This window comes from Aptenodytes patagonicus, chromosome 6 (assembly GCF_965638725.1).
Source record: "Aptenodytes patagonicus chromosome 6, bAptPat1.pri.cur, whole genome shotgun sequence".
Lineage (NCBI taxonomy): Eukaryota > Metazoa > Chordata > Aves > Sphenisciformes > Spheniscidae > Aptenodytes > Aptenodytes patagonicus.
The window spans coordinates 24421500-24970769 of NC_134954.1; the positions used below are offsets into that span (position 1 = coordinate 24421500).

At 42.0% G+C, this 549270-nt stretch overlaps 22 protein-coding genes and 2 long non-coding RNA genes across 65 annotated transcripts; 15 read left to right on the forward strand and 9 right to left on the reverse strand.

Moving 5' to 3' along the window:
* The first annotated feature begins 3987 nt into the window (after positions 1-3987).
* Positions 3988-13798, forward strand: CLRN1 (clarin 1). 2 transcript variants are annotated; one of them, XM_076340682.1, is made up of 3 exons: positions 3988-4240; positions 12266-12445; positions 13494-13798. In XM_076340682.1, exons 1-3 carry the CDS (start codon positions 3988-3990, stop codon positions 13796-13798), a joined length of 738 nt encoding a protein of 245 aa, XP_076196797.1. The 2 variants fall into 2 exon arrangements, with proteins under 2 accessions (XP_076196797.1, XP_076196798.1); XM_076340683.1 differs by having other exon boundaries at positions 13533-13798.
* Positions 13799-20554: 6756 nt separating this feature from the next.
* MINDY4B (MINDY family member 4B) lies at positions 20555-30661 on the forward strand. The gene is made up of 12 exons (XM_076343294.1): positions 20555-20634; positions 20882-20909; positions 21541-21693; positions 23343-23462; positions 24980-25071; positions 25878-26043; positions 26494-26559; positions 27086-27156; positions 28020-28092; positions 28418-28570; positions 28689-28869; positions 30519-30661. The coding sequence occupies exons 1-12, from the start codon at positions 20555-20557 to the stop codon at positions 30659-30661; spliced, it is 1326 nt and encodes a 441-aa protein (XP_076199409.1).
* Positions 30662-43848: 13187 nt separating this feature from the next.
* On the forward strand, positions 43849-59737 carry SIAH2 (siah E3 ubiquitin protein ligase 2). Its single transcript, XM_076341540.1, has 2 exons — positions 43849-44211; positions 58261-59737. Exons 1-2 carry the CDS (start codon positions 43849-43851, stop codon positions 58816-58818), a joined length of 921 nt encoding a protein of 306 aa, XP_076197655.1. The 3' UTR covers positions 58819-59737.
* LOC143161979 (uncharacterized) lies at positions 55527-62605 on the reverse strand. The gene is made up of 3 exons (XR_012995616.1): positions 61946-62605; positions 61015-61193; positions 55527-58539 (listed from the first exon to the last, which is right to left on the reverse strand). It is a non-coding gene; the product is annotated as an uncharacterized LOC143161979 (long non-coding RNA).
* A 477-nt stretch (positions 62606-63082) lies between these two features.
* Positions 63083-72694, forward strand: ERICH6 (glutamate rich 6). The gene is made up of 12 exons (XM_076340684.1): positions 63083-63325; positions 63515-63630; positions 65885-65931; positions 66034-66150; positions 67403-67504; positions 67582-67739; positions 68745-68812; positions 69675-69836; positions 69984-70065; positions 71303-71455; positions 71740-71971; positions 72431-72694. Exons 2-12 carry the CDS (start codon positions 63519-63521, stop codon positions 72692-72694), a joined length of 1497 nt encoding a protein of 498 aa, XP_076196799.1. The 5' UTR covers positions 63083-63325; positions 63515-63518.
* A 1853-nt stretch (positions 72695-74547) lies between these two features.
* Positions 74548-75342, forward strand: LOC143161598 (glucose-dependent insulinotropic receptor-like). The gene has a single exon (XM_076340686.1). The coding sequence runs from the start codon at positions 74548-74550 to the stop codon at positions 75340-75342; it is 795 nt and encodes a 264-aa protein (XP_076196801.1).
* A 2410-nt stretch (positions 75343-77752) lies between these two features.
* On the reverse strand, positions 77753-86719 carry SELENOT (selenoprotein T). The gene is made up of 6 exons (XM_076341541.1): positions 86561-86719; positions 84875-84985; positions 83605-83731; positions 82048-82135; positions 80433-80584; positions 77753-78559 (listed from the first exon to the last, which is right to left on the reverse strand). The coding sequence occupies exons 1-5, from the start codon at positions 86695-86697 to the stop codon at positions 80460-80462; spliced, it is 588 nt and encodes a 195-aa protein (XP_076197656.1). The 5' UTR covers positions 86698-86719; the 3' UTR covers positions 77753-78559; positions 80433-80459.
* Positions 86720-87534: 815 nt separating this feature from the next.
* Positions 87535-104094, reverse strand: EIF2A (eukaryotic translation initiation factor 2A). 2 transcript variants are annotated; one of them, XM_076341542.1, is made up of 14 exons: positions 104035-104094; positions 100990-101059; positions 100580-100654; positions 98997-99115; positions 97742-97841; positions 97270-97352; positions 95834-95907; positions 95549-95693; positions 94537-94653; positions 91674-92245; positions 90177-90293; positions 89168-89296; positions 88123-88188; positions 87535-88039 (listed from the first exon to the last, which is right to left on the reverse strand). In XM_076341542.1, the coding sequence occupies exons 1-14, from the start codon at positions 104060-104062 to the stop codon at positions 87974-87976; spliced, it is 1761 nt and encodes a 586-aa protein (XP_076197657.1). In that variant the 5' UTR covers positions 104063-104094; the 3' UTR covers positions 87535-87973. The 2 variants fall into 2 exon arrangements, with proteins under 2 accessions (XP_076197657.1, XP_076197658.1); XM_076341543.1 differs by lacking the exons at positions 95834-95907; positions 98997-99115; positions 100580-100654; positions 100990-101059; positions 104035-104094 and having other exon boundaries at positions 97742-97828.
* Positions 104095-104332: 238 nt separating this feature from the next.
* On the forward strand, positions 104333-106456 carry SERP1 (stress associated endoplasmic reticulum protein 1). The gene is made up of 3 exons (XM_076341544.1): positions 104333-104486; positions 104595-104670; positions 104868-106456. Exons 1-3 carry the CDS (start codon positions 104403-104405, stop codon positions 104906-104908), a joined length of 201 nt encoding a protein of 66 aa, XP_076197659.1. The 5' UTR covers positions 104333-104402; the 3' UTR covers positions 104909-106456.
* An 8155-nt stretch (positions 106457-114611) lies between these two features.
* TSC22D2 (TSC22 domain family member 2) lies at positions 114612-145390 on the reverse strand. Of its 5 annotated transcripts, none has more exons than XM_076341545.1 (4): positions 143295-145390; positions 126211-126282; positions 116994-117045; positions 114612-116204 (listed from the first exon to the last, which is right to left on the reverse strand). In XM_076341545.1, the coding sequence occupies exons 1-4, from the start codon at positions 145286-145288 to the stop codon at positions 115944-115946; spliced, it is 2379 nt and encodes a 792-aa protein (XP_076197660.1). In that variant the 5' UTR covers positions 145289-145390; the 3' UTR covers positions 114612-115943. The 5 variants fall into 5 exon arrangements, with proteins under 5 accessions (XP_076197660.1, XP_076197661.1, XP_076197662.1 ...); XM_076341547.1 differs by lacking the exon at positions 126211-126282 and adding an exon at positions 130170-130243 and having other exon boundaries at positions 116116-116204; XM_076341546.1 differs by lacking the exon at positions 126211-126282.
* Positions 145391-146245: 855 nt separating this feature from the next.
* On the forward strand, positions 146246-155193 carry LOC143161985 (uncharacterized). Of its 2 annotated transcripts, XR_012995618.1 has the most exons (5): positions 146246-146419; positions 146815-146906; positions 147430-147484; positions 151073-151172; positions 152594-155193. It is a non-coding gene; the product is annotated as an uncharacterized LOC143161985 (long non-coding RNA). The 2 variants fall into 2 exon arrangements; XR_012995617.1 differs by lacking the exons at positions 147430-147484; positions 151073-151172.
* Positions 155194-157328: 2135 nt separating this feature from the next.
* Positions 157329-257114, reverse strand: LOC143161987 (uncharacterized). Of its 29 annotated transcripts, XM_076341553.1 has the most exons (13): positions 255887-256144; positions 236705-236937; positions 234882-234957; positions 216142-216187; positions 215210-215280; positions 213030-213099; positions 189847-190022; positions 188641-188782; positions 187836-187930; positions 183494-183603; positions 166110-166196; positions 165440-165613; positions 157329-162969 (listed from the first exon to the last, which is right to left on the reverse strand). In XM_076341553.1, exons 8-13 carry the CDS (start codon positions 188657-188659, stop codon positions 162885-162887), a joined length of 570 nt encoding a protein of 189 aa, XP_076197668.1. In that variant the 5' UTR covers positions 188660-188782; positions 189847-190022; positions 213030-213099; positions 215210-215280; positions 216142-216187; positions 234882-234957; positions 236705-236937; positions 255887-256144; the 3' UTR covers positions 157329-162884. The 29 variants fall into 29 exon arrangements, 21 of the variants coding, with proteins under 21 accessions (XP_076197668.1, XP_076197670.1, XP_076197671.1 ...); XM_076341555.1 differs by lacking the exon at positions 216142-216187; XM_076341556.1 differs by lacking the exon at positions 215210-215280.
* LOC143161986 (uncharacterized) lies at positions 172796-174340 on the forward strand. 2 transcript variants are annotated; one of them, XM_076341551.1, is made up of 5 exons: positions 172802-172855; positions 172942-173054; positions 173149-173257; positions 173528-173732; positions 174005-174340. In XM_076341551.1, exons 1-5 carry the CDS (start codon positions 172845-172847, stop codon positions 174161-174163), a joined length of 597 nt encoding a protein of 198 aa, XP_076197666.1. In that variant the 5' UTR covers positions 172802-172844; the 3' UTR covers positions 174164-174340. The 2 variants fall into 2 exon arrangements, 1 of the variants encoding a protein (XP_076197666.1); XR_012995619.1 differs by lacking the exon at positions 174005-174340 and having other exon boundaries at positions 172796-172855; positions 173149-173332; positions 173528-173958.
* On the forward strand, positions 256351-262227 carry PFN2 (profilin 2). 2 transcript variants are annotated; one of them, XM_076341575.1, is made up of 3 exons: positions 256351-256644; positions 258255-258447; positions 260478-262227. In XM_076341575.1, the coding sequence occupies exons 1-3, from the start codon at positions 256513-256515 to the stop codon at positions 260573-260575; spliced, it is 423 nt and encodes a 140-aa protein (XP_076197690.1). In that variant the 5' UTR covers positions 256351-256512; the 3' UTR covers positions 260576-262227. The 2 variants fall into 2 exon arrangements, with proteins under 2 accessions (XP_076197690.1, XP_076197689.1); XM_076341574.1 differs by having other exon boundaries at positions 256353-256644; positions 260167-260569.
* Positions 262228-266922: 4695 nt separating this feature from the next.
* On the reverse strand, positions 266923-312122 carry RNF13 (ring finger protein 13). Of its 2 annotated transcripts, none has more exons than XM_076341576.1 (10): positions 312049-312122; positions 305144-305271; positions 302060-302140; positions 297299-297424; positions 292361-292448; positions 290431-290521; positions 288978-289083; positions 283686-283779; positions 270198-270278; positions 266923-268407 (listed from the first exon to the last, which is right to left on the reverse strand). In XM_076341576.1, exons 2-10 carry the CDS (start codon positions 305255-305257, stop codon positions 268043-268045), a joined length of 1146 nt encoding a protein of 381 aa, XP_076197691.1. In that variant the 5' UTR covers positions 305258-305271; positions 312049-312122; the 3' UTR covers positions 266923-268042. The 2 variants fall into 2 exon arrangements, with proteins under 2 accessions (XP_076197691.1, XP_076197692.1); XM_076341577.1 differs by lacking the exon at positions 312049-312122 and adding an exon at positions 311644-311736.
* Positions 312123-316972: 4850 nt separating this feature from the next.
* On the forward strand, positions 316973-320927 carry COMMD2 (COMM domain containing 2). Of its 2 annotated transcripts, XM_076341579.1 has the most exons (5): positions 316973-317058; positions 317291-317368; positions 318011-318093; positions 319447-319620; positions 320137-320927. In XM_076341579.1, the coding sequence occupies exons 1-5, from the start codon at positions 316992-316994 to the stop codon at positions 320332-320334; spliced, it is 600 nt and encodes a 199-aa protein (XP_076197694.1). In that variant the 5' UTR covers positions 316973-316991; the 3' UTR covers positions 320335-320927. The 2 variants fall into 2 exon arrangements, with proteins under 2 accessions (XP_076197694.1, XP_076197695.1); XM_076341580.1 differs by lacking the exon at positions 317291-317368.
* An 11545-nt stretch (positions 320928-332472) lies between these two features.
* WWTR1 (WW domain containing transcription regulator 1) lies at positions 332473-420497 on the forward strand. Its single transcript, XM_076341581.1, has 6 exons — positions 332473-333104; positions 385815-385951; positions 403830-404029; positions 414874-415007; positions 415557-415669; positions 416740-420497. Exons 1-6 carry the CDS (start codon positions 332713-332715, stop codon positions 416922-416924), a joined length of 1161 nt encoding a protein of 386 aa, XP_076197696.1. The 5' UTR covers positions 332473-332712; the 3' UTR covers positions 416925-420497.
* A 6646-nt stretch (positions 420498-427143) lies between these two features.
* Positions 427144-432572, reverse strand: TM4SF4 (transmembrane 4 L six family member 4). The gene is made up of 5 exons (XM_076341582.1): positions 432175-432572; positions 431825-431914; positions 429524-429657; positions 427656-427845; positions 427144-427364 (listed from the first exon to the last, which is right to left on the reverse strand). The coding sequence occupies exons 1-5, from the start codon at positions 432346-432348 to the stop codon at positions 427347-427349; spliced, it is 606 nt and encodes a 201-aa protein (XP_076197697.1). The 5' UTR covers positions 432349-432572; the 3' UTR covers positions 427144-427346.
* A 9744-nt stretch (positions 432573-442316) lies between these two features.
* LOC143162612 (glutathione hydrolase-like YwrD proenzyme) lies at positions 442317-462786 on the forward strand. The gene is given in 11 exon segments (XM_076343295.1): positions 442317-442328; positions 443748-443774; positions 443777-443892; positions 445382-445439; positions 454069-454153; positions 455237-455344; positions 455347-455456; positions 457127-457293; positions 460380-460509; positions 461612-461696; positions 462701-462786. Coding segments are annotated over 11 exon segments (984 nt in total).
* A 7349-nt stretch (positions 462787-470135) lies between these two features.
* On the forward strand, positions 470136-475531 carry TM4SF1 (transmembrane 4 L six family member 1). Its single transcript, XM_076340687.1, has 5 exons — positions 470136-470376; positions 472133-472222; positions 472310-472458; positions 473851-474031; positions 474997-475531. Exons 1-5 carry the CDS (start codon positions 470200-470202, stop codon positions 475009-475011), a joined length of 612 nt encoding a protein of 203 aa, XP_076196802.1. The 5' UTR covers positions 470136-470199; the 3' UTR covers positions 475012-475531.
* Positions 475532-479681: 4150 nt separating this feature from the next.
* Positions 479682-485980, forward strand: TM4SF18 (transmembrane 4 L six family member 18). The gene is made up of 5 exons (XM_076340688.1): positions 479682-480132; positions 481733-481822; positions 482491-482633; positions 484187-484367; positions 485627-485980. Exons 1-5 carry the CDS (start codon positions 479956-479958, stop codon positions 485639-485641), a joined length of 606 nt encoding a protein of 201 aa, XP_076196803.1. The 5' UTR covers positions 479682-479955; the 3' UTR covers positions 485642-485980.
* A 5681-nt stretch (positions 485981-491661) lies between these two features.
* On the forward strand, positions 491662-511419 carry CP (ceruloplasmin). Its single transcript, XM_076341583.1, has 19 exons — positions 491662-491833; positions 494719-494963; positions 496233-496445; positions 496965-497141; positions 497737-497991; positions 499234-499399; positions 500390-500529; positions 501122-501262; positions 501388-501599; positions 502169-502319; positions 504231-504443; positions 504821-505028; positions 506256-506395; positions 506882-507010; positions 507582-507688; positions 508470-508686; positions 509314-509453; positions 509936-510098; positions 511130-511419. The coding sequence occupies exons 1-19, from the start codon at positions 491679-491681 to the stop codon at positions 511198-511200; spliced, it is 3243 nt and encodes a 1080-aa protein (XP_076197698.1). The 5' UTR covers positions 491662-491678; the 3' UTR covers positions 511201-511419.
* Positions 511420-512564: 1145 nt separating this feature from the next.
* Positions 512565-533695, reverse strand: HPS3 (HPS3 biogenesis of lysosomal organelles complex 2 subunit 1). Of its 3 annotated transcripts, none has more exons than XM_076341585.1 (17): positions 533370-533695; positions 531973-532467; positions 530470-530656; positions 527912-527997; positions 526532-526724; positions 526174-526255; positions 524040-524194; positions 522500-522608; positions 522113-522294; positions 521586-521763; positions 520728-520907; positions 518792-518977; positions 517410-517598; positions 516762-516869; positions 516192-516398; positions 514798-514888; positions 512565-513654 (listed from the first exon to the last, which is right to left on the reverse strand). In XM_076341585.1, exons 1-17 carry the CDS (start codon positions 533590-533592, stop codon positions 513527-513529), a joined length of 2979 nt encoding a protein of 992 aa, XP_076197700.1. In that variant the 5' UTR covers positions 533593-533695; the 3' UTR covers positions 512565-513526. The 3 variants fall into 3 exon arrangements, with proteins under 3 accessions (XP_076197700.1, XP_076197699.1, XP_076197702.1); XM_076341584.1 differs by having other exon boundaries at positions 520728-520958; XM_076341587.1 differs by lacking the exons at positions 512565-513654; positions 514798-514888; positions 516192-516398 and adding an exon at positions 516410-516653 and having other exon boundaries at positions 520728-520958.
* A 1618-nt stretch (positions 533696-535313) lies between these two features.
* LOC143161601 (tubulin alpha-3 chain) lies at positions 535314-539866 on the reverse strand. Its single transcript, XM_076340689.1, has 5 exons — positions 539832-539866; positions 538127-538349; positions 537460-537608; positions 535876-536556; positions 535314-535641 (listed from the first exon to the last, which is right to left on the reverse strand). The coding sequence occupies exons 1-5, from the start codon at positions 539832-539834 to the stop codon at positions 535336-535338; spliced, it is 1362 nt and encodes a 453-aa protein (XP_076196804.1). The 5' UTR covers positions 539835-539866; the 3' UTR covers positions 535314-535335.
* Positions 539867-549270: the final 9404 nt, after the last annotated feature.

Sequence of the window (549270 nt, forward strand, 5' to 3'; positions counted from 1 at the left end):
TACTTCACATTGCATATTTACCCTTAAGTATCATAAACTGGGGTTTGGGCATCTGTGGAAGAAAAAAGGTGGTTCTTTTCCACTCCTCACTTAATGGGCATTTGCTCTCATCAAAAAATATCTAGTTCAGTGCATTTTTCACAGTGGTTGTTCACCTCACGCACTGTTGACCTGCATTGGTTGCTAAATGCAGAGTCAGTGAACTGGAACGGTATGTAGTGCTGCTCACTCTGGGGACCGGCTGAAGGAGGAGCCGAGCATCTGCAGTTGTGACCGAAGTCGCATGGATGACAGCATTTTATACATCACCACTAGTACTCACACAACATCATGTTATACTTACAAGTAAAAGTAAAATTAATTAGTTAATCATCATACAACACTCCAGTGACTTGGGTTGAGAAGTATTATAGTCTATTTCTTTAAATTTAGGGGTTTTTAAAAAACTTAGTAGTTGAGAGAAAATTTGAGGAGAAAGTGCATAAATGACAATTTAAAATCAGCCCTTTTCAGGAACAGCTACAGAGGAGCAGATAACACCATGTTAAACAGGGAGGAAGAGTACTGAGCCCTCTACAAGGTAACGGCACAGGTGGAAAAGCCTCCTGAGACTGTCATTATGCCACTGTACAAGTACAGTGCAAGAGACAAGACCCCTGTATATCTCAGTATGCAAACAGTCAAGATTGTCTGATAATATAGCCTCGCCCTAACTTTTTTTTTTTAATAAGCTAAACAATAACAACAACAGTCTTTCCTTTATCTTCTTCAGCGTATGCAGGCCTGAAGGGAGAAATGGCTATTTAGGGGGACAGGAACAAAAAACATTCCCTCAGGAATCCACTCGCAGAAAAGCTGGGAGCAAAGAGCAGGCCAAAGAGGGAGCAGCAACCAGCCAGGATTCGTGGAGAGGTCCCAGGGTGCAGCGTTGCTCTTCAGGGACACGAGACGAAGGAGCTGAAACCTGATGCAGGGCAGAAGGCAGGGAGGAGCGGCATGCCTCCTCAGCAATGGCAAAGCCCCAAGCAGCCGGCATGCAGGAGAAGGGCTACGGCAGTGATGGGCAAGACCAGGGCCTCCAGAGCCTGTCTGAGCCAGCGCAGAGAAGGGCAGTCATTTCCAATATTGCAGGGAAAAAACAGTAACAGATTTAGTAACATCTTGGACACATGGGATGGGAGAAAGGACTTGCTCAAGACGAGTAAGCTGAAGAGGAAGGCTCTTCTGCAGTGAACGGGATGTTCTCAGGCAAGACCTGAGACTGCGACACAGACTGAAAGGGCACATGATGCTGCATGATGCACTGCTCACGAAAGGAGTATCCCAACACTCGGGCCAGAAGTTAAGTATCATCCCAGTCACAGCAGCAATTTTACAATATTCCTTGACTACTTCTATTTGGTTTTTAAGCTTGTCCTTGAACAGTGACTCACCTAAGTCTTGCTTCTAGTGTGATATTATCAGAAAGTGGGGAATCTAATGCTTCTGAGGGAAAAAATAAATATGTTTCCCCTTTTTATCTTGTGATTTGGTGCATCTTCTTTGCTCGTCATACATTCAAAGCAGTATTCGTTGTGGTGGAGCACACAGCGTTTGCAATAAAATATTTTCTGTGATCATCAGATACCTCAGCTTCACTTTTTCAGTTAATTATCCATTAGTAAATAACCCAATAATTATCCATTCAGTAAGTAACCATTATTTGCTTCACATGCTTTAGAAGAGAGATGTTACAAAAACCTGTCGAAAGTTCATTGAAGGAGACCTTCTTTTCTAAAACTGCCAGTCTTTAACATCAGAGAGCATGAGCTTTTTTTCCCCCTATACTTGCTTGACAAATACAGTACCCCAGATACCAGGAAATATTATTTTAACCACCCAGAAAGCAACATTTGTTACTGCGCAAAGACAAACAAACAGACCCTGTCAGATACCTCCTTAGCATTCGCTGCAGAATTCACAGCTGGAGTTAGAAAGGGACTTGTACTGTCTACCAAGGCACATATTAACTGAATTGTTTTCAAACAAATGCAGTCAAGATCTGCAGCTGGTAATGAATGTTCCAAGAAAAAGTTACTCCAGGGCAAACTCCAGGACAATTCTTCACTCTAATTTCTAGTTTGTCTATGCACAGTGTTATCTCCAGCCCAATCTCATCTCCGCTATCTTCACGCCACCAGCCACTGCCTAGCCTATTGCAAGGTACAGCCGAATGCTGAGGAGCAAAGCCCCCCTCGGTACTGGCTGCTCCTGTATCACCACCTCTGCTTTTCTGAGGGATTCTGAAACATCTTAGCTCATTCAGAAAACTACGTAATTTTCTGTGGCATAAACTATTGCTCCATATGAAAAGACTATCAGAAAGCTGACACTTGAAAAAAGTAGTCACCAAAACAGATAAATGCAATTAAATTCCACCCCCCCCCCCCCCCCCCAATTCTTTCTAGGACATAGTCACTTTTATATGCATATGTTCAAGTTTGTTCCTTTCATTGCTATTGTGCTGGTGATAATCATATTAAAATATTACAGTCCCTCTTCAGGGAAGAATAAATGCATTCTGCTCAAGTAAAGTATTCAAAACCATCTTTAAAAATAAGCATTTTCCCAAACCTGTACGCATTCAGCACTGTGCACAGTACAAGCCCAGTGGTAATGGACTCCAGAGATACAGCAGTGTGCCATCTTTTGATTATGTATGATGATCACAGCACGAACCACAGCTTTATTTAAGTATTAGCTTAAAAAAAATCATTTGTCTGTACACAGCCTTGCTTCATTTTAATTCCAAGGTTGTCTTAAAACCTATGTAGTTAAACCAGACTCAGTCTTTAAGCATAACTGATATGATACTCTTAAACCACCTGAAGAGTATTCCTGCAATGGATGTGCATCCAGTTAACAAACCGCTTTCTAAGTTGATCTGGCTAGAAAAAAAAAAAACAAACCCTGTGCTTGCTGAAATCACTGGCAGTCAGTAGATCAATGCAGACAGCCATGCTTCTGGTCCTAGCTGAGGCCCCGAGTTAGCCACACTCCAGGGGATGGGTTATTTTGTGCCCATGACTTTGGCTTGCATGAAGAACAAGGCAGGTCCCTGGCAGCAGCAGGAGCCCAGTGGTGCCTCTCCTGCACAAAGCACAGGGAGCCAGCGTACCACCAAGCCTTGGGGTAGACTGGGTCTTCTGTAAAGAAGTGAGAGAAAAGGTATTTGTGTATATTTGAAACCTGAACTGAAATGTTTGTCTGAGCATCCTACACACCGCAGCCAAAACAATACAATATATATCAGATACGCTGCCCTTGCCCAGGAATGCCTTGACAGGGAAAAGCAGTGCCCAAATGCAACCAAATACTGCAGAGGGGGCCTCCTGGCTTAGCGGGGGTACTGTGTGTTACCTGTGCCATTGCATTAGGAACAACCACCAAAAAAAGAAAAACACACTCCCCACCCCAGGAAAAAAAAAAAGAGCAGAGCAGCTCAGCATTGCTAGCTTTAGAGGAAAACCTGGAAAAATAAAACCTTCTGAAAACTTCCTTTTTGGAGAGCAGACAATCAGGCACAGCAGCCAAGCCTGTCTCTGAAATACCCTGCTCACCCAATCAGACAGGGGGCTGGGAAGAGCAGAGCACTCAAATTACAGAGAGGCTCCTTCTGTCATCTTAAACCCCTGTTATCAAGTGACAGAGGATGCACTGAAACACTCTACAAACTGCTCTATTTTCCAGCTTATTTAAACACAATAGTGTGCAAGCTAGAGCTATACAGAAGGGGATGGGGAAGAGAAACCTTTACAGCATCTTTCAGGAAACGTGTGCCTCAGAGGTTCACTGCTGAAGCTCCCTAAGGAGAGGGCTCCCGCCGCAAGCAGGGCTGGCTGGGTGCCCGGGACTCTGTCTGGGGAGCTTGGCTGTTTGCCGTGCTGATGAAGACCTTGTCGCTGCCTCGCTGAAAGCTGCATCCCTCAGAGGACTTTGCACGCCACCATGCCAGCCCAGCAGAAGAAAATTATCTTTTGCATAGCCGGGGTGCTGAGCTTCGCTTGTGCACTGGGGACCGCGGCAGCCATCGGCACACAGCTGTGGGTTAAGGGGACAATACTCTGCAAGACAGGAGCCCTGCTCGTCAATGCCACTGGCCAGGAGCTGGAGAAGTTTGTTGGCAAAATCCAGTATGGGCTTTTCCATGGCGAGCGTGTGAGACAGTGTGGGCTCGGGGGGAGACCTTTCCAGTTTTCATGTGAGTAACAATGGCATTTGAATTATTTAACACCGCACTGCTGAGGGCTAGGGGAGCTGGGAGATAGCTGCCCCAGTGTCCCCTTGCTCATACACAGAGCCTAACAAGCATGAAATACTCTAAAGCAAGTGCTGCTGTTACAGTGTTCTGATCTTCAGGTTCAAATGACTTATTTTCTGATACTAGTAAAGCCACGCAAACGTTTTCAACAATCTATATTTCAGTTACACAGATATCTACATTTCAAAAGATTTATACTATTACTTTAAAAAAAAATTGTTTTTCAATTAATCTCTATCATCTTCCTCTGTGTGTGTCAACATCGCATCCTCTGTGCCTCATGAAAGAATGAACTAAACTAGCAGAAATCTCATGAAAGAGCTGGGGCATAGATACATTTGGCTGCTGTTGAGAAACAAAGCAGCCAAAAAGTTAGCAATCTGCTGCATTAATTGAAAGAACGGATGGTTGATGCTAGCTGACGTTCAGTCGGTTGATCTGCAAGGCAAACTTGGTATCTGACATACAGAATTTTATCAAAGACTGTTAGCAATGGTTTTGCTTTACATGTAATATTTATAACCTATTTATCTTCAAGGATAAGAAGATCAATAAAATGATCAAGTGAACACAGTTTGTATCTAGCAGCACATTAAACAGATAATAACAAACAGCCATTTGTTATATGTACAATATGCCACCTGAAGTTATTACAAAACAGTTTAGAAGCATTCTGCTAAAAAAGCACTGGTAAATTGCTTATGAGTCATTTAAAACAAGGTAAGGTTGCCAGATTAGGTATCAGAAATTATTTACTATATTATATTTTTCCAAAATAGTAGACCAAATTAATATAATATTAAGACTTGCCATCTCTAATTAAATTCCATCACTAGTCTATTTATACAGCTGAAGTTCTTCTCTCAATTGCTTGCTTTGCCATCGCAGCATGCAGATATTCCACCCTGCCGGTTATAGGCTGGGGTGACTTTTCAGAGGGGACTACTAAATCCCAAGGAATTAGTTTTCTGCTGTAGGTGAAATTGTTATGAACCACAGCTGACAAAGCTGCTAGCTATCAGCAGCTCTGTGACTGACATTTGTCCAGGTTCATTACAGCAACAGAGCTATGAGGCACAGCTAAACTGCTGTAAAACAAGGACAAGATGCAGCTGCAGCCTCATGCAGGCCCTGGCTGGGTGCGCACCCCAATTCCCGCACCTCCCAGCCATGGGATGGAGTCCAGCTGAGCAGCCCCAGGGCTTGCACCAGCCCCCCCACAGGAGCTCCCCAGGCAGGGAGAGCAGTAGCAGAATGAATCAGTGGCCAATTTGGTGCAAGTGAAGTTATGGAAAGGTCGCCCACAGCGACCTCACCGTGTGGCAAGAAGCGGGACATCTCTCTCTAGTCCGTATCGGCTCAGTGCATGAGGCAGGACTAAACCCAGCCGTGACAGACAGCCCCCATGCCAGAGAAGCCATAGTCAAGACAGCCCATAGGCTTCTCTTTCTAATCATTTTCTTTCCACATATTTTCTGCTTAGATACTTTTAAACCATTTCATTGATGTGCCTTGCATTCAGGCTCCCATCTGTACATTTCATCTTGTTACGGCTGAAATATTTTAATGTACTGCTAGTGTGATTAGAGCAATAGTTTCAAAGAATTTTAATTTTGTGGGCAGTGTAAAGTAATATTACAGGTACAAAACAATACAAATGCACAGCTTGTTTGTGATGACTTAATAATATCAGTCATCATGTCTTTTTAAATATCTCACAATGCTACATACAGGTAAGCTTTGGATCTGTGCAAGTATTGCAGAGCATTTTCAACCAAATGTACTCCAGGGTTACATAGTTTGCTCTCACTATGGCCATACACTTTCTATCCACGCTCACAGAAATCTCATGTAACCAAGCTTTCCTATCCAAACGTTCACCAAACTTGCATTCATAAGTATAATTTCAGAGCACATAAACACAAATGTAACCAAAGAACAGAAATAATACAATGTGAAGTTTTTAATTAGTCACAGCTAAGCAACCCACTTTGGAATGGTAAAAAACCCATGAAACTTGAGTGTTCATACAGAGCTGCAGAATCCTACTGCACTGGACAATATTAAAAATTAATTTCTTTAATATGAGTGCCTAATGTACATATTCCAAGAACTCCAAGGCTTTCAGGAATTGCATAAAGAAGAAAGCATTGAAGAAGTAATTCACTCGACATCAGTAAATATCACTGTTCTCATTTTCTCTGTCTGAAAATGAGGTTTTAAGCATGTGCTTTAATGCCTGTTCCCAGGATCTGAAATCAAGGCTGGATTTAATCTTATGCCTGAGACTCCTCGAGTCAGAAGTGAAGCTGCTAACATGCCTGTGATGGAGAAGCATCCTTCCCTAGAGAGAGCAGCCTTGTTTCCAGTGTCCCAGCCCATCAGGCATCAGTCACAGCAGATCATCACCTGCAGTAGCAGAGCTAGCAGGGCTGAAGCACTGGGGTCAGAAACACAACCCGAGCGCCTTGACCAACCTAAAACTGAACGCAAGCTTGCTTATTAGAGCATTCTTTTACCTTTTATTCTCCTTCCACACAAGCCAAGCATTAATAGTGAAATATTTCACTAGGTCTCACTCACAATATTACAAGCGCATCTTGTCAGTCTTATTTGCCTGCACTGCCATCCTTTATACAATGCTCTGAAAAGGTAACGCCACGAGGTGATTTTTGGCACTGTGTATACCCGAAATGTAGCCCAGTTACAGCCTAAATAATTTCACAAGCCCAGTTGTACCAATCATGGCACTCCACAGGGCAGCCTTTGCCTCTGTGAGCTTTCACTGACAGCTGAGGGTAGAAGCATTGCTGTCCTCCTCACAAATTATTCTCAGATCATCTTTTATTTAGATTAAAAAGCAAACGCAACACTTACTTTAATGGGTGATTGGGTGGCTTAGCAAAATATGCCTCTACTAGAAGTGTTCACTTCAGAGACCACTTAATGAAGGAAGCTGGTTCTCATTCTCTGGGGCTGCAGCAGACCCATCCCATCCAAGTCAGTGCTCTCGGGAACTCACTGAGCGTCCCAGAAAGCAGGATAACCGTATACAATATACACATCCATAGTTTAATGCACTGAAGTGCACTTTAGCACGTCTGAGAAGAAAAGGCACGGAAAACAGGCTAAATTATTTAGTTCTATGTTTGCTTGCATTAAATGCTCCCCTCTGACCACTATATCTCTTTTAATTGTAAAATGAATTTGCTCTGCTAGCAAACCCAGTTTGGCTGGGGAAAGCCTTCTGCTTCATTTGCTCTTGCTGATTCTCATCAGTTTCTGGGTCAGCAGTTCATTTTCTAAAGGTCACTGGCATGCATACCTAACACACAATTTCATTCATTACAATGAAGGAATGTTTTTCTTTCAAGACAACATAGCTGCTGGAATTAATTTTTCCTGATATGTCACATAAAATTTTAATGACAAACAGCTATAAATGCAGGTGCCAAGGGAAAGATTCAATACAATGCAGTAATTATTTTCTTAACATAAACAATACAAAATTGTATTATTAAATACAGTTTTGCATGTTCTTCCAAAACATCAGGGAGCTTTGCAAGAACTAATGCTATTCCTCGTAGAAATTCTGCACAGGTAGGGACTCTTCAGCCTTTTCGTTGGCTAGCCTGAATGGTACAACAGTAAAATTGTGTCTTATACCACAGTAACATTACAACTGCTTCATATGCTTGTAAATATATGAAATATCATAGAATCATAGAATCATAGAATCATTGAGGTTGGAAAAGACCTCTAAGATCATCGAGTCCAACCGTCAACCCAACACCACCATGCCCACTAAACCATGTCCCTAAGTGCCTCATCTACTCGTCTTTTAAATACCTCCAGGGATGGGGACTCCACCACTTCCCTGGGCAGCCTGTTCCAATGTTTCACCACTCTTTCAGTAAAGACATTTTTCCTTACATCCAATCTAAACCTCCCCTGGCGCAACTTGAGGCCATTTCCTCTCGTCCTATCGCTTGTTACTTCGGAGAAAAGACCAACACCCACCTCGCTACAACCTCCTTTCAGGTAGTTGTAGAGAGCGATGAGGTCTCCCCTCAGCCTCCTTTTCTCCAGGCTGAACAGTCCCAGTTCCCTCAGCCGCTCCTCATAAGACTTGTTCTCCAGACCCCTCACCAGCCTCGTTGCCCTTCTATAAATATGCAATATAAAGTCCAATAAACACAAGGTCTAATTTCTAAAACATGCTTTGTGTTTTACTAGGATAATAAGGAATTTAAGCACCAGTGGCCAAACTGGACAATAAGTAGCCACCAGCAGAAGTAACATTTATGCAGGCAAATTCTTCCTTTAGGTAAAATAGGTGAATTTAGCAAACAGGTAGTTTTGCTGTGCATGGCACTTGCACTTGCAAAGACAGCAAGTAGTTGTGCTCCTGGCCTAGACCTGGCAGCCACAAGCTCCCTATGCTCAGGAGCCAGGCTGGCAGGGATGCCCCAGGGAAGGGGGGCCGGTGGAGCAGAGCCCTGGCCCAGTGCCATCCCCAGGAACAGGCAGCCTCTCCATTACCCATGGAAGGCGTGAGCATTCGTGCAGCATTGCAGATGGTGGGCGCAGGGCTCCGCATGCCCCCTTGTGTCCCTGTGTCTGGTGAGGGTCCGCGGGCATGGTCCCCCGTGGGCACCGGGTACCCCTCTCTGCTCCCAGCCAGCCATCAACAACGTAAAAGGTGATATTTATTTAACACAGCTTCAAGAATAGTTTGCAAACATTTGCTTCATTAATTTCCCTTTCATTTAGTCAGGGAGATAAATTGACACTACATTACCTGCTTCTCTGTGTTTACTGCATGGCAAGCTGCAGAACTGTTTGCTGGTAAACATTTTACAAGGCAGAGTAATTTATGTGAGGCTTTTTTACTCTCTGCACGTTACAGCTGCAGCGAGGTAGTGCCGAGGCGTTATTACCCCCACTTTAATCGTGCCCCTGTGGATCAGGAGCAGTTAAGTGTATTTGATGATTCCTTCTAAAATACCTGTTGTTGCCAAACAAACATGAATGATTAAAAATTATTCTCTCATACTGAGTCTGATTGACTATCCCCTTGTGCCCTAGCTAAGCAGGATCACAATTTGAAACAGTAGCTAAAAAGCTGCATAAAAATATTTAAAATAAAGTATTCCTAAATTTTTGCATACATAGTCTCACTGGCCGTTACATGGCTGGAACTCAGCACAGCCTTCAGTCCATCCAGCAGAGCTTTGCAGGCAGCAGTCATCAACTCTAAGTGCAAAACCGCACACGCCATTTTCCCACTGTTGCAGTCCTAACCTGCTCCATGGGCTCTCGTGGGGCAGTGACTGGGGCAAGTGATACAGTGGCAAATGCAGTGGATGCTAAAGTCTCCAGCTTTTGGAGACTTAAATTATATAGCATGTGGTGAAAGCGTTGCATTAACCGCGTAACACACAGTACTTACACCTACCAAGCAACAGCCTTCTTACTGTCAACTCCACAGGGCAAAGCTCTGCTGCAAACAACCAACATTTCACCTGCCAGCAGGAGGAGCTGGCAGGGCACAGGGCAGCACCAGCCTTAGCAGCTCCACGCTCATTTTATTTGTTCTCTTATTTTAGCTTGGTATCCTACTTTTTTATTGTAAGACTTCTCCATTTCCTCTCATTGATTTATCGTCTTCCCTTTTTGGCCTTGGGCTTCCAGACACAAAACATTCCACAAGTATTTTACTTGGGGAAATACAGGGGAGAAAATTTTGATCACATAAAATTTTCTTATTCTTTCAAAATCTCATTCAGATAGTATCTTGAAAATAACTCTTTGATGTAAGCTTTATGAATTTCTCCCTCTTTAGTATCATATTTCATTTTTAAAATAATTTGAGATTAATGTATGTACAGAAATATATATCTCTATTTTGAAGGATTTTTATCAAAACACCAATTTTTTTTTCTGTTTTCTTAAAATAGAAAAATGCCAAAGGATAGGAGGTAAGAAACCCCCGATCCTTTTAGGTGTCTACACATCTCTTTGGCAATGACTGTTGGTGGATTTTCACAGGGAATCTCTATACTATGAACAACTTCACACGTTATCTTCCCCAGATATCATACATTCCTGGAGCCTTGAATGTCTCCCAGCAACACACAGTACACAACACATTTAACTTGCCAGTATGTCAGCACCACGGCTTCACTAATGATTTCCTGCTTCTTCATAATAAAATGTGGACCTTTTAACTTAAAGATTTATTGCTTAAGGTTTTCAGGAAAAACCCACATATTTTTAGCCAAAATTCTGTGGGTATAAACTTACCAAAACAGCACTGTATATTTGTGATTAATCAAAGCAATGGAATCACTGCTCTGAAATAGAATGGAAATCAGCATCCCAGCTGGGAGCAGCTCTTTGCTTCCCTAGCAGATAAAGCAGTCAAACCCTAACATTTGTGCACTTTAGACACATCAGACCTAAATAAACCACACACGCTACTCCAAACCAACCAAACACACACCCGAGGCTAACAGAGCCTTCCATGTCACCTGCCCAGTGACCTCCTCACTTGTCCATACAGCCAGGACTTGAATATTCCCAAGAACTTTGTCCATCATGCATTGCCCATGACATGGTCCAGACCAAGAGGCCAGTGCAAGGGGGAGGGGACCCCCAAGGGACCCACGTGCCCACAGGGGCTGCCCAGCCTCCTCCCTGCCCACGCACCCACCCTGGGAAGGGGAGCCAGAAGAAGCATCCCTTGGGAAGGGGAGCTACCTCACCCTGTCCCAGATACCACAAGGCACACAACACACATGGTATGGATACTGACACAGAGTCAGGAACTTCTCATCCTCACCTGACCCCCTCTGCACCTGTATTTTGGAAAATAAGATAAATACAAGACTCTACTGACCAGAACAAGCCAGTCCGAGAAACACGTCTTGTATGAATTGCTGACCACGCCAGGCAGGGTCAGGTGTAAGAGTGACACACATTAATTGTGGCCAAGCCCACAAGCTGATAAAGATCTAGGCAAGTAAATAAATACCAGTTGCCCTCTGTTCAGTGAATGAGCCAAGCAGGTATGATTTCATTTCCAATCTCATGTCCCTCAGTGGGACCTCATAGGCATAAATGCAGAGAGTCTGTTTCTGGATTTACTGTCGTCCCCCCCCCTCCGAAAGAGGAGTAGATGGCCAAGCCTTCAGCTGAGGGATGCGAGATCAGACCCGTAACACAGGCACTGTGAGTAGCCCTTCATGCCGTCCTGCAGACCAGCGCAAGGTGGACCTGCTTCCTCAAATACAGCTTCTGATTTTTTTTCTAAGAATATGCTCTTCACATTAAGGACCAAATACCACCTTGGTAGATGGTAGGCACTTTACCCTCCACCATGCATCTGCATGATCTGGTTTCTGAGGAACAAATAACCCCAAAAACCTCCCACTGCCCTGAATAGCGCCTACAGGGGGAGAGGAGTTTGTTATGCCTGCCAACACACCAGGGTGAGGGAGCAGCCACTGAGGATGCTGATCTGGATTCAGGTCCACAGCATTTAGAGCTGGAGGTGCTGGGGGTTGCACCCTGGAGAGCCCAGTGCAGGTGCCAGGCGGGGATGGCCATGGGCAGGGCGCCAGGACGACGGAGGTGCTGTTCCACATCCCGTACGGGATACAGCCAGGGCAGGGAGAACAACACACATAGGGAAATACCCTCAGGAAGGGGAGGAGAGGCTTTCCCTGAAGCTGGTCTTTCTGTCCTGGCCAGTCTACACTTCTGAGTTCCACAAAAATGCTTCTGCCTCCAGACATCCATGAAAACCTGTTTCTAGTTAATAACTTCATTTTCATCTTTGGTTGCATTTGGAAGAGCACGATTTAAAACAATTATCACAAACCAGCAAGAAACCCCTGGCCTGACTTCTGAAACAACTTTGCCTAATGTGTATAATAACGTTCTGTTCTTTTTTTTTTTTAGTTTTTCCAGATTTGCTCAAAATTATCCCTGCAAGTATCCATGTTAGTGTCATTCTCTTCTGTACAGTACTGATCATCTTTGCTCTGGTGGGAACAGGTTTCTTCATGTTCAATGCTTTTGGCAGCCCTTATGAAACTCTGCATGGCCCTGTCGGGTTGTACCTCTGGAGCTTCATCGCATGTAAGTACCACCCCACCCTTGGCCTACCAGGCTAATGCCTGTCCATGTTTGCTACTTACGATGACCGATTTATTGGCATGGGAGACCATATTAAGGACCATGGCTGCATTGACTCTAAACTGGGAAAACAAAGCTAGGCAGAAAGGCGGATGACTTTGCTGTATCAAAACATGTTTTTTCCAGACTAGAGTTAAGAGATAAAAATGTCAAAATCCTCTGCAAGTGCGGGTGGTGGGATGGGTACAGGCGAGCGGCTGCAGGAAGCCGTGGCAGGCAGCCCCGGCACCTCCAGCCCTTCTGCATAAGCTGGCAGAAAAAGGGGATGGTGACCACAAGCCTCAGGGACACAGAGCTGGGGCCACATCATGGGCGCACAGCACACGGTCAGAACTGGGAATCGCAGCAGAGGGGGGAAGGGGGAAAAAAAACCCAGCCAACCAAAAAGTCAGTGATGCAACTGCTTGTATTCACCATGATGGGAGATTTCCAGCCGTGTAAGCGAGATCACCACTTACACCAGAAAGACTTTCTCAAGGAAGAAAGAAACTGAGGAGCAGAGAGGGAGAGACTGACAGCAACTCGCTGTAAAAGTGGTCTCTGAAAAAAACACTGCCAACAGGGATAACAGACCATCCCTGTCCCTCTGCCACTTAGAGAAGGTAAAGCCCATTCTCTGTGTTGCTGGCTTGGCTGACAAGAAGATTTACCATTACATTTACAAAGAATTACGTATTACAATCATAATTTAATAAAGGACTTAAGTACGTATTTATCTTTAAACATGCAGACAGTTCAGTTATGTTCAATGGGACAATGAGCAGCTTAAAGCTAAAAAAGAGCACAGATACTTTGCTGTATCAGGGCACTAAAGCAGCCATATTAAATATTACTGGTCCTAAGCCAAATTCAGTTTTAAAAGCTTACCAATTTCAATAGCCGTTAGCTTGGATTCTAAAAATAATCCCTGTTAAAACTAAGTTGCAGTGGCCATAACAACACTATCAATATGGCATTTGGTTGTGATGTACATCACATGGCCTTGCTGCAGGGATTGCTGAGATGAGGAGCATCTCCCCCTCTGTTTCAGGTTCCTGTGGTTGTCTCATCATGATTCTCTTCTCTTCAGAAGTGAAAATCCATCACCTTTCAGAGAAAATTGCTAATTTCAAAGAGGGAAGTTTTACATTCAAGACTCACAGTGAACAGTTTGCAAATTCATTCTGGATCATCCTGGTTTGCTCCCTGGTGCACTTCCTGAACGCCTTGCTAATACGATTTGCTGGATTTGAATTTCCCTTTTCAAAATCAAAAGATTCGGGGACAATCACTGGAGCAGTTGACCTGATGTATTAGAATTACATAATTTAAGAAAATCTCAAGCAAAGAGGTTCATCACTACCACATTCAACAACTACCAGATGTACTAACTTGTAAATGATTAGCTCTAGAGAAGTTAAAAGAAGTGAAGGTTTCAAATAAACATCAATATGGCATATGCAGTAAACAAAAGAAGACATGCTATTTGGTAATGTCTAGATCAAAATACCCTCTCTTTCTTGGGGTAAGACCTTATGAAGACATTTGCCTTTTTTTCCAGTAAGTTATTTGAAAAGTAGCTGGTACGAAGAGAAGTAGGAATATCCATAGCATTGAACTGGATCTGGAAAGTAAAATAAATGGGTTGCAATAGAGGCACACACTATCACCAGCAGCAGTTTTGCCCTTCAGCTCTTGTGAATGCGGGGATGCAGTTGTTACTGCGTCAGGGCAGTGGAGAACAAGGATGCCCAGCAAATGTACAGACATCAAACAAGAGAAAAGAAAATGTACAGGCTTTGCTCATAACACACATCAGGCTCCATCTCAGAAGGACAATGCTCAGAAGGAACACAACGCTACAGCAAGTGCTTGCAGGACAAAACCCAAACACCTGAACCCAGCACTAACACTTTAACCTAGCATCACATGCATGGCAATGTCATCGTTTCTATCCATAAAGCTCTCTTTTGGGTATTTTAGCTTTAACAAACCAAACTAACTCTTCAACCCTGAAGTCCTGAAAGCCCTCATTTCCCTGTGCAATCACTGTGGCTGGGGGCTTCGCCATCTTGGTTAAAAAGCTGCACACAGCAAAGCAGGATGTAGAGGAGATGCAACATACCCCCTCCTGCTTGCCAGAGGGAGGCAGCCTGGCTTGGTGCTGCTGAACAACCCCTCTGCAACACACCAAGACAAAGAGAATTTCCTAGAGCAAAGTGACAGGAATGAAACCAGGCACCCTTCACATTGCACTGCATCCTCCCAAAGCCTCACAGTCAGAAATATGAAAAACTCTGCCCGGAAAACAGCCCTGCAAATTCTCTCTCATCAAACAACACAAATAAAGTCAAAACCTTTAGCAAAGGGCAGCAATGGAATAACACAACAGGCAGGCTTACAAGGCATGCTGCAGCTCAGCAGAAACTGATGAAGAAATACGCAAGGTTCTTTACCTCAAGGCATGCAGGAAGCCAGAACGGACGAACACATCAGCCCCTGTAGCCTTAAACTTCTGCAAGTCAGTTAAAGCAACCAGACCGCTCATCCCAGGTATAGGTAAGCCAGGCCAGTTATGGACAGATAGATGAAAAAAGGGCATTATGCCACCAAACACTACCTCCGTGGGATTATGTGCACACCTTGGAGATGAGGCATTCCTTGCAGGATCATGGAAACAACATACTGAGCAAACACAAGAGGAGGCACACAGGGGAACAGCCACTGCCCCAGCGGCCCATTAATTTGCAGGGGCTGCAGCCTGCTTCCGCACAGCTGCAGGTGAGGAGCAATCCCACCCAGCATCCATCGAGTCACCTGTGGTGAAAATCAGGCCCAGGTACCTGTTAGGACTTGCCTCTGAAAACCATATGCTTCAAGCTCTAACAACATGCAAGATGACCTCAGTGACTTTTATGCCTTTTTTTTATACTTTTACTATGAATGGCAAAACATTGATGGGTTTTTTTGTAAAAGGTTTGTCAACTATACCCCTACTCCACAAACCCTTTCACAAAGCAGCTCTGCCTCCCCATGCTGTACCGTATCTCCATGGATTTTTAACAATGTGTAAGGGCTACTGCAAGTTGCCACAACCCCCAACTTTTTTTCCATCTTTTCCTTCTTAATTAATATGCACATTCTTCTTAATGTTAATGTATCTTCTTAACGCATAATTTGTATTACATCTCATGGTACTGTTTACTATACAGCAAATAATGAAGAGTAATGTTTCATCCTTCTTGTTCCTGATGTTTCGTGAAGCTGCTCTGCTTTGCAGCTCTGTAGCAGCTTTGGCAATCGGCAGTGTACAGGATCAGACGTACAGACTACTCACGTGCGTGTGTCTTTCTGAGTGGTCCTTGCCAGTCCGGAAGAAGGAGCTGGCCCCTATGTGTAAAATACAGAGTTGCACAGGTCTGCCTCAGCACAGAAGATAAACCCATTCTCGTCCCTTTTGCTGTGCAGGAGAGAGCAGCCCCTGACTTGGGGTCCAGGTGTTTTCACGGGGGGATCACCTCACAAAGACCCCAGCTCCACTGCTCCCCCTGCATCCCACCCCACTCATGAGCATGAGGCCAGCTGTTATTTTCATTCATATCCAGTTCCTAAGGCAAACATAACAACTTCTTACTAGCAAAATAAAATTGAGACAATATTTGTGTGTTTGACCAGCTGAAAGTAACAGAGCAAGCATGACCTGCTCAGCTTGCACTCCTGGATGAGCACCAGCACATACCCTGTGGCTCACTTGTAATCCATGAGCGTCGGCTGAAGAAGTTTTGCCCTGTTTTATTTCTAGACTAGCATATTTCATGATTTAAAAAACAGCAAAAATTATATAGTGAGGAGAAATATATAAATATATGTCCTGGTTTCGGCTGGGATAGAGTTAATTTTCTTCCTAGTAGCTGGTACAGTGCTGTGTTTTGGATTTAGCATGAGAATAATGTGATAACACACTGATGTTTTAGTTGTTGCTAAGCAGTGTTTATACTAAGTCAAGGACTTTTCAGCTTCCCATACTCTGCAAGCGAGGAGGTGCACAAGAGCTGGGAGGGGGCTCAGCCAGGACAGCTGACCCAAACTGGCCAAAGGGACATTCCATACCATGTGATGTCATGCTCAGTGTATAAGCTGGGGGGAGTTGGCCAGGGAGCAGTGATCGCTGCTCAGAGACTGACTGGGTGTTGATCAGCAGGTGGTAAGCAATTGCATCACCTCTTGTTTTTTTGTTTTTCTGGATTTTTTTTGTTTTTTCCCTTCCTGGGTTTTGTTTCTCTCTCTCTCTCTCTCTCTCTGTTTTACTGTCCATTACAATTTGTTGTTGCTGCTGTTGTTGTTGTTAGTTTATTATTTCAAGTATTAAACTGTTCTTATCTCAACCCACGAGTGTTCTTACTTTTGCTTTTCCGATTCTCTCCCCCATCCCACTGGGGGGGGGAGGGTGAGCGAGCAGCTGTGTGGTGCTTAGTTGCTGACTGGGGTTAAACCATGACAATATATTTTGAAGGTTCTTGAAAAATCAAATTTTTTTGTATCCCAATAAAAAGTTAGTACACGTGTGTCTGTATGTCTGTGTGCATGCAGTGTGCATACATATAAATACAAATATATATATAAAATATGTATATACAAGGGTGTGTACCAGGCTTAGACCACTGGCCCATGATGCTGATGTAGGGGTGAATGGAGGAGCATCATGTTGCAGATGTGGAGTTCACTGTGCTCTCTGGACCCGTATTGCACCCCACTGCTGTGACTGCCCCGAGTAGGGAGGGATCCTGGAGGTTGCCCTGTTGGCTCCCATAGCGGACCCTTCTAAAGCATATCCACCTTAACAGGTTTTCTTGTCAAAGTTACTACCCCAAGCAGAGATCATTCATCATTTGGAAACAGCGTGAACAACAGACTTAGTCAACTTCCCTGCAACGGCACAAGCAATACGTCCACACTGAAATCTGTGGACGTAGTTCTGTAAAGCGCAGCCAAGAAATGACACACCTCAGCAAGACTCTGAGAGTATGGAGCAGTTCAGACATTAGCGTGGTGGGAGCAATGCTAACAACGAACTCTGCAGCCAGACACCCTACAGCCTGGACCCGGGGAGCGGTGGGCCAAGGGATGCCTCCCCCGCTGCCTGACACCGGAGGGATGCTCGGCGCTGACTGCGGCTGAGGAAATGCCAGCGCCGCTGCCCCAGCGAGGAGCCTTTCCTCTCTGAGTTACTGCAGAGCTGAGACTGCGCTAGGGAAGAAGTTAATTAAGCTTCACAGCTTCCCCTCCGACATCTCAAAGCATTTACCTACATCATGGAGAAGTCAGGAGAGGTCTGTGCCAAAGCCCTCTTGACGCAAGTATGGGTTTCTCCCCTTGGGCCAATATTCACTTGTCTCTCTAGGGAAAGGGCTTTGACATCTGGAGACAGAAGCTGCCATGGAAATGCAAAGTTTCATTAACTTCTTAACTGTGTTATTTTTGCCGCCAGCCATCATTCCCATCGGAGGCCGAGAGGTGCAGGTCTGTGTCCCCTCCAGCCTGGCAGTGGCACACAGACAGGTGTATCACTCAGCTGCCATTGCCCCGAGGTTGGGCTTCATCCTCTCCCCGGGGGGGCAGCGGGCAGGCACGCAAACGGCCCAGCCTGGATGGAGGTGGGAAAAGGGACAAGGGGAACCAGCCCCACGGGGGGGACAGGCCAGGGTGGTGTGGACGCTGCACGCAGCTGAGGGATGGGGTGTCCTGTGCCACGTCCTCCCTCTGGTTTTCCAGACCAGCTGCTGAACCAGGCGGGGGATTTCTGCCTCCTGCAGCGAGGTCCTGGGCTGTTTGCTGTCCTGGTGCCTGAACTTGTCATCACCACCAGCACCGAAAGTTATGTGGACTTGAAGGGCAAAACCACATTTCAGTCCGGCATTCTGCAGAAAGACACAATGTCAAGCACATTATTGACAGGATGATGCCATTCCTGATGGAAAACACAGGAGTGGCGTACAGGACACTGTTCCCCACCACAGCAACTGCTCTGACGTTTCACCTGATGTCTCCAAAAGGGCACTGCTCGCTGGGAAGTGGTCTGCACGGTGGGGAAGAGATGGGTAATGACACTTCCACCCATTTCTCAGGAGCTGGTGCCTGGTCCCAGCGATGGCCAGTTCTACAGAGCCAGGTTCATGCTCCTCTGCCATAAAGTACCCAAATTTGGTGAACTCTCCAAATCTGGAAAGGCAGCTTATCCCACATCCTGATTTCTAATCCCTGAAAAGAGACAGCCTGGTTTGCATCAGTCTGCTCCATCCCAGTTTACTTACAAACGTGGAGTAGATTTGATCTATTTTATTCTATTTACAAATCCATAGGTAAATCTATTCTCCTTATGTCAAAACTCTGAAGAAATGACAAGAGCTAATAACGAATCAACTCATGAGATAAGCCAGTGTTTATCGGAGAGGGAAGGACTGACTGCCTGATTTTCCAGGTCAAATTCCTTTTGTGCCTGCATGCATCCTAGGGAGGCAATTAAATGAAGCAGAGATGCACTCGGTAGAGTACACTTTGCCATTACAGACCAGCTTCTAAGGGGCGTCTTTCTTTCAAACCAAATTCAGTTCTTAGGGCTCAAGAACACAACTCCCATTGACTGCAGCAGGAATTGTCCTCTGCTCCCCACACCCGGGAACACGCGAGTGAGAAGAACAGGTTAGCCCTAACTTTGTTTTATTATCCCCATGTATAAGCACTCTGGTAGCACAGTGGTGCAGAGCTGCTGCCGCAAAGCCTCCCCTGCGCATGGGGGAGTTTTCTGTGCAAACGCTCTCGCCCCATGAGCACAAGGTGGTGCTTGCCCCAGCACGCTCAGCACGACGCTCCCACCTGGCTCTTCCCCAGCCTTCTCCCAAGCAGAAATGCATGGTTCACACTCAATTTGCTGGGAACCTGGTGGATACTCTACCCTTTCTATAAGGAAGAGCTACTCCAATAGAGGCAAAGGGATTTTATGTCAGTTTTTAGGAAGCCAAAAGACTGGAGCCTGTATCACACCAAAGAAGAGAGCAGCTTTTTTTACCAAGTAAAGCCACGGGTCCTTCAGCTGGAAGAAAAAAACGGGCATTTCATATCTCACATGCAGGCTGGCCCAGTTAGTTTCCATTTTCATGAACCAAGATTTGAGCCAAGCTGTTCCCAATGACCCTGCAGAGAATGCAAAGCCATCAGAGCTGGACTGTATGGCTGCCCCGGACAGACCAGGCTTAGACACACCTGCGGAAACCCAGAGCAGCTTCCCATTGCGCCACGGGAAGCCAGGCTCATCTCATTAACATCAGCTCAACCTCACGTTTTTTCCGCCGAAACTCAGACAGATACCACCGGTCGGTGTGTTCTCACAGACCGAAAGAGAAGAAAACAAACTGCAAGATTTCCATGACCCCAGCAGCACAAAACCAGTGGGTTTCCCCCCGCTCAGCTATGCAGTGCCTGACCCGTGCGCCTGCATGACAGCCTTGCTACAGCAAGTGGCAGAAGTCAAGGGAACATCACTGCACGGATTTTTGCCTTTCTCCAGCTCATCTCCCCAGCAAATTTGCTCAACTTTACAGACATCTGCTAAGTCTGCTTTTTTTTTTCCCTTGAGCTACACACTTCCCACCCAGCCCTCGCAGCCCAGACTCCATCCCGCTTGTTGTCAGCCCACGCAGAGGGAGCTGCAGCCCTGCAGCCGGAAAATATCCCCTGCTCCTGCACCGCACCATGCCTGGAGCCAGCCCTTACAGAGCAGACACATAGCTGCAGTCAGCTTCATACAGCTCTGTCTCTGGCATAAAACATTCATGCTGCTTATACAGCAAACAGAAAAACACAGACTATGACGGGCTCTCATGAAAGTTTAATCACAGTGTGACGGTGGGAGCTGACAGTGAGCCCCAGGGGGTGACAGGCAGAAGGGATTTGGGTGCCTCGCAGAGGTGTGGGTCTGGGGGGAGCCGCTTTCCGAGCAGTCCCAGTGCCCGCATCCTTCAGCATCGCCCGGAGTGCGGGCGGCTGCAGATGGGTGACCAGGAGGCTGAGCGCACCATGCCATGGACAGAGCTAGAGGAGATCGCCAGCAAAATTTCAGATCTAAACAAATGGAGAGAAATTTTTAGTTTCCACGGGTAAGATTTTTATTCTGCTTCATTATAGCATTTTTAATTCCAGGTGTTTTTTTAATATCATTTTTTAAGTTATATTACAATACTTATGTGACCATGGAAAAAGGTCTTCATGTACTCAGTAATGCAAGCACTACAGCTTTTACTCTTCCTTTCTTTTGGGGCTCTTTTCTGGCTGGTCTCCTGTTTCTTCATATGTTAGCAATGCCTCTGTTGTTTTTTTTAATTTGTATTTATTTTCCCTTTTCAGTTTGGAAATCAGCAGTACAACTCATCAGGTAACTGTTTCTCTAAAAGGCAACATGTTGTATTTGTCTAGTGTTTTTTGCGACTATTCCACCAGGTTAGCATATTGAGGAAAACACACATCTATATATGCAGCACAGCAGACAGTCTTTATGGAGATTTATTTCTTATGCTCCTCTTTTAAGAAACATGCATTTTCTTCAGATATTTTAAAGGAATGTCTTCCTGATCTAAATCAAAGCGGCAGAGTAGTCCAGCATAAATTAACCTTTCTGTCTAAAAGTAACAGTTTTCATGGTCAGTTTTAGAACACAGGAAAAAAGGATAACAAATTAAGATCTCTAAAATATAAGTATTTGGAAAACCTGCTGTGTCTTTAGGTTGAAAAGCACTGAGGTTTATTCCCTGTAATTCAGACAAACACAACATTACTTTATATTCCAATCATCAGCTTGTAGGGACATATTTGTAATGTTTGAAGAAAGCTGGAAGTCAAACACACCAACGCCCCCTGACAGCATGCATACTGTCCCCCCGCCCCTCTGTAAGCTCATCGCCGGGTCGTTGTGCCCACCCCACTGGGAATACTGCGGGGGGGGTAACTTTTGGCGCACGCGAGGCAGCAGCTGTGGGATGATGTACCGTCTGCTCCTCTCTGTCCAGCAGCGCCGGGTCAGCGCTGGCGATGGAGCACCTGGAGCTGGAGAGCCCGTGGGACCACAGCCGCCGGCACCTCACCCCCACTCCGCCATCCCCAAGCCCCTCCTGCTCTCTCCAGACACGGGCGGCCGTCCCATCTCCTTGGAAATGGCAATGGTGAGCAGGCCTGCTGAATTAAGCATGAGCTGTAATTTAATCTCGTTAAAAGAAAGAGACTCGGGAACCTTACCTGGCGTTACGGGAGGCTCAGCGTATTGCTGGGCTGAAGGCTGCAGCCTGCTGTTAGCTGTAACAGAAGCATATAATCGTAATGATTTATTTACAAGACTTTTAAAGAACATGGTTGCAACACAACCTTAAAACTGATATACTATAATTCTCATTAGATAATAGGTCAAATGACAAAGTGTAATGTTTCCCTGCTCTTTGGTGCTTTCCTAGCGAATAGCCTCAGAACAGCAGGCAGAAGTTCAGGAGATCAGTAAGGTATTTCTACTCTCACCCAAATACCTGGTTTTGAGAGCACTAATGACGGGTGCCTGCTGCCCCTGCCCATATGAAGAGCCTTCACCAGAAGCTTGGGGGGTTTCTGCGGGTGATGGCAGAATTGTCTCTAGTGCCAGTCTTACCACCCGTGACCTCCCACACCAAACCACTCCCCTGTCACTTGAGCACAAACTTAATGAGAAGCTCAAGGGCTTAATACCAGAGGTGAAAACCTGACCAGGGCTGCATTACTGAACAGACATCTGAAAAATGTCCAGTCCTGAAGAGATTTAGCTACATAACCGCACGTACTGTCAGCTTCACGTGAATCCATCTTCCCCAGTTCATGACCCGCTTGCACAAATCACCCAGATCAGCGGTGAGCAATTTTTAATGGGAAGAGCCATGATGTATGTTTTGTTTACTTTGCTCAGCAAAATACATCATTCACCAAAATTAAAATTAATTAGGAAAAACATTCCAGGTGGGCCCAGGCAGCACCTACAGACTGGGGGTGGTGCGGGGTGAGGCCAGGAGGCAGGTTCACTCCCCCTGGCCACCAGCGCCCAGGCAGGTCCCTCGCAGCACCCAACACGGGAGAAGGAAGGGGGCAACCGGGGCCATCACCCCCCGCTGCCCCCTGGTGAACAGCACCCGCCTGGCCTTGTGGCAATGTGCTTGTGTTAAAAATTACCATAAATGAAACTCACTGATACAGTTAGAGATTGCAAGCATATCTATTTTAGGTGGAAGCCACATGTTTTTTTGAACTTTCTCTTTTAATTCAGCTGCCAACCCAAAAACTGACTGCATGTGCCTGGACGGGTCCTGGACATGGGACATGCTCAGCGATGGCCATGCCTGCCCTCCGAGGCGGAGGCCACAGATGAACCCTCCTCTGCTTCTCACCAGCACTGCACCTCCCTGGCCACTGCTGCACAAGCGCTTTATAGGGGGTTTGCACGGGCAAATGTAGATGTTTAATTCTGTCCCCAGAGGTGCCACTGATGATGGCAAGCGCCTTGCCCAGGTCTTCCCCCAAAAGGTGTAGTGCATCCGAATGTAAATTATTTACACACTACAACTGTACTTCACAGGAGTGGTTGAATGCTGGGTGAAGTCAGTCACTGCATTAACCACAAACATCATCTTTGCTTTGAAATTATGGGGCCTGATTCTCAGTAGACAATTTTACACTGCTCTGTCTGTGAGCACACACGCTGAACCTGTATCCCAGGGCCCCTCTGACGTTAAAGATCCTTCACGACACTAGGATGTGAAGGGAACTGAACCCAGCCCGTCTTTCTCCTCCTCCACAGGGTCTGCGAAAACTGCTATTTGGAAATGTGTTCAACCTCTTCAGCTCCGAATGGGCAAAAGCGTACTTCAGGTTTCGCGAGCCATACTCTGACCTGGCCTATGCTTTGGAGGCAGAAAAGGTAAATGTTTCGGTGCAGCGACAGGCACCGTCTCCCCAGCATCTCAGCCACTTGCAGGAGCTGGCAGCCAGTGCTGGGTGCCCCGGTGGTGCACATGCCTGCTCCCCATACTCTGCATGCCTGCACCCCATGGCAGCACCCTGCGCTCTGCATGCCTGCACCCCATGCCTGCTACCCACGCTCTGCACACCTGCATCCCACACTCTGCACGCCTGCACCCCATGCCTGCACCCCACGCTCTGCACGCCTGCACCGTGCACTCTGCACGCCTGCATTCCACGCCTGTTCCCCATGCTCTGCACGCCTGCACCCCACACCTGCACCCTATGCTCTGCACGCCTGCACCCCATGCTTGCACCCCGCGCTCTGCACACCTGCACCCTGTGCTCTGCACACCTGCACCCCACGCCTGCACCCTATGCTCTGCATGCCTGCACCCCATGCTTGCACCCCACGCTCTGCACACCCGCACCCTGTGCTCTGCATGCCTGCCCAGCTGAGCTTTCTCCACAGGGCAGGTTGCAGGGGCTTCCAGCTGCAGTCACGCTCCACAGCTGTCCTGAGCAAAGCTCCAGCTGCCCTCGCGGTGGAGACACTGAAACGTGTCTGGAAGTGGGATGAGCTGTCCTGATCAGCAGCACACTGCAGACACAAACTTTAAATACCACGGTGTTAAATGCTTCCAAAGTGAAGGCTCAAGTGAGAAGCAGCAGGTTGTTGTAGGTGGGCATAAATGAGTGGTACTTGCCTGTTTCTCTTTTGGGAATTAGAGTTACCTTCTTCTTACTGCCCCACCTGGAAATCAAATAGGTGAATTTACCTACATTTTCATTTACTGAAAGAGGGAGGTTTTCTTCTTTCTTATTTACCATTATAATACTGCCCCCAAAAAAGCAGAAGAACAAGATACACACTTAAAATTGCAAATCCCTTTAACCCACCAGGAGACTAAAATGCTTTTTACAAATGCAGGTGAAAACTCCCTGAGTTCAGAGGCTCTGTGACTGCAGAGAGGACGACAGCCCTGACATGTGCAGACAGCACGGCTGAGAGCTGGGCACGGTCACCCTCGTGCATGGCCCCACGTCAGCCCCACGCTGCCTCAAGACCCCGGTCCCTTTGCTGCAAGACTGGAGGAGAGAAAAAATAAGCCATGGTGCTTCTAGGCATACATGGTACCTGCAGCTCAGAGCCCTTCCCTGCAGCTGCAGCGCTGCAAGGGAGAGACCCCTGCCCGGGACCTCCCCTCCACATGAGCACGCAGCCAGAGCCACTCTGGAGTCTTTTCTTGAGAAAAGGCTTCTTGTTTTTGGGCACATAAGATCTTTTTCAATTTACTTTTCCATTTAGCTCAGGAGTTGTCAGCAGCACTCCTGAATTCCCAGGGGAAAAAAAAATTACCCCCCTGCTACTGTCAGCAGGATGGCTTAGACTGGCCAGGGACTGCTGTGATTTCCAGGAGATTGACATCGCACGTGCTAGTTCAGCACTGGAAAGTGTTGTCTTTCTGTTTCTAGGGGGGAACAAGAGCCATTCTGATGGCTGTACAAGCGCACATCATTAAATACCTGCTCTTCGTAAGAAACACAGAATATACTCACCTGGAAAGGTAAGAAGCTGAGCCTTCCCACAGGACATATGGAAACTATTTCCTTGCATTATTTGGACTAAGACAGACTAGCACCAGCCTCTAGGTTTAACCGAACTAGACCAAATTTCAGGTTTGCAGCTACAGATGGAGATTTGCACCCAGGAGAAAAGCCTTGTCTGACTCCCAGGCAAGGCTTTTTCCCACCAAATCATTTGTTTTTGTAATAGTGGCGCTTGCTTCCTTGTCCCACTCCCTGGTGCTGTGTTCACAGCCTGCCGGCAGCGCTTGGGCAGCATCGGCACTGCACGGATGTTCACCAGGCTGCCAGCCAACGTTGGCTCTGGGTGCCGAGCGCGCTGTGGGCAGCGTTGGGAAGGGGAAGGCAGAGCTCAGCCCTTGGTGCCAGGGACACCCACGCAGCAGCCCCAGCCAGGATGAAAGCCCCCACGGCAGACACATCACTCCCAGCACACGGGAAGCACGTCCGCACCAGGAGCAGCAACGGCACCAAGCAAAAAGTGGAAATTTCAGGGAAGATGGGCACAGCTCGATGCACAGCTGCCTTCTGCACAAATCCCCTTGCATCTTTGCATTCCCACTTGTTATGCCTGCACAGTCCTCACAGCCACCAGATAACACAGGCGGGGCAGGATCTCTGGGGTCTGACCCAGCCCTCAGCTGGCAAGGGGCCCGTTTCACACTTGGGTTCAGCCTCAGGGTTGGGGGGCTCTCAGCATACGCGAGGACGGACCCTCAACACAGACCTTCCCCAACCCCCTGGTCCCCAGCGTCCCTGCCCCATGCCCTTGTCTCCTGCCCTCCAGGCTGTGCAGGATAAGCCGGCAGGAGCAAGGGGAGGCGCTGGCCGTGGCCCTGGCAGACACCCTGTGGGCAGCAGGAGGAGGTGTGAGAGCGGTTATCTGCCTTGTCACCACAGACATCCATGTTATGCCAAGCGGAGACTACAAAGCCGACAACTTCACAGAAAGAGTGAGTACAAAAACACGTTCTGCAGACAGGATTTGCTTTAAAGACACATTTGGCCTGAAATTTTTAAAGACAAGAAAGATAAAATCTCATAAACCTGTTCCCTAACTTACGGTGCACCACAAATTGTGAGCACTTTAGACCCACGTCCCAGCTGGAGCCTGTAAGACACTTCTGCCTCCTCGTAGAGGCTTTAGGTGAGTCCAGAGGCTTCTCTTCCCTTTCATTAAAGGCTGATCTTTCTTCTCCTGCAAAAAGGAGAAACCAGTTAACGTAAAGCTGTTCCTCTAACTCTTTGTATCGAGCTGAACTTCTCAGTTTAGGAAGGGGCAGAGTAGACTCTTGCATTATTCTTTCATTTGTCTAAAGGAAACACTGGATTAAAAAGCTCAGCTTTTTGATAATAATTAATGTCTCCTTTACAACATCTTCCCCTATGCTTGGGCACGCCAGATCCAGCTGTTTGAGTTCTCTGAGAAAGCAGCAGCTCAGGAATTCATCTTTGACCATATAAACTGTGTAAGTATGGGATACTTGCTTTTTTCTGAGTTATTTTGTTGCTTGCTTGCATCTTATTTCACATTCAAAAGTGGACCTTATGGAGATCAATAGTATCGCCTTCAGCAGGACATTCAGACTGTTAATGTACAGTTAGTTCATGATCATTTCTGACCTTTCCTACGGGAAATGATCCTGCTCCCACTAAAATCCCCAGGACTTTACCCACCAATTTCAGTACTCAGTCCACAAACGCTGGGTAAACTGGGGCAGCATTTTGTACGTGACTCAAATACAAAATAAGGTTCCTTGCAACTTTAGCAAAAATCTGAGAAAAAAACTGTACAAAACCAGTTTAGCCAATAACTGGAAGTTTCTTCTTTCTTTTTTTTTTACCTGATCCTATTCAACAAAATTAGTTACAAAATCTTATTCATTTGGCTCAACATACTCACCTAAGGTTGTATTAAAGCAGAGGAATTCTTTTAATTAAACATCATATACCTGCCATAATTCCTCCCCTGTGATTACTTATTTCTTTTTCCAGTTCAAAGGTGAAGGAAGTCATGGAGTGATCCTATTTTTATACAGTTTACTTTTCTCTAGGACACTTGAAAGGTATATTTCATTTTTTAAACATTTTCCTCTAGTTTAGTTACATCTTCCGAAATGGTCTTTCCCTTGTTTTACTTAAATGTCCATTCTTAGTCGAATGTGGAGAAGCAACTGTCCAAGAGGCAGATGCAGACCCGCTGGCTGTGTTTTATGGATACGGACGTTGTACACTCCGAGTACCTGCCTGCACATCCGGGAGCAGGCAGGAGGGGCAGCAGAGAGGAGAGAAGCCCTGCTGCATACACAGCAAAAATAAAGCACTGTATAAAACCAGGAGTTGTCCCACTGACAGCAATAGTCACCGTCACAGTCAATTAAACTTAAACAGGAAAATCACAAGAAGTTTATTTAAACACAGCAGAATTCTGCCAGTGTGACTATGCTGGCAGAGGTGACTGATAGCGTCTTTCTAAACCCAATGTAATTAGATTTGGGTAAAGATGCTTTAGAAAGGTACAGAGGCATATTTATACCAATATAAAACATGATTCATACTAATGTGTAACACTATGACAGCTATTTAGCAAAAAATTGCACCGCTACTTCAAATAGTTGTGTTCAGGCTATGCCTGGGTGTAACAGGCCTTTCAGCAGTAATTGCACCGAGGGAAATCCCAGCTCCGTCTGCAAGTGGTTTGAATCTGACCCTACATTTGAATTTTAATAGGAACACATGTGAAGTGCAAGAGCTCCAGCTGAGCATAAAACTGCTGTGTCAGGATACCACTGCTGTGCCAAAAGCAAAGGGAAATAAATGAGTCTATGGAATTTCTTCCTGTTTTCCTCTTAATCAGGCAGTGATGTACAGCAACCACCTCAGGCACTGATCCGGACGCTACCATAACACTTTGTGCTTGGTTGTACAGGGTCCAAGAAGATTTAGACTGCACAGCAACTCCTCTGTTAAAATTCAGGTTTGGAAACATCACCTGTACACAGGTAAGATTAGCCTCATTTCTCAAGTTTTCTTTTTTTATTATTCCCACATTTGATTTAGGAAAAAATTCTCACTTGTTAATCCAATGAAAAAAAAAGCATAAGGTCATAGAAAAATGTTTTGCGAATTTTAATCATGACTGTCCATTTAAAAAATGGAGGAGGAGGATGATGATGATGATGATAATAACAATAAAACCACAGCTAGTCTGGCATACCTCTGCTCATGACAGGCACGACAGAGATGGGAGCGGGACACCACCTGCCATTTTGCAAAGGGCTTTTTCTCCGCTGCCTCATGGCGTGACCATGGGCTGTTTCCCCACAGGCCGTGCTCAGCCTCCTCCTAACGGGCCGAGCGAGCCCGCACGAGCTCGACGGTGGCCAGGAGCCAGGGCCTGGCGGCAGGGGCATCGAGGCATGGCGGCGGCGGGGCCCGGTGGGCTACCTGCACTGGGGCAGGTCGCAGGCGGAGCAGCAGGTGAGAGCTGGCACGGCCCCGCAGCCGGGAGGCCCATACCTGATGTCCACACACCAGACGCCAAGGCTTCGGGGACAAAGGCTGCATTTAACGCGAGGCTTCACCCTCCTCTCCCCAGGTGTGCCCCAGGCTGAGGACGCCCCAGCTGCCCATCTGGCTGTGCAGCATCACCGGGAGGCACGGAGTTCTCTTCGGCACCGACAGCCTGCTCCTCTCCGACTGGAAAACAGAGAGAGTCTTCCACCTGTACTTCTACAACGGGCAGCAGGAGCAGACAAAAACAGCCCATCTAACGATAGGTATGCACCCGAGCTTGCCGGGGGAGGATATGAGATATGGATGTCACATACAGACCATGCACAGAACTGTATATGTGTATAGCTAGGTGGGTCTACTTACACATACAATTCAGTGTTCTGTATTTAATATATACATGCCTACACTGTATATAACATTAAGCTTTCACGGAATGTGAGGAGCCTACTCCAAACAACAGTGTAAAAAGACACAAATAAAAACCTGGCTTTGGAAGGACCGTGACCATTTTGGAAGGGCTAATGCTCTCAAGCAGGTGGCCCATTGCTGGGAAGAGCTATAGGAGTGTTTTCTATAGAAGTAATAACTCCCGAGCCCCTGCGTAAACTCTGGTTCGCTGACACCCCGCCCCCCCAGCCCACAGCTGGTTCCTGGGCATGGTGGATGCTCAGCATCGGGCGAAGCCAAGGCTGTGCTGTTCTCCAGTGCCAGGGGGCCTGAGCGGGGCTCCAGTGGGCAGGCACCGGGTGAGCTGCCAGTGGCACAGAGTCCATCCCACCCATGGAGCACGCAGCGGGGGCGGCCACCGGGCTCACCCCCCCGGGCACAGAGCCCGTGGTCTCGTCCCAGCATGGGGGCCACTCAGGTCTTCGCCATTTTTCCCCTACTCCCAGATGTGGCCAAAGAGTTTTTACTGGAGAAGTGACAGTTTTTCAGGATACAAGACGCAACTGTTGCTTCTGTGTTAAATACTCAATACGGACATACTGTTTAAAACCGTGTTTCATCTTCTGTTGCTATTAAGCCCCCATCAGTCTAATACGAATGCCCTGCTGACTAAGTGTCCTAGAACAACTAGTAGGAGGAGGGAAACCCACAGACCCCCACCCCTCCCATGGGACAAATCCCAGGAGAGAACGTTCCTGTAAGTGTGAAGTTTAAATACAACAGGAAGCAGAATCGTTTCATGATTAATTCAAAATTTTGAATAAACCTATTTCTAATGCAGCAGTGCTGGCATGCAGGATGGGTTAACAGCCTGTTTTCAGCATTTAACTTAGATTTAAGCTTATATTTTCCTGCCCAGCAGCCAGGTGCCACCATGGCCTTCATGTTCCCCCTCAAGTTTTAAAGCCACACCAGGAGGAGTGAACTGCTCCTTGTAGCATCAAATGGATTGCGAACCAGGCTGCATGCTTAGGATGCGAGTTCCTTGTTTCTCTGTGCCACTGTGCACCGTTTACCTTCACTTTCTGAATGCCCAGCCCCTTTTCCTTGCTCTCCTTTCACTACACCTTTTAAAGTAAAGTAAGAAACTTGAAAACACCACACTAAAGGCTAAATTTGCAGGAAAGAAGGGTGAATCGGGATTCAGAGTCATGATAAGCAGCATGGCCACAGATAAGGATGTGCACATCTGTTCAGAAAAACAATATGCAAACGTACCCTGCAAGGAGTCGAGAGCAGTATTTATAGCGCCTGAATTTCCCCAGGCGGGGGCCCACACAGCGCAGGGGGGCAGCACCCATTGGCCCAGGGAGGCCAAGTCAGTGCTGCCCCAAGCTCCCTCCTGGGGCAGGGCAGGCAGCACACCTGCAGCAATCCAGCTGGTTCAGCTTTTAACCTTTTCTAAAACCTTTTTGAGGGGGGTTGGGTTTTTAGGACTCTTTTTTTAACTGCGTTTCCTTTTCAGACACTCATTCACATCACTGGGAAGAAGACCAAAGTGAAGACCCAAGCAGCCCAGGGAAGAGGCATCCGTCCGTGGAGATGGCAATCAGGACCAAGTGGGCAGGCGCGACTGTCAGCTGGAACGGGACAGACCCCTTCTTCTGAGGAGTCAAACAGGTCAGACCCCTTCTTCTGAGGAGTCCCGGCATCTCCCACCTGCTGCTGACTCCACCAAATACTGTGGCCTGGAGGAGAAAAAACGCCTTCACCAATAAAACAGCCTTTAGTGCCTTGAGCAGATGCCCTGTTTGGCAAGGCATTACACCCACTATGAAAGCCTGCACCGGTGAGGAACAGTCGCTAGCGACACTGCCTCACTGCACACATTTTCAGGTGGTAGGATGCAGGTTCATCTGCTTCCCACGACAGCTGGCAGAAAAAGGAAAGAGGGTGGCAATTTGCTTTCCTCCCATGCCAGGCAGAGATGTTAAAGAAATCAAGGTGTCTCTTACGAGTGCAGTGGAAGTGAAATCAATATTGAGCATTGACAATACTGTGTGCATCTAATTTATTTAACCCAGTGTGTGCAACTAATTTAGCTGTTTGCAACGAGTAAGGTTTCCTCTCAGCTCTCTGCAGCTGTGACTTCTGCAACCAGGTCTCTCTCCTGCTTCAGTGACAGCTCAAGCGCGGACCCCGGCCATGTTGGCTCGCGGAGCTATCCCGCATCCCGCGCACCAGCGGGGAAGCACAACTCGTGCATGGGGACGGGGGCAAAAGAGTCTGATGAGGCGCTCCTTGCTGTGAATTCAGCGATTTTACTGACTCAGCGTGGCCAAGTCCTGGCACCCTGCAGCAGCCTAGCGAGTGCTGGCAGGGCACATCGCTCCTCGCTCACGTTAATCTCTTTCCACTTCCTTTTTTATAGACACCCAAAAAAGACCCATTAGTCATACCAAAATGTGTGTTGCTAATGACAACTGTACTGAGAACAATAAACCTTTCTGCAAGTGATCCAGAAGTTTGGTTTAAATTATTTGAATTTAAAAAAAAAAAAACTGCTCACAACCAGCCTGAGATTCAGCCCGGCCAGGGTGAGGAGCCCACTGGTTAGCAAGCTAATGCAGGGTCTGCGCTTGTCATTCCCTCCCTTCTTCAATTTCTGCTCAATTCAGAGCTCCCCCAAGTGCATGGCATGCCTGCTGCAGAGCTGTGGGTCAGCCAAAGCGCGGCACTCCCCAAGCACCCGCAGCACCGGTGACACTGTGACAGGCGTGCCACCGCTGCCCAGGCACGGACACCACGCAGAAGGGCCTGGGGCAGGGCTGGGAGCCCCCAAAACCTGGGGGGCATTGGCGAGATGGCAGACCCCAGCGCCGGCCGTGGAGCTGCCAGCACAAGCCAGAGCCAGAGGGTGCTGGCAGGTGACAGGCAGCCTGCCTGCAGCAGGAAGGCACCCTGTGCCCCCACCCCACCAGAACCTCCGGCCAGACTAGGGAGGCCACGCTGCCCACACAGCAGCACCCAGGGCTGCCTGCGGGGGCTGCACGTTGGAGCCGAGGACAAGACCATGAAGAAGAGCCCATGCTAAGGCAGGGACCTTGCAACGAGACGCTGCAAGACAGCACTTACTTTAACTGGGGAATACCAGCATGCGCTTATGCAAATAATGAATTAATAATGAATGAATGAAACTGTGTGGTAAATGCTAACAAAGGTCGGTCACCCAGCACAACACAGTATATTGCAAAGCTATGTATGCTGTATAATAGCTAAACAGGTTACTACGGAGATAAAAGGGTACAAAGACCGGCCTTCCAGAGCTGTTTTCCATGGTGGTGGCAGCACCAGTCCTTCCTCGTGCTCCCGACAAGCCGTGGGGATGGTCAGCATGTCTGGCCCTGCCTGCACCGGCTCTCGCTCACGCTGCAGAGAAAGGCCCCAGGGCTGCCAGGTCTGCGCCAGCCCATCACCCTGCTGTGACCGCACCGGCAACTCTGGCCACCAGTGCAGGTGGGGGAATGGGGTGTCAGGAGCAGGGTGCCCTGTCCTTTTGGCCGTGCCATTCCCCCCAGACCCCCCCATCTCTCACCCGGCCCCTGCTCACCCACACCCCGCTGCTCCCCATCCTGCTCACAAAACCGGGTGCAGCAAATGCCCGTCTGATTGCTAAAGACAGAAAAAGGAAGGGGAAACCATGCCGCACCAGACTGCAGGAACACACACCCTTGCCACTTCCCTTGGGCTTTCATCCTTTGCTCCCCATGTATTCCTGTCTTTTTATAACCTTGCAGTGCAGGGCTAAATTTCAGCTGCTAATTTCCCTCGACGAGAACTAAGCCCTTGCTCATTTCTGCAAGGTAACATCAGGCTTATGGATGCTTTAAAAATAAGAATCAATAATGACACAATCTGGTTATTAGTCAAACTTGTCTGAAAAATCTCCACAGCTCCGGCACCTCAGAAAGCTCTGTCCTCATGACAGGGACAACAGCTACAGATTTTCACTTCTAGTCTGAAAATTTCTTTGCAGAAGACAAATAAACCTTGCAAAACCCCGCACACATCCCACAGATACTCAGGGGTGCTGTCATGCCCTGAAATACAGGAATATTTGGAGGGGATCAGGGGCTACCTGCAAAGGAATGCGAGCAAAAGTCCAGACGCACACAAATGAAACTCATGCCATGTTTTGGCACCTTGCATGAGTCAAATCTCAAGGAGGAAACAAGTATCAGAGCCTCTGGCAGCTCGCAGACAAGCTGCAGGTTTTTACCTGCAAGGGAGTCGCACAAGAAGGAAGCAATGGGATCAGCTGCATGAAAAGGCTTTTGAGGCCACACATTATCTCCAGAGACAAACTCTCCGTTAACTTTCCTGGCAGGTAGGGAAGGTGTCAGCTCTTCCCCGCATGGATGTGCCAGCATCTGTAAGTCTCTGCTGGGCACTGCCACTTCCCTCCCAGCTACCCTCCCACTGCCCTCCCCTTCCTGGCCACGTAGCTTCAGAAAGTGGTGGAAACATCCATCACCCGCGAGGTCCCTCTCCTGCACGGACCTGGTCACCGATGGGCAATGGGCTCTGAAGCTGCAGAGGAGACAAGCAGAGCTCATTTCTCTATTTACCACTCTTTTACAACTCATCTTTTAACTGCAAACAATTATTCCTGTGGCATAGACACGGTAACCTACAGCATTGCAGGGAGCCAGGCTATGGTTATCTCCAGAGACCGGTGTCTTTGTCAGTGGAGGATCAATAACCAGGGAGGCCGGTTGCAGCCTTATACCTTTCTGGCACTTATTTGACCAGCTCAGAGTCTGATTTGTGCTTTCCCATTTATCCCAAGCAGAAGAAATGGACTCTATTCAGAGTATCTTTAAACCAGACACCAACTTTCTAAAAACTATTTTGTACATTATTTATTTAAGAGGAGTCTTTGGGGCTGCTAAAAAAAAGTGCGATAGCCACATTCTGACATTTAAAAAAATAATTATACATATATATAGCTTAAATAATATATTTTTAAATTACCCTGTATTATTGAAAGCACAGAAAAACCACATTTTATTTGTATAATCATCCACACCGTTCCAGTCTATTTGTGAAAAGGCTCTTATTTTTCCTCTTCCCTATACCACAGAATATATAATAAACTACAAACCAAGTAAGAGATCTTCTCCAAGGCCACAGGACTATTCTGGCCTTGTTTTCACGCCAGGTCATGGGATCAGGGGGGAAAAGGACTCAGCGTGCCAGGATGGAGACCAGAATCTCAGGGACTACTAACTTTGATTCTCTAATCTCTAAAGACACACTCATATGCCTATGGCAAAGTTTCTCAACAGCTTTTACAATCAAAGTTCTCTGTTTTGTTTTGATATAACCTATAGATAAAAAAGAGGAAATTTCTCAAAATCTTAGTAACTCGGTAGCCTTTTTTAGTCTATATATTGTATGGTCATATAATTTCTAGAGAAAACGGTACAAACATCTCAATTATACCATGTCTGAATCTGTTAAACTTTTTTTTTTCCTCAGCAGTTAGTTATCAAGAGTTTGGCTTTCTGTTGTGAACTCCGTTTTAATTGGAACTGGTTTGGTAAGCCATTGATGAAGATTTTAAGCGTAATTTTACTCCAGGATGCCAAAATACTGTCATTCTTTGAGAGTGATTTTTTTTTTTTAAACTACTCAGTGTAACTCGCAAATCTTTCCTTAGTGCTGTCTAACTTCCAGGGCTCGTGGAGAGACAGCTGTCATAGGCTTCATTCAGTGCAGTGCTTGTTCCTATAAAAATTCAGCAAGAATTCAGGTGCTCATTCCCATTTGTGCTTTCCTGGTGAAAACTTCCCTGGTGAGGTCTGCCCTGTGATCTTGTTAATTTGTACCTTATAAAGTGCAAGGCCTTTTCATTACACCCGAATGCACGGTGCATTATTGAATGATTTCTCAAAATAGCAAAGGAAAACAACCTGTGAAACACTGTCAGGAGAACTATATACAAAAGGATTTTTTCTCATTTCTTGGCCTGTGCCATCTTGCAAGGTTTAATGGAACTTTACAAACATGAGAAAAAAATCAGACTTCAGCTAAGGCGGCATCTTCTTTTCAATGAAACTTGAGTAGATAGTGCCTTAACTGAAAATTCTGCGAGGCCTGTGTCCCATCCCACCTGCGGGAAGGGGAGAGTGACTAAGGTCCGCAAATCCCCTCGGTGTGGATTAAGGTGAAATAACACTCAAGGTCCAAAAACAAACTCCAACTTTAATGGCACGAACACTTCTATAAGCATCAACCCTCTATGTCTTAATATATAATACAAGCTAAGCGGCTTTGTGAGGAGTTGAGGTAGGCCTTGTATTACTTAGCAACATCATAAGTAGAGAGCAAGGGGGGGGGGGGGGGAGAGGGAAAAAAAGAGCTGGGAAGCAGGAGAGAGGTAGAGAGAGATAAAGAAATCACCAATCCTGGATCCAGCATCGGACCTGCCAACAGGGGGGAGAGGTGTCGGTGTGGAGAGTGCCCCAAGGAAGCTCACGTGCGCCCCTATTTATTGGCTCCAGCCCAAGGTTTCTAGAGTCTTCTCTCACCCCAGCTTCAGGAGTGGTTGAGACATTAGTCAGTCAAGGAGAGTGACGCCGGGCCCCTCCCCGTGGCTGGCTTCTGGAGCTTTCCCTGGGGCATTGCCTGTGCTCACAGCACAGTCACTTGGGCCTCGTCCCTTACACCACCCCGTGGCTCAAACACTCCGAGGTCCTCTTTGATGGTGGTGATCTGGACATATCGCAGAGAGGAAGAGATAGAAGAGAAGGAGTGGCGAATCAGGCACCTCATTACAGCAAAGCTGACAGCTAGACCGATTAATATTAACAAAAGCATTACTAAAGCTTCTACTATCCAATCCCACCATCCCGTAAGTCTGAGGCTTTTGAGCAAAGTTGAAATCCACAAGGCAGGGTTCCAATCCCCCGTCCAATCACTCGGTAGCATTGGTTGGAACAAGTCTCCTGTCTTGGCTGTGATTTCCTGCACCTTCTGACGGGCTTCCTCGATCGTGGTCGTGGCATTGTGTATGGTAACGCAGCATTCTCCAGCCGTATGGTTTAGCACTCCACACACACCTTGTTCTTTAACTAGCAGCATGTCTAAGGCTAAGCGGTTTTGCAAGGCCATCTTCAACACCTGCTGTACCTGTAAGTTCAATTCTCCAAAAGCACGTGAGGTCCAATTACTCAAAACATGCATTTGCCAGGTTAAATTTTCTAACACAAACTGGTGTCTTTTAAGAGTTATATATGGGGTGAATATATTTTCTAACATCAGAGATGTTGTCATGCCCCAGGTATAATAGTCAGGTATTTGGACTCCATGCACTGCCCACTCAGGTGCAGACTGGGGTGTTTGAGTATCTCGTTTCTTTCGGTTGTACCCAGAATTAATAAAATCAAATGTTTTGGAAGGGCACATTGATGGAATCCCAATGGCACAGCGTAAACCTGCCATTTCATGTACATGTAGGTGTGAGTACATGCTCCCATCTGAACATGCCCAAAAGGTACCCTGAGGGGCTGGATATTTAGCAGTGGAGCATGTTGATGGGTCGTAAGGTTCAGCTAGTTTGGCTTCCCCTTCCCACGCAAGATTCCACTTCGTTTCATGGGTAAGTGTAACTCCACATTTTAACACAGTTTCTTGATTGATAATGTTTCCATAACACATGAGATCTCCAGGCTTAAATCCTGGTACTGAGAAACCCCAACAAATGCACATATCTCAGATAAAGATTCGTAGTTCTGGTACATACCAGGTTTCTATTGGATCCCACGATAACGAGTCACAGCTAATTGTTTGTGAGCAATTCATTAGAGGAGTATTTTCATAGGGTAGGGGATCTATTTCTCGTGTATCAACTATACTATCTGGGCTGGATAAGAAATGTTTAAAGGACCAAGCATATTCATAACGAGAACGATCATGGTGGGCGTAGCCACCCCATTTACTAGGAATTTGAATACACCAACCGGGGGAAAACAGGACATTATATTCGTGGTGTAGCGGTTCGCTGTGAGGCGGGGAGTCCCACCACCATACCAGGTTACAGGGGATCTCCACCTCCTGGGGACACCATGTCCATTTCAGTACAAGATTGCAAGGGATCTTCACTTCCTGGGGACATAACGTCCAATTCTTTCGGGCTGCGAGGGCAGCGCTTGTAGTTCCCTTACAAAGTTGTTGCTTCCAACAGGTAGCATTCCACATGTCTCTCCAGGTCCTGTTAATTGGAAATAGGTAGGCCACTGGAGAGGGTGTATACCAAGTTGTCCCACTATATTCTTGGAATGGGAATGAATCTGCTCCCCACAAACATTTTCCTTCCCCATGTGGATTTTGGATGCACTTTTGGTTTAGTATTTCTAGCTTTGAATTTAGAATTCGTGAAAAATTTAGCCAGATAATGGCAAATTTAAATCCTGCTGACATGGATGTGGGGAGGTCCACACAAAGACCTTGGTCTGTTCGATTCCAGATTCGGGTAAAGCCAGTAATCAGCTCCCATGCCAAGTTGGGTTGGTTATTCAAATTCCCAGTTGGTTGAAACAAGATTGTACATTCACAAAGTAAGAATATAAACTTCTCCCACACCATCTTTCTCTATTAAAAAGCAAAACAAGCTTAATAAAATCAGACAAACAATGCAAAGAATGACCCACTCAACAACCAAAAGCATAAGTCCCACAGTGGGCTTCCGGCAACCTGCAAAATATATTCATAAAGACGAACAATGATTAATAAGATGGGACAATCCATCGGGTATGGATTTGGTGATCCTTCCCATGTGCGTCGGTGGCCACCCAAGTATAGAGATTTAGCGGGTTTTTTTAAGGTTAAAGGCACCGCTCCCACCGTCGGTAGGTCCACCAGAATGGGTTGTCCCGGATAATGGAGCGGATTCACAGAGTCCTTAGCCTCCCTTTTTCCAGGGAGTATGGACGGAGGCTTGGGACAGAATGCGGTGAGTCATGGGCACCCGTTAATTCCCCAGCAGCTATTAACTTTATATGCTGCATCTGATAGTCGCTGTGCCCACCCAGGTTCATGAGGTTTCAGAGCTCGCTTTAAGAGTCCGTTGGTGCGTTTGACAATGCCATTTGCCTGGGGGTAGTATGGAGTGTGGAAGATCCACTGTATTCCTTCGCCCCGTGCCTACTCTTGAACCACCCCGGCAGTAAAGTGGCTTCCATTATCCGATTGGATTGATTGGGGTTTAGGTAGATAACTGAACCATAACTTTAAACCTTTTACAGTATTATTGCCCGTCGTACTGCTTCTGCTTGGGTCAATCCCGACACCACTTCAACTCCTACTAGTACATTTTGTTTTCCTTCAGAGATCCGAAATGGACCAATGTAGTCCACCTGCCAAGTGTCCCACAACCCTTTATTATCTCTTATGTGCAGAGGTGGGTCCTTAAGGGGGTTGTGCTCCCCTAATCAGGTGCGATATAAGCTGCACACGGAAATAATAGTGTTACACAGCTCTCTGGTTACAGACCACCCTCTGCTAATTGCTTCCCTAAATAGATCTTTACTTGCCAAATGGCCTCATTTTACATGCAACCATTCCAACAGGTGTTCCCATTTTTCCCCCTCGCCTTCTATGGCCATTCCTGCTAAACGGGTTAATGAGTCCACCTGATTATTCAGAAGGTGAGCTAGGTGATTCCCAGCTTGGTGTGCGGCAACCCACTCTACTAGAAAGGGTTTCTGCTTGGCAATATTTAGGATTTCTTCCCATTTTTCTCATTGCCACACTGGTACCCGATTGACCTCCCATTGATTCTGTTCCCAAAACAGGAGCTATTCGGTGCATCCCTTGAATACAGCATATGAGTCTGTGTAAATAAACACTGGTTCTTTAGTCTCGGCCTCTTTAACAACCACGCTCCACACAGCTACCAATTCTCCCACCTGAGCACTTCCCTCCCCTTCTGTTACGATTCGGTTCCCGGAATCAACATGTAGGGCTACCGCCCGGTATTTCCACATCTTTCCCTCTCTCCTAGAGGACGCGGCAGTGAACCACACGTTTTTCTGGTGGGGGTCAAATGGAGGGGCAGGTTTTATATAAGAGGGGGGTGGTCCCTGGTTTGGTTGGTTGTCAGGAGGTTCTTGTATTTGGAGCATTTTAGGTGCTCCCTCCTCTATCTGGCGCGTATGGCAGTAATGATCTAATTGCGCATACCACTTATTGTTTCTCGCTGTGCAACCCCCGCAGGGAGTGGGGTTCCGGCCAGTACCAGCTTCAAGACCTTAAAGGGTCCTTGAAGAATGATTGGTTGTTGCCGTATGATTTTTTCAGCTTCCTGTAGGGCTAGACTCACCACAAAGAGGCCCTTCTCCCAAACTGAGTAACGCTTTTCTGCGTCTTTAAAGCTGCACGAGTAAAACCCGATGGGACGGGTCGGGCCCTCCGGTCCGCGCTGCCACATATGTATAGATAGTCCATGGATTGTGAAACCCCATTCAATATAAAGCGGGTCTGTTGGGTGTATGGGCCCCAAGGCCTGATATACCCCAGCCTCAAAGATTAACAACTTTAAGGCTTCTTCATGGATGGGGGTCCAGTCCCAGGTGGCCCTCTTGCGAGTTAAATCATAAAGGGGGCGGGCTATGATGGAGAAGTCTGGGATATGCTTTCTCTAAAATACCAATAAGCCTAGGGCATGTTGCAGCTCCTTTTTATTTCCCGGCATCTGTACTTGTTCAAGGGTAGTTAAGATTTCAGGAGGAATACCCACTGTTCCTCCCTTCCACCAAATACCCAGGAACTTTACCTCGGAAGATGGGAGCTGTACCTTTTCCGCCGGAAACTGAAGCCCCAAATTTTCTAGGTGAGTAATTATCTTAGTTTGGGTTTGTCCCACCGCTGTGGTATCAGAGCCACCGATCAATATATCGTCGGTATATTGATATATTTTGACCCCCTCTCCAGGAGTGACTCGGGCAAGCTCTTGTGCCAGTGCGAAGTGTGCAATGGTCGGCGAATGGCGATATCCTTGGGGGAGGCGTGTGAAGGTGAATTGCACACCTTCCCATGTAAAGGCGAAGCGATCTCTGTCTGCTTCCTGTAAGGGGACCATAAAAAACATATCTTTCACATCAATGGTTGCTAAAATTTGGTGGGCTTGCTCCTGTATAGTTGCGATTAATTCGGCCATGTTAGGCACTGCGGCTGTCAAGGGGCCCGTGTTGGCATTTAAACGCCAATAATCAATTGTCAATCGCCATTTTCCATTGGGTTTACGGACTGGCCATACCGGGGAGTTATAAGGCGAGTGAGTGGGGATGATTATCCCTTGTTCTCGCAGTTCGGCTATCACAGGAGCTATTCCCTTCCTTGCTCCTAATGGTAGGGCACAGGGTTTTACATTAACAATTTTGGAGGGGGGAGCACGGGCGCCGATTGTAAAAGTCTTATGAGAGCTGCGGGGAGTCCAAATTTCCACTCCCTCCCCTTTGAGTCTACCCAGGCTTGCCCCTTCAATACATCAAGTCCCAAAATATTCGTAGGCAATACACCCAGTATCATCATAACCTCAATAGGGGATGTGTCCCCCGGCAACCAGCACTTGACTCGAGCTGTGGGTTGTGGTTTGGAGTTTCCGAACACATCCGTGACAGATTTGCTTTTTGTCGGTGACTATACCATTGCGGTTAGCAACATCTGCCTGAAGTGCTGACATTTGAGCACCTGTATCTACTAAGAACGTAACAGGGGTCTTAAAGGGACCGAGGGGAAATGTTATCAATAGGTCCCCTTTACTATTTTCTGTGAGCCTTCTTAAATGGACCCACTGGCCATCCCCTGGCTCACTTACTGGGGACGGCATGTCCAGTTTCCCATCCCCAGGTCGATCAAATCCTTTTTGGGGGCGGTAGGAGCCTTAGAGGCAATTATTGCCCTATCATCAAATTGGGATTCTGCCCTCATACTCTCCCAAGTGGGCTGTTCAAATTTGGGGGGCATTTTCTTTTTGTCTTTCCAGGCTCGGATGAGTTTTTCTAAGGCCATAGTGGGCATACCATCCATTACATCCCAGGGAATCCCCTTTTCGATTCCCACAGCCCACAATAGGTTTCTCTTTGCCCCCAAGGTTCGTGCAGGGGGTGGGGGTCGATTCTCCTGCTGTTCTGCTCTCCGCACTGCAGTTTTCAATTTTGTGGCTCCCCCCATGATTCCCATCCTCCTACCATAATTTATTAACTCTTGGACTACTTTGCCCCAAGTCATGGGCCCTCCTCGGGCTCATCTCCCTCCTCGTGGGGCTAGCGCGTCCCGCAAGTGGTCTTGCAGTTGCACTGCATATAGTTTCAAGGAATCAGGTAAACCTCGGATTAGGGGAGTCATTCTGTCAGGGTTAGCAATTAATAACATTGGGGAAGGTTGTTGAGGGACCAAACGCCTATCATGCATTAATTGAAGACAAGCAGCCTTTTGCAGACTCTCGATCAAGTGGTTTGTGGTCGGGGTTTCAATACACACAGGATCTCCCCTTTCCAAGGGGTCTAGACCCCCTGCCCAATAGGCAGCTCGCTGGGTTAATGACTACGGCTCCCTGGGGTCATCGGTAGTTAGGAAAACCCCTGGCCTCCAGTACCCCTGGGCCTCATCTTCTGACAACAGGACTCTGTCACCACCGGTCAGCGATACCCTCCATACATACTCCGTTTCAGTTTCTTGAGCCAATCTAGTATATTTTGGGGGGATTTTTGACATTTCAGCCGCTAAGTACGGCACCGTTCAGGTGGTGATTTGCGGAGCTCCCCCACCTTTGCCGTCATCAGTGGTCTCCGTTTTAATTACCGACCTCATCACCACTTCCCCATTCTCAGGGTAAAATATTTCTTGCTTGATTTCTAGCTCTTTACTTGGGTACAAAGGTCTTAGGCTCTGCTTTTCGGCCATTGTGCCAAGCTTGTAAATCCCGGCACACTATCCAGAACAGAAACGAGATCTGTCCGGTTGGGAGATTTTTGTCCTCCTTCCTCTAATTCGGACCATAAAATTTTTTCTCGGTCCAGTGCATCTGACAGGGCCGCGTGGAGTCGCTGAGTAGCGTTACGTTCAGCGGCTAGTTGACCCTGCAGGGTTTTTATTTGTTCTTGTAAAGATTCAACCATTTCATCGTTGGTTCGCTTAACCAGGTGCCTCTCCTTCTGGGCTGCCACTAGTGCTGCTCCCAATACAGCACACACCGTGGCTTTCCCTTTTCCCGGTCGAGCCTTTTGTTCTTTCATGAGGGTTGTGATTTTGTCTGCTACAGCTTTCAGGTCGTGCCAACTAATATGGGCCCATGCCATTCCTGGTGGGGAAGGGCATGCCTTATATTCCTTTAACTTTTCAACCACAGGGAGCAGTCAAGCACCGGCATTTCCCGGGCAGCCATGGCTTGCCACTGCTCGAACCTCTCCCAGCTTATAGCTGAGAGGTCACTTCCCGGCTCTCCCTGCCTGCACTCACCGGGTGGAGAGTCGGTATCCCGTAGGACCTTCCAACACTGAGGGGACCCTGTCCGTGACAGCCTGGAGTCAAGAATAAGTCACACAGCTGCACATCCTAAAGGAACTTTGGTAATAACAGCACTTTAGTGAAGCATTAAAAATGCTCAATGTGGGTATCTCAGAAGAAAGCATTGCTCATTTAAGGAAAAGAAGCCTTGGAGCCAAATTGCAAGGAGAACTCTTGGGAAAACAATATGTGTGATAAAAACTTGCCCATTTTGCGGACAGGGGAAATAACCTTGTATGACGGAGCTCATTCCTGGTCACCCTGATTGGATACACTGCACAGGGGCACCGGGCAGGATTTTGTATGAAACAGGTGAGAATTGCATCTTTGCCCAGAGCGAGGAGAGCCATGACATCACAGGGGCCAGATGAATATTGAACAATAAGCCTATACACAAATATGCCTATTTAGCGATGACTCCACCACCTACAAGCAAACACTCTTCCTTATTCCTCAATCTTGCTATAATAAGAAAGGGATTTTGGAAGATTTCTGTCCTGATACTTCTGTGTCTTCACTTCTCCAGTGTTACTGAAACAGAAGATGTTTAAAGTACCACATTTTTTTCCCGAACTTCTTTTATCTGGGGAATGAAAACAGCCCAACTTCTTTCCTTGTCTGGTGCCCACATGTAAAACCAGAACGAAGAAAATCTCTCTTTCTAAATAACATTTTAAAACAGCCCAAAACATCTCTTACTGTTCTTTTTCACACCTTTGCTACCACAACCCCCCCCCGTAAGCATCGCATCGGCCTGTGCCCAGCTCTCCTCACGCCCGCTCCGTCTGCAGGAGTCCCCTCGGCGATCCCGGCCCGCTCCCGTCGGTCGGTACGCAGGCCTGCCGGCGGCTGCACTCCTCCCGGCGGCGGCCCACGGACGAAGCAGTCAAGCGCAACCCCCGGCGGCGGCCGCCCCTCGCGCCTTCCCAGCCACCCTCGCACGACGCCCCACGCCCCGCCAGCGCGCAGACCCGTCACCACCGCCGGCATCTTCCTTCCGCGAGAAGGGTCTGGGTACGGAAAGATGCGTGCTTAATTACCGCGGCCAGCGCTAGGTGTTTAATTACCGCGGCCAGCTCCGTTTCCCGGGGCGACCGCCCGCCGCGCTCCCTCCTCCCCGGCCCCCCGCCGGCTCCCGACCCCGCCGCTCCCGCCGCTCGGCGGAGGCCCCGCCCGCCCGGAGCATGCCGGGACCGGGGCGGAGGCCGCGCGCAGCCGCCGCTTGCGTCAGCTCCCCCTCCTCTCTCCCTCCGATGGTGGTGGCGGCGGCGCGGCGAGGCGCGATGAGCCGCCCGTCTTCCGCCGGCGCTGGCAAGCCCTGCGGCAAGCAGCAGCACGTCCCGTCCCCCGCTGTGCCCGCCGCCGTCCTCCCGGGTTCCGGCGGGGCGTCTCCGCCGCCGCCTCCCCCTCCTCCTCCTCCCCCGCCGCAGCAGCATCAGCATCACGAACTGACCTCGCTCTTCGAGTGCCCCGTCTGCTTCGACTATGTGCTGCCGCCCATCCGGCAGTGTCAGGCCGGGCATCTGGTCTGCAATCAATGCAGGGACAAGCTGAGCCTCTGCCCCACCTGCCGGGGCTCCCTCACCCCCAGCATCAGGAACCTGGCCATGGAGAAGGTGGCCTCGGCTGTGCTCTTCCCCTGCAAGGTAAGAGGGTTGGCAGGGCGATGGGGATGCGGGGCGGGGGGGGGTGTCCGGGCGGCCCGGTAGGACAGATACGGGAACTGCTGGAGCCGTCGCTGATGTGGAATATGAGAAGAAAGTTTTAAAATACAGAGCTGCCCGTGGCGAGGTGGAGAGCCGTGGTCAGGCTGGCAGTGGGACCGATGGAGCTGGAGCGGGCGCTGCCGGGCTCCGGCGGCGGATGGCGAGCTTTCCGATGAGAGCTGTGTGCAGGCAGTCGCCACCTCTGCCTGCAAAAGCCGGTCCCTAGCAGCAGCTTTCCCCGGCCAGCCCGCCGGAGCATCGTTAAGGACGCGCAGGGAGTAACGGCACCTCCACAGCGAATCGCCTATGTCGACTCCTCCAGCACGGCGTGGTTGGTGGCCAGAGCCCTGTCTGCCTCAGGGGGCTGGCTGGGTCACAGGACGGGACGGCTGCCTCGCGGAGCTTTTGATAGTGTGGGGCTGTTTCACTGCTCACCCTTGAATGGGAGTTTACCTCATGGTGGCAATAACAGATGGAGCGCAGTGGTGGGACGCAGGTCCTCTCTGCTGAACACAGCAACAAGTGCAGCGAGCCACATGCGCAGCTGTGACCCAGTCTGAGCCCGAGGGAATACAAACGGCCAGTGCTGGTTTTTCACTGAAATGCTGGTCTAGTTCTCATTTTCTAAAGTGTCTCGTCAGTCTCGTCTGTGACAGCTGGTATTCCCTGCTTGTCCTAAACAAAACAGATGTATCCAGGCTGGAGCGGCTCCCCGGACCAGAATCCTCGCAGCCCTTTATTGTACTGAGGTGCAGCTCTGCTGCCCGCAGGGTGCCAGTCTGTCCAGCAGCTGAACCGCCAGGCGGGACTCCTGCCTGCTCATCCCCACACATTGCAGGTAAACAAAGTGGGGGGGGGAAGGAAGAAAAAGCCTACAGACTCTTCCCCGTAAACAGGAGAAGATAAGACGTTCCTAACTTTACCTGTCAGATGTTACTTTACTCATTTGGTAACAGAAAGGTTTCTTAAGCCCTTAATTGATGGGATTGGCTTCTTCACTCCTTGAAGTTTGCTTTCTCCATGGGTAGAGGAGTAAGCACCAACAAAGAGAAGTATGTCTAAGAACAGCCCCCACCCCATGCCCCCCTGGGAGAGCTGAATAGTGATCCCTGTGTCTGTCGGGCAAGTTCTGGTTCAGGTGTATCAGCTGTAAACACTTCTCCAGTTGGGCATTCTCTAAATATAAATAATAATAAGGCAGTTAGCACATGTCAACCAGTTAAGAAAACAGTATTTCCAAAAATTTCTCCAAGTATTACTCCTGTGGTTGGCATCATGCTCTTCAAAGCAGTGGCTTGGAGAAGGAGGGATACTGATGAGGTTTGCAATGTCTGCAGCAAACACTGGGGATCGGGTAGCTCAATATCTTGGTTGTGGGACTGGGAGAGTTTTGGCTCTGACCCAGCGGTGGTTTGGTGGTCTCCGCAATAACCCAAGGTGCGGGTCTGTGCTGGTCGGCATGTCAGAGGCTGCCGCTGTGGCAGGCAGGAGGCCGTGGACGGGGCTCGTGCTGGCTCAGGGCTTGGTTTGGTTTCTTGGTACAGCACCTGCAAGCCAGTTGAGAGCTGGAGAGGGACTGAACCAGCAGCGGTCCGTGTGCCGCACCTCGCAGCTGCCTGGTGAAATCTTAGTGCAGGCAGGAGCCCTGGGCCACAGCACGCGGGAGGGGATGGCTGGGGCAGCACAGGGGGTGGCAGCAGCCCCTGGCCTCAGCTGCGTGCAGGGGAGCTGGGTGGCACTGCCAGCAGGATGTCGAGTTCCCCTGTGCCACGCAGCTGTGGTAACATGTGCACCTGTGAGTTGCCTAGCTCAGACCTGAAAACATGGTGCTTGTGGAGCCCCACATCCCAGACCATGCTGCGGTGTGATTCATGTGGGAGCGTGCATCCTCCCTGCGCACCAGCATCCACCCACAAGCTCTCCGCCCCCCCTGCTTGTCGGGCACCCAAGCTCCTTGCGGAGGCAGAGTTATAAATAAGTCTCTACTCTTCTTCCCTCACACACCCTCTCTTTTATGTGGATTTTTTCTGCCGTGCGCAATTCCTGCTCTGCTACTTTCACTGTTCCCAAGAGCTGCAAAGTGAAATTAGCAGGCATTGTTTTTCACTCTTGCTTCTTGGGCCCAGAAACAGCAATGAACTGTCAGGGCTGTAATTCTCAGTCAGTGCTTATGTAGGTCACAGACAGCCAGTGGGGAGGTGATCCACCGTGCCCCTCGGTGGTGGGTGCTCATCGGGTGCTGCAGCAGCACCAGGAGTTTCGGCAAGAACTGCCCCACTCTGCAGCCAGCACACACCAGGCCACCGCATGCCAGGGTGTGGCCGTGGTCTGAATCATCTGTGGTTTCCACCGCATTAAGGGGACCTGACATAAGCTTTCAAAGAGGTGGAGGGGAAACTTAGAGCTCCAGACAATGTGAAAGAACAAATAGAGATGGTGGTCTGTCCGGAGGAGGTCCCTGCACTTCTAGAGATAACTGTGAATGGTACTCGAAATAAATAGGACTGAGACAAAACAGAGCTGACAGAAAATGGGGATTTGGTGTTGCCTGTGGCTATAGCTGCTTTGAGGGTTGTTCTTCTTAAAATGCTTTAAGAAAGAATTACAGTTATTGCATCTCTGCACTTTACAGGGCTTCTGGAAAAAAATCTATAGGAGGATTTAAATCTTAAAGTCACAGTAAAGTTACTGAAAATATAAAATGCCTTTTAGTGCTCTAAGCAATCTGCAGAAGATAAAATGCACATCATAAATACACTCAAACTCCTAATTAATGAATGCCAAAAGGAATTAGGGGTTTTTTCATCTTTTAAATAAGCACAAGTGGAAAATAATATAAAGGCGCTATCTAGTTATGAAGCTGACTTAATTTGGATATAGGTCCTTCCGTAACTTTGGGGTTTTTTTTCCAGTACTGGCTATGAAAGAAAATAAATCTTACAAATTTGAAGCTGCATGAAGAGACACCAGAATCCATTTTCACAGCAGTGTGTGAGATAGGCTGTGATTGTTAGCTGCTAAACTTGGAACCGTGACCTGGCTAACTGAGCAACGTAGGGTGGGAGAGGCGTTTCTCGATTTAACCACTTCATCCAAAGTCTACGGGAAAGTAAGTAGAGTTGTGAGTGTTCTCTGTTGTCATTGGCAGAACTGCAGTCCTCATGTAACCATGAGTATTAGCCGAGATCTGTGCCCTGCCATGTTTTGCTAGCCTTTTGTGCTGGGACTTGACAAACAAAGATGTTCATGCTTGAGTGATCTTGGCGTGGCCATAGAAATGACGTGGGACCAGCACTCCTCATCTGCCCTGTGTAAAACTGTAGGCAGTTCCTGCTTGCGTTTCAGTTTACAGTAGAACTTACCTCCAACATACACAGGCAAAAACTAGCTCAGCACTAAGGAAAGCATATCCAATAGCAAATTCAGTGTTTGTTTACACACTGATAGCAGCCCGTTTGAGCAGCTATATGGATGGCATTTAGCAATGTATAATAGGGAAAAAGAAACAAACAAACAAAAAACCCCAAAACTTCTGCATAGGTACACCAGTGAATTCTCAGTGCTGTGATTAATTCAACCTAACAATGTTTTACTTATAATAAAGGAAATTACTTTTCTAGTTATTACATACATTAAAAAAATCTAAGTACATGGGGCTTGATTTTTCAGGGGATTGAAACCTCATTCTTACAGCTTTCCTAGAAGTGGTGATGCTCTGCATCTTGGAAGCTAGGACAGATACCTCATATGAAGAGTTGTCCAAGATCCTTTAACACAGCTGTCTCTAACTGGAGATACTGCCATGTTTCTGAGTTTCCAGATGCTTCTGGTCCTTTTGAAGAAAAATTAATCCAGTAAATTCATTGTACTGTACTCTTAAACTTTGCTTTGCAGAAAAAAATTGAAAGCCTTTCTGCACCCCACAACCAACACTTTGGATTTAAAAAGTGGAAGGCATAGTAAGACTGTATATAAACTGAGAAGTTTTAAATAATACCAGACTAATCACTTTCTTTAATTTTCTTTAGGCAGGTGGTAGGAGGTAGGCAGAACCGCACTATGTCCTTAGACCACCACTGCTACACCATCAGTTCAAGGCAAAGCGTGATGGGTTTCCCATGTAAGCAAACAACTTGCAAACAGAAATTGCACATTCATGTTATTATTGTATATGAACTTACTCCTGTATATTATCCAATGCTGCCTCTACAGCCTCTTCAGAGCTTTTCTGTAATTTAAAAAAAATTGTCATTAAGTAAATATACTAAACCTAAATAAGGTCACACTTCCTATTTGTTTTGTTTTTAACTGAACAGACATCCCTTACACATAGGAGTCTGCTTACATTGTTACCGTAAGTCGGCAGATTAAAAACTCTCTAAGACTCAATTTGGAGTTTTAGAAAGCAGGCATTCTTTATTGTGGCGCCGGGCGCACAGGGGATCGCTCCACCTAGTGTGCACGCCAAGCTGCTCAACTACAGGAGCTATGTACAATCAGAATATACATATTCATTTGATTTCTGAGAAATTATTAGCATATTCATGTTATTTCCTTGGACTCATTAACATATGTAAAAGTCTTTAACGCATGCGCTCTTATGTTCATTGGTGGTCTTTCAGGGTCCTCTGGTGGTCGTCGATAGTCTTCCTCACCGTGTCCGCTAGTTGAACTCAGTCTTTTCGCCTGCACAGTTTGTCTTTTGGCCCAGTTGCACTAACTAGCTGGTTTCAGCATAACTTCCTTATCTATTCCACCCCTGTACACGGAGCTTCAAGGCTTCCTTTTATCTATGGAATGTCCAGTCTACGGAACATTTAGCTACTTTGTTTTGACAAAGAGAACCATATGTCTCCTCAGTATTTCTTTGTATTAGGTATCAATCCCTCCTTTTGAGGATTCGTAGCTAGTAAGCTTCAATCCTCGTTTCATTAAGAGAGTTAACAAAGTTCAATGGTAAATGGGACAGTGCATAAAGGACAGAGTATAGCTCCGTTGTGATTTAATCCTAACACAATAATTGGGTATATGGTGTATACCGAAGCATTATGAATTGTTAAAACAAAAGCTGTGGCCTTATTGTTGGTAGGGTCATAAGTGAAATTAACCAAATACCACCAGGATTGGAATTCTTTTTCAAATTTAGTTGAATTGTCCCAGATTACCTTTCGAATTTCAGTGGGTAAGGTGCCCTCTTCTCCTCTTATAATTGCTGTATGTGTAGTTAACAGATTTGAAATGGTCCTTTCCATTTTTCTTGTAGCAGTTCAGAAGTCCAGGATTTGATGTATACCCAATCTCCAGGCTGGAATGGATGCGCTGGGGAATCAAGACCTATAGATTTATTTAAAATCACATATTTATTCAGTTCTCGTAAAACTTTCCCGAGGTCAATGAAGTAATTTCTTGCGTCACTTTCCCCTTGTATTCGCATCTCTCCTGGCAGTCCAGGTATTTGGTACAGTCGTCCATACATCAACTTGTATGGGCTGAGATATTGTCTATCTCGTCGTTGGATTTTAATTCTTAACAAAGCTACAGGCAAAGCTTGTGTCCAATTCATTGAGGTTTCCTGACATATCTTGCTTAACTGAGTCTTAAGGGTATAATTCACTCTTTCTACTTTACCACTAGATTGAGGCCTATAAGGGGTACATAAATCCCAATTAATACCTAATAATCTGCTTATTTCAGTAATTACCCTGGTTATAAAATGTAGACCTCTATCTGATGACATCCCTAAAGGTACTCCAAATCTTGGAATTATTTCTTTCAACAATATTTTTACTACATCTTTCGCCTTATTGGTGGGACATGGAAAGGCCTCAGGCCAACTGTATATGTATCCACGAGGACCAACAAATACTTTAGCCCTCCTTTTCTTGGCAATTCGGTAAAATCTGTTTGCCAATATTCCCCAGGTGCCTGTCCCTCAGCAGTTTTTCCAAATTGAATTTTATTCTGTGTTTTTGGATTGTTCCTACAACATATTTCACATCTTTGTGTGACTGATTTAATAATTTCCACCATGATCCTGCTAATAACCAACTTCTGCAAATATTTTAGCAAATTTTCAGTTCCCCAGTGCGCAGCGTTGTGTTCTTCCTTTACTAAATTATTCATGAGGGAATGAGGTATTACTACTAGACCTGTAGGTGTAACTGCCCATCCATCTTCTCGTCTTTCTGCTTGTAAATTTTTGATTAATTTTAAATCTTGCTTATCATAAATAGGGTTTTTCTGAAGGGAGATTCTCTTCTCTGGCACTATAGCTAGCACTTTCTCCTCTATGCCTTTTTCTTCAGCCCGCTTTGCAGCTAAATCAGCCAGCTTATTTCCTCGCTCTTGAGTGGTTCGTCCCAATTGATGAGCTTTACAATGCATAATGGCGACAGCAGCAGGAGCTTTTATACTTTTTAGCAAATTCAGAATTTCTTCCTTATGTTTCACCTCTGCCCCTTGTGCGGACAACAGCCCCCTTTCTTTCCAGATCGCTCCATGCGCACGCACTGTTCCAAAAGCATATTTCGAGTCAGTCCAAATATTTACGCGCTTGTCTTTACTTAACTGCAAAGCCCGAGTGAGGGCAATCCATTCAGCCTTTTGGGCCGATGTTCTAGTGGGCAATGCTTGTGCCTCTACCACCGTCTCGACAGTGGTAACTGCATATCCTGATAGCCACTTTCCTTCTTTCATAAAGCTGCTGCTGTCTGTGTATAGTTCCCAGTCTGGATTCTGCAAGGGAATATCTTTCAAGTCGGGCCTGCTTGAATAGACTTCTTCAATGGTCTGCAGGCAGTCATGTTCAGGTTTACCTTCTTCTTGTCGAGCTGAGAGAAACATGGCAGGATTAATTACGGCAGTAGTCTTTAAGGTCACATCATCTGGTTCTATTAGTACCGCTTGCTATTTTAGCATTCTGTTAGGAGACAACCAATGTCCACCCTTCTGGTCCAATACTGTAGTTACCATGTGTGGAACATAAACAGTTATCTTTTGTCCCATGGTGAGCTTCCGAGCTTCTTGGATTAACAGTACCGTTGCAGCCACTGCTCTTAAGCATCCAGGCCATCTCTGGCTTACTGGATCCAATTGCTTGGAAAAATATGTCACTGCTCGTTTATATTCTCCCAAGCGTTGGGTTAAAACGCCGAGGGCTACTGCTTGCCTTTTATGGGTGACAAGTTCAAAAGGCTTTTCTAAATTAGGCAGCCCTAAAGCTGGGGCTTTCATCAAGGCCCTTTTAAGTTGAATGTATGCATTCCGACTTGCATTTGTCCATTGCAGGGGACCTTTCGATGATTTCAGTAACTCATACAAGGGCTTTACCATCAGTCCATAATTAGCAATCCATAAGCGATACCATCCTACCATTCCTAGAAAGGTTCTCAATTCATGAACGTTTCGAGGTTCTGGAAGTTGGCAAATAGCTTCTTTCCTTTCATTGCTTAACTGTCTCTGTCCCCTCAGAATTTCAAAGCCTAAATATGTTACAGTTTCTTGTGCAATTTGAGCCTTCCCTTTTGACACTCGATAACCACTAAGTCCGAGGAAGTTTAATAAACTGATTGTTAGTTCCAAGCATTCTTTCCGGGAGTTCCCAGCTAATAGTATGTTGTCAACATATTGTAACATTACTCCATTTTTATTGTCGTCTCCATAATTCTAACTCTTTTGCTAGTTGATTTCCAAAAATAGTTGGACTATTTTTAAATCCTTGGGGTAATACTGAGTCCTTCTTCCCGTCTCAGGGTTTTCCCACTCAAAGGCGAACAATTCCTGACTTCCGGAGTCAAGTGGGATGCAGAAAAAGGCATCTTTTAAATCTAAGACCATAAACCATCCCTGATCTTCAGTGAGAGCAGTTAATAGTGTGTACAGGTTTGCTACCACTGGGTGTATATCCTGGACAATTTGATTCACTGCCCTCAGGTCCTGGACTAACCTATAAGATTTCCCATCAGCTTTCTTAACAGGTAAAATCGGAGTATTATACTTAGATTCACATTCTCTTAATAACCCATATTCCAAAAACTTCTGTATAATAGGTACCAACCCAAGTTCAGCTTCTAACTTTAAGGGATACCGTTTCAATCTTACTGGTGCTGATCCTAGTATAAGGTCTATCCTTATGGGTTCAGCCCTCTTTGATTTTCCGTGTATTTCTCCTGCCCAGACAACAGGAATCACTGCATCCTCAACTTCAGCTGGGATTTTTCTTTCCACCGGCTCAATTTCCTGCAATAACAATATTGAGGCCTGGACAAATTTAGATTCAGGCATTGACACTTCTACTTCTCCATTTTTGAACTTTATTTCAGCTTCTAATTTTTCTAATAAATCTCGGCCTATTAAAGGTTTTGGTGCACCTGGTAGATACAAAAACTGATGCGTTACCCATTGTTTTCCAATTTTAAATTTTAAGGGTTTAAAGAAAGGTTGTGTCTCCGGCTTTCCTGTCACACCAATAATTCTCACAGTATCATATCCTAACTCATGTTTCTTTGTGTTCAAAACCGAATAGGTGGCCCCTGTATCAACTAAACATTCTATTTCAGTTTCATCTTCCCCCAGCTTAACTTTAACCAGAGGCTCTGCTGGGGAAGATTCCTCCCGTCTTTTTCAGTCTCTTGCCTCTACAGCTAACATGGGAGTGTCTTGTTCCCCAAATTTCTGCAACAATGGGCACTCTCGTTTCCAGTGCCCCTTTTTTTACAATAAGCACACTGTGTCTCTCCTATTGGGGACCTTGGGAATCCTCTACCACATCCTCTTCCTTGATAACTGCCTCTAAATCCTCCCTTGGGTCCTTCTCGAGGACCGTAAGTTCCTCTTAGTGTCGCAATCAGTCTAGCATTTCCCTTTTCTTTCTGTTGATCTCTGTTCCTATAAATCACCCAAGCCACATCCAACAATTTTCCCAGGTCCCTGGCATCTGCTCCTTGTAATTTCTGCAGCTTTCTTTGGATATCATCAGCAGACTGCCCGATAAACAAAGTTGCTAACTGATTCCTCCCTTCCTCTGATTCAGGATCCAGAGTTGTATACTTCTGAGCAGCTGCTTTCAATCTATTTAGGAAATCGGTGGGAGACTCCTTTCTATCCTGCTTAATCTCGTATAATTTTGACCAATTTATCACTTTTGGTATAGCATTTCTTATACCAAACAGAACCCACCTCTGATATTGCGTTAATAACAATTTCTGGCCATTACCATTAGGGTCCCAGCCAGGATCCACTGAGGGAAAATGATGCTGCAACTGTCCTTGTAATGTCCCTGCCGCGATTTGGGCTTCAACCTGAGTCCTTGTCGTTTTACGAACCATCTCCCTCTCTGTACTATCAAACAATACTTGCGTGATAACTTTGATATCTTTCCAATCTGGATCCTGAGTTTTTATCATTTCAAAGGCACTAGCCACTCGATCAGAATCATCCCTATAACTACCGGCAGCTGCTTTCCAGTTGTTTAAATCTGTAATCGAAAAAGGCACTTTCACTACAACCGGACCATCATGCCCTACTGCTTGTCTCAACGGAGCTTGCAATGCGGTTCCCTGTTGGTTACGAGTTCTCCTTGCCACCGGCGTAGCCCCTGCAACGTCTCTCTGACTCATCGTCCAACCCACCCTCTGCCCCAAAGGGCTCAATTCATGATTCTGAGGCCTCTGCCTCAACCCTGGAGCCACTAACATCTCTAAATCCTCTTCCTGCTCATTCTGGGTCAACTTCAAACATCTCTGTCCAATACTGCATGCCGAACAACACCTCTTTAACCCTCTCCCTTTTTTCTCTCTCTCGCTTCTCCTTTCCCATGCCAATACCAGAGGATCAGTTGGGGCCAAATTAATTCCACACTCCTTTTGCCGCTCAGGATGCTGCCTTAATGTAAAGAACATATCAGCATACAATACCTCATCCCATTTTCCTTCTCTCCTTAGAAACAGCATTAGTTGTAACAGAGTATTATAATTCAAAGTACCATTCCTTGGTCACTTTTCTCCATGTTCTAGTTTATATAGTGGCAACCATTGATTACAATACTTAATTAGATCGTCCCTTTTTGCGACCCCACCAGAGGATCCTGCAATTTGTTTCCAGTGCTTTAAAATACAACCCAAAGGTGATTTCTTTAAAATTCCCCCACCCGTAGATGATCCGGTGGATGATCCGGCACCCATTTTATACACAGAGAATCACACACACACAGATGAGCCTTTTGTACACAGGGAATCACACACGCAAACAAGTCTTTCGTACAACAACAACAATAATACAAATAACTACAATAATACAAATAACTACAATAATACAAATAACTAATCACTATAACAGATAAATACTTACAATAACAGGGAATCACACACACAGACGAGCCTTTTGTACAGCAACAACACCACAAATAACTAATTACTATATCAGACAAATACTTACAATAATAGACAAACATTTACAATAACTGTTACCGCGGTTGCTAACCAAACGGGGACTCTTAACCCCTGCCCAGGTCCTAAACCCAACCCTGTGGAGCTTTTGCTGCGTCTGACGGGCAGGTAGCGGGGACTCTAACCCCTTCCAAAATTTCCAAAAGAATGCCTTATTACTCACAAAGCAGTGTTCTTCTCTCAGGGGCTCTTCGGTCCGGGGATCGAGAGAAGTCCTCTCCGAGAATCCCTCGGTGCCGGCTGAGGTTCCGCGATCCCAGGATCCGTCGAGGCTCAAGAGCAGTATCCCATCTGGGTCGCCAAAACTGTTACCGTAAGTCGGCAGATTAAAAACTCTCTAAGACTCAATTTGGAGTTTTAGAAAGCAGGCATTCTTTATTGCGGCGCCGGGCGCACAGGGGATCGCTCCACCTAGTGTGCACGCCAAGCTGCTCAACTACAGGAGCTATGTACAATCAGAATATACATATTCATTTGATTTCTGAGAAATTATTAGCATATTCATGTTATTTCCTTGGACTCATTAACATATGTAAAAGTCTTTAACGCATGCGCTCTTATGTTCATTGGTGGTCTTTCAGGGTCCTCTGGTGGTCGTCGATAGTCTTCCTCACCGTGTCCGCTAGTTGAACTCAGTCTTTTCGCCTGCACAGTTTGTCTTTTGGCCCAGTTGCACTAACTAGCTGGTTTCAGCATAACTTCCTTATCTATTCCACCCCTGTACACGGAGCTTCAAGGCTTCCTTTTATCTATGGAATGTCCAGTCTACGGAACATTTAGCTACTTTGTTTTGACAAAGAGAACCATACGTCTCCTCAGTATTTCTTTATATTAGGTATCAACATCACCCTACCTGCGCATGTGCCTAGAGCCCCCATGCTCTATATGAAATGACACAACACTCTCTGGTCCTTTCCCAGGTGAGCCGTAACAGCAGACCCAGCACTGCTGGCAGAGCAGAGTTTATAAATGCACTCTGCCGGGCAGCTGGCTGTGGCCTGAGCCAGTTTCCTCACTGGTGCGAGGCTCTGGAAGGCACAGAGGCTCGCTGTTTTCTGGGCTAGATCTCACTGTGCATCCCTGGGGGAGCTCCCTAGGATCACTGCTAGACTGGGCTGAGCATCTGTACCCAAGCTTGAATGAATGCTTCGGAAGGCTGGAGGGATCTTAAAAGCAGGGACAGACGTTTTACAAAGCACTGGAGGAGGGAGAAGCACGAGAGGGTCTCAGTCCTCGCTGGGTCCCTGAACACTGCTGCCACACATTCAGGAGCAGGCAAGCCTCTTCTTTCCAGAAGCATTATTTGTATCTCAAGCTACTTGTATACTAGAGGGAGAGTCTGTTGGCTAGAGCAGGAGGGATTTGGACTTGGCAGTCAATTCCCAGCTCTGCTACTGATTTCCCACGTGGCTTTAGACAAGTTACTTTCATCCTGTGTCCCTGCCTCCCTTCGTTTACGGGGTTGATAATAGTGGCCTGCCTCTGCTGAGCACTTTCAAGCTTAACTGATATTTTTTGAATGCTTTAGGACACTCAGAAAGCTATCCTGTCAAAGTGAAGTTCAGAGCAGCACACGCAGAGTGACATACGTGGCAGAAACATGGCATGCTACGTCACGTATATGGTGATGAGCTCTGAGCTGACCATTTCCTCTTGGGAAAGAGAATACAGTGCTAAACAAATGACTATGAAAATGACTACATAATACTTTACAGCATGGAATACTAGAAATGATGAGAAGGGCAATGAAAAAGCAGAAAACAGTCACGCCAGCCCAGGCATTAGTGTCACGCTTGCACTGTTAACACTGTGCGCAGCCCTGGCTCCCCATCTCAAGGCGGACGCAGTAGAAGTGGAAAAGGTGCACAGGCCAAGTAGCTCAAAGGTATTGTATAACCTGTACACGGGGAGAGACAAAGCAGGCTTTTGAGGGGTATGATAAAGATCAATGACATTTGCCCAAGCAGCATGAAGATGGCAAGTCGCTTTTTGCTGTTCACAGTCTCCCATCATTGGTAGGGCTCCTCACCAAATGAAACCCACAGTGATGGGTTTGGGAGCACACAAAAGCAGGTACTTCTCACAGTGAAGGGCAAAGCCACCACTATTTGCTCATCTTGTTTTTACGCTCTCACTTCTATAGTCACCACTGGTTGCTTTCACGTAGACATCTGGTTTTGCCCAACCAGCAGCTTGTATATCCTTACTAATTTTGTTAATGAGGTTAGACTCAGAGCTGCTTTTCAACACATTGCATGATGGAAGTGTTAACAGCGGTATGAACGTGGGAAAAATCAGCAGGCCAGTAGGGCTGGAAGTGTACACGTACCTGGATCGCTGCGCTACGCAGCAGGGCAGCCTGCGTGGCAGACAGCATGTTTGCCATGATGGGGCTTCTGCCTTTGGCAGGAGAACGCCTTGTTCCACTGCAGTGCCCTGCAATAAAGCCGTTTTAGCAGAGGATTAAGCAGCAGGGACAGACACAGTACGTGAAGGCTCACATTAACTCTTTATGGCTTATAAAACAAGCTCCTCCAGAAGCACAAGGTCGAGTTTCTGTCCCAGTACTCCTAGCGCAGCATTCCTAGTGTTTGCAGCGTAGGTAATTTGCATCTTGGGCGTTTAACCCTTTGAGCTGAAACTTCCTGCACACGTATTAGCCCAGAAATAATCATTTATACCTTGGTTATATGTGTCCTCAAGGAAGTGTCATAGTGTCCGTAAGCAGCCACGCACGCGTGTTGTAACCTGCATGATAGTGTTAGCAGTGGTGTTGGTATCGCTACAGATACCTACAGACTCGGGGAGCTGTGCTCTTGGGGACAATAGGAGAGACTTTTTTTCTCTCTATGGAGGTAGCGTGGAAGCAATACGGTCAGTGTGGACAACTGAATTACAAAAAGGAAAAGCATCCCTGGTTGTTTAAAGCAAATTAACCCTCTAATGTGCCCAATGATGTTAAGAGAAGTTAGATGGTACTTACTAGTGCGCTAGCTTTATGCTCAGTGAAAAGTTGTCCTCTCTTTCTACTTCTCACAACTGGAGTGTTGAAACTGTTCCAGTGTTTAAAAAAAGCTGTGGGGAATCTGCATTTGAATTTAAGGGAAGTGCTTTTGCTCTGTGATGGTAGTAAGGTACATGTATTAAAAATACTTCACTCTAGTAGCTGTTTGCTGAAACTAGAATCCTTTGTTCTTTTTAAAGAAAAGAAAAATCCAAACCAGGACCACTTCAGCTGATCTGGACTGATCAGATCTAACTACAACAGCAGATCTAATTACAACTCAGCCTTACAATCCATTTTATCTAAGTGCTTGCATTAGAAAAAAAACAACCACAAAAGACAAGAAGAATCCATTTTTAAGTGGAAACAAAAATAAGTAGAGCTCAGCTCTGAATCCAGGGCTAAATAGAAGTATCTAATGTAAAATTTGCAATGAGAACAAGAGTCCTGTTGATCACCAGTGTTTCCAGTTGACAGGTGGGAGCAGCAAACACTAGTGCTGGTGCCTTTCCTGACGGCTTGTATTTGGTCTTTTTCCAGTATGCCACAACAGGCTGCTCTCTGACGCTCCATCACACAGAAAAGCCAGCACACGAAGACATCTGTGAGTATCGTCCCTACTCCTGCCCGTGCCCTGGTGCCACCTGTAAATGGCAGGGATCCTTGGAAGCCGTGATGTCCCACCTCATGCACGCCCACAAAAGCATTACCACTCTTCAGGGAGAAGACATCGTTTTTCTTGCTACGGACATTAACCTTCCAGGGGCGGTTGACTGGGTGATGATGCAGTCATGCTTTGGTCACCACTTCATGCTGGTGCTGGAGAAACAAGAGAAGTACGAAGGTCACCAGCAGTTTTTTGCCATCGTGCTGCTCATTGGCACCCGTAAGCAAGCGGAGAACTTTGCGTACAGACTGGAGCTGAACGGCAACCGCCGCCGGCTGACCTGGGAGGCAACGCCCCACTCCATCCATGATGGGGTGTCTGCGGCCATTCGGAACAGCGACTGCCTAGTTTTTGACACAGCTATAGCACACCTTTTTGCCGACAACGGAAACCTTGGCATTAATGTGACTATTTCTACATGTTGTCCGTGATGTATTTGTGTAGCTAGCAAAACCTAGGCTGTCTGGACATAGTGCTTTACGTTCACCAAGGGTTTTCTTTTTGTTCTGTTTTTTTTAAATGATACTCAACTATGTCATGATGTATGCTAAGATTCCTAACTAGCCAACATTTTTAACTTTGGAGAGAAGAGGAACAAGAGTGTCCTGTAAGCTATATGAGTGGGAAAAGGTCTTTTTAAATTCTTGGGTGCCTTAGGAAGATTCCCCACACACAGTCACCTTTATTAATTTAATTATATTTTATTTTATTTAAAGAGTGCTTCCATTAGACATGTGGCTTAAGAGACTTGAAGGACTGCATTCCTGTTTGGAGCACACCTAAAAGCCCTTTCAGTGGGAACACAGACTTGCTTTCTCACTGGTGAGCTTTAATAACAGTTTTTAGTAGGTGGGAGAGGAAAGAAATCCAAGCAACCTCTCACAAGAAAAGTTGTGACTCAAAGGGGAGCAATAGTTACTTCAGTGTTGATACTCCATTTCCTGCTACCTTATTAAAAAGGGATGGGCATTGGATCATTTGCTGTGTTTTTAAAAGAAAAAAGGGGAGGAGCGGCTGGGGTAAAGCATGGCAGGTTTCATAGAGCATGGGAGTTGCCGGCTCCTGTCCGTTTTAGGGGGATCAGTGAGCCCAGCACACGGCACAACCACTCACAGCCGGGTACAGGTGAAAGCAGGAGGCACACATCTAATGTATCTCAAACAGCTAGAGCCAATAATACAGAAATATACTCAAGCTGTCCACATGCAGCTTCCCTTGGAGACATACTTGACTATTGATTATTGTAAAAAACTAATAATATAGCAAGAGCTTTATGGCCAGTGTCGTGTCATTTGCTATTTAAGTTTTGTTGCCATATTTACGTTTATTTTGTAATAAATATTTTGCAAAAACTACACTGCATAGCATGCTGTGCTAATATGCATGTGCGTGGTAGTAGCTGTTGCTTCCCAGTTACTTTGTGTGCTCTGCCTTGCTGGGTCTGCTGGGCTTCCCCCGGCACAGGGGAAGGGGTGAGGCTAGCTCACCCAGGCGAGTGGCAGGACGCCGCAGGGCCTGAGGTGCTCGCCCCCGCCACTTCCCAGCCCTGCTGCCGGAGAGGGCCACTTTGCAGCACAAGCAGGAGAACCGGTGGGATGAGGAGAACTGGGTGAGTCCCAGGGGCAACAATGACAGCCTGACTCATGCAAACTGAAATCACAGTCTGTCACTGAAGCTGAATCTGCCTGCAGCTCCCCCTCTGCGACCAGAACCTTCTGTCTGAATCACTCAAGAAAAATACTAGCTCCACATACGGCTTTGCTGAATATTAAGATGTTTGCCATTTGGAAGAGGCAATGAGTTGTGAGGTGATACAGTCTGCTGAGTTATTCAGCGGTAGGGAGCCTCACGATAGTGGAAAAATACATGTAAAGTGACAGATGAAGCTTGGTGTGAATAAATAATACATAGGGAGGAAACAGTCCTAACTGCATCCGTCCAGGGAAGACCTCTTTGGAATTATGACCGAGTCCTATGCAAACGTCACCCAATGCCTGGTAGCAGTCCCCAGAAAAGCGCATGAGAGAATGACAAGGACCACATCAGCGAAGGGAAGTTCGTTCTGGCCTCGAGAATTTGGAAGTGACCACGGAAAAAAAACCTCACAAGGAATTACTCCAATCTTTTCCTATCCAGTTCCTGTAAAGATCCTACATTTGATCTCATTTACCCCGTGCTGGCAGAACTCCAGCGGCATCAGCCAGGTGAACTAATTTACTCCTGCTTAAGCAGGATCAAAGTCAAGCTCTGGCTCTGACAGGTATTAACACCTTTGCTTTCAGCAGAATTTGTTAAGCAAGAATTCCTAAGGATTTGATTCATTTTCCCATATTTCAGCAACATTTGTAGTGGAAGATAATTTTTCTTGCTGACAGTTGGGACATAAGAGCTTTTTTGTGTAAAACAAGTCTCTGAAGCATGTCTTTGATTATAGCAGGACTAATGAAATTAATTACTCCAATGTTGCCTATAACTCACATTAGATAAGTTAACGCACATTATTTCATTAGGTCTTTCCACACCGTTCAGTTCTGAAGGAATGGCAAACTTTTGTTATATCTCACAGCAAAAAAACCCCAACACCCGGTATCTTTTCTGACTGAAACTGAATTTAGGATAAGTAATACCTCAGCTGGTACTGCCAAAAAGTGATGTGTTTCCTCTTCAGATCAGTGAATGAACAGGTGACATTCCTTCCAGCACTCCGTCAAAATGTTTCAGGTTTTCTTCCTTATGCAGCTGGTATGACTTCCTGAGGGTGATGTCCAAGGGCCAGAGGCAGGAGAGGCTTGCAGGGCACCAGCACCTTGCCAAGGGAAGTGGCAGCACATCAGTAAATGTGTGAAAGTTCCTCAAAATATTCAGAAAAAAGTTACTGAGGCCAGCCTGGTTTTCTTAACAAAACTCCTGACCACCAACAAAGCAACCTGACTTTGAAATGGACGGTGAAACATACCCGGAAAAAAACTGCCCAGGAGCCGGCAGCAGCAAGGGAGCTGCAGCAGGCAGACCTCCCTGCCGCGGGATGCTCTCCCGCTGCCCAGCCAGGCTACAGCAAACAGCATGCGCCCAACAGCCCCTCTCAGCTGTACTCCAACACCGCCTGGCGATACGAGCAACTGAGAGTTGTGCCTCTGAGGCAGTTTTTCTGTTGAGTCGCTACACTATATTGTTGACAGTTCTCCTTAAAAATAATTTCCACTTTAAACACAAAGAAAAATGCAAAAACTCCCTAGGGACTGATGAATTTATAGCAAGAGTATGGCACAACTTGAGTGGTTCCCGCCTGCGGCTGTGCCAGCGTCGAGCCGTGTGCTGTTAGGACAGGCACTCGCCTCCACGCATGCCGCGGCACTGGCTGCACTGCAGCCAGAAGCGAAAGCTGTGGCGATACCAGGAGCTGCACCAACCGACCATGGAAGCAATCTCCCAGGACCCCAATGCTACGGGGAGCTATCAGCACCAATGCCAGCTGAGCAGCGTGTCCAAACACTGCACTAATATCACTGGCTGCACCTCAACATATTCTTTCCATATTTAAAAATGAGTAAGACTTACTTATTTTGTTGTAGAACTCATGTGCTTGTAAGACAACTGCAAATTCTTATACAAAGTCCAGATAATGTAGCACATATGCGTTGTCCTAAGGTGAATCTAAAGCCTGCATTTGTTTGCAAACGACGTTATCTGAAGAAAATTGCTTTCTTTTGTTCTCCAAGCTGTAAGTGCAAAGTCCTTGGAGGGATTCAACAGCACCTAGTCCTACAGCAGACATCAGCAACAGATGTATAACAAGCATGTAACAACAGAAATCTGTATAGGCAGGTGTTTCACATGCAGTTAGGAGTTCATGTCCAAACAGGCAAGTCATACCAGGTTTTGTAACCAGCGTTTCACCTTCAACCCAGCTCCCATTTCATGCAAAAGGCTGCGGCTAAGCTCCAATGGTTCATCAAATTCAGAGCAGCGGGCATGCAGAAGGGTGCTGGGAGGATGAAGACCGAGAGCTTGCTCGAGCCTGCAGCACAGCAGCTCGAGAGGCGCCATCACCTATCACCACGGGTTTCTGCACCTCCCGCACAGCTTTCGGCACCTTCTGCTCCCTTGGAGGGCCATTTCGGCTTTCCACGCCTGACCGCAGGCTCCCGGGGCGGCTCCCCCACCAGCAGCCTCTCTGCTCCACCGCACACAAGGTGCAGCTCTACCCACCACGGCAGACACGCAGGGAGCCACACCGGCCCCACAGACACCCCCGCCCCAGACCCCAGCTTTACGAGGCGCCCACCGCTCACACCTGCCCACGACCGCCGGCAGAGGAACCTCGCTCGCCGCCGGCCGGTGAGCGCAGCCCTGCGGAGAGAGCACCAGCCCAGCGCCCTGTGCCGCTGAGGGCCCGGGGCAGACGGACGCCGGCGCCAGAGCCGGCCCGGCCGCGCCGCTCCCGTTTCTCGAGCGGAGCCGCCGCCGGGCTCTGCCCCACGCCGCCCCGGCAGCCCCCGCGCCCGCCGCGTCGCCCCGGAGACGGCGCGCGCCAGGGCCAGGGCCAGGGCCGGGGCCGGGCCGGGAGCGGGGCCGGGAGCGGGGCTGCGCGGCTGCCGAGCGCCCGCCGGCCTCGCAGGGGCGCGGGGCGGGAGGGGCCGGGCGGGCCGGGACAGCGCGGTTTCTCCTCCGAGCTTCCCCTCTCGGTGGCGCGGGGGGGCCCGCCGCCCTTGGCCCTCTGAAGAGAGACCGGACAGGCCGGTAGTGCCGGCTGCGGGGAGACCCGAGGTAAGGGAGATCCCCCGGCCGGCACGCAGCTCCCTGCGGTTCTCAGCTGCACTCCAGGCGTCACACGTACCGACCACATCCCCCGAAAAATTGCGGGAAGGAAAGCGGTGGTGAAACCGAGCGACGGGCTGCTGCCACCCAGATTGAAAGGCGCCTTTTTACAGCCGTTAGGTAGGATGCAGCAGGCACCTTCAGCCACGGCAGCAAAACTGCGGTCAAGCCCCACTTACTATCTATAAAGTGCTTGGATTTTTAGTTAAATACATTTGGAAAAGTCTCCTTCATTAGTATAATCGTCAAGGGCAACTGCTTTGAAATCATTGTGTATGACTAATAGGTGTGTTTGTGTCTTAAATTAAGGGAAATGGAAACGTCGGGCAGCATCGAACCCATCACAACACAGAAGCTGCCAGGAATTTCAGTGTCGATGCAGACAGAAGCTAGCTGGCTTAATGAACACGCCTACAGAAAATCAAGTAAGAAACAGCTTTGTTCGAGAAAGAGGTTGCTCATTGTATTGCCTTTCACTCAGGCTGCCTCATACCCCAGTGTCTTTCGTAGAAGACATGTGAGTTTGCAATTTCCCAGAGATGCTTTTGCAAACTGGCGGCAGACCTGTGAGCAGCCCCCAGGAATCCCCCTCTGCAGTCTCCTCATTAACCTCTCTGCAGAGCTGCTTCTAGATGAACTTCTGGGTCCCCGTTAAGCGTGCAGGAACGCTCTCCCAGCCAGCAGGCGTAGGAGTGCTCAGCAGATGGCAGAAATAGCATATTGTATTCCTGTGAGAGGTACTGGCAAAGCCTCTAAGGAGAGCTGAAAATAATATCAACCTTTTTTCTCCTCCTGCTCAGCTGAGTCATCTCAGCACGTGACCGAGTAACCAGCTCCTTCGCTTGTCCGCTGAAGTACAGCATTTTACCTTAGCACACAGCATATTAGTGGTAGTTGCTGCCTGATCCCATCCCTTTTGGGCACCACATCGAACAGCCTTTGTGCTTCATTTTCAATGCCAGGCAGCCCTCCTCTGTAGGAGAACGTCTCCTGCATCTCGTGCCTCTGAGAGTAGGAGGAGTGATCTGGGCCACAAATACAGCACACCAGCTGAAAGTACTGGGGAAAGCTGAGTGCAGATCCATCCCAATAGAAAGGGGGCATGCACACAGCCCACGACAGATAAACAGCATGCTCTTCGTTTGTTTGGAAATGCACTGTGAATGTATTTGCAGGAGAAAAACATTGTAGGCTTTGTATTTTAGGCGGAGCTTCACGAGCCCTTGGGATGACTGTCATTGTAACGATCAAAGTACAGAATAATCAAACTTGTGCCAGTGTAAATCATCTACCTGGATTTGGATGCAGCAGTGGTAGATGATAGGGGTGATACAGAAGCTACAAAGCCCATTAGAGAGGGTAGAGTAAGAACATGGAGTGTCCACCTGTTCTGAGCACTGTGCCCCAGCTACCAGGCTTCCCTGCATCCCTCGGTGCCATGGTGCACCCAGAGCCGTGCCCTGGCTGCGCAGGTCCACTGGTGCACTTTGCATTCCCTGAGGTCACTTCATGTCATGTCAGGTCATGTCATGAAGTGACACAAAGTCACTTCTTCTCAGGTGGGGTTTATGATCAGTTACTTTCTATGACACAGCTTGATTGCAGAGGGTGATAACTACACGTCTTTGAACTGCAATTTAAAAAAACAAAGTTCAGGCAAACCAGCAGCCACATCATTCAGCCTTCTAAAAGTATAAGTGAATCCCATAGCATCGCTTTCTGCTTTTCCTCATGTGCTGGTGCATTCACTTCCAGACGCATTCACGAGCTGTGGTTCCCATTGCAGGCCTGGGAGCCAGGTGTTGACCTGGGGCTGTCATGATTTTTACCCTATCCTTTTTAAATACACGTTCTGAGTTTTTCACACTTTCCAAAAAGAAGGACTTAGAAAGGATTTGGTATTTCAGCCAGCCCAGTGTTTCGTCTGGCTGAGTACTTTCTGGAAAGCAGGACAAGCTTACTTAGAAGGGCAAGACAAATTGTGTGGCAACAAGGGGAACTGAAATTCAAGATTAAAAGAACTAGGAACGTGTTTAGTTTGCCTGAAGGGGAGGCTATGCCAGCTGGCATGCTGGCCATGTCGATATTCAAACAGAAGGTAAGGTATATGGGACAGCACACAGTTGTGCACCTGAGGCGGCTGGATGTCAGTAGCACTGCCCGGGACCTGGGACTGCTGAGGACAGTGATAGACACCCGGTCATCTGAGATGTTTCCTGTCACCCCAAAGGCCAAAAAACCCTTCGTTGCACTCACACAGCATGGACTGCACTTAGAAATGAGAAAAAACTTCAATCGTCTCTACAGCTCTTTCATCTTAGGACAAGAGAGGCTGGAAATGCTTTAGAGGATCATGCAATATTAGATTAGTGCTACAAGTCACTGACCCTAAGCAATAAGCCGTCTCCATGACTTCAGTGGGATGATTTTGTAATGCCCTGATCCAATGTCAGTGCCCAGTTCAGGTCCCTCAGGCATTTGGGAAGGGTTACATGCAGATCCAGAGCCACCCTTCTGAAAGCATAGGACCAAGTCTGGCAAGATCTTGGGCAGCCGATGTGGTTGGTGAGAAAAGGCTGGCGTGCTGAAAAAGGAACAAAACAAATGTGTCTAGAAGATAAGCTTTCTGAGAACACAGCAGTGCTGTTCAGTAATTCTCATTATCACTATTACTTGCAGCCCTGTCAGAAGAGTTCAGCAGCTTAGATGTTTTGTGTGACATGGAGGTAAGGACTCACCCAGGTTGCATATATACATTTTATACTTAATGGCTTTACCCCTGAACAAAGATATGACTCCACATTGCTTTTGGTATTTTCCACTTTGAGTTCAAAGAAGATTTTGTGAAGCTGTTCAAAAAATCTCTGCGCACGCTCCCCTCTGTTGGCCTGCCTACCCTTCTGGCCTACAGACCCGAATCGTCACGAGAAAACATAGAGATTGAGGTAAGTCAGTGGTGGGTGTTCCCTACTATGTGGCTTTTTTTGTTTGTTTTAATTCCTACGATTCCCATGTAGGAAAAATAAAAATAATGCCCTTTGCCAAGCCAGTGCAGGAGTTCCTTTATGAAAGGGTTTTTCTTTTGTGAGGCTGTTGAAACGATGCTTGTTGTGCACATCTAAACAGCAAGAGGCTGTGCAACTCCTCTCCCCACCACCGCATCCTATGTTGAGAATTTCCTAGCAGAAGATTTTGCCCTTTGGCTAAAACAGATATACAAAACTTATATAAATATTAGGTATACAGTCAACGAATACAAGCAGGGCATAGAGTTCCCCGTAACCCTTAGCAGAGTAAAGTCATCAAAGAGAGTTAATCCTAGGCATGAGGTGGGAAGCAAGGGAATTTCCAGGAACTACGCTCCAGAGAAGCCAAGTATTTCAAATTAATATGTTCAGAAAAGGATTTGAATGAAAGTGCTAAACACATAGTATAGTAAATGAAGTGTAAGTGAAGGGCACCAGCTAAGCAGCCCGGAGCAAGTACCCTTCATGCCTTGCTGCTGTGGCTGGATGGCTGCTGTCTCTCTGGGGAGCGCTGAGCTAGGTGTGCTGCCCTTGGGAGTGGAGGCGTTAGACACGAAATTCAGCAGCATGCTCTTGGCAGCTGCATCTTCCATAACTCAGTTTCAAAATGTGTTTTCAAAAAATAGTTATTTCTTTCAGAATTTTTAGTACCCATCCTCAAAATATATCCTGCAGCAACCCTGATGTGCTTCTGGTCAAATATACTCGGCTCTTTTGTCAACAGATCTGCTGGTGGTTCCTCATTAAATTCCCCGCAGGTTTTCGTATGATCAGCAGTGCAACAATTGGGGAGCTTTTTCTCTCCAAAGCCCCAAGCAATGTATTTGAAAGGGTTAATGCATCAGAGTACTCAACTATAGCGTTCTGCATGCTCTGAAGCTTTCTCTTGGAAGGAATGGGTCTCATAAATACTACAGTCATTCAATTTCTTTGAGGTTATTTATTTATTTATTTACTACAGATCGGCTTTTCTTTTTGGTGGTTTCCTGAACCTAATGTTTTGAGTTAAATCCTTCCAAGATACCACAGACACAGATCTGTTTTAACAGCTCTTACACGCTTTACAACATTGCATTTTGAGCAGAGCCCTCTTTCCCCAAGATAAAATGAGGATTTGCAGGCTGATACCCTATTTCTGTCCTCCTGTTTTCTCTCCCCACCTCCACTTCAGACAGATGAGGACTGTGCTCCGAGGTGCGAGTACTGTGGCAGCCTGCTGAAGCCATTCCCTTCCTTCGAAGACGCTTGCCCACCGTCACAGGATTATGAATTAGTAAGCTGGTGGGAAAGATTAGCAGAGGTTTGCTGTGGAAAGGTCTGCCCTCATGGCACCACTCTTCTGCCTTTCAGAAATTCTGCTGCAAGCATAATCGAGACCTCTATGAGTTCATTGTAAATGAGAGGAAGAACCACGAAGGTGCCTGGAGCGTTCCCATTGCTGTCGGCCCCCATGAATCCCACAGTACCGAAGCTGACAGGCTGCTGTCAAAGGAGAGAGCATACCAGAGGTACCGTGAAATGACTACAGGGAGAACTGGGGATCAGGTCTGTATAAGGAACAACAGGCAACTCCGGAGGGAAAAGAAGTGTTAAGAAAATGAAACTGCAGCAAGAGGGAATGAAAGAAGAAAAAAAATTGCTTTAGGCAACACAAGTTCATATTCTATCTGGACCCTCTTGGCTCTCCTCTTATCAGGCTGTATTAGAGGGTGGCGAGGTATGTGCTAAGTAAAGCATTAATTCTACTGCTGACAGACATAATATCTAGGGACAGGTAGAGCCAAAAACATAATTGCAGCTGTGGGACGGATAATATTTGGGTCTAGCTTTTACCCCAGGTGCTGGAACAAAGCTTGAATTTGTATTTCTCTTATTTTGCTGTGTAAACTCTGGCACGCATTTGGATTCCAATTTCCAGAGTCACGAGAACTCTGCAAGTTTGATTTCTGCTGGGCTGTTTAGCAGGAGGCCCAAAGCTTATACAAATATCTAAGCCTATGGCATAGGCTTAAAGACAAGTAAATCAGCATACCTGGAAGTAAACCGTTAGTTTCCTTGAAGATCCTTTGCAGTCTGATGGTGCGAGTACCTCATATTATGTACAGAGCATAAACCAAAGCCATTGTCAGACACTGTCAAATTTCTAGGAAGCTAGATAAGAATAGTGAAAATATTCTCAGACATTAGCTGTTTTCTTGATCTTGTGGGCAACGCTCCTCTTTTACATAAAATCTTGATACAAAATCCATTACAATGTTTAGCTCTGCTATCAGTAGAGCTGATGCCATTGCAATCGCAGAGTCTGTTCACTGAAATCTCTGTATGGGAGCAATTCCTTTTTGCTGAGTTATTATTATTTTGGTGATACTCTGTTGCCTCTGTTACTTGCAATTATGTGAGTGGAGAGAAAAACAGGTTCAGAAATTTGTGTTCCTACGGCAAGGATATCCAGTACTTCTAGGTTTCAAAACAGGATATATGAAATGTGTATCAGGAACGCTTTCATTTTCCAGGCAGCAGGAGAGACAAATGGCCAGACAGTTAGCTTTCCTGGCAGCAGGGCCGACGGGTGTAGCTGAATGTGAGTTTGCATTTCCTTATGTATTTATTTGTCTATTTATTACAACAATGAAATCAATGGAATTGCTTGTCTCTAATGCTCTCTAATTGAACAGAAGGATTTATACAGCAACATGTTAGTTCATTGTCAAGTGTGCCATCCCATTAAATTAGATATTGCCATATTAAATAATCCCTCACATGAAAAAACAAAAGCAGTTACATTCCCATTGCACAGAGAGGATCTCCTTGCTGTGACTTTCAGTATTTATATCTGAAAGTTTCAGCTGAGATGCACAGAAATTGACCTTAGAGAATAATAAGTTGGCAAAGCCAAGCCCTTGGAAGGTAGGAACTGCCAGAATTAGGGTGATCAACGTTTTGCCTAAGCAGGTGAATACTCCACTAATTCCTAGCCCAGGCTGTGGATGACTGAGCAGCCTTTTGGATCTAGCATCAAAAATGTCAAAAGCATTTTGACTAAGAACAGATGAACTAGATTTACCATATGGGCATATTTTCACAGAGGATGGCAAGCCACTGAGGCTTTTGCGGCACCAAGGATTTCAGATCATCAGTCGTCCAGAGCATGGAACCGTGAATTCTATCCAAAAAATGTCATTCTTTACTCACACAGATGTGTATATATACATAATTGAAAAATCTACATCTTTTTTCATAATCCTGTTCGCTGAAATAGCTGAACACTTTGGACTGTCCTTGTTAGATAGAAAATACCCTGAGACAGAGTCCCAGGATGGAGCATTTCAGCCAGAAATTCCCACTCCCCCAAGTTACAGCCTCTCTGCAGAGGTGTCAGGCAGCCCCGACATCCGCACTGCCAGCCCTACTCGATGCACACAAACCCTCCCTTTGCTCTCTAGGTTCAAATCAAGCTGGCACGATTTCCTACCTGCTTTCTCAGGAGCCCCCATCGCCAAAGGGCCGGACGCTGGTGCCTGGTGAGAGAGCAGCAAAGCCCGAGGAGGAGCCCATCTCCTACAGCGTCACCTGCTGCGATTTCACCCCTGTGGGTGGAAAGGCGAGTAGCTGCTGCCCAATGGCGATGGGCTGCACCTTGGCTGTGTCCACACTCCAGAGCGGCTGGAGCCCAGCACCTGCCTGCTTTTAAAGGGCAGTTGGTGCAGGACTGCTCTCATCCATTCTATTGTTTCTTTTCCAATCTTAGGTAGTGAAGAATGAATTGTTGGAAAAATACTACAAACATGGAGGGAAATTCCTTACCATGTTTCCAGATGGAACAGCGCAGTTATTGTATCCTTTACGGGGTTCATTTGTCTGCATTAGTCCAGGGTTGTAACTGTAATTTTAAGTGTGTCCTAGTCTGTTTTATCACAGAATAACCTGGTCCACCACTCACACTCGCTTCCACAGTCCGAAAAAAAGCAGTAGTGAAACCACTTACATAGCTCTTGGTCTGAAGTTTTTCAAATCAGCCAGTAGCTTCCATGAAGGACGGGCACTTGTGTCTTTAATACCCAGCTTAAGAAGTTCACTGGCCCAGTATTCAGACCCACTCCCGAGCTCTGGCCACCTGTGGAAGGGCGCTGCTGGCCGAGGGGTCCCTGCGGTGTGGGCTCCGAAAGTGCTCAGCCCCGTCCTTCCCCCAGGGACAAACAAGCACGTTTTCCACCAGCACAGCGCTGACGTCTCTGTCCTGCAGGCCGGAGTACATAAGAGGTGCACAGACAAACTGAAATTACCAGTGTAAATAAGAGTACTGTTTGAAGAAATAAAAATGTGGCAGTTTCACCAAAGGATCCCATAGCTTTCAGGCCGCCTTTGCTATTATTTAAGCTATAACATTTTAAGTCACCCAAGTTGTTTTTCCTTACTGTGGCTGAGCTCTGCCACCAAAGCAAACAGGGGCTTGAGACTACTTCTCTGCTCTGCCCTCCAGGCTGCCTTCGTCCCAGGGATGCTGCTGGTCGCAGCGGTGGCAAATGGCAAGTGCCATAAACACATGCGCTCACAGTAGCAAGTCTTGCTGGAGGGAAACCCCAGTGAGGCACAAAATACCTGTTGTTTGGATACATTCAAGTCAGGTTTCAGGGGAAAGGGCCTTTTCTCCCCCTGGTTGTTTGGTTTTTTCCTCTGGGAGAATACCTGCCCCTGTTTTTTCTGCTGTCATCCAAGTTGAGTAATTTGATCACTTTGCTAGGCTTCTACAATCATAAGCGTTGTCCAAGAATGTGTCTTTAAAATAAATTTGCTAAGGGGTTCTGCCTGGGTTATTGGTTAGAAAACAACAAAAATGTATTCTGTATCTCCAACCACTCTTTTGTCAGTGCATACAGAATACTACAATGTAGGAGAAAAGCACTGGCAGCATCCCAGGTAGCACTGGCAGCACACCACCATTCCGCCTTTAACAGTGATCTAGGGAATATGTCAATTTTTATACTCCAAAGTAGCGCTCTGAAATATTTAGTATGTAGTAATAGACCAACCAGACAAACAAATGGGTTGTGAACACCTTATCTGATGACAGCTATCCGTCTGGAAATCTGGCAATCATTGTTGTACGAGAGAAAAAATGGCTTATTTGCATAGTACAGGAAGACAAGCCGAATAACGCCGAAATACGAGCAGTATTTAAGTCCAATGGCAGAAGTACTTGCTATTATCCAAACGGAGCTGTGTGGTATGTTCACATTGGTCAGAGCAGTTTTGCTCTCCACTGCACATTTTAAATTTCAAAGGTCATAAAGGGTATTTTTAATAGCATTCAAAAATTAAAAGACAAATATAGCAGCTTGTCAGTCCTGCTTCGGGTGCCTCCCAGAAGAGCAAGGCTACCCCAGCTGTGTCTTGAGATGGAGGGTTAGATCCCAAATTAGCTGTGCCTCAGTCCTGTCTCTCTAGGGAACGAGGGCCATCGGCCGTGGGAGCTGCAGGGTGCAGAGCTTCGATTTTCCTCTCTTTTAGGATAAACATGAGTATTCAGGGAGGGCAGTATTTGGACCAAGAGGGCAGCAGGATGAGAAGGTGGACGTGGCCGAACAGCATCATGTCATCAGGACCCCATGTCCCGCTGAGCCCCATCTTCATCTCCCTGAACCGGCACATGGGGGTCAGGATCCTGGGCCAGGACAAGATCACCGTTTCCTTCCTCGCCATGGGGCAACAAGCAAAATTCAGCGTGGGAACCAAAGTGCAGGTATTTCTCAAGCACACAGGCAGCTCCATGCAAAGCCGCTCCCCACAGCAGGAGTAGGGTGGCCAGGGAAGCTCCCATCTGTGGGGAAGCATGCTCAACCCGTGGTGGGTGCTCCCCGTGTTGCCCCATGGTCCTGCCCCCCAAAGCAGTGGAGGTGTACCTGTGCTCAGTCCCCATGCTTGCCAGCTCTGGCAGCCCTGGCTCTCTGCAAGGGGTTGCAGAGTGTGGGAAGTGCTCCCGGGCAGGTCCCCAGTGTCCCTGGCCATGGCTCTGAGGGTCACCCTGGCTCTGCCGCGGGGAGGAGAGCTGTGATCCATGTGGGCACGGTGCGCGGCAGCTCCCTTCCTCCACAGGCTCCTGCCACGGGGGCAGGTTTGTCTGCTGGGGAGAGACCAAAGCCCCGAAGCCCCGTCCCATGCTGCTGTGGCTCTGCTGACAGGATTTGCCTCTGCTCCCCAGGTCAGCGATGTTGGCCAGCTGCCTCCCCCCACCTGGCTGGGCGAAGATGAGCTCCTGCTGCTTGCCTTCAGGGTGAGGATCCTGTGGCTCTTCGACAGACTGCGAGGATGCTTAAACTTTCCTTCTAATGAGCAATGGGACAAAATCAAGCCTCCAGCGTACCTTATCACACAGACTTTAAAGATCTTACAGCTTTGCACAAATTCTGACATAAGTGATGAGCTACGCAGCTCGGTCAGGGCGATAGTAAATGCTCAAGTCTGACCAGCACACGTGTGGTGTGAAGGCAAAACAAGCCGAGTGAGACGCTCCATGCTGCTGCAGTGCCTGCACACACTCAACAAGGTTTCGCCTGCAGCCCTGCCCTGCCGTGGCACGGAGCAAAGGGCAGCCCGTGGCTGTTCTGCACGGCCCCTCTCCTGGGGCCGTCCCACCCCTCCGGGGTCTCACTCAGCATAAGCGGGGCTGTGGGGAAGGGAGTACCAGAGCACATTTTCTTGTCAGCCCACGCTGAAGTGCATCTTGGCCATGGAGGCACGAAGAGGGGGTTTGCTCAGGGCAGAGTAAATCTGTGCTTGATGTTGGTGCGTTGCTCCTGAGCAACCTCTCTTCTGTCTCCCGGCAGAAACCAGCCCAGGCTGACCAGTTGTTTCAGTCTGTGGACATGGCACAAAGATAAAAGCAAACAGCACAGCTAAGTCATAGCCTGTGACAGGTATATGGGGAGGACGTGTTTGCTCAGAAGTCACCCACACAGGCATTGCTCTGCACAGCCAGTGCTTCTGCCAAGGACATGGCACCAGCAGGATGCCCAGATTTCCCTGGCACGAGTGCTGGATGGGGGTGGAGTGCTCAGCCCGCTGCAGGTATGAGACACAGCGGTTCCCCATGCAGAGGGAGGGACAAAAGCCCACAGTTTGTCCAAAGCAATCAAAGGTCACTGTCTTGGTGACGTTTGTGCAGATGCTGGGGACGGAAGGCCGTTAATGCGGACAGCAGACAGCGTGGATGAGCCACAGCCTCTTGGCAGCAGCTCATAAACAGCTGATGCAGCGGGAAGACTCTGCTGCACCGGGCGTCCTGCTTGTCCCTCCCGCTGTGGGCCCGACGGCCGCAGGAGCAGCATGGGTGGAGGTGGTGGGGCACGGACCCCTCATGAACCAGGTGCCTCGGGCCAGCCCCCACCCCAGCTCCCAACAGTTTGGACGTTTGAGGCCAGGGGCTTCACCTGGCCCTTCATCCTGCACCTTTCATCCTGCACCTGAGCAGCTTTGTGAGGTGGTTCCGGATGTCTTTGCTGTACAGGGCGCAGATGAGGGGGTTGATGAGGGAGCTGGTCTCGCCCAGCAGTAGTAAGGCACCCTTGAGCAGGCCGGCCAGGTTGCAGGAGCTGCAGGTGGCCTGCACGGTGGCCAGAAGTGGCAGGGCATCGGCACACACCTGCCGCCAGCTCCCCTTCGCCTCTCTGTGCCCAGGCAATTTCCGAGCTTTCCCCAGAGCCGTAGCAAGGGACTGTCCCCCCATGCCACAGGGCCTGAGGCAGAGCAGCATCCGGCTGCCACACAGTCCAGCTCCCATGAAACACAGACCTTTGCAGACTCAGGCGTGGTGGCTTGGGTGAAAATCTTTGATTAGATTCAAAAACTTCTAGATTCTAAATCTTTGGTTTAGAAAGACAAAGATCACACCTGTGAGTTCAATTTCGACCTGTTGTGCCATTGTAATTCCAGTTCTTAGCAGGGTTACGTCTCATTTATGCCAGCATGGGAGGAGACCAGAAGACAGATCTCTGCTGCAAACGGCTTACGTGTAACAGCTGTTACACGTCCCAGAAGTCTCCTGGGATGGACAAACTGCTCCTTAAAGGACTGACTTAGGTGCTCCTGGCCTCAGTCTGCAGCTGGAGGGTCTGAGGCACTTCTGTTCCATCCCTCCAGCTCGGCCACACGTCTCCTCATGGTGGGGTTTTTCCACACTGGGGCCAAGTTTTCCTGGGCATCTTTCAACCCTCCTCGCCAGGGAAGACGGTCAACCTCCTGTACGCGGTGCTGCACTCCCTTCTGAGCTGCCTCATCCCCCCAGCCAACCTGCTGGTGATTGTGGCCGCCTACCAGCTGATGAGGAAGCAGCCAGGCACCAGCTACGTCAACATCCTCAACCTGACCACCACTGACCTGCTGGTGGGCGTGAGGTGCATCGCTGAGGCGCTGGACGACAGCCTCAACAGGGATTTTGACCGCAGCAAGGCCTGCCTCCTGCGCATCGCCCCGAGCATGACGCCTTGCATCGGCTCCATCCTGACCCTGCTCCTGATCTCCCTGTACAGGTACCTGGCGGTGACGCTGCCACTTTCCTACTCCACTCTCCTGAAGAAAATGCCCATGGTCCTCTCCCTTGTTGTCCTCTGGATGCTGTCCTTCCTTTTCTGGCGCTTGCCTCTGATCTTGCCCTCCCTCCAGCGAGGCAACTACACGGGTTACTGCAGGCTCCTGTACGTGGCCAAGAGTGAGTACCTCTACGCAATCTGCTTTGGCACCTTTGCTCCATCGCTGCTGGTGCTGGTGTGCCTGCACGTCTCGGCAGGCAGCATCGCCTATGTGCAGCACACGCAGCTCCAGCACGCCTGCACCCAGACGGGGCGCCTCCGCGCCTGCCCGCAGCACTTCAAGGGACTGTGGACCGTGCTCATCGTCCTCGTTGGCTTCAGCCTCTCCTGGGGCCCCTACCCGGTGGGGGGCACCGTGCAGGCCACCTGCAGCTCCTGCAACCTGGCCGGCCTGCTCAAGGGTGCCTTACTACTGCTGGGTGAGACCAGCTCCCTCATCAACCCCCTCATCTGCGCCCTGTACAGCAAAGACATCCGGAACCACCTCACAAAGCTGCTCAGGTGCAGGATGAAAGGTGCAGGATGAAGGGCCAGGTGAAGCCCCTGGCCTCAAACGTCCAAACTGTTGGGAGCTGGGGTGGGGGCTGGCCCGAGGCACCTGGTTCATGAGGGGTCCGTGCCCCACCACCTCCACCCATGCTGCTCCTGCGGCCGTCGGGCCCACAGCGGGAGGGACAAGCAGGACGCCCGGTGCAGCAGAGTCTTCCCGCTGCATCAGCTGTTTATGAGCTGCTGCCAAGAGGCTGTGGCTCATCCACGCTGTCTGCTGTCCGCATTAACGGCCTTCCGTCCCCAGCATCTGCACAAACGTCACCAAAGACCACACCTGGGAGTTCGATTTCGACCTGTTGTGCCATTGTAATTCCAGTTTTTAGCAGGGTTACGTCTCATTTATGCCAGCACGAGAGGAGACCTGAAGACAGATCTCTGCTGCAAACGGCTTACGTGTAACAGCGTGTTTTTCTGCACTCGCAGTGGGAAACGTGAGTCCCATTTTTTCATCCTTCCCTAGTCTGCATCCAGTTCACAGCAACTCCACCACCCCTATATCATTTACCCTTGTCCTTAACAAGCCAAGATCAACACACTTGAATTTGCCCCTCAGAATTATTATTTAATACCAATTTTGCACAGGGGTGAAATCAATCAAGTGTTTGAATAGGGCTTTTTTAGATCAATGGGTCTTTATACCTTCATTTTAAAATTACAAAGTAGCATTGTGGAGGAGAGAGCAAAAAGCTGCAATTTTAACACCAAGACAACACCTGGGCATCCGGGCTTCCCGCTGCCCCCCAGCAATGCTGGTTGTCAGACCCTTCTCCACAAAAGAAAGACACATTTAGTAAGATGATTCAAGGAGGAGAAACCCTTTCAGGATTACTGAATACACAGGAAGCACAGAGGGCCCAGAAAGACCCGCGCTGAGTATTTCTGGAGGCTGGGAGGTGAGAGAGGGCGAACGTGAAGCAGTTCGTGCTCGCCCCAAGGTCTGTCCCCCTGGGCACTGCTAGAGACAGGTTTCCAGGCTCTGGACACCCATGATGCAAAACTGCCCAGCTGGGCTTAAGCCAGACATTAGGAAACACCAGTTTCAGACTAGAACAAGTTCTCCTGGTTAAAGCACCACAAATACCGAGTCATCAGCTGGTGTTTGGCAACTGGTTTATAAGGTGGCTGGCAGGTATCGCTGCCTTTAATGACCGTCAACATTCTTTATTTCCATTTTATTGTTCAGTTTTTCCGTTTGGAAGTGCTCTATGAATAGCGATTGTGGGGCTTGGTCCAGCCCATAAAAACAAGTCTGCTCTGCGCACCCTACAACCCAGAGCAATTAGACATGACCAAAACACTGCCCAGCCTCTGCCCCCTCAGTGGGAACGGCAGAGCGCTGTGCTTCTGGTGCATTTAAGGGACGTCAGCAAAGGTTCTCACATACCTAACTCCAACATACCGATACACCATCTTGCTCAGAGGGAATACTGGGGGCAGCAAGCAGATCGCGGGCAAGTATCACTAGGGCGATAATACCAACAGCTCATGGAAAATCTTAGCCTAGCAACACATCTGTGCATTTATTTGTTTTCTGTCTAATTTGTCTGAAGTGTGTAATTAACGAGAAACTAAAACTCTATCCACACTAGAAAATTTTGGTTAATCTATTTCAGAAGAGAAGGCATGAATTGCCTAAAGAGATGATTTCATCACAGAGCCAAAGCAGCCTTGAGGCCATTGCGTGTTTAATGGCTGTGATGAAAAACACTTTTTAACAACTGGCATCAACTTTTCTCTCAGCTGGGTGGACAGAGCTGTGGTTACCTGACACATTTCCTACGTCAGTCCCTAAAGCCTCGGGGCGGGTCAAAGACAATTCTTACAAACCATGACAGCTGCCTTTGTCGTGGCTCTGCAGATTCCCTTCTCATCCGATTTACTGCCCCAACAGAGAAAAATCTCCCTCCCTCACCTCCCCATCCAGAGATAATTTTGGGAAGAAGGACCCAGAAGTACTTTAGCCAGTTTTACAAGGGGTGTGAAACCCCATAGCTCGGAGCAGGGACAAAAAATGGAGTGGGAGGCAGGCGCTGCCGGGACTGAGCCTCCCTGCACAGGCACCAGAGCTGCGGCTGCTCAGCCGTCCGGCCTGGAGCACACCGCAGTCAGGAGACACAATGGTGAAGAGGAACTGCAGACTGGAGGCTGCAGTCTGCACCTCACGCTGACTCAGAAAGCCAACCTGAGGAAAATTCCCAGCCCCCGCAAGAAAACCGCATTTGAAACTTCACTTTAACCCAGTGAGCGTCCCCTGGTACAACAGCACCTGAACTCTAATCGCAGCTGAATCTTGGCAGGCGCACGAAGGAAAAGACAAAGCTCTGTGTGTTCCTTCCAGAACACGGAGGTTGTTAGGGGCTTAGACAAGACAAACACAAGATCGATGACTTTGGAAAGTAGGCTTTTTATGCATTTTTTCAATTGCAATTCTAAGAATATCCATCAGTGACTCAAACAAGGTACTTCACACAGTAAATGAGAACTCTTTATTTAAATTAACTTTCTTAGTTTCTATTTAGGACAGTAGAAAGGCCCAGCTTTTCATCTCTTCAGAACGGTCAAGGAAAAACCTCTTGAGCTGGCCAACACAATTTAAAGAGCAGTTGATCTTAATTTTTACTGAAGTCACAAAACAATGTAACTACTCTGCATACAATTTTGTTTATATAATTTAGCATATAATGCACTGTTCAACTCTGCCATATATTTTGAAAAATATACAAACCTGCTTTAACCACATTAGCGATATTTGATAGACAGCTGTCAATTACTTAGGACAATATCAGACACTCCTATAACTTCATTTTAAACTACAAAAAGAACGTAAATTCATATAAAATAGAACAGATTAAACAAACCTTTTTTCCCCCCGAGGAAAAATTGGATATCAACTCAATCTGCCATTGTGTGAAACATGAATATAAAATAAGTTACAATTAGTAATGCCTGCATTGTTGAGCTATGAACTGGTCGAATGAAATCTTAAAAAAACTATACAGTATTATTGCACTCCATGAATGTGCAGTATCTGGAACACGCCAGCACTGAAAGAGGTCTTTCATTAAGTTTTTTTTCAGGAGGCACAACGTGGCTGCGAGAGAAGCATCCAGTCTGTACTAACAGCGTGCTGTCTTCAGTACAGGCCTTCATGGGTCTGAGCCACGCTGCCTTTGGAAATCGCCACTTAATGCCTGGAAACAGAGACACAAGTGTTACAGTCGGCAACTACGCCTGCGTTAAAGGAGCAAACCATCTCCAGCGCTGTCAGAACAGAGAGCCGAGGCATTTCCTGCAAACTAGGGAGAACAGCAGGCTATGTACGCTTCGGATTATAAAACCTGAATTACAAGCACTGCCTCCTGGGATGTCACAACTCATGGCAAGAGAGTACGATTATTATTTTATTCTGGGCAATGGCCTACAAGGATACCATCAGAATGATATTACATTAGCATGATTTCAAGCAAGGAGACGTTACAACACAAACTCACCAAGTCTCACTATCAGACTCTCCTAACCTGTAGTGTTACTTCCCACATGGATGGAAATACAACTGAATGTGGGTTTTTTTGTTGTTGTTGTTTTTCTAAACTCATATCCCATTAAATAAAATTCTACATGAGAACAGTCTTAGCATGCTTTGTAAGCTTGAAAGTGACGTCAATCTACTTTGCAACAAAGAATACTGCCCGAGACCCTCCAAATCCACACACATAGGATGCTGGACTTCAGCAAGCCCATCTGAAAAGTACAGGAAACACCAAACTTCTAAATACTAAATAGTATTTTAAAAATATGAAACAACTTTGCTAAATTAATAGGACAAACCAGACTTAACTGAACAAACAGGACATGCCTGCAGGAATCAAAAGTCAACCGTTTCTCATATTCCCTGCATGAGAACTTGGAGGGAGCAATCTCTCTGAATTGCTCTCCCCACTTCAGGAAGCTGCAGGAGCGTTAGTGGAGGGAGAGATCGATGGGGCAAAAAAGTGGGGTTCAAAATCTGAGCTCTGAAGCAGTGAGAAACAGCAGAGCAAGCCCTGGTTACAGAGCATGGTTTCCTACAAGAGTGAGACTGCCTGCAGTGCTTTGATAGAGCTTAGGTTTCTCCGAGCGTACACCTCCACGTGCTATGTTCTTGCTTACGTAAACACGAATTTGCAGAAGCCGAATCATTTTAAACAGAGCTCCAAAGGAAATCTGTGCAGGTGTTTGAACAGAGCTAGGTCATTAACTGCTACAGCTGGGACCAACTGAACAGTTTAAGGTGGTGAGACGAGTTGCAAGATGTCAGCTGACAGAAATGGGAGCACAAGGTCTGTCACTTGAGAGTGGGGTGTCTGCTGGCAAGATAATGCCAAGAAACCAGCCTCTCAAACCAAAGCATTCTTGCGCCAAAAACTGCACCACAGCTAATCAATACTTCACTTAAGTCATCTCCTAAACGTCAACTGCCATTTTTTGCACCAAGATAGTCTTTTTGTAGCACATCAATGTTCCTATGAAGAATCGTAAGCTAAATGTTTTGAAAGCCACAAGTGACACAGGAACACGGAATTGGTTTGTCATCAAATATAAAAGCATGGATGTGAACCCTCTGCTATGAACAGTCAAGGAATATTTGCGAAAGGTTAAAACAGTACAGCACACAGACGGGAGCAAGAAAATGTTCTACTTTCTAGGGTCATTCAATTAGGTTACAAGTTATAGAGAAATCCTTTGCACATAGACTATTTTAAGGCACATAATGCAGGGTGTTTTCTGATCTCTGCATAACACAGTTCACTAACTTAAGGCCTTCTGCACGCAGTAACACATTTTTTTCTGTCCAAAGGAATGCCAGCTTCTAGTTTTGAAATGGGTAGAACAAACCCCAAACCAAAACCTCCCACCAAAACAGTATCTGTAAAATCATCCATGTCAATTTACTGAAAGTTACTAGAGCTGGTTCTCCAGTAAAACACTTTTAAATGAACAATGTAAGATTACAACATTCAATCTGCAACATGTGATCCTTCATATTCGACTCAACAGACAGCTGGTGACTGGAAGAAGACTTACAAGAAGTTTCAGTGCTGATAGATGGGGCTATGATCGATGGTGAGGCATTGACTCCATGTGCACATTGAGCTTCATTTCGTTATCAAGAATTTGTACAAGCTGCTGCATGGAAGGAAGGTGGCCAGACTCTAGCTTAGACCACACTGGAACATCTACCACAAAACACATGGAGGGGAGAAAAGCACATTGACAAAGTCAGAAAACACACAGGGCTAGTTTAAACATCAAATTTAAAAGATCTAGGAAGCTATGCAAGTTGGTACTATTCTATGTTGAGAGAAATATCTGGATCAACAACGCTTCAAAACCTCTGGCTACACTAGAACCCAGCCCTGCTAGGAGAACAAAGAGTCTAATGCTGCCATTTAGAAGTACACCACATGGATTTAGAGGTTCAAAATATCCGTTGACAGAATGTCTAAAAATAGATTATTGAGTGGCAGAATAGCATACTGAGTTTTTAAACCACTGCTAAATCTTTGAAACTTGTGGGTCTCATTAGTCTTCATCTCACTTCTGCCTAATGTCTACGGCTGACCCTCAAAAGTTCTGCTTACCAAGACCTGGCTTGGAAGGTTCCACTCAAAGTAGCTGCAATCATTATTCCCCCCCGGAAATATAAAAGGCAGCACAGTCCATAAACACTTTAGGGTAAACACAACATTCATTTCTGATGTTGACAAATACTTACTCCCTCAAATATCCCTCACTGCTATAGCACTTGTGAACACACTGAAAAATACAGCTGCTGTCATCTATATAAAACCAAAGGCAGACTGGAACCACGTTGTCCCAAAACACAAACCAGAAACTTACAGAAGTCCAGATGTGACTGTTCACCCCTAGGAAGGCTCTGCTGCCTTGATCTCAGATTTATGACTAGAACTGCATCGCGTTCAACTACTTTGATGCAGTACAGTCAGTCTTTAAAAGGTTCTGCAGTATATGACTTGACTTAGAAACTACTATATTGAAATTCATCCTGCACAATCATAAATTGAGATTATAAAGCACAGAGCTAAATTACATACTTGTACCTAGGGCTTGAAAAATTCTGTACTCCATCAACCTTACATAATCTTTAAAACAGTAAAATTATTTGAAGGCAGAAGGTCCACGGACTCCTAACCTGAAAAATCAGTACTGCTGTTCACTGGCACCAAAAATCTGGGAATAGCAACGGATTCAATAGGATTCCAAGGCTAAACGGTGTTAAAAAACAGGATAGGGAAAGCATCTAATTAACTGGACAGTACGCTTCCCTAGTCGATCATTTCTTACTTAATTACATCACATGCAAAGAAAGAACATAATACAGTTACTCCAAGTGACTAAGCATTCCTCTAAATAAGTTTTTTACATACCTCTTTTAAAATATATGTAACTGACATCTGTATAAACTGCTTTATAAGACATCTATGATTTTCATCATTTACTGTGATATATAACATCTGAAGTTTCAAAATGGACAGCAATCACCACATGCCATCACATTTTGAAACACACCACGTTTCATAACATCATCCCTCATTCTCCCAACACAACAGCTCTCACAAATCTGTGTGTACACATGCAACACAACGCAATTCCCTTAAACAGAAAGTTCTCTGCTCACCATTCAAAGTTATTTCAAATGCACCTGTTGACATACACTGGTTCTCAATCATGTTGCTCAGGAAGAAGACCATCATACAAGCATAAACCTAGAAGAGAACAGAGAGAGTCCCCGATACTTCAGCTGTGTGAGCCACAGCTTATTTTAGTCACTCTTAATAAGCGCTGGACGTTTACAGGCGTCTTTGAATTCCCCTCTGCAATTTATCAAGTAATCTTCTGATCGCATAAACATCTTCCTTTCATCCTCTTTTTAAAAAGATTGTGCACGTTGCCTTCCCAAGACAGGTATCAAAATAGTTCTGAAACCACCCAACTCACAATCCTGATTCAAACAAAGTTAGATCTTCTTGCTCCTTTCCTCCACAAATCTATGCAGATCTTAACACCCAGTTTGCAGAAGTACATGGCTACGATGGCACTTGTAAGATGACAAGGGAACGCAACTGTTCCTGCATATTGCCTGTCGTTTTCAGAGTAACCTTCAGATCAAAGAACCACAGGCCTAGACACAAACAGCAGAGCAAGTCAAATTGCATTTGTTCACAAGAATTGTCAACCCTCTAGCATTTCTTCAAGCTAATAATCTGGAATTTTCTGTGTATATTAGTGCCTCAGGATGAAACGATGCAATCTTCAGCAACACAGCATCTCCCCCCACCGCCAGCACCTTTATAATTCCCTTTTCACACGGGTTACTGCAATACTGAAGAATGTAGCATGGGAGAGAGTTAGTTGTTCACAATATCACAGATCACAGACGTACTGCAGCCAGCCTAGCTCAGTAGTGTATTTGGCCTGTTTAATTAAACAGGATGCAGTACAGCTTCTATGCATTCAAACTGACTGGTGACAGAGACCCACTGCACTGGGTAGCTCAGTTTGAGGATCTGTGCACCAATAAAAAGGTTAATATACTTATAAATTGCTTTTGTTTAGTAGAATAAATCTGGAATAAGGTTACCATAAATCAGAGTACAACAACATTAATCTGTTAGCATCATCAGTACTGACTCACAGGGATATTCATCCCACAAGGCATAGTCTGTCATGCCAGAGTATGTTCTGCAAAAACACCCACAAAATTTCAACTTGATTTTTCTAACCACCATCTAATTGCATGCCTGATCTATTAAAAGTCAGATGAAAGCAACAGCTGCAAAATAGTTATGAGACACTAGAAAAGGGAAGCTGTAATTTTAACACCAACGATACTGGCTTGAAACTCTACTCTTGAGCCCTAAAAAGTAAAAAATTCTTTTATCATCTTTGTCAGTAACATTAACCTCAGCTGTCCCTCTGCAGCATCATCAGCTTGGAAAGAGAGATGCTGAGAATCAAATCTGGGTCTGTCAAAAACATGAAGCACTACTATTAAGAATAATTATGCTACTGTAAAATTCTCAAGTATATTTAGTAATAGAAGCCTAAAGGTTCTGTTAAGGCTGCAGTGTATGAAAGTTAAATCAGTAAGAATTGTGAAGTACTCCCAGAGCACTCTCATGAAGTCATTCTAAAACTGCTTTTTCAAAATAAAAGAAGGAAGTATGCTGTTTACCTTATTTTCTTGGCCCCACTGCCAGATGCTTGGAGCTTGCATGCCGAAGAAAGCAAATGGATCCTTGCCAACGATTATTAAGCCTATTAATACTAGTTTGAAGACAGACAGGAAGGATGCTATGTGCCTATCAAAAGACGACACATAAAAGTGACTTAGAAGGTTCACAGTTACTACTTCATATACTTCATGTACTACTACATATAGCTGTAATTCACCTAATTAGAAGAATTTTGATAGTGTACAATTGTGTCTCAGAGGAAATACAAAACTTTTCAAGTAAGTTTATCTCGCTGTAAAAAAAAAAAACCCAAACCAACAACAAACCAAAAAAGCAACACACATTAACAAAAACAGGCATCCGCAGAAGGATGCCATTCTTGTACACCATGCATGCAGATTTTTTTTTTCCTAAGCAGACCTCAAAATAGAGATTTGCTTTCAACTTACACATGTCTAAACTGAATAATACATTCAGTTTCTTAAAGAAGTTGTTCCGTATTATAGAGACAGGTTTAATTGACATGCACTACTTCCTTGTAAAGCATTTTCCCAGCAGAAGCAGAAAACCCTACAGTTTTTTGTAAGAATTAAACCTATAGCCAGAGAGCAAATTAACACTGAGGTATTCGATCTTGTAGCATTCTTACCATTGTAATTATTACAGTAATTAGGTCAAGAAGCGGTTCACAAGCCACCACAGTAACTATGGCATCACTCTCTAGCATGTACACAATGGCTTAAATAATAGGAATAACACTATTTTTGTTTTGCCTTTTTCCAAATTTCTTTGGGTTTCCTCACCCCACCAAACTGCAGTTAAGGACATCCTGGTAGTCTCTCCGATGAGGTTAGCTCTCCCCTGACTTAGATGTTAAAAAACAAACTCTTCCCTCCTCTGCAACCTTAACCTATTACAGGAATTTGTCACTAAGTGCATAAGCCTGAGCAACAAATGTGAATTTATGTCCAGATACGTCATGAAGAAAAGCTGGAAAAATTCACTGTGAAAAAAAGTGAATTATGTAATTCACTTTAGATTGGAACATTACAGGCCTCATCAGACAGATATGCAGATGGTAATATTTGTATGGAAAACTAAGGTGGCTATCTGGAAGGGAGAAGATAACCAAGCCTGTATGTAATCATAATGGAAAAAAACCCTTAAGTTTCCATTTTCAATATTATGTAAATGCACACGTTCACCACTCACCATGCTGAGCCTACATATTGGAAAAAAGACAATTAACAGCGCTAGTCGTTTGCTTACCTATATATAGGTTGAGGAAGGTAGTTCTCCCCTTCAATTCGGATGTCTGGGTACCGCTGGCTAATAACCCGCATGTACTCCTCAAACACCCGCCTGTAGCCTCAGGAGACACTAAATGCAGACAGGGATTGTCACTGAACTGGAGTGCTGTATGTTAAAGTCGCTGCTAAACTGGCAACACCAGTACTCGCACTGTTCATAATCCGTTCAGTTTAAAGTAAAACTACAATTCCTCATGCCAAAGAAGAAAACCGACTTGCAGCTAAGTTACACATCAAAAATCCTGACAGCTTGCTAGGCACTTGATTTTACACAAATTTGTTTTCAAGTACTAGCACAGACACTGTTTTGGTAAAGTCCACTCAGCAAGGAATTAACTTGTTTCACCCGTAAAAAGCTGTTAAGTTAGAATGTCAGCACAAGTATCACCTTGCTCTGCATCCAAAAAAAAAAAAGTAAGTTTCACACAATACGTTTTAACTACTCGTTAGTTAAATTTAACTCTTTCTGGGACTGCCCACAGACAAGTAACATCGCTCCCAGTTATTTCTGTATAAGGATGACCAGATTAACTACAGAAGAGTTAAATATTACTAGACCTGTACTTTGGCTCACATTTCTACCAGCTGCCTCTGTAATAACTGAAATAAAAATTATCCAGCCTCAGCTTACCGCAAAAGAAATGAAACAAAGTACTTTCTACTGAGCACGCCTTTTGCGGTGCTTCACAGATCCGCATGACACAACCAGGACCAGACTCCGCTCCGGGAACCGCAGCGAATATTCTCGTTCCTCCCCGCCCCGCCGAGGCACCCCGGAGCAGCGGCGGGTCCGCCCCGTCCGCCCCCCGGCCCGGCGAGCTCTGGCGGCGGCTGCAGCTCTGCCCGTCCTCAGAGCGCCACGAAAACACGGTGACAGGCGCTGAAGGCTTCCTTTTTTTTCCCGCAAACAAGCTACATGTGCTAGAACTACTTCACCCCTTCCTACTCCTGCTCGGTTTTGCTCTGACAGGTGAGCAGCTGACACCACCGGTAACATCCTTAGAATGATATCAAGGTGCCTGATCTCCCTGACTGCTAGCAATACAGTCATTAAAAAACAAAAAACCTTCATTACAGTCTTTGCTAAAATATCAATTTCTCCTAAACGTAATCCTAAATCAGTAAAATGCCACACCATATAGTAAGAGAGCCTGAAAGGAGCGTTTTTATCGCGGGTAGCCGTTTTTCCGGTCATTTTCTCAGGCACTGTCCGGTAAGCACCAGCGCCCGACAGCCCGCCCAAGCCCCCAACGAGCTGGGGAGCCCGCGGCCGGGCAGGCCCTGCGGCCCGGGGAGGCGAGGGTCGGCGCCCGCGGGACGGTGTTCCCGCCTGCCTCCCCGCTCCCCCGCCGCCGCTCCCTACTCCCGCCGCCACGACCACCACGATGCCAGCCGCGGGCGTTTCCCACGCCCCAGCCGGGGTGGGCCGCCCGCGGCGCCTCGGCAGCTCACCCGGGCGCTCCCCCGCGGCCCGCAGCCCCCCGGCACAAGGGGCGGCCGCCCGCCTTCCGCGGACGAGAGAAGCGAGCGGCGCCGAACCCAGCCCCGCCCGGCCGCCGGGTCCCGCCGCCGCAGCGCTGAGGGGAGGATGGGGGAAGGAGGGGGTAGGCCCGGCCGGCGCCGCCATCTTGCCGGGCGCCCTCACCAGATCTGGAACTTGAGCAGCGGCCCGGTGGCGTAGGCCATGCGCAGCTTCTTGGCCGGCAGGCCGCCCTGCTCCACCGAGCCGCCGCCCGGCCCCGCCGCCAGCGCCAGCAGCAGCAGCAGCACCGCCGCCCGCATGTCGCCTCCGCCGCCCCCGCCCGCAGCCGCCGCGGAAGCGCACGAGCCGCCGCACCAAGGACGCGCAAGCACCGCCCCGCTCCGCGCAGGCGGCCACGTGACGCTCGCCAAGCCCCGCCCCACTCCCGGCCAGCGGAGCGGCGGTCGTGGGCGGCGCGGCAGCGGGGGCCCGTTAAACCAAATCCGTGTTTTAGTCAGGATTTAGTATTTGGAAAAGGCCTGGTTTTTAATTACATAAACAAGGATGCAGCCTGTTTGCATTAAACAACAGTAAGCGGCCGCTAGGAACTCTGCACCAGAAGCAAATGCGTAAACGTTACTCACGCGTGAGGGGGAAGCGCTGCAGGCCCTGCACGCTTGCTGGATGCGATGGTCGCAGGACACCGTCCACCCCAAAAATCCCACCGAGGCTGGATTTAAGTGCGTAAAACTACAGAGGAAGTTAACACCGTTGATTGCCCAGCTCGTCACCAAGGCAGACGGCGGCAGCGGTTGATGCTGTAACGACACTCCGCAGAGCTGGGCCCAACCCTCCCTCGACAGGGACGGCAGCAGGCCATCGCAGTTTCAGCTTGTGCATTTGACAAGGCAGCGTAGAATCCATTACCATCTTTCCCCTGCATACTTAGCTCTTTTTTTTTTTAATGGTCACAAATAAAGGGACCAGAAAAAGGTAAGGGGAAAATGAGAATTGGAAGAAAGGAAAACAAACATCACAGAGTAAAAATCTTGCAAGGGTCACCGCAGCAGCTGCAGTATCTGAAGCTTCACTTATCCTTAGCAGTCAGTTATTTTTGATCATGGCGGCATGGCCTTGTTATTTTAAAGACTCTGCCCTTGTAACAGAAGAACAGAAGTATTTTTTATTATTAAATGCTCTTTATTTTTATCTACATCCCATTATTGCATAAAGATCACATCTTTTTAAATATAATAAAGCTATCAAATAGGTAAACCTCATCACCTTCCCTCCTCACACTGAAACAAGGAAAAGATAAACCAACAGGCGGCTTCTGGTTTTTAGGCAATATGCTTTAAGAACATAAGCACATTTCTGGTTTGAACAGCAGCAGAATTGGCTGATGTGGTATTTATTACTTGTTTACAGTTTCACGTGCACAAATCTTTAGGAAAGCTTTTTAAAAGGCGTGTGCAGCAAATCTGTGGACTTTTGCATCCTCAGTCATTTGCCAAAACATTTTATTGTGTTCAAGTTAATACAAATTATATTTTGCATGAACTTTGTGTTAATGCCACATTGGATTTCCACGAAGTTTTAAAGACCCAGTTCTAGGTCTTCCAGTTCCTGAAGGAGAGCAGTTTCTTTCTGAATCTTCTCCAACTAGAACAAAAAAGTACAAGATGTCACAGATGTAGCTTATTATAAAATGACACTTGAATAAACTGCATACAACTTAAAAGTACCTGATTCTTCTCTAGCTGTTTGCCAGCAGCTGCTTGTTCTTTCAGCTGCTCAATTGCCTTTAGTTTCTGTAAAAAAACCAAAACAAAACAAAAAAACCCACACTAATACAAAAATATTGGTGAACCAAGAATAGAAAAAAAACAGTCTTAGAAGTTCCTGCACTTGCAACTGCCTGATTTACCAGGAGGCAGGTCTCAATATGGAAGGCACATTGCATTTAAGCATCTCCAGATGCTCATTCCAGAATTCCCCACCAATAAAAGACTTTTCTTTCAAGAACAAAACCTAGAGAACAGAAGCGCTTCTTAGTCTCTGAAACATAAACACCATGCATTATCTCCCTGAAGGGCTAGATCCAAATTCAGAAATTGCTCCTCCACTATCACTATCCCTCTTCACCACACATTTTCCTCAGAAAGCCTGGAACATTAATCAAAAAGGAGGACCACGGAAAGTAGGAGGCAGCCTAGAGAAAAGCACCCTGATGGATTATGCAGAAAGGGAGAAGATTTTCTAGCCTGAACCAAACAACTTCCATTCTGAAATTACTTAATCCAAGAATTTCCAAGATTGGCAGTAAACTTCGCACCCATACCATTTAGAAGTTAGGGAAGAAACAGAAACCACATAGATGGTTCCCTCTTCAGATCCAAGATCCAATAAACAAGCAGCCCATACAGCTGCTTTCTAAACGTAAACACCTTTAAGCTGTACCCCTACCCCTCAGCTGTGAGGATTGGGTGCACATGCAACAGTAGTCGTAAAAGGAGACTAGAATACTCTTCCGTGTACCTGTCAGTGGCTTCTACACTGTCTAGATGCTGCTCTGATAAGATCTTTAGGAGTCCGGGCAAGTGATGACCTCCTCTACTGTTTTACAAGATGGAAAAGCAAAGGAAGTTGGTTTACAAAGTCAGGAAATTACCATCTATGTAAATGCTACCCTGCTGAGCTCAAGTCACCTTACAATCAGACTAGATCTTACAGCTAATTACAGCTTAATTACAGCTAATCTGCTGTTCATTAGCAAAAAAATCCCCTCACCTTTTTTAAATTCTTTATCTTCTTGTCAACTTCAGGATCTCCTGATGTTACGACAGGCACAGCACTCCGTGGTGCATTCTGTGATGCTGAGGACTGTGTAGATTCCTGGTTCGCATCAGCTTTGGCCTCCTGTAAATAAAATAAACACATTATCTAGAAAATATGTTCGATTACAAAGGGACTGCAAAATGGCTTTAATAATTTCAAGAGATCCATTTAATATTTCTTCTTTCACTAGTTTGCTGGTGTTCTCCAAAATTTCTAAGTGACTTGCTTTGATGTATTGCATTACCTATACATATATATATATATATATGCTTTCCACAAAAAAAGGTTATCTATAACAACTCACATGCTGTTTCTTGTTAATTTCTACTTCCTCAAGACACCAACCATACATAGCATAGGGAAACATCAGTAAGGATGACACAACAAACACATACACAAATATTTTATAAAGTAGACTGGTGGGTCATTGTCTCTGAAGAAAGGACTCAAAACCAGTGTAAGAAATTAAAAAATATTATTTAAAGAATTATTGCTTCAGAAGTTAGTAGAAATTGGAAAGCTAATAACAAAAGCTGATTTTTATCTACCTGGCCAAAGAACAGGAAGCAAAGAGATAACCCAGAACAGGCTGTCTTTGGTCTGCCCTGATAATATGCCTCAGCCCTGCCCTCCTGGGGGGACACATCAAAGCAGTGAGTCCATTCTTACCTCTCACCTAAGACTGGAACAAACTACACAGATTGTCTGAAGGCGAAAGGGCAGAATTACTTAGTCTTAACATTGATTTCAGCTAACATTCACAGCAACTAACCAAAGCTGTTATTTTTAAGTCATCCTTTTGTACCTGCTTTAATCCGATTAAAAAGTCTACCACCCTCCCCACAACTTAGCACATGCAAAATGTGTGGAGGGCTCTCAGTGCAACTAACGGCCACTGCTCTGAGACTGATCAGTGCTGTCTGTGAAGACGTTATCCTTGAAAGAACTACTTTTCCAGTACCTGTTTAGCAGCTTTCTTCGCTTCGTGTTTCCTCTGATTTTTGAGAGCTGTTTTAGAGAGTGGCTTATCACTGCTTCCCAGCTGTGGTTTCATATTCTGGGGTGGCTCGTCCTCATGCTGCGGGATATGCAAAATTAACAGTTACAAAATCTGTATTCCATGTTGGCAAGCGTGTTGGTACAAAAAAACCTAACAGTGAACTCCAAACCTACTTAAGACAACACCATATGCAAACATGAACCATAAAGTAAGAGGAAGGAAAAACAAAGAAAGGAAGGGGGGGGGGGGGGGAGAAGGGGGGGAAAGTATGTGCCCTTTCTCTTTCGAGTAGCAGAAGACAGCATGAAAAGGGTTTCAAACTCATCCTTCCTCAAGTTTGGATGGGACTATCCTGTATGTCCTAAAGATTTCATGGATTTCTGATAAAATAACAAAATCATCATGTTTTCTATCTTGGGGGGAAATAAAATCAAAGAGGAATAAAACAGCACAAAATGACTGAAGCTTGGCATTTTGCTTTTGTTGACAACTTTTTAACTCGGACTCCTAGTGACAAGAAAGGAAAAATGGGTTGCTGGGAGGGGAGATGGGGTGGTGTTTCTTTGGGGGGGTGGGGGATGTTAGATGGGAGGTGAAAAGGTGTGGGGGGGTGTTTAGTCTTTTGGTTTTTTAAGATAATTCTTAATTGAGGAGCTGGATTGTTTTAACGCATATGACAAGATTTCTTGCCCATATAAGTAAGCAGAATTATTTTATTTAACACATCTTTTCTCTACTACCTCTGCTTGTTGATCATTTGCGAAATCAGACATTAGTATGATTAATAGATTCCTCACAAGCCAAGCAGCAGTCTTTCCTTCAAAAGCACAAGGCTCAAAATCAAAGCTCTCCAAGACTTAAACATCAGGGGTGCAACTGTTAAATGCAATTAGTTGCTACGCAGCCTACTTTGAAAATTTGCAGAAAAGAAACTAATTAGACAAGTAGGTCACTATACTGAAACCTGTTTAAACTGCAGCTGACTTGCTAACAATCGAATCTCTCTCTAGCAAGTAAACTTGCAAAAAAAAAAAAAAGCTGTTGGGAGGACAGTCAACCATCTGTCTAGCTGGGTTTAGACTGGTAAGTCGGGTCACCCAAATCAGAGGCTTCTATCTTAACTAGAGTACCCAATTTCACTATAAACCAAATTTGCAGTTTATTGTTCCAGTGCATGTTGTAGAGAGTGTTTTTAAAGTTTGCAAATGACTTCGTAAAAGGAGAGTATTTGGACCAAAGAAATTTCAGTTTTCTAGCATACATTCTTGCCCACAGTGAGCAAAATGTCAAAGAGGATTATCAAGAAAACCTCTCAAAAAACCCACAATACTACTGTCAGTCTGATTATTCTTCTAACGTTTCTCATTAAATATATACACATATTTCAGGCCAAGCTTCAAAGATGGGCAAAGCAATGAAACAGAACAATTTCGTTCATATATGAAACTGTCTACTTACAAGCTTGGAACTTGTTACAGGTTTGTTTCTCAGGGCTGGAGGTCTGTACGCTTGAGCAGGCTTTGGCTCAGCACTGGGCAATTCGCTTGGAACTGCCTGGTATTTTACTGCTTTCACTGGGAACACCCCATCCAAGAAGGGCTGCCAGGAAACTTGCCACATTTCTTCATTTGATGGAACTTCGTAGCTGTGTAATAGAGAGCCAGTGTAGTGCCATATCTTGTAACCATTACTGACTCGTAGCCTGGGAGCACATGTAGCTGTTACAATATGTTCCCCATCAGGACACCAAGCAAAGTATGTGGAATCCGAGGCTACTGGTTTGGAAATGAGTTTGTAGTTTTTAACGTCCCACACTTCCATCTGTCCCCTGAGATTTCCAAATCCTGCTAGCACTAGGATGTGTCCATGGGGGCTGTAGTAGGCAGCATTGCGAGGACCGGTTCCAAAATCAAACACAGGGTCACATTTCAGATTAAAAACTGTTGCTTTGGCAGGCATAAAACCATACACAGCACAGAACTCGACAGAATTGGGGTTCCAAATAACATCATAAATAGGACCATTTTTTGCTAAAGGAAAAGGAAAATATGCAGCTATTGTTAGATTATCTCTTTTCAGTGCAAGCAAAAATAAAATCAATAGCGATTCTTAACTTCATGCTTTGCTAAAATGCCGTGATCTAATTATTGACAGTGAAAATGAATACTGCTAACAATAGAGGTAGAAACAACATTTTATCTTTTGATAATTTTAGTTAAGGTTTGCAACAATAACTGCAGCCATTCCAAATTACCTCTGTAGGGTCAGCATCAGCACTTAAACAGTAAGCATATTTTTTTCATGTAAAAAAAATTCCTTTATTTTTTTTCCTCGTTATTCAAGTATGATCTCTCAGGACCTTCTCAAACTGTCCCACTGGAAACCTGCAAAAACAGGAGTTTTATACCAGCTGGATGCTAGTTCCTTTTTTTTGAATCTAAGAAATATTGCATAGCTCAGCAAAATATTGATCTAAGTTATCTTTGGACCGTGCTCATGCACGGTATTTTATAAGACAGATTTTAAAGTGAGAGCACACATAAAAAATGGTTTTACACATAACAATTAAAACTTGATATTGTTAGAAGCTATTCTGGGTGTTAGAACATTAGGAGATACTGAAGAATGATGAATTAAGTGATGGAAACTCATGTAAAATATACAGGGGTAAGTAAAAAACATAGCTCATTATAAGTTTTTATCATATGGTATTTCAGATAAATGCCACGTGCATTACTGACAATTCTTAAATCCAGACGTTGACCCAAAATATCAAACTATTTAAATTGTTAATTCCTGTTGTTATTCTAAAGCCTCATTATCTTTAGAAACTAGGCTGTGCAATCACACTGTCTGTGTGTTTTCCCCTTTAAAACTTTTTAGATGACATTAACCAAATGCAGCTATAGAGACAGAGATCTGAAAAAAAATTACGTTCCTGCACATTTCATGACAGTAGACAGCTGGAGAGATGCGGGCAGCTTTATACGGGCTTCAACAGCTAAGGCAAAGGCTGCAGCATGAGCAGGTTATTAGTAAAAAATGAAAAACCCTCTACAAATGCTAGTGTGAAAAAAGCTTCAAAATTGGACCTCAAAAGTAACCAGAAGATGCAAATCCATAGGAAATGAGGCACCACTCACTCCAAGTGTCCACCACTTGCTTTTGTTGGAAAAAACAGTTTTACGAGACAGACATCAGTTTGTTTTTTTTTTCCTTGAAAAGGAATAGCAAAATTAAATGAAAATTAATTATAAGCTTCCTGTTTAATAAAGATGCATTTCAAAGGGCAAAGACGGTTTTAATAAGTATGTAATTAAACAACTAGTGTTCCCAATCCAGGAAAGTGCTCCCAGAGAAATTCTAGATACTGAGTTGTAATCTTGATTATTTTTCCCCAGTGAAGTTAGCAACAAAGGGAAATGGGGCACAGTACTTGCTACCAGAAGTTTTGCTACAGAAGACAAACTGCAGATGTTCTCCCAATGAGCACTAGTATTGAAGAGAATATATTCAGTCTCTCTACAGTCACTTAAGCATAGCCTACATTACCCCGTCCCTGGTGTTTTGAAATATTCACAACAAACTAGCCTCTATAATCCCAAACAAGACAGGTGTTTAACATAAACAGCAACAACTCAAGACAGTGAAAAAATACCACTACAGGGGAAATTAGTGAATGGACTTCCAGTTCAAACAAGACACTGAAATTAAGAGCATCAACTTGCTTCTCCCCAACATGTCATTTTTATGTCTTAGAACTCTTTCCATTTTACTATACAAAATATAAGAATTCCATTTTCCAATATACTTAAAAAACAATGTTCTCACTCTGCCCCTGTTCTGGAGTAACGGCATCAATTGCATGTCTAAAAATGCGTGTAGGATTATTCCCTTTGGTAACATACTTCCCTGCCTATTTTGGTTTCTCAGACATTAAGCTGGCTCTGTTGTCCAGGTGTTTCCTTAGTAAACAGGTATAATTCCCTTCCTGTGCACATGAACACCCTCCCAAGCAGATTGTATATTTTAACTGAAAGTGCGTGCACTCTGCCGCTGACATTAAGATGACAAGTATACTAAAGACAACAAGATAATTCAGCTATTCAGAAAAAAAAAAAACAACCCACCTTACTCCAGATTAAAAAAAAAAAAAATCTGGTGAAGGATTTTTTGTTAGGAGTACTTTTTTTTTTTAAAAAAGATTACTTCATTACATTAACAAAAAAAACCCTCATACATTAAACAAAAGCTGGTGAAACAGCAATTCCCACTATCAAGAGCTATAATACAATGAAAAAAATGCCTGAGGGCTACTTACGCAATTGTACGACTGCACTTTCTCCATTTGTTGCAATGTAGTGCAGAGTTTGTTCTCCATAGTATGAAGCACCTGTTTTATCAACTTCTGTACTAGCTATTACTAGCACAGCAGTGGCTAAGAGAATAGACATACAGTTATTTCAATACAATTATTGCAAATGATATAAACTATTTCACAAACTACCATGAACAAAGAAATTAGTTTGATTATGAATTCTAGTTAGTTGCTTGCGTAACAGTGCTGGTATCATTCTCTTCTGAATTTCATTTTTCCTAAATGTTAACCCAAACGGAACGACTATCTTCCTTTCTCAGATGAAAAGTGTAAGCCAGGTCTATTCACTCATCGTTGAATTATGAGAAGGTGAACACGCTTTTGCAGCCATAAAAGATATTCATCTGACTAAGGCAGGAACCAAGCATCCTGATCAGTCCTTGAATAAAACGTTTCATCAACAGCTTTTGTATGTACATCTATTTTATCCAAAACTGTGTGCCCACATGTGGTTTCTTCGTGTATGTAATACCTTCCCTGTATTCCAATCAATGTGGGTTAAAGTAAAATGGTTTTTACAAAATTATTCTGAAACAGCTCATTGCTAACAGCAAAGCACACAGAGGACTGTGCAAGTCATCCCAATTGTGATACGTCTGTGTATATACAATTTTACAGATTAAGAACAGTTTATGCTCTGGTATAATCTTACGTTTACAGTCTACATACATTATCATCACAGAACGCAAAATTCAATTTCGTTTTGTTATTCAACTGCAAAATTTACCAATATGTAAAATATTCTCAATTACAATATACAAAATCATGGAAGTCAACACAGGAAAGTTATGAGCACTTCAGGGTAATCAGAATTGTAGCCTTAACATTGCATTGGCATAAATGGATATCGTCAGTATTTACCTGCACACGCAAATTAAATGCAAAACCCACACAGTAAAAGTAATTAAATCCAAAATGGGTGGAATATAAAACTTTAAATATACAGCTGTTATACCTTTTTTGTTCCATAGCATTGTCACCTTGTCAGCTTTAAAGAAACTTTTATTGGCTAGTGCAGACTGAGGGCCACCAAAGTTGGGATACTGATAGAGTCTAACGAATGATGGTGCACCTTTACTGCCCGGAACATACACAGCAACCTAAAACAAAGCCACGAGATTTTACTGCAGATTATATTCTTGGTAGCACAGGGTCTATTCACTGCTAGTACACTGTACTAAAATTACAGTAATTTTTTGAAGAAAACCAAGAAAAAAATTGGAAACAACATCAGAAGTACCTTGGTCGGCTGTGCTCCTGGAGATAACACAAAATCATTAACCTTTTGCAAATGCAGTTTATTTGCAATAGTATCTGCAAAAAAAGTCACAGATGTGATGACGTTAATGACAAACTATGTTAGTAGCCTGGATTACTTCATTATACCTTTTTATGGGTCTGTATCATGGATAATAAAGAACAGTATATATAATGATAAAGGATTTATTTTAGTAGGCAAACAACCATTACCTTCCCATTTCATCACACGTTTTTATTTACAAGACCAACTTGAACTGAGCCTAGGTCTGAAATCCAGTATTTCGTATTTGAAAGTTCAAACAGCAAGGAAGCTTCTGAACCCCACGTGAACACAGGTCATGTTTTAAGCAAAGCACAGCATTCTTCATCTTATCTGCGCTGACTTCAGAGGAAGCAGCATCAGTCACATCCAGATAACACGCACCATTACACAGAGCCAGGGATTCTCCCCTCAACTTTACTGGATCATTCTTCCTGAAAGGAGGTGTTCATAAAGGCCTGTTTTGTGCTGAACATTGCTCGTTTACACAAACAACTTACAGGAAATGCATCTTTAAAAAGTAAATGAACAGCAGCAACCCACAACCTTATTCGAGCAAGGAAGTCTGCGCTGAGCAGCGGACCTTGTGCTGGAACAGACATTCCATGCTTCCCTAGTATTAGCTTCATTAACATCAATAGGGCTAATTCTCAGGAAACTGCATCTCTCATAGGCTGTATTTTTAGGTCCCAGAATAATTCTTGTAGCAGCTTTAAAAAAAAAAAAACAAAAAAACAACCACCACAACCCAACCAAACAACCAAAACACCAAAAACCAAAACACACCAAAAACAAAAACCACACGCCACTGTTCTCCCCCCAGCAGTTTTCTTTTATTCCTTTAAATTTTTGTTCTAATTAATTTTTATCTTCCTGCTTTTTTCTTCCCCTTTCCCTTTTTGACCTCTATTGACTCCAAATATTCTACCACTAATAGTAAATTTCCTTGAAAAAAATGCTCTAGCTTCACAACTTCATTTTTGCCATCAATATAAATTTTCTAATGAGCCATTTTTAATAGTTCATTGACAGAATACACACAACCCAAAGAAGTAATCATAGATCATGTTCTCTATTGACAATTTCCTGGATCTCATTAAATGAGAAACAATACAAAATCAGGCCTCTTTAATTGAAAATTAGATGCATTTCATACTAGATAAGTCACTGAAAAGATAAACAAGACAGTGAAAACATACTTCATTAGAACATAATGATTCTGAATTCCAAATTCAAATAGAACGTAGGCAATATTTCAAATAAAAAGGAAGCAAAAGAAGAAATGAGGAAAAAAATTGAAAGCGGAAAAAAAAGCACCCAAAAGAAGATGCCTATATAGAATGCAATGAAACTATCTTATAGAAATACTTGCGTACTAAAGTTGTTGTTTTCAAAGAAGTGCACTTCATTGTTTACATTCCTGGCACAAATGCTTTCATCATCTGCCCAGCAAGGACACCTACATTTAAAGACAAAAATTAGAAACACTGAATGATGCTCATCTTTAGCAGTCTAGGATTTTTTTCCTCCATCTTTAAAGCCAAGCAAGTTCAAACATGATACATGTTTCAAATGGAGAAGTGACATCTGCATAGTAAAAACTGTACAACTAGACTTAGTTATTGTCTCCCCAGCTTTCTCTGTGGTGCAAAATGATAGTGAATTTATATTAAGACATGAACAATTGTAACTACGTACAAAGGTACTTTCAAGCACAGATACTTGCCTTCAGCTAGTAGCAGGCAATATTTTGAAAGCCAACACCACACTAAAAGCTCTATTTACCTGGACCAAATTTTGAAAACGACATTTCTTTGCAAACAATTAGCATCTGGAAAAGTTATTTACCAGTTCTGCATCTTTTTCTGGATGAAAGATTTTAAACATTTTCCAGTTTTCACATCATGAAGTTGTAGGTTGGGCACCCCTGCTGTGCCATCTTTAGCAGCTGCAACAAAAACATGGATTACAGTAGTGGTCTCTGGGGATTAAATCTGCTTTACCACGATGACATTCCATCTCATGATTCTACAAGCAATCAAACATGCATAAACTTCTAACAAGAAGCATCCCACCCCCTGAGGGACTAAACCCTACACTGCTAATTGCTTTACCTATTAACGTAAGTCTTTCAGTCTACAGAAAGAACTAACATTTGGAAGTGTAGGGTTTTTACTCTCATTACAAGACAAGGACCACCAACACTAGGACAGATCTTTTAATCAAAACCAAAAGCTGTCCTCTTGGCAAAAAATGAAGATATGTTCTCCATTCCTACATTTTGTTCTCACAAGAATGCAATGTGTTTTGTCCCTCACGCTGCAGTCACAGCTCTATCTGCAAGCCATACAAAACGGTTCTGCTGGTTTTGAACTCTCTGTACCCTTCTACTCACTCTGGATACTACAGCCTGTCTATTTCTACCAGTGATTCAAAACAGGCCTCCTAACAGTTCCCTAACAGTCCACGGTTGGCATCAATTCTGTCACTTGTGCTGCCTTGTCTTATCCTACAACCTGTCCCAGACCACTTCCCACACGCTCGGCTTATGGCCAGCTCTTTCTGTCTAGGGAAGCATTTACACTGTCTACTTTAGACATGCAACTTAGATGAGACTGAGGCTACCTAAATCAGGAACATAAACTCCATAGAGAGGCAGAGGAGAGAATAAAGCCCTCTGGACAATGGAGAACACTCAAGTCGGCCATGCCCAGCGGAGGACATGAGTACTCAGACAGCTTACAATTTTCCTTGTCTATACATGAATATAAACTGCTTGAACAGCACATTATTCAAAGACGCTCTTTGCACTCAAATCAGTTAGCGATTTTTAGAAACGTGATTTATTCAACAGAGTAATTGTTAGTACGTGCAGTCTGATTTAGTGTTTGTAAGAACGGTCAATACCAGATGCTTTCAGAAGATGGCATCCCTCCCTCCTCCACTATATACTTGATTACCCATATAATTTTCTGTACACTTTCTATACTGCTCATTTAGCCAATAAATATGCTACAATGACAAATCAGTTAATGGAAAGCCTGCAAACTGAATTAAAATATGCAGTTACCCCATGTACTTTTAAAGCTGGTAAAATACTCACTTGTATAGGCCTGCCATGTTGCCAGAACATTATTTTTTGGTGAGAATTCAAGGCAAACTGCCTTTGGAAGATCAAAGGAACGCAGTAACTCAGCACTGGTGACATTAACAATATTTACTCTGGAACCAAAAGATGCTATTTCAGTAAAACATGCTTGGAATAGTTCATTAATAGCCAAGGTATCTCTTCACATATTTGACTCTTCTCGATCTGTTCCAAATTTGGCCAACGTAACAAAATTAGAAGAGCTTTTCCCCCCCCCCCCTGCTTTTACTAAACTTTTGCAAGAACACATTTTAAAACCAGATACCCAAGCAGAAACAGAAACTAAGTGAAAGCACTGGTCAAAATATATCACATATTTTTATCTGCAACATTTAAACTCTGAACCAGAGACAAGACATACTCTATCCATAGAGAGTCCATCCACACTTCCACAGTGCTGAAGTTGAGCAACAGTCAACAGAAAGATTCTAACTGAATTAAAACACGCATTTATCTCACCTATTTTTAAAGGTCTTATATCTATAAGGATACAACATTTAAGATTTGGGCTTTTTGAGTTTGGGGGATGCAGGGAGACATGGACAATGAAAAACAAAGGTCAGACGGCTGAACAAACAAGGTCAGGCAGCACCTCTGAACACTGTATATTAAATATCTGCCACATATGGAATCCAAAGAAACAAAAAAGATCACATCAAGATGCGTCCAAGCCACCGTTGTTCTCAGAACGTGAATTAGGAGCCTGTTCCTCACCATCTCACTAGCTGCTCCCCCTCAAAAATGAAGGGAGATGGACAGCTCCCAAAACAAAGAGGCATGGCAGGACTGGAAAGATTTGCCATTTGGAGTATTCTCATTTAAAGTATGGGTACCTGGATATACAACCCAGTTGTTTGAAAAACATTTTTCCCCCCCAAACATTTTCTGGAAATGGACCTTTCCAATTGACAAAAATTTTTTTTTTTTAAAGAAAAATGAAGAGTCTGGATATTTTGGAGAACCAGAAACAACAGTGAAAGTAACGAATCCTACATCTAACTTAAATGGTATTACTAAATACTTTTGCAGATTTTTTTTTTAACCTGTTAGTAAGAATACCGACATTTCAGAAAAAGCCTTATCACCTCTTTACAGCAGCAACCCCATGACGCACTCTTATGTAAAGGACGATCTCTAGTAAACTCTAATGCATCTGGTCTATAAAAAAAGAAACCATGTGACGTTTGTACGTAAGATGCATAGAATCTTCATTTTCTATGAACTTTACTAATAGATTGATCCCAGAAAACCAGGTACTATTGTACTGGGAAGTATGAACAAAAAACCCAAATAAAGCATATCCAGATTCCACAGGAATGGGTGCATACTAAATATAAGAAAAACAGTAAATACTTCATCTGATATTCAGGAAACAAAGTCACTACTGCAAATAATGCAAAAATAAACTCCATTTAAAGCATGTATGCAAACATTTTCATTAACAGCAATAGCCTTTACACAGACAAGAGTAAATGGGGCATAACTGATTTGGTTTATTTAATACAAACTAAATGAGTAATATCATAAAATGCACCAACTTTTCTCCATTGCACCAGGCAAAGAGGGAACCGTCCTTGCTAAAAGCAACAGCTTTGCAATTTTTTCCAGAGTCCCTAAAGAAGTAAGAAATGCACATTAGTAATTGAACGTACTGCATAAGTTAAGGTATTTTTAACAAAAAGAAAAAGCAACACACCGATTTTCCTGCTGCGCTCCCAAATAGCACTTTGTAACAGCGCAATCTACTCTGCAATTGTTCAGTGATTTTACCTGGGCAATGAGAAGTCAGGCAAGTGTAAAGCCTTCAAAACAATCAATTTTCCGAACTATTGACAGTAAGAAAAAATTCACTTATGTTTATATATTTTTCAATTCTAGAGTCTACCTTTACTTTTTAGAAAATTATTTCTTTTGTGCAAAAGATCAGAAATAGCAATAATAACAGTACCTTTGAAACGCTGTGCTCTCTGTGAAACTAGGTGGCCCGTTCACCATATAAAGCCCTTCAGATCCTCTCACTGGAAGAGTAAACAAATAACTACTCATTTCAAATTCAGAAAATCACCCAAAGCAAAAGCTTTTTCTAATTTATGAACCTTGAGACCTGCATGCACTTTTCCCCTGCTTGCATTTTAGAGTAAACAAGAGAGAGGGTTTAAAGGAAATTCAGAACGTAACAAGGCAGCCGCAGGATTAAAACACAGGACAGAGGCAGCAAAGGGGCAGAGTTGAGCTGAGCTATCGGCCCCAGCACCATAAGCTCTGACACACAGCACACACACGACTGGGGCGCCAGTCTGCCATACACCTCTGCAGATGAAACAGCAACCAGCCAGCACTTCTCCGGAGCTGAGGACTAAAGTGGGACAACTGCCGCCGGTCCCAGCCTTCCTACACCCACAGCTATGCAATCTGCTCCCCGCTTCGACCAGCACAGCCCTTCCAGTGCAGCCTTCCCAGCAGGGTCAGTTTACAAACGGGTTTGTCCCTCTGCCACAGGAGCACTGGTGCCTGTGCAAAGGGAGCAGAAACACTGCCAAGGGCAGCGGGGCAGGGCGGGACAGGGGCAAACCAGGTGCATGGCAGAGGGGCTGAGGCAGGGGCACCCAGGGAGCCCCCACCCCTCCCCTGCTCCAGCAGGGCCAGCGATACCAGGCTGCAGGGCTATGCCCGGCTGAGAAGTGAGCATCCCCAGGGATGGAGATCCACAGCCTCTCTGGGCAGCCTGTGCCCATGTTCAGTCTCACAGTAAAATAGTTTTTCTTATGTTTAAGTGCAATTTCCTGTATTTCAGTTTGAGCCCATTTGCCCATTGTCCCCTCACTGGATACCACAAAACAAGATTCTGGCTTCATCTTGCAGGACAACCTCAAACTACAGAAGAGCTACACCTGCATAAGGAAGGAGGGTGGGACAACATCTCGTCCTAAAACGGCAGATGGTTCTCAGCTCTCAACCCTGTCACAGGAGGCACTTTCATGAAGCCTAACTCTCAGAAGCTGAAAATCCTCCATCAGTGCAAGAGCTGCACAGGAGTCCGGCACAGTGGAGCTGAAAAGGGCTGCCTAGATATTCCCAAAGCGAGGATTAGCTGCCTAAACACAAGAAGAGCATTTGCCAAAGAGAGATTACGTAGGGCTGATTTTTTTGCTGACAGGAGACAGGATTTGCCCTATTGTTAGTTTCAACACTGAAGTTCAACTTGGAAAACAGAAGGCATGAAAGAAATATCAATATAAAATGTGTTTCATATGTCTTTTTTTTCAGAGACATTGCCATGCTTACGGCACTAGAAAACAAACAAGAAATAAAGACAGATTCATGCAAAATCATGCAGTTGGAATTGTTACATAGTGAATAAAACAAATTTTTTTCAGGTTGTTCTATTACAAGCATATTAGAATTCAAAGTTAAACCACAAAACGGGCAGTTGGTATGTAGGCATTAGGTGTGTTTTATGCATTTTCTTGGGACACCAAAGATGCCTAATGCGGTGACAATTTTTTACTGACAGACATGACTCAAGAAAGCAAGATCTGTACTAGCTGAAGCTGCAGGTTCTGCAGCTGTATTATTTCCAGGAAGCATCAGGGCCAGCGGTGCAGGGGAGGTCTGACAGCAGAAAAGCAGCACTCCCGCTTGGCCGGGTCAGTCCGCATGTGAACCACACAATGGAATCCACACACAGATCCAGCAACACAACACCTGGATGACAGTAACGTCTGCCACCAAACATCCTGCCACTGCTCTTCAGAGCTGCTCTTTTAACCACCAAGTATCCTTACTTCACCTCTCTCATAGCACTTTAGAAATTAACAAATGGAAAACATTTTAAGCAATAGTTTATTAGATTGAAGAAAATACTATTTTGATAGATTTCAAATCTACACCTGCTCTATAGCCCTGTACTTCATTGGGGGTACACCATACACCTAACATACCTCAAGGGTACGTCTTAACAACACCTTAAATACGATCCACCAGCTTCACACCCCCGCCTCAAGTCTATTCTCCACGTCTCCTGTCAGACTCCCAAGAAAAATTAAGATCCAAATTTACAAGATTATAGACAGTAGCAAGCAGTCCAAAATCCACCCTGAACAACTGCACACTCAAGTGAGGATAAATATGTGGACATTTAAAGCTTAGAAACACAGGAAAGGAAAAACACGTATCACATCACAGACAACTTAAAGAGTAAAACAGAGAGAAAAGGAAGAAAGACTCTTAAAAGAAACACCACAAAATGCAGCGATAAGCCCACAAAATGCAGTGAAGATGCTTCAGTCAGCTGTAAGCTCCTGCTGGCTGTTAAGCAGTTTGCAGAGACCCCGCTAGGCCGGTCCCCGCGTCCTGCAAGCCCCTGGGGCTGCCACCATCCGCTCTGAGCCCCGGGGAAGCACGGCTGGGCGAACGGGCCCGCTCTGCTCTCACCCAGTCGCCCTGTCTCCTCTAGCACAGCATCTCCGGGAGCGTTTCACCAGTTATCACCCGGCCGCACATTAACCCAGGAAAAAGAACAAGCAAGCTTTAAAAACCATGCTTTTACGTCCCCGAGCAGCTCCCCGCGGCGGGCCAGCGGCTGCTCAGGCGAGGAAGGGACCGAGACAAGGAGTCAGCACCCCCAGGGGAAGGCCCGGCCGCGGGCCCGCCCGTGCCCCGGGCCAAGCGCTGAACGTGCCCACGTGGCAACAAAACGGCCCGGCGAGGCCCTACCCGGCCTCCCGGGAGTGGAGCGGGGGCCCGGCCCGGCCCGGCGGGCAGAGCAGAGGGCGCCGGGACCCAGGACTGGGCCCGGCCGCGCCGCGGCGGCGCGCCCTGGGGAGGGGACCGGTAGAGGGCACAGGACCGCCCCAGCCCGACCTGACGCCCGCCTGCCTGCCTGCCTGCCTGCCTGCCTGCCTGCCTGCCTGCCCGCCCCCAGCTCCAGCCGAGCCGAGCCGAGCCGAGCCGGTCCCCGTGCTCGCCCCGCCACCGCCCGGGCCCGACGCACCTGCCAGCAGCGGCGCGGGGGGCGCCATCTTGGCGCGACGGCCCAGTGCGTTCGGCTTCTGCTTCCGGGTGAGCAGCGGCGCGGCCGCCCCAGAGACGTCCACGTCGCGCGGCGCGGGGGCGGGCGGGGGTGGGGGCGGTGGCACGTGACGCATAGGCAGCCGCTTCCGCCCGCCGCGGCGCGCGCTGCCCCGGAAGCGCTGCCGCCGGGCGCGCGGGTTGGCGGCGGGAGGCGGCCCCGCCCGCGGCGGCGCGTGTTTCCGGTGGGCGGTGCCGCGCGGTGCTGACGCTGGCAGCGGGCGGCGCGCGGAGCGGAGCTGAGCGAGCGGAGCGGCGGCGGCGGCGGCCCGGCCCGGCCGGCGGTCCACCATGGTGGCCAAGCAGCGCATCCGCATGGCCAACGAGAAGCACAGCAAGAACATCACGCAGCGCGGGAACGTCGCCAAGACCTCGGTGCGCGGGGGGCCGGGGCCGGGGCCGGGGCCGGGGCCGGGGCCGGGCCGGGGCGGGGCGGGGGGCCGAGGGCCGGCGGTCGGGGTGACGGCGGTGCTGTGCTCGCAGAGGACGGCCCCGGAGGAGAAGGCGTCGGTCGGGCCCTGGCTGCTGGCGTTGTTCATCTTCGTGGTCTGCGGATCAGGTAAGCGGGCGGGCGGGCGGGCCCAGCCCGGGCGGCGGTGGAACCCGGCGGCGGTTGTGGGCCCCGGCGCTGCCCCTCCCCGCGGCCCCTCTCGGCCCTGCCGGCGGCTCGGGCCCCCGAGGAGAGCCCGCTGCGGCCTGCCCTCCGCCCCTGCGGGCGCTGCCCGGCGAGCGCTCCCCTCCTCTGCTCTCTTGCAGCCATCTTCCAGATCATCCAGAGCATCCGGATGGGCATGTGAGGGGCCCGTCGCCGGGCGAGGCCCGTCCGCGCCCCCCAGCGCTGCCATGAACTGTCCCCCCCGGCCGGCGCCCCGTCAGCCCCGGTTCATCGCAGCAGCTGCCGAGGAGCGGTGCTCGGCATCGGCCGTGTCACATTCCAGGTCCCGTCACGAGTCATTCCGAGTTTTCTAGCCCATGCCACAGTGCCTTGAACAGCACCACATGTATAAAGCAATAAAATTATATTGTTGATCTACAATCGTGGACCTACTTATTCAGTGAAGTATACGGTCATGTTCTCTGTAGATATGTTAAACTGTATGCGATGTAGATACTTAGCAATTGACATCTGTTGTAAACACCGGTCTTGAGATCTGTTTAAGTCTCTGTATAGCTGGAAATGGTTTTATTTAAGTCGGAAGCCAGGATTTTTATAGTAGCTGGAGTACGAAGCATGTTCATGATGAAGCAGTTGGGCCATGCAGCATTCTGTAGCTTACCTAAGTGACTCGTCCTCTCTGTATGCGTAGATTAGTCTTACTGCAGCATGCGACAGTGCGTTAGCGCTCAAATGCTTATCACAACGGAGAATTTTATCCCATACCTCTTGTCCTAATAAATATGAAATGCTTGTTCATATAGAGTTAGTGGGTGTTGCTTAATTAGAAACCAGCATGACCGAGCAGCAGCTGTTTCTGACATAACCCGATGCTAAAGTTTCACAAACTGCTGAGCGGCTTGGGCCGAGCTGCTGGCTTACCGAGCCTCTCCTGGCCGCGACTGTGCTGTAAATACTTCTTGGACAACTTTCAACAAGTGGTGATAGTTTTAAGTTTTACAATGTTGTATGGGAATGTTTTGTGCAGGTACAGGGACCCTGCCCCTCCTGCCCACAGTTCTGCTTTTACGTGCAGCATCTGCAGAGTGTGGTATGTCTTGCAATATATATTTAATCCTATTTAAGGGAAATCCTGCTTTCAACTCGATTTCATCTAACGATGGATCCAGTACTGAACTGCTTCCCTATGGATGATCACAGTTCCTTCTTAGTGATACCGAAGCAAAAAAGAAAAGAAAACGCTCTCCTTACATCTGTAGATGACTGTAACTTGAGATCACAGTGGAAAATGCTGCTATTGATCGTATTTTATTGCTGGTGGCCCAGGCTTTGTCTTGGCCTCTTGCTGTCTGTTGTGGTAAACAAAGGCAGTCTGAAATCAGTCTGCTGTTGTACACAGTTGCTACAGGAAGATTTCTTTTTTCAGGTTTCTTAGCAGAAAACAAATTTAAAATCTGGTTACATTAGAAGTAATAGAAAAAAGTTTCTGTAGAGATTATTTAAATGCCTGTTAGCTGTGAAGGAGCAGATTTTTTGTAAGAGTTGTCATATTTCCATATGAAATCATTGGGACTGGTGTAAACCAGCGCAGCCAAGAGCATGCCCCAGAACCTAGCCGTACAAGGTAACATGCATTCCTTGTTCTTGGACGCTCATGTTTTGTAAGTGGTGGTGGTGGGGGGAAGTATGTATAATCTCTGATTTTAAATAAAGTTCTTTTCAAATGCGAGTTGTGTTTGTTTTGAGGTTGGCAAAATGGTGCCTTACTGGGTGCTGAAACTAGGCCGCTTCGCCCTGAGTGCAGCTTAATTAGCTTCTTCCCAGAGAGGAAGCCCCTTTGCCGCAGGAAACGCCCGTGTTCATCTGTTAGGGGGTCTGGGCCATGCCGGTGCTACGGTGCCTCTGAGCCATCGACTGCAGGGGTTCCGGCCGCGGGAGTGACCCAGTGCTGCTCCCCTTCCCCTCGGGGACCGGCCCATCTCCCCGTAGGGGTTCGGCAGGTGGCTGCTCCCGTGCGTGTCTGTTCTCTGGTCCCTGGGGACACGGCAGAGGCCTGGGGGTTCTGACTGGTTCCTGCTTCTACAGGAGAGGTTTACTTTCACAGCATAGTAATGAGGGCGCTTACACAGCCTCATGAGGGGCTGTGGTTCACGCTGTTTTTTACTGAGCTTTGAAGAACATATTTGTAGAAGACTTGCTTGCTTTGGTGTAAATACAGAATGCACTGGCCTTCGTGGTGCTTTGCCCATGAAGTAGCTCAGCGTGCTTTTTCCACCGTTAGAATCGCTGGGTTCAGAAGAACACAAGCACATTGTTAGTCACATGTAAATAAAGGGATGTGCAGCGGCTGCTTTCGTTGTAATTACAGCATAAACAGCAATCCTTGTCTGACAGACTAGGGGCCGGCAATGGCCTCTGTCAGATAATTGCAGTTTGGCATATTGTGCTGCTTGAAAAGCACTATTGGATTGAAACCAAAGTGTTCTGGGGGTGCTCTATGTTGAAAAGTGGTGAAACAGGAGTTACAGCCAAGAACAGGCAATTGCACAAGGGATGAGAAGGATCCGTAGCTCACAGCTGCTTTTGTGATGAACTGACAAAACAAGAGCGAGGTTGCTCTGGAGGTGATGATGTGGTGTTAAGTATCAGGAAAATGCAGTTAGTTAGAAGAGGGACACAGCAAAGCGCTGTAGGAGTTGCACGATGAGGACTGTCTGCTTTGTCTGTGGCTGAAGCCCCTGGGGGGATCTCTGCTTCCAGGCGTGTTCCCATAGTCCTCACAACAAGGGACTCTGTCAGGGCAGTAAAGGGTAGCTTAGTCATTTATTGGGACAAGGAGAGGAAACAGTGGTGGTCAGCAGTGGGTCATTGAGATCTGAAGCATACACAGTTTATCTTTAGAAACTGCACTGAGCAGTGTTTGCTCTAAGGTGACAGTTGAGGGGATGTTGATACCCTAGGTTATTCCTTCCAGGCAATGGGTCTTTATTTTACAACAACTTTGCATTACACTGGAAAAGCGACTTGGTTTGAGCACGTGAAACTACTACAAAATTTCCTTTGACCAGTAGACTCTACGTGCTTAGAAAGGTCCAACTGTGTGGGACACTACGCAACTTGAAAAGACAAAAAAAGAAAGAGAATAACCCCCTGCTTTGTTTCTAGGCTCCTGTAAGTGGCAGATGCTCTTTGGTGGCTGTGTAGCAAGGAGGACGAGCCACCGGCACAGGAGGCTCAGGTTAGGGAACACTTAAACAAACTGGGCATACACAAGTCCATGGGACCCGACGGGATGCACCCACAGGAGAGATTCCTGAGGACTGGAAGAAAGCAAATGTCACGCCTGTCTTTACGAAGGGCAAGGAGGAGGATCTGGGGAACTGCAGGCTGGTCCGCCTCACCTTATCACCCCGAGGTGATGGAGCAAAGCCTCCTGGAAACCACTTCCAGGTACACAGAGGACAAGAAGGTGATCGGGAGCAGCCATGGATTTATGGATGGGAAAATGCGCTCAGTTAACCCACCAGCCTTCTGCCAGGAGACGACTGCCTCAGTGGAGCAGGGGACAGTAGCGGATGCTGCTTATCTTCACTTTGGCACAGCTTTCGACACAGCCTCCCATCACAGCCTCGCGGACAAGCTGGGTAAGTGGACAGTGAGGACTGAGCCCCGGCTGAACCACCGGGCTTGCAGGGCTGCTGGTGGCAGCGTGAAATCCCACCGGAGGCCAGTCACTGGTGGAAGCGGCTCTGCAGGGAAGGACCTGGGGTTGGAAAGAGCATCACCAGTGGGTCGAGGTCTCCTTCTCCTCTGCTCAGCACTGCTGAGCGCTTCTGAAGTGCTGTGCCCACTGCTGCTGCTGCTGGGCTCCCAGCACAACACGGACGGGGACACACTGAAGCCCACCACAGGGCCGCAAAGTTGATCTGATGTACCGGGGGGCTGAGAGCCTGGAGGAGAGGAGGCTCAGGGGGGAGGAGAGGAGACTCAGGGGGATCTGACAAGTGACAGGACAAGCAGCAATGAGCACACACTGAAATATGAGAAATTCCATTTAAACATAGGGAAAAAACCTTTTTTCACTGCAAGAGTGATCAAACCCTGGAAGAGGTTGCCAAGGGAAATGGTGGAGTCTCCATCCTCGGAGACAGTCACCACCTGACTGGACAGAGGGCCCTGGGCAGCCTGTGGTGCCGGAGCAGGGGCTGGGCCGGGGCATCTCCCCAGGTGCCTGCCGGCCCCAACTGTACTCCGACTCTGAAGTACAAATGCTGCAAAGCGCCAGGCTTGTTTCTTCTCAAAAACCTCAGAGAGCGATACTCAGGTTTATTTCCCCTCTCATGAGACTGCAACTTCTCATTTCCAGGAACTGATAAAGCATCTTTTTCGATAAAATGGCCTGCAGCGGTACGCTGTCCTGGCAAAGTAATGCAGTACGGTCAGGTTCTTCAGTAGAGCTGAACTCGCTGTCCTTTTGAGGTGATGTTATTAACCACATGCAACTCACTTTTATCTCAAAGCCTTGTCTTTTTTTTCCTGTGAAGCCCTCTCAAGGCTGGCTGTGAGACTGCGCTTCAGTAACATGCCTCAGGATTGGCATATGTTTTGCTTCACAAGGCAAGTGGTCCCTCTTCTCCTGCCAAGTCTTTCCCAGCTGTTGCTGCATGACTTGAACTGCAGCTGCAGTCAGTGCAGCACAGTGACTGCAGCCACGTCTCTGGCGTTTTACATCCCCCTCAGTATCATGTCATGCTGCACCAGCTGCAGCCAGAACCGTGCTGCAAGGTTCCCTTCACCTCAACACGGCAGAAACTGAAAAATGATTGACCCGTTGCTGACATTAAAAATGTCCAGTGATAAAACTGGTCTTATGAGCCAACATTGACCATGTGTATCCATTCAGCCATAAGCATATGTGGCATATAGAGCTTACCTGGTAGTACCAGATGTCAGACATCGTCTTAAAACAGCCATGAGGGAATGAAATAACTTAGAGAAAGGGAATAATCCCACCTTTTGCAACAATTGTTACTTGGAAGCTTAAAGGCTGTTACTTGGGCAGTCTAAAAAAAGTCAGTTAACACAGATTGCAGAGAGGGTGGTTAGGCTATATAGTGGCAATCCCCTGCAGAAAAGGAGGTCGAGTGAAGGATCTGCTCTGCCAGCCGAGCAAGGCCCGTGTCAGCGGATCTGAGCAACGGGGAACTGACCTCGCGGCAGGCGAGGCGGCCAGAGGGAAGAGCACAGGAGCCCGGGGGACCTCGCAGACCTCCAGTGGCAGGAGGCTGGGCAGGCCGGCGGCCAGGGGCCGGGCCGGGAGGGCCCGGGCCCCGGCAGCGAGGGGCCGCAGGACCAGGAGCTCCGGAGAGAAGCCCTCGGGGAACCGGCCCAGCCTCCTGCAGGGACTCGCCTCCGGCCTGGGACGGGCCGCGGGGCACCGGGGTCCCGGCTCCGGCAGGAGGCCGCAGGCCCGCCCGCCCGCTGCGCCGCCCCGTGGCCGGTGGCCGCCATGGCCGGGCGGCTCCGCGCCACAGCGGCGCCCGGCGGCCGCGCAGCGCTTAAGGGGCCCCGGGCCGTGCTCGGCGCCGCCCGACCACCACCGGCCGCCCCGCTGTGCCGCGCCCGCCGGCCTGGCCCGCTGCTTCCCGCGCCCGGCCGGGCCTGGCCCGGCCCGGCCCGGCCCGGCCCGGCCCCGGCGCCCGCGCCACCTCGCAGGCCGCAGAGACCGCCGGGCGGGCGGCCCGGCCGAGCCGCGGCGGGGGCCAGGCCGGCCGCGGGCAGACACCGCAAGCCGAGGGCAGCCCGCTGCCGGGCCGGGCGGCCGCTGCCGTCTCCCCGCCACTGCCGAGAGGTCAGCGTCCCCGGCCCGGGCTAGTGCCTGGAGTCGCCGCAGCCGGGAGCGGGTACCGGCGCGTAGGCCGGGCCGGGCTCCTCGTCCCTTTCCGGGCAGCAGCCGCTCCGGCCCCGACCTCCCGTTTCAGAGCCGGGCATCCGCCCCGCTGCCCGCCCCGGCCCCGGCCCCGCCCCTCGGGACCGCGGAGCAGCCGCGGGTCCACGACCCCTCGGTCGCGCCTCCAAGGAGGAACTTTTTCCAATTTAAGACACAAGCGCTGAGAAAGCAGCAGCTTAACATTAAATATTAATTCTCCTGTTTTTCACAGCGCCGCTTTCTGGTTTAACCCCTCGCTGCACGGAGGCCTGCAACCCCCCCCCCCCCCGTCAGTCACTCGGGGCGTTTTGGGGAAAGTGGCTCCCGGCTCCCCAGCAATCCCTGTAGCAGCGTCCTCCTCAACTCAGCGGCACTGTGCAGCCCCGGTCAAACTGAGTTACTAAATGATTCCCACCGATGGTGCAGAATCTGTGGAAAAACACCAACAGCTATTTGGGCTGGAGCTGTCTCCCCAATACCGGTGCCTAGCAAGCTTGGGCTCCTGCTCACGGATGACAAGCGAAGCCTGTCAGCCAGGGAAGGTCTGGGTGCACAGCTCTCGCCATCAGCTACAAAAGCAGCAGCCTGCTCAAGTCCAGCTCTGACAGATGAACAAGAGAAGACATGGCGTTACCACCTCAGCCACCACGCAGCAGAGCCTCACATCCCCCCCCTACTTGGGGAAGGAAGAACTGGCCTAGATGCTGCAGAAAGACAGAGGACCTGGGACTTTGCCAAACATGACTTCTCTAGCGCTCTTCAGAAAGGAAAGGGAAAACTCGTGGTCCTTTAACATGAACACAGACTGTCCACAAAGAGAAAAGCACTTGTTAATTACAAAAGCAGCATATCACATGATGTGAGCAGAAATAAATGCCCTTGCATGCTCGGGGTGGGGGGTGGGGGGGATCAAGGAAACACAGCTGTACTGGCTACTGGAACTCAGAACTGCCACATCCCACACCTCAGTGATCCAGGTCACTTGTCTTTTTGGGGCATGTTAATAGAAATGCAATGAAACTTGCTCAAACTAAAATTCGAGGGGGCTGATTTGCTAGACTGTTGCTCGACTGAAATGTTACCTTAGACCACAAAGTATTGTGAATTCGTAATTGAAGAGCAAAGCTCTTTTTCAGAAAAGACAGGCCCCGACTAGCCCAGTGCTTTGTCTGGAGCAGTGGCAGTAGGAGATGCTACGAAGAAGGACAGGCGCATTTAGCCACCTTTTACAGTTCATTCCCCTCCTGCTCCTTTCCTCACAGCCAGAAGCGTTGTGTAAAGGTGGTAAGAGGGTACATCCCTTTTCATCAACCTGCTGCCCAAGAATTTGCCTAACCCCTTCTAGAACATCCTACCTGCCCCCACAACATCCCGTGGCAACCAGCTCCAAAGTTCACTTCCTGCTACGTGAAAAAATACGCACTCCCTGTAGGTGAGATCTGGTGAATAACAGTTCTGTGCTCACCTCACCCGTCACCTTCTCTGGAGACTTTCTGAGCTGCTTGTGTCAGCCTTCCCGCAGCCTACTCCCCCTTCAAGCCAGAGTCACAGCCTTCTCAGGCTCTCCTCATTAAGCATTTCCTCTGCATCCTCCATTGCTTTTGTAGCCTCTCCCTGCATGTTCTGTCACATCCTCTTTGAGATGCAGGGGCTATTTCAGAGCCACCACAAAGCTAAGCGTCATCGCTTTAAGACCTTTCTGCTCTAGTGTGCTTTCTGCCACAGAGACACCACAATTGCATTCTCCCTCCCACCTGTGCCAAGCATGCACAGTCATAGGATCAACCCCATTTCAAAGCACTGCAAGTCCAGTAGCTGAATTACTTCTCTATTCGTTACGCTGAAGCTATGGAGTCATTTCGAAGACATGTATTACAGGAATATGCAACAGCACTGCTTCCCGCAGAGGACAGCATCACATCTTAAGAGCCCACTTTCACACACAGCTCCCTAAACACGGTCATTTCCCAAAAGAGCACCGGAAAGCAATTAGCTGACACTGAGCAGCAAGGAGCAGTGGGCACAGCTGCCAGCGCCCATTTGCAGCGCCAACCAGACCTCCGAATGTGGGGTGCACAGATCTCTTTGTCGCCCCGCCTCATGCGATGCAAACACTGACGGGTAGTTGATTGACATCGCTGGTGCTGTCACACGTAAGGACAACAAAGAAAGGCTTTACAGCAGCGGGAAGCTGACTGACACCGTGTGCACAAAGCAGCGCAGCAGCCAATACAGCCTGACAGTAACATGATCATTTGTCAACAAGCCTTTCTTCCTCCTCTCTGAAATCAAACATTTAGTAACATCAAGATGATCTTCTCGCGTTGAGGAACTGCTATTTCCTCTCCCCAGGCAGCAGCCTCAGACTGCCTCTCAGGAAGAGACAGCCGCAATTCAAAGACCCTTTTCTACCATTTTATAGTGTTCTCACACAGCAAGCTGAGTTGGCAGTTAGAGCTGAATACAACTTACCACTAGGAGAAAACTAAAACCAAAAACCAAAACCAAACCTGACAGGAGTGGAGTGAAGCAAACAAAGGATTTCTAACAGGATCAATTTAATCTTTTTCATCCCCTATTTTCAGCAGATTTTAGTAAATACTTTTTTCTTTTGGAGAAAAAACCTCTCCAGAACACCTGTGTGTAAGTGGAGCTAACTGTCACTGTGCAACAGAGCTCACACAAAGACAACTCCACACAACAAGGTCACAACAAGGTTACAGGAGGGAGAGGAGATGCACAGGCACCAGCTCCACGGGAACACAGAACTGCTTAGGACTGTCTTCGCATCGGCTTGATTCTCTACTTTTATCATCAGCAGGACATTAACAACTTCAGCCATGTTTCAAATGTCTCATTTCTATTTCACCCCTTAAGAATTAATTGACAGTTAGTGTTCCCTCCATAAAAGTTTTAATCAACTATTCATCTGTTCCCAGAAGTCCCCCAATTTGTACCTTTTTACTTACTTTACCAGCTACATCCTTACTGTATAGCTGGAATGACCTATTGATCACACTTGAGGGAAAATACACTTAGCTACTGAAATATTTTGTTTTCTAATTTGCATGCAAAGCTCTTGTTTCACTGAAGGATTTACAGCAGTATACATGCATGCTTATAGCAGGCCAAGAGCACCAATCTACAACTGAAGCGAAGATCATTTTAGTGTATTACTTCAGTGAGTACTTTTTAATATACACACACACACACGTGGCTTTTTTGAACTGTGCTGTGAACTGATGCTTACCAGGAAAGTGTGATGCTCTAAGTTTCTGGAACATGGGACAAGGATGCTTCCTTGAGATCCGAAGACACCAAAACTTGCAGTTTTTAGTGCTCCTTCTTTTGTTTTGTTTTACCTAACATGAACCTGACCAGAGTTAGACATATACAAGGATAATATATTGAAGCAAACATTTGCAAGCAACCTGACAAAATAGGTACAGGCTCAAGAGTGAACTGGACTGCAGCACACTGGGATGACAACTCAGAGCTGTGCCCGTGACGCCTGCCTGGGAAGGCATGCTGTGCGGTTTCCTCTTGTAGGTGTTTCTCAAAAGTAAATTCTTGGTTTTAACACACCGAGATACCAAACTGTTTCAACACCCCAGCACGCAGCCAAATGTTAATTTATATATATCAGCACAAAACCAAAACCAATAGGGTCACTGGCAGCATCAGAATTATGCTTTTCCTAGAATAAAAGTGTGTTGCAAGAGAAGCAGTTATAATTTTGGCATTATTCTATTACTGGCTCGCTGAAGCTACCTTTCTCCATTTTGTTAAGAAAAAAAAGTACTACTGAATTTAGTTACACTGTAACAACATCTACAGCCAAAAAAATTTCAACAAAACTGCAGTTTAATTTCAGAAAATGTGTTAAAATATATATATTTATACATCAATTTGACACACTGCGTTAGTTTACACAAATGATGGTCTCTCTTGAAACTGTATTTATGAAATGTACATTTTTAATTTAAATACTCAGTATACACTGCACTTAATCTGCATGTTGCATTTATTAAATACATTAAAATCTGCAATGTAACAAAACGTTTTCTGCATACGAAATTCAAAACACCATTTTAAATGAACAAAAGATGGCTCACTTCATTTATTTTTTTTAAACAACTAGTGCATAGCACACTAGCTCAGCTCCACCAACACCAGCTGTTCTTTCTTTTTTATTTGACATTGTTCACAGACTATTACATATTACAATAAGAGTGCTGGATAAAAACATGAGGTACGAAAGTGGTTCAAAGATTATAGGTCATGCAGATCATGCTAGACAGCAAAGAAAGTTGTGAATGAGAAAACACTAAATAAAAATACATAAAGAATGTGCATTATAAAATAAAAAAAACTCAATTACACAGCTTTGCTTCTTTGGTTACAAAGTAGGTTGAACAATTTCACAGCTTTTTATTCCCACCCAAAAAAAAAAAATAATTATACGAAATGTCAAAAAGCAGAGGAATCATGGCAATTTCTCTCTATTAGAAAGTAGAAACAGAAATGAGCAAAGTTTTCTTCATCAAAATAGCCCATCAATTATTTATTATATCACAATAACTGGTGACTACCTGTACAGATGCACTATGGTCTTCATACTTACACTCTATACAAAATTTACATTCAAGCTGGATCTTTACTACCGTAAATAAATACCAAAGGTAAATTGCCATTAGTGTTAGAAATATGCCAGGATTCTTTTGTTCAATTATTGCCTAAACATTTTATCTATTTAACGCAATCCCATCTATCATTTTACTGATACATACATTTATTAAAAAAAATTTAAAAAGTTCTGTGACATTGTTCATGTACATTATGAAAATAGCAGCCCTGTAATAAATAAAACAAGTAAATGAAACTAATGTAGGCAAATGTTACTTATATTGAAAGAACAGTGGCTCTTAAGATGAATTGTTACTTCTTACCAGATAGCAAGGCTCAAAGTAATCCACGGGAAATGGAAACCTTGGAGAGCCACCAAAGCTCTTAAAGACCTCACTCCTGCACACCAAGCAAATGCATTCTTTGCATTAGTAACTCCTTCTACGATTTCCCTTGTGCACTGATGACATAACGGACACCAACTGCACTTCATGATATATCAGTGAGGGACAGCTCTTGTAGAATGATTGTCTAATACTGAAAAGGCCAAACACACAACAGAAGCATGGCTACTCGCTTTCATATAAAGTCGAAAGAACATCAGTGGCACACAAGGACAGACTGCTCTCAGGTTTTTGTTTTCAAAGGAGGCAAGAAAGCTTTACGCTGAGGAGACATTCGGCTGCTGTGGAGGTTGCGTTGGCTGCGGAGGCTGTGCTATCACTGTTTGCGCTTGTGAAGTGCTACTAGGATTGGCCTGTTGGGTTGAAAGTTGGGATAACTGATCATTGTTTGAAAGAGATTTTAACAGTGCATTTTCTCGTTCAAGTAAAGAGTTTCTTTCAACTAATTCTTTTATTTGTTCCTTCAGGACTTCCACTTCTTCTCTTACTGCATACATCAAATGGCTTTTCACTAGATCCTGTGAAGAACAAGTTAACAGTTACACCAAGTGAAAGAACAGTTTCATTCCACTCCAACCCCAGGATTTACTATTTTACTGCTTTCACTGAAGTAAGTGGTAAGCCTGGAAAACTAAAGCACTTGTCGCTAAAAATATATGAATAAATTAGCCTTCAAGAGCAAATAACCTAGCCCTTTTATTCACTGTAAAGTGGCCCTTACATCAAAAGCTTTGTTTCCAGCATTCAGCATTAAGTTCTAGTCACCTTGGTGATGCTGAAGACAAGGACTAGAATTACGTTCCAGCTACTCAAAATGAAAGCATCAGCTCTGAAGCTTTGACCTGGAGATAAGAGTCTGTGTTACACAATCCCAAGCACTGAGGTGTACGAGAACCAAGAAATAAGAAAGCCTTTAAATCAGCAGAAGCAAAAATTAAACAGATGTAACTGAAGCTGAACAAAATGTCAAGGATGGCATAGCGTAAGTGACAATTCAGAAAAACTAGTGATGAACTTCGCTAAAGTAAGAGACTTAAATGCACTATTTATTTTCAGCACCCCTTTAAGTTCAATCAGCCTGTTCATAGAAATTCGTAGGAAAATTCATTTAAGAACATTTCTGGGCCAACAGTAAAGGCATGGTTTGTGTCATCCCATAGCTGATACAGAAAATCCTTTTTTCAAACGATAGTCTCAGTCTGACCCGACTGAAGGGTTACAGACTCACAGAAACACAATACAGCTAGAAACTTATGCTCAATGACGAACCACTAATCCTATTGGAAATAACTTTTTTTTTTACTTACCATTGCCTGTTCTATTTTGTTGTCAATGGCAACAACACTTGCACCAGATGCACTGCAAATAAAGGAAAAAACTTTGTGAGCATTACTGTATCGTTCAATTAAAACTATGCACCCATTGGCACCCGCAGGACTCCTAGAACGTGCTTTCACTGGAAGGCTAAAGCTTCAGATTCAAGAATTCAGTACACAATCGTGGGGGATTTCCCCCCCGACTGTATTGCCCAGTACAGTTAGAGCTCTTAAGAGACACTGCTCCTTCAGTTTATAATTCCTCAGACTATGCTTATGACACCCATAACCAGAAAAATGCATTATAATAAGCAGTAAATTAACTGCTTTGATTCCTTGCCTCATTTTTCAGCTTTCTTCACTGGGGAAAACAGGGATTCATGGGATATTCATGACGTCCTTACCTCTAGTTTTATTTCTGCTAAATTGCTTTTATAAAGCATTGAAGAAAAAAACCTGTTAGAATATTTGTTCTCTGGCTTTACTTGAAGACTCCTTTCCAGTTAAAGAGTTCCTGGATCAGCACTGTATTTACAACTTTGCCCAAATAGCAGTAGTCAATAGAAGAGTAAGACACAACCAAAGCCCTGAACTCTACGAGAGCACTTACTTGTTTCCAATGAATTCCCACTGGATCACGTTTAACATCTAAGAAATGCATGCAGTTGGCTGGTTACAGTTAGGGTCAGTCTTGTTCCAAAGACATAATGGTGCAGAACAGTGCAACAAAACAACTCAGTCACCACTATAAGAATGTGTATTTACTGTGCGGAACAATGTTGAACTACATCTTTAAATCCTGGGTCACAGCAATCCAGGCCTTAATATTTTTGGTCTGTTTTCAAGTCACAATACAGAAACACAAGCCAGTCACTCACTCGTAACTCTCTGGAGTTGGAATTTCAGGGGCCTGGGGGTGTCCCTGTTCTCTCGCAGACTCTAATCTCTCCGTTTGGACAGGAGCTGTAGCTCTCCCCAGGAGGTCAGACAGGGCACCCCGCACCACCGACTACAGCGGAGGAACACCCCCACAGCAGCCACAGAATGCTCCATCCACACACACGCTCTGTCGGTCCTGTACTCTCCATGTCGACCCTCCCATACTAGGTCTCAGTGGTCCGATTTTACTCCACAGCTCCGGGTCTGACATAAGACGGCAGTTCTTGGACTATTTACCAGGCCTGCCAGTGATAACTACTGATAATGCTCCCTAGCGATGGAAGTTGCTATCAGCAGCGTGCAGCTATGTTGAAAAAAGTTAACATACGGGAAAAATGCAAGGTTTGCAGTCATGCTTGGAAACTCGCCTCTCTGAAAATATGTAACACTCACTGAAACCAAGTGTTAAGAAAAAACTACTTAAGGCTTTTTAAAATGAGTATTGGCAATATGCTCAGCAGTATTAGTTACGTACATGAAACAAAGCTCAATTATTGAAAGAATATGACACTATTTAGAGAAATCCATTTTAACAAGTCTCACAAGAATTGTCCGTACCTAGCACCAAGCATTTACAAGTAGAGGGAATCAGCTTTTCAGACTGCGGGAGTAACAGCCTCTATTTCTAAACTGAACAAAGCTTGTAATCTAAAACAAAAGTGCTAAACACCCATTTCACAAGAAAATTGTGCCAGTGTCTTACTGTCTTCTAAGCCTCTTTCAAGCCATGTTCATGGTAAACCTCCTCAGAATAAAAAGTATTTATAATTCATGACAAGGTTAAGTATTCCTTTCCATCTTGAATTAACGTGTTTCTGTTAAAAAAGTCTGTGTTCAAGAGTCATTGAAATCCCCAAGACTGCTCCATGTCCCTGATACAGCCTTTCATGAACATCACTCTAGAAGTCAGGTGAGGCAGCTCTAAAGAGATAAAGACAAGAGGAGCAAAATTAAAGCAAACAGCACGCTTTGTAGTGGGATCTGCTTCTGCACCTTTACAGTGTAATTATACACCTTTTGTCAATACTTTTCTAGTTGAATTTGAGATTGGGACTTTGTTGTTCTATTCCTGTTTCAACTACTTTGCAGTGTGATTATTTAAAAAAAATAAAGTCCACTACACCACTCACAGTTAAGGCATTCGATCAGTTCCATGAAAAAGCCTCTCAAGTGGAAGACAGGCAGTCTTCCCCTTCATCACCTGAAACACTCGTACCTGCATGGCATACCGCAGAAGCACCTTTCCCATGCTGTACCTTGTGCTCCAAATTCTTGTCTGCCTTTTAAATGAGTGCAGTGTTCACAATGTGGGTATAAGAACTGTCCCTCCCCATTAGTGTGATTTGAATGGAGCCAGAGAAACTATCGCTCTCCCACCCATATTTTACACTTAAGTGATACTAGTAGACAGTTCTGAAAGCCATAAGTAGTTTACACACTACTTTTATTCGTTTCAATATTCTTGTTGCCCTTATCCCCAGAGCAGCTTGCGCTATTATCAAAGTACTAAGTCAGGATTCCAGACCTGCTCCCCGTACAAATCCCGGTGTCCATCCTGCTCATCTCCAGCAGGCAGAGCCCAGGACCACCGCCTGCCCACCCCAAGAGAAGTTCCACGCTGACAGAGCAGCCTTCAGTTAGTCAGATGCGGTCTTATCCTGATGACAATATTTCACTTCACTTTCTAAAGCACATGAGAATTAGATTTTATGCTAGCACAATTCCCGTATGATTCTGTCCTTTATTAATTTCATAGTGCTTCCCACAACAAAATATATCCTGTGAGACATTCAGAAGCAGAGTACTCCAGTGCCAGCTATTCTTATGGTACAGTCCAAATACGCTGCCAAATCTTAAGATTTTGGTTTTTTCTCAAATCCTTAGCTGTTGATATCAAATCCCAGTTTGTATAAAAATATTTTATCTCATGGCTGCAGAATGAAGTTTATAGACACAATCCAGTCCTCATGAAGAGGCCAGGAAAAAAAGAAAAAATCTGTTAAATAAGTCTTTTTGGATGTCATAACTGGAAACAGTTTGATACATTCCGTGAGTGCACCATCCACTGTATATCCAATGCCTCAACTTGCAAATTCTTGAGTTAGAAGTGGAAAGACGCTATTTAGCTCTTATACAAAAAGACCAATTACTATGCTGTGCTTTTAGACAAAAGACAAAATTGATTGCTCCAGGAACTACATAAGTCTGACAATTATTGTCAAAGCTGTAACACAAACAAAAATCCGCATCATGTAATGTAGGATGGTTGAAAGGGATGCATTAGGCATATAATTTTTTTTTTTCCCCCTAACTGCAAGCTTCCCACCCCCCCCCAAACTGAGTGTTTGCAGCCAAGTAGCTACCATACATACACACTGTAATTTAAGAGAACAACTCAGTTTGACCTGGACCTCCAAGTTAAGGTTACGTAAATGAAGGTTCTGACCAAAAAGAGGTTATATTGGTATACCAAGATCACTCTGAAGCCCATCAAGTGCAAGGCAAGATTTACAGTCAGCAAAAATGACAAAGATTACCAAGTACAGTTTGCCATTTCCGGAGATGGATGGTAAAACCAACATTTTTCTACCTTACACACTAAATAGGCAAAACCTATTTAGTCTGAGAAATCCTCATATTTTGATTGTTGAAAAAATCCTAGTGGCTTAAATGTAATGTTTTCACATTTCACTTTGAAAGACCAAGGGGAAAACTAGATTTTGACTGCCAATAACACTGCTTAGCTATAGCTCACAATTAGGTATGCAGCGTTTGGAACAAAGCATTTTATCAAATACTTACAGCTTGCACCTCGGAATTCTTTATGTTGTATTTTAGGTATATCTCTCCTATATGCCTAACAACTCAAGAATAGCACTGTAATTTTTTTGCTTCAAATGTCTTGCAAACAAAGTGAGAGAAGTGTCTTGGACAATCATGTACATACGGATTAAGAAAATGGGAAGAGAACTGGCAAGTCTAAGTGCAAGTCTGATTTCAAATGCATGTTACACAATATACAGCAAGCCCACTTTCCATAATGCATCGCATTCTTAAAAGCCTCGGTATAACTCTGACTTCATTGCTGCAAAAACTTTTCTTATGGAGAGACATGGTATCCCAAGAGTATGGTAGGATATTATTGGAAAGGTGTTTCAGTATCATCAATAAGCTATAATATTGTTTAAAGAAGTGTTTGGTAGCCCTGTTAGCACAACACATACCATGTGTGTACAAATTCATTATATAATATCTGTATTTTCAGGGATCAAACAAGTGTTCTTTGTAAAGCATAATTTTGCAGTTCAAGAAAGCTTACTTACTATAGACTATTCCAAAACCTGAACAACACTGTTCACAGAATAGGAAAGCAAATAAAATAAATGACTAATGGAAAAGTTGAGGGTGAGTGGGTCAGAAGACAGCAAAAAAGGTTAATGTCTTAATGTTAACCTGTTAATGGCTGGAGGAAAATTCAACCTTCAACATCACCTCACACTCGTAGGCACCAAGATCTATTTCAATGGTGAATTCAACAAGCACCACTGTACTCAGCTTGGTGTTTTCACTATTAAAGTCTTTAGATATAACTATCATCCTTTTAAATGACACATCCTCAACTTCAAAATTCACTCAAAATCTAGGTAGAAAGACTAGGAATCAAATTTCAAAATAAAGGCATTTGCAGCTTAATTCACTCTATAGGCTCAAAAAGAGAATGCAGTGGTTCATTTTTAGAAATTCCACAGTCCTCAGTAATGTGTGTATTTTACGCCAACGTTGGATGCATTAGGAATGAGAGTTATAAACAGCCCTACTTTGGCACTGTCAAGTACTCGACTAGTTAATAGCGTTTCACATTTAAATGAGACTGCAAATCCTACTGACTGGATGTTGTAAACTGATTTTGAAGCTTCAGGTTTTTTAGTCAGTAACAAAAAATATATTCCATATTCAGCTGTATCACTGATTATCTGCATAGTACTTTCCCAAGGAATTTCTTAGCAGCAAGTCACCCTCCAGAAGACTGCCAGAATGCATGAGTTTTCTTGCTTTTGATATTGCTTTTAAATTTTAGCATCAAGAGTTACTGTACTATTCACCTCAAGCTTTTAGATACATAAAACCTATTACTCAACATCGCTAACCCTGCAAGAGTGGAAAAGACTGCCTGCAGAACAGACTACAAAAGGGTACACCAATGCTACCAAGAGTCTCGTCCAATAGCCTCTATAAGACAACTCTTCCTTTAAAGTACTAGATCTAATTTGCTTTAGGTTAAAGTGGAAAAGATGTTATACACCACTGTCTGAGACAGACATCCCTGAACCAAGCGATCTCCCCTAGCTCTTTCGTTGTTACTGCTTTAAATCAAATTATCAAGCAATCTTTCTGGAAGGAACAGTAAGGTACCTTGAAGTGTTCCCACATTTGTTTTGCTCGCAAGTGAACTACAAATTAAAACAGTGTGTTAATTTATTCTTTCCCCTCATTGGTTTACTCATTTATGAGCTACTGTAGTCACTTAACCAGCTACTCCTCATGTCTTACCACCAGTTGAGCTATTTAGTCCGTCCAGAGAAACCTTGTCTATTCTTGAAACAGTTAAGGCATGTTTAATTAGCCTCATCCAGTTATGAGATTTTATAATAATAGCTTCCCAATATGATAAATTATCCAGCCTTAAAAGAGTATCTATGCAAGTATTTCAGATTTGCATCATTTTTCTTTGTCAAAGCTGCGTGAGAATATGAGAAAGTTTGAGGCAGTGAATTTGCAGCCTCATGATTACTGGCAGGTGCCTGGCTTTCCCTGCAAGTCTACTTAAGCTCCACATTAGTAAGCTCCTCTGTCAAACAGAGAAGTACTTACTTCCATAGGACAGTTACGTTTTCTTCAGTTTTACATGAAAATCTGAAGATCAATTATTCAACACAACATCAAAATTGATCTTAGAAGCAACACATGAGGTCTATAAAAGACAGAATAGTTCTGGGGAAAACCAAGATGTTGTTTGAGTTGAATTGGTTTGGATTTGTTGGTTGGTTTTGGGGTGGGGTTTTTTTGACATTTTTCTTTAATGTGGCTCCTTCATAGTTTTGGTTAAGTTTCTGAATTACGCTAATGAACCAAACACTCTTCCCTATGCATGAAGACAGTCACATTGCGCACCACTTCCATGAGAAGCAAGCATCAAGAAGAAACACGTTAACCACAACACTGACTGGATCAGTGTGTTACATGAAATGTCAGCCTCCTCCTAAGCCTCTGTTTAAATTTCACATGGAGTTTTAGACTTTTAAATTAAAATCAGAAAAGCTTCACCCCTAAAAGAACCTCCAGATAAGGCTACAATCAAAAAGTGGAAGATGTGTAACTCTTGACTTTCTCCTGTCTCTAGAAGGAGCATCTCATTTAACAGAAAGGCATGGAATAGGGAAATGGAAGTTTAGCAAAATCCATCACATGAAGAGATGCTGTCTAATTCATCACATTTACATAAGAAGAAAAACGTTTACCAGCAACACTTAGACTACATTTATCTGAGTGTTAACGTGGGGAGAAAATCCACATTTTATGAGTTAATTTATATTGTGAAGGTTTAAAGCTTCGCACAAAAGTGCAACGGAAACATAAATCCTACTGCTTTAAATTCAAGTTTACCAACAATAGCTATGTTTTAGGCAAACCTATCTAAAGCTCCTATGGCACTATTACCATACAAAGGCAATACAGGTACAGAGGAGCAGTCACCCAGACTCATGTGAATATGCCAAGGATATTATTCCCCTTCTTAATCCCCTCGGTAACCATGCCAGTTGAAAAGAAAGACCCATGAGACTTGTGCCCTTAGCAACACCTACGTGAACACTAACACCTACGTGAACACTAAGCAGAAAACCACTTGCAGGCTTCCTGCAAATGTGTCAGTAACAACTAGTATTTCACTAATATTTAATGGTTTGAATGTTACCAGCACTCTTCCCTGCCATGGTATATTAGTGAAAAATAAACAAGTCTCTATTTTACTGGACCAATCAATTACCAAGCAATCTTTTACTGTCTATTGCAATAGCATGTGGTTAGCTTTGCTGACTTCAAATGGTCCCAAGAGATGGCTGCTCATAGGAGAATAATCTGTATTTGTTAGAAAAAAAAATACTGAAATTACACAGGAAGATTTTCTATTATGTTTACACTAAAGCCTCTACTGCCAGCAAGCTTAAGATCCTTATGTTTTGCAGTGTGCTAACTCCCACATTTTGGGATGGGGAAACAACGGGATTTGAGGAAATTAGACGAGCTTATCGTTTTCACAGCAGAGATTTCTCTTTCACAAACTGGAGATCACAAAAAAAGCCCCAAATCACTGTACTTGTTATCAAACTACGCAAGTCTGACAACAGATCCCCACCTGCATCAGAGGCTGTCCTGCCTATGCAAAGTGGAGCTACCAGGGCACCGTCAGTCTCCCATCCTGTTGCTGCTGCTGCCAGGATGCACATCGCTGGCAGAGCCACACAATTGAGCTCCACCATACCCCTACCCTGTGAAGCGTTCCCCAGAACTGGCTTTACTGGCTATGCTCTTGAAGTTCCCTCCATTAGGTTTTCATTCAAAGTTTATTGTTGAAAGCTTTTCAGTTTCAGTCATCTAGTAAAGCAAAACTACATAACGTGATCTTAAGAAAATCTAATAACTGGGTTATAAATGCAAAACCTGCTAAACCCTGTCAGAGACTTTGGAATTTGAACAGATTAGAAATTTAAAACTTGCATCAATCCTGATGAGTTTGCTTCTGTGTTTTTACAAATACTTGTTTTTACCACAGTGTTCAACAGCAAAGACGCAAGACTTTTTAAAAGGAAGCCATTTACATTCTTCTACCTGAATTTAATGTTTTTCTATATCCCATGCTTCCAGTACTTGCTTCAGACATTGTACATAAACCTCAGATTTGTGAAGCCTCAATCTTAATCATTAAGTATTTGTTTTTAGGGGTTTTTTAATCAGCTTCCTCATCTTAAGAACTATTTCAAGTTAAGAGACACAAAAATAGAGAAACAGATGAAGGCTAGACCTTAAAGTGAGCTTTGGTCTAACTACCAAATCTGTATTCAAGGCCCTGAAGTTTATTTCAGTTAAATAATGAAGTCCTTGGAACCTAAATACCAACTCTGTCCCATAAATACAGGAAAATGGCATCATCCAGAGCTTAAAGCAAAAATGCAAATTTGTACAAGCTTCTGCTAGAAAAGGAAGACGTGCTTTTGAAACTCAGCCTAATGCTAGCACTTCAGCAAAAAACAGAGCAGGATGCATTAGCATTACTTTTAACCATCAGTGTTGTACGCTATACAAATTATTGCCAAGCAAACTTTAAAGGATTCAGTTAAGCTTTGCAAGTTGAAAAGCCTCTCAAGTCAAATACAGCCAGTACAATGATGAAATAGTTATCAATACTTCAATAGCTTCTACAGAGCTTGCTAAGCAGAAGTATTGTGACAAGCCAGAGCATCACAAGGCATGAAGTCACATAATCACTAGGACTTCAACTTAATGCTGACAAAAAAAAAACCCCTTCAAAATCATTAAAGTGCGGGAAAGAAACAGTTTGCAGCTACTGATGAATTAGTAATGCATCTCTGACAAGTCATATCCATAAGAGATATGACTTTGTTGCACTTCACTGCAGTTTCTCGCCATGAGTTCAATGTTAACTTGGTAGGTTTACTTCGTCCTCGTATCTTGTCACGGTTCACATTTGTTCCCCATCTAGCTTTACTTAAGCAGAATGAAAGCAAGCCAGAAAGCTTCCTTTCCTGGTTTTGAGACTGAAAGATTTTTAACTTTGGCAAAGTTGTATTTAAATATAACATTTTCATAACTTGTTTTCTGATACAGGACTCAATAGCCACAATGCCAAAAAGTTGCCTTTTTTTGGAAAAGGAAGCTGTAAATATTTTAGTGCAGGTCAGCTAGTAGCTGAGTAGCATTAAACTCTTTCAGCTTACACATTATGTATGATACATGCATAATGGAAGGAGGAAGAAAAAAATGTCATGTCATATTTCAGACTTATTTAATTTTCAGTACAAATACTTCACTTCCATGACTGCTTTCAGACCTTCAGGCTGCAGAAGTCCAATATGAAGTTCTAAACACAAGTAGCAGTTCTGTGCAAACAAAAATGACGAGAAACTTGCATAGAGCGAAGCTGTTCATGCATACCTCAGCACGTATGCATTCCATACTTAAGTATTCATACCTATCCCAGAAGGTCTTTGACTCACGTAACTTGTTGAAATGGAACGCTTGGTAGAATGCAGTTGACGGATTCCTATGAGATCCAAGAATCAAACAGACATATTGAAAATGGGTACGTAATAAAAATACTCTCTCTTATGCAACCTGCATTACAAAGTAAATTAGCTGTCCAGACAGGTTAAATTTATGTCCAAAAGTTTACAGACTTCACAGAATGCCTAAAGAATGGTTTAATGAATGAAAGGCCTTAATGTTTCTATGGGTTTCCATTAAGGACACTGATTCAAAAAGAAAAAGTAATCCTCAAGCCCTATGGATTTTCATGCTATTTCAAGTTGCTACTGTAAAAAGACTGTAAAGCCATTAATGACACATCTCATGTCATGCTGACAATCTTGTACAGGTAAGCTGTATACCACTCTAATGCTATACATACCTAAATTCAAAAGATACGTTTCACATTTTTCATATTTCACAAAATGTCTCTGCAAACAGTACCCAGTATTTCTATTCTACTTAGCACCCTACTTTATATGCAAAACACACGAGTTCTCCAAGGGGACCTAGACGTCACAGCTAAATATGCCACATTCAAGCTACGACAGATTAAGTTACAACTGAAAACCAGATTAAGTTAAAATTGAAAAGTGGAATCTAAAATATTGCTAACTTTGTAAGTGGTTGTCAGTCATCCTCATGCTTCCCCTTCTTGATGTGCAATAGGGCAACTGCTGTTTGGAGGCGCTTTGCCAAGCAGTAAATCGGTGTGCTCTAGCTACCACCATGGGTCTCAAGCCTTCAGCACAGGCACCAGTAACCTTGCTGAAAACCGGACACTACGGCATAAATTCTGTCACCAGTGCTGAACCCCTGAGACAGCCTGACCCTCCTCGTTCAACACGCATTTGCCCCATAGATAGCAACTATACCAAGAGCGTAATTTGAAGACCTTAGTTCTCCAAAGTCTTATCTGAACACTTACTGTTTACAAGATACTGGATGAAGCACAAAGTCAAAATTCTCTACCACTAGTGGCTGTATCAGAGCATTATACTTAAGCTTAGAAACTCCTTTTATCAATACTGCAGTTCATCCTTTCGTTGGTATAGCTATACCAGCCCTAGAGAAGAATACAATAGCTTAGCTGAAAAATCTTCAGAAAAGCTAGTATTAGTTCAAATTCCTTTTAAAGTCAGTTTTAAAATTGGAAGTTTATACCAACATTAGAAGCCCATCCCTTTTCTGTGTTTATGGCAAGAATACTTCTTAAAGCAACTGTCTTCAGGTTATTTAATTATTTCCATTTAAGTACAGTTGCTGTATAGTTGAAATCACAGAACAAAACAAAACAAAAAAAAAAAATCACAGAAGCAGCACCATAACAAAACACTATCTGAAGTAATTTGATTCCCATGGCAGGTGTATACCAAAAACCTCGCAAGGATAACAATATTTGTGCATCAGCAGCGATCAGGAATCACTTGTTTGAAGTGTTTGTCACTCCTTCTCCCACCTTCACCACTCTACCCTTCAAAAAAAAAATCCATGCAAGTCTGGAACTTAGCTTAAAACCTGCTACAGAAGTTGCTTGATCAAGCTGATAAATATCATGCTCTTATGTTGGTAGTACTTATGTTTTCATAAGAAGTATTGCACACTTGAGTGACAACTAAATACAACTAATTATAGGAAGAGCAACACAATAGCTAAAGGACATTTGAGTGATACAGGGACTTAACATATGGAAAGCAATTGGCATCTGCAGATCAAGAGAGCATTCCTTTGTTGAGGAGAAAGAGGAGGCCCAAGCTCTTCTTTCTAATTCAGTTGTCTGCGAGGAGTATGTAAAAAAAGTCTCTTCCTCAGAAAGTGACTGTAAATAGAAAGTCATTTAACTTCCAAGATAAGTTTACTTGCAGCATATAAAACCCTGTTGCTATTGTCAGGTATAAGAAGTTGTGGTTTATAACCACACAGCATGTATTTCATACAGTCTATTTTTATACTGATACCCTATATGCTACATATTCTTGTACTACTCTTAAGCAAGTATCTGGAAAGGTATGAAAAAGTTTTCCTCGTTAAATTCTCATTTGTACCCCCTGCTGTTGAAATTGCTTTTGCATTACTTCAGACAATTAAGAGAACATTTTCTACTCCATAGCTATCTTTTAGCAAGACGTTAATTAGGGGGGATGGGGGGGGGTGCTACGTAAACAGGAAAAGCAAATCCACAGAGGTAACAGGAATGATGCCTAATGTGCAGGTCTGAACTAATATGATTGAGTTTCAGATTGTTGAGGCATCTATTTTTAGCCACATCAAACAATAAAAGGTTAGAGAATTACTAAAGAACTCCTTTCAGTTTGCAGAAACAATTGAGAAAATGGCTTACAGAAGTAGTATAATCTAGCCTTCTGCTGCTGTGTCTGACACTGCCTTAACTGAATGTAGGGACAGCCTGGACCAGAAAAGCAGATTCCTCAGGTCCCCTCCCCAGCAGACAGCCGTGTCTAAGAGGTCAAGACTCAGCCCCAGTTGTTGGCAGATTGACACAGTGGAGCCAACAGCCAGACAGAAAGAGGATGTCCCTGACGCTGAACCAGAGAACAAGAGCCCACCTCCTCTTCCACGGGAGGTACACCAGGCACTTCTCTTCCTCCATCTCTGGTGAGAGACGAGAACAGGTATTCCCAAGGATAGAGAGGCTCGATTCCAGTCCCAGAGACTATGACAGACAACTAGCTTAGCACGTTTAAACGTTCAAACTGTATCTCGCTTGGTAAAAAAAGCTTCCGTGTCTCTATAAAGAAGTCCTACAACACATACCATATTTATTTCCTTTAAAAGCTCACAAACGTCAATATTCACAACACACTCCGATGCTACCATTTCTAACAAGTTTTCATGCAACAGAAATTTGATCTAAATTTAAAGGATGAGAATTTATTCAGTTCTCCGAGTACTTGAAACTTCATGTTGTCCCTTTAAAAGGGAAGTCTAAACCACATCCAAAGTCTCACCTCATATTCAAAAGAGTATCCACCCGCTGCCATTAATCAGGACAAGCATATGCCAAATACAAACTTTATTCTAGAGAGCTCTGCTTCGCTAGAAACCATACCCATGAAAGTTGGCAAATTTTCAAGTATACGGATAAATGCCTTTTAGTTTAAATAATGATACTGGCTTTGGAAGTGCTGGGTATCAGTTTGGCATACAGAGGCTGCTGAACAGATGCCTTTTTTCCAGCTACTACCTTTGAAGGAGAAATAGTAACATCGTTGTTCATGACATAGCTGAAGCTATGTTTCAATCTTCAAACTACTGACCAACATCAGCAATTAAGAGCAACAAGAGGAGGAACACGTGAAGAGTACCACACTTTTTTTTTCCCCAAGGTGGCAAAATAAAAAATTCACACTAGACCACCTCAGACAGTTCTCTCTCTCAATATCACTGACTTATTTTCATTAACTTTGAGAACAGGAATGATCCAGAAGATTAAAAAGGCCTAAGCACCTGTCTTTGAAGAACATGAAAATAACAGGTCAGACAACTTGTGCTCAATACCTCAGAGGAAGACCAAAGCAAAGCAGAACCACCTATTTATTATTACCTAGACAGCAGCAAGCCAACATGGATGGCTTTTTCAGAAGCTTACGTCAGACAAAAATTTCTTGAGAAAAATTAACAGGCCTCGTATAGAAAAAACACAGAAGATGTGATCACATTATAAAATTAGTAGAGCTTTTAATGCCATCTTGCATGACATTTTCATAAGTAAGAACATGGCTTATACAAAGCGGGTCCACCATTGATAACTACTCTGTACACGTGGCTTTCCAATGGTTCAGTGGAAGGATGCATCAAACAGAGCTCTCCAGGGGTCTCCTCCGAGTGTGTTATAGGATACTTTAATCCATGACTTGGACAGTGGAGTACAGACTATCTTTATACCTGCAGATGATCTGCAAGCACTCTGGACAGCAGGAATAGAATTCAGGAAGATCTTGCCCAATTGGAGCAATGGTCTGAAATAAAAAGGATGCAATTCAATAAGGATAAGCATGAAGTATTATGCTCTGGTAGCAATAATCAGCTGCACAAGTACAAAACATGGAATGAGTAGCTGACTGCAATTCCACAGAAGAGAATCTAAACAGCAGTTAAAAAATAAAAATCTTGCAAAGGTGCCGAACTTGCAATACTCCTCTTACACAGGATGTACACATACTAACTGAAGCCTTGTTTTATTTGGCCTTTCTGAGCCCTTAACTTAGATTTTATAGCCAGTTTTGTATACCAACTCTTCAGAAGGATATAAGCCTACCGAAGTCCAGGCAAGACCATCAGAAGACATGTCATATTCCAATTTTTTGTCCAATAATCAGAATCACTAAGTAGGAAAATTAAGCATTTAGAAGAGATGAAAGAGACAGTTACAGGCTTCACATAGTTTAAAGTATCTACAAAGGAGAAGAAAACTTGTTCTCATACCTATTAGGTATAAGCACAGCACAAACATTACAGGGTTTAATTGCCGCAAAGAAAGTTTAAACTACACATCTGAATTGTTTTCCACACAAACAGCAAGGAATAGAAAAGACTTCTTACAGAAGTGGTGGGATTCCCATACTTGTTATTCTAGAAGAGATCAAGCTGTTATTGCTCCAAAAGATTTCAGGTCTTTAAGTCTCCAGATCAGCCCATAGGCCCATCTTTCACAATTCTTTGAGAATTCAGGACATGGCTAGCAAGATCTTTAAAGCAGAAGTTCTGCCTTTGAATAAGATCAACTCCTATAGGAATAAAATTTAACTATGAAATAGAAAAGAAAGAAGTAAAGAGCGAGCCTAGTTTATACTTTGAAATCAAACTGCCTTTCCATTCAACTGTAAAGTTAATGTCTTTTTTTTGGTAGAAAGTGAGAAATGACCATTCTAAAACAGAATAGTTCTTAGTTGCAGACAAAGCTCATGCTGAAGCACCAAGTTTAAGATTAGAAAGCATCAGTAAAACATCCATTATTCTTGTGTTCCTAGTCTTAGAAGTAAGGTCATTAATCATACAGTGATGCATCAATAGGACTGGGAATTCAACAGCAAGCTTCTAGCTTCCTATCTTTTGCACAGACAGCTATAGGAGCCTGACAATATGCCTGTAAATAAAACTGTGTTCTTCAGCCACATTTATCAAAGAAAAGACGCTAGTATGTTACTTTGTACATCTACATTATTTCTACAGTGCCAAAAGTGAACAGAAGACTGAGAAAGAAGTGACTCAAAAACAGCCTAAAGATGAAGCCAGCAAATAAAAGTATGTAGCCTTTATGCAACATCAGAATTATTATTTAACAATCAAAAGACCCAATGGTAAGCACACAGTCTGAGCTTAAGAGAACTATCAGCATATACAGGTGTGTTTTTACTATGGTGATCAATAAGGAATCAAGGCATAAAAAAAAAAAGGAAGGTAGAGCCATCAACTGCCCAATTTGATGTGCACTAAAGGACAATAAATTAATCCCTTCTTAAGTTTCTAAAAGATTGGATGTATTATTACCCAGAAGCATTTCAAACCCAAGTTAGTTTTTAGTTATATGTCTTACTGATCACCAATAAAAGGCTGTGTTTAACTTGGTTACTAGCTATGACCTGCAATGAAGACTGATTACAGTTGGTCTCTAAATAAAAACACCTGGCATGGTTTATTTAGGATCTGAACCAGGGATTTTGCAATCACTTGATCATAGCTTATCAGGAAACTCCCAGTAAAGTTTATGGCATTTCGAGATTACGTTTACACTATTAACAGAATTCCTTCTCCATCCCTCCTCTTTTAAAAGACGTTTCACTTTTTTTTTTTTTTATTTATATCGCCTTCTATTTAAAACTTTGAATCAGCTTTATTTCATAAGACTCCACCTACAAAACAAAGTAACTGGAGTACAAAGCTTTGCAGGAGAGAATGTGGGGACTACATGTGGGGAAGTCAATGTGGAATTTAAGGAAAAAAAATCTCAAGATTAAAGCTCTTAAGTTTTGTGTTTAATTACATATCCTGTTCGTGTAGTACCTTAAAGCCATTATACTTGAAATACATACCCTGAAAAACCAGCAAGAATTAGATGCTGTTACATTCAGTTTTAGGTGCATTCTAGCTACAGATGACAGGAAAGGCTGACTCAATTAGCAGCCTGCATGACAGTTTTTGGAACAGAGGCTCTCAACCACCATGATGGACTTTAAAGGGGTTCACAGACTACTTCTAAATGAAAATATCGTAACAGTGAAGAGAAAGCATACTGCATGGATGCAATCTCCACTAGAAAAATCGAGATACACAAATTTAAATGCTAAAAATTACCAAACTAGGACATGCTTAACAGCAGTTTTGTAATTGATTCAAGAGGAAGGAGATGAAAGAACACCCAGATGTACTACACAATCATTAGCAAGACAATGCCAGCAGCACCAGCACTCAGTTTCAGCTGCTTTCAAACAAACTACACACTCCCTCCCAACACTTTCAGAAACGATGAAAAATCACCTTCAGGTAACTTTACTGAGAGAACTAAAGAAGCACACATCACCTGGAATAAGACAGGAAAGTCTGACATCAGCAGCTCCATTTCAACTAGCTGCATCTCAGACTCCTGATGTTTGGATTTCAAGTATCAGAAGAGAAAGAACTAGACTTTGCTATCAGAGTTGCATCCTCCTTTCCATAGCAAAGATCAGAACAGTAGCTGTTCTGAAATAACAAATAAATACTTTATTTGCCTTGCTCTCAGAAGAGGATTTTGGAAAATAATCTTCTGCACTGACTAGAAGTCCCTAAGGAGAAATGAATGAGAGATGACTGTCTCAAATGCACAGGATAAGAAAGTCTGACAGAGGCATTTCACTGATCACTTGCTCATTCTGTTGAGATGCTGGCATCAGCTTTCCCCTGCTCTGGGGGCTTGGCGCTCTAAAAAAGACATTTTTCAGTCCTTGTGAATGCTAGGGAAAAGAATAAAACCACTTTTACAAAAACTGGTAATGAGAATGTAGCAGGGACAGAGCAGGTTAGGTCAACATTAATAACAGTCAGACCAAAGGGATGTAGCAAATAATCTGAGTACCTAGTGAGCAATGGTTGGAAGCTTCTCAAATGTTCCAAGCCCACCCTGAACAAAGAGCAGTCACTGGTATCACCACATGCCCTTGCCTGAGGACAATCACCATTCTCCTCAGTTATAAAGGAGAGATGTCAACAATTTCTGCTCTTGTCCCAGCACTGAATAGTTGTAGAAAACGCTTTTATACTTGACTCACCACTGCATTTTAAAACATACTTAAAGCCTTTAGCAGTCTTGTACCAAATTAGAGCAGAAGCACTATACCATTTCATATCTTTACTGAACTGACAGACCTGAGGTGATACCGACCTGTGAGACAAAAAGGTAATCTAGCTTCATTTCTACACCTTATTATTATCTGATAAAATAGCAGCAAGTTATCTTTTTTCCCCCATAGGATTTGACTATTGACTATGAAAATCTGGTGTAAAAAAACCAAGAAGCATTTTGACACAATATTAAATTCAAACTTTCTTAACAGGTTACAATAATTTAGTATCAACAAGCCTTCTGCAAATACAAAGTTCCTAGCTGTAAAATCAGGATAGTTTCTTCTACTATATACTCCGAAGAACAGCTAGTACAAAACATTCTTTAGTGCAGGCGTTTCATAAAGATTTGCTTTACAGAAGCTAACCAACCTAGCTGTTTCAGGTGGAGCTGCACCTAGTTATTCACTTAAGTCTACCAAATTTTGCTACTAGTAATTCAAAGTCTTCTCTGATTAACATCACTTTGTAGTTTCTGCCTTTCAAGTCTCTGGTAGACACTAAATCAGTAGAGCACAGGAACATGAGAAATGAAACATTTCCCTTTATTTTATTACATTCTTTGAAAGCATGAGTCCAAGTTTCTATAAAGAAAGAGTTCAAGTTTACATATACTGGCGAAAATTAATGAGGCCAGTAGAACATCATGCTTCCTGTTCACAGAGCCTTGAATCAGAAAAACGGTGGCACTTTGCCTTAAAAAATAACCAAGTAACAGCAGTCAGTAACTGTGTTAGGTAATAATCATTCAGTATTTCTGAAGGAACTTTGCTGAAGAGTTCAAATAGTAAATTCTGATATGACTATTTGATACTAATCATGGAAAGAACAACGCAAGTGCTCATCTTCTAAATTTCTTCTTACTTCCTTCTGATCTCAACAGCTGCAACTCGAAACTCGAGGGTGCAACTCTCTCGGGTCCCAGAAACTGGTCCCCAAACCTCAGGAGTTCTATATAGTAGACAATCCTGTAATCCTGTATAGTAGACAATCCTGTAATCATAACAGCTTTAAGGTCATTCAGGACTCACTGATGATCTTTTCCACCCTCTACATCCCGTCTTCCCACTTTCCAAAGCCAGACTCGGTGCACTCTTAGTTCACTCCTGACTAGTACTTCTCTTCCAGCCAGGTAACCAACGCTCTCGGGCTCTTCCTCCCTGCAGACAGCATCATCACGGATATGCTTGTTAAAACACTGTGTGCTAATAAACCAAGGCTGTTTTGTGAAGGCTGCCATGGTTGTCTGTCAGGCTGAATTTTAATTACATAATCTTACAGATTGGGTAAGGACTAACCTGAGTGATTCTGTTCTCAAATCAAAACACATAACAAGTGTAAGATGTCTCGTACCAATGACTTGTCTTCTCACTGGGTAAAGTTAACCTTCAGTTCTTGTAGGGAGGATACAATACAAAGTCATTCACATGATGCACAGCTTACCTTCAAGAAAAACACACAGTAGATCACATCTTCAAAGAGAAACAACTACAGATTAGAAGTTGATAAACTTAATGGCAATGCAGAAAGTCTTTGCTTGACCCAGTCAGGGATTCTTGCCACTATTAAGAAGCTTTCAAGAAAAACCACAGAAAGGCCCATCAATATTATCCATGTTTCGATGAATTGAGACAAGCTTAAAAAAAAAAAAAGGCTTCTTGAAAATAACTTATGTCGTCTCAACAAACATCTTGAACTTCACCTCACAAGGGACAGAGTCCTTCAGCATCTATTGTAATTTGCCAGTTAACATCACTATGCCACATTATTCTTTTGCAAATTATCCCATTCAAGAGAGCAAGCTTGGAATGCATTTAAAAAGCAGACCCTAATATGCTGGATGAAAGGAGGTAGTAAAAACCAACATAAATTCTGTATTTCTGAATTAAAAAGATCCACATTTGCTAGCATTGCATTAGACATACAAAAATCTGGAAGAGATGTCAAAACTCTTAAAAATACTGACTTTTACACAACTTGGCTAGTAAAGAAAGAGGCATTTATTAATATGTATGAACATGTTATTGTAGAGGATTAGGCTCCTACTGCCTGCTCTGCCCACGAAGCTAGATTTCCTCAAACCTATTGATGAAAGGGAAAGCTGCTTGTGTTTATTGGTGAAAGTGGCCTTGCATAGTGGAACAGCTGGCTTGAGTATTCATCTTCAAAGAAAACAGCCCAAAAATGAGATCCCCCCCCCCAGTAAGCTGCAGTACAGCAGTTTCAGATATTTATCTATAAATACAAGTGATTCCTGGGTTTTTTGACAACAAAATATTTCAGTATCTGTGGGGAAAAAAGCAAGTGGAGAAAACAGATTCAAGCAGACAGCCAAATCCCACCTGTCCTCACTTACGTTAACATTGGTCAAGAAAGCATCTATTAGCAAACATTTTAAATTACTTAGCTTTTAAAAAAGATATTAGAACCTAGACTATGTATGGCATGGTTTATTACATAGTTTATTATAAATGTATTTGTCTACCTTTCCACACCATTTACAAGTTCTTTACAACTCTTCAAGTTTCACGCCAGACTGCACTCAGCTGAAGTTCTAACTAAAGCACTGTCAGTATGAGAGCTTATCGCTTGGCTTAAAGAAACAGTATTTTTAAAAAGGCATTTGTAGGGTTGGTCAAGGTATTTATGGTCCCACCATACAGTGTTCTACATAGGAGACATTCCCTACAAAAATATCTGAAATAACTTGACAGAGAAGCAAGCAGGGTTTTTTTAACCCTCATTTTTTATCACCCCATCCTCCAATAAACCAGACAAGTTAAACCTGCTCTAGACAGATACAAAATCTTCAGACACTTCACTGAAACCAGTATCTCATTTCTTAACCATTCTACACTTCTCCACTGCCACCTCACATACATACCACACTCATCCCCGCCGAGAAATAAAAGAGTGAGGACTGTGCCCTTGCTGCAAAGAAGGTGATGGTATCCTGGGCTGCATTAGGCAAAGTATGGCCAACAGGTCAAGGGAGGTGATCCTTCCCCTCTACTCAGCACTGGTGAGGCCACACCTGGGGGACTGTGTCCACTGCTGGGCTCCCCAGTACAAGAGAGACACGGACATACTGGAGAGAGTCCAACAAAGGGCCACGAGAATGGTGAAGGGACAAGAAAGCATCTCTCCTATGAGGAAAGGCTGAGAGAGCTGGGACTGTTCAGCCTGCAGATGAGAAGGCTCAGGGGGGGTCTCATCAGTGTATATAAACACCTGCAGGGAGGGTGCAAAGAGGAAGGAGCCAGGCTCTTTCCAGTGGTGCCCAGTGACAGGACCAGAGGCGATGGGCACAAACTGACACACAGGAGGTTCCCTCTGAACATCAGGAAACACTTTGTCACTGTGAGGGTGACAGAGCACTGGCACCAGCTGCCCAGGGAGGTGGTGGAGTCTCCATCCTTGGAGATACTCAAAAGCCATCTGGACGTGGTCCTGGGCAACTCTGGGTGGCCCTGCTTGAGCAGGGGGTTGGAGATGACGACCTCCAGAGGTCCCATCCAACCTCAACCAGCCTGTGATTCTGTGACTGGTTTCTGCTATTGACATAGATCCCTATCTCAGTTTGCAGTCTTTAATGAGTAGTAGACAAACATGCCAGTTGCCATTGTGACAGACAGCTGACACCTCTCTATGGTACTAATTAGTATTTCTACCTTCTCTCTGCACTGTTAAAAGCATTCAAGCAAGCTGTCATGATACAAAGACATCACTCCTAGCTTCAAAGGGAGAAGAGATATATACAAAAAAACTCCTGGAATAATTTTTTTGTCATGCAAAACAAAATTAAGACAAGCATCCAGCTGTCCTTCATGTGGCTGAGTAACTCACCTGCCCTGCATGAATAAAAATAGATTATCCCATAATGCAAAGAATTTACTAGCACTCAGTACACATTTGTATTTATGAAGCATGAAGTTTAAAGACAGACGAATTTTCAAGAAGAGGAACGAAGATACAACCTTACACTGCACTTCAAGTGACCTTTTATGTCTGGAGAACCTTCTCAGAAGACAGTAGCTTTAGCAGTTACTATAAATACTTCTATCTTTATACTTTGTCAAATATAGGAATAAAAGCAGACACCTGTGGCTGACAATCTAGATTTATGTACCAGAACTAAACCAGTTGTACTTTAACAGGAGTCGTCTCACAGAAGTTTCTTTTGGAATCTTTGCCAACACACAGAAAGCACAAACAAGGTTTGCATTTTCTGTGAGTAACAGAAGCTGCTAATCACCAGGTTTAAAACTGAAAAATAAATATATAGCCTCAACATGCAACAGGCTGATATTCAAATACCCAGTACAGTAACAGGGAATAATTCCTTTCTACTGTAGTGTCACCTGAAGTCATAAGAGATTATCAGCACCTCCTGTAAAAATACACAGCGTCAGAGAAATTTCAGCTCTTCTGTAGTTTGATAGCAGTTTGGTAGTCCTGCCTGCTCAAAAACCCTAAATACTTAAATATTCAGCTTTTAACAAGAAGTTTAAAAAAGCTTCCATGAAACATATGCTGTTATTTCTACCATACAAGACAGCATTCAGAAATAAGCTGACTATGGAACACTCGCACTCTTCTATAGGGGAGCAGAAAAAAATTAACCCACAGCAGCTGAGCAGAATCCTTAGGAGTATGAGGTACAGAGAACCATTTATGTCAGAGCTGGTACACTACAGTCTTTAAAACAAGTTGAACTGTTTCACTTTGAATTTCTTTCAAGTATTTTCCCCCTTTCCTCCTTTTAATAACTATCTCATCTGAAACACTTATAGCTCATTAATTTTAAGAACATATTGACTCCTCCTTAACAAAGGCATTTGAATGTTTAAACTGGGAAACAGCGCTGTCAAATGAACAACCACATTCTTCTGTTTAGATATCTTGTAACACTCAAAAACTGAATACATGGCAGGATAGCTTTTCCATAATCTAGAAACTGGTGTGGTGCTGAAGTTCCCTTGTGTAATTTTTGTTATAGAAAGTACAGCAAAAAGTGAACACAACTAACTAGAGTTTTGTTTGTATTAACCATCATTTGGTATCAGCAACTGTAATGTTCACCTCAGAAGTGCTATCTCAACTGTTTTTCAACTGCTGTAAGTTCTGGCCGTCGAACTGAAGGCACTCATGACTGGAGCATGTCTGTCCATGTTTCATTCTTACCTGCTTCTACAAACACTCGTAAACACAACCCCTCAGGAGGAGAGCTGAAAACATTCAAGTCTGCAGCTGCAGTAGAGTTCAAATCTCTAGTAAGTTTACAAGCAAAGTGAAGAAAGGGACAGTATTCAACAATAATGCAATTCAAGTATTGCTTACTGGTACGTATTTGCAGACTATTTTCTTTTTTCTTTAGGAGTACAATAAAATATGCATCTAGGGCAATACATAAGGAAACCCTTATCGAAGTTACATTAATGCCCATGCCCAGTTTTGTCCTTATATTATGAACATGGTCTCAAGAGCTCAGTTTTATCAAGTTAGTACACTATACAAATATGTGATTTAGCTGAGCAGAGAGATATATGCTGTGAAGAGGTCTGCACAATCAGGTTTTCAACAGTTTAGCTGCTGTAGTTGACAGTTCACAATTGCAGCCATTCATTAGCGTTCCTGGAATACAGCCTGCACAGTTCAAGCTGGTCAGCTATCTCTGGAAAATGATCTATACTCTGCTCCTTTTCCAACATGCCTAGTAATATTTTGCCCCAAAAGTCTGCCAAACATGTAGGAGGTTTGAACAAGCTTTCTCAGTCACATTCTTTTAACAGAGGCAACATATTTCTTTTCCCCCAAGAGCCAAAATAAAGTTATTAAGCCAGCTGGAATATTATGCTTGTCAACTACAAATTTGTGTATACATGGGCATAAAGGTGAGTGGAGAAACTGACATACACTGATCCTGAAATCCTCTCAGGTACTCTGACTGCCCTTCATCCAAAATAATTAGTACTGCTGCTAAAGTCGAGCAAATGAAGAGTCAGGGGAATTTTGAGATCCAGTTCTACTTGTGTTTTTATAGTATTTGTCAGACTCTAAATTCAAAGTGGACTGCAATATTCACATCTGCCTCAATAAGAGTACTATTTCCTCCATCCTTGAATACTGTTGCAGTTTATTCTACTTGTAGCCACATTTAGAGAGGAAAAGAAAGTAAGACTATGTTAGGCTGTAGATCTTTCATAACTTCCACAGAACATATTTCTCTTAAAAAGAGCTTAGCAATTTAGACACATCAACTGAAAAAAACAGCCTTGCTTTTTAAAGGAAGGTTGTGACATGCCAAAGGCTTTTTTCTTTTTTTTTTTTTTTTTTTTTTTAATTCTTTTGGACCACCTACCCCCCCTCTCTTCCCCTCCAGATAAGATTTCTTGATTAATTGATTCCTCATTATTCATCAGATCAATGCAAGAAACCACAGTTTTGCCTAGACTACTGTAAAAGTATACTGGACTATCAGAACAGGAAATTAAAGGTTTTCAGGCAATGTCTTGCAAAAAAGTCAGTTCTACATCTATAGATACATAGTTGTATATTATCCATCTATATATCAGGCTATATAACCTTACACCTCCACCTCTAACTATCTTAGATGTAGTTTGATTTAAAACAGCAGACCATAAGACAGGAATAATACAAAGGACTTTTTGCAGAAAGATGGGAACTGACCAGCTTTTTACATCAGACCTCTCTGTCTCGTACTTACTGTATTTCTCACATTCTGTTTTCAAAGAATCCCCATCCTAAACTATTTTACCTTTAAAGGAGTTCCTCTTCATATTCAGAATGGTGAATGACTTACTAGATAAATCCAGGATACTTAGAGCTACACAGTATTCCTTGATGAATCACTGTTTTAGAAGATGACTAAGAGAATGATCTACACAAGTTTCAAGTATGTACAAATATTTAAATATAATTGAAGGTGTCAGAAGAAATGTAGATACCTGCTGACACATTGACCCCCTGCTTCCTGGGTATGTTACACATTAATATTAAGATAAAAGAGAAAAACACTTTCCATAAATTTCTAGCTCTTATGATCACAAAGTAAACTCTCTAAACAAAACCAAGCATTAACTTCCTGAACCTGCAGGCAGCCTGAAACAGTGACTCATGATGTGTGAACTCCCTTTGCGCCCTATTAGTTTTATCAGAGTGTCAATCCTCAGCCTATTAATGACACTTGAAGGTCTTCATTGACTATTTCACCACTGATTTCAGCAGATAAAGCAGCTGGGCATAAGCCCATGGGAGTAGTGGCATAATTTAAATGGCTGAAAAGAGGGAAAAAAAGCAGAAGCAAGAAGAGAACAGCAGACAGGCAGGAGACAGTTTTATAATAAAGCCTTCTCAGTGAGTAAAGCAAATAAAAACAAAGTGGTAAAACAGCCTTAACAAGCTGCTAGGTTTTTATTTTCTCCTTTCTCAGTCTGAAACCAGTGGAAGTCAGGATACTGTTTGAGGGGAGCAAAGAATAAACTTAGATCTATTAGCTCTGTATCTCCTACTTTGTACGAAGTTTAGGCCTGTTTAAAGTAAGCTTTTCTTGCTTATCAGTATCACCACTAAAGAAAGCTATTCCAAGCCCGTAGAGACTCTCACATACCATATAGCTCCTTGCTCAGTGTACCACTTCAGCAAATGACAAGGTTTTATCACCCAGTGCAGAAACGGACAACTGAGAAGTATGCATTTCTTTTCAGATAACCACAAGTTAGTTTCTCTACTGAACGCCATAATGTGGCACGTAAAAAAGAGCGCTCTGCATTTAAGAGTCCATTCCTATTTCTTACTCGTAGTTCTCATCGCCAAGTTTCTGGAAAAGTTTCTTTAGAAACGAACAACATGTAAAGCAATGCTGCAAGGTGGCTCAAGTTCAAAGACGAAAGTATGGAAATAACTTTAAAAATCACTGTTCAGGGTAAGAGTAACAAAAACTGTCTCACTGGCATGCAACACAAAGTTAGCAGCCTACAGGTTTGAATAAGTAGGACAAGTTTCTCCCTATCGTTATATAAAGTGATTCATTTGTCACAGATAATCATGCCTGTTACTACGATTTATATAAATATTAAGTATTAGAAGCTATGCAAAACGAATGCAAAATACATTCCTTTCTGACTTCTTAATCATTAGAATGATTAAACACAAGACAAATAATCTTCTGATAATATACTGAGCTACGAAAAAAACCCTACCAGCTTGAAATCTAACCTTATTTGCACAAAGAGTTTGTCAGCTGGGTCAGCAATCCTCTTAAGGTAGGCACAACTGCTAGAAAATTTTAACTATTTAACTTTTTCTTTCAAGTCCTTTACCACTTTAATCAGAACTAGCACAACTCTCTACAACACGGCTTTTACTTGCATAAAGGCTTTAGCAGAGTTACTATATCAAACGCAGCAGCAGCGTTAGCCAAAGCTCCAGTGAGCACAAGGCCTGCAATACTGCAGATTTAACTCTCTGAACACTGATTTGTCTTTGAGGCACCTTCTCCACCCACTACACCCTACCCCCACATACACAGCAGCTTTACTAAGAGGCGCCCTGAGCAACACTGACTGTGTTATCTTAAAGTCTGGTATTCTCCCAGGGTGAGAGGTGGCTTACAGGATAATTCAGCACATCAGACCTTCTCATAATGGTGTTACTCCTATTTTTGAAAATACAAATACATATAACCCACATGCACTTTATTCCTCCAAATTGCAGTAATCCCAACAGTACACGTTAACGACATTAATTCAGTGCTCAAACACTGCTTTCCCTGAAAGTCTTCTCTCAAAGTCAATTAAGAACATTTTTAGCCATCACGCTACCCTTCAGAGTAATTTGACAAGTCTATGGGCATAAAAGTCACATACATGCTTCCTCTCTCAGGTCCTCTGATGAGTCTGCTCATACTACACACCTTTGTTACAACTAGTAGTTCCAAGTTACCTTCCTATAAAGAAAACTCATTGTAAGGTTGTACTTTCCACTGTGTCTACAACTTTGCTCAAGTAAGTGGCATCCTTTTTATTCAACGCAGAAGACCATTATCTGTAAAGCTTTCACTATGTTATGGCATACAAATTCATATCCCGATGCAAGTACTTTCCTTACTGATACTATAAAGCGCAAATTCAACAGCAGGATAGAAATCAAGAATCTGTGTTGTAAGCCCTTAAGTTTTCCAAGATACCTCACCTGACGACCCTAAGAGAGCACTACACTTCTATTTTTAACAACACTGCAATATAGTGGTATTGATAAACCTATTTTAACCTGGCTGTCATTCCAATGTTTTACGATGTGTTCAGGGGAAAGGAGAGAACAGACTTCCTCGCATACTGAGCAATTAGGTGCAGAAGGACAGTTTTCAGTATTTGATTCGGAAGAGGTCACATTATTTGTGCATTAAGCAGCTTTCAGGCTACTGTCGGCCCTGTTTTGAGAGAAAAGTAATCACTTACAGCCTGAGAAGAATAAGTACAGTTCACTACTTGCCTAAACACTTCGCTATGTTTTGTATTCTTAAAAAAAAAAAAGTAGCCCAGGTAAATTTCAGTATGACTTTCTGAAAATACGAACTTACAAAACCCACTTGCAATAACTTGAAAGTTGTTTGGGTTTTTTCTTCCCTTCAGAAAAGGTATTTTTATGGTGTTATAAAATAATTCATACCTGTCTTCATCACCATCAACAGGAATAGATATGCCAAACACAGAGCTGGCAAGACTGTTCATAGGAGTACTTGCAGGTAACTGAAGAGGATTTGCTAGAGTGTCTGGAATGGGAGGTTTCACAAGAGGTTTATTTTCAGCTATAAGAGAAAGTGGTGGCTGAGGTAGGGGTTCCGATTTTCTTCTAGTATCATCAATCTGGCCTACTAAGGATTGAGCTTGAGTCTGAAACTGTCCGAGGTTTGACTGTGGCAGATTTGCAGGTACATTAGGTGTGCCTTGCATTAACGAGTGTCCGACGTGCGGTGGCTGGACAACACCAGTACTTCTGCTGACAGAAGTGTGGCTAGTCAGCTGGGACTGGACCAGCGTAACAGGGACATTTGGCATAGTAACAGAAGTGGTGGTAGACACACTAGGCACACTTGTACCGGGCACAACTGCAGGCACGTTCTGAACTCCAGAGACCACAGCATGGGGAGCACCAGGCATTCCAGACACTTGACTGCTTCCACCCATTTGATGCTGAGTCACAGATTTCTGTTGCACAACCCCTGTATGTCCAATGCCTTGCTGCACCACACCTCCTGGTTGCGGAATTGCAGTCTGACTAGCTTGTGTCTGGCCACTCTGCATTAATCCTGATCCCTGTCCGACTGCTTCGCCAGGCTGTGCTGACACCCCCATCACTGGCGCTCCCACAGGTGAGGGACTTTGGCCGGTCACCTGCCCCACAGGAAGGCTGGAAGCCACAGTACTTGGAACAGAGCCTGTAGTAGCCTGTTGAATAGCTCCTTGAGACTGCATAATTGTCATGTGCTGCATGTATTCGGTCTGACCAGAAGGTTGCGTCGGCAGTAGATGCACTGGTGGAATCTGGGACTGCGAATAAGCAAATTGTTGAGGCTGAGTCACTGGTATGTTTGTCTGCTGCACCTGCTGCTGTGCCACAGGAATGCTCGGCTGCCCTACTGTCACATTTGGAGGTGCCATGCCTTTCCCGTTGGGTCCAGCCTGCGCAACACCCTGCGTATTTACCTGTGGCTGCGATTGCTGTGGCACCATCATCTGCTGATTTGCTACCGAAGCCCCAGAAAATATAGGCTGAGCAGTACTTTGAGGCATGGCCCCACCTATGGGTTGTTGCGGCTGCTGTTGTTGCCCAATGACAAAATTAGGTTGCTGTAGAGAGGACTGGTTCATTTTCTCTGTCTGGAGCAGCTGTGACACAGCAGTCAGAGAACTGTCAGCTATAGAATCAGGGCCATGGGCCGATGCTGGCACAGCCGAGACCACGACGGAACCTCCTGTGGCACCGAGGCCACTGTCCCTCTCTTGAGCAGCCTGCTCGAAGGTGCTGCTGTGCCGAATGCAATCTCCAGTCCTGCCCAGGACACCACCACCATCCGAGTCCCGGTCATAATATTCCATACACGTCCATCGTCCTCGCCTGTAGGGTTCCCCTGTACCGTGGTCCAGCTTGATCACCCTGAAGCGTGAGCTGCACACAGCAGCCACTGTCTGAGACATCATCCCAGGAGCAGCAGATGCAGAAGGCCCTGTGGAAGGCAAGGCGGTTTGAGCACTGCTGCCTCCTGCCCCAGCAGTGCCAGGGGCAGCAGCTGGCAGGGGCACAGCAGAGCTCTTGGGCACAGCCCCCCCATTGGGGGCCACAGCTGGCGGAGCCGCAGCCACCCCACCAGCAGCCACAGCCAGCTGCCCGTCCAGAAGGAGGTTGGGAGAAACGCTGCCAGGAGTTTCGGCCTCGCCCACGTTGTTGAGAGTCTCTTCAGAGGAGCTCCGCTCGCAGACATCCTCGGGGCCATAGTCGGTAGCTCGGGAAACATCAAAGATTTCAGAAGACACATCCTCAGTGCGGGACTCATCCGGGTCGTCCAGACTCTCAGTGTCCTCAGTGATGCTGCTGGCCACCTGAGCCGTGGTCACGCTGGTGATTTGGAAGCAGCTCTTCTTCTTGGCCGGCATCTTGGACATATTTCCTCCGCGGGGAGGGGCTCCGCCAGCCGGGGCGAGGCGAGCGCGGTGCCGGGGCGGGCTGTCACGGCGTGCCGGCCGGGCCCCCAGCGCTACCGCACATCCTCCGGCTGCTTCCTGCGGCAGGCGGGCGGGCCGCGGCGCTCCCGCTGGCGGGCCGCGGGCCGCGCGGGGGGCGGCGGGGCTCCTCCTCTTCCTCCCCGTCCGCAGCCCTCCTCCCGCGGCCGGGACGCGGGCGTCCTCCTCCCTGCCGCAGCCCCCGCTCCGAGCGCGGCGAGGCCGGCCGAGCGCCCCGCGGCTTCCTGCCGGCCTCGGCGCGGCGCGGGCCCCGGGCGGGCGCGGCGGCCGCAGAAGCAGGCCCGCGGCCCGCCCCGCGCGAGGGGCCCCGCGGCGGCCGGGCGAGGCCCAGGCGGCCCCGTCTCCCCCCGCGCCCTGTCTCCGCGCTCTACCTGGAGACCAGCGCCAGGCGCATCCTGCTCAGAACCAGCCCACGGGCGAGCCCCGCAGGTAACCCCCCACCCGGGGCGGAGGGCCGGCGCGGCGGCGGCAGCGGCGATGAGGAGGAAGAGGAAGAGAGGCGGCTCTCCCGCGGGCGGCCCCGCTGCGCTGCGCCGGCCCCGGGAGCGCGGGCTCCGACTGCGGCTCCCCTCGCCCAAGATGGGGCTCAACTTCTCCTGCGCTGCACCCTGGGAAGGGCGCCGGCCACGCCCCCCGACGCTACGGCGTGATGACGTCACGCCCCGCCGGAGCCGGCGGGGGGAGCGGAGCGTGCGGCGGTTGTTTGGGATGTGCCACCGCCCGCCGACTCCCCCCCTCCCCGCTCGGCTTGGTCCCTCCCGGGCGCGCGGGCCGGTGTTGGCGGTTGGGCGCGTGCGTAGCGCCACTCGCGCGCCGCCGCGCAGCCGCGGCCTGTGGAGAGCGGACGTCCCCTCAGGAGCACGGGCGTCCGCCCGTCCGGCGGCGCTCCTGAGGGGACGCCCGCTCTCCTCAGGCCGGGGCTGCCCGTGGAGTCTTACTACAGAGGCATCTCTTTTGTCTCTTTGCATTAAGTTTCTAATTACACTTACTCCAGGAGAGCTGTTAATGGAGCGTCAAGGCCAGACCTCTGTCCATAAATTCATCAAACAGCGGGTGACAGCATTTAAGCTATTTATCCCTCCTGTTAAATGACAATTGCCCCGACGCAATAGGAAGTTATTTCAGAAACTCACTCCTCTAATTATTAAAATAATATTTTCCAGCCTACATTTATTTACAGACAATTTCTAGTCTTGGTTTTATATTCATAAAGGTAACCAATTCCTAGTTATTTCTCGTAATTCAGAGTTGTCTTTCCCACGGTCATTGTCACAGCCCTACTCTGCATGTTTTGCAGTTTTAATCAATCTCTTGCAGACGAGTGAGCTGAACTGCACACAAACTTGCCGATGAGGCACTGCTGGTATCACATCATAGCACTGGTTTTTCACCATGCCTGTTTCCACTGTGTTTCCTGCTAGATCCTCTGGTTGTTTTTTTTTCCACAGCTACATCATATGGGTGGTTCATATCCAAACCATAAGGAGCCTACCTTTGGTGTCTTCAGGTGCTCACCTCTCATAAATCCCTGATATGATATGTAAGTCAACTTTTTATTATATTTCATTTCTGTTATTCCAGCCACCAATGTCATTAGGGTTTTCCTGTATGATAATCTGGTTCCGGTCTGAACAGTCACACCTTGCAGCTGTACCATTAACCCATCCTGGCTTTTTGTGTAAGGTCACAAAGTGCTTTAAAGACCAGTTCTAAAATACGGAATATCCCTACTACTAGCTTCCCTTCAGTTCAACTGTTCCTGTAAATACAACAGTTCAGCCAAGTTCTGATTTATTTTGCAATCTTGCATGCTAATCCATCTCTTCTGTATCTGTTTTCAGTAATATTTTCCAAGATGATCTCATACCAAATACTTCTCTGTCTTCAACAGAGATTAAACCTACTGCATTAACAATGTAAGAACTCATTTATGTTAGAAAAGAGTGTTGAGTTAATCTGGCATGAGCCACCTTGGTAAATTTATCCATTAAAGTCAGGCATGCTGATTACACGAATCTTTGGCAAATGCCTTTCCACTTTTTTTTTTCAACTTTAATTTGAAGTTCTTATCAACCGTGCTAGCCCCAATTCCAGAAAACTTCTGCAAGAGGTGTTTGGGTAAGTGTCAGTTCATGTTATTAGCGTCTCCCATTACTCAGATGTTTCAAACCGTCAGAGCCTCCATCCTTGAACTTTCTGTCTTCATTATCCTGTGACACCTTCTCATTTCATCTCAGGGAGGAAGGAACTCTGGTGATCACCCAAGTCTCCATTTCTTTGAGCATTGCCATCATTTTCACCAGACTGGTGAATATGCTCTGGTATAATTCAGTGGGAATCTGGTAATGTTGTTTGACCAAATATAGAAGATAACCAGTGGGGTTTTCTCCATTAACCTCAGGTCAATGTCCCACAGTTTATGTCCTGCCAAGTAACACACCCCAGCTTTTCTGGGTATACTCTGAGTAGAGGACTGTCCCTTCATCTGTCACCATACACACTGGGTAGTCTCTTTCGAGTCCTGAATCTCAAGTTATACCCCATTTGTTTTGCTTTCAGTAAAGTATTCTCTTCTGCGGTGCCTTGTGAATTCTCCTTACGTGTGTAACATCCTGGGTTTCCGTGTCTGTGTGCATACAGTGTGCCAAGACTTGCTTTTCTTCTCGTCTTCCTTGGCACTTTGTCTTCTGCCTACTTCTTTTTATGCTAGTATGAACCTTATTTTCAATTCTTTCTCTCTTTGTACTAGCTCATCCCTTATTATTTCCTGTCCTCATACTCTTCAAAGTCTGCCTTCTAGAGTTTCTTCATTCTGCATATGTTAGGAGATGATGAACTGTCTGTGCGGCATCCTTTTTCCTCCTTAATGATTTTGAATTCCCATCTGAACTCCATTTGTAATTCTTGGATTTCCTCCTGCTATACAGGAGTTTTCGCTCCTGATATGACATGAGTTCTGTCAGGCAACACTTTCTGGAGTAGCTTCTACCACGTATCCACTGGAGGATAAAGCATATTCTTTATCTTCTGTTTACTGCCATCTCTTAGCCCTCTGATCAAATCTACATTCTTAGAATCCATCTTTTCTGTCCAACCCTGACTTTGAAGAGGGAATAAAGACAATCCCCCACACTTCCTCCCAAACAAATTCCCTCCAACATGCAATCCTTTGTTTCCTGCACCCTCTTCACTGCCTGATTTCAAATATACAAATGTTAGAGAGGAAATGTACACAGTACAAGATCTTTAAAAATGAGTAATCGTAGAATCATAGAATCATAGAATTATTAAGGTTGGAAAAGACCTCTAAGATCATCAAGTCCAACCATCAACCCACACCACCATGGCCACTAAACCATGTATCTTCTTAATACCAAATTGCAATGTTAAAACTTTGTATTTCAATCTAAGAAATGTCTTATGTCTGTGTGAAAGTGTATTTTTGGCATGGGATGTGAGGCGTTAGACCTTAAACCTGCCATTAGCACAGGAACTATTACTCCTTGTTCTGCAAGTCAACCAAGTATAATCTGATAAAAGAATGGACCTCTGTGTTTGAGCAGAGAGGGTGATGCTACTTTGGCAAGTTAAGTTTCATTTTAACGGGCAGCATGTGGATGTGTCTGGGATTTTTTAAATTAGTCACAACAACGGTGGATTAAATAGCCAAGGGAAAGTCATATGGCCAAAGATGTATGCAATATATTATACAGCACTACTGTTTATACCACAGGTACCGATGAGGTCAGCAGGAGTTCTGGGTTTTTTTTCATGTTAGTATGAAAGCTGTAGGGAGGTGAAGCACCTGGGATGTGGTAATGTTGGCTAACATCTACGCCATCAGATGTGGCATAGATCTGTAAGTGATGATGATAATCTTTGGAGAAAATTTCACAAGGGCAAGGAATAGCTAGCTACAGGAGATAGTAAAGACTTGAGATAACTTTTGTATATGGATTTTTTAAATTTCTTAATTTTCATACGGAAAGCATTTGGGCATATTAATCCAATACATTCAGGACAACATATGATAAAACCATTCTGGATAGGAATACGTTTTAAAAACACTGTCCCTACACAGATGAATGATAGGCATATCAGTGGAAAGATGCAGGATGCCAGAACATAGAGTGAGTCAATCCAACAAATACTTTTCAGTCAATAAGGCAGTCTGTGGAGGACTGTTTATCATGAGCAAATGTGGCACAATCTCCCCCAAACTGTAATATTTAACATTTTCTTTGCTTTAAAATAGTATGTTTTAAATATACAATGATATAAGGTAGTTGTGAAGATTCTTATTGGTCGGCTATTGGATTTGTGTGTGGTATTTCATCTCAGTGAAGCGTGAAATCAAAAAAGTCTCCCTCAGGAAGTGGCATTTTAAAAACATGCAAGGGAGCCTTAAAAACAGAGGCAGAAGTTATTCGACTAGACCTACCCCTATAAGTGATCTTTCCAAATTCTTATAGGAAGGAGACTGATACATAATTAGTGCAATGAAGTTCTTTCCCACCATATAGGTACACAGACCCCTAACAGATAGGGTAACACTTTTTTCAACACTGAACAGCTACCAGTAGGGCGTTGAACAGTAGGCTGCTAAGCTGTAAGAACAGATGTTTTTCCTGACAGTGCAGTAAACCAACATGAAAAGTTTTTTTTCTTCTCATTTTTATGCAACTACTTTATTACTTTAGTGTATGAAAATACGTGTTAGTAGAGTGGTCTTCTGATTTAGATAGGTCTGAAATTTAAAATAGCAAAGATGCTATTTTAGAATCCATTAATTTGTCACTGTTGTTGTTCAGAATAAATTAACATTTGAAATTATAAAATTCTAAATCCCAGATTGAAACGGTCATTTGCTAAACCCTCCATTCATGAACCGTGTATACATGAATATTTTTAACATAACCTAAAATGTAATGAGGAATGGGCTATTTGGCTGACATTTAGTGTGGTCTAGCAAAGGAGAAAGGGAAATTAATAAAAGGTAGAATAGGGAAAGGATGAGGAACAAGAATGAACAAGATAAACTGATTCACTAACAAACCAGAAAGGTTTCTGAAAAGTCAAGTATAAAAATTGCTACAGCCCATGGCCAGGTTAGCCAAGATACACACAAATAATCCACACAATGGCCTTGGCAGCATTACACTGATAATATTTTTGCAAGGTTGAATTAGTGCTGAACAATATTCTAGCATGTTGGGCACAAACATACTGATATTTTTATTAAGTGTCAAGCATGTATATATTCCTTTTTTGCCTTCAAGAAAAACATCTGCCACAGTTAGTTAAAAGAAATTCCCACATGACTCCTGTCTGAGTTTCTGTGAGTGTCAACTGTATGGGACTCTCGTGGTTTCTGTGTGTATGTGCGCGTGTTCCCATTTTTTCGAGATCTGGCAAGGACAGATTTAGCAGGCAGTGGTGAAGGCAGCAGACTCCTTTTCAGTGCTCCTATGTCGCGTGACAGCGACTTTTGTGTAATTCTTCCACACTCTCTCCATCACCTTCTACCATTACACATTTCACTAGGAGGATCCCTTGACAGAGTTTCAGTAGCAATGAGAACTATTAGCGGCTTTCCACACTTGTGGTTCTACTGTTTGGGGACTGCAGGTCAATTTACATATTTTGGTATCTATGGATCATGCACCAGTCATGCAAAAGACATGTATCTTTCACAAAATCTTTCAGCCTCAGAGACTGAGAGAGCAGAAATGCTCTCAGATGATGGAAGACCAAAAAAGAAGCCCTTCTAGAGTGTAAGCTGTAAAGACTCAAACACTGACTGCATGTATGTATCCAGTGAAAATGGTACTAAAATGTTCTGTTTGTTTGTTTGTTTGTTTGTTTTGATTTTAAATGGGCAAAAGGTGGTCCTTCCCACTGATCATAGCTTAAATCTGTATATCATTCAGACAGGGATAAAAGCTGTACATTAAAAACCCTAAACACTTACGGAGTTTACACAGGGACACACATGCTCACACCTAGAGATGTATGCATGTGTGTATAAAGATGTATATTAATAGGTGTATATGTAAATTTAAGATTTTGAAAATCCCTAATGATAACATTAAAAATACAATGTTTTTTTAAAAGAAAGCTGTAGGAATTATCAAAGGGAGTTGGACTATTTATTGGTAACTAGAGTTCATGGGTTCAAATTTCTTAGCCTTTAATAACATTAGGTGATTATTGTTGAAGATTTAAAACTAGCCTGGGGAAGCAGTGTGATCTGACAGATAGGGCATTTACCCAAGTATCAGGAGTCCAGATTGAAATTGTTTGTGTGGAAGTCAGTAGGAAACGTTCAGGGGATTAGTTTTTTAACTTCAGTCTTACACGTAAGTTGGTATTTATCTGCAGTGTGGCCTTGTACAAGTTATTTTTCCTTCTTTGTGCCTCTTTTTTTTTCTCTCCCATCTATCAGCCTGCCTTGTCTGCAGATACAGAGAAGTCTTCAGTGCTCTGCCTGCCTTTTTTTGTGTTGAGTACCAAGAACTAAATTTTGGTCAGGCTATGTGATACTGTCTTAGAAATAGTAACATACTGGCACAACAATGAACAAGTGATAAGCAATTCATTTATCACTAGGTTCTTTTCAAATTTGAACAGAAATTTAGGAGTTACTAAAAATTAAACTTTCACATATGTGAATTGAGGTTTACCAGTTTGGTATTTTAAGAGTGCTCTCCCTTTCAGATGGCTCTTGTATTAAGATCCTCCGTTAACATCTTAAATTTTAAAATAAGCAGTAATATCAGAAATTCCTTTCTTTCACTGTAAACTGTACATTTTCCATTTTATTAAACTAGTGGTGCTAGACAGTAAGACATTTATCCAAATTCTTCTTGGTTTTAAAACTCATCTGAATTACCACAAATTATCTCAAACCAGACTGAGATGCAATGGTAATTTGAATTTCAAGTCCTTTTGAATTTCAAGCTGCAAGACATCGACTGCCAGACCTGGAAGACAAATTCCAGGTTACAGACTGCTGGAGGGAAGAAAAGCATAGAAAAGGGCAAATGAGTTACTTGAATGTCTAAGTAGGATTTTTGCATTTATAAAGGCCACTAACTATCAAGAGAACCAGTGAATAGTAGCTGCAGTATTTAGCTTTAGGCTCTTCTTAAAGTCTCGTGTGACAAAAAGCATGGAAATTTCCTCTTTCCTGACCCTAACAAAATGGCTCCTTTTTTGTCTTTGCAGTGTTCATTGTCTTCTATATGGAAAATTATGGGCACTAAATCCAACAACTAATGAAAAAAAAGTAATATGACCGGCAACTGAGAACAAATGGAAACTGTTACACACATGGAAACACATTTAAATTGCAAATAGAAATGAAGAAATGTTATGAAATCTCATCAGTTGTTGTTAGCCTGATCCTGACCCCTTTCAAGTCAATGGCAAAACCCATTACATGTCAGTGGGAGCTGTGTGTACTTAACTGAGATATGTTAAAATCTAAGGTGAACATTTGTACAGATCAACGGACAGGTCTTTAGCATAATATGCTCTTCTTCATGATGGGTACTTTTACTTTTTCCATATTACCTTGTGCTGCACCTGATTGTGCCGTTTGACTGGGGACAGTCCGGGCCAGGACTTTTCCTTTATTCAGCATAACATGTCAAAGACCATCATGCACGCCTAAAGAATTATGTAAATAATTTAGGGAAATTACAGCATTATATGGAACAGTTGCCTAAAGAGTTCTGTTTCACCAGGGGAGTCTGAGGTTGTCTGTTAATAGACTAGTTACTGTCAAATCCTTCTGGGCTGTATAAGCCCCTGTGTGGTTTTCATCTGTTTAATTTGGCTGTTCTCATTTACGTAGTTGTTCTCAACCTTGCTCTCTGCTGTATTTTGAATGATTTGTGGTTTAGAGGCAGAAAGGAGAAGAGAAGTGTAAGTCAAATCTAAGCTGCAAATCCAGTTTGGGATTGTAGTATGTTCTTGATGCTGAAAAAAAGTATGTATTTTGAATTCATTATAGGGCAACTACCATGTGTTGGCGCTAGCAATGAATTATTGCTGCTGGAACAACACTTTTAGGGAAGGCATAGAGCAGACCTGGGTTTGGTCCGTAGTTTAAAAGCCAGGAAATAAATCCTGGCTTTAGGATAAATAAGTCAGGTTGGTCTGTCTTTTCTTTCTCAGTTTGAACATGAAACAGTTTGTAAACTGTTGATATTTAGTTAATACACTGAAATGCAATGGAATTTAAAGATACAGAAAATTTCTTCGATTTGATGTATAAATAGATTACAGCATTTTCAGCATTCCAGTCTTATGATCAAGTGGAATCCAGATCAGGTTTCATTTAACCTAATTAAAAGAGCAATGTGAATGGTTTCAGATATCTTACGTGGAGTTCAGCAGCATATTCTCTCATGTATTTCAAACTCATATTGAGTAAAGCCTAATGTCAATAGTGGAGAAAATCCACATCAGTAGACTTTGTGTGTCTTGAATCTTTCTGTTTGGCATGAGTGTAGGTTAATGGGACATTTCAATAATTCATTGCTGGATTTCCTGGAATCTAGGTTGTTTGTTTTCTTGAATAATTCTTCTTTGAACAGTAAGTAATCACTTTGTGTATAAACAATTATTCATTTTTTTTACCAGCTATATCAATTATCTCTCAGTGTTAAAAGCATGAATAATGGCAGGGCATTTATTTTTTTAATTAACATTGGATGTTGTCTAAGCAAAAAGGGAATGTACACAATTTCAGATAGCTAGTCAGATACTTTAAATAACTTGTGGCAGGACTTGATCTATAGTTACAGATCAGTTTGCAGTGCCGAGTTCCTAAGTGTAGGTCCTTATGTAATATTTGTAGCATAAGAGTAAGAGGAAGTGTGGAGTAGAAAGAGTGTCTATTTTTAAGATGAGAGAGCGGTTACAGAGTAGACATTAAAGTGATTGCAGCTCTATAATAATAATATTTAGATGGCCTATTTAAATGGACTTTGCAGGGAGTCATGATTGTTTGGAATGGTGACGTCTGTGCTCTCTAGCTGAGACAACATTCATTTGGTTCAACTATGTGAGATACACAGGTTCAAAGGTGAACCTGTATCTATGCCCCTCACATTTCACTTCAACAAGCACAATGCCTTTTCTTCCCCTTTTTACTGGTTAAGCATGCATTCAAGAGCAAAGATTAGAGCTAGATAAATAAAGGTGTGTGAGAACTTCTACATATTTAGGTTCTGAGTAATTTTTGACAGATCTATCGCTACCATATCATGTGGAACACTGATTAGCCAAAACTGGTTCCGTGGCCTTTTTTGCATAAACATGCTACATAAAACTTACATTCTGCAACAGCTGTAACTTTTCAACAAAAGCACAAATATTGGTTTTGTAGTGGGTAGTGGATTGACGGATTCTCTGGCTCCAAATGGAAGCTGTATACAAAATGTATACAAAAAAGTAATACGTCTGTGGCTAATTCCTGCTTTTCTCATCAGACTGTACAGATACTATAAAAGCCTGTGACTTTGCACCTACTGAAACACTCATGCTGTCAGACACTAAAATGATGTGGCGAATTTAAACCTAAATTCCGTTCACATAAGTTTCAGTTTTTCTGCTGTTAATTTTGTTTTAAAGCTTACATAAGTAGTTCCACTGAAATCCACTGAAATAGAATTGTCAGTGAAATGGAGAGATTACTCAGCAAAAATAAAAGTGTTAGAAGTAGACAAGCAATAGTTGTTTATTATTATCTGCATTTTGTATTGTAATTATTATTATATTATAATGGAACACTTCCATGATAAACTTGATTAAAAGAACAGGCACAATTTGTTGTCCATCATTAATGCTGAAGAAATGATCTCAGTATATATCTGTGTGTGCAAATTCAAAACACTTTCAGAGTTCTGTCTTGGGAGCCTGAGAAAAATGAGGAAACAGAATATTTGGGGAAGTGAATATTCTGAAGCTTGTCGGAGTAAACTGGTGCAAGTGGTACGAACTTACTTCTGGGTTAAATGAAAAATACAACAATATTTAAAAAAAAAAATCACTACTAGGATTTCCATAATAATCACCCACTTCATGGCAAGCCCTAACAGATTCTGTATTAGGAGTTTGATCAGCGGAATTGTCCTGAAGGTGTTAAATAGTGTGGAAACTCCTTAGCAATACATTGCAAAAGCAGGGATATACTAAGCACTTTCATTTGGAGAAGGATTTTTTTTCTCAGTTGCACTATAAATAAGTCATTCCGTATGGATAAAAATTAGCTTGTAAATTTTGCAAGTTAAGACCATAGGGTATTTTTCTTCAGGGGCTTATATTCTGTTAAGGCATCTGAAAATCATTAAAGGCTATTGATAGGAAGTGGTCTCCAAGAAGAGGAGCTGTGGTCTCTGGGGAGTAGTCACGATTTAGTGACTCCCTCTTATAGAAAGAAAGGGGTGGTTGTTGGGGTTTTCCAATCACAGTCACACTCTCGCTGATGTTTGAATGAATTTGACAGCATCTGAAGCGAACTATTAGATGGGCTGCACAATGTTAGCATTGCTCTGCAGCAAACGTGACGTCACAGCAGCCAAGTGTAAGCATGGAAGGATATACACAATATATGCAGTAGATACAAAACAGATACAGAAACAGCGGAGTTAGGTCTTTGGCTTTATCCCAAGGGAAATCTTGTGGTAGTGTTACCGTTAGTGGCGCTGACCTGTGCAATGCACACCCAGATGCCCAGAGACCCATGTCCCGTCTCCCAGTGCTGCAGCTGACCAAATGTCCTTGTAACATCAGTACAGAGGCCAGAAAGTAAAGAATAGCAGCGGTATCAGAAACATGAGGTTAGTGTAATTGGGATGGGTCCAGCACTACTTGTGCACTACTTAGGCAACAGGCAAGGCTTCTTGAACACGCAGGTCCAGGTAAGTTGCACTTGGGGGCCACGGGGGGTCTTCCCCTTCTGGACACACCTGCCCTGCTGTTACTGCCACTGCTGTTGTTCCTAACGCTCTTCCTTTTGTGTGTAATGCAGGAAAAAACCTATTTCTGTTAGCTATTGCCATTCCCAAAATAGTAGTTGTGGATCTCAGAAGCTCAGTTGGAAGGTCACAGGGAGAGCTTGTAACAGGCTTTTATCAGGAACCCAATCAAAGGGTGGGCAGAAAAGCACTGTCTGGTACAGCGTTGACAAGAAGTATCCCATAAGAAAACAGTATTTCACCTTTACACTACCAGAACTAGTCCCCTAATTTAGTACTCTCTCTGTTTCCCCACCCATTAGCATTTACAGTAGTTCTAAAACAGATTTGTATATAAAGTGCTAGTTGGAAAAGTGGTAACTGGCTTTCTTTTGTAGCTGGTGTCAACGAGACAGGAGCATATGAGTCCATTTTACACTGGCTTTTGTGATCATCAGCAAGTACATTATACGAGAGAATGGAGAAAATATTTGTTAGAAAGAAATATTTGTTCCCCACTCATGAGTAATCCTAATAAGAAAACCATGGATTCACCTTCAGAGCTTGTTAATGTCAGACCATGCTATTCTATTGCAAAAAGGCAGGCATTTTCTTTTATTTTACTCTAACAAGCAACTGTTGTTTCCCCTTCTGCTTAACGAGGTTTTATTTAATCATGCAGTGAGTCTCAAGTACAGCTGTTAATTCTATATTCTATTTATATCAACGGAATTTACCTTACATTAATGGTTGCAAAAAGTAAATAGTAATGTGCTGAGAACATGGAAAACAAAATATGGTTTCTGGCTTGCCAAATCTTCGTCACTGAGCATATTTTTCCTTAGTGGTTGCCTTGCTGTAGTAAACAAAGTTTTATTAGTAACAATTCTGTATTGATGCATAAGAAAATTAATTGCAGTCCTTCCTTTTCAAAAGAGGAAGTTGCTGTTTTGCTGTAGCATGACATACAAAGCCATAAAAAAGTGACAATCAAATTTTGGTTAGGAAAAACAAATACATTTATTGATACTACCAAAAAAAAGTAGTTCTGTGACATCAAAAAGTGCAGTTTTTATATGGTTGTTTAGTTAGTGATAGAATTAGAAGCAACACCATGACATCTTTATTTGTGGCTATATTTACTGAACAGTGCAAATACCATGTGGAATTAAGTCTTGAAGTTGTATTGCTCTCTACTAAAAATGTACAGAGTTGGGTAACTGAAATTAATACTAGCAGGCATACATGAAATGCAGTCATCAAGCTTGAAATCCTTGTTCAAGCAGAATTCCCATCAAAATCCAGTTTGGAAGTAGGTGTCAGCAAGCACTTAGCAAGTTTTAGCAATGTCTGTTACCATGAAGAAGCAGTTTTTAAATGCTTTGCACTCTGTGATGCATAGATTCATGTTTTTTTCATTAAGATGCTAGTCAAGTGCAGGCACTGCTGATGATTTAGCTTAAACCTGGACTGGTGACAAAGCCTGTGGAATTCTCAAGAAGTTTTTAATTGGATCTGAAATTGAGATGAATACGCAACCAGAGCATTCAAACCTAACATATGTAATAACAGTTGCTGGAACTGCAGTGAGGATAATGGATTCTTATTGCCTTTCCCATACTATGGCATTGTGCTATGGTTTGGTTTTGGCAGAAGATGATGCAGAGATTAAATATCACTCTGAACGCTGCCTGAAGTTGCAGGCATCAAATTGTTATGACTGGTTCTTTTAATACTGTTCCAAATACTAGAAGAAGTGCCAGATGCATTTACATTAAAACTAAACATGGTTTGGAAAAATAGTAGAAAATAAAGAGGTGAATCTCTCTCTAACAGAAGTGAACTGCAAATTTTCCTTTTACTTCAACATTGCAGTCACAAACCTGTAAAGATAATATGCATTCATTTGAGAATGGGACACCCTAATAAAATGAGATATTTGGCAATTATTATGTAACATATTATCCAATATCTCCAAGGAGATTTGCTCTGTGAAAATATATGGACTATTTCTCTCTGAATTAGTAAATCTTACACTTGTCTATTCACCTCTTTTTTTTCACCTTTTCTCCCTTTCTCTTTAGAGACAATAACAATTTCAACTCACATAAGCATGGTTCCCTTGAGAATGGTTCTAAAATGCTTTTGGAGTTATTCTACCACTTGAATAACCCTATTCTAGGTCAGCACAATTTGGCCTGTATTTTTAATTTGTTTTCTTTTTCAGTTTTTATATAATGTTTGAAAATGGAAAAAAAATCGTCTGCTCTACTGAAGTAGTAGACAGACAGGGTTTGATTATTGAATACCATGAGTGATGTAGATTTCCCTCCTTGGACAATAGTATTTGTTTGTACTGGCTGATCCTCACACTCTACAGGTAACTCAGTTCGACAGCACACAGTAATGTAACGTTATGACTAATCCAGCTTGTAAGCAGTTTTATTGTGGTCTCTCCAGTATAGGAGGTTTTGGCTTTTTTTCCGCATTGTTATACACAATTTTTAGATGATATAGTCATACAAAGAGAAGATCAGTTGAAGGAAGAGGTTTTTTCTGAATTTCCTAGTCTTTCAGCATCAGCACCTTCAGTTTGCATTATGATGACTGTATAAAAGCCAGTTTCTCACTTTTTTCCCCTCAGAGAGGCACTCAGAAGATTACATATCTTACTATGAATCAGGCACTGTCTAGATCAAAGATCCCCTGGGTTTTTTAAGTTTTAGGACATTTCTCCATCTAATTATGTTGGAGCTGATTTTTTTTCTTCTCATCTGGTGCCAATAACAAAGGGCAGAGACAGTAAGTGAAATCAATATTGTTCTCTGTTACAGAATTGCAGGTTGCACAATGCTATACAGCGGATCAAACAAAATTCTGAAAGAAGGTCTGCAGCGGTCCTCCATATCTCAAACACCTTGATGGGAAAGTTTACCTGCAAGTTGCATGGCCCTTACCCGATAGTCCTTACTATTTAGAGATGCTAATTGAATGCTGGTATGTGTAAACCAATGCAAAACAAGCTGAGCACAGGATGTGAACTATAAATGGAAGTTTTCTGAAGGAAAGGACGCAGGCTATGAGAAAATGTTACTGTCAGGGTGTGGGTGGCCCTTGTGCTGTTTCAGCGTGGGGGCTCGCCTTGCCAGCAATGACAGGGAGGTGGTGAGCATGGTCCTGCTCTCTTCTACCCTGGCTGAGGGTGACTATGGCAAGCAGTTCTCTTCAGTGAAAGACGTACAGGGCATAATTCTTGGTCTGATGGCTATATTGTGCTTCAGTGAATCAGAGTTTCTTCCCAGGGTGATACTAGGGGTGACTCTGTCCAGTCATAGTCTACTCCAGTTGGAAGATTATCGTATCATCAAGGTCTTTACAGGTACACATAGGTCAGAACAAACTGGAGGAGACAAAGATGATGGTGGAAGTATGATGCTGAAATACAGAACAACAGTGCAGTGGAACTGTATTTTTATTCTATGTAGACCAATATCACGGTTAACCTGTGTAAATATTTCAGTATTTACTCATGTGGTAAAAGACTTTTATAATGGTAAGTAAATATATAGTATGATAGATTTAGCATGCAGGAAAGTTCATGGTGAGCTCTGTAAGAATATGAAGGTTAAGCAATATCGATATACACGCAAGTAGCAGAAAGGGGGGTCAGATTTTTTTAAAGTTAAAATGTGCATGCAGGCATGCTGTTCCAATTAGCATGACAGTATACATGTAATAATCTATTTGAAATTACTCTTTTCAAGAATGTTGACATACTCAGATTTCTTAGTCTATAGCTCAATGCCTAAGAAAATACCCACTTTTCTTCCAGTGTACTTCACAGAACCAGGCCTTCACCACCATCATACACCCAATTTAAAAAAAAAAAAGCCGTATCTTCTGTATCATGTACTGTCTGTTTCTATAGTGCTGCTTCTGTGAATGGTATGCAGAGGCATTTCAGCTTCTGTTGAAATGTAATTAACAGGTGGATTTTAGAGGAATTTCCTGGAAGTTCTACAAGGCTTATAAATAATATCTCCCAATTTTTTCAGGTAATAAAACTGAAACCTAAATTGCAAATAATTCACTCAAAGCTGCAGACCAAGTCAGTGCCCAAAGTAAAATTAAAATCTAGGATTTCTTGATCTCCTTCCTACTACTGTGAACACTAAACAGTGCATTGTGTGAATTATCTATCTTGAGTATATACGTGCATTGTATAATACATGTTGCACTAGTCTGTTGTTTCTGCATCTGTATTTTTGCAGATGCATTGACACCACATAGGATATGGGGGGAAAAGTGGTTTTGAGTGTTAAATTACTAAAAGATTTTTGAGCCTATACTTCTTTGTGTGTTATCAGACAAGAAGGGAAACAAGGTTCTGCTTGTAACAGAGGTGATGTAGAGCAAAAACTTGGAAAGCTGGAGATAAAGTTGTGCAAGGAGAAGGGAGATGCTTTCCGTTCCCTCCCACATTTTCTGTTTATATCTTTTCCTATCGCATTAGCTTTCTCATTCCTGCTTCCCCCTTTGCATATGTGGCAGCAGGAGGAAATTTGCTAGGTTCCCGCTGTAAGATTCTCCACTGGTAGTCAGTGCTGCTGGCTTCCATGGAGCTTCAGTGGCTTCCCAGAGCTGGTGGTCTCGTGCTCGGTCATCAAAGTTCTCAAGCACAGCACTTTGAGGACTGCAAGCCAAAGTCTTCCATCGTCCTAGCAGATTGCTAGAGATTTTGCATAGAATGTGCATTTTGGTTACGTCAGCGTAACTGAAAACAGTAGTTAGATCTGGGATTTTGCTTTGGCCAGTATTCACAAAGACAAGCTGTGGGACGTGAAATAAAGTCAGTAACAGGAACCTGACAGACTTGTGTTATGTACCAAGAAACCCTAAATAACAAGTTCATATGACTTTACCCTGTAGAATGTGTAACGTGTATTACTTCCTTCCATGACTCATACAGTTGCACGTAGCTAGAAACCTTGTAACCCTGTTTTTGCTTTGTAAACCATTAGACTTAATACCTCTCAGCCTCATCTTGCTGAAATACTAAAATCAAAACCCACACCCTCACAGTCCCTGCTGACCCTCATTCCAGCCTGGACGAATTCCTCTCTGCAGTAGTTACTGGCATGAGCCCACTCAACTGTAAAAGAAAAAGCTTTATGACAGAGCACTGATGGTAGGATCGTGACTGCAGAACAATCCTTCTTCCTTTATTTTGAAGTTACATTTATAGGGAATAACACATGGTAAATTAAGCCATTCAGGGATCTACAAATACAGAGCGGAAAAAGCTGGGTAACGTATAGCATAGTAACATTCTGGTCTGTAAGGAATCTATCTAGACAGTATGGTAATTCAAATAATAACAAAAAGTTTTAATGGTTAAAGCAATCAGAATCTAATACCACATCTGGGTGGGTGCAGGGGGCAGAGATGAGCATTCTACAGTTATTCCCAAATGACACAGAACCTGAATTACAAGATCACATCACAGCTCTGATAATGAGTAAACTTGAAAGCACTTGTCCTCAATCTCTTCCATGCTGTGTTGCAAAGAAAAACTATCAGAATATCTTGGAAGGCATGGAAGTTAAAGGCGTGTTAGAGTTTTATGAGCTTACTTTCACAGGTTCTAAAACAAGAAGAAAAGAGTAATTCAGCAATGTTTTCCTTCATAAATTTTATGAGTATTAGCAGAGTTTTTTAAAAAAATTACAATAGTGCATTGTTTAGGTGCTTAGAAGAAAACAACAGAGGCAAAGAAATTTGATGTCAAGAATGCTTCCAAATTCACTAAATATAATGCAAGACAAAACGTGTTCTTAATTGTGCTGGTATCTATCTGGAACAACTACACTATCAAGTGGAAGTAATACAGAAATTGTGTACAGTCTGACTCTAAAAATTGACTTCTGGTAACACAAAGGACCTGAGAAGTACCCAGTGGATATCCATGAAAATTGGATTTGTTTATCAGTTGCTTCAATTTCCTACGTTTACATTTTCCACCACAATTTTTTTAACCATATGCCAACTACCCACCGAAGATTTGATTATTCACCTGCAAAAAGGCCCAAGAAAGGAGATGTCATAAAAATGTCATGGCTGTATATTCTTATTTTATTCTCCTCAGTGGCTTCCTGAAGCTTAAAAGGACTACCAAAACCCACACTTCTATATGTAGAGAAAATCACCTCTGCGTAAATATGATCCTCGTCTTGAATTTGTATGAGCTTTTGAAGAATCTGAATTTCAGTCCCTAAAAAGCCATGATAGTCTAAGCTAAATAACAGTCCTTACTCAAGCAAAGCCACCCTTGAAACAAGGCATTGTCTTTGTACTTGAAGGATTCCCGTTGCAATAAGCCACAATCTGAATCATTATCACTGCAAAAAAAGGCGCAGAGCCGCCACTCAGAAATACTGAGGCTGGAGCAGTGGCCCGCATGAAATTCAACAGGAACAAATGCAAAATCCTGTATCACAGCTGTGTTGGCTACGTGCTATGTTCCTGCGAGGGTCAAGAACCGCAAAAATCTGTCATAGCAATGTCGCTGCAGGCCTTAATGCTTGGTTGGACTCACGGTTCTTCAGGAGGATGGAGTGAGGGAACGGAGGGGTAGACCTGTGAGACAAATAATATGGTGAAAGAGTGCACATTGTGGGCTTTTTTCTCCAGCTGCTGAAGTCCTCTTTTTAGTCATAACAGAGTTTCTTAAAAAAAACCCTGAAAAGTGAAGAAGATTTAATGCCTAGTCCTTTGATGCCCTAGTCTGTTGAAACATGGTGAATGGTAATAAGAAATTGTTTTGGCATTCTTGTGCGGTGGATTACGAATGGCACCAGGAATAAGGAAATGTGTTCTGATCCTTGTATGGACACTAATTCATTCAATGATATCAAGTTAATTTCTTCATCTCATTACATCACAGTTACTCCATTTTCGAAATAAGGTTGATGAATCTCCAGCGTTGTTAATCATCTTGAGATCTGCAGTTATAAAACAACAACAGCATAGGCAGATTCAGGATGACAAATGATCCACATGTAGTTTCGTGATCCTGGCCTATGGCAAAAGCTGTATGTTGCCATGATAGTTTATTCAATAGCCTGTAGCAGTTGCTAAGCAAGCACTGTAGATTATGAAATAACTAATACTCAGAATTAAAAACTGTGGAAAGATTTATCAAGTTCACCACAAGACCTCTCTAAAGACTTCCTCAATTTCTTGTTTGGAGAGCATTTTAAATTCATCACCATCATCATTATTTTTATGTTGCTAATTCCCAGAGCCCTATTCAAGTTTTATACATTGAAAAGAATAACTGTATTATCCAAGTAGGTCTTCAGAAATTGACTTCTTCATTTATTTGTTACTCAATATGTATGGTCATTTTGTGGGTGTTAGGGTCTGGCTATAAATACAAAAAACTGATTGTCACGTATTCATCACTGTCTTATGTAGGTACTATCTAGCTTAGCTTTTCACTAGTACTTAAAAAACATGATTCCCTAAAAGCTTTTTCTCATGACATGAGAATGTTCATGCACAGGAGCAAGATTTACAGGGCTGGGCCCAAAGGTAGCAAGTATATTGAGGTTCTGTAGCTTTTGAAAAAAAGAAGTAGGAAACTTTATCTCTCTGCATGGAAGACAGGTCCTGAACATATAATCAGTGGCAGTCTCTATGAAGACAATCCTTTTGCATTGAAACATGATCCAAATGGGTGTCAAAGGTATGTTCGCCATCCACGAACATTAACTTCAACTCTCACACGTGGCATGCTGAAGGAGAGTCCAGTGTTTTTGTATTAAATTAGAGGAGAATGGATGCATTCCTGTTTCTAGAATCAAGACCATCCAGGCCTTTAAGACATTGTCCAGTGGCTTTGCATTTCAGTAAATGTGACTACTGAATCCTGACAGTGCCAGTGTTACAGCCCCTCTTGTCTGTTGCCTACTCTTGTCTCCGACAGACCCGTGCATATGGTGGCCTTACGGTGTGCTTGCAGCAGAAAAAATTCTGCATTATCTATTACAGCGTGGCTGTCCATACAGGTACACACAGCAGAGTCCACTGCTGGGGACAAGCTCCGTGCCAACATCAGCTTGCCAGTCTGCTGCCCATCAGAGCTGGATACACCCTGGCCAGACTCAGAGCTAGGTGCAGGGCTGTTTCCGCTCTAGACAGATTACATTGCAGCAAGCTTGCTTACAGAGAGCAAAGGTGTGCAAGATGGAGTCTGATCCTTTGGGTATTGCCAAAGTGAATAAAATTTAAAGGTATGCTTTACCTATACCAATTTTGAGCAATTCCCATCCTTAATGTAAACCTCTGTAGGATACAATGTTTGTCTCCTTAACCCAGGATATGCCTTTGTAACCATGACTTAGTTTTGCACACATACGTATGCCTCTAAAATTGTCTAGTCCTGTCTAAGCAGCATATGATATTCATTTTGGGGACATGTACTTATACCTTGGACCAGACCAAATCTATAAGCCTTAGGGGTATATAGAGTAGCTTTCATCCAAAGCTTAATTTTATTTTCAATTCCGTTGATGAATTTACTGTATTGATTTCAAAATCATAGGGCATGTTAGGTGGATGGCTAAAATTTCTTCAGAAAGAGGATTGTGTATTTATAAGGATAACAGTAATATTCAGAGTGATATCAGTAAGGGTTATAAAAACAATAAAAAGAGTTTGGTTAAGGAATTAATACATTACCACACAGAATAACAAATGAGGAGTGGGAAAATACGATTCCTCTGTGGAGGTTTTGCATAGCTGCCTCCCACTATTCTGCTTTCCTCTCCCTCTCTGATCATCGGGGCTGGACACTAGATTGTATACATCACTTTAAAGTGGTAGACCTCTTTTGCCCACCAGGTGGGCAAACATCAAGCCAATGTGGTCACTAAGATCTTAAGTCCCTCATAAATACGGTGTGGTTTTACTAAGGAGCATGAATGACTATGGTAAAAATATAGTAGAGACCAGGCATTTAAGTTTTTTTGGAGGTATATACTGTGAGCTTGGCTGTTTCATGCTGTGGGAAAAACAGTGTGCTTGTTCTCCGCTGCATTCTTACCTTGAGATTGCTTGTGCGTGTTTGTTCCTTCCAGTTCGTTCTTCCAAGCAGTGCAGACAAGCCCTCAGTCCCATCCTCCCGGAGCAGGCACAATGTGTCATTATGTCTTGCGGTGACTTTGTAATGTGGAGAAACTGGCATGGGGATGAGATCACGCTTGTTCTGTTTTCTGACCTGAAGGAATGTAAACCCACTGACCTCATATATATGCAGACGTTGGCAGATGCTTTTATTCATGCCACTTTGTAATTGAAAATTATACTTAGCCCTTATACTGCATCATGCAGTGCAGAAATTAACAGCAAGTGGTCTTACAAGATGCCACCGTTGCATCCCTTGTTCCCTGGGCAGGCCTGTGAGAAGCGACCAAGAACAGAAAACCTGGCTACTGCGTTAGTTACTGCAGAGGACACCTCAGAGGAAAAAGTGTGATGGACAACGGAGTCTCTAGAGGCTACCAGCTGAATCCAGGTGAGCTGTGGGAAAATCCTCTTGAATGTCCGAGACGCCAGTTACCTGCCTCCATAGCTGCCTCCATGCAGCTGTGGGAACCCCCGTGGAAGGTGCCTGTGAATTCCCTTTGGAACGCATTCATTCCTGGCGTGACTTCTACATGGAAGTCTGGCAGTCAACAACCTCACGAGTGTGCAAACTGCACGTGCTGTCTTACCTGAAACCAGCCTTCTCCACGCTCTGTTGCAGCTTAGGTTGGCCCCAGAGGCAAATCCGTGGCATCCCAGTTGAACAGGGGTTACTCCTGAAAAAGATGACATAGCCCTTTGTTCTGTTCGGGCAGGGAGTATGTTCTGAAGAGGATCCATCTCCGAGCAATACATGGAAGGAACAAGCTGTCCATGCAAAACAATTGCTATTGCAGTCTAGGTCAGTGAGAAGTTGGTATTAACCTCTAATCATATATCCTCATTTTCTCCTATAAAATTGGGTGCTCGGGCAGCATAAGCTGGACTTGAAAGGTAGAATTTACTTGACTTTAGCTTGTCTAACTCTAGTTGTCTACAGCATAGGTAGTTGAGAGCAGGGTGCAGAGGTTCCTAGTGTGCTCAAAGGATACCTTCAGCAGCATTCAGGGTAGGGGCATTTAGGTGTAGACTCCTTGGTGGCAATCACTTATACTATGTAAGAAGATTACGATCCCTGAATAATCCTATTTTAATTAATATAATTAATTATATTAATTATAACGTGCAGAGAGAGCTTCCACCAAAAATGTGCCAGAGAGAGCTCCCTGCTACTGGTGCACAGAGGATGTTCCAGGATAGGATAAAGCAGGGGAGGCACACGGGAGAGTCAGTTTTGTTGCACTGCCTTCTGCATGAGTGAAGAGTGGTGAAATGCCACTCGTCTGAGCTGACCTTGCAGAAGGGCTGCGTGCCCCCAGGCAGTGGGGCAGGGACCTGGTGCCCTGCTCCCAGCTGAGACTGAGCTTGGGTGGATCAGTCTTATAGCTTGATGATGGTGTGCCCTCCAAATATTTTTTTCCAGTTGAAACAATATCTTATTCTGGATTTTCTATTAATCAGTTTCCTTCCTCCAGTGAGGTTGGGTAAAAAGCTCTACAAGCAAATAAATAAACAGAATTATAATATGTCCACATTGTGCTTAAATATAAATTATTTATTAGTATTACTTCAGCTACAATAAATAAAATAATGTCTTACAGAAAAATAAAACTTATAAAAATACTATGGTATAGCTACAGGGAAGGAAAAGTTGTTTCCATTCCAGCAACAGAGTTTTTGTATTTCCGTAAGAACCCACTTACTAACCCAGTTCAGTCCCTGCTGACTAGAGAAGTCTGGGGAGTGGAGAGGAGCAGAGATAACTAAATGTTTAAGGAAAAGCTCTGATGAGGATAATTTAGAAAGTAAGCAGCATAATAAAAGACCTGTCCATTACGACTACAGGTTATTATCCCATCCCAAACCAATCTCTCAACCCAAACAATTTTATTTTCAAATGCCTTTGAAACAAAAGCAAGCATGTACTGAAAATACAATGAGAAAATATTATAAGGTCTGTCCATTTGCATGCTATGGATTCATGAAAGATACTTCTGTATCTTTACAGGATATGTTTGTGCTATGCTCTGAATTATCTAGCTTTACTTTGATTTTCAGAAGCTGTAATGAGATGGCTCATGGTTCAAATATGTATTAGGCTGTATTAGTGAGGAAAAAAAAACCCCAACTGTTCTTGCGTTTGACATTTTAAGTGCTTTTTAGCAATGTTGAATATCCAGACAAACCAACATTACTTTGAAAGCTACTGTAGAAAATCATCAATGATAGTATGGCCAGAGACAATTATAAATATGTAAAATAAACAAAACTGGCATTTTCTAAATATGCTTCTAAGGTCTGATCATTTGCTCTGCATCACAAAGGATTCATAGATGTGCTACAAAGAGTAAATCTGTATATATAGCAAAATTAAAAAATAGGTCATAGTTACATGCAAAAATAACACTGCTCCTTTAAGAATGAATAGCTAAGAGTCATTATACCAGGTCCTACGTCCACACGAGCAGAGTTACTGACTCCACTGAGGATAGCTGTGGGAGCAGAGGGGTGTGAAATCAGGTCCAGTTTTTGTTTGCTTATTCTAGCATAGATCCTCCTTAGAAAAGCAAGAAAAAGGCTCTTTATTCCTGCAAAACTTGTGGCATTATCCTCTGTAACCTTCATGAGGGTGGGAAGTTAATACCAGAACCTTTGCACAGCTGCTCCCAGCCAGAGGAGTCAGCACAAACCTGGGCACTCCTTAACACAGCACTGAGTTACGCTGACCCCCCAAAATGCAAAGGGTTATTACCGCAGGAATAAATCCTCTTTCTTAGAAAGAGAGGCATAGAATTTAGGGTGGAAATGAAAAGGTTTGGTCGTGTTCCCACTGAAGCTGCTTGAAATGCGTAAGACTGAATTATCTAGGGAGTATGACAAAAGTCTGACAAAACCTGGCAGTTCTAATTAATAGTCTCTATTCAGTTGTCAGAATCCAGTGGGCCTACTTCAAGACAGAGAGATGACAGATCAGCCTCTAGTAACATCCTGTGTAGATGCCTTTAAGGTAGTAAGATATATGTTTAAAAACATATACTTAGTCATCTGCACAAATCTTGAAGTCTTTCACAGATGCCCAGATGCACAGAGAATTGTGTCTCAATTACAGATTTCCTTGAAGGAGACACTCAGTTTAACTCCCTAAAACAAGTCAAACCTGACACAAAAATGATTAATTATTGAACAAAAAGGTATCATCATGACCATCTGTGAATAAAAAGAAGGGAGAATTTTTTTTTTTAATTAGCCAGATGAATAATAGATTTCAGAATTGCTAAAATGACTGCTTAACATGGTTTTGGGTGCTGCTGTTGTGTTTTGCAGTGACAGAGATTTCCATAGGAGAAAAATGTGGAATCCCAGCCTAAAATCTTACATTGCAGAGGTAATGTCTTTGTCTTCGTATTGTGCCAGAACTGGCCGTCCGCTAGGGAATGTCATTGAAATGCTTGCAGCTGCCAGTGAAAGCACATCAGCCCCTTTCACTAACTCTAGGTATGGCAGGGATTTCTACGTGGTCTTTTCTGGCAGTCAGTGCTCAGCTGCTCAGCAGATCTCCCTTTTATAAGAAATCACACCATTTCTTGTGAGACACATGCAGCATCATGTACAGGATAACAATTACGTCTGACCAGACCAAACCTCGTGGCATTAGCATTATCTCAAAGTTAGCCGTTGAATTACCGTGGGTATGTTCCTGCTTCATAATGGAGCAGTGCACAGTGGAGCTGCACCCGAGAGCAGCATCGGGTCACAGGGGGAGCTCTGAGCTGTCGATACCCCTCAGGGCATCCTTACTGCAACTGCCTTCTTGCTTTGGAGGAGGTTCTTGTTTGGAGAAGATTCCCCTCAATGTTGGAGCCCCTAGAAGAGCTTTTCTTTGTGGGAAAAAGCAGATCTGTGAAAATCCTCAGGCCAGCCTGGGGATCCCCCATTCCAGGAAGAAGCCGTAGAGCCTTTGGGAAACAGCCTATACCTGTCTTCTGCAGGCTGTGGAGGAAAGTTTATCTGTGTCTCCTGACTGTGTACTGATGTGCACTAACCGTGTTTGTGGGTAAACACAGCAGAGAGTGTACTTCCAGCTTAAAGGAGGTAAGGTCAGCATGGCAGGCTGAGGGAGCAGAGCTGAGCTTTAGCTCACAGCTGAAAAGGTCTGGTCTCCACTGCTCGCACACAAGGACAGTGACCATGCATGACTTGCACCACAGCTGAGTATTTAGCCAGCGGTAAGCACACTCCTGGCAGCAAAGAGAAAGCAAGAAAGTGAACAGTGACAGAAATAGGCCTTCAGGTTGGTACTTCAGTCTCCATATCAACCCTGTGAGTGAATTCATATACCCTCAGCTGATCAATTTTCTTTCATCTGCATAGCTGTGTTGAGATCCACAGGGTAATATAGGGTCTCCCTGCACACACACCTGCCCTGCATGAATGCCTCTTGTGCGGCTGCTGGGAGATTTTGGAGGCTGTGAGCCTATGGCAAAAAATAGGTGGGTCTGGTTTGCCTAGTCATCATGTTTAGTATTATACATGCCATGATGATGAAGCACTGTAAATCATGAGTCTGCTTGCATTCACTGACAAACCGGTCATGCAAAAGGCTCTTTGGAGTAGGAATTCAGCAGAAGGCATTTTACATCTGTCAGAAATAATTCAAGGGTGTGGAGTGACTCATTGGGAACTGCATGAATAATCAAGAATTCATTTTCAGTAAGACAAAGCCATGAACTTTTGTCTGGCACATCAGTGGGGAACATGTTCCCTGTGTTAGGGATTGTGTTCTGGGGACTGATGCTAGCAAAAATCCCAGAAGGAGGGATTTTTTTCCAATGAAAACAGACTGGCCACTTTTAAAGTGCAGTTTTGTGTATGCCAATATAGCATGGATGTAAGACTGCAAAGCTCAGAGTAGAAAATAAAACTCTGAAAGCAGGCAAGCCTTGCACTGGTGTGTGGTCAGAAGAGTTTCTGCTGTAATCAGACAAGTGATATCACATCTCAAGGTGTGTCAGTTTCCTAAATCAAAACAGTATTGCAGTGAATCAACAAAATAAATCCACAGGCTTAAAGCAGGCGTGGGTTGGGATCAGTCCCAGACAAAAGCCCTTTCCCACCACCAGGTCATTCTTCCCTCGGGAAGGCTTGCAGAGCACCTGCCCTGCAGCAGGACTGCAAACCTTCACGTAGACGACAAGAGGGGCTTCTCTGCCCGAGCAGCCTCTGGCTCCTGTGTTTGTCTCCATCCCTTTTCCCAGGCATCTCTCCTAAACGAAGCTCTTCTGCAAAGGGGCTGAGGTGAATCTGTCAGCGATGTCTTACTTACCATAAACAAATTCTCAGAATATATACCTTAACCTGTCATGACCCTCATATGTAATGGTCAGCAGGACCTGCATGTGCAGAAAGGTGACTGGAAGAAAATGAGGGTAATCAGTGAGACATCTTTCCTACCCAGACCCTGGGGATACCTTCTCTACCGTACAAATCTAATGAACACTTCTTGAGATATCACTCCTTAGATTCTTTTTCCAGAACAGAATTCTGTTTTAATTATAATCAGGTAACATGTTAGGTAAACAGCTAATAAGTCTAATTAATAGACAGAATGAATAGCTTTGAGAAGCAGTCGATACCAGGTAATCCTTAAAAATAAAGGATTAAACTAAAAATCAAGGCATAAAATTTGAGACTGGAACAGAAAAATGGGAAATGAAATCAGCCTAAGCTGAGCGCTTTAACATTAGTCAAGGATTCAGTTCTTTCCCTTGCCCCGTAAGAAGCAGAGAGATTTGTGTTTCAAAGGAGTGATGGATTAACTATTTCCTTTGCCCTTGGCCAAGGCTAGAAAGTTGCCAACCACTGCTGGTTCCCACTTGCTGTATGGAAAATGAGGAGCTTGATTTTTTTTTTTTCTAGACTGCAAATCAGGCAACAATAGGAGTTGTGCTGATCTGAGGTTTTGATTTGCTGTGCCACGTAAGAAGAACGGCGAGAAGCGGGGGAAGGTGGGATCATTTTTCGGCTGGCCTGTGCCAAGGTCCAGAGTCAAGGTACCCTCCAGGGTCAGGCGCTGTGACTCCCAGCTTGTTCCGTCAGAGCTACCAGGTACCGCATCTGCTGGAAGACAGAGCTGTCTCTGTCACAGAAACTCTGAGAGCTGGAAATATCAACAGCACTTGGGAACTGGAGACTTGGTAAATGTAAGAGATGGTAGGAAAAGTTTTATAAGCTGGAAAAGGCTGGGAGAAAGCTTGCAGGTTCCGGTCACAGATCAGAGAACAGACGAAAATGCACTAAGGGACAGGCATTAGCTTGTGTTATGTGTGTAGTAAGGTCCAGAGGTTGTCACTACAGATCAGGTATTTCCAGCACTTATTTTCTTTATGTAAGTTGTAAAATACTTCCAAAAAGTACTGGTTAGGCGACAGGATAATCTACCCTTGATCTGTTCTTGCAAGGACAGGGCCGCTGTGGGCTAAATTATCATGACCACAACTTAGCAGCACTTCATAGGACCACATGAATAAGACAGGCAGCGAACGTGAGCTCCGAGAGCACAAGTCCATGAAGAAGGCATGTCTTGGAGCAGGGCGAGGAATGCAGAGGCGTGTGCTGGAAGGTGTGGCAGGTATGTGTGAGCTGTTAATGACTGTGCTGAAGAAATCCTGGTGATACAGAGGTGAAGGAGTCCAAGAACTGGAGCACAACCCATGCTTTGGTATCAACTGAAGGACTGATCTGTGGCCGTAGCAGCTGGTGCAGGTTGCTGGCATGGAAATGCTGTTCAGCAGCAGCAATTCTGAATCTCACATGCTAGCAAAAGATATGGGCCTGCCTTGTTATTATCTTAATTTTCAAAGACTTTATAATGCCTTGCACAGCCATCCTGTCTTTCATTTGAGACTTCACCAGATAGGGCGCTTCACAGCTATTGCCACCCTCCTCTCCATAAGGCCTCTCTGAAGCTGACCTCCTTGTCACCCATTTACAAACAAGGAAAGACAGCAAAACTAGGGGTTTAATTTACTCTGATGCAAAGTGGGTAAAACTGAGAAATCTGATAGATGAAATGTGGCAAAAACACTGTCTAGCATTCATAAAGCTGAAATATGAAAAGCTTGAGTTCTGCAACTTGAAATGTACGCAGTCTGTCAGATTGTGAGTCAAAGCTGTGGCAGGATCTGAACGCACCTTTTCAGCCCTGCGACTGAGTTGCGAGTCTCTCTCTCTTCATTGTATGTGCTTCAGCTGTGGCATACCCATGGGACCTACACAATCCATATGTGAACACTGCTCTGCCTGCCCACATTGCCTCGCTGCAGAGAATGGCTCTCAAGTATGGGTTGTCAACATTGCACCAAAATTCCTTCCCCCCAGAAAGTTTGGTGCTGTTCACCTTATTTGCTTCATTGTCTTTCACAGTCCCCCTTGGTGGTCCCACACTGCTGTGAAGTGCTGTAGCACACTCCTGAGAACAGTCACAGCACAGCAGTGGACACGCTGGCCGCAATCAGTGCTTCGCACCTGGGAACAAGGTATGCCTTGCCTGGGAAATGAAACAGAGGCGTAAGTGATCTTTCCTAATGCCTGGCAGTTGTCCCACCCAGGCACCACCTGCTTCTCTTGCAGCCAGAAGGAAGGACAGGGATCACGCAGCTGGCAGGGGAACAGCCATGGACTTGGCCCCATGTCCGACCAGCAGTACACGATCAGGCATGCTACCAACAGATGCTCCCAGGTATTCCAGGCAGGAGACATGCTGCGTCCATCTCATCTAGACTTTCGAGATTTTCCATCCCAAAGACTTGGCTAGGTGATTGATGTTTGGGTTTGGTTTTTTTTTCTTTTTTATGTGTGGTAACTTAAGATGTTTACTACTAGACAGGATTTTTGGTTCCTTAAAAAAGCCAGCCAGATTCAGCTACTGAGAGCAGACATCTTCAGTGGTTGCACTGGGTGTCTGCCGACTTTTGGCCTTATTCTTTTATCTGTCTTGTCACTAACCCAGGTCTGCTGATGTGGAGGGATTGAGTATATGGTGCCAACAGCCTCTTGGAGATGTATTCCTGCCCCTGCAGTACCCAGAGTCACTGCAAGCGCCTGCCCAGCACTGCACAGTGTGGTGGGAAATGGGCATATCAGGAGGAAGGGGAAGCACATGCTGTACTCTGTTCTGGGGTAATGCAACGAGGGCTTTTTGTTGGAAACGTGAGGTATGTGCCAAATGTTATCATTGCCATTCAAAAAAAAGGGCTGCTCTGCTACAGTCATCTATGTTTCAATATCTGGTTATTGTGAAAGCTAAGAAATGCCATCCTGTCCACAGTAAGAGACCATCTCTGAATCATATCCTTCAGTAGTTGTGCCAGGAGGCATGCAAAGGAGGTTCTCATCGCTATGTATGTCAGTAATAAAGTTTCCTGGGAATAAGTGAGGGGTCTAGAGGCTTGTGGTATTTGTCTCATGAATTCTTTTGTTTGCATAGGTTGGTCCTTGGGAAGCTGCTGTAACACACCAGGAGAAGAGCATGTTAGTCATTCCTTTACAGGAGCTTTGCATATCCCTACCCAAGAGGAAAATTAATATCATCACAGTGGTTGTCTGCCGAGTCCCTGGCTTTTCTGAACAGATTTGTGTCAGCTGAGAAAAGTGAAGTTGACCTTGTATGTAGACAGTGCGGTAGCACCGCAATTAAACTCTAATTCCTTAAATGTATGCACTTGGGGGTATTCTCTCAGTAAAAGCTAGTGCATCCTGTGCTACTGATTTCTTCCAGGTTGACTCATATTTAAATCTAATTGTTGCAAGAGAAGAAGAACAAGCCTAGTCAGCCAAAATGGTTATAGGAGGAAGAGAGAAATCAATTTAGGAAATATGAATCACTTGAACTTCACAAAATTCCTGAATGGGGAAGCTGGGGCTCAAAGATAATATAAAAAATCTGTTCAGTACTGGAAACGAGCCAAGTCCTGTGGCTCCTAAATGGGTGTGTAACCACAAGACTTCCTGTCTTCATCTAAACAAAGATGCTTGCTCATCATTCTTGAAAAAGATGCTACTCTAATCTTTTTTGTTCACGTAACAGTGCAAAGAAACTTAGCTTTGTATGTTAAGTGTCAGTGCAGTTTGTGATGTGAGAATGAAGCAAACTAACAACTCCATCATGTATCCTAGCAAAGTCCGAAGTAAATTTAGTGTTGCAGCTAACGTTATAGAATAATGGTTTCCTGGTGAGATCTAGTATATTCAGTGATTACAAAATCACATGCTTTGGTGAAAAAGGGGATTATAGTGACTGGTTTAAAATTGGCTACTTGGCCTGACCAAACAGCTTTATCCACTGCAGAGATCATAAAGATTTTTATCACAGTGGGATTAAGGCATTGATTTACATCTGACAGTAAATTAAGCTGAGATGAGTGATGTTGTAACCATCTCCAGTTTCCTGCCCTGACTCTCTTGGATGTTGCTAACCCTGGAGGGAAAATGCTGAACAAGACTCCTAGCAGCTCCTGACTCAGTGCAGCTTACAGCCCAGCGCATTAAAGATTAGTAGCACTTATTTCAATATATTGCAGTAGTAAGAGTTGACTATGAAGAAATGCGTAAGACCCTAGCAAAACTGAGTACAGGACAATACAACAGCAAATTATATTTAATGTATATAACTGTAAAGTGATGTAACTAGAAAAAATTATAGCTTCACCTATAAAAAATGAGCTGACCATTACCAGGCAGGAGTGAGGCCTCAAGCTTGTGCTAGATAGTGTGAAAACATCAGCTCAGTGCTCTGCAGTGGTCAAAAAACCCAACAAATTTAACACTGGCAATTATTAGGGGACCAAAACAGAAGACGTAAGTATGGTAGGGTACAAATCCAGGGTTCAGCCACACACTGAGCACCATTTGCAGTTCTGGTCACCTCATCTCCAACAGATACATTAGAACTGGAAAAGATTCAGAGAAAGGCAACATGCTAGAAGCCATCGAACAGGGTGGGTAAGGGTGCCTACAAAGAGCGAGAGATCACAAGAGCCAAGTTCAAAGCAAATCAGAGGAGGTCATTCCTCATACAGCAGCACTAGCCCTGCGGAACGCTTTTCAAAGGGCATTTGCGAAAACATGCAAAAATTTCTCAGGGACTCAAGGGGGAAATGGACAAGTATGTGGAACAGAGCCAGTGGGAATTACCAAAAAGTCCACAACCAGTTCATAAAATCCCCTGAACTGAAAATATTAAAGACTGGAAGATTATCAGGGGAAAAATAGCAGGTAGGTTTGCCATTTTCTTACTGTTTTGTAGGTATCTGCTTGCAGCTGGGTTGGGAGAGAAGGCCCCCCCCCAAGAACAGGGGCCTTGGACTGATGCAGTATGGTCTGTGTTACATTGTACACCAGACTATAAAGTGTGGCTTTTCAGAGGCTGCTGTGTGTCCTACCCATCTGTTCTTGCTTTAGGGCCAGGAACCTCCCAGACAGTGATGTAGAAAGCAGCCTGTGGTCGTAAAAGCTTTGGGCGTGCAGTTCAGTCCACCACTGCACATGAATCATCATCCGACTGCACCATGATAGATTTACTTAGGAACTGAATACCGTCCTTCACAAGAGTCAGTAAGAACAGCCCTGCCTCTGCCTGCACGTCTTCAGCACAGGGAATTGGCCAGCAGCAATCCTGTATCCCATTTACCGGCTTCGCACTCTGTAATTATGGAGAAGCCAGGGAAGAAAAACAAGACTGATCTCTAGCAGGGACCCAGTGAGGATCAGGCAGCAAAAAATGTCTCTGGGTTGGGTTCAAAGTATGCATGAAGAGGGAAGAAGCATGTTAGAGCGATCCAGCTCTTCACCACGTGGCCTTGCCATTGCTCAGATAGCGACAGTTGCTACCCCAAGACTAAACCTATGAGAAGTACACAGCCATTGATTGAAACATATCCAGTCTCTAGGCCTTCTGCCAGCAGAAAGGTAGCTGAGACTCCGTTAAGAGCATGATAAATCTCTGACATGCAGCTGAAGATTCAGGTAGTCTACCCCTTCCACTGTAGCTTGCTTTTTTCTAATTTTGTGTTGCTATTCCCCTTCTGATAATTGTCGCTCCTTGCTGAAAAGGCTGGACGAGTGTTTCAAAACACTTCTCTGAAAGAGAGATGTGGTGCTGGTTGTGGATATTTAGAGCCACTGTTCCGACTGATCACTGACGCTCACGGATGTGAGAGTCTGTGTAAACAAGCAGGGAGACAGATCTGCTTTCATACACTGACTCTAACGTCGTGGGTCTCTGGTCTCAGGAATAGCATCAGGAAAGGCGTCCTGCTGAACAGTATCCTTATTTAAGCGGTGGCTGCCTTCGCACGTGGGGTTCACGCCTGCACCTTCACTGGATGTTACTGTGTTCTGGTAGTCTGTGTGTTTTTCATTATAGTTTCACAAAGTTATAACTAGAGATTCATCTGTAATGGCACAGATTTTAGCCGACGAGAGAGTCGCACAGTCACTGTTCTCCCACCTGGTGCAATGTGCACAAAGCTCTGCTGAAAGCTTCTGTGGTGTGCAAAGGAAACACCAGATATTTTGATTCGTAATTGTCTCTCTTCACCTATTATCTTGGAAATTCACTGATTTATGTCCAGGCATGCAATGAAGTGGTTGTTTGGAAGTTGTCAGGAAAAGCCTCTCATTTCAGGTGTGAGTCATCTTTCTGGGTTTTGTCTAGCAAAGAGGCAATGTGGTTCAATGGACTTTTTCTCCCTATAGCCTGAGGTGATACTGGCGTCACTTCAAGCCATAAGCAGCGAGATAGCAGGGCTGAGCCGTGAGTGCAGCCTGTGTAACACAGACCAGCACAGCCCCGCACCCGTCTGAAACTGGCCGTGAACTGCTGCAATATCCTATGGCTTTTCCAGGTGCAAGGGCTGCCCCAACTGAAGAGCCCCATGTTCCTGGCTCCTGGGCGGGTGCCTTTGGTGGAGAGAGAAACCCTGTCCAGAGAAAGAAAGTGCACGTCTTCAGGTGCCCCACAAGGTCTTACAGCCTCTGGGCATTACTCACCAGAGGGTAACTTTGGGGCCGAGGCTGCACCCACACAGCCCCATCGGCTCCGGGCAGCGAGCGGGTGCCCACCGTCCCCAGGGAGCTCCAGGCCGGCTGCACCGGGCAGTTCTTGCGAAGCTAGGGGCTGCTGCTGGACTTCAGCAGACATTGAGTGTGTTTACAAAAGGATTAAGCAAAATAAGCCGTTGGGTTTCTCCATCCCCCCATTCATGAGGCCTAGTCACTTCTTCATCTTTCTTTGTCCACGTGGTATTTAAAGGCCTGTATTTTAAGGCCACTAGTCCCCTCAGGAGTGCATTATGGGCTGGCTAAACATTATGTGGTCGTCTGCAATGCCACAAGGACCTGAGCTGCACTCTCCTCCACTACAAAGCCCCTGTACAATGCTGCTTTTGGTAGCGTACACGGAGCAGGCACAGCTATTGGCGTCTGGTGTCTGCTCAGCTTTATTTTGAGATATTTAAACTTAGCAAACTGGCTTTTTTTAGGTCCATATGCACAGATCAGGTGGTCACCTGTGGCAATATGTTTATTCACAGATTGTAGCTACTTTCAGGGAACAGCCTTCTCTAAACATAATTAGGGCTATTTAAGTAGCTGCTCCCAATTACCTCTCGGTTCACACAAAACACCACATACTCCCTCATTGAGCAATAACTCGTGGAGATACAAGGGTGAAAAGCCACAGGCAACTTGCTGTTGAGTGCCTCAAAGATTTTTATGATCCTGCTGTAAATGGATGTTTACTTTTGAAGAGCTGCACACCTAGTATACTCTGCCATTACATTAGTTTTCAAACTAGCAGATTTACCTGGCAGTTCGACAGTTGTTAATATCCTTCAGCCTCTTTTGCCTTTGCCCATATTAAGTAGGTGGTAGATAGATGAAGAAAAGCCTGATTCAGGGATGGATGTGCATTTGACTGGTGACAGAACATGTCCTTTCAGCTCTGGTAAGTAAGCTCAGGAGGAGGACTAGGGACACCTTCTAGGAGAGGAGGAATGGAAAAGCCTTGGCACAAAGAGGAGTGGTGAAGCCTGAAAGGTTGGACAACATCAACAGAGGACAGTTTTCATGTCATGATGACCACGTTCCTTTCCTTGGCACCTTCTCCTTGCCCCCAGACTACAGTGCTCCTTTTTCCTCTCCTCCTTGCCCTCTCCTTCCCCTCTTTCTCGTCCACTGTGCCATTTCTTGCCTTCTTTCTTTGCCCCTTGACATTCACACTGGCCTCCCAGGCTCCATCAGTGGTGGCAGCTGCTCCCTCTCCCACACCCACCTGGCCCCACGCATTCCCACCGAGCCCCTCGTGCATGCCACTGGCCCTCCCTCTATCTGCCTGGCTTGTCCCTCCCTCACAGCGGGCCTGGGGCTTGGTGGGATAAAGGATTGGGGTCTTTCAAAAGACAACTTCTCAGCACCAAGAGGATGGAGAGTAGACACAGGAATTCACCTCAAGCAAGCATTCACATGACTGCGTGCTTTGAATAAAAAATAAAGACATCTTCAGATCTGGAGGATTTGCTTGGTGCCTTTTTGTCACCATTTGGTTTTGATGAAAAGAACATGCCACCATTTGGGAATGCTGAATTTGCATCTCTCACAGAGAGAATTTCAGCCAGATAAGTTTTTGTAGGTCCAGAATGAATGTGCGATTCATCAACACATGTAGTAACACATGAAAGAACTTTCCCGAGAAACTCTGTAATACTATTTTAGGATTTTATTATACTAGGACTTTAGGAGTGATGCAAAAACCAGGAGCTTACACATCTTCGGTAGAAACTTTGCATTCCCTGCACATACGTCATCGCTGCCTGATCCACCCAGAGATTTGGGCGTCCAGGGAGCACAGAGCCAGGGCTGGCGTGTTGGATCACACAGTGGAGACCTGCAGCAACCACGTTACTCCGGGTAGCGCCGTTCCTGCATTCATCTAGCACTGTCACAAATACAATTACGCTAACACTAACAGGGAAATAAGAAACATGAAAGACGCAAAAGCTGTTTATAAACAGCTCCCCTCCCTTCCTAAAAATGTTATTAACTATTTCATAATGTAACATCAAGCGGGAAACTTGGTGCCAGTTTCCAGCGCTACAGATGCCACTGAAAAACAAAGGAAGCTTTCCAAGCAGAAAAGGGGGCCACAAAAAAAAGCGTGAGCCATGCAGAAACCTTCCTTGTGTTTCATGTCCCCCCCTGCTCCAGCAGTAATGGTATAAATATACACTCCGGTCTGCTAAGGCAAAATGCAGATCTTTTTCCTCATTGTTCTGCCTTTGAGAGGACTGTCAGAGCAAGCAGACAGTCCTTGTATCCAGCTCCACACTGAAATTTAAACACTTCTGAGATCTACTAATAACATTTTTCTGAAATATCACAGGCTAAGTCCTGGAGGAGGATGAAGCTGAGCAAGCAGAATTACAGACAGTGCGATTTACCAGGGTCTTTTCTAACAGGCTGTATCAAACAAACAAAAATCCTGTCATCATTTTTAGACCTTTTTTGCCATGTTACCTGCATGTCTTGCACAATTTATGTTTCATCATTTTCCTTCCTGATAACCAGTCTCATCTGTTACCCAGCCATTGCAAACCAGTGCACAACAGAGGGGTTTGAAGAATGGTACTGCGTAGAATTTCTCTGTGTGTTGTTGACTTTACCGTGCCAGCCGCACGGTGAAAAGAGAGACTGCATTAGAGCTCAGAAATCACACCTGTAAATCTCATTTTTCACAGTTATCCCTTGCCCTGCGTACCCGCTGCACAGCAGGAGGGAGGCAGCCCGGCACGCTGCTGGCTGCAGGCGCGTGGCTCTGACCGCTCCCACAAGGACTCGTGCTTTGGGACTGGGGCAGCTCGGATCCTGTCGTTGCAGTATTAAAGGGTGCACTGACATGTGCATCGCACAAATGAGACTTGACACAAGAAGAAGAAGGAAGGTTAACTCTGACAGTTTCCTTGCTGTTTCACTGCTGTCTGGACTCCCCGCATTTTTTTTCTGCAAGTTGCCTGCATGTGGTTTCAGTGGTGAAGCTCTTTGGCTTTTGTCCTTCCTCCCGCCCTAAATAATTTCACCTCTGGGATTCCAACAAGGCCATCATACTAAATGTTTTATAAAACTTACTTGCTCTTTAGGCTCAGCAGGAACAACGTTGCCCCTGTAAGGGCTCATGCTACTTTGAGCGACGTTATCCTGGGTCTGTGTAAGTGTTGGTGAGAAGAACTTGGCCCCAGACTCAGCCCCAGTGGGTGCTGAGCGATCAAGTCATCTGGAATAAGAGTCTCATTTTCAGAGCACTGCAATTTTCTCCACAACGATGTTATCTTTGTTCCTTGGTTTCTGGCAGCAGAGCTGCTCACACATGCTATTAGCAGATGGCAGAAGACGTACATGGAATTTGCTCTCAGAACATTTCTTCCATTCTTCCTCCCAGACTGAAGAAGCTAAAAGCATATACTAACTACAGCCCTTTTCCAAACAGGGCTACAGATAGTTAAAAGCAGGCTTCAGTAGAAACCTCTCAAATATTTCAGTCTCTCTGCTGTAGTTTAACTACTCAGCACATACCCTTTCAGTCAGAATTGCAGGGAGTGCATTTCTGTAAAGCCATGCTCCTCAGTGCCCTTATGTCAGCTCCTTTTTGGGATCAGCTGTTAACAAGCAGCAGGCATTGCAGGAAGGCAGAAAACTTCCACGCAATCTCTCCAGTAAGCTGAGGCTTCCATCTGGGGCTTACAGCTAACTGCCGTGGGCTTGCCAGAACTTGGTGCACTTTGTGTAGACCAAGATGAACACATAAATTTAAGGATCAGGCAAACAAATTTCCAGAATGGGCATGAATTCAGGAGCACGGACATGTACGCGTTGTTCAGCCTCCAAAAGGAGGAGGAACGAGCCAGACGAACTCCACATCATCCCATATTTATGCTGCTATGAGCTGAAACTAAACTGGCCTTCCAGTGGGGCTACTGTCAAAAGGAATCTGGGAGCTGTTGTTGTAACCATGTGCTTGAGCGCTCTCCTGAATCACCATTCACTTTTGATCTGGATGTCTCATCTAGGAAAAGAAATGGCTTTTTGAAAAATCTTCTTATTCAGGTTTCTTTTATTTACAATGTATTATGATTTTTTTTCTGCTTCCTTAAACTGAGGCAAATCCTGCTCAGAGTTGCTCCTGCATTTGATAGAAAACAAACACAGATGAAAGACCACTGCTTTGAGACTGTCTCAGCCTTCAGATCTTACATGAGCACTTATTTTTCATCTGTTCTGTTTTTTCCCCAAAGGACAATTTTATTCCAAGTTCATGAGCTCGTGCTGAAAAACAGCAGAACATTTCCTAAGTCCCAAAATTCTGTGGAAACTCGAGTCTAATGCTTTAGATCCAAATTTAAACTTGGCATGTTGACCCCATGTAGCGCCAAGTGGAACAATCTCATTTCAACAAGAAAGGTGCAATAGTTCCAGCCTCTCAGGATAGTTGTGCTCAGGTACCTGCTCCACAGTTCACCATGTCTCTGCCCACCTGCCACCACCGACTCCTGCTTCTCCTGCAGGCATCATTCACAGCCATGAACTGCCTCCTGGAGGTGGGTGCCTCAGCATACAGGCAACCTCCTTTCGCCCAGTGACCCGCTGGTTGGAGAGAGCTCGTCACCGGCAAGCAGGGTTCCAATTAAGCCTCTGCCTGACCAGCCTCGAGCCCCACATCTTGCTCACTCCCGTCGTGCCTCAGTGCTAAGACGAGTGACTGCGCAGCACGCAGCCTCTGGCTGGAGGTGCTCCACTGAGTGCCACAGCATTGCTGGGAGCACGGGTGTCTCATCCCAGGAACATCGAGGGTCTTGGCCCAGCAGCGAGATGCAGAGAAGAGCTAGGAGTGTGAGTCCCAGCAGGAGCAGGGCTGGGCGATGCAGGGCGTGCCGTAGCACAACCGTACACCCTGGTGCGTGCCGGGCTGCCGCAGGAGCCACGCTGGCAGGCGCTAGGCTCAGGAGGCACCTTCACATTTGATCTGGGATTTAGACACCTATCTGCAGTTCCAGGTGCCAATGCCATGCCTTGGAGTATGAGCCCACTCATCCTTAGTAAGTCATGGCCAAAATTCCCAAAGAGAAAGATTTCAACCATAAATCAGATACACGCTGTGGACTGCAGTGGGACACAGTCAAAACCTGTCTTCAAAGGACTTCTCAGAAAGAACAGGCTATGATGCCCCATGGATACTGGAGGTTACTGCTATTTTATAAAGCAAGATTGAAAGACTGTACTACTCCAAAATTCTGATTGCTACCCGTCTGGACTTAGAGTTTCAATTTTCAAGCCACTATCTCAAATGTGAAATCCCCCCCAAAAAAATTTTCACAAAGATACTTGGTCAAATAATTAAAAACTGCTTCAGCAGTACAATTATCATGTTGATGCTCTTGTCTTTCTACCCTGTCTCAGAGAATTTGTTCCTTTTGTTAGATAATGCAGACAGAAGGTGTACTGACTACTTGCTTTTATTCATGGAAGTCTTTAAGTTCCGAGATTATTTAAAAGAATTTGCTTCCATACAAATGTGCTTCCTATTGCACACTGTGCTCTCTCATCAAAGATGGAAATCCAATTCCCCAGTTTCAAGAAGTCTTCAAGTTTTCAGGCGTTGCTCTTTTCACACCATACGAAGGCCCATGCAATTGGGCACCCATGCAATTCTGCTGGCAGTTCAGAGCAGAGGAGCAGCAGGTAAAATGCTGCTTTGTGTCTTGGCCAATACTAAACTATTGAAGTCACACTTTTATGTGCACCTGGTTATACCTTGCACTGAAAAGTGTGCGTGATAGAGGCACTTTTGTGCCAACCATGGAATTTATTTCCTTAAAAAAGTATTTTTCCTAAAGCCTAATAGAGATTGCAGCCCTAGATAACTCACTTGCTTTCTTCCAATGTCAGGAGCATGCAGTGGAAAGAGCTGAAACTCTGCAGAAAGGGCATGGCTGGACCCTGACGTGAACACTGGTGGCCGGACAGCCAAGTGATCTCCTGTGTGCAGGGCAACCAAGGGCGGAAGGAAAGAAAAGACATGGGGGGGAAAACAGGATTTTTGTTACATTTTTGTTGTACTCAAGGAAAAAAAAGAATTTGCCATCTGGCTAAGAAAGCTAAGTACAATGTATTCTATAATTCCTACCTAACTCTATGAAACAGCTTATATCGAGTGCTACGGATACCCCACATCTCTCCTATGTTACTTTCTTTTGAAGTTCAAAGCCAAAAAGCTACTTTGAGTTGGTTACATTTGTTTGCCCTTTCCTTCCCTTGAAGCAAATACAACCAGTAAAATTCCCTGGTGTATTTCTCTCCTTCCTGAAGTTTCTTTTCTCATTTGCCCTCCTCCATATAATCAGACCCCTTTTCACACATGGGTGAACCCAGAAAGTAATTTAGAGTGGGAACCACGTGAACCAGTTGAGTGAACATCAGGTAATTGTGCCTTAGAGGCCTTTTTGAAGGTCAAATATTTCTGGGTAATTTTTCCAGCTACTTTCTTTGTTAAATGAAAACCCACTGAAACCAAGAAAAGAACAAGGTGGCTTTGTAAAAGTCTCTAACTCACTGGCCCCGTGAATCCGCCTGCCCCATATCCCTGCATGATTTCCTTCTACATTTTCTTTCCAAGACTCCCACCTTCACAAGTCACCTGCCTGTGCAAAATTTGTATTGTTCACTGTTGCCCTGAGAACAGCTGAGATTTTCAGATACGCTTCCCAATACATTCTTACACTTCTAAGTCACTTCCAAGCTTTTGCAAAAAAAGGTTTACTTTATGTTTGCATCATGATATGAAAAACAATCTAAAAATCATCTCTGAGACACACAGACAGACACACACACAGACAGACAAACAGGAGCGCTTGTGAACCTGGCAATCTGTGGTTGCTTTCTGTGTACTGTCTCCAATGTCGACTGTTATAGGTGAGTTCACACTGCAGCTTTTCCTTCCAGGCATTATGAATTTGGGTATTACCACTAAACCCAATAAACTTCGTGATAATTATAAATAACAAATTAAAACATTGATTTAAATGAACTGACAAGTGTTACAGCCACAAGATGGTCACATAATCCCAACTTTCATACAAAACTATATAAAGAACATCAAACAAAATTAAAGAAACTTTATGTTCTCCTTTAATATGTGCAATTTCAACTACAGAAGTAAATAAATTGGTTTTATACTAAGAATGGAAGCAGAGGAACTTTGCTAAATAAATTTTCTATTTTAGGAGAGATTTTAATTTAATAAACTGGACTTGTTTTCTGAAAAACAACTTGTCATCGAGAACAGAACAATGCCACTTAGGCAGCAAATTCATCAAAGCAAAGGCTTTTTTAAATTGCAGAACCTAGCACAACAAGGCCCTGATTTGTCCTCTTCGGAATGCAATACCAATAAGTAACAATGTGGTGAGTTCCCAATCCCAAATTCTTTACTGTTGCTCCAGACGCTACAAAGGTTATGCAGAGTTTGCACTGCACAGGATTCCTTTCTTGCACATAACTCTGAATGTGCAAAGTCTTTCCAGACTCAGAACAACAATCATTACACAGACCCAAATATGGTGGCGGTCGTGGTCAGATATACGTGTAGAGATGCACATGAATGGGCAGGTATATGCTGAAATGGGCTCATTTTAATTAAGGAAAACATGAATACTGACAAATATATTTGAGGAAGTAATTTAAATGTAATGCAAGTGCATTTACTGCTAATCCCCAGTACAGCTGCATAGGGGAGCGCTTTGGCTGCTGCAGGTCACCCGAGAACAGAAGAGCTGAGCTCTGTGCCCTGCACCAGGCAGCACTCGCTGAGAGCTGAGCTCCACTTTCCATTGCACACTGGACCATAACTGGGCACAAATCCTTCTTCCCCATGGGCTCCACCCTTGGTGGGCTCTGGGTGGGGGACGTGGGACTGTCCACCTGATCCTCCCCGCCGCTCCTCCAGAAAGGCGACAGGCAAGCCTCCCACCTCCGCCGTGTCTGCTGCCACAGGGGTCCATGTCCTCCTGGGGAGGAAAGCCTTGCCCCACTCAGCCCCAGTCACTGCTTTGGACTCGCTGTCCCCAACGTGGTGGTCCGCTCCAGCCAGAGAGTTAAACCTGTGTTTAAAATACATAAATGCCAGAAAAACTCTGTACCCAATTTAAAGATTTGGCTCAAACTCCTGTGCCATTCTGCTCGGGAGAGGAAGGAGAGCTTTTGCAAGAATTAACAAAAAAGAAGCTGCAAACTGCCCTCACAAGCTAGTAAAGAAAAGGAAAGCAGTCACTGCCTCAGCACAGCGCATCTGGGTTAGGCTGAGCGCTGCTGGGCTCTTGGGGCTGTCAGAGCTGTTTGCCTTATCAATGGGTCCCACAAAAGCACTTCTAAAGCTTTATCCTAAAGGAATGCAGTGTCCAACAACGACTGATAGAGATCGGAGTGATGAAGTCCCTGCAGGCATGTGCTTCCAGGGAACAATGGGAGTTAACTGCATGCTGGGAAAAAGTCCCGCACGGCAAGGTGATAGATACTGTTGGCTTAGAGAGAGAAAATGAAAAAGCAGATTCAAGGCTGGAAGAAATCTGCTCTTCAGTGGCAACATGCTATTGCCTGAGAATTAAACTACTTGTTTCACCGCGTTTTCTTTGGGGATGCTGCTGAGGGACCTCTGAAGAACAAGCAACATCAACAGCTCTCCTCTGAAGCTTCATGAGGCTTTCTGTGTACTCCAGATTACTAATGCTGGCTACGTATCTATGTGGCTAAGTGCTGAACAAAAGTTACTTGTTGTCATCCGAATCTATTGTTGCTGCTCTTCCTGGGTGCAGAGTTATTAAGGCATCTTACCAGCCGTACTGGGCAAAGTAGTCATCTGCCACACACCTGATCAAATCTAGAAAAACAGCATTTGTTCACTACCGTTGCTCCAGATCTGGGTTGAAGATAAAACTTATTGGCTTGCAGGGCATTTGGATGCTTGCTAGACATATTTGTTGCTTTTGGAGTAGCTGTTGGAGGCAAAATGACTTGAAAAGCTCACGGATGTCCTTTGGGGGCATGTACTAAATAAGAGCAAATCAAGATAAAAGTGAAGCAGTGCACTGCTCCTTCCTCCTCCTGCCTATGGCCCTGGACTACTGAGATCTGTTGATTATTTCTAGAGCTTCCACAAAAAGTAACTTTTGCAAGCTGTTGTTATTGCACAAGAATCTGCACCTCTACTAAGAAAGCGTTGCACAAATCAAGATGATGAAAGCGACTCCTCTGTATTGAGCTCTTCTGGAGAACACAGACTGCCTCAGGCTGTAGACGCTGTCGAAGACATAGGGACATAAAATTTGTCTGAGGTTCATCCAGCCCAACAGTGTCTCCAATAGCTGTCATTATCAGCTCCTCAGGGGAAGGCAACTGAAGTACTCGGGGCTGACTGTATCACTTTAACCACATTCTTGCAGACTATTTCAAAGATTTCCAGTAGAGGCATCAGACCTCAGAAACGTTTCCAGTCTTCTGGAAAGTATTTGCTATTCCCAACATTTTGCAGACCATAAAGGAACAGAAACAATAATTACACAAATGCAGTTCCCAAGAGGTTGTTTGGTAAAAAAGCTTGACATAAATTAGCAGATCAATGGATTACCTCTGAAGCCTTTTAAAAGGCTTAGCTACTGCTGTCTTCCATTTCTCAGCCATCAGTGCTGACTTACACAGTGAGATCCACACAGTTAGCTGAGCAGTGCCGGTTTCACGTTCTTCTAGAACCCTTGAGCAGAAAAACCCTAGTTTGGGGTTTGTTATTCAACCTACTGATTTGCTGCTCCTTCGCTGACAGCTGAAGTGGAGACGGGTCCTCCTGCTCACCCAGTAAAGCGTGGTCTCCTGATAGAAGGTCCTCCTCAAATGTCTCCACAGCAGGCGCAGACACTGGGATTCGTGGCATTCGGAGCTGTGCCTCCCCCTGTGCTCCTTTTGCACTGCAGCCATCAGCTGGGCTGCTTGGCAGTGCACACAGCTAAGCTGCTCCCTGGACATGTGCTGGTTACAGCAGTGAGCATCAGCTCAAAGACAATTTGAGAAATCCCATTTGAGACTTTTAAGGAACATGACTTAATTAGGTAACTTTCATAGACACAAAAATTTGCATAATGCCACGGATACCAACATAAGGTTGACCCATCTTACCCCAGCAATAGTCACAGTAAGACACGTTGGTGCTGCACAAAACCTACCAGCCACGAAGCTGTGCAGTTTGCGTGGGCTGGGAAGATCCTTGGGTGCCAAAAGAGATGGTGATGAGCTATAACTGCTGGGCTCCATGAAGGGGCTGCAGATGAGAGAGCCTGAGACAGAATGAGATGTTTTCAGGGTATTTTTGTCAACGGGAAAGGGACTGAGTGCTCCTGGGCTGGGGGAGTATTCTGCTGTTGATATTCGGCTGTTGGTAGTAGGGGGGCAGCTTGAGGAACGCTCACTAAACCGGGTCCTCCTCGTTTGTCATTGACATTCGGCTTGCCACACACTGCTGCAGCCAGCTTCCCTTCTTCCCTTGCTTTTGCTGCCTGACTCTGGCAGGGAGTACAGGCAAAACGGACGTTTGCAGGCTGCACAGGACCTTTTCGCAGCTGCGGGAAGAATCACCAGCCCTCTCCTGCAGTGAGTGGGATGGGAAAACCCTGGCTGAGCTAGGTTTGTGTGAGGCGGAGCGTCCCCCAAGTGACAGTAACACACGATGCAGCACGCTTGCCAGCCGTGAACAGTGCCCTGCTTGGGTATGGCTACAAGCTGTGGGCAGAAGAAATCACCCAGCCGTGCACCGCATACTGCTCAGTGTCACTCACAGAATTATCATGCACTTGTACCATTCCACAGAAATACATGTTCTTTAAGAAATAAGAAGTGTGTTAATTCTAATTATTTCTAATATTATAACTGTCCATCACATGCACACACCCACAGTTTTCTCTACTGAAGTGCAAACACAACATCTTTTAATCAGTACTTTCTGCATGGTTAAAAAATTGCTGTTTGACGTACCGTACTCTCTTCCCTTCATGCCTGCTTTGATTTCTTGATGCAAGTCAAGATCCACTCCAACTGCATTTATCTTGTACTTGTGTTTGGAATGAAATATTTCATAACATGCACATGGAGATCTCTTTTGAGTAAATATGAAATTCTATAATTAGAAAAAAATAGAGACCAAACCATTACAGTATTCTCAGACTACAAACATGTTGCTTGTCTGCATTAATAGCAGTCTAGAACTATAAAATATATGGTATAACATTTGCAATGCTTATATAACATATATATAGCATTTGTTAATGACACATTGTCCTTTAAAATCAGTTACATTTAATAACTTGGTTACTGTGTGTATTCGCAAACTAGTAAATCACACGATTTGAAAAATGCAGGGAATAAAATAATATCTGTGAGTATCGGCACTACCTAAAAGAGCATGGCACCTAGACACTAGATCTCAGCTTGTATGCCTCCCTCCCACAAAATATATTTATTTTGTACATCACTTAGTGGTTTGGGGTCGAAATGCAGCCCAAGCTGGAAGAGGTCCGGTGGTGTCTCTCCCAGGCTGCACAGGAGATGAGGAAGCACCCTCGGGGCAACCCAGGGGCTGGGATGGTTTTGGCAGGCAGGGCAGGAGTCTGCATCTACCAGGGGCGGACCTCTCCCTCTGATGGCAACCCTGAACTGGCACCATCCAGCAAGCATGTGTTCCCTGTGTAAGTATGGATATCTTTAATGAATGATACATTGATTTCTTCTGCTGGGGCAGATGCCAGGAGTTCTCTTTAGTATCAGTAACGTTTCATTCATGATTTCAGCTGCTCCTTCATGGAAGGAGCACAAAGGAACAGACTGCCTGAAGACAGAGGGCTCCTGCGGGGAGAGCAGCAGCAGACCCCTTGGAATTACTGCTGACCAGAGAACCTGGCTCAGAGTGGAAAGAGAGAGTATTAATTAGGATTAAAGGGAAGTAACTGGCTTAGTATAATATGACAGCTGTGCCAAAGAGAATGCCACATTTTCTAGCTGCAATCCTTACTCTCAGATCTCTGTGTTATATTTTGGGTATTGGACAAATTGTGCTGGCTGCAGAATATTCTCCGTTACTGTAAGTCACTGGAGAGGGGCAGAATTGTCTATATTTAGGCCACCAAGTCCCCTGTGTTAATCTTTATTCCCTCTTTGTTTTAGTACTCTGCTTTCTATTTTTACCTCGCATATTCTGCAGCAGGTCTGGATGCTTGAAGAAGTCGGGGCGTCTTTTCCCCAGAAGAATTAATGGCCATGCCTGTAGTTTGTTTTCCATTTACTTCTTTCTCCCTTTCTTCATGTGTGGGTTTTCTTATAATGCAGACTACGAAAAATACTCCAACCAGAAAACAGCAGACCTGAAATGGAAAGCAAATGATAAATCAAACGGCGGTAGTAGAAAAGAAGGAAAGGGGTAACATTTGTAGTGCCATTTTGCCTAGAATTTCAGTCGCAGCTGTGCTTATTTAAGATTACGAAGGTACATTTGAAAAAGAAAGCAAAGGATTTGTGAATGACAGACACAAATCATAACTGCACCGTTGCCAGACTGAGACAGGAGCAATACTCGCCGCATACCTCTGTCCTCCATCAGCCAGGCTCTCTGCTGTACTCGCAGCCAACAGTACCACATTCAGCCAGGAAAATGGCTCACTCAGTAAAAAGGGTAGTAAAAATTGGCACCACATAAGTAAGACAGTCATATACTTATCATTGTAAGCCAGTGCTATTTCTGAACATCTGATCTCTACATGATTTGAAACGTGGGCTAAACCAGTGATATTAATTGGTGTTTTCCATTAATATGACCTTCAGGAGCTTTGGCTTGCATTATTCATCAATCTGAACAAAAGTCCACAGGACCACCTTGAGGTGCTTTCCTTCTGAAGGGACTGAGCCTGGCTGGCTGCCTCCTCCCTGAAACAGCGGAGCAGCTCAGGTGCACTGGGAGAAGGTATCAAGGCTGTCGCAGGACATGGGGTGCTTCGCTCTGGCTCTGCGTGTTGCTGCTGGACCACTCCTGCGCTGGGCCTGACCATTCACCCGGCTTCCTCCAGTTCTCCTCAGATGGAACCTGATCTGGGCAGAACATTTTTCATTTCCTCCAGCTTTCCTGGTTTGTGAACTCAGACACAGCGGCAATGTGCATGCCACTCTCCTCTGCCATCCTTGAGAGTGCAGGCAGTGCCAGGAAGATTTCCTTCTGTTTGTCCTGATCCCTTTCTGCTTTCCACTGGGGTGGGGAGAGCAAGAAAAAGAGGTGAATTCAGAGGAGGAACAACTGTGAGAGCGGTCCTGGAGCCATCTCCCCTCCCAGACAGCGCAGAGGTCTGTGTTGTTCCCCCACCTTCCCCAGTGCTGTCCTGGGATGCTCCTCCAACAGCATCTTGTGGGCAGGTTTGCACTGAAGACCAGGAGCAGGCAGCTACTGGCCCCTGGGGAGCTGCCTGCCATGCAGGGACGTCCAGTATGGAATGGGATTTTGTACACTACTTTCCCTCACCATCTCTTATCTTCCCAGATGTTGCTGCTGGACGCACACTGCAGGAAAGGAAAGCCAGCAGAGCACTGTGGAGGGAAAATACCCGGGAGATTCAGGCCTTGCCAGCTCTGATTAGTAGTCTCAGAGCCCTTTCCCTGCAGGACATGCTTTGGAGAAAACTTTGCATGGTTTCAAATAATACAGATCAAAGTGAATTCCCCACTAAAGAGGAATCCACTAACCAACACTGATGCTTTTCTCAAAGCAGGAAAGGTATGAAGAGGAGCATAGGCAAGGAGAAGGGAAGAAATGTCTTTGGAAAAAAGCCCCAGGGCTGCTGGCAATATGAAAAGCACAACCTCGAACCTGGTCAGTGCACAAACAAACAGCACTCTGGAAAGACAAAAAAAAAAAAAAAAAAAGAGAGAGAAAAGGTTAAGAAGCATCTCTGAGCAGTGGTGGAGCCACCCTAACCCTACCAGTAACTGCCAGCAGCAGCAGGTAGGTAACTCGTGTTCTCATCCACCTCAACAGACAAGAAAAGAAAAAAAGAGATCAGAAAAAAATAAGAGAACAAGACATTTTCCTGGGAGCGAGGAGCAGCAGTATAGCAGGCTTAGGACTACAGCACTTTCTTTGCAAAGGTATTTGGAGGTCCTGAGTGTTTTTAAATTCCACTGGGTTTGCTGGTTGTTGGTGCTCACAGCGTGACAGCAACAACAGGTCGAAGCGTGCTCCTTGTTCGTGGTAATGGATCTCAACCCTTTACAAAAGTTCCCCTGTGTAAAATCCATCAGGGCGCTGTGGGTGTAAGCTCTTCCTTCCCAGCGCTGAAGGGACATGGGCCCTCCTTGCCCGACTGTGTCTATAGATAGATTTAGATGGACCTCTGTCATCTGCCTGCACGAGTCACGCATTCCCGCTGAGGATTTATTTTAGACACCTGGCACTCCCTTCAGAGAGAAGTGAATTACTGCACGGGGCACACACAGTGGGATAGGAGTACCGGACACTGAGATGCCTGCGTCCTTTTCAGCTGCCTCGCTCCCTGAGCTTAAATCGAGAGTGTAGGTGCCTTGGCTTGACTCTGGGCTGAGCAGATCGCCACAGGGGATGTGCAGAATGACTCCAGTGCGAATCGGTACCAGACAAAACAAGGCAGTGAGGAGAGGTAGTGACATGCAGGACGGAAGAGGGATAATACAGGGAGGGTGGGGAGAGAAATTATTTCAGAGCTGGAGCTAATTTTGTAGAATCTGGCTGTTAAACAAAGAACCACAGTGTTTTAAAAATTCTGCTTATTGAATTAAGTCACTCTCCTGCCAACTGGATTACTTCAGCTGGCTGAACAATCTGACACCTCTTTTTAGAAAAGAATTTGCTAACATGACCAACTCAGTATGACGGCATACCTAACCATCCCCTTCGCTGCGCTCTCGGGGAAAACCAGGCACTACAGCTGAAAACAAAGCCCTTTTATGGGAAACTTCTATAGAATTCAGAAAAGACTTTGAATAGAAATTAAAAGAAAACTCAGAGCATTTCTGTTTTGAAGCCTAATAGAATCATGGATTGGTACTTATAGTCTAGCACTTTTTACATATTTGCATTAATGTATAAAATGTGTATTCTTTTGCATTAAAATTTAAAAAGAAGAAATAATTTGATTATTACATATTAATAGGTGCTTTTGGAGCATGAGGTTTCTCCTTGGCTTCTGAGAATGTCCTTCATAGAAACACTCAAAATCAGGCTCTGAAGTCAGGTAAACGGCCTCCCTTTGCACTCTGTGTTAGCGAGTATTGCACCGCCAGCATGGTTGGACGTTCGTGTTATTTGTACTGCAGCAGCACTCACAGAGCTGAACTGAGATCAGGTCTTTATGGTGCTGGGTGTGATTTTTGTACCCTCAGAGGTGGTCCTTGACCCAAACAAGTCTGCTTAGGAGAAGGGAAGTTTGTCTCTGTTTTATATAAGGGAGCAGACGCAGAAAGATTATCCATGCTACCTAAGTGAGATTGCTGGAAAGCTTTTTTTGGATGCCAAAGCAGTGGCTTAACCTAAAGATACATGTCTGCTAAAAGGAAAGAAATAGCTACTAAACTTCAACTTTTCTTAACTTCTTTACTGTTACAGTTTAATTACTGCGCAGTCTGAACACCTGATATAAGTCATTCTCCCCCAAACTCCCCTGCAAACACGCTTCAGCTCTCCTTATAGCCTTGAGTTGTGACAGTGGGACAAATGCAAACACACCGAGTTTTGGAAAGTTATGGGCACCCTCTGGCTTCTTCTGTGGTATCTCCAAGATATCACAACTTCTTCTTTACCTCCAAGACAGCTCTGTCAGTCTCTGAGGGCCTTTTCATTCCTCTGAAATCCAGTCCTGCCTTCTTGCCCACTGATTTCTTGCTCAGAAATAAAAGCAGGTGTTTTACCCCCAGCTGATACTTTCACTGTTAAAACACTTGGATGTCACAGGACAGTATTAAAAACAAAACAACATAGCTGGAAAGAGCTGGAACCCTTTGGGATAGAAATCCCAACAGGATTTTTTGGGACGCCATTTTTGAGAGAGGTCACTGTTCTGGAGAGTTCTTTGGTGGCTTTTTTTGTATCTCAGATTCATTGATGGAAATCATCAGACTTCATTAGATCAAAACATAACATCTCTCTCTGCCCACAGACAGACAGATCATAGCCTTTGGCCATAAGTTGTACCACTCATTGGTTCTTAAACTAAAACTAACTATTCAATTGGCATAAAGCCTAGCATAGACATATTTAGATCAGGTCATGATTTTAGCTTAAAGTTATTCTCAGTGAGCATAATCTAATATTCCCAAGACAGCTCCATATTAACTCAGGGCAAGATTTGATGTGGATTTTGAACCAGCTTAGTGAAATCAATTTACAAAACATGTCTACAGCTAAACCTGTAGCTAAACTGTCAACTTCGCACAGTTCTTTAAATAACAATCATTTTCATGGGTAGTGTTCATCTGAAAATGGGCCTGGTGCAATGCAGCATGCTTTACTTGCCGCTTTTCTTTCCACCACTTGCTCAAAGTACGAGCTGGAGGAACAGAGACATTTTCCTTAACTTCCTTTCACTGCTGGAAAGCTGGATCCCTCAATTCCCCCCAGGCACCACTTTGGTTTCCACTTTCCACTTTGCCTCAGGTGCAGAGGAAAGCAGAACTGAGAACGGAGTCCTCCTGTATGGCTGGCCCAAGGACCCACAGAATCCACAATATGCCCAGATCAGGAGAGAGAGCAGAGAGGCTTTGGAGACCCCACGGCTTCATGGTTCCCGTGCTCCTGTGCTGCCAGCCCTTTGTGACCCTGCAGCTGTCAACCTCCTCCTGGAGATGGGACCCTTCCCAGGAACATCCCCAGTTCTCCAGGGGCCGACGGCACCTTCCCCCCATTTCCTGCACAGAGGATAAGCCGTGCGTTTCAGCAGCACGCAGTGCTTCAGGACAGCAGCTGTACCACCAGCTGTTTATTCAAAGGCCACTCACTGACTTCAATGTGTTACGGACCAGGCACTGTGTGAGGACACCGGTCCCTGTACGGCTCCTGCAGAGCATCTAAGACACCAGCCACATTTGGTTGCCACTTCAGGAGGAGATGCAGGCATCCTCTCACTTGTGCTGCAGCTTTAATGCAAAGGAAACCCAGGTACAGAGTCACGCCAGCAAGAGTAAGGGGCCCATGCATAGTGCACGCATGCAGCCAAAGGCTACACCGACACTATGGCAAAGACTGGAGTGTTGGAAAGCACCTTAATGTCGTCACCCTGCACTGTGAAACATGGAGCTTTCAGATGTTGGTTCATTACCCATTGTACCGTGCTGGTCACAAGGCACGCTACCGTGGTCCGTGCACCTTCTTTAATACCGTAATTTGAACATATTTGCTTTTTCACTTAATACAGACAACTGTTGTTTCAGCGTCCCCTCAGGACAATATGTTCTCCAGAGAAAGGCCCAGGGACAAAGAGTGTCTTTTGAAGGCTCTCATTACTTCTGTACCGTATTTCTCATATCTGATAAGCCTATCTGTGAAATTCCAAAAAGAGATGGTTATCTCCTCTTACACAAATAACTTGGCCTAACGTTACTTTGATACAAACCTTCTGTGATACATTTCTGTAAGCAAAGAACTACTTAAGTGCTACCCTTGAGGAAATACTAGCATAATGTTTCACATCTGTCTCATTTTGCCTCTAATGAAGACTATTTTTTGTACCAGCTCTGCCTTTATATCATTACAGTGTGTTTTTTCTTTCAGTAAGCAGTTATAATTCTATTTACTAGTTACTGCAGTTACCGCTTCGAATGCATTTGTCTTTGGAATCAGCAAAACACCAAGGATATTTTACATGAAAGAAACATTTATGTGATTTTGTCAAACGGTACAAAAGGCATTTTGTGGATTTTTGGATTTGTCTAAGTCCTGTATATTTTTATTTTTTGATAATACTCCAGAGTATATGAGAAATTAACAACTGTGCCTTGGAAACTGTACTAGCCCCCGCAGGCTGGACCCTAGGTCAAGGCCTGTAGCCTTAGGCTATCAGTCAGCACCACTGACCCTGTACTGAACCATATTCCTACCACCACAGAACATTAATTCTGACTTATCCATGAGAATGAACAATTTTCCAATGACGGAACGGTCTGAAATTGGTGATCTTGGGCAGGCGGGTTCTCACTAGGTGAGAGTTGAGTCCTGTTAAAGTCTTGCAAGCACAAGTGAAAGAGGCAGCCATTCTTCCTACATATGAAAGGTCCATAATGGAGGCTGTGACCAAACAGGTGTCTACAGTCAGTAACGAAAAGGCTCCCGCAAGAGCAAAGCCTGTCTGCCGCACTGTGGACCTCCCAGCAGGGCTGGGACGTGCCTTCAGCCTCTCACACGCTTTTTTGCACAGACAGAGTCAATCCAGTGCATCGATCCAGCGTGGAAGGGACCCAAGCAGATGGTCTCTGTAGGCTCATGCCCCGGGGCAGCTTTGCCTCTGGGGCTCACAGGCTTGCGTAACCGAGCCTGGCGTGTCAGAGCATCACCGCTGGACCCGCAGCTACTGACCTCACATGCAGCCTGCCAGCAGGACGCTGCATGCTGTGCTGGTGGCTGCGCCGGAGACGGCCTTTGCAGAGCAGCGTAGCATAGAGTAGAACCAGCAACAGGTTTCTTTGTGTACTGCATCTGCTAGACTTACTTCACTGGCTGTTGTGGTCTTTACCCTTTTTTTTAACATGCAGATGGACCTGCACGTTAAAGGGCAAAAGAGAAAAACTGTGGCGTTGCCACAAAATACCTATACTTTTCTACAAAACATGTATTAGACCAGTCTAGGCTAAGCTTATCATAAGTCTTAGATCTCTGCATGTTGCTCATTCCAATGCAGAATCTAGGGCTAACCACAGCAGAGAGAGAAATAGCTGAGGACACAAAACGCAAGAAGAATTTTAAGCATTCACCACTAAAATACAGTATATATTAAAAATGCTGCCAGTGTTTACTGCTAAAGTCAAGAGCATCCCTGGATTTAGGCTGTGTTCTATATTTCATGCTGAGTTCAACAATAAATATTCAATCACAAGAATTTAGTTTGAAAGTTCAGAAATTTTTAAGGCCCCTCAAAAAAAGTTTACAATGACTCCCTAAAGCAAAGTGCCTTTCACAACATTCAGAATGTATTTAGGTTATTATTGCGAATCATGGACTCACAGCATAACCGCAAAGCCTGTTGCAGAGAGTACTGCCTTTTAAGAAGTGGTTTATGAAAGAATGAATCCATTAAGAAATGTAGGTTGAGGGTTTGATGTGGAGCCACTCCTGGCTATTCTCACCCACTCTGGGCCAAGCGCAGCACGGACCAAGCTTTAGCACACAAGAGACAGATTCTCCAGCTCCTGGCAGGACTTACAGAATCACAGAATAGTTTGGGTTGGAAGGGACCTCTAAAGGTCATCTAGTCCAACCCCCCTGCCATGGGCAGGGACATCTTCAACTAGATCAGGTTGCTCAGAGCCCCGTCCAGCCTGACCTTGAATGTTTCCAGGGATGGGGCATCCACCACCTCTCTGGGCAACCTGTGCCAGTGTTTCACCACCCTCAGTGTAAAAAATTTCTTCCCTATCTCTAGTCTACATCTACCCCCCTTTAGTTTAAAGCCATTCCCCCTTGTCCTGTCGCAACAGGCCCTGCTAAAAAGTTTGCCGCCATCTTTTTTATAAGCCCCCTTTAGGTACTGATAGGCTGCAATAAGGTCTCCCCAAAGCCTTCTCTTCTCTAGGCTGAACAACCCCAACTCTCTCAGCCTTTCTTCATAGCAGAGGTGTTCCATCCCCCTGATCATTTTCGTGGTCCTCTTCTGGACCCGCTCCAACAGGTCCGTGTCTTTCTTATGCTGAGGGCTCCAGAGCTGGACGCAGTACTCCAGGTGGGGTCTCACCAGAGCAGAGCAGAGGGGCAGAATCACCTCCCTCGACCTGCTGGCCACGCTTCTTTTGATGCAGCCCAGGATACAATTGGCCTTCTGGGCTGCGAGCGCACATTGCTGGCTCATGTCCAGCTTTTCATCCACCAGTACCCTCCCCCCCCCCCCAAGTCCTTCTTGGCAAGGCGGCTCTCAATCCCTTCATCCCCCAGCCTGTATTGATACTGGGGGTTGCCCCGACCCAGGTGCAGGACCTTGCACTTGGCCTTGTTAAGCCTCATGAGGTTCACACAAGCACACTTCTCAAGCTTGTCCAGGTCCCTCTGGATGGCATCCTGTCCCTCTGGCATGTTGACCACACCACTCAGCTTGGTGTCATCTGCAAACTTGCTGAGGGTGCACTCAATCCCACTGTCTGTGTCACTGATGAAGATATTAAACAGTACTGGTCCCAATATGGACCCCTGAGGGATGCCACTCGTCACCAATCTCCATCTGGACATTGAGCCGTTGACCACTACTCTCTGGATGTGACCATCTAACCAATTCCTCACCCACCAGAGAGTCCACCCATCAAATCCACACCTCTCCAGTTTAGAGAGAAGGATGTTGTGGGGGACCATGTCAAAGGCCTTACAGAGGTCCAGATAGATGACATCCGTAGCCCTTCCCGTGTCCACTGATGTAGTCACTCCATCATAGAAGGCCACTAGGTTAGTCAGGCAGGACTTGCCCTTGGTGAAGCCATGCTGGCTGTCTCGAATCACCTCCCTGTCCTCCACGTGCCTTAGCATAGCTTCCAGAAGGATCTGGTCCATGATGTTCCCAGGCACAGAGGTGAGACCGACTGGCCTGTAGTTCCCCGGGTCTTCCTTTTTTCCCTTTTTAAAAATGGGGGTTATGTTTCCCCTTTTCCAGTCAGTGGGAACTTCACTGGACTGCCACGACTTCTCAAATACGATGGATAGTCAAAAAGACACAGGGCTCAGACTCACCCAGAGAAACTTTATGCAGTGACATCCAGCAGGACTAGAGCCTGCTCCACCTGTGGGGATGGCTGGTCTGCTTCTGAAGCACTTCCCAAACCTCTGTTTACAGCCCGGCTGCAATCACCCCCCATAAACCCTGGACGGGGGAATTGTTTGAGTTCAGCAGTTCATGCAGTACTGTTGTCATCAGTTCTGTTCATTAATTAGCGCTCCCAAGCCCAAGAACGCAGTTGCGCTTTACTTCCAGGTGGGCCACAGAGAGCAGGCACCACTGCAGGCGGGATGCAGGTACCACTACGGGTGGGAGGCGGGTACTGCTGCGAGTGGGACGCAGGCACCGCTGCGGGTGGGACACGGGTACCGTGGCTGGCTCTGCTCTCTGGGACCCTGCGGGGGCACACAGCCCTCCAGGACAGGTCTCTGGTGAGGTGAAAAGCCTTTCACAAAGGGATCCTTCACAAATTGGCCTTGTCTCCTATTTTGCTTATTTATAAAACAGAATAAAAGTCTGAAATGCCAGGGAGCACGAGAAGGAACAAGTTTGGGGTTTTTTTTCCCCTTGTTTAAGAAGTATTTAAAGAATGTTAAGTCTGCCTTGATTTGCTAGAGGGTCTCTTGGGGCCTGCAAGGATGTTACTTTTCCCATTGCTTCCTCAGTAATTGTACAGACTTTCAGGACCGGAATTTCTCATCCAGAATACAAAACAGCAAAACCCCACACTTTCCTGCAGTATTTAAATCTGTTCTTCTTTATTTATCAAAGCAATATCCCTCAGAATCAAAAGGCCCAACTCCTTCCTCCCCTCCCTGCAAAGTTCATGCGACACCAGCGAATGCTCATGACCAGTGACTCAGCCTGGCAGCTGCATCACTAACCACCCGTGTCACCGACCACCCTCCAAGGGGCCCAGCGAAGCCAGCCACGACGGGTTGGAAAGTGAGTCTTTCAGAAATGTTGTCAGTCAGAAAGATGAGGAAATCTGTCTCATAAGTTTGCAAAACCCCTGAAAGTGCAATTGCAGGTTGCCAATTGAAAAGAGAGAGGATATGAAACACATTAAACTATTCAAAGTGAGGAATAAAATTATTCCAATGAGGAATACTTGCATTTAAAAAAATTGATACATATAATATCAGTCAGAAAGGCTGCGGTCTCTTGCAGAATGTACTGCTTCTGACAAGACCGTAACTTGTTGGCTGGTATCACCACTAACACCTGAGACAGCAAACAACAGCTAATCCTTACACTGCTTTTGTGCTAATGAATGAACCAAGATAACCGGAGTCCCTGGCAAGCTTCCCATTTAATTCAATTAACTCCAGTCACGCCTGTGCTGATTGCACCAGTCAGCATAAGAGAAAGCCAGAAGCCAGATCCCTGGATTCAGATGTTAAAAACCAAGGAAGTCTCCACCATAACTTTCTGGTACGGTTACCGGCAGTCTACCCTGCTGTTATTGAGTGACACAGCATCCTCAACAGTTTCTACAAAATGGTGTGGAAAGACATAATTTTTTTCTGAAAATGCTCATCATTTTGCTGAGAAAATGGAAGCAACTGATTTCATTGTATATTTTTTTTATTTATTCTGAAACGTTCTGTTATGTGTCAGTTTAAGCAAACGTTATGCTGCATCTCCTTACTCGTATGCTGTGTTAGAGCTGCAGAGCCTCCAGGAAGATCATGTTTCCCCTAATGCAACGCAGATGTCTTGATGGCCAATCTGCTCAACGCACCCTGGGAGCTGCTGACCTCTCTCTGGGGACCCTGACACTTGGAGAGATTTAAGTTCCTGAGGTATTAGCTGAAAAATGCAGCTTAACAGGGAAAAGACTTCAAGTGGAAATTGACTTTGAAGCCTGTTCCACAAACTGAACACTATTGAGTCTGGGAATGTCGAAATGTTTCACTTAAATAAAAAAGACATTCCTGACTCTTGTTTGGAGTTTTATTCCCACGAAAAATAAAAAAATTAAATTTTCTTTGTTTTTGAGATGAAAACAAATGGAATCTATATAAATTTCTTATCAGAAGGATACTTGTTTTCATTCATCTCTAATTTCATTTCAAGGTACTTTCTTTAGAACACAAACAACAGAAAATCTAAATAGTGTCCCATATACAGTTACAGAACCGAGGGGGTATAATACCAGGTCTCTCCTTCCCCAAACTCACAAAACATCTGATTTCACTAACACCATTAGCTGCTTTTCACAAACAACTGTGAAGAGGAGGAGGAAACCTGACACTGCTGCCGGTGTTTGTACAGATGCGGCTCTCAGTGTGCTTGGGTAGCAGCGCCACAACCAGAACTTGAGGCCAAATCTGAGGAATGTGCGAATACAACTACATTGGTGCAGACCTTTGCGAACCTTTGCAAGCCCTGTCAGAAAGCACTTAAGGCTATTCAGCTGGTGGGATGATTTGACTGGTGGGACATTCTTGACTGCGGCTGTGAGTGGAGGGTGCCCTGTGCTGCACAAGGACTTCTGTTACAATAGGCTGATCCACACCCAAGAAAGGAAATTAGCAGCCCTATGGATCTTAACGATGTAAGAAAATTCATACATCTGCCTGCAGTAAGCGAGTTACCTTCTTAGCACCCTGCTAACATAAACCAAGTTCACAGTGCAGCTGTATTAGAAAAAAAAAATCCTGTTCATACAGACAGGGCCAACGATGGATAATGATCCCACCAGGTCACTTCCAACGTGCAGTATATTTAGCAAGCCAAGGCTGTGGGGCACGGCATACCATTGTTCAGCAGACGGAAAATCCTGCCCTTGGTGGGGCTCATCAGGTTACGCTCTGCAGCTTCGTAGGGGCTGAACTCGGGGGCTGCTTTCAGCAGCCCCCCTGTCCCAAGCAGCAGCTCCATGAGTGGAGGCCGTGCAGGAGCACAGCCCCAGGCTGTCGGCTCCTCTCACAGAAATCTTGTCATACAGCGTTCTTGTAATACTTAAATGAAAACACAGTGATGGTTTTTGTCAAAGCATTGACCATTTGTTGACAACTGACCTGTCAGTTCAAACTTAGAGAAACGTTAGGAAGGGTTTTGGTTTGGTACCTTGGAATTCTGATAAACATGAAAAATAAATTAACTGGGGAAAATTAAGCTGCAAGAACAATTGGTATATCCCCTCAGGTGACACAATTTCCAGGTCTGTGTGATAGTAAAAAAATACTTTCCAAATATTTTCCTTTTACTTTTGAACATTCTTCTACTTTAAGCTCCAACAGGCTCAGGCTGCAACAAATTTGCCCACTCACATTATTTAGTTAAGAAGTTTTGAAATAGAAAGAGATTTGCATAGATGTTTCCTCGGTGGTGCTTTTGAAGTGTTATGTCTGGGATAACTGGTAAAATCCCTAGAAGTCTGTACACTGCCAACATAAATAGAAAGTATATTTAAGGATGGGGGATTATCCATTCCTTGACAGGGCTGTGCTACATACCACTAGCTGTCATACATAGTCTGCTGTCAGTTCCTACCCGCAATTTTGTTTGAAGTTCAGTCCAGCACAAGTAATGCTCAGATAGGCTTTTCTCCTGGAAAAGAAAGCCTTCGGACCTTCAAAAGGAGCTGTAAGGACTCATGTGACCACCATCTCGGATGTATCTCAGAAGCAGTATGAGCCAGCAGCGATTTTTGAAGCTTTTTGAAGTTTTGTTTTCTTTGTGGAAAACCTGTTATGGCATTCCTGTCATCTTCTGGCCTGTGTGTGCATCCTCCAGGATGGCTGAGAGTATAACCGGAAAGCCAAAACCAGTGTTAACAGTTAACATGACGCTGCGTTCCTACCTGCAAATTCACCGGAGAATAACAATTCTCTGCAAATAAAGCTCAGCTACTCTATGTCAGCAACCAGTCTTTTAAGTTAGAAAACCTATTCTGTGGGTCCAGCTCATTAACATTAAATACTATGTTTAAATAAACCTCTACATTTTATGGAAGTTTTTCCCATCCCACGGCTCTGATGGATGGAGGTGCTGAGCACTCCTGGCAGGGGTGCTAGGCACTTGTCTCCCCAGTATCTTCCAGAAAAGAATAAACCTCCCCACTGCGCTCTAAAACCCAACCTTGTCCAGGTGTTTTCCACAGGGCCCAGGTTACCCCGCCAGGCACCACTTTTATGCTAGTTTAAGATCCATGAGGGATAACACAGGGGAGGCTAGAGCCATGCAGAAATACCTGCAAGCAGATGCGAGGCCGTGAAGCCCAGTTACAGTTGAAATTCCCACCCCCAGCAGTGCCAATGGTTCCTTGGCAGGCTGGGCTCGTGTGCTGCTGTGCCCATGCTGCAATCCGGAGCAGGGCTGCATGAAGCAAAGCACGTTACGCCCAGAAGAGCATCAGGCTGCGCTGGGACCATGCCAGCAGCAGGATGGGGACAGAACTGAACCCACTGCCGTCCTTTGCTCCGACACTCCATCCTAGCATGTCACAGGGGACACACAGTGGAGACCCTTAGGTGGCTGCTGCCCGAGGGACACTTCTGTCCTTCCTCACTGCTCACAGGGGCCAGAGCAGCGCATGTCTATGGCTTCCTGAAATTAGCAGCCTCCCTGTTTCAGACTTGTGAGTTAGTGAGCTCTAATATAACTGCGTTAAGCAAACCTTTATCTTTTGCCAAATGGGGGGTCAGCCAAGGCAAGGTCGTGCCTGACCAGGGCTGGTGCCTGCGTGGGTCATAGTAGGGCAGCAGGCAGGGCGATGGCGGGGTGGCAGTGGGGTGGCAGCGGAGCAGCAGCGGGATGGCAGTAAAAAAAACACAGTGTAAAAAACCCAGGGCCTTTTAAAGCATTTCCAAATGCTGTCCTGATACTCCTGCTGGGTGTCAGGTTATAGGAACTAGACAATCCACTCGAAGCAGCTGCAGAGCCATGTCTAAAACTGCATCACCTGCTTCACAGAAAGAGCTAACAATAGCATTAGCATGAAACTAAAATTAGAGGCTTAATAGAGCTCTGCAGTCACTGAAATTGATGACAGTTCAGCAATTCATATCCCTGATTTTTCTTGACTGAAATAATCATAAAATCAGCTCCCATTCATGCTTCGCCCTGCTCCACGAGGAAAAGCCCTGGTAGCCTGGCATACCTTGCACAGGGGGAGCCCGTCTGACACCTCTGCCAGGGCTCTTGCCATTCCCAGCAGTTACTGTGGCAGGAACAGACCTGGAAAGAGATTGTGTGTCTGCGTATCAGCATTATTTTACAAAAATGGGATGCTATACTCAATGCCAGGGCATGGGAACCATCGTTAACCATCACCAGTGCATGAATACATGCAAGACACAGTACATTAGAAATGGACAAAGACAAACACATGCGGGATAATGACAGAAGATGAGAAAAGATAAGACAGAAACAGAAGGAGAGAAGTCAGGCTGTCAGTTACACGCTGAATCTCCAGTGCACTAAAGTTAAAAGGGATGTTATAAGTGCTGAGTTTGCCTCATCATTTGAGATGGGAAGAGCTATTTGATTCATTTACTTGGGCCATTCACAAATGAGAATTCAAGAATCGGAGAGAAGGACTTAGGTTGCAGGATGCACACCCATGAGCACACACATTAGGGGTGTACTAGAAGACCCTCATCAGCTGTCCTGCTGCCAAGGCTGAGATGGGATTCCCACTCCAAGTCCTCTGCTCTGCAGGACAGCTAGCTCAGTGCTACACATTATTCCTCAAGCAGCAACTTGGTTCATATGCTAGCTCTAGAAATGACTTCCTTTTTTTGCATCAATATTTCTGGGATGCAGTTCTGGTCCACTGGAGTTGAGTGAAAATGGAAGAAAAATTTCAGATTTCTGTAGTTCTTGGATAATTTCATGCAATTAATTCTTCATGTGATAAGAAAAAATTAATTAAGCTATAGTCTGAAAGACAATGAGAATGGATTTACATTAATATTATCGTCAAGACTACTTCCTTCCCAAGAAGTGGGTCCTGCCTAGATCTAGGCATGTTTCTCATTTCTTTGCCACCACTTTCTCATGTGGTGTCCGCATCTGCAGGGAAAGAGAGCTGCAGAGACCTGATCGTGAGATGCAATTGTGCGGTGTCACTTGGTCCTACGTGCAGGTAAGTCTGGAAGCGATGTCAGGCTTGTGCTGCTGCTGCTTCTAGCAAAATAGGGAGATGCTAATATTAACAAGTAAGGAAGTGAAAGCATCTCCTGCTAAACACCAGATCAGGGTGTCAGAGTAGAAAACAGGCCCAGTCTCTATGAGCACGTCTTGTAAATAAATCAGAAGATCTTTTAAAGTGTGCAACAAAGTCTACTGAAAGGAACATGAGCCTTTCCATTGATCTCACTAGGGTGCATCACACATTTTAGGCAGAGGAAAATGCACCCTATTTAATTGTACATATTAATTACAAGTTGAGGGGATTATTCTTTAAGATCCAGAATGAGAGACCTAACATACTGCCATTACAGCTGCAAAGTCATAGCACTGAAGAAGCAAGCAATTGCTCTGCTTTTATCTCAGAGAAAATGTGTTGAAGACCTGCTGTGAAGTATATGGCAACATGCAGACTCTTGCAGGCTTTCAATGCAAGTACTCTGTGTATGCCCTTCTGCCTGCAGCGTGCTCACCTGCAATTTGTGCAAGATTGCTACAGTTTTATTTTTAGTTCATTGTTCTGTACAACATTTGGAGTTTCTGATCCATAAATACATCTCCTCATGGTGGTACATTTGGAAAAGCCACAGGGTGCTCCCGCCTCCACTCACACCTCAAGCCTCTGATCCTTGACAGCGTTGAGCTTCCGAACCAGTCCCTCTTCCGTTGTTTCCCCAGCATCTGGCTTGCTTTTGGTCTGGCCAGCAATTTTATTTGCACCCTCTGGTCCAGATGTTGCCTGTGGCTATTCGCAAGCATCTCCCAATTCCACTATGATCCATGTGGAAGGAAGGGGCATGGTACGAGACCCGTTCTTCACCTCAACTCTGATAAAGACCTGAGCATGGCCGGGCCCCTCCGGTGCTGCTCCTGATACTACGAGCAGCCATGTAATTCAGTGCTATCACCACGCAGCTCACTGCAGCTGGTCGGTTGTCTCTCCTCCTCCCTTCTTCCTACACTTGCTGCAGGCACGAAATGTTCCCAGACTCCCACAGTCATCCCCTGGGGTATGGCAAGTCCATATGTTGCTGTCCCCTTTCACATGCATTTCCAAAGAGCCAAAAAATTCACTCCTTGGAGATACACTTCTTTATCCATAGTCCATTCAGCAGAATGAAGAAACCTATCCAAGATGGCCACAAAAACATGTCGTTGCTTAGTAAGACTTCACTTGACATTCAGAGATATCAAGTATATTATTTTGGGGTAAAGTAATATAAGCAGCCCTATTTCCAATGTAACATGCCTAACTTTTTCTTAAGTAAAACCTTTTTATACTCTTTTGCTTTAAAATTCTCAGTTTGCCAGGAATAGAACTGTCCTTCTATATTATACTACAGACATCCACTCGTTCCACCATTTTTATCAGCGTTTAGGGCTATGATCAGAGGACTGACTTTATTCTAAAAATCATCCGTGTGTATTACAAGCAATCAGGTATCTGTATTAAAAGTCTACAGTTTATGGCTGTCCTTGGCTACCCCACATAGCTAATACTGTTGGAGACGTCTGCTCCGTCCCGGCATCCCGAGGGGAACATGACGTTTCACTGTCGGTGCCGACAGGCAGACTGCTGCGGGGGCCTGTAACTCTTCCAGTGCCCTGCTACCCCTCTGCAGGCTGCGTGGGTCTGTCAGCCTCTGAGCCCAGCTCTTCAGATGACGTCTCTGTCCCTGAGGAGAGCATCGTCAAGTGGACTGAGGCTTTACTTAAAGCTGGCTGCATAATATAGACCACTGATTGGCATGTATTTTAAATGCCAGATTTTTCTTGACTGATGCTCCCAACTGATGGGTAAGTTCATGTTTTAAGGTAACATCACATTCGTCAGTGTCACAAACGATCGCTGCTTTAAACATCATGAAAATATTTCCCTCATTAAGTATCACCTCCAGAGTCCCCACATGCAGGAAGATGTCTGACAACTCTCTAGGACGCCAAGGCGTAAAGCGTAAAGAACTGCGCTTTGAATGAAAGCTTAGACTTTGGGCTGGAAACGTCTTTTCCTGAGCAGCAGAAATTGCAGCTCACATCACAATATTCTCGACAACAACAGCTGAAGATCTCCGTTTCAAAAGTGACTGAACATTATAATGCAAAGCTAAACACTTGTATTCACGGCTGTGACAGCCTCGTGGGGCTTATCTCCCTTCCTGTCTCTTAATGTATATGAATTATCCTCCCAAATAGCTACTTTTCTATCAACAATATGCACATCATCTTTCCAAAGGCAAAATGGAAATCCCTGCAAGTATTTCTGGTGCTGCTTCCAGCCAGAAATAACGGTAATCTGATCCACGAGTGAATTCCATTTCTGTTGCTGAATTCCTTTGTACAAATATCTTTGCTTTGAAAAGGTTTGGCAACAGCAAGGCACAGGCTAATTTTACTTATAAGGTGTGAAGCAAAGAAGATTTGCAAGTTTCTGAATCACAGAAAGGAAGCGCCTGTGGCCTCTCTTACCACTTCCGTCAAGAGAAAATGCCACAGTTCAGCTATTTCAGATGCAACTTCAGACCTACTTGCTGCAACCCTGCAGATCTCCATCTCTTGCCGCCCTCACGCTCTCCCCAAGCACAGCAACGTGGCCAAGTCCAGAGTCTTGTCTCAGGACCTGGAAAACTTCCAGCCTTACTCAAACCCTCTGTCATTAACGGGCTGCATTACCACAGGCAAAATTTAGTTTGCAGTGTTAGAGAGTTGAGTAAATTATTAACTCAGGAGAATCCAGCAGACGTTTTGTGAGAGAAACAGATGACCAAGGAAAGGGTGAGCTACTCTCCATGCTGCACAGCGCCAAAAGCCCTGGGAAGTTCAGGGACTAAGCTACAAACACTGCTGCAGCAGAAGCAAACTTCCAAGGACTGCATAGTGCCTATGGCCCGACCCCGCTGCAATGTAAATGAAGGCCTACGATCAATTAACACCTTCTGTGCTCCTTTGCTACTGAGAGAGCTCCCATCCAAGGCAAGGTTGTTCTGAGGATGGGGACAGCTCAGCCACACTGGCTGCAGCAGCCTCGGAAAACACGTACAGCCGTTTGGCTCTGCTTCCTCCAGTCCCAAAGTTTTCACAACTTCCGAGACGCTGTTCATGGCCATGTTTAGTCAGCAGCTGAGCTGCAGGGGTCACTGGCAAAACCCAAAACAATGGGAGTTTATTTCTGTCCGAGCTATGCGGTTGGCCAGCCTGCTTCTACAGTCCCAGGGAAACAGGCGCTGCCACCCTGCACGGATCGCCAGGGTGCTGGGGCCAGAGCTGCTGCGAACACTCCCCTAACATTTTACCTCTTCATTCACTGCTCACGACAGACCTGATCTTCTCCAGCCCTGCAGGGACAACACTGAGGGCTGGGAGGCTTTGACGTGTCTTTCCAGTACCACCACTCATCACTCTGCAGTCTCTAACAGACCATTTCACTGCCCTGCCCCAGTTCATGGGTGAACACCACCGTACCTTCTTTTTACTTAAAACAGGTCCTGAGGGTTTACAGATGACAGGCATGGTATAAAAATTAAACAGCATTGTTTGCAGGAGTGGAGGGTCCTCCATCTCCCAGCAGTCTGTGGGATCTGGCCATTAAACATATGGGTGAATTCTCCCATAAAAATCAGTATCAGGCATGCTTAATCTTGCTTAATTATTTTTGTACACTGCCACTCTGCAGCCTGACGGTTCATCTTCTGCACAGCTCCATGGTAGATCACAGCCATTTGTCAAACCAAATTGTTCCCTGACAGTCTGCGGAGACATATATTTGCCATCTGCAATCTATTCCTCGGTTTCTGGCACATATTTTCAGTGCTTTCTTTTGAAAGCTGTTTCAGATTTCCATGGGCTTCTTCATAACCTCTACTAGCACAGTTTAATTGTTGACAGCTGTGTCATGAGAAGTATTTCACGTTTCTTTTGTTGTTCCTCTTGCTGCATACATATGAGTTGCTACATTAAGGGCTGCTTGGCTGCGTAACACACACCAGGATGTGGAAAGCAGACGATGTCTTCCAAGAGTGGGATATTGGGGGGTTTAATTGTTTGTTACAGTTTTACAGAGATAGTTGCAGCTCCATACGTTAAAACACTGACAAGTAAAAGGCATTTGAGCAAACAGGTGTGAAGCTCTGAAATTAGAGATTATTAATAAACAAGTACAGAGTTAATTAGTATAACGACCGTATGTAATGTGCTCAGACAGCTATGTGTCATTTCACAAAGGAAAATCCAATGCTAGTAACACATTTGTCAGAGCTAAGGAAACTTGCAAAGTTATATTTTTCTGCTCAAGCTCCGAGGACCAGCAGGGTCTGTCCCTCTGACAAAGGCACCTGCCGCACACTGCAGTACACCGGCTATGAACAAGCCAGCAGGCAGGCTGGTTATTAGGGGTAGGCCAAGCAAGGCTACAGGACCTCTGCTTGCACCTAACTGTAGCAAAGAGAGAAGAAAGGGGCCACAGCTATATCTCCAGCCCAGAAGCAGAAGAGCCTGGTACAAGCAGCGTCTGTGCCTCTCTGACCTAAAGCCCGATTGTGCCGTGACTTGTGTTGTCCTTGACGCGCCCTGTATCCGCGACAAGTCTCACTCCAAAGCAGTCAGACACATACCTAGATGCAAAAACTTCCACATGTATAACAAAGACCAGCATCAATAAAACGTTCAGGTCCCGGCCTCTGTGACTCTTGGGACACCCAACACCCTCTACTCACACATTTCACTCAATACAGTGCCACAGGAGAAGTACTAAGCTGGATAAAAGTGAATCTCCTTTTCCTCTCAAGGAGTTTGCATTTCAGTTTCATGGTAAAGAAAAATCCAGTTGGGGGGGGGGGGGGGGGGGGATCACTGCTGATTTTTTTTTTTCTCCAGGTAGAAAAGGGACTGCAAATATCTGCAGAAGATGTGGTATCTGAGAGCATATCTAGGAGATGTGAGGTTGTGGTAATACTATGAGAGATGGAAAATGCTGGGGACTAGACGGTTCTCTCTTTTCTGCCAGGCTGAACTCAAATCTGAAACATCTGCTCACATAACTTGAGATGAGCTCTCACAGTCAAGTAACATAAGCACAAACTCTTCCTGACATCAGCGCAGAACAACTATCAGTTAAGCTTTTTGTGGAAATCTAAGAATCCAGACACTTCTGATGTTCCCTACAAGCACAGACTAATAATGTGTTTTCACTACCAGCAAATCACTTGCAGAGAAAAATTAGTACTTTTTGCAAGTATTCTAAATCCTGAAATCTTTGGTTTTTGTAGAACTAAATTGTACACATTGTCCGTAAGGAGCTATTCAAACTGGCCAGTAACAGCTATATATAACACATATCTCAGACCAGCACAACTGGCACTTGAAGAGCAGGTCTTAATTCAGCCTATTACAAAGATAAAGGTCAGTGGAAAATACTCAGTTTTTAACATGCACTACCACTATTAAAAGCATAATCCGAAGGGCAGAGAGTGGGATTTTAGCTGAAAGTATTGAGGACAGAATTTACTTGCAGAATTTGCATCCAGACCTCGGTTCAGGGCTCACATCCCTCGTTGCATCCCCAAGCTTGGTAGAAGAGGGATCTACATTTTGTGCAGGGCTCAATTCTCATATAAATGCCTATGTATACTTACACAAGAAACACTTCTCTAGCTATGTAAGATACAGTAAGTTCAGAAATAGTGCAGTGGTAAATCAAGCAAAAAGCCGCAGAACCGTGCGCTATCTAGACCTTTTCCCTGCTTCCACAACCCTAAAGCAAGCATTGCCTGCAGCCCTCCGAGAAATCTCTGCATTCAACACGTTTTGGAGAATGAACCCCCTCCTGTCAGGGAAACAGACTAGAAATCAGGGTCAGCTTCTAGTTCTGCTCCTGCTCCTGATTCTATATGTGCATGTAAAAGTCACTTAGTTTCCATGCTGCTGTTCTCAGATCCTTTGTCTGCCTTGCCTGTTCAGCAATAGCTAAGTAGGGACTGTCCCTAGCTATGTACCTGCACAGTATCCAAGGCAGGGACCTGAATTTGAAGTGGAGGGCTCTGAAAGCCACAGGAAGAACACCCCCACCCCACCCCCACCCAAAAAAAAAAAAAAAAGCAGTACATGGTATCCAGTAGCTTTCCAATGTGTGTGGGGGAAGGCCATTCTAGTTATTTTTGCCTTCTCTTTGTACAACAGTAGGTGGAGCTCTCCTTTCACCAGCTTCAGGAGTCCATTAATGCCTGCAGTATTACAAATTCGAGCACTGTAATTATTCTGTCAGCACCTGCTAGGGCTGCTGCACGTGATATATCCGTGATGGTTACAAAGGAGGGATCTCGGGCTCCACGGCTGCCTGCCTGACATCATTCAGCAGCATGAAATTCTCAAAAACTTGTAAATGACAAAATGTTTGATTAACCACAGTATTGCCTTTCCTTCCAGTTAAGCATCGTGTAATATTCTTCCTTTTTTTTGTAAATTGTTACCAGGATTACACAGAATTCAGCACAGTTTATGAAATGAGAAAGCATGTTTTATTTCTCTTGCAAAATAAGGAATGACAAATTTTGCTTGCCACATTTAGAGAGAACGTATATAAAAATTGTATCATGTCCGTGAGTACTGAAGGCTACATTATCCAGAGGATTTTACAGGAACTAAAGGTCAAGGGATCTGCAGCCAATTTCTCAACCGCTGCTTGCAGATCTAACACCTACAATCTGTATTTAACAGCAGAACAGAGGAAGAGGAATGAAGGGGAACACTGGCAATTGCTTGCATCTCTGCAAGCTGAGAAAAATTACAAATGTGTATGTTGATTTTCTCTCTTCCCCCAGCATCTTCATGTGCAAGTGACTCCAGTAAGGCCCTGCACGGACACAGGCAGCCTTCCTAGTGTCGTGCACCACAGGACCAGAACTACAGGTTGCAGTTTCCTTAAGACAGTCAAGCCAGATCTTCTGCAACAACAGCTGATAAATTGAATACTTCAGAGAAGTGAGAGCAAAATCTGGCTACTCTTTTTTTTTTTTTTTTGGGGGGGGGGTGGGGGGTGTATGTGTTGGGTTTTGGTTGGTTGATTTGATAATGCACCATGCACATCCTGCTTCATTCTACTGCACATCCAAGTGCAGGCTTGACTTTAAACAAGAGTAATCACATGCTACTGACTGCCAGGGAAGGCTATCTTCAAAGCCAGTGTACAACTTCTTATTCTCTGGAAACATGTACTGCTATATAAGCAATATATAAAAACCTATTTTGACTTTTTTTTAGATTCTTTGAAGATTTCATGTTATGCAAGTAGGAAAACTGAGAACCAGGGAGTTACACAAGATGCTGGAGATTATATTTGCTAGCAAGGTAATTCGATATACATCTATTCTGGCATTCAATAATTAAAGAGAGGCCCCCAGCAGTGAATTGCTGGGTGATTATCTCACAGCAGCAGCTATCTTCAGCCACCAGAGAAGTGCCAGCACCTGCAGACAGGCACTAGCAACTGCGCACCACATCTTCACAGTCAGGCACCGAAATGCAAGCGGGCAATAGTTTTAGCAGAACTGATTTTTCATTTCTCTGAACAGAAGTTAACAGAAGAAGGGAGACTAGACACCCATCTCTGAAGATGGGGGTTTTCTACTCATTAACCTAGTAGTGACTGGCTTCCTGGATTTAAGACCTTATCCTGCCTCTGATTCTGCATAGATACAGTGGTCTGTTCAGACAGCATCCGCGCTTCAGCCCTAACAGAGCAAAAACCTAGGTAAGGACTTTGACATTTGGTCTTTAATGAATAGAAGCCAACAGCTGACAAATTAAATACCTCAGAGAAGTGAAAATTAAACAGTCCTGCAGTCACGAGTGTTGGCATATGGAAAGCTGCCACTGAGCTAATAATAGAAGTGTCTATCGCAGCAGAGAGGGAGGTCCCAGCGTCCTAGAGCAAGCCATACATCTGGGCACTGGGAAGACAGCCATTAGGCAATGTATGTTTAAGTAGCACATACTTGCTACCTTCCTGCTAGCTATTCATCTTTTGCAATCACAGGCCGAGGGCAGCAGTCCACAAGCAATAATCTGGCACTGGGGACAAAAAAATCAGATTTGGCTCTGCCCACCAGGCTCCCATTTTAGCAGACGAGGTCCCTGTAGCCACAGGAACACAGGAGGGTCCTTCACCAGCACACTGCCTGGTTGAGTACAACTGCTTTACTTAATTCACCAAAAAATGAACAACTAGTTCATTTGTCACACACTTGCATTTGCATATTCTGGATACCAGCCACTTTCTCTGGGTACTTCAGTTATCTATGAAGAGCATAAAACCACCTGGTGACAGTCTTCCTTGCTCACTCCAGCCTGACCCCGGCATAATTTCCTTGTGCGCAGTGGAGCAATGCTGTGAGAAACAGGAGGAGAACCAGGGTCATTATGTGGAAGATGAACAAAGCATGCAGATATTACAACCAGAGATGGAAAATGATTTACAGACAGGTGGTTATGAAGCTAATCAATAGTGCTTGCTTAAGGTATTCACCCATTAATGAGTGATAGAGGAAAGTGAATCAGGACAGTGGAACTGCAGACAGACAACCCAAGCAGAGATGGGAAGACTAAAGTATGTGATGTGCTACAGCAGCCAGATCATGTATATATATATATTATACTGCCCTAGGATGAGAAGCATGCTCATGTGAAACATGTATCACCCACACATGTGTAGCTCTCTTGGAGATGACAGACAAGGTTGATTCACAGCAGTCCTCCTAAACAGTGTCCTACACTCTGTAATGCAGATAGCTGACAAGAGATAATGGGCACTAAAGAGCAGAAGTGAGATAAAGCACTAAAGAGAAGAGGGAGATAAAGTGCTGAAGAGGAGATATGCATGAGTGCACACACACACAGAGGAACAAGCTCTAATATAAAGTACAGGCAGGCTCTGCCAGCTTCAGCACTGAATCACTGCTTCTCTTCCTAAAGTATCTGGCCCATGTACTTTAGGATACTTTCAAAGGTACCAAGCCATAGAAAGCTTTGGCTGCATCACTACTGAGCAAGCTGGATAATAAAGGGCAAACCGAGTGGAGACAGAGCAACTCTGCTGATATTAAGGACCCATCAGTCTAGGGAAGAGCAGCTCCTGGTGGCTGAGGGTGGCAGGGAGAAACTCCTGCTCCCAAGGAAGCAAAAGGAAAGGAAACTCTCCAACAAGTCTCTTGGCTGTCTGGTTCTGTACCCACTGACATCCACTGCAAGGGGTATTTGCTGGCTCAAGAAGGTGCACCATCCATTTGGGTGATGGCTACAGAGGGGATAATTAGGCCATCTTCCCTCTTTGACAGAAAAAGAAACCAAGTGTCTCAGATTCACTAAAGGGGATTTCTGTCCAACTGTTTCAGAACACCTGTGAAAACAGCAGCCTTAGGAGCAATCAGCATCTTGTTCTCTGAGCTTGTGCATAAAACACCTGGTGCACACACACAAGCTGCTTTTCAGTCAAGACCAATACTGATTGCCCATAATGATGGCAAATGCACCCAGGGCTTTTCACTGTAGGTATATGCTCCAGAAAAATCCAGCCCTCTCTGCCTGCTATTGTAGCAAGAAAAAATAACCTCAGAAAGAACTTGTAAGTTCTTCTACTTAATGTTTCAGTGCTTCCTGGTCAGAGCTGTTCAGATCAGAAGCCAAGAGACTATCTGACAGTTCTGCGTCTTCTAGCCGCTTCCAACAAATATAGCTACTGTCTTCCACATGCGTAAGGCCTCCACAAGCAGAATTTAGCTGACAATTTCATCCTTACAGAGTCTTCACCTATTGGTACTGCATCATCTATCAGTAGAATAAGGCTTTTATATCATGTATGATTGGGAACAAGAGCTTCAAAAAGCTCAGAGCTGCATCAGGTGAGTTTATCACTAGCCTTTTGCTAACATCCCTTTGAGCTTGCCAGAGCAGGATGTTTGACTCCTGCAGTGCTGACTACAGGGGACACACCTGAGATGGATTTATTCACAGCTGGCCAAGTTCCTCCACCCGTGAGGAGGAAGGGATGACTCTTTCTCCTTGCTCGATGTACAGGCTACTGCAGCCAGGCTTGTCACCAGCCAGGAACAACAGGGAATACTTCTGAAGGCCTGCTCTTTCCTCAGCACAGGGTGCTGACTAGAGCCACAGAAAGATTTTTGGCACCACCAATGGTGCCCTGGCCTTCTCTACCTACTGCTCCTGCATTTCCCCTCCCTTTGGTCCCTTTATGCCCTCCTCTTCTGCTGCCACCTTTGGTCTCTGTGCTCTCCTGCCCCTGCTTTGGCTTGAGCGGTGTGCAATACAGCAAAATGTGAAGAGCAGAAGACAGGCAGAGGGAGTACCAAGAGGGCTCATGCCCTCTTACTCCCTTCATGCCACTCCTGGGAAGGTGACACTTGACCATGCATAGCAAAGGTGTTGATACCACATAGGGCAGCAGCTCAAATTAAAATAGCAGCAACACTGATAGTACTCACAGGTCTCAGAAAAGAAAGGTGATGTGGAATTGGCTTGTTCATCTTTTCCATGACAGGAAGCATTTCAACCCCTGTTACCAGCACAAACATTGTTTCAATCATTCTTTGCAATTTTGCAATATTCTGCATCAGGACCACACAAATAAGGAAACCCACAGTATTCCTTTCGCTTTCTATGGACAGAGCTCAAAATGCAATAAAACCCAACCTCTCTGTGTTGTTCTTTGTATGCGCCAAAGCATTCAGCTGCTCACCATTTATCGTGTTACAGCCTATGGATGTACCAACCTTCTAAGTAAAGCAAGCTGGTCACCCAGCAGTCAGCTGCTGCAGTGACTGCAAGACAGGCAGTCTGTCCAGGGGCCAGAAGCTCATGGGCCAGCAGAGGCTGCCAGCGACAGCGCCAAGAGGAGCTGTCAGCCAGCCTACCTCAGTGAAACAAAAATCTTCCGTTTTCTATCCAAATCCACTAACAGCAGAGTAAAGAGGCAAGAAGGAGGAAGGATAACCAGCTCTCACAAGTACATATGCAGCACTGTCTTGAGCTACATTTTTCAATTACTTTTCTGCTTCATGGCCCTTAGCACAAGAGGAAAAATAGAGGTGAGATACAGAAAGCAAATCAGTTTCTCTTTCAGCTTCTCATACATTCACACCAAACCAGAGCTTGGATCAGGGACACCCCCAGGAAGTACTGGAAAACACGTTCAAAGCTTTGTGAAAAATTGTTTTTATAGGACACAGGTTGTTTTGGAAATTACAAGCAAAGGGTACTAAAGCATAACAGCTTTTTAAAAGGTACCCTCCATCAGAAAATTCCTATGGTATTTCAGACACCCAAAATAAAAGTTTATGACTTCATAATGTTAACCAGAAGCCTTAAAGAAGCCTTACTGGAAATCACAAGTGAATCTTAGGGACTTTCATCTAACCTGGAATCTGGCTGTTTCAAATCTTGCTGCAGAAAGGTTCATAATCCTGAAAACAACAGAAAGGGCATAGCAATGAAGTATGTGTAAGAACAAGATCCGGGGGGGGTGGGGAGGGGGGGGGAGCGGGAAATCTGATTTTGTAAAACCAGAACAGGATACGACGTTAGCCTTGTCTTAAATGGTTCTGAGCTGCAAGTGCCTCCACTTTTTGCTCCGAGGTGGCCTGCCCACATTACACTTTGGCCGGACCAGAGACCCCAAGAGGGAGGCAAGGTTGACTTCCCCAGTGCTACCCGAAATCCCCCTGTCTGCCACCTCCAACGAGCTGTGGAGCACGTACAACAGCAGCGCCGCTCTCCTCACCCTTCTGAATTCTCTTGGGAAAGAAGAAAATAAATCAATCAATCTTCTGACCCCAAGTTACAGCAGACTCCCAAACGCCGCCGCGCTGACCCCTGAGGCCAGGTCAATACAGCAGCCTGCCAGCGCCCCGAGGGCCACGTTGGGTGTCTGCTCCCTCCCCTGCGCCTGACCCAGCACAGCACTGCCCAGCCGGCACAGGGAGCGCAGCCCAGCTCCCATCCCTGCACAGAGGGGCTGCACAGAGCCTTCTGCCTGCTCCACCCCCAAGACTGGGGGGCAGGAGCAGGGCTGTGGCCAGGCATACCTGCAGCCCTTTGCCCTGGTGCCGGTTCTGCACAGCCATTGAGACAGAGACCCTTGGTGAGGCAGCTCCCCACCATCACGCCTGACTGAGACCATCCCCGTGGCGTGTTCCCAGGCATCCCTTCCACGGGCTCAGTTACAAGGAGCGAACGTGAACGAGGGGCCTGCTGCAGCAGCGGGGCCATCACACCAGCCTCAGCTCCCTGACGGGTCCAAAGTCCTGGCCCAAGACAGGTCTAGGAGAAAGCAGGGCAGCTTGGATGAACAGGAGGAGAGTCTCGCCTCCAACACGTCTTGCACTGTCACTGCAGCACTTGTTCCCATGATGTGCCCGGTGGCATCACAGGCCGTGTCCAGGGAAGGCTGCTGGTGACGCAGGGCCCTGCTGGGCTCAGGCCACCTCCCCCCGGTGCAGCCTGCAGCTCACAGTGGCTCCTCAGCATATCCCAGTGTCACATGGAGACAAAACAGCCTCTTGGCTCACTACAGACTTCCTGCATTTGGAGATGCCTGTGTGCACCCCAAGCAGCCAGAGAGGCTCCAGATGTACAAGCCACGGGCCCCGAAGCCAGGCACTTGAACGCAGATGGCCTGGGATGTGCTCAGACCAGTCCACGTGGGCACCCTCTCACCAGGGAACAGCACGTGGCCCCTATGCCCCCAATGTACCCCATGCCCAAGGCAAGGGAACAACTTCCCAAAGCCCATGCGGGTGCTGAGAAATGCAGAGAGTGGTCCAGGGCCCTCCGCTGTGCAAAAACACAGTGAGCTGAGCTAGCCAAGATCTCCGAAGCCTGTGCGCAGCTTCAGGAGGTCTACAGCAACCCGACGGGCCCTGGTGTCAGCTCCTCACCTTCCCAGGCCTTCCAGGGGAAGACCAGGAGGGGACAGACAGCTCTGAGACAGAGAGCATGTTGCCAGCACCACAACCCACACGTACAGATGTCCTCTGGAGATCTCTCCCTCCAGCCATGCTGCCTGTTACCACTGGTGAGAGCCAGCAGGACCCCAGCGGTGCGAATGCAGTCAGTGGCCTGCTTGTCTCACCCACACCTGAGCAGTTCACATTCCAGCTTAAAAAGTCTTTGTTAAGGACCAAAATATTCCAGTTTTTTCTGGGTGCATGATGCACAGTCCTGGATGCTACTGGAAATACTAAGGAGGCAGCAGTAAAGGCCATTTCCCTTCCCACAAGCAACTTGAACTTGCTTTTTTGCGTTAGCTTTTGGTTCATTTGCCTGTACTCTAAATTTAGACAATGAATTAGCTAGATTTTTTTAATTAACAAATTCTTTGTATTTCTCATTAAAAGCTGGCTCAAACAGCATTGTCTTTAATGACTGCATACATGGCTTTTGGGGTGTTATGCACCTGTGTTTGGCCGAATTGCTATAGTTTGCCTCTTTACTGCAAGCGAAGGTTTTCCAGGGGGAAACAGCATTTGCAGTAACAAACTGTCCCTTAGGTCCCAACAGCACAAACTAGTTTACTGTAACATACCAGCTATTCCAGATTTCTTTCTAACCTACATTATATACAGCATGGAAGTTTCAGCAGCTGTAATTTTACTTCATGCAGAATGTTTCTTTCACACATCAAGCACCAGCTTGCACAATAACCCAGCAGTCCCATAACCGGGCTCCCGATTTTAGAGGTTAGAGTGAGGTCTCCAACCCCAGTCCCAGAGTGTTACAAGTATCAGATATTTGTAGCTATGAATGTGGTGCACAACTACACCAAAGCTGGTATATGCCTGTGCAGCTTGGAAATATAAAAACAAAAGGTAGAGATTTGATAAAAACTTGGCCATCAAAACATGAAAGCAGGAGAATATATGGGCAGAAATCTAATTTCAAATCACAGTAAATGCGTGTTAATTTTATGGATATTAGTTATCTGCGTGGGCCTTGCAAAACACTTGTACAGAATAAAGCAGCTAAGAGGTCCCATGGTTTTCCTTACCACCCAAAAGACAGTGTAAAGCAGCAGTTTTGTTGATTTACTTTCCTGAGTTTCTTAGATTATTACCTAAGGAGACAAGAGACAACCATGACAGACATCTTACTACCTGCCTCTCCTCCCCTCTGTACTCTGGCCCTCTCTCAACTGAGCGCTTCCTTTTTCTTTTCTCCTGACTTCATGTTACTGCCAGTCCTGGTTTTCCTCCCAGATGGCAAACATTCATCTTCTGGCTACATTCACTTGCAAGAAGAAACAAGCCTTCTGCCTTGCTCTGCACAGTATTAAAACAAATGACACGAGACTAAATTTCACTGCTAACCATAAATGCATCTAATCCACTAAGAAGCTGAGGGACCAAGCCTGCAGGACAAGCTGCTCTCTGAAGTCTCAGTCCTGTGGGTAAAACGCAAAGCACCAGTTTTAAGAGTATTTTACTTAGTAGATGGAGGCTGCTCATTCGGTGTACTAGAGTTAGATGAACATGGAACCAGCATTAGCAGCTGATCATTTCCACGATGGGAGAGGTTTATCCTGTAGTGCTAGACATTAAAGTCTTTACGTAGTGTGCCACCTATTCAATAAACCCAAGATCAGAACCAAGATCAGAGGACACTGGCAAACATGTAGATATGATAAAGAAAAGCCAATAAAAAGACAGAGATACAAAGACATCTTTAACTCCCATCTTGAGAACTAGACCAAGGATGGAGGCTAGGAAGTGCTCTGTTCAGTGTACGTGCCCCCCCAGGCATCACTATGCTCCTTCCTTTGAGGGGTTCTTACCTAGGTAAACAACACCCGCCTGAGTGAAAGCTGGGTGCTCTCTTGTAAGAGGCAACAGCAAAGGCCAGCAAAAGAGCACGCAAGTCTAAAGCCACGAGTCTAAAGTTATTTGAAGACACAAACATATATGGAAAAAGCCTCTGGTTTAAAACATAGGTTATAAAAGCCAAACAGTTGTGCCCAGGACCGTGATCAAATGCCATCCTTATTCCATCAGAGCTTAAAATAGGTTGAGTAACAAGGCAAACAACTGTAAAAATCCCGAGCTGCTGCCAATGGACACGCAGCAGGCAGCAGCATCGCACTGTTTCACTTCACTTCCAACGACTGTGGTGTTCATAGAAGGAAAGCCTCCATTGTGATTCATGAACACATTGAGCTGAGCATTGATACAGCCAGACAAGAACTTCATCAGTAAACTACACACTGCAAAAGGATCCACAGACCACAATATTAAACCAGCCCGGCCCCAGTGTTACAGGCAGTGCATGCACACACAACACAGCTAGCCTCTCAAGAGCACCCTTAGCTGCCAGTAAACAGAGGCAGGAGTCCTCTTATTTCATTTACCCAATCCACAGGACAAAAACTGGGTGCAAGTTCACAGTCCACGGTCTTCCCAGATCCTCTGAACTCCCTCTGTCAAGCCTAGGTAGTTCTAATATTTTAGCTATTGACTGCACAGGCTTTGTTAGTGCTGGAGGCTGAGGCTTTGTAACAAGCCCCGGGAGTTCGGTACATTCTGTTCAGAGTGCCAAAGGCACTGAATAACCACTTACATTTGCATTTGCCTAAACATAGCCTAAACATGCTGCAAGCAAATAGCAGGAATGGGTTTAGCACTCAAGAGCACAATTAAAAGCAAAAAACACCCATCAATAATTTGGTACTTTTCCAGAAAGACAAGAAAAAAGCCAATATGAATCAGAATCATTGAAATGGTATTTTTGTACTGCAGCAAAAAACAAAGAATATAGAGTTCGAGATGTTTGCCAAGAACTTTAAAACCTATTTTTAACCAGTCAGTACATTTTATGAGCTTATCTGTAGATAAGATAAGCTGCTAAATACCGTTTCTGGGGTTTAGACTTTTTGCTACAGACGTGCAATCTCTGTTGCTGCCTGAGCCTGAGTGCTTTTCTCTGCAGCAGCAGCAAGATCGCAGAGGTAGCCAGCCTTACAGCAGAACTGCTGCATTATGAATCAGATCATGCTCACCAGGAAAAGGCAGCCTGTAGTGTTTAGGGTGGGCTAGAGAGAGCCAGGAGACTTGGGGTGCTATTCTTGGCGTCGCCAATGATTCGCCGCATGACCTTGTGAAAGTGACTTAATCATTGCATACATCAGTTTCTCAGCCTCTTCATGTTAAACATCAGTAGTACCGCAAAACACCCCAGAGGCTGCTTGCTTTAAGAAGAAAGGGAGAAAAAGAATTAGACTATCTGAAAAACAAAGGAAATAACGTGGTGCATCTGGGTGCAGTCACATTTCTGATTTCAAAGGCGGTTTGGACTGCGTTTGGAACAAAAGCTCTAACTCAAGTAATAAAAGAGAAATTAAGCATTAAAAAAGGAACAGCATCCCCTTACAATTATTTTGTCCCTCTGGGTGTTTGATGAGGCAGATGTTACCATAATCAAACGCCTGCGAGGTGTCTGGATGCTGTGGAAGTAGATGCCTCTGATATACCTGACTAGATTCATCCTCACAGCATCCCCGTGCAAGGGAAGTAGGATGCCGAGCACTATTTGGTGTGGAGATGGTTATAGAAGAATACTCCCATAGTTAAAGATAGCCCATGTCGCTGGATCTGGTATGATGTATGCCAGTGATTTTTTTAAAGAAGCTCCGCCTGGTAACAGCACAGGATACAACCTACCAGCAGTGGAGAGAAATTCCCACTCACAACTGATGTTACACCAAGCCCCAGGCAGCAGCTCAGGGAGCGCACTGGTGCTGACACAGTCCTTGTCAACAGGCATATCAGCCAGCCCATGGCGCGGTATGATGTCAGCTGAAGTGTCTCATCAACAGGAGTTTCACTGAAACTGCCTCAGCCATGCCAGACGGCACGTCATTGGATCCGGCACACCCTGTATCGGCCTGCAAGAATCTGTGCTATAGACATGGAACAGCATCCGGAAGGAAGGACCAGATGTATGTTGAAACCCGAAAGATCCTTAGTTCTCACAAGTCTTCAGTGGGTAACTATGGCACAGGTTTCCTTAGCACAGCTGCAGGAGCAGAGGGGACTGTTACAACGGCCAATCCTGTTCCATCCCATCAAACACCAGCAACAGGCACCTACAGTCCCACTCACTCCCAGTTTCTGTCCAGTTGCACAGGATAGCTTCAGCTGCTGCCCAAAGCCAAATCCAGCTCTGGGTGACCTCAGGGAGTCATTAGTTCTGCTGCTGCGCTGCACCAGGATTTCATTCCTCTGTAACAGAAAGCTCCAATGTGCACAGTTTACCCCAAAACATCCATGCTTCAGTATCAGAATACACCACAGACCAAGTCTGGGAAAACTGTTTATTTGCTGTGGCCGTCCCCCAGGGCTGACTCAGGTGAGAAACATCCACTCTTCTCTGCTTAGACGCACCATGTGCTCCGCTGGCCACTGTCCACCCACATGCCAGAGCCTGGGACTCAGATAGAAAGGTGGAGAAGGCAGGCAGGAGAAGAGGAGATGATTAGAAGACAAACTGGTAAGTAAAAAAAAAAAAAAAAAAAAAAAAAATAGAATTGGAGCACGAAAGAATGTGGAAAGTGGCAGGGAACACAAGTGTAAAACCTCTGTAAAACTAGAGGTTGCACAGAACTGTTAAAGGACTACTGGATAGCCTGTGGAAGAAGGAGAAAGTTAAAAGAAAAAGGTTACATACACCATGAGCATCAGAAACCTTCATGTTTACTCTCCTGAGACTTCCAAAGCAGCAAATGCCCAGAAACAACTAGAAGAAAATTCTGCCGCAGCTGGGGTAGGCAAGGCAGGTAGGCAGCACTGAGCCCAGGAAAAGGCTCTGCATGAGCATCCCCCAAAGCACACCAGGCTCTGCGGGACTACTCTTCTCTGAAATGCAAGCCTCAGCCTCCACTGCAATAAATGGGAGTCTCCACAGAGGAGAAATAAGAGTCTTAATCTGCTGTGTTCTGGGGGAGGGTTTTGGTTGTTTTTTAGCTACATTCATGAACCCATTGTCATCAGATATGTATGTCTGTGCCAAAGCCTTTTTCCATGGCAGCAGAAAACATGACCACTGTCTGATTACCACATACACTTTCAAAGCTCAGACAGATCCTAGATTGCATCCTGCAGACTGGATTCACAGCTCCACCTCAACATGCCACCTCATGGTTTATTGGGACAAGCTATCTCACACGCTGTTTTTCACTCCTTCACTTCTAGGTTAGCCGTACCTTTGCCAAACAGAAATACTGCTATTCACAAGAAAGGAATTGTGACAAATCACTTCAGACAGCAACAGCAGCTCTGTGACTGCTAACACACAGTACAGTGAGGCTTCTGGACAGGGACTGTCATTCCCATTTTACAGGCAGGAAAATAAGCCCCTCCTGAAGGCAAGGACACAAAATGGCACTTTATCAATCACCAGATCAGCTGCTTTTGAATGCTAAGAATCCCTTGTGTTTGCTCTGCATTTACCACGTTAATCCCACAAACCCGCAGGAACACAGGAGCACAACCCATTGACCATGCCCCTCTGTTCCATAACAGCCACAGATCTTCTCAACTCACCCCTTGCTCAAGTCACCAAACACCCTTTTATTAGACACCCTCTCTGACAAATCAATTACACGATTAACTCAATTCAGACAAACTCAGGGCAGTTACTGCACCTATACCCAGCTTGAAGTCCTCTGCTGCTTCTCCAGAGGGCTTCGTGTGCCTCCTACGCTGTTTCTTTTTCCCCCCCTAGCTGTATCAATAGGGCAAATAGAAAACAGCGTGCCTTCTCAAAGCATCTCTCCAAAGCGATCACAAGTAACAACAGTTCCATCAGCGCAGTATTTCTTCACTGCCATCAAAGCTGTTTACAAAATCCCCGAGCTGCACAGATTACACAAAACCTAATGTAAAGAAAACCACTTGTGCCACTGGAGTGACATGCCTGACGGCACCTCTGCTCCTGGCAGAGGTCAGGGACACGTCAGAGATTCAGTGTGGGTATTGGAGCCAACCTGCCTGAAGAAGTCAGCACGCAGTCAGCTACAGCGTGAACTGACAGCAGAGAAATTCCTTGCACAGACATCCTCAGCATGCGCTGGGTGCAAGGCAGCTTACCTCACCATCAGACACTGTCCACATGAAGACTTAACTTAGGGTAACTTCTGAGCTACGTGTTCATGTTCTGGCATCCTGCACACACAGTTCTCCATGTAGATATACTCTGAGGATCCTCGCTGTGCTTGCAGAGCTGGCAGAAAGAGATTGGGAGGGGTGGGGGGAACCAAAACAAACTACAAAACCCACCCCAAGTAAACCCCATCCCCCCAACCCTGCTAAACATTTCTGCTGCCCCCCAACACCGTGCCTCACAATGCAACACAGCCCCTGCACAGCCAAGCTAGCTCATGTCTTTCTGCACTCTCCTCCAGTTGCCTGCCCCACTGCTGTGCTAACACGGAAGTCATCAAAAGGCAATACATTTGGGACTCCACTGGGCCCTCGTAACAAAATGACTTCCCAGAATAGAGCTATGGTTGCTGAAACCCGGTCAAGATCAATGAGCAAGGGAGAGACTAAGACAAGGACTCAAACCCTTCTGATTTACACTACCCAATTCTGGCCACCACACACAAACCCTATTTTAGTTTTGCTACTTCTCCCATTTAGAGAATCCTCCTTGACAAGCACACACTGTGGTTCCTCTGAACCCATAGTAACCTCGGCCATTTGTGAGACAGCAGTTATCTATCTACAGATGATACAAATGGATTCCAACCTCTCCACCACAGCCAGAAGCAGAAATTTTTTCCTAGGATTTCCTAAATCTTTTAATCTTCTACCTCTGAAATCCGTAATTCTACTTTTTAAAGTCCATATTCATGAAGGGAGATTGAAGTGACCAAACTGCCGGTACCAGGGAGAGAATACATACTATTTTTCATTCTTCAGCTGCAGTTCATGACATCTCATTTCACTCACCAGCCAGCAAAAGGCTTACGTAAGAGTTAATACAGAGCTTGAAGTGACTTAGACCATTTCCCTACAAGAAAAAACACCCTGCAAAACACTGAGAAGGAAATGTATTTGTGTACATTACTCTTGCTGGGGAATAGAACAGCAGTTCGGACTGGTGTGATCTCAAGATTTGGCAATATTAAACATCACTTAGTACCAGAGAGACTTGGACGTACCGGAGAAAGACCAAAGGGGCATCAGTATGATGAAGGGAGAGAAGCACATGACATACAGGGAGAGGCTGAGAGCATGCAGGCTTGAGAAGAGAAGGCTTGGGGGGATTTTATCAGTGTAAAAGTACTGACGGGGGGAGTAAATGGGGCAGAGCCAGACTCTTCTCAGTGGTGTCCAGTGACAGAACAACAGGGGACAGGCACAAACTGAAATACAGGAAGATCTGTTCAAGCACAAGAGAAAACGTTTTTACTGTGAGGCTGGTCAAACACAGGGACAGGTTACCCAGGGAGATTGAGCAGTCTCCACGCTCGGGAGATATTCAACATGGCTGACAGTGCTCTATGCACTGCACTAGTTGCCCCTGCTTTGAAGAGAAGAGTTGGAGCAGATGATCTCCAGAGGTCCCTTCCAACCTCAGCTGTCCTTCAATTCTGTGAGAAACAGGAAGAATGCGATTTGTTTAGTCTAGAAAGAAAGCTGAGGGTGGGCATAACAGATCCTTTCAAAGACAGCAATCCATGTTTCTTCTCCCCAGTACAGATCAAGAAGTAACAGGGTGGTTTTGGGGAAAGATGTAGGTTGAATTTCTATATGTAGGAGTATCCAAGTGCTGGAGCAGACCATGGAATCCCAACAGCAGTAGATTTAAAGAGGAAAATGGGTGAACAGCCATCAGGATGGCCTAGGTATTACTAATCTTGCTTCAGAGGGGACCTGACTTAAATCGCTGAAATACGATAGGAAAAGACATCTACCCTCCTCGCCCAATCTTCTGCTCCCCCACAACCCCAAACTTCTGTGCTCCAACTTTTTTTTTTTTTTTAGTATCTGTAGCATGTGAAAGGCTCTGAAATGGCTTTGTAAAGGCTCAGAAGAACAATGCATCCTTTTAGAAACACTATTCCAGTTGCATTGGTAGATTTCATTATTTCAGAGCTAGAAAAGCTGATTAAAAAAGTGAAAGTCACAACCTTCTGAAAGCTGGAAACACACATTTTCCCAATTTATACGCTATGGTCAATGAAGACACAATTTAATCCAGTCTATGAATTCCTCAAAAACTGCTTGGAGTTTTCAAAAATTCTTTTTTGGTTCATTTAGTTAAAACTAAAATCTACAGAAGTGTGGCTTTGTTATATGCTGTTCAAATATGCGTGGTTTATTATAACCCAAGGTAAGCTGTTATCATCTGAATCGTACCTATTAGCTTCTCACTCTCCAGCACTTAGGCTAGTATCTTCCTGTCTGGGTCCACAAAACTGTGCAGATCACGGAACAGAAGTGACAAAGCCTCCTGTTTGCCATGTGTTTCTGCAAATCAGCCTGTAGGAAGGCTGGCCACAGTAAGGCACCTTTTGCATTTGAGCAATACTCAACCAGTAGTCACCAGACCTGGACCATCAGTTGGGGCTGTAGGATAAGCACACATGTTGCTTACTAGCTTGCCCTCTTCTTCTCTCTGATCAGCTGAGCATAGACATTATGATCCTACCTGGCATAAGCAGGTTGTGGCATAATATGTATACAGTTAAGGAAAAAAAAAAAAGTCAAAACGAAGCTCTAGTGCATGCTGCCAGATGGACCACCTAAGTGAAGGGGAAGCTCTGCCTCCTCTGTCAAGCTCAGATCACTGCCACCTGTAATTTAGGCCCAGCCCTAGATAGCACTAACACTGAAACAAGTCTCTGCTGCAACCATAGCACAAATCACAGCAAGAGCATAGAAATGTTGCACCAATCTTGTAAGTAAAACAATGTCGGGCTTAAAGGCTGCAGTGGCAAACACAGGATAAATATCTAGTAACATGCACCAGCGGCCAGTTCACTGACATATCTGACATGTCACCACTGTTGATGGCATTACTGCAGGCTCCTGCACACCTGGTGATTATTAATAGTACAAAGGCTTACTTTCATCATTTCCATAGTGTAACAGGAATGCATTACTGTAGGTACAGTCACTTTCTCATCGTTTCATTTGAGACACCAAGCACAAATGTTGTGACTCCAATGATTTGGGTCTTGGCCTCAGTGGTAGCAGTTTCACACAGTAAGAGAAGTGAAAGCAGTATCGCCAAAAACCTGGTGTTCATTAAGTGCAAGTGATTTCTTTTTTGAAGCAAGAGTTTGGGCTCCTTTCTCTGCTGAACTAGAGCTCCTCTACTTCTCGGATTTCAGCCCCTGCTTCAATCCTTCCCCTGCCTCAGGATGCGGAAAGACTGCAAAGCTTCCCTAAGTAATCAGCTGAGGATTCATTTGTAGACAAGGCCACCAGCAGTGTCTCCTCACTCACTCTCTGCTCTCCTCTTGGAGAGCTCAGAAAAGCACTGACCACGAACATGTCCAGAGCATTGCTACTCCACAGAGCTGCCAGTCCACGCTGACACACAGGAAAGCTCAGCTCAGCCAGGAGCAGACGGTGGTTTCAGTAAAGTAGCCTCTACCATTTGGCTGATAGAGCAGAGAATGGGTGGCTTCAGCCTAGACATCTTCAGCAAGTCCTTGCTCAGGTGGAGCCACTACAGCAAGAAGCTGGCAGTGGGCAGCAAGAAGGATCTGTGGACAGTGGTTCTCAAAGGAAGGTGTACAGAGACAGATGGAGAGCTGCAGGAGCCAGAGGGCATAGTCATTCTGTCTTATCATCAGCAGGCCACAAGCCAAAATGACAATGCTCCTTAAAACGACAGAAAAGAAAAATACCCATTAAATTGGGTAACTGGGGAGGGGAAAGCCACCGTGACCTTGTTCCTGCCAGCAAACTAGCTGGTTTGAGTCTTTCAGCATGTACAAAGTACACTGGTCCTTGGCAGTAGAAAGCATCACAACATTTTTTTTTTTGCCATGCTCTGAGAAAAATCTTTATTCTGTAGGAAGGTTTTGCAATCCTAAAGAAAGCTCAATGGAAGAGACAGGTAAGAAGAGAAATCCAATCTCAAGACTCTGATGAATTTAACTTGTTAGTATAAATGTGTACACTGCACATCCAAGCAGAAATAAAATACCCTAAAAATACCCCAAATGCAGCCTGAGAACAGAAAATTGTTGCCTAGCCAAATACTAACTTCATTCCAACTAATGCCTGCATTTTTATCAGTTACATTGCAAATGGTGAATTTGTTTTCAAGGTCTTAGAGCTTTCAAACTCTGAAGTACTCTAGCAAAAAAGAATCAGTTTAATTATCTAGAAGCCAAATCTAGGTAAGTAGGTGGTACAAAGGGCTACTTGAAGCCCTGCCCTGACACACACTATTCACAGGATACACCTTTGTGTGCTTTTTAATATTTTTTTTAAGCATTCCTTTATTTTACTCTACATTTGTCTTAATAAATTTATCTTCAATATTGGAAGTGGTGTTTCTGATAATACCATTTCTATTGTTGTACTGAAGCCATGGAGAAATTGAGACTAACATATCCTCTTGAGTGTATTACAAACACTCAGCCTCACCTTGTCCTTTAGAAGGCACCTGACAAGTGACATTAGTCAACATTGCTATGTGCTCCATCACCTCTTGTTTTGTAAGAAAGCTGGAATGCTCCATGCACAATATGGGATGCTATAGGGCAGCAGAAATTAAATTAACATGCAAGCTTGTGTCTGCCTAGCTGGTTGGAGATCCAATTTGTGCAAGGTTTTAGAAACAGCAAATAAACCCATGGCTACAAATAGAAAACTAGTTTTTGCAGGTGGTAGCTTTTAGGGAACTGGCAATGAGACACAGCCTGTTTCGGTGGCTGACACCTGCTTGTAAACAACTGAAAGGCATGGCCAGATGATAGCTATTGCACGAGAAGACTGATCATACCAGCCTAGTTCTCAGTCAGCAAGCAAACAGACAATGCACAAACATCTTCTCCCACACCTGCTTGCACGTCTCCTGCTTTGCATTTGTCCAGCATCTGGTCCAATAGGCCTAGTCTTTGGCTGGAGATCCTGCAGTCTCCGGAAACAGAAATAACCACCAGAGATCACCACCATCAGTCTCACTGGCAGGTTGAACATCAGGGCAACCAGCTGACAGAAAGTCAGCGGTACTCTTATTTACTTCCTTGGACTGGGCAAAGAGCATACACCCAGGCATGCAGGGACCTCACAGGCCCTCCCAGCAGGACCGTGACTCCCGTTGGGTTGGTGTAGGATGACGGGAGCGTCTCAGGAGCAAGGGGTCTTTGGAAAGCCCTGTGGCACCAAGGCAACGCAATAAAGCCTGCTCCACCTAGCAGCAAAGGGGAGCTAAAGCTCATGCCTAACAGGTGCAAGGTAACATACTTTACTCTCCTTCATGAGCACATGGAGCCTGCTTTCAATTTATACTAAGGTCCTGGGCAATGAAGAGTACATAAGAAGCCTCAAAGAGGCATAATATGACTTCCCTTTACACTACAAAGTTTAATCCTGGTGTGACTTCCTATAAGAGGCAATAAAAAGTCTGCTACTGTCATCTTTTTTTGTTGTTGCTTATATGCCATCATAAATGTGGAAAACACGGAATTATACATAATATTGTTAGCATTTTTTCAACCAAAGAAACTTTTTAAGCAGATAATGGATAGCAACTTGTGTACAAAACAAACAAAACCCCCCTATTGAATAACATACTGGATTTCTTTGCCATTGTAAGATGCTTTACTTTCACCTAGCAGACCAGTAAATTGGGTTTGAAACTACTCAGAGGCAGAAAAGAAACAGATAACTTGTTTTTAGTTGGCTTTACCTTTTTCCATTTAAAAGAGATGGTGTTTCCACTAACGTGGCTAACAGTTGCTAGCCTGTCTCTGTAAGCAAGGACTATCCTCAAAGCTTGCCAAGACCAGCCTAGCAAACCAGAGGTTTCTTGGTTGTGCAAACTGACTTATACTTGAGAGTGAACAGGTGTCTTTAATGCCTGTTTGATAGTAGAAATAAAGCAAATCCTCACCAGGCTTCATTTCATGTTATGGGCCAAAATCCACACTTAATATTAGCAGGTTAAACTTGTGCCAGCCTGAAAGGAACATTACAATCACACAGCTGAGCCCCAGGCCTTGTCTCACGACTTCCATCCACCTCCCTTTGCCAGTGCAGCACCAACAGCAAAGCAGGACAGCACCCAATTTGAGGTGGAATAGCAGTACCAAGACTTGGTATAAACCAAGAGGTGAAACAACTCTACGTAGGCTGGCATAACGTGTACATATTCGCTTCTGTTACAACCCACGTTGTCTGAAGACCCACGTTGTTGCCGAGATGAAAGTTCAAATGAACTCAAAGCAAAAATAAATAAATTAAAAAAAAAAGTCAGTCGCTGCTTTACAATTCAAGTTCACGTGAAGAAACCAACCTGTGAATGCAAAATTAGATCAGCCCAGATTCACAACCAGATTTTGTACATAAACAGATCAAGCTTGTTCAATCCTGCAATCTTATATTGGTCCCATTTTCAGTATTTTTCTAGTTTTGCCATGTTCTTCCTAAACTGCGGACCCAGGAGTGCAGTATTTTAGATGTGTTACAATCACACACATACTGTAGCGTTCCCCTTGTATTTTCTGTTTTCTCTCCCCGTACGTGCAGGGATACATGCTTGCAGATACGACATTTGGAATGGCTCTACCTACTGTCAAGGCTTTACATCACAACTGTTTCCAGTAGTTTATAGCGTTGCCAGACTACAACTGTTCCACCTGTATTTTCCATGCCTAGAGTCTGTCTCACATTGAAGTCTTTGGATTTGCAAAAACCAAATCAGCTACTTTCAAGAACAAGAATAGGGAACAATATACTACTTTAAGCATAAAAACATTAATAACTGCAACCTCAGAGGAGGGTTTGACAGGCAGGCAGGAGAGGAACCAGTAGGCCACAGCCAAACAAAATAGAGAAAGCAAGTACTGCATAACTACTGTACTGCATACACAATGCAAATTCTTCCCCAAGGAATTATGTCAAAACAAGGTTAAATTTGTCATCGGGACTAATACTTTCATTTAATTTATTTTTATAAATCAATCTGCATAGTGTAAGCTGGCATCCTTCACGTTTCAATTTTGCTTACAGTAATAAAACTAACTCTGCAAATCATCCCCAGCTATTAGTTATTTTTATATCTAAGAGCACCAAGTGATAGAAGCTTGGCAGGACAGATCTGACTAAGAGAGAGAAAAATTGTTCTACTTCCCAAACACACCAGAACAAGACCATGCTCCACAGCCTGATTTTAAAGCAGTAGGATGAAAGTGACTCAGCCTACGTTAAAATTAGAGGTATGATGAGATTGAGACTGCAAGGTAAGTACTGAATTAAATACATTTTTACTTGACTTAAAGAAGCTTTTTTGTTAATGCCTAGTAAAGGAAATACTGGAAATCTAGCAGCTTTAAAAGTCTGTGAAACAGTCAAACCTATGAGGAGGTATTTTATGGAACTGTAAGTGCCACCTGCCATCATTGCCACTGTAGGAAAGCCAAAGCTGAGAGAGCACAGGAGCTGCACCGGGCAGGGACGGCACCACGGGCCTTGCTCCCTGCAACACTGCAGTCAGGCACCCCCAGCATCCCTGCACACATGGCACGAGCTGCCAGCGCGGGAGGAGAGGCAAGGCCAGGATGAAACAGAACAGGGGCTGCACCACACCACACGCATGCCTGTCGGCAGCCGTGTCCCAGCAGCGAGGGCTCCTGCTGACAACCTCCACAGCTGCCTCTGGCTCCTCCAGACCCCCATTTACCAGGATCCTCCTGGTGGTTCCCCCAAGCCGACCTCTTCCCCCCAGGTGCCGGGAAGCCACTGCAGCCCCAGCACCTGCTCCCCCAGTGCAGGAGGGAGATGCTGCAGACAGGCAAGCGCTCACCTCCCTGCTTTTTGTAGAAAGCAATAACCCAAAATGCGTGGCACCATCACTCACCAACAAAAGCTTTTCTGAAATCCAATACCAACACAACTTACACAGCTGTAAGTCATTCAGCTCAGAGTAACTGACAAATTTTTCTGTATTTTCTATTGCTTCTCTTTGTGCTCAGAGACAGAAGCGCAGTGTTTCTGGAGCCTTTTATAATGAATACTTACTCGACCTCACCCCATATATATACACACACACTTTTAATATATATTAAAAAAAAAAAAAAAAATCCCTCCAACATCTTGAATGCTAGATGAAAAAAAAAAAAATGTTAACTGGAAGAGTTCACTAGGCCAAATGACCAAACTAAGATACTCCCATTCCCCTCCTTCCAGATACACCACTCACAGCCAGAAGGAATGCATCACAGCTCAGCATTCCTACCTGCTGCCTCCCCAGGCTTCTCCTTTCTCTTATAGGAAATCCTCCAGCTGGCCCTGTTTTGTTCTGTAGTGCATTTTAAATTCAGCTTCTTCGCATCAATTGAATTCAGGTGCATGCAGGCATTTGCTACCTGCATGTGGGTGTTGCTCCTGGTGAGATTTCCTTGCTTTCTTCATTGCCTATGTTTCCTTCTAACAAATCCCTAACGAGCAAATTAGAAGCAAAAGCAAACAGAGTAATTCTTTCAACTATTTTCTGCCTTTCTGCAATATATATACACACACACATTCTTTAAAGAAATGTGAGAAACCAACTGCCACCAAAGGACTCTGCGTCTCCCAACATGAATTAACAAAGTCCTGCCTAAATTAATGTTGAATGGTTTGCACAAATAACTGTTGCAGTTTTCTCCCTAATAGGAGGACACAGGACAATACTGTAATAAATTACCATTCCATCCATACAGTCAGTGCTGGCTGTCTCCCTGCACCTCTAGTACAAGCCCAGAGAGTCACTGAGCTGCTAGTGAGCAGCACTGGCACTGTACTCTGGAGGTCAGGATGACAGGCAGAGCCTGGGTGACCAGCTTTTTAGGCACGGGTCATTTTTACTAACCCAGTACTGAATGACTATGGTGCCTAAGCGAGGATGAGAAACCACAGGCCACCAGCATTTTGATGCTAACAATTTTAAAAAATCAGCAAGACTAAATCACAAAGAATCTGTTACTGACCGGACAATACAGAGTCTTGTTTATCTGGATGGACATGCATGAAATAAAGGTACCACTATAAAACTAATTTGCACCAGCCGCTTGTGAACTGTGTTCCAGTCTGAATATGCTCTGCTTCAACAATGACGGCAGTTCATCTCACACTGTATGGCCCATTATGACAACAGGGGATCTAGCTTTGCTCCATCTGGAGCACTGGAATTTTTTATTTCCCCAAACCTTTATGCTTAAAAGCAAAATTATTTACAAATCAGTGTCATAAAATACCATGGACCAAATTTTACCCTAGACATTAATTCTGTGGAGACTTAAGCAAATGCACATTGTGTCTTTCTAAAGTTTTCCTGGGAAGGGTCATGTCCATAATGGGCACTAGGCTCTCAGAGATAAGGGGATGTAGTACATGAAACCAGGTGTCATGCTGTATACCGTGGCCTGGGATGCTTGTGGAAGGGGACACTTGGGTTTGAGCCACTACTGATGTGCAGTTCAGTATCACTTAAAATGTCTGAGCCTTGTGTAACAAAAGAGAAGGGGGCAGAACTTCTTGTAAAATGCTTGGCTGAAAGCATTGCTCGTAGGAAAAATAATAATGGGGTAGAATTTGATAGATTGAGAGACAAAAGGAATTTTCAGAAAGGAGGAAATTCTCCATTCCTTGGCTGGATACTATGTTCCCATTTTTCTGCAGGAAAGTGCTTTTTGTGTTTGATAAGGGAACATTTTATGTATTGCTTTCTGTCCATCATCTACTGGAGATCAAACTCCATCATTAGTCCTTGCACTGAGTAATACTTTGCTTTACTGAAATGCATACTTTTGTGCAGTAAAGTACTGTGATGTTTAAATAACGTACATGGGATATTACCACTGTGACAGCCCGGTGTTTGAAAGGGGTGCTCTCCCCATGGCCCGGGAGGGACATTAGAGACCTGACAGTAATGGGGTGTGCAGAGCTGTAATAACTGCTGGCACCATGCGGTGTGAGATGGCCTAAAGCCGCCAGCCCTGCCAGCGCCCGGGCACTCCTGCCACCATCTGCACCCAGGATTTCTGACTTAGCAGAGTGATACAAAATATACTGAAAACACAACACAAATGTGAGTTAGCAATTGCAATACACAGTTCGGTCACCATACCAGTGTGATTCCCATTACCGGTCTCCATAATGTGCTCACCGCCATGACACTGGGCATCCCCAGTCGCCAGGAGGGAATATGTGGGTTGATGCCAGCTCAAGCCCATTGCTCTCTTTGAAATTCCTCTGCTAGTTGTTTAGATGTTTTACTCTAGGTTGGGCTGAGCCACTTAATCCCTCCCCATGCCAGTGTGGCTAACTCAGGGACACATTCACATCCCCAGTTGATCCACTCAGCTGTTGATAGCTGGTTATGTAAACCAAAGGCCACCCTCCGGTCCCCTTCACGATGAGATAATGTCAGCTTCTTTGCATTACTCTCTGAGCATCGTGTCACCCTTGTCCATCTCCACTGAGCGCTCTTCCCCTGTGGGGTTTATTCAGAGAGCCACCATCCACCCCATGAGGCTTATTCAGTCACACGCTTTCTAGAAAACCTGTCTGTTGCATCAACCTGTCGAAGGGGGAGGCTACAAATTGGGAACAACCTGCAGGGTGCGCGGCATGGCCTCTCCCAAAGGGATGCTTCTGTAAATGCCAGGTGTGATTTTGTGGCAAAGCTTTACACCCTGACCCCTCATCCTCCACAAGGCTAAAGGAGGCTGTGTTCTTGGCAGTCCCTGTATTCACCTCCTGTGCAGTAGTGTGGAGGTATGACTCTCCCCTCGGTCATGCAGAGCCTGGCTGGAGCTGCATGACTCAACAAAAGGGCTGGTGGGTCACCCAGGAGTCACGTGAGGAGCTTCTGACCCTCCCGTCTCTTGCGCCCAGCCCTTCCACCCGCCTCCACTGTGAGAAGTGCAGGACTGCTTACCCAGCAAGGCACCCACGGGTCTGCATCTCACCACTTCGGTCTCCCAGCAAGGCAACGGCAGTTCCTCCAGAAAAGTCTCAGGGAGAAAGAAAATGCAGTTCAATTACTTGATGTGACCTATTCAGATACGCTGAATTTTGAGGGGCAAAGCCTGTCGGGTTCTGTTCATCCAGCCAGTCCTTGCTTTCACAAGGCCGTGCGGGGACTGCAAGAAAGCATTGATTATGCATGTTTCATAGCAAGCTACTGTTAAGAGGGTGAATAGGAAAACCAAACCCTAGGAGGCCGGCTGCTGGTACAGCTGGAGGGGGTGAATCACTCTTGTTTCAGAAGCAGTATCCTTAGCCTGAAGCTAAAAGAAGCAAAATAGGGAGTAAGGTAGGGCACTTGCTCAGAAGAATATCCTCAGCTGGTTTTTTTGTTTTGTTTTGTTGTGGGTTTTTTTGATGCTTGACAGCTATTACTGCTAAATAGCAGAACCTGTGACAATACAGAGAACGTAATTGTTTTGCTCTGAGAATACGGGGCAGCATTTTCACCAAACAAGAATGGACGTGTTGGGTTGTTTTAATTCCTGGCATAGCTGGGCATGTCTTATCTCCGGCTCAAAAAAATGGAAATGCATAATGAAGACAGCCAGTTGTCTTGTTAGGTAACTACACACAACTTTCACCACAGGATAGGAATTGTTGGCAAGATGTGGTATCAGTACAGAGAAACTTAGTATTGCCAGCTGAATAGATCTGTCACATTTCTTTCTGCAAATGTTATGTCTACTACTACTACAAATAGCACAGCTGAGTGATAAAACTTAAAAAATGTGAAAAAATATTTTCTCTATTTTCAAGTCTGTTTGCCTTGTGAATCTGGCAGCATTTTGTTTTGTCAAAGTCATGTTTCAGGCCCACGGGGCCAGCACTTCTCTGACCTTTACACCCATGCTCATCATTAACAGCAGCAGAGCTTGAACAGACTTTGCAGCAACTCATACAGGACAGAGAAGGCAGTCTTCTTAGGTATCTTTAAACTAGAAGGAAATAGGAATAAGATAATCTTATACAAGAATATTACCCTTAAAACACTGGAACATGCTCTTTAATGTCTGCTGGCTAAGGCCTAGCCCTACAGAGATAGAAAGAATTTCACATTGCCAGAACCTTCCTTCCACGAATAGTCACACTGATTTCATGTACTTCTTTAGGATCAGGTCTTAGATGACACTATTTTTAACTACATGAAGAACAAGCAAGTCTAAAACACCTTAACTCTCCAGCTCAGTCTATATATATTTTAAAGCCATTCTAATATGCACATAATTAATGTGTATATTACTCAGCAAAGAGTAAACAGCAAGTGCTGCAGTAAGTCTCATGTCACTAATTTCATTACTGTACAGAAATATGCTACTGTAAATTAACTACTACATTATGGTGTGTTATAAATAATTAAAACTAAAACTGCAATTGACAAAATGAATGAAGCAAGAACATTCTGTAACCCAGTGTTCTTAATAATTTCCTAATTTGAGTAAAACACTAAATTTGAGTCTGTTTAAGCACAGGAAGGAATTCATTAGTATCATTTATTAATTTGGAAAGCACCTCGGTCACAAAAAAATTAAAACATGTTAAAACCTACACATAAGCCACTCTCAGATAAAACATCAATCTGCATGCCATACAAAATAAACCGGTCCTTTGTCATCTTTCATAGGTCTCCGAGGTGAAGCCAAAGGGAGCATATCACAGCAGTGGTGACCCACCCAGGACAAAGCTCTGCTGCTGACTGTGGGACATCAAGGCCTAAGAAAGAACCCATCCTACCTGGTATCAGAGGACGACGGAAAGAGATGGGCTTCTCCAGTCATCCAGTTGACACCACTTGATGCTCAAGCAGGTGAACAAGAACTATGTGTTTCTCATCAGCCAGGGTCTTCCACAGCAATATGTGCTTTACAGCATTGCAGGCAAGACTGATAGCTGAGTGCAGGGCACAGAGTCAGGAAGAATAGGTTCTGCTTTGGCATGTGAATTTAAAGCAGTTCAGCTTTTGAGACCTAGAGATGAGAAGAGACAGGTAGGTGAACAGTGTATGAGTAATATCACTGTATCTTTTAGAGGGATTTTTAAGGCAGACCAAAGATGCTTTTATGCAACTTCTTAGAACTCTGCTTGCTCCATTACTTCAATCAATAGCAAGTGTCAAATTGTTTTTGCAGAGGTTTTCTGGTTTATTTATTTTTATTCTTTAGTTTCACTGAAATAGCAGGTCTCTTTTTTTAGATAGACTTAAAAGGGGCTGACAAAACCTGCTGCTTCATTATCTCCAGGTGAATTCTGTAGAATAGCAGAATAGCTTCTTCTCTCCTCTCAGCTTCCTGCTGTCTTCTCTGAAGTGCCACAGAGCTTTCCACCTGCCTTTTTTTTTTCTTTTTAATTTGTTGGTCTTTACTTACAGGACAAAAAGCTTTATCAATTAATCTACTGTATATGCTGTCTGCGCTAGCCCTGACCTTCATCAGAATGGAGGACAATCCCTACTGACAAGTTAGGGCCAGATCCTGCACTGCTTCCTTGCAGTGCAGCGCCATGGAGGTGACTCATTGCCCACCTTCCCCCTCCAAAGCAGCAGGTGGGATGCTGAGGGATGAAGTCCCCAGGATGAACCTTCATGGGGAACCCATTCCCCATGTGGAGAGGGCCCTGACTCTGTTTCTGTAGCCTCCAGGAAGGGGGTTCCTACATCTCCGGAGTCCACCACGGCATGGAAGGTTCCTTATTGGTGCTGGCTTAGGTGGGTCCACAGGCATCCCTGGGCTGCTGGCTGGATGGTAGACTGCACCCACCTCCCCATCACTGTAAAAGGGGAGAGGCAGAAGGGAAAAGCTTTAAATATCTGCATAACCATGACTTGTACAGTTACATTGGAGCAGATGGAAATCATAAGGGACAGGAATCCTCTTGCTTCAGTGTAAGGCAGCTTCTACCTGGCAGAGTGGGGGCATGAACAGCAAGTGAGAATGGCCCAGGGGAAAAGCTCATTTGTAACTGCCCTGTGACGGTGGGAAAAAGGATCCTCCACCCATCTGCTACTGCCTACACTCGCTACGGCACCCTTACTTGGAGGCTGAGCAAGGGATCTAACAGCCTGTTCTGGTACAAGACACCCCACAGGCTACCCCAGGGAGTCTCTGGACCATATGAGGAGATTCGTCAGGCACTGGGTGATGCTGGGAGAGAACAGGATGCTCCTGCAGGGATGCACTTCCCTAGGAGATCTTGACTTCTGGACAAAGCCTTGTAGCTGAGAGCAGAAGCCTGTAATACCATCCTGCCATGGATGAGGACACCGGTGGGTCTGCACTGGATAAAAGCAAGGACAGTTTATAATTCTCACTTTTTTATAATAATGACGGATTAATCCTGTCTTTGCTGATCCACCAGGACAGAATAGCTGACATAAGACTCCTCCAAGGTGCAATGGGTGCTCACGGCTGTATGAGCCAGAGATTGTTAAGCACACAGTTAACTCCCACAGACCGACTATTTCCTTCTCTTTTTATAACCATTTCTTTAGGCAAGTCTCTCCTGGTATTTTAAAAATTCATTTTAATCAATTTAAAATTAATAAAGAAACAGTGAAATCCTTAGGGCCTGAAAGCTCCAATCTCTGCTACACTGGAAGTGATGAGTCAGCTCCAGCACGGCCTGCCATGGAGCCTGCTGAGGGACGCCTCCGACAAGCTGCTGCTGCGCTGAATTAGGTCACTTGGTTTGCTATTTACAGAGAGGCAACCGTCTCTGCAATTGGATGTTTCCTTCTTTCTCACGTGAAAGAGCTGCTGTACTCCAAGGGCACAACCGCCGGTGACACCTCGCTGTCACCACAGATGCTGTGGCTCTGTCCTGTGCATTTACCAGGCAGGAGCATGACTGAGCCTCTCCGAGAGGAGCGAAAGGACTGTGGCCGCCAGCAGCAGGACACGGTGACACGCAGGGTCCCATCCCACTCTAAAGTGCTGCGAGATGTCTCCTCAGAGGGACTCCGGACTCCTGCCCTGCTTACTAACCCATGGTCTGCTCAGGCCAGGAATAAAAACCAGCAATCCTGAGAGCCAGTCCTCTGGCTCATGCCTCCGCCCAAATCCAAGACTGACGCCCAGGCCCAGCTCCGCTTGCTTCACAAGAGAACACACGCTCCCTCGGCGCCAGAGCAGAGCCACAATGCATCCTCGCTAATCACCCGGGTCTAATTGCTGTGCCACGGTCCTAACAGGCAGCTCCTACGGCAGCTCTCCAGGGGATTAACATTAAGCCTCTGCTTTGTATACTAATGCAGCACGTGAGGAAAAGCAGTTCCCACCCCGTGTGCCCACAGCACGTGAGCCACGCAGGCCGGTCACCAGCATGTCTGTGGGCCATGGCAGCACTTGGATGCCAGCACCCCAGCAGGGCCAGCCTGGGGCAGCAGCAGACCAGATGGCAGTGGGAGGCTGGCGTCCATGGGCTGTAGGCAGAAGAAATGCTCTGCCCCGCTCCCCGTGCCCAGTGCCAGGGGACGAGGGAGGCTGAGGAGCTGTTACAGTGCTCTTGCAGCATGAAAGTTCCCAGCTTGCAGCAGGGGAGCAGGAACAGGACTAACGGAAGGGAAGAAGCCCTTGTAGTCTGCCCACGACATCCCTGCGTTTGGTCCTCTCTACCTGCTGACGAGGCTCAGGCTTCCCCAGCACACCCCTTCTTGGGCACCCTAAGGAAGGGCACAGGGATCCCCAACGCCGAGGGCCATTCCCTAAAGGCGCGTGATGCGACTGCTGTTCCCCTGGGCTCAGAGAAGGGGGACAGGAAAGCTATATGCCAGCCCTTTTGGGAACAGCCAGGCTCTGCTGGAAGCAGAAAGGCTGCCCATCAGCTGGCAGCTATGCTGAAAAACAGATCTGAATCACCACCAGCTTACAGCACGTATCTGAAAACATCGGTGACCCACTTTGGAAAAATCAAGCGTATACGTCCCGCGACAGCCGGCACCACCTCCGCATCCCTGCCCAGCTCCGTTCCGGCATGGAAAGGACTGGCCAGATGGGAAAGCAGAGAAGTCAGCTCAACTCCCTTGCCCTGGCAGCCTCCATGGCCCAAACTCTCCTCTCATGCTCCTCGATTTTGTTCCTAGGTGTGGTTCACCTAATGTCAGTTATTCCTCCCCTGTGCTGGAGCAGCAAGAGAATCAGACACAGTGAGGGTCTCCCCTCGGCGAGAGAGGAACATGCAGTGCTTGGCTGGGCTGTACAGCAGGGAACAAAACAGTCACAAAGAACGGCTCGCGCTTTCTCAAAAGAAGCAGTTTCACTTCCCCTACAAGCAGTGGCTCCAAATAACAAGATGCCTTGAGTAATTAACTGAATGTTCTTTGGATAGAGCTTGTAAAAGGAGCTTATACATATTAAACAAGAAAGAAAGATCTACTGTCTATAACTTGTTCTTTACTAACAAACAAAAGGCTTGGACTGAATGCATTTTAGAGCAAACTTTACAAGGACCTTATGCTGAAATTATTCAATAGAAAGAACTGAACAAAGTCCAGGGCATTTGTGAGGGGCTGACCACAAAAAGCAAGGTTTGTGGTCCGTTTGTTTGTTTTTTTAAGAAAATCAAATACTCCCTCTTCTTTGGCATTAACATGACAGAGCTGTAAAGGCTTTGCAGTAGCACTGCATTAGTCTCCAAGAAACACACAAAACAACTGCTCCCTTAGCTAGATCAGCTGCTAGAGCAAGTGTTATAGTTGCCATTATCAGAGCTGAAAGTGGAAATTCATAATGCACTGAAGGACAAAAGATCTTCTCTGTAACAAGGGCCTGTACAGTGCTAGGTGCTGGGACTGCAGTATCTCTGCATCCTGACATATGCTTGCCCAGCGTAGCCTGCTGTTGCATCAGGAGAAGTAATACTTTGGTAGTAAAGCCAAACAATTCTACTCTATGAATCGCTATTTTTTACTTGCAACAAGAACCAAAAGCCAATGTTCTACAGTCAAGATAAGGTAATCACAGCAACATGGAGCTCTTCTAGGTAGAAACACAACAGCTACTCAGCATCAGCATTACTATGTCAGACTCGGATGCTCCACTGTATTTGGAATATATTGCAATAGCAGGCAGTTAATACTGCTGTATGGTCTGTGAAAAATGGTATGTAAAGGAAATATGGGGAAAATGTTGTAATTATTTAAATGGGTTTGTTTTGATACCACCAGAAAAAAACCTGCCTGAGTAAACCAGTATTTAGCCCTTTATCTTTACAAATGGCCTTTAAAGAATAAAAGAGCTGCTGCCCTCCTGTGCCTCTGCCCTGAATCTGGTATTATATTCATGTGGGAGCAGGCAAAAGCAGCCATGTCATGTAGCAGCAAGAGGCACCAGGAAAGCCTTGGGAGGCCAGCAGAGGCAGAGCTCACCAACTCCCATCCCCCAAACAACCCAGCCCAAGAAAACCCAAAGGGGACATCTCCACACACAACTGCATGAGGTGACTACTACGATCCTGCAATTCAGTGTGCTAGCTGAACACACCTAGTTTGGCCAGTAAACCGTTAAAAGCTGCTGCATTCTTCTACTAACCAGAGAAAGCTTTGATGATGTGACCTTTCCCAGCTGTTGGTAACTGGCTCAGTACAAAAGGTCAGGCTGGGAGTTATCCACAACACAGGGCTTTCCATACTCCTGGCAGACTGTCTCATGCCAGCTATTCTGGAAACCAACTCAAGCACAAGTGGTATATGACCTGGGAAGACACAGAGACAAATTGGCTGCCACAGAGAGAAGAGCAATCGGAGGTTGGAGGACCAGGCTCACTTTTGAGTCCAATTCCTGCTCTGGCAAATGACCTCTTTCTCACAACAGCCTTCAGAAGGGTCCAGCTACTTCAGAGACCCAGCGCTCTAACATTCTTGCTTACCAGCTGCCTAAACTCACATATGTCTGTGTTTCTAAAGTTACAGTCTTGGGAGACCTAGAAAAAGATTTTCTGAATATACTGGGAAGCACATCAGTCTTAACACTGCAGAGCAACCTAGTGTCTATTTCATGCCTAAGCCTCTCATATTCAAGAAGTTGGTTTGTCTCTTCCAGAGACGAGCAATGTGACAAAATTATTTCCTGCTCACCTATTAATATTCAGCTGTGATAGAGACAAAAGGTTTTGGCTCATGCCCTCATTTGTTCACTGAAGAGAAATAAAGATGAACCAAAATGGCTGAGCATGTTTCTTTTTTAAATTAGTAAGTGGGGTTTTTTTAATTATAGAAATTGAAGTCTTGCTTCACTGGAAGGCTGCAGGGTGACTAAGACCCAGTGCAATGGTAAATGATAGAATAAACCTGTAAAGTTTGTGCATGAGATTTCAAAAAGCTTTCCTCGAATGTCACAGACTGAGCATCACAGGCATTCCTGAGATAACAGAATTATTTAAAGAAGCAAACAAAGCTTTCTTTACGTATTAAAAAGAAGGTGAAAAGAGAACACAATGACAATTTCTTGTACATTCTTTGCAGGTCGTGTCTAACTGGATACTGCAAACAATTGCACGCCTTGCTGAGGACTCCCATGCACCCTACTCGTCCTATTCATATACTCCTACTGGTCAAAGCAAAGTCTCTGAAAAGATAGGCCTGTAAGAAGATTGAAATTCAAGGTCAGATTTTGTAGTGAAGCAACAAAAAATATTCAGTGCTTTAATGACAAAATTTGTTTTCAGTGTCATCACTTCCCAACTTCTGTTTTTTTCCTATTACTGAGATCAGGTCAGGTTAAAATACAAACATCAAAGCACTGTTGTAATCAAAGAACAGTTGTTTTGCTTTCTTTTCTTGGCCAATTAACATAGCTTAGCTAGGAGGAAAAAAACTACCCCATTAATACTCAAAAGCAACTTCAGCTTTAGGTCATCAGCTGCTTTCTGTGGTTTGGGTTGCCACAGTTACTACAGACTTAATTCTGTTGAATCAGGAATCATTTGGAGATCAGGAGTGATATCATCATAAGGAACAGGACACGATCAGATTCAGGCCCTGGGTGGCTAAAGAACATGTGTCTGTTTGCCCTTTCCACTTTTCATTCACAGTGCTGTTGTCCTCCCAAACTGCCAACACAAGGGAGGAGGGAAGAACTCCATACAACTTTTTTTGAAGCAGTATTCGTAGAGTGCGTTGTCCTCAAGCATCTGACGCATCCAACCCCAAAAGCATCCGCTACAGAAAGTAAATAAAACATTACAAGAATCAGATTTTAATAATAATTAATAATTATCAGGAAGGCAGAGCTTCCCTCCCAGAGTATGCTAACATGTACTGTCCCAGACTCGCTCCATTCAAGGTTGTAGTATTACTGTGGGTTTACATCAACAGAGGTAAGAGCACATTTGCTGCTTCCTTGCTTGATTTCATTAGCCTGATCCCTGCAAGTAGTAAGGATCATTCCGAGTAGTTAAGTGATTTATTTTCATTTCCCTCTGTGGCCAGTTTGAATTTACAATATTGCACATTCAGTAGTGCAATAGTGCAAAGTAGTCTTTAAAGGTGAAAAACCCTAACGAGAAACTCAGTAATTACACAGGAATATTTCCCCAGCATGCTGCAGAAAAAAAGACGGATTTCTTCCCCAAGCAACTTTTACATTTCAGATATCCGTAACTGTAGATTTAGTCTCTTGCACAAAAGGATACATATGGATAAAGAAGAAATAGCGTAGCCTAGATCTTCCAAGCACAATGGACCTGTCTGTGTTAAGTCTTGGTTTGACCTATCACTCTCCAGCAACTGGTTGTGCTTGACCAAGTACAGTGTAGTAAGAAGGAACAAGGAGGTGATTTTAGCTCTGCTTGTGGCATTGACATGAACAACACTGGAGTTGTGTCTGCAGTTTTGCATATCCACATTTAAAGGGGACACTAAGAAAGTCAGCCATGCAGACAAGAGCATGCTTGTCAAGAATTTCTTAAAGCAAGGGCATAAACCACACCTTGGGCGGTAATTAAATGTAGAACAGCAAAGCAGTGGACAACATGCATCTATATAAATACGGTCTTGCTGTCATTTTCTGTATAAACTAATCATTCCTCAGCCACCACAGATTCCTTTGTTCTGCATTCCCTGGACCTGCTTAGTTTACTTGCCAAGACGTTATCCAGACTTCAGGGGTTACAGTTATTTATCTGAACATTTACATCTAATCTACAACCTAACCTCCACATTTACAAAGGGGAAACTTTTCTGAATCTTTAGGTCAAAGGAATCTTTGCAGGTAAATCCTATACCCATCTTTGAAAATGTAGCGTATGCATCTTCTTTTCCACTTGCAAGGAAAAAAGAAGAGCTGTCCAACCACATTAATTGGTATATGGGACAATGAGATAAAGAGCATCTAAAAAAAGAAAGAAAAGTCAGTTTATGCACTGTGCAGATTTTACGACACTTATTTCTGTAGATATGCTTTCTATATAATGATGGTGGTGCCAAAGGACAGCTTACCAGCTGTATCCACCCATTTAATGAAATGGTGTCCACATACACAACAGCAGAGGAGCTGCCAAATATAACAAAGAATGCTCCAGCACGCTTTGATCCTTAGTAACTTTACCAGCTACTTTTGTAAAATGAAATGAAAGTGTAAAGAAATAATGACATTTAACCTTTTTATGCCCTGTATCAGTGATGCCACCAGGAATTATAACTTCTCATTGCTCGCCAGATGCATTTGAGGAACCGGGTATCAGTGTATTCATTCCTGCTACTTACTTCTGTCTTCAAAGGGTGGCAAACTACTTCCCTTGAAACCAGTACTAATGAAGTTTTACAGTTGGACTGCAACTGGTGACAACCTCATAAGAACAAATTCTTAAAAGATAGTTAAGCACTAAACTTCCATTGATTCATATGGAAATTATGACTTTGAATATACTTAGTCTGGTCACAAGTAGCAATTAAAATTTTGCCAGGTCAACTATGAAACACCCTTCTAAAATTACTTTCTTCAGCAGGATCTTTTCCTGAAAGCTGCTTGTGCTGTTTCCCTACTCAGTATGGCCAATACTGTAACCAGATTGCCATATGCAAACCGTCATCTACAATACTCCGTGTACTCTTCCGTATATAATATGGCTCCTTAACAGTTTTGTAGTATAGTAGAAATCTTCCAGAAATATGAGCTTTTGCTCATGTTCGCAATACTGCATTCATGTAAAGTTTTCTACAAAGGTTCTTCGTTCTGTGGTATGTGCGGAGTCCCCCAGTCCTGCTGATAAAAGGTGAAAGACACTGAAGGATTAGACCTTGGGAAGATGGTGGGAGTGAGATGCAATACACAATCTTCTTCTTTATCACCTCCAGTGTTCTGAGCACAGCATGCCTTGTGATATCTTCCCAAGTATATATCTCCTGGTTTACTATATTAAACCATTTAATAAAATAGGAACTGATTACATATTTGCTACTTCAGTGTCTGGACAATGGTTTTGACTGAACCAGTCTCTTGCTGATAAGAACACAGGCACCCGAGAACAAAACTAAATCTACTTCCAGTTATTTCTGTGGAAGGCAGAGATGGTCTTAAATTTCTGGTAAGTGCTGTGCAGCCTGTGAGACATGGTGCTTTCTAAATGAAAAGTATTAAACACTCCAGTTTCAAAGCTGGTTTTTATTTGTTTCTATTTGTTCAATATTTTCAAGGGTAACACATGGAGAAAAAAACGAAGTGACTGATAACAGATGATTCTGAATTGTTGGCTTTGGTAGCATGAAGTGAAAATGCAAATGCATTATTGAATGAGCAGAGGAAACAGAAGGCTTGGTCACCCCCACCCCATCCTGAAATATAAACAGGAACTTTGTTCAGAAAATGGCACTACCTTTATTCAGCACAGCCTAGTTATTAGCTTAAATATGCAGCACATTTTCAGCATATCTAACTTACAGCAACTTCTCCCATGAGCCTGAGAGTACATTAAAGGGTGTTAGTAAGAGTGATTATAAAGCACCTACTAGATCAAGGAGATTCTGCTGCAATATTTTAATTTTCATTTAAATTAAATTTAAATTATAATTTACACCACTCTGCTAACAAAAAGGAAAAAGGGCACTGTAAATGTAGCAGCAGGCATACATATCTTCCTTTATTCTTCCCTATTTTTAACCTGTGGTTAAACTTAATAGACTTCTAAGTGCAAGTAGATTAAAGCTCCATCTAGTGCCAGGGTCTTGGAAGTTACTGAAAGATTTGCAGTCCAAAAATAGGAAACATGCTCACAAAACTATCAAGAAGCAGCAAGCCCAGCATCTCAAAACTGTCAAACACAGACGACGAGAAGTCTGTTGGAATTACTCTTACAGTGTGTAAGGGCTTAATTTTAAAGCTGCTGTATGTTGGACCAAACAGAGAACATGGCACTACCTGGATAGGGACAAAGTGCTCGAAATACATGCCTGCAACAGCGAGAGGAGTGCCAGCCTGCGGAGCCACGCGTGTACCCAGTACCTCCCTCCTCAGCAGTGCTCTGTGATCATCACCACAATGTTTTGCACTACTCTTCCTTTTTGGATCCACGGAGCTGGGGCGCAGGCGGGGAGGGCGGGAAGGCGGCACACTCCTCCCAAAAGCCAGTCACCGGCAGCTAGGGCACTCTCAAGAGAAGTGGAAAATTTGTAACTTCTCAGGAAAAGAAGGGATTTGAATCCTGGGCCTACCATTTCTTGCCAAGCGTTCTCAAAGGGTTGCATGGAAAGGGCAACGGCACCTGGACTCCCCGCAGAACCAGATGACCCTTCATTTTACAGGGGGACCCCAACGCTGGTGCCTGTGAGACATTCCCAAAGAGCAGCCTCCAGGTCACACTATCCAAGAAACCAAGCTGGAGGAGAGCTGCCTCCGGCTGTCAGTGCTGTGGGGCAGGTATCCTGCACCTCCACCCGTCAGAGCTGCGGTGCTTTCCCCACAGCAGCTGCCTGCAGCTCCAAGAGCCAGGGACCTCACACCAGGCCCTGTGCCCACATGGGGTCTGGTCACCTAAAGATTAGCCAGAAACAAAGCAGGTTTCAGGATGATTTCAGGGCTGAAACTTTGGATTTAAGTACTTGAATTCCATTTTTTGGATCTATGCCCCAGCTACATTCTCTTTTCTTTCAGCAGAAAATACTTTACAACACCAGCTGCCATCCTTGAAGCACTGTTTAAATAAGATCGCTGTTTTAATTCTGGAAAGGAACTTACTGTAGTGGTATTTAATAGTAGTTGCACTGTGGCAAAAAAAGGTATTCCTGATTAATACAGAAAATACCTGAAGAGTGGATTAAGTTTAACCATATTTTAATTATATTTTGAAAACTACCTGGCACATGTATTTATTTATTTGTTTATTTTTACACCCTTCAGAAAAACTACCTTACAACTACCTGGAAATCAATCAATCAATATTTTTTCACATACTTCAAAAGACGTTTGTACACACCAGGCTACTACTCTGGAAGGACAGAGCACGGGGAAGGGCCGTCAGGGAGGGGAAGGAGGAGAGAAAGGAGAGAGAAGAGAACTGCAGTAGAGGGGGCAGAACTGCTCCATCGATCTTTGCTAAACTCAAAGTACTATTTTGCATGCTGTAAGGTGATCATGGTTATACTATGGTGTGCTGGTTTTGGCTGGTATTTTTTTTCCTGTTACAGCATACAGTTTCTAAAATAGCAAAGATAGAAACAAAAGTATTTAGTTATTTAAATTAAAAACAAACTTTTTTTTCCCTTACAAAGTTGTTTTTTTTGTTTAGTCTTTTACAATCATTTGACAGGGATGATTACCTTCTCACACTACTGAATAACAGAAGCTACCGCCAAAGCCAGTGCAGTTACAATGACTTAAGTGTGGAGAGTGAAGCACAATCTTATTTTTCACCACAAACTAATCTTAAAACAAAAAAAATATCGTTAGGACTACAGAAAAATATGTAAACAAGGAGAAACAGCTGTGTCCAATAGAAAGGCATTATAAATGGATGAAGTAGAAAAGTGTATAATCCAGCATTGAGGAGAAGTGTCATTTCCTCTGCTGCAGCCATTATTTGGCTGATGACCATTCCCAGGGCCATGCCAACAGTAGGTTTTGAGAAACAAGTATACATTTGCCTAAATGCTGCCTCCAAGCTGTCCTATTTCAGTCCAAGAGTTCAATTTCCTTCCAATCAAAGAGTGCGTATTCCAATTCACTCAACTAACCCATATCTAAAACCAGGTTATTGATGGTTTGGAAAGCTGATGCCCTTGCTGTTTAATACACAGCTTGACCACCTGCCAGCACTTTACCATTATCTTCTCCACAGACATCTACTAATGATAACACAAGAAAATGGGCATCTATTAAAACAAACACACAAAAAAGTCTAGCTGGTGCTAAAGTTCCCTTCCTCTGTTTTTCTGCATTTTTTTGCAATGGCAACTGCTAAAACTGCACCTGTTTCTAGCTTTGTAACCAAAACCATGCTGTATGTCACAACTGCCTTATGCACGCTATTCTAACCTAATAAAGAGGACAAGGTTTGTAGAGCAAAGGATGGTTATTCTGATTGTTCAGTCAAAGCAGTAACATGTTAGACTTCTTTAAAATATACTGAAGTCCTGTATTTTCATTTAAGAAAAGTGGTCCTCATTCTGCATTTTACATTTGAGTTTCAAAGAAAACTGAAATAGAAGGAATCCTTTCACTCTTCTAGATAAACGTAACACACCCGAGTTACAAATCTTTAAAAAGCACTTTGCCGATTTGGCGTTTATCTTCATCCAGAGTACAGACAAGCTGTATTAGATATATCTTTCCTATGTACGTCTTCACGTAACGTAAGCATGCACTGGGAAATACATAAACATGTATGACCAAAAAGCAGGTGTGAGCAATTGTGGACCCTCTAAGTGTGACCTGATGACATGGTGCAAGCTGCATTGCTGGATGCAGACGCCAGGAAGACAGACAGGAGAGCACGGAGAGTCACACAGCAGATGACCGGATTCTTCTTCCCCACAGTAACACCACCACGATTCTACTCCCAGCTGCTGTAAAGACTGATAATAAAAACCCAGCACCTGCTTCAAAACAGCATATAATCTGAGATTCAGATGCTTCCCTTCATTGGCACTTACTATGTAGACAATGTTAATCCAGTGATGCTGGGGGGCACGATCCATCGACAAGACCGATACACAATCAAAAACATGACCTCCTGAAGCCATCTACCAGGTCTCCATGGATGCCAGCTTACCGCGATGCTGAAGCAGACCTGCCTCAGCTCCACGATCCTCTGCAATGTTTCTTCCCCGTAACGTTCTCAGCATGTTTACTTTTTGTAATGAATAGCTGTTTGGTGGAGATACGGTATTATTAGTTTCCTTCAGTGAAGTATTTAAAAAGAAGAGAAAGTGTTCTAAATGAAACCACACCATTTTTAGGCTGTTTTCCCCTTTACTCAATTCTACTTTTCCCTGTTCCTCCCATTTTTAGATTCTTAATGTTTCCTTTCATCCATACCAGAGTGGCTGCTCTACAATTCAGCAGTATTAGACTTTCAGACTGAGTACACCTTTTTTAAGCACGTATTTAATGTATTTTAAAACTTTTCTTTGATCTTTTGTAGACAAATTTGAGCAGAATAATTTTCATATGCTTTGTTTCTCAAAAATGTGGTATTTATTTGACTAGATGTAATTGAGAGAAAAACACTACAGCTACGGCAGAAATAATTCTCTGGGTGCTGAAACTAAGTAGTACTTCAACTATCAAAAATTCACACAAAAATATTCTAAATATTAAATATACTGGCTCTTCTTTGGTGAGCTGACAGCAGGCAGGTTGACTGCTACTCATAGCTAGAATCGAGTACTTCATGGCTAGAGAGAAATTTGGTACTAAATTAAAAAAAGAATTGCAAAAAAAAAAGTTTAGCCATTTCTGCTTCACTCAAAAAATAATACATATTTGTAATTTTACAGAGCATTATAAGGTTGGAACTGTGTAATTTCTCTGGGAAAATATGGCTTTTTATACTTCAGAATTATTATTAAATGCTTTCGCAGACAGTGAATGTTTTGAGTAGAAATTATATGAGACAGATAAATTTATGTATCTGTGATCCAAAAATCCTTTGGACTTTTAACAAATAACAAGCATCAACAGCAAATTTATTTGTGATCAGAGGATGAAATATCACCGGGATAGACATATTTACAGATACTGTCACTGGAAGAAAGCTTAATGAAGGAAATTACCGAAACGTACCGAACAAAACTTCAGCGTTCCCTGGCTAAACCACATAGTAGATTGAATAAGCAGCAGAAAGCGGTGCAAAAACAATCACCTAAGCTAGAAAAACATAAAGGCCTGTCAGTTCAATAACCAGAACATGACCATGCATAGGCAGCCAAAAACTGGACACCGACTATGACACATACGTGGACTACGAGGAAGATGCTGCTGACCTTGCGGTCATGCTCAGCAGGAGAGAGTGCTGGTGTTACTGCAGTGCACTCACAATGCAATACGACATCAGAAAAAGTTTGGGGTTTTGTTCTTGATGTATGCTAGCACAGTGCAAAAACACAGATCCACTATTAAAAAGGTAAAATTATATACCAGTCAACTTTGACAGAAAAAAAACCCCAAACAGATGAAGCCTGGTAAAGGTTAAATGTTGTTCTTTTTCATCTAACATAATTTCTCAGTGCCGTCAGTGAAGTTTGCACAGGGATCAGAGGTATAGACTTCATGTAGTAATAAGACTGTTAGCTGCTCTTGTTTGACCACACTGCACACATATCCTTAAAAAAATTACTAGGTTGAGAGCCCATGCTTGCTCTGCTCATTTTCCACCTTTCTGCTTTCTCTCCCTCTAACTTTGTGCTTCTCCAACTCCCTTACCACACTTCTTAGTCTTAGTTTTCACTTTTCAGATTAACTTCTATACAGCCTTTCACCCACCAACATAATCAGTGAACAAAGGCATGTAATGAGTCACCACTGAGCTTGGATAAAATAAAATAAATAAAAGAGCTTGGATTGAAGATGCTACCACCTTCCCTCCACTGTGTCAAGCTATCTACAAACTTAATGAATTTCACAGTACATACCCTCGTTTCATAATTTAAAAGTTAACAGAGGGCTACCTATTTGGGTTCTGTTTGCTTTATTTAAAGCAAAACAAAATACTGCCGGATCTAAGTACACTGAGGAGCCTAACTGATAAACCTGAATACACAGAAAGCTGGGTCATATAGGCCTAATTCTGCACATCTCACTCATATAGGGAGTCTCACTGAAGACACCATTATGAACCGGAGACTACCTATCCAAGTAAGAATTTAGATATAATATACTTTAATTTCTAGGATTCAGGTTTATTTTTTGTTGGCCACCGGTGAGATCAAGAACTTGCCTTAAAAATCCAAAAGCTAAGCAAAGTTCCATGACTTCAGACATCTTTTTTAGTGCTTTGGCCAGTCTATAAATCAGATCCACAAAGAATTGTCCTTCCTCACATTTAAAGCATTTCTGGAAGCCTCTTAAATGGAAGCAATCTCATACCTTATCATCTGGCATAGCAATACCCCTAAGCTTGCATCTGATTTTAAAAGTTACGTTTTAGGTTTGTTATGTTTGAATTTGATGGTTAAATAAAGGATAAGGAAGGGAAATTCTTCTTAACTGCTTACCTAATTAATCCTTAGAAAGACAAAGGTTTTGCTGAGCTATCTATACTGGTAAAACCATACCAGGCAAACCTCCTCTATGGAGACGAAACTCTCATCCACACACGGAGTTAAACCACCTTTCCAAACAATGTAAGATACACCAGAAAAGCATCTTTTTTTCAGAACTTTCTGGATGGTTTCAAGTGCTGTTGTACAGGGCACTTTGTAGCGTAACCATAGCTATGCTAGCACTGGACAGGACCTTTTTCATGCACAGGTGTAGCTATGCATAAAACTTTGCATTGTGGTCTTAATCTAATGATTGCTGCATTTTGTATCACCGTATTTTTTTAAAGCTAGCTTCAAATTTTCATCTCATTAATATGTCATTTTTACAATCTATTTCTAGCTAACACTCATCCCAGCCTTCAGTGGCTTCCTCATTTTTCAGCCAAGTCACTTAAGTAGGTGTGGAAGGACCCTGCAAAGCCCATTTTCTAGTCATCACCATGAGGTTACGAGACAGACTGCTCCTTGCTTCTTGGCTTTTAATCAGCAGAAGTGAATCTGCTAACACGTAACACTTCTAAATCAGTTTTACTCTCTGCACTTCCGAAAGTACTTGTGGTAAAGAGAAAGACTGCCACAGGAAATCCAATATGGTCTGGAGAGGAAGTCACCAGAGCAGCACCGCAAACTGACATCAGCAGTGGTAACGCTGAAGACGAACCATGCATCAAGTGAGCTTTGGCTCTGTAAAGTTTAATTTTCACAAAGAAATCACGCTGCATTATGTTGATGATCACTTGCCCTTCCTGTCTACACATAAATGCTGGCTAAAGTTATCTCCAAATGAGCCAATTTGGTGAAAAACAGGAAGAACCTGGGACATGGTAAGAAATGTTACCTTTGGCTGTCCAACCATTTTGAGCACAGCAGCAGCTCTGGTAGTTACAAAGCCTGACAGAAAACTGCAAGTTATTTTACTAACAAAATATACGCCCTCCTTGAAGTTTTTGGCCAATTTCAACTTTATTTTACTAATATAAAAGCAGTCAAGTTTCTCACAAAGCTATAAATAGCACACTCTAGCTAAGCACAGTCGGTACTTTAAAATTCTTTCAAATTATTATTTTTCTTAGATGTGATCCAACATAAATTTTAGACAAAGTTCTGAATTGAAGCAAAAAGACTAATAGTTGTTAAAAGCTGCATAAAATAAAAACCAACTGTGGCTGTAGCATGCAAATACCTTCCAGAAAGAAGAACTACCGGGCAGAATGTAGAAAGAGACTAAAATACAAGAAATCACAATTTAGCAACTATTTATCATGTATGTATAGCTTATGTTCAGACAGCACCATTTCATACATCAGTCCAGGTACTGATGTTAAAATGACCCACTACATCTAGCAATTTTAACAACAACAGTTTTGTTTATATATAAATCCTTCATTTAACAAATGTCTCAGATTCCAATTAAGACTCGTAACAAAAAAGAAAACTGGAACTCCTCTCTCTTACAATCTTTAACATAGAGAGCACATCCTCATTTTCTTAAATCAAGCAGTCTCAAAGGTGCTGTTGCAGTAGTGTCTATACAAATAGCATTATAATGATTGTGTAACATAGAACATGACCAAATGAGGCACCTAATAGTGAAAACAGAATTAAAGGATTATGATTTTTAGAGAAAGCACTGGTGACCGCTGAATCTGCAAATTATACAAGCTACCTGGTAGTTTCGTAATGTTAAATAACAGTAACCCAATTTAGACTTCACTTTCTAAATATATTACTAGAGTCACTTCACAAATAACATGACTAAAAGCCGAGCTACCAAGCAGGTGGCAAATCCTCTACTCTTGTCCATCCATTTATGTTCAGGAGATCCCAGACTTCTGTGCAGTTATTTCCAATTTAAATCATTAAAAGCAGACAACTATATTCCCTGTATTGCTAACACAATCTGCTCATCAAAATAGCACTCACACTACTGATCACCTGGTTTATGCAGCTATTAAAAAAAGGTGATATTCCCTGCAAAGCAGTGGTAATATTACCAGACCCACTCTGCATTCTTTAACATCCAGGTGAAATGTTTGGGTCTTCAAAGAGGCAAAGCACTGAACCCACCACAGATTAAACTGGCAAGGCTCTGGAATCCCGGGGACCGCTACATAGTGCCTTGCACACCGGTTTGGCAGCTGCTAAAGTAGCAGCGTTTCGCCCCAGACTTGGCCCAGCTCCTAGCTGGCAGTGACCGTTGGGTCTCTACCTCCCGTGAAACAGGACTGGACATTAAGTTGTGAGGGCTTGGGCAGAAGGGGTGGACAAATGCGTGGAAGGGTGCATGCAAGAAGGTGAGATACCTCCAGGCAAGAGGCGGCGTAGCCTTTGGCTAAAGCCCTGGAAACCCACAGGTTCTTGCGTGAGATACCACCACGCTTGTACCAAGCAGCCTGCTGTCCATGCAAAGCCCACCTCTCATTAATCAAAGGACAGTGACCCTAGCAAACAGGCAGCTCCGAAATTCCCACGGCCTGCCCCTGGGTTCAGGGTGATAAGACATCTGCCTCTATATTTATTAAATCCACTTATTAAAGTGAAACAATTTGCAATCCTTATTGCAGCTTGCAAAACCAACAAAAAACCCAAACCCCATATAGATAAAAAACAAACACATTTTGGTTGAACTTTAAAAATAATGAACCCATCAGCCTCCTGTTCATTTAAGACAGATGCATTCCATTCTGTGCAAGTAATAGCGTTAAACTGGGACCTCCTACAGAAGAGCATTAAAAAAGAGAAGTGGCCCTCAATGGTAACTTCAGGCAGAAGAGAACTTTTTCTCCTTCCCATGGAAGGAATCTGCGGAGAGAGGATGATGAAGGCAATCCAGACTTCACAAAAAGCTTTAGCTATTTAAAAAGCCAAAAGCAAATTTAAAGCCTGTAACTTATTGGTAGATACAATGACACAAGGATGTTTTTGGTATACATGGATGGCAGGAAAAGGATAAAGCAAAGTTCTGGTGCTGTCCAAATTCAGAGGGGGAAAGGCACTGTGAAAATAAAATAGAGACAATACTTACGGAATTAAGCTAAAAGATGCAAATAAGCTCTTTTGTAAGTACCTAGTAATCTAAGCAATCTCTATTAGTATCTAACCAACAGTCAATCCTGTGACAACTGAAGTAGGTTTTAAAAGGACTAAGAACACCCTGGAGTATGCTGGAGGGATATTCATTATAAATACCTGGTGAATACTCTTCCTGGGGGATATAACCTCAGGAAAAGGCAGATTCAATTATTGTACACTATGCCTTGGCATATTCAAGTATAAGATCTAACTTCTTGAATTAAAACTTCAAAGTTAATTACATGGACAGCCACTTCACATCCCACTTGTCTCCATTCCCCAGAGAATCACAACAGATACCAAGTAAGGCAAAACCACCCTGCTCAAATGGAAGGTGACTGCCCCACTCCCCAAATTTCAATGTTAAGCAAGACCAAACCATTGCCCTAAAACATGGCAACATGCCTGCAACTTGTAGGAGGACAGTATTCCAAGCAGTGATCCTGCCCAGGGCCAAATACCAATGCAGCAAAGTACTGGTATCAGACCTGGGCCTCTTATAAAGGAACATGGAAACTAAATTATTTCAACAGGAACTTGGTGGAACCTGAAAGAATGAAACCTGAAATCATCACTTACAAAACCATGCAGAAATAAAATATCACAGATGCTCGTATGTAAGATGGCGAGCCCACCAGCTCAATAAAAGACCAGTGATTTGATACAGAAATCGTCTTACTACATTGATGGGACATTGGTTCAGTTCACCGAGGCAAGCAGGGCAGCAGAGTATGGCCAGCTACAGCAGTGTCACGAACAGTGCTTTCCTGAAGGATACTCGCAGCTGCTGAGTTATGCAGAAGAAGACGTGAAACGCATAGAAATAAAACATAAATGCAACCAGCTGAGCTAACATTGCCTCCCAAGAGATAGACTTGGGGGAGCGGAGCCTCTACACTGACTTTCAGCTGCACACCGGACCAGCGGAGCAGGCCTTCCCGGGCATTTTCATGCTCTGCTCCAGCAGACGAAAACTATGAATCTGCATGACCAATCTTGAAAAATAACCGGGGTTTACCCAAGCAACGACCATGCTTCCAGAAGCGGAGAACAGCGCAATTTCTTGGACGTTAAGAGCAGTGTTCCCATTTCCCCAACCTAAGGACCGATGGGAGAAGGTGGCACAGCGCGCAGGCGGCACCGCAGCCGGTACTCACCCCCAGCCCCGGCCGCTCTCGGAGCTCCGGGCAGAGCAGGCAGAGGCATCAGATGTAGACGGGCAGCAGCGCTCTGCCAGGCGGCACCGCCGACGGCCGCACCGGGGCTCAGGGCGGCGGTCGGCTGTGCCGCAGCGGGAGCGCACGAACCGCCCGGCTACGCCGCGCCTCTTCCCCACGCGGGTCCCAGCCAAGACAGGGAGCGCTCTCCTCTCCCGCCGGGCCGGGCCGGGCCTGCCCGCAGCAGCCCCGGGCCCCACCGCACCTGCCTGCCTGCACCCCGCCGCTGCTCGGCTTCCCGCCTGGCCGCCCGCACCGTGCTCCTCCGCCCGGCGGAAGGCGCCGCGGCCACGCCGTTCCCCCCTCGGCCGCGCGGAGCCGGGAGGCGCGGGGGGCGGCGCCGGGCCGCGCCCCTCCTCCCCTCCGCCCCTCGGCGCCGGCAGCGCGGAGGGCTGGGCTGGGCCGCGCCGCGCCGCTCGCTGCAGCGCTCGGCTCCGCTCCGCCGTCGAGGAGGGAGAGGAGAGAGAGAGGAGAGGGACGGGACCGCCTCGCCCAGCCCCGCCGCCCGCCGCCCGGCCCGCGCCTCGCCGCCCGCCCCGCTCGCCCTCACCGCCGCCCGCGCGAAGATGGCCGGCTGGCAGAGCTACGTGGACAACCTGATGTGCGATGGCTGCTGCCAGGAGGCCGCCATTGTGGGCTACTGCGACGCCAAGTACGTCTGGGCAGCCACGGCCGGCGGCATCTTCCAGAGCATCACGGTGAGGGCGGCGGCGGGGCAGGCGGGAAGGGAGCGGGGAAGGGCGAGCCCGCCTGCGGCGCCGGCCCGGCCCCGCGGGAGCGCGACGCGGCCGTTAGCGGCGGGGCGAGGCGGCGGCGCCCGGGGGACGGGGGCACCTTGTGGGGTGGCGGGGGACGGCGGCGGCAGGCCCGGCGGCGGGGGAGCGAGCCCGCGCCGCCGAGGGGCCAGGCCGGCCGCGCCGCCTTTTTGTCTGAGGCTGCCGGCGGCGCCGCGGCCGCGGGAGAGGGGGCCCTTCCCGCCGGCGGGGGCGGGGGCCGCGGCTGCGGCCCGATGCGGCGGGGCCCGCCCGTGGGGCCGCCGGTGCCGCCGCGCGGGGGCCGCGCGAGCCGGCGGGAGAGGCCGCGTGGGGCGTGCGCGGCGGGGCTTGCGTAGGGCCGCCCGGGCCCGGCGCTGCGGCGAGGCTTACGTGCGCGGCGTAGGAGGCGTTCGTGAATGCCCACCTCGCCGCTGGCTCCATGTTTTTCACCGCCAAGATGGCGCACTGCCATTGATTCCTCCCTCCCCTCCCCCGCCCCTGCCCGTCCTTCGCCGCCGCCCCGCTCCCGCCGGCCCCGCTCCCGCCGCCCGCCCGGCGGTGCGGGACCCGCGCCGCCGTTACATAAGGGCCGTGCGCGGCGGGTAGCGCACTGCAGCGCGGCCTGCCCCGGCCGACCCGCCGGCCAGCGCCGCGCCCCGCCCCGGGCGCGGCGGGGCCCGGTCCCGGGGCAGAGCGGGGCCGGGCAGGGCCCGCGGCGGCCGGGCGGGCCCGCGGCCGCGCAGTGCTGGGCCGTGATTGGGGCGGCCGGGCCCGCCGTGACGCTGCACTTTGAGGCCGCCGCGTCGCGGCCGGGCCCGCGGCCGCCACTCGACCCCCGCGGCCCCGCTCCCCGCCCGGGCCCTTGTGCTCTCCCTCACGCAGGGATGAATGGCGGCGCGGCGCGCCCGCCCTCCGCCACAGAGCCGAGGCCCGTCGCCGCCACTGCGGCGCGGGCGGGCGCCGTGCCGTGCCGTGCCGTGCCGTGCCGTGCCGTGCCGTGCAGCGGAGGGGGCACGCTGCTGCAGAGGGCGGCTTGGCCACCGCGTGTTGGGAGCTGCCCCGAGCTCTGCGGAGGCCGCCGCAGCTGCTCTGCGAGGGCTGAGCTAATGCCCCGTCGATGCAGGCAGATGCAGTCGGGTGGCATCTGAGCTGATCTTTCAGGGACAGGTGCTGGCAGGCTTTTCGGTTCTGCAAAGTTAGCGTCTGACCTGATGCATTCAGTCACCGAGAGGCATATATCCTGTGCTTGACTAGTCTCAATCATGCATTACTGCCTTTAATGAGAACTCGGATCCGAGGAGTACTGCAGACTTGGGCTGTGAAGTGTTCCAAGGTAGCGGTTCCACTGCTTACAGTGGCAATAAACCACTATTTAGTGGTTATTTAACCACAATAAACTGTGACTAACAAAGCCCTGTATTCTGGAGCACTTCCTGGTGGGAACAAGGGGAAATTTACCGTCTCATCTTCTCAACGTGAGACAGGATGCTTTTTAACTAGAAATTAAACAATAAAATACTGCCGTGCTAACTCTGGACTTTTTTCTTTGACAGCCAGTAGAAATAGATATGATTGTAGGAAAAGACCGAGAGGGTTTCTTCACCAATGGTCTGACCCTTGGTGCAAAGAAGTGCTCTGTGATCAGAGATAGCCTGTATGTTGATGGTGACTGCACAATGGACATCAGGACAAAGAGTCAAGGTGGTGAGCCAACATACAATGTTGCTGTAGGCAGAGCTGGCCGAGGTAAGCATGATTTTCTTCACTTTCAGATCACTGAATTAAGAGTGTGACCCTAAGCGTAGACTCCAGTTACTAAGAAAACCAGACTCCTGTACTTAATGGTTAATTTCAGGAAGTGACGTAAGGGGGGTGGATGGCAGTGGTCTGGCTGACGAACTAGATTTCAGCCTAGGAATTACACTTGTCCCTGTTCCTACCTGTGATCGCAGCTGGGCGCTAGGCTGTGAAATGGTTAGCAGATCTCTGACAAGCAGGAAAGAGCAGGCTATAGCTTGAACTAAGCTTGCCAAGTATATGATAACTTGGTATCTAAAGCTTACGGTAGGGATCTATTAATGATTGGTAGTGAAACTAGCTTTTTTGTTGTAAACTTCGCAATGGAAAGTTTATTCTGCAAAGATGTGAATTCCTTGTATGAGCTACTCCTACTTGCCTTTTAACAAGTTCTACACTAACTCTTCTTGCACTTGCTATTGAGCTCTCTGAAGTCTGTCTTCAGGCAAAAAAGGCCGTCCAATTTGGTATCACTGAGAAACTTGGTGTTATGCTCGTACGCCTCATTTAACTTCTAGTAAAACATTACGGGGAAGGCACTAGGTTTGGATATAGAAAATGTGCCTTGAAATACTGGCTACGAGTAGTATGCCTTGTGTTCAAAATACCTGGCCTAGCACTTTTTGGCTGGCTGTAGGTCAAATTGGTGAGCAACAGACTTTTGCTTACAAGTATAAAACCAAAACTAGAGCAAAATTTGTTTATAGGCTAAAGCCGGGTGGCAGTGATACAGGAAGAATGTTTGCAGCACTGAAGTGAAACAAGCTGAGTTCTGACTCTGCTGCAAATTGTGAAATGCCAACAAGAACCGTCTGTCTTAAGCTTTTTGTGAGCAAATTGCTATGTAGATGTACAATCACCTGTAGGTAGGCTGACTGCAGTATTTCCAATTACAGTATTCCTAGCTTGGGAGACAATTACTGTGCTTGTGGAAGCACAGCGCTTACTGTGTCCGTGTACCTGCTGGTGACATCTGCTGGCAACTTGCAAGTGGTGTTTACTGGTTGAGGAGCCTTAGGATGTTCTTGTTCATGAGACAATTGGGACACCTCACCAAAATTGTGGGATTAGAGGGTCAGCATTAAAATCCTCCCTGCGTTTTGTCTTCTGCAAAAAGCATGTTTTATAGTTCTATTGTTGCATGAAAAGTCTTAGCCCAAGTCTGACCACGTGGGTTTTTTTGCTAGTATCAAAGCAGTTACTCTGGTTCTTAACGCCAGTAGTGGCCACTACAGATAAGAATATAAGAATATTCCCTCTTCTGCTCTTCAGAGTCACAGTTCTTCTGCATATACTACTACTTTTGTCCCTGACAATACTTCTTTCCCCCCCCCCTTGTTTTTTTGAGATGCAGCCAGGGTTTCCTTGCTGGGTGATGACGGATGGTGCTGATGGTGGAGAGGCACTGTGATGTTTTTTTGAGATAGTTGGTAGCATTTTTCTTAGCAGTGAACTCTTATGACTTACATAGTTACTTAATATCCCGAGGATAACTCATGCCTTCTCCCAGCCCTGTCTACCTCTGTATTTTTACAAAACTCCTGTTAAACTAGCTTAATACCCAAATACTAAATCTTGAATTTGAGTGTGTTTATTGCACTGCCTAAAACTTGCATTATTTCCTTGTCTAACACACTCCTTTTAAAACTTTTTTCTTTTCTCTTTCAGTCTTGGTCTTTGTAATGGGCAAAGAAGGGGTCCATGGAGGCGGATTGAATAAGAAGGCATACTCAATGGCAAAATACTTGAGAGACTCTGGGTTCTAGTTGCTAGGCAGACTGTATTAGGGGAAGATTGCTATTAAACTTTCCTGGCGGTGAGCTTTAAACCTTACATTCTGGAAACTTTATTAGCAATGCAGGGTGATGGGGTATGAACCTGTGTCTCCTTTGTATCCCTTTGTTGGTGGGGAAAGGTGTTGGTTTGGTTTTTTTTCTTTAATTCTGTTCATTTCTGTTTTGTTTCCTTGTGTACTCCAGCATTGGTTATAGTCATGGGAAAGGAAGGTGTCCATGGAGGGACACTCAACAAGAAAGCATATGAACTGGCTTTATACCTGAGGAGGTCTGACGTCTAAGCAGCCTCTCCCCATCCACCTAGCAACTGTCTTCACCACCACCCAGTTGTGTTCAGTGCTACCAGACTGTAGATGGTAGTTTGTGTTTTTTATTTACCCATTTCCTAATGTCATAATTCCAGTTACCCTTTGTTCATTTATATGTTAACCACTGTATGTAACCAAGTCCCGTATCTGGCACCATTACTGCACCACAAAGATGATATGCATGATACCTTGAAAAACTTGGGAGGGGAATATGCCAAGTGTAGGCTTTGCTTTGTCTTAGCAATTAGTGTGATATTGACAACTAAAACAACTTAAATAATACTAAACAAGGTGCCGATTGTACAATCTAATTTGATCAATGCCTCTTCAGCACTTTGAGCAATTACACAGCTCACTAGTCTTCCTTTCATAGAGCATGGTTGGGAGGAAAAAAGTGCATGCATATCTTTACTTCTGTCCCTCTCTTTTTTTCTTTTTTTTTTAAATCCACATTTGTTTGCTTACACCCATTTTTATAGTGCCTGGTTTGTTTAACCAATTTCCCACTCAAAAGCTATTAATGTGACATTAGTTTTGTTGTTGCACTTCACTGTAGGCTCAAGTTTTTTTTTTTCCTTCATGATGTCTGAAGCTTGTACTGCTTAACAAGTGCAATCACAAAACTATGAAAGGGTACAGATGCACTTCCTCCCATGACCTTAAAACCACCATCCTGAACGAATCCCCAGAGACATTCCATCATTGCAATAGCTCGGGCACTTTTTTTTTTTTTTGCCAGCTCCTGTTCTGTAGTTGAATTGTAAAAGGATGCCATTATGGACATTAGATATCCCAACATAACCATCTGGAGTGTGTCTGGTTTCGGTTTTTCATAGGACCAATTTTAATTTGCAGCTTGGGGGTCGTGGTTTTTTTGTTGTTTTTGTTTTTTAATATGAAACTGCAATGTCATTGTGGAAAACTGCCACCTTCAGCTATACTGGGAGCTCTGACTGACTCCAGTCTTTCTGCCAGATCACTTACTGGTAAAGAGTTTTGCTGCTCTGAAGCCACTGTTTGGATGAAGGTCGGTAGTTTGAAAGCTAACTGTTAAAATGATGCCATTTCAAATTTAAAATCTTCATTCGGCCTGTCACACCCTTGCTGCAGAAATTATGGAGTGAACTGCCTTGTGCACTAGTGATCTGAAATGTCTGTAACCAAACTCTCAGTTCAGGCACGGTACTAACAACTTGTATGTCCATTTAAAGAGAACTGCAGAACTCTGTATACAAAAGAATAAATGGGAGATGGTATTGGTTGGAATAACTGACTTGGCTGTCTTGTGATGAATTTTTTAATATGTATTCTGTGCCATACTATTGTTTAAAAAAAAAAATGAACTGTTGCTATTGTGAGATGGATTTTAACTGACTACGAGGGTTTCTTTCGAATGGCACTACTTTAGGGACATTCTAGTATTTGCTTCTATTGTTGGGCCTTGTGGATAATGTACAGATTTAAACAAATTCTTGTTGCTGATTTGTCCATTTCTTTCCCTGCACTTTGTTACATCTGGGATACAGTCTAACTCATCTGATTTAATATGCATTTCAAAAAATGCCATAACTATTAAAAACACCTTGTTTACAGACAGATGAAATAAATTTATTCCAACCAAACAATATCAGACTGTTGGTAATTTTTCCCCCCCCACAGGAATTCTCCGAGGCCCTTCTTCATTGCATGGCTGACTACACTAATACTAGATATAAGTGCAGTTGTAAGTTTTGTAAGACAGCAATAGTATGATAACTTCAGTCAAAGGCCAGGCAGTCTTTGGGCTAGATCTTAAATTGGGAGATGATTTCATGTCACTTAACTTGGCATTTATCTGACTCCAGGGTGAGGGGGTTCCCCTGCCATGTGAATACCTAATATGCAATCCCTGAAACCTTTGCCATGTGATCTCTTCGAATAGGGAAGGGAGGGATTTAAGGTCTCTGTGACCCCAAAAGAATTCTACCTGGCTTTTGGTATTTCCGCTACCCAAGTACTCTGAAAACACAGGCCCTGCGAACCAAGTGCCTTTTAAATGGCACTGGTGAGATGCGATAGTGAACAGTGAACAATGGGAGCTTGGGGGATGGGGAAAGAAAGAAAAGCCCAAACCACAGGAGGTTAATCTTTAGCTAAGGCTATGCTTTTCTCCGTCCAACAATGCCAGTTGTGTCCCGCTTGGGCATTACCATTAAAATGCCTTTGTTCTCCCCTATCTTCCCCTACATCTTAATCTTCAGTGTAAGTAAGTGTTGCACCCCCTCCTTTGCTTGTCACTAGATCCCGGTCTAACTAAAACCTTTATATACAAAGTGTTTATCTTGGGACTACTTGAGTTGCTTAGTGTCTGAACAGTATCTTCGAGCTCTCAGTGCTAAAGTTAGAAGACACTAGAACAAGCCCCTAGCCCTAAGCAAGTTTACATTTAGTAGTAACTAGTACAGAGGATGCCAACCTCTCACTTCCCCCATAAAATTATGTTAGCATATGAATCCGTGTTTTGCTCTGTATCTAAACTTTGTCCGAACCCAATTTAAAATTGCACTCACATTCTGAGTGCAGGATTTTTTTTTTCCTTTCCTGGTTGGGGGAGTGTGTGTCTGTCACCGAAGCTTTTCTGTAGTAAGGCCATAGCTGGAATTTACTGTAAGGGCATCTCGGAGGCAGGAATAGCCTTATTTAACATTGTTCCTTTCTTATCAATTCCCCTCTCCTGAGCATGTGTCTGCAGGGGTCATCTGTATGTCACCTGTATACTTTTTCTTGGTAAGAATCAGGTGTTGCTCAAATTACTTTTTCAGATGCATTTGTTGTTGAATTTCCACAGCAGAATGGTGTTTGTGCACCTAAGTTGCTAGGGTCTTCCTAAAATACCTTTCTTGAATAACCTGGACTCTCAAAAAATTTTACATTTAACTCCCATTTCCAGATTAATAGACAGTTTAAATACAAAGGGTTATTTTCCTATGCTAAAGGTTTGAACACTAAAGTGTGACCTAGGTCAGAAATTTGCATTAGTATTTTTTTCCTTGCAAAAAGTTACTAGAAGAGATACAGTGAAACACTTAATCTTAGACGTTACAAAGTTCCATGTGAGTCACTGATTTTATCTGCTGAATTCAAGTCCTACGCAGTACTGTACACCTATTGTCCTCCTATTGTAATGGACAGGATTGCACCGCTCAGGGTTTCACCTGCCATCCCGCGTTACACCATTCAGTACTGTTCCAACCATCTCAGCGGTCACAGTTTATTAGGCTGTTACCCCCCCTCACAATTTTACCACTCAGGATTTAGTAAAAGGATTCATACATTGTGGCAGTGAAGATGCCTGACCTGTATAGTTCTCGTGGGTTTTGTGCTCATGGTTTGTTCCTTTTTTACCCTCTTGCTAGTCCATGAAAAACACTGTCGTTTTTAGACATTTCACTTGCATACAGCTGTCTTCAATACCTGCTGGCTCTTCAACTTCCAGTAGAGCTCTCAAACTCCTGACTTACTCACTATGGTTTACAGTGCCTGCCATTTTATAAAAAAGCTCTCCGATTGCTCATACATGCTTTAGAAGTATTGCATCTTTTCTTACATCAGCAGTTCCCAATGATAAGGAAGCTAAGCACCCAACCCCACCCTCCCCTCCCTTTTTTTTTCCCCTCTTCTCTTTTATAGCATATGTTCTTATTCAAGGTTTGGGTAAAAGAACAGAACTGACATTAGAACAGAACTTACATTGGTGTTTTAAAAAAAAGATGAGAAGGGAGTAGGAAAGATGTGCAAACGAAGAGCAATACAGAAAAGAGGCAGAATTGCTTCAAAGGGTGGTTGGTTTTTTTAAGGGTAGTTCTCAAGTTATTCAGTCTCTCTTCAAACTCAGGAAGATCATTCACTATTGACTGAATTGCTTCACTTTCTGAAGGTTTACTTCTATCCCCAATTACTTATGCCTCTTAGATTGCATGGCACACACTGGAAGATGATGAGGGCTGCATTTATGTGCAGAACATCAGGGCTTTACAAGTTTTTAATGCTGACTTCCAGGCCATTCTAATCAGTCCCTTACTTTCTCTGAAATACATTTATGAAGTTAATTGTCAGCATGCTTATTTTCTGCACCATTCACAGACAGATTTTAATTACACCAGCCCTTATTAGCTGGTATTATTTCAGAGGGTCTTACTTTTATAATGAACGTGTTATTAGAATTCTGTTAGAAAGATCTAACTATTCTGAACTGCTGACAGCATTGCAGTTTTAGACATTATCAAATTTTTAATATTCATTATATTATTTTGCATGTAGGTACCCATTATTACTGTTTGTTCAAACACTGGCCCTGGAACTCTCCCAACATCATGCACTGTAGAGGGGGGGTGAGGAGAGTTGTTTGTTTTGCTATTTAAATCTCCATTTGTTGATTACTGGCTTGTCAAGAAAAACACTTGTCAGACACATCACTTTATTCCAGTCGCTTTTTACTGGATTCTTCCCACCCCGCCCCCAACAAATGAAAGCTCACCTTTCCCTTTGACACGGGAAGGCACCACGACAGGGCACATTTTAATTCCTCTCCTCTTCTGGCTCCTTTTCCAAGTAGTTTGTTCTCATTATGCAATGAAAGGTTTGGTGCAAGCTCGTTTTGTAAGGAGCTATTTATACTGGTCATACAAATAATATTTTGTGGTAACTGCCAGTGCTACCTACACTGTTTTATGCAGAGAGATTATATGCTTCAGAAATGCTAAATGCTAAACGTACTTTTAGCTTCAGGCGCTAGTTACAACTACTTATTAGAAGAAATTTTTTTCAACTAGGCAATCAAGTATGAACCTCGTTAAAGCACCAACACCCTATTCTCAAAGAAAGCTAGAGACTGAAGTTAGATCAACAGACTTGACATAAGCAAAAAACCCTGGGAGTCAGCTGTTCATGGCGTATGGTGAGGAAACGGTGCTACTTCATGTGGATAATGTAGTAGGTCATAGCCCGAAGAAAAATCCACATTTATCTTTCCCTGTGGGTTTGGACAGGCCATACCTTTTGAGACACAAGATTTATCCAGCAAGTTTTAATGAAATACGCAAGTTCTACTTAGAAATGCTAAGAGATACTTAACCTTCTGAAGTATTTCTAATAATAAAGTGCTATTCCTTCTTTAATTTTCATTCTCACTGGTAATGGCAACTGACAAGTAAACTGTATCTATGGCACAAGGGAGGTATGGCAGGGGGAGTAGCACTACGATGTTTACTACCAAAGCCTGCTGAAATAAAATTTACATTAATACCATTAGGAAATTTAGACAATGGAACAGTTTTTTAAAAAAAGTACAGTGTAGTTGGGATGGAAACAGACTATCCTTTGCTGCACACATTTTCTCTGTATAGCATGGAGAATAGCAGGTGAGAAACTGATAAAGAGAGTGTAATTTTACTTTTTGTCATTGCGGCAAATACTACAACCAGAGTTACATATAGCGTATGTTATAAAGTTTATGTTCATGGTTCTGGTTCTCTTCAGGTTTTGGGGTGCCTGAAATACAATTATGAATAAACACATGCACTCATAATGTATGAACAGCAGGAACCTATTTTAAGAAACATCTTTCAGCTTAGTAAGTTTTCAGAAATCAGTTTTCACATTTGGACTTAACTAGACATAAGCAAGCTGAAGTAGAATTTTACATGGTGAAAATATAATAATACATTGTTCATCATTAACCCCATGGATTGCTGGTGGCAGTGGTTTGAAGATGAATCATTCTTTCATTATTATCCTTTTACCACACCCCATTCTGCAAAATAAACTCTCTCTGCTCTTAGCCAGTCCCAGAGAATTGATTTCCATTGCCAGGCTGAAGCAAGGAGGGTGTAGCTGCACTCTGTATTAGGTCAGAAATAACAAATGGAAACACCTCACCTGTAATCGCCTTGGTCCAGGATTTGGCGTTTTCTGACTTCCAGAACACAGGCTCACAGACTGCAGCAGGTGTCGGCAGGTGGACAGGAAATATTAATAGCACTCTGGTCTTCCTTCCCTCTCCCCCATACAAGTTACATGTACAGACCCAGATTGATTCAAACTTCTCCTCAAACTAAAAGTGAACAAAAATTAAGGTTTTCTATGTAGCTTAGTCCTCCTGCATATAGTGCTGATCAGTACAGCACTTCGTACTGTGATACACAGCACAATGTAGGTTAATGTTTACTAAGGGATCTTAACAGTTGCACGTTCTGGATCCTTACTTTACCCTTAGTAATACATGCAGAAGAGTACACAATGAATGTAAGTAATGCAAAAGTTCAATAAATTCCTTTTGATACTTAAAGTGGAAAACATGTTTATTAACATTCTTTCAAGCTTTCCTTATTCAAGGCCATATAAAAAAACTCTGCATTTTGATTATACGTATGTTTTTACTTTCTACATAGTTACAGAGGTATTATATAGCATTTACTTTTTTTGTGATACACTGGTAAGTACTGAGTTCTGTTAAACAGTTACAAGCACTTGTTTTCAAATCAGGTATTTGAAAAGAACAATTTTTCTATATACATAGTTTAGCAGACTAATGCAGCATAAAATGCTCTTTAGTAAGAGGTATATGAGTTGAGAATCAATAGAATACTCACCTAAAATTATTTTTCTATGTGGAACAAAACCTCTGTTTTGGTCACGCCCCCCCTCCCCCCCCGCAACTCCCACATCATCACTGGAAACTAGACTACATTGTGGTAGCAAGTAGGGATAATTAATGTGTTTATGGTGGATCTTACCTTGTGAGTTGCTCAAGACTAAACATATATTCTAAGTTGCCTTATCCTAGGAATTGCTCAATGGAACTGCTTCAACTCAGCTACTGTGGCAAACTCCAAAGGATTTTTTGGAATCACTGCTTTGAAATAAAAGTGGAATTTCTTCTGCTTTGTTTTGATACACCAGCATATAGAATATTGATCTGTTCTACATTTTTCTTTCAGTAGTGGTGACAGTTTTTAGGAAAACTCTATACAAACATGCAAATACATTTTTTGTTGGGCTTAAGGGGTAACACATACCATACATGTAATAAATATTGCTATCAGTATGACCCAGCTGTAGCTACAAAATGGAAAAAAATTACTTCCAGATAAATCCCATTTCAACAAGATACATTTAGAGTCTGTGTGATATTTGTATTGATATAAACTATTAACATTATTCATTAGCATTGTGAAGTCCAGTTAAACTGTTCATTTTGAGAAGACAGAACATGTGACTGAATACCTGAATCAAAAATAAAAATCTATCTGTAATGATTTAACCATAGTACTACTACATGAACTGCTGCTCCTATTGAAGAAACCAAATGGATTACAGATTAAAATATATTCCCTACATAAAGGTTTGTAAAGTATAGCCTTAAGAATTCTTTTGTTCATACACTATTCATCATTAGTAGTCTCAAACAGTATTTGCCACTCTGTACTCTCTTTCATCATTGGGCTGTAGTTGAACCACTACACTTTCTTCGTTTACTCCATTTTCTGCATCACTGCTATCAATATTGTCATTGTCATCTTCCTCATATTCTGAGGACTCGGTCATGTTCTGATGGGAGTGAGATTCTGACAAAGCCCCGAATGACTGAGTACTAACTGAGGCTAATGGTCTAAGCAAAGGAGTATTTTCAGATACTTCATTCTCTTCTTGACTACTGTCTGTTTCAGAGTCGGAGTCCCCCTGAGAAGGGACCACTTTCTGCTTACATACAGGACATGTTTTTTTTGTTTTTGTCAGCCACGGGTCCACACACTTGCAGTGATATGCTGTTAGAAAACAAAACACAAGTACATCATTATCTAAGTGAAAATGACATGGAAACCTGCTAAATTGTATTTACGTTTAGTAACACAGGAGAATTTTATAGTTTAACTCATACAGAGAATTTCAGTCACAAGTTTGTTGGCATGCAGACTGTCTATCTTTATGTACAAAACGCCTAATAGATTAGGATCTCGGCCATATGGATACATGCAATAAGCACCTATTTCCTCTACTGAATGAATCTGAGAGCAGTCCTGCAGTGGGCCATGTTTGACGAAATAAACTTTAAAAGCTTCTTGAGCAGTTATACCCACCTTGCAGCAGACATGCCCACCATCATTATCCTCATAATGCCTCTAACCTCCACCAAGATGTATTGAAGCACCTTGTTATTAAATAAAATTACCACATGATTTTGTGGATTTTAAATTAGGTCTACAGTTGGCACTGCAACTGTACTGGCCTTGTTTAAAAAAAAGTGTTTGAAAGTCTTACTTATGGTATTAAAAAACCTTAGCTCTGCTTATTAAGAGAGACTTCTATCTGGCAAAGAGCTAAGTATTTACAAGGGCAAGCATGTTGTGTTTAGTACCTGTTCAAGCACGTTAGTAGCATGTTCTCCATGAGAACTGACAGTGGTGGTTTTGTTTCTTTTTTTTATTTGTCAGCAATCTTTGATATTGGTGATCAGGTTTAGTTAACTTTGCAGTCCCTAGCTGGGACAGATGCTATGGATCTGTTCTCTCTCTTCTGAGAACTCTTTGTTTGTTGGACTGTTTTGAAATTGTTTTTTATGACTGAGGACCTACAAAGCTCAGTCTGTCATCTGCTGTGTTCACTGTGGATGTAAGTCTGTAACATCAGTTGCTACTTTTTTTAAATCTCTTAGTAATGTATTTGCTGTTGCAGTGCCTGGTCAGAGCAGGAATTTAATGAGAAAAAGCTGGGTAACACTGCACCCAGCCAAAATGGCTGTATATATATATATTAATGGACTGGGAGGTAGAGATAATTATATATATAATTATATATAAATATAATTAATGGACTGGGAGGTAGAGAAAGGGTCTCAAGCTAGGAAGGATGAATCCCATCTTTCTTGATAGATTTTACACAGCTTTTATCAGAATGTTTAAATGCAGAGACACTCTTGGGCCCAGGCCTCTTCCAGATTTCTAGATATAAGCTCTTAAAATGCTTCTTGTACTTGCATGCAGTTAAGAGCAGTCTTGTCTTGTGGATAGATACGTACGTGACTACTAGATACACCTTTTGCAGTGGGCAGTATTTGAGAAAGACTGTTCAGACAGTGCACAACTTGTCACAGTAAAAATAGTCCACTGATTTTCGCACTGACAACACCGACTTCCAAGTGCAGTCAAGGCAGTGGTCTACAGACTATATCCCTCCACCCATATCTCTGTCACTAATAGCTGAATTACATTTTATGGTTTAATTGTCTTGGAGAAAGTGAAAGCCTATTTTTTTAATTGTACAAAGTAACTCTGGAACGTGTTTCCCTATTAAATACAGACAATTATGGGACAGCGTCAAGCCCAGATTTTCTTTCATGTGTACAACCAAAGAAAAATGCGAAGTGGGAATGCTAGCCTTTTTGCTTTCAAGAGGAAAAAAAAGTTTGCTCTTTTCCCAGTTTGTATATACACTCCTGCATATTAGCAAAAACAAATTTTATAAATCAATCAATAAACATATTCACTGTGGGTTTTAGACACGGTGTTTTAGAGGGCTGTTTTAATACTAATACCAAACCTAAAATACAGTTGCTTACCATGAGAACATGGAAGGATTCTGAGCTTGTCTCCATCCTCATATTCATCCAGACAAATGGCACATACATCGTATTCATCTCCTACAGCACATAATTGAGAATCAGTTTAACTTTAAAAGATTTGCAACAGACATTTTCACACACATGCATACAGGTTCTCTTGGTTAGTTTCACAGGTTGAAGAAACTATTACTCTTCCCTGTCCACGCAAGGGGCACGTTCTTTGAAGCTATATAGTTGACTGCTATATTTCTCTCCTTATTAGGACTATAGCTCATTCACTTTCCCTTCAGGTTAATAAAAACATTTTAAACTGTGTGAAGTGCTATCTCTATAATATCCTATCGTTCTTATTAAAAGTAAGATAAAATAATTTAAAATATAGGATTGACTTTACTATACAGGTATTAATAAGTTATTGAGAAAACTTAGGCAGAAAAATAGCAACAAAACCAACTAGGTAAAAAAGCAGAATAATCAAGAATGATAGTCTAGTCACAGGAGGAAGTTTACAGTATTTTGTAATTCAAACCTCACAAGTAAGATATACATTACTAACAGTATTGACATTATGTACACTGTTGTGATACATTATACAACCAAAATATAAACACTTTCTAGAAGTCAGTTTATTCCCGTTCTGTTTTTATCAAGGGCTTTACAACATGGTCCTTTCATCAATCCAGATGGTTCTTTCCAATTTCCTGTAAGATGCTGGTCCTCTCAAGTTTGCAGTTACACCAGCAGCTTATGCCCTTTAACCCCCGTGGGCAGCTCAGCCCCACCCAGCCGCTCACTCACTCCCCCTGTGGGATGGGGGAGAGAATCAGAAGGGTAACTGTGAAAACTCATGGGTTGAGATAAAGACAGTTTAATAGGTAAAGCAAAAGCCACACGCGCAAGCAAAGCAAAGAATTCATTCACTGCTTCTCATCACAGACAGGCATTCAGCCAGGACAGCAGGGCTCCGTCACACACAGTGGTGACTTGGGAAGACGAACGCCCTAACTCCAAATATCACCTCTTCCTCCTTCTTCGCCCCAGCTTTTATTGCTGAGCACAACATGGTGTGGGATATCCCTTTGATCAGTTGGGGTCAGCTGTCCCGGCTCTGCCCCACCCCAGCTTCTTGCCTACCTCCAGCCTGCTTGGTGGCAGGGCAGGGTGAGGAGCAGAACAGCCCTTGATGCTGTGTGAGCACTGCTCAGCAATAACTTAACACAATTCCTGTGTTATCAACACTGTTTTCAGCACAAATCCAAAACATAGCCCCATACAAGCTACTATGAAGAAAATTAACTCTATCCCAGCCAAAACCAGTACAGTCCTTTTCACAGATGAAGTTACTGCAAACAAAGTTGTAAAATACCACAATTTTCAATGTCCACTTTCTCCTCCTAACCTGTGTGTCCTTGAATATTTATATTCAATATTTAGGTAGACTTCTTGTCCTGTCACTGGACACCACCGGAAAGAGCCTGGCTCCATTTTTTGCACCCTTCCTTCAGGTATTTATACACATTGGAGAAATCCCCCTGAGCCTTCTCTTCCCCAGGCTGAACAGTCCCAGCTCTCTCAGCCTTTCCTCATAGGAGAGATGCTCCAGTCCACTAATCATCTTCGTGGCCTCTCACTGGACTCTCTCCAGTAGATCCATGTCTCTCCTGTACTGGGAAGCCCAGAACTGGACACAGTACTCCAGATGTGGCCTTACCAGTGCTGACCTTATTCCACCTTTCGTTTCCTTAGCTTCAGAAACTTAAGTCCAACCGCCTTCAGCCTTGCCAACATCTGGTACAACTGCTGGAGCTAGAAAACTTCAGGAAATTCAGCAGAACTTATTCCACAAATGTGTACATCCACAATGTGTGTGCATGTTTGTTTCGAGACAGTCGAAGGCACTTGCTCTTTAGCCTAATTCTTCAAAGGTGGCACAATATCCTGAATAACAACATTTCTTGAAGATCTCTTAGTTTCATAAATATATAATGCTTTTCAGAGTTATACAGCAGGTATTTTTGTTGGCAAAGGGGTGGAGAAACTGGTGAAGAGAACAGCCTAGAGCTGTTGGCAAAGACGAAACAGTAGAAAGCAGAACAAAGCAGTGAGAGAACAAATACAAATCCATGGTATGTTTCTTAAATTTAAACCACCTCCCTCAACATATACAGATTCAAAGACATCTCTTTCTCCAGGCAAGGACGGAAAGTCTTGAACCTTTTTGTGCCTTCCTTGCCCCTCTGAATCTAGGATTCTCTTCTGTGAAGAATATACAGGCTCAGCAGAAGGGGAGGAGTGGCCCGTAACATAAATTAGGGCACTTAATGAATGATAAGCTATGTAGATAAAGAGAAAACAGGATCAAATATAGCATGGTCATAGTAAAGGTAGACAATGCCTTTGCAAACTGATTGTATGGCACATCTTATCTATGCAGACTTTGGTATAACATTCTGTAAAGTTCTATGTGTGAAATGATTGCTCCTAGTCAGTAAGATTAGTGAGGATTAGTAGAGGGAGCTGAATAAATGGAAGTTGCTACTGGTGGTGTTGGAAGAAGTTCTTAAGGCTGGAGGAGAGTTATCGGTATTGTCTTTTTACAAAATTGCTTTGGAACAATATTGATACAAAAACAAGGAGCGTATCCATTATACATATATGAAACACGATTAAGTAGGCATCATCAAGAGGGTAACTGGGATAGCATAAAAAAAATCTGTAAATTGGAATAATGGTACATGAATGAAATTCAGTACTATAACATGCAAGTGCATCCATTTAGGGATTACGTCCTTGGGGAATTTTTAGCTGAGATTTCACCAGTTACAAACAATTGAGAAGAAACAGAGTGTACTGTTTGATCACTACAGTGTTCCTAACATGATACAACTGGGAAAAAGAAAAATGCAACAGTAGGAAGCATCAAGAGTAGTCTTTCCAGAAGCGGTAAGTACTGTTCAGGAGTCTGTAACGTGGCCACCCATATCCTCAAAAGATTAATTCAAACAGAAACAAAGAAAGAATATTATGATCACATAACAGAGAAACTATCATGCAAGAAAAATAAATTAAAAAAATAGCCTGATAATTTTAATCTAACAATCTGAAGGCTGAAAGGGGATTCAGCTTTCTCTATAAACAACACAGAGGAGCAATACCATGGACAGAGAAGAGAGAAGCTGGGGGGGGGGGGGAGGGGCACGTAAAGAAAAGAGCTATCATCTGACCAGGAATCATTAGGTTGGAAGTGAAAAGAAAACTTGACCGTTGGAGCAGTGATATTCTGAACTAGCCTTTCGGGACCATCAGAAGATAATCATGGTAAAGGGCCAAACCTCCCCCTTTCCCCAAACCTAGTTTTAGGTCAAGGCTTTAGATATGTGACACACAAAGTTCCTAAGAGAATAGCATCTGGAAGGAGATGGAAATGGACATCTTAGTCCTAGAAGACAATGGAGGGAACTGAACATAGATCCCCCAATTCCTGTCTAAGACTGCCAAGGCTATATTATTAAAGGTTAGTAGTGCAGTGAGTAGTGCAAAGTACATCTTTTAAAATAAAGAGGTAGCTACATTTCATTTTGTAAGGAACCGTATTTCATTATGTGTCTTGTGAATACTTACCTGATCAATCCCTGAGAGGTACTTAAGCAGTGAAAGGGTCCCTGTCACTGTTTGGATCCCTTGCTTTGACATGAGCTGTGTTGAGTATCTGCTCAGCTCTATCAAGGCTGGAAAAGTTCTGGCCATGTGCACAAAGCCACTGTATCTGCAAAAGTTGGTGAACTCTTCTTTCATACACCTCTTGCAACTTAGACACATCCAATGCTGCTACTCACTATTTCCAGATGGTACTTCTCCTATTATGCCATTAGCACTTCAGACAACTGAACCTTACTGTCTTAACACTGTCCAGTACTGCACCACCTCTTCACAAGCAGCTGCTTGCTAGGGCTGCACACTCTCCTGACCATGAAGCGTTCTTTAGATGCTCAAACTACAGCGTACCAGAAAAAAATTAGTCTGGCCCACCCCGCCTCTCCCCCTATTAAGTCCTCCCTGTCACACAGCTAGAAGCACATGTGCCAGTAGACTAAACTGCAAGTTTTCCTATTACTTGACTAACACATTTGGTTGAGGGACTGGATAGTTACAGGGTCAAATGATCCAATGCGTATTTGTACATCCTATCATAAGGGCAGTCATCTGCTCAACATGTGGTGCTAGGGTGTCTGCATCCTGGTTATACACTTTGTGATAAGGAAAGGCACCAATGATAGTGCCTCAGGAAAAAAAGATGATATGGCCCACCTTGCCCAAAGGATGGACACCCCAGATACAGCCTGCAGTATCCTGGGGGTGGCCCCAAAGAACTATGTCACACTTTCTGCATATTTTGGCTAAGTATTCATAATAGCAGTCCTAGCCCACTTAGTCTGCCTGTTCCCAACCTGTACCATCTTCACAGCTGCTTCTTAAATTCCCAGTGCTCAGCAGTTGACATTTTCACCATCTTCAGGGCTAGCTAAGATCCTGGGTTTTACCATACAGCAGAGGAGCTAGGGAAGTAAGTAGATGTAGATCCCATCAGAAAGAGTATGTGCAGAGAAGGTTCACTCTCTCATATACCAAAATACAAACGGAAAGAGGCATACAGCAAGGCAAAGACCCCTGTAAGAGAAATGAGGCCCCTGTGATCTTGTCACTCAAGGTAAAAGAAAGAAGGGTTGAGATGGCGTATCTTGTTCCCAGTGCCCCTCACAGGGCAGCTTTCTCCCATCTCCTTCCAACCTCTTCCAGTTCCTTCCAAAGCCCACCTAACCTGAGCCCCATCCGTCCCACAAGTGTTACCTCATCAGTCATCCTCACGACTCAATTCTCTGCTCCCATTCCCCGCAGTATCACCTTAATCCTCTCCCAGTAAACTTGTATCAAGTCTTTTCTGGACTATCTGCTGCACTAAAACTTCATCGCTGCACATCACTCTGAAGTCTGACATTGGAGATGTCAGATTTAAGTGCATAAGACTGATGTGTGCTAGGGCTAGAGTTAATAGCCCCAACAATCTCTTCCATACTTAGTTCACCTTTCAACATACACATACCACACACAGTAATCTGTGACACAACACTGTTTAGCACAAATTTAATTATTTTTTCATAGTAATTCCCATATTACTTCCCAAAGCACTGTCCAGATTACATACGTGAGACTGAGATCAACTGGGGACAAATCAGAACCACAGTTCACGCTCCAAGCTTGTTCAAAAGAGTTGATATAATACACAAGTTGTCAAAGTGTTGTTTTGGGGAAAAGGTGGAAATAATGGGGCAGATTTCGATAAACGTGTAGCTACAGGAGGCCCACATTTGGGTCATGAGCTTACCCTATGTTATCAAGAAGCTTGCAAATGAAGGAAGCAGGCAGATTTTGCATTACTCAGAAGAGAGGCCCTTCAAAACAAAGCTCAAACAGTAGCAGAGCTTTCCCTTTACTGTAATGAAACTACATGGCAGGAGAGAATTTCTGGAAACTCAGCTCAAAATTTGTTTTGATACCATGCTGCTAAACCCAATGCTTTTCTACAGATGGCAGAATTACCTACATTAGGTATTTAGAGTCAGTTTTCATACACAACTTAGCACGGCGGTTCTATATCTGTTTAGTACACGTAAGGAGACTAAGTACATCACAGTAGAAAAATTAAGAGCTCTGCACCAGCAACAAAGGAGCTGAGCTTTCCAAGGAAGCTGCAGAAAGTTAACAGAAATAACACCAGTGACTCCTCAGTGAGGCAGAGGCACAAAAGATAAACCGCTATCATCAGCTCAAATTTTGAGTATTATATGAAAGTCAGTTTTCGGGGAAAGAGAATCAGCAAAATGAAGTTGTTCAGCGACAGAGAAGAGGCGAAGATGTACTGTTTTTCTGTTTACATGTTCAGAATAAGATCATTAATAAATAAAGCACAAATGTTAAAAATTCAAGACTTAAAGTTCTAAAAAGCAACTTGACCAGGATTTTTTCATTAACTGTGTAACAATATACTTTGCTGAGAAAAATAAACTTTCTTTGCAGATGTAAAAAAAAAAAATCTTAAGCATTTTTAATTCCAAAATGCATAAAACTGTCAGTCAAATAAATGCAGCGTAATAGCTTTTCCCATTTAGTCTGTAAACAATCTTTAACTCGCATGATTAGTCTTGATCATGTTTAAATACTTTCCCATTAAAAAAAAAAAGTCATAAAAAACCAAACTGAAGAATTACAGTAGTGGCCTAATAGCATTCATATATTCATATAGAAGTAACTGTAGCTTCAGCTTTTAAATAAGGACACAGCTTATATTCCACATTACCAGAATAGAAGGCAAGTACGTATCTGCCTTGATTCAGGATTTTTGCAAGCCTTCTTTTTCAGATGTTAACAAAAGTGAGTAAGAACTGAGCCAGCTCATTAACAACAGGGCTGTTTAATTTATCTGAATTTGTGTTTAGCTGCATGATTAGCAGGTGCCTTTTGCATCATTCCAATGTCAAAATACCGTTGACTATGATGTAAACAAATCAAAATCATACAGGATTGATTTTTGTAGTTCAGAGAATTATTTTACTATAGAACCCCATATTGTTGTGCACACAATTCTCTACAGTCTATAGCAACTAACAATCTGTAGCCTTAAAAATTTTCAGTATAAAGCATGTTCATGGAAATAGTTCTATTCTGGGCTTTTCTAAAGGTGCTGTCAATTTTTTTAAAAAATACATACAACACCTGGTGTTGTTTATCTAAAATCTCTTTTCTACAGAGCGGAAAATACGGAATAGGATCTTATGCAGGATCATAACTGTCATGTGTTGCTGTTCTGCTAAAATGTTTTGGTTTTTTTTTTTAAGGACTTCAATATTTCAGAAGTACTGCACACAAAATTGAAACTTGGCATCTATTAGAGATGAAAACAGAAGAAACATATAGCATGTGAAGGGCTACCCATTGTGGTACTAGGTATGTATTTGGAAGGTGGCAAGGGAAGCCTACCAGCATACAATTCTTTTCTTGCCTCATTCACAAGGCTTGCTCTTGTGTTCCCTGTGCAACCTAAACTCCCCAAATAAGCAAAGGAATGCTAAATGAGCCCTCTCATTTTACCAAAAATATTGGTTACACTTGATTTCTCTCATTTTATGATGGCCATGACAGAATTTCTACTGAATCTATCTTTTTGCCTGTGCCTAACACTTCCATTTTAAAAGAAAAAAAAAGAACAAAAACTTCTAACATTTCTCCCTTCCAAAGGTATGAAAACAACAAAATATTTTAAATAGTACTCAACTATACAGCAGATACAAAACCAAGGCACATAAGATATCCTTAGAAGGTGAGTTCTTCACATTACTAAAAGGATTTCTCTATTTGTGGGTTTAAGATAGATGCTAAAAACTATTCACATCTATGTAATAATAGACTGAGCTCTAGTGCAATAAGGTCTTGTGTTACCTACTACCTGACTTCTGCATTATTATAGATAACACTAAATAAACCAGCCAGCCAGCAGTATGGGTACAATTAACAAAGACACAGCAAATTGTTTAAGTTACAGGTTTACTAAAGCTATTTGACAGGGGAAAAAAGAAGGGAGGCAAGACTGCAGAGATAAGTGAAGGAGCACATCTGCAACGTGCTGCACTATCAGCAAAGGTAAATTATGGAGATTAGTACATATGCATGTATTACATTGCTTTCATTACAAATTTTTTTAAACCAAAATGGCAATAAAAGGAAGATTAATGCAAAAAAAAAATCTAGTATTGAAAGAGCATTGCAACATTAAGTATTCAATTTCTGCAAGAGCACTGCAAAGTGGTAAATATTCTCAATCCTACTTTATAGGGATGGAAAAGAAAGCGGACAGAGATTATAATTGTTTTATCTTGGCATGCAGTAAATCAGAGTAGAAGTTGCAACTCAGGACCTCCCAGTTCATAGGTCTATTCTCCAAATAACAGAAATCTATGATTAAAAATAACTTCTCATCTGTTTCCCAAAAGATAAATTCCAAGGGCTTCTGTGGCGGCACAGAAAGTCTGTGAAATGTGGTTCATGTTATTTTTGTTAATATATATTATTCAACATAAAGGCAAAGCTGATGACTGCCACTGGAAAATAACAACTGCTGTAATTTGGCATTTCAGAATATAAGCAGAGTGGACATAAGAACCACTTAGAAACACAGTTTTCCTGATAGTTACTATACAACAACTGGAGAAAATAAAGGGAAAGCAGGAGAGAGAAAAAAGCCTCATGGGCTGGTAGAAAAAGTCAGAGAAATTAAATGGAGTCCATCACTGCCAGACCTACATTACTGAAGTACAAGTTTTTGTCTAATGTAACACAGTGAAGTATTTCAGCTATAACTTTTTTAAAAAATTACTTCCTCTTTTGCTATGACATTCCTTCTCTCCATTGTTTCTATTAGTCAAACCATGTTTATGGATCCCTTATAATCAGCACATTATTATCACGTTCTACACAGAAATGAATGTTAACCATCAGTCAGTACTGTCAAGGGCATCATATCACAGAGAAAAAAAACATTCAAATAATACAGCTGTCTTTTTTTCCCCACACTAGTCATTCAACATGTACAAGAAAGTCCTGAAAAGTGATAGCACACTGTTCTTGAGTAGGCTTATCTCACTACAGCATCCCCTGGCAATGAATAACAGCACATTCAGAAAAAAATGACACATCCATTTCTAGGCCAGGTAAATACAGACAAAGTTTTCTCAATAAGGCCGATGTAAAAGTTCTCAAACATGGAGGCCGCAGATCTATCTGACAACATACTGGCTAACTGCAACAAAGATATTTCTCTGACTCCTGTCAAGGCCATGATCCTGGCCTACCTTACCCAACTTCACAGCCCCATCTTTTATTGCACAGAAATTTGCAATAAGCCCTCAGCCCAACTGCTTCACCTGTACCCACTGGATCCATCAACTGCAGTCCATCTGCTACATTTCTCCAACAGGTCATCACACAAATTAATTAACACTATTACCCAGATTCTTGCTCTCATTGTGGCTTAGGGAAGGGAGGCAAGCCCCCGCAGCAGCCACGACCAGAAACACCAGCCCTCCTCAGCGCTGAGACGTGTATTATTTCTCTGTGAATCCTGGAGCCTCCTTGACTAGTCTCCAAGTTAGTTTCACCTCCATGACTACATGCCCCTCAAAGAACAGAAGATTTAATTTTTAAAAGGGACACTTTGCAGACATCGTTTTCTCAAATACCCATTACTGTATTTTAGAAGCTGGTTCAGAACCACCAAAAATCAGGGGGAAAAAAAGGAAGTATGGAAACTGCTACAAAATAAAGTATCTTGCTTAAATAAATGGTGTATGAGAAGTCTTTAGTAAGCAAAATTATCTTCTATTTGGCACATATAAATTAAAAAAAAATATTTTCAGAAACACAGAGTTACCCATCCACATATGTGGATACACATATGTGTACTTGTGAACAATGAAGAATGCAAAAATAACATCGCCAAGACTTTGGTAGACCTTATGACTTGTTTTCTCTATTAGACTGTAACTGTACTGTGCAGTCAAGCAGATGGGTCAGTAATGAACAGTAATTAGATCAGTTATAATCCCATTTGCAGGGGGAAAAAAAAATCAATTTAGGAATACACAGTAAACTGCGGAACTGCACTTACTCTGGAGCAGATTTTTAAAAGGCACTGAGATACATCTATTTCCTACTATTGCTCAATCATATGTATCAATCTGCATATAAACATATGCACACAAAAATTCAATACACATGATAAAAATATGTATTTCCTTAAAATGACACATACTCTTACAGCTTATTATTTGTCACATATGTTGGGGCTTTTTTCCATGTGTACATAAAGCATTTCAAAGCTGACTGTCTAAAGTTAAGCTCTTCTTTCATACTTAAACACCTAACCAAACAGCTCCATTTTTAGAAGTCTTGTGGATGTAGCAACTCCCAAATTCTGGATTCTTTATCAGGTATCTAACCACTCATTTAGGATCCTAACTTTCAACACAATGTAGAAAAAAATTGCTTCGTTCATTTTTAATTTCTTAATAATATGCCCACACATCTCTTTCTTTTGCAGCATTCTATCTTCACTAAATTGATGGTATTTTCTTTTCTACAGGAATGAGAGGTTACACTGTAATTTCATTGCAGTTGAGATCTAAAAAAACTTTTCAGTCTTAGCCTAGATTCCATTTTAGCGTAAAGTTAAGCTAGCTTGGAAATAATGTTATATATTTCTGAAAATAAATTCTACAATACGTACCAATTCACAAAATTTCTAACCTATATTTTTTCTAAGCTATTATTCTTCAGAATATTCAGATTTGCTAATGATCAAATTACAGGCACATTAAATGGATTTGTCTCTTTTGCTGTGTTCACTTTTGTTATAAAGACATCATACAAAAGATACCAACTCCCACTGACTTTTGTATGACCAAAATGTAATCCATTTTGTAAGGGACCACAACACAACAGCCCCAAAACTCCTTAAGTGTAGAAGACATTTTGATATAGCATACGTTGCATTCTGTAGAATTATTCAAAGGCGAGGCTTGTTGATTAGGACTTTGCAAAGATAGTCAATGCCACATCTTTTGTTACTGCATTCTCTACTCATTACAGAAATGCTAAGTGCCTGATCGAAAGCCTACTGAAATTAGTAAAAAATTCCCATGCGTTACAGTGGTATTTGACTCAAATCCTATTTAGAGATGATTTATGCATTTTCTGCATTAACAATTGTTTAGGTATGTCAGAGTGCAATCACCCCTACAGAACAATCATCTTCATTACATCATCGTTTCCCTATCAACCTATTAAATTCTGGAAATCCACTAAAGCCAGCTTTCCCTTAAAAACCCTTTTACAGTACAGTGAAACCATTTATTAGGCAGTGATTCATGATACAAAAAGCAGGGCAAGAAAGAGAAGAACCAGTATCTATGGTGTCTTAGCTTCAGTATTTGACTAACGTTTCAATACGAACAGATTTAAGAATACACTGGAGACAAAAGAAAATCCAGCATTCCTAAAAACAGGATTATAGTCCACAGGAGTTACTTTCACCTATCCTTCCAAAGCAAAAGGTAAGATTGTTTGGATATATCATCAAGACGACTGAAGTGAATTGATTTTGCAATAATGTCTTGAGAAATCCTATTTTTCACAAAAAAGCATGAAGCAATATATTTTTATTGTAATTGCCAAAGGTAACATACCCAAGTACTGGGACAAATTTTGTCCTTTTAGTAAAAGGATTTAAAGAAAGCAATGCAAGGGATTAATTTTATAGCAGTAGAACCAAAGTGATCATTCGCTTAAAGAAACAGAAATCCTAGTTGAAAAAATAAGCTTTTTTGTTCTGTTTTTCATAAGCCACTGAATGCAGTGGATACCTGGATATTTACAGCCAGGTTTACTTTACAATGACTTACTGAGCTCCAGACAATTCATATTGTGTAAGATTCAGCAAAAGCAAAGAGGAAGGAGAATGAGGAAGACAGCAATAAGATCTTTTCATACACTGGCTACTTAGTCATGTAAGTCTAATATAGTTATTACAGATGAACACAATTAACTGAAAAAGACATTAACTGACTTTCTTGAAGTAACTTTTTCCTTGCAAATTTCTCTTTAAAGTACAACATAATTTAGTTTGTATTTTTATTCTAATTAGATTTCATAGGGAATCAGTAAGAGGAAACAAAATTAGTATTAGCTTTATTGGCTTAAGGTAATTTTTTAGAGTTAATTTTAAATCCATAGCAATAGGTCATTATAGCAAGGTTCAGTCAACCCTGCAGAGGAAAACACTTTTTTTTTTTCCCCCCCTTCCTCCCCCCACCCCATGAGGCTGAACTAACATTGCACAAATACTGTATCCGCTCAAATTGAACATCTGCTTTGCACAAAGTGAGAGCAATGCCATTAATAATGCAGGCTGGCTTTATCAAGGGCAAAGAACAGTAAGTGGTTCTATCCTTGAATCCAGGCATAACCCCTACCATGGTCTTTGTGCCTCGGCAAATACATTCTCTGTTGACACGTATTATGTAGTAATCAATCATTTCAATTAAGTATTTTTTCCACCTTTTCTTCTCATACCTTGCAATAGCTTGTATGAATGAACAATCAGATGGTAAAATGGTAACAAAACAAAACATTTAAAAAACAAAACGGAGAAGTAAAATTTTTTTCTACTGTTAAGGAGTAGACTACAACAGAGAAGGACTTAAGGGAGCTTTTCTATTTCGTTGAATAAAATAACTTGCTACAGCTTTATTTCTCATCGTGTCATTAGATATTGCATAAAATTAATCACTACAAAGAATCACAACAGCAAGTATTTTGGCATTAAATTTGAATTGCTCTTGCCCTCACAGAAGTATTGTGATTGAATGAAAGGACCACTCCTCTGGAAAAGCAGGTAAATTATACCCACAAGACAGTTTTGTTTTATAGTCTCTACAATGTCAGGCAACTTATGTGCCACTAGTATTTATCAGTTTCCCGACAAATAATCACAGAATCACAGAACTGTTTGGGTTGGAAGGGACCTCTAAAGGTCATCTAGTCCAAACCCCCTGCCGTGGGCAGGGACATCTTCAACTAAATCAGGTTGCTCAGAGCCCCATCCAACCTGACCTTGAATGCTTCCAGGGATGGGGCATCCACCACCTCTCTAGGCAACCCGTTCCAGTGCTTCACCACCCTCATTGTAAAAAATTTCTTCCTTATATCTAGCCCAAATCTACCCTCTTTGAGTTTAAAACCATCACCCCTTGTCCTGTCACAACAGGCCCTGCTAAAAAGTTTGTCCCCATCTTTCTTACAAGCCCCCTCTAAGTACTGAAAGGCCACAATAAGATCTCCCTGAAGCCTTCTCTTCTCTAGGCTGAACAACCCCAATTCTCTCAGCCTTTCTTCATAGGAGAGGTGTTCCACCCCTGATCATTTTCGTGGCCCTCTTCTGGACCCGCTCCAACAGGTCCATGTCCTTCTTGTACTGAGGACTCCAGAGCTGGACACAATACTCCATGTGGGAGTTCCAAATAATGGAAATAATGCATCACAGTGACTGACTGCTGTGGTCACTGTTAATGAGAGCACAACAAGGAAGTTTTGTGGAATTTATGTACTGATTTTGTGGTATATTAAGCAACATTTTAATTCTCAGCCACACTCTGCATATGGTGTCTGCTCTGCTTCCATTAAAGAAATGTCAGAACTCCTCTATCTCAGTGAGAACAAGGTCAAGGCAAACTTTTTGTGGGTTTTCACTCCAAACTTTACTATCTATTTCAAGTGTACTCAAAATTATCTCCAAAACTACAAACCCCCCTCAATTTAGAGGTTTTTTGGTGTTAAAAACAATGGGGTCTAATTAGTTAGACAGAATGATCCACTTGCCTTTCTTAAATTTATGTACAGGAAGTTTCTTAAGCTGGTCCTTCCTAAGACGATTCCTTCTTGCTCTGTGTCTGTCTTGCACGAATTTTGTGATCTGCAAACAGACATAAGTAAGACAACATGAACAGTAAGCTGAAACAATAAAAGAACAATAGAAGCTTTGATTTTTGAGTCTTCACAGTAAGTTAGTCAAAAGGGAACCCCAGCTGAAATTGAATCACCTCTTCCCTTGCCTGGACTCAAGGATGAAGCCAAACAAGCCTAAAGGATGTTCTCGATGACCATGACACTTGAAACTGAAAATACACAAGCTTTTTTTGGAAAGGAAAGAGAAAAAAAAATATGTCCATACTATATAAAATAATGGCCATTGCTGCAATCCTCTACCGAGGCCCATGTGTAGTGGGATGGCACACTTCAGAGCAAAACACAGTTCATTAAGTTTGACTGGGTTTGCTTACAGTTTTAGATTATTACAGCGCTTTTAGAGTATTATTCCCATGTTCATCAGAACTGTTTTCATAGTATCTAGATGTAGTCTGGGGAGGAGTAAAGGGGTTACTTCAAGCCACAGTTACTTGCTGTCTTCAACTATACTAAAGGTTCTGTTTCTGTTTTCTTAATAGTCCCTAATGCTATTTCTGTTCAGTTTCTAATTCTAACAGCTGTGATATGACATTCTTTTTCAAATATGATGACAAACAAACAAACAAAAAAAAATGGCCTTAACCAAAGTATACACACTAACAAGTCTTTTGAAATTTGCAGAGGTGCTCTACACCTACCTACACTGTGGATAAGGTAAACACTGAGAGAGTATTAGTATTATAAACAGCATTAATATCTCTCATTTTAGGAATCCCTGAAAGGCATCGATATACTTCACAACAGATTATTTTTTTCAAAGTATGAACGGATGTATATTAGGGACAAATATTATTAGGATCATTTGAAACTGTAACTGGTTTTGGCAAAATAAAACTTATTTATCCTTCTGCATCACACCTGGCTTCACTTTTTAAGTATATTTGGATCTAAACTGTTTGTTCAGACTCTTTTTAGCCCAGCTAAACAATAAGCTGTATGCATAAACTGCAGTTTTCCTGCTGTAATTCAGATACTTAGTAACAATCAGAGAGTCTCACATTCATTTCTTAGTTAAAAACAAAATTTCCTGAAAGGAGCAGGGCCGAAACCACAAATGACTGAGGACCAAATCCAACCTGGAACCCCCCTGGGATCAAGTTCACTGCACCAATTAATTGTCCAGTGCTCTAATTGATCAAGATCTCTCTGTTAAGCCCTCTCTACACTCAAGGGAAGCAACATCTCCTAATTTAGTATCATTGGCAAACTTAGTGTGCAGTCAACTCCTGTGTCCAGGTCATTGATAGAAACATTGGAAAGAACTGGCCGTGAAGATGAACCCTGATGAACACCACTAATGACTGGCTGCCAGCCAGATGTTACCTCATTTACTACAACTCTTTGAGCCTAACCCCTCAGCCAATTGTTCACCCATTGTATTGTGTACATGTCTAGCTTTATGGTGGACATTTCGTCCAGAAGGATACTGTAAAAGACTGTATCAAAAGCTTTGCTAAAAAAAAACCCCAAAACCAAAAAAACCCCAAAAAACCACAACCCCACACATCCACTGCCTTCCCTTCATCCACTAGGAGGGTAACTTTTTATAAAAGGATATTAAGTTAGTAAGGACTGACTTTCCCTTCATGAACCCATGTTAGCTTTGACCGATGACCACATTGTCTTTCAAGTGTTTTTCAGTAACTCCCAGAATAATTTTCTCCATAATTTTACCAGGCAATGAAGTGAGGTTGACAGGCCTAAAATTACCAGGGTATTCTTTTTTCATCTTCTTGAGAACAGGGCAAGTAACATTTGCTAGGTTCGAGTCAACTGGGACCTCTCCAAATTCCCAAGATTGTTGACAAATAACTGAGAGATGTCTCACAATAACATCGGCCAACTCTTTCAGTACCCTGGGATGAACCCCATCAGGCTCCACAGACCTATGTGCTTTTAGTTGCAGCAGCAAATCCCGTACAAGTTCAAAGTCAATTGGGAGCTTATCACTCCCCCAGTCGCAGTCCTCCAACCCAGGGCTCCGGGTGTCCCAGGGCCCATCATTGGTGTTAAAAAAACAAACAAACAAACCAACCCCCAACAACATCCACTTTATTAGGTTTTCCCCTAATCCTTACCCAGAGGCTCTCAGCCATTTCATCCCCAACTGCAAGTGCTGTACAGTCCAACCCCTCCTTTACACACAGCGCTACCCTCCGCCTCGCCTGTCCTGCCTATCTCTCCCAAAGAGCCTGTAACTGTCCACCACAGCACTCCAAATCACAGGACTCTTCTCACTAAGTCTCACCTATGCCAATGATGATGTAGCTTTGGGAATCAGCCAAAGCTTCTAGTTCCTCTTGTTTATTCCTCATACCGCGTGCGTTAGTGTACACACATTTCAGATGTGCCCCAGTGTACTCAGTATGTCATGGAGCAGAGTGAAAGCCCTCACCAGCACACCATCTCTCAAACATTGTCATGCCACCCCATAGCTTATCACTAGTGAGCCTGATTTATTCCTGTTCCCCCTTCGAACCTGTACTACACTCTGGAAAATGCTTTCAAATACCTCTCCCCTTTTTTCCCCCCCCTCTCAGTTTAACATGAGCCGTGTAGATGGATTTTGGCATTTCCAACATATAACCTCTTTTCAAAACCCTCCAAACATCTGTCCCAAATACATAGTATAGGTAACCCTGACTTGCAGAAATACAATATAATTTTCTCCTGGTTCCTGTCTGGTTTTCCTCTACAATGTGATTCTAAGACATGGAAAGAACCATTCATTTTAGCACTGACTACCTATTGACACTAACAGAAGAGAAATTCAGGTCTCTCAAAGCCTTTGCTTTTGTAACTGGGACATATTTGGAAAAATAAATTCTTAATCATAGTTTACAGACATGCCCCTTTTTACGTTTCCTCACAGTGCATAAGCAAGGAAATTGGAGAGGAGTTTAAAAGCCTGAAATTTTCCTCACCAAATGTTTATTTCCCCTTCTCATAGCTAATCCTACCTAGCATCTGTTTATTCTTTTCAGATTGTACAGATGGTTCTTCCCTATATATTTTATTTGGAATCTGGAACTCTCAAATTCATACATTAAGCAAAAAATTGTTTCAATTCAGAGTATCAGCATGCTGATACAAAAAGATCCAGCTCTTAAAAGGCAAATTTAAAAGAATCAGTATCTATGAAAAACAGTGTATTTAGATTGGATATCATGAAGAAAGTTTTTATGATGCGGGTGGTGAGACACTGGAACAGGTTGCCCAGTGAAATTGTGGATGCCTCACCATTGGAAGTATTCAAGGTCAGGTTGGACATGACCTTGAAAGTGAAAGATGTCCCTGCTGATGATGGTGGTTGGACAGGACAAGGTGATTTTTAAAGCTCCCTTCTGGCCCAAACCATTCTGTGATTCTATGGCTTCTGCTAAGAGAACTCACTTATGCCCTAAAGACAAACACTTTACAAATTTGTTTAGCTCACTCCTGTAACATTTGTAATGCCACTTTTGATGCAGAAAACTGCTGTTTTCATAGTGAGGGAAACATCTGCAATTCTAACAAGAGGTGGCCTTTCAGTGGGATTAGCCTTGTGTTTGTTACATAACTCCATAGTTCCTTGCTAAAGTGATTGGTGCAAATTAATCTGTAATTTATTTCATTTTTTGACCTGAAGATGACAGCACTGAAGTCCCTAAGGAAGTTTTGCAACTAACTTAACATCATCTAAAACCAGAAGTAGCATAACTGGTGAAAAACTCTGAAGCAAAAGATGAAGAAATATCCCCAGAGTAAAAACCACCTCTTATTTCTGAATTTCCAGTGCTGGTCATGATAAAAGTCAAGCTCACACTCCTCATGATTACAGTTTTCATACGTCCCCCGTCCTTCATTGGTTTTCTCTTCAATGGTAACCTTCTAAATTGCTTTTTAAATAAGAGACCACCTAACTATTCTTAATGCCTTTCTCTTCATTCCCTAATCAGTATCTTTCTGAAAAATGACGGATCAGTGCTTCACACCGTATTTTGATAGGGTGCAAAGCCAGTACTTATGATATTCAAAGTGATGCTACAGTTCCTTTCATAGCCTTCTTCATTCCATTTCTTAGATAACCAATATTTTGTTTGAATTTTCAACTTAGGTGCACTATAAGCAGAATATTAGTGAAGCTCAAGTTGGAATACTGATGGTCTCAGAACAACAGATGTTCACAGAATATTATCCCTGGTGACCGCTCTCCTTTAGAAATACCGTCTCTCCTTATCTCAAACTGCTGACCTTCAGGATACAATGATAAGGCTATACATTCACCTAATTAACTGAGACAAAGTCCTCTATGATCAAGGTTATCACCAGAAGGTCAGACAAAGCATTGGTGACTTTTACATCGTCTCAAATTGATCACTTCTGCTTTGTTTTCAGAGAGCTGCTGCAATTTTGATTGTGCGAAACGTGCCCAGGATTGTCAATGAAATACTAACTTGCAGTGCAAAACACACTAACACAGAAAGAAATATTTTAAGAAAATGTTATAGAACAGTTGATGCATTACTTGATTTTTATCAAAAGGTAAAATAATAAATTGGTCAGAGATGAGCAGAGATTCCAAAAACTGGGATGCTAAGTACTCTGAAATAATATATAGTTATGCTATTTTACCTTTTGTAGCAGACATGCCCAACTGAGAACCTCTATAGATAATGTATATGCTGTAAGATATATGCTATATGCTGTAATAGGTTCTGAGCTTGCTGACTGATTACTATACCTGCAGTAAAAAACGGTGAGACCTGCACTGTGGAACAGTGGAACTAACGTTTATTAAGCAGTACAAGTTTGGTAAAGTGGGACATACTCTCAGTGTACGAGAGCACAAGGACAGGTCATTCTTTATGGGGCGAAAAAGAAAGCACTTGTGCAGTGGAAGAGTAGCCGTGAGGACAATTCTTTGTAAGTAGTTGTATGCCAGGTAGAATATCCTGGCATACAGCTCCTGATATCCCTTTGCCAAAATTCTGCATCTGTTTATTGTACTGAGAAAATAAAGGATTACAGGTAAGCATGGTACAGGTATGTACAGTACACAAAGCTTTCGCTGTTCCTTTACTGTATCCCTTCATTTAACTTCAGTGACAGTTCTATGATGATTTGTTTGAAAGAAAAAAAACGTTATTAGAAGAAGGAACTTACCATAAATATGACGATGAGAATAAGACAGATCCCTACTATTATTAGGAAAGGGATTAAGTAGTACTCCAAAGGAAGACTGAACTCTGGGATTAACACAACATGGCCACTGTGGGGAGAAAAAGATAACACTTTCTAAATAGGTTAGAATTTAATGAACAATGAATTAAAAAATAAATACAATGAAAAAAACCATTAAAATAAAAGGTTATTGCTAGACATACTAAAGGAATACCTACCCGTGCACAACAACATAGAAAATTCAGCTGATACCCACATAATGTAAAGCCAATCAAGTAAAAGGATAAAACAGTATTTCTTAGAACATTTTTGGAGTTAAAACTATTTACTGACTTCAATCATAAATAAACCTAAAGCAACCAGGAAAACCACCTCATAGCTGCTTTGATAGCAGAATAAGAAAAATATAACGACTATCAAAAGATACTGTGGAATCATTCTTATCTACTAAAACACTTTGGTTTATACAGGAGGTTTAGTTTCAAATCATGAAGCATGGTAGAGTGCACCCTTTGTCCTCTGGAGAGTCAATAAATTACAGTACAGTTATCAAAAAGTCTTCCTAGAGAACCTGGCACGGATGCTGGCAACTGGATATCTGAATACTAGTACTTATTGATACTTAGGGAAGGAAAATCCCATTATTATTCTGTAGGCACTAGCAGTCAGAAACACCTGAGAAGATACAATGTATAAAAGTGTTAGTAGTTCTATAACCACTACTCATGTGGAACCACACTGTACGTATCAAGTAGTTTTCATCAGCAAGGTGTCTACTTAAGAATGACACAATCTATTTCTGATTAATTTAGTGAAAGGACATCAGAGAGACCTGAAGAAGCAAGATCATTAGACCAATAATACGAAACACACCTCCTTTTCCATCCTATTCAAGGTATTAACCATTTTGTTCTCACAATGCTTTTCTTTTTAAAGTTTTAAACTTAAAAGCAGAACAGAAGCACTGCAAACCTAATCATGCACCCCACTGGAATCATCTTAAATGCATCCTGCAGATTCACCTAGCATAGGAAGTAATCTCTGACTTGTTCTAGAACTATTAAAAAAATTATCCTTTAACAAAAGACCAGCATCTGACTTCAATGGGAACTGGAATACATTGTAAAAAGAACACACCCTTAGACCTGAAATACACATGCTCTCACAAACATTAGATCATTAGCTAAACTCATATGTCTAATGCTATATGAAAATGAAAGGAGTAACATTTGATAAATATATGGTAACCCTCCTGCAGGAAAGCAATTTATATTAGTTTTTAAAATGCTTTCTGCCCATTGCTCTCAGGCACAAGGTTTCACCTGGAATACCTAAAGCCTCTGTCATCACAACATGCTATTTTACATCTATAAATATTAAAAAGAGGCAATGATTTAATGCCAGGAATAACACAGCTGCATGTGAGGTAACTTACCCCTTCTCATAAGTAAATTCTTCTTTAAGAGAATTAGCTGACGTCTCGCCAATAAAGACAGAAGGAATGTCAATCTTCTTTAGAACCTCAACTGTATTAAAAAAAGCAGGAAAATAAAACTATGATTACGCAGACACTCTATGGGTACTCAAGACACAACACTTGAACATTATGAGACTATCGCAACATGAAGACGCATTTTAACATAATGACATACAGACTGATGCACATGCATGCTACATCTTTACATCATATAAGAAGTGGTATTACTTTTCCTACCAAACATCTAGGGACTTTATTGCAGGTATAGAAATCAAAATTCTTAATGAAATATTTAAAGGGAGCATAAACTGAAAATATTTTGACAAAAAAAAAAGAGGCATCAGGGTAAGTTTGAACAGAACATCATTCTTACTCAGAGACTTGATAAAGTCACACAGCACCATTGATTTCCAGAATTTCTGGCAACTTATACGATTTTGTGATCTGGTACTGTAAATTTTAATTAATCTTTCTTCCCTCCTTTTCTCCCTAAACATAAGTGAACACACTGGAAACAGCTGTGGCTAGAAAAGGTCAAAAAGAAGAAAGAAGAAAATGAACAAATCCCACATCTTTATTTGAGTCTCAGGAAACTGGATGGAACTGTCTCCCCCTTCTCTGCTTACCAGTGAAGGCAATAAGCTCAAAAGATGCAGCACAAATGAAAAATTATTGAAAGATAAATCCCATATTCTAGAAAACCTTCTCCTCAGCTTCACTTTATACTGATTTGCACCTCTTACTTATGCTTCACATTTAAGGGTCAAAGTATCTTGAGTTTAGTCAATATCAAAGCATTCAGGTTCCCCAAGGCAAAAGCATACATGGCTTAATGTCACCTCACAGTACCCAAGCCTGCATTTGTTTTGAACTTGTTCTACATTCTAAACCTGAAAATAAGATTCACACAGGTTGGGAATTCATTAAAACCACTTTCACATAGCTTTTTGGACTACTCAGCTGCCATTTAGTTTGCTGAAAGTTCATTTCCTAGTTTACTCAATGGTGTTTCCACTTGGAAAGACTTCTTTTGTTCTCATTTATGTTCTTGTTCCATACTGAGCAAGCTCAAAAACTGGACAAAATTAAAAAATGCCACAGAGAAAGTCGTAACAGCACTATAGACAAAAAACACATACCATAAAGCAAAAGCAGCATTTTGGCTAGATTACAAGATGTTCTGAACATATTCACTCCATGAAAGGTTAAAATGGGAACAAATAGCATCAGAATCAATCAGAAAATGGCACGCTGGTCTCTAAACATTCTTTTTCCAACTGAAAAGCTGAAAATATGTACATGTAATATATATTCATATGAAATTGGAATCCATTTGTCCAAAGGAACAGAAAAATGTACACATCAGTGCAGCAACAAAATGGAACCACTAACAAATACTAAAAAGTCGTATTTTGAAGTTTGATTTCCTTCCAAAAGAGTAGAGTTTTTTACTTTTCCTATATTTCTACTTAATTAACAACACATCAGCTATTCTCCACATCAGTCATACAAATCTATCTCATAAGTTTAAGCATTTAACCCAGAACAGTTGAACTAAAATTTTAAGGAAAACCAAAAGAAACACTCAGAGAATGTACAAACTTAATGCTACAAATAATACACAAGTATACATATATGTTCTTATACGAACATCTCCCATTTTAAAATGTTAAAAGCAGGAGGATTTCTGGTTGGGGTGGGTTTTTTCTGGTTTTTTGTTGGTGGTGGTGGTTTTGTTGTTTTGGGTTTTTTTGGTGTTGGTTTGTTTTTTTGTTTTTTTTTTTTAAGTGAGAGTTCATCACAATACTTTATACTGATTTTAATACTGTACACTCTAGTGGGTGAAATGATCTTCAAACAGGAGAGAAGAAGTGATACCTGTACTTACTGTCGTTGGATCCCATGCTTATGAGGTCATCAGAATCAACATTGTGAACTATAGCTGCCTTGTATCCAGCTCTCTGTGCATTTAAAACCTGTAAGCCATACAAAATACTTATTAGAAAGACTACTGCTTCAAAATACAGTAACCTGTCTGTTCCCTCTAAGACAAGGTACACTTTCAGGAAGTTATAAATACTAGCACAACATCATTTGCACTTATAAAACAAGTGTCACCTTTCAAAACAAAATCCTGTAATTATTCTTACACTCATGTAATTATGTTATTTTTCCAGAAAAATAATTTAATATTGACTGCAGACAGACAGTTTTTACTTATATTAAAAACAGGATTAAAAACTTTCTATGGGTAGATAAAAATAATATTTAATCATAACTGAAAATAAAGGCACTAACTTACTTTGGTAAGCTAGAAATTACCACTTGATAGCTCATGAAGTCACGAGTAGTATCTTTTCTGTGCCTTTAGAGATGTGGAAATATCTTACTTGACAGCCCAGGTATCAGAAGCTTTCTCAAGGAAAAGTACAAAATTATAAATATGGGTACAAAACTACAAATATATTGTGTACCAGTTACGTTTCTGATATACACTAGCTTTTTTGTCAATACAAGCAAAGCCTAAGGTCCATGTAAATGGCATTTGCTGCAGTGACTATCACTAATGTAAACATATCTAAGATGAATAGTTGTAACTTAGTTTTGCTTCTAATGCATCCACGACAGTATAAAAACTCATCACAAGATGCAAAAAGCACTACAGAACCTTGAGGAACATTTGGGTTTCATCCTGTATTGAACTCCTGTTTAAAACTACACAGTAAGCTTGGCTATAGCTGGATAGACTTGCTCTGAATTGAGCTAGTATGGGACATGGTGATAGCTTTTATTTCCACTTAGATGCATGTATTTATTTAAGGAAACTGTAATGCAAATACATATTTATGTAACGGGCAAACAAACATCCATTAAGTACAACTGAACAAAAGATCACAGCTTTAAATATCTTTGAAACTGGAAAACAGTTGCAGCATTCAGATACTATGGCATCACAACAGCTTTATTAATCAGTCAACAAATACCAACTACAGCACCACCCTTACAAACAAGTCTTATGGAACCCTGTCCTACACTAATTCACCAAGAAATCACCACCATCTCTCTTTTACAGCAGACTATCATCACCAGATCTGAAAAACCCAGGCGAAAACCCTGGTGCTCTTTTTCAAGATCTCTACCCTCAAAGTTAGGAGAGGGGAAAATATATGTATATATACACATACATGCACACACACTCCCAATTTCTCTTCTCAAGAGACAAACAATAATGAGGAACATGAGTTGTAAAGCTGGAAAACTTCCACTGATTATTCTAAAAAAAAAGGTTCTCTAGGTCAAGCTTGAAATACGAAGCCTTCTTGCATGCTGCACAACAGCAAAAATAGGCAAAAAAGAAAAAAGGCATGAGAATTTTAAATAAAACAGTCAAAAGTAAGACAAGGAAAGGATTAAAAGCATTGAACATCTACATATCTGAGCTTGTGACACAGAACAGCAGTAATGGAGTCATCATGGATAACACACATCACGAATTACCAAGTGTTGAAACTGAAGAAAGGAATACAAAAGTTTATTGAGTGATCTGAGCTTTAAAGCTCCCTGGTTAGCACAGGTTCTTAATCTTCATACCCGTATAAATGTGCGATGGTAATTAGTGACAGTTGCTATGTAGTATTAGGGTTTTTTGTTTGCTTGTTTTATTTCTTTAACATCATGTCCTGAATAGGTGTTTATTAACTGTCCATTATACATTGAAATATGTCCTTCAGGACAGGTAGTAAATAATATTTATTACTTAAGGAAATGTTTTAGTTCCTTACACACTTTTGCCGCTTACTTGTAACATAGGCCCTTTTTGTTTAATTATTGGATTATAAAATGATGGTGTTTGTGTAAAACCACACATAAATATGCCCACAAGATATTCAGTTGACACAGGGTTACTCGAGTAAAGAGTGACATTAACACAACCACAGCCAGGCACCTTCTGCACAAGCTATCATGAATGAGCACAGGCTTAACGACACCGTCTAGCTGCCAAAAGCAGCAGCAACTGCCTGTTCAATTATATTGTGAAGTTGCAACTTCACCCTTGCTACCCAGGGCCCCAAAGACAAAAACATTAATTGTGCACCAAAGCATTAACCCATTTTGAAGATATATCTAAGCAGGATGGTACAGCTTTAGGAAGTGATTTCTTATTGCATAGTAACTTTCTACTATAAGAAAATGACAATCAACTCTTTACTCAACAGTTACATGCCTCAGAGTGCCATCAATTCAGATTCTCTCCCCATATTCCTAATAGCTATATTGCAAACAGCAGAACAATGTTATGGGCAAATGCAGACACCTCGAGAAATCCCAATATTTGAAAAAAATAAATCAATCAGTTTTAGATGTAAACATAAATGCATGGTTGGGAGTTTGGCCAATATTACATCACTACAGAAAATATCCATAGTGCATACATAAAATGATGTAATGTTTAATGATGTATTTGCTGGCTTTTGTGCCTAAAGAGGCAGCTGTAATATAGTGAGGTATCATTTACTTAAATTGCATATAATCCCAGACCATTCTAGTAAGTTTTTACATATGTAGCACAATTTTACATGATGCTTATTTTGCTGAACAAACCTTTTATGTAGGTAGAAAATATGTGATGCTTCCTACATGATGTCAACAACGTATTTCAGAGTCACTGATGACCAGACCCTAAATGCAGGCTTGAGAAATTAGTATTGTAATTATGCAGGAGTTGAAAGCACAGCACCACCCTCTCTTGACAAGTCCCTTCCCACACTGGTCACCAACACAAACAGCAGTAAAAATCAGTTATAACAAGTGAGAAGACACATTCCAAATGGCTCTGAACTGCTTCTACTTGCTTCCAGCCTTTACCCTTCTCCTACTGTGACATAATTTTTCCTCTAAGAAATCTCTAGATGCTAAGAGAGATGGAAAGGAAGAAGAGACGGTTTCTGGCCTAGTAAAGATTGATACATAATAAAATCAAGAAACTGCTATGCACCTGTATTTGTAGTTTTCAATGTAAAACAGAAGGAGAGATGGGACTTTCAAATAAACTCCATTTTTTGTTAAAATCTGCATCCTGTCAGTCAAGTAACTGATATGTAATATAACTCACATCTCAGTGCACATGCCACTTCCTGGCAGAAACTTCAGAGCAAGATCCTGTAGTATGTATGAAATTATATAATGCAATATTGCAATAGTATTAACAACATAATGTAAAAGTGAATTCACTGGCCAGTGAGTACATAGGTACCCATGCTCGCCTTGGAACTTCTGATCCACTTTCTACCTTGCTCTTTGTCTAATAAAGAAATGTGTGGGAATCCACTTTTCCATGGATATGACATGAAATATAAAACATAACCAAAAAATGCTTACATATAGAGCTAGTGTGACTTAATCCTTAAAGAACTGACCATGGAAATCCCTCAATGGTAATGTACAAATCTTCCATTTTCTGCAAGGAACACTCATTGACTGTGTGTGGCAAATCAAGATGTGTAAAATTAAAATACAAGAGTTCACATTTACTAAGTTGATAGCTACGTGGAAAAGCAATTCTGCACGTCTTCCCCCTGCTTGACTCTTGCCTTTAGCTGAGCAGCTTTCCAAAGCTTCCCAGAATCTCAGAATTCTGTGACCAGCAACAGAGATGTGATTTTTCTGGTTTAGCACCAGAGTAGAAAAGCTGAAGGCACAGTCATAACACCAACTTCTTCAACAAAATAAGTTGTTTTCAGTGATCAAGCTGTATTTCTGATTAAAAATGTATTCCACTAGAAAAATTCTGACCTGTTCCTTTAACAGTGTCTTCCACAGTAATACTGTCCCATCAGTTTAGGGGCAGCAAATAGATAGGCAAAGAGGACATGAAAAAGACAAGTCATTTGCCCTTCCTTTTCCCACTAAGCCATATACACACACAGTGACAGGATTCACAGTACAAAATATGTGACATTTCTGAGCTTGATGTGAAGGTAGACCACATGAACAGTGAGGCTGCCTCTACAGCTGGAATCTACAGTCTGAGTAGAATTTACATGTTTAACCACAATACCACATAACTGAACATACCACATAGCAGCAAATACAGTTGGATCTCCTTTTAGTTCATGAAAGTCAACAACAAATCCAAGACCTCTGTTTTCCTTAAGACATCCTTTGCTGCCCCATATATTAGGGTCATTTTCAAGAAAACCATATATTCTAGCCAAACACAAATAATTCTAATTTTGTATTTTTAAAATAACACCGAGAATACTCCACTTCAGCTGCAGGTCAAAATTTTTATAATATAAATACTTAATAATATAACATCTAGCTGTTGTACCTGTTTAAAAACATTCCCGTCCTGCCACTTGTGCCTGTTTCTTCCCAGCAGTACACTATCTCCTCTCCCCATCAACCAACTGTGACACTACCATTGTTCATGGGGTCTCAGTGTGAGCCACAAGAACAAATCAGGAAAGTGGCTTGCAGATTTTGGGTGCTTTTATGTTATCTCCGTTCCCTAATCTCCCCTGTGATCCCTGGCAGCAAAGAGTCTAACTGGCAAGAAAAGCTGATATTGCTACTGAATGCTTTCTATTATAAAACTGCAGCATCCGTCATCTTTATTTGCCACGTAAGCTGGCTCACAAACAGGTAATCTTAAACTACATCATATTACAATACTGCTTTATCTGCCTGTAGGCAATAAAATTCTCCCTTCCTTTCACATCAGTATCTATCCTGCTGTTAGCTATAAATATTTTTCTGAAGCACCAGTAAATTCTTTAAGACCTTGAAACAGAGACGGAAAAAAAAATTTTAAAAAAAATCTTACCTTGATATCAAAGTTGCACTCAAGCCTTCGAATTAACACAATAAAAGCACTGGATGAGTTGTCTTTCAGCGGAGGTGGGGCTATAGGCTCACACGCATTCTCTGGTTTTGAATTTATTAGGAATCCCTAGAAAACAGGAACAGAAACAGGAGCTTCATTTGTCCATCTTAACAAAAGGGCAGGCAGACAAGTATAAGGAAAGAAAACTATGTTTTCATACAATAGCTAAACAAATTCTTATTATCAACTCAGTCCTATATCATAGCAAGATTTCTGCTACATCCCTGACTATTTATTTTGATTCATCAGAATCTTTATGTCTGTAAAGAATTAGAAAGAAAATACAGTTTTTCCAATTACATCATCTGAAGTTCATAACTCGGACTTTGCAGCACAATTCAGCATAAAGAGGACTGCATATATTACATTAATATTGTGGAACTATTATCCTAAGACGTATGGAGACTAATCAAGAAAACTGAAGTATAATAGCCTAAGAAGCACTAAGACAAACTTAGTACTTGGCAATTAAAAGGGGAAACCGAAGGAAGTTAGGTGTGTGAAATCAACACTGAACTAGCATACAAAATAGCTGGTTTACTATGGTATGCAAAGACTACAGATCATCAAATCTGCTACAGTTGAAAGATTCACAGAAGTAGGAAATTCTGGCAATATCAGTCTTGAGGCAATAATTGGGTTTGGTTGGGTTTTTTTGTTGGTTTTGTTTTTTTTTTTTTTTTTAGGTGACTGAGTTAGTACTCCACCACTGAAAATGTTTGGAGTAGAAACTCTCCTAACCTCAAACTTTAACATCTGCTGAAAAATTCTACAGCTTCTCTCAGAGGAAACATACTTACCTGAATACTGAATGCACTGACACTAGTCCCTCTCCATGATGTTGTGACTTCAGGGTTGACTACTCCCTTGAACTTTCTTCCCTACTACTGTAAATGCTCTGTAAACACTGCTGATATGGAAATTTACGCAAGACAAATGCCAAGAGAATATAATGCATACTGCACAATATTATTTGTTCTAGCTCTAAAGAGAACAGATCTTCCCTTTTTCCTTTACTAGAACATGCTTGCTTCCTTGGTCAAATCTCTAGATCACCTGAAAAGGAGCATTTTTATTAATGAGATTAATATTAATTAATTAATAAGTAGATTGATAGTAATTAGATTCCCTTCTGTCAGTCTCTTCACAACAGGTTTTGATTACCAAGATACAGAAAAATCCAGACTGTACACCTAGAGGAGGTTTTGTCTACCCTTCATTTGAAATACACCTCTTCAGGAAAATTACTTTCTTTGTAAGGTGTTTGTGCAATAAGGTCACAGTGTGATAGAGGCTTTTGGACACTAATGCAATGGAGTATCATTTGACATAAGAATATTCCTACAAGATTCACACTTGTTTTAAAGCTAGAGCAAATTATCATACAGATAAAGAGCAGTGAATTGCCAGAAAATAAGAATATAAATGATTTGTTTTATGCAAATAAAGATCACGAGAAGCTGCACTGCTGTGGGCTCAAGAAATTATTGCTACAGTTCTAGATATATCCTTGAAAGCTTTAAACTCTCAGTTTTCACTAACAGCTTTAGATATATAAAGAGATGTCATCACCTGTGTAGAAATAATTATTATATATAATTATATTATTTAGTTATATATAGATGTACATATAAACTGTCAGTTTAAATATATAAAATTAAGTTTATATATATACAGTTTATATATATAAACTGTCAGTTTAAATGTACTTTTTATAGATAATCTTACATTATATCCATAAATATGTATTATTCATAAAGTTTAACCTATAACAGAGAGAAGCAATTTTGTTTTGAGGAATAGATTTTTGTAATGATAATATCCCTTTTGGCAGAGAAGCTGCACCAGCAATCTCTTCTTTGCCAAGTTTGTGGTGACAGGCACAACATTACACAGTCTATAACAATTAAAAGCAATATCCACTGAAAATTCTACACTGATTCGCTGACAGCCAAATTTAGGTCCCTAAGGTTGCCCTGATTCATATAGCAAATGCTACTTATGTTACATAGTTTCACACAAAGCATTTACTCTTTTTTAACTAGAGTGGTATGACTGGAACCAACTGTATTCTACAGAGAAGTTTCACACAAATCACAACGTCATGTTCAGTTCAAGAAATGCATACATAGAAACCAAAGGGTAACTGACTAGACTGGATTTTTCTTAATGCTACCATACGTTCTTAAATATCTTTAATTGAGGAGCTGTTCTTCTAAGGACACAGGCACAAATGACTGACCACTTTATGACTAGAGCACACAAGCCAAAGAAAAAAAGGCACCTACATTAATGCTTTGGCACCAGTTATTATAGAATCTGATAAATTGTGTTTTACAAGTTACATATTAATAAATCTTAATCATAAGCATTGAAAAAGTATACCATTTTCATCCTATTTCAACCAATATCATAGCTTTTTTTTTAAATAATTAAAATCTTAATGCAAACAGAAAAAAGTTTTAGTATTATATTCAAGACTAAAATTCATTATTAATTCTACACAGGTGACGACATCTACCTTATTAAAAGGTAGATAACAAGTTAAAAAGGTTAGAATCAAAGCTCCTTATATCTATTTTTGATGTATTAAATTGGCTCACTACTTGGGCAAATCACTTAATCGCCCTCTGTTTCTTAATATAGTCAGTAAACAACTATACAGCTCTAACACTACTTCTCCCCATGATAAAACCCACTGGGCATGAAAATGAAGTCTTCTTGAGGTTTCATCTGCAGAGGAATTCTTAGAGTTACAGGAATTCTTACAGCAATTTATTCCCCTTTGGGATTAAAAGGACACCATGCAATCAAAGAGGGATCTAACCTTGTACCTTCACATCAGCTTCATTTTTTGCATATTGTTTACTCACAAGCACTGCAACATCAACGATGCTGCAGAGCCAGATTTTGGGGCCATACAGGCTAGACAGAATGAATAGGAAAGCAGCTCTCTGCCTTCATGTGCTATTCACGGTCTCCATGTGTGTACATGATAGCAATTCCCCTTCACCAGAACTTGGAAGGAGGTCTGCCTAAGTATGTTTACAGCTTAGAATTCTTATACAAAATAAAAACATATATATATATATATATCAGTCATAAATACTTACTCATACACTGTTCAAAGTGACAGCCAGACAAACAAGTTACTGCCACAAGACTGACTCCATGTAGCCACTTCCACAATAAAAAAAAACACTAACGAAACCTGAACTTCACACAAGTAGTAAACTGAACGGCTAAACTAAATTGCCTTTCTTGTAGATGAGCATTTCAAGTACAGGAGAGGAACAGAAAATAAATTTTATCTGACATGAACAAACTTACTGACACTGACTGCAAGAATATGATCCTAGAGAAAGTAAACGGTTCATGTCACTGCATAGGCATCTTCCATCAGGCAAAGAGAAAAATGCAGCATGCCCACTGTTCCTGAATTCAACACAGCACACCAGTATTTGGCAACAAGCATCAGCTACATAATCTCAGCAACAAACTTACCTCAGAGGATGTGAAGACTATAACTGAACTGGATATTCATCTTACCTAGCTTTTAAATACTTTTCTAAGCAGCGGGACTATGACACCAGTTTACAGCATTAACATCACCATATATAATTTCTTTTTAAATAATTTATTTTCTACCTCCTCTATCTTATTTTACACAGATAAAAGAGTTTGTCTTTACACCAATTACTGACTACTGCCACCAGAATGTATGGACAGCTACCACCTTAGCAGAAGTCAGAAAAAAGTAGAACGTGCCTTCTCATCGTTGCCTATGGAACCTACATTTATTTAACCTTCTTCATAGTCTACTCTGATACAGAGTAAAATAAAACAGCATTAGTGCAACACATGCCTGAGAGGAGCACTGGGAGAATGGGCAACTTCTCGTCTGCTATGGGGTGCAGACTGCAATTGAACAGAAACTGTGTAAGGAGAGGGTGCGTGATCAATCGCCTGCTACGTAGCCACCAGCTTTGTGGCACAGCACATGGGGCTTAAGGCAGAACTGCAGCCCCCAAGCTCCTCCATTCAGTTGCTTAAGAAATGCAACGAGGGAGGCAAACTGACAACAGTTCTTGTACTTTCCCAAGAAAATGAGCTACAATTCCTTTACACAGCACTCTTAATGTGGGCCACATGCAAGGAAGAGAATCCCTCTTGCCTTTCCACACTTTACAGTGTGAAAGGGCTCACCAATATACAACCCTACAGACAGTAAATCCTCCAAATATTTATTTTTTTTTTTAAATAAATCAAGACAAAATTCAGTCTGGTATCCACTGATACCAGTGAAAGGTAACTGACATCATATATCAGTATTGCCACCAACTTCAGAGAAAACAATGGTCTACCAAACTTACTTTCTTAGACTCCCATCATTCAGCTATTTTAAATTTATTTATTTATTAAAAGCATTCAGCAAATTCTCTCTTACATACAAAAGCTCAGATTACCAAAATTCTCTTCTTAGGAGAGGGATCTCCTATTCACAGGCAACAATTCCTATCAGACCCTTTGCACATTTGTTTCGCTTGAGCAGTAGATTAATCAGTTCTGTATTTATTTTTCCTCAGTACTATATTCATTTAACTTTTATCTTTTTTACCTTACAGAAGAAGTGTTCAGCACATACAGTCCTCTATATATATATTCAGGATATACATATAATTTTTTTTTTTTGTTTTTTACCTTCAAGCCTTCTGCTGGCAGCCTGTAGCCAAATCTAGCAGGTAGATCATCAAAGGTCTGGGTTCCATTTTCAAGGTTATACTAAGAAAAATAAATTTTAAAGAAAATTCAGGTTTGCAAAACAAGAGAGAAACAGATAACAAGTGTAAATAGAAATAAACAACACTGTGTATTTTTTTTTAGATTAAAATATTTATCAGACATAGGACCTCTTGCGACCATGTCAATGAAATCACAAAATTGCTTCTTCCACTTGTCTTCCACTCACATAGCAACATCATTCTTTTCTTATCTAGTATCTAACAAGAAAGTAAGTAATCTTTCGTTAAATTATCCCTGTTAAATCTTTCTTTCTACTGTCTACAATTCAAATACCATCATATTTGCAGAAGAGAAGCTACAAACAACCCAAACCCCCAAAAATCTGAAGAGCTGGGGGTTTTGGGTGTGGGGTTTTTTTTTTGGATGGTGTTGTTCTTGTTGTTTCTTTTTTGCTTTGAATTCACTTGCGTACGGGGAAGAACAGCTTTTAACAGGTGGTTTACTGTAGGCAAAAAATAGCCTCCATATGTTATCCCTTCTCAATTCCCTGCTATCTATTCAGGTTAGTAGCTGAAAACTATCTCTACAGTTTTGTTTTATACTAACTACAAGCTTTCATTTCAGAACAGAGGAATACTGTAAAGACCTTAAATCTGTGGAAGCTTTGTTTCCCCTTTCCTTGTTCATCTTTTGTAGCTCTATGATATGCCTAACCAATGCAGAATCCATACAATAAAAAGTGCAAATTGTATGTATGCTAAAATTTTTTTCATTGAAAGTAAAAAAAGTTAGTTTCCTGCAAAAGTTGTGAATTATACAGTAACTGACTTGAACACACATCAGTTGGTAAGTTTTATTAAATAGTTTAGTGACTCAGAAATATTTGTCTATTCATTGTATCATCTAATTGTCATACAGAACAGTCAAGTAAGGATCACGTTTATTTCATAGGGACATTTCCTAATAGCCAGACTTAGACAGGGAACTCAAACTATAGTTCAAAGAAAAACACTACCATGATTTATCTTAACTCTTTCAAAGGAGCAACATTTCAAAGGAGCTTCCTTCCCACAGACTTTAATAAAATTGAGGGGAAAGAGGTAGGAATGGAGCTAAATTTCAAGGAAGCGTTTTTGTTCTGTGTAATCAATCTGCTCCGTACAGCGTCTCCTCCTGATCTTCCATCCTACCATCACATAGCACAGCTCTGTGCCAGTACGCTGTCTTCCTCCATCCTCACTATTCGCTCATCTACCTTCTTCAAAACATCCTTCCCGAGCTTGTGCTACTGTAAGTTTTCCCTTGAATCACTTAGCAAGCCCCAACTTAAGCTAGGAGTCAGACACAAACCTATTTATTTTTATCCCTTATTTAAGAAAACAATCAATCATGCTTCATATACACATAACTACTTTAGTCAAACATAATCCTTCGAGGCTGCAACTATGTGAGAACACAGAGGCATAAAAATACATCTAAATCAGTAGGGAAAAGAAGAATTTCTTTTCTTGGCGAACCCAAAACTTTGGCTGGAATTTTGCTCCCCAAAAGGGCAATCATTAAACCATGAAATCTCTCAAGATTATAAGCTATCTGTATGCCTTCAATTCCATGTGACACAGTGTGTAAACATCCCCTCTTCTTCTGAGCATCTTATGCATTCCACTGGCTCCTTTTCACAGCAAAGTTTTAATAAGTGTCTAATTCATCTCTTCATTTCCTACTTCAAAGACATTGTCAGAATAGATCTGTAACTTCCAAATATCCAAGAATAAAAGACACTTCATTTTTAGATAGAATTATTTTAGAATACTGCCCATGGAAGCTTAAATAGAAGAAATTAAACTAAACTTCCAAAATGCCTTTTTTTCTTTTTCTTTTTTTTTTTTTTTTTTGAGGTTGGTGAGGATTTTTTGGTTTGTTCTTTTTAAATATCTTTTCTAAGGGAGGAAGTAGCAAGAATGAAAACTAGTTTTTTTATGAAGAGAGGAAACACAGGCTTGGTGAGAGAGGAAAAGGGGGAGGGGAAATCAGGTTTACAGTAGAAAGCCAGTTTAAAATTTCACAATAGAATGGTGATGTCAGTTCCATAATAAAGCAATTATCTATCTGCATTGTTTCTTAAAATTTTTATCTACAAAAGATAATATTAGAATAGTAACAACCTGCAGATCCAAATAACATAATTCAGTATTCATCAACGCCACACTACCACAAACTTTTAAGTATTTTTATTTTAACATTTAGCTTCAAGGGTTTTTCACTCTGTTCTCCTAAATTAATTGATATGATATTAACAACTCTCCTGGATACCACTGCAACTAGCAGACAATACAGAGACTACAGTACTTAGGTTTAATTATTTCAGTGGCTTAAGCTCTATCCTACAAAGACACATATAACTTCCTCCATAAAACTACACGATATATAAAATTGGTAATAAATAGCCCAGCAACAACTTTTACCACTGACCCTATGTTCATTATACTGTTTATTAGCCTGATCATTTAAAATTCTACACACCCAAAAAATATTACTCTTAATGATAGCAGAGATTATCAGCTATTTAAAAAAAACATATACCTAGGAGTAACATATACAAAAACTTTACTGACAAGGCCTTCAGCGCACACAAATTATACTAGCTATAGAAGATGATTTTACTTTATTTATTTATATACAGCTACCCTACAAAACAGCATCCATCACTAAAACTTAAATTGCCGTCTAAACCAAATGATCATGGAATTCTTTTAGCAGGATTATAACATGCTATAGGATATCTGGTCAGATTGGAACTTTTTAAATGACTAAGGGAATTAAGTGCTTTCACTGTCATGGTATCTGAGCACACATCATCTGTAAGCTCATTTGAAAATGTACAGTTTATTTTTTTTATTGAACTAAACTGTTAAGGCAATTCCATTCCAAGCAACCTGCTATAACATTTATTGTACTAACTGATTCATTAATACAATAGTTTAAAAGAAAATTCAATTTTATAGAGATTTCATCTTTATACAAAAATATTCTTATACTTACTGCTAAAATATCTGCCTCCACAGGCAAAAGATTCAGGAAAGCAAATAACTGAACAGTCAAAATAGTGTATATCTGAGTGGCAGACAACATCAGCATTCCTATTGACAACAGCATATTTTATTTAATACCTGCAACAAAAAAAAAACAGAGTCAAGGCATACAGCAAGTATTTTCCTCTGTCATTTTACTGGGCTCTATCAGTCAGTTAAAACTTTTCTTCTAAAGAAGTACGCAAAATGTTATTCTATGTTTACTTTTGAGAAACAAGTAATCTTTAATTTAGATTATTATTTTAGAGATAGAAGTCCCTTTTGCTAAGAGCATGTAACCTCCATGGGAATGCATGCATAAAACACAAAAATTATAATAGTAGCACTTCAAAAAGCTTTAGGCAACACATAGCAATGCAAGCAGTATACAGGACTGAACATTCACATGATATTAATCATCCTTAGACATTCTTAATTTTAATCTTCCCTTCTTCTAGCATAAATCCAGATCAGGAAAATTCCTCATGTACCTGGAGTAATTCTACTAAAAGTGTTTATTCTAAATATACACTTGCAAAACCACTGTAATACCAACAGGTAACAAATACAAACTAGTTCTATCAACTTCAGTAAAATTCACAAATGCTCAAATGTGACTTATGGTCTGGATAGCAGATTTAGTCTCCTGTGAAGTGTGTGCATTCTTGAGACCTTTAAAAAAAAAAAAAAGAACACAAGTACTCCGTAAAGTATGCTTGTATGCATTTCACAAGCTCATGACATTAAAAGGAAGTTAATTCTGCTTTGTAACCAGCAGCAAAAAGCAACAGCTTGTGTCTGGAAATAGAAGGGCATGTTTTCTAACAGAAACTGTTCTTTAAACTGCTGATTTATCATTAATCAAAGGAAAAAAAAAAGTGAAGAGAGGCATTAGGAGGAAGCAAAACAAACATGTTCATATTTTTCCTTTGTCACACAATGAGATCTTTTTTAAAAATGTATTAAAAACACAAATTGAGGGCCTGAATGTCTTCCTTGTATGAGCAATGATACCTGCACCCTTACTGAATTCATTGAGTGTATCATGCTACCCTCAAAAAAAACCCAAACAAAAAACCCAATCCCCCCCAACAACTACAACAAACACCCCAACCCAAAAAAAAACCCCAAACAGAACAAATACTTGCATGAACAGAACTTTGAACTCCCTCTCAAATTTAACACATGCGTTAACTGCAATGGTAACAGATTTCATTCCATAATCTCTCATATCAAAAATTGGCCAATTTTACAATCATACGTATCTTGAAATCACAAAATTTGGCCCATCAAATACAACACAAATGTTAAAGATATAGTTTAAATTTTGAACATTTCAATTCTTTCCAGCAAAGATGAAAGCTAACACTTAAGATGATAATCCACAGTACTGCTCAGCTTAGAAACTCAGTATTCTTTGAAATGGGTTACAGATTACTTTTCACTTGTCTATCCCAAATAATTATTTTTCTGGCACCAATGAGAGTCCCAATCTAGACAACACACACGATTCAGGTTGAAACATCACTTCGATGACTGATAAAGACTGTTCCTTAGGACCACAGGATTTACTGAATGTCTGTGAAAGACCAACTTCCTCCACACTTATTATAGGGCCCTCAAATTTATGCTCTCACAATCCACAAACTCATGAACAACATGGTGTAAATCTGCAACATTCACTAAATATCATGTTTAATGTAGTAAGAAATGGTGTCTCTGCAAAGCTTTAGACTAAAATGCTCAATACCATGTGCCCATGGGCATTTAATCCAAGGCAGGTCTTTCGGCTTCTAATACAAACAAGAGGCAATTACATAATACACACTCATATGAAGGTAAAAATTCTGCTAGCTAAATTGCAAAATCAAGCATCCAAAAACTTGGGTTGGGCAAGGGAGAGGAAGAAGTTTCAGCCTTCCACGTAACTGACTTATGTCTTTTAGTGCATGCCGCTCACGTACTGAATGAAGCAAGGTTCTGTAGGGTAAAAATATGAGAACATGATCTATTAAACTATATAGCCATTTCTACACAAAAGGGCAAATGGGTAAACTGAAGTTGCACAAGTAGCCATAAAAGTAGCATTTCCTCATTTCTGAGTCCTTGAATTTCCACATAAACTGTACCTTTTAATACTTCCCCCCCCCCCCCCGCCTTAGAAGTTTCCTAATGTTTTTTTTTAAGGGGCTTAAATTCCTGTATATATACTTCCCACAGCTTGCAGTAATGTGGGGGTTTGAGATTTAGCTTAATTTGCACTTTTGAGAAATGCAATCTGAACTGGAGGAATAGTTAGCTGACAAAGGGATACAGACTTCCAGAGAGGAAAGACAGGGAGCTGGATAAGAATCCTGGCCAGATGCCCATCTATCTTCTCCCCCACCTCTCATGAGCTACATATAGACGCTTCCGTCCTGTATGATGTTCCCAAAATACAGGATGGATTATTGCCATGCCTCTCCCTACCCCAATAAAAAAATTAAACCAATGTTTGTTTTCTCTACCTCTTTACTGACTTTACCCTTTCACTTTCTTTTCCCCAGATGTCATATTCTATGAACTTTATTAAAACAAAACTCAACATCAATGTACGATTTCACCAAAGTGCTAGTATAACATGTCCTGCGTTAATACTCTGTATGAGTCACAAAAATACACTTAATCTATATGAGCATATTACAAGCCTTTATAAGTATACTGACATGGGAGATGTTTTCTAAATTTACATTTTAAAAGAACGCATTTTAACTATGTAATAACCTAGATCATTTCATAGCAGCACTTCCATCTACAGAACTTGACAGACAACCATCGCTCGTTTCTGTGTGTCATGCTCTTACAGTCTGACTACTACCCGAGTTCAGTGAGACAGCTACAAGCACACAAGCTTAGAGGCGAAAGACTCAGTGGGATTCTGCATTATGATCCACCTGGACAACAGACTCTTTGTCTGCTACACACCTTAAAGAACGACTGAGAACTCTTTCACACAGAAAGGTTATTCCAAACAAAACTACTAACTGAGTGAGGTAATAAATTTTAGTGCTTAAACAAATACCTTTTTGTTTTTCTTTGAAGAGGACCGTCTTAACAACAAAAACTCTTTAGAGCAAGGAATACTAATGGAGAATTACCCTAACTCAGCCTCCCACAACAGCGTTTTACTTACTAACTTGGGATACAGTAAGAGAGGAGTGTACAGCCTGATCATCATTAATTCCCAGAAAATCTCTGGCATCAGGAATAGCCCCATGAGAATGCTGGTAGTCACTGTTAATGAGAAGCAGCCAGGAGGAACCTCCCCCTGAGCTTTCACTTCTAAATGCCTTTCACTGCAAAAACACAACCTAATGCCGAAGATCAGGACCTCTGTTCTCCACTGACAAGTTACATTTGACAATTTCTTCTTGTACTGTTGCTAGAGTCATAATCCAGTCTTAAGACAGACAACGATTACCTGTCTACAGAGGAACTTCAGATTCCTCTTAGGCTTAGCTATAACATAATTATGTGCAGGCAATCTCTTAAGAGCACAGAAGTACAAAATATCTTATTCCCCTTATAAAAACTCACACCTAAACGTGATGAAGCTAAAAAATCCAACATTCAAAATTCCAACAAATTCAACAAAAACCACGTGATTCAGTACACCATCTACTCCAGAGTACAAAACAAGCAACAATTAAGTGCTACATTCAGCATGAAATCTAACCACTTTCACTGCTGAATTTAAAAGAATTCCTTGGTCCACAGATGGATGACTAAGTCTCCCTAGCAATTCCTCTAGTCTCACAGTAAGAAATTACTTGAAGTGACATAAAATTAAAATAGTGGTAACACAAAACAACAGCAAATACACTGGATCCAATATTGCTATAATAGTTAAAATAATTCAGGGACAAGTTTTAGAAGTAGACAGTACGTACTTACTAATATTGTTATCAGAACACCTGGATCTCCTCTAACTTCTTTTATTGGAGAAATTAAAAGTACTTCACAAACAATTAAACTCAATTAGATCATCCAAATTGTTTGTATGATTGTTGAAAGCCTCCAAATTGAGGGTTCTTATTTAAATGGTTCCATGTGGATTTGTTTTCATTTGACTGTAGATACTTCATTCTGAAAATTTTAACTTTGTTGACTTAATCAAGAAATCACAGCCAAGACTACTACATTCCCTTTCAGAATCAAGAAACACCTAAGAATTCGTGTCTTCCTGTCCTATCCTTTGTGGGGTTTTTTAAGCAGAAAGGATTGTCCTATGATCTGAGGTCCTCAACATTAGTTAAAGCAAATACTGGAGAGTTAGATTTGATTTAAATTGACATTAACATGAAATAATTAAAAATCATTATTACTAATGGGAGGAAACAGCTGATATTTTCAAAAACAGTTCTCATGATTCTGACTCAGTCATTCAGACATATGATGCTTTGTGAAACTTTCAGCTGGTTAGCATAACAGAAGTTACTGTCACAGGAACTTATAATGAATTATGAAATTCATGAACTTCTCTTTCTAAATTAAGATTTACCAGTTTCTCTCATCAGCCTGCCCTAACAAAGAGGATGTCAGTGAAACTGGAAGGATAAAGAACAATCGTTCAAAAAATACAATCATTTTTACTATGACAGAAGCAACAATACAGTTGAAGCTATCACAGTATTTTAACCAATACAGTAATTCAGCACATACCTCACAACACAGAGAAAGCATTAAAATAGTATTGAGCAAGGTCAGAAAATACCAGAATTAAAGTTGTCCTCGCAAACAACATGCATGTACAGTGCAGTCTTCTCTGTCAAACAGTTACATACACACAAGATTCTTCTGGGCCCAAGAACTATTGCCTCAAATGCAAGCAAAAAAGCCTTACAATTCCTGAAATTCCATGGCTCATTTGTAGACTACACTCTTAATTGAACGAGGCAACTTACAGCACACAGCAATATAGGTGTACGTAATTAAAGACTATACTGTAAACCACACAGAAGAAGTTAAACTTGACTCTGCACTAGTCTTCAGTACTTTACACCTTATTTTCCAGTGTCTATAGACAAAGTTCTCCTTAAGTAACTTTGCGCATTTTGAGGGCTGTTTTTTTTCTTCCCACTCTGCATCCTAGAACTCACAAAACAAACTAAGCCTGAGGAGCTACATCCCTCCATCACAGGACTGAACAGGATCACCAGGTCAGAATTGAGGAGGGGAAAATGTGGGGTGTGCTGTATCACAGCATATCTACGAGCAGCAAGACAACCGTGAAGTAAACACACTAACTTGGAATACATCAGACAAGGTATTGCCCATGAAGATAAGGCAGTAGTATTGTTGTATGTACAACAGAAAATATATTCCTGATTACACTTTTGAAGGAAGAGGAGAGCAAGATGTCCCTTCTCACTTGAAGATAAGGATGGCTAAATAAGCTCGATACAAGAACTGACAATACTCGATAAATACATCTATCTGCTGTACCGGACACTAAGAACACCTTGCCTACCTCTTAATACATTAACAGTATTGTTTGTATTAATAATAATGAGTTATGAAACACACAGTGTTTTTAACACCAATACACTGACTCCCAGACCAGAATAGGCAACCTGAGTGGAAAACATTCTTCTGGATACAGTCCCTGCATCCTGTCAAAAATACCAGTTTCATACTTGACAGCGTGAACAAACCTCAGGAGCACATTTAAGACAAATGTCATGAAGGAATTACATGGCTTGGGACACAGATAAGAATATTCAGAGCTTTTGGCAACTATCCACAAACCAAGCTCCACAAAGTACATATAAATATCAAATTTTCCAAAGTTTCTATCTCAATCAACTCAAAACGTATTTCACAGCAGAAGACAACACCAAGCAATTCCTTGTCCACATGGTTATGCTCATGCTTCAACTCTCAAGAAAACAGCTCTTTCCCCTCCCATTGGAGAAAAAACCCTAATTTGCACATCCATATTAAACAAACTTAAATTCTATTTTAGTGCCACATCGGATTACAATGCTTACAGCAATCACAAAAGTCATATGAACATACAGAAACTTTGTCTTGCCACAAACTCAGTGACAACATTCCAAATATTCTGGTAGATTGGGCTGCACCTTCCAAAATTCCACAAGCAGAGGATGAACAAAAGTTACACAGAAAATATCAATAATTTTCACACATATCCCCAAAAGCCCCAATGTCTCTGGCTTTTTGCATTCTGATGTCATCATATCATTACTGACCCGAATCTCCATCTAAGATCTATCCACAGAACTGAAAACTAACGCACACAAAGAAAGTTCAGTGTTGAGATCTGGTAAGACGCAGGAACTATTCCTCTCAATTTGTTTTCATCTTTTTACTAGCAATTTGGTTGTCAGCCAGCCAGACTCCATGCTACTCGTTATCTTCCAAGCATAACCAGTAGCTCAGTGCACAGACAGCCTTAGAGAAACCACACACCAGGCAGAGTTGTGAAATGCCAGAGCAAGGGTTTAGCGTTCATCAGTCTAGGAGCGACGCTCGGAGAGCGCTTTAGCGTCCTTCTCTTCTCTTCCCTTCCCTTCCCTCCCTCCCGCCGAGCCGGATCTCCGCGCAGACTGCAGCGACGGCCTGCGGGAAAGGGAAGAGCCAGGGACAGCGGCCGCTAGCAGCCAGGCACACCGCGGCGGGGCCTGCCGTGGCTCCGCCTGAGCCGCACGGAGGGGCGGCCCCGCCTCGCCACTCGAAGGGTGGAGGCAAATAAGCGCTGCGCAATGGAGCGACGGGCCAGTAATTCCTTAACCGCCGCGAAGCCAGGGCGCCCGGCAGCACGGAAGAGGCCCGAGGGGACCCGGAGACCGCGTCCCCCGCCCCGGCGGCCCTCACCTGCGGGCCCGGCACAGGGCCCGGCGCGGGGAGCCGAGGGCCGCGCCTAGGCCGACTCCATGGCGCCCTCCGTCCGCTCAGCGGCCGCGGCGGAAGTTCCGCCTCGCCGCCGCGCAGCAAGAGGCGTCAGCCCGGGGCAGGCCATTGCTCGCCCGGGCTGCCACTCAGCCGCCGGCGCGTGACGCGGGGCGGGCTTAGCAGGCGAGCGGCGGCGCGAAGCTCCGCAGTCGGCCCCGCCCGCGGGGTGAAGGGAGGCGCTTCCTCTGCCGCGCCGCCAGGGGCCGCGCGCTGCGCCCGGGCAGGGAGAGGGGCGGGGCGGGGCGAGGCGAGGCGGGCTAGCTGCGGCTCGGGCTCGGCCCCGGCCTGAGCGGGTGGCGGCTGTTCCCCGTCGGCCCTCCTCGGCCGCTCGCCGCGTCAGCAGCCGGCGGGTTCCCGGGGGAAGGCGAGGGGCGCAGCCGTGTCCGCTGTCACAACTCTCCGGTAGTGGCGGCCGGCGCGGCGCGGCCTCTTCAGCGCCTCGAGTGCGGCGGAAACGTGGCTTGGCCAAGGTTTGCCGTCGCCTCCGAACTCACAGTTAGCGTGAGGGACAGCAGAGCAGTCCCGCGGAGGTACGTGGGGAAACGGGTAACAGAGATTAACGTAGGCGTGCCCTGCTGCAGGCGCCTCCCGGCGCTTCCCCGGCGTCGGGCCGCCCCTTCCCTGCCTTCGCCTCAGCTCGGAGCCCGCCGGCTCGTGTGGAAACTCGAGGCGTGGCCTACGTGTTCACCCGCTGCTGCGGCGGGTTCGGCAGCCGGCTGCCGCCCGCGCCGCGCTCCCGGGTGACAGCGCCGGGAGCTAGTGCAGGAGGGCAGTCGAGGACCGCGGAGAAGCTTCGGAAGGCTTCGGAACAGGACATGGAATTCTAGCAGTGTGGGGGAGACAAGGGTTTTTTTCCCCCTCCGCTAACTTTAGCCCAACTCTGCGTTTAAAAAAAACCAAAACCAACCAGAAAAACCCACTCGAGAAATGTAAGCTAAACACAAAAAGTAAACAGGATGGGAGGAGGGGGGAAAAAAAGGAAGGTAGCGAGGTGGGTGTCGGTCTCTTCTCCCAAGTAACAAGCGATAGGGCGAGAGGAGACGGCCTCAAGTTGCACCAGGGGAGGTTTAGATCGGATAGTAGGAAAAATTTCTTCACCGAAAGGGTTGTCAAGCATTGGAAGAGGCTGCCCGGGGAAGTGGTTGAGTCACCATCCCTGGAGGTCTTTAAGAGACGTGGATGTGGTGCTTAGGGACATGGTTTAGTGGTGGACTTGGCAGCGCTGGGTTAGCGGTTGGACTCGATCTTAAAGGTCTTTTCCAACCTAAACAATTCTATGATTCTATGATATACGAGTCAAAGAAGAGAGCAGTTTCCTGCAAAAACTTAATATTGATCCACTAAACTTTGATATTTGTAGAGAGATTCCTTACATATCTTGGTAAACAAATACAATGGAGATCCTAATGGATGTAATCTTTATCCTATTCCCATGAAAGAATTGGTCTTTGTAAAAACTTATTTTGATAGTTTGTCAACTAATTTAGAGATCCCACCCATTTTCAAATACTAGCTCTGGTCTTCCAAAGTTATTTGCATTTGATTGTGGCTGTAAAATGGGAGGCAAGGTTGAAACCTTTCTGAGCAGAATTCCTAGGAAGAATATTTTGTGAACCTCCGTTTTATTTATAGTAGCTTTAAAGGGAGTATCTTCTTCAGAACATCTAGCTTTACTTGCCACTGAACTGGAGACAGGAGGAAAATGTGTGATTTATTATATGCTTTCAAAACACAATTCCCTGGTTCTCTTTCAAAATACAAAATTCCACGAGTCTTACTGGAATTCAAAGATGATCTGTCAGCGTAAAGTATCCTTCAGACCAGAAATCACAAACTAAATGGAGACTAAAAAATAATGCAGCAATAACTGCAAGGAATGGCAATCATAAGCAAAACAGACCATGTTAACAAAAGTGCTAAAAATACGTTTTATCCTTACTAGGAAGGGAGTTATGCTACACAATCAGTTTCTCTTTTGCAAATTGTAATACGTTCTATGGCAGGGGTTAAATGCAGTTTGGAAAATAGGAGAGGATGTCTTGAAATCAGAATTTCCAATGCAGTGAGAGTACTGCTGTGCTTGTTATACGTAACCTTAGCTAAGCCACCCAGGTCTGTCTGCAGTCTCAAACTTTCTTGTTCAAGTCTTAGAAATGGTCTAACTAGAGTAGCATGGAGTATCAGATTGGTTAATTTACTCTGCAGTATACCTAAGTTCTCCTTGCTTTGGTATTCCCATCTGTAAATGGGGATTGTACCATTTCTTATTTCAGAGTTAGAATATTTTAAGATCTTTTGTGCTCCTCAGATGAAAAGTGTTATGAAGGCAGAGTATAAATTTTAGGGGCCGATGCTGGATAAGAGAGGAACTATAGGCAGGACACTGAAAATTGCTAAGGTAAATCAAATCATCAGCTGAGCAGACAGAGGTCCTGAGCAGGGGTTAAAACTGGCAAAGGACAGAAGGAATTCAGATGAATGACTGAAATCTGGAAGATTTGGCTGAGGAATCAGCAACTGAGAAGGGCAGTTAGTTTCTGAACTGTTGGGGGTTTTTTTGTTTGATTCAGCATCTGGTTATACCAACCAGAAACTGGTTTAATCCAAAATAAAGACTCTAATTATTGTTTAGCAGTACCAGTGAATAGTCTGTCCTGAGTGGAGTAGAGGGTAGATTTAGATTAGATATTAGGAAGAAATTCTTTACTGTGAGGGTGGTGAGACACTGGAACATGTTGCCCAGAGAAGTTGTGGATGTCCCCTCCCTGGAGTTGTTCAAGGCCAGATTGGACGGGGCTTTGAGCAACCTGACCTAGTGGAAGGTGTCCCTGCCCGTGGCACGGGGGTTGGAACTAGGTGATCTTTAAGGTCCCTTCCAACCCAAACCATTCTGTGATTATATGAGTAATACTTTCCCAAGTTCAGGTAGAGGTACCAAGTAGAGAATACAAAAATCTACTTTGTAGCTTGGAAAAAAATACGGCAGGAGTGTCTGTGGAATGCACAGGTCAGATACGTAGAAGGACTTGGCAAATAAAATTATTTGGATGAGTTGATTAGGAACTTTGCTACTTTGGGTGTGAACATCTGCTGGAAGGTTGTGCTTGAAATCCAAAAACTAGAAACAAAAATCTGCAGTCCTAATATACCACCGAAAGTTGTTTTAGTTTGTGAGGATGGCTAAGAAATTACATTCCCTTCACGCCGATTCACACTGAATCGTTACCTCTACTTTCTCCTTTATGAAACTATCCTCTAAAATCTCCAAAGAACAAGTGCTGAAGTATTACATTTAACATCTCAGAGTCTCTGATATCTGTGCTTGTAATACCAGACTTGCTCCTGAAAAGCACTGGAACTAAGTAAGGAAAAGGTTAGGAATGAATCTGTACTATATTTTCGTATCTTTTCATAGCAGAAGGTTTTGATCCTGAGACCTATTGACCATCATTAACCAGAGCACTTACCAGGATGGGTGAATGTTTAAAACAGGGTGGGGTGGAGGGGGAATGGAAATAATGGACAGACTTACCAAGACCACATTATTTTAGGTTGATAGCCTCTCACAAGGAACTCATGGTGTTGAGGCTACTATCCTGGAGAGTAAGAACCCCCACCCCACTGGCCTTGCAGGAACTTGTACTGTGCCTATTTCCCAGCCATAAATTTGCAAAAATTTTGTGTAGATGTAGCTATGGTAATTTATAAGTTTATAGATTGAAAACATAATTGTACTGGAACATATCTCTTAGCAGGCATAACATTTCACCTAAATGTGTGGGCTTGCTAGAAAGAGTTCTTGACTGCCTGTCTCGTGGAAAAACATGGCATTATCTGAGGAAAAGCCAGTACTTCAGTCTGGTAACAAAACGCAGTAAAATATTTTTCCACTCACATTTTCCAAACACTGTTCTGTTCTAAAACAAACCCTTCAAAAGTTGACCAGCCTTTCTATTTAACAAAATGAACCATCTCCTAAGAGAGGAAAAAGATTTATGAGAAGTTATGCATCATTTTAGTAATTTAGAACCTTGTTATATTTGGGGGTTTTTTTTGCTTTATTGAACATGGTAGGAATACACGTTTTTAGAAAGTCATTTTAGGCACATGGGAATAGCAGTGCCATCTCTACGTAATTTCAGCACACAAATGCAATTGTGTACCGCCTGTAGGATGTGGCATTATCACCAGAGTGTGATCTTTTTCCTTTAAATTTGGGCAATACAGCACAGCACCGCACCCCTCCATAAGATCTCAGCGTTAATGTGGGCTACACGTGCAAAATGGCTTTGAATTGCATATTTAAGGTAGGATAACAGAATTATTAGGAAGCAAAGGGCACATAAAGTTATGATGTATTACGTAATTTCAGCACAGTTCTATGAAACAGAAGAGCGATTTCATCGCAGTAACAAATACTTTGGGGGGGACCACATTATTCTAGCTACCGGCCGTTTCGGTGGTACACAGCTGGCAGTGTTTACACTGAACCCATACATTCTCTCCCGCAGTTTCCCAGCCTAGTTACGTATTCGTTTCCCTTAGAGCATCGGTTTCTTTGTATTGCTACGTGCCAGAGCCGCGCCTAGGCACGGCTGCCGTTTCAGCGCAGACCTAGGCAGAACACGCTTTATAACGGCTGTTGCAAAGGCCCTGTCCTGACCAAGGCGCCACACGCCGCCTCCGAGCCGGCGAGAAGCTACAGCCGGGGCGGGCGCTGCTCCTCCCTCACGCCTCCGCCCAGCACTCCCGCCGGCAGCCGCGGCCCGTAGCGGCCCCGCGCAGGCGCGTCCCGGGCGCCGAGCCCCGGCCAGACGGGCGGGGACCGCCCCTTCCTGGGCGGGCGGGCGGCGCGGCGCGCAGGGATGCTACTGGTGTTGTCGGAGGAGCAGAAGGCGCACCTGGGCTGCCTGCCGCGGGTGGGCGGCACAGGTCCGGCAGCGCCGCCGTCCCTGCGCCAGGCGCCGGCTGCCCCGGAGCTGGCTGGGGCGCGCCGCCCGCCGGGCCTCGCCCTAGGCCCGCGGGGGGCCGGGGGGTGGCGGTTGAGAGGAGCGGCCCGTCCGGCGGGGGGAGGGCCCGGCGCGGGCGAGGGGGCCGCGGCGGGGCGGGCGGGGGGGGTGCGGCCGTCCGGGGCCTGCAGGGGAGTCGTCTGCTCTCGTTTCAGCCGTCGGTGAGCTGGGGCGCCTGGCGGTGGAGCTGCTGCGGCGGGGCGCGGCGCCGCGGGCCTACGAGGCAGCCGCCAGTAAGAGCCGGGGGCCGGGCGGGGGCTCCCGCGGCGGCGGCTGTTACCCGCCGCGGGCCGGGGGCTGCGGGTAGCGGGGGGAGGGGGCGGGAGAGCGGGAAACGCGGTGGCTTCTGCGGCGGCTGCGCAAAGGGGCCCCCGCAAAGGGCCCCCCGGAGCCCCGGCGCACAGCGTTAACGGTGCGGGGCTGCCGAGGGAGCGGACTGGCGGCACGGAGCGCTCACGAGCGGTGTTTGTAGTCAGACACTGCTGTGCCAGGAACGAGTGTCAGGTTGTGCTCTGTGCCTATGGGGGGTGGCTGCAGGGCCCTTCTTTCCGGAGACAAAAGTCTGCAAGTGGCTCATTTCTGTACCACTGTACGCACGACTTGGTTCTAGTACGTGAGCGTGCAGTTTTCTGTATGTCATGCCATAAGAAATTGGTTTGGATTTTTCTTGGGGGTTTTTGGTTTGTTTTGAGTGGGGGATCTAACTTGCTGTTTGATCCTCTTACATTGCATTATTTGAAGGGTGCGCAACCCTCTACTTTTTTTCTTTTCTTTGCATATTTCACAAGTTAGCTTTGGATAAATTTGCTGTTTTGTGTATTGTTGCTGTGGCAGCTTAATAAGGAAGTAAAAGGTACTTTGTGCTTTCTTTAAAGGAAAACTTAACATCGGTGTTGACACCATTCAGCATGGGGTAGAAGGACTAACGTATCTTCTTACTGAAAGCTCCAAGCTTATGGTAAGGATACCTTTGTGAAATGAATTCAGGGATACACTCCAGAGATGTCTTCTAAACACTTATAGCTCTGGAAATACTGGTGAATGGAGAAAACCTGGTTCAAAATTCTGATGACATGTATTCTTTTAATTTAAACAAAAAAAAAAGGTGTCTCTTACGCTGTTCTCTTATTGAAACGCTCTGTCTGCGTGGATGACCGGAATTTGTATTCAGTGTCTGAAGCTAAAACTTGACAACATTTTAATAGCGTATAGCAAGAACATGCAGTGATTTAGTCTGTATAGAGAAGCGTACTTCAGGATTAAACTCGGTCTAAATAACAAAACTTGAGTGAAGGTGGTTGCTGTTGTTGTCGTTCAGCTACTGTACAGGATGTGTGCTGTACTAACCCTCGGTTAAGTATTCCTTATGTTTGTCTGATATGGTAGGTTTGAGAGCTTTTTCAGCTCCTGACATCAGAAGTTTGGGTGGGTGTAAGCATATGTTAAAAGAATAATAGCTGGATAATTACTGTTTCCATTGGAAAGACTTTTTAGTGTTGATATAGTAGAATATTTGAACAATGAAGACATGGAGAAGGGATACAGAGACAAGTAATTCCAAATTAAACTCAAGCAGGCATTGTTCTGAAGAGCAGGTGGGGAAGGGATTGAAATATTGCAGAATCTTCTCTTGAAGTAAGGTGACTTGACTGACAGATAAATTATAGTGTATTATGGTAGAACATAGTTGATCACATAACTTGTTTACGGTATGCATTGTAAAGGTATGACATTTTTTGTAGAATAAATAACTGTTTCCACAATGATGAACCAAGCTTCTCCAGTTCAGCACAAAGGCATTGACCTGTGGGAATCGGCTTCTTGGGGCCACTCTGAGTTACTGTAACGTGAGCCTTAAAGTTGTACCTGGTGCTCGCTCACATGTGCAGACATGCAGATCATTTCAGAGTATTTATAATTTGAGTATCAATATTGTGTTAACATACTGTTGATAAATTGATGATTGAAATATGTACTTCCTCCTGACAAAGCTCAGATGCTTTTTGGTGTTGCGTTTTGTTGTCTGATAGGAAGGCTTAAATGTGAGGATGTTGAATGTTTTTCTTTTTTAAAAAACTGATTTAAACTGTTCCTGAAGCTCATGCAAATCAGCAGTAATATATCAACATGTGTAAATCACTTAAAACCTGGATGATTTGTTTTGTCCTAGCTGTAGAATTGTCCTCACACATTTCTGCAGGAGAATAACTGCACCATACTACATGTAATGTTTACTTACAGTTTTATTTGTTTCTCAACAAATAATTTTTATTACACAGTTCCGTATTAAGGCCTAAATTGTTATGTCTAGATTTCTGAGATAGACTTCCAAGATTCCATTCATGTTCTGGGATTCTCAGATGAATTGAACAAATTATTGCTCCAGCTGTACCTTGATAACAGGAAAGAGATCAGAAGCATTCTGAGTGAGCTGGCACCAAAGCTTCCCAGCTATCACAGTCTTGAATGGAGACTGGATGTGCAGGTAACTTCTGTTATGTTTTCAGTATTCTGTATTTTACCTTACATTTTTTTTAACATCATAAACAACTACTAAACAATGAATTTATATTATTTCAAAGTAATTGAGGCAGCAGTTTTTCATGTGTTTAAAACTGACATCATTTTGTTATTGCACCAAAGATAGCTCGTTATGAGATGAACAGGATATGTAATGATGCAAAGTGTTTGTTGCTTTATGAAAATTGAATTCATAGCTCCATTGGTGTGTTAAAAATGTTAGCATATATTAAATATATTCAGTCTTAATTATCACCTAATTTTCAGAAATATTATGAAAGCATTGATTAAAGTGGATTAGTATTGCCTAATGATAAAACTAAATCATAGATTGTGTATATCTTTAATGCGGATGAAAAGGATTTTTAAACAGCCCTGCAAGCAGGTCCTGCAAACTTGTTGTGAATTGTAAATATGAAAGTTGATAACTATCTTTTTCTTTGTTTCCCTATTCCCATTTCATCTAAACTCACTCATGCAGCTTGCAAGCAGAAGTTTGAGACAACAGATTAAGCCTGCCGTGACTATAAAGCTACATCTTAATCAGAATGAAGATCAAACTGCCCAAGTGTTGCAAACCGACCCTTCTACCCTCCTCCACCTAATTCAGCAACTGGAACAAGCATTGGGGGAAATGAAAACAAACCATTGCAGGAGAATAGTGCGCAACATGAAATAGTATTGATTCGTGGCCATTGTCTTACTAAGCAGTTTGTGAAACAACTAAAAACAATGTTCACAAATACATTTTGAGGGGAAAAAATAAACATCTGGATCAGATGAAATGCTTTCCTGTGCCAGGATCTTGAGCCAGTAATTATAGGCTGAATGTCTGTAGGTGCTAACTTTACACACCTGCCTGATATGAGATAGGTAATTGGTTTTGCTTTACTTGCAAATGTAGAATTCAGCATGCTATGCTGAGAATTTCTTTAGCTCTAAATTAGTATAGTACTACTTGAAGATCTTTCCTACATTAAGTAGAGCTGTCACAATATTGTATGAAGCTGCACATTTATTTTTACATTTATCAAGTAGTTTTTTTCCCTGGGTTTTGCTTCTCTTTTGAAATTAAAAAAAAAACCAACAAAAAAACTGTACTGGTGGGAATGATACTTTACAGGAATGTTTCTTCCATCTAGACTCATGTATGCGTAAGAGTACCTGTGGGACTGCTGCCCTCTTCCTCCAAAAGATTCAGTCAACTCAGAGGCTGGGTGTTACACTGCTTTTCTACCCTTATATAATGAAAGCAAGCATAATCAAGCTAATGCTTCCATTTTAACAAAGCTAGCTATAACCCCTACTAGGCAGTCTCATGCTTTCTGCAGGTAGCAGTTACCATAGAAAACCAGTGGCCTAAACATAAGTTAGCATACTGGCTATTTCTAGATGTAGAAGTGATCTGAAAAATTGCAAAAATAAAACCATGGGCTAGGAGGTAGGTTAAGAATAGCGTTAACTTCTGCTAAATCTGATCTTCATGCTGTGACGCAACAATTTTTGTTCCCCCGTTTGGATAGCGTGCTCATAAAGGAAAGACTAGCTAAGTATTGCAACATAAATGATGCTTTTCCATTTTTAAGAAAAATGTCTAACAAAGGTTATGTCAAAAGTCACTTTTCAGTTGTATTCTAATGCAATATTTTGTAGCTTTTGTGACTAAGGTTAACTAGTTTTACTAATTAATGTTTTACTGTCACTAGTGAGGGTGCATCATAAAGCCCTTAAAGTATATTGGGGAGGACAAATAGACAAGAGAGAACCTTAACATACAGATTTTGTCAATAACTGTATATCTACTGTCTTTCATAGCAAAGCCATAAATTTATGTATTAATTGGGTTCCTACATTTACAAATGCATTATTTTCTTACTGTTTTGAACTTTTTGTACCTTTGAGAGGTACTATTTCAGATGAAACCTGCATGGCAGAAGTGCTTTAATCAATAACACTACCACTTTAAAAAAGTCAGTTTTCTAGAATATGGAGTTGCTTATTCTCTAATTGCTTTATATAGTGTGGCAATGGTGTGAACAAACTTAATTTCCTCTCCCATATATTAATCAGCAATGTGTTTCATTTACCATCCATATGTGGTGACTTTTTTCATAGAATCATAGAATTTTCTTCACATACAGTATGTGGTAATTAAATGTCATCAAATGTTACTACATGGGATTTCTGATTAGTATTTTTTTATGTAACTGGCTTACATTTTCAGGTGAAATACAAGAACAGCCTCTATGTAGGCCAGTGTTTTCTCTTTATTCCGTCTCTCCTCACTATAGCCATAGTCTAGAACTCATGGCAGCAAAATAGACATTTTAGATATAAGTCCTAGAAGCTTTTCGTGTCTCATCTCACTACTGCCCTATGAATCTGAACATATTTACCTTTCTGTCTCTTAAACTTTTTTAAAAAAGAAAACTAGTTGCTGTAGAGCTAGTTGGCACCATGGTAAATGCTGGCAATTTACATGTATGTCATGTCCTGAAGCATGTGCTAGAAGAGAAGGGGAGGGTTTTCCTCAGTTGTCATGAGTAAATAGTTCAAAGCAGGTTTTGTGAATACAGAATGTCATTGGAAAGCCTGCATATTCCCTTTTTTTTGAAGCTTATTACAATAGTGTAGAAGTAAAAACTGTGACACTGAATGGTCTTGTTTTCTCTAACAAAAAAATCACCTGAATTGAGGATGGTCAAGGTTAAACTTTGAAGCTGGGTGAAATTTAGAGAAACTCAAACTGGCAATGATCCATGAACAGACTCAAGAAGAAAAGTAAGGAGAAATACCCTTTACACCAAGCACGTTGCTTTTGAATTGTACCTTTCAGTTTGTTCTGGAGAGAAGTACTGAGCCTGGAAAAGCAGCTTCTCAGCAGCTAGGGATTTTAGCTTAATTATTAGAAAGGTAGATTTGCCTTTATGTGAGGTTGGAATGGGTCTTTCTACAGCTCTGCAAATTCCCTCTTTCCCTGTCTTCATAGCACACACGGCAACTACCAAGGGCTTTGCAGCTGCAATGACAGAAGTACTAATGTGCGGACAGAGCAGAATTCTATCTAAAACATGACGATTAGTGCGAACGCACAGCAAATGACACTTACTGCTGTTGATGTAATCATACCGATTTGAGTTACCAATGTTGGAATTACGGTACTTGTATAGCTGCTGTTTTGTAGGGCACTTGAAGCTGGAGAGTCAAAAAGCATCTACTTCAGTAACCCAAAGATAGTGGTAAAGTAAGAATTCACTCATGGATCTGGATTTTTCAGTTTTAATGTAAACTATCCAAAATTAAAGGTGATATAAAGCTATATTTAATATAACTTGTTTCCTCTCATGAATTTGCAATTTCTTTATAGAAACCCTTGAACAAGACATGGAGAGTACAAAGCATTAATCACAAGGTATTAAAAAAAAAAAAGAAATGTGTAACATTGCTACTTTTAACCCATTTTATTTTTAACAGGCTTTTTAAAATTTGCTCTGGTATCTAGCCACTAAAAGCAAAGTTAAATTTGAGGCCATTTCTCTACTTTTTTTTTTTTTTTGCAAGTCTGGAAGAACTGATTGTTGATTTTATAACAGAAAAAGGTGACTTTCAACTTCTTAAAAAGTTAAGTAACTGATTTGTAGGCAGTGCAGCATTTTAATCTTGAAGCAATTTACAAACATCAGTTAAGTCCTGAATAATCTGTAAGGAAGTTGAGCGTCTATTTCATCTTTAGAAATCTATTAAGCATGGAACATAATCTATTATCCTCAGTGTAGAACTTCTGTATGTTTTGTTTTACAGCAAATTTAACTTTGTTTTGCAGAACTGCCCTTCCTGTGTATGTCAAGTAACTTTTGGTTTTAGGAAGTAAGCAACTTGTGAATGGCTCCCTAGCACCTTTTTGATAGACCACTAAATTCAGGCGAACTCTGTGCCAGTGCAGAGTCCAAGTGCATAGAACAACTAAAAATCCAACTAATTTAAGCATAAACTAGATTATTTTTTTAAAAGCAGAGTTAGGCTCAGCCCTTAGCTATATGCTTCTCAACAGATTTGCGTCCCAGTTTATTTTTTCCTGGTCTAAACAGCAGAGGGCAGAAAGTTTGTTTTTTATAATCTACAAAGGGAAAGTTTAGCTATACAATCATTTTCGGTGTTTGTCTTCTGGTAAGAATTGTTCATAGACTCAAGACTTAGCCTGGAATGTATTTCACCTTATATTGTCCAAATTCGTGATCAATTTTTAACTGAAGCTAATAAAACTTCCAGTTTTCAACCATTGTAAAGCATTGTTTCTTGAATCTGCTAATTAATTTGTTAGGCCACTTAGCAAAGAACATAATAAAACCCAATTCTTATAACTCAGGATGACGTAACTTGTTTGGTGGTGTAAAATGTTTACATTCTTTTAAGCATTGAGTAAACTCAAGAAGCAATGCTTTTCTTCCTCCTGTTTTCTTTTTAAATCCTTTTGAATGAACTCTGTACGATCACTGTCTGTTTTGTAAAATCTGTTGTTCAAGTTTCTGGTCCAAGTTTAATCAATTCCCCATCTCCAAAACGTATGTAGACTCTCTACAAGCTTTATTTTCTTGTACTTTTGCTTGTCCCTGCCACGCTTTCTTGCAAGCTTTTAATGTACTAGACTAAATATTTTTTGACCTTTTAACTGGCTAATTAATTAGATGTTCCTTGAATTATATGAGGAAAACCATTTTCATTTAAACAGCTATGGAGTTAGTTTAGGTATACACATATATAAATAAAATCAGTATCTGGACTTTGGATTAGGCCTACAATTCCCATTTAACAGAAAGCCCACTGAACTAAGATTTTGTCTTAACGTTGTATTTTGAATTTAACATTAAATGTATTAGACCTGTTAAATTTAGTGCTTTCTGAAATGTATCCATGTATAGACTCAAAGGTATAACTGGTGATTTTGTTTCAGTTCCAGTTTTTATAAGAATGCCTGTTTCCTATACTGTGACTTTGTAATATTAACAATAGGCAGTGTGTAGGAAAGGAAGTCCAACATCAGGAGTAACCTGGCAAAACTCCATGAGTAAAGCTCTGCTGTTTCTTACTTATCTAAATAAAGGGAAGGAAGTCTCCTGTCACTGTATGCTTGGCTTTGTGGTCAGGGTCAGGTATATTACAGCACAATCTCTTCTTTTAAATACTTTTGCTGATTTTATTTTCAATATAAGTATAAATTGTGGTGGTTTGATTACTGCAGTTATATCTTGAAATTTGAAATTTCACTCACCCATCAGATTATTTGTATAAATAGAAAACACTATTATTTCATTTAGGGTTCTGAGTTTTGATTTATTTGAAATGTGGCAGGTTTTAAACATTACCAGGAGTTCTACTGAAGATGGAGTAGTGAGCAGACTGCTTTTACATGCATAAAAGTGCAGTTTTTACTGTGGTTGTGTAATAGAATTTAGAATACATTTTAGGAATTACCATGATCTTCAGCTTTATGACTTGTTTATTCTAGATTCTTTATGAAGATAAGGACAGGCAATCCTTCAGCCCATCTGTCAAATTCATTAAGTTTGTAAGAGGAACACCATTCTAAATAGTTGCATCCTGATTGTCCCAAAATGTAGACAATATTCAGGCTAAGATACAAGCCATAGTGACCAAATATGCCGCAAAACACATTAAATACATTTTTTCGCATCATTAAATATGCAGGAACCTTCTACTGATCTTACTCTTTTCCTTTCCCTATCTATTGTTCTGTCAAAGTTATTTTTTTGGCAAAAGGAAAACTTAAGTAAACAGATTAAAACTGAATTTCACTTTATGGACTCTGTCTTACTCCATAGTGTGCTTGTGTGCGTGTGAACATTCAAAGTAGTCTTCCTAGTGCTCCTAACAGATACTTAAAATACCAGAACTGCAGAAGTCGGGAAGCTTCTCTACCAGGCCTTTCAAGCGTTCTGTGTTCATAGATCTACTGTAAGATAACAGCAAATTTCTGTCTTGTTAGGTTTCTCTTTAGCAGAAGCCCTAAGTAAGCTCTAATTTTAGAGAAATCCCTCAGTTGGTACTTACACTGAGACAAAACCTGTTGTAAACATTTTTGTTCTGAATTTCCGGAATTGGTTAATAATTTGACATGGATGGCCTTTAAAATCATCGTTTATGCTTTTCTATATTCAAAAATATCTTCTAATTTCCTGATCTAAGAATTCACAAGTTTCCCAAATACTTCTCAGTTCTTGCTGGGGATTGCAGTTTTGGATTCTGCTGACAGACAGTTAACAGTCTGAAGCGGAAAGTGTGGCAGGGGCAGCCATCTCAGCCTGTAGTATTGATGAAGCTGGTCTACCTAAGTTGGTTAACTTTGTGTGAACCTAGACCATGCATGAAGCGTACAGATGTTCCTTTCTGCCAGCTGAGCCCTCTTGGACAGTAGCATCCAGGTAGCAGATGGCTGCAAGCAGTTTGAGGGATGAAAGCAACTGGAACTGTTCCAAGGAGATCTAAAATAAGATAGTCAGTGCTTGGAGAACCAAGAGTTCAAGCCCTAATAAAGCTAACTTCGGATCTTTTCAGAAACTTTGTTACATTAAAAAAATGAGACTTTGTCATTTGTCTTGATTTTGTAATTATTAGAGGTTGTGGCACTTTTTTAAAAAGATTTTCTTCAGTGGTCTTTGCTTCTTCACGTGATCTGAATTTTGAGGGGATTTCCTCCTAACCATGGCTAATTTAGGGATGTGTTGTAAAATCTTACATCACAAAGAAGTCTAGCATACAGTCTCATAGTCGATGCAATCAAGAATTCACAAGAAAGCAAAATACATACCTTTTATAAATCAGTCAACAAATATCCTGAAAAGGATGCATGCATTTTGAGTACTTCAATGTAGGTTGGTTTTACCATACAAAGTTTTCTTTTTCATCCTTTTTGAGTAAGTTCTATAATCACACCTTTTAAGTTTTTAATACCTTGCTGCACTAAGTCCAATATTTCAGATCTTCCTCATGAAAACCATAAAACCAAAACAAGAAGGAAAGCAATACTATGTCTACCACTCTTCCCAGGTATCGACATTAGAAAAAAATGTGCAGTTTTATCTCTGTCAGACTACATCTTCACTTCACGGTCTGTCAGCTAACGGATGGAGATGTTTGCCTATTTCTGCCCACCTAAAGAATAAAGGCTCTCATTGGTCTGCATGCTAGCACCCACTCCTGGGCTTTTCCCTGTGCAGCGAAACAAAAAGGGACACGGAAGAGAAGTACTTCTCTTTCTGCTTCGCTAGCTGTTTTTGCCATCACCTACGTGCTGAATGGCAGGACCACATCTCAAATGATTGTTTTTAGACTGGTCAACTTTAACACTTCCTAGAACAACAGTTTGCCTCTCATCCCTGCTCGTTCTCCCACAAAGGTTAAAAGCATCAAGGATGACTCTCCAGGAAAAAAGAAAACGCGTGATGAAAACAGGGAATACTGATCATGAATGTTACTTGTACTCGCTAGGGGACATAGAGGATCCTGCAATTCAAAAACACGCAGAACAAGTCATGTAGGCCTTATCTTCTGCAGAGAGGGGAAAAGGTGAAATATAAAGCACTGAGCAACAAGTACGACCAACAATATGTGTTCAAGATGTGTTAAGAAATACAGGACGCTGCACTTTTATTTATTTTTTTATATATATATACACTTATTAGGTGACAACTGGTATATTTTACACTAGCACCAGTAGCAGGATGTTGGAATAATTAGGCTCTGTTTCAAATTGCCCCACTGAGCTTGAGTAAATCATACACCCTCTGTACTGGATACAGGAAATTCAAACTGGAAGACTCTCCCAAAATATCAAATCTGATTGTAATTAAACTATTAGCTTTGTTTCCTGGCAAAATCGACATCAGAAAACCCTCTCCATGTACCTGTAGTTTTTATTAACAAAAAAACGTATCTTACTGTATCTTTCTGCAAGTTGAATTAGTTATGCTAGAAAAAAGTACTTTTCATGCTGGTATGATTCTCACCGCTATGCTACCCTACTGCTAAAGTTTGCAGAGCTATTCCAGTGTATTTCTTCCTCTGTAGCTACTCCTGTGTATTTAGTCTTGTTAGCTGGGTAATTATTCTGGTATTGTCAGCAGTGTTCATGCAGGGAGCCAGACTGACATAACTATTCCAGAACAATTCTTGCCAATAAGATCATACTGTATTAAGCAATTTCTTTTTTTCTTTTTGCAATTCTGGACTTTTATTCTGAAGCACCAGAGCAGATCAGGTCCCAGTTTACTTTACATGACTATTTTAGGACTTATTTATCCCACAGAATTTGGCCAAAAATCATCTTCCAAATCTGTCTTGAGTAACTGAAGGTCTTAAAGACTAGCTGGTTTTGTGTTCTTTAAACATTACCACCGTTTCCACAAATGTGAATTTGTTTCCTAATCCATTTATGTGCAAAGTCAGCTGTATGAGGAAACCTCATTTTCATCAGCAGTTTAAGCTACCTGAGACAAACTGATGATGGTGTCCATATGTATTTTGTTCCACTGTCTTCTTGGGAGGGGCCATACTAACCTCAGTAAAGAAGTTGAAACAAGCCGCTGTAGTGTGGTGACTTCTGACGTGGCTTCAGCTGTTTGCAAACTAGCCACTACAGCTTTTCCCAAATCACTGTTGCAAACTGTTTAAGTGTAATCTGACTTTGTACTGATGTGGATGAGCAGTGTTGGTATGTCCCATTCCACTGGCTTTGCTGGAAGGGGAATAACCTCTGAGACACAAACATTGGTGCAATTTTTTGGTTAGTACAGCTGTTTCTGAAATTAATGTCTGAGCAGTCATCTACTATAGATGTTCACATAGCTTTCTTGCCAGCAAAATTACATCAACTTATAAAACAACATGAACTAAGCTGACAGAAGTTCTTTTTTTTTTTTTTTTGCTAGCAGACTGTGTCCGCATTAGAGGTTTTGCTGGCTTGGAGATGTTGGCTGGGGAGGTATGCTGACATAGCTATTTTGGTGAAACTTTGTAATATACACCAGGTCTTTGTATTAAATAAACCACATCACAGTTGGCGACATAGGATATTCTTTGTGTGCATTCTGAGGTGCCAACCAAAGTCTAAAAGCTGTTGGCTACCTGAGAAACAAATAGCCGTGAAATGCACACAGATAAAAATCAGACTCTTAAGCATCGACCCCTTTGTTAAAAAACACAATACATTTACTGAAGTATACCTTTCCAGAAGTTTCTTGAAAATTAGATTAATATAGAACTATTAGCAAGAGCATAATGTACAAAAAACTATCAAACAATACCCAATTGCCACAAGTGCAAATAAAAATTAACTTGCATAATAAACTGTACGTTTTTTAAAGTGTAAATGCGTGTGTATGATGCACATGTATACCTTTGTATAGTGAAACTTCATGTAACGTTTACTGTTCCCTTGTATTCTTTGTTCTCCATTATTTATTTTGGAGGAATAGAAGCTTTCTCTTTATATGTGGCTCTTCTTCACTGAAGTACATGAAAGCAAGTAGATGTAGTTAATGACCGCTTAAAGTCTCTTTGCATAGTGCATACCCAAACAGAAGGCAGGAACTGTGCACGCTCTTCCTGGTCTGCACTGTGTAGTTACTCCGTTACCCAGAAAGCATGAAATTTTTCCAGGGAATCCTGAATGTTTTGTTTTATAATAGACATCACACATGCATCTTCACCGATGTAGGCTTTCTCAGAAAAATTTTAATGTATGTAGGGCTTTGATACAAAGCAGTGATGGATCTAGATTAAACATTACAACATATGGCATTGTTTCTTTAAACCATCAGATGTTCATTATCTAAGGGTACATTTGAAAGTGCACTTATTTCTTCTAATCTGTTTGCTTGGCTTTCCACTGAAGTATAGATTGAATTTGCTGCTAGAAAATGTACGACAAATAGGGTATGCTCAAAGTACTGTACTTTTATAAATCCTTCAGTTGAACAAAAAAAGTCTGTACTATTCAAAAACACTTGAACAGTGCAAGAAATTGAGGTAAAATAATGTTATCTTATTTTTTATAATGTACGATCTTGTAATTAGAAGAAAGAAGTAATGATAAGGAGGCTTTCTATGTCACATTTGTGGTTTGGTTCCTTTATCACTTAATCCAATCCCATTGTGATGGAAGTGTCATTGTCTTCCATGGACTTGAACATATTGAATCATTTTCTATAAAAGCTGGTGGTCATATCCTATTTTTGTGTCCAAAGAAGGAAGTTACTATTTTCTAAACAAAGAATATAACAACAACACTACTATGAGAATTTATTCTTACAGTTTTAATCACATTCAAATTAGTGGAGAAAGATGCTTTAGCCTACACCAAGTGGTACAATAGCAGCTAATTATATTATTCAGTAGAAAGTGCAGCTGAAATACTATCATCTTGCTGAAGAAGACAGTTGTAGCTGCAATAAATACTGCTTAAGTTTAGAACTGATGTGCATATACTTACTCATGAGATGCCACACTGTCTTATGGAAGTGGTCTAATGAACGTGGATGAGACGTCACCATGAATGAGATTATCAGAGCCTTGCCTTGAATAGGCATGTCATCTGGAAAGGAATGTAATAGGTAGATGGGTGTGTCTTTACTCAAGGATACAGAGGCCTGGAGGAAGCGAAAAAGGCCTTGTAAAGGCTGTATGAAAAATCACTCATGTTCAGATCATTATCTGTACAATAACCACATGCACACACACACGCAATCATCTAACATCCTTAAACAAGAAAACTGCAGGAAAAAAAGATATGTAATAACTACATAACCCTGGAGCAGGTGCTGTAATTAGCAGAGCTGTCTGAGCTAGTAAAAATGCTAGCAAGTGAGCCAGTAAGGAAGCAGTAGAAGAATGGTACAAAAGATAGCATGGAAAATTCTTAGGGAAAGGAAGCATAAACAAGTCTCAGGAGTACTGGGTTTCCTGACCAGAAATACAGCAGATGTGGCAAAAAAAAAAAACAAAACCCAAACCCAAGGAGGAGATCTGCCTAGCCAATGGAAACATGAACAGGAAATGGAAGGAAAAACAAATGACAGGGAGTATTTGTTGAAGCAAGGAAATCAGGAAATGCACAAGCAAGATCTGTTCCATAGAGCTAGCTGATCCTAATCCGGAGTTCACGTACAGGCTTAAACAGTGAATCTCAGAATCTACATTACCAATATTAAATGTAACACTGATCAAGGGACAAAGATTGTTCAAGCGTCAGGTCCAAGTTCTAAGCTGGAGAAGCCAAATGAAGTTCAGAATAGTTCATGCTTCTTCTTAAGAAATAAGTGAGAAATAAATTCAGAAAAAAAATTACTTCCCTAAGACTTTTCTAATGTAGATTCTGATTACTGAGGAGGATGTATTCTTATCGATCAACATAGCCTGGAGTCTGTCCAAAATGCAGAAATAAAATTGAGCAATGCATTACTAAAGCAATGTTGTGTGTTTGTATAGCCAATGTGTGATATCTGTATGAGTGTAGTCATAAAAACACTGTATTCCTTACACTTATTGACGTTGGAAAGTAAACAATATTATTCTTTATAGATGCAGCTACTGAATTTAAGCAAATTCTGGGTCACATCACCATTCAAAAGTTGTTTCAAGTGCACCAAAAAAACGGTAATATAAAAGACAGGATCAAAAAAATTGTATGTATTACATTTACTTTATAGAAAGCCTCAGGAATGCATTTTGACGACAGCTCTGGCTTCTAGTATAGACTAAATAGAGGACAAGTGACTGTGAACAGGCGGTCAGGACAGATCCACAAAGTATCACAGCTATATTTGAAATACCACCTATGGATAGTGAGTTGGGAAGATTTATGATACAACTCTGCACCGAATTCATACTGCACACTGCACTCCCACCACCTATGGATAGTGAGTTGGGAAGATTTATGATACAACTCTGCACTGAATTCATACCTGTCAGCAAAGGGCTAAACCTTACCTAAACTACAACAAGGTACTTGTAGTCCACGTCGCCATGAATGCTTCCCTCCTTTTTTCCCCATTATGTGGCCCCCATTGCCATAGCATCACTAAATTATGCTATGAAGCTTGTATGTGAACTAATTTAAGCATAATTTTGCTTCCAGAAATTAGTATCAACCATGAACTTCCTGAATAATGGTTTTAAAGCAAAGCTAATTAGGTTGAGAGAAATTCAGTCGCATCAGGAGAGAAAACGCTCCAAGTTTTCTTGAACACTGAAGCAACGCTTTTAACTGCATTGCGTGACGGGAAGGTGCAGCTGCTCCGCCTGCGGCGGGCCCCGGGGCGACGGCCGGTCCGGGCCAGCTGCTCCCGCCAACGAGCCGGCACCGCTCCCCGCGGGGCGCCTGGGGCCCTCCGCAGCGCGCAGAGGTCCAGGCCGGCGGCGAGCGGGGCCGCGGCCGCCGCGCTCACCCGAAACGCCCCGCCCGGCGTCCATGGCACCGCCTTTCCCCGGCCTCCGCTAACTTCGTGCGGGGCGGGAGGAATGCGAAGACGCCCCGGGGGGCTCTGAGGGACGGCCCGGCCCGGCCCGTGTCCCCGCCGCCCGGAGGGCCCCTCTGCTGCGCGGGGAAGCCGCCCCCATCCCACAGCGGCTCCCAGTACCCAAAGTTTCCGCGGCAGTTGCATAACTGCGGGCGGGCGGGCGGGGCGGGGGCTGGGCCCGGGCCGCCGGGGGGCGGGCGGGAGGGGCCGGCGCGGCCCTCGCCCCGCCGCTGCCCGGCGCGGCCCGGCCCGGGGGAGGGCGCCGCGCTGCCCGGGGGTTGACCCGCCCGCCCCTCCGCCGGCCGCCCGGGACACCGACACTGCTGGCAGGGGCGCAGGGGCACTCCCCGCGCCGCCCGTCTCGCCGCCCGCCCGCCCGCTCCGGCAGAGCGGCCCTGCTCCCGGAGAGCCGCCCGCCCGGCTCCGAAGGGCACGTCCTCGGCGACGGTCTGCAGCGGGGCCGGCCCCGGCGACTGCCTGCCCCCGGGACGTCTGCGCCCGCCGTCGGGACCGACGGGTGGAAAATGAACCCCGCTCCCGCGCCTCCGCCGCCGGGGCAGCAGGTGATCCATGTCACGCAGGACCTGGACACGGAGCTGGAGGCGCTTTTCAACGCGGTCATGAACCCCAAGCCCAGCTCCTGGAGGAAGAAGATCCTGCCCGAGTCCTTCTTCAAGGAGCCCGACTCGGGCTCGCACTCGCGGCAGTCCAGCACGGACTCGGGCGGCCCCCCGCCGCGGCCCGCCGCCGCGCAGCACGTCCGCTCCCACTCCTCGCCCGCCTCGCTCGTGGGCTCGGGCGCGGCGCAGCAGCACGCGCACCTCCGCCAGCGCTCCTACGACGTGACGGACGAGCTGCCGCTGCCGCCCGGCTGGGAGATGGCGCTCACGCACACGGGACAGCGGTACTTCCTCAAGTGAGTGGGGCGGCGGCGGGGGCGCTGGCGGGGAGCGCGGCTGGAGCTCCTGCGCTCGGCGGTGGCTGCAGCCCCGGGGCGGGCGCGGGGTCCCGGACCGGAGGGCGGTTGCCGTGGCCTGGTCCGCACCGGGGGAGGGTTGTCGGTCAAGTTTCACGCCGGCCAGCCGGGGCTAGCTCAGAGGAGCGCGGGGGGGGGGGGGGCGCGGGGGTCGTCGGGCCGGCCGGACGTGAGCTGCGCCGTGAGGCGGAGGGGCAGTGCCGTGAGGCGGCGAGGGACGCCCGGGGCGGGGGGGCAGAGCGGTGAGGTGAGGGCGGCGGGGGGCGCCCGGGTAGGGGGGCAGCGCCATGAGGCGGCGGGAGCCGCGTGACGGTGGGCAGCGGCGGGGGGCGCCCGAGGGGTGCCAACGCTGTGAGGCGGGGGCGGCGGGGGGCGCCGAGCCTTTCCAAGTCTGAGGTGGATGCGAAAGCCCGGGGAGGAAACTCCTCCTCACTTCACCGGTGGGAAGAGGAAGGCGAGCGAGGGGAAGCGAGCCGCCGGGCGCGGGCTGGAGGGTTGCTTCCAGAGCCGGGGGCAGAGGCCCTGCTTGTAAACTGTCGGCTCCGTATTTCTTTGCTGCTTGGCCACACGTCCAAGATGCAGAAACTATTCTTTTTTTTTAAATAATTTTAATAGTTGTTCAAGGGAGTTTTCCAGAATGCGGGAACAGGACACTGTGTGTCTGTAACCTGTTGGAGGTAAAATAGGCTGTGGATGGGGGAACTACATAACCCGGGCTCCCAGGTCTCCAGTCAAGGCTTTAACTGCGAAACCGCCGTGGTCGTATCATGGGTGGCTTTTCACAAACGGAATGCACTGCTGCAGTACAAGTGGTGTGTACTATATTTATAGCATCCATATCTTTAGGGACACGGGAGGAGGCTTCCTTATTTTAGAGACAGATTTTGAGAAGTGTGGTAACATAACTGCCTGTCCCTTCTGGCCAGTAATTTTGGCCAGAGTGTTTTATTTGTGACATTTGGAATTTGATTCAAAGCAGTTTAATAGGCCTGAAAATATGTAATAATTGTAATATGTGGTAAGGCAACGGTGCCTTATTTTGGTAGATTCTGTATCTCTGCCCCAGATTCATTGCAAATTAAGTGGCACTGTATTAACCCGCTAAATATGCAGTGACAAAATGTTTACTAATGAAATAAAACATTTACTGATGAAGCATTTACTTAAGGATATTGAGGGAGTTAAACTGCCAGGGCTACAGGAGGTCGTTTACTCGTTTACTACAGCCTTCTCAGTCAGAAGAGTAGTATCTTGAGTTCATATTCAACCGTGTGTGTGTGTGTATTCAGCCATAATATTTGGCATATAGACAGTGCATGAAGGGAAAGATAGAGGATGTTTACTGTTTAGAAGAATGAATAAATGCATAATTTACATGATTCTATAATGATTTCTTTGCCTTGTGGCTTTGGAATCTCCAAAGGATTACTCAAGAGCCCAGTCTTCGAATTACTCTGTGCAGAGTTTAGATTTTTGCCTCTTGTCACACTCTGAGTTGCTAGCAAAGCACAAAAATACATTTCCTTTCTTTCTGCCGTTCTGTATGTTACTGTATATGGTTTATAATACTGGGTGGACATGTACTAGGGTCCAAACTTAGGAGGTTTTTATTAATCTGGTTTATCACCTGAATGAGAAGATCTCGTTGCTCTGCACTTTGCATGTATTTTTCTCAATAGGACAGAGAAGCAGCAGCTGACTGATAGGAGCACTGTAACAGATCATTTGTAAATAAATATTTTATATAAATTCTTGCTAGGGCTTGGCCAGCAGGTATTTTCAGATACCTCTAGCTAAGAATTACATAACATAAACTTTGTCTGCTGTTTGGTTTTTGACTAATATTACACATTTCTGACATAGAGACAGAGTTTTCCAAGTTGATGGATTCTTGTTGCTTAGGCCAAAAATGCAAGTCCTTTATTAAAAAAAAGCATGGATAAAGCCCCAAAGTGTCTTTAATTTTTTTCCAAATCCTGTCAACAGTAATAATTCTGATTAACAACATCCTTTTTTAGTATAAAATAAAATTTTCATTGTGTACGTAATTTGTTAGCTAAGTTAGTCTTTGTTTTGTTTCCCCAGTTTTATTTATCCAACAGAACTTTTCTCATGTCTAAAAATTAATTGGGATAATGTATTTCTTTATACCTCAATGCTTTTGGGAGTACTACTTAGCTATAAAATGATCACATATGAATTACAGTATTTTACAAGTGGTGTAATATTTTTCAGGTGAAAATAGAATTTTCTGCAGAAATTTAAGATTGTTTATGGGAAGCAGCATTTAAAACTATGTGCAATAATGTATAGGATTCAAGACAGATGATGTGCTTGAAAATCTTATTTGGTCAAACCAGACATACAAGCTTACATTCAAGGCAAAAAAAAATTGCCATTTCTGTCCAGCTTAATGATAAAGATTTGTTTATAGTCATTAGCAAAAGAAAATTGAGAAGCAGATTAAGAGTAAATAGCCAAATTAGGTCCTGTTAAAGCCTTTATTATCTGTTGAAGTTTAGAATGCAATTTGTTGTATTTAAACATATTTTCAAGAATTATTAAACAAAAGTAGTGATGGGAGTTTCAATGAACAGTGAGCTAACCTTCTTGACAGGGAACCAGCTATAACTTGAAGCAATAGCACTCCGGCATGTCAGTTCCTGCAGAAATTTTCTGGCTGTGACTGTAAGAAACATAAGTAGCCTGGGGACCACTCCACCCTGTAATTAAATACCAAACCGCAGAAGTGGGGGATGGAAAACAGACTAATGAACACACACTTACAGCAATGTTATCTAAAGCATTTTTCTATGTGTGCATGTGTGGAAAAAAATTTAAGTGTGATTTATTTCTGATAAAAAGGGTTTCTGGAAAGACAGGCAAACTGCCTTGCATAGCTCTTACGTTGCTAAGTGGGAATATCAGTTGCATATCGATCCACATGCTGAGCTGTGTACACATATTCTGTAAAAAGAATTTTTCAAGTATTACTTTCCGCTGATTTGTTTTTAGGTGGTACAGCCTCATATTTCAAATGAAGACTAAGGTTTTAATATTTTCTCAGTGTATGTACAGTGATTCTTGGTCAGACTCTGATTTCATTCCAGAATATAGAGGGCATGGCATTTGCACTGAACAGATTTGTGAAACTGTTGCCGCTGTTATCTTTATCACACTGTGGTTTTTAAAATGTTACAGTGAACATTTGCCATACCAGGACATATTTGCCAGTAAATCCTGCTCAAGGGGGAAGAAGGCTAATTACTTGCAATATTTGATTTACTCGACGTGTTCAAATTTTTTCCTACTGGTTACTGTTGGTGGAGAAGGTTGATTAAACACATGATCAGTTTTAGATTACTGAGCATGTTCAGCAGGACACCAGGAGAAGTAATGTAAATACTATGAAAATACTTCTTTTTCTGAGAATGACAAAACAAATAATACTGAGACATTTGAAGTGCTCAAATGATTTCCAAATATACAGCCTTTCCCTGAAAGCCATTTGTGTTAATTCTGTAGAGATTGTTATTATTTTATATTGATGTTGTGCTTGGTTGCTGTACAGTATTCATAATAGAGATACTTTTCCACCTCAGGAATGTAGTTACACAACTAGAAATGGGGGAGGAGATGGACAATGCATGAGACAGTTACTCTGTTAAGTTCCGATAAAAGCATGGAAAACACTAACAGCTTTGTACGACACTTTTGCAGTATTGTTCCACAGTTATGACCGCAGTTACTCATGGACATGATGCATGGCCTGTAAGGTGGGGCTTACATCGATGTAGCTTTCTTTGGTCCTTGTAGAAAAATGGCGCAAAGCATCCTCACAGGCCTCAAGGCCGTGCATCCTCACCATTTTTGGTGTCATGCATTAGAAAGAGACATTTACAGAAGCATATGGCTTTTGGAGCATTTAATCCACACCTTAAGGGATTTGTTTTGTTCCCCGTCTCCAGTGATTATTCATGTGGGACTTAGTGCCTGAACGGCTCTCCTTGCCAGCGTCCCTTTATTAAAAATAAGTTATAATGTGCAAGATGGTACTGAGATGTGTTACTACGAATGACTTTTGTGTGGAATTAGTGAGTGTATTAAAGAGTTCCTAACAGACGGGAAAGCTGTGATACAATACCAAAGTTTAATCGATGGAAATTCAACTATAGGTCACCTTTGTAACTCATTTCAGAGATGCTTAGGAAGTTCTGAGATTGGAATGTACACATCAAAACTAAATTTGCAAGCTGTGATTGACGGCGTTAGAGGTCTATCCGATTGCTCCTTTAACTGGAGTCTGTAGTTCAAAAGCTGTTTTAATGATGATGATATAAATCCAGAGAACTTCCTTAACTTTTGTGCAAATGAGAATTGAGTTTTGTCTTCCTGCTTCCTGGGAACAACATGATGTATGGAGTAATTTCAGCCTCTTGATTCAGAGATTGGGCCGGATCTCATTTTGGCAAAACTTGAATGATTGGGCTTTGTCTAAGGGATGCCTAGTGTAATCAGATAGGAGAGAGGATCAGCACATGAACTCCTCAGACATATGCAGTTAGGTAATTTAATTCCTACAAACGAAAATACAAAATAAAAGAAATACAAAAATAGGAAAAATAATTTTAGTATTAGAAATAAATTGTTACATTCCCTTGATTTAATAATGTCTGGTACTATGTGCAAGCAAGAAGAACAATGGAATTTCAAAGTTGTCTCTCAAAACAGAGAGTTAATTTAGTTTGCTAGTTAGTTTATTGCAAATACCAGGCCTTGATAGAATTTTTTCCCAATTGCGGACAGAATAAGAATTTCAGAAACTGACCTTATACGTTGTTCAGGAATAACTGTTTTATTTCAGTACAAAATACTTTGTAAATTTCTGGTAAGGGAGAGTTATCTATATAAATTTGAATATGCTCCCAAAATTAGGTGTGTAAATTTTAAAGTACAGCAGAAACAATAGAATTGGTAATCACAAGAGTATTTAATAAGTTTTATTAAAGAACTGTCAATATTGAAGTTATTATTGGGACATACTAATAAAAGCCATAGACACTAGGCCATATTCTTGCTGTTACATACTTCGTAGGCTATTCTGCTTCATTGCATACCTATGACTCCAGTCAGAACTTGCATTTCAATCATCACAGCTTTAAAAGTTTCTCAATATTTATGTACAGAATGCAACCATATTTCAGATACATCTGTAGGAGCCTAATTTAATTACTATACTTGGCAAATATATTGAATAATAAACACTGACAAACTATAACAGTAATTATTTCGTAATAATCCGCATACAAAAGTAAAAATTTTTTTTTTTTTTTTTTTAAATACTACACGAAGGAAATGCTGTTTCCTGGTAGTTTTTAGGTACCTTTTTGATTTATAACAATGTTTTCTTATCAATATGTTCCACTAAATAATAAGTTCTCATGATTGTATTCAGCTTGGTATAAACATGTAACCTGATAGGAATGTTCAGACAGAGCAAACAATGAAGTTCATGTGATCACTGGAAAGCCTACACTGATTTTTTTGTTTTTGAAGATGTTTGTTAATTTTATATTTTAGATGGCTCTTTTGCAAGTGCATTTAAACAGAGTAGATATACTGCTGAAGAAAATTCTGTATGATTAGCTCTTAAGTACATCAGTACAACAGTACTGACGTGGAATTTTCCATTTATTTATTTATTTATTTTTATTTCTTTTGTAAGGGTTTACTAGATTAACTTCCATATTCAGTGCTGCATTAGAAGTAGTGGATTGAACTAAAAACAGACCTGCAATGGTCTTCGCAGGAAAAAAAAGTTTGTAGTAATTTAATTTCTTTGTGCTTCTGTCAATGCAAAGGAGTATATGGAAGTAAAATACTGAGAAATAAAGGGCAATTAAAATGGTATGCAAAATGAATGGACAATAAATGTGATCATCTTGTTATGCACAAAGTACAAGCTTGGATAGATTTCACTACTGTAAGTTACAACGTTGATAGAGAAATAGGTGTAATTAGTTCTTTCTCTTACAGTGAATTGTCTGGCTGAACTGTTTCATGGGTTAAAATTTGCATTTTGCATAATCTTTGAAGTTCAGTTGCTTTTAATTGAGTACACTTGCTAACGTATTTTTCAGGAGAGGTGGGGCAGAACCATTTATTTTTTTGTGATGATCAAGCCAAAATTCACATTTTGTGTATGAAAAAGGTTTTGCCTATATTTGATGTTGCCTATCTCTAACTTGGTAAGGACTTAAAGTCATGTCTTTTGTAAAATTTGTGCAACTTTAATCTTAATTCACAGCACAGTGGAGCTTATGATGTGCTGAGTGCTTATAATTTTCACTGACTGTCTACTGAATTTGGTGAACTCAACCTCTTTCCATTTAACAGGAGGTTTCAGGCTGTCATACATCATCTGATCCTGTGGTGAAATTTTTAATTAAAAAACTGGTCTCAGGACATTATATGTGCCATACATGTTAGATTATCTGTTCTTTGTATTTTTCTGTAGCTTACATTTTAATAATTGTTGATATATTATGACTATGATAATTATTTACCCAAATTATATTTTTTAATATGGAAGTTAAGAGCAAGTTTATGCATTCATTTGCTGACAGTATCTTACAACTAATATCTTCAGATTAATTTTCATAGAATCACAGAATGGTTCGCGTTGGAAGGGACCTTTAAAGACCATCTAGTCCAACCCCACTGCCATGGCAGGGACATCTTTCACTAGGTCAGGTTGCCCAAAGCCCCATCCAGCCTGACTTTGAACACTTCCAGTGATGGGGCATCCACGACTTCTCCGGGCAACCTGTTCCAGTGTTATAAAACTTCATGCTTTCAAACTAAATGGTGAAACACCAGGTGGCCTAGCAGTTTATGGAAAGAGCTTTGTAATTTAATACAAGGATTTTTAAAAATCAGAACGTCAGAAATATTTTTAATCTAACATTATAATGGACCATGTTTTGGTTCATGAGTTTAAAATTTTGGGTTTGGATTAGCACACTTTTTGCACACAACAAACTGCATTTGTTGCCAAAGGCACATGAATGTGTCAAGCATGCAGATTTAGTTACAACAACAATGGCCTTATAGCAGAAATCCAGTGATATGTTAAAAACTATTTCTAGGGTCTTTGGATGGTCCTGTTAAGAGCTGGGTCACATCTTATTGACTGATAGGTATCTATTTTAGATCTTGACTGAAGAGAGCTGGTGAAAAGAGCAGAACGTGGTGTTCTAAGTTATTGTATTGTAGACTGACCCTACAGATCTGCTGCAGCTGGAGCGATGGACCGTGTTTATAGCCCACTGTAAATGGGCTATTTAACTAAGTCTGCTTTGAGTACTAACAGTAAGATCTGCCAGGCTTAAGCTTACAATTTACAGTGAAGTGAAAAATAGTTATTCATATGTTTATTTAACTCTGTGGAAATTAAAGTTTTTCTTCCCATTGACAACTATAAATATTTGGAATAGATTACTTTAAAATCAGACTGATTCACTGGAGGAAATTTTGACCTGGATAGAGAAATAATTTTTGATATAAACTTGTAAAGCAGAGCTGAAAAGAAAAATTAAGCTAATTTCTATGTTGACGTTGAGGTCCCTCTTAAAAAACCACCAAGGATCTATGAGCTACTTTTTTTCCTCTGAATTTGGTAGTAGGAACGGCTATAGAGTTTCTGATGAAAGCTAGTAATTATTCATTTTCTGGTCCAAGACAGTGTCTTTTTATGATCAATAGACTATTTTCTCAGAATCTAAAATCATGTTACCTGTAGTGCTTAATAAAATTTGGTGGTTAATATGGTGCTTAAAATGTGGTGCTTAATAAAATCTGAGGACAAAAGCAGGTCTGGAATAAAATTGCTTTGAGGACACATTCAGTTTACAGGATTGTTGGGTTTTCTGAGTTAGGATACAAGCTACATTTTTGATTTAGCTGTAAAGTATCAGTGAAGAAAGCTTTAAGCAAGACGACACCGACCCTAGAAGTGTTACCAAGAAGGGTTTCCTTTGAGGAAATATTTAAGAAACTTACCATAAAAGGCTGTCTAGACACAAACGTTGCACTAAATTTACATGTATGCACTTCTGAATGATTTAAGGAAATCAGTGACAACCCTGCTATACACACTATTGTGTTGATATAAAATTTGATATATTGGACTGATGTACACTTTTAAGCTAATAAATGAATAATGTGCATGCAGAATTGCATTGGTTTAATGAAATTTGTCTTAAATTAATCCTTTAGTCTTAGTGTTAAACCCAAAGTCCAGGAGTATTTGTGCATTAATGGATGACAACTGTCATGCATCCATCTCATGATATGAGCTGAAAATATGATTGCTTTATGTATTAATCATTAGAAAAGAATATCAATTAGCATACTTTTAGAAAGTTGTGTATAGAATAGATACAGGTGTTAATTAAGAATGCTACCATGAAAGCCAGATGTTTTTTCTAGAACTATCTGAAAAGGTATTGTCTTTACTAATGGTTTGGGTTGCTCAAAGAAAGAAAAATGTATAGTAGGTTTATTTTTATAATTTTTGTGAGCTGCTGTAGTCAACATCTAAAAGATGGTCTGCCTGACCATCTTTACTCCATAATTGGTAACTGACAGTATGTAGAGCTGACTGCTTCCTAAGGTGATGAATGTGTCCAACTTTTGAACAGGTTTGACGACGTAGAATCTGTAAAGTCTGTCCTATCCAGCTTTTTACTGTTCACTCTTTCAAATCATGTCAGAAGAATCGGTGGTTAGGCTTTGACTTGTTTCCTGTTTGGATGCTTTGGATGAAGTTGAAAATTGGTTTTACCCATAATTCCATCTCTTTGATTAAGGAGGTTATTACAGGACAAGAGCTTCTTTGTAACAGCGTATTTAGTGCTCTGGGCCTAGCGTGACTAGCAGATACAAATTGTATGGAAGCAATTAAATCCAAAGGAAATGTCATGTGGGCTGAATTTCAACATACAGACTTGTGGCATTTTCCCCCTTCATTTTAGAGAGAGAGGGAGGTGGGCGTGATGTGGGGTGGAGGGGGGGTGGTGGTGGTTTGGGGATTTTTTTTACATGGATTAAATCAAAGTCCAGACCTAGAGTGAATGCTAATGCCTGTGACTGTTGTATGAACTCTTCAAGAATGTAAAACTTGGGAACGTTGCACTGTACCACGGTATTCTCTATCTATGACTATTTTTAAGGCAGATGTGACTGAAGCTACAGTGAAGAGACAGATACAGGCTTGCTTAGAGAACTGAACAGAATGTATTGTGTTAAAACTGAAATAATTGCTTAGTGTCACCACAAATTATTACAATATAAGGGGAGGTGTGAAAGAGGAGTTAGCTGTCTTGCACTTCCTCATGGCTAATAGCATGCACATAGGCAGTTACAGTGTAAGCACAGCAATAGTAAAGCTGCAAGTCCAGGCACAGCTTTTCCTGCAGTAACCTGTTTGTCTGCCTATACCCTATGCAACATCTGCTGGCCCCTCACTATTTTCTTGGTCAGAATGCTCCTTTTTGTTCATTGGGTATTGATCTGTCCCTAATCCTTTTTGGGTTCAATATTCTGACAGTCTTTCAGGTTTGTGAACAGAAGGACGCTTCCATGGTACGTTTGAGTTTTTCCCTGTACCACAAGTCCTTTTTTTCTACCTGTGATCAATTTTCCTAGTCTATCTACTTTGGTGTTTTTATTAAATGTTCTATGTTCCTATCTTTCAATGACTGATTGGTGAGCAATGGTGTAAGCATCACAAAATGAAGTAAGAGTCTTCTGTCAAGAAATTCTTAAAGGTTGTATTAAAGTATATCGTGTTTCCAAAATCAAAAATTGTATTTGAACTGTGAGAGTTCTGTTTATGTGAGATTCTTAAAGGCCATTAGCAGACTTAAATTCTGTGTGGGTTTTGTTTTGGTTTGTTTTTTAAAGAAGTTCTCAAAACTTCTTGATTGACATGGTTTTTTAGGCTTCACCTTCACTGTGAAGCCCCTAAATACAGCAGCATCAGAGAAGAAGGAAGTACGAGTCATTGGGAAGCTGACCTAAGTTGAAGGAAACAGCAGTACGGTTCCTGTTGTGCTGCAGAGTGTGACTCTTAGGAAATCACATAACCTCTCAGTGCCTTCATTTGTGGTATGTAAAACTAGAAAAATATGTTTTCCCACTTTATAGTAGCTCATGTGAAATAGTGTGTTAAAGATTGAGGCACTAGCATGAAACTCAGAAGTATCTATAGCGATATTGATAAGGCAGGGCATACGTATTAAGAACTGATCAGCGTCTGTTCTTGTCCATGAAAAATTCCTGTGTATTGAAGCAGATAGTGTACAGGAATAAACACTAAATTTTTGCTCCGTGGAAGTTGTTTCTTACAATGTAAGCTTACATCCTTTTGCAGTGTTACCATTCTAAGTGGATACAAAGCTTGTGTTTCCATAGGGCAGCTCAGATTTTTAACCACCAGAATATTGTAGTGCAGTCATTGGTGATTCTTGACCATTCTACCAGCAGCAGGAGTTCAAAATCCCTGGAGAGGACTGCAGATTGCTCTTTTAATAGCCTTCTCCTGTGGGCTTGTTTACAAAAACTAACTATAGTTTGTGCAAACTACAGCAACACCCCAAACACTTTTGGAGGTAGAACAGAGTTTTTCATAGGAGCAGACTTCACAGATGTAAGACGAAGGCAGCTTGCCCAACTGGAGTTTGTTAGATATACAGACCATATTTTCAAAGGTCTCTCTACCTGATAAATCATTTAGGGGATGTGGGTTTGAAGTCTCCTTTCTTAAAAAAGAAGAAAGAAAAAGAACAAAACAAAGCTGTTTTGTGTCATTTGTTTGCCTAAGCAGCCTTTTGTACACATTAAGGTGCAAATGCAAATGTTGTTTTCAAAATTTTCTCAAAATATAGTATTTTCAAAAGCTTCAGGAGTAAAAGTAATTGCCACTTGAGAAAGGCTTTGGATTGTCTGCTTAGTTGGACAGTTTGGACAAAAGTAGCTTTTCTAATCTTAACGCCCATTCTGTGTGATTTCTTTTAGAGCCACATAGGAAGTTACATTGTGTGGATACACTTCTCTGTAGACTCTTGCCAGGGCCATTATTCACCTAGGTTAGATATCTGGGGACTCAAACAAAGCAGGCTTTGCATCAGTAAATGAGTACAGCCTGCACTGTGTGGTCATCACTGTACAGCTTTGTGGGGAATGTAGTAAAAGGTCAACATTTTTGAGCTTAAAAGAGCAGAATTTAGTGTGGGAGTTCTTCACAAAAGGTTTTTTTATTTCACATTTGATTTTGACACTACATTTTTCCTAGACATGTTTGTCATTTTACTCATTGTACTGTGTATATTTAAACAGAAATGTAACTGCTTTTGCCTTGAGAGGTTAGGAAAAATATTTTTTTTGCAAATGCGTATGGCTTAATTGCACAGGCACATGTCAGAAATGAGGATTTGATGTGATGTGAAATTAAGGTAAAAATTGTGGACCAGATTTTAATGTTGAATAAATGCGTGTCTATGCAATCTACAACTCCTAACTGACATGGCAGCCCTGCTAGCAGGAGGGGTGTAGTGATGCCAGTGATTCTTACCATCCCTTCATACTGCAGAGGATATACCTAATATAATTTTTTGACAGCCATTCCTTTAATGAAGACTTTTCCAGTCATGGGATGATCTCACAGATGCTGCCATCACTGTCTCTCAGCCCTGACATCACCCAAATGGTAGATTATAATTTTAGACAAAAATAATCTTCATTAGAGGTGGCAGAGGGTTGTGCTTCTTTATTCATCTTTTATATTTGGCGTTTTGATTTTTATCTGCTACTGAAAGACTTTATGGCAGTGGAGAATTAACGAAATTATGCCACTGCAAAAGAGTGAACAATGTAAAATTGACTAACTAGAGTAAAAGAGATTTCTAGTGAGACTATTTACAACTTATTAAAAGTGGAACATTAAATGATTGACATTTAAGAGAAATTAAGGTTTTGCTAAAGATTCAGCACTGAGGGTAGTCAGTAAAGGTATGTATGTTGTAAAAGGTGTCTTGTCAAAGCTAGGAAGGATCCTGGTTTGAGATTTGTGACATTCCCAGGACTAAAAAAGCATCCTTTTCAAATTCTGCCAAACTTGAAAGCAGAAAAACATTGAATCAGTCATCATATTAAAAGAAAAAAAAGAGGGGCACAATTCCAATTAAAAAAAAAAGTCACCTATTTGAAAATTTCTGGAGCTACTGGTTTAATGACTTTTACTTTGATAATGTTCTGTTTACATTTCTTTAATTTAATTTTTTAATATGATTTGCTCTAAGTTCCCTCCACAAATAGATTAAGAATATTAAAAAAACTCAGTTTCAGAGTTATTCTGACAGCCTTGTAAAGGCCTCTGTAGACAATTGTTGGTACAAAGATTGTGGATGTGATCAGCTGTAGTGGAGCCTCAGCTGAAGGTCACCCAGCCAAAATACTATACGTTTTTCCACCCTTGGGAACACTTCTTACTGTTCTTTTTGTCTTGCTTTTAATTTACATCTGGAAAGGGAAAATAAGGGTCTCCAGGAAGTCTGAGACGTTAGGCGACAGGTCATTTTTTTCAGTGTCACACTCAGTCACACATAATTGGAAAAATACTTTAATTTTGAATTAGTAGTTCACTTCAGTGTTTGGGGGTTTGTTTTTAATTATTATTTTAAGACAATTCATAGGGCTTTCTTGTTGTTTCAAACATGCTGTTGGACTTGTTCTTCTATGACTGTTTATTTTGTAAGTCAGCAGAAAAAAAACAAGCTGATGTAATGGAAAGACAGAAGCTTAGCTGTTTTGATAGGTTTTAAAAGTGTCTTTATCACCTCTACAATCTAAAAAAAGTGCTGCAGAACATGTAATTAGATAATTTCCTGGTACAATGAAACACCTCTTTTGGAAAAGATGCTTTGCAAAATGAAATTGGTGATTGTTACACTGATTTTCTTTGTTGAAAATGGAAAGTTTGGTCTCACAAATCCATATTTGAGATAGATTACTCTTGTGAGTAGGAATTATTTAATTAAGCATTTTCAAGATCAAATCCAGAAGCAGAGGACCCAGACCTCCTTGCTTCATAAAGGTGTGAAACATAGGATTTGAAACACATGCTTGGTTACCTGGCAGGGCTTTATTTGTGACAGTGACGTGACTGGGGAAGGCTGTAGTGCAAGGCAGTAGTTGGAGATCACAACACCTGATGGTGCTCTGTTCAGCATGCAGTCCTGTTGGAGAGAGACTTCTGACTGCAGCGTAAGCATTCAGCTACCTGTTTCTCTCTCTCGAGTCCCACAATGACAAAGGGCTGGTCAGATCAGGCAGCCTGACTGCCTGCATCTGCTATGCAGGGGTCCCAGAATGACAGAGTGCATTGCTGTGCAGGTGCCTGAGCTGCTGGTGACAGTGGTGTATGTGTCAGGACTCTTCTGGTATGTTGCAGTTCGTGCTTGGAGCCTAAGAGTCGGTGAGAATATGTCTTTCAGTGGAAGTTCAATGGAAAGAATTCTGTCTCTCGTCTTCCCAAAGGGAAAAGAGAGTCCCAGAACTTTACATTTAGAATTGATGGGTTTGTTCTGCTCTTGTGTCCTTACTCAAGAAGGACCAGACGACCCATACTTCAAGCAGGTCCTGAATAAGTATGGAGAACCCTAATGACTCAGTTATGGGATTTTGTTGCCAAGGGTTCCCTTTTGCACTTTTAACAGAACAGTTTGCCACTTAGTTGATAGCCAGTGACTCTGATTGCATTTTGGTCCCCTGTCCAAGTAGAGAGATGACATGAAAGTCAGGAATGCCCCTAGAGAATTTGTATTCCCTATTCCAGCCTGTTTATTCCCTTACAAAAAGCTGACATGCTCTAGTATGGGAGATGCCGCCCACAATGCATTTTATGTATTGCTTTATCACTGGCTTGCAGGAAGTTTGTTTTGCAATCTGTGATGTCTTTAGTCTGTGTAAATGATTTATCGATTTTACAGATCGTGTGAAAATTTTTCCTCATTAGCTACAGAGGATTACTAAGAGCACTTCTTATCCTTTTTTAATAGTCCAAATATTGTTTCAAGCTTTTATTTCAATTTTTTATTATCTGATATTGCCAATATTCCTCATTTATCCAAATGAGGCTCTCAAAATCACTAGATGGTTTTCGGAGTTGTAGATTGTTGTTCATGATCTAAGAGGAGACAAACTCTCCGTAACTTCTGTAGGCAACAGTTTGTTTTAAATGCTTAACACTTACCAAGATGAGGCAAAAGCTTACTTTTCAAGGTTTTTCCCTTTGTAATTTCTCTCTTTAGTACCAAAAGTAATGATTATTTTTTCCTGCAAACAGCTGAAGTAAGGGGAATCTGTGTACTGAAGTGTTCAGTAGCTGTCCCAGCATGGAGACCTCTTAGCTAGGACTTTCACCAGATGTACTTGGCTTTTGATGTTAATTAAAATAACCCTGTTGACATGATGAATAAGCTGATTTTGTTCACTGATGCCTCCATTTGTCTCACCCAGCCACAGCATATTGTTAGATAACTCCTATTCAACAATGACTAGAATGTAGGGTTTTATTTTCCCCTGGATTCTGTCTTGTTATGAGAAAAAATAATTCTGTTCTTAGCATGCTGTAGTAGTTCTTGCCTCAAAATTTTACTTTTGTGGGGTTTTCTTATTCCTCAGGTTTCCAGTGGATTTTTTTTCAGAGGTGGAACACGTAAACACAACAAGTATACACAAATACAACAAGTATACAAGCAACAAATGTACAGTTTCTTCTTTGGAGTATCTCTCTTTGTGAGAACAGCATTCTTATTTTAGGATAGGCAAAGTACTTGATATGATGGAACTATTATAATTAATGTAGTTATTTTAGGCTACCGAAAAGGGACTTTCAAAAAATGCTTGGTCGTTTTCCTAAATTTATTAAATAAGTAAATAGCATGTTAAGAGGTACACGATGGGAAAATATGCTCTAATTGATTCTACCTGTTTTTGCTTTAAACAGAATTAATTATTTTGGACTTCTTATGAACAAAAGAAAGACTAAAAATAGAAGGAAAAGGAGCTAAAATATGTATAGAAGTTTTACTTTTCAGGTTCCAGAGCAAATACCAATCTAGTGTTGACAGAAGTAGTGTATGGAGTGTGGACCCCTGCCAGCAACATCTTGAAACAGTAGTACAGGAATGTAGAGGAGTTTTTAGCTGACCATGGGCTTGGAGCGTGCGACACCTTGGAAGTGCACCTGCAGGTTGTGAGGCCAATCATCATGCTGCTTTTGGGTGAAGAAAACTTTTTAAAATTCTCAAAATATAGGCTGCTGTATTACTTTAATGAAAACTAATAAGAAGCAGAATGCTTCAGTAGCTAGGTAGTCTCAATAACTTGAATTGCTGGCCCCAAGATTAATCGTCCAAATTGTGACCATGTACATGTCTTTCCCATTCAAATTGTGTAAGTGGTGAGGACTTTTTAGCTGAGATTTCTCTGACTGGGAAGACAACTGCTTTTGAAACGGAAATAATGAAAATGAAAAAGGCATGTAAATATTCCATCTTTAAAATTCGCACAGTATCATCAGAAATTATGACGTACAGCTGCATGTTTTCCTGTTGTGTTGTTTTTTGGGAGGGGTGCATCCACCAGGCACTGACGGCAGTGCTAGGACAAGAAGGGATTTAAAGCTGAGTTTACTCTAATGAGATGGAAAGTGTCATCCAACTTCAAGTGAGCAGCTGGGGCCTTGATAGCTTCCCCTGGAAAAAAAAAAGTTTAGACCAAAAGTTTGCAAAAATTTTGAGAGTTAAGTTTTTTCATGTAAGCAAATTACAGAAGAGTTGTGTCAACCATGTTTGTTTGTGACAATATTAAAAAAACCCTCATGTTTTCTTGAGAATGGGAAATCTGAGTAATTGATCCTTTAACAGTTTTGCCAAAAATTTTTTGCCATGGGACTACTTAATGTAAATTTTGGTTTACAGTGACTATCTTGTAGAAGCATAGGATGTAGTAGGAATATAGTCCAGTCCCCCTATATGAAGGAGTTGTCTCTAATAGTATCTACTTTATGTTTCTTAAAAACTTTTAAGTTTTTTTGACCATGCCTTTCCTGTTAAGACAGTTGCAGAAACTTCTCTGATAGGCAGAAATCTTGTTTTAATATTGTGACTTTTTACAGTGTGTAATGAGTGTTATTATGTGTGTGTAATGAGAATATTACAACAGGAATATAAATTTGTAGGCTTCTATATCTGTCTACTGTAATTCAGTGTACAGTAACTTCACAAATAACTTTGCAATTCTAGTCCATAAATTATAAAGAGGATAGCTCTTGGCATTAACCATGCCAATACTCACCCAAATCTATGGAGAAACATTATTTTAAGCAGTTGTCTGCAGTGACTGAATGATTCACATTATTATGTTTATTTTCTTTCCATGGTAGACTTGTTCTGAGGACAGAGGGATGATCTAACTTTGATTCCTTAAATTCTGTTTAATTATATCAACAGCTAGATCTACCATCTCTTGTGAATTATTTGACAGAAACAGACTTGCCATGATGTTCCATTGCCAAACATTTAGATGAAGTTTCATGCTGCTGTGGCAGGTCACTGTTTTGTGTTGCAGCATGGATATGTATGAACAGTCTATGACACCAGAAGTGGTTTCAGGTGCTATACGTTCCAGAAAGCAACTCTTGCATGATCTGGGGTTGTGCTAGATAAAAGGAGTAATCTTATTTATGTCTGATGGTCTGCTTTTTAAAAAAGGCCTCAGGTTTAAGAGACCCACTAGATTATCATATGGAGACTCTTGTGTTGATTTTCTTGTCAAATAATTGCCAAAACTTAGGCATTGTAATTGATTCCAGTATTTGGTGCAGTATATTTATAGTCAAATACTTCTCAAAACATCCATTAAATTTTGACGATTTGACATGCTGCTTTTTAGCAATTATCACAGATCGAATCATAGAAATATTTGGATTGGAAGGGACCTTAAAGCTCATCTAGTTCCAACCCCCCTGCCATGGACAGGGACCCCTTCCACTAGACCAGGTTGCTCAAAGCTCCATCCAGCCTGGCCTTGAACACTTCCAGGGATGGGGCATCCACAACTTCTCTGGGCAACCTGCTCCAGAGCCTCACCACCCTCATAGTAAAGAATTTCTTCCTTATATCTAACCTAAATCTACCCTCTTTCAGTTTAAAGCCATTACCCCTTGTCCTATCACTACACGCCCTTGTAAAAAGTGCCTCTCCAGCTTTCTTGGAGGCCCCCTTCAGGTACTGGAAGGCTGCTATAAGGTCTCCCTGGAGCCTTCTCTTCTCCATGCTGAACAACCCCAACTCTCTCAGCCTGTCGTCATAGGAGAGGTGCTCCAGCCCTCTGATCATCTTCATGGCCCTCCTCTGGACCTGCTCCAACAGGTCCATGTCGTTCTTATGTTGGGGGCCCCAGAGCTGAACACAGTAGTACTCCAGGTGGGGTCTCACAAGAGCAGAGTAGAGGGGGAGAATCACCTCCCTTGACCTGCTGGTCATGCTTCTTTTGATGCAGCCCAGGATACGATTGGCCTTCTGGGCTGCGAGTGCACATTGCTGGGTCGTGTTGAGCTTCTCACCAGCCAACACCCCCAAGTCCTTCTCCTCAGGGCTGCTCTCAACCCATTCTCCACCCAGCCTGTATTTGTTCTTGGAATTGCCTGACCCAGGTGCAGGACCTTGCACTTGGCCTTGTTGAGCTTCATGAGGTTCGCATGGGCCCACCTCTCAAGCCTGTCAAGGTCCCTCTGGATAGCGTCCCTTGCCTCCAGCGTGTCGACTGCACCGCACAGTTGGTGTTGCCAGCAGACTTGCTGAGGGTGCACTTGATCCCACTGTCCATGTCGCTGACAAAGATGTTAAACAGCGCCAGTCCCAATACTGACCCTGGAGGAACGCCACTCATCACTGGTCTCCACTTGGACATTGAGCCGTTGACCGCCACTCTTTGAATGCAACCATCCAGCCAATTCCTTATCCACCGAGTGGTCCATCTGTCAAATCCATGCCTCTCCAATTTAGAGACAAGGATGTCAGGCGGGACAGTGTCAAATGCTTTGCACAAGTACAGTAGATGATGTCAGTTGCTCTTCCCTTATCCACCAACACTGTAACCCCATCGCAGAAGGCCACCAAATTTGTCAGGCACTATTTGCCTTTAGTGAAGCCTGATATTTCTTGTAACAGAGAGTAGTAGTACATTAAAAGGTGAGAGAGAAGCATAAGCTTGCATATGAAACAAATGGGGATGCAATTAAGACACAGGAGCACTGTCAGTTTCCATTTTGTACTACTTTTCCTGTAGATACAGACATATGTTTGCATTTATTTGAGTAGTTTTGGGGTACTGTCTGGTTTACTTTACTAAAAGCATGCCTTTTGCTGAGGATATTGTCTCATGAACATTTCCTTTTTCTGTCAGGATGGCCTCTACTGCAACAATATTTTCAGTAGTCTTTTTTTATCTTGGCGAAACAAATGTCTGATTCATTTTTCTAGAAAAAACAGGAAGCTGTAAAGAAGACAGACTGAAAAAGGAATGCATACTATTACTTAGAATTTAATTTATAAAGGTATAAAGCAAACTGGAAGTAACTGTTGGATACTAAGGGGATATTACAGTTTTACTGTTTTCCTCATACTATCTGAACCTCATGTGAAGAACAATTTAGGATGAGCTTGTTAAAAAATAAAACCAAAAAACCACCTACATATATGAAAACCTCAAATTAAAGCAGCTTCAGCACAGCAGCATGTATTTTGAAAACATCTAGTTTGTGCACCTTTGTGAGCTATGTTATCTATCATAATGTTCAGTACTACTGCTGCACTATGGCTGGTACATATTCTGACTATAAGTGCTTTTCAAAGCAAGAGAAAACACCAAATGGGGAAATTTGAGTTGAAAGTTCTTTCTGGCCTGTACGAGTTTGAGATTTTTTGAAATGGAATTACATGATTAATGGATAAAATGTTCCAATTAATTCTAGTAGACTGAAAAACCACTGCATATTAATAAACACTTTACTAAGCATGGCTCTTTTTGTTGTAGAAATGATTAATCCTAAAGGCAAATTCTTCTCAGATTTGTATACAGATCTGTTATTCTGTCCTTCCCGTCTGCTGGAAATACCCACAGACATTTTTCACCTTTAAAAAGCAGAATGACTGCATGCTGAAAGGAAAGTGGAGTATTAAAAATCACATAACACAGTAACCACTGCGGTAGGATGATGGTTCTAAGCATATGCAATCCCAAGCAATAACTAAGTGGTGAGGTGTTGATACTTTGGTGTATCACGGGTACTAGTCTTGTACTTACCTTGCTGTGCATAACCTGGTCCTCCACTCCGTTATCTTTGTTACTGCCCCCAGGGAAAAAGAATAGTAGTCTTTACTGTTGCAGCGTATGTTGGTGAAAAATTATTCCCTTAACACAAGCATTGTTAAAGATTAGGCCTTCGTGTTTTAATACCTGTGACAGTGGAAGAAAGCTTAGAAATCTAACAGGAATGCATCCTAAGAAAAAGAAAAGTCAAGTTAAAAAACTTCAGTTATTCTCATGCTTTTGCCCTCTGACAGATACGAGATGAACTCCCTAAAAACTGTAATGAAATAGCTGTATTGAAAATATGTGAGTTCAGTTTTAGCTTCTGCAGATAAATAAAATACTCTGTGGAAAGATTATCTTGACTGTGTTTAAAGAGCGCTTGCAAAGTGCAGAACCATCAGAAATTAATCTGGCCCTGTGTAGCTGAAGTCTTTGCCTTTGAGGTAGTGCTGGGAGAAAACTGTAGATTTATATCCAAATGAGGAGCGGTGCCACTTGGTTCACAGCCTTTGCAGATTCATTGCACAAAATAATTCAAATATATTTGATAGTTTGTAACTGCCAACAACCTGCTTGACTGGTATCAGCTCAACTCGGGCATCTCAATCCCAAGCTCCAAAATTGCTTTTAGGCTTTTGATTGTAGAACACAAATTTTGTCATAATAAATAAATAAATTTGGCTATTTTGAAGTGGTATTTTTTTCTTGATGACTGTACTAGGAACAGCAGGGAAGAAAAAAAAGTCTTAACTAAAATTCCTCTTGGGGCCGTACGGAAAGAGCATATCACTGCAAAAATTCCACCTGATACGGACATGACATTTGTCTTGACTTTGTTGTGCATGTCAGTGTTGCAGCTTGCCTTTTTAGATAGCATTTTAGATACTGGCAGAAGGGAAATGTTTTCTCGTCGGTCAGTGTCCAGCCTTTTTACAAAAAAGCAAAGTTGCAAAGGCTGCTTTTGGTGTTTTACCTTAGAGTCTTTGAGACAAAGCTATGCCAGTCTTTAAAATTTTAATTGATACATTAAACTTTACATAAACCACAGCTTTTAAAAAAATCCAAACATTAACTACTGAGAGATTGCAGTTTACAAATGACTCATTTCTTTGAGTCATTTGAATGAGTATTCCTTTGATAGTGTAATTCCAGATGGGATATGCAAGAGTCTTGACCTGCCAGATCATCTCTGTTAGACCTAAATAAGTCCTGCAAACTCTTCCCTTACACTGAATTCTCATTTTTAAAAACATTAATTTTATTTCAACTTAAAATCCTGGTAGGATCACCTCAGTGTAAAGCATTTAAATACAGGCATTTCAAAATAAAGATAAAAAGCTTACCGATTTGGTTTAATTCTAAGGCAATTTGGATTTTACAGGGCAAAGTTTTGCTTTCATTAAATTAAAGAAGAAATATGCAATGCAAACCATATGTAGGTTTGTTAAATTTTATGGTGAGTTGCTTTGAAAGAAAGATCATATGCGTGAGTTTTATTCCGAAAGAGGGCTTTTCTGAAAAAAGTGCCTGTGTGTTTTAATGCAATCTGCATGCATAAAGTAGGCAATGGAAGTACCATTTTTCACTATTTGATATAAAGAGTTTTGTCTTTAATTCATGTGTTTGGAATTTAAAAAAAAAAAGTGAGTTGTAATGAAGATTAATAGCAAACATTTTAAATAAGCATAAGAAGTTGATGACGACTGTTTTTTGATATACTTTGTAATGGGTTATTAGTCTAATGCAAAAAAATTTCTAATATACTTTAGCATATTGGTTTCCAGTGGTTGAAACAGGATCAGCTAGCTGATCAGCGTTCCATTCCAGTCCATCATTACATTATGATTGAATACAGCATTTGGTCTCTATTTCCATACTTTTTTGTTCTTGGTAAGCTAGGAAATTTTAATATTAACTGGGATCTGGAGCTGGTTGAATGTGGCTGAGTCCCAGAGGTATTTAATTGGAAAGTGCTAGGTGAGTTGAATATTATTTATCATTATAACAGACTTACAGGATCTTTATAGAACTGTCACTGAAATAGGTGGATATGATCCATTATTTTTACTTTGTAATTTTGAGAGTCACCTTTAACAGATCCATTTCTTTGTATCACGTCATCTTGGTGAGATGAAAGTAGTAGCTTTTTTTTGTTGACATGACATTTGTAATTGGTGTAATGACTAGACAGTGTTTTAGTCCTTAATCTGTTAGCATTATTAAGCTAATTCTACTTTCACTTAATGCTTATCTGCTTAAAACAATCTAAAGCAAGATGACGATCACTTTAAACATAAGCGAGGCATACATACTTGGTCTTCAGTTCACACAGCTGGTTTGGCCTTTTCTTTTCTGTATGAGGTCAAACCTCAGATATCGGGGCTAATTGTGCCATAAAAAGGACTACAAATTTAAATCCAGAGTTGATAAATGACATACCTTCTGACATGATCAGATGCATGTGGAGCCCAGGTTCTTTTTGCTGTTATGAATATATGTTATGAATATATATATAATATATATAATTATATATTAAAAATATATATATGAATATATTTTGCTGTTTGAATACTACCATTGTTACTAAAAAACTTAGGAATATTTTGCTTGAGGTTAGTAAAAAATGGAACTGCTAAGATACAAATAATTTATTTTTCTATGTCAGTGAGAAAGATTTATCCATGAAGAATATTTTAGTTTAAATGCCTTAAATGGGAGCTACTGAAAGAAGATCCCTTTTCAAAGACATCTAGCCACTTTAAACAATTACTGCTCGTGACCTGAACTCTTTACTTGCAGGGTGTTTGAATAGTTTACTCATTTCTAGCTAACATTTGTAGGAGGGCTGATTTTCAGGCCTCATTAAATGCATCTCTACTGAAATACAATGTGGTGTTTTGTAATTCTTGCAGTGTTAGAGGCTGTGCTAGTGATGTAAATGAATACAAATGCCTTTAAAAGCTTTTCTTGAAGAGGGAGAATGTGAGATTCTCTCATTTGTAACACATTTTTACAATACCTTATGTATAACCTTACAAGAAAATTCTGAAGAGCTCACTAAACTTGCAATCTAGAAGATTTTTGTTTGATTGCTGATGAATGCAGTACTTAATTCTTAAACTTTTTGTTTAATTTATTTGTTGATCTTATTGTTAGCAGTCACATTACTGTTACCTAGTAGCTTTTCTTCACTGAAAGAACTGTTACTGAAGGCTTCGGAAGTCTCTCTTTTATTGAAAGTTAATGAATAACAGCCATTCTTTTAAGTCTATATAATTCAGCAGTGCACTCTCAGTGTTCCTTTAGCTATTGAGAATTGCAGTGCATCTAAGAGCTGCAACTTTAAGTGCCCTATTGCTTGATAAGGTACAAGCATTACTTCTCCAGAAGAAGAAAGTACCATCCTGGATATGCTCTGCTTTATCTTGCTGCAGATGACCACTTCTTACTTGCCCTGAAGTCAGTGGATGTTTTGTCATTCGCTTCAGTAGAAATAAGACAGGGGAGTTCAGTAGAATAAGCCATGTCTAGATTACATCTTTAATAAAAATATTAAGCATTTGTTTAATGGGTTAAAAAGAGTTGGTGGGTTTGGCTCTCCCTAAGCAAAATACTGACTGAAATCAGTTGGGGTGTTGGATTAAAGTCCACAATATTTGGCACCTGAGAGAAAACAGCTGATCCCTATCTGGAGGGATTTTTGCTTTGTAGAAAGATGAAAGAGAAGTGTAAGTATTCATCAGAAATAGTTCATGTAGCTGCTCACAGACAGACAAAAGTAAGCCAGTGCTACATAATATAGGGGATAATTAATTGATTTCCATAACTGCTAGAGAATACTCTCCAAGTCTTGCTGTGGGAAGAGTGCTTTGTTGCAGGAGTTTGGCCCCGCTCCTCCCCCATTCCTTTCTGCTGATGCCAGGTGGGACTGTGGAAGTGGGTTTAGTTTTGAAGAATTAAACAGGCATGTTGGTATGTATGACAGAGTCTTGTTTTTAGGTACATCACAGTTGCAAAAAAGAAAGGGACCTCTATCATACAAGATACAGAGAGAACATCATGTGTTATGACAACTGTGTCCTTTAGGAACATCTGTGAAAATCACTGGTTCTGGGAATAAACCGCCATTATTTCTCTGGCCACAGAGTTGTAACTGCATGGTTGGACTGAAATTCAGAGTCTATTTCTTTCTGCCAAAGACACCATTCTCTTGCCGGGGGTTTGTAGTTGGATGCCCCTTCCAGAATTAGTCCTTGAAACTGATGCACCTCACCTCAGAGGCATATGGAAGTTACTATCCGCTTAGGCAGTGCTTCATGCTCTGTGGATTTAGCAAACTAACTGCCTGCTTGAAATACAGCAGTAAATGAGCTTTGCAGTCATGGCCGTGCAGAACTCATTGAAGTTTAATTTTCCTTGCTGCAAGGTGTAGTGAATAATTCTTACTGATCTTCAGCTGATTACACTGTCAAGATATTTGGTGGCCTTTTAAGCCTTTTTTTACAAACTGGATAGCTAGCAACTCACTTCTTCAGAAATAGAAGCCAGACATGCATTCTACATGAAAAAAGATCAGGGGGACTTCAAACTTGTGTATAGCTTGCAAGCAATTTTGTGCCTGAACGATTATGATTTCTCAACCCATCTTGTTTTTCCCATCTTCTTTGTCATTCATGTTTATAGTAACCAGGCTCATTAACCTAGTTTTTTCTGTGAAACTTCCTGCTGCTTTATTAGGTCCAGTTTTTATTTCCCTGCGCAACCTTTATTTTGACCCCTTTATTTTGACAGCTAAAGCTGTCTTTAGTTATGCTCTTGCATATTATTTCCCTGGCTTGTCGACTCATTCACTACACAGGATGAAAAGTTCACAGTTAATAAACATCTAGGTGCTTTACTTCATCTCCTTGCATGTGTTCTCATACCTTACTTACTGCACACTACTGAACTTGTTCTGAAGACAGAAATACTATCCTCTCATTGGAGTTTCTGTGGTGCCCTTTGGTGAGCTGTGCCAGTCCTATGGATAGCCTTGTAAACTTTCCTGATCTTTTCAGTCCTTTTCCTAGTTATGAGAGATTGCCTGTGAAACAATGATTGGATCTGTAATTTTCCTCCAGCTTTGAAGTTCCAAATGTGTCTCTAGTAAAATAAAAAAGGAATTCATAATCTGGCTGTCTGATTTGTGGGCACAGTCAGGCAACTGTATACTTACAATTTCCTAATTTAAGATAATATTTAATTGTGGGTGACAAAACTGTCTTGTAAATTACAGGCACAAAATAGTGTTTTATTTTTCAGCTGAGTCTTTCAAAGCCAAGCTCTGTAACTGGGTGACCTGCAGAATGTTTAGTAAGTCTAGGGGTTCCCAGCAGAAGCTGTTACATGTAATGTTCATTTCACATTGAACATGAAGAAAAGTCTGTTTTTGTTTTTTTTCTCCATATGTTCAGCTTTGGTAGAAAAACATGCACTTGTCTGTTTTTGAAGATGATGTCTGTAAGAAATGACTGGGAGTATAATATTGTGGGGTTTTGTCTGTTTGTGTCTAGTATGTTCATACTTCTAGAGTGTTGTTGCAGTGTTTCCAGAGAGTGTACAGAAAAGTTTGGGGGGAACAGTAATCAGATGGAAATATTAAGTTGTTATTTGTCTCAGGTCATTTGTTGACTTTCATGTCTTAGAGTCGGGAAGGTCCAGAGAAGATCCATGGCTTCACATTTGCCCTGGATCGGGAGTTTGTCTCAGCAGAAAGCAATTAGTTGCCATGAAAAAACCACCAGCAATTCTGTTTTCTCTCCTGTCCTTGTCTGGTTTTATTTATGTTTTATGTCAACAAATCAGTACATAAGATTGTATTACATGATGCAGTCTGTCTAATGGGAATTAGCGTAAGTACTGACACTGACTTCAATGGACATAACAGCACAATAATATCCTTGGTAGTGGAAGATACTGTGACATTGGAAAGTAAAAAATAAAGCATATACAGTCGGTTGAAACCAGTAGATCAGTGAGACGAGCAGATTTTAAAAGTGAAGTGCAGAAAATAATTTTTCCTCTCCTTTTTGGTGGTTCAAGTGGCAGTGGCTTACAGGCTGCCCCTCAAGTTGCTTATATTCTGTCTCTTGTTCAGCTGCTACTCAGTTCCCTCCCAGTTAGGAGCAGAGAGCTGCTCTTCTGTTAGGTCTTCATTCCTGCTGCTGGTTTTACTGATGGTGATAAGGGGCTGATAAAGCGGCCAGGCATCGAAGTGGCCTCCTACTCCTCTTGGTCTGGTATGACCCCGATGCAGAGGCTGGTTGATGAGACAAGGAAATAGCTCCATTTGATTCCCTGCCCTGACTTCATTATATGCAAGAACAAAGACGACTACACAAAACTATCTGTGTCAAGGACAGTAATGTCAGTACCCTCTGACTTCATCAGTGTTGTAGTCTTGGCTTTAGGGGCACATACCTGATGTATACCTCTGGTCACAATTCAGTTGTACCCAAAGAAGATGACTCTCTGATTTTGTTTTGGCTGATAGAAGCCGAACTGAAAACAAAAATACAGGATGATTCCTCTTACCTCTCAGTTGGATAATTATCTGATTATTTTCATTATTGTGAATTATGAACGTGCCAACATATGGTTAAATTTTACCAGATAAATTTTTAAATAGGACTGCTTTATTCGTCTCCTCTGAATGCAGTATGCCAATAAAACTCACAAATCGTCATTAAGATGACAGAGCTCCTTGCAGGTCATATCTTAATTTGCATTCTCACAAAGTTTCTTATGCCTCCTAGTAGTTTCTTTTTGGTCAAGTGTTCATTTTCATTTACCATGTCACTGAATTTGGATATTACAAATTCTTTGCCTTTTTTTTTAAAGACCATAAAGGATTTTAAGGCTTTGAACTAAAAAAAATACAGTGTATCAAAAATATTTACAATGTGAAGTTGTAAAGCAGGGCAACAAAGGTGGTGAAAGGAGTAGAGGACATGACTTACGAGGAGCAGCTAAGGTACTAGATTTGTGCAGCTTGGAGAAGAGGAGACTGAGGGGTGACCTCATGGGGGGAGCAGAGAGGGAGGTGTTGATCTCTTCTCCCTGGTGTCTGGGGATAGGACACAAGGGGATGGCTTAAAGCTGTGTCAGGGGAAGTTCAGATTGGGTACTAGGAAAAAGTTCTTCACTGAGAGGGTGGTCAAACACTGGAACAAGCTCTCCAGGGAAGTGGTCATGGCCCCAAGCCCGTTGTTGTTCAAGAAGCATTTGGACGACTCTCGGATATCTGGTTTAACTTTCGGGTTGCCCTGTCTGGAGTCAGGAGTTGGACTGGATGATCTTTGTGGGTCCCTTCCAACTCAGGATATTCTATGTTTCTATGAAATAATTCCGCACTTATTTAATAAGAAGTCCAATTGAAATACAGGGAGAATGTTTTCCAGGTAAGAAGATGGTCTAAAATACTTCATTCCTACTAGATTTTAAAGATCAGATTTTAGATACCAGGTTTTAAATGGTTTATTAGGAAATTTTACAGCATTCTATGATACTGCCTTTTTAATTTTTTTTTTCAGTCACTGTCAGCATTTTTCATAGCTATGGTACAGCATTCTGATATTAAAAAAAGTCACACGTTTTCTGAGGATAGCAAGCCTCTTTCTCTTCCCTTCACCCTGAAATTATACTTGTTAGCCAGGTTTAATGTGTAGTTTAAACATTACCTGATCAGTCCCTCTCTCTTTTGCATTACTAAATAGACATAGGGCCTGCGTCTAAACTGCTAATAATGTAGTTAGTATGTGCTGCTTCAATATCACAGCATTAATCCTTTTAAATACAGCACAGTATATTCCTTTGAAATGTACACAAGTTCTCGTACCAGTAATCCTCAAAAAAGTGTGCACTTGTACTTCTAATTGAACAGTGCACCCCATTGTAAAGCAGTGAGATGCACCTACATTGTTAAATGTCTGATATTTTTATACATTATTCTTGGCTTAAGGGAAGTCTTGCTTGTCCACATTTGTACTTAAATTCTAAAAAGACAGATTTCCTTTCAAAGAGACTACGTTTGATTGGAATATTACTGCAGTGTCAGAATTGAGAGCAATTCCTTATGTTCAGCTACATCTTATTTGAAATTCTGGTCTCATTTTAAAATTCTCAAATTACGTACAGAGAGCACCAATGCAGAACTGTCACCCTTCCTCAGCGGAGGTCAACTGTCAGCTACCAGACATTGTTTCTTTATTTTGGAAAGGTTTTGTTTGGGCAAAGACTTGGTCTTTTAACCAGATCCTGCTTTTCATCTGTTTTTCATGGCAAATGATCACATTTCCCAACCATTTGCAAACAGTGACTGTCTGGCAGGATTTCCTGGATACACAGTAGTTTGAGATTGTAAAAGGCCAACTTTCTGAACTCTAGTGATTAGTATGGTTATTTGTACTGCCTTTTCTTCCATGGGAAGAAATCAGCTCATCATATGGACGGTAGAAATAGGGTCCAAGAAAAATTCATCTGCTAGCTAATCACCTGCACCATGAATCATAAAGAAAAAAAAATAATTGAAATAGGACACCTCCCGACCTTTGTGTACTAAAACTTTCTGAAGAGCTGGAACCAATATTTTGGGAGTCAAAGCTTTGTAAGAAACTCCTGAAAAAGTTAGTTATAACCTGATCCCATTTTTGTCTAGTAGAGTGAGGTACTGAGGACCTCGCAGTACATAACCCATGAGGTAAAGCTGCATAAGCAGAAAGCAGTGGATAACTGGTTGCTGACTGTGAAAGGAACCATTTTGTTATTAAACTCTTTTTTTTATATTCTAAGCTGACCTTCAAAATTAAAGCAAGGGGGTAATAAAAACATGTAAACCCACAGACGCTACAAGAAATTTGACCAATTTTAATTTGTTTCCTGTGAGTCAATTCACTGGAAGAAGTGGTGGGATTTTTCTCGTGTGCATATGCCATATAAGGGATTGAACCCGTTGAGATTTTCCCATGTTCTGAGGGAACCCCCTAAGTGGGTAATATGGAATCGTAGAGAAGATGTTGATGTTGATGAGAGACAGGTTTTTGTCATTATTTTCATAGAATCCATCAGCTGTTTCTTCAGGTCCTGAAAGTGAGGGTGTTTTTTGAGTATCAGGAGTCCTAATGGATTTCTTCTTAATCTTACAGGGAAGAGGAGGGAGCTGTGCTCCATTTTCCTTAGCATACATCAGTGGATTTTGGTTGATCTTTCCTTTTCCTCACCTTATGAGGACTTATGAAGAGCACAACATTGTTTTCTACCTTCTGACTGTTAAAAATTATGTTTATCCTGAATTGTCTTTTGTCCTTACTATATTCTCAGTAATGATAAAAATGGTCCAAATAGAGGAAGTAAGATGAAGTCCTGATCCATTCAAGTTCATGGGTGTCTCAGTATTAGTTTAAATGAAGCAGATTTTCTCCCACTGAATTTATTTTACAGTGAAAATTTCAAAGGCATCCTGATACCCTCTTTCTCTGCCCATATTGTCCAGAGTCTTAACTTTTTTCCACTGTATAAATAAGACCTAAAAGTTTTGGGTTTGTAGGGTTGGGGTTGGGGGGGGGGGCAAGCTGGATAGTTGGTTGGTTTTTAAATATGTATGGATCCTCCACCCCTCTGGCTATGATTGTCTGCAAGAATGTCATCTGTGTGTAGTTACCACTGACTAGCAGGCTAGTTAGTACAGACCCTGGTGCAGGAGGGCAGGGTTCTCAAACCTTGCGAAAATGCTTGGGCAGTACAACTCTTTCAAGTAACCACATGTCCACATCCTTATATACATATTACGCATTATAAAAGAAATTTAGAAGTGTTTGTTTAACTTCAGACACATAAGTTTGAAAGAATGATTCTTATTCTACACCATATAACACTGAAAGGAGAGCAGGGACCGAAAAGCAGAGTTTGGTGGTAGGATAAGCAGCATGAAGCAGAGATTCTTTCTTATCCCTCTAAGCAATTCTATACTCCTTGTACAAGCATCACTCCCAGTGAAATCAATAGAAGATTTGCTTCCCAAGCAGCAGGCAATCTTGTAATGCAACTGTGAGCTGCCCTTTTTCCAGTGTCTGCTTCTTTCATTAAATAAATCTGCAAAATAAAAGTGAGATGCGTTGCGTCACTGGCAAGTTGATAAAACTAAAGCACTTACAGTTAACAGTCACAAAATTGTTCCTGACAATATTTCAATAACAAAAAAAATTATTTTCTAAAATACTGAGAGATTTGAGGGGCTTGAAATTTAAAATAATTCTAGCTACCTCATAGCCACTATTGTGGTGGATAAATATACATCCAAAGTAATTTTATTCACCTGAATAGTTATATCTGTGATACAATGAATGAAGCTTGTTGCATAAACATTATTTTCAATTTCTTGTGTTATAACTAAATCATAGGAGAAAATGCTTTTGCCAAAGTAATTTTGGCAAACTAGTTAAAGTCTTATTGACAAGATACAAATCTTGGTCTGAAGAATTAGGGATTTGGGGTTTTGAGGAAAAACAAAAAAAAAAATATTTTTAGGATCTAGTTTGGCTCTGCGTGTCTGTTGCGCTGTAGCCATTGGCATTCATACTAAAATATAAAGATTGCTGCCTGTAAAGTTCAGAGAGCAGAAGCTATCTTGACTTTTTTTGGAGCTTAATAAATGTACTGACCTGAAAGCTGAGGTTGTGAGAATGATCTCTGAATGAGAGCTGCAGTACCAGGAACTGCTTTGCACAAACGTGTGTATTTTGAGCCAGAGTGCTCAGTATCCAGTGAAGGAGAATTGTCTGTTTGGGAAATATATTCCTCAAGCCAATTCATGTTATCGTTTGGAAACTCTGACCAAGCAGAACTGCAAAAAGAGAGCTTGTCATAGGGAAAAAGTTAGAACAACTGCTGTGCATTTGTGGAAAGAAATTCTAGAGACTGTGGTAACACCATTTTGTTGTCTTTTTAAGAAATGCTGGTCCCTGTATATCAAAACCTGCAGGTAGACAGGATTGCAGATGTGCCTACTTTTGGAGTAGAAAATAATTTATTTCTGCAACAAAAACCTTTTACAAAGGTGTGCTTGAATGTATTGCAATGATCTGAAGCTCTTGACAGTTTTTCTTCAAATTGCAAAGAGAAAACAGTACATGACGATTAGTTAAATAGCACAAATAGCAGAGTTTTATTGGTATTATGATAATGAGTTCAACCCTGTTAATTCTCTGATCAAAAGGGCACCAGTACTAGAAAAAAATCCCATTTTTTTAACCCAAATGCAAAATGTACAATGCTCTGGAAACATTAATGGTGATTTTCTGACAGACTCAGGAAGCAAAACATGAAATAAAAATCTGGACTGCAGAAGAGAATTCTGGGACCAAATTATGCAGTGTCATACATTTCTCTGCCTCTAGCCAATGCAGTGGGATACTAAAAGAGAATTTTTCTATAACTTCATAGGGATTTTATGTCCTGTTTTGTTCTGGGTTGTTTGTCTGTCCTACTGTCTGTTCTTGCCCGGGGAAGATTTTGATTATTTCCCTAGAAGGGGATTCTGTGTAGTTGTAGTTTCTTGTTTGTTTGTTTGTTTATTTTTACTGGAATGCAGAATATGTTAAACTAATAACAGCTTGTCTAGAAATGCCAGCTTGGTAGTAAAAGAATATTTATTAGGTTGGGCTGCTTCTCCCTTTCTTGTTACAAGGCAGCACCATTTTATATTTCATGTATGTAAACCCTGATTGTTCATAAATATGGTCACTTTTGACATGGCTTTTATATTGGTAAATAGAGGCATTCACAGCAAAACCTGATTATAGCCCTCAAGCTCAAGTGGAGGACAGTTAATTATTTTTCATTCTGTAACCTGTTTAACAATTTCTGTAACGTCATGAATCTGTAAATGTCATGTGTATCTCTCAAAGGAATATTTTGTCTTCAGATTACTACATTTTTCCCCAAAATAAAATAAACATGGTTTTAATAGAATCATTAATATGTCTCCTTAAATATGAGTGCTATGAGTGTTTACTCATCAAGTAAACAAATGCATTAATACCATTATATATTGTATACATTAAAATAAGAATCCCATAAGAATGTTCTATATAATAGTTTCATTCAGTACCTTTTTTTCTTTCTCTCGAGAATTGGGATTTCATCCAAATTCTAAAGGTTAAGTTGTCAATAGAATTCAAAGGGTGTTTTGTTTCCATTTGTATAACTAGTTTAATGTTTTTTAAGTCCTCAGCATATACCAACAATGGAATCAGTCAGTTACAGGGAAGCTTAGCAGGACATTCTTAAAGTTCTCTTCACAGTAGCAAATAATGCTGAAACTAATTCAGGAAAAGAGCAACTCTTTTCACTGAAGGTTATTTTAATTAGTACTTAGCATAGGATAATAAATATTCAAATACTTCTGTAATGTTCCAGCTTCAAGATTAGAAATGACGATGAACATGCAGTAGGAGAACAAAGTCCACGGTTCAGTCAGTTTAATAATTACATTGTGTCTCCTTGTTAAAGCTTCATGAAACTTTCATGAAACATTATCAGTGTCTGAAAAAGCAAGTGCCATGAATTTTATTAGCTAAACCTGCAGGTTGAAATACTGTAGACAGTCACTTGAACCTACTACAGTAATGAATAGTTGAACTATTGAATGTTAGTTATTAATTTCTGCACTTTCAAAGGAGAAGTGATTGAGAGATATGGGGTTTTATATGTGTTTGTGTGCTTTTAGTGATATAATGAAAGATAAAATCTTACTCTCTCCAACTGCTGAAATGAACAGTATAAATGAAATCAATAGCACGCAGCTTTAAGCTCTTCCGCCTAATAGGTATTTTCTCTTCGTATGTATATACTGTGCACATGATCTTTTGCAAGATATTACTAACATTTTGGCTTTGAATAAGGCAAGCCTTTTTGCTTTCCTGATTAACACTGAATAATGTCAGCAGATAATTAAAATTCTGAAGCTAGAAAATAGTACTTAACAGCTGTTCTGGCTGCCTACCACCAGTTGTTTCAAGGATATCAATAGGGGCCGCCTGGAGTGCTTTGCAGCAGCTGTAAATGTGGACTAGCTACACTAGCTTACTCTTAAGTGCTGGTGAGTGCTTTGAGAGTGCCCTAAGAATAGGAAAATGTCTTCCATTTAAGAGACGGAAGTTGTAAAAGTTCTTCATACTAAAAATCTAGTAAAGTATGTGTTTGATGTCTGGTTTTGGTATAAAATGAAAATATCGCTGTAGATTTCCATTAATCTTTCCCATTCTTCCCTCCTCTGTCAGAAATCACTAGACCACAACTGAATATGAAATAGGCTGAAACTAACCCAGCCATCTCACAGTTCAAATTGTTCTGGCTTCAGGGTACTGCTAAAAGGAGTGGCCTGGCCCTGCCCTCCTATTTCCAAACCTTTTTCTCCGTTTTGTTTTGACTAGCAGTCATGGGGCTGCAGGGTCAGTCAGATCAATCTGTTAATCTAGCTGAAATGATCAGCAAGGTTTGTTTCCATAGGTTCAACAAGTTGACCAAGGTGTTCATTCGTTTCACCTTGCCACCGCATGGCTATTGCGACTGACACAAAGGAAATGGTGAGAGCGTGCCATGCCACGTAGGCCACCCCTTTCAGCAGTGCTGTGGCCATGAAACCACAGGGATATTCTGTTAGCCAAGTGTGGGCTACCTGCTTGTGGTTTTTTAAAGCAATCTACTGGGATTGAATCTACCTTAAACTGCCTCATGTATTGTTTGTGATTTAGAACCACAGAAAATAGAACACACTTTGTTTTTTGTTTTATTTGCAACAGCCCGAGTGTCCCATGGTCTGCCCCAGAGGCTTGGAAAAATCAAGAAGCATCAATATGTTAGTCAAGTCACCTGTGCTAAATAGCAGGGAACACACTGCAACTGTCTGGTTTTCCTACTTCAAAGTACTGTCCCATGAAAGGAGAATCTTATCCATCTGTCACGTTTACTAGCACTCTGTACCATATGCCTGCAGCGTGGCCCTGGACATAGGCCAGTGCCAGACAAATACTCTGTGTCTGTATCTAGTCAGCCATACATACACCAATAGTCGAACTCATCCTGTCTAGGTTCTTGTGTAGTACCATCACTATGGTTTTTTTACAAGAACTCATTATTTCTCACATATCTTCTTAGAGGAGACGGGATCCATCTGAAAATAAATGTACATTCCACTTGTGTGTATGAGAAAGAAGGTAATAGCATTCTTCTTTGAGTACCTAAAAGAGAACCAGACCTATCAACTTTTCTTTATATGATGTTGGAAAATGTCAGGCTAATTGAGAAATACTTGTTCTGCAGATTGTATTCATTTTTAATGTGGTTGTTACAGGTGATAAAGCTGCAAGAGAAGGATGTGATAAATGTTGTCTGTGGGGAATGCCATTTTTAATCATTATTTGCTAAATATATTTTTGTGAATTATTGTGTCTTCACAAGATAGCCTAAAGAAAGGCTCTACTCCTTCCTCTTCTGTTCATCTGTTTTAGTGCTCGCTGTATGAAAATGGTTTTTTATCTCCATTTAACTGCATGACAGGGTGTATGTATTTGAGAGAAAGAACCTCCCGACCTACACTAACCCCCTCCCTCACCCCCCTGCTGTGATTTCTAAATATGCCAGACATTCACAGTGATAGCTGAAGTCACTGGATGCTGTGTTTTGAACACAAAAGCGATACCTATTTTGTAAGGTCAGGGCCTAGATGTTTCAAAGTGCTCCCTGAAATTACTGGATACTTCTAAATACGTTGTACTCCTGATCTGTAAAATGGGGACAGCCTTGCAAAACTGAATGGAAATCTCTGAAGTTGCACTGTGATGATTTACTCATCTTTTAGACAGTTTCTTACATCTGTCACTAGAACGGAGTTTGAGAATTTTGCGGTAAATATGGGATGAAGCTGTATGCTAGATAAAGAAAATACTTAATAGCACGTCAGTAACTGAGCCTTTGAATAGTCAAATGCCCTTAGTAAGTAAAGCAGGCACTCTCTGGAAAAATAGTGTGTGATCGTATAATTAACAATGGTATCACAATGCACAACCGTGAGGGGACCAAAAGAAGCTAACACCAAGTATGTTATTTTGGTTCATTAAACTTTTAAAAAAGTATTAAACTTTTCACATTCCTTTTTTTGTGTGTGTAATGTAAACATAAGCTAAAAGAAAAGACTAAGACAACTGCAAACGTAATGAAATTGATGCTTTGTCTGTACAGTCTGGCATGTAAACTGTCTATGCCAATAAAGATTTTTCTCCAAACATGTTCTGTGTGGGCTCATGCCAGAGTGAAGCTCATTGTCTTTAACAAGATGTGATTCAGGTCATAATTTAACTCGGTCCTATTTTCACTTAAGTTTGTGTTTAACAGCTGTGAACAAGTGACAAGCCATAAAAATTGGACTATCCTACTGAAATTATTGCATGATCTTCAAGCTTTACATTTTTAAGAGAAGTGATTGTCTCTTATGAGTTTGGAAGGTAGTTCCCATGTTGTGGCGACTGTTGCAGTCTACTTAATGAGTTACAGTTATCAAATGCACAGGTGGGTCCATGATGTTAGGACATGGTGCTGTAGTTTCTGTAAAGCCTTTTCATGTTGTGATGAGAGGCAGAACTTGGTTCTTGAAATTTTCCAGTCTGTGGTGACAGAAGGGGGAAAGAAGCGTGGCAAAGGAGGAGGAATCCAACTGCATGCTCCAGACAGAACAGTGTGTTCTCATGCAGTTATTGAACCACATCCTGCCCTTCTCTTGTGCATATAATGGCCATGGAGAAGACAGAATGTCTGCAAAGAAATATAAAATATTTGTATATATAAATTACAATATATCCAAGATGAACTAAAGGTTCATCTTTTGCAACTAAAGCTACCTGAAGTTGAAAATTAACCCATTAGTATTTTGTTAATAATTAAGAAGAGTGCTTAATGGAGGATTCATACAAAGAAGCATTCACAAATTCTCTTTCAATATCCAATGGAGCATATAGCATATGTACAGTTTTCTTACTAGAGACAATCTAAAATGTTTCTCACTTACTTTCTTTAATGAACAATAAATTCTTCCCCCTTTCAGGATTAGAAAGATGACAGCAATAACTGAAGTGCATGCCCAAGTCTGCAGAAGCAGCAGGTGTTGATATAAGGTGACTTTGGCAAGACGTAGGGCAGGGACAGTGCTGAGGGTGATAGGCTGCGTATGGTCTGGTGAGGAAGAATTTTGCTAGTTGTTGTGGCACCCCCTGGCCAGTCCTCCCACCGGTTCCAACAGCAGCCATAAGCTGCTGTAAAATGTCACCTAATTATAGAATTTCCTTGATCCTCTTCATCCCCTTCAGAGATTCCTGGCCCAACCCTTGATCAAACTAACCACTTTAAGGCAAGACATTCATGGTGGTATTACAGTGATACTGCTGCTGTGATCCTTAGGGAGCTGTTGGTGTTTCCGTAGTGAACAGTGGGTTTGGAGGTTTCTAAACATGCCGATAAATGTAACTGCTGTTGGTAAGCATTTAAAAATATTCATTTGTGAGTTAATTTTTTACCCAAAACAGTATTTTTATTTTTCTGTACACAGTGGGTCTCACCATTCTCCTATTGAAGTTTCCTAGGAACAGACACTAGGCCTGGAAATCGTTTTGAAGTGTGTGAGGAAAACGAGATCAAAGATTTTTGTAAGAAAAAAAGGATACTTTTATATGCACAGTAATTTTTTTCATCCTAATTGTTACACAGGACTAAGTACTTGTGCACATTTTTTTTCCATTTACCTTAGAGGGCTAAAATCATACTTCTGAAATTCACTTCATGTGATTTTTTTGGGGGGGTGAATTGAAATCTTGTGACTTCCTGTTTTTTTTTTTTAATAAATTAAGACTGTACTAAGTAGATTTCATTTCTTTAGATTCTAGCGATGGCTTTTGAATTCTCTGTTTAGTGACAAAGAATATTGGTTCTGTGGTCTTTTTTTTCGTGCTTATTCACTTGCATGATGTCAGAGATCCAGTATAGTAAAGGACCTTCATGGCCCTTACCTTGTTTTTTTAGCACAATACGATAGTGTATTGTCTGTATATACACACAAATTCCATTAATTTCTGTGGGAATTGGACACATGCATGTAGGGTAATTGTTTCTAAAGCTGAAAATAATTTTCATTCAATTCATATCTTAAGTTTTGCTCACCTGTGACTGCAAGACATAAAGGTCACTTAAAAAAGAATAAAAGAGCTAAGATTTTAAAGAAGTTGATGATACTAGACTTTTACAGGTGAACAAGATTCTGTGAGGTTAGTGAAGCAGTTCTCAAACGTTTTAAAAAATAATGACTTCACGCTCCAGTTGAGTTCATTTAGCATTTGAAAATCTCAAAGTACTATGTAGTTTAACTGGTAGAATGCGTAGATTGGCTTTTCAAAATGTTGATTCCATCTACATTACCATGAAAAATCAGTGAGTTAATTTCGGTACCTTTACGCTTTCTTTTTTAATGCTGTATAACTCCACCTGGCAAGGAATAACTGTGACATGAAAAAATGGCAAGGCTTAAAATAAATTTCACTTGAAGTGAACTGCAGGTGGAAAAATAGCTTTTACAATATCTTTAACAATGTCGTGTTTAAGAAAAAGGCTATAAAATTTATACTGTATGAAGCCTGGAAGGAGTGTTTTTGAAATATTCAACATCTAGTAAAACCCAGGGAGTAGAAAGAAAATTTCTTGTAAATAGCTTTTATGTCAAAACTGTTTTGGAGCTAGAAACATTTATGTATCTGATGTCTCTAACAGTAAGTGAAAACTAAACCAGACTCTTCCAAACTCATTATCTGTGAACAACCCGAGTCAACTGTTCCCCAACTTGCTCAAATATAACAAAGATTGTGAAAAGCTGGCCAGAGTTTATAGTCCAAGAAAAAGGATCTTCTTTCTGACCACTGAGAATACAAGATATACGCTGCTTTTTTTTTAACCTTTCTGAAGTAATTTAGCAAGAAGCTGAGATTCTTATTTGTTTGTTTATTTCTGCTTCTTAGTAAGGGTATTTCCTTTCTCTCCCAATCTACAGCACAGCTCACCAAACTCCCACATCTGTTTGGCTGTTTCCCTTTTAGTAGATAGGATCTTTAAAACAATCTGCACTAAATGCCATCTAAAGCTGATATTGTGCAGTTGTGAAGTCAGACCCTGGGGAAAGGGACTAGAGTGTGAAATAAGTTTAAAAGTAGAGCAAAGGAGAAAATATTTAAGAATATTTAAGAATTTTGAGGGAGCTCACAAGGCAGCCATATAGGATGTTTCTTTCAATGGAAAGAGTTGCAAAAAAAAAAAAAACCAAAAAAAAACCCAAAAACCAGAAAAACCTAGCGCCTTGTCTGCTTGAGATAAATTGTTTGGAGAGAGAGAGATCACGCCAAAGCTAGATAAGCAAAGGATGTGGGGAGGGGAATTAAATGATAAAGTACTGTGAAATTGGCTAGGTCAAATGCATTGACAGTTCTAAAATGAGGAGTCATTTTGAGCTGAACCTGGAATAACAGAAAACCAGTGAACTGTTTGCAGATGGGATTGATGTGGTAAAAGATACTGTTGTATATAAGGTACTGGGAAAGATGAAAGCAAGCTACTCTTTGAATACTCTTCTGTAGGAGAGGAAATGAGGGACTGTCTCAGCGTCTGCCCTCAGGCAGCTGACAAGTTTTTTTTAGAGATGCATGATAAACAATTGGCATTTATTGTTTGGTGCAAACGAGGATACAGCTAGTAGGTACCACTGTAATCAATGAGTATGCTAACACACATTATTTCTCAGTTGGTGTATGCAAGATGAAGTCTTGATTTGCTCTTGATACTCACTATTTATTTTTTTTAATGTGAACATACTGTATGAATCTTTTTCCAGACCAACAGTTGTGGTATATTTGAATTAGACTGAAGTTTTAAAATAAATTTGATTTAGAAAATAATTGGAAAGAGTTCACTCGATTCTTTTTTTTCATAGAAATGGGTTTATGTGCATTCAGGTGCACATACAAATGCACTTCTATTTAGCAATTGCCTGTTGTGTTGTGAGGTTAGTCCTCTAAGCTCATTTTGGGCAGGGAGTGAGTGCCTAAAGATCTGAGGGGCGCAGTATCCTGAACAGGGCCTGGCTTGTCTTGTAAAGGAAACGACAACAGTAATAGTACAGATTCCTTTAATCTCTGCCGTAAGTCACCTTACTAGATTATAAGAGACAGTTGCTGAAAAATAGGTGAGAGGACTTTACAAGTTTAAAGGTAAGCAAATGCAGCTGCTTGAGCCTACAGTTACCTCCTTATTCAGGGTTCTTTTTAGCTCACTTAATTTTGTGAATCTGGATTATAGTGCAGCCCCACAAAACTGTAGTGTAACTGAAGGAGGGAGGCAACAAACTGCATTGGGAGCACCGGGATGAACATCCAGGGACAGTGAGCTCTCGTGTCAGAATAGCTGTTGCGGGGCAGTTGCATGCAGGTCTCTGCTGAAGGCCTTATCTCTGGAAAGCATGACATTTTATCTAGCCCAGCGTGACAGTCCATGAGGAAATGTGTGAAGAGTTCCTGCCTTGACCAATCACTCCAACTTTTGTACCAACCCTTAAGTTGTGCTAAATTGATCCAATAGATTAATAATTATTTTGATTAGATCTATTTTTAATCTGGATCGCTTTGCTGATTTGAGTTGCTGTCCATAGCCTAAACCAGCTGTACCAACTGAACTGAGGAGGTAGCAGAAGATGGGAATGAGCAAGGTACAGAACTGACTGTGACATTGTGTTTGGCCTCACGAAGTGTACTGTAAAACAGGTGGTAACTTTAAACTCCACTGAATCTTTTATGTTTTGAAGGGCTGAATGCTTAGCACACTTGTGAATTAGGCCCCTACACAGATGAAGGCATTAATGAAAATGAACGTGAATTTTTCTTTGTTATTTCTGCTAGTTGTCTTCAGGCTGCACTGGGGCCGTGCTGAACCGGCGGTCATGGTGAAGGTGGCCTGCTCGTGTGGGTCGTGGTGGGTCATGGTCTCTCAAGAATCCTGGGCCAGCTGACTTGTGATACTAATGGTTGCTTTCATCAGGATCAGAGAGGGCCAAAATTACTAGCTCCTACTCAGGGGAGAAAACCTACCTTGCCTTGTGAGAGGGAGCCTGACTTGAGAGCGTGGCTGAGGCCACTGGCAGGGCAGGAGGGGAGAAGCTGTTCGTGTAGTTACTGGAAGCCTCTCTCGTTTGTGTCAATAGATTGTTTTATACCAGCTTGTTTTAAAGTAAATTTCGAAGGCACTGAAGGCTGATAGACAATTTTTCTTTTGCTGCTAGATCCTTCATGATAATGGTTACTGAAATACTGTGTGGCTTGGCTCTGGCTGTAGTTTTACCAGAAATTGCACTGCAGTACCATGAGCAAGGTCACACAATGGACTGGGATGTTGTGGCCCCAAGGTAATTTTCTTAAATTAAAAAAACTTTCCATTTGTATGAAAGTATATCTGCCACATCACGCAGTGTCAAAGCACTGTGAGTAGACTCCTACTTGAGACAAGCTTCCTTTTTGTCCCTTTTTTGTTTACAAGGAACAGAGAGAAAAAGTTGGGCAATGATTTGGCTCTGCTTGCAGAGATGTAAACAGATTTCCCAATGTTTAGCAATGGTGGTGTAGCCGGAAGCGGATGACTAGCCGTGCTCCAGCCCAGTGTGAGCCCTGTTTGGAGCAGTTAATGAGTCAGAACATGAGGCCTGTGCGTGCTGATGAGTCATCAGCTTCCCACTTGCCCTGAAGCAGCTTTACTTCGATGTGGCTCAGTCGCAAAATCCACTCTCTCGGTCTGTATGACAAAGCCCTGATAAAGGACCCTGTACAAGTACTACAGTGTTAGCCAAACTCTAAGTTTGTGTTATTTCAGGTGAGAGTGCACTTACGGAATAATGTATTTCAAATCAATTCTTTCTCCTCAATTCCCCTTAAACCTTTTTAGATTAATAGATCTGAATTTCCTAATACTAGGGGAAAAAAAAAGGTCTGAAAATAGAACCCACTGAGATACATTTGTTCTTGGAGTTAGTACAAGCAGAAGGAGTATTAGTATACTTCATGCTGCTGCTTGCTAATTTAAACTAACTGAGCTGTCTTAGCAAGGCTGCAGTGGAAGTCAGGGATTAGGGCGTAGCAGTTAAAAACGCAGTACACAGCAGTAGCACAAATTCTGAAGAACGTGGGAAACAGACACCCCAATAGGAATCGTTTAACAAAAGCCTAAGGTACAACAGGTGGAACAGAATCAAAAAGTCCTAGTGAAATACTGAGTTGTTTAGATCTGAGCTTTGCTTTAATTTTTTTCTGATGAGTGGCCACCATTAGGATACAATTTACCACTTACTGAGCTTGTGCATCATAGGACTTTATGGGTGTGAATGCCGTGATTTGGGCAGCTTGGGGGCAGCATTTATAATGGCATGTTCTGTGTTGTACTTGACAGATACTTGGTGTATCTCATTTGAGTTGTAAATATTTAACTTTCCCTGATTTCAGTGGGAACAGTATTAACCCCCAGCTAAGTATTCTTGAAAATCTTATTTTCAAAACTTCATTTGCTTATGAAGACCCCCCATCAGTCTCATCTGTGATGCAGAAATAGAAGTTAAAATGAATGTCTCTTCTTTCCTACCCTGCTTATTTATGAATGAAGTCCTTGTTGAGAAATGGCCTGCTCTGATACTAGGATTGATAATAATAAGAAATGCGAAGATTGCTTCTAAAAAAACTTGAAAGTGAGAATTTAATTATGTATTTTGGGGCTACTTTGTCATGTGTTTGAATATTCCTCAAATAAGAATCTTATAAAAACAAGTCTTAAAAGTTTGTTATGTTTCTACATAGCAGTTCTCTATAGTTCAGTGAACCTTCAATATTATAGATTAGGCAAGATACCTTTAAAGTTTGGGCTTCCTCCTCTTTGGGTTCATACACATGTAATGGAGACACTTATCTTCAAAATTCATGGCAAAGAACTGTTTTACTAATAGTCTCCCAAACTCTTAGGCTGTCTTTTTGGATAATGTGTGTAGATGATGAACAGAAAATGGCATGCGATAAAAGAGGTAATAATAGATATATAATAATAGTAGACTATAATAAAAGAGCAAATAATTAGAGATTAGAGCACTCAAAATTAGTCTTTTTCAGAATTGTTCTGACATTGAGCTTCAGCCTCATCTTTGGTTGAGCAATCAGTATAGTAATATTTGTTACAGAAGGTGTATTTAAATGTGATCAGCACTTTTTATTCATACAGATTTTTAAACAAAAATCATGTTATTGTTCCATCTCCTATTTTCCTTTCCCCTTGCCTTTTAGGGGGAAAAGGAAAGTGAAAAATGACAAGGGAAATATGTAAATAATATTTTTCAAACTTTGGAGCTATTTTATGAAAAACTTTTGAAAATGAAAATGATTATCATTTGCAGAAAATTACACAAAAATTAAAAGCATAAACTAGCAATTAGAGAAAAATACTTTTTACTTAAGGGTAGCGAAAACTTCTTGCAACTTACAGAAATAGAATATAGCTCTTAGGACTGAATGAAAGAAAGATGTTTTTGTGGTATTTATTAAGTATTATTTTAGACAGACTTTGTTTAACAGGTTATCTTTCTGTATAGATGCTGCTACACCAGAATTAAGTGTGTGAAGTGATTTATAACAATATAATTCCATTGATAAAGCAGGTAAAACGGGCATACAAGTCAGTGCCTTAGGGGATACTTAGACCAGGGGTTTAATGCAGTGATGCCCAATTGTCTCAGTGATCCTGAAAGTTAAATGCTTCATCTTTGTCCAGTACCAGTGTAAAGCTCACACGTTGGGAGAAGTAAAAATTTTACTGTCTTCCAAGTGGGTCACCCACATAGTACTGTTTAGCAATGAAGGCAAGATTTCTAGCCTATGTTACTTGCCCTTGTCTGAAGCTTTGTTTTCTCTCTCATTGTTGTAGGCTATGTGATGTATGCCAAGAAAAAAAATCCTTCTGGGATTAGTAGTTCTGGAAATAATAAAACAAGGAACAGATGGATTGATACAATCCCAGATAAGGATATTCAGGGGTTCTCTCCATAGTGTTTTTCTTTCTTGTGTACAGATACACATTTCAGAGCTGAATAAATGGCCTTCATTACAATGAAATTTCACACGTGTGAGTGAAATGATGGGGTTTTTTTTCCCAGGGTTGAAATAAACAGTGGTAAAAGGGTGTGGTTTCACAATCGGAAATGCTGCTCTTCCGCCACTAAGGCTCTGAATTGCCTCTCCCTTCCTCATGCAACTATACAGCTCGTTGGATGAGAGTCCAGCAAAAACAGAATCGGCAAAACAGAAAGTAATAAGAAATTAGTATTAGCCATAAGGGTTTGCTTAGCCTGATCTGGCAGACTGCACGACGGCAGGATCACTACTGTCAGCCCAAGAAAAGGGATGAGAACACATGGCTGGGGACGTGGGACTTTCCCTCTCAGCAGCAGCATGGACTTGGGTTGTCCTCAGCCAGTCATGAAATTGCAGCTTCAGTCTGACTTACTCTAACATTGGACTGTATCATACTTTTTAAAAAAAAGACCCAGTCCTATGGACAGTCCAGAGCTAAATGCTACTCTTAACGCCTGCTCATTGTGACTGAATCTGATCTGGCTGCTCAACACAGTGTGCATTACTGAATGTTTGTAACAGGGTTATGAATGGGAGCCACCTGTCACTTGGTGATTGTAGACTGGTTAACTGCCTTTGAATTGATTTTGATAATGAAGGTCCTGAATTTTAGGACAGCATTTTGCATTTTAGTGTTTGAAATCCACCTGTAATGTTTAATGTTTTACCCATTGGCCTTTAAGGAGAAAGAGGCTCTTCTGAATTCAATTGTCAGTTCTGATACCCAGGAGGCTGTAAAAATCTAAAAAAGGCTAATTTCTGTCACTGCTACATTTTCTTTTATTCTCCTGTATAAATAAAAAGATACTGGGCCAAAATCTGTTATCCCAGTATAAATCCAATACATTTCAAGTGGAATGAACTGGTACCTGTTTCTGCAAAGGTTTAACATAAACTTTTCCAATACCTATGTAGAAATAAAGGGGGGGTATTTACATAAACAATGGAAACCGGGGGAGGGGGGGGGGGAAGGCTTCTCTGCCCTGAAAGCAAGCCCTTTATTTTAGAATCTTAGTGCTGATTTTAGGGAATTGTTGGGTTTTCAATTCTACTATCTTAAGTTGTTAAATAAGCATTGTCTAATGTTTAACAGCCTTTTCTTCAGTAACTGGATAAAACCAAATCGGTTTAGTGGTCATAGTAATAAATTCTAGTAACAACGAGCCATTACTTGATCTTGAATCATAATATCAATGCCATATTTGAGGGTTCCGTTTCAGACACTCTGTCTGCATGTTTTTGAATGAAGAAGATATGTTTGTACACTGCCAGGATGGCACCAAGAAGGGCAAGCAAGGCCACCCGTGGATCCTGGCTGTGGCTGCTGAGAAGTTACCATGTTTACACAGAAAATTCCTGTGGATTGGTTTTTTTTGTTTTAAATGCAGTTGGATTTTTTAAGATCTATGATCCTTACATTTTTTTGATGAATTTTTCAGTTCTTCTGTAAGTTAAGGAGCATTGCTAAACAGATGTCATTGCCCAGCTTCTCACATGTGTAATTAAAGTACAGGTTGTTTTCTCTATAAAAAGGGTAAAAGGGATTTTGAACAAAAGCAGTATTAGTTTTTAGCTACAGTTTCATTACTGGTTACTTTGCATAGCGATTTGCAGAACATTTTTATCTTTTCTTGTGAGGACTTTTATGTGAGAAGAGGCTTTATGAATTTTCAAAAACTCGATCGAAAATTTTTTTATTTGCAACTCATTTCAAATGAAAAAGGAGAAAATCTGCAAGGCAATAAAGATACATCCTAGAAAGGTATTAACTTAGAAAATACTTGTTTATTGATTCTAGATTATGTGTTTCTTCATGTTTTGTGCTGGCTTAATGCTGACTGCCTCACTATGTCAATAACTAAGAAAAGACATACTTCAGGGAAAGCAAATGGCAGAGCTCTTCCTCATAATCCTTTGTAGGCAGGACATTTTAAGTGGGCGTATTTTTAAAAAACAAGAAAGGGATGGAGAATTGTCTCAGGTAAAGCTCCAAAGGAAAAAAGCTCCTTTGTAGAAAGAACTACAGCTCATTTAATCTTAATTTGGTGATCAGAAACCAAGTGTTTCAACAGGGAGTGTTATGCCAAATGTGTTTCTAAAAGAGTAACTATTGCTTGACTCTCTGGCTTTTAAAGTATATTGAGGATAATATTAAGGTAGTACTGTTCTTAAGTTTTTTTCAAAGTCATTATTTGGACAAGATTTTGCTGAGCTGATGATAATGTTTACTGTCAGCACTATATAAACTGTATTGCTGAAGAGTATTTTTCATTACTTCTGTTACCTAAACCCTATATGATTTAAATTTTTTTACAGTTTCAGTAAAGTAAACCAAATGACCCTGTATTAAAAGTGCAAGACAAAAAAATTCATAGTTATTGTAATAGACTGCCAACTGCAACCAAGCATTCCTGCTACCATGCTCTTTCCTAAATATCTGTAATGCTGCGAATCTGTGCAAAATTAAAAGGGTATTACCCACTTTCCATTGGCATCTGTAGCAAAACTTCTGGTGAATTCGGTGTTTCAGGATCGAGGCCTAAATGACAAATTCCATATTTTGATCAATGCCTGCTTTTACTACTTGCTGACCTATTTTGCAAAGAATAGCAGATTATTTTTGCTTTTCTCTATGCCGCATTTTGCATAAAGTAATAACAGCATTGAGATATTTAGATATAAAATATTTTGAGTTAAAAACTAATACCTTTCAATGCTTACATGTAACAAAATCTCAAATGCAAAAAAGAAGGTAACAAGGAAGAAACACTGCGACAACCAATGTGTGCTCCAGTGGTTCACAAACTTCAGTTTTATGAGTTTCCTGGTCATCTGAGTTTCCTGGGCACGTTTCTTAATTCCATTTTTCCCAGGAGATGAAGGCCCTTTCTCTTGAATACATCCCTGAACATGATATTTCAGAAGCTCTTGAAGATGCCTCTTCAAGACTAGAGAAGTGAAGCTCTTTACTGAGCATAGAATCACAGAATAGTTTGGGTTGGAAGGGACCTCTAAAGGTCATCTAGTCCAACCCCCCTGCTGTGGGCAGGGACATCTTCAACTAGATCAGGTTGCTCAGAGCCCCGTCCAGCCTGACCTTGAATGTTTCCAGGGATGGGGCATCCATCCATCCATCTCTGGGCAACCTGGGCCAGTGTCTCACCACCCTCAGCATAAAACATTTCTTCCTTATATCTAGTCTAAATCTACCCTCTTATAGTTTAAAGCCATTCCCCCTTGTCCTGTCGCAACAGGCCCTACTAAAAAGTTTGTCCCCATCTTTCTTATAGGCCCTCTTTAAGTACTGATAGGCTGCAATAAGGTCTCCCCAGAGCCTTCTCTTCTCTAGGCTGAACAACCCCAACTCTCTCAGCCTTTCTTCATAGCAGAGGTGTTCCATCCCTCTGATCATTTTCATGGCCCTCCTCTGGACCTGCTGCAACAGGTCCGTGTGACAGTCTATTTATTCAGTAGGACGTAGTACAGGAACAAAATACAAATGTTTTGAAGTCAGCACTGGCTATCTTTGGGCTACTGAATAGACTAGAATAGAATGGTTCAGTTGGAAGGGACCTACAACAATCATCTGGTTCAACTGCCTGACCGCTTCAGGGCTGACCAAAAGTTAAAGCATGTTATTAAGGGCATTGTCTAATAATGTCTATCCAGGCGTCTGGCTATAATAGACAAGAGAACCATAGAATCATAGAATCATAGAATCATTGAGGTTGGAAAAGACCTCTAAGATCATCGAGTCCAACCGTCAACCCAACACCACCATGCCCACTAAACCATGTCCCTAAGCGCCTCATCTACACGTCTTTTAAAAACCTCCAGGGATGGTGACTCAACCACTTCCCTGGGCAGCCTCTTCCAATGTTTCACCACTCTTTCAGTAAAGAAATTTTTCCTTACATCCAATCTAAACCTCCCCTGGCGCAACTTGAGGCCATTTCCTCTCGTCCTATCACTTGTTACTTGGGAGAAGAGACCGACACCCACCTTGCTACAACCTCCTTTCAGGTAGTTGTAGAGAGCGATGAGGTCTCCCCTGAGCCTCCTTTTCTGCAGGCTAAACAACCCCAGTTCCCTCAGCCGCTCCTCATAAGACTTGTTCTCCAGACCCCTCACCAGCCTCGTTGCCCTTCTCTGGACACGCTCCAGCACCTCGACGTCCTTCTTGTAGTGAGGGGCCCAAAACTGAACACAGTATTCGAGGTGCGGCCTCACCAGGGCCGAGTACAGGGGCACGATCACTTCCCTACTCCTGCTGGCCACACTATTTCTGATACAGGCCAGGATGCCATTGGCCTTCTTGGCCGCCTGGGCACACTGCCGGCTATGTTCAGCCGGCTGTTGACCAACACCCCCAGGTCCTTCTCTGCCGGGCAGCTTTCCAGCCACTCTTCCCCAAGCCTGTAGCGCTGCATGGGGTTGTTGTGGCCGAAGTGCAGGACCCGGCACTTGGCCTTGTTGAACCTCATACAATTGGCCTGGGCCCATCGATCCAGCCTGTCCAGGTCCCTCTGCAGAGCCTTCCTACCCTCAAGCAGATCAACACTCCCGCCCAACTTGGTGTCGTCTGCAAACTTACTGAGGGTGCACTCAATCCCCTCATCCAGGTCATTGATAAAGATATTAAACAAGACCAGCCCCAGTACTGAGCCCTGGGGAACACCGCTCGTGACCGGCCGCCAACTGGATGTAACTCCATTCACCACAACTCTCTGGGCCCGGCCGTCCAGCCAGTTTTTGACCCAGCGCAGAGTCCACCTGTCTAAGCCGTGAGCCGCCAGCTTCTCGAGGGGAATGCTGTGGGAGACGGTGTCAAAGGCCTTGCTGAAGTCCAGGTAGACCACGTCCACAGCCTTTCCCTCATCCACTAGGCGGGTCACCTGGTCATAGAAGGAGATCAGGTTGGTCAAGCAGGACCTGCCTTTCATGAATCTGTGCTGGCTAGGCCTGATCCCCTGGTTGTCCCGCTCATGCCTTGTGAGCGCCCTCAAGATGAACTGCTCCATAATCTTCCCCGGCACCGAGGTCAGGCTGACAGGCCTGTAGTTCCCTGGATCCTCCTTCCGGCCCTTCTTGTGGATGGGCGTCACATTGGCAAGCCTCCAGTCGTCCGGGACCTCCCCCGTTAACCAGGACTGCTGATAAATGATGGAGAGCGGCTTGGCGAGCACCTCCGCCAGCTCCCTCAGCACTCTCGGGTGGATCCCATCCAGCCCCATAGACTTGTGAGCGTCCAGGTGGCGTAGCAGGTCGTTAACTGCTTCCTCTTGAATTACGGGGGGTTCACCCTGCTCGCCGTCCCTGTCTTCCAGCTCAGGGGGCTGAATACCCTGAGGATAACTGGTCTGCCTGTTAAAGACTGAGGCAAAGAAGGCATTGAGCCTTTTCCTCATCCTCAGTGACAATGTTCCCCCCTGCATCCAATAAAGGATGGAGATTCTCCTTGGCTCTCTTCTTATCATTAATATATTTGTAAAAACTTTTTTTGTTGTCTTTAACGACAGCAGCCAGATTGCGTTCTAGCTGGGCTTTTGCCTTTCTCATTTCCTCTCTGCATGACCTAACGAGATCCCTGTACTCTTCTTGAGTCGCCTGCCCCTTCTTCCACAAGTGGTAAACTCTCCTTTTTTTCCTGAGTCCCAGCAAGAGCTCCCCATTCAGCCAGGCCGGTCGTCTTCCCCGCCCGTTCTTCTTATGGTGTACAGGGACAGCCTGCTCCTGCGCCTTTAAGACTTCCTTCTTGAAGAATGTCCAGCCTTCCTGGACCCCTTTGCCCTTCAGGACCGTCTCCCACGGGACTCTCTCAACCAACGTCCTGAACAGGCCAAAGTCTGCCCTCCGGAAGTCCATGGTTGTGGTTTTGCTGCCCCCCCTCCTTACTTCACCAAGAATGGAGAATTCTATCATTTCATGGTCGCTAAGCCCAAGACGGCCTCCGACCACCACATCTCCCACCAGTCCTTCTCTGTTTGTAAACAGCAGGTCGAGCGAGGCACCTCCCCTGGTAGGCTCACTTACCAGCTGTGTCAGGAAGTTGTCTTCCACACACTCCAGGAACCTCCTAGACTGCTTCCTCTCTGCCGTGTTGTATTTCCAGCAGACGTCCGGGAAGTTGAAGTCCCCCACGAGAACAAGGGCTAGCGATTGAGAGACTTCTGCCAGCCGCTTATAGAACGCTTCATCCGCCCCTTCATCCTGGTTGGGTGGTCTATAACAGACTCCCAGCAGGATATCTGCCTCGTTGGCCTTCCCCCTCATCCTTACCCATAGACACTCAACCGTACCATCATCACAATCGTTGAGCTCTATACAATCAAAACACTCCCTAACATACAGGGCCACCCCACCGCCTCTCCTTCCTCGCCTGTCCCTTCTGAAGAGTTTATAGCCATCCATTGCAGCACTCCAGTCATGAAGCCACAAAAGAGGAGCAACCACTCTCCACCACCGTGGGCAGCCCCTGCCCATCCCTCCCCTGCCCTCTCCTCTCAGCCCTTGTTCACCTGGCTACTTTTCTGCCAGCCTGGTCTTGCATAGCCCTTTTTACACCTGTCCTGGGCCATCCACGTCACCAGCAACTCCCCTGTGACATGGCCACCACCTCTGTCTTCTGTGACACAGCCATGACACCACCAGGGCTGGTTCTAGGAGCTGGTGGCTGTCTGTTGTGACATAGCCATGACATCGCCAGGGCTCGTGCCTGGAGTTAGTGCTGCATCACTGTGACATGGTTATTATCTTCCACCATTCAGGCAAGAAGACAAAATTAAATAATAAAAATATAAATAAATAAATAAATGAAATAACAGCTGGCAATACTGGGGTAGAAAATTAGGTAGCTGTAGCAACAGTTTAAAGAACAGGAGCTCAGTAATGGTTAGAAAACCGAACTAAAACCAGCAAATCTTACCCACTGCCCAGTTTTCAAGATTTGTGTGGTACTTGCTGCTGGGATTTGTGGGTTTGAAGACAATTCCAGAAGAAAAATGCTTGTCCTGTTAACAGAAGGTAATATTTCACACCTTTTCACACCATTAAAGCCATGTCCAGTGCCAAACCCTGCACCCATGAGTGGCTGACAGTGCTGACCGTGGTTCAGCATGAACTGCAAGACTTGCATCTTTCTTTCCCTGAAACAAACCAAAGATTTTGCCAGGGACTGTCTTGTGCTACACGCTTCAGTTGGACACTAGAGTGAAATGCATGAATTGGCTTCAATCTGCTTGGTTCACTGCAGGCTATTACATACAACCTCTTTAATTGACAGGACCAGAAGCAATGGGCACAGACTGAAACACAGGAGGTTTCCTCTGAACATCAGAAAACACTATTTTACTGTGAGGCTGACCGAGCGCTGTACTGGGTAGACTTGTTCTCTTTTCCCAAATTCTTAAAATGGAAGGATCCTCAAAATCTTAAGTACAAACTCACATACACGACTCTGCATGTGTTCATAGCTCTAACCTGAATCAAAAAATGAATGATCATGCCCATGCAATGTGAGAATGTTACTGCTGAAAGGAACTTTGATAACAAAACAGAATTTTGAAGTTGACCATTTTGGTATTCTAGTGTGTCTTTTTGTTAAGAGCACTTCCTGTTATTGCCCGTTGTATGTAATTGGCAGTTCTCATTAAAGGTTTTGGATTTGTAGTTAGAGTGAGGAATACGTTCAAACAAGTTACAGATTGCTTAATACAACTGACTTCATAAATACTTTAACTTGTGCTTCAGGTTTTCCTAACAGGAATTGCTTTCAGTTTTTAGAGATGAACATTACAGGAAAAAAAGTCTGATGTAATTTTAACCTTTTTGCTTAAATTTTACAGTGTTTGCATGTAAAAAAAAGTTTTAAAGTGAGAAATGTGTTTTGATACAAGCTTCATCAAGGCGTTATTTTAATCACTAAAGCTCATGCTTGAAAACGTGTTTCTCACTATTTGGGGAAAAATCTTTTCTATTACGTGTTGGTATTCCAAAATTCATAGCTTTGATTAAGTGTACCTTCTTTATTTGAATTACAGTGCCAGAGAAACAAAACAATGGAACTTTAAATAAAAATGCTTTTCATCTCATTTAGGCACAATTAGGACTTAACAGAAAACATTGCCCAATTTATTGTTATAGCAGCATCTTTCATTCAGAATGCCATTTCTTAATTTTGGAAAAAGATCATTTAACTAAACTGGATACAAGCATTCTTATACTTGAAAAGTAAGAGTAAAAAGAGGAAAAGCTAAAATATAAAAAAAGTTTACAATGAGGGGAGAATAAAGTGTTTTAGTGCTAGGGAGAAGCAATGGTGGGTGGTTTCATTGTGAATGATAACAAACAAATATTCTAGAAGCCATGAAGAAAGGAAGTGGCTCAACAGCTTAGAGGCTGAGTTTTAGATAAGCGTCGAAGTGAAAGTGTGGTCTTCAGTTACAGTTTTGGAACTGTACATTAAATGTAAAATATTAGGAAAAGAAAATGGCTACAGACTAAATAAAGACAGTGTCACTTTTTTCTGTTCTTTAAAAAATGGTTCAGGTTGTTGGGGTTTTTTTCCCTGCTTGTAATTCACATTATTTTTGGTAATATCAGAGACTTACTGTAAAGAGTTTGGATGTGGTAACATCACAATAGACAGAAACTTGCTTGTGAAATAGTACTGGTGATCAGCTGAGTCTGAAGGTGTGGAGTGGTCACAGCAGTAATGGCAATTACTAATAATAATGTAGGTGAAAGTAGCAATGACAAATTTGAGACTGAGTTCAGTAAAGGTGATGTTAGACTGTGCTTTTATGAAAGGTGTGTTGGAATGGTTTTCCAGACACAGAATATTTAAATTTTTATCCTTCTTTACATGTTCTTCTTGAAGGCTTATCTCTTTTAAAGTTCTCTAGTAAAAAACTAATAGAGGAAAACCCATCCAAGTCTAGCCGGTAATCAGTAGCCTGGTTAGTCAGTTGGGCAGAAAGCTGGACATGGAACAGGCAGTCTCTAGATAGATACCAGACTATTGATTGCTTTAAGACAGTTCCTTTTTCTTTTCTTGTTTCAAATAGAATTACATGCTGAGCCTTAAAATCCTTGTCCTGATAAGTTTCTTTCAAAACTGATGCATTTCAATGAAAACCTTCAGTTGCAACAAAACCACAGTTCCTTCACCACTGTTATTCTGTGGCAAAAAATATTTTAGAGATCACACTTTATAGTTACCTCACTGTAAAATCTCATGCAGATTTATGCACTACTCCATAGTTTTCAGGGTAATATAGATACATGAGGGTTTACATACTAGGGTGGTAGATCCGTTGTTGACCTACATTGACTACATTGCAATAAAAACTGTTAGTGCCTTTACAGAGAAATTGGTGATTACACATGAGTCATGAGGACATAATCTGCCCCTTTTGGTAATGAGAATATATTCTGATATTCTTGGAGACATACAGACAGACTAGTTTTCATGGTGTGGTAAGGAACAAAGCAGTTGGCTTTGGCAAGACAAACACTTGTCTTTTCAAAACTCAGCAAAATGATCATCTATTGCTGAATGAAGAATGGCCATATATTTGAGTATGTAGAAAAAGACTGATAGGACAAGAGTAAACAACTTTTGGACAATTAAATAATCTGGAAGATGAGTTTTTATTACAGATTTTCAGTATCATAATAGAATTCACGAATTGTGCAAGTAAATTCAACAGTAGTGCATAAAAAGTTAGAATGGCAGGGGCAAAAGATCGGAAGAAAAAATAAATGACAAGAAGATGGTAGATAATTTCAAATGGGTTAGGGTGAGATGAGAAGGGTAGAAAAATGTGGGGTAAGAAAAGCAAATAGGACTTTCATGACATTATGCCTAACCATGTATATAATATACTTGGGCATTTTGTGTTAAGCTTGTGTTTTATCTTTTCTTTCTCAGTCACATAGAAAAAATTACAACATGGCAAGATCCTCGAAAAACTATGAACCAACCGCTGAATCACATGAGCCACCATCCTTCAGCTACTTCCACACCAATACCACAGAGGTCTATGGCAATGTCTCAGCCAAATCTTGGTGAGTACTGGATGTCATCTCTGTGGTGAAAATACAAAAGAGAGAGGAGAGCTACCTTTTAGTGATTTTTTTGCCAAAGTAATTTTTGCTTCAAGAAGGGTAGCTCTGATTCTGCTATCAGGCCTAACAGTGTGTTCTCCACTTCCTTTTCTTATTTTTCCCTCTGTAGAGTTGGCAGCAGGTGAATTCGTACTGTTTGAGGTGAAGTTCTAACATCTCATGCATTTTATTTTAGAGCCTCTGTGACAAATTTTTGATGTAGTATTGAACACAGAAAAATAAGCTCTTCCTGTGCTTTTTCATTCAGAGGTGGTATAAAGCTTCTACAAGCCCACCATATAATTTTCAAAGCTTAGTGTGCAAAATGGTGTTAGCTAATGTATGCAGTCTTTCCTATGTTTCTTCAGGTCAGAAGTTGTAGCTGGTTTGTTTGTTTGTTCATGGTGGTGGTTTTTTTTTGCATAGTTAGGTTCTGCACTGGAAGCTATTTGCAAAATACTAAAAAGTCTGTTTTGCAGTATGAATTACCTGAAGACTTTCTATAATTGTGTGGTTTCATTGCTGTTCCTGTTTAGCACTTCAAGCTTAAATTTAAGCACCAACTTATGTTCCTCTGATTTTGCCAGATATGAGCCTTAGTGAAAATAAAGCTGTGAAAACTCTGAAAATTTTAAAGAAAAGATGTAAATGGAAGAAATAATTTTCATGCATCATTGAGAATTAGAAAAAATCCCTAATATTTTACTTCTGCAGTTTTAACTTTTCTACCACTCAAGAAAATGAGGAACAGGTAGGTGAGCTTACAGACTCAAGATCACAAAACTATGTCAAATAGATAGTCTTAAAAACACAGACCAGATTCTTGTTCAGCTTAATTTTTGGTAAGTTGGTCTCATGATTTCATGATTATTCATTTGCAGTGTGGTTCATCAGGGCTGTCTCTTCACATACCAAGAAAATGGCAAACATTTGGCTGCCAATGGTCACTAATAGCAGTAATGCAGTATACATATTTACTTTTGTCTTAAATTTATAATAAACACCTAGTCTGTCCCCTGAGGTAACTAACTTCAGTTCTTTCTTTTACCTTTCTCTCAGCAACTGTCCTGCTTGAATATATTCAGTAAAAGGTGTTGGTTATGTTATGTGATTTAGCAGACAGTGGCAAATTGTATCATGAGAGTGGTTATCTGAAGAAGAAACCTGAGTAAAATCTGAAAGGTTAGGGTGTACTGCAGTGTGTCATACTACGTGGTAAAACTAACAATTGTTCTGCGCGTGTTACTTCAAACCACAGCTGCATTTAGGTCAATCTGTTTATAGCAATTCTGAAATGGCCAAGAGGTAAGAATAGGACAGTGGGGTTTTTTGTTCATACCAACTCCTCAGCTTATGTTGACATCCATTACATTCTCTCTAATTAAAAACCAAAGGAGGTGTTGTAAATCAGTGTACAGCAAGCTTTTTCCCCCAGTTTGTCAGTGGAAGTGAATCAAAGCCAAATCCTGTACTGAAATACTTGTACACTGAATTTTAGCAGAGGGCCTTTCTCAAGATACAAAGGATTAGAAATAAAAGCATACACCTAATTAAGGGTCTGTTCTTGAAGGGACTTCAGGTGCCCAACAGGGGCATTTCTACAGACTTCAAAATCTGTCACATGAAATACAGACTATATTTCATTCAGTACCTTTCACATTTATAGATGAGGTTCCGCTTTTTGGTAGGTATTTATATAGTGCTTGGCATAGTGGTTCAGATCTGTGACTGAATTTCCTAAACATTAGCCCACTAGAAGTAGTATGTAAAAATTTCCAGTGTCCATATTTATTTAATCAAGAAAATATTTTGTCAGTATGTTTTGGTGAACTTTTTCTCATTCTGGTGGCTTTTGAAAGGCATGCTGTGACACTTTGGGAGCAAGCAAATCTCTTTGCGCAGCTGAGTAGCACTTTCAGCACCATATTATTAAATTCAGCATCACAGTCCCTGATTTTCCAATCCGCCTGTTTGAACACACCAAGTGTGACACTCTTTTATTTAAAAATATATTTTAAAAGATTTAATCTAGAAACTGTGTGTATATATATACATATATATACACACAGAAATTACAAGATTGCAGTAATCTGAACAGATACAGTAGCCTCTGAATACTTCATGTGACAATTTAAAATACATGTGAGTGCAGTTTGCAGTACTAAAGTAGAATGTCTCTATTTTGAAATTATCTTGGGCAAAAGGAAGGGCCTTTCTGCTCTTCTGCAATGCTAACAGTGTTACTGCTAAACCTGCTTTCTTGGGTCTGCTCAGACATTGAAGTGAGCAATTTGTTGATCTGGCAGTCAGACCTCTAAGCCAGAAGTGATTGTGCCAACTTCTTACAGACATCAGAGGAGAAATGGAAACTGGATACCAAGTTAAGCCACTCTTCTGGCCATAATTTTGTAACTTCTTAGCAAATGAAGTCTATTTATCTGTCTTTTGCCTAAGCGTTTTTTGGTACTGTAGGAATTAAAAGTTGTTTTTCTTTTGAAGATGTGCCACTTAAAACAAAAAGATTTAAGTATTCCAGGTCTGCATACTGGTCTGCACTTCCAATTACTAACGCATGTGTTTTCCTTGCTATGCTTCTTATGAAGAGATGGAAAATGTGGTCTGTTCTGTACAGCTTTTTGCTTTGGTTTATGAACTCCTTTCAGCAATATTTGCTGGGAAGTGTACAAAAGGCACTGTCCTGGTTTCGGCAGGGATAGAGTTAATTTCCTTTCTAGTAGCTGGTACAGTGCTGTGTTTTGGATTTAGGATGAGAACAAAGTTGATAACCACGGATGTTTTAGTTGTTGCTAGGTAATGCTTACACTAGCTAAGGACTTTTTAGTTTTCCATGCTATACCGACTGAGAAGGCTGGAGGTGCACAAGAAGCTGGGAGGGGGCACAGCCAAACTGGCCAGAGGGACATTCCATACCATGTGACGTCATGCTCAGTACATAAACTGGGGAAAGCTGGCCGGGGGGGCCGCTGCTCGGGGACTGGCTGGGCATCGGTCGGCGAGTGGTGAGCAGTTATACTGTGCATCACTTGCTTTGTGTATTATTATTATTATTATTATCATATTATTATTATTATCATTTTATTTCAATTATTAAACTGTTTTTATCTCAACCCACGACTTTTTCTCACTTGTGCTCTTCCAATTCTCTCCCCCATCCCACTGGGTGGGGAGGAGTGAGCGAGCGGCTGCGTGGTGCTTAGTTGCCGACTGAGGTTAAACCACGACAGTCACTTAGAAACAGTCTGTCAAAAGCACAGTGTGACTAAGTGATACCAAATCATAGTATGCCTATGCTTGAGACATAGAGAAACATATAGTGAAAATTGGTTGAAATTAGTAGACATACCTTACAAAATCTGCTGTATTTTTCTACCTTTTTTCTTACTGTGATTTTATGTTGTCTATTTATGAGCTACACATAGTGGTTTTCTTATAACTTCAGCAGTGTTAGTTTTCTCACTAACATTTAAAGCATTACTTTTTACATGTTATATAACAAAGGCATCTGAAGGTATTTCTTCCTTTGATGCATCTTGTTAAATTTACAGAAAACTAATACATGCTAGGCAGGTTTCTATGCTCACTTACACACCACCACTAAATTCAGTGAAGTTTCATGAATGAAAAGGGAAATTTGTCCCAGAGACTGAAAGCATATTGTTGCAGGTTAGCATATATTCAGACTTGTTCAGTCTGCTTTTTCTAAATATTTTACCTTTGTTGTACTTCTAAGACAGTTTGTAGATGGATATACTAAGGAAAGGACAACATTAACAGGAATCTTTTAAGTATATATTTTGTTGTTGGAATGCAGGAGGGAAAATGATCAGCCTCGGACTGAAGACAACCAGAAACAGTGTATTTCCTGCATCTTCATAAGTGCTTCATAAATCCCATTTACTTTGATGCTGAATCTGCACGTGTATTAGTTTTCTGCCCATTCTGAAACATAGTCTTTTTCAGCTGATTGATAAAGTATTAACTATCTATTGCCAGTCAACTCCATTATTATGGTAGAATCAAAGACCATACGTAGAAGGAGGGGTATTTGTACACTCTTATTTTAGGCATCTAACCTAGGTTCCTGAATTAGGAGACCGAGCTCCATGGACTTCCTGTGAATGAAAGGAAGGAGAGAGCAGTTGCAGTGCAACCAAGCTAATGGTCAAACTACTGCCTGACTTAAATGACTGAATTGTTCTCTGGAAGAGCCTAAGTCCAAGCTAGGGAAGCTATTCTGCCTTAATGGCAGTCACTGGTGTAAGAAGATTGTGGAGTATGGGTTTTAGCTATGTGTAGCAAGATTTAGGGGAAAAAACTAGATCCTTACAAAAGTTTCTTTTGCAACAATTTTTAATTAAATGCTGCTTGTTTTGTAGTCTTTCTCTATTCTATGTTATGCAACACTCAAACCCATTGTTATTTTCATCCTGCTTCCTTTGAACTGTTTTAAAGAAATTTCTTTTGTGATTATATTCTTCATCCAGTTGGTGAGCACAATCTGGTCTTCATTTAAATGTTTTTCAAGTTTAACAAATTGCAACTTATTTTGACATAAAATAATAAAATTCTCTGATAGTATTTATGTTTTCTATATAGATCAGCTTGAATTTATATGCACAAATTCCTTAAAAAGCTCTTATGAAAAGACCAGACTCTATCTGGATGTGCCATGAGACTGGCACCGTAAAGAAAATGGGTGTTGTATCATCAACACTAGGTGGTGGAGTTTCAGAAGATGTAATACACACTTTATAAAGAACAATTTGTGGCAGAGGGAGAGGGGCGCTACATAAACTTTTGTTTGCACTTGACACCTGCACTTTCACCTGATCAGATCATGTGTAAATACAATGTATAAGAAAAATAAAACATCATGGCACATCTGTGGTAGAAGCTGGTAATATTTATCTCCATTTTATAGATCAAGCAGTTCAGGCATAAGATAGTGGAAAGCCCAATGTTAATTTGTTTAGGGTCAGTGTATTCATTGATCCTGAGAGTTCAACCACATTAGCTTATTGTGTCAAACTCCAGATAAAGAACTATTTGATTTTTACTTTTTTTTCTCTCCGAAGAAGAGAAAGCTCCTTACCTTAGAAGCTTGCTCTATCAAGATCCACCAGCAGGCATGACCCAAGTGATACAAGCAGGATAGTTTTAACTATTAAATACACTGGTTCTCTAAGGTGAAAGACATTATGTATTACACAGTAGAATTTAACGTGGAGAGCCTCTTACACTGACAACTGTTTGTGTTATAGAAATTCATCCGTGAATGTAAAAAGCTTAGCTTTCAGCTGTATTGCTATCGGTAGTTTAATTGGGTCTGGATACAACTGGGGGTTATGGCACTTTGTCTCTGCTTTCATTTTTTTTTAATCAGCCAGGAAATCCAGCCAATAAAACAATGCAATAATCCTGTCTAAGAGCAATAAACACATGAACCAAAGTTTCCATATCCTGCCATGACAAAAGAGGTGTAGCTACTATTGTTTGAGGATGATAAAATGCAGTTTTGGTTACTGTGTCAAAGTGAGTCTCTGGAGATAAGAATGCAGAAACTCCCGAAGTGTTTAAAAACAGGTGGCATGTATTTTAGTGATAACTAACATACATGCAATGGTCTAGATTTTGCAAGGCTTGGTTTGCATTGGCTGGAAATTTGGCTACAAATACGTAACATTGAGAGGAACATGTTTTTCCCTCAGTGTAGCCCATACCCTCACACACCTGCACAGTGGAAAGGCTTCCTGTTCAGGTCATTTTTAATTACTGGATATCCTGAAAGAAGCGGACACAATTCAGTTGTGGTCAATGTGAATAATTTTGGCACCTGCTTCTGGTTAATGAAATACTACTTACAGAGCTGAAAGCATTGTAGAGGACTTGCACGTTCTGTGGAAATGAGAGTTTTATGACACAGCTCTGGAAGAGAACGGGTTTTTTTGTTATTTACGATTTAAACTTTCAAGAAGTAATTTATCAGGCAGATTTCAAATGGAGTAATTAATTTATGTTTTAAGGACAGTGGCTAATAGTTCCAGAGACTAATAGGAATTAACTTCAGTATCAGGTCAATTAAATCCAGGTATCTCAAAGGACACACACCTTTAAACCAGCAACTATCTAGTAAACCTGAAATGTTAAAGGTTGATGTGTTCAAAAGAGATGTTGGTATTGTTTCAAAATCTAGTAATTTTTAATTTTAACACAAAGACGTTCCTGTTGGTGTAAGCATTTCCCTTCAAGGTTAGTAATCCAAACATGTGCCAGTGCAAAAGTGGAGTGTCATTTTCACAGTTTCAAAGTGAATGAAATGCAAAAGTTGAAGACTGCATGAAACAAAAGTAAAAATAATTTAATAAATATTTTAAATAATAATGGTCATCAGTAATTGGTCATTAGCATTAAAGCTGTCTTTCCAGTCAAGCAGCCCCCACCGTTATTTGTTGTTATTGATTTATTGTTAAAAGTGCTTACGGAGTAAATCTCTAATCTTTTCACTAACTTCCTGCTAAATCATAGCTTTGATGCTGCACCTGCAAGTTGTTCGTTTGGGTTTTTTTAAGCTTGAATCATTGAAGACAGGAAAGATTAGTTAAACGTGAATATCTCAGAACTTAACATAACAGTTGAAACTGTTGAGAAATTTCTGTATAGCTATTTTCAGCCCAGAAATCTGAATAAAGGAGTCTCTGTGCACTGGGATAGTACAACTTTTTGGTTTAATACTTTACAGATTTTTGGAACAAAATGCACCAGAACTGAAAAGCAGCATTTTTTGCTGACCTTGTTGGAAGGCTAATGCTGTTTCTGGGAAATAAGTGAAACAAGGAGTTCTTTGTTGGCAGAAGCGGAGAGAGAAAAGGAGGGGAGCCTAGTCTTTTTTTCTTCACAACGTGGTGACTAAGTCAAAACTGTAATATGGCTGGGTTCATTTTTTTTTTTTTTTTAACTTCTATAGACATTTGTTTTTCATCAGACTGTGTTGCGTGACACCTGATGCTGGCCAGTTCATATGAACAAGGCTCTGGGCTGCCTATAAACAGAGTAGAGAAAAAGATCCACAGTTGCATCCAGACACTTCTGACACTAAAATAATAAAAGTTGGTACAACCGGTTCAATGCATATGTCAGAAACAGTTTACACTTGCATGTTCTGGCTTCTGCAACTTGCAGAGTCTCTTGCCTGCAAAAGAACCCTTGCTTAGTATATATCCAGCAAAGTCATCAACAGAAAAGTCTCCTACAATGTCAGAAAACCTAATTCACTAAAATATAATTATTAATTTAAAAGCAAACAAAAGCAATAAAAGAATTTTTTCATTTTTCATCTAACTGGAAAAAGAAAATTACATAGGTCTAACTCGAGATGTGAACTAAATAGTTGTAATTCCATGGACTGCAATGAAACTGTGGCCACATACTCCAGGTTTGGAACTTAGCTCCACATTTTTACTCGCTTTCATTTGAGCTGGAAAATTGTGTAATGGCTGTTTATTGAAGAGACTTACTTCATTTTGCAAAATAAATTTGTTTTTCCCCAAGAGAACTGAATTCAAGGCCACCCTGAGTCTGTCTGCTAGAATGGTGAATACTTTTCACCTGCTATGTTATGTCCAGTCTCCTTTACCATAGAGTGGTAGATTTGAGCTTTTTATATTTTTCCTTTGTTTGCAGAACCTTACAGATGTTACACTGGGAGTCCCAAACCCTGCCTAGTGCATCTAAGCTTGCTGAAGACCAGTTGATTTTCCTTACTTACCTTTTGACCTCTCAAAAACAGTCCAGAGGTCCTAAGGGTCCCCAGACCACAGACTGAAAAGAGTTGTTCAAGTGTCACTGATTTATTAGATAAGTGTCATTGTACTGAAATCAGTATTCATATTGGGTAGTCTAGCTGGAGCGTGAACTGCAGGTTTTTCTTTTTTAACCCAAACTCCTTTATGTTCCTCATAGCATTCAAATACAAATTCAGAATTTGAATATAAATAATAGCAGACATTAATAAAATTGCGTAAATAGCACAACAAATGTGCCATATGATTATATCATAAGGAACAGAGATTTGTAGAATGTCATTGTATTGTTAAGTTGCTCACTGGAGTTGACCCAAGACTTTCCTTTGACTTCACTGCGCTCATTCAAACCTTTAGTGACAAAGTTACCAGCTATATTCGGAAACAGTGTTACTGAACTGTTCAGTACAGGAGTTCAGCTCTGCTTCAATTGACTAGTTCTGGGAAAAGCAGTTAGCTAGAAGACTTTGCTCAAACTAAGTTTATATATATATACCACAGGGGTAGTTTTTCCACTGTTGGGATTCTTTTCATTCCAGCTAGTATATTTAAAGATTCGCTATTAATTGAAATCTAGACAATATCAGACATTTCAAACATGCTTAAAAGTATTCCAGGTACTGTATTTTTCTGTTTTCCCCGTGCATATCGTTGTAGCTCTACCCTTAAGAAAAGCAACTTACTGTTTATTCAAATTTTTTTTTCTTGTTGTTTGAAGAACTCACACAGTGGAAAATGCAAAAGCAGGGAGAAGTCTTGGTCCTGTAATAACTATATCATCATACTTTTCCACACTCCTTTTGAGGAGACTGGAGTTCTGCCTAGATGTTGGTTCTTGCCCAAGTAGATAGCGTTGCAGGATAAAAAACTTACCTGACGTTACACGTAGTGTTGTGCATAGAAAATGTGTGGAGGAGGGGGATAGAGAAAAAAGAGGGAAATCATTTTAAGTGATCATAACTGTTGGCACAATTATATGGGAGACAAATGTGACCACAGATTTTAATGGTGTTGATTCTGTAAAGAAAATGTCTAGAAAGATGCAGGTAATTACCTGTAAAAGCACACTTCATTATCAATTGATGTATAAAGTAGAGGTTGATAATAGCAAGAATCAGATATTCTATTCAGACTTACTTTTGGAATTGTCCTGTCTAGGGTGGTGTTTCAATTTGTTCAGATTGGTAAACTTCAGTGTCATTTTTGCAAGCATAGATGAGGTAAAAATATGTAATGATTTTCAACAAAAAACAGGTCACAAAAAGGTTTCCAGCAAACCTGAATCTTGGTTTTAATTTATTTTGTGAAAGGTCCAGTCATATTAATTGTATAATTCCAGGACTACATACATTGGAAACTTCCATATTTTTTGCCACAGTGAAAGGAAACAATCATGTTTTCTGTCATGAAATGTGGAGAAGCATACACGGGACCAATATGAGCAGATCCTTTGACTTTACAATGAGTAAAAATGTTTTCTGTAATAAGATTGGTATGGGATGAAGTTATTTTTCATATGTATCAAAACACAAATCACTCGCTAGTGTATTTTGGTTTATTCCCAGATGTACCTTGCCATAGTCTCCCTGTGCAGTCAGAAAGTTTGAGACCTTAGAAAACATCTGCAATCTCCTCACCAGCAGAGAAGCCAGCTCAGTGGAGCTACAGTATGCCCAGTTGCCTCCAGATGTGGTTTCCTTTTTTAACCTAGACTTGAATTCAGGTAGAGCTTAAGGATTTTTTTAATATTGGTTTTGAATTACTAGTTTCCATCATCCTGACTGAAAGGTACTGAAGAGTACATCAGATCAGTTGTACTGCATCTGAACAGAAAGTCCAGTATTTTACAGATGCATTTAGTTTACTGTACAAGTGCTATGCACTCACCCTGCATTTGTACAGGGTTTGGCTGGGATGGAGTTAATTTCATAGCAGCCCCCATGGTGCTGTGTTTTGGATTTGTGACTAAAACAGTGTTGATAACACACCAGTGTTTTGGCTATGCCTGAGCAGAGCTTGCAAAACATTGAGGCTTTCTGTTTTTTCCCAGTTTCCCCTCCACACTGCAAGTAGGCTGGGGGTTCGCAAGAAATTGGGAGGTGACACTGCCGGGACAGCTGATCTGAATTACCTAAGAGGATATTCCATACCATATGATTCCATGCTCAGCAATAAAAGGTCAAGGAAAGGAGGAGGAAGGGGGGATGTTCATGGTTATGGCATTTGTCTTCCCAAGTAACCCTTACATGTGCTGAGTACCTGCTCTCCAGGAAGTGGCTAAACATCTGCCTGCTGATGGGAACTTGTGAATAAATTATTTTGCTTTGCTTGAGTGCACGGCTTTGCCTCACTTATTAAACTGTCTTTATCTCAGCTCACAAGTTTCTCTCGCTTTTGCTCTTCCAGTTCTCTCCCCCATCCTGCTGGCGGGGGAGGAATTGAGTGACTGCCTGCGTGGGGGCTTAGTTGCTGGCTGGTGGGGGGCCCAATCCGTCACAGCAGGACAGCTGCAATTTTCAAAAACTGTGGATGGACTTACTGCACATTTGCGCTATATTGAACCACCTATGCCCAGTAAGCCCCACTGATGGATTTGCTTTGTGTACTTGCACACGCTGTACAGCACATGCAGATTTCTGCCAAACATCTCCAAGCCTTGTAGCCAGCTATTCTTCCTAGTGGAATTGTTCAGTTCACCAGGAAGTCCCTTTTCCCCATCTGTCAGAACTCCAATGGCAAATGCTTTTGGTTGCAGCTTGTGCAGCACTGCTGCATTAGGTTTTCTGAAGCATCATTCAGTAGCTTTAACTGCTCTGCCAAACTGCAGGATTTCTGGGCCGATAGTTCATTTAGGAGGATTATGAGTGCTGCGGGTTTCGCATTAGTATTGCCAGTGCCTGTCTGTGTGCCTCTGGCTTTGTGTGTAACATCACCGCATTTCCTTTCGGTGCATCATTTGTCTCAAGTATTCCATCTGCCACTAGGTTTGCAGGGAACATGGAAAGATCATTTATCATTGGTAGACTTTCTTTATGTTCTTTGACCTGGACATTTTCTTTAGGTCTTCTGATTTTCTCGGGTCAGAATTTCTCAGAGATAATAGCTGTTGATGTAGGAAGCTGCAGTTTTCAGTATAAGTCTGAGTACATTCAGGTAGTACAGTCATCTTTCTTTATCTTGAGAGCATCATGCAGGGAATCCCAAATCTGAAATTGTATGAAGATCTAGCCCAGGTCTGATATGATCCTTTCAAAGCTGGTGATAATACACTTCCACAAAATGAAGTGGGTGCCTCTGCACTGCAGTCTGTGGGTTCCAGGAGACTTAACTTGGGGATCAAGTGACATCTACATGCCTCTGGAGAAGTCATGTTGGATGACACACTGGCATCTCTGTGCTATACTCTCCAGAACTCCTGATTCTGGAAGCACGTTGCAAAGGTGGTTTAGATATGCCTGCGTGCTTTCCACAAGGTCCAGAAAGATTTGTTAGCATGGGCTTTGCACCATCTACAGGTCATAAAGCTGCCTCTAGACCCAAACTGGCCCTGGATATAGCATAGGACTAATCCATGCCTGTTAGATGCAGCTAGTACTGATCTGCGTAGGTAATTAATCTAATCTGCACTCTGAACAAACCATATAGGTAATACTTGGAAAATTCACTGTATTTCACTCCTAGCTTATCTGGAGCATATCAATGCTGGATGCTATTCTTAGCACCATAAACAGGAAGAACTTTTGTCTTGGGTAAGTCAGGAGCCAATACAGTGTCTTTGGATTGCTTGACATCAGAAGTACTGGACTTGCTTGTGCAGTTGCAGACTTCTTCACTGAAAATGACTGATACTGACAATCACTACATTTACACAACACTGTGAGATGCCAAGAGTATCTCTGGCACCAAAAATTTTAAAGTGTTTCTGTTCCTCACAGTCTTTTGACTGTTGTGTACAGTCTGGGAATTTTCACCACTATCTTCCTGTGCTTACCAGACTACGTTCTCAGTCAGCCTGTCTCTTTCTTAATTCACAGCTCCTTTAGCTGGAGCCGATACACTTGTTCAACACTACTGTCTGTTACTGTTTTCTTCATTTCCTGGATGTTTCAGATTTTCCCTGGTACTTGAAGACATTTTGCTATCAGTTATATTGTTTTCCTGAGAGCCATAGTCATGCTTTCTATGAATGTTTCCTGTCTTCAATCAGGGACTCTTCATGTATGTGAGATTGCACATATGAAGGATTTATTTGCTGCCTATGGGTATTTGCTAGTGCAAAAACTGTATGGAGTTTTTCAGTGTCCAAATCACCTAACATGGGCTAAGAACTGTGCTGAGGAAAGTGACAGTTGGCTGCAGGGTGGCTATTGACTGAGGGGAAAAGGAGAAAGCACTTCATCTTCCGTGCACAGCATGTCTTTGGCCTCGTGAGTCATCCTCTGGGAGTGTTTCAAAGTAGAGATGATATGCTGCTTTTCATATGTCCCAGCCTTCAGTAGCCCCCAGGAAGGTGATGGGCAGTGCCTTTCAAAAGTCTGGAGGACCATTTGGACAGGCTGTTTTGCAGAGGACACGTTCCACATGCCATCACATGTGAACTGCTGGTATAGAAAAGCCCTAAAACTTAACACATTAACTGAAGGCTTGCTTATAATAATTTCAGTGCCTTTCCGTGGAACCAATGCAAAAGAGTACTTGCAAATCTGCCATGATTTAATTAATCTTCAAGCTAGTTCCCAGAGTCAGCTCTTTTATTACTGTACATGTAACATTTTGACCCTTAGGATATATATTTAGAGCAGCTGAATGCAGCAGTTGTTGTGGGAAGTGCTGCAGAATGCCCCAGTTTTTGGTTTCATTTTGTTTGCTGTAATAGATAGAAAAAAAGAATTGCCTAACAGTCTTGTGTTTTATACTATTTTTATTTCCAGTTAATATTTATTTTGAGCTAGGTTAGATTAACTTAATGTGCATTATAAGTGTGCATGCACACGCCCAAAAACTGGATTTGACTTCACAAAAGTAGACCACATATGTCCTAAATTTGCTTATGGGACGTTACCGTGATTGCACTCAAGAATAATTCAAGTGGAATGACGCTGTTATGCAGTCAGTAGGATCAAAACCTGGGCCTTAGCATCTGTGTATTTATAAACTGGTTTTCAGTGATATTAAATAAAGAAAATCGATTTTATCACCATATCAATTTAATGCTTCATTTTAAGTTAGACTTTATCAAAAACATACTCTATCCAGATACCTTGACAAAACTATCTATACTTGTTTGAAAGCACAGATACATGACTCCTCTATACTTAAAGTTTCTGAGTCTATCCAGTTTGGGCTGCTATTAAAGTAGATGTCTGGTATTTAAACTGACTGGAGAGTTATCTCAGTCCATTTTTTCTTGAAGCAGTGTATGCTGGAGAAAAATGTAGTGTCAGTGAGTTCAAATGACCTTCGGTAAGTTTGTCTCTATGACCCAAATCAATGGTTCTTTAAAAGCCATTCCAATTAGTGGTAGTTTTGAACAGATCTATTTTTCTGTGGACCTGTGTCCAGAGATTTAGACCTACAAACCTCTGAGGAGAAAGGCACTGATTGAAAGAGGAGCAGAGCCAAATAATGCAGGTGGTAGAACAGACTGAGGATGGCTCCTACCTACTCCTTTGCCTTCTGTGCATTTCCTGCACTGAAACTTGTAAAACTTTGCCACAGCTATAGCTTTATCAAACCCAGATGATGTAAATAACTTTTTTTGGAAGTAGAATGGATTTTTGTTGTTTCTTAGAAATATGATCACACACGGCATACTTGATTTGTAGGAAATTCAGTGTGATGTAATTTCTATACTCCTAACGTCCAAGGTGTGAGAATGCTTACTTTACTGATTGTACTGAGCTTCTTGTAGTTCTTTGATGGTATGTAACAATGGATAGTATTGCTTGAAAGAAAAGTAATTTACTCCAAGATACAGAGTTCATTGGACCAAAATATTCTGTCTGTCCCCATGAGAAGAAATGACTTGGAGGTTTATTGGGGACCATAGCTCAGGGAGAAGTATTCCTCAGCATTTTTATACTGTCTTGTTCTTTGCCTTCTTGCATGTATAATTTCAGCTGTGATACAGCATGGGTATCGATCAGCTGATGAAGAAGAAGGGAGTATTTTATATAGCAAAGGCAACAAATAGCCATGACAAATAGTACTACAACTAGCCCTGAGTGTATCCCAGATGCACCGTACAGGCTATTAATCTTTACTTAACTTTGCCTGGTTCTAACATTTGCATGTGCTGCTTAGATGAAAGCAGTTTTTGAATGGCGAACTTACTATGTTGTGATAATCCTTCAGCCAGCCTGGATTCTTAGCATGGTTGTTCTGTTCATTCGACCACTGACATGCCAAAAATTCAAGCACATGCTTATGGATATGAGAAGAGTTAAATTCCTGCCTAAGTGCTTATGGCCCTGGCAATTTAACACCAGATTTACACTGATATAATTTATATAATTGTACTTCTAATATTTCTTACTTATTTTAACGTGAATAAGACTAGATTCACTGTATCTTAAAATGTGGTTCCATATATTGTTTTCCCATTATGAAAGTGGTTTGATTTCTGCACCCAGCTCTCATTCCTGCCTTTCCCCTCTCAGCACTACAGCTTGCTAACCTTTCTGGGTTTTTACTACTGAAAAGTTACTGATCAGTGCCGGCTTTGGTCCGTCTTTCCTGCAACCAGCTTGTTTTTCCCACCTGGACTCGTACATTGGTTGCACATAAGCATTTTCATGGCTACCCAGTTACTCTTGCTGGGAACTGATCTAGCCAGAAAATATCTTCTTTTTATCCCCAGGCAATTTTTAGTTGGCTGTGTGGCCACAAAAATGCTTTTGCCAGCTTGGTAAAGGGGTAGCACGTGGGCAGGAACAAGCAGCTGGGTGTGGAAGAGGTGATAAACGGCAACACTCTGGTTTCATGTGGAAGCATGATGTTGTTTGTGTGGATACAGCTGTTTGTGGATCACACATAAACTGAATCTGTGAAAAGGTTATATTACTGCAGCGCTGCTTTTAACTTGGATTATTTCTTGAGCTGGATTTGCCACTGAAGCTAAAATATCATGCAGCTGCACTCTCAAATAGTTCCATAGTCTTTACATGCTGGACCTGTGTGATACTGGATCACCCAGAAGGAGAACTTTGATTCAGATCTGATGTGAGCACATGTAAATATTTCTGTCAAATGAAGCAGGACAAAGTTTGTGCTGGCCTAATGCCTGTGTACCTGCCTTACTCCATTTGCGGAAAGGCAAGGCAGTACCTGATTTGGCAGAAAGCTGGCTAGCATAAAGTCAGCCTTTCAAGAAAAATTTTAACTTGGAACTGCCAGAGTGAGTTAAGTTCAGCATTTTGCATCGTATGGGTATCATACATTTGATCCAGGCTGTAAAATCATCAACCCATTTCTTCCAATACACACTTCTAACAGTGCTTGCTGTACTGTATCCTTTGAGGTCAGACATGTACATAGCATAAATATGTTCAGATCTGAGAAGCATAGAACTGAGTTGAGATTTCAGTTCTCACATGGTAAGAACAATGAGTGGAAGATAAAAAGGAAGATACAAGTCTTAGTCCTTTGGACAGAAAAATATTGTATCTCTTCTAGAGAGTATTTTAGTATCTGAGGTGTTCTTGTTAAAAGATAAGAGCTTTGTTAATTATGCTGTTGCCTCATTAGTGAAAGAGTCTTTGCAAAAATGTCAATTAATTTTTAAAGCAGTACATGGCTACCACTTGTAATCCAGACTGGCTTTAGATACTGTATATGTTTTTTACTGGAAATGTGGAGGTGGGGAAGGAAAAGAAGGAACTGTTCACTCTGTGGTTCACAAAAGGTATTAGGTTGCGTTGCTGGGAACTGATATATTTTACTGAAAAAGGAGGTATAAGCAGAGGCTATGCAGTTACCCCTCTCTGCCTCATTTTCCTCCTGTTTTTTTCCAAGCCTGTTACTAAGAGGGAAACATTTCTAGAGAGAAGGGGTGTTTCTGTTTCCATGGCCAAGTGATACCTGCTGTCAAAGGTGCCAAATGATTATTTTAGCTTTGTGGCGTGATTACCAGAGTGCCTGTGGAGCTACACAAAGACTTGCAATTTCTTTCATAACAGTTCTCTCAATAAAAATGCCCATCCAACAGAGAATTCTGCTCTGATTTATAGTTTCTGAATTTGACCAGAAGATTATGTTGATTTAAGTAACATTAACAGTCTAAGCAACATTAACTGTCTGAGCAGCAGTCTTCTGTCTGCAAGTGAAAGGGTTTAGCTGGTTTACATGGGTATAAATCAGGTTTGCTTACAAAAGGTCCCATTTCTCACCTGCCATCTATGGAATTATTCCCCAGACGAACCTTTTGAATATCCTACCAAAGGTGGGGAATTAATGGTTCATTTCCAAATCTGAATACCCCAACAGATAAGGTTTTGGATGTTAATCAAATGTACAAAAGACTATTTTGGTTTTCTTTGTAAGACATTAACTATACAGTATGGTGCTTGCATATCCAGAATTCACGAGAGTTACAAATCCCTCTGTTGTGTTAAATCAGGTCTAAAACCAGACACCTTAATCTCTAATTTATTACATCTTTTTCGTTTGCAAATGAAACCATGAATTGTAAATTCAGCCTTACCTGACTTACGTAACTCCTGAGGCCTGAACTTGTCATCTTTTTTGGATTAATTTTATACAGGCTTGCATTTAAGAACTCATTAAACTTGATTCTTGCCTGATGTAACTGTCTAAAGCAGCAGTGAATTTGGGCAGTTCTTTCAGTAAAAGATTGATAAAGATTTTTGCTGAGTTTGAGAATGAAACTGGTATGATTCTATTAATAACTTGCAATTACACTGTTTTGCTGTTGATAGTAATTCTCATACTGTGAACTCAGATAGCTAACTTTACACTGACTGCACCCTGAAACACGGAATGGCTGAGGCCATTTGGAAAAAAGTGCAGTGTTTGTTCAAAAGAGACAAAGACACCTATCAAGAAAAGTTAGCAATGATTCTCACTACTTTGCTTTTTTATTTATGAATGTGGTACAGATTCAGTTTAATTATCTTTTCCTTGCATTTCACCTGCTTTGAAAAAGTAAGTGAGAGTACGTTAAGGATATTACGGAAAGATGTAGCTTCTGATAGTTTCTGGTGTCTTTTTATTGCGCTGCTTTTGTAACTTCTGACAGTCCAGCTTGTCACTGGATCTCATTAGATGAACTTTTTTTCTTCGGTTACAGTTCTCAAGCTGCTTTTCATTACTGTAATGTGTGAGTGCCCGTGAGGTAAGGAGTGCTTAAAACACTTCTGCAAGATATAAGAATAATAATAGCCCTCATTTATAGATAAGTACACAGAGATTGTGACTCATCCATGATAATACAGGAAGGCTACAGCCTGCCAGGGAACAGGACCCCCTACGAGGTTTGCTTCTTAACTGGAACATCTCTCATCTCCGTGTCATTGAAAAAAGTGTGTATCTCCTTCATAGTGGTGGAAAACACACTCAGTGCTCATTATTTATGCTGGTAATTATTCTTACAATAATTAATTTAGATCTGTCAGTAAAGAAAATGTTAAGATTTAAAACATTTTTACTAGCTTACTGCATATCATAGGCACACATTTGTAGAGGAATTCTCATTTAAAAAAAACTTGTATGTCATTTACTACATATCATTAGGTAAATATTTGAACATACCGGGATGAATATAAATACTTGCTGTATTATAAGTATTCATGTTTTATACACATATGAAATATTAAAAATCATTTATTAAGCAATTACTAGTACCAGATCTTGCCAGATGGAGTAGTTATCTCGGTCATTTGAAATACAATAATTCTAATAACTCTATACTCACTGTAAATGAGCAACATGTGTCCTAGGTCCTCCGCTATCTTAAAGTACAATTCTACTTAACCAGCCATGATTTATTTTCTTTCCCACAGTCATGAATCACCAGCACCAAATAACACCCAGCACAGCCATGTCGCAGCAGAGTCGTCCTCCCCAGACTCCGCAGCCAGGACTGTTGAGCCTGCCCAGTGCACTGACCACACAGCAACAGCAGCAGCAAAAGTTAAGGCTCCAGAGAATCCAGATGGAGAGGGAGCGAATTAGGATGCGTCAGGAGGAGTTACTGCGACAGGTAACGCCAAGGATACTCTTTTATTTTGTTCAGGAGCCTTTAGTTCAATGCATCCAAATTTTTACCAGGTACAATTAGTAGCTCTGTTACTTTATGTCAAGATTAACCATTGTTTTAGGTAAGGGTAACCAAAAAGCTTATATAAATAGAACATTTCATTTTTTTTCTCTAAACTAGCATTGAACAGAACACAAAATGGCCATCTGTCAGGAGTTACAGACCTGGTGTCTTTCTTACCAGCTATAATAGTAGTGTAAGGACCAAATTCTGTTCTGTGTCTGTTTATAAATCTTGAGCAACTATCACTGATTAATTCTCAGTTTAACTTGGTTTGCACAGTAGATGATGTTCATGCTTCACTGAAGATAAAGGCAGAACATACAGAGTTGTTCTTGACTCTGATCCCAACTCTATAACTTGCACCCTTTGCCTTTGGATTAAAATAAAATCACATTCACATCTTACATGAATACCTCTGATTTGAAGACTTTCCAGAGATGATTTTTTGTGGATGTTTTGTTTATTGTTCTATTTCTTAAGTTTCAGCTCTATATAATGACTCATATTGTACAAGATAGGTATGTAACTTCCTTTACACTGCCTTAAGGAAATAAAAAGTTTTAACAATTGTGTTTCTTCTGTTACGGACAACTCCACTGATGATGATGTGTTTTGCATGGCATATTACTCAGCTTCCTTAAGAGAAAATAAATAACCTATTTCTCTCAGGAACAGTGTGAACGAAATACATTTTGTCGAGAATAACACCATTGTTGGTGGCCTTGTAAATGCTGCAGTTACAGTTCTAAGTACCTTTAAAAATGGTAACTTTCACAAAATCACAGAATGGTTGAAGTTGGAAGGGACCTCTGGAGGTTGTCTGGTCCAACCCCTCTGTTCAAGCAGGGTCACCTAGAGCCGGTTGCCCAGGACTATGTCCAGATGGCTTCTGAATACCTCCAAGGATGGAGACTCCACCACCTCCTTGGGCAGCCTGTGCCAGTGCTCTGTCACTCTCACAGTGACAAAGTGTTTCCTGATGTTCAGAGGGAACCTCCTGTGTGTCAGTTTGTGCCCATCACCTCTGGTCCTGTCACTGGGCACCACTGGAAAGAGCCTGGCTCTTTCCTCTTTGCACCTTCCCTGCAGGTATTTATATACATTGATGAGATCCCCCTGAGCCTGCTCTTCCCCAAGCTGAACAGTCGCAGCTCTCCTGATAGGAAAAGCAGTGGGCCCACATTTTCCCTAGCCTTCCTATTGTCACCTAGGTACTTACAGAAGCCCTTCTTGTTGTCTTTGACTCCCCTGGCCAGATTCAATTCCAACTGGGCTTCAGCTTTCCTAACCTCATCCCTGCATACTCGGACAGTGTCTCTGTATTCCTCCCAGGTTACCCATCCTTACTTCCATCCCCCGTGGAAATAGTAATAATAATAATTTTGTGGAATTATTGTTTCATGCCTTCAGTCCTTTTGCCTTTGGGTTTGTACCATAATCTGTGGTTATTTTAGGGTAACATTTGTTCATACTGCATTTAGAAATACAGTATGACATTTCTTTGCAGCAGGTAGAAGCATGTTTGTTACTGGGCTAATGACGCCAATTGGCTGAACTTTTCTGATGATTTATTTTATTAGAGAACCATAAGTTGCTGTAATGTTTTGAAATGTTAGTGACTTGTGTAAAATGCAAAAAGAAGCCTAAGAAAAATCCTCACACTTAGATGCCCCCTGAGGAGGAGTAGCAGAGTATATGTCATGGCTTGATGAGCCACAAGTGACGAGTGATGCACTTTTTCTTCCAAGTCTGGAGGAGAATGACTGAGAGAAAACACATTAGTGATGAAAACAGGCTGGAGCATCTCAATGACCTCTAGAAGACTTTGTGGGTAGCAAAGGGACACATACATCTTTAAAACCTTTAGGTCTGAAGTAGAGATCTGGATGAGCAGAGCAGATTTACCAGAAGGGAGATGTGCTCACAAAGGATTTGTCATCTTTTAGAGGCAGCAGTCATGAAAACCTCAAATTAACGGCCAGCTTTTTGGTTTTCTCTCTGCATACTTTGAATGTTGGTTTTGCTAAATATGTTGTTGGGTTTTTTTAAACATACTATCTCAGTAAAATTAATGGAAGAAGATTGTAATGATTGAGAATTTGAGGTGCTCTTTTTCCATGCTTTTATTTCAGAACAAATAATTTTTAATTGTATTTTACCAAAACATCACTTTTCAAAAAGTAATAATAGACATTATTACAATCGCTCACCAAATTAAAGGTTATTAGAATTGTCTTGAAAGTGCTTTTTTTTCTTTATATACAGAAAATGCAGTTTGATATGGGTCTTTATACTAATACAGACTTCTAACAACAAGAATATGACTGCTTTTCTTCCCATGTACAAACTATATGTAAGTCAAATTTCTCTCCAGTTACACCATTGGAACCTTTGTAACTTGTGCAGACAGAAAGACCAAATGTAGGATGAATGTACATAATATCATGTAGTAGGTTTTTGTAAAAGAGAAATTGATAACAAAATGAAAATGGATGTCTGACAAGAGAATCGCAAAAATGTCAGTGAGAGTATTTGTAAAAACACTTCACAGCAATATATTTGCTTCATTTATATTTTTACTCTTTTACCTCCTTCCTCTAAATATACGTATAAGAATGTAAAAAAAAATTCTTAACAAAAGTAATTAACAAAAATTCATTAATATAGTTTGAAACTGTACAGCACCATCTAGCTGCATTTGAAAAAAAAAGCATTAAAAATATCTGCTTCTATAGCTCCTGCAGCAACACTTGGCTATCTTAGCATGTGATTATTCCTGTCATCTTTGGTGAATATATGTACATGTTCAAAGTTAAGCAAATGCTCAGTGCTCTTGCTGAACAGGGGTGAAAGGCAGATATGATTCCACTAAAGTTTCTGAATTTTTTTACCTGCTCATGTCAGGGCTGAATCTGACTTTCATGGTTCAGACCTGAGTCTGGAAACTGTACAGACACCAACATCTTGTGCCCATGTTCAATTTCCATTACCCTTAATTATGATACATTACCTGTGTGTGCAGAACTATGCTCAAGGTGGTGGTCTCTGACCTGAGCAGTGATCTCAAGTCTTTTGCATACCTTCTCCTTTACTATCAAGAGCTGAGAACATAATAGAGATGGGTGTGGGAGGAGAGTAGGGATATCTGGTATGAGCTTAGTCATAATTGTCATCGTGCTAATAACGTGTTTAGCTATTTTTACTCTCTTTGGCTCTGTTCTTGCTTCAGGACAAGAGCAAATTAAGCTTCAGAACAGTTGTGCCATTAACACAAGGGCTGGTTTCCCTGCTCTGCTGACTGTGTTTTACTTTGAAACTAATACACACACAACACTCTGCAGCTGTGCCGTACTTAAGCCTCCAACTTATTATGCCCAGTACCACCCTGCACCTATGGTGTTTGTTTGAGCTCCACATTATATAAAGCAGGACAGTATTACTTTGCATTACTAAAGTTTTCAGAACTGGTGTAGCTCTTGGGGAACGTATTTCCCACCCAAGGAAAGCAAGATGCAAAATCCATCATTCCTAACAGAACTTTGTGAACTTTCCTGTTAGTAACCTGAGCATTCCTGAATCCTGGCAGCTGAGAAGAATGTGACAAATCCCTCTGGAGTCGTCACTGTTGAAGTACAGTTACTCCTGCCCTGCCCTGCCCTGCCCTTTCACTGTTGCTTTTGCTTTTCTAGTGTAACCTATCTAAGGGAAAAACGCTGAGTAAGTGTGCACACTGCTGCTAGCAACTGCGAGGAGGTGCGGAGAGTTTGAGTGAGAGGGGAGGAATTCCTTTGGCGGGTCACAAACCTCCTTTCAGCCTGGCAGCAGCTGCTGGCTCCCCACAGCCGTTCCTGGCTGCAGCTGCTTGGGTGGAGCAGCACACCCAGCCGGGGCGAATACGCGGTTCTGGAAGATCTCTGCTTAGGGAATTTGTTTCCTCCTTTGTCCTCCTCTTCATTTAGTTGGTAAAGCCTCTAGAAATGCAGACTGAGTACATGCAAGAAGGGCAGCATTTCAGAAAACTAGTATGACAGCTTCTATTTAAATGTTTCCTTACTCAGTTTTGTCATTCTGGAAAGAGTTAATTTTCTTACTGATTTGTTTTTGTCAGCTTTCCAAAGGAAAAGGGAGAATCTGCTTGCTGCTCAAGAGCTTCTTGGAAATGGAAGTGGTTAGAGGTGATGCCAGTAAGAAATCGTTGAAGGGGTCCTACAGGGAAGATGTCCCTGCACTTCTCTGTGTGCACAAGTGCCATCTTGCACCTTGTTTGGAAGGGTGGGGATAGTCACAAAAAGGCAACACTACTCAAAGGTTCCTTTCTGATCCCCCGATCCTATTCCATAAATATGTGCACAGAAGGATACAGGGGCTCAAAAGAGGCTGTAGAAGGAGCAGTGTATGGGGATGCAGAGGAAGATTTATCACTGATTTGTCCTCGCAGAGTAGAACCTTACTGGCCTGCTACAGCCTGAACGGAAAAATTCCCTGCTGTGCTCTTTCCACTGCACAGACTGGCCCGTAGTCTGATTTATTGATGGCACAGGCAGTATCTAGATGTCTCACCTTCTGCCCTAAGTATGAGGACTGGCAGAAAAGGAATTGCAGTGACACGCAATGTAAACTCACTATAAAAAATACCCTCACTCGTCTCCCCTAGCTGGAAATGACTGTTTGGCCACTAAGCATGGAGCTCAGTTCAGTTCTGCCAAGGAGGGTTCCAGGAGATGTGACAATGAATTTCTAGATTAATCTGGCATACAGCTAAAAAGGGGTTTACCTCAGAATTGTGTTCAGAGGCAGTGAATAATTCAACTCACTGTAATGCTTTGAAGCTGTTAAAGATTTTCGCAAATAACTACTGGTGTAGCTTTTTGACATGCCTTTGTGATGTCAGAGTACTGTGGGGTTTTTTAATTTATTTTGTTTTGTTACTTATTTAGAAAATCCCCTTTGTTTTTTTAAAATAGCATATGCTGTAGTGCCAAGTGGATCATCATGGGCATTTGGTCCTTTTTGAACAAAATGCTAAGGATTGTCTCTGCTGGCGAACAGGAGGCACTCCTGTATTTGAGAGCTAAGAGGTAATTAGAGTAGCTAAGGTTATTCTTGTAGCTTGCGACTGTAATATTGCCATTCACAGGGCTGCGAGAGGTCTCTGGGTTTTTTTGCCAGACTTTTTAACCTAGGGTAGGAGATTCCTGAATATTCTTTTTAAGAACCTTGTAGTCATGCTTAGAATAGAGAACAGGACATAACAGGCTATCACACAGCTTTTATGATTGTGTAATTGATCCATTACTATCAACCATTGTTGTAATAATATCAAAGAAGCAAAGTCTAACATCTGTAGCAGTACTAAAATTGTAGTGTGACTTCTGAACAAATCACCTGCATCAGGCAGCAGCAGAGCACTTTAATGTATGGTAGAGACAGTACTCTGCTTCCCCAGCCTAACTTTGACTCCAGTATGCAGGAGTCCGTTGTTCCATATTATAAAGTACACGTTGAGTTAATATTACAAGCAACATGCAATATGTTGAAATACAGACATGGGAGGTGCCACGCTGTTCCCCAAGTGAGAGTAGATCAAGTAACTTTATAATAAATGTAGTGTTTCTTGCAACAAGGAAGAGACAAGAGATTTTGTAAATGCCAGTGTGAGTCTTTCTTTAGGGTGCTGGAGGCTTTTCAGCTCACAAGTTGTCTTGGTTTGCAAGGCCTGCCTAAATCATGCAGTAGATTAAACATTCCTGGAATGGATTGTTGGCCCTGCTGCAGTTAGCAGTTAGGAGGGCCAATTACTGTATCTGGGGACATGATTAATAAACCTGGGTATGAATCTCCCCTTGTTGGACCAAGCAGTAGTTGGCATCATGTTTTCCAAAGAGAACACTATCTGAATTCCCTGATTGCATAGGTCAGCTACAGGACAGAAAACAGCCAGCCAGCATTAAGGTCTGCAAATACATGTGAAATTCACAGCACTTTGTGCAGGAGCAGTAAGTCCAGCCCTGGAAAGAATGGACATTTTGCAATGCTTTCCTATTTGTGGAAGGCAGTTCAGTGAAAAACCTTCAAGTTCAACAAAAATCCTTCTCAAATGGCTGACTGTTCATCTTACTGACCATAGGATAAACAGCCTACAGCAGTAATGTTGTCTCTGAGCCCTTGTTCTTACTTTGTTAATAGTCTGTTCTGAGCTACTTCTGGAAATTAAATTACTGTGGAAACAGGGAGTAAGTTACAGAACTTACCGGTGTTTTAGGTTTTTCCCCCTTACAATATGATACAGAAAAATCTTTGTGTCTTTCTGGAGAAAGGCAGTGCCTGTGTCTATTCTGTAAAAAGAAGGTAAGGTTGCAGCAAGTATAGGCTAACCTGAGGTTAGAAGGCCAGTAACTGTGACATTGAAGTAGCACAGGTTTCAGCTTGGCCTTTACAAGCTTGCCCATGGCACGCACTTGGGCGTCTGGCCCACAACAAAACCTGTTCTGTTGTCACTTTGCTCCTGTTAGCTACAATTAGTTGTCCCAAGTACAGTCGTAGCTGTTTCTTGAAGTGGCACAGACATTGCATTATCAGAAAGGTCTTCTTCTAGTGTAACATAAAACAACTAGAGGTTAGAACTGGACTTCCAAAGCCTGCTCAGAGCAGTTTTACTGCATATGCAATGAAGAGTTGGCACATTGTGCCCAGGGCTTTCAGCACTCACAAAAACATACTGATCTTGGTAGTTGAGTGGCTTACTCCACGTTAGATAAACCTCATCTTGGAACTTAAGCTGTTCTGGGAGGAGTGTCCTTAAAATGCAGCCTGTGTATCTGTATTAACCTAAATTTAGGTAATGTAGGTGCAGTTTTGGTTGGTTGTTTTTGCCAGATGGAACAATCCAGCAGCAGTAGATGTAGAGTAGATTCTCTGCTCTTTTCAGTGTTGTTTATTTGGCTGGGCATTTTTTGAGTCATTCTGTAAGAGAAATGAAAAACTGCAAGGAAATTCTTGCCTATTTCTGTGCAGTTCAGTGTGAGAGGAAGAATATTTATTTCATGGAGGGTTAAAGATGTGAAATTCCCTTTGTGAACAACACTATGTTTTTTGCAATGTACTTTGATTTTATGTGCAACTGCATTTTTTAATTAGTTGGAGGTTCAGAAATCTCTACTAGTGCTTCGTGTTTTGCTGTTTTGGAAAGGTACCAGAGGAATCATAGACTTACGGGAGGAGAGGTGTGTTTGTGCTTCTGTAATGAGCTCAAAGGAAGAAGGCACGACAAGAAGAATGAGAAAAGCCTCATGTTTCCTGTGCTCATTTAATTAAATGTGTTCCATAAAGAAGAGATTTATCTCTGTCTATGTTTAAAAACAATTCCATGGAATTGTACAGATTTTTCAGTGTTGTTTGGAAACCTTTCCTCACTTCCTTCGTACACATCTTTTGTCTTAAATACAGTACTTCTACAATGGCTGTGGAAAGCAGTGGAGTGAATACAAGTCTTTCAAAGTAATAGAATTTACTAGTCTCAGAAATAAGCTGTCTTTGGCAGTATAATGAGAACAATTATGTAAAATTGATTACTCGGATAGAACTTTAGGCTGTCAGTACATCATTACCTGTTGTGGAAACACAAGGCACTAGAATATCATCCCTGCTAGGCATCTGGCATTTTTAATCAAGAGAGTTTCAAAACCCTTGCTGTGAATCCACCTACTAATTGTCAACAAATACACCCTTAAATAATGGCCTTTCTTCTCTACAGGTACATGACTTTTCCTTCATAGATTTTCTTTGGCATTGCTCTCTGGTCGAACAGTTGGTTGTTAGCTTTTGTCACCTCTGGTTAATCATTACTATCAACTATTCAGCTTTAGTATTTTTCTGGGCAGCATATTTTTAGTTCAGTTTTTCTCTTTAATGAGCAGGGAGCTTGGCAAGCTCTCCCCTACCCCCCCAACACACACATAACACAATCCCCAACAAGTTGAGACATTGATTTTTACTATATGATCCATTGAGAAGTTGCTGGATACAGAAAAGATTGTCCACCACCTCCTAAAGGCAAGAAATTTTCAAGCTTATGTTTGATACAGTGCAGTTCTATTGAGCAATACAATTGAATTTCAGTCTGATAATTGAAAAAAAAATGACATGACAGCTGGCAAGAAATTATTAAGAAGATTGTCCAACAGAAAAGCTGTATCTTGTACAGAAAGATGTATGTATTCACATGGTCATTCTTTGATTCATAGAGTCACAGGATAGTTGAGGTTGGAAGGGACCTCTAGAGATTGTCTAGTCCAACTCCATTTCTCAAAGCAAGGTCAACTTCAGCAGGTTGCTCAGGGCTGCATCCAGTCAGGTTTTGAATATCTCCAAGGATGGAGACTCCACAACCTCTCTGGGAAACCTGTTCCAATGTTCGATCACCCTTAGAGTAAAAAAGGGTGGTGTTGGGGCAGTATTTTCAGTGCACTAACGCATGTGCAAAGTAGCAAAGAGAAATAATTTCCATCAAATTAGGACTTATTCATAATATTCTGAAAGAGGCAAATACTTGGATCTTGAACAGGATGTTCTCATTTTATTTTTAATAATAGCATTTGATTTTTAGAAATTACAGCAACCAGAATGATGACCAACATGTATTTTACATGTTGGCAAACTAGGGGAAAGGCTTTTTTTTTCTTTTTTTTTTCCTGTTCTGATCTTATCTTTATTAGTGTAGAACAATGTCCAGTGAGATTTGAAAATGCACTGCCTAAGTACCAAAAACATTCATTGCTGGATTGGGCTTTAACAACAACAAAAAAATCTTAGCTAAGTATAACCTGCCTCATTTTATCTGTCTTCCTTTTCGTCTCTCTTCCTTTCTCTTTCAGTATTTCTTTCTTTCTGGCTGTCTTTTCTCTTTTTCTTTCTGACTGTCTTTCTAGTATTAGCCTTGCTTGTGTTGCTGTAGTTGCTATTCTTATATTTAAAAAAATACTTTCAGTATCTTCATGTGTAGACAGTTAAAAAAGCCAGTCTGCCCATTTTCTGAGGTTTGTACATTTTCACAGACTCCAGCTGATTTAATTATAAATAGAAACATCACCATTAGAATTGTCACTTGACAAATATAATGACATACATAAGCTATTAAGAATCTTCAGGCTATTTATTCTTAACACTTACTAAATAATGACACCATCTATGTAAATTATTAATCAGTGAATATATTGATAATTTGATTATAAAGGAAACATTGCATTAATGGACATCAATATATGTTAATTACCAGTGAATAATTATTACATTATTCATGAAGAGACCAGACCAGTCCTCCTCAATGAAGAAAGCAATTGAAAACATAGTAAAACATCATATTCTAGCCTCAAAAACATGTTAATCTTTTCTGTATTTGGGAGAGTGAATGACTGATTCAGTGGAGAAAAGTTTTCTACTAGGATTTAAATGAAATATTTCCTTTGCTTATTTCATTTTAAAAAAATGTTGATTAAACTAGATAAAAAACAGATACAGCTTTATTATTTTAAGGTCTTAGGATATTTGTTTGGAACATCCCCGTGGAGCCAAACAACCTTTGTATAGACTTCTGTACCACTAGATGTCATGGTTGTTTCACAGAGATAATGCTAGAAGAATTTATCTTTCAGGAAGAGTTCTGAAACAAGTTTCCTTTGGCTCTCATTGCTCGTTTGTCATCCTAAAGACAGTGTACATGAGACAGGTCATTAGGCAGATGCTTATTATTAGGCAGAGGGTTCATTCTAAAGATTATTGGGTCAAAGTCTTGGCTCCAGTGGTTTTCTTCTAACATGTTAAGTACTTTATGGTTGCACGTGATATTCTTCTGCTTTGGTACATAGCAAATTATGTCATCTAGTAGCAACTCACATAGTTTCAGTGCCTGATTTTGCTCTCTTTTGCACCAGTTTAAACTGAGAGCAATTTCACTTAAGGTAAGCTGTTAGAAACAGATACATGGGAGATTAAATTTGAGTCTGCAGGTTTTAAACTGCTTTATTATTGCTACTCCAGCTCTCAGAGAACTTGGCCTCACTGAACAGTAAACTGAAATTGTAATTTGAGTGTTACACAGCTCTAGTATGCATGTGAAAACCCTCAACTGGAGTTAGCTGACCCATGGTGGACAGGCTGTCAATAGTCAGTTGTAATGTGCAGGCCTATCAGTGTTCCATGACGAGGTGACACACAAGTTGTCCTAAGTTTTAACATAGGTAATTTGATTTTGTAGGGATTATCTCTGTGGCCAGCAGGGCTATAGAGGTGCAGTCATTCTGCAGGTAGTTGTGCTTGTTCAAGGTTTGACTTTCCCCTGGCTGTCTGCCACTGCCCCTCACTAGAGGTTGCCAATGTGACAGCTCTGCCAGTAAAGCCATTTATATGAGCATTTTGTGATCTGCATCATGAAAAAAGAGTGAGGCTAGTTTAAACAGGCAAACAGGCTCTCTGGTTTAGTGTGAAGCTGATTAGAAAGTCCTCAAACACATCTGCCTGCTGGCTGAACTATGGGACTGGCTTCCAGCCGTAATAGTAACTGAAAGGTAGATTCTGCAGTGTTTTAAGCCAGCACAGATGGGTATAAAAGATGCTGTCTGTCTACATGATTTTCTTCACACCAGTGTAAACAAATAGTCATCGGTTACATTGTTTAGAATTACTTTCCTAAATAAGATGTGTATATATTACACGTTTGCTTGTTACAAGACTGCAGTACTTCTCAGCTGTTGGAATAACCCTTCCCTTATATTTATTTGCCTTTTCAGGAAGCTGCTTTATGCAGACAACTTCCCATGGACTCAGAAAACATGGCCCCAGTTCAGACAGCTGTGAATACACCTGCCATGACACAAGACATGAGGCCCATTACAAATAATGGATCTGATCCTTTCTTGAACAGGCAAGTTCATGTCCTCTTCATTAGGCAATTGATTCTGTTGCCTTCTCTACACTTTTAAAACTGTCTCTCTAAAGTAGTTTCCTATATCATCTTCTTTTGTACTTACTGTGAACAGGGGGTACGGCCGAGTGGCTGACCTGAAATCTTTCAGTTTATACTTCAAGAAGGAATCTTAGAAAAATCAAACAAATGGTAACAGGCGGTCTGAATTGTACTGTAGGTGTATGTAGAAGACTCTAGGTAGAATAGGTACATTACCTAAGTACAAATAAAGTCTATTTTTTTAGGCTATCAGAACTGTTTTTGTCTAGAGAGTTATATATACACGTGTGTATTTCAAAATTTAAGAGTGGCCTCACTTCAGTTGTTTTGTATTTGGGCTGATATAACATGACCACATTAGTGGCCAACAATTGAGAATGAGGCTTAATGACTCAGTATTTAACTTTAATATCTAACCTACTGTGCTGTCTTTTTTCAAACACCATGTTCAGGGACTATATCTAACAGAACATCTTTACTGAGGCTTTTTCATGTTTCAATTTATAGTGGGCCATACCATTCCAGGGAACAGAGTACAGACAGTGGCTTGGGATTAGGATGCTACAGTATACCAACGACACCTGAAGATTTCCTCAGCAATGTAGATGAGATGGATACAGGTAAAATACTCTGATTTAGCTTAAAGTATAATGATACTAATAACTTTGTGCTATAACCAGTAATGCTTTATAATTGCATAATTGAACGATAATCTCTCGCTTTCCTACGCAGGAGAACAGACTGAGACTGGGGGGGGGGGAACACCTAAAAAGTACTTAGAACCTAGAAGGTTCTCAGCTTTACCTTAGGTCCAGATTCTACCCTTTTACCTTAGACTGATACTAAACAAAATAAGTAAAAGTTGGAAAATGTGAGCCTTACTTTGTGTTTTCATACCGTAGTCCAAGGTAGGAGGAGTAAAAATCTGGTCTTGGGTTACATTCTTGGTACAAATCACTGCGTTTTCTAACTCTGGGAAATCAGTCTCATGAATTAGTCTCTTACAATGGCAAAGTTGGATTTGCCTTCAAACAGCATGTATTTAGCTAATTTAGGTTTTGGTATGTTTTTTTTTTTATATCAGTGTCCTCATGGTGTTTAAAATACTGAAATAAATCACTAGAAAATCAAGGTTTTTTCCAGATAGTGAAACTCTCAGCACTTTCTCACCTAAACTTCCTTTTGAAGTCATGAGAAGTTCTAGATGATGCAAAGGGTGAAAGGTTTCTCTATTAAAGGTTTTCATGCTTGTTATTATTAATTTATGAAAAAAGTAATATAATATTGCAGAGCTAAATTGCTGTAAAACACTTTTTTCAATTATGCCCCATGGACAGCATTCACCCTTGTGCGGAGAGCAGGATAGAGGGTTTACGTAAGACTCAGTTGCATTGCTCCCTGTGCAGACTAGTGAACTTTGAACAATCATGCTTCCCAAGTGGAAGGTCAGAGGCTGATTACTTTGAACAGTGCTGGAAAGGGCCTTTTGTGCTTTTGAGAGCAAAGCAAGGATATGAAATTAACTCTTACAAGAATATGCATTCCGCAAGCAAGTATGGTTTTGAGGTAACGTTTGTAGAGGATAGGAATGCTCACAAGTGCTTATGGGAAAGGGGGAGTCAATTGTGTTGTTTTAAATTACCCACAAGAAAAGTTCGGTATTTCAAAAGTTCTTCTTTACTTTTCCTAGGAGAAACTATAGCACAGACAACAATGAACATAAATCCACAACAAACACGTTTCCCTGATTTCCTCGACTGTCTTCCAGGAACAAATGTTGATCTTGGGACTCTAGAGTCAGAAGACTTGATCCCTATTCTCAACGATGTGGAGTCAGTACTCAACAAAAACGAGCCCTTCCTTACCTGGCTGTAATCATTCAATGCTGATTGGGCCTACGATGCAATTCAACATTTCTTTTTCCTCTTGAGATATAGGTAGAATATCTGAAAATCCTCAAGAGATACAACTTACTGCCTTAATGTCTTTTGTTACGTCATCTTTATGGTCAGTTTAATCTCTGCCTGGATTTGATTGACACTAATTTAAATATAAAATACATATATATATATATATATAAAAAAATACATATATGCATATCTATTTCTTCCTTTTTAAAAAAAAAGCACACTACTTTACACATCTGTATACTTCTTTAACTTTTCAGACCAGGCAGAAATGTTTCACTTTAAGGACAGAAAGTGGGTGGTGTTTGTGCATGTCCCTGACTGATCTCCTAGGTATTGATTAACATCACAACCCCTTCATGAATCACAAAAGCTAACTACTAGGTCACTTGGTTCAAAAAACATGCACAGCATCAGACCATGAGAGCAGTTCTATTACTATGTTTATGACAATAGTATCCGAAGCTTTTTTTATCAACATACTTAAGCTTTAAAAATCTTTTTTTCATTCTTAGTAACTAACTGTGCTGTATGGAATACAGATTAAATCTGATCCGTATCAGCCATAATAATTCTCATTATATATTTGTAAAGGCACAAAGAGTACTATTGCTGTTTCTTTTTTCAGTATATTACTGTATAGTTTTTGGAAAATAAATACTTCCAATCTGAAAGTACCAGAATTGTTTAGCAACATTTTTACACTACGATATTGTTGCAAAATAAGCCAGACTGGTACTGACTGCTGCCTTTTAAAAACAAAGCAATGTATTATAAACAAGCATTTTTTTAAAAGATCTTAGATTTTGATGTTTATTATATTAAGCACTACAATTTTGTAACTTAACACATGAACAAACAATTTTTTATATATCTAAAATCTGTGGCAAATATCTTAAATGCAAAAACATGCTTTTAAAATCAGGTCTGAAAAACGTGGCACAACTTGTTAATGTCATATGTACTGGGGAAAAAACCCTTGCTCATACTGTTTTCAGTAATGTTTTTAACTGACAATGTCAAAATACATGTAGTTGTATACATGAAAAATGATGGTGACTTTATCAGGGCAATGCTAAAGCAGTATTGTAACTTGTCTGGTAAAGTTGCTTAGTTCTGAAGTCTTCCACTTACTGTAATCGGTGTACAGGACACAGGGCGTGTTCTGTGTATTTCTACCTATTGTATATCCTACAAATACTTCTTTATCAGAGGTTTGGGACTGAGAAGGCATCAAGGACATTAAGCTTGCAGTTCCCCTGAAATGCAAATGAAGTCCTAAAATTCTTAAATGTTTTGAAATTATATTATTTATAATCTATGAATTTAAGCTTTTTATATTGAAAAATATGTCTTTTTATGAAAGGCATTAAAACTTTTCTCTAAGCTTAATCCAGGCTATATAGAGAGAGGAAGAGATGTAGCACTCAGTGTAAATGTGTGTTTGCCAGGTCTAATAACACTTAACAAGATCTTACCGATGCACCAGAATATTGATCACTAAAGACTTTTTTCCATCTGGTTGGGTGAAGGTAGGTGAAAAGGTCAGAGATGAAGTGATGGGAATATGGAGTGGGTTTGGAAGACAAATGATTACGTAACAAGTGTAGATCCTTGCCGGGAAGGGTGGTTGCAGATAGGGATACACAGAAAACGAATCACCAGTGTTCAGTAAAAAACATAATAGAAGAAATTAATACAATAAACTACCTTGTCAGTGATGAACTGCTGGGTGTACATCATATCAGAAGATGGAAAATAAAAAGCACACACCCTGAAGTTTTGAAAAAAGAGATGGAAGGCAAAGACCTACAGTCATGAAGTTTTATTACATAGGGAAAAGTAGCTCCTTTTATCTTTTGTTTTGTTTTTAATAGAAAATGAGATGTGACAGCAGAGTTGTGTCTGCACAGAATTTAATTACTGAATGGGCATTGTGTTTCTTTTATTCTTTTGGAGGGGTTATTTGTTGTTGTTTTTAATTATTTTTGCTAGTGCTATCTGTTGAGATAGCAGAAATTTCTTTTCAACAAACAGGGGACCGGGCAGGGCTGACTAATATTACTGTAATTATGATTAATCTCTCTCTATTAAGGACTTCTTCAGGTTGTCAGCCTAAATGAAAAACAGATGGTCCTAAGGCTTTGTTCTTTAGAGACATGACTGACTTTGGTAAAAGAATTGGAGATTTTTTGGCGTCTGGTTGTGATGCCAACTTGTACGGCCAGCTCGTCAGCACTGCATGATTGGCCTAACAAGCTGAAAGCCATTGGTGCTAGAACAATTTACAGTAGCTGCAGATCTGAGCTCTAGTGTGGTTCAGCTGATACCGCTCATCATTAGATTATGTTTAGAAAATGCGGTTTGTTCCTTGGCTAGTAAGTCTGTACTATTGTAAATTTAAGTTCTGTCATAATAAAAGATATTCCAAGCAGATCAGGTTCTCAGCTGGCGTGAATTAGCTAACCTGTGTTGACTTCTGTTTGGCTACACTGATTTTCATCAGCTGAAGGCCATATTTGTTACTGTGAAAACTGATGCAGTTTTCTAGTAAAGTCGCATAGGATGTTTATCAGAATTGTGAAGCTACAAACGTGATTCCTCTTTCATTGGTGTTTCAGGTGGTTAAGTGTCTTGGTTCAAAGACCTTAAAGAGGTAAAAAAATCAGAAACTATGTTTCCATATTAGTTCCATAATAAACCAGCAGCAGATTTGGAACAGGAGGGTGCTATGTGAAACATTACTTCAGTGTAAAACAACTGCCAGAATCTTAGGTCAGATCTTTACTCAGTCATGAACCAAATCATGGTTAAGTTAAAAGTGATTCTTTACACTATAAGCTTTTCATTTTTGTAATGGAGAGGATGTATCAGATGAAGTGCAGCAACAATAAAATCTGTTTTTTAAAGTTCTCTTTTTTAAAAGTTTCTGGCTTTAAACAGGCCTATGGCAGAACTTCTAAGTATTCAAAGCGTATGTAATTCTTGCGAAACTAAATTTATTGCTGACAATATTTCACTGTACTATTTCAGGTTTTGAACGTTTACTAAATGTACACTGTTATATACAATAAATGTGCCAGCTGGACAGTTTTACTGTTGACCATCACTGAGGGTGGCATACATAAGTCTTGGTGATACAGAAGTAATGGGACTTTGTTAATTACAGTTTGTATTCTGGTAATACTGTTAGAATGTAACTTGGGGAGGGAGTGGGTTTGACTTTTTGAGAACAAATGCTGTTTGGGGGAAGGGAAGGATTAAAATGTCTATTTTAAATACAGAAAAATATGGGTGTTCAGATAAACTTGTTTCCTAATATACTACATCCATGTACATGCTAGTACTTTAACTTTTTTATTTACTTTTTTCCATTTTGTTATATGACATGTGTGAGCATTTCAAGTACCTTGCAACAGATTGTATGTATCAAAAGCAATCAGATCAAACTGTTGTATCCAGGGTTTGATTCTGTTTTTTTTATTTCTTTGATCTTGTACATGAAAAACAAATATAAATGAGCTTAAAGATTTTGGATGCATATTGGTTTATTAAATTGTTTCTTTTTTTTCTTTGGAGGATTTTAGTATGTGCTTCCCAGGGAACTGTATAACACTTTGGAATAAAGGTACAGACATACTATTCTGTGCAAAAGGCATACATTTTGGATTAAACGATCAGCACCTAGCAAATGAAATGGGTTATTTTACCATTATGTTTCAGTTTATTAGTAGTTGTTATGGCTGTTAGCGATGGTTACAGTTTTACTCATAATGCTTACAACATGCTCCCCAGTGGCACCATTACTTGTTTGTTTTAGTGGCACCTTGTAATTCATAATTCACTAACACATGTTTTGTTATGATTTGTTTAATACAGAAGAGTTAGCACCAAGTCCGTTTGCTGTTAAGTTCTCTTTTGGGGACTTAAATAGTGTATTGTTTTCAGTCTGATCCCTTATTCAAGAAGTTTCTTAAATTCTGCATAAAGAAAATACCTGTCGTCTTTGCTAGGAACAAGCCATGAGACCTAAACATCCTGGGCTTGTATTTGAATATCATGGTGAATGACATGGGTGATTTAAGATCCAATGCAACTGTTACTATTAATTAATTTTAATACTCTTCCTTGAATCATTCCCTTACATAATTTATTCTAATTAATTGTTAGAATGCTTGTAACAATATCTTGCGTTTACATAAAAAAGCTCTGGAACCTCCACCAAGCAGAAATGCAAAGCGTATTAGCTTCTGACCCTGTTTTGAGAAGTGTGTTTGTTAATTCATGGCATATTTACTCAGGAATATTAATCAAGTTTCTCTGGCAGAAACACTGAATGTGTGTTTGTTTATAAAGGTCATTCAGTTTGTTCCTAAAGATGCCAACCCACATCTTGGAAGGTCTCTCTCTTTCCTTCCAAGCTGGTCAGCAGTGTTCTGTGCAGATTGCTGCTCCCGTGTATTGTTACCCAAGAGCTGTAATAAAACCATTCGTCAGGGAGGGATTTCCTGAGATTGTGACGTACTGAAACCCCCAGTCATTTCAGAGGGAGCATGTCAATACTCTGGCTTTCCCAGACAACAAGTTAATGTAGCAGTCCCACTGATGGGCTTTCTTGTTTTTCTACCCGAGTTCAGAAAGCCAATTCAGGCTGCACCAGCAACACACACCTGCAAAGGATTCCAGTGCCGGTGTTTTCTTCTGGGTGAGTGGTGTGCACATCGCTCCCGGGAGTCTCACCTCTCAGGCTGGGCGAGCGTGTGGGTTCTGTCGGGAGGGCATCCCGACAATGTTACTTTCAGTGTTGTACTTCAGTTAAAATCTTTCTTAAGCTTTTTTCCTACCTGGTCCTCAAAGCTTACTCTTCCCTATATCATCAGCAATGCTTGTGTCCCCCACCAGGTATCTTTTAATTCTTCAAAATGCAATGGCTAGAATCACATGCAATATTCCAGAAAAATTAAGACCTTGTGTTGGGGTGGGTTGTTTTGTTTTCTTCTAAAAACAAGCTTTCTTGTAAACTGCGGTTTACAGAATTTCCCTAGAATTAGGAGAATGAGAACGCAGCATGGGTGACGACGGGCAGAGCAAGCGCGAAGGTGGGAGGCAGCAGCCGTGCGGGAGGGCCCGGGACGGAGGTGAGGAGGGATGGCCCCGCCCGAGGCCAGCTCGCTCTGCCCGGCCGGGCGGGTCCCCCCGCCGCCACCTCAGGCGGCCGTTCCCGGGGCGCCTCTCGCCGTGGTCCCCGGCGGGAGGCGAGCCGAGCCGGGCCCTGGAAGGCCGGGAGCCCTCCGTCCAGAGCCGCGCAGGGGCTGCAGCCGCCACCCTCGCCTCAGGAGCGAGCCGGCCCGGCGGGGGCGGGAGGAGCGAGGCCGGCAGCAGGTAGGAGGGGGCGGGCGAGGGCGGCCGCGGCGCCTCCCCGGGCGGCGGCCCCGGCCTGCGGGGCCGGGCCGAGGGCGCGGGCTGCGGCTCCGCATGCGGGAGCTCCCGCTGCCTTGTTGGCGTGACCTCCCCCCCGAGGGCTGGGCCGGCCCGGCCAGGCGCCCGGCGGGAGGCGCCGCCGGCCGCGGGAGGGAGCGCTGCGGGCCGGGGCGCCGGGCGGGGCCGCCGGTCCTGCGCCTTCAGCCAACCGTGAAATCCGGCACCAGGCAAACCTTGGACGCGCCAAGGCTGCGGAGGCGGTTTACTGGCGCTTTTTTGTGCACGTATCCGTCTCCAAATCATGCCATAAACTACTGTAACTAGCGCAATCAATTAGTAGACTAACTGTGTATTTTTCAGTGCCTACTAATGATTTTTTTCGGTTTGGATTGTTTGGATCCACAAGTGGGAGCAATTTGTATTTCAGTAAAGGGTCGTGCAGCAAATTAGCAGTGACAAGTGGAGAATAACGAAGATGTCTGTAGGGAAGTCCCATTGTGTTGGCGGAGCTTTTGTAATTTCAGTTAAACTGCGTGTCCTCTCCCAGTGAAAAAGTAATTTGGCAAGAAAAAAAACTTCAGAGGTGTTTTATCTGGGTTTTTGTTCATGTCCATCACTGTGATACCAGTGTCCGCCCTCTGGGGTAAAGACCCCACCCATACCAATGTCAGAACAAGTCAGTCTCCCCATCCTCGGGCAGGAGGGGTTGTTCCAGAGTTTGCCGTTGTTGGCCTTGCTGCTGGTTACACCGTGAGTAACGTTGAAGCCATGAAGGGGGAGCTAAAGTTGAACTGGGGGCAGGTGATGAACATTCAAGACTAGAATGATGTTAGAAAACATCCTTTGCTCTTGGCTGAGCAAATGTCTTCTAACTTTGTGTATGTTACTTCCTAATTTTAGAAACGAACCTTTTGCAAAGGGTTGCCAGTTAAATAATGCATCATTCCCTGACAGGTGACACTGTACTGTGGTTAATGTATGATCTTGTTGCAGTCTATTTATTGGAGACAATCGATAAAGAGAGCTCCAACTGTATATAATTTAGCCGTGCAGGGGCACCAGTTTTGTCAGGCTGAAGTTGAAATGTGTGAGCTCAAAATCACATGCACACACTCCACATGTTGTAATCCGAGTTGTTAAATAACCTATGTGTTTCTTTTTATGTAAACTCTCAGCTGAAACAATGCCACGCAATGTCAAAATTGCTATGCTCTCAGCACCCTAGTCAACCAGTCACTCAGCAGCCAGTTTTTATGGGTGAATAATGAAGCTTCAGATAATATGTGCATCTCTGAGATTTTACAAAAGATACTAACGTTTTTCCTTTAGGCTACTAGGATTTCTACATCTGTATGACAGTTGACATTTGTACACACTAAAACTTGAGTGTGGTGTTCCAGTTGGTCAGGACTACTGAGGTCTGGTTTAACACTTTCAGTTCTCCCTGTTCGTGGTTCCTCTCTTGCCACCATCTTTCTGTCCCTGTCTAGCATTGTACTCTCTTTACCTGTGACTTCTCTCCCAGGAGTACCACTGGCCCATTATATGTTTCCCTGTTACAACAATCTATGATCAGTCCCTCTCCTTGTTTTTACTGGATGCTTCGCTCAGTAAAAACAGAGCAATCTCCAGTTACTGCAGAACTGACACTGGAGATAAGTGTGATTCCCATAAAATTAGATGCTAGGGGAGAGCCTCAGATGTTAACTGTAGCTGAATAGATTTAGGAACACTGTTGCTGGCACTTTAAAATGCTAGATCCGCTGAGCTGCTGATTCCAGTTTGTTTATGCTTGTTCAATACAGCCCAAGGCAAAGGTGCAAATGCAGCGCAGATCACAAGATGAAATGCATGCACCTTGTCTCAGTATCTACTATATATTAGCTCATGTTAGAAAACCACCATGTAGTTGGGCATCTTAGAAGCATCGACTCATGAAGCACCCGTTGGTTTTGGTTTTAGGTATCATAGCTTCCTGTCTGTTATTTCTTATCCCAAGTCTCCCACAAAGATTTATGTATTCTGTTTATTAATATATCAAAATTGTACACTATGCAGCTACCCATCCCTTTGTTGAATGCTGATGAGAAACATTCCATGTTCCCGAAGGCTTCATATAAATAAAACAAGACAAATGCAAGATGAGGTGCAGGACAGCTGCTAAGCACAGATGAAAGGATAGATGTAAGATGGTTGCATCAGTGGGTGGTGATATAAAGGGTACTCTCAAATTCCCTAGCAATGCAGTAGAACAGGTGGGAGAGACAGCTGTTTCTAAAGAGGTTTTTTTATAATTTCTTTTATCATCTTGCATGAGCCTTGAGACATCCAGTCTGGCAAGCTGGTTTGTGAAAATTTGTTTTAGGAATTTCTTAAGAAGCATATCAGTTGATCTGAATCCCTCAAACTTCTCCAATCCCTCTTATTTCCTCCTTGATTTCTTTGGGAAATAGTTTTTTCTTTTTAAGTTTTAAAAGACTAGTTCTTTCTAGAAAGTATTTTTGCCTTTCGTATCTCTTTTGCCTTTCGTATCTCTTTTCATAGCACTGTGCCAAACACAGCTAAACTGAACTTCTGCAAAAAGATTAATAAATGGCATTTGCACTCATTTATAGATCGGAAGCTTTAAGAAGAGGATTTACAAGCTACTCAACTCAACTGAATAGAAATTGTAACCTGTGTTGAAGTCACAAGTCCAGTGTTCAGCTTCTGGAAAGTTGTAGGAGGAGCTTGCAGGAGGACAAGATGAAGACTGAGTTGTGAAAGAACATCAGTTATGATGAAAGAGTGAAAATTTTTTGTTTTGTCAGAGGTGAGGATTGAAACATGCTAGGAGCCTCCAAATATTTGGAGGAGTTTGCTGTGAAGAGGAAGACTTTTCTGTAAGCCCACCGGGAAGAGAACAGTGTTGTACCAGGGGGGGTGCATGATTACATATTAAGAAAGTCTTTCTAACTTTCAGAACAGTTAGCAGTGTTACAAAATGCTGAAGATGTTGGATCTCTGAACTTAGTGATTTTTAAGAACAGGTTACACAGATGTCTTATAAATGATTTAAGTGTTGTTTGCGCTGCTTTTGCATACAAAGGTAGGCTCCAGAGATGCCTCCCAGACCTGTTTATCTGTGACTCTAAGTCACTGCATCACCTTTGTTGGACAAGAGATCACAATTGGTTAGTTAGTGCCATGAACAGTGGGTTAAAAGCCCTTCTACTTCACAAGTAGAAACACATTTGGTTACTTACTGTGAATATTTCTACATCATTAAATCATACAGGCTGCGCAGTTTCTGTAGAAGAGAGATTCAAGAGAAGGATTACAGGTATAGGACATATTTCAGCATGTAAATAGATATGTATGTTGAAGTTTTAATTGCATTTTCTCATCACATAGCTGGATTTAAACAGGGTATGTCCCTCTCCTTTCCATGGGTACCAATTTTATATTGTATCAGAGATGTGAAAATTTATTTGATTTTCTAGAAATGAGGCTTCATTTACCATTTGTTTGGAGCCAGTGTTTGAAGATGATGTTCTGTATGAGAAATCGGCTTGCTCTCTAACAAGACAAGACTTGTGGGATTCACAGCAGTGACTGATCAGGTTGTGGTTCATCCTTGTCTTTGTAGCTAATGAACTTTGCTGGTAGAATAAATGGCTAGGGCAGTGTGTCTGTACCTGGAACACTGCTGCTCTGTCCCTCCCATCTCATAGTATAGTGGGGAAGGTTGAAAAAACTTCAAATGAAGGTGAAACAACTCCTGTATGAGGAATGGCTAAATATACTAATGCTCTTCAGGCTAAAAAAAGAGACAACTGAGAGGAGATATGAGAGAACCTGTGAAATTAGGTATTATGGGGAAGAGGGGATAGGACTGGCTGTGTACTCTTTCTTGCAGGCAAGAACTAGGAGGCATCGAACGAAAAGAGCGGGTGGCAGGGTCAGAACAAAGGAGGTTCTTCCCACAACATGAAGTTGTGTGATCCAAGAAACAACTGGACAGCTTCATGGAGAAAGAATCCCTCAAGAAGAGTTAAATGCAGAGATGGAACCTTTGTCTCGGGAGGTCCCTGGAGTACAAAGAATTGTAGGCTGGGAAAGTCTCTCTGCAAGCCTCCCATATTCTTATACTTTCTGTTTTCAGTTTCATCTTCTACAGCCATTCCTGTGCTGGTACATTCCCTCTGGTGAGAGTGACTGGAAGAAAATTGATTATGGATTAGTGAAGAAGCCAGATCCCCATCGTGCTGAGAAATGGCTGTGCATTGGCTTTTCTCACTGAATTCCTGGTGTGAAGCAGGGTATCGTGGTGTCCAAGATGACTCATAATGCCTCAGACTAGGGATCCACAGCACTTTGTTCTTTTGCCTGTTACTTTGACCCTACGCTTACCTGCACAGCAGTGCTGCTGAATACACCCCTCTGTCAGACACAGTCAAGAAAAGAGACCTCACCATGAGATTCATGAATCTTTTGTAACAGAGACTCTCTTTATAGAGAGCATTTTAATCATAGCAGGTCTGGAAGAGAGAAGTCCTCACTTTTCCACATAACATAAAGAGGTACTCAAAAAAAGTTAGACTGGTGATATTTCCATCTGATAAACCTCAAAAGAAAATAGACACAACTGCAGTACAACTGCATTGTACCAGCAGCATTTGGTGATCCCCAGTTGGAAAGCTGACTCAGGAGAGAAAATATTTTGCCTGAGAATACCCTCTTCTTAAATGAAAGCTGTTTTACAAAAATAAATATGAATGTGAGAGTTGAATTTCACTTATTTTATTCCATGATGAGGGGTTTCAGGAAGGCTAGAAAGGGAGTCAGGGCTTCATAACGTTAGTGGGGGGAAGTGCCCTTCATTCTCATCTTCTTAGCCAGAGACGATGCATCTGAGGGCTGCTTTGTGGAATGGTTGCAAAAGGGAGCCTCCCAAGATAAGGAGGGTTGTCTGCAATATTCGTATTCTTTAGACAGTTCCATCTCCCTGGAAGAATAAAAACATGGAGGTAATTTAGTGGCTACTATTCCTGTGATTTTCAAAGGTTTTTATTATTTCCCAGTGGCTATGGGAAGCTGTCAGATAAACACCATAAATATGGACCGAGATCATATTTTCAGCACCTGGCAACACTGCAGGGTTTCAGCTGTACTTTAGAAAACATGATCGTGGCGCTGAATGAAGGCCAGTTTAGTTTTTCAGACTGTCAGCTAGTCAGGTGTATATATAACTATCATCAGTACACAAAATAATGAAAGAAAACCATCAGTTGCTCACCCCACAACATCCGCAACATTTGCAGTCCCCACAGATTGTTCCAAACAGGCCGTTCACCACCTGAATGCCACAGAGCACTGCCTGGATCCCACTCATGACAAGCAGCAAGGAGAAGAGGGTCAGGTTCCACGGGACGATGTTTTCAGGTGACCGACACATGTTCCACAATGTGTGGTTAGCGAGGTAATTCCTGGGGGGGCACACACACAAAACAGTTAGGAAGAAGATGACGTTAGCTCGCAGAGAGGGGGTCTGTCACGGCTGACAAGTTGTCACTGTTGCGATGTTCTGCTAGCTTCAGTACTGTGAGAAAGAATTCCCATTATCGTACTGGTGCTACTTATCTAGGACATGATTTCGTTTGAGTTTCTAGATCAATTGAAGCAATTGATTTGAAAAGACAAGGCACCAGAAGGGAACAATCAGAGACGAGTATGTGTTAGATACAGTTGAACAGTTTCTGGTATTTTGGGAAGAAATCTTAGCCAAGCATGTGCCAAACGGATGTTCGTCCGTGCCAACGTCTTCTGTCGAAGGCGTTTTTGCCACTGATGTCGTGGTTCTCTGCTGGATGAAGCAGTGCTGACATCTGGCGGTGTGTAATACACCCACAAAGCGCACCCCTACAGATACGGGACTCGGGGGGTCTCCTTGGGAGTGTGGCACCTTCTGTAACTCCTCCTTGGCAGAAACCCTGGGGGGTGGGGGGTGTCTACATCCAAATATTTGTCTTAATTTACTGTATTACATTGTAATAAAAACAAGTGAATTATCAAAACAATATGGTAAAAGATTAATAAACTCAGTTTTCCTAACAAAACATCAAATGCTACAAGACCAGTCGCCTCTTGCCCACTGAGCAGAAACAAACAACCTTTGCTGTTCTAGATGCCTCGTCTAAAGAACAGCAGTATTAGGTAAAAGTATTTTCCACAATTTTTACCTCCACATTTTGATTTAATTGTGCACTGCTTAACCACTTTCTGTATTTCCTCTGCATATTCTTAATGCTGTTTTGTTTCTTGTGGTCTTGTCAAGTGATTCCTTGACTGCAACCAAAATTGTGTTTGAAACAGAGCATATTTTTCCAAATACTCCCAGAATTAGACCAAAGCAGCTGGTTTCCAGCCCTCACTGGCCCAGGAACAAATAACGCGTAACATACAGCATTGTACCTCTTTTTTTCTTTTTAACCTGAGCTATAATTTTGTGCTGTATTATGCAAGAAACGCTGCTAGATCACTCTTGACTGAGGAAGACTGCATTAAAGACTCTCAGGTGATGAGGGGTTTACTGCACCCCTTGTTGATCTGTCCTGCTCTCCTTGGTAACACATTGTACCCTGTTTTCAGCTGGACCTTTGCTGACTTCAGCCCTGAGCAATTGGATTGCTAGGGTTTCATGTTCTTCACACCACCTCTGTGAAAGTGATAAATACATATGACAGCAAACATGTTTGAGTTGCAGAGTGTGAGGAACAGACAACTTCCAAATTCCATAACCAAGATAAAATGACATATAGATACTAATTATTTGAATACCATCAAATTTCAATATAAGATGTCACTGCTATTCATCTAGGTGGAATTTATCCCCTTATACTGCTTATCATCCCAAGAATAACCTAGAAGGCTGTGCATTTCTCTTTATTAGCTCCTTTGAAACTCGGTAGTTTTGATTGTACTTGCTAGTCTTTACATCCATGCTCTTGAACCTTATTTAGTATTGCTGTGCGTTGCTGGCTCTTCTAAGAGTTTCTGTGTTTTGGACAAACAGTATAATTCCCATTTTTATACAATGGATTTGGAAGTTAAATCATATCACAAACTTAAAACGTGTAACATTTTTTTCTGATTGTCTTGTCTTACCCATCCTGGAAAGGATAGGTCCACTGTGTTCCAGTGTAACATTTAGGGCCTCTGTTTAGGGCTACTGCTGACAAAACAAAGCAGTATCCAGCTCCCAGAACTCCAACTGCAGCAAATATTATAGAAGAAAACATCTGATGAAGAGAAAAATAATGTTATTTTTGTTCTTATTCATACAATGAAATGTACCCTATTAATGTGAATGTACAGTCCCTAAATTCAGCTCTTAATGGTCAAAATACTCAACTCCTGAGCAGCTAAAATATATTAGTTTGCAATTACATAATAAATGTATAACGCATAGCTGCACTGGTATTTAGAAGCTTTAAAAGAATTAGCACCATTTGCCTGAAGACGAAAGGGGTCAGTGCTGACACAGTAGATAGCACTCCTCCCCTTTAGACAGTATTTCTCCACTAGACCTGGTTGTTGTTCGAGGTCCTGTGTTTCACTGAAGTGGATGTCTTTCTCAAGAGATCATAAGCAAGACTGAAGTCTTGGACCACTCAGGGCATTAAAAAAAAAAATCTACAGTACCCTTTACAAGTTAGCTTTGGTATCTTGGTCCTATTTGGACCAAGTAATTATATTTTTCCTTTCTGAGTCTCCCCTTCATGTTTCATATTAGTATACTTTATCTCCTCGCAGGTACTTGTCATCGTTAGCTCTAATAGTGCAATTGGAATGGATTGGAAAGGATGTCTCTATTTTTTCTGGCTTTCCATTACAGCATTTTCATATATACTAATATGTAAGTAAATAATGCAAAAACTAATGCCCTGCTTGAATTCTGAAGCACTTGTAGCCATAATAGTTTGTAGGTAGAGGTAGTGTCTTTTATTGGATCAAAGTGATACAGGTGGAGGAAAAAAAGAAACGTACTTTCAGGTCTGTGAGCTTTTATTCAGATCTCATCACGAGACTCTTGCCTTGAGTGTTGACATGCATTTTTATGTTGATATATCTGATGGGGCTAACTTAAACATTATGTTTATGTAGTAGACATCATAATAATGGTGTTTCTGCTAACATACAAGAACAAATTCAGTTCTCAGTCATGCTGTGGTAAGGCCACCATGCCTCTTTTAGTACTTAGTACTTGTGACTATATTAGTATTCCCAGTCTCTCAGTCAGCGGCACTCTCACATGAGTTACCAACAAGGTACTGCGCTGCAGAACGAAGGTTGCTTTATGGGCAGCACCATGCGTACACGGTATAGCTTACACACGCCAGCAGGAGCACAGGCAGCGAGCGCTCACGGCTGGTCACCCCCCTGTGTATAACCGTGCGCCCAGTGCAGCTGCATTGCAGAGGTGCGAGTGGCAGCAAAACGTTAGTAGTTTGGTAGTCGCTGAGTTACATGTGGTCTCCAAAGCTGAACTAAGATATGTTCACTGCTAACAGAAAATTGATAATACGGTGTGGTGAAAAGAAATATGTGGCTCCATTTCCCCCCTCGAAGTTCCACCTGCTTTGTTGGGATTGCATGAAGACAGCATCAAAGACAGGGGATTTAGGGAAGGCCCCTTGTCAGCCTCACCTTCCTGATTCTTTTCCTATCTGTTTTTCCCTTTTGTTTTCAATTGAAAACCTGTTCCTTTATAAAAAAGTGTAGTGATCTACTTGAGCCAAACAATTTATTTCAAAAGGACAGACCTTCCTAGTAGAAATATATTTATTTTTTCTCTAATCTCATTTTTAAACTAAAATGCTTGAAATGTTTACTAGTGTCTGAAGGTATCCATTTGAAACTTTTCACTTCTAGCGCGAAAGGAAGCTGTAAATTCAACATGGAGCCTGGTCTACCCGGCTTTAAGCAGGAGGTTGGATTAGGTGACCCCCTGAGGTCTCTTCCAACCTGAAATTTCCTGTGAACCTAGTGAGATACAGCCCATTGCGTGGGTCTGCAATGAGCTGGGAATGTAGTGCCCAACTGTCAGAATAATTTTTAAAACTGCCAACAAAAAATGGCTAAAGAGAGAACTGTTATGCTCTGCAAAACAAAGTGCAGATCTTTCAGAAATTAGTTTTAATTGTGATAGCAACTATAAGTATCTTGTGATAGAAAAATACAACAAGGCAGTACAGTTGTGGTACCTGTGGCACAACATCAAAGGCATAATACAATTTTTACAGCCAGCTATTTCTACTTTCCAGCACTCAGACAAATGGCAGGGCTTTGTGTCCTACACTTTGGACAGCATCTGTCAAGTCCCTCAATCACTGTGAGCAGAAGATACATGTATCATATCAGTAACAATTTAGCTTTTACTTTTTTGCCTTGTTTCCTCTCACTTACCGCAAACCTCTTTCCACAGCTCTCATTACCACAGCATCCACAGCAATCATTATTCTTAAGGCCCAAAAATACCAAGGCAGGAAAGGTCATCTACCAATAACAGAAATACAGTTTGACTTGGGATGAATTCATGTTACATTTGCTTTTAAATATAATAGTTCTATGTCTTTTTTTTTCTTACGACTAAATTACTTATTGCAAAACTGTTGGATGATTTGTAACTTATTTGTTTATCAAAGAAGAATTTGCAGTGTTGGAACCTGCATTTGAGGTACTGAGGAAATTCAGCAATACAAAGTCATGGGGGGAGGGGGGGGGGAAGGTGGAAATGTCTGAATTTATATACTCACCAATACACCAGATCCCAAGATCCCTCCGAAGTACCAGACCTCATCTGTAATGTGTACATTGTTTTCAACCACTTTTCCTCCAGGGAAAAACAACAAAATGTTGGCGAGGGTGCATAGCACAGCCAGGGGGATAAGAGTGGTTCCCAGGCACTTAGCACAACCTCCCGTGCACATGCTTTTTTAAAGAAATGGCAAACACAATTAAAGGCAGAGGAAAAATCTCTCAGACGTTCTCAGAACTGCTTCATAAAAAGGAGCTTCTCAGTGTACTTTACAAAATCCAGCTTCTGCTGTGCCTTTAGCGGAGCTGAGCCTGTAGAATGCTCCCTTCAGAGATGTTGCTGCAGTTGATCAGAAATGCAGTGTGCTGGTTATTTATACATTCTTGCAGCTGTGATGTCAATTTTCTGAACGTCCGTAAATGCAATTACGTTCAGTGCAGCCTCTCATTTTACTATGACTACCAGTAACCTCTGTTAATATTTTACTAATGTGGATGAGACACTTCATTATCTGGGCTCAGGTGATAGGTAGATATCCTTCTTAGTTCTGGAGCATCGTTTTTACAACACACGGTCCTTCTTCACACTACAAAATACTTCTTTGTAAGGACTGACATGAAAACACATAACGAATCAGCTGATGTTAATAACAGCTGTGTGCAATGGAGTTCTGGTGAATTTTCTTTTCTTTGGGAAAGTTGAGCTTGTCATTTGTTATTTTGAAGCACTCAGACAATTTATAGATTTGCAATAGGTAGTGAATTATTATGGAGGCAGTGTTTTGCAGCTGTTATCTCTGCATAAAGGTGAATGATCAAAAAAAGTTTCAGTGGACTTGCTCCTTATGTTGTGTCATTTTGTGTTCTCTAAGGATAATGTGTTCCCTCAAAGCCCAGCATTTCATTTGCTCTCAGGCAAAATTTCCACTTAAAATTATGCTGCACGTGGCAGGCAGACTCCTGAGCTCAAGCAAAGCCTCACTGGCTTAGCATGCAACATTTTATTCAAGCAAGCACCTCTTTTAAAGCAGGCTCTGCAGCTCTTTAACAGATACTGGATACCTTCTCTTTCATATTTAGACTTGGTATATTGTCCTGTAGAATTTCTGTTAGGATGATTTTCGCACCAATCTTCATTCCTAGCAAATAGTGATAGATGCAATTCCATCGCCGTCCCTGTGTGGACATGAGAATTCCATGTATTTTGAGATGTACGACAGTTTCCACTTTGCTCAGAGGGTAAAGCTCAGGAAATTTTCATTCAAATTTGAAATAAGCCTTCTTTTAAAGATGTTTGAGGCTTTTTTTTGATCCATATAGTGGATGTCTGCTGAATCTTCAAAGACAGGCAGCCCAGAAACATCTAAAATTTTATCTTGTACGACCACAAAATCCCATGAAGTACATGATATTGAACTGTCCAAAGCTGTCTTGAACTGTCCAGAGCTATGGCTTCAGGTTAAGTGGCAATGCTGAATAAGATGGTTTTTGCAGCCACCATCCTTATAGAAATGACACAGCTGAAAGAGACCCAAGTCACTATTCATCTAAACTAATTCCCTGATATGGTTTATCACAAGCCACACCGACAATTCTCAGATACAAGGAAGCCGGCAGAGCAGGGACAGGGACATCTTGAGCCATCACTGATGCTGAAGAAATGTATTTGGAACCAGAGCCTGGGCCTGTCAGCTTTAGGCTTCTTTGCAGAAACAGAAGGATATAAAGCAGTTTTATCAGACTGGAGGGCCAGACCTAATGTTTTTAAGCAAATATCTTTTTAAGGTGACAGTAGTAATACTAGAAATCCAATTTAAGTATATATGCAATTCTTGTAGTTGTGAGGTGCAATTGGAAGGGTTGTCAACTTGTGAGAGGGCTCTCAAATGCCTTTTTTCCTGAAGGTACCGATAGGATTGAACACAGACAGGTACTGTCTCTGGCAGGTAGTTTGTTCGGGGTTCTGCTGTAAAATATGCATCAAACTTAAAGAAAATTAGCTACTACTGATTTAGGTGTGGCACTGGGTACACTCCTGTTGTTTTCAATAGCTGAATTCTGTCTAACTTCAGGCAGAAAGGATCACGGTCTTGGTTTTTTGATTAAAAGATGAAACGATGAAACACATTTTCATGTCAGACTTAAGACTAGATTTTTGCGCTTCATGTTTACTTCAGGGAGCCTGCTCTCAGCCTAAGAAAATTATCACAGTATGATTTAATCTTTGCAGGTAAAAAATCAGCTCACTTATTTACTATGCACTCACTTGGCCTTGAGTAGAGCAATTTCTACAAAGAAATCTTACTTTTTCCGAAGTGTTCTTCTCTAAATACTAGGAACCAACTGGGCAAATGCTAAAGGCTGTCAGGTTCTTTGATGGGTTAATTGCTGATCACATCTTGCTGATATGTCTATTATTGCTTTAATTAAAATAAGTATTTGCATAGATCAAGGGAAGTAGGAAATACTCACCGAAAGTTTTTTTTTCTTGAGAATTTATGGAACTCCCAATATCAGTCACTAAAACAGCTTTTAATGGCTCGGGGAGTAAAAATGGTGCTTCATTTACAGAAGGACCACTAAGGAAAAATAACACTGTGATTCAGGTGCCTGTGCAATGTATGCCAACTGCTCTGTTAAGGAGTCTCTCTGGAGTATGTGTCTCAGAACAAGGCTGCAAGAAAAGATTATGTTGTGAGAAACAAACAAAAAAGTAAATCTGGACTGAGGTCAAATTATGTAAAAGCAAAGGAACTAACTTATTTTTGTGTGATGATACTGAATTTTTCAAATGAGCCCCAGATGCTCATAGAAAAGATAGGGGATGAAAAGCCAGTGGGGCTGCCCAGCAATATTGTTGATGTCCCCAGATCACCTCTGGTTGGAGATGTTGGGTAGATGAGATTTATTCACCAAAATGCTTAGAGCCAAGTAAATAAAACTGTCTCACCATTTACCTTTACCTAACCTTGTCTGGGTATGAATACTTAAGGAACAGTATTTTGATGTAACTTGTGACTGATTTAAGATGGATGGAAGTAGGCATGCTTGGTCTGAAGTATCAAGCTATCAAGACTGAGTGAAAATACAGGTAATGGATCGGGGTTATTTGGCTCCTATTACCAGGAAGCCATGCTTCACAACAGTACGATAGCTATATTTAGCTTCTCTTCCTGTTTTATACTCCGTAGAAGACTCTGCTTCCGTATTCTGGAAAACCAGCTGAAAAGCTACAGGGTAGTCATTAAATACGCTGGTAGTCTTCTTTGGCCTCAATATCTAAGAAAATCGTAGTGACGCTAGTAAGCTGTTACTTAGAAAGTTTATACTCTGCATGACTTGTGAGCCTCTTCTCGAAGGTTAGTAATACTGCAACAATGTCACTCAGTGTCACTATTGCTGATTCTGCTCTCTGTTTCATAACTGAAAATCATTACGAAGAGGTGAAAGTATCAGTATTGCTCAGAAGATGCAGAAACTGGGCAGGGGGGAATAGGAAAAAAAGAGGTATCTGAACTAGACATGAGCATTTGGAGGTTACCCCCCTTTTACCTGGTTTGTGATTTTTAATTCTTAAATTACAAAACACCAGCAAAAATCTAAGACATTGAAAAAGCCTGGGAGGTGGGACAATATTTGTAAAAATAAGTGAAGCACCAGGTGGGGACTACAGTAAGTCCTAGAATCACTAGAATTGCAAAATGCTGAAATCAGCTCTTTGTCCTTTTAAAACAGGGGGAAAAAACCAGTAATGGGGTCAAATCCATCTCTTTTCCACCCAAGCTTATCTAGAACCACAGCACTGATTTCAGTAGAAATAGAACAGGTTCACATAGGGATGCATTTCACATCAGATCCATATTTCAGTCCTATTCAGCTTATTATACACAGTTAAGATGGCCCATTTATAAAAACGCAAAGCAAAAAACCAAACAAACCAAGCTGTCCAAAACTGCTCTTAGGGAATTTTTCTTTCATGTAGGCAGCATGTCCTCTTGTTTTATGGTCTGCCTGCTGTACACTGACTTTGTACAGTGACATTGCATTTTGGCATGAAAGACCTTTTATGAATCGCATACGACAATGAGAGGTGAACATTCTATCATTCATTTAGCTATACACATATGACATGCCTGTGTCATTCATTCAGCTACAGCACATGGAGTTTTCCAAGTGAATTCTGTGAAAGTTTTCGTGTCTAACAGTGGTGTTCGCAGGTGTATAAAATTTGCCATTAAGCTCAGTTCAGTGGCAGTACCTCTCATTTCGCATTCTGCCTTTAAGAAGAACCTGAATCAAAGGTCTTGCAGGAGGCAACTTTCTGTTGGATACACACGTATTAGAGAATAAAGACTGTTGGGTTTTGTTGGGGTTTCTTGGTTATTAACTAGTTGATAAGTTATTCTGTTACAATTACATATTCATAGTCCAAATTCTTACACGTCATGAGATGGTTCTGTAATTGAAATAGTAGATAAACCAGCTGATACAAAGATGAGACATTATAGACTGATAAAGATACACATCCGCAAATCTGAAAAAGTTCTTGGATTGCAGCAGAATGAGAAACACCAGCCTATTGATGTTAGGCCTGTAGAAGCAAAGGTGGAATAAATTAGCCTGTTTAACATGAACTTGGGAGCTTTATGCAGCAGTATACAGGGAACTGTATCCTGTGTAGTACAGATACAGCAGAGACAGAGCTACAGTGATATGACTTACATGCAAACAACTAATAGCAAAGTTACCATAGAGTCCATCTTATATTGTACTAGTCAAGAAATTATCCAAAAAAAGTCCTAATGAAACCCAGCTTTTATCCCATTCCTTATGCTGTCACAGCCTCTGCCATTTTTCTTTTTACTTTTTTCCAGTTCTGGAAGGAAGCTCAATCGTCTAAGTGACACACAAATAAAATGTCATGCCTTTAAATCCCAGATGAAAAAACCACTGCTAAGAGTTATGATCAATATTGAAGGAGGAGATGGCAGTATCACCCTCTACACCTGTCATACACTTTCTCTCTCACTAGTGTAAAATGTTAATGACAATAAAAGCAAACTCTAAACTACAGTTTTGAACAATCCACCCGAACACTGTAAAATGAGGTTAGCAGACCAAGTAGTACTGTGGAAGGGGACCTGGCTCGCAGTTTGCTTAGTGCTGGAGGTGCCGTGGACAGAATGTTATCCTCCACTGTTGCTGTATGAATGTTGCTCACATAAGACACCATGGGTCCCATCTTCAAAAAAGAGTGAATGACTGAGTACGTGGTGTGATTCACATCAGCTCCATACCTCTGGCACCAGGAATTCCCACGGTGCTAGGAAACTAAGAACTTATTTAAACAACTCCCCTTCCCCTAAGAGTATCAGAAGTCCCTGGGATGATGCTAGAGACTCTTTTTACTCTTTAGTTGACCTTTTCTCTGGCAGACTAGTCTGTGTAGATGACTTGCCAGAGATCAGAAACCTACAGACTTTTTCTATTGGACTGTGCCACAGAGTATGTGTTTCTCCATATTTGGGGTTAAAAGTTTGATTTTATATTTATTTTGTGATTTCTGGAAACTGTGCTACATGGTGCAAGACTGTTTGCAGGAAAGACTGAATTAGAAATGCTCTAATTTTTAATAGCTCTCTTCACTGAAACATTAAGTCGTATGATGAAGGTGAATCAAAACCTGAATGTATCTTCCATACATCATATTTTGAAATTATGGCATATGCCACATTTTAGGATAACGCACACAGTTTTTTGTTTAAAAGGAGAATGTTTCACATCACATATACTTAAGCCCATTCAATAAAGGATGGCAAGAAATGATTGGCACCACTGCCAAAATAATCATATGCATTCTTTTGTGTATTAAGAAGACCAGAGGATGGTTCCTTTGTGAGGACCACTCCTAGGAACAAACATGCCTGTAGTGCTGATGTCTGTAGTGCTGAGCGGACTCATGATTCCTAAGAAAATGACACTAGTTTACTTTGTAAAAAGAGTTTTATTCAGGTATTTGGTAACACAAATTTTGAGCGGCTTCTCAAATTTGCGTATAATGCAACATGAATGAAGTCCACAGGTTCTTGGTGTGAAGAGCAGATCTAGCAGAACAGCCTGGACAGTGACAGTGGTTGTTCCCAGTGGACTGTTCCCTATCAAGCACAGTGCATTCGGTGCTGTTGGCACAGGCAGTTTTAGGAGGAGCCCGTAACTGAGGATTCATTGAACAGTTTCTGGGAGTTGTTCTGTATTTGTTTTTCTTGTTGTGTCATTGTGATTCTCTCTTAGCCATTTTGCTAGGAGTAGTGGAGGCTGTGAACAACATAAGCTGTTTGGGACACATTTGGAAAGCATGGCCCTTTACGTCCCACTCTGCTCAGCCAGAGCAATTGGCTCTGTCAGGCTCTTGGAGCTTCCTGCTGCTGGCTGGGTGCTGTTTCGGCCTGTGTCATATCCAACCTGGGAGCTGGATGTACCTGTCCTGCTCCTCATGGAACAGACACTGTTGGAGGCATTGCCACTGATTATTAGTCGGGCCCCTAAAGGAGAGAGGAGCACCTATCTGGTCCCGTGTGCGTAAAAGCAACATGCGCATGACCACTGAGGATAGCATTTTGAAAGGCTCATGCTCATAAATTTAACATTTCATTCCAAGAAGGACAACTATTATGCAACAGAAAAGCAGACAGAAACAAACGAAGAAGTCCTGACTGACAGCACAGTCTACATGTGGTGTTCAGTAGGATGTCAGTTAGGCCAATGTAAGCAGTTTTCATGGCTTTCTACAGTCTGCTATTGCTTCTGTGGCAAAGATTCAGAACTTGAAAACTCTCCATACTTCACCTGATACGTTAAATAGACTTTCATGACATTCCCAGTGGGTAGAGAGCATCTGTAATTTGGCTCCCAGTTATAGCCTAGTGACTCAGTAACAGGCATAGTAACAGGCATAGTAACAGGCATATTTGCTGTAGCTGGAACATAAATTTTACTTCTTTTTTTTTTCCCTTTCCCTATCAGACTAGAATATGGCTTTTTTTGCAGTTGTGAATCCTGGCTTGCAGTAAGGGGAAAAGGTTTAAATCATATTGCATCCAGCACCCTGCCAACCTGATTTACTGCAAGTGGCTCGAAGGCAGATGCTTCTACCAGGCTCTTGCCAGGCTTTCAAGCTGAGCTTCACAACAATCCTGCTTTTTCCCTCTTACTCCACTCACCAACATTGTCAGTACCACAGAAGGCTAGCCAGACTCCTCTGTTCAACTATATTCTTATTTATGCATGGCCTTTTTAAACCACTGCCAACCTTTATGTGAGGGTTTAAGTTACACTCGCTTGTCAGCAGGGATGGCTTAAGGGGAAATGGCATCCAGCCTGAGCTGGAAAACAAAACTCAGATTGATTCAAGTCTTTTTCCGGGGAAAAACTGAGTGACTTGCACACTCAGTTCCTCTCAAAGGGGTTCTTCCCTTCCGTTCTAGCCCACATTTTCCAACTTTGGCCATCTATCTGGGAGGAGGACCAGTGAGCCCATTGTCAAGCATTAGCCACAACTGGTTGTCCTGGAATAAATACTCCATTGTGGAGACTCTGAGGGCTGGTAACTGGGGTGGAGCCGGTCTTTGAATGTTGTGTCATCCTGTCCTGTTCAACAGCATTTTCCTAGCAATTGTGGAATCGCAATGGAAGGCACTCCTTTCTGGCGTGCTATGAGAGGGTGTTTCCTCCTCTCCTCACCTCCTAAAAGTCATACAAAGTCCACGCTGTGCAGAGAAAGGTGAAATGACATATTTTCCTATGGAAAAATAATAGGCGTGGAAGGCCACTCAGTTTTGGTAGTTTCAGGAGGATGTAAGCAGTGATGATACCTTATCAATTCTTTGCCTGGTTTCTTAAAACACAGATGGGCAATGATCTGCAAACTACGTGGAGACTGAGAAATGACAGGAACAGATAATTTGATAGATATAAAGGATAAATATAAATACAGCTACATGCCCTGTGGCTATATATAAACCTGCAGAGTGCATGGTAGCTGGTAGCTGTAAATGAGAAAGTTCAATAATTGGAAGCAGTGATCCTGAAACAGAACCAGATGTAGCATAGATGGTAACCTGAAAAGTAGAGTAAATTATCCTGGATGCAGCATACACTAGTTAATTATCCTTTTCTCAGTGCCTGGGCTAGCCCCTGAGATACCACTGGTACTATTATCACAAGAAGTTCCATATTTTTGTTGCCATGGATTTTTTGCTAATCTTGGTAATCAGATTTTGATTTTGTTCAGGTAGATGAATGTGGCTTAACATGTATTTTGATGTGTCTATTCATTTTTAATTGTAGATAGATGTGTCTTGATCAGTTCTTGTGTCAATGACTGAACTCATTAGACAGTTATGACCCAAGGTCATGAGTTCTTCCTCTTGTGAGTCGTCTAGCTGCTTCCATATTCTAAATGTAGTTTGGATATCTGGAGCTTCATAAGCTTCTGTGAGAAGTACTGATCCTGCCTCCAGTTAAGCCAGGGAGGATTTTGCTATGAATTTATGGGTAGGATTGGATTTACAGTAGCATAGCTGAAACGAGGTTTGTTCAAGCCTCTGCTGCTGCAAGTACATTTGTGTGTATGTGTGTTTATATATATCTTATATATATGGTGACACGCTGATCTCAAGCAAGAAATACAGAAGGAAGTTCCTGCATAAAATCACTCTGAACACACTTAACATGGTGTTGTATTCCCTTTTGTGTTGTACCATTCCATTGAGGACCAGAGAGAGGGTGGTAAACTGTGGACCAAGTTCCTTTTCTTGGGAGAGAGAACGAAGAAGAATGAGCTGAAAAATGTCTCCCTTCATGTTACCCCAATCTTCATTGCAGTGAACGATCACATTAGTACAAGCTCTCCTTTGGAGAACCCAGGAAAGCCCCCCAGCTCTGATACCAGTGTAATGAAGCCAGGTAGATATACAGAGGGAACAGACCCCGTGCCTCTTCGCTAGTGATTCAGACGATCCACTCCTTCTCTGTGAAATGCATGGATATGGAATGCATATCGGTGAGATGCTAGAAGAGCGGGGCTGCGTAAGTGGGGCTGTGTATGTGCAAAGTAAAATCCATCATCACACCCTTATCCACAGCTTTGACACAGGAGAAATTCATTCCCTTTTCTATTCACAGACTTCTCTGTCAAACCTGGGGCCTAGCTGTATGGTGAGGCATGTGAAAGCAGAGAAGGGAAAAAATGTCTGAGAGAAAACTAGATATCGTGGGCTGCCCTGTGGTGGTGTTTTCCTGTTCCAGCCCCAGCTGCCAGACTTCCCCCTGGGCTCTGAGGACAGACTGGTAACGTGCACAGTTTCCCTAGTATCTTGTTTGACCTTTGTTCTCTTCCTGACATTTCTGTTCAGATAAGAGCTTGTGATAGAGGTAGTTTGGCCTAGGTGTTATTTTAAGTTGCTCATTGTAAGCATTGTGAACACAGAAAAGCAAAGTATGCTAATGAAGAGTATTTAAGAGAAGTGGGCTGGAAGGCGCGTTAGAACTAAAACAAGCCTGGATTCATGTTCTGTGTGGGCAGTTCTGCTATCAAGAGTCAGGATTTAGGTATGATTTCAGCTTCCAAGAAAGATCAAATTAATTAGGTCCTAGACTGAGTATCCACTATAGGTAGATAATTGCCAGCTTAGAGTGGGAGATTCTTCTACCTCTCTTGAGAATGGAAATAGGTCAGATGAAGAAGCCTGAATTTTAATGTCCTATTCCAAGTAAAGTTTTTATTCCATGACATCACTCTGATATCTGGTAGCCTAGTCCTTTCTTATTAGAGAAAAATGTTTGAAAAGAAGTTTCAATTTCCATTGGTGTCAGACATATGTTTAAGTCACTGACATTTTCATTTAAAGTGAAATTACATAGAAATTTATTTTACTAATTGCTTTTACAGCTTTATTGTAACTCAACTTTATACTTCTTTGCTGTTTTACTGTTCTGTAGTCATGTTCTGCTACTTTCCATTTTACCCGCCCCTACTGCCCATTCACCAGCTTTCCCACAAATGCCTTTTTCTTTGTGGAACATTTTCTGTTAAGGTTTTAATAATCCCATTCCTTCATTCTCCTCAAGGCATACTCTAACCATGGGGCCAAAAGTAACTGTCAACCAGTAGCAAATAGGCATGTGGCTCCTAAGCAATCTCTGATGCTTCTCTGATTTATATTACTTTTAAGTAAGTAAAAATTATGTAACTATGTGTATGTAATGCCTCTTTTTACTACTGTCATATTTGTTGAGTCTTGCGATATTTATTTTTGTTCCTTTGCAGAAAAGGTGTTTTGTTACGTATTAATCAAAACTGCTCTTTCATAAACCACAATGCCTGTAGCAGAAAACAAAGGAACTTCAATACTGCTGTGGGCCATCTAAACACCGCCAAAATACTTTTAATAATTAGTACTGAGAACTAAAATTCCACCTGAGGTATTTTCCAAAATGGGAGAACAAAGGAACTGTTTCCTTTAGGGTTACCTGTTAATTATTTCCGTGTGGGGGTGTATGTACTTTATAGTTTTGCTGTGATTTTTTGTCAAGTCCCACAAGTTAAAAAGATCAGAATGATTTACAGAGGTTATGCAGACTTTACGGTTACATGTTCTTCCTGTCACCATGAGTGCTGAAGTGCACAACTGTCTATCAGGCACCGTCATTCTCTTGCAGAGTATAATCTAGGTTTTCTTCTTCTTCTTGACCTTACAGAAGTAGGCAAACAGGCAAGAGATGCCAGGGAAACCATGCCAGTTTCTTCAAGTTTGAGAAACAGATGAATCTGCCTCATGTTTTTACCAGATGCTTTTCTTCTTCCAGTGGATGAACTGGTTCTCCTGCCTTGCGGGGGAAGCATCACTGGATGCTATCACTGCTCTTGAATTTCAGTAACTTCTTTCTCAGAGTGACCATTTGTCGCTCACTTATCATATGTCTTCAGAGCCCAGTAGTGTTCATCCTGACTCAGTATGTTTCTGAAGAATGCAGCGATATGCAGTGTGCCTCCATGTGTATTATCCCTGCCAAAAGCAGTGTTTTTCATGCTTTAGTCTCCTTCTAGTTTCTTTTTCTAGCAGTCAGTGCACCTGATGTTTCAAAAGAAAATTTCGGTTGTAAGTAACATTTGTACAAGTTCTGTAAATCTTTGAAAACATGAGAAATTGAAATTACTGTTGCTTGAGTGAAATCTTGGCTACAACTTAAAGTACATAGTTCCCACCAAGTTCAGCGAGGGCAGATTTTAATCTTTGTATTGTCACTTCTGACAGGTTTTTTATGTCTGTCTTTTTAAATTATTGTACTTCTGTGTCTTCTGCAACAACAAACATCTTTAAGAATTTTTCACATCTCATGTCTCTGAACCTGGAATTTCCTTCTTTGTATCTGTAAGCACTCAAATTCTTATTATCTGGTCATGTAGTGGCTGGACAATTTTGCTGGTTTTTTTTCTCTCCCACTCTCCTTTCAAGGGGACTTTCAGACTGCCCAGATTTTGATCGGCCTCTCTGGTGCAGATACCTGAAAGAACGGTAGCAATGCTGCTGTGGCTGCTGCGGTGCTGCTGTGGCTGCTGCCCTCAGTGTCACCGAACCTGTCAGTGCTGGCGTAGGTGATTGCTTCTCTCTTCGCTGGGATGCAAACATCAAGTGAATGCATGGTCTTAAAGGAAGGTAGGTTCCAGAGGTAAAGCCTGGGCATTCTTATCCCTTGCTAGATACCAGTGTAATTGAGAGGAAAATCCTCCAGACCATGTGGGCTCCTGTGGTAGCGAGGAGATGTGAGCTGTACATCAGTTGAACCAAGTATCTCTCTCCAGTTGCATCCCTGCTGCTTGGCTTCGTATCCTCCATTTGTGTTGTCCAGGTGAATTGTTCACATGCTCCACGGAAATGACATGATTGTGGCCCATTGGCTTTTTTGCTTCTCCCACCCATCTTTCTGTAAGGGATGTGTCTGCCTTAAAGACATCTTTGCTCTAAAATCCCTTATGTGGAAATGGTTCATGTGTCACAGCGGAAAATAATGGACCCTGGTTTGCAGGAAAGAATTCCTATGGTGTAAAAGATGTTAATTTTATCTTAGGATATTGATACTTGGAATATCTGGATGGTATAGGTAGGTTCAGTTTTACTTCCGGATCACCTGTCCGAAATGAGGGCACTTCTCATTACGGATCATAAATTGCTGATTGTGTAGGGAGGAAAACTGAAGGAAGACAGGAAGGCTGTCTTTTCTGTGGAAGTGGAACTGGATCATTCCTATTTCCATTTCGGATCAAATTTGAAAGACTGTTATGGTTTTGAATTTGTTCAAATTTAAGAATTGCCATGGATCATATCTTCCAAGCTGTGTGTCTCATGTACTTAGATGTGGTTCTGTACAGCTTTTGATTGACAGTAAGAATGTTATTATGTACCGCATTCATTTTAATCCATTTGGTGTGAGACTGGGATGCTTAATGCCTCATATTTATCTTACTCATAATTACAAACATGCTTCCAGCTGGCTAGTCCGTCTCCCATGCTGATTTCACTGGGGACGTTTGTTAAGAATGGGGTCAGAGTCCATGTTTACACATTTCCTCTTCAGTTGTTTGTTTAACTATCCTCTGCTTGAATTCTGTTCAAAAGAGAGATTTTCATGACCGAATAGTATTTTCTTCCACACTGAGCTCCTCTGATAGCGAGAATCAAGAAGTTCTAAAGGAAGCAGCCAGTTGGGTTTTTAGCTTTGGGGTGCCTAGAACTCACAATTGTGACTTCTTTCTTTGTTTTTCCAAAATAAATAAGATGTTTAATTTTTAGCTATACATTAAGGTTCTAGTTACATACCCTGTATGTATCCGTAGTTCCCACTGACTTCTGTGGGAAGCCTTGTTGGAGAAGAAATGCGTAATTGAGTTGTCTTACCAAAATCTTTCTTCATCCACAATAAGATGGTGCATTATTGTGCCCAACATGTCTCAAATTGCTGGTGGCTTGACCTTGCAGTCTCTGTAGTTCCTGTTGTCAGCATAAGGCTCCACAGACTGTTGGAGCGCTCATCCTTATGGGCAACATGTGACTACATGTTTGTGGCCTTACCTGCAGTGGATTTATTCCCTAGTCACTGCTCTAGTGGAGAGCAGAATCTGAGCAGTTTGCCTTTGCGCTGTTGTAGTTGTTCATTGATTTCTCAGTTAACAATTAAATTAAAAAATGAGACAGATCATGCAATGGTAAGTCTAATTTCTCACCAATTCTGTGAAAGTTTGTATTCTTCTTTTTATGAACCAGTTGAAATTGTATAAAATCTTGGGTGTTTTGTGAATTGTATGCTGTTTGTTGACAGCTCCATGCTATCCAAAGAAAGGCCATGGATGCAAGGACGTTACGCGCTATTGCTGTTATCAGACTATTGCTACTTTTTTTTAGCTTGGATTTCTTGGCTAGAGTTTTGGAGGGAGGACGGGACACCCCCAACACCTTCTCCCAACTTCTTTGCCCCTTCAGTTCTTCCTTTGCTGTTGCAGCTTTGAGAAGCTTACCTTGTTCCTGTTTTCAGAGCATTCATATGAGGGGTGGTGCATTTTTTGTATTCCTCTCTCACCCTCCACCAAATCACCTTGCAATCATGAAATTTGCATTAGGTACAGCAACAAATTGGTTGCTCTGTCAATAGACATCCAGATGGTCTAAGGCATATGAACTGTTTTGTATTACATTCTGTTTGTGGCTGGTAATTATTGATTTGTTGTTATCAAATTTGCCAGGCTAGGAGTAGAATTATACTGCTGGTAACAGCATCCACATGAAACTTCAAATGATCCTTGGCACTGAAAATCTTGCCTCTTGGTATGCTCTGTCCCTCCTTATAGTATAGTTCTTGTCACTGTCACTATGCAGTATCTGTTTAGACAGGGCTCTGTTGCTGAATTGTTACTAAACAAAAGGATAGTCTAGCTATTCCTTCATTTAGTTACACCTTCCTATTTTTTTGCAGGCAAAGTTGGTCCCAGCTTGAAACTGAATTAGCTGTTACTCCCTCATTGAAAGCCCATATGGTTTTCAGGTACAGTATACTAGTATCCTATCAAGAGCAGAGTTGGAATATGTTAACTATTTCACAGATTTGTCTTCTATTACACTCTATACTTTAAAGTTTCTTTTATTTCCTGAGGTTTGACATGGACCATTTAATTTTGTCAACATAGTTATTGAAAACATTCATGATACCTATTTCTGAAAGAATTTGACACTCTGGATTTCAGAAGTGAAAACAAATTTTAAACTTATATTCTATATCAGATCTTTTTGTTTCAAAATAAGCAAGACAAATCTTTATTGCTTTTCTCAGGAACAAGTTATATTCAGTTTTATACCTTTGTGCTCAAAGTTGACACCAGTCATGAATTCCTTTTCACCACTTCACTTTAAACTCTATCATGAAGTATAAAAAAATGGTGCAAGACTGTGTGCTGATGCATTTCTCACTGAAGCACGGAATATACAAGAAGTGAAGAGCAGCTGTGTTTTTCTTGTTGTGTCATTGAAATGATACCAACTACATTTAACAAGAGGAGAAATGGTTTTACCGTAAATAGGTTAATTAATGGAGGTTTTGCAGCCGCCTCTGTTAAATTGGTTTTATTTCCATGGCAACTCTTTCTGCTTCCTGGATAACTTCATTTCAGTAAATGTAAGACTGAAGTGAGTGGCAGATAGGCCTTTCTGTGTAGTAATAAGTGGGCAACTACAATAAATTTCCGTATCATGAACAGATAAATATAGGCACTTAACCTTGTTGTGTAGGGAATGTAACATTACAGGTTGCTGAGAACCAAATGTCAGCAAAAATAAATAGGTAATTGAGAGTGAGAGCCTATTGATAGTGCCAGTTCATCTATGCTAAAAGCACATACAGGGTCTCAGCTGTAGGAAACATAATGCATTGCTTTTTTGTTTTCTTTCTTTCTGCTGTGAAATTGTGTTGTGTTTACTAGTGTGACTAGAGCAAGGTAACTGTTAATCTATTCTATAAAAAACCCTCTTGCTCCAGTTTCTGCTTCAAATTTGAAGTTGGCTACCATGCAATTAGAAGGCCCAGAGAGAAGTTTACCAAGACACCATTTATTTCAGAGATATTTCATGTATGGGTTTAGGGTTTTGTTTTGTCTTTCTGAAGGCATGAAAGTAATCCAGTTTGAATGCAAAAGACTGGGTTGTTCCATAAAACTGTAAGAACTGCAAGGTCAGGGCCGGTTACAAAACTTTTTTTTCCCCCCCAAACAGCAAAATAAAATTCTGATATTTTTCACATATGCCTTTCCTCTCAAAATCATAATGTAGCATGTCTTACAATAATTTATGTGCTTAGACTTGATTTGTTAAACTTCTTTTTTTGCAAATGGTTAAAACTGTGGTCAGAGTTGACTCACCTTGAGTAGATTAGTTATCGCTTGTGTTAATATTTAATGGTATGGTACCAGGCTGTACCCTGTTACTTTCAGAACACTCCCATATTGTTTTGAGAGATAATGTGTCTCCTGCCTTAATACCAGGTATCTGGGATAAAGCGTGCTGTGTGGCCTCAAAGGTCTGGTGCTTCTGTTGCATTTGTCTTTGTGTAAAGGCTGTGATGGATCCTAACAGTGTAAATGTTAAGATTCTGAGACCCTAGTTCTGGTCTTGCTCATAGTGATCAGAAAAAAGTTAGAAATAAATTAGATCAGGGAAAAAAAAAATTAGAACTAATTCTAGTTAGTTATCTGTATCTCATTGTGAAAAATATGCTGACCCTTTTGAAGCTGGCCTGAGGTCAAGGGACTGTAGCAGCTCTTAGATTTCATATTTCACTTTTTTCATGTCCGTCTTTTAAGCTGTCTTTTTCCTACATCTCCTTCTGTCACCAGTGCCTGAGATCAGCTGCACCTCTGAGATGGGCTGCTTTCTGCTGCTGCTTCCCCACCCCTGGTCACTGCTCTGCCTCACCTGCTGATTCCCTGGCTGTCACCATGTCTGTGCTTGCTCAACAGACCATAATCTCCCTGCGAGCGAGAGACATTGATAAGAGAAATACTTAAGGAGGCACCTCTGTGCTTCAGAAACAGGGATCTGAAAAAACACCACAATAATTTATAGACTCTTATCCTCTTTGGCAGTTAGCTAAGCTTCTTTGATTTTTCCCCCTTTTCTGTTTATGTTTTTAATACTTTAACAAGAGGACAGAAAATCCATTCCCTGTAGAGGGCAGTGCCATGGCTGCCTCCCTCCGCTGCGGCTGGGTGCCAGCCTCCAGGGCCGACATTTCCGTGGCCAGGGCAGCAGAGCTCAGCCTCCTCGCTGTGTCCGGGAATGCAGCTTGGCAGCTGGCTTGTGCCCACCTGGGCTTCCACCACCCCCAAGAGGAGGAGGCAAGGCACTGGCTTGTTGGCAGCAATGCTCATTCATCTGTGCAGAGGATCAAGGGACTGATCTGGCTGAAAACTAGTTGTTCACTGGTTTTTAATTTCCACTGCCGGGCTAGTTTTCATCCACATTAGTTCTCTGATCCAGTCCAAGCAAGGCCACAGGAATGCCAGGACCAATATCAGGGAAGAAGCAGGAATATATAGCTGTAAGTAGAGAACGGGACTGAATCTTCAGCAACAATTTGCAGTTAGATCAGTTTAAATCAACTTGTTAAATTGCACCTTGAGGCGGTGAAGCTAACTGCTGTGCTATTGGGCCTCTCCATGCAGTAACATTAGTCAGTAGTCAGTAACATTAAAGTTTTATGGATGGCTATTTTCATTAAGATAACTTTTTCCAGTCATATGCACTTAGTCTCTGTGAGTTTAAGATAAAACAAGGCAATGCTGGCTGCAGCTTGTTCTGCACAGGAGGTCTGAATCTGGCCTGATTAACAAGATGCTTCGTCAGGAGGATGTTGCTGACCTTGGTGGAATTCAACTCCTTTAAAATGAGTGTGAATGCGATCCAGGTGGATGCAGGCAGTTTGCTGTTGGTCTGTGCGCTGTTGGGGGCTGCAGTGGTATGCTGAGGTGCTCCCGGCTCTTGCTTACAAGAGAAATCCGTGGACGTGTTCAGTGCAAATTGTTCCCACTGCTATTCTGGAAGGTGGGAGTAAAACCCAGTGTTTGTACTGATGGTGGAAATATGTAAGTTGTGGTGTTCTCAAGATGCTGTTTCTATCCCTCTGCTGTTCTGGATGTCCCTGTATGCTGTGCAGTATGCCCAGGGTAAAAATCCGCAAGCGGGCCCCTTTGCCTGCCCTCCCTCCTGCTCAGCTGGTAGGCAATCACAGAGCAAATAAGGCCAAGGCAGGCTTTTCCTTTGCTTTTGCCAAAGGAACGGCACTGGGTGTACAGCATGGTGGCTGGCTACTCTGGAAGTGGGTCTCACCAAAATGCTGTCCGGTGTTCCCTGCCCTGGGAAGGGACAGCCTCAAGCCATGGCTCAGATGGGTTGTACCTCAGTTTGGGTTCCATAGTCAGATTCGCTCAAGGCTAAAATATGTATCAGCATTGGGTTTAACAAAATTCGTGTGAAATGTGGGTTAGCAGCAGGATACTGCTTTGGAAACTGGCAAAATCTTACTGCGGTAGGGTCTCCTGCCTTGGTTTGCCTAATGTAGAGGTGTCTTTTTGTTTTAATTCTTTTTGAGGTATCTCTCTGTTTCCCCTTTTGGGCTACTAGCAGTCTGGGGTGATTTCAGGAACCAAGAATGGACTTATGTATGTGATATTAAGGGTTTCTTTTAATAGCTTCAAGTTCAATGTGTGTGAACTGATTTTATTGCTGTATGTTTGTTAACTTGTTGGTAGCTAATCTTTACATCACTTGGAGCAACTGGGAATAACTGTTTTCAAATTTACCCAGGTATCTTACTCATCTTTTCATTGGGGGAGATTAAAATATTTTTAAAATGGTGAATATATTTCAAAACCTCAGTAAACCTTAAAGCTTGGTTGTAGCAAAGTAGATTCTTTTAGATCATCACCAGTATGCGTCATAATACCACGCCAGGTTGTGCTTAATTGGTCTGACAGGAGATTCTCCTCAGCTCCTCTGACTGTCATTACTGTATGACCTTGTGTAAGTGCTTCAGCTGCTGTCACACCCTTGCCTTTTTGAGTACAAGTATTGTATGCTCTTGCAATATAATTGCCTGTAATAACTCAAAGATACCTGACCTGCTACATGAAGTGTCATCTTAATACAATGAGGTCTTTCTACCCAGCTTCGTCTTTGTGTTCTGCTGGTTTTACTGACTTACCAGTCTCTTTAATTTGAGTGTAGAGCTCATCCTGTAAATTTGACAGCAGCATTGAAGTGTGCTAAGCCATTTTATATGTGCATGTACATGGGATAGAATTGCCATTTCACCAGAACTCAAGAGCAGGAGGAGCTCTGGCTGCATAGCTATTTCATCTTTCACTCACACGCCCAGAGCCACACTTACGCTCGCAGGTAGAACTGTGTGCTCCCAGGCACAGCAGATCTGCACTTTGACTTTGTCAAAACTCCTGTTTTTTAATGGCATGCTTTCTTAGGTTTTTTTGTTTGTCTTTAAATGGAAGTCAGTGATGTGCATCACTTTTTCCTTAGTGTTTTAATAAACCATTCCACTTCATAGAATGCCATTTGTCAAAGCATCACAAACTGGTGTAAACGTTAAGTCTCCCCACCTTTCTGTGATATAGGCTGCTTTCCTTCTTTATAACCAGGCACAATTTAAAGACAATACTGTCAAACTTGGATTTCTAAAATTAGTCACCTATAATTTCTATTTAGGCAACAGAGTAAGTGACCTAAACTTCAAGGTGCTGAATATCCCAATATGCTAATTGAAATCTTTGGGGTTTGGTATGTGAACTGCAACCAACTTTCAGTATGAACAGTGGTTGGAGTAGTTATATGTTTTTCAAGAAACACTTGTAGCCTTCAAGCAGAAATCTTTCTCTCGTCCCCACTACCTCTGCAGTTAGTTATGTTAGTAACTTCTTGGTACTTAGTCTGGCTCTTCCTTCACTGTTTCTGTGTGGTCACTATGCTGTGCTGTTCACACAAGAGCATTCTGTTTCCTTCTGAAAACACTGCCATTTTCACCTGATGGTGAAGAGCCACCTTCCTCAAAACTAAGGGAGAAGTTACATGCAGCCCATCCAGTTCTGAGGAAGCCTACTGCTCTTCAGGACAAGCTCAGGTGATGACTTTCTGTCTGAAGCTTTAACTTGCCAGATGACATTGCATATCTGCTCTGACTTTTGCATTGTGGAGGCCACAGAATTCACCGAGGGATTCCTGTGCTTGTTCAGCCACGTTATGCTGACAGCAGTCGCTAGGACCGCACTGGGGTTTGATTTATAGATTCAAATGGTGAGAAATCTGCTGCCACTCTTGATGGTCTGTACTCGGTGGTTATTTTCCCCCTGTTCCGCTTAAAAACAAGAGATCCTTTTTAATACTGCTGATAGACCCTAGAAACAATACTTCCTTAGTGGTGGTACATTTTGGTGATATTTGTAATGATGTGGAGACAGATGTTTTCAGAACTGTTACTAGTCTTCAAAAAGTAACAAATATGGAAGACTAAAGATAAAGTCTTTTTAAAAAGTGATCTCTGTTTTCTTGGCTGTCCCAATCATTATCCCTGACAATGTGCATTTCTGTCACATGTACAGCAATCGTTACAATGTAGTAACAATAATGGAAAAAACAAAAAATAAGACAATAGTATGTTTAGTTCTACATAATGTTCTAGGGCATATGATACTAAGGGTTTGCTCCTAAGTTATTTTTCAGTTGGAATGCTTCTACTCAAAAGGTATAGATATGATCATATCTATAGGTATACCTCATAAGTATTATGCATAGAAAAGCAAAGTTGTATTTTGAATTCCTTGCTGATTAGATATTTGAGCTTTGCCTAGTTATACTTTTGAAAACTTGTGTACCTCCGTTTTATACTGCATTGTCTCAGCAGGTAGGTCAGCATACTCTGCACACCCACCTGTTAGACACAGTATCCTGTAATACCATAATGCTTCTTACTCCCAAGAGCAAGCATTCCTTCTAATCCCGGCTAACAGGAAAAAGTTATTAGTCATTTATTCAGTGGCACGCCCATTACCTATTGAGAAATATTTTTAGAAAGAAGCAGAAGTCCACAGCATGGCTTACAGAGACTATTTTGAAATACCTGGCTATGAGCACACCCATGCCTGTAGCCTTTACTCGAGGAAACTTTTTGATTACATCAATGGGAGTTGTGTCCAAGCTGAGCAACAGAGAACAGACTTTTAGGACTAATGGGCTACCTGTTGGGCTAGTGAATTTCCTGTTTTCAAAGCAAGAAAATCCATGTGCTGAGTAATACTGAAACCAAAACATCCAGATACATAGCAGCTTTGGAAGCAGACATAAAACTTTACAAGATTTTTGGAGACTTAGCAAGATGATTTGGGCTAGCTCAGTGTTAAAGGAGGTGTTTGCTTTAATGCTCAGCAGGTGTGTGTGTGGCATCTGAAACATTGGATACGTTTGTACATGTGCTCTGCGGAGCCAGAGCATGGCTTGCTGGGATGATGTATGCTGGAAGAAGAATGGGATCTGTCATCTGTCTTGACGTGGGCTATGGCTAGACCTGCAAAGGGGCTTCAGAACTGGCACTGACTTCCAACGGGTGTTGGGATGCCTGCACTGGAGCCGTGGCCACCTGGCGGAGGGGGGAGAGGGAATTCCTCCCATGGGGATGGATTTTGCAGTAGCAGGTGGCCACGAAGCTGACTGCTGGAATATGTTGTTGGCCAGGAGGAGGAGTGGGTCATGCCTTGATCCTGTCAAAGGGAAGAGGGAATTTTGGAGGTTGTGGCAAATCAGTGTGTAGAGGCACACTTTAAAAGTGGAGCAAACATCACTGCTTTTGGAGCACAGCCATAGAGGAAGTTGGGGTGCCCAGTTCTTAACAATAGGTCATTAAAATGCCTCCCCAACATGAAGAAAGTCACAGGCCTTCCTCAGCCTCAGGACACTTTAAACCACATCTCTTACTCCATGTGAAAACGCCTTATCAGCAGGCTGGTCTCGCTGGGAGTGCTGTCTTCTTGTCTTATGTGCAACCTCGAGTAACAAAAGGGTTTGAGAGACACTAGCAGCAGCCAGCCCAGGAAGCTGTACCCTGGTGATCAGGACTATGGTAGCAGTTGTCCGACAAAGCAGAAGTTTAGGTACATGCATATTTGGCAGGATTTACAGGGCATCTTACTTCTACTGATGTCCTCTTACGAGCAAGCAGGCTTGTGGTCTAGGCTTTTATTCTTTGACAGGTAGTTTACAGATCCTGTGCTGAAGGCAAAAGAGGGCTTTCAATAATTTTATGTGCTTCTCACAAATCATTTTGGCACATTTCTGCTGCAGACAGGTTCTGAGCTTTTTCGGCTCTTGGGAATACTAAGCAAAAACAAAGGCCACAATCTGACCCTGAATGCACCAAGTATTAAGTAACTTTCAAGTGCATTATGAAAAAATGTGTATCTGTAACCTGCAGCTGAAATCTATTCTGTGTGAAGGCTCAAGATTTCCCCCCCATGTGGCAATAATGATAGTATTAGCACTTTCCTATACTGGATTGGACAGCAGATTGGGTTACTGCTGCAGAATACTGTGCTAATTTGTAATGCTTATCTTATTCGAAAAGATTGAGTTGGAGAAGCAGGGAAAACAGCTACCTTGCTGTTGGGAGTTTGTGTGTTTGTGTTACGAAGAAATACCTTCACTCTATGCTGGTTTTAATATAAATTTCTAATAATGCTGGGGTTTTTGTTGTTTAAAGCAGGGGGGGAAAAGCTTTTTTTCTCCCTATAGTGTGTGACTGTTGGGGAAGTACCTCCAAGTGGAGAAGGAATCACAGCTTTGACCCTAAACATTTTGGAGAATTCCAATGTTAAAGGTATGGCTTTTATATCCAGTAAGAGATTTGAAAGGCATGTGTTTGTTTTTTCAATTCTGGCCAACTCTGAAAGTATGATTCAGACATAGGAGAATGAATCTGTAAAAATTTTCAGCCATTTACAGTTCCAGGAAAGTCTTCACTGAAGCGCGGTCAGAAGGCATGACTTCAAGTAAACTGTACAATGAATAGTTTTCTACTACTAAATAAAATGTGATTTTGTTGGAGAGAAGTTCTTAGTATGAAACTGTGTTGTGGTTTAACCTCAGTCGGCAACTGAGCACCACACAGCCACTTGCTCACTCCTCCCCCCCTCCCTCCTGGTGGGATGGGGGAGAGAAATGGAAGAGAAGAAGTGAGAAAACTCGTGGGTTGAGATAAAAACAGTTTAATAATTGAAATAAAATGATGATAATAATAATGTAATAATAATACACAAAGCAAGTGATGCACAATGCGATTTCTCACCACCCGCTGACCGATGCCCAGCCAGTCCCCGAGCAGCGGCCCCCCCGGCCAGCTTTCCCCAGTTTATGTACTGAGCATGACGTCACATGGTATGGAATGTCCCTCTGGCCAGTTTGGCTGTGCCCCCTCCCAGCTTCTTGTGCACCTCCAGCCTTCTCAGTCGGTAGAGCATGGGAAGCTGAAAAGTCCTTGACTAGTGTAAGCATTAGGGAGCAACAACTAAAACATCGGTGTGTCATCAACATTGTTCTTGTCCTAAATCCAAAACACAGCACTGTACCAGCTACTAGGAAGAAAATGAACTCTATCCCTGCCGAAACCAGGACAAACTGTTTTCATTTTTATGTTGAAAATATGTTTTGCAAGCTACAATATAAACCTCAAAGAAAATCTCTGGTATGATTTAACTGATTCTTAGAAACAACTTTATACCATTTCAGAATTCCTCATAGCTAACTACTGCACAATGCTGTGAACAATACAATTAAATTAATACCTTAAATAAGTTATGTGAATAATGTCTGGATACACAGTGCTCTTTATGCGGTAACACTGGCCATTTTAAAATGTGTGGTAAATCTAATGCAATTGTAATTTTGTTGTTGCTGCTTTCAGACGTGGGTCATAATACAGCTGAGACTCTGCATGTGCTGACTGAGGCCATGAAACTCAGCTTCACTGATGCGTTCTCAATCTGTGCTGACCCTGACAAAGTTCTGCTACCTAGAAAAAAAGACTGTCCAGATCCTACGCTAAGGAGCATTCTCAACTAATTAACTCAAAGTATTTTCTCTTCCTTTGCATTTATGGATTAGGCATCCAAGTAGACTCTGTAGTATGAGAAGGAACTCTGTTACTGGAGATTTTAATCTGCTTCTGTACATACAACGATCATAAGACTTCCCTCAGAATTATTTAGTTTGAAGTATGTCTGTCTTTGTTAAATGATTTGGCTCAAAAAATTGTTTGTTTTTATAACATTAGTCCATTGATACCATTGTAGTAATTAAAAAATGAAAGGCAGTAGAAAAAGAGCAAACAGCAATTGATAAATTATAGTAAAGACTTATTAGAAACAATTAGTCTGCAGATTTTAAATAAACTAAAAAGTATAGAAATGGAAGAGGTGCACTGATGTCTTAACCTAACTTTAAACAAAATGCTTTAAGATGTTCAATTTCAAAAATTACTTCATAATGACTACATGATATTTTTCTCTTGCCTAAGAATAACACTAAAAATTTTGCTTGGACAGTCAGGGAACAGAAAAAAAATGAGGAATAATTTGGCTCAAACTTTAAATCTCAGTGTGATCAGAGAATCGTACAGATGCTATGGCACACCCCAGAGTTATTAAATCGTTGTGTATCTATAGGTGTCTGTGCCTCTTGACAACTGCTTTCTTCCGTACTGATTTCTATCACACAGGGGCAGTAAATGCAGTATCAGCAGCATCCTTCCCTTAGGCAGAGGGGAGAGGAGAGGACCTACCTTCAATCAAAGGTGACTGCAGCTCTCCTAAGAGCTCTGCTGCTTTCTGTGGCAAACGTTCAAGCCCTGAATTTCTGCCCGCAACTGAGAGTTCAGCGTGGCAGGAACCGCACCTGCGTGCAAACATGCGGAGAAGAAAGTGGAAGGTGAACCCAGGAACAGGTGAACACTGCAGTAAAGCTCTCCAAACACGCTCCACGAGGTTCTGCTTCCCTACCAGCCAGCTTTCAGCACTATTCTTTCTATTTAAAGATTTTGTTTCATTAGTGTGTTTGAAAGGCAGAAATGAAATATTGGAGGCTGGTGGGGTTTACAGTCTGGTCAAATTCAGTAAGGTCTGTGCTTAGGAAGATCTTGTAGCTAAAAGTCATCTTAATGTTTTGTACAATGCCAGCCTTACTGAAGGAAAATGAAGAAAGTCGTAGGAGTACAGTGATTACTCGTGCACAGGTAGAAATTCCCGTGTGTTTAAGTACCAGGCTGTGTTAGTCTGTTTTTGTGTACTTTAGATAGGTGTGTTTACTTTAATTTATTGGCAGGATTGTGTTTGAACTTAACCAAATATTAGTTATAAAGTTGAAATGCCTTACTGATGTAGGCATTACGTGGCTATAAGAGGACTTTAGCTCCATCCAGTACTTTGTCTTTCATATGGTAACATCTGTCATTTCAAAGTGTCCATCTGAAACTTGGTGTGTCACGTTTGTTTCAGATTATGGTTTATACTACCAATTTGGAGTCACTCTCCTTAAATTTTCACCAGTTCTGTACTAGTGTGAGGAGTCTAGACTAATCTATCCCTTTACTTTAATAAAGCAAGTATGGATTTGGATCGTATTTTTGTCATTTGCCTATATGAATATATCCTCTGGTTCCAGTAGGACAGTTCATAAGATGGGATGAGTTATGTCTTGTAGGTATACAGTGGTTTATTTTTAACTGAGTCAGAATTTTTGTGTGCGCTAAACTTGATTATTTTCTGCATTTCAGAATACAGAGCAGTAAGAAATCTAGTTCCGAAAATGTCTTGCCGTTAGAACTGAGACAGCTTACTTCACTGTGGTGGATCCTCAAGGCAATGCCTGCTCTTTCATCAAGTGCAACTGCATGGGCTTTGGCACAGGACTTATTCCAGATGGCTGAGGATTTACACTACAAGAAAATATTTCCCGATATAACATGTTCTAGGATGTGTGAAGACTCTTTGAGAAGATGATCAGAGAGTCCAAACTGTACTATTCTTACAGGATAGGATAGTTAATTTTCAGATTTTTAAATGCATATTTCCTGTTCTTGTTAAGCTCTGTCTGACTAAAGGAACTCATTTTTGTTTTACACAAAGCCTTCTCTATGCAACAGGAGAACAGGGGTGGAGTTCCAGCCTCTTCTGCCTGTGTTCTTGTTCTGCGTAGCAGATGTGAGATTCCAGGAGAGGACTGACTGATGTGTGTGTTGGCTGAGTCCAGGAGGCGAGGTTGTCGCACACCTTCACTAACCTCAGCAGGTCAGCCTTGTGTCCGTGCAGAACTATGCAAATACAGTGTTGGTGAAGTTACATTTGGGGTGCTGTGGCCATAGTTGAGCCTTTTTACTTTAAGGAAAGATAGAAGTGTCTTCCATGACTTCTAAGATATTTAGAAGTGACTCCTTTAGCAGTGCAAGGTTATATTGCCCTGACAACTGGGTACCCTGTAACCTGCGTGTATTGAACTCATGTGTGTAACCAATGGTGATAACTTTTTGCTCTTTTATAAGAGCTCTAAACATAATTTACAATGTTAAGGAGGTTCTTTGTGAGTTCTTTACAAGATGTGCTTGTAAATTCTAGATCATTTTATTTTGAGAGAAAAGTAGAAGTGTCTTATGTTTCTTGCTTTACTGTTTTATAATCTTTGCATCAGTTAAGCACCCACACAGGAATAGGATTTGCTCTGTTACTTGTTTTTCTCAATGGGGAAACTGTCCTTGCTCAGTTTCTGTGCTCATCTCTATGGAAGGATTCTGTTGCTATATATGTTTCCTCCCCTTTTCTTTCCTTGTTTGCTTCCCTTTTACACAGCTGAAGGGGTGGCCCAAAAACTTTAAGCATAGCAGGTTGTATGGTTCTCTTTTCATCGAATATAATTAATAGTAGGGTTTATTTTAAAATATGAAATGCACCATAAATTTAATCATTGTTAAAGATCAACAGCAATATAGGTTTGGCATAGACAGCAAGTTCTCAAACTTTGTACTTGGGGGGGGGGGGGCAGAATCCAAATTCTGCCTTGACAACATTTATTCATTCAGAATCCTGAAATATCAAGACTGAGTTACTAATGATACACAATAAGATGCTATTAAAGTTTATGTTACTTAGCAGTGTACTGCTTAGGCATTTTTATTTGCATCAATGTAATTTTTTTTAACTGGGTTAATTGGTCTTATTCTGTGAAGAAATTGTGTCTTTTTGTAAAGAAAATTACTTCCTGCCAAAAGGAAAATGGCAATATGTATTTCTCTATACTTGTCTATTAGCTAGCTAATTCCTGTTGATACTTGTAAAAGCTAACGTATCTTGTGGACCATGTAGTTGTTCCTATTTCCCAAAGAATTTCTGCACAGTTTAAATGAAAATGTATATGTAACATATAAACTTTGATATTTACTAATCACAAATATGCACATCTGTATTTGGGAGACTTAATACTGTTTGAAGCAGGTCTGCAATCTTTTAAACTCTACTTGTAGAGTTAAATAATATAAATAGTATTATATGTATATAAAAAATGTTAGGGTTTTTTCAATACTTGAAATGGCTTTCGCCACAATAAATATAATGTAGCTGATGTTATGTAGGAGAGACCATATAGGAGAGCAATTCACAAGGGTGTTTGCATGCATACCTACTATCCAGTTGCAGGATATTTCATTATAGCATTATGTCAACTGTATCATTTATGTTGTGTAACTTTGAGAAGGAACAGAAAGTGTCAGCTTTTGATTCTCTGTGAAAAATTTAACTTGTGACTTATCCAAAGAAATTACAGGTGCTACACGTCTCAAAGTCATGGTTTATTATATGATGAAGAAAATTTGAGGCAGTTCATTGAGCGGCTTGCAAGCCAGATTCTATGAATGTGTTTACACTGTAGCCTATGGCAGGTAAAATAGATAGGCATAGCTGTCCAGATTGGAAAACTTAAAGTAACAACTGTAAAGAATTCCTCTATACTTATTGATTGCTAGAATTGTAGCTTCCTCATCAGAAAAAAAAAGTTTAAGAAGTGTCCTGACTCCTGCACTGAAGTTGAGGTACCTAGACTCTCGTGTGCACAATGTTTCCTTGGCATAGGTCTGCCGTGTTTTGTGCATGTAGCAGTTGTCATACTTACTGACGAGATATTTTTCTGTCTGTATGTCTGAGCTCAGGCAGCAGCTGGGAGAAATAAACTCCTGAATACACATTTCAGTAATGCCGCAACTGGCTGCAAGTAGCAGGCTTAGAACAGCAGCATGCAGATGCATTGAAGGGCTGGTGCATTCCTGATGCTCACTGTGCTGAGCAGACAGGCCAGCTGCTCCACTCCCAAATATTTTGCAGGTGTAAAAATGGCAATATAAATTTACAGAAATCCCTCAGTGGGGCCATTTGCTTTTCATTGTTTTCCCCTTCCATCTTCAATTGAACATGTATGTTACTGTTACAAGGGCAAAAGTGACAGCATATGATGTGAAGTTTGGATGTTTTAACATCAGTTACTTTATGGTGGCCACATCTGTATTTTATATAGGTGTTTGCTCTGCATGTTGCTTTATAGAGTTAGATGCTTTGTACAAATACTGTGAGTGTGACTTCATTTTCTGGGATTTCTTTTTCCTCCTGATTTTAACATAGACATGCAGCTGAAAACGGAATCCTTCAGAGATACAAGTGGCCACAGTTAGTCATGGGCATGTCTACCTTGATAGTCCCCTTTTAACCATTCGTATCTACTGGTGTGTATGCTGAGCCATCCTCCAGTGAATGTTTCACAGGCTGCCGCCAATCCTGCCCACTTCTTAGTACAGTCAGGGTCACTGTGTACCATCTCAGATGTTATAATCACAGACTAGCTGATCAGATCAGTCTTGCTGGCTGTCATGCATGATTATGGTAAGTTGGTTGTTCTTTCAACAACATTGTCAAATATAATCTATCTCATCAGTTTGGTTATATAAGGTATATTATGTTTATCCTTTTTCAGAGTAGGGGAGGTAACCTCTCCCTCTCTAGTAGCCACTGAAAATGGCTTGCACCGGGGAAACATCCATATCGCACTATCAATCCCACCCTAGCAACTGCTGCAGACAGAGAGGAACTTCTGTGCTCCTTCAGAGTGATGGGACAATTCACGCAACCACAAGGACATGTGCAGGTAACGTTTGCTTTTTGGCAGTGTACTGACAGATGGAAGGTTTCACAGTTGTTTTGCTCTGGAGAGTGTTTTAACTCTCCAGGCAGGATGTAGAAACCCGCAGTTGCACCAAGCCCTCCTACCTTGATCTTTGTGTATTATCACTTAGCCCACTGACCTGTGTTTGTGGGTGTATTTACTTATTTTCTGGTGTTAAAAAAGCCTCTAAATCTCCTAATTGGCAAATACTACAAAAAAGTTGCAAAATACTTGTGAAAGCACATTTTACATCCAGAGCTCTAAGAGCTGTGCTCTCCCAAAGGGAAATTTGAGGAGGAAAAGCCTTTGTAGTGATCTGTGCATGTTTTTATTCTGTTTGGTTACTGCTGTGGAATGTGCTAGTGATAAATAGAAAATGTGAGAGGATGATGAGCCAGGCCTATCTGAAGAACTGTATTCCTTCCTCAGACTGCCAGATGGAGTCTATAACTGCTTCTGTCACTGTTTTTGTGCTTTCCTTAGATGTCGCACATATTTTTTTAGTTTAGTATGCCTATTGGTAGTCCCTGCTGATGGAAGATGAGAGCTAACACAGGCTTGCAAACAGTTTAAAAAAATACGTAGCCAAAGCAGATATGGTGAAGAGTTGGATTAAGCTTAATCTGCTTTTTGTACATCTGTTTTATTCACTACAGTAATCCTCTTCCTGTTTCCTTCCCTTTGTGATGTTCTTAAGGGCTGCAGGAACATCCTTTTTCTTCTGCAACTCTCGTTGTGTCATACATGAGCACATGCCTTTCCTGTAGAGTCTAGAGATGTGTTTTCATTAGAACATAGCGGCTCAAGTATAGGACAATATAGGACATGCAAGCAAACTTCTGCTTCTTCAGCCGGTTCCCAGTTACTGACAAGCCCTTGACTTTGCTAGCATCAAGGTGTCTGCATTAAACTTCTACAAGGAAAAATAATCAGGCCTCTGAAGTTGAATTTAAAATAACTTCCACAAAGGCAGCTTATGTGCAAAACAGCAGTCTTCCTATGAAGTGTCAGAAAATGTTTTGTGAGATTTGTTGCATTATATACACTCCACCTCATTGTAGAACTTTGCTTATTCTTTTTAAAGGTGCTACTAAATATGTTGGAGTTTGGGATGAATCCTCAACAAGCTTTAGCTGCAGCTTGGCTTTGCTTGAACTCTTCCAAGAGAGGTATAATCTTAATTTAATGCTTGAAAAGTAAACGGTTAGGCCAGGAGTTTCCAATCATAGCACAAACACAGTAGCAGAAGTGACTGTGAGGACCATGTAACCAGCAGTTCTCAGCATTATCTGTATGTAGCAGAGGAGTAGTGGTGCTGTACTGCCGTACTTGCCTGCTGTTCTCAGGCATGTTGGTAGAGGAGTATTTTGCTTGCTTAGTGTGTAATCTGAAATAAAACACACTTGCTATGAGGTGGCGTGGAAACTCATTGCTGTTGTGATAGTCTTTTTATATTCATTGCACACTAATCATGGGCTGGATTAATCAGCAACCCACTTACAAAGTCTGCACATGAAGAACTGTGTAATGGCTTTATAATTGTAATGGTTCCACAGGACAGATTTTGATTTTCCTTCAGCCTTTTGTATGCCCCTGAGTAGCGCTCAGTTAGTAAGCCCCACGACTTCAACTTAGGGCAGAATGTAATTGATCAAAATCTTGGGAGTTGATGGAGAGTAACACAAAAAAACCCCAAGGTGTTTTGCCTGACAGGCAAGTGCTCCTGTTGATGTGGCTGCAGTTTCCTCAAAGACAGCGCCTGCCTTTTTGGGTGAAAGTGTCACCTGACTCAGCTCAGATACTAGGGAAGGGCTGTGATTTTTCATTTATTTATTTTGTTTCCCCTCACCTTTAGAGGAAACTTCTAGTATTTTTGTTTGTTTCCTTTGTCTTTGTGTTTGTGGAGAGCAAAAAGCGGGACTACTTGTCTGCTGTGAAGATCTGTAAAAGAAGAAAGTTGGTTTACTTCCTTTTTAACTTACCGTATAGTAGTGCTCTTCCTGGAAGAGCTCTCCTTTGGAACTAGCACCTGAACCAAATCCAGTCCTACTGAAGCCTTCAGGATTTGACTCAGTGGTACGATGCCTTAGTTCAGTTCCTATTATTGCAGAGCACTTCGTGCCTGACTGCTGTGCCATCAGTAGCTGTTACTGAGCATTATGGTCTTATGCAGAAGGCAGGTGGCGTCTGTCACTTGAAGATGGTATTTCATGAGCTGCTGTAGAAGACTTGAGAGCCAGAGGTCACTGGAGCTGGTAGCCCATGAGCAGGCACGACAGAGCCTGTTTGGTCATAGCCTGATTATCGCTAAAGGGAGCTGGTGGAAATCTTGGGGCTCTCTGTCTTCCAAGCACTTGCAGAAAGTCCTGTGGGCAGGGTCTGACCCCTGAGGAGGTGGCTGTGCAATGGCATACTACTCTGGAATGAGCATGTGTGTAATTCTGCAGCATTAACTTCCATGTTTAGGTGCACTGGTGACATGAATACTTCTAGCTGTAATTATAGTTCAAAGTATTCCTTTGAATAAAACTCCTAATTCAGGAACTTAGTCTTTCCCCACCCTCCAAACCAAATTGCAGTTCATTAGAATGGCACCACATATATGAGTTAGAAGGACCTTGTGAAAGGAGCAGCCACAGTAGAGCATTGTATGTAGTACAGGCATCACATGGCAGACAGGTATTTTGCATATCTACACAGAATACAGTCTCAGTTGTATTGTTCCAGTATGTTTCCTTAAAAAAAGACTACGAATGAATTAAAACAGTCAGTGTTAAATCTTATTTTCTTCTGCTTTTCTCCATTAAATATTGCTCAGATTTATTAATCAGACTACAGAAGATCCCTTTTCTTTAACTGTAGTTTTTAATTGTGGTTTTTTTTTTTTAAATTAACATTCTGCTATTAAAAATGTGTGCTACATCTGTATAGCATTTTTGAGGTCTTGATGTGCCTGGTGGAGGAACGTGAGCATGAAATAGTTGCCTCTATGATTGACAGCCATTTTAAGGACCAGCCAGTAGCAAAAATTCAGTGCACTGAGTGTATATTGTTAAATGAACTTCAGAGTTCCAATTTAAATGATGATAGCAAAGGTTGATGGAAGGGTGGGCGTGCAGTTTAGGAAATCATCTTTCAAGAGTCTTGTGTTCATGTCTGATTTGCTCTTCTGGGTATGACATATGTGATCCAATTACTACTGATGCTGAAAGATTTGCAAGCAAATACAGCATGCTGCAATATCAGTCATAACAACATGAAAGACACGTTAATTTTAAACACTAAATTTCACATTTTACTGCTATGAAATCAATACATAGACTGTTCTAGCCAAGCAGTAGTTGTGGGATCATTCAGCAAGAATAATCTTAAAAGTTTTTAGCTGGCATGAACTTACTAATGGCTAATTCCAGAGGCAAGACTGCATGAACAGTGCCTGAAGCATATGCTAATGAAACAAAATGGGCAATGAAATTTGTTGCTTTTCTTTTTTTCTTTCCTTTTTTTGAGCCCACAGATCTAAAATATATGGTATGATAGAGGTAGTCTCTTTTGCTAGATTAGAGGAAAGTAGAAAACTAGTCACAGGATCACTGTATGAGAAACAAAGGTGCTTAATGATTGACTTTTGCACCACGAGAGCCAAAGACGTAATCATGATATTTTGTTCTATGTTCTCTGAAGTGTCAGAATTGGACGTCTGTTTTAAGCATATTGCTACTGGGGAGGGGAGTCACAAAAGTGGCACGCTTCAAGCCTGAAGACAGCCTGTTCATTGTGCTGTGCTATGCAGAGATACGCACGCTAAGTTAATCCCAATTTTCTGATTCATACAGCCATTACATACACACAGTATAGAACAGAGTATGCTTATAGTACAGTGATGATAATGCTTCATGCTTGTTTAACTTCTGCGAGAATGTCACAATTTTAGGGATAGACTAGAAATATAGGATGCAAACCAGTGCGTAAATACTACAGTCCAAGGGAAACAAACTTTTGGTCATTTTGCATGGCCAAGGTTTCACCCTCACACTGTGGCAGAAATAGAAATAGAATTTGTCTTATGTCCTACTTTTGTCATCGTAATATTGTTGCAAGAAGTAATGAATGCAGGCGACATCATGGTTTTTATATGTCACCAGAAAACAGTTTTTTGAAGTGGTTGGTTTGATTGTGGAATGATGTTACAGTAGCATTGCAAGTCTAGGGTCAGTAATAGCTGTTCTTAAGTAAGGTTTATGGGCTCTTCTTTAGAGAGAGGAATTTCTATACCCTCATTTAGTGGTAGCTCTGCCCTGATTGTAAGCTTTTGAATCTCCAAGCTGGTTGGTTAAGTGTTAAAACAACTTCTGTTGCATCATTGCTGACTCCTTCTTAGGTCAGCATTATTACTAATAAATTAAATCTTCTCTATATGTGTCAGTGTGTTGCATAAAAGTGTGAGTGCTCGCTTCAAGCTGACTACAGCTGACGGTTCAGATAGGTTCTCTGTCTCAAAGTGATGGCAGAGATAGCAAGCGAGCATATGCACGTGTGTTACAGCTGTGTAAGGAGTGATTGATTTTATGTTCAGTGATCTGTCTCATGGCAACAGGTGGTTGCTCCTCCTCAGAAGTAGCTCATTAGTTCATCTGAGGAGCTGTCATGTAATTAATAAAGGTAATCTGGAAACTTTCTTCTGACTGTGGCCAGGGGTCAGTAGACACCAAGGACTTCAGGGGAGCAGTTTCCTCTTGTGACTGTCCAGGTGGAGTTTGCTGACTGACATGCACTTGTCAGGTGGTGTGTCTGAGGACAATTATAGCTACAGCATAGTGTTTTTGTGGATGATGGCTGGAAAACATGAGCAATGCATCACTTGGACATTGTGAAATGGATGGTAGCATGGAAGGGTGTTTCTCCATTTGATTAAAGGGAAGTCATGGGTGTTCCTAAGGTCACCGGGAGCTCTGTCTGAACAGCTGGCCAAGAGGCTTCCCTTAGTTTAGCTAACAGGTGACTGCATATTCATCATACATACCCAGCAGTTGTCTGAGGTAGCATCTGCCTCTGCGAACAGTAACCTACTAAACAGTAAGAGAAGAACAAATGAGGATCGCTTATAAGGGAACACAAGTGTGACTTCATAACCTGTGTCGATACACATGCATTGTGTTGCCCAGTCTTTCCAAATGCATCTGTGCAGCTCGTGCTATTATTTCCCAGGCCGTGTCTCATCTACAGATGTCATGCAGTTACCACACCCTGCCAGTGCTTCCACAAGAGGAACTTCCCTCCCATTAACGTTTTGCCAATGGTGGGTGGGACCAGAAGTTTTGCAAGACAAGTTACAATGAGAAACTCTCTGGTAGAAGTTGTAGCGTAGGGTGTCCAAATGGCAATGATATTAGTAAAGCCCCCTTGATTCACATCTGACCAGTTCTTGTAATGTAAAAAATTTTTATTTGCTTCAAGGCTTTTTGTTTTTTTTTCTTTAGATTGTTTTCAAGGTAATTAGAAGACATTTGTCATGTGTCTGTTTCAGCTGTGTCTCTTGATCACTATTGTGTCTTTTAGCAAACTATGTCTAGGGGTGGCTGTAAGGCAGCATAAGGCAATAGGACCGACTGTTTGGAGCGTTAGAAGAAACTATTGGGAAGAAACATGCTATGCTTTTCAGTAGAGTGACAGCTTGCTTTCCATCTTTCTGGCATCTTTAATCTAAATCAGGAGATTGCTTATATTTGCTCAGAAAACACTGATTGCAGAAACGTTTATTGCAAATGTTTTATCCTTTGGTTATAAGGAATGAGAACCTCTTTAGGTGCTAAAATAGTAAAAAAAGAGCAATGTTCAGTTTAGGGAGGATTAGCAAGATTAACACTGGGGATTTGGGATAGCTGAGCTATAAAAAAAAAAATCTCATTTCCATGAAGGGAATAGCAGCCAGACTGTCCTGACCGTGTGCCAGAGAGCTAAGGAAAGAGGGTTCTGTGACATCCTCAGAGCACGAGAGCCTTACAGCATACACGTGCAACAAGTTCAAATACGGTAGCATGCCCCGTGTCCAGTCAGGGAAACTGAGCCTAGTCTGTGTGACCCTGTTCTTGACAGCATACTGACTCTGACGTGATGGGTCTGGGTCTGTCTGACCCCTTCTGTATTTATTTTGCAGATATCCTTCCTCCCCTGCCCCCCTTGATTTCCTCTTTAGTAGAGGATTATGGGTGTTTCCAGGATTAGCGTGGGCATGAAAATATATTAGTGGAGTCTAGAGATCTCTCTTTTTGCATGGCACTTTTCTTTGCTGTTGCAACTCAGTTTCTTCTGTTGATTATGATGAATCACTTTGGGAATCTGGTTTAGGGTGGAGGTGCTAGATGTGGTTGTAGTTGAAGTAATTTGCTTTTGTAGGAGAAAGGTGATACCTCATGGTTTTCTTTTTCTTGATAAAATTCTGTGGTTTTGTGGGTTTCTTTGTCGTGTCCTCTCCCCCCCCCCCCAAGTATTTGGTAACTTTTTAAGTTGTGGTAACTTTGACAGTCTCTGATAAACTGCTCCTCTTTACAACAGGTAAACTTAGGACTTGTCCAAAAATATAGCAAGGGTTTCCAATACGCTGCTGAGCTGGAGAAAGTAATTTCTGTTACTCCTGTTGTACTGGTTGAGGAGCAGGTACAAAAAGCTGGAGAATGCTCAGCTGCTCAGAGCTTGAATGTAGAGACCTCTTCTACTATTTATGAGAGATCCCACTTTTTGGCATCAGGAAACACTAGTCTCTTTCTAACATCTTTATTTTGTGAAAGAAGCAGGCTTCTGTCCTCCTGCTGCAATAGAAGAGCCAAAGCAACAATGACTATTGAGGTGGGGATTTTTGTTTTATAGAGGGGCTGCTGGATCCTTGGACCTCACGTGAAATTAGGTTTGGTATTAGATACCTCAGTAAGTGGACAAGGCACCTAATTTTAGCCACTTCTCTGGTGTGAAGGGTCAGTGTCCTGCTCCATGTAGCACTGTTCTGCTGACAAATTTTATCCTGCAGAATTGATGATTTGGGGGTACAAGCCAGTTGCTGTAATTGTTTATAAACCAGCCCCCTTCTGCCAGGAGAGGTTATGGAAGTCTTTCACAGTGGTCCCACCTGCTGGACCTCAGAGTGTGCTATCAACATTGCTTCACTGCCCCTTTGATTGTCTTGTCCTTCCTGTACCACACTGCAGTAAGCACTTCTCAGCCGGAGCTGAGGACTAGACCTACAGTCTAAAGTTAGACTTTAGCCTAGAATTAGACTTTTATTGCCTCTAGTAACACTGGGTGATTGATTGCCTTTTAATATGTGTTCTTTGTCCCGGACAGGCATCAGAGCTACAGGAATAGTCCTGTGAGAGAGAAATAGTGGAGTTTCCCATGGGCCATGGGGAAGCACCTGTGAGTGAGTAAGAAATTATCTTACCACTTTAAGTGCAAACACTGTGGTTCTTGTATAAAAGACTCAAAACCTAATTCTTGTTTTGTTTACACTAGTGTAAACTCTGCCATCTCATGGTGCTGGAGCATGTCACAAGCTGCTGTTTGGGCCCTGCTGTTCCTCGGGTTGATGAGAAGCTCATGTTTGGCTACTGCTTGTGTGTAGGTCAGTTTCATCATTTAAAACTCGACATGCCCACGATGCATTCCAAAAATCCAGCACTGCTCACTTTGCCAAGCAGTAAAATTAGGATTTATGAAGCAAACAGGCATGAGAAGTAAACAAGCTCAAGATTTTTGTAACCTATATGATTATATAGGAGAGTGATCTGAAGTACTATTGTATTGGGGGGGGGGGGAGGGGAGATTGGTAGTAACTGCAGACTGTAATGCCCATACAATGTCCCGCATGCTTGATAATGTACAGAATTGATTTTTAAATACAGGAAGTTCTTGATTATGTGAAATTTTATTTCAAATCAAGTGTTTAGAAAACAATTATACAGGTTATAAATAGAGCAGAGTTTAAATCTACTTTCCAGTGGCCATACATACGGTGTGGGGGTTGGTGGAGCGGAGGGTGTTGGGTGGTGTTTTTGGTGGGGGAGTGGTTTGGGGTTTTTAGCATGACACAATAAAGGGAGTTTTTAGTTGAGCAGCCGTCTCCTTCTGCAGAGGAAACTTGCAGGATGATGTTTATGCTTGTTTTAGTCCTCAGAGGTGAAGTGCACAATAATGGTAAGCCTATGTTTCTACAATTGGAGGATATTTCTCATAATGAAGGAAGTCTCCAAGGTCAACAGCTACAATACCCGGAGAAGTTACATCACAAAACCACATCTGCACAAGACTGTTCTCTTCCCGCCACCTTTCTTTTTGCCTGCTTGCACGCGCGTTCTCTCTCTCTCTCAGCTTAAGTGTTGCTCACATCACTTGCAAGAATACCATGGATTTGATTTGGACTTCTGTTTACAGTGTTATTTAGCTGTTTAAAAAAAAAAAATATACACACACCCTCCAAGCCAAAAAAACCTGAATAAGTATTTTTCTCCTTAAATAATTGAAAAAGTCTCACTACAGCCTTCTAATATCCTGTACATTCCCAAACTCAGTTTGTCTAGCTACTGTTTTTGCAATGAAAATTACATTGTATAATGATGATGGCAGCAGCAGCACCTCCCAAATCTAGTCTGGGCCTGTGTGTTCCTTAGTTATCTTCTATCATGTGATAGTAGTGGGCATGGCAGCTCATGCCTCTGTGTTGAGCTGTATGTATGTGAAGAAGGAAGCTTTTGGCTATTTTAGCAAAATTTGCATGAGGGAAAAGAGAAAAGGCTAGTTCTTAATTTTTCCAGGTCACTTTGTATCTCCATTGACTATGCAAATTAATGTTACTGGTACATGTAACCCCTGATATAATACATTTCTCTGGGGTTTTTCTTTTTTGTGTTCTATACATGAAATTTCAGTGCAATGACTGTGTTTTATAATCCCCTTCTTGAAGCAGTATTTTTTCACCAGTGTTTGCTTGGTTTAGCTTTAACAAATGGCTGTTAATATAAATTCAGCTTGTCTTATAATGACAAGAACAAGGACAGTCCTTAGAAGCCTACCTGTCCATTTTATTTGTTTTCCAACCTCCTGATGAGGTTTGTTTTTATTCCGTCAACAGGATAGCAAGGGGAGAGGCTGCTCTACATACTCCTCATTGGTGTAGACCTTATTCTATTTATACCCAAAACTCTGACTCAATACTGTTGAAGTCAGCTGAGTCTTTCTCTGGCTTCAGGTTGTTCTGAATCAGTCTATAAACCTAAAAGTCAAAGCTGCTTCTAACAAAGAAAACAAAACCTTTTTCCTTCAGTTCCTAACAGAACTTGTGTTGTGGTTTAAGCCTGTTGTTCACGTTTAATCATGTTCACTGGTGATCATTCCAAGCATTGTATATTAGAGCGAAATTACCTAGTAGTCAATATTTCCTTGACTGCATTTGGCTTGACAACAATTATTGCATTTAAAAGGGGTGGTGGCGTTCTGCCATCCCTGTTCCTTCATTCTGCAATTGGGAATGGTAGTTATGAAGAGGTGTAAACGTCATCCAGGTAGCTAGGTAACCTGAGTATTTAAGGAGGTGAGAATAAAGGCTGATCTTCTTTTAGGTGTGGAGAGGTATGAGAGAGGTTGTATTGGACTAGTGAAAGAAGGATTTGTAAAGCTGAGGACATGTGTTTTGGAAGGTGTGCTAGATGTGTTGGTTTTAAGTTGCTCATCCTTGCCTTGCTCAGCATCGTGGCCAACATTTTACTTTATTTTCCCAATGGCGAAACAAGATTTGCTTCAGAGCATCATCTCGGCAAATACGTGGAGTGCCTTCATGGCATTCTAGGTGGAGGCTTTTTGGTAAGTAATGAGCCAGTGGTTTCTTTCAAGTTTATTTTGGAGCTACTTGGTATTACTGTTTCTTTACCAGTTACATTAATTTATTGATCAAATATCTCATCAGCAGGAATCTCTGGAGTTGTATCAAAAGAAATTAGCTATATGACCCCATAGGTATTATGATTTGCTATTGGTTATCTTATCTGCAACACTATGTCACTTCAGACCTGAGAAAATTGTAGGGTCTAGGTTGCAGAATCCAAATGCAAAACTGGAACCAAGCCTCTCAGCAGGTCACGGTTTGTATAAAGGGTTAAATATTAAATTTTTGTTATATTATTGGACTGTTCTCCTTTTAAATGTCCCAAGATAACTAGCATTTAGTTACAATTCCTTAATTTCTATTATCTGAGATGTTGACAGTTTATTTCTCTGCCTTAGCTCTTTATTCAGAGGAATCGAGTGGCAGTTATCAAAGCTTTGCATTGGAGTAACAGCAAAGGATGAAGAATTGAGTGCGTTTGTTGTAGGACGTTGTTAATCTGAAGCTATTTTCTACCTTTTTAATTTTGTGAACCACATTGTAGCATATTTAAGTTCCCTGACTCCAGACTTCCTTTTTCATTTGCTTTTAAAAGTCCTCTTAGAAATAGGCTACAGATCTGAAGATGTCTGCATATCACAGGTTGAAAATGATTGCATGCTAAGGCCCTCTGTCTTGTGAGAGGTGCTTACAGCTGTGTTACAGCCCCATTGGAACCTAGACTGGGATTTGCAAAGACTGGGCTTTACACACAGAATAATACAAGTGAAATCAATGGAACTGTTCCTGGAACACACTTGTACAACCTCTTCTGGACCTGCAGCATTGGGGCTCAGCAATAGGTTTGATAAGGGCTGACAAGTATGTGACTGGTCAACTGGGTAATTTTTATTTTAGTGTCTTGTTAAGTAAATCTCTGCAGTTTGCAGATAACACTTTGCTTGTTCTTCATGGTTTTCCTAAGTACTCCTGGGTGTAGAGTCTTTATAAGTGCAAACTATTAAGTCCTGTTAGTGCTGGTGGGGAGGATACTCTGTTTAATCAACTCTGCTCCTTCTTGGTTTTATGCTAAAAGCTCTGGAGTATGGATGACTTATGTTTCTTACAGATAGCTTCTGCTTTGTTACTTTGCATTTCTGTCACTGGAAACTGGTTGTGAAAACCTAGAAAAGGCTAGATGTCTGTAATGAGATGTTTGCCTGAATTGGGCAAAATATTCCTAGGCTTTCTCCTCTAGTCAAACTGGTTTGTCACACAGGCAGTGATGACTACTCTTCAGTAACTAATATGTTGGTGGTAGTTATTTTTTTTTAACAAAATAATTGAGACACTTATCTTGTAGTCCTTATTTGGCAGAAAATGAATGCATTTTTTTGCAAAGCATTTTATTTGCAGGGTACAGCCTTTAATGTGAACAAAAACTTTTTAAAGTTGAAGTACTTTAAATTGCAGCAATACCACAGCAGGCTCTTTATTGACAGGCTCTCTATGCACTCAAGCGCTGTGTATACACAAAGCGGAAATAGAAATATACCTATTCTGGTGTGGTGCTGCTGATATCAGTAGCAAGATGCCTGCTGTGTTAAATAGGAGTAAAACTGAATAATCTATACAGGTTGTCCCCCACTCCCCTGCCAAGAAACAATACAAATGAATGCAGTGTGAGGACTGTGTTTTATCTGCTCTGTCTGTGCAACAAAATAGAACAGTGTCGTATGTTTGCTCCGTACCTAGGTACTCATTCCAGCTGCAGTATTCATTGGGCTTCACAATGATGACTGCTGTGGGTGCTTTGGCCATAAGGACTGTGGGAAAAGCTGTGCGGTAAGTGAGCCTTTATGCTCCAGTCCCAGATAATCCCAAAGACAAGGTGATGGCTGTGTGGAAAGTTCATGTCTGTTTGCTGTGCAGATGCTGTCCTCAGTTCTGGCAGCCTTTGTTGGGATCCTTGGTTCTGGATACTGTATAATCATTTCAGCACTGGGCTTGTCTCATGGACCATATTGTTTTACTCACCTGCAAAGAAACTGGATCTATCCTTTCACTGAATCCTCTGGAGGGTAAGTTGTCTGTTTATGAGGATGTTATATCTTCCCCCATGTACACATGGTCTTTATTCCAGTACCTTTCAGCAATATCCAGTAACTAGATACCAAGATCCATTCATAAGTTTATGCTTCTCACTCACGAAGAACTAAACAGATGGCGTCAGTTACCCACACTGCTGTAGTTTAAAACCAAAGCAATACAAATCCCATCCTACAAAAAGGGATCTGAATATATATATAGAGAGAGGTAATATCTGTATACTACATACTGTTCATGTCCATGAACATCTCTAACATAAAGTTTTAGGACTTTGAGGGATTTACAAACTATGAATAGCGGTTGTTATGAAATTTGTCTTATCGTTTGTGTAAGAATCTGTTTTGTGAGGCTTGCTTCTGAAGTTGCCTTCCGTCAGTGTAATCTGGCATAATACATTCATTAGTGACAATGGCATAGAACCTTTTGTAAATGAAACTAGAAAAGGTTTATAAGAGTCTTTGTACACTGCAGGGCGGGGAGGGCCAGAAGCTCTTAATTATCCCTAATTAGGGTTCTCCAGCAAACCAAGCCTATGTAGCTGAGTTGTATGCTATTCCCCATTAATTCCCACAAATCCTGTAGGTTGGAAGAGGATTTGGTTTGGATCATGACATGCTTTTACAGTGTCTGTATGGCTGGCAACCTCGAGGCTGTTTCTAGTAACAGTTTATGCCTGATGCCAGACTACAGTCAGTTTGAGTACTAAGAAGCCACATAAAGATCCTTTGCAGCAGAGTTTGAATTTTACATTTCAGTCGCACCTCTCCCAAGAGGGGGCATTCTTCATCCCCCATCCCCCCCAACTATGACTGAATATAGAAGAACTGAGTTAAGTCCTTGCTGAAGGCTCATCTGTGCTGATGTTCTGAAGATGTGGGTGAGGATTAGCAGCTGGAATACTGCCGTACTCCTCTAAATTTGTTCTGTGTTTGGCTCTTCCAGAGTAGGCATGTGAGGGCCTGAAGACAGCAGCACAGGAGAGGAAGTGACCCATTTGCTTCAGATCAGTAATTACTGTCTTTAGAATAAAGGTCCAGTCCTGAAAAACTGTGGTGGTTTTGAGAAATAGCTTTGCTCTTTCAGCTTTCCTGAGCTTGTGTCTCGCTTTAACCAGTAATAGGAGATTCTGCCTTTATAGCTTAGATTTTTTTTTTTAAAGAAATTAAGACTTAACATGTATGGTTGATGGTTCAACGCGTTCTTAAACAGAGCAAACTTTGCATGGAATAAACCGTTGTATTTTCTATTCCCATTTAGAGTGATTATCCTCGATGCAGTTACAGACTAGATGTAATCTGGTTCTGGTGTATGGTAAGCATCCTACTCTGTCACAATGTTAATATGCTTTTAATTGCTGTGTACAGGTACTTGTTTGAGTATAACAAGTGGTCTGAATGTCAAGAACCTCATAACATCGTGCAGTGGAACGTCACTCTCTTTTCCATCCTCCTTGTCTTGGGAGGAATAGAGTTCATTCTGTGCTTCATACAGATAATCAATGGCATTCTTGGAGGACTGTGTGGATTGTGCTGCAGTCATGAGGAGGTAAGCCATTTGTAGTTATAACCATGCTTCTCAGATGAACATGAAACGTTTTTGGTTACTGATGCTACTGTGGAGTCCTACTCAGCAGCTATTTTTTAGGCATTCTTCAGCAACAATTCAGGGTACAACTCTTTTTTTTTAATAGCCCTGTTGTGTTCAGCATTTTCATATAGTATTTGACCACATGCCTTCAGCTGATCTCTCAGCTGTCACAGTGAAGTTAGCCTGCATAGGAGCTGGGAGGCTTCCCCCTACTCCTGCCCCCGTGCCTATGGCACGTGTGGTCATCAGCACTACATAGGTGATATAACTGAAATACAAATCTCCTGGTGGTGGTGGTCTTTGCCATAGCCTAAACCATTGTTGCATAGTGTGGTGCAGTTCTGTGGTAGGCTGCTTGTTCTAACTATATTGCTTTAGCCTTGTATTTTGCTCACAGAGGCTGATAGACTACTGAGAATATGCTGTATGTAATGAAACTGCAGCATCCTGGCCTTGCTTAGTAAAAGTAGGATAAGAGAAGGAATTAAATAGCACATAGCTAACAAAACCTGCAGGCAGATCTGAAGGGTTTTTTTGAAGGTGGGTTTTTTTTTTGCGTGAGGAAGGGGAATGTCCTCCAAATTTCTTTAGAGACTTGTTAAACAGTTTGAGCATGTGAAATCAGTATCGTAGTGGTAGTGCTGGAATTGCAATGACTTAAGGTATGAACCAGATATGATTTATCACACACACATTATGGCTAAGAATGTGTTTCACATTTTTGATTGACATAGTTGAATGTTGGGGCTCTGTCAAAGCTATTACTGTCATCTTACTCCTGTCTTCCATGCTGTAACTGCAGTATAAAAGAGCCGTGCTATGGTTGTCTAAATGTGGTCAGGTTAATTTTAGCTCTTATAGTTGGATACAGTATTAGCATTCTCCCCCTTAATATGTGTTTCTTTCTTTTTGTTCCCTCACAGACATACGTTTGCTAGAAACCTGACAATGTGTTGACGTTGGTGCATGTGTGGTATATTGAGTATTCTGTGGGGCTTTTTTTATATTCCATGCATACTAGAATGCAAATTGTTTGTTGCCAAACTGTGATGTTGCCATCAATTTAACTGAGTTGGGGCCAGCCTTTGTTGTTGGAGTCATATGCAGGTTTTCCACTAACCTGCCTGTATCTAAAGGCAAAATGTATCCTGAATTTCTTTGGTTCATTTTGTCTTCGGACGGGCAAATGCCTGAACACATGTCACTAAAGATGCCTTTTTTTCTTCCTTTCTACTGACAAACAGCTCTGTACGTTATGCTGCTTTCCCAATAAAGTTGCACTTTCATTCTGATGTTGGAATGAACACAAACCTAATCTAGTCTGGCCTGCATATAAATGAATACTCAGTTGGAGCAAGAACAAAAGCAGCAGTAAAATGTGGATGATCGAGGGCAGATACGTGCGCTTTTTCTGAACTTTTCCTGTATTTCACAAATAAAGATTTGTATTAAAAATGCCCAGCAGGTGTCAGTGATTCTTTCCCCGCCCATGCTGAAACACTGCTTTCCTGGTCTTAAAGGACCGTGGTGGCATGAGAACATGGATATAAAGCAGTCAGGTTATAACCTACTTTTCCTCTCCAGCAGGCTCTGTTGGCGTGGGAACTGCTTCACTGTTTGGTTTAGATCATTTAGCTGAGCCAGGCAATTGTGCATCAACAAGGATATGATTGTTCAATGACAGCTCTGTGACAGATACGACTGTGTACGTGGAGTCTTAGTCCCTGGGTCTGGGCTAGCAGTTCATTGCTGATGGCTGTTAAAGACCGGAGGGAGGTTCCCACGCAGTTGAGCCACAGCTCTGCTGCTCTCCCAAGGGGGGCCTTACCTCCTGACTGCTTAGTCAGAGTCTTGAGACAAAACAAAATGTGGGTCTGGGTCCTGTTTTTTACCTCAGTCAGCAGACCCCCAGGCATAGCAGCGTTCAGAAAATACAGTGCAAATTCAGGTCAGCAGTGATAGATTAATCTGAAATATTTGACTTCACCAGTAAGCAGCCTGGAGGCAGTATTCTAAGATCCTGTCCAAGAATCTCTGAAGTGTGGCTTGTAGCATATTACAGTGAATGTTTTATCACAAGGTAAAGTAAATCTGAATGACGTGCTGCCAACAGCATTGCTGGCAAGGTCAGTATGCTACTGGCAATGGTATTTGTCAAGTGAAAAACAATGTGACATGCCATTTATTTCAAAGAAATGAGGCTGATTAGCATTGTTGCTCAGTTTTGGAATCTAGCAGTTAATGTCGTCTTTGAAAACAGGCAAGTTAGTTTCTGTTTGTGGGAGAAAAAGAATTTCCCATGGGTGTCAGTGCATACTTAGTGCTATTTATAACTAGGAGGGTGGTCTTTAAAGGTAGTCAGAAACTTGAGGTGTATCTCGGGCTGTCCTCACAGCCAAGTCTGCCCAGTACAAATACTGAAAAAAAGAAATTAACTGTGAAAGCAAAATTGCACACACATCTGCAACAACAAAAAAACCTCACAGATGGGAAAAGTTTGTGTTTAGAATCTCAGGATATCTGCTTCTTGCAATACCATTTATTCATACGTAAATACATAGAAGTAGTTGAGGGCAGTCTTTAATACCATTTCTGCTTGTTGTGTTTATCCCTGTCTTGCCCCGCTATGGGAGGGAGGAGAATATGCGTGTGCACGTGCGTATACACACACAAAATTCCTTACTGCTATGGAGTATGGTGTCTTTGTATGTGAAGAAGCACTGTTTGAAAAAGGATCTGCAAGTTTAAATTAAGTGTGGAGTGAGAGGAGGAGGAAAAGAGGGTCTTGATGGAACAGGGTATAATTCCCATGCAACTTGCAGATTTTTGCCTTTGTGCTTGCATAGTGGTTACTTGTCTTTCTGGTACACACAACTAATGAAAGAACTGAAACAATTTTAGAAATTCCAATGCCAGAATGATTAACCTAGAGTTTAGAATTAAAACTTTAGCTCAGATCCATGTAGCACTAATGCACAGCATTACTACTCACTGTTTATGTTGTCATTTAAAAAAAGGCCAGTTGAATTCCTTTGTTGCCTGGTCCATAAGACAGTGTTTTGGGAGTTTTATCATTTACATCATGGAGAAGTGGTTGTTTCAGGTTAAATTCATTTCAGTTAGCAGAGAAGTCACTCATCCGGAATAAACATGGCTTTTTGGTAATGGGCTTGGCAATCAACTCATGGGTATTGACAGCAACAGGAAAGCAGTTCTTGCAACACTTGATAAGATATTTGAGAAACTGGTTGCCAGGTTTGCTTAATACTTAGTTTAAAATGGTGGCTTCCTGTTCTAGCAGAATAGCGTGGCAGCAAAAAAAAAAAAGAACACCTTGATTTGGTATTTGCAGACCTCAGCTTAAATACAGAATAAGTCATGACATGGACTGCTGTACTGCAGAATGAATGCTGTTTCAGGCATCATTTTCCAAGTAAGTTTCTTCTAATCAGAACAGGTTACTATGGGAAGTAGCAGCAGATCTGATTATAAACTAAGCTGCTCGCTAGTAATTTTGGCCTTTGCTCTTAGAAAAAAAGATTTCAGCCTATACAATCATAGAATCATTAAGGTTGGAAAAGACCTCTAAGATCGTCGAGTCCACCCATCAACCCAACACCACCATGCCCACTAAACCATGTCCCTAAGTGCCGCATCTACACATCTTTTAAATACTTCCAGGGATGGGGACTCAACCACTTCCCTGGGCAGCCGGTTCCCATGTCGTGGTTTAACCTCAGTCAGCAACTGAGCACCACAGAGCCACTCGCTCACTCCCCCCCCCCCCCGTGGGATGGAGGAGAGAATTGAAAAAGTAGAAGTGAGAAAACTCATGGGTTGAGATAAAAACAGTTTAATAATTGAAATAAAATAATAATAAATAATATACAAAGCAAGTGATGCACAATGCAATTGCTCACCACCCGCAGACCGATGCCTGGGAGCAGTGGCCCCCCTGGCCAGCTTTTCCCCAGTTTATATGCTGAGCATGACATCACATGGTATGGAATGTCCCTTTGGCCAGTTTGGGTCAGCTGTCCTGGCTGGGCCCCCTCCCAGCTTCTTGTGCTCCTCCAGCCTTCTCAGTCGGTAGAGCATGGGAAGCTGAAAAGTCCTTGACTAGTGTAAGCACTGCTTAGCAACAACTAAAACATCGGTGTGTTATCAACATTATTCTCATCCTAAATGCAAAACACAGCACTGTACCAGCTACTAGGAAGGAAATTAACTCTATCCCAGCCAAAACCAGGACAGCCTATTATATGATCTTTGAGTTTTGTAATAAAAAATCGGTCCTGGGGATGTGATGTGCCTGCTTTTAATTCAGCTGTTTTCTTTGATCTGTAAGGTGCAGTGTTGATGATGAGAGTTCTGTCCATGCCTGTGAGCCTGCAAAGGGAGGTTTGCCACTAATTTCAATTAGAGGGAGGCCTGAAAAAAGTGTCCATAGTGATTAGGGATATGGGAAGATCCTCAGAGTAAAGTCTAAGGACTTCAAAATGAAGCCTCCTAGAAAAAGAAGGGGAGAGGGATACAGGGGAGAGTCACAGCAGAGAACGGGTAGAAAAATGGTGTAATGGCATGAGTACCATGCCCATTTCCTTGGGTGATCTCATTAGAAGCAATAGGAAGGAATTAGTTACAACATGCAACCCAAACAGCTTTTATGAGATTATGAGAGAAGCCTCATGTGTGCAGAGCCTAAAACAGCTCATGAGGAAACAGAAGGAAAATACACCATGACATCATTGCTTCCAAAATCAGCCTTCTCGCTTTTGATAGAGCCCCAATTTTTTTGTTCTCTGACTGTGACTTTCCTATTGAGTAAGCTCTACGCTCATTCTTGAGTTGCTTTTCTGATGACTCACAGGGGCATGGAAAGAAGGCTTGGGTTTTGCTGCGAGCACTCAAATAGCTCTGGCTCTGTGTTACTGGGATGGATGTTTAGTTGCTTAGGGCTTAGGGAATGATGACATGAAAATGGGGAAACTGTCTGGCTTTGGCTTTGCACAGTGCAAACCAGCAGGCATTTCAAAAAACAGCCAGACCTTTTGTCCTGTGCAAGAAGTCATGTGTACTTAGGTCTGATCTGTAGCTATGCATAATCAGCTGTAAGCAGAGTAAAACAACTGGAGAAATAGCAGGATTTAATTCACGAAACAGTTCAGCTGCATAATGCTGCAGAAAAGAGTAATTAATTAAAGCGTGACAATGTCTGCCTGGCAGTTTCTAACCAGTGTTATTTAGGCTTCTGTATTCTCTGCAAAGTGGCTGAGACTCAGCTTGGTGTTTTTGTGAGGCTGCCCCAAGTTAGCAGCAAGTGTTGGTTCACCCTTAGGGCCGTATCTGCCAAGCCCTGGTATTAATTCTCTGTAGTGTGAGGCAATGTGTGGCCTTCTGTACAGAGACTGGACGTATTTATCATTTGACAGCCCCCTTCCCCATGTAAGGTAGAAAAAATTTTGAGCTGCAGTAAGGCTGAGCAACCTGCTTCATGTCACAGAACATCTGCATCGTAATCCGTGTTCTCGGGAGGAGTGCGTTTCTAAGCAGTCACTAGGAAATGAGATTTTTTAAGTTCCTTCCTGAGTCTGACTTCTAGATATGTGTCATTTGGAAGATCACAAAGGAGGATCTTTTAGAAGGGAAACTGCTACTAAGACGTATGCTTAGAAAGGACAATGAGTTTAGACAGCGATATTCATCTATTGTTCTGCTAACTGTTAAGCACTTCTCTATCTCCAGAATCATACCCCAGTCACCTGGTTCCTGTGAATGTGAAATGACTGAATCAAACTGAGGAGGTCAAAACACTTCTCATATTTAAAAACTTGTAATCTTTTGTTAGCTTGGAAGAGCAAAACTTCTAAAGTTCTTGAGAGATGGCTTTAGAGACATGTGGAAGCTGTTTGAGTTGTCTGCTGATACCTCTTGCACTTTGGAGTATTGTTGTTAACATCCTATTATACTTCCCTAACGGGAAAGCTTCACATGCTGACAGTTACCAGCTTCCCAACTACGTGTGGTATTTTGAAGGGATCTGTTTCTCAGGTGTGATGGTAAGTGTTGATTCTATGGATTTTTAAAGAATTGCATTCTACTGCAAATAATTCTGGGTTACTATGCAGCAATGTAACTGTGCTTTTAAAGAGAATACAGATTACTTTGGCAAAAACACCGCAGGCAGAAAAACTCGATCAAACTGAAACAAGTGTGAATATACTGAATGACATGCTATGTATACTATTTAATTTCATGTGAGTGATTTTGCAGGGTTGATGATCGGGTTTTTTTCTGCTGGCTTTTTGTTTATGTGTAATTTACACTTGTGTTATGGGGGCAGGCACTATGTTGATTTAATCCTGTATGGAGGTTGAGTTAGAGCTCTTTTACCAAAACAAAATGAAACAAAAACTGAAAAAGCTTCTCATAACTGTTCAGATGTTTTTAAGAGCTGTATGCAGTCCAGTATTTAGAGGACTGGATACAGTTCACAATGCCTCAAGTGCCACTGTTAGGCTAAATACAGAAGATTGTCTCACTGTGTTTGGCATAGTAGGATTTTCTCCATTACATTTGTAATATGCTCATGTGCAGTAATAAGCTAACACAGAGTTGCCTGCTGCTCATACTGTTCGCTCTGTTCATAAAGAACCGTAGCCTCAGGGACAGAAAGCAGTTATGTAGTAAAAGTGCAGGCACACAATCAGTATTTAAAAAGGTCTTATCTGCATAATTAAGGTGTTTTTATGAAGGTGCTGAACTGGGAGAGTTATTAAAACATGAGATATTCTTTTGAAATTGTGTATTCTTCCTAAAGCAGAAGAAAAACCTAATCTTTTCTAGCGGAGGAAAAGACTATCAGGCAGAGAATTTGAAGAGAAAAGCGTAGTTGAAAATTTGGGAAAAAGTTAACTGCAACAGTGACATTCATATTTTGAAGCATTTTTAGGATCATTACCAATTTATTAAAAACTTATATATTATCCTGTTACAAACAGGGCAGCAGCATGTGAGAGGATAGTGCTGTGATTCAGAAACATTCCTTTTCATATTTCCCCTTTCAAACCAGTGCCTCTCTGAGTGGCAGTTTGTGGTTCTGGAGTCCAAATCTTATTTATTGAAATGATTCCAGTATCAGGTTTAAATAATCCAATAGTCTGAGAAAAACAGTATGGATACTTGACAGGGAAAGCAAATGAAAGTCCAGGTGAATTTAACAAAAAGCTTGTACTTCTAGGATGACTGCGTTGGTAAGGAAGGTGATACCCTGATCCGTGTAACTGTCAGGAAGAAGCTGTTGCACTGATGTGGTTCTATCAATAAAATATCCTTCCTTTCATTGGTATTGATTCTTTTACTCGTGAGCTTGGTTTTATTCTTTCAGCTTCACTGGTATAGCTGTGTCCATGCTAGTAACACTTTGCTGTGATAGGAGACACTGTACTCTTGTCTTTCAAGTACAAGAAACAAGTACAGTGACAGCCTAATAAAAACAGTCCAGTTCCATGGTGCGCCTTGAGTAATTGTGCTTTCCTAGTGAGCAGCTTTAAAATCTCAACAGAGCGTAACAGATGCAGTCCCTACCTTCCATAGGCGAAGGAGACTTTGGCTTGGTATCTGCAGTCATTTCACTGACCTTATAATGTCCCCTTATAGATCCTTCTGTTGGCAGTAATTCTAATAACACTGGAGTGTAGCGTGTTCTATCGGTGCTGCCAGAGTGAGAGCTGTAACAAAACCTACAGGGTGAGTCTGTGTTCTATTTTTGTGCCTCTTTAACATTTGTTCTGAGTGCCCTTCTGCTCCCATGTTTCCACCACATCCTTCTGCCCTCTCCACTGCTCTGTTTCTGCTTCCTTTCACAGAGAAGAATTCTAAGTCGGGTTGAGAGGTCACAGAAAATGTAGCTCCTTCCTTCTGATGCATAAGCAGGATGAAAGAAAAATAACCAAAAAAACCCCACCAAAAAAATCCTTGTAAAAGACAGTAAGAACGTAGAAGGCCTGAGAGTTTCAACGAAGTGCCCCAACTAAATATCTTCATCCCCTCGCTTGTATTATTTGGAAGTTATTTTTTCCAGTAACGACTCAATATACACTATCTGGGATGCAAACATGTTTAATGCATGGTTGTGTTCCTCTAGCATTTTGGGAAACAATTTTGCAAGTTTAAAAAAAAAAATCCTCAAACGATATTTAACTGAGAGTTGTGAAACTGTCTTAAATTCTGTCTTAGCCTTTATTTTGTATGTGTATGCTTACTGTTCTTTACCTGGTATTTTTCTTTCTGAATATTGAAGATTGTGACAATCAAATGTGCGATTCAACCCCAAGGAAGTAGCTAGGCAGGCTGAATGACTGTATTTGCTGTGGACACTGTCCCCACACGGTAATATTTTTCTCTCTTTACTTCAGAGTTTTATTTCAATTGTGTTAGCCCTGCTTGGAGTTGCTTTCTCTGGATACAGTTGCATCATTTTTACCCTGGGGTTGATCCAAGGCCCCTTCTGCAATTCATCAGGTGGATGGGATTATATCTTCAAAGACACTGCTGGAGGGTAAGAAACATCAGTGTAAGTCTTCTGGAAGAAACTGTTCATCAAAACAATAGTCAGACAAATTCTCTCAGAGTTTTACACAAAATGACAGAGTCTCTTGAACACAAGACCTATATTGGTGAGTGAGGTTTTTCAACTTCTTGAATGAGCACCAGAATCCTCAAAGAGAGGTATTTGCCTCCTTGTAAGAAAAGATTAAATGTAAGAATCTTTGTACTGATCAGACCTGGAGGTCCGTCTAGCTAAGTGTCCTTTATCTGGTGGTGGTCACAATCATACATGTGGTAAAGAATATAAGATTAGAGTGAGTGTAGATGGATACTCTCTCAGAATATTCTCTCGAATTCCTCAGGTTTTTGGTTCAAAGATTATAGGTGGCATTTTTATATTTAATAACTCAGTAGGTTTCTAACTCCTAAAGCTCGATGAAGTCTGTGGTTTGATCACGGGTAGTTTTTGCATACAGCTGCTGTATCTCATAAAACACCAAAGCGAGACAGACGAAGTGTTGTCCGTATCCCAGCCTCCTAGAGGCATGAAAGGTTTGATTCAGATCTGTAACCTGACACTGCTTTTGCAAGATTTTACATTCTTCCTTTAAAAGATCAAATTTTTATAAGACTTGAATATTTCAAGTCATATAATGCCAAGCTCTTCCAGCTTCATTTGAATGCACTGAGGATTACATTTGTCAAGGGACCACAAACAAGTTCCTTCAGCATCCAACAGGAATAGTTCCTAAACTATGGCCTTCTCTGGCATAAGTCAGCTTTATTTTAAACCACTGAAGTGCATCCTGCAATCTCTGCTACGTATCACCAGCATTACCATCCCATTTGGAAATACAAAAATGAGAGTTTGAGTTCAACGTAAAGGGCCAAATGCTGAATAATGCACTCCAGATTTGGCTCAAAGCATTTCAGTTATGAATGTTTAGAAAAAAAGCAGCTGACACTGAGCGAGTGAGTCTAACAAAGGTTCTTGCAATTAACCTCCAGGCTATACCATGTCTCACAGTTAAAAGGGCACAGCTGACACATGTCAGTTGTACACATTATGATCCTCAAGGATGCAAAGCATGGCTCTAGAACAACTGGAAATTGCACCCGGTGACACTTACTTCAGCTCTGCCATTTAGGCTGCATGCACTGGTTAGAATGATGGCGTTGGGGTGTTCCTGCTCTCTGCATGGTACTGATGTCAGCTGAACTTAACCTAAAGCTGAAATTAAATCAATAAAAGGAAAATTCCCGTTTTAAACTTGGCTTCTGCCATTTGAAAAAATGGCAGTATCTTTCTAACACTTGGGTGTTTAACAGGGAAACTAATGAAGCAGATGTATTTGAGGAAAATAAGTCTTTTCACTCAGCTGAGTTTGACAAACCTACGCAGGAGTTATGCTGGTGTAGTGAAAGACTAGAGTCTGACTCCTAAACTTGAAGCATATGAAGCCCAATATGTTTTTTCTATATATTATAGGTAAAATAACGTGTATTTAAATTGAATTGCACCCACCACATTTAATTTACTTCACATTGCTGTTTCTGTTATAGGTACCTCACAGATTACCCTGCTTGGTCTCGGTGCACCGAACCTGCTAACATAGTGGAGTGGAACACCATTTTACTCTCTATTCTGATAGCTCTTAGTGGACTGCAGTTGATCATCTGTTTTCTCAAAGTGGCTGCCGAGTTGAAGCGGACACTCTGTGGGACCTATTCTGTTTTTGTCCAGGTAACAAATTATCTGGGGTAATTTCTTCAGCATCTCCAAGTCAGTTTAGCTTCAGCAATTTCTCTCAGTTGAGGACCTACCCTTTTGGTTTATGCACTCTCTATGCTACTGCATTTTTATTACCAGAGGATATTTACTGATAATAAAACTACTGTGTTTGATTCATCCACTAGTTCCTTGTGGTATACAGGGATTGGTGACTGCTCACTCTGACCTTTAAGGCTAGGATTGAGAACAAAAAAATGTGATTGGGAATTCAACGCCGATGCTGAGTCCATTGCTCCTATGTCAGCAGAGGTTTCTGAGCACCGTTCTTCTAGCATTTAATTTAAAGTCATTCTTATCAACGTGAGGGTTTCACAGCAAACAGAAGAAGATGCAAGAGGTAATATGTAACAGTCGTGATCTAGGCATCAGTTTTTACTAGGTTTTCAGTAGGTTATTGAAACAATAACTGAGAGGGCTCTGCTTTGGGCAGAAGAATTAGTTGGAACCCCAGAACTCAAGTGACTGACGCTGCTAACCTGCACACTGGTGTGAAGTGGTGTGGTTTAGTGTGGCGTTCAGTTTCCTCAGCTCTGGAGGTAGGGTGAAATTAGGCATGCTTACCCCTCCCTGTCCACCTGCAATGGGATCAAAGAGCCCTCAGGGTTTTTATGTAGCCAACAATCTCAGTGATGACAGCACGTTCAAGAAAGATTTCTAATTAGGAAAAGCAGCAACCCCCAAAAGCACACATGCACACCCACACGCACATATATATATATGTACACCTGCACACACACACACAGAGAGAGTAGGGTTAGTTCTGTCATGTAAGTGGGAAACCTTGGGAGGGCATAGCAGGTAGGATGGCAGTGCCTCTGCAGCATGAAGTCTCCTGACCAGTGCTGGTCAGCCAGGACAGGGGAGCTGCAGGTGCCACGTAGGGCCTTGAGCAAGCCAGCAAGGAAGAGCTTCTTGTAGGAATTTACTGTAACAGCAACCTACGATAAGGTCAAGGCCTGAGGCAATTTCTCTCAAAACATTTCGCTTGCCAGTGAAAGAGCCTCATCAGCCTGGGACCCAGCCCAGCTTCCAGTGAAGTCAAAAGCAATACTGTCAGCTTGTCCCTGGGCGCAGAGCAGGGTCACCTCTGGAGCACCCTGAGTGTGTGTCGGATTTAGATTGGATATGGATGTTGAACAGTGGAACAACTTCCATATTAACTTGAGTTGAAAGAAAGAGGGCAATTACTTCCTTCTGTTTTTTATTTGCAGGCCAGGATTCTCTGAAAATGGCAAGGAAATCTTCACTGCTTCTCCCCCACTCCCGGAAAAAGAGAGAAATGGCTTCTCCAACATTTACAATGGTAGATTTGGGTGCTGCAAAGACAAATGAAACCCTCGTCTTACATCCTTGTCTCTCAAGCCTCTCTACTTTGAATGAAGTTATTTGAACTGTTTGACATCTATATTTTTCTAGTTGTTTTCTAACGTGTCATGTTGTCCTTGGAAGTGTGTCTTCGTTTTTTTTACCCTCCGGCTTGTTCTGACAATAGGGAGGTTTGAATACCATGGAACTGCTTTTGTATTGAAATCACCTTCTTTTGAATAAACTGCTGTAAAACTCCTATAGAACTGCTTTTATACTCCCCTCTCTTTGTTTAGAACACAGCAATATTTGTTGTTCTGAAAGGGCCTGATTCAAAGCCCAGTATGTCAGGAGGGGTTGTTCCCTTGAGAATTAGTGCACTGGATGAAGCCATGATTTCTGAATGAATAGACTTTAGTTCCAGACAGACCATGATGATCACGAAAGGCAGCAGCCTGTCCTGCTCATTCTATCTTGGAAGTTCTTCACTGCACAAAGCAATTACTGAAAAAAGTCTATCAAGTCTTCCTGTGGTAAGGCTTTTAGAAAGGCATCCAGGCCTGATTGAAAGATTAGATACACAGCTCTGAAGTCAGCCGTGCTAATTAGTACACGTTAATTGCTGCACTGGGTTTCTTTTTATTTTATACTCGGAGGCAAACTTTTTTTTTTTGATCACGTATTATGTGACTTGAGGGAATATATGAGGGAACCTTATGAGCACCCAGTGCTAGCTTATTAATCCTCTTCTAAATTCCCTGACCTTGCTGCAATGGAAGGCTAACATTCTTGACAAATAATCAGGCGAAAAAGAATAATCTGTTTTAAATTAGCAGCTAAAAAGTCTTTTCAATTTCTCAAAGAATTATATTTCATTCCCAGTGGAAATTCAGGTATTCACAATAAAGTGGACATATGGCTCATTTGCAGCTGCATGGGCAACATTTGGCTGTATTCAGCACTGTGGTTTTGAGAGAATGAACACCCAGAGGAAAGCGAAATACGTACTTCAGACTTGCAGTAATGCACGTATCCCTATTACATCAGAACTAGTGGGATTCAGCTATATCAACATCTAATATTAAACACTGTTAGAACCGCAAACCGTATAATAAGTGGCAGCTGTGGGTAAGATATTTAGAAAAAATAGAGTATATCAGTCATTTAATTCTGTTTCAAGACAATATTGAGATTTTGCCTTGATGTTCCTTTATCAGATTGTTTTGAAAAGCTGATTTCTTCCTGTAGGATTTGGAGAATGCATCTAAAGTTATAATTGCTTAGTATCTATTAAGTTGCAAGAAGTAATGAAGAAATTAATGATGTTTAAGAATGGGGCTAGTCTTTTGGGAGATGGTTCAAGGTGGCATGGATGTTCAGAGATGCATGATAAAAAGGCATTACAAAATGGGAACTCTTTGCAACTGCACGCTTGTTTTTCCCTAGGCTTAATATACATCCTATCATATATCTACTTAAATGATAATCCCACATTCTTATGGATTTGTGGATATTGTTTGCGGACAGAAGGAAAAGAAAGAAAACTTAACAATCAACCCATATGCCTACCAAACATCTCGGAGAATCTTGCTGATTTCATGCTGCAATCCATGGAGCTGTTTATTTTGAAAATGTTAGAAATACTTGAAAAAAGGTTTTGGTTATTTGGATGAAAAACAGTACATGTGGGGTAGACATTCAAAGCAGAAAACCCCTAGAACTGCTAAATATTCCTAAAGTGAATGGCGCCATTTCACTGAGGAAAGCAAACAAACAGGGTATTCTATTCAGACTCCAGCTCAGCCATGGGGAAAATACAGGCTTATCTTTAGGCAAACAGGATCTATTGAGATAGATTTTGCTATGCTGGATGAGAGCAATGAAATACCTTAAAGTTACACCTGGAAACTCTTAACCCTTTGTCTTGCTCCTGTATGTGTCCTTTCCACTTTTCAGGAACTTCTGTCTCTGATCATGGAAAGTCTTGTGCTTGGCAGACAGGAGACACAAAGAACAGTACCTAGTTTGACAGCTTTTTCCACAGTAGTATTATTAGTGGCTGTACCTAACCACTGGCAAGGCTTAGCTGTCTTTAATTCATCTTTTTTTTTGTGATTGTGTCTTGTGAATTTACATTTCTGCTCTACCACAGGCTGGTATCTCCTATTTTAGTGGCTTAAATCAAAGAAAGAGATGTGTAATTTAGTTCTTGTTGGAGGTATTGATTCTGCAACCCTCTTTATCCATAATCCAGATATAGGCATCTCCATTGCCACAGCCAGACTCAACTGTGACTTAACCGTTCAACTTTTAAATGGGCAGTTTATTAATTTGAAATTGGTGGTAAGAATACTAAAGGCTAACATTTGCATTTACAAATTTAACAACTTGTTTCACACAGGGCTTTTGGACATAAGGCAAAGTTAAACTTGATCTAATCAGTTTAAGTCCTGATTCAATCCTAAACGTCGTGTCTCTAGCAAGAGGTGCTATGAACGGTGCCTGGTAGCAAAACCAAGATTCCTGTAAGGAATATTAACTGACTTGAAATCTAGACATAACCGGCAACTCTGATGGTGGGTTTTGAGGCAACGTGACCATCTGGCTCTCCAGCTGTGGAATACAGACCTCACCCTGACAACAGCAGAGAAAAGTGGGCCACAGAGCCAGGACAAAGCTCACACCATGCTGGCATACAAGCAACCCTTTTTTGAAGAAGTGTTCCTGAACCTGAAGTGCATGTGCTGCCTGCTGAAATCCACACATAAAATATTCTTCCACACATAAAAATTTCTTCCCGGACACACCTGGAAGAAAGATGCAGATTTGAGTTTATAAAATTCTGTAAGCGAGGAGTTAATGCTGAAATCTAGAAGTAAGAGTTCTAGCATTGTTTGTTCCTCACAGCCAATGCATTTTGCCAGAGTATTATGCTGCTGTGTCTGGAACAGGAATGTCATTCATTTAAAACACTGAAACTGGAAATAGCTGTAGAGACTTGGTTTTGACCACAAATAATTGTGGGCAGAGATTGGCAGTAAAATACTGTGGAGCCCCATACACCTTTGCATTTTGGGACACATTATTCCTCGTGTAGGTAAAAGTGAGTCTCACTGAAGCACAATTTCCTGATTGCTAATTCTTCGCATGTTGGATGGAGGTTTTTTTCCACATTGAAAAAGAATAGGGTGGCAGAGGACAAATGAAGCTCCCCAGAACTTTAAAGGGGGTTTACCTGCAAAGGTTTGCAGGAGGTCAGAACAGCAGCATGGGCAGCAGACTATACACACATCATTCAGATTAGGGAATTATGAAATTGTGGGGCTTCAGTCTCACTGGGAGCTTTTGTTGAGACTTTTTTGTCAGAATATTCCATTTTGGGCGTTTTTTTCCTCAAGAAAAATTTTTGAAGTAAAAGATCAGCTTTATATTTTCAATGCAATTTTGAGGACTTTCAGAACAGTCGTAGCATTTCAGCATCCTCACTATGAGAAATGAGGTATTGTGGTTTAAGACAATAAGGGGATATTCATGACACCAAACTGCAGACTCATAATTTAACCAATTAGATTAGGTGCTCAGTCTTTTTAGGCCCTGTCTATCAGAGGAGTGAGGTTCCTGCTCTTCAAACACCCTCTGAAGACAATAATACAAGCTTGGGAAGCCCAGTCACCTCTGTCATTCCTTAAGAGAAAGGTAACAGGAGTGTGCTCAGGCACACAAATATCTTCAAGTTTGGGTGAGACGCAATTAAAAGCAGTAATGGAAAAATCTTGTCTGTCAGAAGTTTTTGTTTTGCCTTTAAATAAAAACAACATGCAGTTCTTTTGCAAATCAAGAAAGAGTAGTTTAGAGGAGTCAAGATACTAAGGCAAAGGAATGCTCATGTTTTTTCCCTCAAATAAATGTGGAGATTTCAAGGATACTGCCTGTGTGTTTTTTTCTCTTCCTCAGTCCGATGGAAATTTGAACAAAAATAAACCAAATATCCCACATATACATGAACAACTCTGTTAGCTGAGTATTAAGGAATGACTTTGAATTTAAGTAGAATAAGAGGAGGTAAACATTTTCTCATTTTTACGTCAGTTAATTTACAAAACAGGGCATATGCAACCTGTACAAGCTGATCTTTCCACTGAACCACTGACCTTCATCCATGGCAAAGAAAAAAAAAATTCCTACAGAAATCATTTTGAGCATGTGATGCCAACCTGGGAAACTCCAGAATTTCATCATAGATTCAGTCAGATTTCGAAAACTTGGCTTTGGCCACAGTCATTTAGACAGAAGCAGAATCCTCCATTTAATGTTGATGTGTAGAAGGTTCCAAAGGGTGAGATTATGAACTTCAGTATTCTGACAGTGCCTGAATTTTTTTATATGAATAGTGATTAAAATTGGTAATTTATCTGTATACCACAGTCCTGGTAAATAAGGTTTAGATTTGTATGTCATTAAAGGAAACCCGTTGTACTTTAGTTATGTTCTGAATCTTAGCCTTCTATCCAAAATAATCATAATTTTTCTGACCATTAAGAAAATAGCTTCAAAGAAGATTGTGGTTATTACAGCTATTTTTTAAGTTGCCATACAATGAAAAATGTCATTTAGAATGAGTATGACTGTGTCAGTGCTCAGAGTGCAGAAAAGATTTTTTAAGAATTCCCAAGTGACTGAAGATATATATTTTTAATATAAGTTTTTACAATTTGCAAGTTTACAGGTGGCTTTGTATGTCTAAAGCTTCAGACACAGCCATGATGTAATGGATGTATGCTTGAAAAAAAATGCAATTGCAAACTTTAGATAGGTGGTTTTTTAAATGTCCCATGTTTAAGGTCCAATTTCGTTCTTATTTTTCAATGAGACTAGCAGATACAAAATGTTTACAGAACTTGAATAAAGCAAAAGTATAGCCTTCTGCACTGGGTAGTACATTTAGATAATGGTAACAGTTAAGATTGTCTGGAGCTTTATTGCATCTGTTATGATTTTAATCATTGAAGAATGTGGCTTATCCTGTCTGGTGATAGACTAGGAGGAAGATAACATAGGGAGTTCATTTTGTGGAATTTCTGAGCCTCGTTTCCATTAGGGCAATATTGAAACTGCTTGGAAATGAGATGCAAACATCCATCCCCCGCCCCCCGGTCCATCTGTGAACGGACGGTCCTTTTCATCTCTAGCTATATATGTCACACTTTGTGCTAAAATTACATTTCCAGGGGAACTGTGGCGGGTTAGCAGAGCTTATCCATGTATACATCAGTGTGCGAGCTCTGCTCTGGTACCAGTGACCTCAGTCCTCCCTTATCTGTCTGTGTCGCACCAGTTTAGTGATTGCCGTGCAGAGGGGAAGAAGCAGCGATCCGTAGATTGAGAACGAGCAAGGGAAATAGGCAGCAGAAAGTCTGCACCTACAGGGCCTGCCTTGCGTTCAGTCATGTCAGCACAGCAGCAGATACACCAGAGAAAACAGGTGTCATTTAGAGCTTTTCACAGTGCACTTAAAAAGTTGTGTTCTTGTGCCGCATGTCACAGACATTATTTTTTCAGTAGTCTACAAGCTATAGAGAGAGTGATAACGATAGTGAAGAATGTAATTAAGCTTAAGTCTGTAAATCCATTTAAAGCTACAGTACTTTCAATTCAGCTACAAGATTTACAATCTGATAACAGTCTAAAATGGTAATTTGCGTGATAGTAGGTTGGCAGAAATTGAAAAAATTTCTTTGAAGATTATCTGAACTGACAAGGTTACCAGAATCTTTTGTTTACTCTTGACACACAGAGACATTGTGCAACATTTTATTGTGTTCACCAAAGCAAACAGGAGCGGGAAGGGGGGAGGTAACGAGGGTAGGGGGTGGGAGAGACAAGAACGTATAAAGGGAAATTGCATGTGCCCGTCCTGTGTTTTTATTTCACACTTTCCACAAGGTTCATGACTGCAAAATGAAGCTAGTCTTCCTAAGTTGCTTGCTGGTTTCTTGCTGTTGCCAAGTTGGGGCGGTGAACAGGGAGTACTACATCGGCATTATAGAAACAGTGTGGAACTATGCACCTGGGAATACCAATGTGGTATCTGGACAGCTTTTTGCAGAAGAAGAGTAAGTAAAACAGTTTACACTGGTTGAGTTTGATTTTACAGCATTGCCTCCTTTAGACACTAGGGCCAGACTGAAAACTTTGTGAAGGCAGTGAAATGAATCATGTTGGTGTCAGTGGATTTTTCTGTCAGACATAAGGGAATTTTGATTTTTTCCTGGCTGGCTTGAGAATTGTGTTCCAATGCTCTGCTAATTATAAGCATTGGAATATGTAGGTTTCTTGTGAATTTGTTGCAATGAAATGTTTACTAAGTAGAGACTAGAAAAAGACCCTGAATGTCTAATGATGTTTAATTTTTGAATGGTTAAAGTGCCAGTGCTGAAGAGAAGACTTTTGCTGTTACGTTTTTTAAATGCAGAAGTTTGACAAATTTAAAACTTTCCTATTGGGCACAGGTTTCCTTTTTAGATATTCATTGTTGGCAGTGGTCTTTTTCACTGGTGCAGCAGCACAGCTGAGTCCTTCCATCCACAGTGGAGGAGCTGGGTTGCTTGTTACAAGACAAGGAGGGTCCTGTGCAGAGTGAGAGCAATAAGTAGGATGAGGATAAGTACGGTGAGGAGGAGGGGAGCACCCTGAAGATATGAATAATCAATAAAGAAAACTCAGTTATAAAAGGCATCAGAAAAATATTTGAGAGAAGAAATGTTCCTTTCTTCTATTTTTTTCCAGTGCCTTTAAAATGAAGTAGAACTATACCAAAATAAAAAAAAAAATGGAGAGAAATCAGAAATTAGAAAAAATCTCAAAAATACAGTTCTCATTTAGTCTGTAGATGAGGGATTAGAAGATTTCCTCTGATTTGTTTTCTCTAGTGAGAGCCAACAATATCTCAGCCATAATCTGCTATTTCATCAGGCATGAAACGAAGCTGTCAACTTTTTTTTTTTTACTCATAAACTGAGTGGCATGTAAGACACTGCCAGTGATTCAGCAGGCTAGTAATTCTGATAAATGGTGGAAGCAGGGCATCTTGTCTGAAAATTGCAGAGCAGTGTTGTAATACAACAAGCCACCACCTTTCACTGCACTTTCACTGCTTTGCTCTGCTCTGTGACAACCTGCAGCATGCTAAATTAATTCCAATTTTTCGGTGGTTGTATGCCTGCAATGGAGCTAGTCCCTTTTACCATACTTTTCATTTTCAGCTTCTCTGATTCTTCTTCTCCTCCTGAACCCTTCAACTATGAGGCTGTGCTTGTATGGAGATTGCTATTTACAGAGGCAGGGAAGAGCAGGAGAAGGGAAGAGTGCAGTGTACCTGCTAGAAGGAATACTCTACAATTAAATGGTAGCTGTTTAAACAGTCCAAGAAGAGCCATAACATATTTGTTTGATTTAATTTGTGGCTAAAAAGTTTCATACATTCAGACTTCCAGTAACTGAGCCTCTGCAACTAAGTTTATGCTCTCCAAGTTTCATGGAGCTCTGAATTGGCATTTTAATTACACTTCAGATCTGTGATTGCCAAGGTGCAAACAATTCCTTCCCCACATTCTCAAACAATGCTCAGCCTTGTGCGAAATACTTTGCATTTTTGCTTCACAATATGGCCTGCTGGCAATATGAAACCAAGTTGGCTTGGTTTGTCATCATGTCAGATGAGAAATCAGGAGGCTGCTGAACTTCAGGCAGTGTTGCCCTATCTCCCTGGATTGCCTCCTCCTGGAGTAGATTTACTTCCACAGCTAGTCCTCCTGAAATGGGCAGGAAAATGTGCAGGAGGATTTGTTGTTAAAGAGAGTCTAGAGTTTGGGCTAACAGCATCAGCCAAGAGTACCACTACTGGTTTGAACAGCCAGTGCTGGCAGTTTCTCTCACCATTGTAGTTAGCAAATATAAGCACTTTTTCCACAAAAAGAACTTTTTTCAGAGGCTAAAATATTTAATGAAAGGTACCTGACCCTCAGCATAGGCACAGGTTGGCTCCAAAGCCGTTCCCAGTCAATAGAGACACATGGTGACCCCTCGCCTGTGGCTGGTGGTGCTTGGGCAGCATATCCACGATAGCTACATGGTTCAGAGGTATTGACACCACGTATAGGAAATACCATCTCCATCGATCTCATTTTAGCTCATGGGTTAGGCTCTTTCCTCACTAACCAAGCTCCCATTTTTAATATAAGTGTTTCATTAACTGAGAGGAGCAATGGTCCAGTAGTTAAGGCACATAGTGATTGAGGAGGTCATTGCTAATTCCCTGCTCTCAGGTAACCTGTTTGTATATTCTTGGGCTGAATCTGTAAAAATGAGACTTTATTAGGGTAAATCCATATCAGGCTCTGAGGCTGTGATCCTTCTTCATCTATGACTGGTGAGCAAGCTGAGGGCTTGGTCTCACTCATTTCAACACTCTGCATGCCCTTCCCCCCCACCATGCACACACTGGACGTTAGCAGCACCTTATAGTTTTGCTCATGTCCAGACATCTTAAACGTGTTTTACAGCTGAAAGGTCTGCTCCTCATTGCAATGGAGCAAGGACTATGCAGTCAACATAATAGCATGATGATGGAAATTATTATTTTTAACAGGCCATGAAAAATTATACAGCAATTTAAGCATGCAAGTACAAAAGTTTTGAGCAATAAGAACTATTATTTGCTTTGTCCACATGGTCTCAAATTTGCCTGAAATTGTATCAAATACCCTTATCTTCAGTCTACAAAATAGGTAGAAAAAAATTGAGGTTGGTGCATAATATTTAATCTCTATATGGGTGCCTAACTCTTTATGATAAGAGACATATTGGCTCTTAAACACAGATATAGTTGTGCACAGCACTACGGAGGCCTGGTCTTTATTTGAGACCCTACTAATTAACACCATTCAAATATAAAATGAGTATCTGACACTACAGATGTGTTGGTGTATTTTCTTTACAGGCAGGCTGGAGTCTTCCTCAAAAGAGGACCACATAGGATAGGAAGCACTTACAAGAAGGCTGTCTACACTCAGTACACCAATCATTTATATGATGTGATAGTTGACAAACCTTCCTGGCTGGGTTTTTTAGGCCCTATCATTAAAGGAGAAGTTGGAGATTCCATTATTATTCACTTGAAAAACTTTGCTTCCAGAAGTTACACGCTGCATCCACATGGTGTAAGATACACAAAGGAAAATGAAGGTAAGCTTGAGCCCGTTCTGTGCCAGAATTTATCAAAAGTTAATCATTCCTCTGAGTGTAGGTGATATTGTCTCATCAAAAAGAAGACTGGTCAAGTAAATAAAGATTTAAAACAGGACACAACCAATGTAAAATAAGAGCTAAGAAGTCTGATAATTTTTTCAAGAGCAAAATACAAAACCGAAAGTGGAATTCATAAAGAAGGTGATTTTAGATCAACATTTCGCCTGAAATAAGAGTATTTATATTTCACCTGAAATAAGGGTATAAAGGTATATAAGAGATGCAGGTATTGAGGATATCTAAAGGAAAAATTGATGCTGTTGTGAAGAAGATATTGTTAGCAGTGGTAACTTACAGTTCCAAATTCTTAACACTAAATTAGTGTATGTTGTATATAAGACACACAAGAATTTCTTAAAATGGAGAAACTACTTTTAAAAACTACATTTTTTTAAAATGGATTACTACTGCTTAGTAATAAATTAATGAGATAAACATCTGACACACTTAAGATGTATTGTAGGGGTGCTATTGGGATTAGCGATGATTTGCCCTTGCAATAGCTGGCCTAGCCACACTTAGGCGATGGGGCATTCTCTGCACCAGACGGCACCAGAATATGGCTGTTGAAAGTTTTATTAGCGGGCTTTAAAAACTGTGTGAATTGTTGAGAATATGATGTTGTCTCAAAAGCAGTCTTTAAAATTTTTTCATTAGAAGAATTTATGAAGTATCAGCTTAACTTCTAATATTTTGTGAAGTTTTTCATTACAGCTAGTATGTAGCTTGATATAGACACGTTCTGTGGGAGCAGAACAGTGTGTTATGTAGCAGTACATGCACTTTTTGGAACAATGTTTAAATTTTTTTTTTCTGTTGCTCTCATTCCAGTGACACCTATATTCCTTGAGGACATATGCAATATTTTAGAACAGTTTCCAAGATTAATATTTAACAAATGTTTTACAAATATTTGAATTGTTATCTTGTTAGCAGAAGTACATAGTGCCCTCCTAATAAATTAAGGACTAAATTTAATGTGCCATTAATCGAAGAACTCCCATGGAATTCAAAGGCAAATAAAGAGACTCCTAAAGAGAAGGAAAGGATCTACTCACCTGATTTTAAAGATTTTTTTTTTAGCCTGTATTCAGATGCTCAGTCCATGTTACTGCAACATGTAGTCAACTTTAAAGCATGGCAGGTGCTATCCTGACACCAAATTTGAATGTGTTGTATTAATGGTGGCTGTGTGGCATTCTTCAGGTGCTTTTTATCCTGACAACACCAAAGATTTGCAAAAGAGAGATGATGCTGTGGAGCCTGGAGGCCAGTACACTTACACATGGGATGTGACAGAAGATCAAGGTCCAGCTAAGGGAGATGCGGACTGCATAACCAGGGTTTACCACTCCCACATAGATGCTCCAAGAGATGTTGCCTCAGGGCTTGTTGGGCCTTTAATAATTTGCAGGAAAGGTAAACCATAAATAAATAAGTAAATAAATACATATGCAAGGTGATTGATAATGGTTTTTGATAAATATCAGTGAAATAATTTACTGGAAGAGGAGGAGTAAATTTTGAAATAGCAGCTTTTTGTCTTCTCAATTAACTGCCTTTCAATAGTATAGGAAATAGTTTGATTTTGTGTGTGACAGCAAGTATAATTTGCAGAATACTTTGTCCACAAATCCATATGAGTGAGATGTGTTCATGCTAGTAATGCAAAAGGATGTGTAAATACTGATATGAGAAACAGATTTACTGTAATCTTACCACATGCAATATTTATCCTTAGTAAAGTTATTTTATAGTATCTATCAAAACCGATTTTTGTTTTCTGAGTGTGTCTGTAAGTTTATGTGTACACTCACACTTAAGAAAAGTGGAAAATATGAAGTAAACACTGACCAGCCCTACTGATACTACACTTAAAACTGATGAAAAGATAATGTCAGTTGCCAAAGTCTTTGAATATACCGCTTTCTTTTTCAGATACAATGAATAAGAGCAGTGATGATAAACACTTTGACACTGAATTTATCCTTATGTTTTCTGTGATGGATGAAAATCTCAGCTGGTATCTAGAGGATAATATCAGAACATACTGTTCTGAGCCTTCCAAAGTTGACAAAGACGACGAGGACTTCCAGGAAAGCAATAAAATGCACTGTGAGAGAACATTATATTAATGTTGCTTGTCATTGATATGGTGATGTAATATTTCTACATGTTGTCTCTTTTAAAGATGAACTGTAGATAATTTCTTTTTTATTAAGCAGGGCTTTTTCTTGGAGGATTAAGAAAGGTCCTTTTAAATAAAAAAAAATAAGAAGTGATGGCAAGTATTGTACAATCAAATGTTTGGAGTTGTGATATAAAAATTCTTAGGGGCCAAGAACCTCTTTGTCAATATAATTTCCCAGGCACTCTAAACAGAGTTGTGTTAATTTTGTTCTGTTTCTTAGTCCTGAACTCTGCACTATAATATCGCCATTTAGAAAAACAGTTATTACTGTTAGTGTCAACAAAGAAGATACCTTTGGCTCTGACATGGATTCCAGAATCATAGCAGGAACTGCTGCTCATGCAGCTAGTTGTGCAGATGAAGTGTGTGTCTGATATCGGCGCACTTTCAAAGGTGCGGAGTTTTGTTTTGAGCCTCTTTATGTTTTGAAGGATAGAGCAATGGTTGTATGACACCTACTTTTGAAGAAAAGAGCCTAAGGTCTGTGAAGGTAACTGTAATAAATAATATTTCTTTTAGCAATCAACGGGTACATGTATGGATACCTCCCAAATCTCACAATGTGTGTGGAAGATAAGGTAAAATGGCATCTTTTTGGCATGGGTAATGAAGCTGATATCCATTCAGCCTACTTTCATGGACAGACCTTAATAGAAAGGCATCATCGAGTTGACACCATCAACCTCTTCCCAGCCACATTTATTGACGCTGTCATGATACCGAGGAGTCCTGGGGAATGGCTGCTCAGCTGCCAAGTGAATGACCATATCGAAGGTACAGAATAAGTTCCGGTGACCAGAATTTTTTTTAGCTTGAGCTAGCAGTTTACTGAGTCACTTTAGCAGTGCTCCTGACCTGGTTATATGCCAGATGATACTCTCCTCTAGGTAACAAGACTTTCATGGTAATTGAAATGCCTAGAAGCGTATTAGATGGGCTTGAGCATGTAGCCATGGAAATCAAGGAAATTCTTGTCTGTAATGGAGATTGTTATCAGTTGGCAGCAATTGGCACAGCTGCACTTTTGCAAGCCTCAACTTTAGACAAACAATAGCATGATGTTTGCCTCTTACTGAAGATAATTAGTCACAATTTTCTGTTTGCCAACAAAAAAGTTGGGGCTCATTCCCTGTTTGGGCAAGGGCACAGGACAGGCAGGCTAAGTTGCCTGCTGACAAAGACATATTCTGGAAAGTGCATTGGCTAATAAGCAGAGATGATCTGCATTTCTCTTCCCTGTATCTTCCTGTATTTCCAGTGTTTGTTAACCATATGAAATACTTAGAAGCTAATTCCATACTTTTCCATGATCTATATCCCTATAAGTGAGTTAGAGAAGTAATGCATCACAAAAGTGGGAAGGAACACAGAACTCAAAATCGTTCTCCAAGATTTGAAAAATCTGATATAAAAAGGAGTATGTTTAACCTACAGATTCAACTACACAGAGGTTCTAAGTTTTGAAATAGCTGTCACATCAAGCATCATCCTGATGTGGTTGAAGCATCCTGGGCAAAACTTAAATCCTACAAATTGGCCTAATCCGCAGCTGTAAAAGGACTTTATTACATTATTTGTATCTCCAGCAAGCAGATTTGCTAACAGACCTCTCTCCTAGGGTGCAGAGACCCAGGGGTTTCACAAGTAAGCTGTTGATTAGATTTAGAGGGAAGATGGTCAATCTGGTAGCACCTGGCCTTGACTGAAGTGCTAACTGACAGTACTGTTTCCACTCCACCCTAGTCTTCTCTGTACCTACCATGTCAGTTGCAGCTTTCCAAGCAGAATGTACTTTACCACACCTGTCTGCCTACTGTAAATACCATGGTTGTGTTCCCACATCCTAGCTCAGCTGGTGTGCGTTCTTTTATATCATTCATCTTCCTTTTCATTTGTGATTCGCACATCCATCAATGGTATGGGAATTCTCCAGGGAAGAGAAGAGCTATTGGAAGCAGGGTAAGAGAAAACAGCGCGGTTCCTTCTCCCCTTCTCTACCTCCTCGTTTTTTTCCAGGTGGTATGCAGGCCCTTTTTAAAGTAAAAGATTGTAGGAAATCCACAACAGATCACAATGAGAGTACAAAGATAAGACAGTACTTCATTGCTGCTGAAGAGATCATCTGGAATTATGGCCCCTCTGCAATGAACCATTTTACAGGACAAGAATTAATCACTGACAGGTAAATGCTTCTAATTAAAGAAGTTTTACTTTCCAGGAAGAATTGATAGAAACATGCTAAGTAAGGTAAGCCATATGGTAGAACCAACTTTTAGGCAGAATTTCTCAATGTCCTCACCTCTGCTTAAATATTAATGCCAAGATAAATACCAGACGAAATTAGGTCTATTGTTTTCCTTGCAATCTTACTATGAATTTTGCTGTAACATTAGTAATTTCACTGGGATGAAGATGAATTGTAATGTCATATGTTGGCAGTGACATCTGATGATTCAAGATGGTTGATTATTCTGAGTTAGAGAACAAAGCTAGGAATTCATGATTATCTCCTTAGCTGATGAAAATCATGCTAATGGCATCAGAGCTAGCAAATTACTTGCATGAGGTAGCTTTGCCCTTTGTTCTGTGTTTACATACTTAAGACCTGGACCAATTGACTGAATACACTGATTCCTCAGATTTTTCATCTGTGAGTTAAAGAATACTTACCTGCTCCACAAGGGACGAGGCACAGTTCATTGTTTGAATACTGCTTATAAAACATTGAAAGGTCCCTTTTTGAAGAGTAAAAGCGTAGACTAAAAAGTGCAGACTAAATCTTCTCACTTTCTGTTTAGATGTTACAAACATCAAGATATGTATCTACTGTCATTGAACTATTTGTAATTTTTAATAAAAATAAGGGTAAACTTCAGGTTACGAAATGTTGACTAGAAATCATTGTTGATGAGTCTTTAAGTATATTGGCTTTATAAGGGCAACACAGCACAATGTCTTTTTCTTAAAGAGAAGTTAGTGAAGGATAATGGATTCCTGCACATCCTTATATGAGACTGTATATAAGTGTGTGGCCAGATCACTGGAAGGAGATCCAAAAGACAAACTCAGCAATGTCATACCTCAGAAAATAGGGTTGAGGTCTTGACTGCCTTTGTAAAGCTGAGCAGTATGACTTGAACTGTTTGCATCTATTGAAATTTCTTTTACACAGTGAATCTCACATATTTTTTGAACAAAATGAGACAAGAATTGGTGGCTCTTATAAAAAAGCCATTTACAAAGAATACACAGACGGTTCTTTCACTGAACATAAAAAAAGGCTCACAGAGGAAGCACATCTTGGACTCTTAGGTAAGATATCTAAAATTATTTCATGTCAAAGATTTATGAGAGTAAACTATTACTTCCACTGGCTAGCCAACAGTGCCCCTCCACCTCCAAGCGAGGGGCCCTCGGCTCTCCCTGCCTCCTGCAGATGCTGGTGGCTGTGGCTTCCTCCAAGAGACACCCCAGGGTGTAAGAAAGCTCTTGAAGGCAATGCTGTGGTGGTCCCCAACTTGCCTGTGGGAATATGCCATGGTCTCCAAAGGTCAGGCTCTGAATTACAAGGCCAGGCTAGGCAGATCTAGCCCTATTTATAACCTGGCTGCTTCTGGAGTGGCTCTGGACTGAGTTTGAGATTGGTGCTAATGTCTGTAGGTCCCTTTCCAAAAGGGGGAACTGTCCTGCATGTCACTGGACCTCCATGAGGCATTGGGAATAGAGCAGTCCAGTTGCTGCTGGGCTGTCATGTGCCAGGGACCTGGTCTATGGCCACATAGGCCCAGGGGCAGTTCCCCATGCAATGGGAAAAGCAGCCAGCCATTGATTGCTATAAGCTTGTGGTGATCTGTACATCAGTTGATAGAAACATCTTGTAATTAGACCATGTGGTCTTTTCTAGGACCTGTTATCAAGGCTGAAGTGGGTGAGAGCATCAGGGTGACCTTCCGAAACAATGCCAGCCGCCCGTTTAGCATCCAGCCCCATGGTGTGAGTTACCGCAAGAGTGACGAGGGGGCATTGTACGGTGCCGCCTCCAGAGGTGCGCCTATAGATGGGGATCGGGCAAGCACCAGAGAACAAGCTGTTGTACATGTTGATGTATTAAAGGTGACAAAATAAACAATGTTCATTAGGCATAATTCCTAATGTTGATTTCTATAATAGGTACTGAATCACCAGCCTCTCATGTGAGTCCTGGTGCTACGTTTACATATGAGTGGAATGTGCCAGAAGATGTGGGCCCCACAGACCAAGATCCAGACTGTTTAACCTGGCTTTATTACTCAGCTGTGGATGCAGTCAGAGATACCAGTTCTGGCCTTGTGGGTCCTCTCTTGGTGTGCAGGAAAGGAGCTCTGCTTCCCTCTGGGAAACAGGTCAGTCAAAGAAGAAAGATGGAAACATTTGCATCATTGTAGCTGAATCTGCTTTCTCTTCCCGAATTGTGCCCTCAGGGCCTGCCACATTAATGACCACTCAGCACCACCTCCTCTCCACACCACAGTCTCACCCATGTACTGAGGGGAATACATAAAATGAAGAAAGTGGTGGGTTTTTTTGTTGTTGTTTTTTTAAAAAAGCAAAATCAGTCTGGCTCCAGATAGACAGACACTGTATTGTGAAACCACCATCGCAGTGAGCAACCACTGGCATTCAAGTCTCAGCTAGGATGAGAATGACTAGAAAAATGTAGAGACTTTAAAGACCAAAACACACATTCATTTCCAGAGGTGGTTCCTGCTGGTAGAAAGAGCATTAGCAGCAGATATCTAGTCACCAGATACAGCAATTAGAGAGCTTTGAGATTATTAGAATGAAATATCAATGTATGCATCTATCCTACTTCGTGAATTATACTCATAAATTATTATGTGCATAGAATTTTTTTCCTGACATTTTCTGTTCACTCATTTCTATTTTCCTTTGTGCTATTTCTTCTCAACAGAAAAATGTGAATGTGGAGTTTTTTCTACTTGCCACAGTATTTGATGAGAATCTGAGCTGGTACTTGGATGACAATATTTTGATGTTTACACTAAATCCTAATAAAATTGACAAAGATGATGAGGACTTCCAAGAGTCTAACAAAATGCACTGTAAGAAAATTATTAGTTAGCCAAATATTCATTTCTACAATAAGGTTTTTACTTTTGTGATCTCATGTTGGAGACTGGGAAACTGTATGGTGGCAGAGACATTTCATTCCATTGGAAACAAAACCATGTTTGAATGCAATTCAATTTCAGCTCAATGTGGTAGTTCAAAATATAATGCCAGCTGTTCAGTGTCTTGCATGGCAGTTGTGCATTAGCACTGTTATGTACCACTTTGAGCAGACAGAAGGAGGAATTAGGTCTGTAGCCCATGTGCCACCCCTATAAATGCAACCAGGCAGTAAGAGAAAACCAACCCCTGCCCTACAGATGATGTAGCTGAAAGGAGGATTTTCACAGAATCACACAACAGTTGAGGTTGGAAGGGACCTCTGGAGGTCGTCTGGTCCGACCCCTCTGTTCAAGCAGGGTCACCCAGAGCTGGTTGCCCAGGACGATGTCCAGATGGCTTCTGAATACCTCCAAGGATGGAGACTCCACCACTTCCCTGGGCAGCCTGTGCCAGTGCTCTGTCACCCTCACAGTGACAAAGTGTTTCCTGATGTTCAGAGGGAACCTCCTGTGTGTCAGTTTGTGCCCATCGCCTCTGGTCCTGTCACTGGGCACCACTGGAAAGAGTCTGGCTCCTTCCTCTTTGCACCCTCCCTGCAGGTGTTTATATACACTGATGAGACCCCCCTGAGCCTTCTCATCCGCAGGCTGAACAGTCCCAGCTCTCTCAGCCTTTCCTCATAGGAGAGATGCTTTCTTGTCCCTTCACCATTCTCGTGGCCCTTTGTTGGACTCTCTCCAGTATGTCCGTGTCTCTCTTGTACTGGGGAGCCCAGCAGTGGACACAGTCCCCCAGGTGTGGCCTCACCAGTGCTGAGTAGAGGGGAAGGATCACCTCCCTCGACCTGTTGGCCATACTTTGCCTAATGCAGCCCAGGATACCATTCACCTTCTTATCAGCAAGGGCACATTGCTGGCTCATGTTCAACTCGGTGTTTACCAGGACCCCCAGGTCCTTTACTGCCAAGCTGCTTTCCAGCTCAATTTGTCTGAAGTATTTCTACAATAGCAGCTGCAATCTGACTTTCATAACCTGACCTGCTGGCAACACTCCTCCTAATGCAGCCCAAGATACCATTAGCCTTCTTTGCGACAAGGGCACATTGTTGGCTCATTTTGTGTCCGTGGCCGAGTCTGGATTCGTTTACCAGCACTGTGGCCCCCTTAGAATGAAAATTTTTCTTTGGTTCTTTATTAGCACAGAGCCGAGTTTCACACCGATGGTCTCTTGGTACTGTAGAAACATCTTTCAAGTTTTATGTGAAAGAACATTTCTACCTTCAGTACCTAGTCCTGCAAATAAGTCCTAATCTTTAAATGTATTTGCTTGTGCTCTTTCTTAAATTTTGCCCTCGGGGCATTCCTGCTATTTACAGAGCCTTGATACTGAGCATTCAGTGGTACCTGTGAGGCCCAGGCTTTGAAAGTTTTGCACAGGAGTAACTAGAAAGGATTAGTAGCTCAAACTGAAAAAACACTTCAGATGATTGTCTCCACTGTGTGGTTGGAGGGTCTTGCAGGGTATAAAGCAGGATACTTTATGCATCCTGCATGCTTGAGAGGTATAAAGCAGTGGAAGTTCCAGATGGTCAAGCCAGCTACCTGTGCTTTAGACATTGAAAAGGAGACCAGTTAGAAATTGTTTTTAAACACTGGGTTTTAAAAGTTGTTTTGCCTGAATTGATTCTCTAGTTTTGCTGATGTGATAAAGTATTTTATTATTGATATTTCTGTCAGTCTAAGGCATCACATTACATCTGAAGTGTGTATTATTAAATCTGTATTGCAGAATTAAGTAATGTGTTAATCAAGGTGGGTTTTGCTTCCTCCTATCTTCTACAGCCATTAATGGTTATATGTACGGAAATCAACCTGGTCTTGAGATGTGTAAAGGAAGTGTGGTTTCCTGGCATTTGATGGGCTTGGGGTCAGAAGTCGATGTCCACGGGATATACTTTTCAGAAAACACATTCGTAACTAGAGGAACAAGAAGGGATACAGCAAATCTGTTTCCACATACATTTCTTACAGCTATTATGAAGCCTGATTCTGAAGGTAAATGTCTTGTTTAGAAATCCTGTTACTAGTTTAGAAACTGTTTACCTATGAACATTTTATGTTTAGAGACAAGCTTTAAATAGCTGGTATTTTGATCCTTTGGGTGCTAAAACTGTGTACAGCTGTGTTTGAAGGGCAACAAACGTGTTCATAGGACATAAGCTCTTAATGCTAAAGCCTTGATTTTTCTAGCTTCTATGTATGCTGAATTTTATTACTACAAGTAGCCACACTACACAAAGATTTTGGATCTTACATGAGCAATAGCCTGTGTCTCAGTCTCTACGCACTAAATCCACATAGGTAATACAATTGCAAGATCTACTAGTAACAGATTTTTGTCCTCAAGTCTTTGTTTCTTGTATGACCTCTAGGAGTTTTTGAAGTGTCGTGCGTGACAACAGACCACTACACAGGGGGCATGAAACAGAATTACAAAGTGAAACAATGCCATTGGTGGAATGTGGATCTATCTATGTATTTGCATGAAAAGACTTACTATATTGCTGCAGTGGAAGTTGAATGGGACTATTCTCCTAACAGGACATGGGAATTTGAGCGGCATCAATACCATGAGGAAAGGTACTTTGGCATATACACAAGGGAAAAAATGCAAAAAAGCAAAGGAGCAACTCACTTCTCTGAACCTTTTCCTCCTCCAGGCATTTCTAGACACACTTTCTTTGCATATGTATTTTTAGGGCTCACTTGAATTTATGGTCCTTCTCCAGTAATGTTACCATGTAACTGTTAGCCAGACAGCATGATGTTTGTGAAACAGTGCAGCATAAATCTTCTGTGGGGCAGCTGCAGATTTTCATGAGTCTTGGATAGTGCATGTGCATTTATTATTTACTGATGTTGGTACAGTCCTTGATGTGGAATGCTTAAAATGTTCATTAAGTTGTAGATACAATGACTACTTTGTCCTGATATTTGATTACTTGCAATATGTAACATGTCTTTGTTTCATGTTTATCTGTACTCTGAGTAAGGTTCTTTCTTACACCTCTCAATTTCATTAGCTTACATAAGATAAGTCCATGACCTAATCCATTCACTACGAAGCTTGTCGCCTTGGTGTTTTATTCCCAGTATTTGATTCTCAATGAGAAGGAACAGATTGGATCAAATAATTCATGCCAATTAGCTAAATAATGAACTGATGAATTTCTATGTGTTCCACCTGTGTAACTTCATTTGAGGTTAAAGTAGTAGATTGTAACCGCCTATACCTTTTATTGACTTAATTGTATTTTATTCTTTTTCTTTAGCTTGATAGCACACTTCCTTGCCCTGCATACCACGGTGGACTTTGCCATAGTTCTAAGCACAAGTAATACGGACTATGCTATTATCAGACTTATTTTCCCCACTGTCTCCAGCTCCCATGATCTCAGCAGAGAATCAGTCCCTCACATTTCATTTCAGCAAGGCACTCAAGCTTTACAAGTTTTAGGCTTCATTTCAGATCTACAGAAGTCACTGAGGGCTCTATTTTTTGGTATGCAGGTTGCTGGATGACTTTTTGTGATTTGAAGTATCTGCCAGGCCGAGCACTCAGCATTCTCTCAAATACTATATAGACTTGGTCTATTTATAGTGATTTTTCAACCTTCCAGGTTAAGAGAAACCTCCCAGCTTAACAAGAATGTTTTCATGTTGAAGATACCAGTGGTCTATGAGATTACTGTTTCACTGAGCTGGATTTTTGTTTGATGGTTAATTGATATACCTGCAAAAGATGTTTTAAAATACATGAAGACATGGACGACATATTCTTATCTCTATTTTCTTTTTTTTTTGCAGCCCTGGCAATCCATTTTTAAATAAAGATGACAAATTCATTGGCTCAAAATACAGAAAGGTAGTATATCGCGAGTACACCGATCAGACATTCAGTACTCCCAAAAACAGAGCAGAGGAGCAGCAACACCTGGAAATTCAAGGTATAGTCATCATGAAGTTCTGTTTTGAAACTGGGAAAAATGCAGTGAAACAAAAGAAGAAGATACTATTTGAATAATACTGAGTATAGTTCTACCCACACAAAGTACCTAAACCTACGTGGAATTGCTACTTTTATTACGGTGCTTTCCTTGCAAGATGACATTGCTTGCTTTACAAGAAAAAAACCCTTCTGGTTTGCTGCCTGATCACAGGTCAGTATTTTCAAAGTCAGCATAAAACTGGGCAGCGACATCCAAACTGACTTCAAATACACAGTAAGTGCTCGGAGCCTTTGAAACTTAGGCCTCTACTTAGATGCCTAACTTCAGCTACTCAAGTTGGCATTATTACAGTGAATGACCTTATCCATGTATATATAGTTTTCAGTTGAATTATAAGCCAATGTTGTTGTGTATTATTTGAATACTCTCTCTCTGCTCTGCTCTTTTGTAAAACCAAGTTAATCTTTCTTTTCAATCCAACAGGGCCACTGCTTATGTCAAATATTGGAGATAAAATCATAATCGTTTTTAAGAACTTGGCATCAAGACCTTATTCTATACATGCCCACGGAGTGAAAACAGACAGTTCTGTTGTTGCTGTAACTAACCCAGGTATCAAAGCATCCTTGTTCATTTCTAGCAGGTAACATCAAGCCATCTATTAAGGTTTAGCAAGCTTTCATTTTAGGATAGCAGAAAATACTTTGGGTTTGTTTGTTTGTTTTTACCTCAGGTTCCTAAATTTTTGATGCCTATTATGACAAATATTTCTACAATTAAAAAGGCCCTGCTAACTATTGCTATGTATCCTAGCCCTTGAGAGATCAGTAATTTTTTGGCACAGCGTGGCTGCACCTTTCATGACAGATTTGGCTACGTAGGGAGAGCATAGCTTATGCTAGCTATTATTTCAGAAGCTCCTCTGTGATCTTTACAAAAGATACACTTGTTTTTATTAAGTATGGTAAACTGGACAGTGCAGCCACATAAAAAAAAACGTTGGCAAGAAGAGCCAGGGATCTGCAGAAGGGAAATAACAATAAGCTAGCCAGTGCAGTAATTGGGAAGAGGAAATTCAAGACAAATACAAGCTGTAAATGGAGATAACATCTGTTTCAGCATGACCTCTTATAGGTCAGCACACAGGAAACTTCTAAAATTCATCGATATTTATTTAACTCAGGTGAAACAAAAACATATGTCTGGAAAATCCCAGAGAGATCTGGTTCTGAGAGAGGAGATCCACATTGTATTGCATGGGCATACCATTCAACGGTGGACATCATTAAGGTATATTATTAGTATCAATCTAAAGGGTTTTGTTCATGACTTCAACACAGATAGATACACTTACAGCAAAAGGGAGATGAGTTTGAAACTCTTTCTGCATTCTCTGTTCTCTGTCAAGTCATTCCCCCCATTACCATACCTTTGAATTTAAATGTCTCTTGAATTATGCAAGAAAGGGCAGAATTTGAGAGTCACAGCCCTTCATGTTCTTGCTCCCTGGTTCTTCTGCTGCTGCTATAGATCACCTCACTCAGATTTCATTCTTAAAGCTAACACTTTATAGCTTGCTCAATATCTAATCAGTCGTGTGGGAAAACTAACATGCAACTGTGGAACATAAATCTGCCATTTTTGTACAAGCACCCATTAACTTAACATGACTAATAATTTTTAATGGAAATTAATGTATTCTTTCCTTCACATCTCAGCAAACACAAATAAAAAAGTGTCAAGAAGTATATTTTGAATGGAAACCAAGATCAAAATCCTAAAACCTAAAAAGAATTTGGAAAAAAAAAAAGATGAGCAAGAAATTAAAATGGAACAAATGTTTTTTCCTAGCAAGAGATGAAAAAGAGGCAGTTACTCTTCATAGTCCATTGAACTCGATCCAAGGGTAGCATGTAACAGTGAAGAAATAACCTAGTTTGTCTGATACTGGCTACTTTTATTCCCAGATACTGACAGCTGTAAAAATAGTAAGAGGATTCATGTCTGGCATTAAAAGTGCTTCTGCTTAGTCATGTGTTGTAATTATATGATTTTTCATTTGTAATTTCAGGACACTTACAGTGGATTAATAGGCACACTTGTTGTGTGTCATAGACATTACTTGCCATCATTTAATACTAAAAAGAAAGTTCAATTTGCTCTTCTTTTTATGGTTTTTGATGAAAATGAGTCATGGTACTTGGATGAAAACATTAAAACCTATTCTACCAACCCACACCTTGTTGACAAAGAGGATGAGGAATTCCTTGAAAGTAATAAAATGCATGGTATGTGTCCCAATTTAGTTAGTTAATTTAACTCTGGAAACTATATAAAATTATGTATTTGAAAGTACTGCATATAAATTTGACTTTCTTATCCCCTCTGAATTTCCAGTTCCAGAGTGGAAGGCCTGAAAAATTTCACTCAAACTATTTGAAAACACTGTTAATGCTACTGAATGACTTTTTTTTTTTTTAAACCTATGAAAAAATGGTCCCATGTTGAAATTTTGAGGAGAGAAAGAGTAAAAATGAAATTTGAAATTTTTATTTGATGTCAGCAAACAACTTTTCTGGATAAGTTGGAAAGGCAACGTGCATCCTGAAAGCATGTCCTGGTAAAGCTTACCCTTTACAAAGAGCTGCAGGAAATGCAGATCTTTTAAGAACTGCAGCATTAGCAATGGTATACAGTAAAGAACTTTTAACTACGTCTTGCTTTCTAGTTAAATATGGAATATAATCAGACCCATTCATAATATGCTGTCCAACTGTTTTGGTTTTATATACTATTCAAAGCCATTACTTTTGCCTGGCATTGGCTTTCAAATCTTGTATTCTATTAAAGTTTAGAGAATAACAATACACAAAACCTTATTTGTTTTCTCTGTCTTGTTCTTTCCCTCCTTCTAGCCATTAATGGAAAGGTGTTTGGAAATTTACATGGTCTGACTATGCATGTTGGAGATAAAGTAAGCTGGTATTTGATGGGAATGGGCAATGAAATAGACATTCACACAGCACACTTCCATGGCCACAGCTTTGAGTATAAGGTAACAGGTCCTTTCCACTCATTTCTTGCTGTGTTAAGAATGAGAGATAGATCAAATACCAAGGACTGCAATCTCTGGTGAAAAGTCGGATGTTACAATTAAGCAGGACTTGTAATTTGACTTGTAATTTTTATGTGCCAAACCTGTATTTGATCAACATACAAGAGACAGAGAATATCTGCCAGTAGCAACAGCTGACCGGTAACTTCACAACTTGCTTTGACGAGGTAGCTGTGAATTTTCATGGCTGTGGTAAGACAACAGCTGTAGTTTTCCTTCATTTCCACTTAGCTGCTAGTTTATCAATCTTTTAAGCATGAAGTGGATGTACAACGATGCTTCTGTAGAAATGACATACAGTAGATGCCTTTTCACTCAACTGTGATTAAAAAGTTTGGTGGGAATATGCATAAAAGGTAGCTTAAATTACTGCCATCTGGTAATACCACACTGTTTGACCCTTGTTTCTTTTTGTCCTGAAGCAAACAGGGGTTTACCAGGCAGATGTCTTTGATCTGTTCCCTGGGACATTTCAAACTGTGGAAATGACCCCGCAGAACCCTGGAACCTGGCTATTACACTGTCACGTTACTGACCACATCCATGGAGGCATGGAGGCAACCTACACGGTGCTCCCAAAGGAAGGTAGGAGCGTATCTATCTCAATAATGTTCATTATGTTTGAAGATGCAGAATGCGGCTCACAGACAGGCCAGCGTACTTAGAACCAGTTCAGGCATGCAGCAATATTTCATGGCTTGATATTGTTGTCTGGAGGCCAGAATGTTGCAAGCCACCTGATCATACTTGCCTCAGCGCTGCTGCTCAGAAAACAGAAGTAGCTAAAGGACTGGATGTTAGCTGACTATTGCTTTGGCTTCCCATCAATGAAATTAAAATGACAGATATTTATTTAAAAAGAATTCTTCATGAAACAGAGTATTTCTGTACCCAAGAAGTGCAAGTAGTGTCAGATTCCCTCTCAATCTTCATTTAAAGCAAAAAGAACAGTTGGTAAATAAAGCTGAAGTCATCATCCCTAACAGAGTACTGAAAAATTAACATAGTGTTTTCTTTCTAAAGGACATGTTTTAGCTTTACAGACACTATTACTTTGCTTTAGCAATATTACCTGTGAAAAAACTTGAAGAATTTTGAAAGTTCTTGTTTCTACAAAGTTAATACAATTTTAAAAGCATCACTTTCCTGTTCTCAAAAGACAGAGCATAATAGGTATGCATTATAGTTAATTGACAAAAAGAGAACATTAGGAACATTTCAAAATGTGTGTATGTACGTGTATATATAGATATACAACTATATAATGTACATTTGTATCTATACTAAAAACACAGACTGGACTGTTAAACACAATCTAGTTCTATTTATAAACCATTCTGATTTACAGAATACACTGTGCCAAACTTGCACAGATAATAAAAACTTGAGTGCACAGAAAGAGATGTAGACAAAGACTTTAACTTGTAGAAGCAGTATGTTGGATTTTTCATAATCAGCCATCTAAAGTGCATTAAAATGTACCCTTCTGTGCATTTTAAAGCCGTTTTTAAATCTAACTCACAATCCATTGCTCCCATTTTGGATTCTGTTGTCCATATGCATAGACTATTCTTTTGATGAAATGCATGAAACAAAAGCTATTTTCCCCCTTACAGACAAATGGTCTTTGTTCCCAAGATTATTCAATCAGTTCAAGAGTAAAGGTACGACAGGCACACTGGAATGATGAAAACATTTTACCACAGTGATTCTCCAAGGTCTACCTTCAGTGAAGCATTTCTTGAGAAATACTATCTCCTGGACAATTCATCTCCACTTGTGCTTTGGAAGATTTCATTTGGTGGCCCACGGCTAACAAAAGGGCCATACACTAAGACAGCTGAATGGATGTAACAGCTTCTAAATATTTTTTTCTCTAAATAAAAATAATATCTTGCAAGCTAAACATATTCTAGGTGATGTCTAATGCATGATATTTAACTGCTGAGGAACATGGAAGAGCCAAATGAAATGTTTTTGTTTTTTTTTTAAAGTTTGTAAATAACCCTGCGTAACAGCAAAATTTGTTTTAGGTGTCTGCTGTCACATTTTACTAGTCAGATATGTTAGTAGTTACTGCTCGGAAAATAGGAATTTGGTTATCACTTTACCCATAGGTTCACACTTAAAATATATATATTATCGTATAATTGAACAGCTAACAAAATAGTTCTATTATTTCTGTTTAATTATTTTATAATTTTATCCAGTAACATCTTTCAAGATAGTGAATTTAAAAGATGCAATGGCTGAGGGATCATGGTTGCACAAGATGTTTTTGGTTTTCTGTTATGAAAATAATTACAAGACAGACAAAGTTATGCTCAAATAAGCCTGATGAAATTCAGACAGCAAAGGGAAAAATTTGGTGACTACTATACCTAAGAGCTTTGCTCTGATGAATCTTAAACAGTTCATGCAGTGAAATCATTTTGCTGTTAGTTATGTAGTGCAGACCAAGGCAAATTAAGCATTTCTTGACAGAAGAAATGGAAGCAGCAGTATTAGTGCATGACTGATGCTGGTCAAAAATGAAAGCAGTAAGAGCAGGTGTCATCATGCCATCCAGTTGTGTTTTAATAGCTCAACTCCACGTATGTTCGACCTGTTTCAAACAAGAGGGAAGGATGTATGGGACAGGCAGGCAAAGCAAAACATTTGGGCTTTACAGCTACCAGAACAAAGGAAGTTGCTTCTCTGTAACAACTCTAAATTGCTTTGGCCTTTTTTAAGGTAGAAAGATTCTACTGAAACCAGAATAATCCCTACTAGTAAATTAGATCATTGATTTTGGCTGTAGCAGGAATCCTACATTGATAAGTTAAACTATTTTTTTCTTTCTCTTTTTTTTTTTTTTTAATATATTTTATTTGTAATGTTAGTGATCTCTTCTGACTGACTTCTACAGGTTTAAGTAACATTACAGCTTCAGTGAAAATGGATTTGATAGTCAGTGTCAGCTAATTAGGCCTTTAGATGGTTATGGGATCATGGAGTCGTTTTATTTGTGGTAGATTCTCAAAAAAACAAACTACATTCATAAGAAGGTCATAAACTTTGTGACAGTTTATTATGACTGAATTCCAGCTGAAGGAACAGAAGGATGTTTTCTGCCTGAAACTGTCTGAAAGATAAACATCAGTACATACATGCACAAGTACCAGAGACGCTTACCAAAAAACCTAGAAGAAATAAAGAGTTTTCAGCTGGATTTGTGACCTAGCAATGCTTCAAATACTTGTCTACTGACTGAGTACAACAGGAGAAGAAAAAAACCAAAAACCAGCAAGTAAGCGGTAGTCCATATCTTCCACTCCCCTTGGGAACACTTCCGTTTCTCTTTGATTTATGGCCTTTTTTTGTGAATTGCTAAATGAAAACATTTTCATTTTAACACTTGCATGAGTATGTAATTAAAATGACAGAGCAGCTGACTGGTTTTGCCAGCTGGAATTCAAGGGAATGTCTATGTTGCAAAATGAAGTAAGTGGGGCCCAATTCCACTTGGAAGAGTAAGGCACTTACTTTTACTCATACAGTTAGACACATGTCTGAGTTTAAACTCCTCCCTAGGTCAGTGATCCAACTAACTTAGACTTAAGACTGACTCCCTGCGTTAGTTTCAGTGAACATTGTATGTCCAATTGTACTGTACAGTCTGTATTTTCTAGCTGCTTTGGCCATAAGTTCACCCTGATTGAGAAGATGAGTGATCCTGCCTAACAGTTGAACACCTATGTTTTTACCAGTCCAACTACCATTCAGTTCTGCCCGGCAGGAATTCTGGTTTGCTGACCTTTGCCTGAGTGTAATAGTATTAGCTTCGAAACAGATGCTTTGCCTCAGACAATAGCTGTCATTCAATAGTTGTCATTAGGTTTCAACTGAGAAATAAGGCGATTTATGTGAGGGGAGTCCCACAGTACCTTATATGTAGTTCTACTGTCTGTTTCATTTACTTTTTTATTCCAGCACATTCTTTGTATTTCAGTGCATATTAGACTTTCATTGTTTTAGGTCAGCTGCTTCTTCTGGCTGCAGTGAAGAAGATGTGGCAGGAAAAATGCTGCAGTTCCATCCTCTGGTAGAAGACTGAGGAAATCCCTTAGTTCCAGTTCCGTTGCAACAACTGATAAAGTTTCTGCTCAAAGCAGGGGAAAAAATCTTGTTTAGGTATTTTGGTTTTAGAACAAAGAAACAAAAAAACATTAACAATATAATTACTAATTGAAGTCATCAAATTATCTAAATATTGCAACTGGAATTAAATTTGAGACACACCCATTTGGGAGCAAATACAACTATAGGAAATCTCAAAAGTAAATGGAAAATTATGTCTTAGATTAAAACCATACCTCTATCTTGGTTCATCAGGTCTACATGTGGCACTAATGCTTACGGAGTCTGATCTAGTACTTCACGTTTTGTACGGAATGCAAAGGAAGCACTAGAAATCTATACTAGTACCCTAACTCAGCACTATCTGTAAAATAGGATGTTATGCAAGCAGCTTCTCAGACCAAGCTGTTTAACATTATGTTCTTAAGCGATTACAGCACAGTTACTGCATGAAAACGTTTCAACAAAAAAACCACTAGCAGTAGAAACTGGAACTTTATGATAGAGCATGGCAACCTGTGCTGCACAGTGCAACCCCATGATGCTGTTTTTCTGCCCTCAGGCATTACACTGGCAGTTATTTAAAAATATGTGCTTTATTCAATCTTCTTACTCTGTCAAAACAAATACACTGGCCCCTCAGCTATACACAATATTATTGACTTCCTACAAACATGTAACAATAGGACTACGTTGACTACCAGGGTTGGTTTCTCTACTTCTAGTAGTAACTCATCATGGTTTTTTCAGTCTATGACCTAATCGTCAATACACACTTAAACACCCACTGGCTTATCAATAGTATCCTGTCAGCTGTCACTGCTTTGAACCATATAGTCACTTAGCCTAGAAAAAAAACCAATTACTATCTATTAGTTCTATTTAGTAGTTTTTTTAATGGTATCTATTCTTGACCTATATAGAAACAATATGATTTCCACAATTTAACTGTTTTCAATACAAAATGAATGCCATGATTTTTATACGTTGCAGAATGCTGTGCTAATGACTAGAAAGCCTGCTGAGCTGTATTAGCTTTAACTGTAGAAAAAGGTCCCCTTTTTTTTCCAAATTATCACATCAGTAGTCCTTAGCCTGAACAGTATTTAGAATGTCAGATGATGTACAAAGGCTTCTGGAGTTGAGTTGCAATCAATTTATTTACCTTTCAGTGATGAAATAAGAACGGGGCAGTCATTTCCAGCAAGTCTGGTTCTCTTGCAAAGTTCAGGAAGCAGCTTGTTCCACCACACAGCCTAATCCACAAAAACCCACAGCAAAAGTGTAAATTAACAAGGACTGCAATTGAGAGTATGAAAGACCTGCTAAAAATACACTAACTAAGCTCAGATGTGTACAAATACAGGTAGGTTACGATGAACTCAATAATTAATTTATACGCTGTTTTGAAATGCAGTGTTTTTGCACATGTTGCATTTTCAATTTTCAGTGCGGTCTTTTTATACTCGAAAATTTTTACACAGTGCCCCCTAGTGCCTCTAGAGATAAAAGTTTGTAAGAGAAAAAAGTCCCATAATTAGCAAGACTGATGCAGTCAGAAAATTAAGGTTTTCCCTCCGAACAGCTCCATGCAAAGTGGTGAATAGCATTACTATAAGAACGCTGCTCTGTCTCCTGACCTAATCTGTCTACTCCCAACAGCTGTAGTAGTGAATTATGTTTTGTGTATAATTTTGTTGATAAGAACGGAGAGAGGGGAAGGGATGTCTTTTCTTCTTTTTTATACATGGTAACTGTTTTCTTCCACCTGTGTTCAGATTCAGTACTGCAATCTCACATTCAACTCTATAACGTGGAAACAATCAAAGACACTATTGGTTTTGAACAGTTCTAGTACATCCAGCCGGTAGAGGATCACCTTTGCTGACTCTGGCCAGCAAAACTGTGCACAAATAATTAAGTACCTGTGGTGGGCAATGGAAGTAAACTCCTGTACTCCTGGAACACTGGAATAAAATCAGTTCCAGAATTAAAACTGTATAGAGGCCTAAGGGAAAATGGGACATAAAGAACGTAATCTTTCCACTAGTGCACCAGTACCATTCTGATGTTATAAGGTCAGAAGATGTCACTAGAACACAGGAAGAACATATTTAAGTGTGATTTTATTTGAAGGACCATGATCTCTTATCAGTTAGCTTATTACTAAAATTTCACGTCATACAACACTGTCAAGCAATTTTGAACACTGATTAGTGAGAAACTAGCTAGTTTTTCATTTACAGTGGAAAAAGAACATATTACTCTCCCTTTTCTGAGGCACTGGCCATCTGAAAAGGCTATGCTTTAAATTTACTAGAATGAATACAAGAAGTCACAGAAGAAACTGGGGAAAAAAAATTCCATTAAAAGTAGTGGGGACTGAGTTACGGAATTTAAATGCCAAGGAAGAGGTTCAAAGCAAGCTAAGCAATTTACTTTCTCTGAAAGCTGGGCTATTTGATCCAGTCAGGGTCCATCTGTACACAACAGCATTTTAGTTAGGAAAAAAACAAAACAAACAAAAAATACTGAACAGCTTTAACGAAAGTAGCTCACCCGATTGTCATCTTTCAGCTCATGCTGAGCGTATGATACAGCTGCATCAGGACACCTTTTGAGAAGCTGGTCAATGGCCTCCTCATACTTGCCCAGACGGGTACTGCAGAGAACATGGATGGTGAGGCCGACATTGCCAGCCTCTGTCAGAGGCTCCAAGACAGGCAGAGCTGAAGCTATATTGATTGACTGACTACATAAAAGAGACTGAAGACAAGAAGAAAAAGTGTTGTTTGGATTTAAGACAAACTTTGCAAAAAACCGCTAACCATAACTTTAGAACAGAAGCCCTTACTTATCAGAATAATTTTGAAATAATATTTCCTTTAATAAATGTTACTGAAAACTGAGAAAGCAAGTTTAGAGTGGACTGCAAATGTAAGTATCATTGTTATCGACATCTCTCTTCAGTATTTTTTTCTTCCATCATTTCAATGGGCCTTTTAGTTCAACTTGGATAACCTGGAGGAGAAGGAGGAGGGGAGTCTGCTGGAGAAAGTTGTTCATACATACATGAACATTTGCAGAATGGATCTAAGCTGTAAACAGCAAGATTTAAGGGTTTCATACCTGTAGTTTTGAGATATCTTCATGGTAATCTTGATCAGATGGAGATCCCACTGACATTATGGAAGTTACCCACGGGAAAATCAACCCAAAATGATTACAGGAGTTTATCTATACAAGAAAGAATCAAGTTGCAATAAAATAAATATTTCTGTTAGCGACAGTTCCATATGAAACCCACCACAAGTGAAGAAAATTTTACTGTCAAATAGCATAATTTAGAATAGCAGCTACTCTTTCTTCTGCTTCATACAATTTAGTAACAAATAAACTGGAAACTTCTATTTAATTCTGTATTTCAGATTTCCCATTCAGAATCCTTTAAAATTCATCATTCACAAATTTTTCTCATTTAGTCAGCTTTGTAAAATTGCAAACACTCCACCTGACATACTCTCACTGTTTCATTTTAGCCCTTATTTCTGTCCAGAGCTGAGATTCCTGTTGGAAGTATATTTGCAAATGTCCCCAAAGAGTAGGACTCCCCAGAGAGAGCAATACCTATTTGGTAACTGCACACTACCTTATTTGTTTTCAGTCTTGCTTCTTTCAAGAGATAAACTGTCCAGAGTTAAAATACTAAGGGTAGTATTTGGATAGATTTTGAAAGGACAATGCAGTCATAAAACTTCCTCTGAGCGGTGTACTTACCAGATCCTCTGTTGTTTTCAATGGCTTAGTCTCGGGAAGTTGCTTATTTGATATTCTCCAAACATACTGAGAAGTAACCCTCAATAAAAGCTCCTGAAGTATTTCTTCCCGAGAGCACACTACAAGAAGAGCTTCCCAGAAATCCACCAGGAGCTGAGGAATAGTGTTTTCACTGTTACTACCCAACATCTAAGAAAAAAAACGTTAGAAGACAGCAAGTTAGCACAGACTATGGTAATTACTAGTAGCAGAAGTTAGAAGAAACAGGAGGAACAGTTTTTCACTTTTACTAGAAGCAGAATTTGGTTCCTTTTTTGTCTTGATGTATTTCTAATGGATGTGATTCTACATAATACAGTGCTAGGCAGAGTAAAAAGTTCATGGAATGATTTTAAGGTAATCAATTCTAAATGATAGATTTGATTTCTTCTTCAAGATTTACTCCACTGCCAGAAATGTCAGGACACTATCAGCAAGTATTTACAGACTGCTAATTTGGAGGATTTTATATATGCCAATAGCCAAGCAGGTGTCTTCGAAAGAAGAATCTAAGGCCATGATAAGAGATGCTGTGTAGCTCAGTTGGGTATAATGGTAGGACCCACGAGGGAGATGCTTTAAGGTCTGGTGTGTCAGCGAAAAGGATTTTTACTTGGTTTCCAACTGGCTTTACACAACACCACTTGTTCTAATTTGAGTTTCATGACTTGGTATTTCTGATACAGGTCTTTCACAGTAGCAGATATAAGACTGCAACATACCTACATTGAAGAATACATGGTTTTAATCCAAACAATGTTATTCATTGTAGAGAAAAGAAAAAAGATTTGTCTATTCCCTATCTAAATAAAGAAAACTTCAGTGACACCAGAAAAACTATTCTATTTATCTTTCTTCTCATAAACTGCAGAGACCCACTCTTCTTTCAGAAATTTATATAGAACATCAGAACATTATATACCTTCATATTTAAGTCTGATTCTTTGTAAGTATGTTTCAATCCTAATGATTTCTTCAGAAGGAGCTTATGGAAGTGATTTATCTAAATTCTGTTACATTTCAGTAGCCTTAGGAAGCCCAATTACTACGAAGCCATTGAAAGATCTCTAAGATCAGGGTATTCTCCATTCAAATGACAGGGTCAAAACAGAGAACTTAATGGAATTTTTTTTTTTTTTGCTTGATTTAACCAGTATTTCTTTCCAGAAGGTCCAGTTACTGACTCTATAGTTATCTATCATGACTGGAATATATCCAACCCTCATCTCCCTCTTTCTGAAGAAATGCTGAAATGTGAGCGAAGGGGCAACCGAGGCTGCTTTGCTTACCCATAACAACATCACTATGAGAAAAATAGAAGCAAAAAATGATCACAGGCCAACCTTGAAAAAGGTATCTGCTTCTTCCAGTTCAATTTTACTGTTCTCATGTAAAGCCACAGTGGCAGCCACCAGTAAACCAGGCTGCATCTCCTTCAGGTGAACAGCAAACTCAGTTGGAGTAACAATTCCTTTCTTATGCTGTCTCAAGAGTTTTGGTTGCCCAGTGAAGCCACAAGCCAGTATTGTCTACAAACATAGTCAGATATAAATCAGGTAAAGAATTCAATCCATATATGATTCAACTCAGCAAACTCAGTATTTCCTCAGGCGGTGAAGTTTACATAGATGAAATGAAGGAAAGTCAGGGGAAGGAAATAAATCCTTTCTGCAATTTATAGAATAGCTCTCCACAGACCGAGCTCCAAACCGTGTGCTGAAGCAGTGACTCCTGAGCAAAAGGCCATTTGCCTGAACACGGAAAGTAACACGCTGTTGAAATCTGGAGTTACTGTGCACATAAGAAAGATTTCACTATGAAATCCAAGACATTCAATACAGACGGTGTTTTGAAAAATCACTGGCTGAAATTTCAGTAGACTACTTTGCTGAAGTATGATTTTTATTTTGAAAATACCCCTGAAACAATAATCAAAATGTGCTGCACTATGTGCAATGATAAGTTGTTTCTGGACATCTGTGTGCTTTTGAAGGTAAGCATGACAAGATACTATTTGCACTTCAAAGACCATGGGGAAATGATGCCTAAACAGATTAAATGAATTACACAGGAAATATAAGGCAGACCTAGGAAGAAAATTCAGATTTCACCCCGCTATGCATGCAAACTATCTTTTTTTATCTTTCTGAAAATGTTCTTTTTCTACTTTGCAACAAAATGCTTTTTAAAGGTGAGGTGCAAGAGAACATTTTTTTAATAGGTCAGATTAAAAAGAAAAAAAAAAAACAACAAAAAACCCAACACCCAACCCCCAGCTACCTTATTCTCTAAATAACATCCATGCAGTGGAATGTGTATGTTTGCTCACAACATGGCAATTGCACTTGATCATGCCGTAAATGGTTAGAAAGCAGGTGGTGCTGAACATCACTGTTGAAACAGCTCTCCACAGTTCCCACCTTGCAATTCAAAAACTGCTAACTTGGAAAGCTCTCCAGGATTCCTCCTACTGAAGCACGGTATCTAACTTTGGAACAGCTATCAGTTTATATTAAAAGTTTTTAGACCTCCAATATCTCACTCTCAGAAAGAGTCTGTATTTCAAGCTCTGTCACCTTTGAATATTCAACAGTCCTGATCAACCTTAACAAGAAGTAATTTACAGACTGGTCTCAGTCTAAAACCACATGTGAACATCTGTGGCAGAGACTGCTTCACTAACATTTTTTCCCCCATTGATGTGGAATTCTTACTTTGATAGCACTGAAGTAGGTTCTGATCTGATCTTAATAAGGGTGAAGTGCTTTGATTCCACATAAGAAAGGTGGGAAATTGTATACAGAAACCTTAGTTTGTGTGCACCATGGACATTCTGCTTCAAGAGCAATTTTATGAGGGCTGTTTGCATACAGATGGTGTTTTCATGGGCATATCACATATTAATTACAGGTGGAGGGGTGTAAAAATGCTACTATACAACCCTGCCATACTGCTGAAGAGCACTTGCTCTGCAGAGCTTGTTACACCCCAGTAAACAGCATTTAATTTATCAAGAATTAACAGCTTCAAAACTTTTGCTTATTTGGTAGGGCTTTGCCAAGATAAGACTACCCTACCTGCAGGGTAAATAGTACAGTCGCGGTATATGCCAGCCCTTGATTCTCCTGTTATTGCAGACATTCAGTGGAGCCTATACAGTGTATCAGGAGGAAGACGAGTGACCGAAAGTTTCTTTTACTGTAAAATACAACTACAAGCCAAACCTGCTGACTTGGGCTTTGCAAAGGATGAATAGCTCATGCTCTCAGCATACTTTACCTCCTTATAGGAGTCCATCTCATGTTCATACATCATCAGGTCTCCCATTTTCAGAGCCATGAAAGCCTTAGTAAGTGTCAGGACCACTGATGGCATAATCTTTTCTACTTTCTGAAGATACTTCACAGCTGTCAAAGGACATACATTTCTCATGCAGGGGCTGCAGAGGATATGAGGCAGCTGCACAGGGTCAGCAAGATAGAATATTTGGAGAACTTTATTTGCTGATTCCTATTAAAATAAAAGCCATTTGACAGTTTAGACCTTTCCAGATATACAGTCTTCTATGGCATATGAAAGTATTGCGGGTTTTTTTGTTGTTTGGTTTTTTTTTAATTTAGAAAACAGACAAGTACAGCTTAGCTATCAAATCACACTGCCTTTCCTGCCTCTTTCCTCCCTACTGGTAAAAGTAAAGGATCTCTAACCGGCAGTGATTCAACCCATATTCTGGGGTGCTAGGAGAACATCCACCACCATGGTGAATTGTTTTTACCAACCTGTACAATTTGGCAATGTTCAAATTTTGTTACAGAAATGGGAGATGAAAGAAATTTGAGGCAGAGCTTTCCTAAAACAGAAGTGTCTCTGCGTGCAAGTGGGAACCAGATCATTAGCAACATGCGTCATGATAGCCAAACCCATAATATGTTGCTTGAAAGCAGCCCAAAGCATCACAGGTGCTGCTTGCTATTTTGTCAACAACAATGGGAAAATAAATACCACGTGAAAAAGAATAACTGTAAAACTAAATAAGCAGCTCAGCATTTTCAAAGGGAATTTAATGAAAATTTGATACACAGTTCTGAAAATCAGAACTAAATCAATAGTTTAAGGAAAAAAAAACCTTGTTTCTACCTTACTTAATTCTTCAGTTAAGTCTTCATTAAGAGAGTGAGTTAAGTAAAATATAAATCCTCTCTCATATGTCTGTATTTCATCACCTTCTGAAACTAGTCTCTTTAAAACTTCAGTCATGGATAAACCTGACATTCTGTAGTATGGCAAAGCAAGGTGGTAATCCTTTGTGTCAAACCTGAAGGCAACAGAGAAGAAGGGAGAAAAGAACAAAACAACTAAGGGCAATGCTTTTGCCATCACTATTTATAAGAACTAAAATAATACATCAAACAAAGTTGCAGATACACCAGTATCAGCAAATACGTAGCTCATAGTCAACATAACATTGTATTCTGTGTTCAGTGACAATAAAGACAACCAGATACTGAAGAGATGACTAGATTAAGCTGTTCTCATAGAACGTAAAGATTTATATTATATATGCAATACTAATGTAAAACAGCAAAGAATGATGGATTTTGATTTTAAGGTTACATTATTGGAAACAAAAGCTCACCTTTATCACTTTGACATCTAAAACATACCTGCTGTAGCAGTCTCCTAAGGCGGCGCAACTTTCTCTGAATGCTCTTAGAAGTTCTTCTTTCTCATCTGATTTAAGGAAACTAGGGTCCATTATAGCTGCTCTGACCAGTAAGTGAGCCTCACTTAGAAGATGGATGCAACTCTCAGTTTTTACATTTTCGTAAGTTCTACTATAATCTACCTAGAACAGACACAGGATATACTTAGGCTGCTGGCAAAAATTAAGAATATACAGGAACAATTCTAATGAGGGCAGCAGCCATTTGAAATAGGATTATGAGTTATTCATGAGAAATACATTACGTCATATTCAGCAATGACATGCATCAGAGATTAATTAACAGTATTTTAGTCATCAAACAACAAAAGCAGGAGTTGTGCAATACCATTTCTCTGTAAAGCTGAATGGTTGAAACAGTGTTTATAATATATAAATTCCAACCAGGCTCTGACTCAGAATTTGTTCTGGATTTGATGCTGTCAGCCTTTCTGGAACTGGAGAGAAGGAAAAGAGTTGTCAGTGTCCAAATAAACACTATGGAGCCAAAAAACCCTCACTCACTTGATAATTTAAATGCACAAATAGGTATGTTTGCAGGCTAGTAAATGCTTGAGAGTTAAGTTGTGAATTTAAGTCACAATGGCTAGTAACAAAACAGGGATAAGCATGTCCATACACCAGGAACATCATCAGAGCTATCTACTACATCTTCTCCCGGGCTTAACACCAGGTAGTATCAGATACTTACATGAAGTTAACTAATTCAAATTAGCTAAGATGTTTACTTACTTTCTGTGAGGACTTACTGCACATTTGCCCCTGCAGCTCTATTAAAATGTTTGCCAAGACATGGCGTAAAAAAATATTTGAATGCTTTTACTCTAACACATTGGCTAGGTCTGTAATGCCCTAAGGTTAAAACACTGTTGGAAAACACAACTCTTTTTGTTGTTTTTTTGGTTTTTGGTTTTAACTGTTCTGGGATATTTACATCTTTATTTTCAAATGATGGTGTTAAGTAGACCACTATTCGTTCAACTTATGTTCTTTACAGAAGGCAAAAAGTGTATCTTCCTCAAATGCCAACTATAATCTTTGAAACACCACAACTGACAGAAGAAACTGTGCTTTACACACAGGAAACTACAATATTTTGAATTACCATTCTCCTTGATGGGCTTATCCTCATCTTCTCCTGAAAAATGTCTGCTCTAGGCTTTAAGAAATACTGGTTCAAATAACTCTTCAATCAACTATAGCTGTCCCACTTTTGTTAATGAACTTGAACTGACTTTAATAAATGTGATTTCTGAATAGCTGTTTTAGAATAGCTGCTTAGCTGTTTTATGAAAAGCCCTCAAAAAAGAATGGGAATAGCAGTTCTCATGGAAATAGATAAAAAGTCACAAATGCCTCTAGCTACATACATGCTACAAAGAGTATCTTGGGCCGAAGTCCAATCCTTCTTTTGTCATGGATTACTACAGTGATGTTCATAACTTTTCTTGGAAAGAACCCTTAGCCAAATGTAAGACATTTTCATTCTGTGCCACAACACATTCTGTTAGCCTGTAGCTTCGGTACTCCTACATATTTTTGTTTCTCAAGTATTTTTTCTTCTCAGTAGCAGATACGTTCTTAGTAATGTTATTTTAACATACTTATGAAAGTTAAGTTTTTTACAATCTTGAATAACTTATTTTGTTGATTTTAAGCATTTGTGACCCTACCCTCATTTCTTCTATGTCAGTTAATACAGTAGAATTGAAAAAAATAAATGCTTGATTTCTGTTCTCATTCACTAACTAGGGAATTATTTCCAAACAATTTTCCCACAGAGGAACCTCTCTTCAACTCCAACACCCACAAATTCAGCACTGTACACAGCTATAAATACCGTCTTCCCAAAAGACACAAACCCTTACAGCATCCTTCTCGTAGGCTTTCTTCTTTCAGTAATATCTTCCGTGTTTGCCTTAGTCAAAAGAATTATATGGTTTTTGAAATGACAGATAGCTCTTGGTCCTATAAAAAGCTGCATTCTTAATGTGCAGACATCCAGTGCGACAGGTGGACAAGCCTATAAAGGAAAGTGACTGTTTTGTAATTTCAGTTAGTATGTACTTTAAGCCTTTAAATAAATTTAAAAAAAAAATGAAAAAAATGCAACCTTTGTCCTGACACTGACATGTCAGGACATGACCTGACACTAAAAACATTCACTGGCTTTCCTAACTTTGAGTGCTTCACTTAAGCAAGAATAAAAATACCCATAAAACTATGACATAAGTAATTTAAAAATGGGTTAAAAAAAAAAAATCATTTCACTCTTCAAAGCAACTATACAATTTCAGCTGCGTGTCGCAAAATAACTGAGCCTGAGGGAGATGGAAACATGGAAAACTTAATCCCAAATAGTTTGAATTTGGCCAAGTTGCAAAAGATTGCCTGACATGGTTATAAAAGTCTTGATTTCAGCTGCTTATAAAAAGCAGTTATAGACAGAAGTATTATATTTGCTTGCTTATTCTTACATTACATACAAAGTATTACATCCCTGATTTGTTCAATATGCACCTTTCAGGTAAAACTTACCATATCGTCTATACTGGACTAAAAATGAAAAATGCAACCTCATTTGCCCAGAAATATTCTAAATTTACAGCTTTAAGAAGATAAAATACCACCTTTACAAATTAACATACATAGTGAAGCAAGGCAACACAGCATCATATGTATACCCTGCCTTCTGAAAAAAACTCAAAATTTCTTGTGAAGAGGCAGAGGGCTGCAGTGGTGACCAGGAGGCTCTAAACTGCCCTGGGTTAGTCAGAACCAGAACCAGCCAGCTCTGAAACTGATGTAAAAAACCAGCAGGAAAAATAATAATAACAAATAATAACCATCATTATCATCACACTTCAAACTCCACACTGGGGCAGGAACACCCCCGAGGGAATGTAGCCTGTGGGCAACCCACACCAGAGCAGGGGCTCCCCAGAGGGACTGCAGCCCATGGACAACCCGTACCAGGGCAGGGACACCCCTGAGGGAATGTGGCCCATGGAGGATTCACACCAGGGCAGGAATGCCCCTGAGGGACTGCAACCCATGGAGGACCCATGTGAGAGTGGGTCTGCAGCCTGTGGAGGGCAAGCTGCAGTATGGACACCCATGAGGGACTGCAGGCTGCAGACTACCGTTATATGCACACCTCCTCAAACCTCCAGGGAGGGAGGAGGCAGCCTGTTGCCTGACTGGAGGAATTGTGATGGACTGAATGCAACGCCCAGTGAAAACACAGAAAGCTGAGACTGGAGAAGGGACAGGAAAGATTGTGTCACGTGTTTGTATTCTTTATCTCAGTACCTCTATGGAAAGCAGAGATACGTGTTTGGCTCTTGAAAATTTTATACTACTTCTACTGTCCTATGGTTTCTTTATGTCTGCTGTCTACATGCTCAAAAGAAATCCTTAAATGCTAACTTAAAATACACTTCAGTCTATCTTTCCTGGTATTTTTATTAACGTATATCCCAATCTTTACAACTCAATAGATTTTTACTGATAAACAATTTAAGGGGAAAAGTCTAGACCTCCAAGGATCAAAAGCCCTCCTCCTAAAAAAACATGCACTAAGTATCTGGTAGCAGACTTGTTCAAGTGTCTACACTCCTCTTACAAAAACTGGTTTTTCAAGGAGACCTGAGAGAGAGAAACATCATCAGCTGCAGTAAGGGAAAACTGCACCCTTCATTCAGATTTATACAGGAAAGCATGGAATTTAGTTTAAAATGTAAGTGATTTTATAGCTTTTGATGTTTTTGAAAACATTCTACTAATGGTCTAGAATCTTAAACAGCAATAATAGATTGTTTCATTGAGACATTTGTAGACCATTAAAATACAATATGCCATAGATTGAAGTAAAATATTAATTTTGGATGTTATTTTATTGGTTCAGCCAATAGAAACTAACAGGATTTCAGATGGAAACATAAGGAAACTAAGTGCCATACTACTACCCCCATTCTTTTAGTGAGATAACGAGAGGTGCACCTTCACAGTCGTATCAATATACGGATCCTCATCACGAGCTGCTGCTGCACTGCACCGCACTGTGAAACACTGCAGGTTCTCACTAGAGGTAAAGAAGAAACCACAACGATGAAGGAAAAAAATGAAGACTTGCAAAAATCAAGTAGCCGAGGCTACAGAGAATCAGATCTTTTTCCTTTGTTGAAATGGGCCGTGAAGCCTAAGCAGGAGGGCATGCTGCACTATCACATGAGCCTACCCAGAGAGTTCCAGGAGACTATGCAGGAAATACCAGGGGGGAGGGAAAAAAAAGAAAAAAAAAAAGGCAGCAGCATAGAGAAAGGTAGTAATATTATCAGCAAAATCCTAAATGTAATACCTTGTAATGACGTGCAGGAACTGCGGAGTGAGAACTGCCTGCTCTGACTTCTCTGAATATTGGTAAGTAGAAATCAGTTCTACTAACTTCCCAACAGAGTAGAGATATCCAACATGAGGTAAAGAGAAAAAGCAAAAGAGACTCAGTAGTTCTCTCTCGTTCCCAGTTTCCTCATGGGCTGTCACCCAACTTCCTAGATGTAACAAGAAGAAAGGCATTTTATATACCTCATAAATCAAAACCTGGCAATTCCTTTGCAAGCCTGATGCCTAAAAGATACTATCAAACCTGCCCAGGTTGCAGACTGGTTTTGTTAGTAGCTAGTGAAGAGAACTATATGAAGATCAGCGTACGGGTCAGATCAGTGCACAGGTCAAAGATTTGTATGTCACATTATCTCATTTGGAGGCATTTTTAACACAAGTGTGGAGGTACCACCGAGTGAAGAAATTCTATAGACATAACAGCATCTGAGAGTCCTGGCAGATTCATCACAACTAAGCATCCACGGATTGAATGATCAGCCCGATCTTAGACAACTACTTATGAGCTGGGATTGAATGCTCATCCAGAGCTGCAGCTGCAATGCACCAAAATACAGGTCCTCACTTAAGGGAAAGAAAGGCTGGGAATGGCAGAATTTATTTATAAAGCCACTTTGGCAGGTAAAGGCTGTGTTCAGATTCTACAGAACCTCTTGTCAAAGACTGTAAATCACAACAGAACATATGATAGCTGGAGTTAAATGGCAAGTAGCTCATTCTCTTGAGTCAGCTGTAACTTAAATGAGGCTTTGGTACTTAACAGACAACAACCACAAACTCGGTGAGCAGTCAGTAAAGCTGACTGATAACATACAGCATTAAATTATTCCATGGGTCTGTTGGGGCTTGAGCTAGTGTGCATTAGTGAACCCCTAAAATCTGCATTCATCCCTTCCAGTCTTAATTAAAGCCTGGCAGAAAGGTAACCTGTATCTTAATGATTATTAAGGTTTACTACTCCGATTTCCGCTGTTGACTAATGAGAAGCAGCCTAGTATCTTATAACACTGAGGATAATTTTACTAATGCAATGTAAAGAGTGACTGTTTTGTGATCTAAAATTAATTAGTAGGGAACTGATAAAAGCTGATTTAGTCTTCCTCTTTTGGTGTGGTGAATTGATATTTTATTTCAAGGTTTATGCAGAACTTGGAGAAACTTAAAGCCTTTTTTGTTAGTAGAAGCTCAGTTTAAATCATTGAAAAGGGAGGAAAGACCTTAATTTAAAAATAAATCACACAGAAACAGGGTACAGAACAGAATATACAAAGAAGCTCCTTCCTTTCCCAGGTGTCCTGTGACACAGGCCATAACTCATCCATGCATATCCATATACCTGTCTGGTATACAGGAAGCAGTTGAACAGAGTGCAACTTTGTCTCTTCACAAAACCCAAAAGGCGACTGGTCAGGTGTAAAACGTCTAGAGAAAAAAAAACAAAACAACATGGGACCTCAGTGAGAAATTATTATGAGCTACTTTGGACAAGTAAACAGCACTAGCTGTAATAGGCATAGCTGATGTTTTAATACTCAACAACAACGTGCACTCCTACTACTAATGTAATTAGCATGGCAATGCCAAGAAGCATGTGGCACAGCTAGAGAAAGTATCTTGAGTTCTTGCAACCAAAAATCCTCTTTCTTTGCTTGTGTACAAGATGTGTGTCAAAGTTTGGGATCACTGGAAGACATGCTGCAATTGATTTGAACCTCAATTTAACCTTTTTTTCCCTCTCTTTTTATTCAACTGCTATATGTAACATGGTGCCACCTCCAATCCTATTTTTCTTTCCTATCATGTGTCATCCTTTTTTCTGCTTTGCTTTGGAATTCACTGCTGGACTGTGATGTCAATTCTTCCTCAGTTTGGATAAAAGTTTAATGGCTTTGATCACTAACAAAATAAAAAGTATAGTTTCTTAGTGCTTAAGATACTTGGTAAACTCCCTTTGCTAGCTGGAGAAAGGGAGAATAATTTTTTTTTTTAGAGGTACTCAGATAAGTATCACTTCAGCTGGAGTTGATGAAAGCTGCAGAATAAACAAACAGAAGGCAGAACCTTGATTAAGGTCACACAGACAGGACTGCTAATCAGTCTTGTGTGTAATCTTTTAAAGTAGGCTTCTCTAAACAATAACAGAATTTGACATAAGCTGCTTCAGAATAAGGTGTGTAAAATTTGGTTTTGCCGGTTCAGCATTAAAGTATAAAAACTGTGGGTGGCGAGACACTGGAACAGGTTGCCCAGAGAGGTTGCAGAGTCTCCATCTATGGAGATATTCAAAACCTGACTAGACAGAGTCCTGGAAAACCTGTTCTAGCTGACCCTGCTTGAGGAGGGAGGGGGTGGGGGATTGGACTAGATGGTCTCAGGAGGTCCCTTCCAACCTAAATGATTCTGTCATTCTGTATGCTGAGAAAAGACCGTCCCTTCTGATACATCACAAGAGAAGCTGCCATGCATGCTCTTCACATCATACAAGGATGTATGATGAAAGCAGACATTAAACATCACTAGATCTGCAAAACCACCAAAATTCTATTCTAGTTTAATTGTAACAACTAGTCACATTCCCCAAATAAAATGAAACTTAGGATTTGCAAGGCCAAAAGTTCTCCAACTGTGAGATGAGCCGGTTCATGGTGTGCTGGGTGAAGAACTGGCTAGACGGCAGAGCTCAAAGGGTTGTAGTGAATGGGGCTACATCTGGCTGGCGACCAGTCACCAGCAGTGTTCCTCAGGGCTCAATCCTAGGGCCAGTGCTGTTCAATATTTTGATCAATCATCTGGATACAGGAGTCGAATGCACCATTAGGAAGTTTGCTGACGATACCAAACTGGAAGGTGCTGTTGACTCTCTTGAGGGACAAGAGGCCTTGCAGAGGGATCTAGATAGATTGGAGCACTGAGCAATCATCAATTGCATGAAATGGAACAAGTCCAAGTGCCAGATTCTGCACCTAGGACAGAGTAACACCAGGCACAAGTATAAATTGGGAGAGGAGTAGCTGGAGAGCAGCCCTGCAGAAAGGGATCTGGGAGTGCTGGTCAACAGCAGGCCGAATATGAGTCAGCGGTGTGCCCTGGCAGCCAAGAGGGCAAACTGCATCCTGGGGTGCATCAAACACAGCATGACCAGCCGGTCAAGAGAGGGGATTATCCCGCTGTATTCAACGTTGGTGTGGCCTCACCTTGAGTACTGTGTGCAGTTCTGGGCCCCACCGTTTAAGAAGGATGTGAAGGTCCTTGAATGTGTCCAGAGGAGGGCAACAAAGCTGGTGAAGGGGCCGGAAGGAATGTCTTATGAGGCATGGCTGAGGACTCTGGGTCTAGTTTGGAGAAAAGGAGGCTGAGAGGCAACCTCATTTCTCTCTCCAGCTTCCTGAGGAGGGGATGTGGAGAGGGAGGTGCTGATCTCTTCTCCCTGGGACCCAGTGATAGGATGTGTGGGAATGATTCAAAGCTGCATTAGAGGAGGTTTAGACTTGACATTAGAAAACATTTCTTTACTGAGAGGATGGTCAAACACTGGAACAGACTTCCTAGAGAGGTGGTCGATGCCCCAAGCCTGTCAGTGTTTAAGAGGCATGTGGACAATGCCCTTAATAACATGCTTTAAATTTTGGTCAGCCCTGAAGTGGTCAGGCAGTTGGACTAGATGATTGTTGTAGGTCCCTTCCAACTGAAATATTCTACTCTATTCAAAAATGGGCTTTCTTGGATATCACATTATTTCCTCAATGAAAAAAAACCAAAACAAAAAAACCCACCTTATAAAAAACCCCAGCAGTCAAAATACCAGGATTTTTCTTTCAACAAGACACGAGCCATAGCTCATTTTGGTTTCTTGTAGTAAATTAACCCATAAAGGGGAAAATACATTTGTAATACCTGAAAAGCAGATACTGCACTTGGAAGTGCTTTGTGTCTTCTGTAGGTAACTCTGTGGATTCCAGTGTGATGGGTATCTCACATAGCTTACTTTCTTCCCCGAGCAGTTCCACTGGCTTCTGACATATGATGAACTCATCTAATTCAAGCTGCAAAGTATGTGTTGAAGGGCCTTCATCTTTTACGCCTGAACAATGAAAATGCTATATTAATTGTTCAAACCATTCCATTTAGCAGTAAGAAAATGATACGACACAGTATCAATTAAAGACTCCAATTACAGCTACCTCGCTAGCATTGGCTTCCTCAAACCATGAGATTTTGAAAACAGCTATGCTAGAAGATGAGAACAATCCTTCATTTAAGCCTCAACAGTCTAAATATCTGAGTCAAGATTTCTGAAAGAACAGGTAAATCGTTTATTATAAGGCAAGTGCAAGGCAACCTGTGCTGCAAATGTCTGGCCGTCAAAAAATGTTGTCATTTGGTTGGAGAGGTTTTAAGAAGGAAAAGGCAGCTATGATAGAAAGTTGTGTTATCTTAAGCTCACTTAAGTTCTGGAAAGCAAATCCTAACAGCACACAGAAAGTATTTCGAACTTTTCTATTTAGCATTTAGTAATAAAAACAACTAGGGGCAGGATGCCATTATCTGAGTTAAGATCCATCGTCACTCAATGAAGAACATTCCAGTTTATATTTTCCCTATCTGACAAGTCTTATTTATGTTTAAATTTTTTCTAGGTACAGTTTCCATTTCTAAAAGACCACCTTTTTCTGTTTTAAGTTTCTTCAATTATAAATGAAGGATTTTCCTAAGGTTTGTTGGTGTTCATCTGATACTTTTGGGAAGGTGGGAATTGATTACATATGGATTGATTTCTTGCAATACATGGGAATGAAACTTACGGAGTTAATCTATTTCTGGGATTTCTAGGATTCTAAGGCAAGCCCCTGAATAAGACAAAGGACTGAAAAAGGAGAATTTGCTGACACCTTGTTTGCAGGTTCAGAGTCTACTAACAGTTACAAAAGTGCATATGCATCACCACAGAAGCATTCTTAAGTGTGCAAGCCAGTATGCATGGTCCATTTCAAGGTTCATGAGATGCTACTTCCATTTGGCCTCCCATTTGTCCCTTAGAAGAGACACAGTTATTTGGGCAGTAACACTGATAATTTTTTTTTTTTAACATAGCACACTGAACTACCACCACCTTGATTTGGCCCCTGGTGGCACCCCAGAACAGGGACCTAATTCCATGTCTGTAGAGGTTGCACTATCCTCAAAGTGTCTGCAGAATGATGGCATGTTTCTTTTAAGTGTTACCTCCAACTGCAGGTGGTACAACTTTTCATGCACTAGAATATTCAGCTGACAGTCCTAAGATGATCTGGAAATATTTTCTGAAGGGCAATGACCTTGTTTGAGCCTACTTTGAGAATAACAGGAATCAGTTAGCAGATTCTTGGAAATAAAAGAAAAAATCATTTCTGTACTTGCCTCCATCCACGGGCTTTTCTAGTGTACTAACTCTGTGTGCACATTGCTCTGTCCCATCTGCGCTTTGCTGGACCAGTTCCAGTTTCAGGATCAGAACATCCAGCTCTGTTGTTATGGCTATATGTCCGGCACAAAACGCAACTTCAGCAGGAATGAGGTTATCAATGTGTAAAATTAAGGAGCGTTCAAAGTCTAACACAGTCAAATTCTGGTTTATGACCAGATATTTCAAACAGAACATGACTAGTTTATTTTTGCAGCCCACAAGAAGATCTCCATTTACAGGACAACATGAAATGCACAGTGGAGGATCTGAAAGTGGCATTTCCACAATTGACATCTGTTCTTTTAAGGTTTCACCATATGACTCTTCCATCTTGTGACCAACCATCCGAACACAAACACGAGAACTCCCTGCAGACATGCATCTCCAGTTCATATACGCTCTTAGGAAAGTTGCTTTGCTTTTTTCTTCAATTGTCACCAGATAGTCTCCTTAAAAGAAAGCAGTGGTACTGATATAAAGAATATCAGTAAAATAAACAAAAGAATAGATGGCACACTTTTTGAGCTCTTTACCTGCTGTAGTACATTGCAAACAACATTGTAAATTCTCAACTCTTACATAAAATTCCAAAAACAGTTTTCACCAATTTTTCTCTAGTGAAATCCAAAGTGCAAGTTTCTTTGCTGGGTGGCACACACTTCACATACCATTAAAAAAGGGACTTACAGGTCTGGGTCCGGACTAACTCCTAAGTGAATCCACTTTATGAGTTGTGATTGCAGACAAGGTGGTTCCCTCCCCCCAGAATATCCGTTAACGAGAAAATGTTTTGCTCTCTAAAGACCAGGGAAAGCCATAGACTCATGCAGAGCTGTGGGATCGGCTGGAGCGATCACCCGCCCCGTGCTCTGAAATAAAAAAACCGCTAGGGCAGGAGCACAGGCTCCAACCGGGGCGGAGGAAAAGGGCAAAAAGCCCAACGGGCTGCCCACGCACTCCCTACTAGCACTTCCAGCCCCTCGCACAGCTCTCAGACCAGCCCGTGCCTCAGCAAGCGCCGGCCTTGTGCTTCCCAACCCGGCCCGCGGCAGCCGGCCCGCCCCAACGAGAAGCGCCCGAACCCGCCCTCAGCGCCAAGGCAGCCGCCCTGGGGAGAGGCGGGCAGGGAGCGCGAGGCCCTCCTCCCGCGGCGCCGCGAACCCGCGACGTGCCCCGGCGGGGCCCCGAGCGCCTCCGCTCGCCTAACCCCCGCCCCCCGCCCCGGCCCGGCGCAGACCAGGCGCCTCCGCTCGCCCTCGCCCGCCCGGCGGATCCCATAGGCCTCTCCCCGCACTCGAGCCGGACGCGTCCCAGCCGAGCACTGCCGCACCCAGCGGCGAACGACACTGACCTGCCTCGCTGTGCGCCATGCGCAGCACGGGACCCAGCGTGGCGAAGGAGCCCAGGGGGTCGCAGCGGCCCTGGTCGCGCACCGCGAACACCTCCACCCTGCAGCTGGCCGCCGTGCTGGCCACGAACAGCACATCGCGGCCGCAGCAGAAGTGCGCCGGCTCTTGTTTGCAGGGCACTACTCGCTGCGACCCGAACGGGTGCAAGTTGTAAAGCTGCACCATGGTCCCCGAAACCTCCGCTACAGCAGCGGAGAGAGCACCCGGAAGCCTCCTGGGGCTGCGCTCGACGGCACAGGCCTCCGCACCGCCCTACGCCTCCGCAGCGCGCGCTGCCCGGCGCTCCCCAGACCGGCGGCGACGTGGGCGGCCGGCGGCAGGGCGGCGCGCGCAGCGGCCAGAGCCGCCTTCCGTCTGCGGGGGCGGGTCCGCGGCGTGCCGCCTGGCGAGGCCGGAGGGCTCCCTCGGCGGTGGAGCGCGGAGGTGTTCGTGTGCGAGGCGGGGTTGTCCTCACCGTCAGGACACGTTTCGTCCTGTGGCAGGTTGCTTCGTACGAATTTCTGCGTAGCGTTAGCGTGACTTCATTGCTATGTCAGCGGTTTCAGGCATCCTCTACCACGGCAGTGTCTGGCGCCGTCCCCGGCTGGCAGCTCCGTGCACTGGGGGAGTTGCCGAGCGGGAGGCTAAGCTGGAAGCGATCTTTGAAGTGTGTGAGGCGGGACTGGGAATGGTGGCTTAGAAATAAAAGAACTCGCTGCTGAGCGTCGTGGGTCGGAGGGGTGTGTTCGGAGTCGATTCCCGTGGGCTGGGTGATGCAGGCGACTCGGAGCACGGCTCGGAGGTGGAGCAGCTGCCGCAAGCAGCAGTGTGCCTAACGCATCAGGCTGCTGTGATCGGGGATCTTTCAGTCTCCTGGACGCAAAAACAAAGGCATTTCTGGTTTTAATCACAGCAATTATTTCTTTAGAACTCCATAAATTGTGCATACACGGTATGCTCTACAGATAATAGTTACGAGTACTTCTGAAAATAATTCACTCCTGCGTATCTTTAGCATATGTAGCCCTTTTTCTCCCTCCTGGTTTTATAGAACACGTGGAGAAGGAAAAAAAACAAAACCCTAAAGTTTTTTCTCCTTTTCAGGATTCAGGACTAAAAAAATTTAAGATAGTGGGTCAGCAGTTTTTACCTGAGCCGAGTGTCCTACAATTTGTTTCCAAGTCTCTATAAAGCTATATTCGTTTGAACATACTACATGTTAAAGGACATTAGAATTTTTTTTTTTATGGGCCAATGTAGGAATGTAAAAACTGACAATGCTCTTTTAAAGCAGAGAACAGATTTTCCTTTTATCTGAATCAAATGGGGGGGGGGGGGGGAGGTGCTGGTTGGAAAATTTTACTTTTTCCTCTGCATAATTTCACACCGCCCCTTTTTTTTTTTAAAGTATCAAGTGTTACATCATTAGCAAGTAATCTGGTAATAAGTGCTAGTTCTGTTCGAAAGTGTAATGGCATCTGCCATAAGTAGTCAGGTAAATCACTTGAGCGATAATAACTTTGGAGATTTTAACGTTAAGTCTTCTGTGAAGCCAGCCTTACTGGGAAGATGTCTTTAGGAAGGATTAGGTTCCTTTGTATTGTGTAGACAGGCCTGGAATAGCAGCAGTGTTACTAGTACTATAACAACCTGAAGTAGAAGCAGTTTCCCGCTTGTGAGAACCAAAAATCAAAGCGAGTGTATCTCACAACATGTTGGGATCGCACAATTTCCTGATTTCTTCTATAATTTGCACATGACTAGATGCTACCAAAACCTGCAATCTCAAACGGTCCTTACTTAGTGAGTATACACATAAAGAAGAAAAAAAATAGAAGGTAGAACCTTTAAAACTTTATTTGAAAACAATCAAACAAGTGAACAGGGTTCTGCAATTTTTTTTTTTTTTTTAATAATTTTTTCCAGACTTCAGTTTTCTAAATATTCATCTCCTTCTTCAGCCTCTGCTTCTACTGAGTCTACACCAACTTCTTCATAATCTTTCTCAAGGGCAGCCAGATCTTCCCGGGCTTCAGAGAATTCTCCTTCCTCCATTCCTTCCCCAACATACCAATGTACAAAGGCACGCTTAGCATACATGAGATCGAATTTGTGGTCGAGGCGAGCCCATGCTTCAGCAATAGCAGTTGTATTACTCAGCATACACACAGCGCGCTGCACCTTTGCAAGGTCACCACCTGGCACCACAGTTGGAGGCTGGTAGTTAATGCCCACCTTCAAGAAAACAAATGAAAACTTTCCTTATGAGTGCTAAGGCTTAAAGACTTATTTCTGTTAACAATTAAAAATCAACACGGTTACGAACAAATGAAATAGCTTACAGTAATTTTGTACTTCATCAAAATATTTAACAGGGACATTACAACATTGCAGAATGACTGTTACCTCTCAGTACTATACAATTCCTAGTAATTCAAACATCAAGCACTTAAGAAGCTGTGTAAGTACCTTGAATCCAGTTGGGCACCAATCCACAAATTGAATGGTACGTTTAGTCTTGATAGTAGCAATAGCTGCATTGACGTCTTTGGGAACAACATCACCTCTATATAACATACAGCAGGCCATGTACTTGCCATGGCGAGGGTCGCATTTTACCATCTGGTTGGCTGGTTCAAAACAAGCATTGGTAATTTCAGCCACAGACAACTGCTCATGATACGCTTTTTCAGCGGAGATGACAGGGGCGTATGTTACCAGGGGGAAATGGATTCGTGGGTATGGAACAAGGTTAGTTTGAAATTCTGTCAGATCTACATTGAGGGCTCCATCAAAACGCAGCGAAGCTGTGATGGATGAAACAATTTGCCCAATTAATCGGTTTAAATTGGTATAAGTAGGACGTTCAATGTCAAGGTTACGACGACATATATCGTAAATGGCTTCATTATCTACCATGAAGGCACAGTCTGAATGCTCTAATGTTGTGTGGGTAGTTAGAATTGAGTTGTAAGGTTCCACTACAGCAGTGGAAACTTGCGGTGCTGGATAAATCGCAAACTCTAGTTTAGATTTTTTGCCGTAGTCAACAGAGAGCCTTTCCATGAGCAGAGATGCAAACCCTGAACCAGTGCCTCCTCCAAAACTATGAAAGATAAGGAAACCTTGCAGCCCTGTGCACAGATCAGCCTATAATGGGGTGGGAAAAAAGTGGGAGAAAAAAAAAAAGTTATTGATGATTTTGGAGAAAGCAGTATTAAAATAATCATTCAAAAGCATTTCTTTCTTAAGTTTGTTAGTTTTAGATTGTTGTAATAAAACCCCAGCATTCTTGAAAGGTGGTCTTCCTTTTTTCTTGCGTGTCTTTTACTCAAAAGTACCAGTGCCTCTGCATAACTTTTTCTGAATAGGAGTATTTTAGTATTTAAAAGTTGCTTTATTGTCTTTGATGCCATTTTAATACTACTGTAAGCAAGAGCAGCTGTGCACTACTGTGACAAGCCACTATAAATTACAGCTGGGTTACGGCTTTAGAATCTGTTTATGTTCCAATTCTAGCTTTCAGCAAGTATCAATTAGATGTTGAAATCAAGAGGGGTTTTATTTTTGTAATTTTAAATAGACAATCACTATTTCACTTTGAATCATATCATCCTACATGAGTTTCTCACAGTGCAACGTCAAGATAAAAAAAACTCGAGAAGTAATTAAAATTGCTAAGCATTCAACCAAAACCTGAGGTTCAGGGTACTAGAAATATTTTGCATGACACATAATGGCATGATTCAAACTGAAAATAACAAACAAACAAAAAATTATAACAACGTTGTTACACTTGTTTAAGGCTTTTATAATATGTTTCTGAGGTATCCTTAAAATACTTTCAAATAATGGTATTTCAGAGCCTACAGAATTTTAAGTTTTACTGACTGAATTTTTATTTAACTGGGGAGGGGAGTTTTGTTTTCTTTTGTTTTAAACAATCAATTATGCACAAAATTCTTAGGGAAAAAACATAGCAACCCATCCTTATAGATAGCTATAGAGCTATATCAATTATTTTAAATACTGACTTGTAGCATGAATTCCTACCAGTTTGCGAATGCGGTCTAGCACTAGATCAACAATCTCTTTTCCAATGGTATAATGGCCTCTGGCATAATTATTGGCTGCATCTTCTTTCCCAGTAATGAGCTGCTCAGGATGGAATAACTGCCTATATGTGCCTGTACGTACTTCATCTACAAAGAAACAAAATACCACAACATAAATTTGATCTGTTCAGTTGTACATGTACTGCTTAGTGACTACGCACCAAGTGCACGTCAAGAGTGTAAACAGCATCCCTGACTATACGCAGCTTGTCTGACTAGCCTAAGTTGGCACAACTTCAGCCCCTTTGTTTAGGGGAAAACATCAGGCACTCACAAAGCAGCATTTGTACCTGAGACCAGAGAGGTCACTTAGAAAACTACATTACAAGTACAGACAAGATGTACTTGATTACAAGTACAGACAACAAAACTCTGGATGCAGTGCAGCAGTCTAAAGATTATCCAAACTGTAAAAAAGTTCTAATGTTTTCCAAATGTTGTTACCTGTAGACCATTATTTAATTTATTTCAAATAACAATAACCTCAAATGGTAAAATGGCATCCAGACACACATCTTTTAAAATCTATAGTGTTCTGAACAAACAAAAAAGACTGTAGGGAATCTTCACTTTTACACTGAAGATCTTTAATGTTGGGTACATACCAACTACGGTTGGCTCTAGGTCCACAAACACTGCTCTGGGAACATGTTTACCAGCTCCTGTCTCACTGAAGAAAGTGTTAAATGAATCATCTCCACCTCCGATAGTTTTATCGCTAGGCATTTGACCATCAGGCTGGATCCCATGTTCAAGACAATACAATTCCCAACATGCATTGCCAATCTGAACACCAGCCTGACCAACGTGGATGGATATGCATTCACGCTGCAAATTAAAAACAGAACAATAATAATGAGATATGGAGCTACCTGTCTTCTAGATTTTACTCTCATAATAACTAGCTATCTGTGGGCTGTATCCTTCCATGATATTTCTCTGCTGCAGTATTTCCTGGTTGCTCGAGTGACAATTTAACTGATCAAGTTGCCTGCTGCTGGCAAGACTCTACTCACCTTAGTTGACCTGGGCTGACTTTGAGAATATTGGAAGATCTTAAAGACAATGTAGTCACTATGAACACATAGGGTCAATACAAATTCATCATCCCTTACCATGCTGCCACATATATTATATCTTTAGTATTCTGCCTAGTGTCTTTTTCACCTTCCTTGAGTTTTGGAAGAATTCTTTATGTAATATCCCCAAATGTCCTTGATTTGTTGCCAAATCATATACTGGGTAACTGTTGCAGGAATCTTTCCTGCACAGGACCACTCAGTACGTTTTCCTTTATAATAAGCATAGCGATATCTAGCCCCTGCCAACTCATACATATTTGAGTTCCTCTGTGAAATCATCCGAGAGTCCCAATCAAATGTCATCTGCCCATTTTTAGCCAGCTCCTTTGATTCTAAGCAACTGTGCCCTGTACCTTTAATCTCTCAATACCTCGATTTTGTCTTACACCCGAGATGGAAATAAGCTGTTTTTCTAGCTTACTGTTACAGTATATCTAGGAAAAAGCAGAGGTGGAAAAGAAAAAGTAGGGTGTCTGGGCTGCTCTTTCCTGTTCTCTTGATAGCTTCATCAAAACTTGTATCCTTGATTCCATGTTTTAGTTCTCACCCCCGTGGTTCTGTCAGAAGTCTTTTGCAAGCGAGACTAACTCTGTGCTTATTTCCGCTTCCACTCAGTGGGCACCAAGTTTCCAAAGCTTTCACACCGCCTGCTTCCCGTTCCCTGGTGCGTAACTGCCATGCTGCTCCCACAGCCGGCGCGACAGGATCCTAGCAACAGCCACCACTCCCGCCCCCTCACCACTGCCCTCTCAGGAGCACGCGGTGCCACGCCGCGGGCTGCCGGCCGTGCCCCTCCCCGCCGACTGGCTACGCGCAAGCCTCTACGGCTTTGCACGCCACGACAACCCAGAAATGGCGGAACGATCCGCGTGGCTGTCGCCATGCTCTTTCCCGACGTCTCTCTGCCGCCTGGGCCGGGTTGCAGTCTGCCCCTCACCTCCCCGCGCGGGAGGCGCCCACTACGAACAGGCTTCCGTTGCTTTTCTACGCGTCTCGTCTTACCAGCCGCCGGCCAGTCTCTATGCCTCGCCTCCCCTGAACTAACTCCTACGCTAATTTCTCTCCTCCTCCCCGATCCTTCTGCCTTGCCGCTACCGCGGGGACTTCACGCAGAGACTGCCCGCAAGTCCTGCCGCAGCACGTGCAGTCATTAACCCCCCAGACTGCCGCAGCAGAAGCGCTCCCAAATACCCTTCCTCTCCCCAGCCGCGAGGATCCCGTTCCCCACCATGATGCCTTGCTAAGCTGAGGAGCTCCGGCTGCCCCGCACCAGGTCCACCGCCGCCTGCCGAGCAGCACCAACTGTCGACGGCTAACCGCCTCGAGCCCCACGCCCTCGCCTGCTGGCTCCCTATTGGCTGTTACCCGGGCCGTCCAGAGGCGAACGGAGACCGCTGATTAGCCGAGGGCGCTCTTCTCCCCACGTGGGGTGATGATTGCCGCATGCTCTCCTGGAAGCCCGCGAGCAGGGCTGGCTGCAGAGGGCGGGGCTCGAGCCGCACTGGGTGCGGGGCTCAGCTCGAGGCGCTGAACTGGGCTGTCGGGAGGCGCCTCAGGGCGGGCTGGGGCTACCCTCTGTCGTGAGGGCTGTGGGGAAAGTCCAACGCCGGCTCGCCGTGGGCGGCTGCGCTTGCACCGGCTCTGGAGGCTGCTGGGGCCAGTGGCTGGAGGTGGGGACGGCTGCGAAGCGCCGGCTTGACTGCAGCGCGCTTCTGTGACGGCCGTTTTCGAGGCCGCGAGGAGGCTGCTGCCTGTCAGGGGAACGGCATGAGTGCCTCGCGCAGCTCCGGACGGGGAGGGGAGACCTCTGCCAGCCTGGAAATCCCTCTTGGCAGAAAAAGACCGGTAGCTGGATAGGTGAAGGTGGATGTCCAGAGTTGAAGTGAGCACACTCAGTTGCTTTCTGGAGTAGCAGCCATGCCACAGGTGGTTTGGGAGTTTTTTTCCCCTTTCTTTCCTCTTTCGCTGTTCCCTTTCTGTCAAAACTTACTTCTTTTCCAGTGGTCAACATATCCCCTGTAATGCTCCCCATGTAGCATTCCTGCATGGAGGTTTTTCCTGGTGGAATGCCGTATGAATTTTTTGACTAGCAGCAGAGAAGATTATTTTTCTATACCGTTAGTTCTGCCTAACAGGCCAACAGAAATCTCACAGAAGTCTAGCTAGAAGTCTTCATTTATTTTAATGTGCTTCTAGTCAAGATTGGACAGGAAGGCATTACAATCAAATAGTCCTTTTTTTTTCTATAGAGACTTTTTTTTTAATTTAGGCATAGCTTATTAACAGCCTTGTACAATAGAAAGATTCAGTTTAGATTATTATCTTTATGACAGAGTGAATGAAAGTTGAAGAAAAAGCTTACTTTGTTGAGAGAGCTGCCTGAAAGTTTAAATGGGAAAAGAAATTCCACGTGTTATTATAAATGTCAACCTATTCACATTCTGTTCCTGTAAATTGTATCCTTGCCCTGTATTTAAAAAATGCTGTGCTGGGCAAAAGATGTTCTCTGTTTCAGGGGTCTGCCCACAAGGTTTGATTTCAGGTTATTGGGGGTAGTTAAGTTCTGTTTCTCTGAAAAATACAGGCTATGTATCTGTGATTCTAGGAGAAAACAAAACCTCTCAAAAGAAGCTACAAAACTCAGTAGTGTTTTGTTGTTGGTTTTTTTTAGAGATGGAAGCTAGCATATTTTTCTATGAGATCTTAGTTGTTCCAATGCAAGTTTTATGTAATTTTTTTTTAGGTTTTCCATAATTTAGCACCAATTGCATTTAAAGCTACATCTGAGGGAGCAATTTAAAACCGAGATCAATGCCTGGTTCCTGCTATTGTTTTGAATTTTTTTTTTTAACCTTTTTAGAAAAGCAGTTTATACCTGCTGTCCTGGTTTCGGCAGGGATAGAGTTAATTTTCCTAGTAGCTGGTACAGTGCTGTGTTTTGGATTTAGGACAAAGTTGATAACACACCGATGTTTTAGTTGTTGCTAGGTAATGCTTACACTAGTCAAGGACTTTTCAGCTTCCCATGCTCTACCGACTGAGAAGGCTGGAGGTGCACGAGAAGCTGGGAGGGGGCACAGCCAAACCGGCCAAAGAAACATTCCATACCATGTGACGTCATGCTCAGTACATAAACTGGGGAAAGCTGGCCGGGGGGGCCGCTGCTCGGGGACTGGCTGGGCATCGGTCGGCGGGTGGTGAGCAGTTGCACTGTGCATCACTTGCTTTGTGTATTATTATTATTATTACTACTACATTATTTTTTATTTCAATTATTAAACTGTTTTTATCTCAACCCACGACTTTTTCTCACTTGTGCTCTTTCAATTCTCTCCCCCATCCCACCGTAGGGCGGGGGGGGGGGAGGAGTGAGCGAGCGGCTGTGTGGTGCTCAGTTGCCGACTGAGGTTAAACCACGACACCCGGAAACTGGTGCAAGTATGGCCATATTCTTACTAAACAGATTTTTCCCAGTTGTACTCAAGAATCTAACAATAGGATTTTTACCATTTAAAATTTCTGTTAGTTTTATAGGGTCAATACTGCTATGATACTGAGCTGAAGGAGATCTATAGCATTACTTGCTTTCATTTACAGATGATATTTTGTACATAATTTAAATAGATGTATGTATCTCTGGTTAGGTTGTTGATTAGGCTGGTTTATTGCTAAGTTCTTTAACATGTAGAGGAGTAGGAGTGAGCAAATAAGATTACTACCTCACACACATATAATCGTATCCTAAGTTGAGACTGGTGCTAGTGGTGAGGTTATATTTAAAGTCAGAGATACCAGAGGCTGAAGTACTTCCTTTATTATGGAGCCTTTCAAGCCTGCTGCATGAAAAGGCTTGCAAAGACAAATTAATTATGTACTAAGGGTGACCTAGTTTATGGTTGAAATCTGACTTTGGGCTTAGAGTTAGTTTAAAGCCCAGGACAGGAGAGTTTTAAGAGGTAGGCCTATAATGAAGATTGCCATGATAAAAGAGAATGTAATTCTATCGGTGGTGGTGCTTCATCCATCCTGAAGCTTATCTTTAGCAGTGCGACTAAGGAGTCTGTTTAAGATGCAGTTTTAGAAACACCAGAGTAATCTGAAAAATAGGCTCATTTTGGCTTTTTTTTTTTATTTATTGTCCTCATTTTTAAAGGTGCCAGACACTTTACCGTGTCCAGTTCTTTATGCTGATTTACACCCACACAATCATTGCTTTCTATTGTGTGAGCTGTAACTCCATTTTGAAGTACAAAAGTTGGTAAAATTTCTCGAGAGTGAAAAAAATCTGTGTTTGAATTATTTTACATAAATATTGCATTAGAAGGGCCAGCTCTAAGTGTAGGCACTTTCTTGTGTAAAGTTGTAGCTTCAGTCCTATAAAGCCTGGAAAACCAGACTGGGAAGAATCAGATGTTGGGCAGAAGCCCTTTCTGAGACAAAGATGGCACCACTCGGCAGCAACAGCATTTGCATCTTCCCTTTGAATCATCTTTTCTTTGGTGCAGCGAGCCAGAGTCTCCTAGGCTTGTCACCGCTGCTTTTTCTCCCTGCTCCATCCCTTTCCTTTTTCTGGAAGGGAGACAGGGAAAATGATATGTTGTCTACAGTGCTGAGAAGTCTTGAAACAGCCCTTGAACTGAATGCAATCCCGTATTTAGTTTGGAAAACAAACAAAGACGGGGGGGGCACATTTGCTTGTGAACAGTTTATCCGTTTTATCTTTGGGGTTTTCTTTTTATGAATAACCTACTGAAATTAAGGTTTCTTTATGTTCTACTTCTAATATATTAATAAAAAAATTAAAATTGCACTGGATTATTTGAAAACGATCAAGTATCATCTTACAGCTCTTTCTGTCAGTAGCTTTTCTGAAGAAGTTATGGAGGTGACTTTAAATGATGGTGGTTTTCAGTATAAATGACAGATAATACGTCAAAGGTGGCCCTTTTTGGACCGGCCCCTCAGCGCATGTGGGGCAGAAAACAAGCTTTGAAGGGGCAATACCTTTAGTTTTGTTTAGACACCATTGTCTTAATGTAATAGAAATATACCAAGGCAATATGTGTAAGTTTCTGAAAGTGATAGTGCCCTTAACTTCAGTGCTCCGGTTTTTCTTGTGCAACTTGCATCTGATAGAGATGTGCTCTTGCACATCTGTGCATTTGCATCTGAATTGTACGTGTGTTTGTTTGAATCCCGAAATACACTGAATTATTAAAGGTTGACAGACTTTATATTAGAATAAAATTTTATGTCCTTATTATGTTGGGTCTCTAAACCCATTGAGGGTCTTCAGATGTTTTGGCTAAGATTTTTTTTCTTTTTTCCCCTGCCCCCTCCCCATCTATTTCCTCTTGCAAGTCCTTTCACATTTTTTTAAAACTTCTATTTATACATTTTAATTTTCTTACTATTTTATCTGTAAATTATTCCTATATTGGTGTAAACCATCAGCCAGTGGTTTGGAGCCAATAATAAAGGCCTATTATTTACTCTCCTGCACTAAAATGGGACTTTGGGTACAGGCCGAGATGGGATAGGGATTAAAATTGTAGAGGGCAAAAGTGGCCATGACATCATTTTTAGCACACCATCATTCCTGGAGTATCATTATTTCCAGTGACTTCCTAGTTAGCGACAACACTTATGAGTATATCATTCTTAACTTTTCATCAGTATGTCTAATACATTTTAACATATCTTTAGGCAAGACGCTGCTTGGGCCCTTCCTCCTTATCAAAACTATTTAGTATCATTCAAATGCTGAGCATCTTGTTTGGAGAAACATAGAATTGCTCACAAATAGAGTATGCCTTAATTGGCAGAGAGTTTTCAACAGTTATTATAATTCACTAGTAAATATTAGAAATCTAGAGAATTTACAAACAGGAGGACAGTATAAAAATACTATAAACTAGCACATCTAGTAAAGAGGAAGCCACAAATGCAATTACTAAAGCAAGCATTTTTGAAGGTTACACTGGTTTGCAACGGGGAGGTTATACATCTTCCTTGTTAGGCTATAAAATGCAAGTAAATCCAATAGCGCTGTGGAGTTCTATTAATCAGTACCTCTTGTTGATTCATCAAACTTTCTTACCATATAGGCTATACTAATAAATAAATAATAACCCTTAAGATCGAATACTTGTTATCTATTCCTTTGTAGTGTAGAATTTTTTATAAGAAAATTGCTACTCCCATTTATTCTAAGCTGCATCAAGATGATAGAGTACAATATTAACATACTGTTTTTTAAAACATATTCCCTCTTACAGTGGAAATTACAGTGATTAAAATATTGTTAACATTACTAACATTGTTTACATTAATTTATTAATTTCTTGACCTTTCCTTATGTTACAGTTTTGTAATTGGCAGGCAAAACAAGGTACTCTGTGCAGTAATTAACGGTATTTCCTGTGTTAAGTATAAAACTGTAAAAAAAACAACCCCAAACCTCCCAAAAAAAAAAACAACCCCCAGACAAACAAAAAACCCACCCTGTAATAATTTTAGGATATTTACAATGAAGATCATCAATTAATTTCTCCATATATATTTTTTTTTACTGTTAAGCAAGGAAAACAATGGGATTACCTCATTTTCATTTTTACCAGAAAGAGTGGCTAAATCAGTAGTGAAATTAGCTAAAACTAATGCTTTTAATTTATTGTTCTTGTTAAACTGTATAAGAGTATAGCATGATTTAGAATAAAACAGGCTTTGTAGAAACTACTTCAAATGAGGTTCCACTTAGAATAAATGTACCACACATTTGTGAAGCGAAGCATCTAACATCAATCAGTTGCATCTTGTTCTTTTCACCAAAAGCAATATAGCAGTTTACCTTTTATTTTTCTCAGAAAAAAAACCCAAACACAAAACCCTAAACTAACCAACCAACCAACAAAAATAAACCAAAACCCCAAAGAAAAGCAAATGACAGGTTTGCTCTTAACAATAAGAACTGGTAAAAATTAAGATGAAGAAATTGCTATTAATTCATTGAAGCCAGTGGAGTGATGCTTAATTCATGTTAAGCATGAGACTAACCTAAGCTGATGTGTTTCTAATTGCAGTGCTTTGGGTTTTTCTAAGTATAATGGAAAACATGCAAAGATTAACACTGCCACCTTTATAATTTCATAAAATCAGATTAGCTTGTTAACTTGTTTGCTTTTAAGTCCCTCACAAGAAGATTTTTTTCATTCCTTAGGGATGCATGAATATGTTAGGGTCAAATTACTGCTAGGCAAATCTGGTGTGTAGTCCTCAAATTCCTGTCCAATGTGACAATAGCTCAAGCTGGTCTGAATCACAGCAGGGACAGAGGCTCTTGTCCATTCCATGTAACTTGCACTGCTTATTGGAGCAACTTGTGAGCCAGTTGCTCTGGACTCCTCCTGTAAGCAAAGGTGAGAAAAGCACTTCCACAGAATGATTTATACGCTTTGAGCTCTACCATACTCCCAAGATGCCTACTGTTTTCTCTCATAGCGACCCATAGATCTATTTCACTCTGTCTCAAGACTCAGATATGTGCCTTCCTGCATCTTCAGACCATTGGCTTGCTGAGAATACCAAATTATGGGGATTTACTAATTTTCTTAGATTTACTGGTATGTCATTGATGCTGACTTACTGAGCGTGGTTCCCTGCTGACAGAGGCAGCTATGTCACAGAATTCCTATTATAAATTGATCTCAAAGATAACCATTTATTTTGGTCTCATTCCTTCTGGAAGGGTTATCTAGAACCCAACTATTCATGTTAGTATCTTTTCTATTTATTTCTGATCTAAATGTATGTATGAGTAGCTACAATAATTTGTGCTCATGTGAACAATTTTAGTTAGGTTATATAATCCTTTTCCTCTCTCAGTGGTTTGCTCTGTTGATATGTGTATAAAAATTAATTATATCCTATTTCTCAGTCTTTGTCTTAGTACACTAAGTAAGCCAAGCTCTTTTAGGCCTTTCATAATGCACATTTTTTATTCCTTATCACTGCCTAACTAAAGCTGATCAAATTTAATTCTCATGAACTTTGGTGTTTAGAATTCTGCACAAAGCTATATTCCATGTTTTACTGGCAAAACTTTTGTGGGGCCATTAGTTCTACTCTCTGCTGGGAAGAGTTGTGCAGATACATGCCAAGATAACATTTAAATTTAAACTATAAAATTATCCATTTACCAGTGACTGATTTGACTGTGTTCAACTCTTCCTACTATCCTTTTATACATGTCAAACTCCTTTATATAATCTTAGTTACAGAATTTGTTGTACATCTTAACCATTCTAGCCTGATAGGTCATGTGAGCTCAGGAAGATTTTTCACCTTGAGTCATCATGGACATAAATCTTTATTAAAAGGCAGTTATCCTACACATGTAGCAATGACTGTGGCACAGAAGAGAAAAAATAGGTCTATGCAGCATTGCCATCTTATGGTAATGATGGAATAAATGTTTAGCGTCAACAAAGGGAGAAATGAGAGGAGGCATCATTGTAGACCACTCCTTTCACTTTAGGAAAGGAGTCTGAGAAAGTAAGTTCTCAAAAATATTGGCTGTAGTATAGAGCCTCTAAGAGGGACTGTATTCAGCCTTTTTCATGTATTCTTCAAGAGAAATTATGATAAAAAAAAGTCCCTTGAAAAAATCTGAAGGAACTTGACATTCCATCACTGCCGGGTATTTTGTCTGTAGATACTGAACTCCTGATGCAGATAATACAGCCTTTTTGAAAACACAGGCAGGACACAAGCTGCTATACCTAACCTTTTATAGGCTATGGTGTGTGCTGATCTTTGTGGTCTCAGCCACATTGATCATATCAGATTGGAAAATAACCAGACTGGAATATGCTATTATTTTATAGATGACTTAAGTCTGTGTTTCTGGTATATTCAAGAGAGGATAACAAAAATCTTGCAAGCTTCGTATGAAGGAAGAAAAATTACAGGGGGAGGGGAGTATGAGGAAACAGTATGGGGATAATAAACAGTATAAATGAATGAAGAAAAGAATTTGTTTCTGAAAGGCTTTTGATATTTAAAATTGTTCCTGTTCAAATGTGTAGCAATCTTAAATACCAAAGTTATATGTGAAAGGGAGAGCGCAGTGAACTGTGCAAGTTTTAGCATTTCTGACTGCAAGACATTCTCTGTTGTAGGTTTTCACGGAACTGTGGATGTTCGAAGCTCAGTGTTAGACTCCACGTCCCAGGTCTCCTGGCTTGCCCAAGAGTAGGATTCTCTTCAGTCTGCCACGTGCATTGCCTAAGAGTTAGGAAGCAAATGGGAACCGGTTCAGTTTGCAGAAGAGCTTCTGTTGGAAAATTACTGTAAATGAACTCTGTCACTTTTGGTTTTGATGAATGTGCAAGTCCTTATGGGAGGATGTTCTATCATTTTTTTTTAATCCAAAAAAAGGCCAATAAACAGTTTCCTAGAACCCTGTCTTCTTATAGTTTTCCTTGTAAGTATATAGCTTTAATTATAAAAGCTATAATAGGAGTTTTATTTTGGTATTTGTGACCTGCAACTTTGCACTGACCAAAACAAGTACATGGACAGATTTTAAACTCCATCTTGAACCACTGAATCTGTGAGAATGTGTCAGTAATTTAATGAAAAACAGGGTCTTGCCTAGAAAACTACACTTCTGTTTGAAAGATCTCTGTAGACTGAAGTTAAAGTTGGCTTCTAAAAGATGGAATAAGTAATTCTTAAAACTATCTAGGACCATGGCAATATCTGTATAAATCTAAAGAGGAGAAATTACGTATTCACATAGAAGAAAATTCTGTCAAAAATCAATCTAACAATCTGGGTTTTCTTTTACTGTCTTTGCTTCTGACCAAGTTAGTCTGGCAAATCTATTATAAGCCAATGAATTTATACATATGATACATTAGATTTTAATGCTGGGACAGTTTGCCCCGATGATAATCCTTATACAAAATTTGTTGGCAAAGTTTTAAGGATAAGTAGTTGAAAAGCTGGGAGTTGGGTTTCTTTTTGTTGTTGTTGTTCGTGTTTTGTTGTTTGGTTGGTTTTTTTACATTAACCTGCATCTTTAGACAAAACTATATAATTTTCTTTCATCTAGCATCCAGGTTTATCCAAGAAGACTGCTGCATAAATCCCTTTTTGACAAAACATTTCTTTCAATGGATAGCAGTGGCTGCCTCAGTGACTTTGTAGTAGTATTTATTTTCAGTTATTTAATGGAATGGAACGGAACCCTGGAATGGTGGGTAAATGTATTCAGTTTTTAGCAAAGAAAGCTGTAAAACTCATCTTTTTTTTTTAACAGTAGGCCAATGAAAAATTGTTTTCCTCATCTGTTGTGGGTTACAGCAAGTATCTTATTTGACTTCAATTACAGCTCATTTGGTTACAATTTTTGGGAGAAGCTGTAGAAAGCTTCAGAGTGGTTTCACTTAAGTGACATGAAGTATTTTTCAGCAGGCTCTATCCTGCAAGGATATAAATGCTTTTAATTATCAGTGACCATGGCAACAATTGATGAGTTCACACATGGATACTTCAACGATTCTCAACAATGTACTATTTCTGTGTAAGGTAGTGTACCATATGCTTTTATCTTGTTTAGTGTATTTGAGATGCTACTTTCTAAATCAGATTCTTATTACAAG

What these genes read in the sequence shown, in the direction of transcription:
- CLRN1 (XM_076340682.1), top strand. Translation starts at nt 3,988, where the DNA reads ATGCCAGCCCAGCAGAAGAAAATTATCTTTTGCATAGCCGGGGTGCTG. An exon ending in GAGACCTTTCCAGTTTTCAT is followed by an intron (nt 4,241 to 12,265) that starts GTGAGTAACAAT and finishes TTTTTTTTTTAG; the next exon opens with TTTTTCCAGATTTGCTCAAA. An exon ending in CCTCTGGAGCTTCATCGCAT is followed by an intron (nt 12,446 to 13,493) that starts GTAAGTACCACC and finishes GCCTTGCTGCAG; the next exon opens with GGATTGCTGAGATGAGGAGC.
- MINDY4B (XM_076343294.1), top strand. Translation starts at nt 20,555, where the DNA reads ATGCCATGGACAGAGCTAGAGGAGATCGCCAGCAAAATTTCAGATCTA. An exon ending in GAAATTTTTAGTTTCCACGG is followed by an intron (nt 20,635 to 20,881) that starts GTAAGATTTTTA and finishes TTCCCTTTTCAG; the next exon opens with TTTGGAAATCAGCAGTACAA. An exon ending in GAATATACTCACCTGGAAAG is followed by an intron (nt 25,072 to 25,877) that starts GTAAGAAGCTGA and finishes CCTGCCCTCCAG; the next exon opens with GCTGTGCAGGATAAGCCGGC.
- SIAH2 (XM_076341540.1), top strand. Translation starts at nt 43,849, where the DNA reads ATGAGCCGCCCGTCTTCCGCCGGCGCTGGCAAGCCCTGCGGCAAGCAG. An exon ending in CTGTGCTCTTCCCCTGCAAG is followed by an intron (nt 44,212 to 58,260) that starts GTAAGAGGGTTG and finishes GTCTTTTTCCAG; the next exon opens with TATGCCACAACAGGCTGCTC.
- ERICH6 (XM_076340684.1), top strand. Translation starts at nt 63,519, where the DNA reads ATGGAAACGTCGGGCAGCATCGAACCCATCACAACACAGAAGCTGCCA. An exon ending in GAGAAAACATAGAGATTGAG is followed by an intron (nt 66,151 to 67,402) that starts GTAAGTCAGTGG and finishes CCTCCACTTCAG; the next exon opens with ACAGATGAGGACTGTGCTCC. An exon ending in TATCCAAACGGAGCTGTGTG is followed by an intron (nt 71,456 to 71,739) that starts GTATGTTCACAT and finishes CCTCTCTTTTAG; the next exon opens with GATAAACATGAGTATTCAGG.
- LOC143161598 (XM_076340686.1), top strand. Translation starts at nt 74,548, where the DNA reads ATGAGGAAGCAGCCAGGCACCAGCTACGTCAACATCCTCAACCTGACC.
- EIF2A (XM_076341542.1), bottom strand. Translation starts at nt 104,062, where the DNA reads ATGGCGCCCCCCGCGCCGCTGCTGGCAG. An exon ending in AACATGGCAGGCCTATACAA is followed by an intron (nt 97,842 to 98,996) that starts GTGAGTATTTTA and finishes TTTTTGTTGCAG; the next exon opens with CTGCTAAAGATGGCACAGCA. An exon ending in CGAAGAAAGCTGCTAAACAG is followed by an intron (nt 89,297 to 90,176) that starts GTACTGGAAAAG and finishes TTTTATTTACAG; the next exon opens with GAGGCCAAAGCTGATGCGAA.
- SERP1 (XM_076341544.1), top strand. Translation starts at nt 104,403, where the DNA reads ATGGTGGCCAAGCAGCGCATCCGCATGGCCAACGAGAAGCACAGCAAG. An exon ending in GGAACGTCGCCAAGACCTCG is followed by an intron (nt 104,487 to 104,594) that starts GTGCGCGGGGGG and finishes CTGTGCTCGCAG; the next exon opens with AGGACGGCCCCGGAGGAGAA. An exon ending in CTTCGTGGTCTGCGGATCAG is followed by an intron (nt 104,671 to 104,867) that starts GTAAGCGGGCGG and finishes GCTCTCTTGCAG; the next exon opens with CCATCTTCCAGATCATCCAG.
- TSC22D2 (XM_076341545.1), bottom strand. Translation starts at nt 145,288, where the DNA reads ATGTCCAAGATGCCGGCCAAGAAGAAGAGCTGCTTCCAAATCACCAGC. An exon ending in GTTGATGGTGATGAAGACAG is followed by an intron (nt 126,283 to 143,294) that starts GTATGAATTATT and finishes TGGATCTCATAG; the next exon opens with GAATCCGTCAACTGCATTCT. An exon ending in TCAAAGACCTTCTGGGATAG is followed by an intron (nt 117,046 to 126,210) that starts GTATGAATACTT and finishes CTTTATTTGCAG; the next exon opens with TGCATCTGGTGCAAGTGTTG.
- LOC143161986 (XM_076341551.1), top strand. An exon ending in GCTTCGCACCTGGGAACAAG is followed by an intron (nt 173,055 to 173,148) that starts GTATGCCTTGCC and finishes CTTCTCTTGCAG; the next exon opens with CCAGAAGGAAGGACAGGGAT. An exon ending in CTACCAACAGATGCTCCCAG is followed by an intron (nt 173,258 to 173,527) that starts GTATTCCAGGCA and finishes TCACTAACCCAG; the next exon opens with GTCTGCTGATGTGGAGGGAT.
- LOC143161987 (XM_076341566.1), bottom strand. An exon ending in CTGACATTGGAAGAAAGCAA is followed by an intron (nt 166,197 to 183,493) that starts GTGAGTTATCTA and finishes CATCTTTTTCAG; the next exon opens with GAGTAACCCCTGTTCAACTG. An exon ending in GTGGAGAAGGCTGGTTTCAG is followed by an intron (nt 165,614 to 166,109) that starts GTAAGACAGCAC and finishes ACATTCCTTCAG; the next exon opens with GTCAGAAAACAGAACAAGCG.
- PFN2 (XM_076341575.1), top strand. Translation starts at nt 256,513, where the DNA reads ATGGCCGGCTGGCAGAGCTACGTGGACAACCTGATGTGCGATGGCTGC. An exon ending in GCATCTTCCAGAGCATCACG is followed by an intron (nt 256,645 to 258,254) that starts GTGAGGGCGGCG and finishes TTTCTTTGACAG; the next exon opens with CCAGTAGAAATAGATATGAT. An exon ending in TGTAGGCAGAGCTGGCCGAG is followed by an intron (nt 258,448 to 260,477) that starts GTAAGCATGATT and finishes TGTGTACTCCAG; the next exon opens with CATTGGTTATAGTCATGGGA.
- RNF13 (XM_076341576.1), bottom strand. Translation starts at nt 305,257, where the DNA reads ATGCTGTTGTCAATAGGAATGCTGATGTTGTCTGCCACTCAGATATAC. An exon ending in TGCCAGCAGAAGGCTTGAAG is followed by an intron (nt 297,425 to 302,059) that starts GTAAAAAACAAA and finishes CCTGTTTTCTAG; the next exon opens with GGATTCCTAATAAATTCAAA. An exon ending in TGTACATAAATTTAAGAAAG is followed by an intron (nt 270,279 to 283,685) that starts GCAAGTGGATCA and finishes TATGTGCTGTAG; the next exon opens with GAGATGAATACGATGTATGT.
- COMMD2 (XM_076341579.1), top strand. Translation starts at nt 316,992, where the DNA reads ATGCTACTGGTGTTGTCGGAGGAGCAGAAGGCGCACCTGGGCTGCCTG. An exon ending in CTGAAAGCTCCAAGCTTATG is followed by an intron (nt 318,094 to 319,446) that starts GTAAGGATACCT and finishes TGTTATGTCTAG; the next exon opens with ATTTCTGAGATAGACTTCCA. An exon ending in AATGGAGACTGGATGTGCAG is followed by an intron (nt 319,621 to 320,136) that starts GTAACTTCTGTT and finishes TCACTCATGCAG; the next exon opens with CTTGCAAGCAGAAGTTTGAG.
- WWTR1 (XM_076341581.1), top strand. Translation starts at nt 332,713, where the DNA reads ATGAACCCCGCTCCCGCGCCTCCGCCGCCGGGGCAGCAGGTGATCCAT. An exon ending in AATGTCTCAGCCAAATCTTG is followed by an intron (nt 385,952 to 403,829) that starts GTGAGTACTGGA and finishes TCTTTCCCACAG; the next exon opens with TCATGAATCACCAGCACCAA. An exon ending in TGTAGATGAGATGGATACAG is followed by an intron (nt 415,670 to 416,739) that starts GTAAAATACTCT and finishes TACTTTTCCTAG; the next exon opens with GAGAAACTATAGCACAGACA.
- TM4SF4 (XM_076341582.1), bottom strand. Translation starts at nt 432,348, where the DNA reads ATGTGCACGGGAGGTTGTGCTAAGTGCCTGGGAACCACTCTTATCCCC. An exon ending in GCTGTGGAAAGAGGTTTGCG is followed by an intron (nt 429,658 to 431,824) that starts GTAAGTGAGAGG and finishes TCTCTTCATCAG; the next exon opens with ATGTTTTCTTCTATAATATT. An exon ending in ACCTATCCTTTCCAGGATGG is followed by an intron (nt 427,846 to 429,523) that starts GTAAGACAAGAC and finishes GTGCCCCCCCAG; the next exon opens with GAATTACCTCGCTAACCACA.
- TM4SF1 (XM_076340687.1), top strand. Translation starts at nt 470,200, where the DNA reads ATGTGTTTTGGAAGGTGTGCTAGATGTGTTGGTTTTAAGTTGCTCATC. An exon ending in ACTGTGGGAAAAGCTGTGCG is followed by an intron (nt 472,223 to 472,309) that starts GTAAGTGAGCCT and finishes TTTGCTGTGCAG; the next exon opens with ATGCTGTCCTCAGTTCTGGC. An exon ending in TTCACTGAATCCTCTGGAGG is followed by an intron (nt 472,459 to 473,850) that starts GTAAGTTGTCTG and finishes TGCTGTGTACAG; the next exon opens with GTACTTGTTTGAGTATAACA.
- TM4SF18 (XM_076340688.1), top strand. Translation starts at nt 479,956, where the DNA reads ATGGCTTTAGAGACATGTGGAAGCTGTTTGAGTTGTCTGCTGATACCT. An exon ending in GCTGTAACAAAACCTACAGG is followed by an intron (nt 481,823 to 482,490) that starts GTGAGTCTGTGT and finishes TCTTTACTTCAG; the next exon opens with AGTTTTATTTCAATTGTGTT. An exon ending in TTCAAAGACACTGCTGGAGG is followed by an intron (nt 482,634 to 484,186) that starts GTAAGAAACATC and finishes TTTCTGTTATAG; the next exon opens with GTACCTCACAGATTACCCTG.
- CP (XM_076341583.1), top strand. Translation starts at nt 491,679, where the DNA reads ATGAAGCTAGTCTTCCTAAGTTGCTTGCTGGTTTCTTGCTGTTGCCAA. An exon ending in CAAGAATTAATCACTGACAG is followed by an intron (nt 499,400 to 500,389) that starts GTAAATGCTTCT and finishes TCTTTTACACAG; the next exon opens with TGAATCTCACATATTTTTTG. An exon ending in GCCACAGCTTTGAGTATAAG is followed by an intron (nt 509,454 to 509,935) that starts GTAACAGGTCCT and finishes TTTGTCCTGAAG; the next exon opens with CAAACAGGGGTTTACCAGGC.
- HPS3 (XM_076341584.1), bottom strand. Translation starts at nt 533,592, where the DNA reads ATGGTGCAGCTTTACAACTTGCACCCGTTCGGGTCGCAGCGAGTAGTG. An exon ending in TTCCTGCACGTCATTACAAG is followed by an intron (nt 526,256 to 526,531) that starts GTATTACATTTA and finishes CTTTACCTCTAG; the next exon opens with TGAGAACCTGCAGTGTTTCA. An exon ending in AAGCCTACGAGAAGGATGCT is followed by an intron (nt 522,609 to 524,039) that starts GTAAGGGTTTGT and finishes CCTTCTCTCCAG; the next exon opens with TTCCAGAAAGGCTGACAGCA.
- LOC143161601 (XM_076340689.1), bottom strand. An exon ending in CCTAGAGCCAACCGTAGTTG is followed by an intron (nt 537,609 to 538,126) that starts GTATGTACCCAA and finishes GTTTCTTTGTAG; the next exon opens with ATGAAGTACGTACAGGCACA. An exon ending in GGTGCCCAACTGGATTCAAG is followed by an intron (nt 535,642 to 535,875) that starts GTACTTACACAG and finishes GTTTTCTTGAAG; the next exon opens with GTGGGCATTAACTACCAGCC.